We start from the raw sequence: 474,090 nt of genomic DNA, 5'->3' as shown, positions 1-474,090 counted from the left end.
TTTTGCTTTGTCCCATAGAAACAAATAGAAGCCATTCAATCAGAGGGAAGAGAATTAGAAGGTGCATTAAAATGCCTATTGGGATAGAGAAAAACCTGCTGTCTGCTCATGACCATTCCAGCTGCTAAGAACGAAACAACTATATGCACTCTCCTTTCCGTTTCTTGATTGCATTAAAACATGATGTAATATTTAGGAGTAATGAGTGAGAACTAATTTGGAAAATTTACTGTTTGGACTACAACTCTCAAAGTCCCCAGTAGACTACGCTTACTGAGATTTACAATGTGTAATTGAGCAAGAAAAGGTAAATTGTTCTGTCCCGCAAGCTAACTCTCTCAGTTGCCCTTTTCTCGGCAATAACAGAGTTGTAAAGTCACAACAAAAGTTTGGGGCTGTAACTTTCAAGGCACTCTCAAAATTGGGTTTGGATGGAGTTAAGTTTGGCACACACTCCTTTCATACCAGGGCTGCTTCTACTGCACGGGATATTCAGTCTGTTGGGCGCTAGAGGTTCATGGCCTCTCACCACTATGTTAGGCCCTTTTCTCACTAACCTTGTTTCTTACAGAGTCCTATTTGCAGCCTTAGCTACATCTTCTGGGCTGAGTAGGCATGCAAAAATCCATTTCAGATGTCAGCTTGGTTTAAGTGGCATTGCTACTGTCAAATGGCTAGGGCAGAGGGGTCTATGCTGGCAAGGCTTATTGCCCTTACATTTTAGGCAGTGCTGTGGCCTGCCACCTCATGTTTTGTTGGTTCATATGGGTAGCAACAAACTGTGTCTTTTAGTTGGAGAAGCACTAATTATTCAAGCAATCAGGAATATGAGTAAGATTCAGGGCAAATTGCGCTACACAAAGTTAGCATGGTCAGCTATTATTTCATGATGTGTCTCATAAGAGAGTCAACAATGGTGTTCAGCATGCCTTGTTTAATGGCTTGGGGTTTTATATTGCTTATCTTGAAATTACGTACAAACATCCTGAGATATTGTGGCCTGATGGAGTTCAGCTTCCACAAATTGGCTTAGAGCTCACAATCTCTGAAGATGCTTGCCATAGATGCAGGCAAAACATCAGGAGGAAATGCTTCTAAAACATTGCCATACAGCCCAAAATAACCTACAACAACCCAGTGGCTTAAACCTGTTTCTTGGGGATCTGCAACATGTCTTAAAGTTTATCCTTTCTCATTTTGGTGGTGAGTAGGGCCCCCTATTTGTGGCAAGTATTAAGGGGAGCTATGATGCAGTGTTGCACCTGTTGGCATGTTTTATGCGGAATGGGAATTGTGAACTTTCCCTGGGTATCAAGCAATCTGGGAGTTGAGATGAATATCCTGTCCTGGTTTGGGAGTCTTTTCCCTATCAAGAAGCCAAAGTGGCTTTTAAGTTTACACCCTTCAAGTAGCCCTCCAGTATATGAGCTGAACCTTTGAGCAACCATGTTAATCAGAGATTGCTCTTAGGGGCTTTGGTGTTTCGCCCGGGGGAGGCTGGGGGCTCAGATCAGGGGTGAACAGCCGCTTCAGTCACTCCTGTATCAAATTGCTTCCTCTAAAAAATTGATTTGCTATCAGCAAAAACAGCATAAAAGGTAACTAGTTAATAAAGTTGACCTTAATTTATTCCATTTCTGTTGTCTGGTCTGTTATTAATTTGTTTTGTTAGCAACTGTTTTGTCAATGAGGTTGGGCTATCTCTTATTCTTGGCTGATCTGTCTCATGTTTTATTAAAAGAGGAACAGTACTATTTTATTTTATTTGAAAATAAAAATAATCATATATGCAATTATATGTAATATTTATTTCATTTATTTATAGTGTCGGGAGCAAACCAAACAGTTGTATTGCATTTTTAACAAACAAACAAACAAAACACAAAGTTTGCAAGCTTGGTAGTTGATTAAATGTCCTTTGACCTGTAGCTGGCCACTTGGAGTGCCTCTGGTGTTACTATAAGAAGGTCCTCCATTGTTCATGTAGCAGGGCTCAGGTTGCACCACAGCAGATGGTCTGTAGTTTGCTCTTCTCCACACTCGCATGTCATGGATTCCACTTTGTAGCCCCATTTCTTAAGATTGGCTCTGCATCTCATGGTGCCAGAGCGCAGTCTGTTCAATGCCTTCCAAGTCGGCCAGTTTTCTGTGTGCCCAGGAGGGAGTCTCTTATTTGGTATCAGCCATTGATTGAGGTTCTGGGTTTAAGCCTGCCACTCAAGTTTGCCCAAGTTGCTTCTGGTCGCTTCTGGAGTGAGAGAATCAGCCGTCTACGAAGACGTTACCCAGGGGACACCTGGATGTCTTGCAATCCTGCGAGGAGGCTTCTCTCATGTCCATTATATGTAATGATTGATACAGTCAGATAACATAATTTATTGTCTTAGTATATTTCTATTGACATGAAAAGATTCAGAGACAGTGTATCATTATAAGGGAACTTAAGTTAATTACACCCTAAGTATATATGACTAGATGTCTCTCAAGAAGGCATTCAGCCAATGGCTCTTTTTTGTGGATATCAATCATTCATAAAGAAAGTCTAAATAACATCATATACAGCACCCATGCTTTTCTCCTGTTAGAGTTTGTCCATCAAAGTCAGAGGCCATGTTCGTTTATACTATTGTTCATTTGTTCCTCTTGTCAACATGCAGCTTCAAGTCATTCTGCTAACAATGGGGAGACAACAAAGATCTTTTTTGGCTCCTGTCTAAAAATGCCTCTTATTACCAAATTAACAATAGATCCTTTCACCCCTTCCTCCATCACAGGCACATCTTGTGGGAACAAGGGAGAGAGCCTTCTCCACTGTGGCCCCCCGGCTGTGGAACTCACTACCTGGTGAGATTAGGCAAGCCCCCATCCTAGCAGCCTTCAAGAAGGATCTAAAAACTTGGCTCTTCCATTGTGCCTTTGGAGAGTGACCATATACTTCTTTCTTGTTGTTCCTCCCATAATTGTTGTCCTCATATTGCACTTCCCTCCACCTTTCTGATGGCCTTTCTCCACTATTCTTTTCCCTACAAGTTTCTCCCTTACAAATATACTTTTTTTACTTTTATCTCATCCAGAGTTTTATCATTTTATGTTGGACATTTGGCCTGCCCATTGTGTTTGATTTTTCATTTTGTTACTTTGCACTGTTTTATTGTATTTTATGTTTTGCTTATTTTATTGTGATATTATTTTTGTTGTTCTGTATTTATTTTGCTGTAATATATTACCGGGCTTGGCCTCATGTAAGCTGCCCCGAGTCCCCTTTGGGGAGATGGCAGCAGAGTATAAATAAAGTTTTGCTATTATTATTATTACAATACTACTTTCACCATTTGGAACAGAGATTTGGCTCAAAAGTTCACTGTTAACATCAATGCCTACCATATTAAAAAAATAAATGTCCCTGGGGTTTTTTGGGTTTTTTAAAACAGTCATATTGGTATTGTATTGATGATAACATACTTTAGCTCTATTCAGGTTCAAAGTCTGGTTCAATGCCAGTGATTCAGAAAGCATTTTTATACCACATGCTAGCTACGCTCCCCAACCAACCTAGTTTCTTATTTTCCTTATGTGAAAATGACATTTTTTAGAGATAAGGCACACACACGTCTTCTCTTTAAAAATGCCACACATATATTTCTTTCTGCATTTTGATTTATGCAGAAAACATTCAAAGATAGAACAGACTCTATCCCAACATCAATTTGGCTTCTGTTCTTTTTGTGTATGATCAAGTCAACATTGCCCTTTGAATCTAATGTGCTTTCTGAAATTAGCATCTAGCTTTGCAAATACTGTACAAGTAGAACTTAGGTCTGTGTGTTCCAAGAATTGGAATAAAGATTATCTTTTTTTAAAGTGACATGCTTTTGTTGCAGAGTGGTGGGAACAGAAGAGAATGAAAATACTGGCTTTAACTGCATTCAAATAATCCACTGGAGGCTGGAGCCCCAGGTGTCGCAATGGGTTAAACCCTTGTGCCGACAGAACTGAAGACTGTCAGGTCAGAGGTTCGAAACTGGGGAGAGTGCGGATGAGCTCCCTCTGTCAGCTCCAGCTCCCCATGCAGGGGCATGAGAAAGCCTCCCACAAGGATGGTAAAATATCAAAACATCCAGGCCTCCCCTGGATAACATCCTTGCAGACAGCCAATTCTCTCATACCAGAAGCAACTTGCAGTTTCTCAAGTTGCTCCTGACACCAAAAAAAAAAAAAATCCATTGGGGGCACACAAACATAAAAATATTAGTACCATGAGAAATTGCTCCTCTTATTTGGAGGGAGAAAAATCATTATGTTCAATGGTGTTGGGAAAATTTATTTCTGTTTGTTTGACATTAATATCAAACCCGTGCTTTGCTTCGCCAAAACCTTCATTTTTCTGCCATCTAGTGGTCATTGATTTGCTATTTATTTATTTATTTATTTATTTATTTATTTATTTATTATTTAAACTTATATGATACCACTCCCCTGGGGCTCAGAGCGGCTTACAAGAATAGCTAAAATCTAACAAAATTTAAAGCAATTTAAAACAATTTAAAAACAACAGTATCAAACATTAAAAGCCTGTCGAAACAGGTATGTCTTACATGCCCTGCGGAAAGCTGGTAAGTCCCGCAAGGCACAGACTTCAGGTGGCAGAGTATTCCAGACTGATGGCGCCACTGCTGTGAAGGCTCTGCATCTGGTTGCCGTTAGACACAAGGTCTTGACACTGGGGACTTCCAATAGATCTTGGTCCTCAGAACGGAGGGATCTCTGGGGTTGGTAGGGGGTGAGGCGATCCAAGATTCATCTGAATGAATCCTAACAGATTTGTCTGCAGCTTTTTTTGTTCTGGATGGCTGTCACTGAGAACATAGTTGTATTGTTCTAGACCAATGGTTCCCAACCTGTGGTCCATGGACCACCAGTGGTCCACAAGAACCTCACCGTTACTATACCATTGTAATGAGAGCAATTGGTCTCGCGAAACCGTCTTATAATGCCGAGGGTTATTATATATGGTTTTCTGTGGGCCAGCAGATGGTGACTCTGGATGGCATTTGAGAAGGTGATTAGGAAATGTTTGAGAGGGGAGAAGAAAGTGGCAGGAAACCTGTACGACCAAATCATAACAGTAAAAGAAGAAATAATAGAGGAAATTTTCCAAACATGGAGATTGGACATGGAAATTGAGAAGGAAGACATCCAAAGGGAAATATATAATATAGCAAAAGAAAAGTATAATGTATTAAAGGGAAGCAAGAAGGAAAATGTTACAAAAAAGGTACAGAACTCCTGCGCAACTTTCACGCTTTGTGCCAGGAATAAAAGATAGGTGTTGGCACAGTTGTGAACAAAGATGGGTTTTTAATCATATGATATGGGAATGTGATCAAGTGCAAGAATACTGGAAAATGATTGAAGGAGAAATCAATAGCATATTAAATTTACAAATAGTAATGGTTAACAAAGCCATGGTATTCCCTGTAGTAACCTACGGATGTGAGAGCTAGAGGGAAGGATACTAGAAACAAAGTTGAAGTACTTTGGCCACATCATGAGGAGACAGCAAAGCCTAGAGAAGACATTTATGCTGGGGAAAGTAGAAGGTAAAAGGAAGAGGGGCCGACCAAGGGCAAGATGGATGGATGGCATCCTTGAAGTGACCGGACTGACCTTGAAGGAGCTGGGGGTGGTGACAGCCGACAGGGAGCTCTGGTGTGGGCTGGTCCATGAGGTCACGAAGGGTCGGAGACGACTGAACGAATGAACAACAACAAATGGTTAATAGAAATGTATTACATGCATGGATAACAGGAGCAAAGAATATACAAAAGGAAAAATTGGTTGACAAATTAATAGCGTGTGCACAAATTGTTTTAGTGAGGGGTTGAAAGGATAAAACAAAATGGACACTGACTAATTGGTATAACTATATAGTTAATATGTTAAATGTGGAAATAACGAATTGTAAATGGAATAATATAGATAAAATTGAAAAGGTTACAATAACTAAGAGGATGTGGGAAACAGTTAGGAATTATTTAGAAAATGTGCTAAGAAGTGGAGTAGAAAAATTAAGACTGAGACTGATATTTCAAATGTAACTTCTATAGTTTGATGTATAAATTGCATATACAAGGAGGGGAGGGTGAAAGTGCGGGGGGGGGGGGGGAACCCAATAAAACAATAAAAAATAAAAAACTCCTGGATGGCATATATTCTGTATCAGAAACTAGAGCTGATGTGGTCTATCCAATTTCATTTTCTGAATCAGCACCTCAAATAACCAAACCGAATCTAAAGTTGACCAAAAACTGATTCGTAACCCTTCTGATACTAATGTTGGAGAGTGGTTCCTGGTCAAAATGGTCCCTGGTCAAAGTGGTCCCTGGTCAAAAAAGGTTGGGATCCACTGTTCTAGACTTTCTAGAGCAGATCTTTCAAAACATTTCATGTTGGTGTTGCTCTTTTTGGACACACCGCATCATTTCACAACACAGCAATTCGGTTTTCCTAGCAAACCTTTAAAAGGGATATGAACACAAGTATGAATTGTAATAATGAAATGTACAGGGACACAACATATCTCATTAAAACCTTTTATTTATATATTTTTAAAATATATGATTTATTGCTTACTTCACATCAACTTAGAGGTTTTCCATTACATTCTCTTGACACGCCTACACGCTGCAGGCAATTCACTAAGAAGTCATGACACACAGTTGAGAAAGCTCTCTTCTAGAGTCTGCTTTGATGTTTAGGGCGGGGGAAACATACTCTTGTGAGGAGGCTGTGAATTCCTTACCCTTGCCTTCATTTCTAAGCCCTCCCACACAAGGAACTGAATGCATTTTAGATTCGTCATCTTTTATTCAACATTATGAAGTCAGCGGAGTCCCCGTGTTATTATTTTATTCCTGTTGCCAACTAAGCTACACTTGACTAAATTCATGTCCTAGCCTGCTCTTCAAAGAGCACTGCAGGAACAAAGATGTTTTTATTGGCCAGGTGAAATGATATCACAATGTTTGGTGCCATGATGCAAAACGTGTCTTCGTGGTAAAGAGTTTTAAATAATATAATGGTTCGGTGTGCTTCCCTTCTCCTTTTGGATCTTTGATGCTGAATGGCACAGATAATTTGCAATCTCTGCAGCAGTGTCATTACTGAAATCAAGTGTTTGGCAGATGGTATGACTGCAGGTTTTCTTCAGGGGTTTTCCATTAAAGGCCCATAAGCTTCAGGGAACAGGAATGTTCTTAGATATGGTTTGTACTATCAGCCCATTGTATTTTTGCTTGATCAACTTGCCCTGCCCCTGCATGGCATAGTGCCTGCCTTTTTTTCCTAGTCAATGTCTCATTAATGAGGTTTAGTTGACTTGGCCCACCCTCATTTGGTACATTAGTTGGCCTATTTGGAACTATATTTTGTCACCTTAGGGTTGTCTCAATTCAGTAATGACTTCAACACATGCAAAACACAATCAGTCACTGGTTGTCAGTTAATGATGTCAGTTAATATGTATCCATTGTGCTACAATTTTTCTTTGACATAAATGTTCTAGAACAGGTATGGGCAGACTTTTTGCCTTGGGTCCACATTACAGGCCCGGCCAGGAGGGCTGGGCCAGGGGGGAGAGAGGCCAGGCACATGCTGGTTGGGGAGGGCCTGGGAAAGGACAGGGCCAGGAGGGGCTAGGGCAGGACTTGGGTCATCCTCAGTTGTCCTCCCAGCATAAGGATGGGCTACCCATCCTGCCCTTATGCTGGGAGGAAGGCAGGACACGTGACGACTGCCCTTGATCCTTTTTCCCATCTTCCTCCCCTGATCCTCAGGCCATGCTCTTGGCATTATGCCGAGAGGGGGGTGAGACAGGCAGCCACTGAGTGTACTCCATGGGGCTCTCAGCCACCGTGTCCCTTCCTTGAGCCATCTTCCCAGCATAAGGATGGGGTTGCTTGCACCATTCTTATGCTGGGAGGAGGGAAAGGTACACTGTGGCTGAGAGCACTCCAGGTGGCTCTCAGCTGCTACGTGCCTTCCTACCCCATCATAAGGCCACCATGTCCTTATGCCAAGAGGACAAGGGAAATGAGGAGGGCCCGAGGTGCTTACCTTCGTCCCTCCTCATTTCCCCTGCCCCAGACCCTAGTTTGCCCATGACTGTTCTAGAACCTTTCATTTAAATTTATTTATTTACAGTATTTATTTGTTTATTTACAGTATTTATATTCTGCCCTTCTCACCCCGCAGTGGACTCAGGACAGATTACAATGCATATATACATGGGAAACATTAAATGCCATAGACACACAGCATATATAGACAGACACACAGAGGCTATTTAACATTCCAGGTTCATGAGGGTATGCTTGAATTCCTGCCAGCGGGGGAGTTGTCACTTCACCGTCCATTTGTGACACTGATGAAGTACTTCATCATTATTTGTACACTGCTGGAGATTTTTATGGCATCGTAAATTAGTTAAAATAGCTTCCCCACATAAAGTGGTACCTAAATTTCCTACTTGACAGATGCAACCGTCTTTCGGGCTGCAAAGGTAGACAACAAGCTAGACAAATGTTCGGGAGCTTTCTCTGATCTGGGCTGGCGTTGAACTCATGACCTTTCAGTCAGTAGTGATTTTAATGCAGCTGACTCCCAACCAGCTGCGCCACAGCCCAGTCCTTAGGATTATTTAGGATCAAGAAAGTGGATCTGTGCATTACAATTGTCAAGTCCTACATTATGCCTACATAGTGCACATCCATGCCTATGTGTTTAAAGGCAGATGGGCTATACCACCAATCTGCTAAATACTGACATTGTGCAACCAATTGCACATGTCTCATTGTGAAATTGTTGTTTTCATAATCCCAGCGAATGAAGTGGTACATTGAAGGAACTGTCCAAAAGTGATGCATCATCCAAGAATAAAGTTAATATATGTGTAAGGGAACTTATATATGTATTTGGCAATGACCAGCAGTTTCTCAGGTCACTCCTGATATGGAAAAAAACCTGCAGGATAATGCTTCTAGTCCCCTTCCACCAGTGATCTACCAGGTGACAAAGAGTTGCAACAAATGTCCTTTCTGATTCTAACATTGCAGGTTGCTGGCAGGAGCAGCCTGGAAACATCATTCTGTGACTTCCCAATTGCCAGCAGAGCAGCCTCCCACTGTTCAAAGCAGCTGCTAGCTGTTTAGGTAGGTGCATTTGCAATCATGGCATTACTGCACAATCATAAACATGAATACTGAGCAGTTATAAATGTGTAAAACATTCATAACGGCTCAACAGGATACCAGCCAATACCTGAATAGAAAACTCCTTTAGGGAACCAATAGTATGTTAAGTGCTTTTCCAATTGTAGAAAGAAGAATCAGAAAATCTCTTTTCTGGGTGTAACTTTGTGTGGGCCCACTGAAGAGATGCAGTTAGCACATGCTTTCTGCCCTTTCTCTGTCCTACAGACTTTAGAACAAGCCTCCTGTGGTAATTGAGAAGCTTGCAGGAAGCCATAGAACAACACAAAGGAGGCCATCAATCAGCTTGAAAGAACCACTTGGCACTAAATGCTGATTTCTTAAGACTTGCCTTTTGATAGGGGCTGCCCTCTGTTGGGAGGAGAGCAAGGAAAGTAACCTCTGCCAAAAGATACAAAAGCAAGCCAATTGGTCTGAAGTGGAGGAAGGATCTTAGAGAAAGCTTTAGAAAAGCAAAATGCAGTCCACCTGCCGCCTGCTCAAGGACGCATCAGCAACCTTGATCTGGCTGCTAAATCCTACTTATGGAGAGAAATGGGATAGGAACCATTTGTTGAAAGCAGTGCCTGTGATTTTTACAGCTTATGTGCATATGCAATATGCACCTAAAAGTCATTCTGTGAACCAGAGTACACTTATTTATTTATTTATTTATCTTATCAGGAGCGAACCAATGTACTTGAGAAAACACAAAGCTTTAAAACTTGGCATTCTATTAAATGTCCTTTGACCAGTAGCTGGCCACTTTGAGTGTCTCTGGTGTTGCTATAAGGTCCCCCATTGTGCATGTGGCAGGGCTCAGGTTGCATTGCAATAGATGGTCTGTGGTTTGCTTTTCTCCACAGTAGCAGGCCATGGACTCCACTTTGTAGCCCCATTTCTTAAGCTTGGCTCTGTATCTCATTGTGCCAGGGCACAATGAGATACAGTGCTTTCCAAGTTGCCCAGTCGGGTCTCTCATTTGGTATTAGCCATGGATTGATGTGCTGGGTTTTAGCCTGCCACTTTTAGATTCTTGCTTGCTGAAGTGTTCCTGCGAGCATCTCTGTGAGAAACTTCCCTGCAGGATTGCAACACATCCAGGCATCCCAAGGGCAACGTCTTTGTAGATGGCTGATTCTCTCACTCCAGAAGCAACAGGAAGTGACTTGCAGCATGCAACCAGGAGTGCATGAGCAGGACAAATTAGGACTGCTTTTTCTGAACTGTGTCAGAGTTATATGGACTGAATATTTGTATGCTGCATCTTTTTAAAAAAATGAAGTAGGATATCAAGCAGAAATCAAAGCTAAACACCATCTGCTTGACATACTTTTTTCTATACCGTAATGAAATGTTTAAAAATTGATTAGCCAAGTGTAAGAGATTAATAAGATTAATAGACCCAAATGGTATATCACGACAGGGGGAAAAAAATACCTGATAGAGTCCTGGTTTTATGTTTTTGTGCTGGGGTGGTCTTTAAAGTCTAGTTTGGGACTAACATACTACATCAAGGGTCTGGAGAACATGAGGAGCGGCTTAAAGAGCTGGGCATGTTTAGCCTGAAGAAGAGAAGGCAGACATGATAGCCATGTATAAATATGTGAAAGGAAGTCATGGGGAGGAGGGAGCAACCTTGTTTTCTGCAGCCCTGGAGACTAGGATGCGGAACAATGGCTTCAAACTACAAGAAAGGAGATTCCATTTGAACACTAGGAAGAACTTCCTGACTGTGAGAACTGTTCAGCAGTGGAACTCTCTGCCCTGGAGTGTGGTGGAGGCTCCTTCTTTGCATGCTTTTAAACAGAGACTGGATGGCCATCTGTCGGGGCTGCTTTAAATGCAATTTTCCCGCTTCTTGGCAGGGGGTTGGACTGGAGGGGCCACTAGGTCTCTTCCAACTCTATGATCCTATGATGATATTTAAAAAGTCATGCCATTCAGTACAACTGCCAATTAAAACTATATTTCTATTCAGCTCTGCTTTTTTTTTTAAAAAAAAATGTGACTGTAAGTGATGGGATGATAGGCAAATTAAGGACATGCTTTAACCACATTTTACCATTATGGTAGTTGTGTTAGGAAGCCAATATCCACATAATGAGATGTATTAGTTCCCATAGAACAGGTAGATTGGCTGATAGGCTATTATAAATAGGAGGCAATTCACCTGAAAAGCTATTAGCACACCTGTAGGAAATAAAAGTGCCAAAGGTGTAGCAAATCATCTAATCAAGGGGGTGGAGGAGCACAGTAGGCAGAATGTTCTGGTATTTTGTTGTGTTCCCTTTTCCTGGGATCTCCTGTCTTCATCCCTTTATTGAGTCATTTCTGTTCCCTATTTCTTTGTTAAAGAAATGCAGTTAGCTCGTGAGCTCTTCAGGATGTCTGCCTGAACAGAACTGTATGCGTGGAAGCTCACCAAGTAGAGGGATTCGATTATCTTAGAATCTAAGACGTAGATGAATTGTCTGAAAAGTAAGTTTTCCATTTTTGTGATACTATCAACACTTGGAGAAGTTCTTCCTGTTTTATATCCCTAAGCTTGCAGCACGGATAACATAACTATTGCACTCGGATAACATAAACACCAAATATTACTACAGCTCCTAAGTCCTCTCTACCTCTGTATAAAAACTATATCATTCCTTTGGGCTCCTCTAGTTAATGGTAATGTAGCAAATGGAAAGATTGCCTGAATATTGGTGGAAGGATGCTCTCACTACAGGAAACACCCTCTCACTTTTATAGTACAGTTTACTACATAATACTATTTACATGACTTAGAAGAGAAAAATTACATGGCTACTGGCAAATATGTGACAGTTATGGATTACTTCTGATAAGTTCTGAGAGTGCCTTGGACTGTGAGAAGATCCAACCAGTCCATCCTCCAGGAAATAAAGCCTGACTGCTCATTGGAGGGAAGGATACTAGAGACAAAGTTGAAGTATTTTGGCCACATCATGAGGAGACAGCAAAGCCTAGAGAAGACAATTATGCTGGGGAAAGTGGAAGGCAAAAGGAAGAGGGGCCGACCAAGGGCAAGATGGATGGCATCCTTGAAGTGACTGGACTGACCTTGAAGGAGCTGGGGGTGGTGACGGCCGACAGGGAGCTCTGGCGTGGGCTGGTCCATGAGGTCACGAAGAGTCGGAGACGACTGAACGAATGAACAACAATGGATGACTTCATTTAAAATCCCTTCATGGGCTGCATCTCCCCTCGCAGAAAAGTGTGCTGCCATTTTGAGAGGGATTGCAAGGGTTAAAGCAGTGGTTCCTCCTAACTTGTGGTCCGTGGACCACCAGTGGTCCACAAGGACTAAAATATGGTCCGCGGCTTCACCGTTACTACACCATTACAACAAAAGTGACTGGTCTCACAAAACATTCTTCTAGTGCTGAGGCTTATTAAATATGGTTTTCTGTGGGCGAGCAAATGGCAACTACTAGATGGCATATGTTCTGTATCAGAAACTAGAGCTAATGGGGTCTGTCCAATCCAATTTTCTGAATCAGCACCCCAATATGAACCTTGTTTGGTATCCTGTTATTACCAACTAGAGTAGTGAATTGTTCAATGGTCAGTCAAAACATTGGTCAATCCCCTTGATTCAGTGGGTCTATTTTAAGTAGAAGTAGCAATGGAATTCAGGCTCTTATATTTTGATATAGTTTCAATGTTTTTTAAAATGACTTCATGTTAACAACATTTTTGAATTTTTTTTACCATATTGGTGTCTGTTTTAATTATTGCAAGCTACCGTCAGCCTTAGTTCAAGATGCATATAAATATAACCCAAAACCAAATAAATATGTGATATGGGCCCCTTTCTGCACCCAGAACAAATGACACAATCATAATGAAATAGAACAATATGTAGAAATCTTTATGTGAAACTGACATTCCCTGCCTAAAATATTGTAATGATTGATTGAGGCATGATTTTGTCACCTTTGTAATGTAGATACTAAATGTGCTGAAATAAAGCAGTGTTAGAGTGCAAACTTTATTTGCACATAACAAAATAGATCCTCTAGGCCACTGTTTCTCAACCTTCCTAATGCCACAACCCTTTGATACAGTTCATGTTGTGGTTGTGGTGACCCCTAACCATAAAATTATTTTTGTTGTTATTTCATAACTGTAATTTTGCTACTGTTATAAATCGTAATGTAAATATCTGATATGCAGGATGCATATCGGTCGTCACCACCCCCAGCTCCTTCAAGATCAATCCAGTCACTTTATAGTTTATAGCTGGGATTTATAGTTCACCAAAAAATGGAACTGAACCTAACTTGGCACATAGAACTCCCATGACCAACAGAAAATACTGGAAGGGTTTGGTGGGCATTGACCCTGAGTTTTGGAGTTGTAGTTCACCTACATCCAGAGAGCACTGTGGACTCAAACAACGATGGATCTGGACCAAACCTGGCACAAATCCTCAGTATGCCCAAATGTGAACACTGGTGGAGTTTGGGGAAAGTAGAGCTTGACATTTGGGAGTTGTAGCTGCTGGGATTTATAGTTCACCTACAATCAAAGAATATTCTGAACCCCACCAGCGATGGAATTGGGCCAAACTTCCCACACAGAACTGTCATGATCAACAGAAAATACTGTGTTTTCTAATTGTCTTTGGCAACCCCCGACACCCCCTCGTGACCCCCCTAGGGGTTCTGACACCCAGGTTGAGAAATGCTGCCTAGGCAGTTGTTCTTGTGGCACAAATTCTGTACATTGGCATAAGTGAGGTTTCATGAGAATGATGGGTTTCATTTCTGCAAACTGTCAAGTGCGGGTTCCACTGACTGTTTTTCTTAAAGAGAGCTGATTTATTTGCAATGATTTGGAGCCGATTCCTTTTTTAAAAAACAAATGTGCTGCTGCTAACATCTTTCTCCTATGTAAATGCCATTTGTAATTCTAGCTGTCAATCCTGTTTTGTTCCTTATGTTGTTTTAGATTTCACTTTCTGCTTCCTGCCAGAAATGCTGATAAAGTTTACAAGAAACAAGTTCATGATTTGCATTTTCATTAGGATCTGAGGACTTTCTTCAGAAATTCTTACTGAATTTGTTATTAAGAAAGGGGTGCATTACAAGGTGTGTTATGGTTGTCACTCATGAGACGTGACTGACAAAAATTGTACACAGTAATAGTACATGCATGGAACATGATTATTTTAACCTGTGACATGACTTCGCTCAGTCATTCCTTCTTGTAATATAATACAGCCACAGTATCCCCATTTCTGGAAGGGGAAAATATTCCCAAACCAGTACCCCTACATGCTATTTTGAATTCTCAATCCACCACAAGACTATGTTAGTGTTTATTGGCATTAGACCCTAAATCCAGTTGTTAGTCCCTATGTGAGTAGATCCACTGAAGCAATAGACCTATTGTTGACCCACCAAATCTCATATTCTCATGGGTCACCTTATATATGGGTAACTCAGGCCCCTTCTACACTGCCATATAATCCAGATTATCAGAGTAGATAATACACATTATTGTCCTTGAACTGGATTATATGAGTCTATACCACTATATAATCCAGTTCAAAGCAGATAATTTGGATTTCATGTGGCAGTGTAGAATGGGCCTCACTACCTCTTCCTACTAGAACATCCTATTGGAATCATACTATCAAGGCAGCAGCATGATTGTTAGGTGGGCAGATGGTCTCATTAATTCTATAGTGTCAGCAACATCTTCATTGAGTCAAATATAATTTATGGGTTTCTGGCAGGAATTTGACATTTCTAAAGCAGTGCCAAAGCATGGCTTTTAATTGCTATGGGTATTTTTAGATAGTTTTAATTTTAAAGACAAAGTAAATTTTTAAAAATCTTTCTGTGATACTGGTAAGCAGGCTTCAGAAAGATGAGTCCAGCCCCCTCCCACCACTGATTGACCGGACACTGAGCAGAAGAAGCAAGGATTCTTGCAGTGTCCTGTCACAACTCCTCAGTTCATGGGCAGTCACTGGTAGATGGAAGAAGGACATGTCATTTTTCACCACTCCATGCATCAGCACCACAGAGTTCTATCCCTCATTGTGGCAGGGGGCATCTATCATCCCCCTCCCAGTATTTTTAATTGGTCATGATCAGTATGTGAGCCAAGTTTGGTCCAGATCCATCACCAGTAGCTATGACGTAGTTGTCCATATGTGAGTGGACTATAACTTCCATCATCCTGTCATTTCCCCCCAAAATCTGCCAGTATTTTCAATTGGCCATGATGAATATGTGAATCATCTGTGGTCTAGAACCATAATCAGAGGGATTCATACAGCTGTTCAGAAGTAGGTAGACAAAAACTTCCATCATCCTCTATCAATCCCCCCAAGGCCAACCAGTATTTTAAGTTGGACCATGAAGGGTATTTCCCAAGTTTGGTTGAGATCCATCACGCCATAGGACCATTTGTGGTTTAAATATTCATGTGATAAGCATATGTATTTATCAAGCTCAGTCGTTGGAATTGAAGAGTTTGCCTTCCTTAATTCTTCTAATATTTGATAGCTTTAGTATACTCAGGAATTGCAGTTTTGTCTCTTCTGTAGTAAATCTATCCTTTTTTTTTCTAGGTAGCAACCACTACAATCAACAGGATTCTGCTCCTGTGTTACTCAGGAAACAGTTGGTTTATGTTCAAATCCCCTTTCATGAACTGTTTTGACATTATGACATGCAGAAGCATGGTCTCCATTGCAAATCCCTCTCAATCCAGAGATTGGTCATATGGGGAACTTATGCCAAAATGTTATTTTTCAGCTCCACAACTGACAGGGAAACATAAGCCCATAAATTGCAAGTGCTACTACCCACTAAAGGGAAGTTGGTGGACTTTCATGGTTCCAGTGTATCCCTCAAAGTAGGGAAATGTGTAGATATTATGAATACAAAGCAGTTATGAATAACTCTGGGTTAAATATTTGTAACTCCCAAATGAATTCTGGCCAGAATGTTGTTTGGGGTTTTAGGCTGGATTTTTGCAAGCTTGCTAGGTTTTGTACAAAAAAAACCCAACAATTTGCTTACACAAAACTCCATGATGTTTTTAATAACCCCCACAATTTACATTAAAAAACCTAAACTTCTGAGTTTGCAAATACCAAACAAGAACTATATAGAAATATGTTTCCTCTCATATTAAGGAGAAAATTGTGGAAATACTTTATCCTTGCATTAAGGATAAAAGGCAAAAATTTACATTGATCCTTTGCTCTTCTCCGGAAATGTTGCTTCCCATTGAAATGATTTTATCCTGCACACATAATTTAGGGCAAAAGCAATTCAGGGACCGTTTCTCCTCCTACCAGCCCACTTGGGCCCTGAGATCTTCAGGAGAGACCCTTCTCTCGGTCCCACCACCACCGTGGTTGGTGGGAACTAGAAAGCGGGCCTTTTCAGTGGTGACCTGTGTCTCTGGAAATCCATTCCCTGAGAGGTGCAATTGGCCCCTTCCTTGTCCTTTTGATCACAAATTAAGACCTTTTTGTGGGGCCAGGCCTTCACGGATTAATTATAATAGGCAACTGCCAGATAGCTGCTGGTAATATTCACCTTTGAATGTTATATTGAACCTGGCAATGCTGTGACACGGCCTAATGAGCTTTTCAGGTTCTTAGTATAACCTGTTATACGAAAAACTTCATTGGCCCGAGCTTAAAGGATATATTAATGATCTAGGTTGTAATTAATTAATTTGCTGTAAATGGTTTAGGTAATTGGGTTATTTGCTTTAGTTGGCTTATGATGTTTTGTAGAATGTAGATTTTATGTAATTCCTGTTTTTTAACCACTGTATGCCACTTTGGATACCACCCATGGAAGAAAAGCGAGATAAAAATATAATAATAATAATAATAATAATAATAATAATAATAATAAGTAGTAGTAGTAGTAGTAATAGTAGTAGTGGTGGTTTTGGAAAACCATTATTTCAGAAAACAAGCTAGTGTGTCCCTGATGTGCCACAGCCTTGGATGTGCCACAGTTGTCTGCTTTGCTATCCCTGACCCTATAGATACAGGCAGAGCTTAATGAAGTTATTTTAGGTCTACAATTTCCAGTACAGCTATTTGAAGTTTTAGTCCTAATATTGTTGCCAAGCTCTAGGTCAACGTTTCTCAACCTGGGGGTCGAAACCCCTGGGGGGCTCACGAGGGGGGGGGGGTCAAGGGGTCACCAAAGTCCATCAGAAAACACAGTATTTTCTGTTTGTCATGGCAGTTCTGTGTGGGATGTTTGGCCCAATTCTATCATTGGTTCAAAATGGTCTTTGATTGTAGGTGAACTATAAATCCCAGCAACTACAACTCCCAAATGTCAAGGTCTATTTTTCCCAAACTCCACCAGTGTTCACATTTGGGCATTTTGAATATTCATGTCAAGTTTGGTCCAGATCCATCATTTTGTTTGAGTCCATAGTGCTCTCTAAATGTACGTGAACTACAACTCCAAAACTCAAGATTAATGCCCACCAAACCCTTCCAGTATTTTCTTTTGGTCATGGGAGTTCTGTTTGCCAAGTTTGGTTCAGTTCCATCATTGGTGGAATTCAGAATGCTCTTTAAACTATAAATCCAAGCAACTACAATTCCCAAATGACAAAATCAATAGTCCCCTCCCAACCCCATCAGTTTTCAAATTTGGGTGCATTGGGTATTTGTGCCAAATGTGGTCCATCTGATCCCGCATATCAGATTTTTGCACTATGATTGATCACAGTAGCAAAAATTACAGTTATGAAGTAGTAGCAAAAATAGTGTTATAGTTGGGGGTCACCACAACATGAGGAACTGTATTAAGGAGTCACGGCATTAGGAAGATTAGGCAGCCCCCGGTGGCGCAGTGGGTTAAACCCCTGTGCCAGCAGGACTGAAGACTGACAGGTCGCAGGTTCGAATCTGGGGAGAGGCAGATGAGCTCCCTCTATCAGCTCCAGCTCCTCATGCAGGGACATAAGAGAAGCCTCCCCACAAGGATGATAAAAAAAACATCAAATCATCCAGGCGTTCCCTGGGCAACGTCCTTGCAGACGTCAATTCTCTCACAACAGAAGTGACTTGCTCCTGACACGACAAAAAAAAAAAATTAGGAAGGTTGAGAAACAATGCTCTAGGTACAGACTGTAGTGGCAGAAGAAGGGATACATGTCTTCCTGTGAATTTTCTCTGCACAGTTTAACTTAGAATCCAAGCCATATTTTGCTTTTGTTTCAAAAGGAAAAAAAAATGTTATTATTTGCTGACATGGTAGGACAAAGGGCTGCAATGCCCCAGGTTCTTGTATATATTAAGCTGACAATTTGTGGTTTTACATCCATTTCTCAAATAGGTAATGGAACTATTAGTCTGAGTAGCAATTTTGGCAAATATCTGGGATGAGATCTGATAACCATGCCACTCTGAATGAGCACAAATTGACAGCAGTATTGGGTCATCTCATGCTGAGTGCTAGGCAAATTATACTTCTAGTTGAAAATAGAAGCACATTGACTGAACGTGTCATCTAAAATAACAATTACATTTTAAGATAAAAGGGTGGTGTGAGAATTCATCAGTATGCAGAGGATTTAGTCACTGCTGATTCAAAAGATTTGCTTCTGGGAAATTATTATTTGCTGCCCTCCTGTGGTCATATGATAAAAAAGAAGGAAATTGATATTTGCTTTTTTTTCTGTGTCAGGAGCAACTTAAGAAACTGTAAGTCACTTCTGAAGTGAGAAAATTGTTCATCTGCAAGGGTGTTGCCCAGGGGACGGCTGGATGTTTTACCATCTTGTGGGAGGCTTCTCTCATGTCCCTGCATGAGAAGCTGGAACTGACAGACAGGAGCTCATCTCACTCCCCAGATTCAAACCACTGACCTTTCAGTCAGCAGCCCTGCTGGCACAATGGTTTAACCCATTGCACCACCAGGGGCTCCTGATATTTGCTAAAATCTTCAGAAACTTTATACAAAATAATCCTCTGGCTGGGTGGTGAGCAGGGGTTTGTCTGGGCAGGGGTAGGAAGACACCTAATATTTCTTGGAGAAAATGACCTGCATTTATGGATTTTGTCTGCCTGCCTTGAGAGTTAGGCAGGGGTGAGAAAGAGCAAATGCTTGATACGTAGTGATTGGGTAAAATGAGGCCACAACTTTATTAACTACATCTATAAAGGCCTGGCCTAACATGAGACAATGGATCTATGACCTGTTTGTCAAATGAAAACCATGGAATGAAACTGCAAGATCCACTTGACCATCAGCATGATTTCCATGCTATATGAGAGTAGGTTGAAAACCCTTGACACAGTAGTAATTAGTGGCTCTCTTGTCAGTGGATGGTAATCTGTTCCAGAGTTTAGGTTCCATGTTCACAATAGTAGTAGTAAATTCTAGCCTATTTTTTACAGGAAAATATGAAGTGTCCCTTTTATGGAGTCAGCCCATTGGTCTTATCAGTCCATTATCCACTCTGAGAGTTTCACTACTTATTGCCTTTAATGCATAACTGGTTGCTACTTTAATTACTTTTCTTATACAAAATTAAGTATGGCAGATATAATCCAAAAGCTGCCTGGCTTCTGAATTTTAGGGAGTCAGTACAAGAGACAGAACATGACTACAACAGGGCCTTCTCTGTGGTGGCCCCACAGCTATGGAACTCCCTCCCTGGTGAGATTAGGTCTGCCCCCTCTCTCCTGTCTTTCAGGAAGCAGTTAGAATCCTGGAAGTGGAATCAGGCATTCGAAGATGGATGGATGACCCGATACAGTTTAAGTGGTAATTGACAGTAACAACTGTATTGAGTTTGATGATGACTTGGATGATGTTTTTAACTTGATGAACTGTTTTTATATGCATTTTAGAACTTATTCATTGTAGTAATAGTCCATATATCAAACGGACAATATATTGGGATTCTCACATCAGAACAACATATTTTATGTGTGGCCAAGACCCAAAAATAACGTATAAAACAGCTCTGTACTTAAGCAAAACAATACATCTGAGAACCACATATGTAGGGCTGATTGGGATAAATTGTAGGGGTGATAATGAAATATGAAGTATATACTCAGCTTGATCAGTTTATCAGTTTTATCATGTCTTATCATATGTATTTATTGTATTATTATAAGTGTCTTATTTTAACTTGCTACGTGGAGTGTGATCAGGTCTTGTCAGGCCTTGTTGTTCTGTTTTTTATTGTGATATGGCCTAAGGGCTAATCAATAAAAAAATTACTAACTTGATGAACTGTTTTTATATGCATTTTAGAACTTATTCATTGTAGTAATAGTAATAATAATAATAATAACAATAATAATAATAACAATGTTTATTTGTACCCCGCTACCATCTCCCCAAGGGACTCGGTGCGGCTTACATGAGGCCAAGCCCAAAATACATCAACCAAAATATCAATAAACACAATAATAAAATAGAAATAATATAAATCACATGAACAAAAATAATAAACAATCATGACATATAAACATTTTAAAAATGGACGGGCCAAATGTAATAGATTGAAATTGAAAATATGCTGCAGAGTAAAATATAACTGGGATAGGGGTTCAGAGAGAAATGAACGAACGCAGTTGTATGTTGTTTTATGATGGTATTTATCGTATTGTATAGCATTGAATCTTTGCTGTTAGTCGTTCTGAGTTCCGCCATGGAGGTAGAGAAGAACAGGATACAAAAGTTCTAAATAAACATATAAATACGCCATCACAGCTAAATTGCCCATGCAGTGATTTAGCCCATATTTCAACATTAATAATTGGTCAAAATTCTACTGTTTGTCCCAAATAGAGAAAACCCACTGAATCCATTGTTGTCATTCAGTAATAGATTCATTGGGTCTCCTCTGGTTGAGACTGGTCAACAGAATTTATTCCTTTGTATCTCTAATTTAAGGAATTCCTTTATGGCTCAGAGGGAAAGCATGAGAGCCATGAAAAATACAGAACATATACAAAAATGATCTTGAAGAACTGGAAACACGTAATCTTATATTTTTGGTTCTTGAAATGATCCTTTAGTTTTTGCCATGTTTTCTTCATGTTCAGCAATATTCTCTCCCAAGTAGGAGTTTGTGCTGATATACAAAATGACACCTATATTAACAGGGAATATGTTCATTCAAAGACCCACTGTGGATATCTGAAACCATGGATAATAGTAAGCCCTATATTTTGACTATATTTGAGCTGAAACATATCATAGAATCACACTAAAGGACATAGACAGGCCCACAAACACTTTCAGGGGAAATACTTTTTTGGAGCATGGATAAGTGAAACTGAGTATCAAATCCATGGATCAGGGGGTTGTCACATAGTTAAAAGAGGCCCAAAAAAGAATTTCTAGACAATTAGCTTCTTAAAAGGAAGCCTGCATTTTCAGCTGCTCGCATATGCAGCCATGGGAACTTGATTCAAATCTCCCACAACAAAACATGGACACAGACAACAGACGAGTGTGTGTGAGAACATTCCTTGAAAAAGGAATGCATGCAGATCTCAGGTGCTAGTCAAGTAGTGTCTCCATCTGAAGTAAATAAGCTTATGAATAGTTGACTCAGAACCAAACAGATTCTGAAATAGAGGTGACATGTGTATGTAATGTATAAGTACACAGCAATTGCTTTCAAGAAGCCAACACTTACCATCACATAATATATTTCTTAATAGACTGAAAACATAATATAAGTGCCAATTATTAAATTGTTCAATGCAGAATTAATTACGACATGGAGCAACCTTCAGAACATGTTCTCTGGAGCATCGGTTCCCAAACTGTGTTCAATGGAAATCTAAGGGTCCACAAAAGCATCATAGGGGTTCCATAAAAAAATCTTTTAAAACTTTTTTCAAAATTCCATACCAGAGTATGAAGATCTTATGGAAATTCAATATAGTCCTGCTTTAAAAATGAAATTTTAATCTCTATTTCGAAACCTACTACATTGTACAAATCAACTGGGCACTTGGAGTAGGTGAAAGAAGTGGATTCACAAAGCTTAGTGACAGAGTTAGGGTTCCAAAGGAAAATCAGGCATAGTTAGGGTACCATGGGGGGGGGGTCTTCTGAAGGGTTCTGTGACCAAAATGGTTTGGGAACCATTGTTCTAGATGTTTTGGATTTCAACCCCCAAGATCTTTACAATTCTTTTGGTCATGGAATCTTGGGTGATGGGAGTTATAGTTCTAAAATGTGAAAGAAACCTGGTTGAGGTCAACTAATGTAGACATTGTCAAAACTGGATATATATTTTTGTTATTGAAGTACTCATTTAATTACCTCTTGATAAAGTGATTCCAAGAAAAAAGCATACCATCACTGCTACATTTAACACTTGTACATTTTTATTTAATTAAATCAGCCATTGTACACATTGCAGCTATGTATTGTTAGTGTTGTTGTTTTGTTTTGTTTTTTAAAATCTTTTAACTAATACATGCCCTCATAGATATATTCAGTTAGTGTTATCACCATGGGAACAAGATGTCGATTCATCAACTTAAAATCACCTTCTCACAGTATTCAAGTTCTCTGATAACACAGCAAAAAATCAAAACCAAAAAAGGAGAATAGCCATTATGCTGTTACACAGAACATCATCTGCACCGCAAATAACACAACAGAAATGCATTTCTTGTAGAGCCCGTCTTGAAGGTCAACCAGTGATGTTCTTGACAATGAACAATGAGCTATTGTGTATCCTGAAGTGGGTCTCTTTTCATTTTCAGAGTCACGATGATTGTTTGCAGCTTGCTTGCCAACGATTTTTAAATATTTGGCATAGCACTTTGGATAGCTTCTTAAGCAGGAAACCAAATCCTCTTCAATAAAAAGTTTCCTTTCTCTCAGCATGGTTATCTTAATGAGGAGGTGCCATTTGTCACATTTATTTCCAGAATTCTGAGCACTGAGTGAGTCATATTTTTTTATACAAGAAAAGAAAGCCTAGCTAGGTTTTGAAAAATATCAACCCTGGAGGACGTGTCTCATCAATGTTGTATATACTTTGTCTTTATCAAATAACTGATTCAAAATGTATATCATTTTATATGTATATATAATATATATAATTACATATATATGTTAAAATGCTACAGAGCTTCAGACCACTATTAGAATTAGATACAGACCACAGAATATTTCCAGAGCAACAGGTGCCCTTCTTGGAAAACCAAAGTGCAGACATTTACAGCATGATTCTTCAAAGGTGAGTAGTGAATATAAATAAAACATCAACAAAAATCAAATGCCCGATGGATTTGTATCCTTCCCTAAGCAAAATCTCAAATAAAAAGAATCTCAAATGGAAGATAAAAATCTGCTCGCTCAGTGCTGAGAGAGATTAGAAGCGTTTGACATGATCACAGAAGGGTTGTGTTTTCATTTTCCTACGCCACATGCATGTACCAGGTTAATAGACAGTCCTGATAGAATGTGATAACTGTAGAGTAACCTTGAAGAGTTGATAAGGGTTTCTTTTCCCTCCCTGTCAAGTTATATACAGTGCAGTGGCCAGCGGAAAGAACCACCAATAAGACAGTGTGGTTTTGCTAAAGCAGTGATGAAAACAGGAAACTACAGTAATCAGAGCAGTTTAATGTGCCCTGCCTCAAGTCCTGATCTATAAGAGGTGAATACAGTATGCAAATGTGGTACAAATATAGCTGCTAGTAAGCTATATTGAGCTGGGAATTTATTTCTTCTTCAGGAAATCTTTAGATGCCTCCCCAGAGTCAGAAAAGCTGTGATGGTTGCAATCAGCTGTGTTTAAAGGGAAATGGAGGTTTCATCATGACTCCTAAAATCTTCAAGGTCATGTAGATCATTAAGCTGGAAGTCCTATGAACACACGAGATCTGACATGCTTCCTTGTCAGGAGATCCAAGTCCTATCAATGGATTGTGTTAGCAATATTACATGAATTGCTCTTCAACAGTTTCAATAGATCTTGGAGTCTTTGATGCTAAAAGTAGTCACAATAGGCAGTGTTTCTTTCTTTCAGTTTTGTGAGTCCAAGCACTTCAGCTATTTACAGATTAACGTTAATGTCCCTCTTTAAAAATTGCATGTACATTGTCACATGAAGAGGCCTGTGGAAGAAACTGTGTGTTTATGGATCTGATGCAAAAGCAAAGGAAGAACAAAGATGGCAAATATAACAGGTTTCCAGTACAGCACAAAGTCAATGACTTTTAGTGGACAAACCATCCCAAGTGAAGGATGCTATCTTTGGTCACAAATTAGCTTAAAGATATTGTAAAAGAAGAAAAAATGAGAAAAAAAGACCTATGCTATACGCCCAAAATAGAAATGTCAGTGTCCTCCAGTGATTATGGTAAATTATAATGTCTATAGCAAAAGAAGAATTGCGAACACTGTATATTAAATGGATATGTGTGTTGGTCTGTGGGTGAGATTTAGCAGCATCTCATTTGGCCTCTCTCTTCCACTCATCTTTGCAGAAATGTTTTAGCAATTGCTGAAGATCATGCTGAAGGTCATCACGGGGTAGCGCTTCTGGTGTATCCTCCAGCAACTCCACGTGAATACGATTTCCATACTGGTCCTTAACCACAGTCCTCTTTTGTGTACTGGCTTTACTCATTGTTGTCCTATAGGAAATTGGAAAGGTAAAAGTAGAATGAATGTAGTGTTTCCCAAGAAGGATACTGTTTGAAATTCTGGCATGTCTTGTGAGCTAAGAATGGCTGCAGCTGACTCCAGCAAAGAGCCAGAAAACCATTAGGGAAATTTTTGAGTACCTTAGAGATCCATTTTTAAACCCCTTTAATTTTATTATATTTTCCCATTTTATTGCACACAAAAAATTGCTACCTAAATGAGTCCACATAATGGAGGAAGTGTAAGGTGAGAAAACGCACACAATTTGATCTCCTGCCTTTGGCTTATACATGAGGTTGTGTTATTAAAGCAGGCTACATTATCAAGCAGTACTAGGTACTAGTGCAACTGTATTTCAACACATTCCATGGAAAGATGGATAATAGCATCTACACTTAGTTATCTTAAATAGCTTGCTCTAAGTATTTTTATTTGTTTATTTAAGGGCTGTGCAAAAAATTGCAAGGTTGTAAATTGTAAGTGTTTCATTAAATCTGTACATACGATCCAATTTACAACCCTCAGAGCCACCCCCCCCCCGAACACAAATGAATCTAAACACCCATCTCTGAGTTTCTGTAAAGAAAAAAAAATGTTTTTATATGTCCTTCCCTCTCTCCTTGTGCTCTCATGGCAGAGGTGACAGGGATGCTCTCCCTCTCCCCACTCTCCATTGGCCTCTCCCTCACAATGAGCCATTCATCTGGATGGGAAAGGGGCCTCAGTGAGGGCTGCAAGCAGGTCCTGCCCTAACTTCTCTCCCTGAGGGAGAAGAGGGCCTGTGCAGGCTTCCCAGGTGCATGGCATGCCATGAGCGAAAGGCAGCTCTTACGCAGGATCAGAAACTCTTGCACCAGAGGCCTCCTTCCCCTTTAGGCCTGTGGCTCTTCCCAGGCCCAGTGCAGAGTACAACCTGCTCACGTAAAGCTGGGCAGCAGAGGAAGAAGAGCTGCCCCAAGCCCTGTGGGGAGTCCTCTTCCACCAGGTATAGCTTAACTCCTTCAGGTTTTTTTAATAACGGAAAGAAAAAAATTAGATATGACCCAGACCCCTTAGGAATTGCCCAAAACACTTTATAATCAACATAGGGGTCGCACAAATTTTGTAAAGACAAACAAAATGGTTTTTTTGAGTTGTGCACACCTCTAGTATTTATATGACACTTTTTCCCAGAGTGGAACACACAATGTACTGCTAAGTTTCAATGCAACCTGCAATGTATAAATGCAATGTTTCTCTTTATACTCAGGATACAGCTGTTATCTGTGATTTGACTCTTTTTTAATCATACCATTTATCAATGTGATAATGGTTTTCCAAAACATATGGCCTGATGACATAACATATCATATAATGACTTTATTCACTCATGTATAAATTGACCTCATGTATAAATCAAAGACAGTTTGGAGGGGGCAAAATTATGGATTTTATGACCCATGGATAAATTGAGGCTCATATAAAAATATAAAAGTTGGGAACACCACTTTCACTTCAAGAAACCAACCACTTTTGCTGTCAATGATGACACAATCCAAAAAGCCCAGTAGCAGCACTGCAATGGAGATAGATGAGTGGTCTATATTTTAAGTTCTTCTGGGAGTGACTAAGCTCTCACTTTTCACCTTTTTTGTTAAAGTTAAGATACAGTATTGACGTTGACTTGTGGATAAGAGAACTCGGGTCTTTTGGGATAGTTTTATGATTAAATTTTTTAGATATATGCACAAGTACCTATGTAACAGAGACACTAGGAAGTAATTGTTTCACTCTAATGTCCACAGATGCAAGTCAACTTATGAACATGCAGGTTCTCAGCAGGATTTTGGCACTGCATTTTCAAAATTCTGTGAAAAAGTCATGCTTACACGCACACAGTATGAGAATCTGTGAAAGCAATGCAAAGTATATATATATATATATATATATATATATATATATATAATACTACATGAAGAATGATGGTAACTGATAAATATTGCAATGCCATCCTTAATAAAAAATACATCCTTGCCAATAGCACACAATCTGATTTTTCTTAAAAAGTAAAGGTGATAGGAAAGGACAGATACCATACGTACTGTATGTGTTTAAGAAAAAGTTATACAATGCAAAATAATCAGTTAATTCCAATACAAGAAAAAAGTTTTGCAATATTACTATGCTAACTCCAAAATTCACAAATTAACATTAAATGTAGCTACTACGGTTGATATCTTAGACTGGTGTCCCACCTATATAGTTTCCCAGGCTACCACTTATACCCCTGCAAGACAGTAGCACTCAAGCGCATCATCATAGCCATTTAGTGGTCCTGGAGGTGAAAGGTTCACCTGGATAGTATCTGGCTGATATTCCACAACCAGAAAAGAAAGCGACTGGATCTTTAGCAAGTACACTATTATACTCCAGAGATCTGGAAAGTTGTTGACCATTCTCTTCAGCAGCTAAATGTCCTTCATCTGTCTTTACCTAGCTACAAAATGAATTGGGGGGGGGGGGGGAGAAACTCTGATGTTGGGAAATGGCCTTATGTTGGAGGACAGAGGCAGTGTCCAAAAGCGACATTGGCTAACTCCTTCCACTGTGTTTCCAAAAGATTTTATGTCACCAACGAAATTCCAGCCTACCCCTGTTAATCATCCCAAGGCACAACATAAAGACAACAAACATTTTGAAACTACATAGATCTGAGGCTGGTGAGTGCCTGAAGAGGGAATTATATGAATGTCACAAAAATGGCAGGTTAACTTCCAAGATGGAAGGAAGATGGAAGGTGAATGAATGTAGTAAAATAATATGCTTAAATACTTTCAAAAATGGCAAATCAATTGGGGTGTTCTAAGTAGAATGCTTGCTTTCACTAACAGGTTTGCAACAAACATATGCAAATAGATGTCTTATGTATTTGGAACAAAAAAGATCTATATCCAACAATATGCATTCTTGGTCTATGTTTGACCATCTCAAGTGAATATGATCCAATAGTCCTTCTGTACTATTCAGCAACTAGATGGATGCACTTTTGAAAGACAGGTAATGTTTTGTAATTCTTTTGAATCAGCTTTCATAAATATGACAATACATCTGAAAATAAGATAGTGAAAAATGAGATGTCTACTAAATGTTATATAGTAGGTGGTTTCAGTTTTTGAAGCAGTGAGGTATGAAAATGGCATTATGTTCTGCACTGTCCTTGAAGACAGTACAATAACATCTGACCTTTCTTACTGCCTACACATAAGGTCTGTTTACTTGGGGGAAAATGTCAGGCTTATTTAAGGAATTATGTAAGTTTGTTCCTCATTACATATAACAAGATTTAACCCATCACAATGGAAATGTTATTTCTGCCGATATATTATCAAAAGCTTCAGAGTTCCTTCTTTCTTACATGTGGTCATTGAGTGCATTTGCTTAGGCAGCCAAAACAGCGTCACTCATCACACACAAGAGGAACATAGCAGCAGTCCTTGAGCTTTGTAAGAAAAACTAAGGCAGGATTCAACTGTGGAATTGGCTGGGGGGGGGGGGGGGATAATAGAATCCAGTTGGGAAGGAGCAATTCACCCCAAGAGGGATGATGACACCTTAGAGTCAGATGCGGGCTGCTCTGAGAGTTATAAGAGGGAGTGGAGAAGTAAGAAAGTGGCAATACCAGGTTGGATTTAGACTATAATAATCAGGGAGAAATGTTAAGGTACTACTTTCTACTTTCCTCTTCTTATTATTAACACTGTAGCCTTGTTTATTATTTTTAAAAGGTCAGGAATGCAGTCACAGTTACCATACTATTATTATCCAGAATATGGAAAATAGACTTGCTGAGTCAAAAACAAACTAACTGGAAGGGTTTCAAATGCATGTTTTCACCATTCTCATTGCAGCCACGCTAACTGGAAGAAAGGTGCTGGGAATGCCATTCCTCAATCATCAGCTGAACAATTCTCCACTGCTTTGCATGGCTGCTGGTTGTTAAGGCAGGTTGGAGTGGAGATTTGGCCAAAAATATGACTTACTTATACATTTGTAGCTAGGTAGGCAGTGTAGGGTAACAGTGGTTAGCATTTAATTTAGACTCTTTAAAGGGGAGATAATCAGTGTGGTATAGTGGTTTTAGCATTGGACTATGACTCTGGACCTGAATCCCACCTGAGTTATATGACACTGACTGGGTGATCTAGGGAATGTCTTGCTGTTTTTTAGCTTCAGATGAAGACAAAGGAACCCTTCACCTCAATAGGTTCATCTTAGGTCACTATAACTCAAAAAAGACTTGAGGGCACAGCATAACAACATAATCAATATATTTAGCCTTTAGAGGACAAAATGGGAGATATTTCAAATGTCTAAAACTGAGTACAAAAGGACAAGCCAGTCTACCCCTGAACAGTTATGTGCTATGGAAATATAATTACACTGTACATATAAGTACAAACTAGAGAATCATGCTGAATATTGGGATACATTTTCTATCCCTCAGAACAATTCAACAGAGCTACAAGCCACTAAATCATGTATGGTCTTTTTAATTGAATGTTTTCAAGGAACATCTTGAAAGACGTTTTCAATTATGGAACCTCAAAACTGTCATTAGGCTAGAGATACTACTTCTGTTGACACACTCTTAAAACTCTGGCGGGGACAAGGGATAGGGCCTTCTCGGTGGTGGCCCCCCGGCTGTGGAACACCCTCCCTGCAGACATCAGACAGGCGCCCTCCCTTATGTCATTCCGCAAGAGCCTAAAGACATGGTTATTTGAGAAGGTGTTTGACTAAGTGCCACAACAATTGGCAATGACGACTGGAACGGAATATGGATTACGAGTTTGGTTTATGATTCCAAGATGAGACGGCGCGGATGATTTAGTGTAATTTGTATTATTGTGGTTGTTGATATTTGTTGTGTTATTGCCTTATTGTAAACTGTTTTTTATATGTTGTACACCGCCGTGAGTCGCCCTAGGGCTGAGAACGGCGGTCAACAAATGCAGTAAATAAATAAATAAATAAAATAAAACTGTTTTGAACCAATTTTCAGGGTAAGTACAGAATGTCACCAAGTGGATGTTACCCACTCTTTCCTGGGTGACCGTGTGTACTTGTGTCTATACATTCCAAAACAGCAGTGGCATTTGTTGTTGTTATGAACTTTCAGGTCAAACTCTGGTCTTGTCCAGCACTAAACCAATGTAGCACACTGGTTCTTGCAGTATAATATATCTGGAGTACAAGAATGTAATCTTATGCCTATAACACATAAAACTGTCAAGGAATCTGGAGTCAAAGTCCAATGAGGGAAATCTGAAGGGTTTTGATATATCTAACCTGAAGGGAGACATACAAGAGGTATATACATTATAGCCATTTTAAAACATTTGATGGGCTAGTAGAGAGATGGTTCTCTGCAGCTCCAGTGCTTCAGTTTTAAACGAATGGATTCAAAATATGGAAAGGAAAATAATTCAGACTAAACATTAGAAACAACTACTGATGGTTTGAAAGTGGAACAAATTTGCTTGGGAAGTAGTGGACTCTCATTTATTAGAGACCTTAAGCAAAAACTACTTGGTCACATCCCAGGGATGTTATAGGATCAGATTTGGTGTATCATCAAAGAGCTGTATCCACCAGTTCTAGGAGTATATGATTCTTCGATTTTTTTCTAAGACTCTATCATTACAAATGCTGGGTCAGAATAGAATCCCAGTTCTATCAAAGGCAGCTGTCACTTCTGCTACTTCAATATTTTTATCTTTCTACAAGTTGCACAAGCTGTATTAATTCATGCCATTTAGCATGTCAGCAAGCAATGCTTAGAGCCCTTGGAGTCAAAATTAACATTATTTTGCTTTTACTGCTAGTTCTGTTAGTTTGTTAATCTTTTGCCACTAAAAAAACCTCAGTGCCATGCCAACCCAAACCTTTTAATAATTGAACCATCCTCTTTCATGATTTCTTTTTCTACTAGTGGGGAGACTTCCATTTTCATTTTGTTACCTGCATAACTCAAGGCCTGAATTAAAACAAGAAAAAAAACTTAGTACATAGGAACTTAAGCATAGCTTAATTATTTCAAGCTACCAAAATCCTAGAATACTGTATGAACCAATAAAAAAGGATGATGGTGTGGAAAGGAACCTCGGTTCTGATTTGTTGAGAAAATACTGGTTCGTTAAATAGAATTTTAACTTCACTGCATTTGCTTGAATAAGGTACTTCCTATGTGGATGTGTTTCTTTAAATATATACATCTACATGGTGCTGTTTCAGCATGAAACTTCATTGTTAGAAAGAGAAAAAGCAGCTCACCTCTTCAAAGTCATCTTTGGCGGATGGAAGATCACTTGCTAAGCTGCTATCTCCATGGTGTTTCTCCATTCGCTCCCCATGAACTACTGTAGTTTTTACAACCTTGCTGACTTTGCGTCCTTCTACAGGTTCAGACTGAAATTCTGAGGCACTAGATAAAACACTTGGCTCGGAAAAGGTCAGCTGATAAAGAAATATTCCCAAGACAAAAAAAAACATTAATTAATTACCTAATAATCAAAATGATTCTGAAAAACTACTGTTGTTTTTCACCTAAGATAAAACATCCATAAACTTTATTTATTTATTTACTTTACTTGTGTACTGCTTTTCTCACCCCAGAAGGGGGATTCAAAGTGGTTTCCAATATATTTTTGGCAAAACGTAATGCCTCACATAAATATAAAACCTAGCATAGAGCAACCATAACATATCAATTAGATCATAAAAATGTAACAATTTTAGACAATTAAAATAAGAGATGTGCTTAGAATTCTATTCCCCCCCCCACACACACACACACACAAAATTCTGAAAGAAATTGGTGTTTTGGTTGTTTCCCCCACAAAATCACCATGTGCAAAATGCTCTGGATCTTCAGGAATATACAGAATTCTAACATGAAATAGGCCTCATCTCATGAAGGGGAGTGGGGGAATCATCTTCTTTACTGTAAGGTTTCATTCTGGTCCACTGATAAGGAAAACAAAAAATATATTCACCCCATCACATGCGATGTACTTTTGTCAATTTCTGAGCTATCACACGGGCGAGTATAGTCCCCACCCATATCACTTTCTTTTAATTACAAAGGGGGAAATTTGTAGAAATTTGTAGAAGTCAAATTGCAGAAGTCTGAAATTTAGGTCTAAAAAGGAGGGAAATATAGCTACAGCAAACTGGTGATATATCAAAATTGTGAAATTCCTGAAGAAGAAATTATTTTTTAAAAATTACTGTAAACGTTTCATAATTTTTTTAACTTTTTAAAAATTACCATAAAAGAGGATTAATTGCAAGAAATTAATCATCAAGGCACATTTAGTGAACACCCACAGAAGCACCCACACTTTGATGTCACATAAGCAATCTAACATAGGGGAATCTGATAGTTCTCATCCCATGTTAAAAAAAACGCCTTTTACTGTTTTGGAGTGAATTGGGAGCTCTGAAAATTATTGCTCCCCAACTCCAAAATCTTAAGTTTCTACACACATTAAAAATAGCTTAAGAACAAATTTCCATGGGGAACCACCTGAAGTATACTTTCATCATAAAGTGGGATTCATCTTTAAACTGTCTTTTAAAAGTGCAGGGTGTATATGTGTGTGTACGTGTATGATGAAGTTCTTAGACATCACACATATAGAAATGGTTTTAGACATTGCAAATATGGAAGACTGTTGAAAGTTTTATTAATTTATTTCTGATGTTTTAGTATGAATATCACATTTAGTATGAATATACATGATATAAGTATTTAGTATATTTTCATTTGTATTTCCCTCTCTAAATGTTTCAGTGTAGGCTCGTTCCCTATCAACCAAACATGACCAAACGTCCCCCTAGTTAGAGCTGCAAACTTCAAACAGGCTGGAGAGATGTGAGGAAAAAATAGTCCACTGACTGATGTTAGAATACAACAATATTTTGTTTATTTTTCTTCTATTTTTTCCATTATTATACTAGGAAACTCCATTAATGAGAGCTTCCTATAAGGAAATATGTTCCAGATTTTTCCTGTAAATTTCCCTAGCAGATTTACTTCTTCCATTCCTAGAAACAAATAGGTTTGGAGATAGCGGACAGACATTTTTATAAATAGACCCAAAACATAGACACTGGATTATAAACTTTGTGGCTAGTCACTATGCTGATTGGAAGCTACAGTGCATGAAATAACTTACTCATGCTTCTGCACACAGAATATAGCAACTCACTGTTCATATACTACTGACCACACACCTTCCTATCACTCACTGTTATATGTAATTATATCCACCCTGGACCATTTTTCATCCAAAAACCTTAGTTTTTTTCTTTTTTAAAAAAATACATGCATCCTTGTTAATGGAATATAAGGCATTGCAATGATTACATTTGCAAGTATGTATAATGTTGAAAAGAAATCCTCTTGGAATGATACAAGTAAAATTTTACAATTCATTTGTCATCAAATAAGTATGGAGGCCAAAGTGACCTAACCTCTGATTGTTCACCGTCACTCTTCAACACAACACGCTTTATGACTTTGGAAAACCCATCTCCCTCTTCTACTGTAACAGGTTCCTGTGGCTCTCCTTGCATCACTACTTCTTCTTTTTCTGTGCCATCGGGTAAGACAAACCGCCTGATGATTTTTCTAGTGACCTAAAGGGGTGAAGTCAAGAATTGTTAGGATCAATTTCAAACCACAGCAGTCATACTTAATACTTAAAACATGAATGTGATTGGAAACTTCACAATACCCATTTTGCTAGCCAATAATATGAAGCTAACGACAAGTATGGATTTGATATTTGTAATCAGTTCATTGAGGTATACAATAAAGCTATCTGATTGGCTGGCTTCTGTGTGTTAGTGATGTACACACAGAGAGAGAGAGAGAGTATTGTGATCTAGATGACTTGTTATGAACCTTAAGATTTAACCTATTGTAATATGCCCTTCAATAAAGCACTATTGGGGATACAATATATTATGCTGAAAATGGCTGCAGGCTGATAAATTAAACCACTGAAGATTCAAAGTGGTGACTGTCAGCTTCTTTCAGAAAAGAAACCAAGGGAAAATGGCTATTAATATGGTTAATATTTTTAATTTATAGTTATATGTTATTCTCTAGATATTATGCTTTGGTTTTAACATGTATGTATGGCATTAAATTTTGTCATTATGTTAGAAACAGCTTTGAGTCCCCTCGGGGTGAGAAAAGCACTGCTCAACTTGCTGATTGAAAGATTGGTAGTTTGAATCTGGAGAGTGGAGTGAGCTGTTAGGCCCGGCTTCTGCTAACCTAGCAGTTTGAAAATATGCAAGTGTGAGTAGATCAATAGGTAATGCTTCTGTGAGAAGGTAGCGGCACTCCATGCAGTCAAGCTGGCCACATGACCTTGGAGGTGTCTATGGACAATGCCAGCTCTTCGACTTAGAAATGAAGATGAGCATCACAGCCCAGAGTTGGACACAACTAGACTTAATGTCAGGGGAAACTTTTACCTTTAGCTTAGTTCTTTTTCAATGAACAGTTAAGAACAGGCTGGGACAACTGCCTTCATATGATCTGCCAGTTGCATTTATACATCATAGTGAAGTCAAAGTTGTGTACCTCTGTTAACTACTTCGAGACATTTACTCACCAGAAAAGCTTCTGCAGGACTAGGGGAGCCATGGGGTTTAGAACCCATGCTCTTGCATTTTGAGTTATTTCATTTGGGGAGGGGGGCACTTGAAAATGTGGCTCACAAATGACAACCAGGGAGCTTTGGGGGGGGGGGGGGCACAAACTTGGATTCAGAGGCTGTGTGAATTCCAGGTTACACTTTTCAATCTTTTTTTGGAATGAAAGCTGAATTGACACTGCCATCAATAGAGGGGGATTATAGCAATGCAGCTCATCACAATGGCAATGTATTCACATGTAGAACTTTGATCAGCATAGATATAATGAAATCTTGTTGCTGTAGAAACTCGTAATGGCATAACATAAGTATCAGATTAGTATATTTGGGTGTAGCAGGGGGGTAACTAATATGTAGAGAGCATAAATGTCAAAATCTCATAGTAGCTGTTTTCCATGTCTTAATGATAGGAAACACTGAAATATCTGTCAGTAGTACTTGTCTTATTTTATTTCTGTTCTACATAAAATAAGTGTATCTGTGATTTACAACTATCAAAAGTGTTTATATCATCTCTCTTAAGTCAACCTCTTGGTCGTATTAGACAGTACCTTCTTCACTACAATATGTCCATGTTCATCAGTGTATTGCTCTTCTGTCACTGCTTCGGGTGGCATTTCAAGCATATCATCAGCCTGTTGGGTTAAAAAACACATTTTTAATAAAGAACAAAAATGATTGCTTTAAAGAAAAGGCATAAAAGACATTAGTGGAGTTAAGAAAGAGGACAAAGAAGAGAATCAGAAAGCTCTGAAGCAGACATGTTAAAACTCTAGTAAAAGTTCTGCAAATCAATGTTTCAAATCATGCAAAGGATCTTAGAACCAATAGGCAAAGAAAGAAATAATTGATCTAGTAGGCGGTAGTATTGAAGCAGCAAATCAAAATGTCTGTTCTCCCAGTTGGCAGTGGGACATTCTGTCTCAAAAAGCATACCAGATGCCAATCCCATGGAATTCCCCAGCTTCCATTTCCCAAAACAACCAGAAAAGGTTACTAGTGGTATGCATATGACATGCATTATTCAGGGGCATGCTAAATTCATTAATGCAGGACCAGCCAAGGGGATGCTTCAGGAACAGTCCTTAGGGGAAAGATGGGTCCTAGGAAGTTTAATCAGGATATAACTGCCACTGGCACGTGCAGTAGTTCAACACTCCTGTACCTGAATAATCACCCGGCGGCGAACGACCCTGGTTGTTACCATCTCTTCCTCATCTGAGCTGGCCTCCAGCTCACCTAATTCCTCTGCTATTTCCTATTGGAAGCATGGAAGCATTGCTCTTATCATATTGATAGTGATTGTGTGAACGAACATCATTTGGCCTCTTTACTTTGCTAAAAGGCTGAAAGTGTGCTGACAGCTCGGGAAACATCTGGGATTTTACAGGGCTTTGTGTAAGTGGAGTCCCCCCCCCCCCCCCCCACTTTTCTTTCTCCTTATTAGGACTCCTTGAGGAAAACTCAGTGGGTGCTGGATGGGTGACCCTTCCTCCCCTCCCACATCCTCCAATGACTTATTTATATGCAAACACAGGTGTTCTAAAATCTGAAAAAAATCTGAAATATGAAAAACGTTTGCTCCCAAGCATTTCAGAGAAGGGACAGTCAACGTGTATGAGCAAAAGTAAAATAACACAAATGGCTCTTAAGTGCAGATTAAGTGGCTTAATTGTTATTTGGGCAAAACATTTCTCTTCAAATGAAATTTGACCTATTACAACTTTTGAAAAATGGTCATACTCATTTTTATCTACTCTTTTAAAATCAATATATTAAATTTGGTTCAGGGAATTCAAAACTTTTGGTGATGAACAAATCTTCTAAGTGCCTGCTCTTGAACTCTAGAACTCTATTCTTTAGGGAGCTAACACTCACCCTGCTGTCATCTTCTGGCACCTGAAGGCAAAAGGAATCTGGCAAACATTTGGAATTGAAGGTTTATTTAGGTATGCTGTACTGTTTTAGACTGTTTTTTACCTTTTTAATCCTTCAAATATTGTCTGCATAATTAAATCCAAAATCCATATTACTGGACATTTTATTTATTTATCTTATTTAATTTATGTTAAATTTGTCTTTAGGATCTCAACTTCTATTCATGATGTGATAGCTAATAAAGGATATATTGTGCAAAGAGTTATCTTGGTTGTTAGCTGTAGAGCACTTCATTCGGGTTTGGTATTAGATTTACTTTGTTTTCATTCATTTTTAAAAGGTCACATTTCTATTTTTCCCTGCATTTGATTTTTGTTCCTTTTGTGATCTAAACTGCAGATCTTTTTATCCTCATGCTTTTTATTGGGAATGGCATTTTAAAAATTAGATGGGAAAAACCCTGGTACTTATAATCCATGTCTTTTGTATGAAGTATGGAAAATGAGTGTATTAAATATGGTAAAAGATGCCCACTTCATGTTGCATCAAGCTAAGGGCTCGACTTACTTTTTCCAATAACTCCTCTTCATATCTTTCTGATTTTTCTGGCTGTTCATCAGCTGATTCTACTATTACTAGGCTATTTTTCCTGGGATGTATATCTTCTTGATGATAGTGATGGTCTTCTGGTTCTTGCACAATGGGTGAATCAGTTCGCTCACTTGATGTTGGGGTATGGAGGTATGTTCTTTCAAGGTCCTCGGATATTGCAGTGGAGCCCTCTGACTTTTCACTTGCAATACTTGCTGTTTTTCCAGCCATGGATGCTTGTGTCTGACTTATTCCAGAAGTTGTGACACTGTAAATTAAAGAGGAAAGACAATTAACATCATGTATTTTGCTCTTCCTTTACAGCAGAAATGAGAAACACATGGTCTTCTAGAAATGCTGATGAACAATAACTTTCATCATCTTGGCTATGCTGCCTAGCACTTATGGGAGTTATAATCCAAAAAATATTTGAAATCCCATCAGCTGTATGTTTTTACACAATAGATAAAAGTTCAATATGGCTAAATAACATAATACAGCTATTATTACAGACTTAGGAGTTAAGAAATGACAACCTATTCTCATTGCTACTTTCAATTCACATGCTTCCATGTAGTTTTCTTGAACCTTGTTATTGTGTACTTTCAAGTTGTCCCTAATTTATAGTGAACAATGCATACATCTAATACTCAAACCACTACATCAGGCTACTCTTACCTGTGTATACCAACAGCCTAGAGCAGAATCTAGCAGTATTTTTAAAGGAAGTGCCTTTAAAATTGGAGTAGCAAAGTATATAATGGGAACCTTCCTTTGTGAAAACTTCATTTCCCACCCCTTTTTCAAAAAGGCACAACCTCCTTGGATGTTAGCAGTTGGAGGATTTGAACCAGACAGCCACAGAGCAAGAAAAAGGAAAGAAACAAATGCAATGAACATACAATGTGCCCACTTTGTGAGAGAAACCACAATAGTTGTCTAAATACTTAGTACAGTGATACCTTGACTTAAGAGTTTAATTCATTCCGTGATAGAACTCCTAACTCAAATTTTCCTACTGAAATGCTATTAATTGGTTCCGTGCCCACCCCTCCCAATTTACGTCTTTTAAAATAAGAAAATGTACTTTATAAATAATAAATAATGTATAAATGCACGTTCACATGGAACAATAAAAAAGAAAATTAACTTTAAAATGGTAGAAGCACAAAGTTGTGGCACAATGGCAGAAACACAAGTTGTGGCAAGCAAGCACATTTGAGGCAACAAAATATGTGTTGGCCAGTGTAACAGCAAGGCAAAACCTGCACATTCACATGGAACAATAAAAAAAGTAAAAATCAACTTTAAAATGGTAGAAGCGCAAAGTTGTGGCACACTGCTGGAAGCACAAAGTTATGGCAAGGAAGCACAAAACATAAAGTAAAGAGGCAGAAGCATCATGTTCTTCATACTGTATTCATTCCAGCCTCCCTCCCTCTCTTGCTCTCTCACCCTTTCTCTTTTCATGAAGCCAAACATACCAGGAATAAAAAGCACACGCAAAATTCCTCAATTTGGACAAGAGCAAAGTGGACAGCTATCTCGCAAAGCAAGCAAGAGCACAAGGCATGGAGGCTGCTCCCTTGAAGCCTTGTACTCTTGCACTAGTGCTTCCTTTGACGCTATCACTCCCACTTAACTCAAAATGCTGCTCTTATGTCAAGGCAAAACCTGGCTGAGTGACAGTGCTTAACCCAAAATTCTCTTAAGTTGTGATGCCCTTAAGTCGAGGTTCCACTGTATTTAATATTTGCATGGAGCCTTGAAGATTCATATGGCCCAGCTGACACAATGTGATACATCTATAATTGCTTTAGCCAATTATGAACCAAAAGGAAACCAATTTGTTTCAAATAAACTGAATACATAAAATTATTTTGCTGACAAGATGATGATGAACCTTGGTATTTTTATTACATAAATGAAAAGTGATGCAGAGAACAAAAGGGACATTGTAGTTAAGATTCCATCTTTGAAAGATTGTAGGATTCTTACAAGTACTCTTGTGTAACAGCAGACGAATCCTCTGTCAGCATGTCTGGTTTCCCTGAGAATTCTGCTTCCACTCGATCTTTGTGTGTTTGTCGTAGGAGTTCGACAACAGATACCTCTGCTTCAACTCTGGGTGTGCCTTCATGCAAAGGTGAGTAGCTGACAGAAAGATCTTCTTCAGAAACAAGTGGAGGATGATGATCAGATTGCTCACTGTCTTTAGAGAAAGAATGTTCTTCCTCCTTCTTATCCCTTGTGCTATACAGGTCCTCATGGAGTGCTGAAAATCCTAGAAATGAAGTAACACATAGTAATGTATTCAAAGCCTATATCTAGAAGCAGGTTTTATGGCTAGGTCATAAAAACCTCAAAATTTCATCTAGATAAAGTTCTCCATATATCCAAAAGCAAACATCTGTTTAATTGTATTTTTGATCATGCTATGGTATAAATCAAATTGCAAATCCAACTGAATTAGGGCCAATAATTCATTTTAATGGACCCTTATATTTCAATGGATCTACTGTAGTGCAAGAGTCATTGGATATAGATCTTTTATGTTCAGCTTTTAAGCTTGACTCATGACACCTCCAAAACTAGGACACACAACAGCATTTATATATGTTGCCAAAACACACACATAACAGTTGATAGGTCAACATTCAATGGTTTAACATGGGGTGACTCATATCTGAGTTCCTAAACGTCCATAGTAAAAAGCATTGTGCTTGTCGTGAAATGAACTGACATGAAAACTCTGTGATGTGTAATCTTTGAAACAAAGTGAGATATTAAGTTATCTCTATGAGTGTGTAAACTGATCCCTACCTTCGCTGTGATCCAATCCCATTGACTGTTCAATTTCTGCATAAGTACGACCATGATTTCGAACCATTTCCACATTACTCTCCATTAGGTGAACAATATCCATTCTATTAATTTTTGTAAGACAATCAGTGAGACTTGAATCTGTAATACAGAAGAGATAGTATTTATATGAGTTGCATGGGCTTCTCCCAAATTCACAAAAGAAAAAATATTGCGTATCAATCAGTATTTTCAGTAATTAGACCAAAATTATTATACTGAATGAAGAGGTGAATAATATACTTGTGTATATATGTATATTTGGTATGCATGGGATTCTTTGTCCTATTGATATTCCCAAAGTCTTTGAGAACCAATGTTGAACATATAGAGCTAATGTATAATATAACACCTCAGTTGCCGTCAACCTGATTAAAAATGGCTCTATCTATATTCTTCAAGATTCAAACTCCTTCCGGAAACAAACTTTTGAAAAAAACCCAACCTCTAATTTGCCCATGTATGCACAGTGAGACCATGTCTCATACAGTGGCAGCATGGTTCATATGAGAGATTTACATAAATCATCAATGAAAAATGCCTATGGAGAAAGCAGAAATAGATCTTATTCTAGTGAGAAGTGTTCTATCACAGATTAATTGTAAGATATAAAATGTTTCTAAGGAATTACAATGTAAAGAGATTGATAATCTTCTAAAAGGACCCCAGCGTATCGGAAAAAAATACTTCCCAATAAATGAAAGACATGCCATCTCTTTATCATCTGTCTGTCAGGGAGCAAAACTACAGAAATGCTCAAATGACCATATTAATGGTAAAACAGAATCACGGTTCTGATTTCAGAAAGGAATGAGTAGGCAGGAATCAAGACTGTTTCAGACATGTGGCCAATAAATGTCTTTGGCAGCAGCAACCTCATCAGTTCCATTACAACTAATCAAGGCAAAGAACTGCATGCGAGCTTTTCCATGTTTGTATATAGAATCATAGAATCATAGAATCAGAGTTGGAAGAGACCTCATGGGCCATCCAGTCCAACCCCCTGCCAAGAAGCAGGAATATTGCATTCAAATCACCCCTGACAAATGGCCATCCAGCCTCTGCTTAAAACCTTCCAAAGAAGGAGCCTCCACCACACTCCGGGGCAGAGAGTTCCACTGCTGAACGGCTCTCACAGTCAGGAAGTTCTTCCTAATGTTCAGATGGAATCTCCTCTCTTATAGTTTGAAGCCATTGTTCCGCGTCCTAGTCTCCAAGGAAGCAGAAAACAAGCTTGCTCCCTCCTCCCTGTGGCTTCCTCTCACATATTTATACATGGCTATCATATCTCCTCTCAGCCTTCTCTTCTTCAGGCTAAACATGCCCAGTTCCCTAAGCCGCTCCTCATAGGGCTTGTTCTCCAGACCCTTGATCATTTTAGTCGCCCTCCTCTGGACACATTCCAGCTTGTCAATATCTCTCTTGAATTGTGGTGCCCAGAATTGGACACAATATTCCAGATGTGGTCTAACCAAAGCAGAATAGAGGGGTAGCATTACTTCCTTAGATCTAGACACTATGCTCCTATTGATGCAGGCCAAAATCCCATTGGCTTTTTTTGCCGCCACATCACATAGTTGGCTCATGTTTAACTTGTTGTTAAACATGAGTATGTCAACTACTGGTAACTCCATGAATTACTTAAGAGTGTCTTAGGCAAGGAATGCTCAGAGGTGGTTTGTCATTGCCTTTCTCTAAAATATAGCCTAAAACATTTGGTATTCCTTGGTGATCTCCCATCTAAGTACTATTCAGCCCTGATTTTGTTTAGCTTCCAAGATCAGATGGGATCTGGTGCCTTCATGATATTTAGGCCTATGAGAGTCAAACCTACTTCAGCAGAAGACAATCACTGTATTTGTATATGGGAGTCACACTTACCAATGTACAAATACCATGACTGTCTTCTACTGAAGATCTTGCCACTGATCTTGCAAACAACAGCCGGAAGAAAGACTTTCTCTTCCGGCATAGATGATTCCTGAGCAATAATATTGCCAAGCTCCCATACTGACACCAATTTTGTCAAGATTACAACATGGGACACCAGTTGTGTTGTGTGAACTACATTACTAATCACACCATCGTTCAACTTCTTCACAGTGGATTAATAATAATTCTTAGTATCCGTCTGAGCTACTAATTCTTTCTTATTCCAATTCTGATGTCACCATACAAGCTGAGCTCTTTTATTTCTAGTTCTTATTCTACCCTTTGGCTGCATTTAAGCAGAAGATCAAAAATCCCAGAAGTTTCAATAATTAAACTAAGAGATGATACATTAATTTGAAATTATTAATATGTGTGTGTGTGTGTGGTGAGAGTTACTGTTAGATATTACTGCAGCTTCAAGATGCTGGCTATATTAAAGAAAATGTACATTTCCTCAACCAGTCTTTAGTGAAAGACCATGTAAGATTCCATTTCAGGGAAATGAATCTTTATCTGCTAAAAATGAACTTACCTGTGGCATGTTTCCCATCTCTTTCCAGCCAATATTTGAGCAGTGCATGACTCTGGTCCTGCAATGAATTAGGATTCTCAATTCGGATCTGATGAATTTGCTCTTCTGTGAAATCTAGTTCTCTTGCTAGTTCTGTAAGTACAAATGATGTAAATCACTGATTGCGCATTCTTTTAAAATACTTAACACTTACCAGAAAAATAATCTCACTGGCTCTTAAAACTCAACATTGGTCTAGTTAATGTTCAAGAGGCAAAATGTTACAACAAACTGGGGTTGGGGGAGGGGGCAAGGGCAAGATGATAGATTAGTGATGTAAAAAAAATTTAAAAAGAAGAAAAATCCAGATTTATGTAGTTAGGAAAAAATGAAGGATTATTCGAATTTTAAAGATGGAAAGTTACTTTGTTAGTTTAGGAACATAACATGTATTTTGCTTAACTTGGCTTGGCACAAAAATATCATCATTGATATATCAAAGAAAATAATCTGAATATTGTATTTACTTTTTCAAATGGAATTGCAGGGTCCTAAATCATAAGGAAAACCTGAACTATATACTATGGAATGCCTATGCTTTTTGCCAATCTCTGAAGAGTAGGAAAAAATAGAAGAAACCATGAATATTTGTAAATACAGTTAATTTTCCTCCTAATAGCATTGCTGTAAAAAGAACTGTGAAAAGGAAACCAACACCAGAAATTAATGAATGTGAGATATACTGTACATAAAAGTACCAATTCTTTTTAGAAATAATAGGGGTGGAGAGCTAAAAATATAGAAATTTGACTAAAATGTTTTTTATTACTCTAAATGAAAATATTCCACAATGCGATTTTTCATTTGTCTTCTATGAATGCTGGAAGGTTTTTTTTTCTCCAGCCCAGTTTTAACATCTCTTGGGGAAATGACATACCATCTGCATGATCCTAGTCTTGAGACAGATTGAGGAAGGAGAGCTCTAGAAGATTATGTGATGTTTACAAATTATTCTAAAACAATATTAATGGCTTATTTTATCAGGAGGAAGAAATCTACTGAATGATGCTCTGATGGACACATTCATATCTATGAGTATGTTTTTAAAATAACAGTATTGTCCACTCTTCTTTCTATAAGGGTGTCTGAGACTGCAAATGTAGTATCTCAAATCAGGACTTCCTTGATACAACTACAGTTTTAGCTACTTACCCTTGTTGTCTATTTGTTTATTTAGATTAATTGTTCTGCTAGTTATCCAAGCCATTTTAGGTGTTTGGCTTCATTTCCAAACCAGGAGTTGTGTTTTATAGAATCAAAGAATCAAAGAGTTGGAAGAGACCTCATGGGTCATGCAGTCCAACCCCCGCCAAGAAGCAGGAATATTGCACTCAAATCACCCCTGACAGATGGAATACTTACAGATGTCTTCTCTATATAACTCCATTAGATTTAAAACATAATTTGGCCTATTTTCATTCACATTTCATGCATCTCAGTTGAAAATTAGAGGTTGAAGCTCTATTCTGTTTTCCTCCATTCATATAATGAAGGCATTATTGTCTGTATTGTCGAAGGCTTTCATGGCTGGAATCACTAAGTTCTTGTGGGTTTTTTCGGGCTGTAGGGCCATGTTCTAGAGGCATTTCTCCTGACGTTTCGCCTCCATCTATGGCAAGCATCCTCATTATTGTCTGCTTTCAGATCAATACAATAGTTTACCAGGTGTAGAAAAAATACCTTTCCTTTATCTGTGCCAGAATTTTGCACATTTTCCCCGAGTTAAGCAAGAATAGCATGGCTGTTGCAAAAGCATAAATCAAACATTCTAACTGAACTCTCTTCCTCCTTTTTATGATCTCAGTTTAGACTGCACAGGGATTCACCAAGTTACGAACAAGATGGGACACTTTCTGTCCGTGTGATAATTGGATTTTGAAAAATCCAATGGTTTGCTGTGAAAACAAGGATGGGTGATAAAGCATCAGTTGAGACAGCTTTTACCCATGTCAACTCTTTCAGGAATAAATTTCCCTTCCAAGGGGTAGATTTATTTATTTATTTTATTTGCTATATTTATCCCCATCCTTCTCACCCCGAAAGGGACTCAGAACGGCTGACATTTAAGGCACAATTCAATGCCACACAATTATACATCAGACAAAATAAACAAACAGATTTTTCACACTTCCTATTGTCTCACCTCCATTCTTAACTATGAGTCATTTGTAAGTTGGATATTTGCAACTCGGTGACTGCCTGTACTTTACCTGTCCAACTGAATCCAAGATGATCAGCAATATGTGCTAGTCTTTCTTCTGTCCTTTCTCGATCATCCTGTTGATCTAAAACAAGGTTAAACAGAACAGACTTTTAGAAAAGGTGGTCTTCTTCAAGAAAGGAGACTCCATAAAATAAGGCCAGTGTTTAAATAGTTCTGCTTTAATGGGAAGCGAAAGGCTACACTGATAATATGGCTACACTGAAAAAATTGATGTACTCAGTAGTTTATTACTAATGACTACTCAATCAAGTGCAGGAAAAGCTGTTAGAAGTCTTGGAAACACTGTCCTAAATTTTATTTTGGAGCTCCTCTTATGTTCCCATACACTTAAAGTGAAACAAAAACAAAACAGAACAAAGAGATAAATATTTTGCTGGGGCAAGAAATGCATTTTCCATGCCTCTTCCATTAGCGGCAAACAGCCAGCACACACACACATACTTGTGGTCCCAAGTTCCGTTTTCTGGTTTGCTTTCTGTATTTTTGTGACGAACTATTAGAGTACTTCTAAGCTAGTGTATCTCCCTAACTTAACATTTAGTGTGATGTTTAACTCTAAGTTAAAAAGTTTGATAGAGTTTCCCAATTCTTAGAAAGTAGGCATGGAAAAGCAAGAGCATGATTTTTGAGGCAATTTGCACCAAAGCAGCAAGAATGGATAATTCAAGCAGCCAATCTGACACCAGCAAAGTTCGAGTTTTTTTTTCTCCCACATATTTATTTTGGATCTCATAAAAAGGCCAGGAAAGATGTCAATTCAGTTTTAATATCTTGTTCTTTTTGCCCTTTTGCATTATTATAGGAAGTAAATTTTAAAGAAATGATAGGAACATTTGCTCACTAAATTGGACAGAATTAAGTCCATAATCCAATGCTTGAGGATAGAGTTTAATTAATTGATGTCAAGGAAAGAAGGAAATAAACATATTTTTCCCCAACTGCAATGGCATTTGCTTTTGGCACAGATAAATGGATCTCCATATCCAGAATAACAGTACTCTTACCTGTTTTTTCTGTGTCAAAAGTATTTTATGACAAAAAGATTTGACTAGAGTGAAGAAAAATCAAAAACTAAAACTTGCATGGTCAGCTGTACTACAAGTGAAATAATAATGCAGTTAAGTTTGTTAGTGTTAAGCAACATGAACAAATGTTGTGTGCTTTTTAGAACTAAATTCTATTTTGCTATGATTATGCTTCTCATAAGCATTTGCAGTGTGCAATCTTGAGATTGTTTCGGGGACAATAAAATTACTGATATAACACAAAACAAACAGAACTTACACAAAACACATTAACAATCACAGAAAGCTTTAAACAAAAGACAGAGAGAGAGAGAGAGAGACATACTACACACAAGAAGCAAAGGGGAAACAAGAAAAGAAACATCAAGCAAAGAATTGCGATTCATGACATGCGTAGCAAAGGGTATCCCAATGGCTGTCAAATACCTTCAACATGGTCAGGGACATTTTCATCAGGAATACGCTCAATCAGAGTCTCAATAGACTCATCCCAAATGGGCCTGGTGTCAAAGATGTCCTCGGCAACTGACTGCAGGGTCTCAATGGATGGCACATTTTCAATAACCGAAACTTCTAGGGCACTACTACTTTCATCATCTGAAACTAATTCTTGTTCTTTATCTGACTGTGTAAGTCTATCCACTAACTTGGAAGCTTCATCACTAATCTCTTCAAAGAATTCTATGGAGTTTTTGTAAAGATCAAAAAAATGTTCCTTACTTTCTTTTGAGGGACTAACAGCACTGTGGGAAGCGGAGGTGCTTCTGCTCTTAACAGGTAACCGTGAAGAAAGTATCTTTGGTCGTGCAGTCATCAGCTCGTCTGATTCTAGCTCAAGGTTCGTGTCACCCCCCCTCTCTCTGGCCTCTGCTTCTGCCTCAGCATAACTTCTAGCTTTGACTGAACGCTTAGCCTTTGGGTCCATGGAGACACTTGCATCAGATTCAGATTTGCTCCTGATGTCTTGTTTCATAGGTAGTGTGCATGTTATGTCATGGGATTTAGATGACTCTGGCTTCCAAATTGATGTTTCGGTGTACATACACTCTTGCTCAACTCTTTGGAAAACTACTTTGACTGGGATCTTAGACTTTGGTGTGGATGGATCATCTTGTGATTCTTCTAGGTTGTCTGCCAGGCCAACTGAAGGGAGGCTTATGGGTTCTGATTGGTGTAATGAGTGGGTTGTAGAGGGATCTGCCCTAACTGGGATTTTGGATTTGCTTTCAGAAGAAGGCACACTTTCTATGACAGCAGTAGGGATTTCAATTACAGATTTCTGTTCCTCAGGAGAGGAGTCTGGGGAATCATCCTGTTCTGCATATACAGACCTAGTGACTGTTGAAAAATTTAACTGCACATCAATCACAGTCTGCTCGGGTGATAAAGGGCAAGACTTCTGGGAGCTATCTAACGTGTCACTTGTGTCAAGTGTATAAATGGAATCAACATCAGAAGCAACAGTTTCTTTCTTTGGTGATTTTGAAGATGCTGAAATACCCATTTTAATAGGAATTCTAGATTTAATATCCCCCTTTGTGCTATGTAAGCCACTGGCCTCATCCTCAGATACAGATAGCTGTGAATCTTTTGTATGCATCTCTGCTTTACCCAGTTCAGAAGATGCAGACTGAATTGAGGTTTGATCCTGCTGTGCAGATTCTAGGACTTCAGCTTCTTTCATTTCTTCAGATAACGATACCTCTTCCTGAGAATGTTCTCCCATTTGGAAAAAGTGTAGGTTTTCATCTGAATAGTTCCTCTTGGTCATGTCAATGGCACCACTCCTTGTCATTTCAAATAATTTTCCTTCCTGGAAAAGGAAAGGGTTTTGTTCACTGGTAGGTGTTCCTTCTTCTGTAGGAGTCCTAGCTGGTGTTGTATCAGGTGTAGTGCCTTGTGATCTCCTATCTACCATTAAACCAAATATTTTTTGTTCTTCCTCTTTTACACGAGCATCAAATGCGTCATCATCTTCACGTATTTGACTCCACTTATCAGAATCCACATCTGTCCTGGTTATGATTACTTGGTTTATTATTTTCTCAGCTTCATCTCGGATATCTTGTAAAGCTTCATCATCAAGTGTTGCAGGGTCTGATCTTGTAGGTGTTGGAGATGGCATTTTATGAAAGATGTCCACCTGTTTAGATTCTATCTCCATATAGATTTCCTCTGAGGTCTGATCCCCAGAACCTGCTGATTCTGATATATACATGGATTTTGTCAAGGTATTTTCTGTTTCACCATAATGATCACCTCTAGATAATTGGTCTGATGTTGTCCTTAAATCAATTTCTGTTCTAATTTCAGTATTAGTAAAAAAATGTTGTGAAGGAACATTTTCATAAGGGCTTGTTATAGGCAGAGCACTACTTTCAGCATTATTTTCTACATTACTTTCACATTCCTCTTTTTGAATGATTAGAGATGAATATTCTTTGGTGTGCTCTGGACTACAACAATCCCTTTGTACCATCTCAAAATCATTATCAGTTCCTGACACATCACATCCTAGAGGAGACGGAACAGGTGAAACAACAGTAGCCAATTCACAATGTTGTGGTGTACAGCAATGAGAGGTACCAGGCTGACAGGAACCCTCTTTTGTTCCTGCAGGAAATGGGCCTCTGTGTGGCACATCTTCCGTTGCTGTAAAATCTTTTTCTGAGTCATCGTGGTGATGTGATGTCACTGAGTTTTCAAATGACTCAGCTTCTTTTAGAGCACCATCACCATTAGAATGGTAGAAAGACTCCTCAGGTGGCATCACAGGGCCATTTGGACTAACTGTATCACTCTCATCTGTGCTGTAGCACTTGGATTCACTGGCTTGTGCTATGATACTAGCATCCGAGGCAAGTGATGTATCACCAGACATTTTTGTTTCCTCTGTTGGCTTATCTGATTCTGTATTATCCTCTTCAGTACTGAATGCATGCTGCTTAGATTCAATAGGCTGAAAGCTTGTTTCTTCTGGACTAGAACTGGAATCCATATTGCAAAGATGGGGTGATGGAGGCTGCACTCTAATTAGAGGCTCCATTAACAGCCCAGAGTCTGCTTCTTTTTTCAGCTTTGTTAATTCAGGCTCACTTTCAGAAGAGGAAGATGACTTTCTAGTATCAACTGCAGAAGTCACTACAGTAGGTATAGAACTGTCCTCTGTATTACTTGAGGGTGCAATTTCAACTTCAGAAGCAGCTTCCAGATCGGAAGGTGAAGCAACATCATCTTGTTTGGAATCCTTTTTATAGTCTCTCTTCTGTTTTGCTTCCTGTTCCAGCTCATCAAACATTTTAACTTTAGTCACCATCTTAAACATCTCTTCTTCTGGTGTGAACCGTTTTTTTGGCTCACCTTCTGGATCATCTTCTGGTTCTTCATTAACTTCAGGAATCACAGCTGACTTGGGTATATTTGACAACACATGCGAATCTGTCATTTTGGGCGTGATTTCATAACTAATTTCCTCAGAGCTTGGAGTCTCGGGTGAAAGAGGGCTTTTTCCTGAACTTTCCATAAGTGATGTTTGTTCTAAGCTATCATCTTCAGCACTCCCATCAGGGTCACGTAACAGTCTTGATCTCATAGGTGTGAGCTCTGGGAAATTCTCTGCTTTGGCAAGGATAGTCTGAATGGGACCAGGCCCTGGAAGCATGCCAGTCTTTATCCTCTCTTCTACAGGACTGCTTTCAAGGGAATCACGGCAGGGGGATTCTTTGGTAGGACTAGGTTCAAGTGAGTCAGGTGTCTTACGTGAGGAATTGTCTTCAAGCACTGGGCTTGCTTCCAGAGAATCTTTATGGCTTATAGCTATGGACTCATCTGCAATTGGACTAAGACCTTCACTGTCATTGATAGGAAGTGAAAGTTCCAGTCCTTTACTAATGGCATGGTGCTCCAAGGATCCACCCTCATCTTTCTCTAAAGAAGAAGTATGTATTTCAGATAATTCAGTTAAATGTCCTTGATCAACAGTCACAGATAACTCATCCCTGATAACATCTTTACTAACTGAAGTTGAGCTAGAATCAATATACTTCCCTATCTCCTCTTTGGAGGCTGTAACTTGTTCTTCTGATAAATGATGGAAATGGAACTCTGAGATCTCTGTGACAGCCTTTAGTTCTTGGTCAGCAACAGTCTTTTCACTTTCATTTGGAGAAAGTCCCTTTGGTGAATGTGTCTCTGCTGTTCGCTGTACTGCACTGGCTAGTTCTGTTTCTTCCATCTGGTCAGCAATGTCTGATTTCTTTAATGAAAATAAGAGGCTCTCAGGGCTTGTTTCTGGTGTTTCAGCCAAGCCCTCATGCTTGTAACTTTCCTCAGAGCTGTTCTGAGGGGTTCCACCAAGCAGGCTACCAACTGGAGAATCGGCTATACCTTCATGTTTAAGGCTTTCTGAGCTGCCATCCAAAGCACCACTTTGCAAGGAGAGAGTGGGCAAAAACCCATCTTTCACATATTCTGATGGAAATGTAACATTGAATGGACTGGTCAGAACTTGATCTAAGTGAAGCTCACCTTCCTCGGCAATTGAAATGTTCCGGAACTGTTGATATTTGTCATTGTCCTCAAGCTCTTCTTTTATGACTTCGGAAAAATCTGTTGATGTCTTTCTGTCTGGACTGATCTGGAGGTCAGTGTCCCCTTGGTCATCAAAGGTCAGGGCTACATTCTTAGAACTTTCGTCAACTGGGGATTTTTTTCCTGTGGTTTTGCTACTCTGCTGTTTTGCCTGCTGTGTGGCTAAACCTTTTTTCAGATTTATATTCTTTGCTTCCTTTTTCAATTGCAAACCTGTTTCTGCCTGAGGTTCCTGACCCCGTTTGCTTTTGGGGCTGTCTTTTTTGGGGGTCTCTTTATGTGTAAGGGCCTGCTTCTTTTCACTTTCTGCCTGAGCAGTACCTTTCTTAGCTGGCTCTTTGTCAACAGCTTGCTGTTTTTGCTTTATAGACTTGTGCTCAAAAAGTCCAGCCTTATGCTTTGAGGGGTCTTGACCTGACTGGAATGCTTTCATCAGTTCACGAACAGACATAGTCTCTTCGAGTCTTTCTGTTTTGGAAGACGGTGATACGGGGGGCTTCTTAGTTGTGGGGGAAACAGCAGGCTTCTTAGAAGTGGGAGAAACAGCAGGCTTCTTAGTAGTGGGAGAAACAGGGGGCTTCTTAGAAGTGGGAGAAACAGCTGGCTTCTTGGTAGAGGGAGAGGAGAGTTTAGATGGAGAGGGAGAAGCTGGAGTCTTTGTTGAAGAGGGAGAAGCTGGAGCCTTTGTTGAAGAGGGAGAAGCTGGAGCCTTTGAGGTAGGTGGAGAAGCTGCAGCCTTTGAGGCAGGGGGACAAGCTGGAGCCTTTGCTTTGTAAATGATTTTCTTAGCTTGTGCCGGCTTTGTAACAGATTTCTCAGTTGTCCCTTCTTTTCCTGAGGCCCTGACAGGCAATTTTGAACGTCCTTTCTGCTCATCTTCTACTTTCTTCTGAAGGGCTTTTACTTTATCTTTGATAGAACCAATAGGAGTTTCCTCTACAACAGGAGACACAGCAGTTGCCTTGGCAGGTTGTTCAGGGGCTAAGCCTGACTCTTCATCTAATGACTCTTCAGAGCTGAATTTAGTTAGCCCTGAATATTTTTCTTTTCCTTGGGTTTCTTCATCCTTTGCCTTTTGTTTATCTTTTAATTTTTTCCTAACAGGCTTTTTAATTTCCAAGGTAGGTTTGTGTTGCCTTTGTTTCTCTTGGTCTCCCTTACCTGGTTCAGAATCTCTGCTTAAAATAACAGCTTCACATTTTTCTCCTACTATGTCTTCCTGAATTGTCTTTGGATGCGCTTCATTCAAAGACACAAAAGCTTTTAGATCACCACTGAGGTAATCTACCATTCCAGTTGCATCTTTTGTTCCTTTCTGTGTTTTCCCTTTTCCTATTCTCATTTCTGTACAAAGTGGCTCAGTGACTTCTAAAGGAACATTCTGCTTGGCCTCTTCAATTTCTTCATCACTTAAAATAACCCATTCTTCTTCTACCACTTCTCTTCCTGAGCTGGATCTTTGAAGAACTCTTTTTTCTTTCGGGCAGCTTCCACTTCTCAGAATTTCATTTACTTTTTCTAAGTCCTCTTTCACTCTTTCCACAATCTCGAAGGGCTCTCCAGGTTCTTCATCAGCAGCTTTTGCAAAATCTTTCACCTTAATGGAGCCCGGCTTTTCTGATAAGTCTGTTGTCAGGATGGCAGTCATTTTAATTAAATCTTGTTTCATCTCAGAGACTTCAGATAGCAAGTCTGGACTGGCTAGGACAGGAACTTCATTGACAAGGTGACTTTTCAGGATAGATGTTTCTGTAGATTCTGTTTCATCATCATCTTTGATGCAAATGGGGAAAAACATTGAAAATAAATGGAAATCAAAAATAGAGATTCAAAAAACGTAATCAGGACTGTAATGACTGTCTTTGATTGCAGCAGTAGGAGGGTCAACAAAATGGTCTGGGTATGGTGGATCCACAAATCTGAGGGTGAAGAAAAAAAAGCAAAGCAAAGCTAACAGGGAAAAACTGAAAAGGAAAAGTGGGCTGGAAATAACTTGCTTAATCTCTGCGGTACAGCACACCCACACATACAACACCAAAGCTTTTATAAACCAAGGACACCATAAAAACAAAGGTGAGGAGGGGGAAAAGAAAGAGTGGATTTTACACAAAGAAAGACATCTCAAGATTGTTCAGATGTTACAGATCAATGTCCAAATAAAAACAGAACAAAGGGAAGGGAGAGGGAAAGACTGTAGTTGCTTGACAGCTGATCTCCTCAAAGAGAAAGCCAGTGGTAGCAAACTTCAGAACCATAATTAGATTAAGGGATGTAAAGTTTTGTTTAATGAGCAAAATAAATATATAAATGTTTACATTGAATTGCACAGTACTCTATAGTAAATGAAACACATTGATATCTGAGGTAGCTGCAAACCGGCATTTCATCTAAGGGGACTCTTAACATCCAAATGATGGTACAGACACACAGACTTTAATTTCACGAGGCATGGTCCTTTCCTTGGAACAACCTCATTATTCAAACAAATAATGAATAAATCAAGGGAAAGTAATAATAATTAATAATGATTAATAAGAATAATGGAAGGACAAGTGGGAGGTTTAATTTAAACACTGATTGTCTCAACAGGGAATTCAAAGTTCAGGGGAAAGTGTAATGAATGACAACCAAATATCTTCACACAAGGCATGTCCGCTCACAAACACAAACATACACACAATATATATGTAAGCCAAGTTATTTCCATGCAAAGCAAAGCTGTTGCATACATTGCAGGGTAAGTATCCTTATATTAAAACAAAAAACAAAAAAACAAAAACTAGATGATTATAAATGGAAAAACCATAAAATCATGAGTAATATACTATGGTGAAGTATTGGTTCTTTATCAGGTTTCTATTTTTGAAATATTTCAGGTTTTGCAAAGTATTTTACAGTTTCTTATATCTAGAAGGGTCAAGAATGGCATAGGCTCTGTTTACTTACTCTGCTCCATTACCCATTGAAGGAATCATTATTTTTTAGACAAAAATTGAGAAATGAACATGGATTCTAGAAATACTTCACCAGAGTACTTGAGGGTTGAAATTAAGGTATGGATCTTTGTTACTTAACACAGTATCACACACATGCATATTGCATGTGGAGTTTTAGTAAGTACTTTAGGAAGTTTTATTTTTTTAAGGTGATACTGTAATTGATTTGTAAGATGCAATGGTTTTATGTCAACAGACATACATAAAGAAAACTAAAAAAAATAATGTGGGGATTTTATACAAGCCTAATAGCAATAGCAGGGTAATCAAGGGATGTCAAAAGTAAAGGGAACGCTTAGATGAACTGTCTTAGTACTTTAAAGTCAGTTATTAGTAACAAGTTAAATAAGTAAAGCATTTTCTCTAAAAGCATATCATTACATTTCTCTATTTTAGAACTTGAATATTATTTAGAGATTTTAGTCTTTCTCATGCTTAATTTTATCATTAGAAAACCTTAGTATGCATGATTAAAATTTTGTTAAAATCTTACGTTTTTCTGATGTCATCTCAGTCTGAAAGAGAACACACAATAAAACAGTTATAGTATCCCTGACTGAGAATAACTATTGGGACTTATTACCAGAAACATTAGCTATGTTAAGGTGGATTTAGTGTACTGCTGTCATGTACAAATGAAAACCATAGTCTGGATCATTTAAGTTAACAGCTTAATTTATTGTGAAAACTAAAGGAATTGTGATGCAATTATCAATGGTTTTAAATATGTGAACCTGGGTAGTATATTCTTTTTTCATTGCTATTAGAAAATATAGCAAAAAAATTGTAAAGTTTTTACATTTAAGCTGAAAGTTAAAATTCAAAATAGTACCACTAAAACTGACATGGAGAACTGGTCAACAAAGAAAAGAAGAACAGAAAACACCTTTTTATGCTTACAAAAATCTACCACAAGGTGTCTTAGGGTGTCTCAGTCCTCAGAGGTGGTATGTATCCCTCACCCGGCCCTTTGTGTGCATTATGAGAATGAGTCTCATGTTCTTCATCCTCCCATAACTGAGAAGAAACTTTTCTTTTTGAGTATTGCTTAATTTCATTTTAGCATTATGACTGGACTCTAAACTATAGTTAAACAGAAGCATGGTTTACTGAAACAATTCCACCTTAAAATGTCATTTGCAGTTGGCTTGTACCATTATACTAATCAAGATTAACCATAATTTGTTGGGATTCCAACACAAAGTTAAACTGCAGTTAGTGAAAACCTGGGGTAACAGCTACTATTCTAAGAGGTAGCTGTGGGGGAGCACACTACGAAGGCTAGCCTTATCCTTTTTCCATCATTGCTGTCACTATGGCTGTCATTACGGAGCTACCACCAAATCTGAGAAATACTTGGAAAGAAGAATGTCGGCAAGTATCCCAGTAAGATGGAGCCCTGTTCTATCACACTGTTACTTTATGTTGTGCTGCTCCCTTGAAGCAGCCACGCTTCCACCAGTGCAGTTTGTGGTGGCCAGTTTAATGGTGATGAGCACAAAGGGGGGGGGGATCTAGAACAGCCCAGGGCCTGTGAGTTGTACATTTGCTAAACCATAATTTAGTGCTACATCAGAACAAGACCAGCAAGTTTGTCATCTGTCATATTTTGTTAGCATCCAAAAATGTATAATCATATTTATATTAATTTACAACAAAGATTTCTCATAGCCAGTGGCCAAGATTCCCCATTTTAGAAATGCAAAGAAAAGCAATGACATTCAAAGCATGTGCACAGTGTTTTTTTTTTTCTACATCCCACCTCACCACCATAAAAAGCCACTCATGGCACTTTGGAATTTCTCTTTAGCATTGTATGATCAAATGAGTAGCAGAAGATTGCTGCTATGTATGCATTTCTCTATGTATGCATGACTATTTAGCCCAACATCACAGTTATTTCACAGAATAATAAGGTATTAGAAGAATTACCTCTTCTTCCTGTTCTTGATCTGATTCAGATTCCTTTTAAGCCAAGTATGCCATGCAAGAAAAGGGGAAAACAGAGCAAAGAAAGAGAGGATTCAGTTAAAGGACAAGAGTAATTTCTGGTCACATTCAGTTGGTAAGAACTTTTCCCAAAGGAAGGGGGAAAGGGAACGTGACAGTCAGTGTCATTTAGAAAAGTTAGGGACTTACAGTTTTTAAAGGAAGATTTATTTATTTATTTATTGCAAATCTTAGCTTTTTGTTGATTGTTTGTTGATTGTGGTTAGCTATTAAAGAAGCTAGCACATTTATTTAGGTATCAGGCCTGAATGTCTTTGAAAAGTATCCTATTGCTTCACTGACTGATTAACAAGTGAAAACTGTAATGTTCAAAATGGAATGATTACAGATTGGTTTGTGGGAACAAAAGAAGGTTGTGTAAGAAAACCAAGATACTGAAGTCACTTTGTGATATAAATATTCCCCTCCCAAAAGATTGGCTGCAACACCAAAATTGTGGTTGAAGAATCATGGGAGCTTGGTCTTCCAAACTCGGCTGTTGGTATACAGAAACCCTATTATTACTTGGTTGTTAAGTGCCTTGAAGGCAGCTCTGAAGTATGGTGACCCTATCAGAGGGTTTTCTTCACAGGATTTTTTTCCAAGCATTTCCTATTGCCTTCCCCATGATCTCTCAGAATCCTAATTCACCACTAAAATTATGGCACCACACTGGCATGGTATTAGATATTATTCAGGAAATGAATGAATGCCAGACCATGATTAATGAATACAAGACTTTTGATTAATTCTGAGTGCTCAGGAGAGATCAAGAACCATTGGAAAATAAATTATTCTAATGTATACAGTCTATGTAAAAATAAAAAATTCACATAGACCGTGACATCCCAAATATATCTATAGATAATAATGTTGCAAGTAGATTACAAGTTATGGTGCAATAAAGAACAGCCCTCTCATACTTAAAGGTTGTGGCTTTGTATTGTGAAATACCTTTGTATAAACTGGTAATGTGATATTCAGATTGCAGATGGCTTGATGCACTAGGCCCCTTGTTGATTTGGGTTCCTTCATGAATGACAAGCGTCCACAAGCTTCTTGAGTTGAGTCTCGAACCTAGTGCAGAAAAAAGCAAGCACTTTTTTTAAAATCCTAGTTTATTAATAGATCAACAGGAGATGAAAAGATTATCATGCTCTGTATCTTTAAGCATTTTCAATACTAAGTATATATAAACTGCTCAGGTAACCACAGCTCTAAAATAAAGTCATATTTATCCAGAGCTATGATATTCTTACTAGAAACTTCAAGTGAATTAAAAAATCTGGAGTTGATTTATAGATCTAAATTATAGCTGATAGTTCCTGGACCTGTAAATAAACTGCTTCACTGGGTAATGTCAAGACAGTCTGTATGAGATTAGGATTCTAATAAACAGAAGATTTCCTCATTTAGATATTTGTTATTCTGCATTTGAATTCACTTTCTTCTTGCTGCAAGAAGCATGAGGGTATACTGTTTATCATATATGCCATATATATTCAATTCAATATTATATAAAAGACATTTTAGTAAATAGTTATTTGGTGGGTTGTTGTAGGTTTTTCAGGCTGTATGGCCATGTTCTAGAAGCATTCCCTCCTGACATTTCGCCTGCATCTATGGCAGGCATCCTCAGAGGTTGTGGATGCTTGCCGCAGATGCAGGCAAAACATCAGGAGGGAATGCTTCTAGAACATGGCCATACAGCCTGAAAAACCTACAACAACCCAGTGATTTTGGTCATGAAAGCCTTCAACAATACAGTTATTTGGTGCTCAATGTGTTGTTTAAGGAAACGGTTATTTGGTGCTCATTTTGTCATTAAGATGGTTTATGAATAGTAATGTCTCAGCAACACACAATCTTGATATTCAGAGTGAGGCAAAAGTGACTAAAAATAAATACAGGTGAACTAAAAATAATTACATTAAACAAGTGTAGTTTATAATCTGAATTTGTGTTCTAGATCAATGGATCAAATTATATATGTGACTAGTTTACACAAAAGATAGGACTAGGTGCCCATGGCTTGAACTTTATTTCTATGCCATCATAGTTACTTACATTGAAAGTGAAATAATTTGAAAAAGGTTTAAAGGGCCACTATATTGAGCAAGTTAAAAATTTCATATACCTAGGTCTTTGGTTCAGTAACTATCTGCCATGAGCTCAATCAAGTGACAGTGCCATCAGGAGGTTCTTCCACTCTAGAGGCAACCAATATATCTCCCCAGCTCTGCAAGTTTTTCAAGCAAAGGCAATAGCACAACTACTCTATGGCACTCCCATTTGGTTAACCCCTAATAATAGTGCCATGAGAGCTTTCCACACAAAATTCCTCCATAAATTATTCGGCGTCTCAAACATTGTCCCATACACAGTTCTATGCCTAGAATCTGGCCTTGTTATATATACACCTTGTTATATATACTGTCTTGTTATATATACACCAATAAAGGCCTATTGGATTGGAATTGGAATCTGAAAATGGTGCAGAAAAATCTCCTAAGTGGAAAGAAAGTATTCCATTTGTCCATCCAGCAGATAGTTAAGTGGAAAAAAGTATTTAACCATCCAGAATACCCACAGGATGGAAAAAGAGTAATTTGCATATCACTATTAATGACCTTGGCTATATATGCATTTCTTTTAGTCTGTTGGTTCTAGCTGTAAATATGAAAAATAAACAAATGAACATGTGGTTTGCTGTGTAATACCCCCCCCCCCCCCCGCCTGCCCCAATGAGGCTTCAATGTATGGATGTCAGGAGGAGAGTTAGCATTATGGTAAGGACCAGTAGTAAAGTTTAATGTACACCTATATTTTTGGAACTTAAGGACAATTCTAACATCCTCCCAAACATGCCACCAGTCTATATACAAACAGAGAATGTCAATTCTGCTTCATGGCATTCGTGGAACTGTAATCCATGGGCATTTGTCCAATACACTATGAACCTAACTTTTTTTTTTGGATGGTGTCTACAAAACATTATTCTTGCAGCAAGATGATTGATGTTTTCAACGGTCACCCCAGAGTAAACACAAAGTCCCAACACAAACTCCAATATATTACCTTGACAAACAATGGAAGTCTATTTTCTTTGAAGGCATAAAAACTGAATATGTGGTGTTGGCCACTCTTTATTAATGGCACTAGATTTCCAAAACAATCCACAAATATGGGTTTTCCTTCTAGGACCTAAACATAATAATGAACATAAACAACAGAATTAATGGTCACATTCTTATAACTCTTTGCATTGACCAAGCTAGAATCCCTTATTACATTATTGAATTCATAGAATGCACTTAATTTAGCATTACAATACTAATGTATTCAATCAGAGAAAATCAAACACTTAAAAAAACATAGCAGAAATGCTGCATGAAAAACATCATCAGTCTAATGTGTGAATGTAATGTGCATCTAAATATCACAATAGTAGTTGGTGAATCCTCAACAAATATTGATACTTCTAGTGGGAAACTCCATGCCACTCAGCATTATAATACTGCAAGTTGCTTCTGGTCACTCTGACATGCGAGTGTGGAGAAGAGCAAACCACAGACTACCTATTACAATGCAGTCTGAGCCCTGCCATATGTACAATGGTGGACCTTCTTACAGTAACACCAGAGGCACTCCAAGTGGCCAGCTACTGGTCAAAGGGCATTTAGTATAATGCCAAGTTTTTAAACTCTGTGTTCTTTTCATACATTACAACTGTACCTTCTGTTCGCTTCTGATATGATAAATAAATAAATAACATTATAATAAAACTGATACACCTTCAGAAAAAGATTTAGAATACTGGTCCAATCCAGAAAACAGAACAGGCCTAACTTTGGGCAATAGTTTTAATTTGGATTAATAATTTTGAGGATTCCCATTTTCTCAGAAAACTGCAGATATGATTATGCATTTACTATATTGTCTATTTTGATCCTAAGACTTAAAAATAGGTAATTTTGTTATTCATTCTGCTCCTCATTTCTGAATCTAAAAATAAAGTAGAAAGTACGGTTTTAAAAATATATAATTTAATGAAGACTTGATGTTGTATGTCCTTATACCATACCTCTACATCCCGGCTTCGAGCAACTTCAGCGAAGTTTTCTTGTTGTTCTAGAGTTTTATCAACCTTATCATCTGTCATGCAAAAGCATCTTAGTCGGGCTTCTATGGGATCTTGGGATTTGGCAAATACTACAAATTTGGCCATGTAGGGAACACAGATGATCTCTCTATACACTTGAGATGCAAAGGTAACAGATTCCTGTATTTGTCGACAGTCTATCAACCAAAACCTGTAATTACATAAACAGTTAAAGTAGTTATAAACCAAGATGAAATATGGGGAAAAGATTATCAGTACCTGTAAAGAAGTCCAGAATCGCATAACAATATTAATTTCAAGTATTTGGTATACTAGTTGATAGAAATACTTAATGGCAAACATTTCAAAACACAGCTTGGAAAATTTTGTTTTGACTACAACTCCCAGGATCTCTCAGACAATGTCCCAAAAAAAAATTAACACAAGTAATTTTATGTACAGATTCTTCATTGGGCTTGAAACACGCTTTGAAGTAGACCTGAACTAATTTTCTCAGATGTATAAAACACAGTGGTTGAAAGATCACGTTGTTTAATAAGCAAAGATATAAACAAGTATTTTGCATGTATTCAGCACAAACAATCAAATCAGGGAACCTAATTAACCATTGCTTCCCATGTTTGAAGGAGGAAGCTACACTCCAAGCTTTGGCAGCAACTATGGTTTAAATACAGCTGGTGTGGTTTCAGTACTGAATTATTATTATAAACTTTATTTATACCCCACCTTTCTCCTTGCAGGGGATCAAGGCAACTAACAATCCCACACTTAGTCAAGTTTAAAAAGTGCAATACAAAAGTTAAAAACATTTAAATAGTAACAGTGTGGTAAAAACAGATTAAAATACAATAAATACACTTTAAATGGCCTTTAAAACTCACACCCCCACCCCACCCACACCTCCCCAAAGCCTGCCCCTTATCCTTCCCCAAATGCCTGCTGGTAGAAGAAGGTCTTGACCTGCCTGCAAAAGGCCAGCAGGGACAAGGCCATTGGTGTGGGAGCCCAGGGCTTGAATATCTACTTAGCCATGGAAACCCAACTGATCTTGGCCAAATCAGTGGAAACCTTGACCATTATATGCATCTGTGTGAATTTATTTGTATGTATATTATGTTTACATGTAATATATTTACATATTAATACAGTTTTTATATGCTGCTGTATAGATTAAAACATGGTAAGTATTAATGAAGATCTTATTGAGGGTTAATGAATATCATAATAATAATAATAATATTAATAATAATAATAATCATCATCATCATCATCATCATCATCATCTTTATTTATACCGTGCCACCATCTCCCCCAACGGGGACTCGGAGCGGCTTACATGAGGCCAAGCCCGAACAACAAATTACAATACAATAAGATACAAATTGCAATAAAATAAACAACATAACATTAATGTATAAAACATGAAAGCATATAAACAATATACACAAAACATAAAAAAGCAGTAAACTAAACATAATGACAGTGAGCGGGCCGCATGTACATGAAATGATTTAAAAACTCAGGGTGAGATAAAGGGGCAGAACTATTTGCAAGGGAGAACTCATAGAGAGACAGGGAAATAAACAAACATTTATACAAGGGGGGGGGGTGCACTCCTAGGGCAAGAGCATTGAGGTAGCAATAGCATAAGATTATGTGACTACTCTCTGAAAGCGCAACGGCAGAGCCTGGTCTTGAGACTCTTTTTAAAGGTTTCTAAAGTAGGGGCTTTCCTAATCTCTCCGGGCAATGAGCTGCAGAGTGGGGGGGGGGGGGGCACAGAAGAAAAGGCTCTCTCCCTTGTACCCACAAGGCATGCCTGAGAAACTAGCAAGGGTGAAAGGAGGGCCTCCCCCGAAGATCGAAGAGTTCGGGCTGGTTCATGGAGAGAGATACGATCACAAAGGTAGGCAGGTCCCAAACAGTTTAAGGCTTTATAGGTAAGAACCTGTACTTTGAATTGGGACCAGAAGATGAACGGTAGCCAATGGAGCTCCTTGAACAGGGGAATGTACTATGTAAGTATCATTTTAATTAACTAATTATTCTAATCATACATGTAGCAATTTATTTTTATATTATAACTTTAAAAAATAAAAAGGACACAAAAGGTGTGTGACGTTTGAGACTGATATAGGTTAAATTTTGAATTTTCTTTCTGCTCAAGGACATAAACAAGATTCCTATTCTATTTATGAACATTGTGTGCATGCATGTGTTTTCAAATTTACTGTCAATTTGCAGTAACCCCACAAATTTCATTGGGTTTTCTTAGGTAAGGAATATCTAGAGGTGGTTTCTGTCCTTTTTTTCCTTTGAAATTTAGCTTAGAATATCTGTTATAGATTGGCGGTCTCCCAAACAAGTCTCCCAAACAAATACTAATTTGTTTGGTCTGGTACCTTAGGGTATTTGTGGTCCCCTCCCCAATTTTTTTGCATCATTTTCAGGGGCTAGAAGAGCTGTCATGAGAAGGAAAGATCACAAACATCCCCTTATACCAGCACAGCAGCATGTGTCTACATCTGAACTCAGCTCTGTGACTTTAGTGAGATGTTTGTGATTGGATATAATATGAACATGGTAACGAAGTTAAGAGTTAGACATTCGTATATTTTCTCCATTGAACTTAATGGGCTTTAAGTTAGCCAGTGGATCATATGTATAAATGATCCATTGTGTGTTAACATTAAAATATATGCTTATAAATGTGGTACCTGGCAGATACGTTTGTGGTGAAGGAAACACATTCATTGACGAATGTTAACGGTGTTGTTCCTGTAATGTCTTCCCACTGAGCAGGTGTCACTCCACCTAAAGAAAAAGAGAAAGAACAATAACAAAATCTTCAAAGAAATTAGAGTTGAACATATAATGTTGTTGTTGTTTATTCATTCAATCGCTTCCGACTCTTCATGACCTCATGGACCAGAGCTCCCTGTTGACCGTTATCATCCCCAGCTCCTTCAGAATCAAGCCAGTCACTCTGCTGCTATCAAAACATTTCCAATTGTCTCATATTAATTAGTATCATTGTCTGTTGAAATGTAAATATGATTGGTTCAGACATGAATTTTTTAATCCACAAGACAAAAAGTATGCCCACTTTATAAATGTTGAAAAAATGTGCATATTTTATAGTTCTAAACAAACGTATCTTCTTCCATCATTTGTGTGAGAAAATGAACCTAAAATGGCACTCATATTTTAAGGACAAATTTGTCCACCATTAAATCAATCAATATTTTGATACAATACTTTCTCTTATTTTGAACATTGTACTCAAATCTGTCCTTGTATTTCTTCTGCTATTGAGTATGTAGCTATTTTGTAGAATGAATTATTAGGAATAGAGTTTAATTCTATCTGTTAAAAACGCTTACTTGCATTACTTGTGTTCTAAGGTGCAAAATATTAGTTCAATGCAGTTGAGTTTATTGCATATTGTAAACACAGACTTTCCAAAAAGTTCCATGCATTTGCAAACATTATTGTATATTTTTAGCACTCTGGTTGTATTTCTCATGAATTTACCTGTAATGCTGCATAGTAGTCTTAAAGTGGGTGCCTCATTCCCATATCCATTAATCATCATATCACTGGAGGCTTTGGGAACAGGGATAGTCATTGTAATTGGTTTATGAAACTTTCTTCTTCTAGGTTCCAATGTGACAATAGGGCTAAATGTGGCTTTGTTGCCTAAAATCTTCTTTACAAGCTCATGGTGCATAGGCTGGGCCTGTTCAAAGATAGAAACAAAATGACAGAGCTTTACAATGGCTAACTAAGTTAAGTAATTATCTGTTACCCAACTTATTTGCCCAGGTAATGCCTTCCCAGTTAGAATTCCATTTGTTGTTTATGGCAGATTTCCACTAATCTCCCCTGATCAATTTCAATTAAACTCAAGAGTCATAACAAGAGGAACCTCCCAAGGCTTCTATGTTCTTAGGGAAAAACTTATATTAATTCTATGAAAAATCTTTGAACCTCTTTGAGGCACAAAGGCCAGGAAGGATAGTTTGATACTGTAGACAACTAATTCAATAATCATAAAATGCTCTGTGAACTCATAGATTCTTCTAGGAATTCTTTCATGTGTGTACACATTCAGACTATTTATGCCTTCTAATTTTTTGTGAGTTACAGCTGACCTACAGAACTATAGTCAGTCTTATGAAATGGTTAGCTAGAGAAAACAGAGCTAAATTGCTTGCTAAATGTCTTAAAGACAAGGCTATAAATGTTTCAACTCAGATTTTTTTTAGTACAAATATGAACATATGGACACTTTAAATTCAAAACACATTTAATTGGGAGTGGTGGGCTTTGTAAAAAAGAAAAAAATTAAGAGTGAAACTTTGTATGTATGTTTGCAATTATTAAATATATAAGAAACTACAAGCCAGATTTTTCTAAAAAAATTCCCCAAGTTCAAAATTGATTAATTTATCTTTTCCTATTTTTGTTCTGTGTCATGATCAGGATAGGATAGAGATCATTTTAGTAAATCAGCAGTAATATACTGGCTTAAATTATACTGCTAGCTCCATTTAATCAACTATTGAATGGTAAGTTGACACTTGAATCTCACTTATTCAACAGCTCTACTCTAAATGGAGCTAGCAATTTAAATTAAGCCACTATGAATAGAAGAATAGAAGAAAGAAAGTGTGGCCCTTGCCAGGTACTTTCAATTGGGCTGAAATTGTCCCGGAAAGTTAGCATGTGATATAGTAGCATTGTTTCCAGGTCTTATTTGAAATAAAAGGAACACGTATTGTTTTTTCTTGTTGTGTATTTAGTTCACATATATATCTTCATATATATGATATTTATGTAACATCATTTATGGAGACAACTGCAGCCACATTTTGAAAGCATGATGAAAGAACCATACTTCCTAATCACTTGATGGTTTCCCTTCAAAAATGTTTTAATTCAAACATCAAACACAATAATGCCAGAATGTTGGCTGCAAAACTTGGTGAATAAATTCTTAAGCATGGTAGGCTGCTAGCTCCACATTTGACAACCAAAAATTTGGGGAGAGTGAATGCAAAACAAAGTCTTTATGGTTATCCTGGGATAACCATAAAGTCTTGGAATGAGACAAAACTGCAAAACTGTAAAAGAAATGTCAGTTAAAGAATCCAATGTCTTGCTTGTTTCCTCTTACCTGAAGACCAACACGAATTCGCTTTGTTAGTGCTCCCTCTGGAAAGACAGCTTGTACTTGAGGTACTACGGTGCTACTGAGCACACCGCCTTCTGGTCCAATGAGGTTACTATCTTGTTTGATCCGTGACACTACTGCAAAGTACTGTGGAAAGTCTCGAGTGATGATACGGCAAATGCGTTTCTTCTCCAGTTCTTCTGGAGTATCCAGTACTGAATAAAAAGAAAATATAGTTAAACCACAGATACATTATAGTGCGTAGATCTACAGACTTGTTTTTGTATGTCATAAGCAAAATTCCCAGAAAAAGAAAAGGAAAGACAGATTTAAATCTAACAGTAATGAAATGGCAGGGAAAGAAAAGATAAATAGAAAATGTATTTCAAAGAAATGCAGGAAGGATGAGAAAAGAGCCAAATCCACTTTACAAGAGTTCAGGCCTCATGTTTAATTTCAGAGCTATAATTCACAAAATCACAGTCACTTTAAATTCTGCCTAAGGAGATCCCAGTATGGGCTGTGGTTTATATGTTCAAGGATTCTTCCAAATAAAAAAGTCACATTGTTATGAGCTTATATCTAGAAAAAGAGGCAATGTATTGATTGAAGTTTTCAATTAGCACTCTACTATTTCAGAATCATACCTCCTCACTCACTAGATGATCTTGGACCAGTAATTTTTCTCAAAATATCATATTTTATGGTCAGAGGAACAGATTGCTATTTAGCAATTTGTCATAATTGTTTTCTAATATTTCTTTACATTTTAATCCATTAACTTTTGTTAATGGATTAAATTATAACAAATTATAACAATATCCTTATAATTAAAATACTAATTCTCAAAAAAGAAAAAAAAGCAGGCTGAACATCAGCCAGTCCAAAACACCCAAGCTATAAAAACTGAACATAGTTTCAAGCCATTTCTAAGCGTCTATTTTCAGGCTAATACAAAACACATCAACTTATTTTAACGGACTAGAGACTTCTGTAAGTTTTGAAAACTCTGCCTGAGATAGTACTAAGCAACCCAATTTATATACAGTTAGAGTTGCCCTTGATGTCAGAATTACTTCCAGGTAATTAGCTTTGCAATTGTAGTCTTAACTTCTTTAATTCCTTTCCTATTAAATAGTATACCTTCATCCATTCCATTTAGGATTTCATTTAGTTCATCCTCTGTATATTCACAGAAATGCTCCTTCCAGTTGTCTCCATTCTCACTGCGCAGGATAACCAGCTCCCTTTCTTTACCCCGCAGAGCCGCAAAGTGGGGGATCTCGACAATCACAGGCCTGTTACAGTAACAGAGCTTGTTAAAAGATTACGAAAACAAAAAAAAGAAGTTGATATAGAAGGGGTTGTTCTTTTTTTTTTCAGTCTGTTACAAAGTGACCTGGAATTCTGCCAGTTGCTTTGCCATTCCTGGATAGAATCCTGAAAGAAGCACACTATATAGCACTTCGGCACTGTAGGTTGTTGTTATGACCAGTAAGTGTTATCCTCTCACTTTTTACCCACAAACAGTGTCTACTGTCCTTGCCAAAGTAGCAGGGTATTTAAAGGAATAGTAGGATTTGGGGTTGGTTGGTTGTTTTTTCCAGATATGAGTAAAGCCCACACAACTGAAGTTTGCTTTGATGTGTGGATCATGTGGAATCACATGTATCATGCAGACTCTACTGTTATGTATGTATATACATATATGGGCACTTTAAAGAAAAAAATTATGATCTTAATTATGCCAGAAAGAAAAGGCTAGAAGACACAGACCATTTCTAATCTGTACTGAATTGAAACTGGCTCTTTATTTCAACAGATAATATTCTGATTTCTACTGAATGAAGAAACTTTGCATTATTCTAAAAATGATAGATCAAAATTTTCCTCCTTGTGCACATATGGTATATATATTTCACCATAACATGTATTTTCCACTTTTGTAAAAACTATAAATACTGTACGTATCAATAGTCTCACAAGAATAATTGAATTGCATAGGCCATGTTACGTGTATCATGCTAAGTACTATGTTATATCCAGTGTATAACATATTAATATTGCATCTGCGACAAAGGAGGCAAAAAAAAAGTATGCAGTAGATTCCATTAGTTCCAGTCCAGGTTGCTTTGCTACAGACGTCAAGCACATGACAGCTATAACGACTGGTACATTTTACAACTAGGAAGTTCTCATGCTAAATCAAAAGTGGAGGTCAAGGAATTTTAAGAAGAAAAGGTACAAACATATCACCAAAACAAAAACCACATACCACAAGGGCTGGAAAATGGTCCACTAAAGGTCAGGTATACAAAATTTAAAATCACAGAAAGGGATAATGTCATGGGCACAATGAGATAAAAAAAATATTGCAGAAGGAGAAGAATGGGAAGGCCAGCATCCATCAATTTGTTTTAAGTCTCTCCTACCCAAGAAATTTGGTCCCTGGAGGCCCCAGCTGAAGGATTCGGCTGACCAAACTTTCTCCCTCATTAAGTGGGGGAGGAGCCGTAGGCAGGTGAAGTTTACTGAGTACATCCAAAGCAGCAGTGAAAGAAAGAAAATAAATAAGCTTTATGTATTTTTTTGTCAGAACCCCAGTGCCACTGTCTGCTCAGAATGGAAGAAGGCTATACACTGAATTGTTTCTGTCTTGACTTATTCAGGTATCTCCCCACTGGTCACAAGAATTCATAAAAAGTGTCCTCACTCCCATGACTGAGGACCATATTGAGTCTTCAGAAGGTTTACTAACATGTTAACCTTGCTTCTGATAGTCATGGGAGAACTAGCTTCTGATTTTCATGAGAGCAAGATCTAGCCTTCAGGACTGACAAGCAAATGCATTTTGTTGAGATTTGGCTTGGTTGGTTGCTAAGTTCAATGTTTTAATTTCTCTGCCAGGACACCACCCAGGAAAGTGCTAGCAGTACAAGACATAGGTTTCAAAAATTATATGAAAACTTTCAGCATATCTGAGTTTTGAAAGACATTCCCAACAGGCTTGAGAGGAGGAAAATAAATTTTTGATTTTACTCTGAATGTATTAGAAAGAGCAGAAACAGACAGACAAAAGAAAGAGAAGAACTTACAAGTCTAAATGTGAAAGCAAATGCATTCTCATTTGGGAATTTGATTTTTCTTTATTTAAACACTTACTTAATTTTGAAAGAAACTTCATGTAAAGACAATAGGCAACTGTTTAGTTACAGAACTGCATTTGCCCACAATTAGGAATCTTCTCATTCCTCTACTGAAATACAATGGGAACAAAGTAATGGAGAAAATGGCTGTTGTGTTAGCCTGCTATGCTGCACAACATAACCACCTCCCAATTACTTTAACCTATCCTCAAAAATAAAGTTTCAAGAAAGAAAATGGGATGGATGTCCTGGGACCACAGAGCGTTAAAACATCATTGCTTTGCTTTGCAGTGTGTTTAGATTATACCCCTTTCCATCTTCTTCCTTGTATTGGTTTTACAGCTGAAGCCATTCACTATAAGAAGAGGGATTTTCCTTTTATTGCCCTTCATATACAAAGCTACCACTGATAAGTGAAATTGCTGATAAAAGAAAAAGAGATCTGTGAGTTTCTGCAGAAAATTGTTAAAAAATGCAGCAGCTATGATAGTTCTGTGGGGCTCGACAATATAGAGGACAAAATGTGATAACAGAAGTTGTTCTTTTCTTTTGGCCCTAGAAAAACTAGGCTTGTGCTTCCAAGGTGATCTCATTCCTGACAAAATATCCTCTGAGAGAATCCACCTGATGGCAACTTTAGCTTCTGCTTCACAGGTATTACATGTGCATTTGTAACATTACTTTTTTAAAAAAGAATTTACCCTTAAAAGTGGAGAATGAAATGAATTGACTATGACCACAAAATGATTTTTGTTTTAACAGCCACATGAATTAAAAAAATTATTTCATAAAAATACTTAACAATGAATTTTAGGCATTTGTGAGTTTAATTAAAAGTCATACAATTTTCTTAACTTTTGTTGGCATAACAGTGATTTCACCTTGTGCTATATAGCCCAGCGTCATATGATACAACAGAATACCTTTACTCTTCCAGCATTGAAGTAACGAACCATCCAAGCAGGAATTGAAAACAGAAGAAATGATTTATTTCATATCAGTTCTTTAAAAAATTAAATCAACTTAAAAATGTTCTTACCCAAGAAACTGAGCACCAGATGGTCCAACCTCAATGATACGGCTAGCCAACCCTTCTCCTTCCACCATTGGAGGCATTGTGGCTAGTCTATGGCGTTTGACCAACCGGCAGGTAACTCGAGTTGGAGCAGTGCATTTCCGAGGTGGAATAATGATTCTAAGTCCATTGTGCCTGCACCCCCGCATGGCACCACCTCGCGCATCCACCATGAAACTGACCAGGAAACTGAAAAAAAAAAGATCAGATTTGAAAGTCAGCCATAATTGTGTTTTCTCCATATGTCTATTGGCTCCTCTTTACTATCAAATATTAGTAAATCTATGTGTCTGTCATTCCCCTATACCCACATCTTTAAAGTATCTCAAGAAGTGCAACAATAATCAATACTGCTATGATTTTTCTTTTTGGGAGCTATCAATTAAATATTCAGTAGCTGGATACATAACTGTATATGGCACAGGTTATACCGGGTTATCTAATCTATATTAGATGTTTACTGTCAGTGATAAAATAAGTTTCTTATCAATACTCTTATAAATTTGAATGCAAAAGACATTCAGGTACTAAGAAATTCTGGAAAATATTGAAAACATGACAAAGGTTTGTCTATTTTTATTTTAGTCGGGTTTTTAACAAAGAAGACATTTAACAAGAAGTCAAAGGGTACATTTTAGTTAAAAGTTGTTATGTGTAACAACTGTGCATTTGTGAATGAGTTTGAAACATCTCTTTTCTTAATAAAAATAAATAAGCTAATATTGGGGAAAAATTAAACTGTCAGGATATAAACTAAATTGTGAGCATATGGCCATGCAATGAGTTTAAAGTAAATGGCAATGCCTTTTCCCCTTCCATCCATTTTGGTAATATAGTGGAAGCTTTCTTCTCCTCCTTTCTACAATTTTCTTTCCCACCCAAAAACATGTTCCAACCTCAAAAGGAGGCACTAGGAGCTACAAGGAAACAGGTTCCATCTGCAGAATGACAGCATTGGATCCTGCCCAGTATTTCTTTCCTTGGATTCCTGTTTCCTACTCTCTTTTAAATATCATTGATAAAATCATTCTTTTTTAAACCAAATGTTATGTTATCAACTTGGGAAAGGAGAGGTCAGTTCCACATGCAATTATAACCAGCTGTTGAAGCATGCCAAAATGAATGATGATGAAGAGCCACAATCTGCAACACTAGAGCATGCCATGCATCCTTGATTTTCCTTACTTTTCTTTTCTAAAACAGCCAATACTTTTTCCCATTCTGTATTGTTGCTTAGCATCCTTTTAAATAAGAAAAACTTAGCAGGCCAAGTATTTCTGAGCTTGCAATTAAAGTGATAGGAAAAGCCTCCCATTCTGGATTTACTACTTTTCATAATTATTCAGCTATGTAAATTTAAATATAAATGTGTTATTTATTCTTAGAATAAGACTCATGCTGGTTGTGTGTCTTGAGCCAGATTATACAATAAGACTACATCATATTTATAGGAAGATGCCCATGCATTTCTGATTCTTTTCCGCAAATGTTATGTGGCCAACTCTCATCTTCCCAGAAGTGTGTGTCTGTGCCTTTTGATTTACAGGCAACAGTTACAAATTTGGAAATCGCAAAAAATATATGTTATGAGGAATATAGGCAGCATCTAGTGCCAGAAATCATTTTAAGATTTCCTGTTTGGATTGAAATTTTAAATGTATTTGCATTTATTGCTTGCATTTCAATCATTGATAATATTATACTGCCATCATTTGTTTCCACAGAAAAGCTACATTTTACTTATGTTTTATTCTATTCTTGATTTAATTTAGGAAATATCAAATAATTAACTTTAAAGACAATGTTTCAACTTAAAAGCATCACATTTTATATTTATATTTCCATAAAGTCAATCCTGAAATATCACTAATATAATTGATGAAATCTGTTGTTTTTGTTTTTTATTTCTTTTGCTATCTCTTTATGTCAATTTAATGACTACCAGATGAGAATATTGCATTTATGTGATGAAAAATATATAATTTTAACTTGTTTCCTAAGACCCAAAGAGGGCATTTAATATTCTCCAAAAGGAGTACAAGTCTAAAGGTTAATATAGTTAAAATAATTAATAATATAATATAATGTAAGACCTCTGGCTAAGACAGCTTCTTTTAGAAAGTTTCTTCTACTTTAGCTTTCAATATTCAAGTCAACTCCTATGCTTCCTGCCTTTGATTTTAAAATGTTGATTTTTATGTTACAGCCAAACCATACAGATTTTCTGTGCCTGCCACCTCACAAAAGTCTTTTTGATTAGCCATAGTTGTTCCTACTGATGGAACTGAATGAAAAGCTTATTCAAAGCACACTCAGCAAGAAAAAAAATACTGCAGCTATTTTAATAAATGGCAGTTTGAATGTTAGGATAAAGAAATTTAAAAAAACACACAAAACTCCTATAGCTAAAATAACACAGGCTCGAATCCTACTGGGCAGTTACAAATGCATAACTCCAGTAGTTATGTGGGTATGCAGTGATTTTTGTCCCCAATCCCCCTCATTCTCATCTGTGACCAATGGAGGTCTACTCCCATGTCACTTGAGAAGTAGGTGACTGACATTCCCACTCCCATGAGTGACTATTATTGTAACACACAGAAGAAGGATCCCTTTCACAATTTCCCCTTGTACCAGAGATTGCTTAAGTGAGCAAAGTAAAAATATCAGTCAGCTGTTTCCCAAGTGATGGTGTACAGATTCCAGCCAACTTGCAATGGCTGCTTTCTGGTAAGTGAGATTGGGAAACTTCCATGGTCCCTATATCTCCCGTAAACTTGGGAATACACAGGGAGTGTGAATACTCTAGGATTCATGCATAACACAATTCTGGCTGAAAGTAGGAAGTATAACTTCAAACATCTCCTGGGTGCTTGTGCTGCAGTGTTCAGGAAGGGAAGATAACTTATCGTGAGAGGAACAGTAATCCTCATAGTGTACAATATATGAAATATATCGAAGTATCTACTCAATCGATCTGTTACACTTAAACTAGCACCTCTCTTCCAATGACATGGCTTTCTATGTATGGAAGAAATGGCAATAGGAAACCCATATGAACAAAGCTGCACACAGACAAGGAAATGGAAACAATGTGAATGTCTATGGATGAATATACAATTTATACTTTACAGCAGAGGTGAGCAGACTGTGGTTATTGGAACTATATACACAGAAGTGGGCTTAATCCCTCCAAATTGTCCAAATCACTATGTATATAAATGCAGTGAATAAATAAATAAATAAATATATGGAGGTCACATGTTCAGGTAAAAATCCAGAAACAGCATTTTCCCATTTAAAAGAGGATGCAGGACCTCTTATGCTGTGTAACACACATATCACAAAATGTTTGTCAAAACCAGAAGTAGACACCTGTTTTTGACATATATCACACACACACCCCCAACTGCTATTCTGGTACCAGGGATTGAAGACTACCCCCAATAACAACCACAGTTGCCCTCTCGTGTCATAGGACTTTCATTTGGATTTGCATGCAAAAATAATCCTCCATCAGAGCAAAATAAACCAGATCAGCACTCTTTTTTCTAGTTTTAAAAACCATTTGATTTTAAAACACAATTGACTTATATATGATGGTACATTTAAGTTAGTTGGGAAAGCAGACATGCTTCTCATCACACAGCATGGTAAAATAGTTCTCATTGGACCACATCTATCACAGTTTTCCCACAGACGGCCTTTTAAATTATATCATTCTAATACTATATGATGCAAGGAAACAGGGAAATAGCAGCAGCAAGTTAGTCACAGTGTGAATGTTAGATACAAAACAGCTTGATTGGGTTATTTGAGCATTTCTCAAGCATACAGATAAGAAAGGGAGAAAACTAGATATGCCATATTTTAGAGACACAGAAAAAGGAACAGACCAATCAAACATTAGAACCCATTTCTTTGCATGAATGAAGGATAATTCGTAGTAATATTTTAATAGTAAGGACAGATTTCCTTCAGATAAATATGCAAACCATGTTTAATTATGGATGATAATTTTTCCTTGACTTAAATAAGATTTATATATTTTCATTGAAGGGAAGGACTGCAACCCAAACATGGTTGTGACATTTTCAAACTGATTGCAACAAACTCTTTTTGAGATTGTCTTTTTTGCATGCACATGGTTGTGGGTTTGTTCAAGAAAACCTGAAACTATGAGAATGCACTCCCTCGCAACCCATTTTTATAAAGGGAGCATATAACTGCAGATTAAATTTTGCTTCTAGGGAAATGTTACATGTTTCTAAACAAGTCTAAGATCTAATTTAGAATGTTTCCTGTTCCACTAAATCAGTCTCATACTTTTTACCCTAGATACATTTTTGATGAAATTTTGAGGGTCCTGCATAAAATCTTTGATATCTACAGCTCAAAGACTGTTTATTTTTTCCAATCACTATGTATTGCAGAACCCCTACCAACCTCTAACAGAACACTAATGGAGTAACCCTTTCTTATATAGATCCTACTATTAGGTAAAACCTTTTTGCATGACTGGAAGCAACAAAGCATGGATTCAATTCAAGAAAAAATTGGCAATACAGGGTGAGATCCTACATGACTGAGCTCAAGGCAAGAGTTTGTCATGCAGGATTCCACTCTGATTTTTCCATAGTGGTGCCAAGGAGTAACTGTTGTGTTGTGACAATACAAAAGCATACACAATCCAACCACAGCCATATATTTGTTGGTGAAGAGCAGGAGGATTCAGATGAGTATCTGGCTATGCTCCTCTAGCCCAGTGGTTCTCAACCTGTGGGTCCCCAGACGTTTTGGCCTTCAGCTCCCAGAATTCCTAACAGCTGATAAACTGACTGGGATTTCTGGGGGTTGTAGGCCAAAAACCTGGGGACCCACAAGTTGAGAACCACTGCTCTAGTCAGAAGTTGTCTAAGGGTATCATTCACTGAGATCCACTAGGATTCTATGGATGTCTCAGTAAGATGGTGCCATCTGTGTTTGGCTATGTTCCCATAGCCACACTTATCTGATTTCATTTGCTTTCCCACATCAGTAGCATAGCCATGAGTGGGAGCACAACTGAAGTGCCATTGTGAGTTTTGAGGGCATTGCAAAGGCCTGAAGAACATATAATCCACTGCAATAGCCAAGAAAAGACATATGCCAGTATAAGATGGATTTATATCTGCTTATGTTACTAACAGGATGGCAGCCTTTCTGTGAGGATTACAGTGTTTAACTTCCCTTCTACACTGCAAAAGAAAAAAAATGAGATTTCAACAACTTTCCAAGGAAAGGCTTTGGCTTTATACTATGCTGAATGATGGGGTTATCAAATTACTTGAACATCCTGAAATGAACAAATTAAAAAATGAACAAATTAAAAAATGAACAAATTAAAAGGAAGACAAAGGGGAATCATGTGTTAAAAATGAAATTATATATAAGTTCACCTGCTGTTGTCATGGTCAAAACATGGAGAGGAGTGGCTGCAACAGAAGAGATAATTTAGCAATGAAAAATATAGAGTAATGAATGAAACAAAAAGATGAAGAGAAGATGTTTTAAACCTGCAAACTGAAAGATGTAAAGGGAATGTAAAAACAGATTACAGAAAGCATATGAAGGTGCAAAGTTGAATGAAACAGAATGTTCCTCTCTGAATGGGATTTTTTATTTCATCTCCAAACATTCTGGAAATCAACTAAAGGAACCTTCTGGTATTTGTTCACTAGGAAATCTCATGTTTGTGAAGACTCCCATTATGCAAACCATACATATTGCAATAATTGTGTTCTAAATCAGCTACAGTATCACCACTGCCTTCCTCCACTCCACCCTATATTCACCTTGTTATACTACTGATGCAGCTAAGAGCCTTTTAGTAACCTCCATATGGCAGGCCATATGGTAGTTCTGTAATATTTTAATCAGATATTGAGAATTTGCAAATTAGTTCTCCTGTGCAATGTTGAGCCAAAGTAACCAAGAACAACTGCCATCACAAAAGGGCAACTAGATGTTAATGCTGTTTCAACAAACAGGATACTATGAAAAGTAATAGTATTTTTTGAATAGCACACATAGCAAACCCTATGTGTGTCTATCTAGCATTAACTAAACTTTGAGTTTATCTCATATGAGACTGCCAACCATGCTAAAGTTTCTTGAAATTTATTTCTATGAAGAAACATATAAAATTAAATATAATCCATACTAATATAAATGGGAAGGATACAACTATCTCCAATTGTCCATTGTGAATGTCAATCGCCCAATTTGTTTCTTCACTACCTGATTATTATTATTTTATTATTTTTAGTCAACTGCCTCTCTAGGGCCATTTCCATTCTGGAATGAGTGTGTGTGTGTGTGTGTGTATATATATAGGTTTAAATCCAATATAATCTTATGAAATTAACAGAACTTCAATTAGTCACAACTAATTTCAATGGGTTCAATGTTATGTTTTACCAATATTTGATTTAGTCCAAGGTTTATATTTTATTTCACTTATCTTCTTGTATTTCATTTCTTCCAATTCTTATTTTTAATAGATTTCTGTGCCTTTTTACCATGATTCTGTATGTCAACATTACCATCTGGTACACAGAAAGGAATTTCTATTTCAGTGAGTTGACTATTCAAGTAGCTCATTGTATGCTAATCAAATAATAGGTGAGTCAAATTTTAATGAGTAGTTTTCAAACTATTCTTAAATAATTTAGAAATTGTTTGGACAATTAGAAATTTATATTACTTTTATTTTAACGTTAATGATCATGGCTTTCAGCTTCTAGCTGCTAGATCCTGTTTCCACTGCTGTTTGTGAGGATAACACATGGGATATGAACAAGAAATATCATTTACCTTGTTAGCAATGATCCAATGTCCTTTTTTGAAGCCAGGCAGCTAAGAATAATAACTCTAATTATTGATTAGGTTTAAGCACTCATAGTGTATATCCTCAAATGACTTTGCTCCATTCCAAATAAAGTGAGAAAAGTTTATAAAATTGTTCTGGGAAATGATTCTTGGGTCAGTTTTCCCATAGCTGAAAACTCTTCAGATACAGTCACAATTTGCTATGAAGTATAAGAATAATGGGGAGAGTGGGAACCCCTAAGATCAACATCTGAGCACTCTTTCATAAGAAAATAGTATGGAGCAGTCCTTTCTTCTAAATTGACATAGCAAACTATCATAGCTTAACAGACATAATCCAGAAATCACATTTCCATGAACAATATGTTGGAGAGGGAAAGAAATTCAGGGATAAAGCCTTTACACACACAGGCTCTATAGCAGCAGGGCGAGGAACCAAAGACCACAGGATTGAAGTCCTGAGCATTTTTTATTAGGAGACAAATGCCTAAAGAAGGGGAAAAAAATCTCTAGGAGTAGTAAAAGTTTCCAATTCTTTTTTGGTTCCACTATGCCTTCTTATTTATGAGTTATATCCAGTCTCTTTCCTGAAATGTGTTGTTTTCCTCCTTCTCTTCTCCCTTTTGTTCTTCCCCTTATCTGATCACGTGTTACTTTTAGTCCCTCATCCATCACTGGAGAAATTTTCATCTATTTCCATTGAGCCTTTTATTATTATTTGGAACTTACAGCTGATGCTAAAATGCTTTAGCAATATTAAATTAGTTTGATTTAGCCCTAGCATTTCCCTTTCCCTTGTGTTTGATCTTTGTCGATCCTGAAAACAATCGCTGTATTTATCGATGCTTGCTTCGTTCAATCCAAGAAAGTAGTAACATATAAGGCAAGTGCAGATACATATAAGGCAAGTGCAGATAGATCTGGGTTAATTTAAACTAATCTGTGGAATGGAATTAAAAGCCCCCAGAAAATTGGAGAACGTAATTACAAAGCTGGGATCTTCCATTTTAAACAATTCGCCTTTGGACTCCTTTGTTGTCTCTAAATTCTTATGAGCTATTTTTGTAATCCAAAATATTTTAAGATAGCATCCTCATAAGGGGAAATGAGCTACTGGCTTTAATCACACAAGATGTGTGTGCACAAACAACTCCAAACACTGAGGGAGCTGCAGATATAGGCATATACTGACATACAAAGTACTTATATTTAGTAAAATAGATGCCCCTGATGGTGCAATGGGTTAAAACCTTGTGCTGGCAGGACTGCTGTCCAAAAGGTCGGCAGTTCGAATCCAGGGAACGGGGTGAGCTCCCATCTGTCAGCTCTAACTTGTCATGAGGAGACATGAGAGAAGGCTCCCACAGGATGGTAAAACACCCGGTCGTCCCCTGGGCAACATCCTTGCAGGAAGTCAATTCTCTCACACCAGAAGCAACTTGCAGTTCCTCAAGTCGCTCCTGGCATGAAAAAAAAGATAAAACGGTCCAAGAATAAAATTAATTGAACTCCTCTGCATTATTGGTAAAGTATATTTAGCTGTTAAAACATGCTAGTGAAAAAGCCTGGCTTATGTCACATCATCATCATCATCATAGTATTATTAATATGGCTGTGGACTGATAAACAGCAACAGACCAACAGACCATCTTTGTTGTAAATGCTGTTCACTGTAGTCAGTCGGCTCCTTCTAGACCATCAGAGACATTTCCAAACTCAAACATCTGTTCAAATTATTTATTGACTATGCAACACACAAAAAATAGACTACCACACTGCACTTTGAAAGGTACATAAAATGTAAAATATAACGCCTGAAAATAACTTCACATGAAACCAGTTGGTTCTGCAATGACAATAATCTAAATAACTGTATTTTTCAGGGGTTTTTTGAATAGGTATGTTGCCCCCTTTTTTCAGACTGTAAGAGCCGAATTGATACATCAAACTTTTCAATTTAGCAAAGATTTTTCATAAAATATTCCAGATGTCGAATTTTCTTTGAAGATGACAAATTTTCACAATATAGTAAAGTGTTCCATAAGTACAGTGCATACCTACACATGATTATTCGGAAGTAAGCTTACCTGTATTTAATAGAACTTATTTTCAAGTAAACGTTTATAGGATTGCTACCTAACACTATAATCTTTGATCTATGTTTGAATTGACAAATATATGCTTAAAAGATAAGAATAAATAGTTATCTATTGATAAAGATAGATATGTGAGAGAAATATGAGAGATTGACAAATATTACACACGCATATAGTATGTGAGCGTGCTTCTCTATCACTTCAATGCAGAATTGTGATGTCATCCACTTTCATTGAAGTGAATAGGAAATAATCTTTCAGTTTCCAGTGTTTTGTGCATTTATCTGCTGCTGAATCAGAATGACCATTTTGTAAATCTCTGCACTTTGTTCAGTTGTGTTCCATTTATAGATGGTGTTGAGCCAGTGCGGTGGAGCAATTGGGTCCACCACAATGTTTTTGATTTCATATCATACATCTATGCATTGTCATTGATGCTCACGTAGGTAGACCTGTAATGCAAGCAGCTCTTTATGCATAAGTTCTTCATGCTTGTGCAAAAGCGCTGGTTGCATGGAGGCCAAGATGATTACAGCTGCTCATATGAGCCTTCTTATGCAGTTAGTCAAAGGGTATTGCCAGTCCCATAGATGACACTGGAGGTAGGACCAGAAGGACAGTCCATTAACCCATCATACATATACAGCATGGGGTGTACAACTGCAGAGGGAGTAGGTCTCAATTTTATCCCTGAGTCACACCAACACACCAAAGCCCCCACACTGGGGGTCCAAGTGCCAAAGGGGTACATAATTTTATATATATTGTATAGCTTTTCCACATGGAGGGCAACTGAACAGGGGTTCCAAGCTCTGCTGAAGTCTATACCTGATGAAGGTCTCCTCAAAATTTCTAGTAATCATAAATGCTACTCTTATTAAAATATTACAAAGGCAGAATCAGAAAAGCTAAACATCAGTTGTTAGTATATATTTTGCCTTCCAAAGCTATTGACATTGTATTTTGATGCAAAACATTTCAATCAATATTAACATATTAACTGGGTGCGAGCCATGGCATGCTGAGAGCAATTTCAATGGTTCATACTTCTTTCTATACAGAAATTCTAGGTCAGTCTTAAGATCTACACTAACCAGTTAAGCCAGTTTTGAACATGTTTAACTGTTGTGACTACTGACAGAAAATCCCCTCTCAGAACATGCAAGCCCTCAACCTTTCCCTCCAAAACATTTTTCAAAGAGAGGATGTATCATCACAGTTAAAGCTGCTTGGAACTGGTTTAAATTTGAAGTTTTGCTGAATGCTTTAATCTGACCAGTTGGGATACACATCTAAATTAAGCAGTGGTTCACTTTGTGGATATATTTCATATTCTACTATATGGATTACTTACCCAGAATGTATAGGGCTAGCAGAAAGAGCTACGTTGTCCAAGTTATCAGGACTCCAGCTTAAGCGATATGATGTTCTTTCACCTTCTTTGGCCAATGTGGTTACCTGAAAATGCAAAAAAGGTTTGGGGGTTTTTTTGCTGTCCACTTCGCTTTTTCATTCACAGCCAATATCTACCACACCCAAAATGGTTTCTAAGTCTCATATGGTATTAACTCACTGAAGGATACAAAATTATTTACATTCTGGGAAAGAACCAAATGTGTGATCACATTAACTATCAAAATAATATTTATCCTCTTCAAGATCAATAAACATACTACTACTGCCAGACCATATAGACAGCACTGTAAAATATCTGTCACATTGTGATGTACTATTTTGGTGACAGTGCATGGTCATACAAAAACAAATTGTATTCCAACATTATTACCACTGCATAACTGATAAGCATGCAAAATATGTGACTTATGAAATAAAACAATGACCACTAGCTACAGTATATTGGAATCTACTAGATTTTTGACAACTGTCCTGTTTTCAGTCCCCTGAGGGCCAAAAAAACAAGAGATGAGCAAAGTCTTTTGTGAGCTGTCTTACTTAGCTAATGAGTGACAGTAACCTTAGCATTCACAAACTATATTAACTTAGCAATGTTGAACTACAGAGTTTAGTGAATACAATCATATTGTTATGAAATACATTTTCACAGGGTTTAGTTGCAAGATTACTATGCTACACAAGTAGAACGTTACTCCACATTTTTCACTGAGATTACTAATATTAGCACAATTGACTGAAACTAAAGAACGAGGCATACAGCAATGGTATATAGAAGAATTTGTGTCCTTACACTAATTATGCCTTATAAATTACTTCTCTGTTCAAAACAGAAAGGAATGATTTCTTATATTTTTCCTAAAAACTTGACTTAATAATCAAAAAGGAAAATTCAGTGTAAGACAGCCTTACACGTATTCAAATTAGGGATGAAAATAACATTTGTAAATATTTTAAACCCAAAGCAGCTTTCTGGGTGATGTGAAATCCAAATGAGAACAACTTTGGACGGACAAAGTTCTTAGGCATTCGAAATTTGTTCTGTGTGAAAAATGTGTATGGGGCTGAGGGGTGCACAGAAAGAAAAATTCTGCACAGAAAATGCAGGATTTGTTTACAGACTAAATCCCAAACTATGAGGGATCCTTGAGAACTTCAGTTTTCAATGTTCTCACAAGGGAAAATGTTTAGATTATATATTCCTGCCCATATATTTTATGACGACTGACATTCATAATTGAAATCTCTCTTCCATAATAAATTTGCGCAGAAATTAATATTACTGGAGGAGCAAACCATTCAATTAAAACAACATCAGCAAAACCACAATGAAATCAATCTAGTCTCAAGTAAGATGACTACTACAGTAATAGTACAAATAATGATAAATAAAGAGTAGCAGCATATAAGATACCAGATTAATTGACACACCAAAATTATCACAAATGCCTCACCTGGTGGCTGGGGATAACAACTGCATCATCAATCATGGTGCTGTCCCTCAGGTAGGAGACGTGGCTCAGCGTATGGGACTTGTCTGAACTGAAAGATCGCAGGCTGGTTGGTTGGTAACATTATCAGCAGTTGAGATGGTGTTTTGAAGATGAGATTGTGGACAGAGCAGAGCAAGGGATTGAAAAAAGCATGCTATTAGCAAATATGGTGTAACTTCCAGGGGGATAATTTTATTCCTTTGATAAAGCCTTCCATCTTTGTCATGTCAACATTCATAGAGGAGACTGAGCAGTGCTGCTCTCATTTTTTTAATAATTACAATCTATTTGAGCCTCTGTATACAGAAGCTTCAAACCAGTGTCTCTATATAGCTGAATAGCTCCCCTTCCATCTAACTTTAAGAAAAATATATGAATTGCTTCTTTGTCCTGTTGAAGAAATATGATTTGACATTCAAAATTTTGAGGAAATGTTCAATACCAAAAAAAAGTCCCATTTGTGATCAAGGGTAAACTACTTTCCATCCCCTGGAAGGTACACAGAAAAGGGTCAGCAGTATGCTTTTTGGCAAAGCAAGATTTTCCCCTTGTACAGCAAATAAGCAATAAAAACATTGTTATTTCCATATGTACACAAAGCGCTACGTAAAACCATTTGCTGAAGCAACAAAGAGGTGCGAAGCAAAAATAAGCTACTTTCACACATAACTCAGATCTAATTGGACTGAAAATCAAAGGACAACACAAACCAAGGTACATGGGGGTCTCTGTTTCAGTTATATATTTCAAATACTAGTTTTGAAGCTTAAATCACTAAAACTATCACCAGACTATGGGTGTAGTAGGCTTGCAAGCAAATAGATCATATGTTTCTAGTTGCTTAGAAACATAATGTTAAGAGAAATGAAGATTTCAGATGCAATTGTGCATCAAAATTTATCCAAGCAGCATAATCTATCACTGTATCATTTTTAAATGCCTCATGTAGAATCATAAAAAGTACAAATCTTGCCTATTGAAACTGTGTAGAACAAATATTATTTATCACACCTTCTAAATATGACATACATGTCATACAAATATTCTGTGAGTTGCTTTCAACATTTCTTATTTTGTGACTTATAGTTGCAATTCTCTTTGCAGTTACAGCTAGAAAGGTCTTGCCATTTTTGACAGGATTAAATCATGTGTACCTAAATCATGTGCACGCGGGTGATGCAATGTGTTAAACCCTTGTACCAGCAGAATGGCTGACTGACAGGGTTCTGGGGAGGGCAGGGTTGAGCTCCCTCTGTCAGCTCTATCTCCCCATGCGGGGACATAGGAGAAGCCTCCCATAAGCATGATAAAACATCAATCATCCAGACATTCCCTGGGCAATGTCCTTGCAGACAGCCAATTCTCTCACACCAGAAGTGACTTCCAATCTCTCAAGTCATGCCTGACAAACACACACACACAAAATTCAATAAATAGATTTCTATTAATGTTTTAAATCTGAACTTTGTGGTTTTTGTTCAATTTATGGAAGCAAATACATAACAGGGATTTTCTGCCTCCCTTTCCAAGGATGCCATCTCTTGCTTTCCCCCAAAAGTCATTCCTGTGGCTAGAAAACCATTTATGAATAATATAAAATTATGTCGTGGTATAAGTTTATCATATGGAGATGTTAGTGGAACTATAGAGGACCAACAAAGGGCCCAAGCCTTCCTGAGTTTATGATGTTTGTAAACAATCTTTAATATTTTATATATAAACGTATAGCTGTATGTAATATATGGAAAAAAGTTCTGATTGACTCAAAAACTGTAAATGTACAATACAGATTTGTATTATAGATCATGACATTTAAATAATGGGATATATGGCTTGCATTGTAATCCTCCTGCCTTCTCAGTCGTAAACCCGTCATGTTCATTCTCAGGCAAGTAAACATTAGAAAGTCAGTCTTAATTTAATTTCAATATACTACAGAAGTTAGAGACAGTATAATAACTGTCAAGGATACTACAATTTTTAATGGAAGGACTATTTTGTGGTGAATTATTTTTAAGAGTTTTAATGTTTTAAAATCTAAGAAAGAAGTAACAGATATGTGAAGGTTCAGTTTCATCCAAGATCATGATGGGACTGAATCTTCTAGTCCAGATGCGCCTGGTAGACGGGGTGTGGAGAATATGCTATTAAGTAAAATAAAACAGCAATGTCATCCAGCGCAAGCATCTGTCTCCAAAGCTTTATTCTAGACCAAAACCACTTGGATAAGCATTCAGCTCCTTTAAACATCCTTGAAGTATCTGCAGCGATGTGTCAATCAAGGTTGGGAAAGACTATGCCAACAAAAGTCAAGGCCCTGCTTCTCTATGAATGGAATATCTTAATAAGGTACCCCCTTCAAGAAATGAAGCAGAAAAAGCCCAAGCCTACAGTGTGCCTTCAGAGAGAGTCTTCTACAAAAAAAAATCCCCCTAAAAACAAAAACCCACACCTAATCCTTCAGCATGTATTTGATTTAAGGTACTGGTGCAGTTATACAGTTACATCCCTGAAGAGCTAAATTCAGTCTTTAGCCAATGGTAGCAGTACAAAGATTACAGTCCTTTGTAATGAGACAGGGTCAATATTCTATTATGTTTCTCAGGCCAGGGACTAAGGCACTGCTGACACTAGCTACTCTACAACATATATTAAGAAAGTACTGCTGATGCATCTTAGTTTGCCTGACAAAAATCAGGGCTGTTTATTCTCAGCATCTTACTAACCATTAATACTTGTAACCACCTTACTTCATTTCTGATCAATACCTCTTTTCTCCTTGCATGTCTTGCATGAAAAAATCTCAGGCTGCAACAAACTTGCGTTGGCACAGAAACACGACTTGTAGTATAATTACTTACGTTTGTCAGAAAAAGCTATCCATCTTTATTATCGAGAAGAGGAATAGACATTTTCTTATCTATTTAAGAGGTATTGATAAATCCTTCCATTTTTTTCCTTCTGGTGCGATAGCTATATCAAGACTAAACATTGGCTGTTTAAGGACTAGTGTCAGAGAGTTTTTTTCTATCATTCTCTCAATGGAAGTGTTGTTTTGAAGTATGTGGTTAGCATGAGGATGCTTGCATTTGGTGTCAGCCTTATACAGGCCAGAAGTGAGAATGGTAAAGTCCACAGTGAGATAATCACTAATTGCAACAATTGTGGCATTTTACTTGTACCACAAAACTAACCAACTTGAATAAATAAAAACCTATCAAATTCTTAAGTAGGACTGCAAAAAATGGAATCAGATACATAATGACAGATGGCAGGAGAGAAGTACTGAAAAGGAAGTTGTTATCATGCTGCATAATACTTACCTGGGCATAGTGCTAATGAGAGCATACAACAAGGGAAGAGAGAATAATAAATATGGAACAAAATTATGAAATAAAAGCCAGATATCCAAAAACTGAACTCCTTAAATGAATCAGTTCAAGGAACACTGTGTAGCTAATGGGCCAAAAGAGTAATGTTTCCAGAGCATGAAAAGGCAGCACATCTGCTGAACTGCATTAGCTTTTCTTGCTCATGAAAGATGTATTTCTTTAAGAAGACAACACCATTTACAGTGAATAGACATTTGCCCTGACAAACTAAAATGTCCAGATGAAATCTTTTTCTTTCTAAATCTTCTGCTGATTGTTTCCACTTGAATTGAGCTGGAAGGAATTACAACAGATGTTTGTTTTCCAATGTCTTGCAAGGTCATGCCAGAATCCTAGTTTAACTTTCTCCTGCCTAACCATACAAAAAAACCCCCAAAAAACCCAGAGCATTACCATAAGGAAGTATGATATTCAGATGGTTTATCATTGTACCTCTGATTTCATCTGAACAGAGCTAATGAGGCTCTGGTTACCATGCTTGGTTGAAAAGTGGAGGTAGCAAGAGGATTGAAAAGTAATCTGGACAAGATGAAAATGCTAATGTGTGGCCCTGAGAGAAGGTGAATGGAAGAGACCTAAAAATATCAATACCTGATTGCATTTCCCTAGTCTCTTATTTGCGCACCACTGCCTTGTTCCTATATACATATAGCATCATGGCCTAAATCTAACATGACACAGCTGGATCATTTTTTTCCGTCCCTTCTTTCCTGCAGTCTTCTCTGGTTACGAAAACATGCTTCAAAAAGCTTTCCTATCTTCCCAAATGGGGATTTTACAGCGAACCAGCAGATCTTTCTTATATGCCTGCTTCCGCAAACAAACAGAAGTGAAGGTTTTGGTGTATTATTTTTTAAAAACCCATGATATAAATTAGAATATTTCACTTTGATATTTTGGCAACCTAGATGAAGTCTCTAAATTAACAGGCCTGTAATGAGGGAAAGTCAGACAATTGCTTTCTTGGCAGGGAGCTAGAGTAGATGGAGTTGAGCCTTTCAGCTCTAAAATTCTAGTATTGTATGATTCTGTGTTGCTTCTAAGAACCCAAGAAGAGTGCTGCTGAATAAGATGAATATATATATATACAGGCCAGCATTCTGCAGTTATAGTGAGCAACCAGATACTGATAATGTCCAACAACAGCATATATGTGCATTAGCACCTTCCTAATCATGGTACCCTAAAAGTGGTGCTCTCATTCATCTATTACTACTTTTAGCTACTTAGTCCAGATTCTAGTAAAAGGAAAGAGGCAAAAAAGTCCCTTGTATGTTTCCTTTGTATCATTCATAATAGTTTACATTGTTGTGATATAATAGTTTGCATCGCTTGTTCCTTTTTGGTATAAAGGACCCTGTCATCTTTCCTCATTGGAGAGTTACTTGAGCACCGTAATCATGGCAACATCTTAATCACGGCTGCACATTTCTACACATTTTCTTGCTCTATAATATATTTTCTGAGTTGAAGCTACCATAAATATATGCAAGTTTCAAAACTTAGTTGCATCACAGATATATATGTTGTTATTATCATATTGTCACTGTCCATCCTGGTCTTTACCACTTAATGGCCTACCAGAGTTATCAGTATTTGTTTTGCACAGTTGTTAGTCCTATTCTTTGTTTATGTAATACAAGTGTTAGCTCTTATTCTCTAACTCTGTGAGTCCTTAATTGCAGCATAAATTCTGCACACATAGAACTGGTGCGATGTAATGCAATTTATATTTCAGTGCATGTTTTTGTGAATAACGGCATCAGATCATTATGAGCTGTGAACAGTTCCCTGAATTCCCTGTTGTTGCTGAATTGCTAAATATATTTGTCACTGTATGTTTTTTCCACTATTTCATCTATCCACATCTGTCTCTTCAGAAATGGCAGTTTCAAGAGCTGAAGTGTAGATTAATAACTTGCATGAAAGAAAGGCCACCATACTACTGCCTATTTACTGCATATGGTACAAGATCAAATAGAAATATAATTTTTAATATCATAAAAATAATTTCTGAAACATTGAAAGGCAGGTAGTTATTTTCATTTGCAGCTCTGGTTTGATGGTGGCAACTGTAAGAGTGGGGCAACTTCTCTTTCTTATTCTCAACAAGACATGTTTTCTTAAAAGCTTGAGACAGGTTATTGTAGTTCATTAACCCCAGCAAGATTTCTCACCCCTAGTATTAGGACAAGGCAAGTAACCTTTATTTTGATGAGCTTTCCACAATTAATGCTAATGTCTTCTCTTTGTGAAGGAAAGTCAAGAACCACAGAAAGGACAAAATGATTGGCTTATAGACTGAAAATATCCAAGCAACACTTTTCAGAAATTCATGTAATAAGGCAGCAGCTATTGTAATTTAATTTTGCAATTTGTGCAATTTGCACAGAAATTATTCTTGCAAAAACAAAACTTCTTTGGGATAGAGAATATCATGCTGTTTCATAGGCAAGAGTGAAATGTTTGCAATTCCTCATTAGCAGGATGAAGACAAGCAAAGATTTATGTCCCTGAAGATAAATTTAACAACCTGCTTTCTTGAATCAAACCTATGAACAATGGTGACACGGCTCAACACTTGGAGCAAAATAAAGTATAGTGGAGAGGACTTTGATACTGGACACTTCAATGTTCTTCACAGGATATATACTCGTATGGATCTATTCGCCCGTGTCAAATAAAACATAAGGCTACCCTATGTGGACTAGGAAGTAACTAAAATCCATCCACACACTAGGTTCCTATTCCGAAAAAGATACAGATTAAGGGGAAAATATATACATTTAGTACCTGTCAGATCGACCTCCTTCCAGGCTGTACCTCAGGTAATTCATACCATCTAAGAACTGGCTGCTAGGTAACGAATCATCACCTAGTTCTTTCAAGTCTTCTGGTCTAAGATATTCACCCCCATCTCCGGTCATGGTATCATCACCTTAAGTAAAAACAAACACAAATTCACATAGTTAATTACAGTACAGCCTCACTTATCCAACCTTCACTCATCCAATGTTCTGTATTATCCAATGCAGTCTGCCTTCCGCCTGGATCCACAGCTGTTTCAATACATTGCAATATTTTGCTAAATTTATAAATACAGTAATTACTATATAATGTTACCATGTATTGAATTGTTTTTTTCTGTTGTTTTGTTGTAAAACATGATGTTTTGGTGCTTACTTTGTAAAATCATAGCATAATTTGACGTTTAATAAGCTTTTCTTTAATCTCTTCTTATTATCCAATATTTTCACTTATCCAACGTTCTGCCAGCCCATTTATGTTGGATAAGCAAGATTTTACTGTACTAACCTAACCACTGTTCTTGAAGCAATTTCTTAGATACTTCATTCCAAGAGCTCAAGCAAAATAGGAACTAATGTCATTCTTGAAGTACAACATACAAACTGTTAATAAACATGAAAAACACTGCAATGTTAAGAAGAATAAAACCAATCCTTTCACTTTTGTCATTGTTGATATCAATCACTGGACTAGTTTCATTGTTGTTCTTTTCCACAAAGAATTGGTTAGACACAGCTAGTTTCTGGAAGAAACTCAAAGATTGTATATGCACATATTTTTAAAAATGATTTTTGAGTTTTTAATGACACTATGCGAAATATTTGAATTTCATTAATGTGCAACAAAAGGCAGAATGAGAGCAGTGTGATTACATTAAGAAATGCTCATAGAAGCATTCCATGAAGACATAGAAGCTAAAAAAAAATACTGGAGTACAAAAAAGAATGTCACCATATTTCAGGTTGGCATGATTGGTTGGGTTTTTTTTTTTAGTGAAATGGTCTTCAACCATGCTGAAATAGCCCTTCAAATAGATATAGTCAAGCATGGAAGCTGATATTTAGCTAATTTAATAGTAAGGAGCGTTGTTAGTAAAAAGAGTATTTCAGATTACTTTAAAAAGAAATGAAACAACTGTTCAACTGTTAACAATGACACAAATGAAAACCTCTTTATAGGGCAAAGATGACCCAGTTCTTAAGGTATTTTATCCAACACTCCCTGCCTTGCCATCAAATGAAAATCATTCACAGAAAGAAAGATTCCCCTCTCTTCTATCGAAAATCCACCATCCTGGGCCAATTGGGGTTTTATTCAGTGGATGTATGAAGTGGGAAATCCATTCTAAAAAGATAAGATTTGTTCACATAATGTTGGATGTTGCCCAAATTCCTACAAATACAATATGTTCAGGAGTTGTACTTTTAAAAAGTATTCATTTGCATTATGGTTCTGTCTCCAAATGCTCTCTCGCTGACAACCAAAGCTAAAGAATAGAGAGATTTATAGATTCATTCTTCACATGAACTTTGCCTAGAGAGAGTTTGTAACCATAGCTACAATTCACTTCAGCAGTTTAGACTATGATATGGCTTCTTTCACCAGTCATGCTGTCTAGTTTAAGACCAAAATAATTGGCAGTTAAGTGTTTGCAGATGAATGCCATGTTATGTCAGCCATTCACACATACCGCCCTGAAAGGCCCTTAGGGGAGAGTGGGAAACTGAGTTGCTAAAATGGAAAGACTGAATATCTGTTCTTGCTCTACAGTAAGAATGGAAGCTTCACACAGAAGCAGGTTCCTAACCATTGTCTAAAAAGGAAAAAAAATATACTCCACCTGAAATAACTGCATTACAGATAGATAGTGTCTGTAGTATCTTTCAAAAGCTGTTTTAATGGGAAAGCTAGACTTCATAAATGCTTAGGGAACTCTGTATTTAACACTGAATCCATTAAATTAAAAAAACATTTTGTTGGTTCTACACCACAATAATATGAAGTTTTCCTTCATTGAGGTAAAAAAAGTAATAGAGGTAGAAATGTGGAATGTTCATGTAGAAAGCCAATTGAAGTTTTGTATGTTTTAAAAACATCAGGTTATAATTACTTTAAGCTGAAAACATTTGTGCAAGTTCCTTTAAAATATGAATCGGGTGTATTTTCAAATAAATTATCTGTTAAAATTCCACTTTGTGGAATCACTAAGAACAACTGATAACTTCTAGGAATAGTGCTGAACCTAACTGCATCAATCTATGGCCTTATGTGAACCATGGAAAGCTTACCCTCCTCATCAGAAACATCTAAGACTTCACTCATAGTTTCTGGTACATTGAGTTTGTGTTTCTCAGTTACAGTCTGCAAAAAAAGGGGAAGAAAAGAAATCAATCAATAGAATAATTTGGTTGAAGAATCAATAAGATACACTTAAATTTCAACTACCTTCTTTACACAAATCTAATGCTCACCTTTTTGTTTTAATTACTTTGCCAACATTACGGTATGCATTAAATCCACATCATACAGTAATCTTAGTGCTGAACCAAAGCAAAAGGGAACGCTGCTTCAGGTACACCTGAAGCTCCTATTTGAGGAATGCCATCTCTAATTTAATAGCCATGGCTGAATGCTATTAAATCCTGGGATTTGTAATTTGTTGAGGCATCAGCATGCTTTGGCAGAGAAGGCTCAAGACCTTGTGAAACTGCAGTTCCCATTGTTCCATAGCATTGAACCAAGTTAATTAAAGTGGATTCATTCTACAGCATAAATGCATCCCAAAGTTTTCTTTTCAATTGCTGGAAGCTTTGCTATTGTAAATTACAAAGAGTGCATGTTTTGCTGCTGCGCATTACATTTGGTAGCAAATACTGTTTTTGGTTTCAGGGTTTTGAAAATTGAGGAGCACATCAGATTCGACGGTACATTAGATTTGAGTAAATATGTGTATGTTCTCCAGTTCTCATATTTATTATTTTCTGCATAGAATACATTGTTTTTAATAATCGGTTTAATAAAAATGGATACATGCTGTGAAAAGTTTATTTTAACAACTGTTTGTAGTTTTTAAATATATCTAGCACATTTGTTGACTGGTGAAAAATTCAAAACAACTCCAATTTTTGGTTGCATGCTAGGTTTTAAAATAAATTAGGTAATGTCTCCAAAAAAAAGCTTTAAGTTTTAGGGAGCATCTGGAAATGATTAAAGTTGTAAAACACTTTCAACAATGCAAAAAATGTAAACTGAAAAAATATGTTGAATGAGAAGAACATCTGATAAGTCTATATCTACAATATTAACTGCATTGGATTTACATACTTTACAAATATTTTGTCAACAGTTTGTTAAAATGATTAAGTAATTAGAATAATTCCATATTCTTATGTAAGCATATACATTTACACATGTTACTTACATGGATAAACAGACTTAATAGATTATAGAAAAGAAAATAAGATAAGGAAGCATGAAAGGACATAGAATTTGGGTGTCTTCTGTATAATTTTGAATAATGAGTTATGGGCATGTTTCTATATAAAACTAATGGTGTGGACTTGTCATTTAAAACTGAAAGAAACATTAAGAGAAAGTAAAATAGAGTAAGAAAGTTGTGAGCAAATGAACAAATATTTTAAAACAAAAACAACTGAGTGTCAGTTTAGGTCAATTTTAGCCAGAATCTCTTTGAAGTCAAACAAAAGCAAGAATGGACTAGAATATGAATAAGTACAAAGCAGATTGAAATGGGCTGGCGTGGATCCAGGTAATTTGTACTTTACTGGCAAGGGTTTCCACCTTACAATGATTTAATAAATAACAACAATAAGATCATTTTCCCCTTGTAAATAACATTGCCTAAGGGAGCTGAGTAAAGACTATTGTATGTGCATAAGTGGATGAATACAGTTACAGCAACATATGAAGAATTGCTGTTGAAACTTAGCTGAAAACGACAAGTTAACAACATTGATTAAAGCAAAGTCATTAAGCATCCTTTTGAAGGATGCTTATTCATTCATTTTTGTAGAGAAAGGAGAAAAACATATTGACTGCAGGTTTTGAGAATTATTAGATTGGTTGATTAGTTTGAGTAGTACAAATGTACAAACCATCTATATTTGAAGAAGCAAACTTTTGTTTAAATTTCTTAGGGGATAATTCACTTCAGCCTTTGGAGCAGTGGTTCTCAATCTGGGGTTCTCAGATGTTTTGGCCTTCAACTCCCAGAAATCCTAACAGCTGGTAAACTGGCTGGGATTTCTGGGAGTTGTAGGCCAAAAACATCTGGGGACCACAAGTTGAGAACCACTGCTTTAGAGGAGTGGATGACAACCCCAACAATAATTCAAGACAAGAGTTACTACTTCTAACATGTTTCAAGGGTGAGCCAAATATTTTTCTTTAGAAGATTTTGTGTGTATCAGGAGCAACTTCAGACACTGCAAGTCGCTTCTGGTATGAGAGAATTGATCATCTGCAAGGATATTGCCCAGGGGATGCCCGGATGTTTTGATGTTTTACCATCCTTGTGGGAAGCTTCTCTCATGTCCCCGCATGGGGAGCCGGAGCTGACATAAGGAGCTTATCTACACTCTCCCGGATTCAAACCTCCAACCTGTTGGTCTTCAGGCCTGCTAGCACAAGTATTTAACCTACTGTGCCACCGAGGACTCCATCTTTAGGAGATGGCCCTGAAGCTCAAAATAGAACTCTTCCTAATTTATGGTTTGTTACTTTTCTATAAATACCAATGTTCACATTCCCGCCAGATCTGTGAATCATGCTGGCATCCAATATAAAAATGACATATTTTAGTTTGAAATATCACTTGTCTTTGGATGAGAGACTTCAATTTGCTCTGTTGGGGTATTTCCACCAAGATTTCTACCCTTCAATCACTCCGCTTCAAATTGAATTTTTCAGGGCATCAAATTTCAACGTTTTCCATTTCTACCTTTTCTGGATCTTCCCACTGCATCTCTATTTTACATCTTTTTTCTTATTATAAATAATATGCCAAGGAGGAAAAGACGAAATAGGTAATGCTACAAGTCCTCAATCAAGAAGTAGTCTTCCAGTAGAGGCAAAAGGAATGAAAACTATATTATTAAATGCAATTTTTTTTTAAAAAACTAGCAATTCTGATTTGGAATTTTGCATTGTGTGTGCTTTGAACTTACATGGTTTTTCTTTCGTATCACAGAAAGTGTTTGTTAATAAAAAGGCCAGACAGCATCAGCATTCAAAGCTCACAGAGACAGATTAAATGCATTCAACAAGCTAAATGTTTCCAATCCCTTTCTTGTAAAAACACAGATGAACAATGAAAATAAAACCAATATAAAAACAGATACATCCTCTGAAAGAAGTTACAAAAGAAACTTCATAAAATAATATAGGTAGCATTTGGGATAAGACTTATCTCTACTGTATTTGTTTACAGTAGAGATAAGGAACCTGTTGCCTTCAAATGTTGATAAATTACTACTCCCAGGATGCATCACTATTGACCAAGCTGGCTATGGTTGCTGGGAATTGCAGTGCAGCAATAGCTGGATGACTATAGGTTCCTCACTCCTGCTTTATGATCTGCAACTTCAGTTGCAGAATCATAAATGATAGAAAATATGTGATAGCCAATATCTTGGAAGACAGAATGCAGATTTAACATGAAATGTAGTTGGAAATGTTTGGGGAGTACAATGAAAACAAAACAAAAATCCTTACACAATGTATTTGAAAATGTTATATGGTATGTGTAAACATAGTTTTCCATTAGTGGAAGTGTCCATAGTACTATCTACAAAAACTAAATTATATTTTCCGGAATTAAATGAGACCTATAAAATAATCCAAATCATCTTTAAGAGAGAGGTAGAGAAAAGGGAAAAAAATAGAAATAACTCAGATTAAAACAAAATGGGATATAAGGCTACTAGTACTCACAGTTGTAGTGGTAACTACTTCCTCTGTTACAACCTTTAATGTATCGACCACGGAGATGTATCCCAGACGCTTTGCAATTGCTAAGGCAGTATTGCCATTCTGAAAGAAGAAAAGAAGGAGAGGAGGAGAATGAGAGGGAGGATTGTGATATAAACCAATGAGATCACACCCTGCACTGAATGAGCCAGCATTTCCATCCAAAAACAAGGCATTCGCTTAGGAAAATCATTGTGTTTCACTATTAAATCTTTGCAACTTTCCCCAAACTGTAGTCCCAATTGCCATGGAAACAAAACACTCAGGACATCTGCCTGTTACGCACAAGAAGGAAAAAACCTCACTGCTTTTAATAGTTTAGTGTACCACCTTCTATATAAAAGCTGGCTACCCTGATAGTGCTCCTGCTGAATTTTGAAAATGCACTTTTAATGTATTTAATTGTTGGTAATTTATGCCAGGAATGTGCAAGATCTAGAGGCCACATATAACTTTCACCTGAAATTAAATGCAATTTTATTTCATTAAACAAGTCACACTTACTCTGTAGAAACAATAGAGACAATGTTGGCATGTCCTTGCTTAGTTTCTAAGCTGTTTTAGATCTTTGTTCTTGGCTTGTAATGTTTTTCAAAAGGCTTCCCCTGGCCTAAAAAGGCCAGGATTGGAGGGGAGGGGGATGTGAGCGAGAGAGACAAATTGCCCCACAATTCCTAATAGTATAGAGGCATTTTGCTAAATAACCCTCCAAGGAAGTTTACAAAAAAGAGGTACATGGTAAGGGCCCTTTGGGGACTCAAAAGACACCCTTTGAGCCCTACCTAAGACTTGGGGGGAAATTCTGCTCAAAACTAACTTAAAAATATTACTCAGTATACATATCAAAAATAAAGCCCAACTGCTCACTGGAGGGAAGGATATTAGAGGCAAAGATGAAGTACTTTGGCCACATCATGAGAAGACAGGAAAGCTTATAGAAGACAATGATGCTGGGGAAAATGGAAAGATAAAGAAAGAGGGGCCGACCAAGGGCAAGATGGATAGATGGTATCCTTGAAGTGACTGGATTGACTCTGAAAGAGCTGGGGGTGGTGACGGCCAACAGGGAGCTCTGGTATGGGCTGGTCCATGAGGTCATGAAGAGTCAGAAACGACTGAACGAATGAACAACAACAATACATATCAAAAATAACATCCTTTGTATTCATGTTAGATTTGAAAGATGCCACCATTACCAAAAGATGCAACGGGTTACAGGCAAAAATGTAATCAGTTACTCCTATATTCTGTCTTTTTATTTTTATTTTCTTTATTTATTTTTGTAAGTAAGGAAAGTTTAGGGGTTATACCAAATAGTACTCCCTTTCAATTTTCAATTTTCCAGTACTATTTTCTATACAGACATCAAAGACCTCTTAAGAGCCACAAGTATTGAAAAGTTCAGCTTTGGATTCTGTTAGCTGCCTTTTCCCCCCATCTCGTATCCTGGATCAGCACCACAAGTTTTCTTGACATTCTTTGAATGGTTAAAATCTATTGGATTTCACTTAGGGATATGGTGAGGAATGTGTATCCTGTGTACCAGGTATCATCCCAAAAGTTTTTTTGCGACACTAATAAAAGTATCCAGAATGGGGTGGGTGGGTTTTTCAGGCAATTTCAAGCACAAAACCCACTTTTTAATACAGTCCTTTCAGTTATTCCCTCTGTGTTGATGGAATTGTGCCTATGTACTGCATTACGAACTGGCAATGCCAAATTTGGCATCTATTTCCCCCCCCCCCCGCCCCCCATGTAACAGGATAATGCCATAGATCTAACCAGATTTGCCTCTGCTTGTCATTGGAGACAAAGTACAGGGTTAGTCAAAATGCATAGGCCAATAAGCCATTCAATTGAATGGCTTATTGGCCTATGCATTTTGACTAACCCTGTATTTTGGAACAACTACTTGAGTAATTGCAATCAACCAAGGTTCACACAGCAAAGAGGATGAAGTAAGATCTAGCCTCCAATGGATTGCCTGAGGGCAAACGAAATCAATGTGAGTAGTGTCACACTCCTTCTAAGCAGGTTAGAACTTTTGCTACTCTTTCAAAGCACTCAGCAGAAAAAGAAAAAGAAATAACAGTGAAAGTAGGATGTTTTACAATGCCATAGAAAATGTCTCTGAAGTCAGGCCTCTTTTTCATTATATCTCTGGCTACACAGACAGAGACTGAGTCAATACCACAGCAAATTAAACACATCAATTTTGTGTAATGAACAAAATACTCCAAGTCTCAAAAATGGATTGTATCACATGGGAGATTTATTCAGATGAAGTCCTGAATGCTCACTCTTTTCCAACCCTCTTGGTTTTCACCTTTTTTAGGACAGTAGTCCAACCACTGTGTGCTCAATTTTCTTTATCTCCACAGGCTGCCATCTCAAATAGTTATATTCTATCCTCCTTTCCCCTCTCTCCTCAAGCTTGGCTTCACCCTGAGTACTGAGGTCTACAGAAGCATCTGAATTAGGACTATAGTTTTGACATAATTCTTATTCTACTAACCATCACTTTGGTCATATAATATGGCATTAAACTTTCATGGATTATATGCTTCAGCCAGACTTTGCTGTCAGTACTGCTGTATGGATATCCACGCTCTGAAAAACCGATACCTTAGATGTCAATTACTGAAAAAAAACAAGTTGGCCACTAAGCTTGTATCATAAATTAGGCATTATTCTTTCCTTATGATCTTCCAGGAATGACAAAGCGGGAAATGTGATCTACTCACATTTCCCTGATAGTAAATCTAGTTGTTTCCAACTCTGGGGGGTGGTAAACTCCTTTTCTAAGCCAAAGAGCCAGCATTGTCCATAGACACCTCCAAGGTCATGTGGCCAAAATGATTACATGGAGCACTGTTACCTTCCCACAGAAGAGGTACCTATTGATCTACTCACATTTGCATGTTTTCGAACTGCTAGGTTTGTAGAAGGTGGGCCTAACAGCAGGAGCTCACCCCGCTTCCCAGGTTTGAACTGCCAACCTTTTGGTCAGCAAGTTCATCAGCTCAGCAGTTTAACTCGCTGTGTCACCAGCAGGCACCATGTTAAGGAAAACACACCACAAATCGAAAGAGTTGTGCCTCTTAATATGGATGTTCACAATTGTTGCACCCACATTTCTGATACTAGCAGCTGAATTAAAATAAGGCAGTCCCAGAGTTACAATCATTCAACTTACAAAGTATTCATAGTGACAAACAAGGATGAGAAAAGAGGAAGCAAGAGAAAACTACTCCCAAGAAGGGAAATTCACTCCTGAAAGAGTTGTCATGGGGAAAAGTGGTATTTATTCACTGAATCTCTATAATCAATCCTTGTTTTCACAAGCCATTTCCCCCCAAAATCCAATTATATACATATGGCTAGAGTTAAACTTAAAATTGTAACTTTGTGACTAACTGTAGTTTTCTAAGAAAAACAGAGTCAAAATGTATTGCAGCTAAAAAGGAATGTTATTGTTAGGTGGACTTAATAGCACTCTTGATACTTTCTAAACTTACCGCAGTGGTTGCATTTGGTTTGGCCCCATGCTGGAGGAGAACATTGATAATGTGTGTGTGACCTTGCTGAGCAGCTTGATGCAGAGGTGTGTATCCATTCTGCAATTAGTGGTAGTTACCACATTTTGAAAAGAAACAAAAACATTTTAAACATATATTTACATTTTTTTTCTCCTAGCTTTAATACAATCATTAGTATTACTAGAAAGAGAGAGAGAGAGAGAGAGAGAGAGAGAGAAGGAGCCCACTCATTATTTTATTGGTAGCATTTGTCATTTTTTAATAAATTTTATTTTTATAAATTAAATTGACTTTGGATGCCTCTTCTTCAAATTATAATATATCAATAGCAATTAAGTATTGCTTACTACAGAAAAAATAATGATGATGTTAATTTCTAATTACATTCTTTCTCAAAGATTTATGCTCTTTTTATCACAAGAAGTAATCCACTTTACATAATAGTTAAATTGTTATATTTAGATTCTATGTACTATAATGGTCAAGTTGCTATTGGAATATGGAATTCTAAAATAGATCTACATCTAAAACAAAGGTTTTTTTTTCTTTCAGTTTCACAATACACAATATCATAACACTATCCATGGTGGGTGAAGCTTCTGAAATCAAAATGCTCAACACCTATCTTTCATCATTATTAGATCCCCAACATACGATATTTCAGAAATTTCATACTACAGCATACATTTTCCTCTGCTTTCATTTTCCAAGAAATAAAAACATTTCATGGAATGCATGTCTTGAAATGCACATATGTTTTCATATGTGTAATTTTTCATATGTGCATCGCTAATGTGCCTGAACTTTGCTTTATAATCACTGTTTTAAAGTTCAAGCAATTAATTATTGTGAGTCACAGAAGTATTTTTTCTTTAGGATACCTTCTTCTTGTTTACAGATACAAACAATATTTGTATAAAAACAACAACATATGTTCGCAAAGAAACAGGAAAAGGAAAAAAATTATTTACCTTTGTCTTAGCATTAACATTAGCTCCTTGCTTTAGGAGAAAGTTGACCATCTTAATGTTCCCATAGTGACAGGCCACAATTAATGGAGTGTAACCTAGCTACAAGGAAAGAGACAAAAACAAGACATGTAAGTACAAGAGTGAAAGAAGTATTGCAGAGGAAATTTCTTTTATTGTTTTGGATATTATAATACCTTAGTCTGAGCATCTTTGTTTGCCCCATGCTTTATCAACATATCTGCTACATTCACTTTATCTTCTTGAGCTGCTAAGTGTAAAGATGTCAGTCCACTCTGCAAATTAAATATAATACATATAATACATCTGTGTATTACAGATGAAATTATAAATATTCTAATCATGTATTAGATATGAGATGGATTATACATCAAAGTAGGTCACAGCATTTGCAACATCTGAACTGTCTGAAACATTTACAGAGTTAGTAGAATCAGCCAGCCAGAAAGCTACAAAGGCATGGATAATAGTGTCACTACTTGAGAGAAAAGGCACAGATATTAATATCACTGTGTGTGAGAAAAGTCCTTTTCAGTCAGTGGTGCTGGCAGTAAGCCACAACCTTGACATCAAGGTGAATATATGGGATATCTCATAAAAACTAGATGAATGAACTCACCTGAGAGCGGAATGACCAGAGGGGACTGGCCATTGTATCATTTATAAAAGCCTCACATTGCAATCCTATACATAACTAACCAGAAATAAGTCATGCCCATTTTAATAGGTCCTGATCCCAGGAAATTGGGCATGTAATTGCAATCCCTAATAATTTTCAAACCAGAGATTCCAATGTTGGCTCCCTTTACTGTATCAAATTTTAGATACAGGAAAGTGCTATAGATATTGATAAGAAATGCAGATAGATAGATGGATTGCACAAACATATTAAAAACAATGAATGTCATGCCCAAAGCCCTTCTGAAGTTGTTGGACAGGAGAGTAGAATTAATGGGCCACAAATCAACCCTATCAGAACGTCTATTCCAGAAATAAGTTGTGCCTTTCAAGAACAGGGCTACTCTAATGGAACAAATTCCACAAACCTTTAACTAATGTCTCAACTTTAATAGCAACAGAGCCTTTAATACGGTTGAACTTGATCAATTATTAGTAGACAGAGATAACGACTAGAAACACTCTTATTAGTATCAGACCAAAACTCAAACTAGCAGGTGTGTTAGAAAACTGATGTTATCAACTTATTTTTCCTCATAATGCTTAACATAGATTATGTTTTGTTTAACTGGTTTTGCCCTCCCTTGTTTATATACAATGTTGGAATAATTCATTATCATTAGGAACAGAATATTACCTTTGTGGCCACATGAATATTTGCACCTTTTTCCAGAAGCAAGTTCACCATGTCAGCATGACCCTCCTGAGAGGCCAGGTGAAGAGGAGTCACTCCTTGTTTAGTCAAAATATTGGTCTCTGCTCCATAATTCAGCAGGGTTGTGGCTATCTGCATCTGGTTCTTCTTAGCAGCAATATGTAGGGGTGTATATCCATTCTAAAAAATGGTTGTCATTTATTAATACATATGTATTTATTGACAATGTCAGGCATTTCCATACCTTATAAATATCAAAGCATTATCCTCTAAAGAATGGCCATTATTTTTCTCATCTTTACCAAATGAAATTATTTCCTCTAACAGAAGTAATTCATCATGGAAGAAATCAGCCATTGACTGTTGTGTCTCATCATTATCAGGAATCAATTTTCAGCATATTTTTGTGACAGAAGTTGGTATGTAGATTTGTTAAAGTCTGTTTATGACTGGAGATTTCCCACCTTGTTAGATTTTAATGGAAAATTAAATCTAAATAATTACTTATTTTATTTGCTAATGATTGCAGAAGTATGTCCCAGAGGCCAAAACAAGAAGTAGGTCTACTCCTCGAAGATTGGTAAGGGCAGAGTGCGACCATCAAGCCAAAGTAAGTATAACCATGGTGAAGGAAAGATTATAATCCAGCAAGGAAAATTTAAGAAGCTTCAGAGTTATTGCACTCCTAGGAATTTCAAGAACAGGCAAGTTAACTATTTACTTTTCATTAAAGTAAAGGATGTTCTGACTTTACTCTTGGCTAGCTGTTGCTTTCATAATAGTAACAAATTGAACTGTAGGAGTTGTTTTACTTGGTACTCACTTAGTAAATTTTCATTATGCCTTAATGGCTACTGTTTAATGATTGGTTATATTATTTATTTATTTGCTTTACCTCTATACCGCCTTTCTCAGCCAAAATGGCGACTCAAGGCAGTTTACATAGTAAAGGTCAATACAACAACAACAAGAAGGCAGTTAAAACACATTATACAAAACATCAGGTCAAAACAATCATAATCATAGATATACGCCTCAGCAAACAAATCAGAATCAGAATCCGTAATCATAATCCTTTATACCAATTCCTGTGATCAATTGTACCATATTACTGTATTTCTGTATTACTGTATTTCTGTATTACTGTAATATATATTGCTATTTATTGTCTAGGAAGATTTTCAGAACTTCTCCAAATAGTATAGTGTATAAAGCACAAAGCAGAAATGTAAAGTGCTTATTTGGTTCCTAATTGTTAAGTTTAAAAGCTGGTAACAGACCTAGTGTTGTTAATTTGGTGTTTTCGCACTACTATAGATTACAGTAATCCTATGCACAACCCCAATGTTTAATCAAAGTGTAAACTTGAAGGAAAAGATTCCATAATGGATTTGATCATGGTTTTCTTCATTGATCTCATGTTGGAATTGTGATTCCAGAGGGGGAATGTTGGGATATGATGATGGACAGAGAAAGATTTGTTGGATTCTTTGCCCTCTCATCCCATGAACATGGCCCAACCATAAGGAGAAATGTACATAGATATAGCTCAGAACTTATAATGGGAGTTTTCTCAATAGAGAATAGAATTAAGCCCTATGGAGTAGCTGAAAATCACTTCAGCTAATTCTTATGATGAGTCAGAAAGAGACTGTCAGAGTTTTGGACACATCAACTTGAATGTTCTCCTTTTGTTTAGCAACCTAGTAGAAATGTAAGCTACTTATAAAATGTTCCACCCATAAAATCTTTCGAAGCAGGGTACACCAAAATTAAAAATCATAAAAAGAATGAAATAAAAACATAAATAAAAACAACAAAATCAAAATGAACAGTAAAACTCTGTTAAAAGTTAAAATCAAATGTATGCAGTCTGATCCCAAAGAACTCCCCAAAATGTAATGCAAATTTAAATATGTGAATGTATACGCATGAAGGCCTATAATGACAGGACCTGGCAACCCAACAACAAATACAGAAATCTACTAATCCATAGTGTTGGAACTCCAAGGGAAGCCCTTTTGAATAGAACAGGAAATCTCACCTTGGCAGTAGCGTGGGGAGAAGAACCTTTCTCCAGCAATAGTAGTGCCACCTTCTGGTTGTCATAATGAGCAGCAACATGGAGGGGGGTGAGCCCATTCTGGAAGGGGGTGGGTTTATGTTAAGGCATTAGGTGATGGTTAGCGCTGTTTAAAGCTATTATTAACATTAAAAACAAATAAATTAAGAAGCAAATAACCAGTAAAAACTTAACATAAAGTTTAACCCAAAGTGAATTATCTTCATGTTAGAAGCGTTACATTGAACAAAAAATAGCATTAAACCAAAAACTAAATTTCCAGATGACAACTATAAATAATTGCCTAAGTATTATTTATTTTGGAACCCAAAATAATTTATTTAAGTATTATTTATTTCAGAAACCAAAATAAATAGTTTGAAATCTTTCATAAAGTGAAAACAATTCCATTGCTTTTGTCTAATAACTATTCGAACAAAATACACTATAATTCTTCCTACCCAACTTATCAATGAACACCCAAAAACAGAACTACATGAAAATGCATTTAACTCAATGTGAGATTATAGTACTGTCCTGTACTGTACTGTCCTCATGTTTTGTACTATTTGTTTCATACTGTTCTGAAATCATTCCTGTACTGTACATATTTGCTGCAGTTGCCACAGAAAAGTGGAGCAGGATGAACTACAGCAGGGTTCAATCCAGTTTCTTTTGGGAGATTTGGATTTCACCTCCCATCAGCCACAACCAGAATGGCTAATGGTCTGGAAATTATAGTCTAAAACATCTGGAGAGCACAGGGGTGGAGAAAAATGGGCTAGACGTTACAAAGGGGATTTGGAACAAACAACATGGACCCTCCATTTCAGCAGGGGCCTGTGCCTTCTATGATTGTCCCTTGTATTAAGGTGGAAACAATCATAATTATTTATTCTCATTGTGTGAATGGAGGTATAATCACGAGGGAGCAGCCATTAACAGTCAGGAAAGCTTTCACAAAATAATCCTTTCAACTGCAGAGTATTTGTGATCTACATTCACTCTCATTTCCTCCTTAATAAGAGGATGAATTGTATAAGCACTGTGTGTCATAGCTGCTATGAGAAACTACTGCCAGTAATAACTGGGATAGGTAACTGTCCATACTAAATGCTAAACAAAAGACTGAACACGGTCTTTACTGCTTTTAATATCATTTTTATATAGTCATGTACATTGTGATATGTCCCTGCAATATAATCTGGACTCCAGTTTCATCATTAGCAACAATCACAAATGTTGTGTTCAGTAGAGATTTTAGGCAGATATGCTACATTTCATTCCTACCTTTCCAGATGAATCAGGAGATGCACGACGCTGCAACAGGAGTTTTGCCACATCTAGGCTTCCATACTTAGCTGCCACATGCAGTGGTGTGAATCCCTTCTATAATACATCAAATGGGAAATGGGAGTATTAATATAATAGTTTGTTTTAAAAGAGAAAGAGGAAATCTTAGGCTCTACAGATCTTTTAGCATACAGCTCTGAGTAATCTCACTCAAAACAGCAACATCCCCAAGAATATCTCCACAACTCTAAAAACATTGACTGACTGGGCACCAAATGAAGACTGTATTGGCTGGACTTATGATCTCATAACTGGTGGAGATTCACATTTATGGTCATTAACAACTGAATGTGACACAAAATCTCATGTTTCCAGCCTTGTATCTTCCTAGATGAAGGGTTTATGAGGTTCTGCAAGTCAGGGCACAGGGAAATAATGTCCAAAGCATATTTCTGCTTGTAGGGCATATTAAGACATGCAACTGAAGCATAATTCTGTGAGATCTCTCCAGCTATCTGTTCCCAACAACATTTTCAAGAGGACTGAATAGCAGAACCTGAGAAACTCTTGGGTTGAGGTAATGTCAGTCTGAAAACATAGGGGGTTTGAGTGAGAGATATCATCATTATATATAACTAGCTGTGCCCTGCCACGCGTTGCTGTGGCCTACAGTAAGAGTTTTGAAGTCTCTGGCTGGCCTCACTTCCTCATTTCTTCTCTCTTCCTTTCTTCTCTTGCTCTCTTTCCCTCTTTCTCTCTCACACACTCCTTCCTTTCCCCTCTTTCTCTCTCTCTCTCTCTCGCATCCCTCCTTCCTCCCCCTTCTTTATGCTTGTGTGTTAACTTGAGTATTTTCTGTTGGTCATGGGGGTTCAGTGTGGCAGGTTTGCCCCAATTCTATCGTTGGTGGGGCTCAAGATGCTCTTTGAGTGTAGGTGAACTGTGAATCCCAGTGACTACAACTCCCAAATGTCAAGGTCTATTTTCCCCAAACTTCATCTGTGTTCATATTTGGGCGTATTGAATGCTTATGCTAAGTTTGGTCTGGATCCATCATTGTTTGAGTCCACGGTGCTGTCTGGATGTAGGTGAACTACAACTCCCAAACTCAAGGTCAATGCCCTCTAAGCCTTTCCAGTATTTTCTGTTGGTCATGGGAGTTCTGTGTGCCAAGTTTGGTTCAATTCCATCATTGGTGGAGTCCAGAATGCTCTTTGATTGTAGGTGAACTATAAATCCCAGGAACTACATCTCGCAAATGACAAAATCATAATTGTTTGAGTGATGGTCACTGCTTCTGTTGTGTGACGTTGTGTTGTGTTGTGTTGTGGAGCCTCCCCCTCCTCTCCCCCCCCCCCCCGCCTTTCCCTTCCCTTCCCTTCCCAGCACTCGCCTCTTTTGCTGCTCTTCTGTCGTCCCTCCCTCTGGCCGGAGTCGTCCAAAGAGGCAAGAAGGAAGCGGGCGGCAGCGGCGCGGCTTAGGTAAGAGAGGCTTTGTGCAGGGCCTAGCCTTGCACGAAGCCTCTCTCGCCTAGATCGCGCTCCCGCTGGGCGGCAGCGGTGCGGCTTAGGCAAGAGAGGCTTCGCACAGGGCGTAGCCTTGCACAAAGCCTCTCTCGCCTAGATTGCGCTCCCGCCGGGCGGCGCGGCTTAGACAAGAGAGGCTTCGTGCAGGGCCTAGCCTTGCACAAAGCCTCTCTCACTTAGATCGCGCTCCCGCCGGGCGGCAGTGGCATGGCTTAGGCAAGAGAGGCTTCGTGCAGGGCCTAGCCTTGCACAAAGCCTCTCTCGCTTAGATCGCGCTCCCGCCAGGCGGCAGCGGCGGGGCTTAGGCGAGAGAGGCTTCATGCAAGGCTAGGCCCTGCACGAAACCTCCCTTGCCTAGATCGCGATCCCGCCGGCTGGCAGGAACGCGGGTTAGGCGAGAGAGGCTTTGTACAAGGCTAGGCCATTTTGAGGGGGCGGGACAGGACAGGAAAGGGCGGGGCTTGGAGGGGAGGAAGAAGGAGGGGGAGGAGGTGAGATTGGGGAAGAAGAAGGAGGAGGTAAGATCGGGGCGTGGTGTGGCGTGTGTGTTTGTGTACTGCGGGGAAGTGAGGTGAGGTGTTGTGGCGTGTGTGTGTGTGTGTGCCGCAGGGGTGTGAGGTGACGTGTTGTGGCGTGTGTGTGTGTGTGTGTTCCGCGGGGGAGTGTGGTGGCGTGTTTGTGCTGGGCGGGGCGAGGGAGGGAGGGAGGTGCGGAGGGTGTGTTGTGCGTGTGTGTGTGTGTGTGCCGCGGGGAAGTGCGGTGACGTGTTCGAGCTGGGCTGGGCGAGGGAGGGAGGAAGGTGCGGAGGGTGCGTTGGCCGTTCGGCCATGTGTGCGCGCACGCTGGGGACTTTGCTCCAGTGCGCATGCTCAGTTGTTTTGGCGATTTATCTGTGTGTTGTTGTGTTGTTTTCAATTCTGAGTGGATTAGTTTGTACCGAGTGGGTTGTTCTAGGGGCATGTCTATTTTGGTGCAGTTTCGTTGGGGGGTTGTGGAGTTTTGCTGTCCCGTTGAACCAACCTAACAGATTTATATATATAGATTGCAAAAATGAAGCCCTACCGCCATAATTATGTTAAGGAAATATTTCACAAAGAAGATTCCCATTAGTCCCATAGGTGAGGATCACTGAGATTTGCACCTGGACTATATTTTGTCTCTTCCCATCATATAGTATAGAATTCCATTTTTGAAAAAAGCTATGTACCAAAAAGGTCCATGTGCTTTTCTATGAATGCATTCATATTTTTAGAGAGTCGCCATATCAAACTAGCCACAGAACCTCTCAACTACTTTTTAAACATCCCGAAGTCTAAAAAAGAAGTCTTCTGATCTGATGAGAGAACTTTCAAGATAATACAGTATGAATACTTTAGCAGCAGTTTCTTTGTAAAACAACTTTCAAATCCAAATATTGAGTCTATTTTTAACTGAGGGGACCCATTCAACCTCAGTTTCAGTGAATACCAGAAGTAATGTCTATATATAATGGCATTCCTCTTTGATTCATGTTCCTTGTTAAAGGGCCATGAAGGCATCAATGTAAATAGTTTGTCAGAACTAAATCAAGCATCTTCAAACAATTAATCATCTGAATACTAGTCAGTGGAAAACCATAGATACGTGAATCACAAACCTCCAGGAACATTAATGGCATTAATCATCTCTCTGCGATCAAGCATTCCTATCCCTGAATCAATGTGCTAATTTGGGGAACCAAACCACAATTTACAATGTTATAAGCTAATACTAACCACAAGAACAATATTTGTAGTTATGCTAGATCTCACTCTATTTATATACATATAGTCCATTATAAGCACCCTACATGCTAAACTGCGATAGAATATTTCCTTTAGTCTTAACATAGCTTTGTAGGGTGCACTATTATTTAGATGTAGGACAAATTAACCCATGGAAACAAGAAAAAAGGGAATCAGAAGAAAGCTAGGGGAGGGAAGTCCTCCCTCATACCCGGCCGTGATGCTCACATGCACCTAGCAAATTACTCTGGTTTCTATCTAGAGTGTCCATCAAAGCTGGTCCTTCCCCTGCAACACCCAGAGCTATGAGGTTATAGGTGTAAAAAAAACACAACTTCAGAAATGGAATTGAGGAATAAGAAGCAAAGGGCTACAGGTCACTAAGTTCCAATCTCCAGAGAAGTGTGGGATGATCAGGTCAATACTAGAATTGATAAAGATTTTCCCTTTTACAGAGAGAAAACTGGTAAAATGGAACAGTGTCTTGCCAGAGTAGGGATCTGAAGGTAGATCCATTTGGCATATGCCCAATACTGGTTTTAAGTTTTTCACTATTGGAATATTAGTATCAACACTTCCAATATTACCTTGGTTGCCAAAGAATGTGCTGCACCTGCCTCCAGGAGCACTGATGCTACATCAACTTGACCTTCTCGGGCAGAGATGTGTAATGGTGTATAACCATTAGTGGTTGCAGCATCTGGATGTGCCATGTGCTGCAACAACAACTGGACAATTTCTGTTTTTCCCAAGCGAGAGGCAATGTGCAGTGGAGTCTGTTCCTCCTACAATTCAAATCAGAAGTCAAGTGAGGCTAGTGTTGTTGTTGTTTTTCAAAGTGAAAGCCTAATTTACCCTCATTTTCAAAAATATTATACCACATGGGTTTTAACAGAAAATAAATATATATCTGTCCCACCCTGTGCTATAAATACATGTACAGAAAGATTCATTCCAAGAAAAAGAAAAACCATTCTTAGTACATCCTCAAACTATTTTGCTCTTGGAGTATTGTGTGGTTTCTGAGCTGTATGGCTGTGTTCCAGAAGCATTTTCTTGTGAAGGAGAAAATGCTGTTACAACACCGCCATACAGCCCGGAAACCACACAACACTCCAGTGATTCCAGGTATGAAAGCCTTCAACAATACATATTTTAGTCTTATAAAAGAGTGCAGAGATTGACCATGAAAACACCTACCCTTGCTCGGGCATCAACCAGAGCACCATTCCTTAAGAGGCAGCGCACCACTTCCACCTGTCCTGCACGAGCTGCCATGTGTAATGCTGTCTCACCACGCTATAGAAAAAAAGAAACATTTTAAGTTTGTTATTTGTTTTGGGGAAGTGAAGTATCTTATTGGACTAAGCCACACCCTGGAGTCAGAATTCAAAGACATAGGCCAGAAAGTCTTATAGCACCTTGAAGACAAACTTGAGAAAATGAAGTTGGTAGCATAAGCCTTGTAGACTAAGTCTACATCTTCAGATGCATGGAGTGAAGCGCTTAAGAACAGACCTTCATGTGTGAATAGCTATAGAAATGCAAAGCCTGTGGAGATGGTGATAAAGTGACAAGTCCAGTTTTAACTCTGGTCCTTAGTCAGGAGGAAAGATGTTACCTATTGCCAGGATGAATAGATAAATACATGAATGGTAGAAGGAGGGACTGGGGTGAAGTATCATGCTTACCAGGAACCATAAAGGAAACGTGACAAACTGTCCAAGAAAGCTCCCATGAGGCTGGCTTGTTAACTAGTGGTATAAAATGTGGAGTGCATACTACTTATATTATAACATTAGTTAACACTCCAGTCTCATTCAATTATGTCAATTAAAATTAAATTAAGTCTGCCAATATGACACAGAGCTCATATTTTTAAAGATTAAAAGAAACTGCTTAATATTTTATTTTGCATATTAAGGTTAAACATGGTTTGCTTAAAACAGCTGAACCACTGAGAAACACAAGAGTACACAAAAAGAAAAAGACTGTACATGTATTCCATTCTAAGGCATTTGTATACTGTGGATCTTTATAGCAAATGTTCATGAAATGATGATTCCAATTATGACCTTGGTTAAAACATGTAATGGTTTAGCAAGATTAAGATTACTCAAATTCAAGACATACTCACAATGTTAGTGACATCTGCAGAGGCTCCATTCTGCAGCAGAAGGAGAACTATGTTCAAGTGACCCATAAATGCAGCCACATGTATTGGAGTGAGGCCCGACTGTGAAATAAAGCAACAGAAATTTTACTCCTCTGCAGAGAGCCTTTCCAGTCTTCCTCAGATATGTATATAAAAGAAAAGTGTGGAACTAAGAGAAGGAAGAAATAGTGGGGGAGAGATGCTTCTTTAGGAAAGTTCTCTACCTCTGTTATAGCTTGGATAGAAGCCCCGTATTTCACCAGCAGTTCCATGACTTTAATGCGATTTTTCTTGCAAGCAATGTGCAGTGGAGTAAAACCATTCTGTGCAAAAGACAATCATGTTAGTTAAAACATGCACCTTCAGTTCTCACACAGTGTTAGATTATAAGCTTTTGTTTGGTAATGTCAGGTTTGATGGACTGAAAAGGCATGTCCCAAAACAGAATGTAAGAATCTAAAAGCCTATATGCACAGAAAAGATGTATCCCATCCACAAAACACCCTTACACTTTTTCCATGACAACTGTACTTGCGCTAATGGATAATAATTGAGCTATAGGAGCCACATTATTGTGGCCTGTGAATCAGTGACAGTTCATGAGCTATTAGCTGCCCATCTGCATACAGTTTCCAGGAAATTACTACCAGTAGCACAAAAGTGATACAAGTCCCTGATATGTTGGGAAAAAAACAACCCTGTCATACCTTCCATCCATCAACACATACCTTAAGAAGCACTAGGGTAAGCAATGCAACTATGTAAACAAAGGTCAAACACGTATGTTTTCCTTCTATCTAAAATCCCAGTAAAATGTAGGACTGAGCCACATTCAAATTAAACATCATACAGTGAGCCCTATCCACTGGGGTTTGTCTCCAGGATGCTCATGGATACCAAAATCTGTAAACGCTCAAGTCCCAAGACATACAATCACATAGTAATTTATATTGCTCTTTGGTTTTTTAAAATAACATTTTTAAGCTGTAGATGATTGTATCCATGGATACAGAGGGGTGACTCTATTACAGAAAGCATTTTCTGGTTGCACGTTGCTGCTGTGGCTTGATGCAAAACATAGACCTTCCCTAGTTAGTGTCAAATTTGATTTGATTTTTAAAACAATTATCATGGAACACTGTCATATCACAGAAGGTTTGGAGTTAAAATGAGAAATCAGAAATTGTGTGGTAGTTTAAAAAATTGAAATCGCTAGTTTCCCTTGCAAACCACTCTTTTCTAATATCACATAATGCAGTCAATACATGTAACATCCTTCTCAAACAAATATCTGGAGCTGTGATAGAATCATAGGGGTGGAAGAGAACACAAGGGACATCCAATCCAACCCCCTGCCATGCAGGGACACACAATCAAAGCTCCCCCGACAGATAGCCATCCAGCCGCTGCTTAAAAATATCCAGAGAAGGAGACTTGACAGCAATGGGGGAGGTGTTTTCCATGATAATATCCAGGAACTTTAGTGTTGGTCATGTGGCCTTCCTGCCACATGCAAGACTCAACATTCAGCATCCTAAACTCACTATGAAGTGTGATGCCAAAACGCAAATATTCTATCACACAGCAGTCAATGCACATGATCAATTTGGCATAAAGTAAAGACAATATAAGAATACTTTTTAAAAGACCCTCAAATAGTATTGCAAACAGACCCTCCAACTACAGTCAGTCCCCCATAGTTGTGGTTTGAATCTATGCAGATTTGATTATTCATGAATGTGATTAATATGGTCTTTATAGGACACTGGGTTCTCCAGTGCAACTCCATGGGCAGTGAAATTTGACCAAGAATCGAACTGGAAGACCTAGAGCAAGCCTGCACAAGTTCTGGCCCTCCAGGTGTTTTTGGACCAATCCCAGAAGCCCTAGCCAATGGTCAGGAATTCTGGGAGCTTCAAACACCTGGAGGACCACAAGGTGTGGAGATCAGACCTAGAGATTCCTAGATAGATGTTCTCTCAGGTAAAAAAGAAATAGTGGGTTTTTTTTTTAGTAATGGTTTTTCCTGAGTCCTAATGCCTGTGAAGGAGATTAGAAGTGTCAACTGTATTAAATATGCCTTTACCAGCATTACAGAAACATTTTCCTTAGTTGCTGCAGGAGGCCTATGTACTTCAAAGGACTTAACGGTACTGTAGGTTATCAAGATTTTAACTATGACACAATAATGAGATGTTATGATGTTTAATTGATTGTTATAATGCTATTGTTTTAATTGTTTTTAACTGTTTTATGAAGTTTTAAGCATTGAATTTTGCTACTGTGAACCACTATGAGTAACCCGAGGGCTGAGAAGAGCAGCATACAAATATAGTAAATAAATGAATAAATAAATAAATAAATAAGATGAACGAAATATTAAGTGGGAATTACAGTGGGTTTTTTTTTTACCAAAAACATTGTTTTTAAATTCAAATGTGAAGAAACTCAATTGTATGATAAATTACACTTCTGAACTTAAAGTAAAACAACAATCATTTAAAAACTAACAGGCAGCACAATTGGAAGGAAGTAATATAGAAATTTTCAGTTAAGTGGTTTCTCATCATGGTTCTCCAAATATTTATACTAAGAATTTTTGAACATTTTGTCCATACTGGCTGGTATTTTTTTTTCCATGAGTAGATGGTCAACAACACCTTTAAAAATATTCACATAATATTAAAAAGCAGAAAATCTCCCTTTTAATGCAGTTTCTAAAGAAAGCTCTTATTGAGCATTTTAGTCAATCCCGAAGTATTTAGCCTTTATTTTAACATATGAATAAAGTAACTAAAATAAATATTACAAATAGTGCTGTGAGAATGGGAAGTAACAATAAAACTTTTTTTCTATTATAGAGCATAAAAGCACTATTCATTCCACCAAAAGGCATTTTAAATGCATTTCCTGAGTCATCAGCCAATTGACGCTAACTACACCTACACCATAAAAACCTGAATTTGAAACAGAGGCAAGTTTAAATGTCATTCAAGCATACATAGTCTTTCACTGCATAGATTATGGAATATTTTCATGATGCTGCAACTGTGAAGTCTATTTGGCAATTGTTAAGTGTGGCTAATGCACTGTGTAAGACTTTAGCCACAGATTAGGCAGGCCCCCACCCTGTCCTCCTTCTGGAGGGAGTTGAAGACTTGGATGTTTAGACAAGCCTTTGAAAATGTCTAGCCCAATGGTCTGCAATTATGATACAGCAGAGCACTTTCATCCCATGCCCTTGTTCCTTAGCTACAACTTGCACTATCCCTTTCCCTTCTTCTTGTTTACAGTTGACCATGTTTTTATGACAGTTGACACTAAAGGTTATTGGGTGCTGTTTTGAGTTCAAGTTGTTGTTTTATATACTACTGGTTTATCTTGGATTGGATTGTGTGTTTATAGCGCCCAGGTATTATGACCATATGTGTTCAATCAACTGGATGCTCTCTTAATCTCACTACCTGCATACCATGTATGTTTACAGTGCAATAAGTGTCTTTGGACCATAATAAAATGTTGCTATTGTTGTTGTGTTTATTTTATTTTATGTGTTGTTTTAGGCACTTTGTACCATATCTAAGCCACCCTGAGTCCCTTTGGGGGGGATGGAGGTGGGGTACTAAAATAAAGTTGTTGTTGTTGTTGTTGTTGTTGTTGTTGTTGCTGTTGTTGTTAACAACCAGAATTCAAGGAGCTGTTAGAACTCACATAAGGGTAATTTATTTATTTATTTAAAACCATTTATACTCTTTATACTATACTACTATTTATAAAATGGAATTGACCAGAAATTGCAGCCTGTACCATTGGGGAGCTCTGCTGTTATCTGGATATAGTAAAAAGGAGGGTTAAAGATCCTTTGACTCACAGAAATGGTTTCTTGCTTTTATTACTATTGATTTTTCAATAAAAAAGAAGCTACACATATGGCAGCTCAAATTGTGTGAACTTAAGTACTAGTATTGGACAATGGCAGGTATCATAATGTCTAGTAGCAAATATTTCTAGAGATATATTCAATCACTCTTCACACATCTCATGCCCTTTGGATTTTTTATGGTCTGTCTGTCATCAGCCCCAGTCACTACAGCCGATAGAGAGAAATCTGGGGAGCTTAGTCCAAAACATCAAGAGGCTATTAGGATGAGGAAAACTGAATTCGATTGTAATTTTTAATGTGTAGTGTGCTGGACTAAGATTGCTTCCTATTTAGATTTTAATGTATATCACTTTTTTGCACTAAGTGAAGCAGAAAGCCCTAAACATGTGGAAATGTTATACATATATCCAGCACATCCATGGCCTCAAGGTATATTTAGAGGAATACAAACTGTAGCTCTCTGGAAATGCTTCATCACTATCCATGCAGTACATAGATGGACCAGGACTGTATTTCTGTTTGCTATTACCACTAAGGTCCATATGCTAGTCCACACTCTGGTTCTGCCTTAATGTCCATGTGCTTAGCCAACTGTGTGGGAAGTGGTGCATAGTGCAAATGACTGGGCCAGGAAGCTTTGCTCACTCTCCACAAATTCGCATGAATGGGTGGATGAGAAAACCCCAACCCTCTTTTTGTTCCACTAGAGATACAGGAAAGGTTTACCAAAGCACGAGCATTTGGATTTGCTCTCTTGTCCAGCAGAAGTTTGGTGACACGATAATGGCCACAGTGTGCAGCCACATGGAGGGCAGTCAGGTAATCCAGTGTGACATCATCCACAGGAGCTTTGTGCTGCAGTAGGTGTTTGACACACTCCACATGGTCACCTTGAGCAGCCATATGAAGAGGAGAAAGTCCATTCTGGAGAAAGGAACAAGAAAAAAAAGGTATAATTCTGTGTGAAATTTAGTCACAAGAAAGTCCACTTCTATATAGGTCTATGGGCCTGGGCTACTTTGGGAGGGGGCAAGTGCCTTCACCTTGCACTTATTTTTATATACTACCAATCTATGGATTTTAGAGATTTTTATTCATAAGGTTTTGGATCAAAAGGTCAAAGACTAAGAGCTGTTGCACTTTTACTGCTATTTAAACTGGAACTATAAGGCTTATATATTAATATAAGGCTTATATATTAATATAAGGCTTATATATTAATATATATTATAGTATTCATATATTACTGGTGTGCTGTGCTAGTAATATAATATATTGTATACACATATAATATTGATAATGATATTATAATATAATACAATATAATACTAATAATACAACATAATAATTATATATATCATACTACATATAATATTACTAATAATATTACAGTATAGTGGTATAGTACAATATAGTAATATATAATACTAATACTGTGCTGTGCTAATAATATAATATATTGTATACACATAAATTGATAATAATATTATAATGCAATGCAATATAATACTAATAATACAATTTAATAATTATATATTTCATATTGCATGTAATATTACTAATAATATTACAGTATAGTGGTGTAGTACAATATGGGAATGTATGTTACTAATATTGTGCTATGCTAATAATTTAATATATTGTATTTACATATAACTTGTAAACCACTCTGAGTCCCCTTCGGGGTGGGAAGGGTGGCATATAAATGTCGTAAATGAATAAATAAACAAATAAATAAATAAATATACACATATTCACTACAGAAACGGAATTATGAAATCAATTATGAGTCCTATTGGAATAACAACACAGGATTAGTTCCATAACTATCCCATCTTCAGGCTCCATAAGCTTCTAGTTAGCAAATCTAGATGCCATTTTCTGGGCAACAAAGTGATGCTTGTGGAACCTTCCTTAGAATTCAATGCATGTTTGAAGGGTTCTTTTGGTACTTTGGTGTAGGTGTGTCTTAGCATGAAATTAATTAGTGATGCATAGGGCTCTGCAGTTTCAGTTTGGCACTCAGTTTGGCACTTCTACTCAAATCATTTGGAGCCAGGCCAAATTGACTTGAGTCCCACAGCAAAGAGGACAAAAAACCAAAGGTTGCAAAATGGGTGTAGAATTTGCTCTTTTTGCTGGAACTAAATGAAGCTGGCATGTGTAGTGCACCTTTAAGAATAGATTTGTATGCCAAATGGCAGATACATAAATGGGTGGTTCTTTTGTAATATATTGATTTTCAAAATAGAATTGCAAATACCTCTCTTTTTCTTGACAGAATTGGAGGATATCTGCAGATAGGATTGCCTTTTCTGAGGGAATAAAAGCTGCTCACGTTCAATGAAAGGGAGAAGGGAATTGTAAAATAGCAGCTTTCCATTTGAAGAGAATCCAAAAAATGTGCTTGCCTTTCCCTTCAACTGTGTGGGATTTTGGGTAATTTGTATGAAAATGTCATACATTATAGGGATAACCTTTAGAAGCACACATTTAAGGGCTGTAATTATAAATTTAAGAATAGTAGACCCTTTCTTCAGAGGAAAGCAAAGACTACCCTCCTCTGAATGCATCTTGCCAAGCAAACATTAGGATAGGGTCAGAGTCTACTTGAAGGCACACAGCAGTAGCAGCAGCATCAGCAGCTAAATTATGGTGGCATTATGAAAGAAGGATCAATCATAAAAATCATAATCCTCCCAAGACAAATTGATTGTACAGCCACTAAAAATATGTCCTAAAATTATAAGGTGGGTCTAATAGTTATTCAAGATAACCTCACCTAACCTGAGTATTTTCCACAGAAATATCAGTTTGTAAGAAAACATCCAGCAAAATTTCAAGTGGGATGCAGCTTTATTTCTCTTAGTTTTCAAAAGCACTGAATCCAAATGAGTCTATACATTTCTGAACTTTGGACAAATCCGATGTACATTCTTAAAACGAACGATTTCATCTACTGTGAACTACATACCTTGGTCCTGGCAAGAAGCGGGGCACCTCGTTCCAGGAGGAGCTCTACAGCCTGATCATGTCCACTTCGTGCAGCACAGTGGAGCGGAGTCAGTCCATCCTTTAAAAAAAGAAAAGAAGTGAAATGTTAGGTAGATATAACACATGTCTATGGTAAAGGTAAAGGTTTCCCCTTGACATTAAGTCTAGTCCTGTCCAACTCTGGGGGGTGGTGCTCATCTCTATTTCTAAGCCAAAGAGCCAGCACCGTCTGTAGATACCTCCTAGGTCATGTGTTTGACATGACTGCATGGAGCGCCATTACCTTCCTGTCGAAATGGTACCTATTGTTCGACTCATAATTGTATATTTTCGAACTACTAGTTTGAGGAAGCTGGGGCTAACAATGGATTCAAACTGCCAACCTTTAGGTCAGCAAGTTCTGTAGCTTAGTCGTTATACCACTGAGCCACCGCAACTCTGCTCTACAGAATCATAGAATCAAAGAGTTGGAAGAGACCTCATGGGCCATCCAGTCCAACCCCCTGCCAAGAAGCAGGAATATTGCATTCAAAGCACCCCTGACAGATGGCCATCCAGCCTCTGTTTAAAAGCTTCCAAAGAAGGAGCCTCCACCACACTATGGGGCGGAGAGTTCCACTGCTGAACGGCTCTCACAGTCAGGAAGTTCTTCCTCATGTTCAGATGGAATCTCCTCTCTTGTAGTTTGAAGCCATTGTTTCGCGTCCTAGTCTCCAGGGAAGCAGAAAACAGGCTTGCTCCCTCCTCCCTGTGGCTCACATATTTATACATGGCTATCATATCTCCTCTCAGCCTTCTCTTCTTCAGGCTAAACATGCCCAGCTCCTTAAGCCGCTCCTCATAGGGCTTGTTCTCCAGACCTTTTATCATTTTAGTCGCCCTCCTCTGGACACATTCCAGCTTGTCAATATCTCTCTTGAATTGTGGTGCCCAGAATTGGACACAATATTCCAGGTGTGGTCTAACCAAAGCAGAATATAGGGGTAGCATTACTTCCCTGGACCTAGACACTATGCTCCTATTGATGCAGGCCAAAATCCCATTGGCTTTTTTTGCCGCCACATCACATTGTTGGCTCATGTTTAACTTGTTGTCCATGAGGACTCCAAGATCTTTTTCACACATACTGCTCTCGAGCCAGGAATCCCCCATTCTATATCTTTGCATTTTGTTTTTCCTGCCAAAGTAGAGTATCTTGCATTTGTCATTGTTGAACTTCATTTTGTTAGTTTTGGCCCATCTCTCTAATCTGTCAAGATCGTTTTGAATTCTGCTCCTGTCCTCTGGAGTATTGGCTATCCCTCCCAATTTGGTGCCATCTGCAAACTTGATAATCATGCCTTCTAGCCCTTCATCTAAGAACAAAATTTCTTGATCTAACTCCATTTACTGATACTCGAAATTTGTGGCAGTTCTGCCCTTTAATGGATTGACAGTGGCAAATATCTACTAGTCACATAATTCTTTAAAATCATATGAACTCTCTCTGAGAACCATCACCATTTAGAAAAATACTGGTATAAAAAGAATTCTTGAAATCCAAAGAGCCAGCATGGCAAACTATTTTATACCTATAGTCCTCCTTTATCCTACCACTCATGAAACTGTTGTTAGTTCTTATAGCTTGGCTATAGTTATATATGTGCCAGGCTTAGCTTTATTTTCAATGAAAAGAAGAAAGGTTTTCTCCTAATGGTAACATTCACATCACGATGGTAAATAATGGTTTATACCAGTGCCCATAAACATGTGACGCTTCTTGTGCTGTTGAACTCCAAAACCCAGATTTGTCATCCAGCAGCATCTAGATCACATGGTGATCCCACCTCTCATTTATGTTAACCACGGCTGGTTGATTTAGCCATGAACTTGCTCTGTAAACAACCAAACTAACAGTCTCTTTGTCAGATCTTCTTTTATGACAGGTTTTTTTGGGGAAAGAGACAGATCTTGCCCATTCTTCTGGAACCAGAAATAATAAACCACTGATTAAACAAGCCATATTTTATAACTGAACAACAAAAAGCAGCTTATAGCCAGCTAACAAGCCATGGTTTGTTCATAGGAACCCAAAATTCAACAAACCACAATTTTGCTAACTATTGTGAATGAAATAGCCCATGACCAGGACTACAGAATGCCACTTGATATTGTTGGACTACTAGCCTATCTAGCAATGTTGAACTGTCAACCCTATTTGGCAGCACTAGTTCTCCAGAAATTTTGGCAGGATTGGTAGTCCTCCACCCAAGAACTAGCTAGGTCAAACTCTATTTAGCTTCCAAATTAGACATGATCAGGTTAATTCAGGATGGTATGATATTCAAGGTAGTATATCAGTCTTATCTCCCCATGTGATCTGTCTATATCATCCTGCTGAAATAATATGCAGAAAATCCATGCAATATTTTAGACTGCTGTTGAAAGAGTGATCTACAGCTTGCCAAGGAATGGTGATTGGAAGGGGTTGGATTAAACTAGAGAGTGGAAGAGAAGTACTGAAATAGATAACATGAAATCAACAGAGACAGAAGCCGTAATTTGTGATGACTGAACAACAAGCCAGCTCAAACAACTGCTTGGCAAACTTGCTATGACAGCAGTGTTTCTCTCTTGCAAAACTCCCTTCATTGTAAAAGAACATTCTGTCCCAAAGCACTTGTAAGGCTTCTCAACCACTGAACATGATGGTTAGAAAACGCAAATTAAAGATTTAGAGAAGAGAGTGCATTCTAGGTGATTCTAAACCTAAGAGAACAACAAATGTAGAGAGCACAGGAGCAATAGATTTCAAAACCTTGAAAGCAAAATAAAATAATACAAATGAAAGGGAAGAACATAAGCACATTTATCAAAACAATCCTGAATTGTCATCTTTCCAGTAATCTACAATTTCACACATTAAACATACAGGGCACCATACAGACATTTTTGAAAACTGTGTACTATAGGATTCAATTTAGCTGCTCTTAAAACCTGAAATCAATGAAATAAAACAATGTCAAGAAACTCAAAGCCTGTTGGTTTCAGCAGGAATTTATCATGGCCAATTTGTATTGGGTTGTGCTCTGGGCATTTAGGAATAACAATATGATTACTCCAAAACATAAAAAATCTCTAAGTCTCTCACGTTCATGGAATTTTAGAGGATCTTCCTTTGAGTCCCATAAGAAATTCCTAACAGCGTGGAGTCACCAGATTATCCTAGTTCTAGAGTCTGGATTAAAAAAAACACACTACTAAAAACAGAACAATGGGGCTATTGCACATGTGCAGCACCATTGGTCAAGAAGAAACCTAGAGGAGCAGCACTGAAATAAAGATTTGTAAAAATCCCAGTTTTCAATGGGGATCTCACATTCATTTCCTACCACTCAAGAGCATTGCCCCTTTGTTTGGGGTTAACATTCAAGCTTCTGGCTTTTCTATAAAGCCCACCTTAAGTACAAAAAAAAAACAATTAAATAAAGGAAAAGGGCAAACCTGGATTCACTTCTCCTGCTGCCCTGCTTGTAGTTGCAACAATAAAAGTGGAAGCTAGCTCAAGTCAGAGGAAAGCTGTGTTGGCTATACTATTTTTACTAATATTTAAGGGCTCCCTGGTGGTTGAGGAACCTGCTGACTGAAAGGTTGGCAGTTCAAATCTGAGGAGCAGGGTGAGCTCCTGTCATTAGCCCCAGCTTTTACCAGCCTAGCAGCTTGAAAACATGCAAATGTGAGTAGCTCACTAGGTACTGCTTTGGCGGGAAGGTAATGGAGGTCCATGCAGTCATGCTGGCCACATGACCTAGGAAGGTCTATAGACAACACTGACTCTTTGGCTTAGAAATGGAGATGAGCAGCACTCCCCAGAGTCAGACTTGACTAGACTTAATGTCAAGGAAAAACCTTTACTATACACATAATTATTCAAACAAGTTTTTAAACAAACCCCATCCCATTCCCAAATAACAAGGTCAGTGTTTTTCATAATAAATATTTTTCTCACTGTGATTATGTACATAATTTCTCCTTTTCCACTAGCTCCTTTTGTTAGATCGCCTACTGTATTGGACCCACACTTGTAAACTTGTGAACCAAATGATTAATACAATGGATACAATGGATCAAAACAACAGTCTTAAAACACTCAGGATGAATCATAATTTTTCTTAGTATTATATTAAAACTACTGATAGATCAATTAAGAATACCCAAAACAACTTATTATTTCAGTCAACGAACCAGTAAGAACTTATCTCCTTACTATTGTGTCTCTCACTGTTCCACGTCTCATCACACGATCAGTCCAACTTGATTAATTGCAATGGTTTCATCATTACAATAAATTTCTATTTTAAAGAAAAACTCTGTCCACCAAACATTTTTGTCTATATATTTAACAAATGGATAAGATCTCAAAACCTTGCAGTCTGTGACAAATGACCATTCCAATGACTGACCAATATAACTATAACTGCTATGGTGTCTGAATTTTACCGCAGGGCCCTTCCAGACAGGCCCTATATCCCAGGATCTGTTCCCAGGTTTTCTGTTTATCCCAGATTGTCTGGTAGTGGGGATCCATATAATCCAGGTTAAAGCAGAAAACCTGGGATCAGATCCTGAGATATAGGGCCTGTCTGGAAGGGCCCTCAGTCTCTTTACTCAAGAAAGATCTTTCCTCTTCGGATGCTGCTCACAAGAGACAAATTCAATTCTCATTTTCAAAGCTTTTTAAATACTGAGATCTACAACATATAGGTGTCTTCTCGTATCTTAAATAGTATTATGGCATAATGGGGGCATTATCCCTCTCAAATGAAGTTTGTTCACTCCCTAATTCTCTAGTATTGAGGTAACTTCAGTTCAGCATTTAAAAATACAGTTTAGATGTACACAGAAATAGGAACACAACAAATATAAAAGTTCTACGTATGGATGATCTTTAATGTCTCACTTTCAGCAATGCTAGAAATATGGGGACTGCAGGGAATTGGGAGAGGGAGGTCAGAATTCTCCATCAGATTAAAAGGGCTACCACTCATAAAAATATAAATTGTATAATCTGTTGTTGAAGGCCTTCATGGCCCAAATCACTGAGGTGCTTTGCATCCTTCATATATTCTACTTGTCCATATTGCCCTCTGAAGAAGAATTTATTCCAAAATATGCCCACTTTATAAATGCTTCCCCTTGCATTTGAAGATCCCCCCAAATTCATCTTCCAGATGCCTAACTGCAAAAAAAACATAGGTAGGCAAGATCTTCTGGCAGATGGCCTTATGAGCCTGTACTCCAAAGCATGATCTTTGATTACTGGTATCCCAGACAGCCTTTCTAATGATGTAACATTATTTTTGTCCATTTTGGCAATTCATCCACATTATACATTATATCTGCTGTTAACATAACTCTGACTTCATCCCTTTATCTTAAATGTATTAATTGGAACTTCTGCAAAGTACCAGCATTTCATTACTGCCTGGTTCATTGCCTATCAAGATAAAGATGTAGGGATTGATTGAATCATTCGTGCCATGAATATAATTCCTTCTTGCTCTTTATTTGCGGTACAAACTGCCAAGTTGAATTTAATTCATTTTTCTTGTTAAAAGACATAGGTTTGTTGCTGAAATTTGCTGTAAAGTTTATTTGTGATTTATAATCATTTTATGATTTAAATGAGAGACTTCCAAAATCAGGAACTGCCCTACTTAGATCTTGCAAACTCAGGAATGTGACCTCCTCAACTGAACCAGTCCACCTGTGATACTACTCTTTTGCTACTGCTTTCCCATTTACCAAATGTTATCATCTTTTCCAATGATTCATGTCATTTCATGAAATATCCAAAGTAGACCTACCTGTTTAGTCATCTTAGTCACCTGTTTAGTCATAGTTTATCATATTATACATCTGGAATATCTTTTGCTGTCTAGGCGTTTTGTCTTATAATTCTGACAAAGCATGGATAGTCATAGATTGTGAGAACTGAGTTGCTGTGAGTTTTATGGACTATATGGCCATGTTCCAGAAGCATTCGCTCCTGACGTTTGACCTAAATCTATGGCAGGCATCCTCATAGAAATAATGCTTCTGGAACATGGTCACACAGCCTGGAAAACTAAAATTGTATAGTTTCCAGTTTACTCTTCAAAGTAGATTGAAAAAACGTCAATGGTCAATTTAAATGCCCCTCCTTTTACTTCAGAAGCAGGAATCATATAGCCAGGAGTACTTTGGACTTTCAGGGCAACGATTGCCCAACAATACCTTGAATTTCTGCCATTCTTGTCAGGTGGAAAAATTAATTTGAGCCAGATTAAGCTATTTCAAACATTTTCAGAAACATCCTCACAAATAGTCAAACATTCCCTTCAAATAATTGCTTGATACGATGAAGCGTTATTTCGACGCTCCAAAAATGGTCCTCACAATCAGGTGCTAAAACTCTTGGAGAAAGAAAAGAAAACAGTCCTCTAGGCTCAAGAGCATGCCCATCCATTTATACAGGGTAATGTGTATTACATGATTGATTTCAGTGAACAAGGCACCTGAGATCTAGATCCAGTGTTGCAGCACCAACATAGTTCCAAACTTCCCAGCTTCAACACAGTGAAGCACAACATAGTGTGCTGTGGGCCTTCCAGAGAGGCCCTATATCCCAGGATCTAATCCCAGGTTTTCTGCTTTAAACTGGATTATATGAGTCCACACTGCCAGATAATCTTGGATAAACAGATTATCTGGTAGATCCTGGGATATAGGGCCTGCCTGAAAGGACTCTATATCACCTTAACAAGAACCAGATTTTAGCAACAGTATTAATAGTTATAGGTAAATAGCCCCTTAATAGGCATGTCTTGACAGCTGTGATTTCATGGTGCTTTAGAGATTGAGTATAATGTGTTAAACTGAAATAGTCTCTGTTATTGTATTTGTGCATACTGGAATCACTTCAAATAGTCATTTTGGTCCCTTTCTGTAAGTGCAACTGAGGTGAGTCCTGCTTCTAGTTGTAGCCCCAACTACAGATCCAGGTCTTTCCAAGATTCCAGTCAGTTTGACAGCCTTGTGCTATTTTCTTTCCTCAGTCAGGAACCAGAGCAACCTGGGTACTGGAACGCATTCCATAGGACTGGTAAGCTTTCTAGACAGCAGACAAACCTGTTAATTTAATTTGCAATTGTCAGATATTTGATTTTCAATGTTTTGGACATGGTAGCTGGAGACTTCAAAGAAGGTAAAAACTTAAAGTTGCTCTGGTTTCTGCTCACTAAACATACCAGTGAAAGCCACTTTCAAGAGCTATGGGTTTGTTTCTCAAGTTATTAAGTAGCATTAAGAGTGGTAATGATTAAGGGCAGTCACAAAAGATATACATACATATACACACACAAATGCATACTACAAAAGACTTCTTTATGAATATACTTTGTTAGAGTTTTGCATAGTCTGTCAAAATAATTCAACTTTTGCGTGTGAATAGTTTGTTATGTTCTCCTGAATTTTATTAATCGCTTGCTGTTTTCTCCTTTTTCCTGTTTTTCTTAACAGGGGAAAGCTTGTCCCTAATAGTTTGCCCAAGGTTCACTTTCCCCTCATGGTTGAAGTATATGTTTGGGTTTTTTGACTTGTTAAAATCATTAAAATATTTTAAATGTATTTAAGTCACCTTTTATTTGTGTCTTCTGTAGCTGAAGCTAGAGTCAGTCAAGACAACAATGGTATTTAATCTTAATATGGACTCTTGAAAAACAGCAGATTCCAAGAAAACTGGGGATTGTCACAATTTCCTAATTCATCTTTTTATTAGCCTATTTACTTGCGGTCATAGCAAGACAAAGCAATGACAAAAGAATAAGACATAATGGGAATACAAGCCTGACACAAGAATATCACACAATCACATGACATTGACGAACAAAATCCAAATGCTGTAATCTCCCATACTGGAAAGTGTGCAAAACTGTCACCATTGTCTTCTAAGGAATGGAAATATGAGAGGATATATCTCAACTTGAACTAATGAAGATGCCAGAGCTTTGAGACATTCTGCAGTTTTTATGTCAGTGTCTGAGTGCCGGCAGCTTTGAGCCACACTACCAGCTGACAAGGATGATAAGCTAAACAATGAAAGCCTTTTAAAATTAGATTTCATGTGAGAAGGTAGAAGCGGTCTTGTAGCAATCGTACTGTCCAGGACTGCACTTTGATCCAGTTGGTTTAGCAATGTACCAAGTTCAGATGATATGAAATAATGTATAAGGGAAGTAAGATGTGACTTGTATAATCTCTGTGGCTTTCATGGCTGGATGGAGGAGATGCCTGGACTAAGCTTTTAAAATACTTATGTCTGTAACCATATCCTGGAATTCAAATGACATGAATCAAAAAAAGGCACTTGCTCCCCCGTCCCAAACCTTTTATGCATAAATGAGTCTCAATTTCTCCTTCTCTCTCCCTTCCTCCTCATTTCCCTTTTTTCTAGTACATAGATGTCTGCTTTCTTAACTACTACACTATTTATTTATTTGGGGTTCTTGTACCCCGCCCTTCTCACCCCGGAGGGGACCCAGGGCGGCTTACAGCTATTGCAAATTTCTACTATTTCTACTATTGCAAATTTCTTTTGCAACATACAGTCCAATTCTGGATTCATTCAGAATGAGGAACATATGAAGTTTCTTTATACTGAAGGATTCCACTGAACTGTTCAGAACAGTACAATATGTTCCAATAGGCAATAGTTTATTAGGAACACAGGGCAACAGTACTGTAAAATGTAATTTCAAACAATGATAAACCTGGAAAACATTTATATTTTATGTTATACAAAGAGCAAACGAATAATCTCCATTGGATTGAAGACTGGAAATTTGGTTTGTAGTATCTCTAGTAATAATTAGGTTCTTCAACTAAGGTATTTGTAGGAACCCAAGGTACTTTTGAGGTTTGGCTGAGTAATTCAGCAATGGCATCCTCCTCCATTATTTGAGGACAAAGATTTCTACCCACTGCAGCATATAAAGTGAGATTATGCTTTAGAACTATCTGAAGCACATTGGGGTTCCCAGTGGATTAGTCAGTGAGGAAAAACATTTCTAAATATCTGCACAAATTGGCAGCAAACAATCTTTTGAGATGCAATCTTTTGAGATGCACAATGGTAATGGAGAAGTTAGTTTAAGACTGTTTTTCTTATTTTTAATCTGTTTCTTTGGATTATGGACTCTTCTGCTGACACTGTTCTTTTGTCTTCCATGTTTTGAAATGGACTGCATTCAAAATTAATAGCAACTAAGACTTTCAAAGCAGCTCCCCACACAAGCATTATTACTTCCATAGCTATAACTAATTTCCCTTATCAAGATATTTCCCCTCAGTTTATAGCTTCCTTCTCTGATCCAGGGGGTATTCTGAATTCTTTGCCTAAGCATCAAACTTACACTTCAATGATAAGGGTGGAGAGGGGATGAGGAGATGAAAAGTAAAACCATGCCTACATAAAATGTACTCACCTTGCAACTGTTGTGAGGAGTCCACATGAAGTATAACTGCTTTCGCAGGAGAAGTGCTACCTCCAGCTTTTAATCTAGCACAAAATGAACCACAACTTCCCCCAAAGCTTCCAGAAAGCTCCAGAGTGATCCCAGTGTTTTTGAGATGTGTGCTGTTGGATTAGGCTGGATCCAGCACAATCCAGTTTTCACATGTCAAACTGACTCCTCACTGTGTCACCCACTAGAAGCAGCTCCCTGGCAGAACCTTGCTTGCAACATCTGTGCTTCTGTTACATCATTATATACCTTGTTTTGACCTTATCAAGGGAGACATCACCAGCAAAATTCTGACAGGAAGCTACCTCTGTCCAGTGAAAGAACAGCATTGGCCCTAATGGACTCTTGGCCTAGCCAATCATCTAGACACCAAAATAATTCCACGAGATGTTCCTGTTTAGCATCCTGGTACCTCCAGAGCACAGAACTCTTCAGTGCTTAGGGCATTATTTTGGGGATGGAGCTTCCATTTAATTTCTACCAATCATCTTTTCATCTTGCTTTACAAAATAATATGCTGAGAGGGAAAACCCCACTTTAGAACCCTACCCAGCATTCAGAGGATGTTGACAATGGTAGAGAGATACAAATTCTGGAAGAAATACTGATTGTAACTACTTGTAATTCGTAATATTCACTGTGCTTGTTATGATTCTCTTCCTTCTAGGCTATTAAGCCTTGCTGTACTTTCCTTTTCTGAGATAGCCTTCCATTTTTTAGTTGCTTTTGGCACAGGACCTTCATCTAGACCAGGGGTCAGGAACCTTCGGCCCTCCAGGTGTGGTGGACTTCAACTCCCACAATTCCTTGAGGCTCGGCATTCGCCCCAAAGGCTTACCTTGGCCTCAAGGAATTGTGGGAGTTGAAGTCCACCACACCTGGAGGGCCGAAGGTTCCCCATGCCTGATCTAGACGTACAGGATCTTTGGTATGTCTCACACATGCTCATAGATAGCCCTTGATCCCCGACTCCGTATCCCATACTATAGTAAGCTTCCAAACCCAAAAATGTGCACACCCATGCTAGTAGAAAGCTCCTCTGATTGCACAAGATATGAACCTCAATTTTGACAAATTCCTCTTAGCAAATGTATCCCCTTTATTTACCCAAAGGTGGTGTGTAGGGGCCTGCTTAAGTAATAAGAATCAATTAAAATAAAGTATTCTGCTTTGTACAAGGGGGGAAAAATCTACTAGCATGAAGCCATCCTTGGATGCAAGCTTTTACATGTATGCCACATGACAACATTTTCAGTTGTTAGCCCTTCCAAACTATGTAAGATATAAATAAGTAAAATAAGGGGGGAAATGAGAATCTGTCTTTGATCCAAAATTTTAATTTTGCAAACATAAACAGACTCCACTCATAAAAGGAAAATTGTGATCATAGAAGCCCTCTGTTCATTAGTAAAATGCCTTCTGTGTGTGCAACTTCTTTCTTTCACAGAAGAAAAACCTTTATTTCAACCCTCTTAAGATAATACACTGTGTTCTTGTTGGAGTTCTCTCAAGGAATACACCTTAATGTTGAGAAATTACAACCATATCCAACAAAGAAACATGAAGAAAAGTTTCAGAAGGACATACATGAGGAGATAGCAGCACTCACCCTGGTTTTGGCATCGATCTGCCCGCCACGATCCAACAAGAGCTTCACCATGTTTGTGTTTCCCCTTTTGGAAGCCACATGCAGTGGAGTGATTCCATTCTACACCATGAAAAGAACAAACAAAAAGCGTGATGGGCTTGAAGAGGTTCAATGGGGATGGCTTGCGTTTTGACATGACACGGTATAGAAGATAAGCAAAGATGTACCGCAGCATACAGAAAACATTAAGCACTGTCCTAATTCACTACAATTATTTGTAAAAACTGCTAAGTGAAATGTGAACATGTTCACTCTTTATAGATAAAACAACTATTGTACTGAACATCTTGTACAAGTTTAGTACTCATAAGAATTAGAAATCAATGGCAATTTTATATTTAAGTTTTTACACATGCTGACTATTTTAAAAAAACTAATGGTTTCTAGTTGCTAATATCTCAAATTATTTACTTTAAATACAATAATAAAAATTTAAAATATTTATTTTGATGCATGTATATAAAGAGAATTAAAGTAATATGTATATAATTTTAAAAGAAGGGTTATGTGTGTTATTGTGTGCGGGGGAGGAGGGCCTCCACTGACTTTTTATTAAGGCAACAGTAAAAACAGCTATCGGAACATCAAACATCACATTTGCTCAGCATACAAGACAAATAAAATCTCCACAATAATCAATATTCACAAGAGATCAATTTAGTAAAATACATAAACAACATTGATAAGACATTAGCTCAAACACAGCAAAGCTGATTATTTATATCAGCTTCTACAATATCCTTATTTGGAAGATTCTGCACATATTTTGGATGGAGATTACTCTATCAATAGAAAACAGGGAGCACTTTTTTTAAGCTGACTATTTAAAATCAGCAAGAATTAAGCAAACATTGAAAACCAATACTTTCCACAGGTTCAGATATTTAAGAGAAAGCATTCTGATGTCCCAGTCCAATATGTGTGGTGAAGTATATCAATGACGCTATGGATTTTGAAGAGGCACTAACAGAGGGTGAAGGGAAAATGTGCCAAAAGGAAGGCGTGACCACCTTCCAACTGGAAATCTATATCCACATTATGGAAGATCCAGAATAGGTCTCCACAGTCACTTATAGGCCTACTGCCAAGACTCAACTCTTGGAAGACAATCATACTTGACCATGAGTGATCACCTATTAGCACGGGTGATGAATACTAGGCTGATCACCTATAGCCTTTTAAGAATACAGATCAACAAACATCCAGTCTTATGAGATGGGAATGGAGGAAACTAACAATCCAATCTAGAAGTTGACTACTGAACAAGCCCTACCAAATGCAATGTGACCTAGTTTCGAATAACATTACATATTAGAATTGAGTAATCTTTATTCTCCACAGATGGTGATGATTAATTGTTAGGTAAAGGTAAAGGTAGTCCCCTGACATTAAGTCCAGTCATGTCTGACTCTGGGGTGTGGTGCTCATCTCCATTTCTAAGCCGAAGAGCCAGCGTTGTCCGTAGACACCTCCAAGGTCATGTGGCCGGCTTGACTACATGGAGCGCCGTTACCTTCCCGCCGGAGCGGTACCTATTGATCTACTCACATTTGCATGTTTTCGAACTGCTAGGTTGGCAGAAGCTAGGGCTGACAGCGGAAGCTCATGCCGCTCCCCGGAATCGAACCTGCGACCTTTCGATCAACAAGCTCAGCAGCTCAGTGCTTTAACCCACTGCGCCACCGGGGGCTACAATTAATTGTTACTCCCATAATAGTACACCTGTGACCAAGCTGACAAATGCCACCAAGAAACGAAATTCCATGTTTTCTGCCCAGTTCTGGTATATGGGATGCACCCCAAATTTATCTTCCTAATCTTTATCATAGCAGCTATTTTTAAGTGGACTGTGCAAACAATCCCAGCAAAGCACTAAGACGAAGAGGGATGTCATAAAACACTTTTTGTACAACTTCAAGTAATATTAATTTGTTTCTAGGGTTTGCCTCGCTTTCCTATTTCAAAACATATTTCAGAAAACACAAAACAATAATGTATAGCACATCATCAACAGCCAATCATAGTTTTAAATCCCATTAAAGCTGCTGAAATAAATAAGTAGCAAAGGAGCCAGAGGTAGAGGAGATCCCATAAACAGGGTGCCAAAGTAAGAAAGCAAGGTGATAGCATGCCACTATTTACCCAATGAAGAAGTTAAACAGATCTGTACCTTCAATTTACAACAGTGCTCAAATATGTTTGTGTGAGAAGACATTATTCAGACATTTTAGGAACATGTATTCTACTTTCACTTGAATATTTCCAAATTAGTTGAAGTGTAGCACCAGTCTACTGATCAATAGCAAAATATACATATAACTATATGGGTACAAATAATTTTTAAGCAGATCCACTGAAACACTTGTGAGATGCATTTAACAAAAAATTCAAAGCTTTCCATGAATTTTTCACTTTGGAAGTTAGATCAGATTTGGCCCATTGCTTGTTGAAATAAACAAGTAATGTTTTTATGACATATGCTTCCCCACAGCTTTTTCAGAATGCCAACAGTGCTAGTAATAATTCAGTAAGTATGTGTGTCTACTTTATTTATGCCCATATACAGATAAAATGAATGCATTATAAACAGTGATCCTCTAACTGGAAAGAATGGTCTACTTGATGATAAACTTATACAGAATATATGCAAGGATCATTTGCTTCAATTGAATATTCAACCACACCTTAAAAGAAAGCCGTCTTGGTATGCCTTTTCTATTTTCTTTAACAAAAATAGACATTTAACAAAAGTTACTCATCCTCTTAGACTTTCATGTAAAAAAAGAAAACCATCCATACCCTTGCTGTGAAATCCACAACAGCTCCCCGGTTGAGCAGAAGTGTTGCTACATTGACATTTCCATAGTGTGCTGCTATGTGCAAAGGCGTGAAGCCACTCTGAAAAGCAAAAGGAAACAACCAGTCATAATCAGAAAACATTTGGGGGTATTTTGGCATAAGAAAGTATTTCTATTTTCGAAACTAGAATACATTAGTACCAAGCATTATTGGTACTAATGCTGCTTCCAAGGAGCTCAGAAGTTCAACTTCTGAGTTAGCACAGTATCTCAGCCTAATGAGCACAGAGCCAAGACATCTCCCTTCACAATTATGAGAGCTAGGAAAGGTTACTTTTCCCCACAAAAGCTATAAAAAGTGTACATTTTTGCCTGCAAAGGAAGATATTGGCCTTCAATTTATTTCTTATGAACCTTCACAAAACTCTTTTAATAATGTGTGTGCATGTGTGGATTAACACATTCATTAAAAAAAACCCAATGAAACAAATCTATACAGAGGTGTATATATATAGATGGACCAGTGCAATATTAGCTAACATTTGTACAACACTGCAGTTGTATTTGACTACACCCTTCCCTCCTTTCATTATTTTATGTGCAGCACTTTGGAATGCTTTGTTAGCCGCCCTGAGTCCCTTCAGGGAGATGGTGGCAGGGTACAAATAATTTTTTAAAATTATTATTATTATCCCATTATGATGACTTTCTGTCCTTTAGGTTGGAGACATTCAGTTCTGTTCTTCCTACTAGCCTAATAGTTATTATTTATAAATTCCCAACAAAGATTCTAACCTATTGAATTATGTAGCCTTCTATGAAAACTTCTCCCGGTTTCTTTTATTTGATTACAAAGTTTAGAAATGGCTCCCAGTCTTTGATAAAGTTTTTTTGTGTTTTTTTCTTTGTTCATCATTGCTAATGTATCTATTTCTTCTATTTTAAAAACTTTAACTATTCATTCTTCTATTGTCAGGAGGTCTGCCTTCTTCCAATGTTGTGCATATAATGTCCATGTTATGGTTATTATGCAGTGCAATACTTTGTAGTTTAGTGATTTTGTTTAATTGACATTCCCAATAAAAATAATTCAGGCTCTAATTGTAGCCTGGATTTTAAAATTTCTTGCAGTGTTTTTTGTAGTTTACCCCAGGGTTCCCTTGATTTTTACAGGAGCAACACATGTGGAAGAAAGTTCCTTCTTGTTCTTTACATTTCCAATACTTGATGCTTCCTTTATACATTTTGACCAGTTTCTTCACAAAACTTTTTAATGTTTTCTAAAAATTGCATATTGATCCATCCATCTCCCATGGGATAGCCAAATATTATTCATACTGAGCATTGTCAAAGTATATCAGAATAAGTAGTAGAATATAAATCTTGGTCCCAATTTTACTTGTCCCAGCTATAGCAGACCCACTGAATCAATGGTATTTATAAAAGTGTTGACATTATTCAGAAATATATTCAGTGTCTCTGTTGTGGCTGGATCCATAAAATTGCATTTTAAAGATAGAAAGTTTTCATATTTTGTACACAAATGCAAATGCAGTATAGAGAATTAAAGAACAGCTCCCATTTTATGTATATCAGATCCTCAATATGTATTTTTTTTTCCCACTTAGCTCCCCTACTGGCTGTATTTTATAGCTCCAGAGTCCCATGGAATTTCTTGGTTGATAATCTGAAGCCCTGAGAATGAGTTATTTGCATAGTTCACAAATGCTACCTTTGTTCAAAGTCCAAATTTGTTTAATGATTTAAATGAACAAACTCTTGTCCATCTTTTAAAAACAGTTTTAAAAACACTGTCTCTCCCAGTTGCAGATACTATGCAAAACAAATAATTGTTTTGTCTGAGAAACAAGAGCAGCCATATCCTGCTGAAATAAACATTGATATATATATGTTAGTTTTATGAAAATTCAGCTTAGCTCTACTGGTAATACAATCTGCATTTGAACTTTAGCTCTGTGGACACAGACTTCAATTGTTTGGGCCAATACACGTTGTTTTGTTTCTTTAAGTCAAATGTATCATTAGTCATGTGATATAACCATTCTCATTTGTGAGGTGAGTATTTCACATTTTAATGGAAAAAGAATTGATTCAGATATTGAAAACTGTCTTATGACCTCACCCTAAAGGCCACCAGAATCACTATGCATCATGGCAATTTCAGCATTTTACATCCGATGGGGGGGGGGGGGGGCATGGAAAACCCATCTGCATCACCTATGGGGGGAAGCAATGACTGTCCAGCCCCCCCCCCCCAATTCTTCCATGTCACCGCCATGGTGGCATGCTCTTTTTTGCCACCCCCTTAAGCACAGAACCAGAAGTAGTTGTGCTGTAATGGGAGCCAACAGGCTCTGTACTTAAAGGAGCAGCAAAGTGGAGGATGCCACTGATTCTTCCCCTATCTGATGAGGGCATTAGTGAGAAATGGTGAACAGTATATAGGGTGAAGGGGTGTTTTTGCAGTGACCTCATAGATGTTAAATTCCATAGCTTGGGGATGGGGGAGTTTTCCTCTGAGATCCACAAATGTGTCATTCCAGAATAACTATGCCTAGCAACCAATTTTAGCGATAGTGCTAGATTTATAGCATGATGTTATGTGCAATTGTACCGTATTTAAAAATACCTTCAAAGGCATACTCTCATTTCTAATGCAGAGTTTCTAAAAACAACAACCTAAACTGTCTCAAAGCTGTCAGGGGGCTTGCAAAGAATAAAAGCAAAAGAGAAAACAGAAAATGTCTGCCACTGATATAAGTCAGATATAAAGTAAGACACATTTTGGAGAGAATTCCGACATCATAGGAATGTATAGCATTTATCCATAGGAGTGAGAGGAGATTTTAAAAACTAGGTTTTTGGTACCTCAGTTGTCCTATTCACCATCATCTGTTGCAGCATGTTTTGGAGAAAAAAGGAAAAATATTACAGATTATCAGAAAAAACAGAACCAAGTTGTCCACTGAAATGCATTATTCTGTTATTAAGGAAGAAAGGAGTGACAATTATGAGTTAGTTTAAAATTTAAATGTTTGCCATCCACATTTTCATGGGCCACAAACCAGTATATTATCCAAGAATTACACTGTCTCAACAACTGATTTGTCTATGTAAATTGCCAAATTTACAAAGACTGAATTTGAAATACTAGTCATGGTAGGGAGAGTACCTTGCAAATTGATATAATGTCAACTGCCCATAAAGAAAACAGCAGAGCTGAGACCATTCTATTTTCAAAAGCTATTCTCTTCTTCTTCCAAATCCATGATAAAAATAATGCATTATTGTAGATACTGGTTTCAGCAATCCGTACCAAAGGAAAAGCAGAATTGTTTGCATTAATCTTTTTATAGCAATGGAATGGTTATAAATTTCATAGGGCTACCTAATACACATCTTAATCTTGGATGTAAATGCAAGGTGTTTTATGCATGCACTTAAAAATAACACAACATGTGATAAAATATATATTAATCACACAGGGAACTGCAAAAGGCTGTAGTTCCTTCCTAGAAGAGAGGCGTAACTTGCCTTGCTCAATGTATGAAGCAGCCCATCAAAATCATTCACTTTTGGTGAAGTTCCAACACTGTAGAACAGCAACAAAAACAACACTATTTTTACCTTAGACTGAACATCAGCATTGTGATCATTCTGGAGCAGAAGTGCTGCTGACTTGGTATCATCTTTCCTGGCAGCAATGTGCAATGCCGGCAAACGCACTTTCCCTTTTGTGTCATTCTCCAGAAGGATAGCCACTGCCTGGTTATGACCTTGCTGCAGTGCAACCGCTAATGGAGTGAAGCCATCCTGTTGCAGAGGAAAGAAAATATAGCACATCAGTCTAACAGTGGTACCATCACAGCATGATTTAGGAGAAAATTCTAGGGTTTTGCTTAGAAGAATGAGCAAAATGCCCCAACTCCAGAATATCAAAGCTGGTTTAACAGAATAGATGATCATTAGAATTCATCTTTAAAATCCCCAAACCCAACCTTTCATAATGTTATTGAAAATGACATTGCACTCATGATCAACTAGTTCCATATGGTGCAAAAATTGTGCAATTTAACAATTTTCAGTGAACCGTCAGTTTGCAAAAAGATATAGTACCAGTCAGTTGACTGATTGCACAAGCATTTCTGCAACCTCTGCACAATGCATACATGACTGATATTCACTTATTTCAGTGCAATAAGTGAATACGGAATTGTGCAAATACAACTGGAATGGATCCTGGCTATGACCTTGAATTCTGTTTTTCAATAATTGGTTTTAATGTCGAGATGTTTTTAACTTTTTTATTTTTAAAGTTTGTTTATTTTATTCCTCCACCATGTTATTTTGTATTTGTTTATTGTATATTCTGTTATTTTATGTATCTTATTTTGATGTTATTATTTGCTTATTTGCATTTTACTTTGCTGTACTGTAATTTTGGGCTTGGCCTCATGTTAGCCACTCTGAGTCCCCTTTGGGGAGATGATGGCAGGGTATAAATAAAGATTATTATTATTATTATTATTATTATTATTATTATTATTATATCTGTTTACGCAGCATCGAATTGTTACCTATTTGTGAGCTGCTTTGAGCCCCCTTTGAGATGAGAAGGCTAGAATATAAATATAGTAAGTAAATAAATAAATGGCTGTGCAACCAATTGCATACCTTGGGATCACTATGACAATTGTGCTAATCCAGGAGGAAAAATGAATGGGATTTTGTTATCACACTGCCTTCCTCTACTGACAGTACCCAGTTAGCCCAGAATCTAAAATGACCCAACTCTATAATAATTAAATGCTTCAGAATACAATTATTTATTAGACTCAGAGTGGAAAAAGACAACTTTGGAAACAGATACCCAATCATTGAGAGAAACGTCAAAATAATTTTACCTTAAGAAATGTGACCCCATTTTAAAAATCAGAATTATATTACACTGTGAAATTGAATGATTTTAATATTTATTTATAATAAAGGTGTATTAAACCTTTTAAAGAATGCAGAACCCAGAGAAGGTGCAGCAAACGTTTAATTAAACTTCAGATCATTGTTTTTTTATATATAATCACAACCCTGAAATTTTTTAAAGTGTGTACAAGTCATGTTGCCCAGATTTCTTAATAACTCTGCAATACAGAGCTTAAACTAAGAGCTCAGAAAGTGTAACCTGATAAAAGAGAAAGCAAAAAAAAAAGAGGAATGTTTGGCAGTGTAGACAGGAGATATACAAGTTAATTGCAAATATATCTGTAAGACCAAACTATAAAAGCATCACACTAATGTGTGGGTAGTAAAGAAGGACAGATCTAGTCTTCCCCACTGCTTCTGATCTGCCATACTTTTTCTGGAGATCCTGAGCACACGTATGTATGGATAAAACTATTGGGTTTTTCCCCCAATTAATCCACTTTCCCATCTTAAAACCATTCTATCTTCTGTGCATCAATGTGCCATTTTACAATAATTATGTACAACTTCCCGTACAAAGTCATTTTTGTTCACAATTTTACACAGTGAATACATTTTTGGAAACCATTTTCCTTGGTGTAATGTTTGCGCATTTTCTACTAAAAGAAGCTTTTTTTTTTTTTTTGTATCTGCCTTTGTCTTCAGATATTTTTATGCATTCTTTGTTCAGAGACAAAATTATGTGACATTATCTAGGGATAATTGTGTTCCAATTTGTATGTTGACTTGAGAAATATGAAATTTATATGTTCCTGTTGAGGTGTGAACTGAATGAAAATTTCCCCTCCCATAACCTGGAAACCTGGATATCTCTGTCCAAACATTTAAAATGTCAAAATCAGGATATAGACCAATAATCAGGAATAAATGTGATAGTTTGAATATTGGACTAAAACTCTGGGAGAGCAGAATTCACAGCTTTGTTCTGCCACGAAAACCCACAGGGTGACCTCTTGCAAGTTAGCCCAAGAACAAAGCAACAGCAATCCTTCTATGAATAATTTCACCATAAATCAAAGTCAACTTGAAGGCATCTAACAACAACAATGGAAGGATGCTTGTTAAGAGAATAAAGGGCAAAATCCCACTGGAGCTAATAATGGATTGCTGACAGTATTGTTATCTAGTACTGGGAATTTAGTGTCAGATGCTTGAGATTTCTACATTTTGCATAAACCAGTGCTTCAGGGCATAGGAGGAGGTTTTGCTCCAAATGAACTCGGTAATGGAAAGGTTTTAGATCCACCTGAAAATGGCATCTCCTTTCATGCTCTGCTAGCCTTGGACTAACACAATTGCTATTCTTTCTTAGGATAATAAGACCACAATAGTCAAATTCATATTAATCTAAGGTGGAACAAATTAATTTGTCTGGAAAGGGGGTGGAGTTGCAGTTTCATATTAATGTATTTGTGGTAATATTGTAAATAAAACTGCAGCATTTCCCTCTCTCATTCACACTCACACATACCACTCTGAGCTTCAAGACATCCAGTGATTCTTTTACAAATACTGTTTTTGTCCAGTTGCTTAGCAACCACCCAGAATCTCATACCCTTGCAAATCTGCAATGGTAACATGATCTCAATCCATTCCAGCAACAGAAAAGATTATTTTAGGAACCTTCATCCAGTGAAATAATATCCACTGAATGAAAGGATGGCTAAACAGCTGTTAACAAAGACTAGCTTGGCTTGAGTGCAACTCCAATAAATGTCATACTGTGTAGAATGCCCTGTGGTGGGTTTATGCCATACCAGAGAAGGTGTCAAATGAAGGGACTGAAAAGGGACCACTTTCCATGGCCTCATTGCTAAAAGTGGAAATGCGCTATGGGAATACACAAAGCTGTTGGAGTAGAAACATTTGTCCATTTCTATTTCTGTGGCAGATGTTACTAGTACAGTAGGAGCAAATAAACAGAGTGAAGGAATCAAAGAAACTAAAAACGTTTGGGTTATTTCTCTCAAAAGTACTGTACCTCAGTAGCAGTGCTCTGATTGGCTCCATTTTCCAGAAGGTATTTCACTACTTCAATGTGGTTTTCTTGAGCTGCCATGTATAATGGAGTAAAGCCATTCTGGGAGAGACACAAAAGAAAGAATTGCAGTGAGAAACAACAAGTAAACAATATACATAAAAATAGCATCTTTTCCCAAAACTTTTGTATGTGTTGTTTATAAGTAGAATCTAAAAAATAGAACTGTTGCACTTGAAAATTCAGGATGCTGTATGAAAAAGGAATCTTACTGTTCTAATGAATAGGATATATTATTAAAAATATGTCTTAAATGTCATATCAGTAACAGAAATTGACAATAATGTTATCTTGGTAAAGATACATTGATATTAACGTTTACCCTCTTAAGACCAATTACAGTGTAAAATATCTTTATAATTGTGCTGCATTCCTGGTACTGTTGACCAGCAACTTTGAAGAGCCCTAGTCAATATAACTAACTCTGAGGAATGCGAGAAGTTCAACAAGATCTGGAAGGTTGCAAAATTCTCATTTTAGTCTTAAATAATGACATCTGATACTGTTTGGTAATGACTTAGAAAGTTCACACAATTTCCCCTTGATAATCTTTTTGTAGCATTTCAGCTGACTTGTCATTCACTAGAAGAATTCATTATTCTTCCACGTACTTTTTATGAAAGTGACACTGTAAAACTGGCAATAATTTTTTATTAGGACTGGTGAGTAAAAGAAAAAAAATCTATTAATGTATCATTTTTATTTAACTGAAGGCATTGTAAAACCATGACCTCAAGAGTAACTGCAAATACAGTAGAATTCTGAAACTATTTATCAAGCTAATAACTCAACTGCAAAAGTTATATTATTATTTGATGGATTTTAAAAGGACATAAAATCTTTGGTTCTGCAGAATATGAGAAGACAGCAAAAAATTTTAGTAGATATCCTGATCAACAGAATATCATAATATGCTAAAAAGGTCCCAGTAGAAGATTCAAATCCTCAGCTTACTTGGACATAATCACTGAAGGGTTCAATAAAACCCTCAGTATATCAGACTACAATATTTAACGATGCAATATAATACAATGGTGTTGCCATAATTTAATTTATCAATGTTGCTACAATTTTATCCAAGAACACAACAGCAGGGAAACAGTTTGATAGAAACAAAAACAAATTATTTTAACCTTTTTGGCTTGATTCAATTTCTGTGAATAACTAAGCGACAGGTAACTATCTAGATTATTTTACTGGTTACATCTCATTGACTTTAGAATACACATTAATTGTATTATATGCACAGAAATACACATTATGCTTTTGAACGCTTAATTATATAAATGCTCATAACATGAATTCAAAGTGGCCTAATGATCTTTGTAAGAATAGACCTTGAGCAGAAAGCCATTTACATGTTGAAGCATACTTATTTATTTTTGCTTTGTTATCATTATAGGTCTAACATTCATGTTTTGCCACTTGCATTGCATAGAAATGCTTACATGATGGTAATCACAAATGCGTGAAGATTTCTGGCCACATCTCTGTTGTTTTTAGCAATCAAAGAGACTTATTACCCACTCGGTGATCATCAATCAAACATGTGGTTTAAATGCAGCTTCAAACTTTTGCATGTACAGAAAGGCCCACATTTGTTTACCTAGGTATATACAGACTTATTTTGTCTTCAGAAAAATGTTACTCCAAAGGCAATCCACAAAGCAGATGCATTAGCTTACCAACTGGGTGTTCCACACTTTCTAATGTCAGCATTATGCACATCTTTAGTCAAAAACATAATATTCCTCTGACATAAGCTGCAAGTTTATCCCCCTGTGATGCTGGATGACATCTCTATGGCTTGAGGAACGCATCCACTTCATTACAAAAAGCGAGTGCCATGCATTTACTGTTCATGTATGCTTACATGTTATTTCTGATTTATGACAACCCTAAGACAAACCTATCATGAAGTTTTCTTGGCAAACTTTGATAAGAGGGAGTTTGGCTTTGTCTCCTTTGAGACCAGAAGAGTGTGACTTCTCCAAAGTCATCCAGAGGGCTTCCATGCTAAGTGGGGATTCGAAACCCGGTGTCTCAATGTCATAGGCCAATGTTCAAACCCTGCACTATGCTGGCTCTCATAAAATGGTGTGTGAAACCACACATCTAAGGATTTTCAAACTCCAATGACTATCATCACAACAGCAGCATTTTAGCCCAAAATATCTATATACTCAATACTAAGAAGCATAGCTACTGTGGTATAGAGGCAGCCTATTCTATTTAGCCATTTTGATTACATAGCTTTATCCCACTCTCTATTTGTTATCAGAATGTAGTCTACAAAATTCATCAACCTATACTATCTTTCTATCTCTTCACATCTCAAACAAATTCATTTTCTCTGTCTTTAAAAATATAGAAATTACAAGGAGTCAAATCATTTGTGCAAAATTGTGAACTATTTAAATTTAGCTTTAAGAAGGAGAGGTGGTAATAATACTTAGAATAAATTAACTTAGACCTAAGTTATAAATCAACAAAAATTATTTCTATTAAGACTTCTGATCTTAACATTCAATGACATAATGAAAGGACAAAGATGATCAGGATTCTGCAAACTTTTATTCTGCAGCATGCCCAAAAGCATTATTATCAGCTGTACTATAAATAAATGCCTCATAAGAGGATTTTATCTCACCAGACAAGATTCTCTCTTGCTCTCTCTATAAGGGTGAGTTGAGGACGTAATGCCCACTTAATAAAAGCAGTTCACATTCCTCATTATGAGTCTTTGAATATACATTAGGCCTTTGCCCACTTATTTATTTTTGGCTGCTTGTTTTGAGTTCATATTTTATTGTAGGGTAAAAGAACAGCAGCAAAAAATTAAACTATCAGACACACTGATTTGGTTTTATAGGGAACCCTATTTGTAAAAGAAATTCAATTTTGTAGATTTAATGGTAATCCCATGTAAGCAGTCTGTAACTGAATAAGATCATAAGAAAAGAGTGTATGTTGATGCTCCTGGCATCAAGAGACACTTTCTGAAAAAGAGAGCTTGTTCTACACATGTTATCATATCTCAAGGATCCAGTAATGATTTGGACACCAAGCAACCTACAGGGGAGGCACTGTGATCAAATGCCACCACCAAACCAACCATTCCTGATGCCCCTGAGAGAAGACAAAATGACTTAGCCATGCCTAACACCCCTGATCCAATCGTATATGACACTTAGAAGATTGAGAGAGGCCATCTCTAAGAGCATCATGGAGCTCTAGGGACTAGCTTGTTCATGCCAAGAATTCATTTAGCAAGAGGTCCTGAAAAGGACACAGAGCTTCAATGTTTGAAGATCTCATGTGGGATGTATGGAACTTGGAAGGTACAGTCCTGAGCATCAAGTTAACTCTGGTCACTGCTGAAATAAGATTGTCACTTGAAGCTATCCTTGCTGCTGAATAACTAGCTCTCTGAACCAGCTTTAACATAACATCTAAAGGAACACCACACAATTCAGAACATTGATTTTTTTTAACAGACATGACAGTGGACCACAGCACACTTATAAATTTAAGAGATCTAGGACGCTTGTCAGCCAGTTGAAGGATGGATGGGCATGCAACCCATCACATGACATTCCTCAACTCCCAGTGGAGGCCCTGCCTCCCAACTGGCATGGAAGTGTCCTAGGACACTTCCTTGTCAACACGGGTTGGGCAATGCTTCCCGCATGTAATGGAGAAATCACTGCCGGGCAGGGCATCAGAACTGCTGGTGAAACTGTCAGGAAATTGAGATAAAGTGATCATAAATCAGCTGGCTTTATCTCCTCTTCTTGACCTTCAAAGACTCTGTCCTTAAAGGCACGAAGTATTGTAAATCACTTCAAACAGACTTCAAAAATTAGCTTTCGAAAATAGTGGTTCTTTTTGCTTTACTTACAAAGTATATACAGCACAGCCTTAAAAGCATGTCCGATCTCAGTCACATCATGACAAAAGAACAACAAAGTTTCGTCTTCTCTTCCATCTGATATCAGAAGCAACATTGCTTACATTTCTTCAATGTCACACCCCTCTATTGCATTAAATCATGAAGTACTATAACTTCTCTTCACATGCAGTTTAAACTAAATTCTGTTTTCACTCAAACATCAAAAACACGGTCAGAAATAGCAGGGTGTGTGTGACCAGGTCCTAAGACTCTCTCCTGGTTATGATACAGCAGGAAGTGAAACATGATAGATACAGCAGATCCAAGTGTGGGAGAAGAACAGCAATGGGAACAGAAGGGAAAGTGCAGGTTTCCTCTCAGTCTAATAAACCATGATTTAGCTCCATCAAACCAGCACCACCGTATCGATACTGGATATCATCATCAAGTTGTATAAAATGTCTGCAGCTAGATTTATCTGAATTTTTAAAGGAGACATGACTGATAATCTGTTATCAAACTTTACAAATCTTAGTCAATTTCGTTCTCTATATGAGTTTTAGTGGACAAATCAGTTAATTCAATTGATATAAATTAACTTATGGAGGCAAAATTCTTATAAAAGATCCTGGAAATCATAGCTGAGAGCTTTGATTTGTTGCAAACATCCTGAAATGTTGGTACATGTAACTGTAACATGATTTTAATGGGGAAAATACATTAATGCACTAGGATGCCTGTCATTTAATTCTTGAGGCTGGTGATCTTTACTCTCTGACTCAATTCTGTTTGAATCAGAATTCAGGAACCAAACACCCATTACATTGAGTGTAAGACAGTGCCTGGAACATTTAGTACTATCGAAAAGCTGGCTGAAAAACTGGAATATATCATCATATGCACCCTGTAAAGATTATATTTTATGGGTTGTTGTAGGTTTTTTCAGGCTATATGGCCATGTTCTAGAGACATTTCGCCTGCATCTATGGCAAGCATCCTCAGAGGTAGTGAGGTCTGTTGGAACTAGCAAAATTGGGTTTATGTACCTGTGGAATGACTAGGGTGGGACAAAGAACTCTTGTCTCCTGGAGCTAAGTGTGAATGTTTCAACTAACCACCTTGATTAGTATCTGATGGCCTGACAGTTTTTTGGTGTGGCTTGTTAGTGCCTGAAGGAATCTTTTGTTCAGAGGTGATTAGCTGCCACCTCTAATGCTAATCAAGGTGGTCAGTTGAAACATTCACACTTAGCTACCTCCCTAGTCATTCCACAGATATATAAACCCAATTTTGCTAGTTCCAACCGACCCCACTACCTCTGAGGATGTTTGCCATAGATGCAGGCAAAACGTCAGGAGATTTTTAAGTATGGCTCAGAAACAAGGGTTAGAATCACCTCATTGTCAGCTCACTGGCATTCAATTTCTCTTTCTTACTTTGGGTTTCCCCACAGATATTACCATTTTTATTTCTATCAAAATTAGTAAAAATGAATCAGAAAATGCCTTTGTGGGAAGTGAAAATAACAGAAGTGTTGAGCTCATGCTGCTTAGTTCTGTTTCATTGTTCTCCTCTCTTTTGTTCCCTGATTCTTTTGCATAATAATATGCACCTTGATATTTCAGTTCAAAAAGCTGTTCATCTTATTACCTAAACCTATTGCTTGTTGCATACCCAAAAGTGGAGCCATAAATTTAAATAAATCTGCAGTAACTGGTAATAGCTATAGAATAAAATGCAATAATGTGCATCAGACAAGAAATGTTAAAGTTATTATGTATTAAGGAACAGCTAACATGAACCCAGGCTAATTGAGATTTATTGCAATCCAGAGAGCCATAACAAGTTTGCCTACTACCCTAGTAGGCTACAAAGAAAAAGGGCTGTGTTATTTATACCACACAAGTGACCCAAAAAGCAAAATAAGCAAGACCACTTGCAAAAAGTACACAAATTTAGCTAGCCTTTTAGGGCATTTGCTATGATGGCAGATATATTAATGAGGTACCATTAAAATGACATGGAGCAAGTTGCATTCTCTCAGCCTGAGAGGAAGGCAAACGCAAATCCCTCATGAATGAAGCTTGTCAAGGAAACCCTGTCCCAGGTTTTCCTTGGGGTTGCCATATGTTGGAAATAACATAAAGGCACAGTAGAACACAAAGCACATACACATTTGCAGAAAGATAGTGCTTTTGCCAACACCATTCTATCACCACCGGCATCCATTTGAGAGAAAAAAAATCCATAAATGCAGGGAATAATGAAATTGGCACAGGCTGAAGACTTTGGACTCCCATAACTCTAAGATACAAACACTCTGGCTAGGGAGCACTAAAATGGGCCCTCCCTAACAATTGGTGCAATGCTAGGGAGGGTTCATTCATGACTATTCCAACTGCTCAGATGTTTTGAAAGGAAAATATCCCCTCTGTGGTATTATGGAAGGAAGTCAATGGGAAACAAGAATCAAAGGTCAGCTTTTGGACTGTATCATCATCTTGTGTCAGCATCAGAGTGGTATGTGTGTGTAGAATGTATCTAAGGGTACTTATGTGTGATTAGTAAGAAGGAGATGTTTGGAGTGTGAACTAAGGAGAGCCATAAGGAAGGCATGGCAGAAACCTCCACACACAGATAATCCAATGGGTTTACATGATTCTCTACAACTGTAAAAAAGTGCATTCACACCAAAAAAGGTGACCTGGATGCACCATAATTGTTTTTAAATCTCTGAATAAATTTTAGTTGTGCTCCAGTGATATTTGAATGCAGTGAGGGTTATGTTTTCATCTGTACTTCTTTTATTTCCTGACCTGGATGAGAATTCCAGTGTACATCCTCAATGAAGTCAATCTATAGACAATTTCATTTAAGCTTCTCTGTGTCACAGTTCACCCAAAATCAGTATGAAGCATTCTTTAAAAACCCAGCATATTGCATTTCCTTGGGGGAAGGGGGAAAGCCTGCTCAAACCAAGTAATCATAATTGCTGTCATTATTTTTAAACATGTGCTGCAATTGACAAGTGGCTGAAATTTAGGAAGATTGCTCAGATCACATATAATCGCACATAATACCTCCACTGTAGATGCAATTCTGTGCAGATTCTACTGCACAAGGTGACTCTAGGTCAATCGAGCGTTGTATCCTAGTACACAAAGGTTAATCTTTATTGCTTTGAAACTGCATGCCTTACTCAACCATTATGCACATAGGGCTCCCTCTGTGTGTGTATGTTTGTAAAGACTGACATTCACCTGTGGCCTGAGGGTCTTTAATGCTACAAACTCCCATCGGATTAAACTTAAGGTGGGGGGGACTCTATCATGCTAGAGATGCCTTCTTATGATTTGTAAATTTCTTTCTACTGTTTCTTTTTCTGAAGCCTCTTCTGTTTGCTGGTGTGAGTCAGCAGCTACCAAAATAGTTCAAAGAGTACTGACTGAGATACTGCGGCACTTCCATCCATGTAAAAGAGAGAGAGGGAGGGAGGGAGCACTTTTCCAGATGCTGCTTTGTAGTCATGCCTTATGAATAACTACTGTTCATAAATTTGACACTCTGATCCTGACAATTTGGGGCTACTCCTTCCTGTTATGAAATAAAAGACATAGCATGTAGACTATTCAGAAATTTCCCTGAGCAACCCCTATAGATATTACCACTATCCTGGCAAAGTTGGCACTCCTTTTCAATTGGGATTGTCCATAAGGACATTCTGACAAATTGTGTATCAAGGTCATATAATTCATTGCACATCTTTGTATCCACACTTGCCCTCAAGTTTCAAAATCGGTTTCCAATGCTATAAAGAAATGCTGCTCTTTAACCAAATAACAATGAGAAATAAATCGGTGCAGCATGCACATCTGCAGTTTGACAATCACTGATGAAGAGGGTCAGACAAACTTTTCTTACAAAAGATCAACTGTACACTGTAATGATTTATTAATATACAGGAGTCAAGCTATGTATATTTGTAAATAAACAAGAGTTGAGTACTGCATTGTCAGAGTTACATCTGGTGTTAATACGGGTTAGGGCCTTCTCAGTGGTTGCTCCCAGGCTTTGGAACTCTCTTCCTAGTCTTTTGTAGGACAGCAAAGATCTCTTTGTTTAAGCAGGCCTTTGTGGGCTGACAGTTCTTGTAATAGGCACTTTCATGTGATGCATTGGCAGTTCTTTGAAATCCTGAAGCCATTGAAATCCACAAACATGTGGAAAACTTCAACAGAAAGGAGGAAACCATGAAAATGTACAAAATCTGGCTACCAGTATTTAAAAAAATTACAACAGCAAAAGAACAGAGAGGAAACCATCAGGGACAGCTAATCATCTCTGAACAAAAAAACCCCCAGCCACTAACAAGCCGCACCAAAAAACTGCCAGGCCATCAAATGCTAATCAAGGTGGTCAGTTGAAACATTCACACCTAGCTTCAACAGGCAAGAGTTCTTTGTCCCGCCCTGGACATTCCAAGATATATAAACCCAATTTTCCTAGTTCCAACAGACCTCACTACTTCTGGCGATGCTTGCCATAGATGCAGGTGAAACGTCAGGTGAAAATGCCTCTAGAACATGGCCATATAGCCCGAAAAAACCTACAACAACCCAACTATCAGAAATATCTCTAAATCAGTGGTTCTCAACCTGTGAGTCCCCAGGTGTTTTGGCTTCAACTCCCAGAAATCCCAACCAGTTTACCAGCTGTTAGGATTTCTGGGAGTTGAAGGCCAAAACATCTGGGGACCCACAGGTTGAAAACCACTGCTCTAAATATTACTGACACTAATAAAGATAACTGAAGAACTAACTAATTCAATTATTCCATTTGATGAGGAAAGATCAGAGGTCAGAACATAATGCCAAAGTATGCTAGAGACAAGAGTAAAAGGGAAAACCTTCTAGAAATAAATAAATAAAAAGAAAATAAGAAAATAAGAAAACCATTGTGATGAAGTGGTTTGAATATTGATTATGACTCTAGAGACCAGGGTTCAAATCATCACTCACATAAATAAATCCATTAGCTGACCTTGGATGAATCACATTCTCTCAGACTTTGAGGAAGACAAAGGCATGTTTGGACAAGAAAACTCCATGAAACGTTCACCTTAGGGTGGCCATAAATTGGAAACAACTTGAAGACATGTGACAACAACAATTAAAGTTAGTTAACTTCAATGCCAGAAATTCTCAGCTCAAATGTTTACCATCTAGCTGGTCTGTCACTAAAGAAACTGCTGTCCTGAACTCATATGGCAAAAGGGACACCTTTCCTCAACATACTCCAACTATCAGTATCTTTTTAATATTTTCTATTGTGATAAATAAATAGAGCACCTCATTCTGTCTGCATCTATATCTGTTTGTATGTTTGGCTAATTAACCTTGCCAACACAAGCCAAATAATACTTGGTACAACATTAAACTTCAAAAAGAGTAAATCTCTACATACCTGAGATTGTGCATTAATATTGGCTCCTTCCTTAACGAGAACTTTGACCACTTCACCCTGTCCTGCCAAGGATGCAATGTGCAGCGCAGTATTGCCTTTCTGTTTTGTAAAGATAAAAACACAGATGCATTTATAATAATTGTTCATACGTTGGTTGCTCAAAGCAATGTAATAATAAACATTACTCATATTGTAATCAGGCCCTGGTGGGTTAACCTGCTGAGCTGTTGAATTTGCTGCCTGAAAGGTTCGAATCTGGGGAACTGTTAGGCCCAGCTTCTGCCAACCTAGCAGATTGAAAACATGCAAATGCAATAATGGCACTCCAGGCAGGCATGCTGCCCACATGATCTTGGAGGTGTCTATGGACAATGCCGGCTTAGAAATGGAGATCAGCACCACCACCCAGAGTCAGACACAACTAGACTTAATGTCAGGGGAAGTCTTTACCTTTACCTAGTCAGCCATCTACATTTGCAAATTTGACTTTTGCAGATAAAATTATTTGATGACTTGATTAAAATTTTCTCTTTAGGGAGCTCTAGGTCCTCTATTGCCAATTTCTGCCTGCATTAGACCATAGGGACACACTCTCCAGAGATTTCTAGAGAGATTGTTAGATGCTGACAAAAACTCACAACCTTGCATGCAAAAAGGCCAGAAACAGTACCACGATGGAGAGAGTACATAGGTTGACATTTCTTTTAGGTCCTTCCAATATAGACTAAGCTTTTTCTTCTACTCATAGAAAGGGATATTTTTTTAAAAAGGAATTAAGGTACAGACCCATAGATAAGTTGACCAGTTTTTAGGAACAATTTTGACAAAAACAATCTAGACTAAGATGCATGTATATATGATATGTTTTACTTTTAAAAGGTTTTCATGATGTTTAGGAGAAGGTAATGCATTTTCAGGTGCATTTGAAATGTTTTGGGTTTGTACAATTTTGGTTTTTCAAAAAATAGTTTCCCCATATACCTAAATCAGGTCAGAGGAGCCAGAACATGGTAAATGGGAACAATTGATCTTTAAAAATAAATAAATAAAAACAGGTTGTACATTGTATGTATGAGTGGTGTACACTGGAGGCTGAGGAGGTACATGTGGACCATCCACTATTTCTAGTTTAGTTCTATTCTCTATAAAAAGAATGATTATATTACCTTGGTGGCAGAATCCACCGCAGATCCTCTTTCCAGTAATTCCTGTACCAAACCCACATGGCCTTCTTTTGCAGCAAGATGGAGGGCGTTGAGTCCATTCTGTAAGTGGGGACATTACATTCATTATTCACCATCACGACCATTATTCATTAGCCATTGGTCATATGCAGAAATCATTCTGTCGGATTTCATTAATCAAAATAGATAGGACTCAGATAAATAAGCCTGACGCAGTGCAAGACAGCTTTTTAATGTTCACATAGTCTCACAATCTACATTTCTGCATCCTTAGTGGACAGTGGCGCACAAATGCTTCTCCTATAACAAATTTGTTAGGATATAATCTATCAATATGTGTACCAAGACCAAATAGATAACACATCCTTCCTTTACAGTTACTCTTTTTTTTCTTTTTTCTTTTTGGAAATAGGACATTATAACAACAAATACCAGCAAACAGCTATGAAAATAATTTCTTTGATTTTTGCATACCGTAATTTGTGTGAACACCAAACTGCAATTCTTCACTTGTAACAACTTAATCAAAGCAAATGGAAACTGTTAAACATTGTTTCAGGTTAGGAACTGCTGGTTTAATGGTTAACTTAGGATAGGCTTCTGCAACCTAGTTACCTCCATGTTTGGCTTACAACTTTCATTTGGACATACTGGGGAGTCTATAGGAAGTTCTAGGTCAAAACATCTGGAAAGACCTTGGCTGGGGAAATCTGGATCTTAGGCAAATGGACCAACTCGTATCACCTTTTCCTGATAGTACAGTGGTTCTCAACCTGTGGGCCCCCAGATATTTTGGCCTTCAACTCCCAGAAATCCTAACAACCAGTCTGAAATTTCTGGAAGTTGTAGGCCAAAACACCAGGGGACCCATAGGTTGAGAATCACTGTGATAGTAGATCTCTGCTTTAGTTCTTCAACATCATGCTGATGGTGTTTTCCCCTTTTATTCCCCCTATAACATCATTAAATGAGTATTTCCAAATACAAACATGCTACCACTGTGAAGTATGATTCTGAATTAAGTTCTTGGCAAGTGCCATGATTCAGTCATCCTGTTTCTTCCTCTTCTCCTTTTATAAAAAAAGCTATCTAGATACTTTTGATGTAGCATTCAGATTTTATTTTCCCCAGTATTCAAGTTGCATGAATGTAATGGTTCATTAGCCATCTAAAAAGTGTTCACTTATGAGGTTGGTATTTTGTATAAAAAAAACAACTGGGTCAGGTTGCCTGTACGAGTGCTGGTCAATTTGAAGACACAAAGTATGCTCAAAGATTAATAGTTTTTATCAAATCATCCGGGCGTCCCCTGGGCAACGTCCTTGCAGACAGCCAATTCTCTCACACCAGAAGCGACTTGCAATTTCTCAAGTCGCTCCTGACACGACAAAAAAAAACAAACAGTATTGTGAAAGCACTGTAATATGAAAAAAACAAGGGCAAACTAGAAGCATAAATCGATTAAAGCTATATAAATGGCTTTAACTGTTCAATTTTGAGCTATGTTTAGATGTATAATAATATATGCTAATGCTTCCCAGTTGAGTATGCTTGCAGAACACCATAATAAGGCAATATATCATGTGTTTAGCAGCTTTCTCTTTTAAAAAAAAGGCAATATAAGGAATATTACAAATAGTAATAATTACCAGAATATCTTGTGAAGTATTTTATTTATATTTTATTGAATTTTAATATAACTGTCCGGTTTTATAGTTGATAAAATATGCATACTATTTTGTACAAGTGCATAGTATGGACATATGTATTAAATATATCACTGAATAATACATGCTATGTAAAGTCCATATTTGCTTAGTTATTCTTTCACATATTTGGCTGTTTTTCCTCTCTGAGTTTATTCCTATCTTAGCAAACATTTTGTTGGATGAATCTAATTTTAGAGCATTCTTCCTGGGGAAAATAACCATCTTCACAACTATAATTTTAAATAATTAGTAGATATAGGTAAGATGTACACAGTATCAATTACTGAGATCATATAACCTCATATAATGTCTTGATATTATATAAACATAAGCTTCCTCGGATACATGCAAAATAACCACACTATTCATAATTTAATTATAGGATCACCCAGGCAACAACAGAGTTTGGTTGAGAAGCAAATTATGATCTGATCATTTATTTCTCTTAACATCCATGAATAGTTGATTACTCCATTGCCTAGATTCAGTATCAACACTGGGTCAAATTTGAAAGCTGAATGGCCCAACTCCTATCTTAATTCTGTAAATAAAGTGAGTAGATGCCTGCCTGTACTTTGCATTAATCCACTCATGTTTAGTCATCTTTACACTATGCATTTGTTGCAGGTGTTGTGATCTTATCAATTTCATCAGCAGAATGGAAGTGTCATGTACTTTGAAATTTATATTTTTGTTTTAAACTGAATGCTTAAACTTCAGTACTTTGGTGTATTTTAGATTCATGTATTTTTCACATCCACACAGATCCTGTGGGTATCTATTTAAAGTAAGTTCACCTGAGAAGATTACAAGTCTGTTTGAATAGTACTACACCCGTAATCGGGAACAATAAAAAAATTCATCTCCAAAATGTATTATATTATGGGCTGCTTCCAACAGTGCAAGCCAACTGCCCGGTACAGTTCAAAAACACAACATGTTCCATGACGCATTAATTTTTACAAGAAGGCATCAGCTTGTGCACTGACATTTCAAAAATGTTGTTCACTAACCTAAAAATATGTGATTTATGATTTTCACAAATCCAAGTGGCATTCCAATTCATATTAAATGAAGCAATGGTACATCAGCTAAATATGCAGCAAAATCAGAGAGACAAAAGCCTGTTATGAAAACACAAGGCACACTCTAAACAGACATTTGGAGGACTGTGAAGGTCCTGCATCTTCCAATACCAAGATAGAGATAAAGAGATTAAGTTCTATTAACTCATCTATACATATCAACTTTAGAGCTGGAGTCACTCATTATTTGGGCAGTGAGCACTTTAGTGCATGTTTCTTTTAAACCTTCTGGATAACCCCAAAGGTTTTGGGCCATATGGAAGACACCGCCAATGTAATTCTTTCATAAATTAGCATGAGCCTTCAGGAAACTGGGTCAATGTTGCCATGCAAGGGAACTACAGAGAGTTGGCTTAGGACCTCATCAGAAAGGCCAGGCAAAGCATTCCTCTTCACTGCCAAACAGAGGCACAGATGCTTCCAACAGCACATGTAGGAAGTGTCACCCTCCCAGTGAAGACCTGTGCTGGTTCCACTGGAGCCAGCACAACACGGGCAGGCCCCCATGATGTCAGGAAAGCCTCCAACTATGCTTTTACCCTCGTTGGGGGTGAGGCTACTGCTGAAAGTCAGGCAACATCATGTGATGTCTGGTGTGGGGCTCTGGACAGGGTGGATGTGTCGCAGGATGTAAAATTTACCCCATCTGAATAGGTCCTTAGATTAAATATTAAGCTATGCACTCTTATTATATGTGAAAGACTGAGATCCATGTCCTTGTCTTTCCTTTTCCTCCTCTGATGTGATTGCTAATAAACTTTTGTTTTCTTTTATAGTTAACTAGCTTTGCCCTGCCACGCACTGCTGTGGCCTATAGTAAGACTTTTCGAAGTAGAGGTAGATATCTGGACTATTATGAAAGACAAGTACCTACCTATTCCCCCCCCCCTTTTTTTTTCTTCCTCTTTCTCTCCCTTCTTCCTTCTCTACCTCTTTCTTTCATTCCTTCTTTCGCTCTTTGATTTCACCCTTCTCTCTTTTCTTCCTTCCCTCCCCCTTTCTCTACTTCTTCGTCTCCTTTCTTCCCTCCCTGTTTCCTTCCTTCTTTCACTTTTTATTTCCTTTTTTCCTTCCTTCCTTCTTTACCTCTTTCCTGCCTTTCCTTTCCTTTTTCTTTCCTTTCTACTTTCTCCTCTTCCTACCTTTGGTACCTCTTTCTTTCCTTCCTTCTCTCCTTCCTTTCCCCCTTCATTTTTTCCCTCCGTCCTTTTCTCTTTCCTTCCCCCTTTCCCTCCTTCATTTTTGCCCTTTTTTTCCTCCCTCCTTTCTTCTCTCCTTCCTTCCTGTTTGTTCTCCCCCAATACCATGGTAGAGTCCCTTCTACCTCTATTCTATGAGTCTATCTAATATAGTAATATATACAACCGTGTGTGTGTGTGTGTGGATTATATAACAGTATATATATATATATATACACACACACACACACATATATGTATGTATGTGTGTATATGTGTATGTGTGTGTGTGTGTGTGTGTATGTATGTGTGTGTGTGTGTGTGTGTGTATATATATATATATATATATATATATATATATATATATCACCAACCAGTGATCCAACATCCATCCATATATGTGTCTGTGTGTGCGTGTGACTACACTGCCATATAATCCAGTCCTAAGTAAATAATCTGGATTTTACATCGTAGTGTGGAAGGGGTGACTTTGGGTGCATCTACACTGTAGATTTAATAGAGGAGGATGAAGCTGGTGAGAGGAGGAGAAAAAGGAAAGAAAGAAAGGGAGGAAGGGAAGGAAGGGAAGGAGAGAAAGGAAGAGAGGGAGGAGTGAGGGAGAAAAGGAAAAGAAGGGAGGAAAGAGGGAAGGGTGGGAAGGAGGGAAAGAAGTAAAGGAAGGAGAAGGAAGGGAAGTAGAGTGATGGTTTTTTCAGTGATGGTCACTCCTTGGATTGTGAGTTTTGTTGCCAAATTTGGGGTCACTTGGCCCCGTAGTTTTTTTTTGTTTTTAGGGTACTCATTACGGACAGAGTATTTTTTATATATATAGATTATAGTTTATCATCACATCACATGTGATTAATCTTACTTTCTATATCTATTAAATACAGTTAAAACCTTCATATTGTTGGCCAAATGGGTCCAGTGTAAGATCTTTCTCTGAAGTCCTAAGCATCTCAGAATAGGCTATGGTGTAAATAACACACAAAAAAAATTGGACTCAGAAAATTGATGAATGTGGGTCTTATCCTGAGTAAACCCCAAGATCAAAGCCTAAGGATCTGGAAATGAGGTCTTATCTACTATCTTGTATTATAAGGAACACATTGTTGCACTTGAATATTTTACCCGAAAAAATGACCAAACTGTTGTCTATGGTATTATTACTTGCCTGAAGATATTTTATGCAGTTTAATTAGACTACGAAATATCCCAGAAATCATCTCTTGACACATAGAAGACAATTATTCTTTCATAACTATTTATTCCAGAGGAAGGAACTGCCAAACTACCTCTACTTATTCCTTGTTCAAGAACGTCTAATGAAACCCTTATGTTGACAAGGGACTTGAAGGCACATACACAAGTATATGATGTCCCAGGGTGTAGTAAACCACAATAGTTTTCCAGTGCTTTGCCAATCATTCTTACTAGTATAAACAGGTTTCCAATTATATAATATGCTTTTGCTTCTTTATTTTTTATTGCTAAATGTTAGATAAATCCCCATATAACTATGTCTGGCTGAAATAAAATTTTGTTACGAAATGCCAACTTTAAGAAAGTGTACTAAGGGTTTTAGTATTCCTTCTAAAAATAAGTATTGGGTCGTCTAAGGAACTGTTACTGCATTGTTTGGCAGCCTAAATTCTATGGCTATTTCTGGAACCTGGACTGCCAAGCATGTAATTTAATTTAGCTGTGAACAAGGTTCAGGCTTTTTTCTTTTTTGCATAATTCCAATCTTTGCAAATAAATAACCCAGGAACTGCTCATTTGGGATGAAAATGTGTAATTAAGTATTACTGTGATAGTCAATAAACTTCATTAGTTAGGAATCTTTCAAAGAGATATGAACAAACATGTTTATTTTTCATCATCAACATTAGAGTTCTGATAACACAGTTTTCTTTATTTTTTATGAACACACAGTGTTTATACTGTGGTGTAAATTTATTTTGTGGGAGAAATCTTGGTTAGTACATGATTCAGTGAAACTGGAGGAAAATGAGACATTTCAGCTTTTCACTACCATGGTTGAAACTGAGAAAAGGGAATCCTTTTTCCAACCAAATATTTTGGAATACAATTTCTAAAATCCCTCACCATCAGTTATGGATTTATAAGACAAGAGTCTTAGGTCACAATGTATTAAAGGCCTAAGAATCCCTATTCCTGATATAACTGAACTAAACTTTACATTACTTTGCTTCAAGTAATTCATGCCATAGGTATAAATTGGTAGGGATTGAAAGAATATTCAAAAATAATTCAGAAATGGTTGAAAACAGAGGGTTTTTTTGTTTTGTTGAGAAATCCTATCACTGGAGACACAAGAGGACTCGATGGTTCTAAGCACTTGGTGCTGGTCTTGACTGGTGCAGCAGCTACAGCCTTTCCTGGGAAGAGATAACCTTCTTACAGTAATCCATACACTGGTAAACTCCCAACTAGACTACTGCAATTGGGTGCACTTGAAAAAAAACTGGAAAACTGCAGATAGCGCAAAATGCATTGGCTGATTGGAATATCTTATAGACAGCATGTAATGCCAGTCTTTGTGCCGTCACGCCTGGGGCTATAAATCTTAGTGAAGGAAACGTGGCATCTTTTCCCCAGGGGATTGCTTCTTGCCCTCCTTTAGAGAACTGGAACTCTCAAGGATCAAGACACTATAGATAACTCAAAATAAGCTTTATTGTTCACAATGAGTTATCTTTCTTAGAGATAAACTTGATGTTCCAAAAGAGGGTAAGGAAATATACATTACAATCTCTGAAGTCTTGGGTCCAAGGAGTTTTACAACTGAGAAGCTTTTCCAAGTTCCCTCTTTCTCAATGGCTGTGAATGCCTGAACATTCACAACCCCAGTCCAATAGCCTATATTTGAAGGCACAAAGTCTTCCTCTTGATGCCAAAGGTCTGGTTTGAAGGTACTTAAGGTTCCTCAACATTTTCCAGGGTGATCTGAACATGAAGCATGAATCTTAAGAGTACAAACTTAAGAATTGGTAATGAGAGATGACTTGACTGAGGGCTTTAGAGCCAAGCCTTTCTCACATCCATCTGCTGAGATGTTTGATGGTAGAATGAAAAGAAAGCACTGCCCTCTTCCCCAGGAAGGGGTGGAGTCAAACAATTGAGCAGGGGGAGCAATTCAACCGGTGCAAAATAACATTGATTGACAGCTATAGGTAACCAAACAATTTAGTTATACATTCACATACAAGTGGGAACAGAAGCGCCGTCACAGTCTTGAAAGAAATGAACTTAGAATCATAGAGTCATAGAATCTTAGAATCATAGAGTTGGAAGACACCTCATGGGCCATCCAGTCCAACCCCCTGCCAAGAAGCAGGAAAACTGCATTCAAAGCACTTGCTGTCAATGTATCTCCTGTCTGAATTCAAGGTGTTTGTTTGTTGTGACATGTAAAGCTCCACATGGCTTTGGACACTAATACTTGTGGCTGCCCAAGCATCAAGATCTGCAGGAATTTCTTCCCTGTCACAGAATATGAGAGAGGGCCTTCTCAGTTATCTAATATCTAATTACTGCAATACACTGTAGGATAAGAAAAGATAAATGATCACTGAATATTGCTAATGTTGCCAACTTTTCCACACAACACCTAAACATAAGAAAGATTCATTTATAATATGTTCATCGAATCGCCAACACATTTCAGCCACTGGTATAACTTTTTCAGTGGAACTTGTACACTAATGCCAAAAGGGGGGTTTCCACAGATTTGGCTAACCAGTTGTAAACAGAACCTCTTGTACCAGCTGATGTTGCCTTTTCTCTATTCATCTGCTGACAAGGGACTCTTGTTATGCTTGAAACTTCTAATTGGATACTGGTAGTGAACCCAAACTACACAAATACAACAGTTTGACATAATTTTAAATGCTGTGGTTCCACCTTCTAGAAACCCAGGATTCGTAAAACACTTAGAATTCATTGCTAGAAGGCTCTAGTTCATTCCCTGAACCAGAGTTTTCAGAATTCTAATTCTCAGGAGTCCATAAGCTGGCGCCATGACAGTTAAAGTGGGATAAAACTGCTATAACTATGTTGTGTAGATGCAAACCATATATTTACCTTTAATATACCTTTCTCAGTGTATGGGAGTTTGGAATATGTATGGGAACTTGGAATTTTTAGAAATATCTGGAAAGCTAAGCTAAGAAACTGCTTCAAAGAGAAATCTGCTTGGGTTGGGTGCCTTTGGGTGGATCATATAGCACATAATTACTAATCATGAAGACCCTTAGATGTATATCTGACTTACGAGAAATCACATGCCTTTAGAGAAATGAAAGTTAAGTTAACTAGAAACTTACAACTACACGTGACTATGCTCCACCCAATCAGCTAGTAAAGAAAATCCACCTGACTTATGAGGATTCATGTGTGTTGTAAGATAAAGAGCCCTACTTTGAGAAAAGCTATAAAAGCCCACCCATTGTATGTTCTGGGTGAGTAGCTTCACTTTACCTGCAGAAGCAGGAACTGTCCACTTATATTTTCCTGGCTAGAAAATAAATCTGGTTGTTTTCACCTATTCCAATTGAGTTTATTATTATTTTCCTGCACCTTCCCTGATCTTGCATCTTCAGTGATCCACTACAGATGGACCTTACATTAGGAAGCGAAAATCTCCATTCCACAAAATCCCCCACCTCTTGATTTCTAAATGCAACACTACTATTCAAAGTACATGAGTAAGCAGACTATTATGTCTGGGACAATAAAAATGCTAATAAATCAGGAATGTTAGCCTCTACTTAGCATTTATTTGTAGCATCAAGAATCACGTCACATGTCAGCAAAGTGATAATGGGCAAGATTTCTGGGTGGCTCCACCATCTGGTATATTATCCCTAAGGCCAACACCAGAACTCCACTTTTCAGCATTTACACAAGGCTAAAAAGGGTAAACCTGAATCTTAGCTGAAAGCACAAGGCAAATATCACAAGTATTCTCCCTGTCAAAACATGTCTCCCCAAATAGCATCAGGGACGAAACAGTAACCATATTGGTGAAGGGGGCATGGGAAAGGAAGGAGAATGAAACTAACAACAGTGTAACACAGATGCACAAGATAAGCAATGAAAAGAGAATGAAATGTAGAATACCTTATCCAAGCCAGAATACAACGTGATCCATATCATAGAATCAAAGCATGAAACAGTCAGTGTAAACAGTACATAGTCATTTTATTGGTAAAGAAGATGACATAATTAGGCTATAAATCAGGAACAAGGGTAATGTCTAAAACACTAGGGTTTAGATCAAAAGAAGTAATGCTGTTTGAATCTTCAAATGTGAAATGGCCCCAATACAAAATGCATACATGTAGATATTATTCATCCATTTGAAAGTAAAGCCAATTAATTTTGGTAGAGTTTATCTTCCAAGTAGATGTCCAAAGCATATCTTTTTAATCAATTAAGAAATAAAAGTATGCAATATACCATATATACTCGAATATAAGCCGAGTTTTTCAGCCCTTTTTTCAGGCTGAAAAACCTCCCCTCGGCTTATATTTGGGTGAGGGTCCTGGCGGGAGTGTGTGGGGCTGAAAGAAGAGCCCTTTCCCCATGCCTTCCCATCAGGATCCTCACCTCTCCTCCTCCCTTGTCCCCGTGCGCCCTTCCCTCCACTGAGCCCGGAGGAGAACAAGGCCATGGACAAGCCCCACGACCACAGCTCCCTCCTCCGTCGAGAAAACATTGCGTGGAACGAGGGAAGAGGAGGGAAAGGCAAGCCTTCCTTGGTCTCAGAGGAGGAGGAAGCCCAAGCAGCAGGCTTTTCCGTGGCCTTGTTCTCTTTCTCCCTCATCCCATGTGCGGTCGCGTTGGAGGGGGGCAGCAGTAGGAGGAGGCAGAAAAGCCATGCATGGGGCGAGGGGAAAGGGAAAGGCACGTGCCTCTCCCCTTCCTCTCTCACCCCCCACGTGCCTTCCTCAGTGGCGGAGGCAGGAAAGGCCCACAAGGGAGAAGAGAAAGGTGTGCACCTTTCCCTCCTCCCATGCCCTGCACACCTTTACCACCGCTGCCGAGGAAGGCACGTGCGGAGCGAGAAAGGAAGGGGAGAGGTGTGTGCCTTTCCCTTCCCCTCGCCCCATGCGTGGCTTTTCTGTCTCATCCCGCCACTGCCCCCACTACCGTGGCCGCGCAAGGGACAAGGGAAAAGGAGAGCAAGGCCACACAAAACACTGCCGCTGGGGCTCCCTCCTCCTCTGCTGCCACCGCTGAGGGAAGCTCACACACTGCAAGGGGGGAGGGGGAGAGGGAAAGACAGAAAGGACTAAATGGCCTTGGGGTCTCTTACAATCTTCTTCATTAGTGTTGTTGTCATTATTACTACTACTCTTATTGAAACAGGGTGGCCATCTGTCAAGGGTGCTTTGATTGTGCTTCTGCTGCATGAAGGTAGAAGGGGGATGGACTAGATGGCCCTTGGGGTCTCTTTCCAAATCTATTAGTATTAGTTTTGTTGTTGTTGTTGTTGTTGTTATTGAGGCTGGGTGGCCATCTGTCAAGGGTGCTTTGATTGTGCTTCAGCTGCATGAAGACAGAAGGGGATTGGACTAAATGGTCTTTAGAGGTCCCTTCCAACACTATTATTATTATTAAGGATGGATTGCCATCTCTTGGGAGTGCTGTATAACAACAACAACAACAACAACAACAACAACAACAACAACAACAACTTTATTTTTATACCCCGCCACTATCTCCCTGAAGGGACTCGAGGCAGCATAAAAGGGGACAATCCCAAAAATACAGATTCAAACACACACAATAAAAATAAAAATAAAATGAACAACAAACATCAGAAAAAAATCACAATCACAATACACATTTTTATTGTGCTTTCCCTGCATGAAGTAGAATGAAGGGGGTTGAACTAGATGGCTTTTAGAGGTCCCTTCCAACTCTAGGATTCTATGAAAGGAGTCTTAGTCTATCACAAGCAGAGCATGATCCAACAAGTGTGATGCTGTAGCTGAAAAGGCCAATGCCATTCTAGGCTGCATCAATAGGAGAAACCTCACAGAAGGCGAAAGGGAACTAATATGATACTTTACCTTGGGTGTTTTTTTTTAATTTTCTTTTAATGATAATTATTTAATGCAACTGTTTATTTTAACTTATTGTACAATGTTTAGTATTGCCTTTTTTGTTTAGAATTTGTATGGTTTTCTGTTTATATAGGCATTGAATGTTTGCCTGTTACTATGTTGGAAGCTGCCCTGAGTCCCCATGTGGAGATAGGGTGGGATACAAATGAAGTTTTATTATTATTATAAAATTATTGTTGATACCATATTGTTTTTGTTGACTCTTCTTTTCCACTTACAGAGCTAGCTTACCATTTTTCTTTGAAATATGGTAAATATTCAAAAACATTTCACCTACTGATGCCTCGATTAATGTAATTTATTGATATCTAATTTTAGCTTTGAAATTGACCAGTTGTGGCTGCATTTCTCACCCTTGGCTTATACTCGAGTCAATAAGATTTCCCAGTTGTTTGTGGTAAAATTAGGTGCCTCGGCTTACATTTGGGTCGGCTTATACTCAAGTATATACGGTAATTATTCAAAGATTCACAGCTAAAACTACACTAACTCACCTTGCTACAATAAAAATTGAAATTATTTACTCATAACTGTAGACTACAGAATTCCATATTAGATGAATTGATACTGTACAGATGTCATTAAAGGATCTATTCAGTTTTAATGATCAGTGGAAACAGCGAAAGGTCATCTGGGCACAATCCAACCTATTTAGAAGAGAGGCTGGCTAGCAACCAAATGCTGTTTTATCTGATTAAATGGATCAAGGCAGCCGAAAACCACTAAGGAAAATATCCATGTTGATTTTTCCCCATTATCCAAAGGTTTGTTTTGGAGGTCTGGATACAACAAAAAGAACTCTTTTCAGAAACAGAACACAGGATTCAGTGTTTTGTGTTTCTTTCAATGACAAGCCCACTCCGGGAAAAATAATGCTGTGAACCTACAGCGAAGGGTGGAAAAAATGATGAAAAGAAAAGAGCAATGTCATTTAACTGTAGGCTTCTTTGTATATCAGTTAACTTGAAGATAGTAGTCACTTAACTGTACTTTGCATTTGTTAATGCAGCCAAGAACCTGGCCCATAGTTGAAAGAGAATTTAAAGGAGAATCAAGCAACAAGCATTGGCTGTCTGTGCCTGTCCATTTGCAAGGTGTAATTACATGTGTAAATAATATCACTATCCGTCCTTCGGGTAAGAAGATTTGGGAGGGGTGTTTAATTCACTTATAAGGACACAGTAACCCATGACTGACCTAAGAAAGGTATATTACTAAAATAGCTAGGGATTCCCCTTATCATATTTATAGGATGTAACAAAACCCAATAAGACTGTTGATCCAGATAATAGCTGCCAATTTTCATATCCCAGATTATGTAACTATACAGTGCTGTTTTGTTGGATGACCTCTGTCACACAACAAGGAATTCAGGGAGAACTGGGATTGCTTTATGAGGCACAGAGAAAAATCTAATTAATAATATCAGAATTCAGCTTTCAATTTACACATTTATAAGTAGGCTGTATGGAGGCCAAACCTTTTTCTATGGTTTTGATTTTTTCCCCAAATATATATTCAATCCCAATGAAATGCAGAATTTGATAACCAGGGATTTGTGGTTATCACAAATGACGTGTAAGATGAAGACGATGCAACTGATTAATTAGGAGAATAAGGAAGAGGGAGTCTGTCTAATACTCATTTTAACAGATAATGTTTTTACATAGAGATCTACACACAACACTGCGTTAATTGTAACGATATCCTTTTTTTTGGGGAAGTTAATTATTGGCATATAGAGGGGGGTGATCTATCATAACCATGATACAATGGCAGTGGTAACTACAGATTCCCAATATCAAGTCTCCTTGCTTCCTACAATGTTTTTCTGAACCGGAACTTGACATCCCTTCAATTACAATATGCTTTCAAACAGAGCACTGCCTCTGTCAAGTAGGGCATATGGTGACTGTATTCCTATATCACATGGGCTGCCAAGTTATTTTGCACCCAAGGCAGAACAAAACAAGCAAAGGTTTTTTCCCTTAGAAAATTGTCATGACCAAACAAAGGTTTGGTTGCCAGGCTTTGTCATAGTGAGAAAAAGACATTGGTTTCTCACAGTCACAGTGAAAAAATGACATCATAATCAGGTTTTTATCATCACATACATACATGAAAGGAGTTCACTTCATCACATGGGTTGTGCTGGCACGGTAGTGCCAGGAGATTTGATTTTCTTTTTCTTGCACTGCTAGTTTGTATGACTTTATTTAGCCACACATTTTGCAATCAGGTAGCTTCCCTAGGTTGTAGTCATAGGGCCAGCAACCTGGCAATCATCGTTAGAGTCTTTAGACCTGCCCCTTTTACCAAGGTTTTGAAGGCAAAGGAGGACTTTTGTTCAGTCTCACTGTTTGAAGCCTAACAGCAGGACGTGTGGGATTCTCTTTCCCACCTGCACAAAGGCTTCACTTCTCACAGCTCTGCTGGGGGGAGTAAAAGAATAGTTCCACAGCTTTTGCTGGGGGAATACATCCAGCCTTTGCTGGGGCATAAGGACAGTTCCTACAGCCTTCGTGGAGTAGATCTAAAAGACACCCATCAGCTTGGCAGATCTACAGCAAATCTTGTCCAGTAAGGGACCACTCGGGCTATCCATAAAGTAGCTTGGAGCCGGGAGTAGGGGCCTCACGCCAACAAGGTAAAGAAAGATTGCCCAAGGAGGGGTCAGAAGATTTCCCTAAGGAAGAAAGGTTTACCAGCAGTTGCCTGCCCTTGATGGCAGATTGAGGAAGCTACCCGTTTTCCAAGGTTATATAGCATTTAATTCATTTGTTTGAAGATTTAAGCCCAAATAAAGAACTTAGTTGAACTTATTTTGAGCCTCAATAGAACTTTGTGTTGGGAAATCTAAGGGGACCTTCAGCTGAGGCATCCCAGTATCCCGTTGGGCATACAGAAGGCATGTCCTGTAAACAGACATTATTTCAGGCTCAGCATGCGACAGCACATGGGTCCTTGCAAGTATCGTAGGACGCATGTAGAACACTTCATCTATGGAGCTCCATGCCACCCATCACATGATGGACACTCACTTCCAGCAAGGTTCCGTAGATCAACTGTGGTGCAAGTGTCCTACAACATGTGATGGGGAAGTGTCACTGCAAGCAAAGCGGGGTGTGGGGCAACAGGATTGCGCCACTGCCCTGTGGATTCACCACAGAGGTTGGCAAATCCCCCCACTCCCTCTCAATGTGATGAGTTCCCAAGATGTTGTCATTCTCCAACTGTGGAAAGTCTTGTTGTTGACACTAATAGTGATCTCATTTCAGTGTGAAGTTAAAATATCCCTGTTCTATCAGGCCTTTAAAACTCAGTGATCATAGTTACATTCAGCTGTAGATTTCTATTTTCTGTTTTATCCTACTGATGTTTTTATAAATTGATCTTTTCTTTTAAAAAAATCTATGTTTAAATTCTGAGATCTCTAAATAGAAGGAAGAAGTATAAATACCCTTATAAATAAATAAAATAAAACTGTGCCTAGTACTGATGGGATGCCAAGTTATTTTGGCAGTCAAGGCTGAAGATCTCAATTTCCCTAAGAGTGAAAATGCAACAATAATACATTCAATAAACAACAACTTGCTGTGCTTTTATGATGCGCAAAACCAGTTGCCTGAGGCACCAGTTACTTCTTTTTGTCTAATGCTGGATCTGTCTTCTACTGGAACTACTTTAGCCAATGCACAATTTAGTTATAGCACTGTCTCAAACAGGCCCATGTTCAACTACTTTACATCCAGAACTAAGTGATTCGATTCTAGTAAAAGGTTTCTGGTCTTAAGACATGCCACAATTTGGAAAAAAAAGTAAAATATTAGACTGCTTCTTTAGTAGATTGAAAGCATATAGACAAAAGCTGATATATACAGACCAGGAGTTAAGATAGGAGTAATAGTGGAAGAGACAACAGAATTCACCTACATATAATGTGTTGGCCATGTCCTATGTTCTAAATGTATATTCTATTCTGAGTTTGTAAGATCTGAGCAGACCTGAGCAGGGCTACTGATGGAAAGATGACTTAGACCAGCGGTTCTCAACCTATGGGTCCCCAGGTGTTTTGGACTACAACTCCCAGAAATCCAAGCCAGTTTACCAGCTGTTAAGATTTCAGGGGACCCATAGGTTGAGAACCACTGACTTAGACAGACAAATGGACAAACATATGTCAAATCTGAAGAACTGGTTAGAAGTTTGAAGAACTGATTAACCATGTCATCACACTGGCGCAGTGGTTCCCAACCTTTGGTCCGCCAGGTGTTTTGGACTTCAGCTCCCACAATTCCTAACAGCTGGTGAGATGGCTGGGATTTCTGGGAGTGGAAGTCCAAAACACCTGGAGGACCAAAAGTTGGGAACCACAGCACTAGAGCATGGCTCTACTTTAAATCTAGTTTCTGCCAATTGCAGAATTCTGGGCTAGTGGTTTTGGGAAGAGTGTTTAAACTGCTCGGCCAGATAGGCCCTGGACCTAACTAAACTGCAAACCCCAAAATTCTGCAGGAGGAAGAAACTTCAATTTCTAAATGAGTTCATATATTTTATGGAAAGATAGATGCTACTATCTGCCACTGCTTTTAAATGATTACAATTTCATCATGTGTAGTTGTCTTCTTGCCCTTTTATGTAGTAGCATTATGGCAGAATGGTGCCAGCTGCTAATAGGGCCTCCATGTACTTCAACTCCCAGTTCATTATTGAACACGTTGAGTAAAGTGCAGCCTTTTAAGCTGCCTGCAATTCTAGGTCTAATTTTGTGCTTCCAAAGGTCTAAAACAACAACCCAGGTTCTGAAACATTTGTGAATGGAGTTTGCTTTTTTCATTATTTTTTTTTTTTTGCCTCAAACTTGTACTGGGAGATGTGAGACCAGTTCTGTCACATTTTTTTGGCAAGGCCATTTGAGGTTCAGAAGAAGCCTTTGAAGCAAAAAAAGAAAAAGAAAAAGAAAAAAGAGGTGCAGTAGAGATGACTTCTCATTCTGTTGTTAAAAGAGGTTCTCTAGGACCTAAAATAGTTTGTAGAAGGCAAAAAGTGGCAAAATTATCTGACACATGCTGTGAAGTGTTGGGGGTAAACAGAAGGAGGGGAGGGAGGGAGAGCGGAAGGGGAAGGGGAAGGGGAGGGAAAGGGTGCAGCAAGTGGTTGTGACCTTCTACAGTCTCCTGGGGTTTTCACACCCAATTTGCCTGCCCCTGTTACAGAATATGCTTGAACTACTGCCTTCCTTTTTTCTTCCATAATGAAATAGAACGCGATTGTCCTGCTTCTTGGGATGGCCCACGAGGTCTCTTCCAACACTATGATTCTATGATTTAATATGGATCAATTCTCTAGTGGGGTGAGGCTTCAGAATAGATTTTTTGTACTATATATTTTCTAAGTAAAATACCAACCATAAATGCTTCCATAGGCAAAACCAAATTTTGAATCCAAATGTCCTATCCATTTATCCTAAATTCAGTGTTGTTCTGGCTGCTGCAACTGATTTATTTTCTATTCACTTTCCATACCACCTAAAAACCTAACTTGGGGGGAATTTTCCAGTCTTACAAAGCTTGGGTTTGGGGGAGGGTGTGTGTAGAGGACCAAAATGATATGAGAAGATTTCCTGTTTGTTATCCTGGATTCCCTGTTCCATAATCAGTTGAATTCTAGACATTATTTTTATATCAATTAAATATCATTTCTGTGAATGCTGCTAATAAAATATCTGCTAAACAAATACATTCTGCTAACAGAATATTACATTTCTATGTCTGCAGTATTATGTTTTTGAAGTACTTATGGCGTAAGCCTAAGGCTACAATCCTATGCAAAGCCCTAAATTTGGCTATTGGCCAGTTGGGAGAGGACTCTGACAGAGTCTGACTGATAAAGGATTTTATCAAAAACTTCAGGAAAAGGAGACAGTCCTCAATGGGACTAGGAATCTCTCTCCTACATATGGAACACTTTTAATAGATGGGAGAAAGATGGGAAATCACATGAGTGGATCTTGTTTTAGAGTTTCATTGAAGGGAGAACAGACATATAACAATTTCCATATAATCTGATTCCACATTACTGATTTTGCTACCTGCTATAGTAGTATCTATATGCTTTCATTATCACTAGTTCGACACAGATAATTCAAAATACATTTCCAGTGTGTTCTCATCCAAACATAGCTAAGCCCTTGATATAGAACTCAATGTTACCTGAACAAGTGTTTAACATTAGTTCTTTAGTCAATTTCCCACAGTTCAGATGAAAACCTTTCAGAGCAACTTGCTTAACAATGGTTCTTAAGTCTATCAAAATATGTTAACATTATTTTAAAGCAAATATTCTGAAGTATATAGTACATGTATAAAACTCGGTTAATAAGAATTTCATTCTCAATACATTGACATAAATCCAAATTCCTTATAATGAAATTGTCAACAATATAACACAAACTCTTTAGTTCATTTGCTAGTAGTCTTTGCCATTACTTCAGAGGACCATTAGCTACTTTTTGCTCTAATGTGAGTTAAGCTCCCCTCTAAAAATATCCTCCAAGTGCTTACTTAATGCCTGATGTTACACTGAAATAGCAAGGGAAACCTCAGACTTCCGCACTTGGGATCACTGAACACCAGGTGCATTGTGTGGGAAGATACACTTTATTTGTAGGAAGCAAAATGTTTCAGACCACACTGCCTTACACCACACTCAAGAACTGATCAATAAAGTAAGTCCTTGGAATGTACACTGAAGATGAAAAAGATGTATATCCAAAAGGGAAATTAAATTTTGGAACAGTGTCTCTTATTTGCATATGGAAATATTACCAGATCTGTAAAGTTTTTTGTAGAGATTAGAAGTGGTGAGGGAAAGTATTTTTGTTGCACTAACAGTAGTCAAAAATGCAAATTACTTCTTTGTCACTCTATTTGTATGGACATTTATAAAACATTATCTAGTCCAAGAATAAACTCATGCATATAATGACATGTTTATATTATACAGTACAACGTTTCCCAATGAAAGCATGCAAACTCTTCCCATGACTCCAAACAGCACTGAAAGCAATTATTCCTTAACTAAACTTTTTATAAACTCTACACTCATAGTACCTTTGCTGTCTCATCAAGTCAGGTCCCCAATGTCACTCAAAAGCAATTACAATAGTCTAAAGTTTGCTTAAGAGTTATTCATACCAGAGAGTATAATTCACTCATTTAACAACTATGATATCTAAATTTGAAAATTTGTAACAGTGTAGAACTAGAAAGCGTATGTTACCCAGGCTGATGGGACTTGCAGGTCAATTGGTTCTCTATTTTGGGGGGATTAGGGGTGATATTTTCTTACCCAAAAGAGCATCTCTCCATGAATCTTTAGGTCGTTGAGCATGACTCTATGGTCACCATTGGGTGTAAGTTGCGTCATGCTGGAGGGCCTAAAGATTTCTCAAGAGTATATATGAAACAAATTTTTGAATAACAAAATCCATAAAAGTTTAATCCCCAAACTTGGGATCAACTGTACCTGCAAGGCCACATGTTTACCACCCTTCCCTAGTCCTAGACAGCTCAACTGAAGGACCATAGGGCTGGGTAATTTAGCAGTCCCTAGTTCCTTTCTATGTGTGGCTGGAGGATTTGTGAAACAACCACAACACAGTGGCAAAGTCAGTCCTCTATTTCATCTTTAGAAATAATCTTCAACAGAGAAGGGCAGTGGGTTAAGGGGAAGATATTTCTAAATTTAACTTTTTTTCTTCACTGCAGGGGAGAATAGAGCAAAGAATTTACAAAAGTATTGTCGAAGGCTTTCATGGCTGGAATCACTGGGTTGTTGTAGGTTTTTCAGGCTATATGGCCATGTTCTAGAAGCATTCTCTCCTGATGTTTCACTGCATCTATGGCAAGCGTCCTCAGAGACTGTGACCTCACAACCTCTGTGGATGCTTGCCATAGATGCAGACAAAACATCAGGAGAGAATGCTTCTAGAACATGGCCATATAGCCCCAAAAACCTACAACAATCCAATTTACAAAAGAATACTTTCCTTTTTTTTCCCTTTCCCATTTGTCCTTCTCCACCTGACCCACCTTCTACTGAGATGTATAAAACATGAGCCATTGTGTGGCCACTTACCTGATTACATGTATTGATATCGATTCCTCCCTTTAGAAATTCCACTACTTTGTCCACATTGCCAGCCCTGGCAGCTCTGAGGAAGCTTGCATTGCTGTCAGACTGTTAAAAATATAAATAAAAAATAAATGAGTATTAATTTCTTCATTAAAAATAAGCAAATCAAATATGAACAAGGAAGAGCATGCACATATATGCTACTGAAGTTTCAAATAATTTCCTATTGGCGTAGGTATTCCTCATTAAAAAGTAAGATATTATTTCTAGATTATTATTTTCATATAACAGAACCATATGTAAAACCCACACATATTTCATTGAATGAGGAGGACTGTTCACATATTCACCTATCCAATATCCACAAAGCAAGATCATGATGCTTATGCTTATTTCGTAGCAGAACAGGATACAAAATGAGTTTACTAATTGGTTACATGCACAATGTACTAAGTTTCTTCTTGGTCAGCACATTCTATGTTCAACTAAATCAAGTAAGACATTTTGCAGTATTTTTTTACAGACAAGATGGATGAATCTCTCTGAAGTGTTCTGTATTTTTAAAAAATCTTTTTTTAGGAAAAAAAAACCTCAGAAAGTTTACAGAGTTGAGGATGTGAAAATATGGAAGGATATTTTGGTTTGCACTTTGGTTCAGAGAATAGGCTTAGCAACTGTGTCCAATATTGTTACATCTCACTATCCTATCTCCAGAGCTTTGTACCTTTGCCAAATGAAGTGAACAAGCTACTCATACAGATTCAACCCTGCCTAATACATGGGGGTCTGGAGGAAAAAATACCCGTCCAGAATGGCAATGCTACCACAAAACAGTCAACCATATCTACATATTTAATGCTTGTATCTGGGCAAATTCTTGTCAGATATAATAGTGCTCTGTGGCTTTGAAATGCAAAAAAAAAAAAGTCATATGTAACATTCTAATTTAAGTGAGAAAGGATGCACAACTCCAAAATATAAAATTTAATAAAAGACTAAAAAAATCTAAAACGTAAACAGGATTGAAAAGACACAAAATTATTATTACTACATTTAATCACAACTTTTATACATTTTTTTCAAAACTTCTGATTATGATCATGTAGACATGCAGTTGCAAAAAGGTTGTTTTTAATGAGTAAATTTAATTAATGTGTTATGTTTTTATGGTGGTTTTATGGTAGTTGTTAGTGTGTGCCTTCTGATTTATGAGAATCCTAATGCAAACCCATCACAGGTTTTATGATCAAGACTTGTTTAGATAAGGGTTGCCACCATTCCTCTGACATGGATAGAGTCTGACTTGTCTAAGGTCAATCAAGAGGTTTCCATGGCTGAGCAGATTCGAATCCTAGTTTCCAGAGTCAGTCCAGTGCTCAAATTACTGTCACCATGCTGACTCTCAGCTGTACCTCAGGAATTGTCAAATGTGGCCCTCAGCTCCTCCAGATTCTACTTTTTCTGGCTATGAAAATGAATTAAACTCTCAGAAGCCTCCAAAAGAGGCAATTCACATTTTAAATATGTATAATGTCTTAAATATTGCTATTTCCAGATACAGTATATATTTTTTCAATTGTGGAAGTATTATGTCCCATAAGAGTGTCACGGGGCTGGAAATTGCCCCCAGACCCACCCACAACAGTCTCCCATTCTGAGAAAAAAATATGCTTTCTGGGATCTTTGGTTGCCTCCACATTATACATCCAAGCTGCTTAAGACAGAAATCACACACATCCATTTCCAGAAAAGTTTTATCCTCATTGTGAGCTTTTGGGGCGGGTCTGACTGACAGATTATGACTTGTCCAATGTCACCCAGTGATCTTCATGACTGGGAATTTTAAACCCGAACCTTCCTTGTCTTGAACGAATCCTCTAGCCAGTTAACATAATTAGCTTTCTCTCTATATTTATTTGTTTATGGTTTTCCATATCTGCTTTGAAGCATGGTGACTAGGCAGCTGTGATCTAGCTGTCTGAGTATGGGAAGACAAGAGCCATCCTACGGTTCTGACAAACAGTAAAGTTCTGTTCAGGAAGCTAAAGGTCAATTCAAAAAGGAGAAGAAACCTCTCATAGTTTGTTAAAAGGGATTGTGTTCCTTTGATACAAAAGGACAAAGAAGCAGGGGCCTAAGGAGGCATGGGAATGCAACACAAGCAGTTGAGGAGAATGGAAGAGCTGAATCATGGGAGTCAAAAGTGACAGTAAGAAGAAGAAGAAGAAGACCAAAGCATACAGTAAGCTGTGGTATTTTTACCTAAGGGAGTGATAGGTAGGGAAAACAGAAGCATAATTGGAGCCAACAGCTGAAGGTAAGATTAACCAATGAGAAAGGACACCAGGTTGTAGTGAGGATAAGATGAAGAAGACGAGGGGAGCCAAATACACAGACCAGAACTTACTGGAGAAAAAGCAGGATACATATACAGTAAATGTAGCTAATATATACATGATAAATGAATAGATGATTATGCTATTACATAGCCCTCAGCTGTCACAGAGCAGCCTGGGAATTCATGCCTAATAATTTGCCCTTCCATTTTCACCTTCTCTTAAAAAGTCCTGGATTTAGATTCTCCCTTCCTATGCTTTCCTCTCCCAAAGAGCTGTCTCCAAGGACTTCAAAGCTAGCTTCACAGTAAACAATTACGTTCATTTCACGCAGTTGCTTCCCTGTTCACCCCCATCCATGAGGAGAATAGCAGTAGTCATTATGATGAGCCTGTGTGACTCCAATTGCTTTTTTCAGTTAAGTGGAATTGATAAACCCAACTACCTACTGAGAGGGACTTTATCCCCTTTGAATTACAATACCCCCAGAAGAGACAGTCTCACACAGAGGCACACTGATTTCCCCCTTTATGGATTTTGGATTCCCCCTCCATCTCTAATTTCCGTAAAAGAAAATCAATATTGGAGAGAAGCAATCTTTTTAATCATGATGTGTGTGTGTGTGTGTGTTTATACATACACACAGAGAGAGATACATACACACACAGAAAAGTATGCATGTGCACTTACAGAGTACTCTTTTTATTGATGTGGGCTTTAAATATTTTTATGCTTTTCTAAACACAGTACATAATTTTCAAGATTTCTCTGCTTAAAATAGTAGTCCTGTGTGTTTTACTTGGGATCCTTTATTGTTTGATTATATTCTGATGTTGCTCAGATACAAATGCCCCATATTTCAGCTATGATATAATGGGAGGAAAGGGGCAGAGCAGTGGTTCTCAATTTTTCTAATGCCACGGCCCCTTAATACAGTTCCTCAGGTTCTGGTGATTCCCAACCATAAAATTATTCTTGTTGCTACTTCATAACTGTAATTTTGCTACTGTTGTGAATCATAATATAAATATCTGATAGGCAGGATGTATTTTCATTCACTGGACCAAATTTGGCACAAATACCCAACATGCCCAAATTTTAATACTGATAGGGTTGGGGGGGTTGATTTTGTCATTTGGGAGTTGTAGTTGCTGGGATTTATAGTTCACCTACAAACAAAGAGTATTTTGAACCCCACCAGCGACAGAATTGAGCCAAACTTTCCACACAGAACACCTATGACCAGCACAAAATACTGAAAAGGATTTTGGATGAATTGACAGTGACTTAAGGGAGATGTAGTTACATCTGGAAAGGTTCCTAAGACCATCAGAAATATGTGTTTTCTGATGGTCATTGGCGACCCCTCTGAAACCCCCTTACGACCCTATCAGGGGTCCAGACCCCCAGGTTGAGAAACACTAGAAACACTAGAAAGACACATAGAAGCAAAGACATAGAAACAGCAGAACCCAAGAAAGAAACAACAAATTTAAAGCATGGCTGGTTGTCATTATTGGTTAGATCTTTGTCATTATGTAAGCATGAGAGAGTCAGAGGAAGGGGGTATAGCTTCTCCTTCTCCATGTTCTCCTTCTGCATGAGGAAGAGCATACTAGCCCCATTGCCATTGTCACTGACTCCTAGGTAGTGATTATGATGGCCGTGTAAATTACTTATTTTTCTGGAAGTTATATGTGCATTTGAACTCCAGAGGGAACTTGCAGGGTGCTCCCTTTATGGTGTAGCAGGCCGACACTTTGCTTTTTGGCTCAGATGGCGGGAAAGTTTGGTCTGTTCTTTAATATGAAGATTGGTTCACAAGCTACCATGAACTGATGACTTAATCAGTATACAACATACATGACACACCTAACATTATTTGCCAGAATATAATAGACTGAGAAAAAATATTAGCATCCAAACCGAGGGATATTTGAAGCTAGGCTTCAAAGTTAAGGAAGGTTTTGGTATATTTTTGGAATCTCTGCTTGACAGAAAGAAAATTAGTCTGATACTTAGCAGGAATCCAGTAAGATACATAGCCACCCTTAAAACACAAATAACCTCCCCAACTTCAAAACTGCTTATCATACACTACCACATTAAAACAATATAGGATTATTGTCGAAGGCTTTCATGACCAGAATCACTGGGTTGTTGTAGGTTTTTTCGGGCTGTATGGCCATGTTCTAGAGGCATTAATATAGTATTAACCATACCAAGGACACTTTACCCCAGAGCTTTTATCACTGCAACAATATTTTACTCATACACAAATGGTAAATATTCCATGCTCTTTAATTATTAGAAAACAGACCACCCAACCAACATACTGCAGACAGGAAAGCAAAGCAAACACAGATGTTTGTGCTGTCAGGTCTTTTTCCTAGCCTTCCACTGTGAAGCACTGTACTTATGATGCCGCAGCAGAGTCTGACACACACTTGAAACAGATACGCTTTCCAGCCAAAGGAGACTTTGTGCATTGCAGCAGATTCTTTATCACAACTGCAGATACTCAAAAGACAAAAGTATGCTGCAAAGTAATTTACGAAACCTTTCTGTTACCATAGACTGTGTTCTTTATGATGCAGCTATGAAGATATTGAACATGTAAAATAATTTTAAATTGTTTTAGTTCTGGCTTGAATAATTTCTTAATATCTCTTCCCACTGTGCCTTAGCTTCAGTCAGCATTTGGAACAATAGTCCAACACCACATCACCCCACCTTCTTTTCTCTTGGTGGTGTAGAAGCAAGACTCCTCAAACAGGAGCAGGCACAGCCTCACTGCCATGTCCCTCATTCCCCATCTTTCTCCTTCCATGGCATGGGCTGAGGGGCAGAGTAGGCAGCCTGTGGTGTCCATGGCTGGCTATAGAGATTTCTGGGAAAAATAGGGTGATGCACTTGCTGCTAGCAGGAAGAATACAGCTGCCCACCTTTGGTAAATGGATACTCTTCTGCCCCAGTGCTATTCTCCTGACTCATTATTTTTGTATTCCTTTCAAACATCTAGAAAGTGGTCAAGTAAGAACATCTTTCAGTCATGTAAGTTTGGCTGCCTACTGCACCTCCTCTGCTCAGATATCAACTAGCACACCAAGGCATTAAATCAAGAAATAGCTTTCTAAGATCTACAGAGATACTCGCCACAACACCTCAGCAAGCAAGAGTCCAAAAGTGGTAGGCTAAAACCTGAATCCTCATTCCATGGCTGATGGCCAGATGAGAGACTCCCCAATGGGCATATAGAAGACTGGGCAACTTGGAAGGCACTGAACAGATTGCTCTCTGGCACCACAAGGTGCAGAGTCGATCTCCAGAAACGGGGCCACAAAGTGGAACCCATGGCACACAAATGTGGACAAGAGCAAACTACAGACCACATACTACAATGAAACCTGAGCCCTACCACATGCACAGTGGAGGGCCTTTTCACAACACCATAGGCACTCCAAGTGGCCAGCTTCTGGTCAAAAGACATTTAGCATAATGCCAAGTTTTTAACTTTGTTTGTGTTTTTAAGTACATTACAACTGTACCCTCAATTAGCTTCTGACATGATAAATAAATAAATAAATAGTCATGAAAGGTGTGATGATATAATTTTTTATTATGATGATGTCTATTATTATGTTTATTTATAACCCACTTTTCTCTCCACAAGGAGACTCAAAGCAGCTTTGTTTCATGCTCTAAAACATATGCATACAAAAACAAATGAAAAATTCAAATTGACCTTTCCTCAAATAATTTACCAAATTATCTACACGTGACAGAACTACATGTGAGAAATGTTTGTCCTTCAGTAGCATTGTTTGTCCTTTCAGTAGTATTCCTCTCCCATGAAATATTTGAGTACTCTGCTTATGTCTTGACTTTCTCCTAAAGAGTTCAATGTGGCATACATACTTATTTGTCCCCTCATTCAATGGCCTTTCGATTTAGCAAAGACTAGGAGCTTGTGAGTAACTCAAAACCACAAAGTGAGAATTTAAATTCAGCTTTTTGAAATTTTAGCCCATCATTCTAACCATTTCAACCACTAGTTCTCAAAAGATTCTTGGTTTTGTTTTTGCTGCAGCTTGAAAAGTTGCATGTAGTTATATCATAAAAACAATAACAGGAAAGTCAACATTAAAATAATTGCTGTAGTGTCTTGAGACAAACTTAATCAAATTACAGGACAGGTAGTATAACAAGGTCATTTTTGAGCTGCAAACAATTTCTGGATATATACGTTAAGTGTTTTCTCTCCAGAAAGGTAATAAGATCAAGAAAACTGCTGGGGCGGGTGTTAAAACAATCTGTACAAACTGATTCCAACAGAGGAACATGTGATAGCTTAAAAAGCGGTAGCTAAAAACCGGGGAATTATAACTGAAAATCAGAGTAAGGACTATGAATTTTATAAGCATTTTTAGACTATTTCTTGAGTAAATGCACTATACAGCTTTTTTTTTCAACCACTATACAGCTATCAGTCCAAGACTGGAGAGCTTCCCAGGGCACCTCTAGAAAAAAAATTAAAAGGAAATTTGAATGTAATCCAGTTCATGCACTTGAGCTACTGGTATCATTTTACCAGCAATTCAGCAGTGTCTGTGTCCCTACATAACAAAAGTAGATCCCTTGTTATTAAGAGGCAGCAATTATCCTAATTATCACACAATATTTAAACCATACACACACATACATAAGACTTAAAACTGTGTTAATAAAAATCAGTGAAGTCAAAGGCACTGTTCAATAACTGTCTAGAACAGTGGTTCTCAACCTGGGGGTCCCCAGATGTTTTGACCCTCAACTCCCAGAAATCCTAAGAGGTGGTAAACTGGCTGGGATTTCTGGGAGTTGTAGGCCAAAACACCTGGGGACCCACAGGTTGAGAACCACTGGTGTAGAACAAATGTGGAACCTCATACTGTGATTATGGTATATGAAATACACATCATTATTTAAAGAGTTCTTAAAAAGGGTTACAGAACAGAAGAAATGTTTATTAGGCCAACTCAAAGACCTTACATCATATTCTGCAGTAGTCTCTGACCTTTTAGTTGGCATAGTAAATTATTTGCTCAGATACAGATTTTGCTAATTCCTATTTTTTGACCTACAAAACTAACTTTGTTTTTATCGGAAAATGTAATACGTCTGCAATAAGAGCATGGCACTACATTTTTTCCATCAATAAGAAGAAACTGCACATTAATTATGCAAGAAAACCTAGTCATGAGGAAAGGTCCTTCATTTCTAAGCCATCACAGCACTATTTGCAATGTTGATTAAGATGACTATACCTGCCCAATGCTTTTTGTTTTTATTTGTCCTGGTAATTCACTCAGTATTGGTATCCTGCCACTTCATTGAGTTTATGGAGTTCGGAATATCAATCCATTCTAGATTTTGTCTGGGAATAATAAAATAGAATATTCCTTCTTTTTGTTGCTCTTGGGATTAAAATATGAACCAATGGATACAAAATACAAAAAAAGAGATTTTACTAAACATTAGGATTAAATTATTGACTGTAACAGCTGTTCACCAGTGAATAAGACTGCCTCAGAGAGTAGCCATGTCTCCTTTGGAAATCTATAAACAGAAGTTGAATAGACATTTCTCTGGAGTACTTTAGTTGTGGGTTCTTGCATGGCAGGGGAATAGACTAAATGGTCATTGTGGAAGCTTTCAACTGTTTAGATTGAAAGATTCTGTGCTTCTATGGGCACTTCCAGACAGTGCCAAAATCTGTGCCACAGTGAGTTTTTAAAATCTGCTTTGGCATGGATTCCTGTGCCCACTCCCTGATTTTAATTGGGATGGCATGCAGCCACCCCAAAGCCCCACAATTTACCCCTAAAATTAAATAAAATGTACCTTGTTGCCATAACTTTGCTCCTCACACCCTCGTGATGTAGTCCACAATGCTACATCAATGCAAAACCATGGAGTTCAACATAACTACAGTTCTGGGATAAAAGCTATCTCTCAGTCTGTTTGTTCTTGCCTATGTCACCCTGTATTGTCTGTCAGATGGCAATAATTTTTTTAAAAAGAATATGTTGGGTGAGATGGATCTCCTAGAATGCTCTAAGGTCCTGGGATATGGGCTTGTCTTGATGGGCCCTATGGTTCCATAATTCCCATGACAATGGCTATTTATTATTTTTCTATCTTCAAACCATATGTTCTAGTAATCTGGAGGGAGGGTTATCCTGCATATTCTAATTCTGAGTCTTAACAGTTTTTTTTCTTCATTCAACTAATATGAGGCCAACAGTTAAAAGCAAAAACTGTCCTTAAGCCACCTTAATGTGTTTATCCCCCACTGTACATATGATGCCAGGGTCAGCCAATACTTAAGGACCCCTGGAATGTCTTAACACGCCCCCTGGATTTGGCAGCGGGAGCCAGCCTTACTTCTAAGACACACTAATTTTCAGTTTGTATGTAGAGAGCTCAGATTATATTACCCAAGTCATGTGGTCATTTACTGCCAGAAGAAAATGTATTACATCCAAAATATTACATTACAACATGTACTTTCTCGTTACCACTCTCTTCTATTTAGAACAAATGTGAAGAGCATGCAGCCACTAAAGTATCGACAAAGGACTTTTCATGTGCCACTTTGAGAAGTATTTTACTTTAACATTTACAGTCTTCTGATAAGTATTCTGCAAACAATTAATTCAGCCTCACCAAAGCTTTTCCAACCCCCCCCCCGCCCCATGGAATACCATTCTTGAAAAATACCTAGAAAATGTGAAATGGCAGATTGATTTGATGAGGAAATCAATATGCTAATAGCAGTCTTATTAATTGACATACAATTTTGTTTCCTACTAAACTGAGATTATCCATTAATATTTTATAACAATTATTCCTCATCTTTTTTGCTAACTACTATAGAGTCGACTTTGATTTATGGTGGCCACCAAGACCTTAATATTAACAGTAGGGCTGGGCGGTTTCGTTTCGTAATTTCGTAATTCGTTAAAAATTCGTTATTTTTTTATAAGGAAGCGATAACAAACCATTCAGGAGCAACTAAAAAACGAAACGAATTTTTAAATTCGTTTCGTAATTGTTTCGAATTCATTTTGTATTCGTTTCGTTATCGTTTTGAAATCGTTTCGTTATTATTTCCGCATGTCTGGGGCAAGTTTTATAGTTGTTGTTTGTTTAATCAGTAAAAAATATATAAATATCACACCAACAGTCAACAACAGAGGGAGAGGGAAGCTTCAGAAGTTCCCCCTGTCCCATTTGGAGGTTTTTTAGCGTATTGCGCGGTCGCGTCCGCCATTAACGAATCGATTCGTAATTGTTTCGTAATTGTTTCGTATTGTTTTGTAATTTATGAAATTTCGTAAATATCAAACTTTTTAAAAGAAAAATTTCGGAATTCTTTTAAAAATCGAAACACAAAAACCCCCAAAAAACGAATCGATTTTAGAAACAAATTTTTCCGTGGTTGCCCAGCCCTAATTAACAGCACTCCTCAGGTCTTGCAGACTCAAGGCAATGGCTTCCTTCATTAAATCTTTCTAGCTGGGATCTGCCTTTCCTCTTTTCCTACTGTCTTCTGCCTTACCTAGCATTATTGTATTTATCTAATAAGTGAGTGGTTCTCAACCTGGGGTCTATGATGTCATCACAGGGGGTCAGTGAAGGATTGAAGAAATATTATGATTTTTTGCAGATAAATTTGGATGAATGAACAAGTGAATGAATGAATGAAAGCAAGATAGAAAGGGAGATGGAACAAAAATTTAATTTTCCATGCTTCTTTTGGAAATTGTGACTTTTAAAGCCTATTTCTTCAATTAAAAACAATCAGAGGTGTAAATTAGAAAATGTACCAGGAGAAGTAGTATTAGTGTTGTTTTTGTTGTTGTAGTTTTTGCTATTATTGCTTTTTATTGTTATTACTATTCTAGTACTATTACTACTACTATTATTAAATCATTAAATGTTGATACTATTATTTGAAATTCCATAATTATCATAATCAAAATGTTATATTAGAATAGGAGTATGTGCATTAACAGATTTAACTTCTCTCTAAATTTGAAGGCTCTTAATAAGAAAATGGAAACAATTATTTAATGCAGTCTAGTGTCCTAAATCTTAAGTCTCAGGGTTCTGTGGCCACAAAAGGTATTTAAAGGGGGGATCCTTAGTGAAGAAAAGGTTGAGAACCACTGTAATAAGCTACTGTTGCTAAATCCACATTTTCTAATATTTCCATGACTGATAAGAAATATCATGCATGGATTTAAAGATGGTTAAAATATCTTCAAAGTGATCTTGACTACCTATGGCCCAGTAAACCAGTTTATGGATAGGTTAAGTAAAAGATAAAACAAAACAAGTACAGGTCTACAGGCTTAGTGATCTTTTCTTTTTGAATTTTGAATATGGTAGATAAAAAAGCTAAACAGACACAAGGTATGAGGCCAAACTGTGTAGATTGCTGGAAACATTTCCTTGCAATAAAACCATTTTTAAAAAAATCAATCGCCATTTACAACCAATGCTCCTAACATTTACATCCAATCTGAGAATTGTATGCAGCAGCTACAGACCTGCAGCTTCAATTCATATTTAGACATTTTTTCTTGAAGACCTACATCATTCTTCCATGTATTTATGGCCAACAGATGATGTGACAGCCAGAACTGGACTAAGGACTTTATCACACAGGCAAAATTACCCATTGTATGATACTTTCAACACAGTTCAGGAATGGAATCCCCCAGGTCCCATCAAATGACATAAGAATTATTTCTGCCAGGGCCCCATCTCCAAACTGTGGACAGACAGAGCATCAAGTCAAGTGCAGGGGGAAGCCAGGAAGTGACCCTTTCCCCCATATGATGGGAAAGGAGGAACTTCGGGCAATGCAGGCGGCAGGGCAACATATTTCCCTCACTCTTGTCCGCGTTGATCAACTTCATGTGATGAGGTCCTTAGAGCAAAACTAAAAGATATCAAGATGCAGATGAGATGTACCAAAGCAAGCAATAAAAAAGTCAAATGAATCTGTTAACACAGCAAAAGAGTGGGGCTTATATTCAAACTGATCAGCTACCTATCTTACCAAGGAACCTGGGGTGTAATTACATTGTAGAATTGATGCAGGCCACAAAAATCAACAAGTCTGGAACATGTGTGAAATAAAAGCATTTTTAACTTTTCCCTTTCCTTTTTAAAAATAATCTTCTTTGCAGAAAATAGCAAGGATGACTTCTGAATACTCAGCAGGTGAAAGCAATGTCCAAGATAGGAAAAGACACCATGTAGAAACTCTTTTGCAATTAAAGTGAAGCACATTTGCATAATTCCATATGAATGGAAATCCAATATGAGTAGGATTTGGATTTAGGATCTCCCCTCCACACAACCCCTGGTGCTTTAAGGGATTGTAATGTGTTAGGATTGCTGCAAGAAAGTAGCCTGCATGTTGTATATCATGCCAGAAATGTGTTCTGAGTAAGAGCATATTTTTTTGTAACATGAATCATAAGCATTTCACTGTGTGATTTTGGCTCAGATTCTACTTCGATCAGCCCTCTTACTATGAATGCAAGCACAGACGTACTGCCATTAGACCCTTTCAGCTTTGACTGTGTTCAGAATTACCCTTAATAATAGTTCTGCTTTTACTTCTGGAGTCAACATAAATATGATTCTTGTTGAGATAATGGAAGTGCAACTGTTGTTCTTGTGATATGCATTCACATTATTTCTGATTTGTGGTGATCTTAAGGCACCAACATGGAGTTTACTTGGTTAAATTGATTCAGAGATTGTTTGTTTTTGGCTTCTTCTGAGGCTAAGTGTGTGACTTGCCTAAGGTCACCCAAGTGTTTCCCAGTCAAGTGGGGATTTCAGCCCTGGTCTCCAACATTCAAACCACAACATGCTGGCTCTTGCGTATAATTGGCTAAATTCAAACATTAATGTAGAAACCAATACTATCAATACAAAAATGTTCCTTTTGATTTGCTGTATTTTTCTCTTCCTGTAGAGGCTGCACTCAAAGGCAAACAGTTACTTTAAAAAATGTGCCACTGATTCAGTAAACAAACTATGAACAGCTCCCAGTAAACATGCATATAACTGGACTGGGTAATACATATATTCTCATTGATTAATGTCACACTATAATGAATATTTCCATTTTAGACCTACCATAGTAACTGTAAACAATCTTTGTCCTGGACAAGTAACCATCTTGTTTACAATGTGAAAGACTTCACTGACCTTTGTAAGATTTTCCTCCTCCTTTTAATTTTTACAATAAAAAACCTAAGCTAGGTAAAATAACTTAAAAAAAACTAGCACAATCTATCAAAAGTAATTTATTAACTTTGGATTCTCTGTGTTACTTTTTTCATAATGTTTAGTCACAGAAGTATAGAAAAATAACTATTTTTTCATTTCAGCCACCCTTCTGTTTTCTCTGTCAGTTAACAATATTTAAGTAAGAACAAAAGCATCCGAGAGATAATTCGCTCAATAAGTAACAAATCCCACAACACTGTCCATCTTAGCCTACCTAACAGTGACAGTAATACCTATCCGGTTGCTCAGCGGTCACAGTTTTACTAAGAGGTCTTCTCTACCTTTGTTGTTTATTATCTTAAGGCCCAAGTTTGCTCACATGCACTACTGTCACGACTTACCAGTGCCTCAAGATCTTTACTTTCTCCATTGTTGCAGCCATAGTAGTCTGGAATTTTATCCACGTCTTGTATATTCCCTTGCACCCTCACACCTTTGTCTGTGCGACAAGCCTGGCAAACAGGTGCATTTCCCATACCAATCCACCCTCCAACTCCTGCAAGTTGGTTTGATTTTCCAGGGTACAGAAGGCTCCAAATGGACAGATGATTTGGGCCAAGTTGGAAGGATAACTCACAACTCCTGTGCTTGGCTCCCCAGAGTTCCCCAGAGTTTTCTTTCTCTTGGCTGGTTAGTGTCAGAAGGAAACCTCAGCAACTGCAAACAGCATTCAGTGACCATTTCCAATTCGGGCACTGCCTGTCTATTTTTACACCTACTAGGCCAGTTATGCATGTAAATTGAATGGGGGGGGGGGGAGCTACATACAGGCAGCCTGACTAACACAGAGTTAAAGCTCTACTGCGGGAAATGCCTCCACATACAAGAGTTATTGAATTACCCAGCTGCATGCCTTTGAATGTTTTGATTTTCTCCTTCTCTTTTTACTGCTCACATTATCCCTTAATGTATGCCCAAAGCACTGTATTTCAGAACAGTGATAATTTCTAAAAGAGGGATGGTGGGAGAGGACTTTGGTATAAAATGATTAATATAAATGCCACCTAACTGGCATTCATTATACAAATGCTACCCAACTATTTGGAGAAGTACAGAAAAATCCTCACATGGTATTTCACATGCAACAGTGGCATATTTGTTTTGGTCAAATTTACATTTGGGTGGAGCAATCATGTTCTCATAGAATTAGCTTTACATATTTCTAACCTCCTTTGAAAAATAACATTTATGCATCCTTTTAGCCACTTCATAACAAATGGCTTCTGTCTCTCGCTCCGCCACCACCCCAAATTATGCATTTGTTTTTAGTCTTCTCAAAAAGAACAGTTACCTCCCTCAGAGGCTGGTGGGATCTTGTTAATAAATGAACTCAATTATATTTATTACTAATGAATTTGGTAGAAATTGTATGAAGTTCATATGGAAAAGCAAGAGAAATACAACAGCAATGTAACACTGGGATTAATCTATGGTTTTCTTTATTTTGACACAATGATTTGTGTGCTTACTATTTTTGTTCTATTTTTTCTCAATTATCTAATTACTTCCTTTTTGAAGATGCAAATAATATTCTGTACCCAGCTGTTAGCTGTCCAACATCTTTATTGCTTTATTGATTTGTACCCAGTTACCCTTCGCATCCATTAGGATTTATAATCAGATAGCTGTATTTTTCACCCTTTACGATTCCTGACCTATATAGAATTTTCCCCCATGTTAATTATGTCAAGTTAATTTAAAAGGGCTGTATGCATCATCAAACATTCAAAGTTTGAACATGGGGGAGGGAGGTGCCTCACAGATTTGGCACAAGCTTATGTGGCCGGTGCACCAGATGTGATTGATTAGATTTATAAAGTGAATTTCCTTATTGCTATTGGAAGGAACTGTCAGCTGCATGTTATATACACATGTTGATTTCTGATATCTTACAGAAGTCTCTCCAAAATGGAAGTTTAAAAGATTATACCAACAAGTCTCACAATTTTGCAGATTCATCATCATAAGACCCTTAATTTTCCTTTTGTATTCAAGGGAGGCAGACTTGAAGAGAAGTAATCCCTTTCTTTTTCCTTGAATGATAAAGAGTCAAACCATGTTTAATACTAGTATGAGAATCAATAAGTTATAGTGTTTAGAGTGTTAAGATTTCCTGGAAATGGGGAGATCCAGATTTTAGCCCATGGGCCTAATCACACTCAAGCATTTATCCACTTTAATCCACTTTAAATGTTGTAACTGCATCCTGAAGGATTCTGGGGTTTGTAGTTTAGGGAGGCCCAGGGCTTCTCTGGATGAGCAGTTTACAGTCCCCTCCCTAAACTTGTTTTGCCAGTACAAGCTGGGTAGATGCAGGGAATGCCGTGGATGTAGCGTATCTGGACTTCAGTAAGGCTTTTGACAAGGTCCCTCATGTCCTTCTGGCAAACTAACTAGTCAAATGTAGGCTAGGCAAAACTACGGTTAGGGGAATCTGTAATTGGTTAAGTAAATGAAGCCAGAGGGTGCTCACCAATGCTTCCTCTTCATCCTGGAAAGAAGTGGTGAGTGGAGTGGCATAAGCAGGGTTCTCTCCTGGGGCCAGTCCTGTTCAACATCTTTATTAATGACTTAGATGAAAGCTTAGAAGGCATGATCATCAAGTTTGAGACAACACCAAATTGGGAGGGATAGCCAATACTCCAGAAGTCAGGAGCAGAATTCAAAATGATCTTAACAGATTAGAGAGATGGGCCAAAGCTAACAAAATGAAGTTCAACAGAGACAAATGCAAGAAAAAATGCATTTAGGCAGAAAAAATGAAATGCAAAGATGCAGAATGGGGACGCATGGCTTGAGAGCAGTACATGTGAAAAGGATCTTGGAGTCCTTGTGGACAACAAGTTAAACATGAAGCAAGAATGTGATGCTGCAAGCTGGAATGTGTCTAGAGGAGGGTGACTAAAATGATCAAGAGTCTGTAGAACAAGCCCTATGAGGAGTGGTTTAAAGAGCCTTAAAGAGAAGGCTGAGAAGAGGCATGATAGCCATGTATAAATATGTGAGAGGAAGTCATAGGGAGGAGGAAGAAAGCTTGTTTTCTGATGCCCTGAAGACTAGGACCCGGAACAATGGCTTCGAACTACAAGAAAAGAGATTCCATCTGAACATTAGGAAGAACTTCCTGACTATGAGAGCTGTTCAGCAGTGGAACTCTCTGTCCTGGAGTGCAGTGGAGGCTCCTTCTTTGGAGGCTTTTAAGCAGAGGCTGGATGAGTATCAGTTTGGGGTGCTTTGAATGCAATTTTCCTGCTTCTTGGCAGGGGGTTGGACTGGATGACCCATGAGGTCTCTTCCAACTCTACAATTCTAAGATTCTATGAACTACAGATCCCAGAATTCTGCAGATGGCCGTCACAGCATTTAAAGTGGATTACAGTGGATAAATGCTCAAGTGTGATGAGACCCATGTTGTGGACTAAATCTTGGGTTTTAGTTCATGAAATCCACTGATTGACTTGGATCAGCCTCTCTCTTTCTGCCTAACCTACGCTACAGGGTTAATTATGAAGATAACAGTGGGGAGGGGGCATTTGATATATACAGCTACAAAACAGACAACTACTACAGTAGAGTATGGATATTGAAATCACTTTAACTGCTTTGTGTTTCAATCACAGAAATAAAAGCAGGATACTAATATAATAATATAATACAACCTTTTTGATACTAACTATACCAGTGGGAGGATATTGCAGAATATTTATTAAAATACAGGTGTGTCAACTTTCAAGGACTAGAATAAGATCACAAAGATTCCAAAACAAATCAGACAAATGCACTTGCAGTACAATTGAGGCAATGGGATTGTTTCCCTGCCTCTGTCCCAGCTCTAACACTTCTATTGTTTGTGAATAACAGAGAAAGAAACAAAACTAAAGAGCTTTACTGGCAAAACAACAAAGTTTCGCTAATAGTTTCACTTTTTTTTAATTCCCTGAAATATCGGCATTTGCTGGCAAACCAGGTAAATAATAGATCTTTTACCTGACTTAGTCAAGGTACAACCTTCAAAATAAGTGTGACTTTTAGGTATTTAGGTTTCAAAGTTCTTAAGGAGGTATTGTCAAAGGTTTAAGGTGGGCTGAGAATTTCTCAGGCTCTCAGCTTTGCTAATAATGTTGTTATTTTGGTTATTTCTCAGATCTCTCCTGTCAGATAGCAGCTAAGAAAACAGAAGCTGATTGTTACTAATTCACTTTTTATATTTGTCTTATATATTATTAAAATGTTTATTTTCTATTTGAATCTATAGTCCTTCAAAGAAGCCAAAAAGGCAACTGATGAAATATTGCAGTACAATCACTTTAATTGCTTTATTGCTTTATTGTGCCTGAGGGGCTTGATCTCAGATTATTCTAACAAATCCCCCATTTGACTGTTTAGATAGACTCTTGTCTATTTCAGTTTTGCATCAGCCTTGCAATTATCTTTCACTGGGTTTACCAGTTGTTCCCTAGCAGCGAGCGGGCTTTGAGGTGCTTTACCATATGATTTTTTATATGATTTCAATTTCAAATGCCAAAAGATCTATATGATTAGAAGAGAAATCAAAGTGACTTCATTTTTGACATTTCTTTGACTTTTGTTCATTCTAAATTTGATGCAATTTTATCCATATTGATTTTGTATAATACAGAGAAAAGATGAAAGGGTCAAAATGTTGGGAAGAATGCGCTTCAGGTGTGGAACATCACTTGGGATTTGACAGATCAAGAGCAGCTATAATTTTATTAGAGCAGTATGTAGTCATCCAAGCCATGGAATTCACAGACATCATAACAGGATTTGTCCTTCTTAAAGGAAGACATTTTTGTTTTCTTCCAATTCATGGTATTTCATCAGCTGATGTTAACATATCCCTTTAAAACTGTGAGCAAAGGCATGCTGTTAAGGAAGCATCAACCAAAATAATAGAACTGTTTGAATATAGAAAAGTGCCTTAGTTCTTATTTTTGCAGTAGACTCTGACCTAAACTTGCATTTAACTTGTACAGCTGAACATATCCAAGAACACAACATAACAATACTGAATTAACACTTAATAAATGGGGAAGTAAAATAGTAGCAAGAATAGTTGTAACAAAAACACAATGTAATTTATCACAAGGGTCCAGCATATATAGCACTTGTTACTAATTTAATACCATTTGCAGTGTTGGTGAGAGAGCTGACCCATACACTGGTCCAAACCTTGTGTTCACAACAACTGTATCCCTGGGAGTCTTCACAAAGCACAACAGCTTTTGGAGAGTTTTTTTTTTTACTTTAAACCAGCTTTCCCACTTTTTTTTTCAAAACCAGGGAATACTCCAAAGTTGGCTGGAAATTCCTGCTTCAGAGCAGTCTGAACAGTGGGATCAGATCCAATTCGGCCCAATCTGCTGTCCAGGTGGACACTGCCAGCATCATCCTGTTTCCCTGTAATGATCAGTACAGGGAAAGGCAACAGATCATGCACATGTTGCACTGCCACTGCTCCTAACTGACTACAGAGCTCCACCTTCACAGGTACCTCTGTTGAGGCCACAGTGGGTCACCAAACTAGCCACCAAGAGGTGGACCTCCTCCTCTCTTCCTCTTCCTTGCTGGTTGCACCTACAGCCTCTTCAGAGGCAGCTACAATGGCAAGGAGGTTGGATGGAGATCCATGGCTGGCTAGGAGTGGTGACAATGTGGAGGAGATGACAGCCCAGCAGGGATGATGCAGTCCTTGGGTGTCTGGACAATGGTTGTGGATTCAGCATGCAAATGCTGAATCTGGAGCTGCTCCAAGGGCAAATTTATATGAGTAGATACGCCCAGAGATAGCTGACATAGTGCTGTTTACTCGCATTAGTCTGGGATTGAAGCAAGGTGTCAACTCCAGCACATATTCTCTTTCAACCCATGTTAGTTTCATTTGAAATTAAAAATGCAAAAGAAAAACAGTGACACATAGCTTCTCATGCCACAGTATGTGTCACATCAAAGCTAAAACATTTTCTGTTATTTATAAGAAAGTACTTTAAGATGAAGAGGTATAGCTGATAAAATAACAACTTTTACAAACTGAAATGTGATATCACCTGTTCTTCAATTATTCCTTTCAAATCAAAGTTTCTGTTACTTACTTATTTTTAAAAAAGTGTCTTAAGGTGAATATGTGCAGCCGATAAAGTAGCAACTTTTTTAAAAAAGATGTGTAATGTGATATGTTGTTGGATGACTTTACAAATGATTTGATTATAATGTTGAACTTTATTGTTAGTCAAATCAGAATATAGTCCATTTTTTAAATGAAAGAACTGCTGTCCTTCTCTGGTGTCAGATGTTCATTTAACATGGAGGATAACAAAAAAGTTACAAAATGTAACACAATATATGTTGCTGGATTATAAATGTCATTTCCTAATTGGTTCTATCATACAAACATGAAAAACGCTTATTAAACTGCAAACACTTTGTTTCTGCAGGACATCCTGTCATACATTTTGCTACCATTTTTCAATTAATATCTCATAGAGACTCAACTAATTCAAGAGTTTGTGGCAGCCACAAAAATTAAATTTCTGCTGTATAGCAACTACCCTCAAAATTAGTGCTGCACAATTAAACAGAAAATAACACTTTCAAACCAGGAGCGTATTTTTTTCAAATTTTGTTAATTGTGTTATACAAAGCACCCTTTCACACTCTCCACAATCATAGCACTAAACTTCAACTTTAACTCCCATGGAATCAATGGATTTGTATTTTTATGAAGCACTCAAGATCTCTGACACAAAATTTCTAAATACTCCTTCCTAAGTCACAAATTCCAGGATTCCATAGAATGGAACACTAGCACCTAAGTAGAAACAAAGCACTATAGCCAGCCTCCCACAATCACTAGGTTTAGGTACACAGGGCCCCTATGAAATTGAAAAACCTAGAGGTTTCTAGGGAGAAGATCTCTCTAGTAATATCCAATGTAATTATCCGGTCAGTTTCCAGCAAACATTGGTAGATCTAGAAATTCCTAACAAGGGGTTCTCTTGGGTAAAAACAGTTCTCCAGCATGACTGGAGGAAGTTGATCACAGAGTCACACTGTAGAACCTAGCAAAACTTAAAGAGAACATTTGTTAACAAATCTGAGAATAATCACATCCACAAGAATCAAAACTACAAATCTGGAGGGATGACTACACAATTGTAAAGTATGGGATAGCTAAGTAGATTAATTTGTGTGACGGATTTCAGTGGATGCTCTCTTCCTGGTACCTATCCACCTGTTGGCGACAATTACACCAACGTTCTCTCTTTTTCTTCAAAGGAACCAACAATTATGATGTGTAGCATTTTATTTATTTACAACTTACAGTGAAATACTTGGAGTCTGATCTCTGATGTTGACATTAGATCTGGCACTTCATATGGGAAATATCAGATGGCTTGAATATATTTAATATGTGCTATGTGGTCACATATTTTAGCTATTGACCCACTTCCTTTTAAGCAATATTTTTAAAGGAGATAATGGCAGAATGAAATTATAATCTACAGTGTAATGCTTCTGGCCTCACCCATTAAAGTTTAATGATTAAAAACCGAACCAATTACAAATGCTTATTCTTGGCCTTCTTTTTAAAAAACAATCACCAGAAGGCCCTTGCTATACTCTGAATTGTTCAGTACATTAATCATAATAATCCTCTCTAGCTACAACCAGAGGCAGAGATGGCTTTTAATCCAAGATGTACCATATGTCAAGATATTCAGTGTACAAATACAAAAACAGATCAACCATTCTATTAATGGACTGGAAACATATAGGGAGAAGAGGACTTTGTAGCATAGTCTAAAGGCACAACAAAAATCAATCCTATGTAAGAAGATTTTATATTGAAATAAAATTGAATATATAGTCCTACACCTAACAGCAGATTTGTGCTTCAAGATAAGTAACATAATTTCCCAACCAGCAAAAAAAAAAAAAATCTCTATGGGATTTCCAAGCCCTTCTGAAAAGATTTTTGGAAGCACTCCAGGATTGCTACTTCCAATCTGTTGGACTCTTCTGTTGTACCAGGAAAAGTAAAGTGTTAGATATTATCTTTAACAAATTGGGGGATGGGGAAGAGACACCAATTAGCAACTTAGAATGGAATTTTCCAATATTATATTCATAAAATCAAGTCCTAGTGTCACACAAAGCACCCACTACATCAGGAGTGAGAATCACGTGGTCACCCAGATGTTATTATGCAGACATATTTAATAATGTGTGCATCAAACAAAGTTTGTGTAGATTAAACTATCAGAAAGCAAAATTGTCACTATCTCAGCCATTCTACATGAACAGTTTAGGATTTTGAAGTATTTTGGATGCTTAATCAAAATATAGGTGTAGACTATATCTATGTAAAAACATCCAAAGTCATCCTTGTCTATGAATTCCTGTCCCTATCAGCAATTAACTCCTACATAATACCCCATTCAGGCAGGTCTATTGTTCTCAGAAGAGTTTTATTTTTATTTCAGGGTTGTAATAAACTAGAGGAGGTGGAGACAGATATTCCAAATCCTGCAACAAGAAATACATTGTAAGTAAACTACCTTTAAAATACAGACATTTGTATAACAGAATTTAAATGGAATCTTTGTTTTGTAGACTGATGTAGCATTAGTGTAAATTTGGTGAAACCGAGTTTTTCATAGTACAGCAATACCATAAACACAACGTGATTTCGTCCAGGGACTCTTCAACAGGAGAAAGAGGTCCAAGAAATGAAAGCAACATTGTGCACATATTTATTTCCTTATTAATATATTCATATTCAAAAGAGAAGATCTGTGATAAATAGTATCATCATGGATTCGTTGTTCATTAAAAGCAAATTTATTTTTAGTTTGTGCCTTTTAAATTGGTTTATTTAGATTTTTAAAGGAACTATCATTTGGTCTGCAAATCTAAAATTTAAGATTTTACTTTGAATTATCTGTTGTGGAAGCTATTTGCAAAATTGCCCTTCTAGTCCAAACAGCTCTTTCGTGATTAGCTTCTAGATTATTTTGAAAGATTAGACCATCAGATTTGTTGATGGAGAGCTTAAAACAACAATAGTGACTGCAGACACTTCTTGTGACTCATTCTATTCATCTTATGTCTTCCTCTTCAATATTCCTTTAGCATTCAAAATGGCAGGTTTGACCTCAAATAATGCTTATTATGGTATTTAAAAAAGATTCCTTAGAAGATGCAAAATTAACCACCCATTTATCATCCCATAACGGCCTGCCTGTGTGATGCCAGCTTTGGAAATGTCAAGCAGTGAAACATCATTATAAAGCTTAGCATGAAACAAAGCAGAGGCAGTAAATAATTAAGGAAAAGCTTGCATTATTAAACCAGAATCATCATAAGATGTTCTTCAGCGACAGCATAGCGTAGAACAACATGAAACAATAAAGTCCTGCAGTGCTCTAAAAAACTCCTCCCCACAGAAGGCATATGCCCAGTCTAGTGCCTCATCTAAGGCACTGAAGGCCCTTCCCATATAGCTTTAACAATTAACAAATTGTTAAGGCAGTTTCCTCTCTTCTAGGATGGATTCCTAGAAGTATTTAGAATTATCTGCTAGGGACACCTAGTGCCAACCCTATATAGGCAGCCCCAAGTTACGAACTATTGGAAATTACAACCTTCATCATGCCTTCTCAAGCAATCTGTTAATCTATGATCTTGTTGCTTACTGTTTCCTGTATGTATGTTCTGATGTGCAGCTTCCTTTACTCTATGGTTTGTGGGTGGAATTTGGTGGGCGGGGGGAATAGTGTGTTTTAAAATGCATTTTAATTGTATTTATTGTATTTTTACTCTATTTTTAACCTATCACACATAGTATTGTTTAATTGCTTTTCAATTTTTAATTGCTTTTGATCAAAGTGTGTATGATGATGATGATGATGATGATGACAATGATGTTATGTTGTCCCCCACCTCGAGCCATCAGGAGAGATAGGTAAATTATTATGATTATTATCCTATCTAGATGAACAAGGACCAGACCTAGATTCTGAATTATTTCACGCTACAAAATTATAGTTCAGTTCCGTTCAGAACTGAACCGAACTAAAAATTATAGGACTATATCACAAGTTAAACATCATGGCAACATCATCTGAAAATCTGGAGTTTTCTCTTTGTAAAGTCATTAAGAGTTCTGGCTGAGAATTATAAATTACTCTATCTAAATTGCAAATCCCAAGATTCCATATGATAATGCCATGGCACTTAAAGCTGAACATAGTGCTATATTTGTATACCTTGAAAGGGCTTTCTACCTAGTTCTGATACACAGAGTAAGAGTTCTAATACCCACAAGAAGAGCATAATCTTACAAGTCCATGATGCTCCTTCTAAAAACTCTCAAAAGGCAAACTTGACAGGCATAACATCACCTTTTGGTTGATGGGCCCAAGTGTTATGGTTCCAACATAAGCATAAGGTTACATTTCAATGTTTTATGCCAGAAATAATACCTAAGAACTGCAAGGTTCTCAGTAGAGCAACAGTATGGTTTTATTTTGGTTTTGGGAAGAAGTGACGAATAAGGGTTTTCCATGATGTGCAGCCTGTTCCACAACTCTCTAGGAACAGGCTGCACATCATTTGAGGTCACTATATCACAATGAAAACTAACTGCATTGGCTTTCTCAGGGCCCTTCCACACAGCCAGATAACACAGAATGCCAAGGCAGCAAATGCCACAATATCTGCTTTGAACTGGATTATCTGAGTCCACACTGCCATATATTCCAGTTCAAAGCAGAAAATGTGGGAGTTTATTCAGCTGTGTGGAAGGGACCTGAGTGTTAAACAGGCCATTTATATAAGTTATTCTGACATAAATGTAACACTATTTCTTAATAATAACTGAATTTATATTTTAAAATGCTTAAACTGCAGTTACATTCATGTAGAATTAATAATCAGTCTTCCAATGAATAAGCACTATTATCTGAATCCTTATTATTTAGCTCTATAATAGTCTAATAAATAAGAAAAAAGATGAGAAAAGAAACTTGGATGCCTGACATGAATAAGACATCTTCACAGGGCATTATCTATTAGAAAAGCTAAGAGTATTTGCTTAAATTTGGGCGGGGGGGGGGGGGGGGAGAAAGAGAAAGAGTGATAGAGCTTAAAATCATTTTTAAAACTATGAGTCATTATTTTTCTATAGAAAAAGATGCATCTAATTTGGAAAGTTCTAGTATTTTTGACAGTACTTTAAAACATATTTATGCATATTGACAACTTATACCATATAAATTACTTCAGTTGATTTATGTGAAAATATTTACCAGCTGTGAAAAACCTGGGTCCTCAAATAGATCTGAACTACAATTATTCCCAAACCACTGACCACAGTCCCACCATGACTTGCAAACAATATACATGGGAAAGATATAGCCAACTACGATGCTAACATGAGTCAGCAATGCAATGAGGTAGCTAAATGCAATGGTAGATTGGATCAGCAATAATGTCCAGATTGTGCAAAGTAATTATTTGGTTCTATTGTGCTTTGTTCAGATTTCACCTGAGAACCTGAGTATTGAATACTCAATCAATTTAAGTGCTCTATAAAACATTGAGGAATTGACTATATTTACCATGCAGACGAGAGAACTTAAGAGGCAGCAAACACCCATCAAATATTTGAAGGGCTGTAACAATAGATGAGAACATTTGTTTTTTGTAATGGGCTGAAATGAGAAGCAAAACAAGTTACACTAAATAAAAGGAAGAATTTCCTGATGAGCTATCTGACAGTAAAACTGACTGCCTCTGAAGGTGCTTCTGACACTTTCATGTGAAGTCTGGATGGCCACATGCCAAGGATGTTCTAGCTACATCAGCAAAGAGTTGGACTTGAAGTCCTTTCCAACTCTATTAATATCTAATAAGCCACAGGTTCGCCACCCTTGGCATACATTTAATAATAGTAAAAAGACAAGGTGCAATTTTGATACAATGCCAAGGAAAATGAAGGTTAAGACATGTAAAGAGAGAAAGTCAAGGCCATCTTTAGGGAGGTCTTCCATGATGGCTATTTCCATAGACAAAAGACCTCTCTGTTCTAGCTCCATACAAACACATTTGTCTCACTATCAGCAGAAATGATTTAGAAGATTTTGTTGTGGGCTGGGGAAATGCCTTGTTCCATTAGATGAACTACTTACCCTGGGTTTAATCACAAGATGAATGAAATACTTGTCCTGACAAACAAACAAGAATCCCAGAATGTCAGGACAATAGTGGGTTTGTTACATACACAAAGCCTACTTTTAAGGCAGAGATGGGCAGAAGGTAGATCCGGATCTAATAGCAGATCTCTGCAGATTGGCAAGGATTTGTGACTCCCAGTGTTTATCAACAGCAGCAATAAAATGACTCCCTCCTCCTTGAAAAAAAAAAAGCTTTTAAAAAGCGCTGTTGAGATTACAAATGCTTGAAATAATGTGGAGTAAAATACGCATGGAAGGATGGTAAACTGTTTAGTCCTCATATGTAAAACCAATTATTTAATTCTTTATAATTATATTTTTTTCATTAGGACCAGAATTCCAGTAAAAATCAAATTAGATTCCCTACAAAAGTATCCAGTTCTCTTTTAAAAGGGGTGGGAGTTAAATGTTGGAATTTTTTTCATACTTCAAAGCTACCTTTCATTTTTAAAGATGTTTAAAGAAACAAAGAGATATCTGTGTTGGTCTGTTTCACCAGGAACAGGAAGTTGGGGGGGGGGGGGGACAATGAATTTGAACAAATGTGTTAAAATCTACCAGTGCTCATGCTAAAATCAATCAGTCTTAATGAAGCCACTAGATTCTGGGGACTCTAATAGTTTCTGGAGATGCCCTACTCTTGATACCACCTCCTTCGCAGGCGCAGTTGGCAGGGATGAGAGATAGGGCCTTTTTAAGTGGTTGCCCCTCAGCTACAGAACTCCCTCCCAAGTGAAATTAGATCAGCCCCCTCCTTCCTGACCTTTAGGAAAAGGCTAAAAATGTGGATGTTCAGCCAAGCATTCAATTAGTAATCTATCAGTGCAATAAAAAATGATGAAATAGTGAAACGTCAAATTGGAAAGGTGACAGACTACGATACTGGATTGCATGATTTTAAATAATTGTTTTTAATTGTTTTACTATGTTTTAATGCTTATATTTTTATTATGTGTGTTTTTGGCATCTAATTGTTGCCCATATATGTAAGCCACCTTGAGTCCCCTATGGGGTTGAGAAGGATGGGGTATAAATACAGTAAATAAATGAATAAATAAATAGATTCCTCCCTTTATTGCTTTCCATAAAATGACATAAAATGTCTACTGCAAAAAATACAGTAAATAAATGAATAAATAGATTCCTCCCTCTATTGCTTTCCATAAAATGACATAAAATGTCCACTGCAAAAAAAGTTTCAAATTAAAAATGAATTTCCATAACTTAGAAGATGTTCCAGTTTTGGATTACAAAGTCCAAAATACCTTAGCCAATATGATTAGTAGTTTTCATCTATCCAAAAAGAACTTTTACAGTTCTCCAGGTTCTGCCAAATATACCTGACTCTTTTTGGTGTTCAGACAGATTGGAGTTCCTCTGTACACAAAAACCCAACCTACCAAAATCTACCAAAATCAGTATGCCAATGAAAAGGTCTAACACGTCTAATTTTCTGTGAAGAATCCATTTGTTCATAGAATAATCTGAGACCATTGCATTTTCTAACCATACTTTCCTAGGTTTTCCACATTATCTTTGCTAGTCAATGTTATGTTACAGTTCCTAATCTGTGATTATTTACAATACTAACCGGGGTCAATGCAGTCTGAAGTTCAACGAACTCTGGAAGGTCACAGATTTTTTTACCTCTGGCTTACTATGTACATATATGAAGTTATAAATATTCCGCTTAGTCTTGTTTCATTTTTACCATATATATTTAGAAATGTGGTTAAAATTGTTTTAAAAAGACATGCATTATGCTGAGCACCACAAAACAAAAGGCACCCTTGGAGGAGAAAGAGTCTTGTCTTTCTAGTTATGAATTATTTGGTGGTACCAGTTGGTATCAACAGGGTTGGGGCAACCAAGGAAAATTCAATTTGGATGGTTCCAGTTGCTTCATGTTAGAATTGTAACAGGGCCCAAATACCCTGATGACAGAAGATCTGTTCTGTTCTTGGAAAGCTAAGCAGGGTCATGCCAAGATTAGTACTTGGATGAAAGATCATCAAATAATATCAATACATCAAAAGGAGGAAATGATAAAAAATCACAACTGAGCATTCCTTGCATACCCTATGCAATTCATGGGATTGCTGTGAATTGACAGGTGACTTTCTAGGCACAGGCACATTCAGAAATGTGCATGCAAATTATGAAATTTCATTAATGTTTGCTTTCATGAGAAAGGCAAGGATAACAAATTTAAACCACACCCACCCCATTTGAAAGGGAAGTTTTGTGTTCAGCTGAGGTGGCTATTTATGTAACAGTGAGTGTGCAGCCGCAGTAAAAGGCAGACACAGTAAAGCTGCTGGCTGAATATTAAAGGGAACAAAGCAAACAAAAGCATAGTAGTTTCCTTGTATAGTCTGAGCAATGACCTATTATTCCATCTGATACTGGAACATCCTGATCTCTCCCATCCTCTATGGCCAACATATTACTAACATGTGGACTGATCTAAGTCTGCCTAGTTTCAATCAAGGCCATGCAGCAGTCTGGGTAAAAGAGATGCCAGAAGGGACAGATTTTAATTATATCCAACTTTAATTAAAGAGCCCTGGCATCACGGTTTAGACCAGATTTAAAACAACTACCCAAAAAAAAACAGCTCTTCAAAATGAAGCTGATACAATCTACTTTTCTCTTTGCCAGGTATACATACATATAGATTTGACTACTGTTTACAGATTTTGTTTATGTCACAGCAGCATATGTTTGCATATTTTAAAAGAGTATATCAAATGTATAGTCAAAGATTTGGTTTTATGCTATAGTGTCCCACTTAGGGGATTAGGCAGTAATCACAATCTGCCTACAGCAACTATGCATCCCAGTACTGCCTATATTAGAAATGGCATTTGTGTTCTAATAAAGAGAATTATAATGCAACTTAATGAATGCAGCAAACAAAGCCTTTGAGTAGTCAGACAGATCACATCAGGCATCCCATAGGAATCCAGCAGCTCAACAAAGGGGCAATTTAAAAAGAGAGAAATATTGTAATGAATTCTACCTGAATAATTTATTCTACAATAGCAAGGAGTAGAATTCAGACACATTCAGGAAATATACTGAGGCACTGAAGGGTGGGGTGGAAGAGAAGGAATAATCATTCTGGTGATGTTCTAAATGTATCTGTAAACTAAAATGGAGCCTGACTAGGCCCTATAGTCATTTCACAATTGTAATGAGACATAGGGCATAGGAAAGAATATGTATGTAGCATGCTTGAAATAAAAGAAAAGCTCAAAATGGCTATTGGGGGACAACCCAGCAGGTAAACATGAGATAGTCAAGAGATAAACTAGAATACAGCAAAATAAGGAAGCATTTTGCATTTCCAAAATACATATAATTAATCAGTGACTGCTTCACCTATGAAGTATACTTTACTTTGCATTGCAAACAAACAGTAAATATGAAACTGGGTTGCCTCCTGATGTTTCACCTACATCTATAGCAAGCATCCTCAGAGGTTGTGAGGTCTCACAACCTCTGAGGATGCCTGCCATAGATGCAAGCCTCACAACCTCTGAGGATGACTGCCACAGATGCAGGTGAAACGTCAGGAGAGAATGCTTCTGGAACTTGGCCATACAGCCTGGAAAACACACAACAACCCAGTGATTCCTGCTATGAAAGTGTCCGACAATACATTAAATATGAAAATTACACGTATGTCAATTCAGTTATTTGTTGGAAAAGCTCTGTTTACTGTGGATCCTCAACTTGTTTACAAAGAAGGAAAGCTGTTGCATTACTTATATACATTTTAACCTCTATGGCATTTGCCTATGAACTCTATACTTAAGACCAAAATGTCTGTGTAAAGAGGCTCTAAATAGGAGACTAATTGTGAGTTGTTAAGAATATAATCTCAACATAGAGATGTGGAGATTATATCCCAAAACATGCAACACTACTTCTATGGCCTCTCCCTATATAAAATAGGAACACATCTGTCTTTTGAAATTACAGCATATCTAAAAAAACAAGTAACTTTTAGCATTTGGGGGGAAGGGTTGACTTTAAAAAGCAAACCAATAACCACTATTTTCTAATCATTTCACAGACACAGAAGCAAACAATATCATGAAAGCTTCTGATATGAATGAAGAATGTTTAAAAGCATGAAAACCAAACAGAAGACTTCTATTTTCGACCTAGGTTAATCAAAAGACAAAATGACAACATCCCAAGCATCATTCTGCAACAAATGGAACAAGGAATATAGACATGTTGAGACAGTGAGATGAATTAGGAGTGGAGCATATAGGATCAAAGAGCAAAACCTGTAGCCCTGAAGACTACACTAGTATCTTCACTGCAAGCAGTAGAACAAAAATATGTTTAGGGATTTTATAATTGATATAAAGCTACATGCTAATGATTTGACAGCAAAGAATAGAAACAGGGAGAATGGGAATTTATATCTCAGACTCTCCTCTTGATTAAGCACACCACAAAATCACAACACTCTTTGCAGCTCCTATAAATTTGGCTCTGGGTGATTAAAAGAGCCTAGTTGTTTGAAGATAAAGCAAAAGCACTATGAGTGCCACTGGCCATCTTCATCTGTTTGAACCCATGTGGCTAGGGATTAGTATATTTGTTCTCATTATAGTAAGGCATGTCTTTCATGTAGGGACATTCAAATGCAAATTGTAAGGTGGAAAGAGGAAAGGGAGTCAGTGATGCCTATCTTGCAGAGTGGACACCTGTGTCTAAGTCCTGTACAGGGAGGAAGGGAGAGAAGAAAGGTGGGGTGTTTTGTTCATACCTTGCGTTTCCGATTTTCCCTAGAGATTCTCCTCTGCCTTTTCTTCTCCCTCTCCCTCTCTTTCTCCTTCTCCTTTTCATCAACTTCAGCTTCACGGACTTTTTTAATAGAAGCAGCTGCATGAGCCATTTTGGCAAAGAGGACACCTGCTTAGAGGATTCACTTTCTAGTACTCCCAGGTATCCAGAAGAATTTGTTGATCTCAGAAGGGCACTGATGAAATGATGCTCGAAGCCAGAAATTCACAGTGCAATCCTTTTCCCCTCCCTCTTCCTCCTCCAGCACGTTGCAATAGGTCACAGGTCCACTCCAGCCTCTGCAGCATCCACAATTCAGCAGAACACAGGCATGTCTAGATTTAAGAATCTCTCTTGCTCTCCACAGAGACACACAAATGTAGGGAGGGACATGTACACCGCAGCACAAACAGCTACCGGAGCAGAAGCCTCACTGACAGCAGGCTGTGACAGCTAAAGGAAAATCCCGCCTAGGAGCCAATTTCACCACACTGAAAAAGGTCGGTTGAGATTCCTCCAGAAGGGCTGTGTCTTCAGGATCGAGAGCCAGTAGGGAACCACCTCTGTACAGCTGCTGAAAGTAGGTGGGTGGGTGGGTCGCTGGGGGTGGGCAGCTCCTTGCAGCTGCCAGCATCACCTCATTACAGGGTGAGAAGAAAATGGTGCAGTCTGACTTAATGACTTGCTGCTGCAACTGCCTTTGCTAAAGCACATGACATGCTACATTCCCTTCACATCCCACCATTCTAGTCCCTTCTCTTGCTTTTTTATGCTATGATTCTTTCCCTACTTTAACCCAAAGCTCTCCAAAAGATAAAGAATAAAGAGGAATAAATGTCTTCACAGCAGACTAGCTGCAGTCTGTTCAGTCTGCAGGTAGCGACTTCCCTGGTGAATGCATGGTTGAGTGAGCTGGAAGGAGAGGGGATGAGAAAGGGGAAAGGGCTGGGTGTTTTCAGGTTTTCATTGTGCAATTTGGTTTGTTTTTTGTAAAGCCCACGTGAGGCTGCATTAGGAGAACTGCATTAAGCAAAGGACGGACAACGCCACTCTAAGAGGGGACTTCAGTGAGGAAAACATGCAGCATAATCTGAGCTCAGCCTGTCCCAGCCAGCTGAATTCTATGGGGGAGGGGGTAGCAAAAGGAGGTGTATCTCAGTCTGCATTATGCATTACTAAAGGCTGCTGTCAGCCATTTGGCATGATGATTTGTGACGTTCTTACATTAGGGATAAAAAGACATTATTATTGGAGTAGAATGAATACACAGAGAAAATGTTTTTAATTTTTAAAAATATCAACTATATCCTCTTCAAATGGTATTTATTATTATCTTTCAAATCAGGGACAGATGGGGTCTGTCATGCCCCACCCTCCAACTGTGGCTTCTACAGCAAAAAGCCATCTTTGCAAAACAGCAGCCCCGCCTTCCCAGACAGAATTTTCTACTGCAAATACATTTGTTACAGCTAAGCCATCTTCAAATCAGCCAGGCTGCCCCTTCTTAGACACATGTAAACAGCTGGACATGGTGCAGAAACACAGCAGAATTGGCAAACAAATTGACTAAAAGACCATACACATGGAAGTATATGAGCCTCTTCCAACTGATATAGGTCATGGCTGAGGAATATGACTAGATTGCAACTTTTATCCTCTCTTATTACTAGCTATGCTGGCTAGGTTTAATAGGCACTGCAGTCCCATAAAAGCTGATGAACCATAGTCCCCATGTATTACAGAATATTGATAGAGGTGTTCCATCCAGCTTCCCCTGAGTGTCTGGGATTCTGTGGGTGTACAGTCCACACCACTACATATGTGGTTCCCTCTATGAGTTATTGTTGAGGGTGATATTGGAATCCACTCAAGCAACTTGTGCTGTGAACCTCAGTATCACAGAATAATAGGTTAGAGGAGAGCATCAGGGCCGCCCCAGTCCAACTCACTGCCATGCACTCAAAACACTCCCCAGTTTCTGTTTTAAAACCTCCAGAGAAGAAGACTCCACCACACTCTAAGGCAAGGTATTCCACTTTCAAACAGCTCTTACTGCAGTAAGTTTTTCCCCCTAATGTTTAGATGGAATCTTTTTTCTTGTAATTTGAATCCATTGCTCCATGCCCTAGTCTTTGGGCAGCACAAAACTAGCTCGCTCCGTCTTCAATATGACATCATTTCAAATATTTAAACACAGCTATCATGCCGCTTCTTAACCTCCTAGCTAAACATACCCAGCTCCCAAAGTTGCTGATCATAGGACATGGTGTCCATTTTCAAGGCCTGCTTCTTAGGAGATGTTCAGACTGTCTGTCTTTCTATCCGATTATCTAATTTATATCTTGTTTCCTTGCATATGTGGGACCTAAATATGACCCTGTCTTAAGATAATTTTTGGCCCAACAAATTCAATTGGGACACATTTTGGCCTCTTTTTAAACCCTGCTAGATGACCTAACATTGATCTGGAAAGTAGAAAAAATAATGTTTTTCTAGAACATGGCCATATAGCCCAAAAAAACCCTACAACACCCCAGTGATTCCGGCCATGAAAGCCTTCGACAAAAATAATGTAGTTCCACTGACATGGACACTTACCATTTGATTGGTTTTAGACTCAATTACACCTTTACAGATGTTTGGGGGGGGGGGGGCTAACCCAAGAGACTAATAAGATGGTCTGCCCAAGGAGACTAATAGCTTTTTATGGCTCTTTGAGATTTTCACGGCATAAAAGCTGATAATTCTACTTTTATGTCAAGAAACAGTCTGGATGACTGACATGATATATCCCAAGATTCATTTCCATGGATATTCATCTCTGCATTGATGAAATGCAGAGATGACTACCAGAGCAAAGTGGAGGAAACGATGGGATGAACATAAATGGACATGTTAGATCTTACTATGCATACTGAGGACGATAAATAAACTTTTGTACCTGACCTAAATTAGCATTAGTGAAAAATGGTGTCTGGTACTACACTGTGATACATCTGCAAATGATTTCAGATTAATTCAGTTTCAGATATTCTACCTTAGATGCTGAGGTTTGAGAAGGACCTTTGGCACCAACTTGTCTAGTTAAATTAGATATGTTTCCATTTATGTACCCTGAGAATGTCAACAACATTCTTGGACAGTTCAAGTCAACTACATGTATACTCAGTCCTTGCCCATCCTGGCTGATAACTGCTGTCAGTTGGTTGAGAAAATGGTGGGAATAATTAGCTGTTATGGGAAGCAGTTGATCCCTGCATAATTGGAAACAAATTTGGAAGGGGGGTTTAAGAGTACTTTTGTTCTACCATAGTTTAGATTTCTTATCACTCTCTATTCCTCCATTATTAGAGAAGATGCTTGAATGTTTAAGTCGCTTCACAGTTCAAAGTCTTTTGGAATCTATGTTCATTTTTAAATAATTGATAATACACCCAACAATAACTGCATTAATTATAACACATCTGGGTTACTTTGATACAGTCTATGTCAGTGGTTCTCAATCTGTGAGTTCCCAGGTGTTTTGGCCTACAACTCCCAGAAATCCCAGCCAGTTTACCAGCTTTTAGGATTTCTGGGAGTTGAAGGCCAAACACCTGGGGACCCACAGGTTAAGAACCACGGGTCTATGTAAAATGCCTTTGGAGAGAATTCAGAAAGTAAAACTGGTTCAGATTGCAGCAGTCTGGTGTCAACAGGAGTGCTTTTGTTGCTACTGCTGCATTTATTCCATTTTTGAGTGCAATTTTCAGCTCTGATTCTGACCTTTAAAACCTAAAACCTAAATGGTTTAGGAACAAGATATTAGAAAAGCTGGTGTCTCCTGTACAAGCCTGTCCACCTTTCTATATTTGAAAGTCTTGTATATTTGCACAGATGATATATATCCAATTGATAGGGATCAAAGATATGGCCCTTTTTGCAGCAAAATTACTAGGGAGTAACCTTTTCCCAGTTCAGAGCTGAGGGAAAGGAACGATTGCTTTAACTTACCCAATGTCTTAGACACAGTATCATTTCAAACAAGAATCTATAGGCTCGTAGTGAGTATATAACAGTATTTTTACATTGCCAAGGGTATCCAAAATGGCAGACCACTACACTCTGTCTAGTAGCGGATCTTAAATATAGAAAGATAAGGCACTTCCTCCGCTAGAGTAAATCTAATGATTTATGTTCATGGGTTCTCACGTTGATCTTGTTATTTCCATTTTATCCAATTCCATTTAACCCCAAGTGACTATTAACCTTTAACTGAATAATCATTGCTATCTCATATCCACGATTGTTTTACATGTTGTCCATGGAAGAATATGCCACAATAAATATGTTAGTTCTTAATATGCTTCTCAAAATTTCACATGTAAACATATAGCTGCTCCTTTAGTGTGTGACATTACACAGCAAATCTATTATTAGTTAGCAGAGGGACTCTCTACCTCAGTAGAAAATTTTATCCCTCAGATTCTTTCTGACTTTTATTAGTACAAAAAATTGCCCTTATACCCTTACATTATATTCATTTTGCTCTAATGACTACTGGTATTGCTTTTCAGGGGAAAAATGAAGTGGAAGGAAAGTTGTAGCCTTCTAGATTACTCTTTGTTCCATCAGTCCTGAACAGAAATCAGAATCATAGAGTTGGCCATCTAGTCAAACCCCCTGCCAGGAAAGGAAAAATCAAAGCACCCTCGACAGATGGCCATCCAGCCTCTGTTTAAAAGCTTCCAAAGAAGAAGCTTCAAACACACTCTGAGGCAGAGAGTTCCACTTTTGAACAACTCTTACAGTCAGGAAGTTCTTCCTAATGTTCAAGTGGAATCTCCTTTCTTGTAATTTGAACCCATTGATCCAAGTTATAGTTTCCAGAGCAGAAGAAAAACAAGGTTGCTCCCTTTTTCTTATGACAGCCATCCTGTATCTGTGCATTTCATTTTTTTCTGTCTAAGTGTAGTAATTTACAATACTCCCAGTTGACATTCTTTTTGTTAGTTTTGGTCCAGCTCTCTAATCTGTTGAAGTCATTTTGAATTCTGTTCCTGTTTTCTGGAGTTTTAGCTATCCTTCCTAATTTGGTGTCCTCTGCAAACTTGATAACCATGATAAACTTGATAAATATTTCTTTGTTTCTTTTAAATGCTAAAGTGATTTGAAGTATAAAAAGAATACAATAAAATCAATTAAAAATATAATAAAGCAATTATATAAATGTCTTTCAACAGCAGTTGTTTCTTTTCCCAACAAACAATCACTTTCCTTGATTGTCAGTTGTAGTCAAGAATGTGTCACTGCGCTACTTTTATCTTCATTCTAAAAGTCAACAACATAGAACCTTCCAATCTTAGTCAGTTTTTATTAAATGTGATTTCTATCTCTTTAAAACTGGGCAAATACCATATCGTCTCTCAAGCACCTAGTTCATCTCACAACATTGTGTGTCTTCTTTAAAACAAAGAGGACTAAGACATATGTACAGAAGATGCTGTCAAGCAATGTGAACCCAGAGTCAGAACATCCCCGGAGGAATTCTGTTATACTTGATATTTTGCATCCACAATCAATTGTAACTAACCTCTGTCAGAAAACACATATTTTCCTCCACTGTTCTGTTCTTTTGAGCTCATTGCGCATCTGCTTCCCCTCCCACTCACCTCCTACATACCATTTGTAGCAGAACTTCAGCTCTACAGTACACACATGTCAATGGGGGGAAATAGAAGACAACTCACACTGCTACAATAGGGCCATCTCAATTTTAACTGAACATAAAATGTAGAACATCCAGTCTTTTGATTTATAACTGCAGAAGAACTTTATATCCTTCAGATCAATACAGTGCTACATAATGGTACTAAAGCAAATACCAAGAAGCACAACATGAAATTGTGCACAGTGTTCACATAGACAGGATAAATATATAGCAGATTGGAGGAGGTCAAATGTGGTCCCTATCTTCAAGAAGGGAAAAAAGGATGACTCAAACAATTACCGTCTGGCCAGCCTCACGTCAATACTAGGCAAGATTCTGGAAAAGATCATTAAGGAAGTGGTCTGCAAACACTTAGAAAAAAATGTGGTCATTGCTAATAGACAACAGGGATTTCTCATAAAATCATTGAGTTGCAAGAGTCCTTACAGGCCATCCAGTCCAATCCCCTGGCAAGAAGCAGGAAAATCCCATTCAAAAACAAGTCATGCCAGAGTAATCTTTTTTCGATAGATACAAGTTGGGTAGATGCAGGGAACACCGTGGATGTAGGATATCTGGATTTCAGGAAGGCCTTTGACAAGGTTCCCCACGACCTAATGGGAAACCAAATGTCAAAAAAAGTCAAATGTGGGCTAGGCAAAACTATGGTTAGGCGGATCTGTAATTGGTTAAGTGAACAAACCCAGAGGGTGCTCACCAATGCTTCCTGGAAAGAAGTGACAAGTGGAGTACCAAAGAGTTACGTCCTGGGCCCGGTTCTGCTCAACGTCTTAATATCTTAGATGAAGGGCTAGAAGGCATGATTGTCAAGTTTGCAGATGACACCAAATTGGGAGGGAGACCCAATATTCCAGAAGACAGGAGCAGAATTCAAAATGATTAACGGATTAGAGAGATGGGCCAATACTAACAAAATGAAGTTCAACAGAGATAAATGCAAGATACTCCACTTAGGCAGAAAAAATGGCATGCAAAGATACAGTATGAGGGATACCTGGCTCAATAGCAGTATGTGTGAAAAAGATCTTGGGACTCCTAATGGACAACATGTGGAACATGAGCCAACAATGTCACATGGCAGCTAAAAAAGCCAATGGGATTTTGGCCTGCATAAATAGGAGTATAGTGTCTAGATCCAGGGAAGTCATGCTATCCCTCTATTCTGCCTTGGTCAGACCACACCTGGAATACTGGGTCCAATTTTGGGCACCGAAATTGAAGGGAGATGTTGACAAGCTGGAATGTGTCCAGAGGAGGATGACTAAAATGATCAAGGGTCTAAAGAAACGGCACTATGAGGAGTGGCTTAAAGAGCTGGGCATATTGATCCTGCAGAAGAGAAAGCTGAGACATGATAGCCATGTATAAATATGTGAGGGGAGGTCATAAGGAGGAAGGGAGAGCAAGCATGTTTTCTGCTGCCCTGGAAACTAGGATGCAAAACAATGGCTTCAAACTACAAGGAGATTCTACCAGAACATTAGGAAGAACTTCCTAATTAACCGCTGTTCAGAAATTGAACTCTCTGTCCCAAAGGGTGGTGGAGGCTCCTTCTTTGGAGGCTTTTAAACAGAGACTGGATGGCCATCTGTCCAGGGTGCTTTGAATGTGATTTTCCTGCTTCTTGGCAGGGGGTTGGACTGGATGATCCATGAGGTCTCTTCCAACTCTATGATTCTATGATTCTGTGTGTGTGTGTGTGTGTGTGCGCGCGCGCGCGCGCGTGTGCTTTAACTAGCATAGGGTAGGGTAAACATCCCTGTGGTATTATGCAGTCTGTTCAGAAGATTATTGGATTTTGAAAAAAATGGCTTGTTGTGGAAATAAAAATGGATGAGAAAGCTTCATTCTTTCCCTATAATAAATCTTCCAAGAGAGAATTTCCCTTCTTGGAGGTAGATTTCGCTCAAACCATGAGCCATTTGTAAGTCAAATTTTTGTAACTTGGGGACTTGTCTGTATTCAGAAATGTTTAATGGGTTTTAAAACAAACATAAAAATATAAGAACCATCATCTCATTATTAAAACAAAGGACAAAAACAATATGTGACTAAAATCAGCATTAACAACAGAGTTCTAGAGGTTATAATGAAGCAGCTACAGAATGGGAGGCTTGTTAGAAAAGAACCCTGAAGCAACAGAATCCCACATGTGCATGTGTATGTGTGTGTGAGTGTGTGTGTGTGTGCGTGCATACACACACACACACATTTCAAGCACAGAACTTAAAGTGAAAATGACTTTCTAAGGAAAGAGATAGTATTTCAAATAGTTTGGTTTCATTTTCTGTAGGTCTTGAATAAGACTCAAAAACAAACTAGCAGCTAACCCCAACAGGATCATACCCCAACACTTGATATCAGCAAGATAACTACTATTTCTGAGTAATTTTCAAGGGCAGTTACACATAGAATATGTTACAGTTACCCTATTGATATGTAATTAATCCTTGAACTACCATAACCAGGTACTAATAAGAATAATAAGAATGCGGACTAGGTTCCTGAAAACTATGCATGATTCAACTAAGCTAAGAATAAACTTTGTCAGAAGAGATCTCTAGCTAAGCTAACACTCTTCCAGTTCAAGATTGCAAAGAATGGAATGAAAGTTCTCATACCACAAACTTACATTGAGAACTATCATTAAAGTTAAACTCTCAAAATAGATTTTGGAGGATATTCCAATTCATTTTAACTGGGCTGGTGAAGTTATAGCATCATATGTGGTCTAGGTAAAAGAAGTATATGCATTGGGAATGTCAAATGAACACAGGACAGCAAAGGACAGTCCTCCAAATAATGTTGGACTGCAAATTCGCAGCAGCATAGCAAATGGTAAGGAATATCTGATTCCAATCTAGCATATATTTGTATGCAAGTCATCACCACAAGGCAGTTTTTGCACCTTGTTGTTTCATCACAATCCCCAGACAATCCTTCTTCTTCTGGAAGATCCCAGGATAGACAATTCACCTTTGAATAGCTTGCAGCTTCACCTTGCTCTATTCAACATCAAACAATCAGAAGTGGAACTCAGACTATCTCTGGTTTTTTGTTGTCATTCTATATAGTGTCTGGAGTATATCAGAGGCAGAAATCTGACCTCTCATCCATCCAACTGATTCAGGGTAGTAGTCATACAGTCTTCTTTCCTGACACAATTGTTTTGCTTGTACACTGGCCTGGAGATCCTAAGATACAGGGTGGGTTCTAAGTATTCTAATCTGAATCAGCAAATTTAACATTATCCCTCCATCATTGCAGATGTCTCTCTTTGGTTAGGAGTAACAACTTTAACAGTGATGTAAGCTGTCATCATGTTCACAGATATAGAAATGGCCGAACAATGTACAAGAGAACTTTAAGCCAAATGATTTTGCAATGTACCAGACAACTATGGACCAGTCTCCAATCTCCTATTTCTGGGCAGGGTACTGGAGCGTGTGGTGGCTTTGCAACTCAAGGGTTCCTGGATGAAGTGGCTTATGTAGATGCATTTCAGTCTGGTTTCAGCCCTTGTTACGGGACAGAGACAGCTTTGGTCACCTTGGTGGATGACTTCCGCAGAGAACTAGACAGAACTCCTGGACCTTTCAGCAGCTTTTGATACCATTGACCATGGTATCCTTCTGAGTCACCTTTAAGGGATGGGGCTTGGAGGAACTATTCTTCAGTGGCTGTGTTCCTCCCTGGAGGGATGTTCTCAGAAGGTGGTACAGGGGACTCCTGTTCAACTTCTTGGCCACTGGCCTGTGGGATCCCTCAGGGCTCTGTGTTGTCCCCCCATGCTATTAAACATATACATGAACATGCTAGGAGAAGTCATTTGGAGTTTTGGAGTGCAGTGCCATCTATATGCAGATAACATCCAATTCCATGACTCCAAAGAAGCTGTTCCTGGCAGCTGTAATACACTGGATGAGAGCAAACAAATTGAAGACTAATCCAGACAAGACAGAGGTGGTCCTGGTCAGTCAAAGGACAGATCTGGGAATAGGGAGTTAGCCAGTGTTGAATGGGATCGCATTCCCCCTGGTTACGGTGGTACATGCCTTGGTTACATCCCAGTTGGATTACTGTAATGCACTCTACATGGGGCTGCCTTTGAAAAGTGCTCAGTAACTTTAGTTGGCCCAAAGAGCAGCAACCAGACTTCTAACTGTGGCTTGCTACAGGGAGTGTACAAATCCTCTGGTGCAACAGCTCCACTGGCTGCCAACATGTTTCCGGACACAATTCAAGGTGCTCGTTTTGACCTACAGATCCCTATATGGTTCTAGTCCAGGTTATCTGGAAGATCATATCTCTTTCTATGAACCTGGTAGATATCTATGATCTACTGGTGAGGGCCATCTCTCTGTCCCACCATCCACTTAAGCATGTTTGGTGGGAACACCAGAAAGGGCTTTTTTTGGCTGTTCCCAGACTGTGGAACTCCCTATCCCTGCTGGCCTTCTGTAGGCTAGTCAAGACCTTCCTCTACCAGCAGGCATTTGGGGAAGAAAAAGGGGCATGTTGTTGGGGGAATTTAGGTGGGATTCCAGGGGGCTTGTGAGTTTTAAAGGCTATTTTAAATGTATTTATAAATAAATAATAATAACAGAGTTAATAACTACAGCAATGCAAGACATGTAGTAACAGGAGCTGAAGGGGACTTTTATGGCATTTTTTTTTAAAAAAAACCTTTTAAAGGGGAGGAAAGAACCAACAGCTAGAAAGATTCAGATTTTTTAAGAAAAAAACCAAGTACCCAAAATAGAAAGCTTCTGAAAACTATGTAATTGTATTTAGTGATCTTGTTGAACAAGGCTGGGAAGTTACTTTTTTAACAATTCCCAGATTTACCTAGTCAGCATGGCTACCACAAGTGTTAGAAAATTATGTGACATGTAGTCCAAAAATACATTTCCAACACTGTCAATGATAAATTGTCACTGATATTTTCCCATCTGTCTTCATATCACAGGGAAAGATGTAAATGCTGTAAAAAGATTGTTTTTCGAGCATCTGTATATTGGTTTGTTTTTGTGAAAAACACAAACACTTCTTCTATACATTGTGTAGAAGCTAGTACCAAGGACAGCGGTAACACGGAGCTCTGGCAGGCTCCAGTTGAGTGGACATTTAAAAGTGTTATCTGCGTCCTTCAGCATAACTGAAGGGCAGCAACAGAGCAGTCAACTGGCAACAGGAAAAAAAAACCCTCAAAAATCTACCCTGGAAAGAAAAAAAACCAACCCTAATCCTATAGTCCTAAATTATAACATTATTTTCCATGCAGTAAAGCAAAATCCTAACAGTGGAAATTATTCTGGCAATATGAGTGAGAAAAAAATCTCTTTGAAATTAAAGATTAATTCAATTCCCCACCACTACAAGCCTCTGACCCCCGAATCTGAATACCAAGTCTTTTAAAGCCTCACTGCCTAAAAGCTTGCTTCAGATTAATGAAGAAATGAAGCCTTGTCCATGCAAAGAAGATAAACGGTGATATGCAGCCCTCTTCTGGGGAAGCAGGATATAACCAGTAATAAATAAATAATGACACACAATAAATAGGGCTATTATAATTTGCTCACCAGTCCTGTACTTTAGATTTAATGGAAGTTTTTCATTATTATAAGATATCAGAGAAATAAAAGACTGAAACCCTCAGTGACGTGAAGTGGTTTGAAGATTTAATTCTTTTTTATTAATTAAAGCAAAAAAAAATATAAAATTTGAGAGACTAGAAATGCAATTCCTACCACATGCTTTGAAAATGAAGCTAGACAAGTGGTTCTCAACCTGTGGGTCCCCAGGTGTTTTGGCCTACAACTCCCAGAAATCCCAGCCAGTTTACCAGCTGTTAGGATTTCTGAGAGTTGAAGGCCAAAAACATCTGGGGACCCCAGGTTGAAAACCAATGAGCTAAACTCTCTCTCTCTCTCTCTCTCTCGAAATACTACTACAGGATAACTTTTTTTCCAAATATGACTGCACTCATAGACCCAATATCATCATCATCATCGCAGCTACCAACACCACCACCACCACCATCCCTTCTATGCATGCCCTGCAAAGAAGCTTAAATGATAAATCTACTACCTTTTTTCAGGCATAATTCTGAATCTGTTTTGAAAGAGTGAACTGTACTTTGTACTGTACTGCCCGAGAGATGCCTTTAACCCTAAATACTATAAAGGGAATAAAAACAATGTGGCCAAATCGCCTAAGAATTGACAATATAGCCATATATTATGTGGAGAAGGGATAGAAAGCTAATTTGGTTTACATTTCCAGGTTCATTTTTTAAAAAACATATTGCATATAAATCCAAAAATTAGGAACATGTTAGATGTGATTTAAATTTTGATGGCATCACTAGTAATGAGTTTGTGTATGGCTCATTGGCATAGAAATAACATTGCAAGTTTTATTGTTACTTCTTCTAATGACCTTGCTGCATTGTAAAGTCAATTGTAGTTAATTAACAGTTAATTAAAGGTGATGTTACATAGAACAGGATACAAATATGTCTAGGATCCCTAACATTAAACCATGACTGCAGACCCTAAATCATTCTAAAGTATTTCTGCTGACATGAATGAGGCAAATAGACTGCCGCCCAATTAATTCTGAAATCAGCTAAGAGTTTAAAGATTCACTTCTTCTTTCAAATGTTTGCTTTGCTTTTTGCACAGCTCAGGTAAATCACTGGAAACAACAAGTGATAATTAAGAACATTTAAAAATGAACACACTGTATAGAAATGCTTTCACACAACAACAATAACTGTCCACTTTAAAGTTCTGAGAAGATCTGTATTGCTCCATCTGTCCTTTCAAAACGTAGGGCAAAGGACATGATTTGCATCCTTCTAGATTGTATTGTCCTCTGTCCCACTCCAATAGCTGGATAAATATGCTTTATACCTGAGGCCTTAATATGCTTTATACCTAAGACCTCTATACCTCATTTGAAGAAGTGGGTTTATATCCACAAAAGCTCGTACTAAAATAAAAACCAGTTAGTACTGCCACATCCCCCCCCCTTTCCCGGTTCATCAATTTTCACAATGTAAAGCAGTTAGGCAATAACCTACAAATTATGTAAACTTTAAATATTAATGTATTCTGATTTGAATAATGGTTCCCCTTTGGACAAGATTGCATTTGCATTGTAAAGCACAGAAACAGACCTCCCTTCCAGATGTTCAATCTTTCTGATCATTCTGGAGGAGGAGGATAGAAATGACATGCCAACCCAGTTGAAGAAAACTAATGTAGAGTATTTCAAGTTTAAACTTAGAATTGTTTTAGGAAAATGAAATGTAGATTAGAATGAAAATGCTTTATTATGTATAGAAATGCCCCAAATGTTTTAGATGACCTTGGACAAGTCACTCTTTAAATCTCAGGGGAAGGCAATACAAGTCCCGCATCCCTTCCCAAGCAAATCTTGCTAAGAAAATCCCATGATATGCGGTGGTTGCCATAAGCACACAAAAGCAATAGGTTCCCCTTAGGATCATCATTAGTTGTAAACTACTTGACAGAGCTGAGATTTGAACCCTGTTCTGTAATCTTGTTGTGTTGGACTACATTTCTGAAAAACAAAATTTGAATACCCACTTGGCCATGGAAACCCACTCGGTGATCTTGGGCAAGTCAAATTCTCTCAGCCTCAGAGGAAACCAAAAACCCCTCCGAATAAATCTTGCCAAGGAAACATCACAACAGGTTCACCATGTATCAGAAATGACTTGAAAGCATGCAGTGACAACAGGCTCCTCTTAGTATAATTCAGCAACAATGTGACAAGGCACAGATTTGAATGCTGTTGTCTAGAGTCATAGTGGTGGACCATGGCTTTGGAAAATAGGGTTTGAATTTCTGCTTGGACAAGAAAATCCACTGGGTGACCTTGAGCAAGTCACACTCTCTTGGAGGAAGACAAAATTCCCTCTGAATAAATCTTGCCAGGAAAAACCTGTGACAGGTTCACCTTAAGATCATCCTAAGTTAGGAACAACTTGAAGGCACACAATAACAAATATCATAGTTCACAACAACAGAGTTCTATTGTAAAAACATTGTGAAACCCAAGTATGAAAGGTCCATTTTTTAATGTCCATCAGAAAGCTGATTCTAAAAATTACTTCTGTTAAATTACAGACCTAAGCAATTTCTTTTGAAAGATCAAGATTGCAAAATTGTATTAACTCAAAATTTTTAATAGAACTGCTGACGGGCAATTAAAGCAAACACAGTTTAATAGAGATTGAACCTATTACAGTACTTTGCTCATTGTACACTTTAAGAAATGGAGTGCCTATGTGAATAACATCCTGATAAGCAGTATTTTAATATCTTTCAAAGTATTGATAAAACTGCTTTATTTAGGGAGTTAAATTTAGATGATCTTGAAGAACTTTGGTCAGCAAACAATCTTCTTCCTGGCTTCTTCTTGTCCAAAAGCTCTTTTATGATCAATTGCAAAGTACAGCAACCAACAGATAGCTGCTGTTCTAACAAAACAGTTTCTATCAACCAATGAAAGCAATTTAGAGAAATACATCATTTACTTAGTGTACTGTATAACCAATGGATTTATGCTCCTATGAGCAGGAAAACAACATAAATGGTGCCAGAATTCCAAGCACGCTGTTGCCACAGATTCAGTGTCAGTTCAGATTTTAGGGGCAACCCCTGAGGACTTTCAGCAACACCGGCTCATGATAGTGGCGCTGTACCTAACACTGGCTGCATTTTGCTGGTCAGAAAAGCTACTCAGAAGGTAAGTGGCATAATAAAAGAACAAAATTAGATGTACTCTGACCATGCAATCAACATAAATCAGCATGTCTTGTATATAAGTTACTTGGGAACATGTGGGGAAGGTGGTGTTGAACATGTATCCTGCTGCGTGTTCCTCACAGGCAACTGCCAAGCTACTATGTAAACAGAATGATGGACTAAATAGGTCTTTGGTCTGATGATAGATGTCTGCTTGTTATACTGACTTGATCAACTAAATGGATCTTTCTTGCCTTGCAATTTTTATAGAATCATTTTTTAATCAAATATGAGCTACACGGAGTTGGAAATGACTGAGCACATATGCATTTTCCACTGAATTGGGATTTTTAAAAAGGAAGATGTAAATCTTGCTTACATTATCTCAAGGATCCTCCATGCTAGGACTACAAAGAAAATTCACATTTTCTCATACAGCACCCATGTAAACTATTTCTCCCACTGCCGTAGATCCAAGAAAACTTGACAAAAACTTGGCAGGAAAACAAAATGTCAGTGTGTTTGCTAAGACAATGGTAATCTTGCAGCAAGTTGTACATTGTTAATTTCCATTTAATGACAGATGACCATGTTTACTGCCTTTTCCTCTGATCTAGATTGCAGAGTACTGAAATTATAGAGAAACAAAGTATATTCAGAGATAATTGTGTTGGCAATAATGCAAAATAAATTAAAATACACAAAAAGTAATCCATATAAAACCATTAAAACTATAATAATCAATGTCTTCCAGTTCAACTCCTTATCCATTTACATCACCATCCAAAATACTCAAAACATATGATGCAACCTTTCAAAGCTCCACTAGCTTCTTCATTAGGCAAAAGATGTCAAAAGATAAGAAGAAAAAGAACATGATGGTGTTGTTGTCACAGGTTTACATTTTGTATTAGATGTTGTTTTTGTTATCATTCAGACACACATTTGAAACTAATTTTCAAATAAATGTTCCTCTTATCTATCCCATACAGTAAATCCTATTAAATTGATAGAACTTATTTCTGAATAAATATACATAGGATTCGCTGCCAACTATATATATATCACTATTATAATAAAACAATGACGCTCAATAGAGCTTGGGAAAGTTACTTTTTGAACTAAAATTTCCATTACCTCCCAGTCAGCATGACTCAACTGCATCTTTCAATCCTCTTCACCATTTCTGACTAAGCTGACTAGGACTCCTGAAAATTACTTCTCAGAGCAAGAAGCCCATCCAATTCCAAGCCCTTCAATCATGGATTCACTGCCAATATAGGTCTCCAACAATGTGTTTATGGACTTAAAGTATTTATTTCAAAGTGCATCTCTTTGCACTTATTTGTGCTGAATCTCATTCGACTTTCTGTTGCCCAGTCATCAATAATCACTCAACTAAGAAGTCTGCATTTAATGGTGCTTCAAATATTTGTGACTAAAGGACTCTTGATGGAATGCCATTGAGTGACTCTGCCATATTTTATTGTCTTGACCAATTGGTTGCAGAGGTTGGAGAACGGATGCTTCTGGGTGACAAAATCCTCTAGAATCCTCTAACTTGGGAGTTTCTGGGAGATATGGCTTAAACGATGTAAATGGGTAAGAAGCTGAACTGGAAGACATTGATTATTATAGTTTTAATTGTTTTATATGGATTTTATTATGTGATGTTAAATGTTTTAATTGGTATGTATGTTGCGGCATCTAATTGTTGCCAATCTGTACGCCGCCCTGAGTCGCCTTTCAGCTGAAAAGAGCGAGGGGAAAGTGCTATAAATACATAAATAAATAAAGCAAACAAAAGTAATTATTGCAAGTTCTAATTAGCTGTGGAATATTGTTATTTGCCCTTTTCATAGCATTACGAGCACATTCCAAGAAAAATGCAGCATTGTGTAAGAACATTTTGTTTTCTCCACATTCTGTTTAAAATTCTCATAATGTCTCAGATCTAGAGCTTCAGTAATTGATCGAATGATCTGAACTATTTCTGAACAAACTCTGTGGTTTCATTATTTCTATCTCACACTGCTGTCATTGTTGTTTCCAGTTACTGCTACATCCTGTTCTGTTTATGTGTAGATGGTATTACCACGATATACCTTTAAAGGTATATATATTTTTGCTGTTGTGCCTTCAGTTCACTTCTAACTTATTGCAACTCTATCCTAGGCTTTTCTTGGCAAATTTTGTTTACAAAAGATTTTTTTAAACACAGCTATTCTTCCAATTCACACTAGAGGTCAGACTTACTATATGATAATGGAAACTAATCTGTGATAAAGAAATAGAGGATTTCTCAGTTCTTGTGGGTTTTTTCGGGTTATATGGCCATGTTCTAGAGGCATTTCTCCTGACGTTTCGCCTGCATCTATGGCAGGCATCCTCAGAGGTGAGGTCTGAGGTCTAGAACATGGCCATATAGCCCGAAAAAACCCACAAGAACTGAGTGATTCCATCCATGAAAGCCTTCGACAATACAATAGAGGATTTATCGGATGATATTTGCATAGAACTAGCATTTTTATCATGTTTTTATTTTAAAAATGCATATCTCATATACATACATAGAAATATTGATATGGTATAGCTTTGATCCAAATTTTAATGAAGGTTTAAAATCTAAATGCTAACAGATGTTTACAGAGAAAGGTAAAGCCAGAACGGGGAAGGGATTCTGAAGAAGACCCTAGCTAGTAGAAGTTGGTCTTTTTGTCATTCTTTAACTAGTAAAATCCAAATCCTGTTACTTTATGGTTGAAACTTCATATATACACTCAGAAAAAGATAATCTATAAACTTAACTCTTACATTTTTATGCACACTGTACCATTAATTTTGACCATCACAGAATTTCTTGGGATTCTTTAGCCTGAAACATTCAAGCTTCCATCTTGAGTTCACTATATTGAAATCTTTGTTCCATGTATTTTAATATATGTATTTTTTAGAAAATACATTTTTAAATTAGTATTATATAAAATGTTTATGATGATTATAAGGGGACCGCATCTCCTCCTATCAGACAGCACAAGCTCTGAGATCATCAGGAGAGATCCTTCTCTCAGTCCAACCACCGTCACAAGTACGATTTGTGGAAACGAGAGAGGGAGATAGGGCCTTCTTGGTTGTGGCCCCATGGCTGTGGAACTCCCTCCCCAAAGTGGTACATTCAGCCCCTTCATTATTAGCCTTTCACTCCCAGGTTAAAATGTTTGTATGGAAGCAGGTCTTCTCCAACAACCCTTAACAAGCAGGGTATTCCAGTCTTCCAATCTTATGATCTTCTAGCTTCTACTTCCAGTTCCTCTCCATTAAGAGTTTGTCTTCAGATTGCTCACCACAGCAGAGTATAGGGAGCACACAACACCCCCACCACCACCACCACCACCACCGTTATGCCAGCTCCACTGGCTGCCAGTCTGCTATTGAGCACAATTCAAAGTTCTGACTTTAACCTATAAAGCCCAAATCGGTTCTGGCCCACATTACCTTTCTGAACATATCTCCCTCTATGAACCACCTCTGAGACTAAGATCGTCTAGGGAGGCCCTGCTCTTGGTCCCACCTCCTTCACAGGTACTGCTGGTGGGGACAAGAGACAGAGCCTTTTCAGTGGTAGCCCCTTGACTCTGGAACTTCCTTCCCAGTGAAATCAGATCAGCTCCCTCCAACTGACCTTTAGAAAGAAACTAAAAACCTGGTGAGGGATCAAGCTTTCGGAGAGTAGTTAGTGCAATAGGTGGCTATGGGCAATTGCTCTATATATATATATAATAGGAAAGCAATAAAAGTCTTTATCTAACAAACTCTCTTGTAGTCATTTTCTTCTGATTACTTATAAATTCCATGAAAGGTTTCCATTCTTCCTGAATGTTTTGGATGTGTACTTAAACTTACTTTGTTCTTTCTGCTTTTATTTTGAATCTCCATATCAAATTATTCTACCATTAGATGAATCTTCTAGAAATCAGGGCACTGTACAATTACTAAAATAGCCACATTGTAGTGTCAGAGTTGTGTAGTATGCCAACTCCAGTCAACTAGTAGAGGTATCATTTTTATATTATCAGCTAGAAGTGAGAAGGAACCTCAGTTGACTGATTTTCAGGCTTGATTGTACCTCTGAGCTCCAATGAATAATTAGACAAAATCAAATGTTATGGCATCAGTATAATCAAGCATGAATCTCCCCAACAATCTTGATATACAACTACATAATCTTATATTGATCATTCATTTCCATTACTGAACAAGGCTACTATAAAAGAATTTCTCTTCAAGCACCAGTAGATGTCACTGTGCCTATTCTCATAACTTCAGACCACACCTAAATTTTTAAATGGTCTTGTACAAAAACAATATCGTTACCACTGACCAAAAAACACACCCAATTTTTCAGACCCTTAATTCAATTAGTAGTCTATAATATGTGAATGAGATGAAAGAAAGGACATAATTATTATCTTTCCTTTAATTTGCCCTGTTTAGACAAAGAAGGACCGCACCTTTGTCTCTCATAAAGTGAAACAAGTAAGGATTATTTTTAAAAATACAGCTCTCTCTGAAGAAATGCTATTCAATGACATATACCTAATGAACCCCTGCTTTCACCATTCAGTTCAAAAGAGCATAGGGCTGTAAAACAAAACAAAACAAAATAGAGTCAGGATCTGATCAAAAGTCGATCTTACTACTGTCTATTAAAAACAACTGGTATACAAATATGCTGCCTCTGAGAATGTAGAACTGAGTTTCTCAATAAAGGTTTCCTTGATGAGAAACTCTGATTTATAAAAAAGCATTCTGTTTGAGATTGTGTTTAAAGAATATTTTGAGTAAATATAATGATTGTAATTTTTATGCAGGAGTTCCATGTGACCTGAAAAAACATTTTGAGGATTTCTCCAGAGAAAAAAGGTTGAGATGGTCTGCTATAGATAGTACAGAGTCATCATATGTGCTAGTCACTGATAACTTTGTCCTCCAAGAATTGTCTCATTTCCTTTTAATTGCAGACAAGTCAGCGGTCACAAACATATCCTGTGGTGGCAAGTTCTATAATAGAATTATACATTGTATGAAATATTTTATTTTCCCTCTTCTAAATCTCCTGTGTTGCGTGACGATCCAAAATATTATGAAGCAAGGGCATAAATTCCCTGTATTCATCTCCCTGGTTGGTGGTTTTTGTGTTGCACAAGGGGATAGGCATGGAGAATTTACTCCAAGTTTACATTTTAAACGAACCATCCATGGTGCTGAAACCTATCTGATAAACAGAACCTTAAACAGTTCTCAAACCAAGAATAAAATAAATTCACCACCTGCCAGGGGACAACAAACTGCCACTACACCCAATTTTTACATAGCTATCATTGCTCTCCCTTATTTGCCTTTTTCTTCCTGAAGAAAAGAGTCTCAAACATTGACTACTCTTCTCATAGGGAAACTACTGCAATCTTATTATTATTATTTTGGTTGTCTTCTTTTGCACTCAAAAGTAAACTCATCAATTTTCACAACTAGGAAAGAATACTGTGGTTTTCTAGGTAGGCAGTTAGATGTGTGTGTGCACGTGTGTGCATGGTGTTTTCCTAGAGAAAGTTTAAATTGTTGCAAGCACAAAACCTTTACACTGTGGCCTCTATTATTCTCAAACATAAACAAAAAGTGCTCCACATTGGCTTTACAGGCCACATGAGACTCTATCACAGACATCAGAAGAGCTGCAAGACCGAGAACAAGCCACAAGAGTAAAGACAAAGATCCACGCAGAGTAAAAGTGTTCTTACTAAACATCAAGGGAACCACTGACTGCATAGGGAAGTTGATGATGAAACACAACCTACAAACATACAACAGACCCACTAAGAAAATCCAGGAAATGCTACAATCAGGAAAGGACAAGAGGGATCCTCTCACTTCTGCAGGAGCCTACCATATACCATGCAGCTGTGGACAAGTCTACATAGGGACCATCAAACGCAGCGCCCAAACATGACTCAAGGAACATGGAATGCACTGCAGACTACTTCAACTGGCGAAGTCAGCCATAGCAGATCACTTGATAAACCAACCTGCACACAGTACATTATTTGAGAACACAGAAATGCTGGACCACTCTAATAACTACCATGTCAGACTACACAGAGAAGCCATTGAAATCCACAAGAATGTGGACAATATCAACAGAAAGGAAGTAAACATGAAAATAAAAAAAACTGGCTACAAGTATTAAAAACTCTAAAATCATGACAGTAAATAAAGAGCAACACTCAAAAACAGGAGAACTCCAGACAAGAAGCAACCAGGGACACCTCCCAAACAAAGGATTCCGCCAGGCAGTAAGAAGCCAGACCTTGAAACTCCTAGACCATTAAATGCTCTCACCCTGGACATTCCACAGATATATAAACCCAATTTTCCTAGTTTTCAACAGACCTCACAGCCTCTGAGGATCCCTGCCACAGATACAGGCAAAACATCAGGAGAGAATGCTTCTGGAACATGGCCATACATCCTGGAAAACACACAACAACCCAGTGCTCCACATTCACTTTCTGCCTTTTACATCATTAAGTGAAAGCTAAAGCATGCATTACTGTTGGCAAGGTATAGCTGCCAAGGATGGTTTATCTGAAGTAAGTTCTTCTTGTTCCTGTTAGAAAGTGTAGGGATCAGAGTTACAAGCCTTTCAAAGCTGACTCTGGAACAGTTAGTTTCAGTTCACAGATGCAGCATGGAAATAAACTATCTTGTTGGAATAATTCTGTCTATTGGTAAGAGTCCACCTTCAATAAAAATGGAAGGTTAGTGGGAACTCAAGGTGTAAGCCAATTACAATGTTTCTTTCTTTCATTATGCACTCTGTATAAATATGTGACTAAAATGATGTTCATTTTTACATTTGCTAACTGGCAAACACCTGGTTAAGTTTGTTTCGAATATAACTGTATAAAAGCTTCCCAATCTGATGATGTCCTGGGTTGTTTTGGATTACAAACTTATTATTTTCAATGTGACCATTGAACAAAGTATGATTGCAGTTTTAGTCCAAAATATCTGGAGGGCAACCACATAGGCTCTGTGTTGTCGAGGTCTTACATGGCTGAAATCCCTGGGTTACTGTAAGTTTTTTTTTGTCTGTATGGCCATGTTCCAGTAGCATTATTTCCTCACAAGAGATCCACCTAGAAGAAATGTGTTCTTACCATACATTAAGGGAACCACTGATTGCATAGGGAATCGGATGAAGATACACAAGCTATAAATACCTACAGACCCACCAAGAAAATCCTCTAACCATTGCAGGACTCTACCGTATGCCATGCAGCTGTGGACAAGTCTACATAAGGACCACGAAATGCAGCACCCAAACACGAATCAAATAACGTGAGAGGCACTGCAGACTAATACAACCATGACTTTAAGTCAGCTATAGCGAGATCACTTGATTAACCAGTTTGGACACGGCGTATTATTGGAGAACATAGAAATGCTGGACCACTCTGGCAACCAACATGTCAGACTACACAGAGAAGCCATTGAAATCCACAAACATGTGGACAGTTTCAACTGAAAGGAGGAAACCATGAGAATGAACAAAATCTGGTTACCAGTATGAAAAAACAACAGAATCAAGACAGTAAATAAAGAGTGCCACTCAGTAACAGGGGAATTCCAGACAGCAAACAATCAAGTACCAGCTAACACCTCCCAAACAAAGGATGCCTCAAGGCAACAACACTGATTGACTTTGTAGCTGCAAGGCTACTCAGTGCTAATCAAGCTTGCCAATTGCAACATTTATACTTGCTTCAAAGAGACATGGGTTTATTCTCTCACCCTGGACAGTCCACAGATACACACACACACACCTCATCCAACAGACCTCTGAACAAAACTCTGAGGGCGCCTGCCACAGATAAAGGCAAAACATGAGGAAAGAATGCTACTGGAAAATGGAAATACAGCCTGAAAAACTCACAGCAACGCACTGTTTAGGATCTATTTTTTATTGTGCTTACCTTCACTTTATGTACTATTTTGCCCATCAAGATAACTAAAACGAATAATAATTGTCTGTTCCAGCCCCACCTCCACCAGCTTATCCTGTCAATTGGTCAGAGGCAAGTGATTTTCAATTAATTAATTGACTTTTGATAAAGTATTAAATTCACTCTTTTTATTCTGTGCTTCTTTTCAAGTTCTGCTACCAAGTAGCCATCACTATAGATCTACAATGTCACCAAGGGCCCTTCCACACAGCCCTATATCCCAGAATATCAGAAAATCCCACAATAACTGGGTTATCTGAATCCACACTCAGATAATGTGGGATTTTCTGCCATGATATTCTGGGATATAGTGCTGTGTGGAAGGGTCCCAAGAGAACTATCACACAACATACACAGATCTACAAATAGTATTTTCCACAGTGACTCAAGTCCTTGGTCCATGTGGTTCAATGCCAGCATCCTCTAACTGGGTTGTGTTCCAGATGTGTTGGGCTATAGGCCCCAGCAACACAATTAGCATAGCTATTGTTCAGGAAAATGGTAGTCTAACACTTTGGACAGCACTATATTGAGAAAGGCCAGAACAGCTCTCCACAGCTGTATTTTTATTATTAGCTTTGCCAAATGTATTTTGAAATTCCACAGACTTACCCTGGAAGCCTCTGTTTCAAAAGCCTATCCCTACCTCTGAGCTGCAGTACCTTCTCTTTTCTGCTTCAGTTTGCCTTAGTCTCATTGCTTATTCATTTTTTATGCCGACAAATGAAAAGGAAAAGCATCAGCAACAAAATGGATATACAGGGCAGGGCACACACTGTGTAAGTAAACACTCCCCTCTGTAGAGGCCTGTCTCCTCTGGGCACAGTAACTTAACAAAAAATGGAAGTTTCAGCCAGAAGGTAGGATGTAACCATAATGAGGTCAAATCACAGTAGGGAATGCAGGCCTAAAGAAATCTTTAATGTAGTGAAGGAACTGCAAGTAAACCTATTGTTCACAGAGAACTTGAAATCTAAGCAGTGAGTCTGAAAATAATTATACTGACTATTTTGCCAGTTAAACCTAATAGTGGAAAATTGAAGCAGACACAAAAGGCATTTCTTTGTGTTACTAACAGAATGAACTTCTACAATAAGGCATCAGATTGTCTCTTGTTAAAAGCAAGTTATGCTATTAAAAACTAAAAATGGAACAAAGAGGATGATAAATGGCAGGTCCAAATAACATGTATGCTTTGTTTTTAAGCACAACAGAATTATGGTTGACCTACAGTATAAATCGCTTTGTTCTCTCTATAAGCTTGTAATCATTTTTATCACAAAGAATATAAATCTACTCTGTTTAACTTATCTTGCCTTCAACATAATTTTGCAATATAATTGGAATAGGGTTCCCCAAAGTTTGTAACTAGCACTAATACCTAAATATCCTCTCTGTTGGAGCACGCAAGAAATCAGAGCAGTGTTTCTCAACCTGGGGGTCAGGACTCCTGTGGGGTCACGAGGGGTTGACAGGTGGGTCGCCAAAGACCATCAGAAAACACAGGATTTTCTGTTGGTCATGGGGGTTCTGTGTGGAAAGTTTGACCCAGTTCTATCATTGGTGGGGTTCAGAATGCTCTTTGATTGTAGGTGAACTATAAATCCCAGCAACTACAACTCCCAAATGTCAAGGTCTATTTTCCTCAAACTCCACCAATGTTCACATTTGGGCAGATCCATCACTGTGTGAGTCCACAGTATTCTCTGGATGTAGGTGAACTACAACTCCAAAACTCAAGGTCATTGCCCACCAAACCCTACCAGTATTTTGTGTTGGCAGTGGGAGTTCTGTGTGCCAAGTTTGGTTCAATTCCATCATTAGTGGAGTTCAGAATGCTCTTTCATTGTAGGAGAACTATAAATCCCAGCAACTACAACTCCCAAATGACAAAATAACCCCTCCATCCCCACCTGTATTCAAATTTGGATGTATCAAGGATTTGTGCCAAATTGGGTCCAGTGAATGAAAATACATCCTGCATATCAGATATTTATATTACAATACATAACAGTAGCAAAATTACAATAATGAAGTAGCAATGAAAATAATTTTATGGTTGGGTGTCACCACAACATGAGGAACTGTATTAAGGGGCCACGGCATGAGGAAGGTTGAGAAACACTGAGTTAGAGTGTCAACTGTAAAAAAAAAAGTACATGAAGCTGATTGGTTGAGCTTTGTGTGTGGAGCTGGCTGAGCCTGGGATTTTTAGTTACTGTTACATTTTTCAGGCTCGAGCTATGAAGTTGCTTGGAGAGAAGCAGAGTGAAGCAGAAAAAGACAGAGTTTGGAGTGTGCTCTTGCTTCATGGGCTGCTGGAGGAGTTTATCCACATGGACAAAGAAAGACCATTTTAAATCTCTCATAAAAGACATTATGTGAGTTGATACAACTAACTGATCACATTATACATATGTTGTTCTGAACTACAAAGAGTAAACTACTTGTTATTCACTGTTCATCTGCATGGTATATTTTCTTTCTCTGGCAAAGCAGTACGTGGGATGATCAAACATGAACTACACGTGGTTTATTTTTACATTACGCCACACTCTCCTCCTCCATTCATCCAGCTATATCTTTCGCTTCACTGGGAGATTCAAAGGAAAATTATCCTCTGAATTACTGATACATGCACACTTATTGTATGTGTAGCCAACCCATATTTATTCTTGGTCTACTACTACTGTACTTAGTGTCTGCAATATGCTCCCTATATAACCTCTGCTTCTATGGATTTAAATTCCAAATGATATGATTATATCTCAAGAGACAATTCACCAGGGCACCACACTTCAAAACACACGGTTTTCAGCCAGAGCCTCATGGGAGAGGCAGGAAGGCTGTCACAGGTGTTCAATCACACAAATAGTAATAATACAAAGCACACAGACAAAGGCAGGCCACTAAGTATACACCTATCACTTATCTGTATTGACTTAACCAGTTCGGTTGTGAGTCAGATCAATGACTGTGCTGAGATTTTAGATCCGCTTGTCATCTCTGCTATTATAAATATGTTCACTAGCACATCTTACTATTAATTATCTTTACAGCAGGTTATAGTTTCCATAGTAACTGGGTGTTTGATCTTCTCATCACAATGCGATTCTCCTGAATTCTCATGTTAAAACACATTATACAAGCAAAACAGGTACTATTTGTGTGGAAGTACATCGTTGCTTTTGTTGTTATTGCAACAATACAAGGTGTTGCAATATCATCAAAGCACGATATGAATTTTTTTTAGATGAGAGTGAAATCTATGGTACTTTTGTGTCATTTTTGTTTCCAAAGACTCTCACATCAGGTTTAAGGTAAGGCAATGTAGTGTTCACAGGCGGTACCCTCCTAAACTCATGAAATAATTTCATGGTGGAATCAAGCTTTATTATGGGGAAAGCTAAATTAAATTGTTTCCCATGATGCTACAGCAGCTCAAGTTATTAGCCACTTTTAATATCAAGACATCATGGTTCACTGAATTACAAAGAAAATCCATATATCTAAAATGAGTATACAAATAGAAAACTTAAAAGTTCAAATTGAACCATTGCTTGACTTGGTGGACAAATTAATATTGCGGCCCTGATATGGTAGACAGTTTTTGTGTTGCTTCAGTTCCAAATATCATAAAGTAAACCGTATACTGACTTCTAAAAAGGCTTGGTTCTAGATTCCAGTCCAAAAGCTTAAGGAGGGGTGTTCGTATTATCTTAGATAGCTTGTCACAATTTTTTTTCAATATCTTTCACATCCGTGCTAGGTCTGAATGTTGATGCTCCCATGGCCTAGTAGTTGAATCAATTTTAAAGTTATTGCTTTCAAAAGGAGCCTCAGTGAGAAAAACATAAAAGGAGTAATATCCTTTTCATGTTTCATATATTGCTGTTTTAATTTTTGTGTTTGCGAGTTTATGTATTTTCTATTAGTATTGTATTATGTTGAATGGCATTGAATTGCTGCCGAGTGTTAGCCGCTCTTAGTTCCTCAGTGAGGGAGAGAAGGTGGAATATAAAACAAAGTAAATAAATAAATAAAAATAGCCTTATTTGTAAACAATGCTGAGTTACTTGATTTGGGACAGAAGAATACAGTAGAGGAGTTGCTACACTGAAAAGGTGATCTTAAACAGTCCCCTATTGGGCAGCTAGTTAGCATCCAGCTGCATTAAATCACTACTGACTGAGAGGTCAACTTACTCTGAGTTGGAGTAAGTTCCTGACCATTAATAGACTAACTTGCTGTTGACCTATGCAGCCTGAAAGACAGTTGCATCTGTCAAGTAGGAAATTTAGGTACCGGTTTGTGGGGAAGCTAATTTAACTAATTTACGACACCATAAAACCTTCCAGCAGCTTGCATAAGAATAAGGAAGTACTCCATCATGGACTCGGTGTCACAAGTGGATGGTGAAGCGACAGCTCCCCCTGTGGCTAGAATCAAGTATATCTTCATGAAACCAGAAACCTGGAATGTTAAATTGCCTCTGTGTCTGTCTATATATGTTGTATGTCTATGGCATTGAATGTTTGCCATGTATATGTGCATTGTAATCCACCCTGCGTCCCCTGCGGGGTGAGAAGGGTGGAATATAAATACTGTAAATAAATAAAAAAAATAAAACATTGGTGAGCTTGCATATGCGACTGAAAATACATTTTTGGTGTTCTTCCAAACAGCCAAGCTCTCAAGTGGGTCAGGGATGGTAAAACAGAGGAGATGAAAGTAGTATATGAGTATTTCTTTCATAGCTTCCAAAGGTTCCCGGCTGGCTACTGTTGAAAATAGAATCCTGTCCTAGATAGATACTGGTCTGATTAAGCAAGACCTTTTTTATTCTCTTAGATATTGAACCTGCTTTGGCAGAAGTATCTAAACTCTTCCTGAAAAGGCCAAACTGGTATTGAGATAGGATGTTCTTGTTACCAACCTTGAAAAAAAGATAGGTTATTCAGTGTTGTCTACTTCAGTACCCAGGCTGTTTCCTCTTGTTGAAGGTTTTTGGAATTTTAACCATAGTCATACAAGAACCCTGACGTGTAGTTTTGCTTTTCCCATTCATCCTGTCCCACTTACAGACATTGCTTAAGGCTGTGATTGTGAAACTAAGGATTAAGTAATCTGGCAGTACATTATTCCTAATTTCTTGCAATGGCTTGGAAATTTTCACATTTTCTCCATAATTCTGCAACTAGTAAAACTACTTACATAGCTATCTACACTAAATTACCCATACCATTGTTAAGTAAGCTATCTTATGTTCTGAAAAACATAAGAGAAAAGTGAACGTAGGGTGCATAAAATGGTTGCAGAATATATAAAATATTTATTTTAATTAAAAATTAAATTTATGACTCTTAAGGCTAAATGAATTTTCCCATTGCTATTGGGAAGATCTGCAATACATAATTTATAGACTATTTGACCTGTTTATAAAGTGACTGCATAGAGTGGGGGGAGTAAGGAGACAATGTGAAGTCATTTCAATATTCCATTCTACATAAAGGAGAACAAGGTATCCCAAATGGATGTATACAACACACTGAGTTAATGTCTCCACCTCTTTTTGGCTCCCTCACTCTAGAAAAATAAGGTGTCTCTTTGCATTGGTATTACTGGAGAAAATGTCCATCTAATTTATGACAATGCAAATATAAGAACTTAATATAGTCCATCGATCTTTAATCACTTAATTACAATATCTCAATCTGATGGACTGTCTTAACTTCTGCCTGGGGCATATGATGCACTTTGGTGTTTGGTTAGCGGGAACATTTCACACGGGACCAATTATAGCACTATGATTCCTCTTTAACTCCATGGCAATATTCTATAGAATCCATAGGTTTGTAGTCTGATGAAGCACTAAACTTCTCAGGATGGAGAGGTCCCATAAATTTCATTCCTTAAGCAATGAATATTCAGAGGTGATTTTGCCAGTTCCTTCCTCTGAAATATAGAAACTGGGATTCATTGGTCTACCATCCAGGAATTAACCAGAGCTGGCCATGCTTAAATTCCAGTTCCACTAAGCCAAAAGCAAATCCCCTCTGAACACAAATTATGACAAGAAAACTCCATGATAAGTTTGCCTTGGAATCATCCCTCGGTAATGCAATGGGTAATTGTGCCCTTGTGCTGGCAGGACTGCTGACCGAAAGGACAGCTGTTCAAATCCAGGGAGCAGAGTGAGTGCCTGTCTATCAGCTCCAGCTTCTCATGTGGTGATATAAAATAAGTCTCTCAAAGGATGGTAAAGCATCTGAGAGTCTGGGCAACATCTTTGTGGATGGCGAAGGTTTGCCTTGGGATCATCCTCCAGTGGCGCGATGGGTATTCTGCCCTTGTGCTGGCAGGACTGCTGACTGAAAAGTCAGCGGTTTGAATCCAGGGAACAGGGCGAGCATCCATCAGCTCCAGCTTCTCATGTGGAGATATGAGAGAAGCTTCCCAAAGGATGATAAAGCATCTGGGAGTCTCCTGGGCATCATCCTTGCAGATGGCCAAGGTTTGCCTTGTGATCATCCTCCGGTGGCACAATGGGTTATTGTGCCCTTGTGCCAGCAGGACTGCTGACCAAAAAGTCTGGGGAGCAGGGTGAGTGCCTGTTTGTCAGTTCCAGCTTCTCATGTGGGGACCTGAGAGAAGCCTTCCACAGGATGGTAAAACATCCAGGCATACTCTGGGCAACGTCCTTGCAGATGGCCAATTCTCTCACACCAGAAGTGACTTGAGGTTTCTCAAGTTACTCTTGACACAGGAAAAAAAAACCATATATGAGAGAAAACTTGGAGGCTCCTATCAACAATATCTATGACTGCACTTTTAAAATTAAAATCAGCAGAATGGCACTTGTTTACACTTCGGTGAATTTAGGAAATGTGGGTTTTAAAAAAAATTATATCATTACTCTGCTTTATTCTCGTTTAACTGCTTCCTCAAAATGACAAAAAACTAGTTGCGTCTTGCATAATGATTCAAATAACTTTGAACAGAAAAACAGATGTTGGGAACTGGGGTTAAACACTCCATCTTGCAATGTTCCAACTCTCAGAATCATACCCTCTTGAGGCAGGCTTTCATTTTAGAAATTCATTCTTCAGTAACATGCATTTGCATGTCACATTTGGTGTAGTCCACCTGTCAATCTGACTATTTTGCAGTTCCATCAAATATTTATCTTGCATATGCTACCAGGCTCTTTGTTCCTCTACTTTTAAAAAAACCCATTATATCAATATTCCTCTGTTGTCTCATATGTCACTTCCCAGAAATTGCCCTATTTTAACTCAAAAGTAAAATCTGTTTTCAAATTGACTCTGTAGATGTGCACACTATTTAATCAATTACAGCTGAGACCTTTATAGATCAGTGATATCAAATGACATCAGCACAGAAAACCCAATATCATCCCATCACTGCTAGCAATTCAGATAAAGAGATTATGAATTATTATTTTTCTTTTCTTAAGAGCTTTTGTAAGAGCCCTAAGGAGCCCCTCGTGGCACAGTGGGTTAAAACATTGAGCTGCTGAACTTGATGACTGAAAGGTCACTGGTTCGAATTCAGAGAGCAGGGTGAGTTTCTGCTGTTAGCCCCAGCTTCTGCCAACCTAGCAGTTCGAAAACATGCAAATGTGAGTAGATCAATAGGTATGGCTCTGGCGGGAAAATAACAGCATTTCTAAGCTGATGTAGTCATGCCGACCACATGACCCTTGAGGTGTCTACAGACAATGCCAGCTCGTCAGCTTAGAAATGAAGATGAGCACCAATCCCCAGAGTCGGACATGACTAGACTAAATGTCAGAGGAAAATCTTTATCTAAGAACTGTCTGAAAGGCTAGCTTTCGGTAAACCAATACAGGCAGCCCTCAAGTTACGAACAAAATAGGTTCACCTACAATCAAAGAGCATGAACTCCACCAATTATGGAACTGAACCAAATATGGCACACAGAACTCCCACGACGAACAGAAAATATATATCAATGATTAGTTGGGGGGGGGGGGGCACCAAAATACTGTTTGCTTACTGTTGAAAATGACCTAGGGCTGCCTCTGCAAATAGTACTGATGATTCTCCAAACCACAACTCTCATCAGTTCACAGCAATGAGCCATACCCAGTGTAGATACACTCTATATCATCTTTATTACTGATACTACAGAATGTGTGGTTTAGATGTTTCCCTTTCCATAGCATAGCAGAATGTAAATATACTCTGGTACGTCACTCCTGACATTTCCATGGAGATTGGAAGCAAAGGGTGTTAGCAGACATCCTCTGTTGCTATTTCTTCACTATTCTTAAAAAAAACCAAAACACCCCCACTTTTCTAAATGTCTATGCAACTTAATGTTCAAATCCTTAACAGCACAAGATGGAAAAGGCAAGATTCCTTAAACCACAGGCAGCACATGTCCTAATTAAGAAATGCACAACTCAGCATAATATGAAATTGAATCCCAGCACAGTGATCTATGCCAACCTTCACAAGTATTCAGAAGCACAAGAAGACACCAATTCACCTGCAATACTGCAGTAGTTCAGAAGGAAAGATCTGGCCACAAATTCCAGCACCATCCAAGTTTAATGATCTGAGGGTAACAATATGCAGTGCTAGACATCTGCTACTAACCATCTTTTTGCAGTGAACTCTTATTCAGTAATAAACACCTTTACGCGTACACACAATCTAGAGGAAACATATTTTAATAAGTGGGTTTTATTGTCAGTATCTTTGCAAATTGCATATTATGAATGTCTCACAGCATAATTCAAACTTTTTAGTATAGAGATTTGCAAGCCGGAATTAGTACTCCTAAGAACCATGGCCCAATAATATTTATATAAATGCTAAATGCAAAAATAAAAGCCCTTATCCAAATGAATACTTGGGGTTCAATGTCATTTTGGACATATAAAGGTAAAGGGAAAGTTTTCCCCTGACATTAAGTCTAGTCATGTCCAACTCTGGGGAGTGGTGCTCACCTCCATTTCTAAGCTGAAGAGCCAGCATTGTCCATAGATACCTCCAAGGTCATGTGGCCAGGATGACTGCATGGAATGCCGTTACCTTTCCAACGATGCAGTACCTATTTATCTACTCATATTTGCATGTTTTTGAACTGCTAGATTGGCAGAAGCTCACTCTGCTCTCTGGATTTGAACCACCAACCTTTCGGTCAGCAAGTTTAGCAGTTTAGCAATTTAACCCACTGCACCACCGGGGACTCTTTTTGGATATATAGCAACCCATTATTTTTGGCTGGATTTGTTCACAGCAGTTTTTCTCTTGCCTTCCTCTAAGGTTGAGAGAGTGTGACTTTCCCAAGGTCACCCAGTGCATTTCCATGGCCAAGCAGCTATTCAAACCCTCCCAGAGTCCCAGATTCAAGTCACTACACTATCCTGGCTGTACTTGAAAATAAGTCAAATCACTGGGTTGAATCATTGTCATGAAATAAAACATGTTTAAGCCTATGCATGTGCTAAAATGAGGCAAGGAAGTGTATGTAATGGTTCTTCTATTTCAGTCATTAAGACTACTGTAAAATATAGGCACATCTTACAACTTTACAGCACCTTGCTACTTTTTATTGGATATATCAACTGTATGATAGACAGTATACAGAACCAAAAATCTCATGCAAATCTATGGAATGATGTACTCTTCATAATTCAAAACTGTCTTCTTTTTATATCACAAATGCCTCTAATGCCTGTGCTTGCTGAAATACTCATTTTGCTTAAGTTCACTGAAGACAATTTTGGCTGAGGGTTTAATCTTGATCAACTATAAGTCCTATGGAACTATAAGTCCTATGGAACTTGGTAGTCAATATTTGTGCAAATTCCACTGATAGAAGGGATCTACGCTACTTCTGACTTGTAATTGGAGTTCAGCCTTTACCTGTTTTAAGTTTTTATCTTGGATATCTGAAATCATTTAGGACTTATTGCTGTAAACAACACTGAACGGCTTGAACTTGTGTTTACTTTTCCCACAGTAGCATCCTACAATGCAGTGGTTCTCAGCCTGTGGGTCCCCAGGTGTTTTGGCCTACAATTCCCAGAAATCCCAGGCAGTTTACCAGCTGTTAGGATTTATGGGGGTCTGGGGACCCACAGGTTGAGAACCACTGCTATAATGGCTCAACTACCAATGGCTTCAATATATCATCAGAACCATTCCTTCCAAAGTAACTTTCCTGTTCTTTTCTAGACTCCTCTGTATCAGTAGCCCATGGTTCAGATCTGTCAGCAAACTGATTCAACCACTATATTTTGTGACCAAACTTGTTTTGTGAATGGAAACTTTCAAACAACATATAGGCACTATTCTTATTCTGTATTATACAAAAGCAATATATTTTAGTTCCTCTGTCAGGTTTGTGATCCCAAAGAACTAAATGAATGTCTCTCCTTAGTGGCAAATCAGAAGGAAGGAGAGGCTTCCATGATCATATTTCCTTCCAAAGTGTGTCAATTTTGTTAAAGTTTACAAGTCACGAGAAGGTTCTGATAATAAAAACTAATCCAGAGTCTTCTCTGTCCTCCGGTGGCAGTTTTACAGGCCACAAACCTCCTAAAATGAGTGATGACAGAAACTCACCTTATTAATGAAAAGACTGCAGGTGATACATCAGCATGTAGGTTGCTTTTCCTTCTTGATTATTTTTTAACCTAATTTGTTTGTGATCTGCCTCTTGAAATGCATACATTTGTATGAGAACATAACTTTAGGTAAAGGTTAACGTTTTCCCCTGACATTAAGTCAAGTCATGTCCGACTCTGGGGTTGGTACTCATCTCCACTTCAAAGCCGAAGAGCCGGCGTTGTTTGTAGACACCTCCAAGATCATGTGGCTGACATGACTGAATGGAGCATGCAAATGTGAGTAGATCAATAGGTACCGCTCCAGCGGGAAGGTAACAGAACTTTAAGATGCTCATTTCTATGCAGTCGCCTATCCTTTTAAAAGCACCAGAGAGCAGTATAGGCATAGCTAATACAAGCAATCAGTGTTTCACTTGTAATTCAAAAGCTATTTTAAGTATTCAGTTGCATTTTGCAGCCCAATGAGATGAAACAATTGTAACAGTAAGAAGGAGGGACATTACTGACAGAATAGTCATTCGGATATGTATTTGCTAAGAAGCTCTCTGCACCAGTCTTTTATTTGTGGATTCAGAAGCACTGTGTAACAATAATGCTCATGCTGTTCTGTCTTTCAGGAATGTTGACATTATTGGTATAATCAGTTGCATGATTTAATTCATGCTTCATGTGGAAACCTCAATGCAATGTTGTCAAAAGTCACAACAAATGTCTCACTACAAACTGCAAGACTTATTAGTGCTAATGCTATACTGCCATTTGTTCTCTATTGAAAGAAACCGCATGAAAATAATGCAAGGGCTAATCAAAAAGAAAGGAAGTGCAACCTTCCATCCCATGATAGGTAGTCACACAATTATTGTGTCTAGAAAAAAATGAGCATACCTTTATCCTAAACATGACTTATGCAAGAATCTTTCAACCTATGTAGCTGGTATAATGTCAACACCTTCTCTCCCAAGAGGGATGGATGGGCAAGCTCTGTCACAGAGAAAACAAAAGGTAGATGGTATGCAACACGATTGTCAGCCAGTTGAGACAATGCTCATTAATCCTGGAGGGCTGGCTGTCAAAGCCCAGACTGTCGCTGCCTGCTGTTTTGTGAACTCTCAGGAAGGACTGCGTTTGCAGCAGGGAAATATGATTAATAGTGGTGCTGGAAGCTCATAATGGAAACTTAAGGACGTGATCCGACAGTGCTCTGCCCAGTGAGAATGTAAGATCAGGAAGAGATGTGGACACAGAAACTGGTCACCTCCAAAACATACACAAAATTAAGATACATATCAATGTTAGTATTTGCAATAAAAGAAAAGCATCCTGTAACACCATAAAGACTACCAACATCATCGTGGCAATAGCTTTCATGGATAGGCGTCTACTGCATCAAATGCATAAAGGCTTATCTTCTGTTGCCAGGAGATGGGGGATAGAGAGATAAACATTAAGTAGTGGAGTCAAACATCAACTAAATGCAAAAAGCACATTCTGTTTTAAACACTACATTGCACAATGTCCTTTCACAGCAACAGTAATTGGGGATAATGGAATTGTCCTGGGTATTTCCTGTTAATTAATAACTTCAGTGAAATATGAAACCTTGAAATTTATATTTTGATCGTCTTTTTGGGGGGTGGGGGTGATATTCCCTCATCATCTTACCAGTCGACATCCCTTATTTTCTCTATTGTCGTCATCATCATTATAATTATTAACTTGGCATCCCTATTTAAACTCAGATTCATATATTAGTGAAAGGGAATCTATGCAGCATTGTGAATCTGTGGGGCAGCAAGGGAAACTGCTGCCCAATGCCTCACATCACCTGTATCACTGCTTTCCCCATAACATGGGGGAAAGCATCACCACCCGGCTTCCCCATCCCACCCCCATCCCAACCCACTCTCCCACACTGGCTCCATTCTAAGTAATGAGAACACAGGAACCCTTCAATGTTCTCTGGTTTCCAATATAGGACACTTCCAGGATGGAGCCAGAATGAAGCCCCACCAGGAGTAGTTCCTCTGTCAGGTTTGTGATTGTGTAAAGGGTTCTGGAGGTTTCAATCCCGCCTCCAGCCTGGCAGCATCCTAGGACAGAGCAAGAAGTTAATGTGATGAGATCCTAAATCAGCAATCGATGAGGAAAAGGTAGATGCATCTCTTAATAATGGTCTTCCTGCACTTAGGCATATACTTTGTTGGCTATTTGAAAGGGAGTCTGCTATGATAAATGATCCTGGTTTGAAAGTTACAAGTAGTTGTTAATGGGTTGCTGAATGTCCCTGAATCACCACATCTAAATTCATATAATATAATCAGGACATTATATCCTTGTATTTTATCCTTGACTGCTTTTGTGGTGAGGCATTGAATGTTTGCCTCTATATGTTTTTTTAGTGTGTTGCAATCCGTCCTGAATCTCCTTGGGGAGATAGGGCAGAACATAAATAAAGTTTTAATTATATTTATTTATTATATTTGTTTAAGGAAGGAAAGATCTAAGCACCCTGATTTGGATACAGATTTTATACTTTTTACAAGAAAGCTACTTATGGTATGGCACTGAATATCTACCTTTGTTTTTATTATTATATATGGCACTGAATATTTTCCTTTGTACTTGGAGGCCACCCTGAGTTCCTCTGGGAAGAGAGGGCTGATTATTATTATTATTATTATTATTCTCAAGCTCCTTGTATCCTATTTTTAATTATTTATTTATCTGACATCTTTGTAATTAAATTTGAAGGGCAGTTCACAAATACTGTTTTACACTATAGAGATTTAATGTTATATGGGATGGTAGTGAACATTGCTTCTAATTATACATTTTTACTGCATTTGTTTTTCTGGAGCTCTTGAAACTAATATTCACATTTGATTTTTGGCATGCAAAAAGAGGGCATTTACTTCATTAGTAAGTAAAATGCCAGTGGTACTTTACGTAATAGTAAGAGCAGCTGAAAGTGAAGCAACCTATTCTCCTAAAGAAATCAATGAGCAGAATCAAGCCTTCCCAGAAGAACTCAACTTAATGGTACTAAATTATTCAGCACATTCACCTTCAGAACATGTGCAAGATTCAATAATTCTTTCCTTAACACTTTGATACTTAATTGTGCCACAGGATTTATTCAAATGAGGCAGACAACTCTTAATAGCTTCGTTACTGCTAAGACAGAAGCAGGCATAATTTTCATTGCTTTTCTAAGTCAATGGGTTCTGAACAGGAACATAGCTTAAGTACTTTCTGTGCTGCTTAGCATCTACAAAAGAGACATAATATTCACCTTTCTTCTTGCCCTTGATCATGTGGATAAGTCTCAAAAGTGTATTTAGGACCCAAAGATCAAGCCTTTCATTTACAATAGCATAGATTGGACTGCAAGAGGGACCTCTTCACACAGATGAAATTCAGTGGCAGTGATGGGTTTTTTTTGCACTTCAGCCACAGAGCCTGCTGGTTCCCATCACACACACTAAGAGTACTTCCAGGAAAGTGCTTTTAAGGAAAGATAAGTTGGGCCAGCTTAAAGAGGCCTTCACCAGGTGATGAAGGGAAGTCAGGATGGTGCAGGCCGCCTCTGGCAATGTGAAACCCAGGCTGAGGAAAGAAGGGACAATGATGGGAGAAATAGCCAGCTCTCCCTTAAAATCTGAACCCAGCTGGCTTGAGACTTGAATCTGAGGAAAGGAGTGAGAGTGAAGGGAGAAATAGCCGGTCTCCTTTTTTAAAGCCTGAACCCAGCCAGCTTGCTGAGGATTAGGCTTCCCTCTCTGTGATGAGGGGGATGAGGGGGAAGCCTGGATGGTGCAGGGTGACAGGTCCCCATGCCCCCTGGGCAGGCAACACCAGGATCACCTCGACTTGCAATGATAATCAGTGATTCCATCGATGGATGTGAAGAGATCTGACGTCTTGTATGAGCAGGTCTATGTTTATTTCAAATAATTCAAAACTCTAGGCGAAACAGCATACATTATCTACTTTGGGATTGTATTATAATAACAATACCCTTTATGGTATTTATTTGTTAACATGTGATCTACATATGTTAACATAGGCACTACATATTATGCAATTCCCGATTCCTCACCCAGCCACCCCACAAAAAAATCCTCACATGTAAACTGGGTGACAAAGGATGGGAAAAGAGGTAAGAAAGCTTCCTGCATAAGCTAAACTTCACTTCTATTTCTGTGGATTCAAGCCAACATCCTTCTCCTAATATCCATTATTTATCAAGTGATTGAAGTCACCATGCCCTGCAGAAATACTGAAAAGACACACAAATCCCCAAAGTTTTAAATTTTAAAAACAGTAAAAAATAGAAAAAAGTAGGAAAGTTGAATACAATTCTAAAAAGTCTAGATGTGTTTATGTATTTTATAAGATCCGTATTACGTTATCTACTTTGGGATTGCATTATAATAACAATACCCTTTATGGTATTTATTTGTTAACATATGATCTTAGTGGCTTTACGAAAGGGTTAAAGCAAAGGGCAGCACCCAGGGGTCACATTTCCATAGCAACTCTATGGCAGGGTTTGATGCTGCTTGTCTTTGTAATTAGCATTGGTTGGAGACAGATAACCTTTGAATGTCTTTTTGAACTCAACACAGAACTCCTGCTGAAACGCAAATGATATATATTGTAGGGACACAGGAACATTAAGATATGATCTGAATTCCTTCATTGGTAAGAAAATTAAAGCTCTATTGTCTGCTTATACACAAAATATTGTGTTCTAGTCTTGTGTCAAAAACAGGGTTAATATAACACATTTGATATATTACACAGTTAACAAAATTGGTTGCTGAATTCCATTCTGGTCAACAAGAAGTTCAGGTGCTACCTGAGACATAAGCTTGCTGAATTTCTACACTGCCATATAGTCCAGATAATCAAATCAGATAATCCACATTATCATCTTTGGATTATATGAGTCTACACGGCCATATCTAGTTCAAAGCAGATAACTGGACTTTATATGGCAGTGTAGAAGGGGCCTGGGGAGTTTTAGGGTCTACAGCAGGCATGGGCAAATTTAGCCCTCCAGGTGTTTTGGACTTCAACTTCCACAATTCCTAACAGCCAGTAGGGATAAAATAGGGATATTGCATAATACTGTGAGTTCCAGGCCCACTTATATATATAGACAGAAATGTCTGTATATATGGATGATATTATGTATTTCATTAATACATGCAAAAACGGCTCAGTACACATAAATGACTGAATATATATTGTCTTTTTAAGACCTTGCTATCTCATCAGATTCCTATATATGACTATCTTTGGATTTACTTGCTGCTTCCATCTATTTCATCAAATGACAGGAGGGATTCCCATTAACCTGTTTTTAAAAAGGTTTCTATTAGATTTGGAAAGTGTATCTCCATGACTAGGAAGTATCTGTAATATAAAAAGGTAAAGGTAGTCCCCTGACATTAAGTCCAGTCATGTCTGACTCTGGAGTGTGGTGCTCATCTCCATTTCTAAGCCGAAGAGCCAGCGTTGTCCGTAGACACCTCCAAGGTCATGTGGCCGGCATGACTGCATGGAGCCCCGTTACCTTCCCGCCGGAGCGGTACCTATTGATCTACTCACATTTGCATGTTTTCGAACTGCTAGGTTGGCAGAAGCTAGGGCTGACAGCGGAAGCTCACGCCGCTCCCCGGAATCGAACCTGTGACCTTTCGATCAACGAGCTCAGCAGCTCACTGCTTTAACCCACTGCACCACCGGGGGCTCCCAGATATATTATATCTGTAATATAGGTTGTTGTTTTTTGGGGGGTTTTTTGTCGTGTCAGGAGCGACCTGAGAAACTGCAAGTCGCTTCTGGTGTGAGAGAATTGGCCATCTGCAATTCGATGTTTTATCATCCTTGTGGGAGGCTTCATGTCCCCACATGAGGAGCTGGAGCTGATAGAGGGAGCTCATCCACCTCTCCCCGGATTAGAACCTGTGACCTGTCGGACTTCAGTCCTGCCGGCACAGGGGTTTAACCCACTGCGCCACCGGGGGCTCCTGTAATATAGTTGAATAAATGTCATTCACTGTGTAATTCTACATGGAAATGTACAGTGCCGATATATCTGGGCAATTTGTTGTATGGTTTTATATACTGTTGAAACCTTAGCAAGACGTGGTCCCATCAGGCACTGGGACTGCCATTGCGAATGATTGAATGTGCACAGTTCCTTCCAAGGAAGGAAGGAACATGTCCAACATTGAATGCAGCCAACAAATTGACAATAATGCTATCTATTGACCTTTTCTTCATGGGAAACTCTCCATCCAATCATTCCTGCACTACATTCAAATTTCCTATTGCAGTTCCAAGTGCAATCACCCTATACTGAAGGAGTGGACATTGTATTTTCCAGAAAGTGTCCTGATGCTCTTGTATTCATCATGCTGAATAGAAACTCTGTATTCTCTAAGTGGAGCATTATGTCTGCAATGAAGCATTGACATTTAGAGTAGGAACAGAATGTGTTTCTTATCTTTGCTTGTATTCTCACTCAGATTGGGGAGGCGGCAGTCACCACAGTACCATCAACTGGAGTAAACTGTTTATAACTCAGTAGAAATGCCAGCTCAGAAAGCATCTTTCTTCTATGTTTTAAAGTTAATTACTATGAATCACAATTGTACTGAAGGTTGTTGCTATTATTCCAATATTTCTTCACCAAATTGTTCCTAAATCTCATTTTAGTATCTTCTAGTGTGTGAAATGTTGCTATAATGGGGACACTTCTTTATTGCTTTTATCAATCCATTTTAAAATATGGTAACTTGTCATTACTTAAGTAGCTATAATCAGTCATATCACACATAAAGATACACACATGTCCAAGTTTAAGAAGATCTTAGAATTCATCACTGTGCAGAGGTCGACACAGGTTTATGGTCAAAACAAGGTGGACTTAACATAGCATGTTGTTAAAAGTTGAGGTGGCTCTCAGGTATTCCTCTTATGCCCCTTTGATCATTCTCCTTTGGTGGCAGTCAGTATTGTATGCTATACTCCCCCTTGGGGCTCCTCCAAATTTGCTAAAACAAGGATCCAAAACCTTGTCTATGCACTTTACTATTGTTCTGCACTTAAATTCATGATGCTTTATTCTCATACTGACCTCTATCTTCACTGTTGTCATGTAATCTATGCACTTTATCCAACATCCCTATCCTCACAACTGTCTTTGCACCAGTCCGCCCACCCATACCCAGAAACTGACTGTTATCATAGAGCTCATTGGTTGTTGGTTGATGTTGTGCTCTTATGTTTTGTTATAATGTTATTGTTTTATTCTGTTTTATGTTACCATTATATATTTTAATGTACTATTTTAATTATGCTGGTCCCCATGTAAGCCATCCTGAGTCCCTTTGGAGAGATAGAGGCGAGGTATAAAAATAAAGTTGTTGTTGTTGTTGTTGTTGTCGTTGTTAAATATATCAGGAGATCATAGTTTAATTCCTGTAATAGCCACTTCTATTTCTAAGATCCATATGGTAATAGATTGTCAAAGGCTTTCATGGCTGGAATCTCTGGATTGTTGTATGCTTTTCGGGCTATGTCGACAGTGGCTAGGAGGTCATCAAATGAGTTTCCATGGCTGAATGGGGATTTGAACCCTAGTCTCCAATGTCATAGTCTGATATTCAAACCACTACAACACAACCTCACAACCTCTGAGGATGCCTGCCATAGATGCAGGCGAAACATTAGGAGATAATGCTTCTGGAACATGGCCATACAGCACGAAAAACTTACAACAGCCCATATATATGGTATATTGGTAATATTAGGAAATTTTGGGCTTTCACTCTTCCTTTCCTAAGTCTTTTTATTCCTACTAGAAGGGATGAGTTCTTCTAAAAATTGAATACTTTCTGGCCTATCAGACTGCTCCCTTTTGTCCTCTTCTATGAGATTTTTACCTGAACCTGGTGTGATACACATGAACACAAACCCTCCTGCCCCATACAAACAGGCAGAGAAAAGAGGGAAATGAGGGAAACTTTCCCTATCTCATCATTGTTTTACAAGACTACCATTAGGTAGAATAAGCACTGGAAAGACTGTTCCTCCTGGGGCAGGCAAATTGAGGTCAGAGGCAGTGGAGAATGCCATCTTGTCACTAATGCTGAAGTAACATTCAGCTAAGTCTATGCAGTTTCTATATTGGGATGGTGCCTTTGTCTCAGGGAGAAAAATGTCTTAGACTAGTCTTTATTATTTTACTTTCAATCTGATTGTAACAGTAGTCTGTGTTTTTTTCCAATCCACAGTGAAACATTCTATTATGTTGGTCCTGCCTTCTGTATGTCATTACATTCTCCTTTGTGCTAAATCAGACACTGATCCATTGATTCAGGCCACCAATTTTAATTGTCAACAGCCACGCATAGGTAAGTTGAATGTCAACCTCTTACAATGCTACTCAGTGATATGAGGACCTCATTTCACTATTCTTTACTGAAGAGAGGTCATCAGAGCTACATTAAATTAACAAGACTGGTTCACCTTTATGCTAAAGCACATTACAGGAAGGACTTTGCAATCATTTTTGTATGCTGAAGCCAGCCCAAAACAGTGGTTATTTACATTTTCAACTGAATCTTCTGGATCAAGTTCTAATTCAATTCATGGACTATAAGAACATAATCACAACTTGGATTCATATTGAACAATTCTAATTTTAAATGCACAGAAAAAAACAATACATGTTATATTGATCGTGGAACTGCATAGAAAAAATACATTATGTATTGATCATAAAGTAGAAATGAGTTCACAGACTCCAATATATATTTGATGGGGCTACTTTATGCATGATTCGGTCTGTCTGCAACTTAGAGAGTTAACAGTATGAACACAGAAGACGGCAGAGGAAAGAAAGAACTTACAGAGTGGTGCTTTCCTTCATGCATATTTTCATGAGACTGTAAGCACATGGTCTTCCCTCCTAAATTAGGGCAACATTCTTAGTCTGGATAGAAGCGAGCTGGGATTGGGATGTGTTCTTAACAATATGAAGCAGAATTAAAGACTTTGTCCTAGCCCATGAAGGGATTAGGTAAGGGATGGAAGTGGTCTGAGTGACTATTAACTTTATCTTCTAATGTCTGGGAATGTTTTATGGGGAAATTTCTAATTACAGAACTCTGGGGGAGTTCTGTAATTAGTAACTGTGACCATTGAAATTCCTCTTTCCTAATGGCACACACTTCTTTGTATTTTTCAGCTGGTTTTCAGACACCTAAATCCCTAATGCATGCAATCAATCTACTTACATACTGCAACCTTCCATCCAGCAGACAATTTTATATTGTGAACTGTTTACATACTGTGGCTTCATAAATAATGGGGGAAGAAACAGGAAATATATTATTCTACCATCTCAAATTTTTGGAACTCCTCATTCATAGGTACACTTAGACTATCTTTCTGGAAATTTGCTCACTTGTTCTTTAGGGCTACCTCTATGCTTTTTTTCTTTTCTTTTTGGTCTCGCAATGGTCACAAGAACAGAGAGATATTGAGCACACTCAAAAGAATAGGTGTCAACAGTGGTCAGGAGGGCCTTTGCACAATTAAAACTTGTGCACTAGCTGCAACCGTACCTCAAAAAATCTGTCTTTGCCACAGTGGTCCATGCCTTAGTTGCATCCAGAATTGACTACTGCAATGCACTCTATGTGAGGCTGCCTTTGAAAATGGTTCAGAAACTGTAGTTAGTACAAATGTTGGCTGCGAGATTACTAATTGGAGCTAGCTATAGGGAACGTACTATGCCCCTACTCAAGTAGCTCCACTGGCTTCCAACAACTTTCCGGGCTCAATTCAAAGCCCTAAACACTTCGGGTCCAGCCTTTCTTCGAGACCACATCTCTTTCAATGAATCGGCATGGGCTTTGAGATTGGCAGGGGAGGCCCTTCTCTTGGTTCCACCACCATCTCAAGCATGGTTGGTGGGGACGAGAGAGAGGGCCTTCTCTGTAGTGGCTCCCTGGCTCTGGAATACCCTCCCGAAGAAGATTAGATTAGCCCACACCCTTGAATCTTTCTGATCTAGACCAAAAACATGGATTTTTAAGCAAGCTTTTGGCCTCAAGTAGGCTGAAATGAGCCCATATGAGGTTGACACTCTGGCACTTTAGTTTGAATTGATGGCAGCTAGTTTTAACTAGTGGTGGCTTTGCATTTTAAATAGTGTTATTTAGTTTTATTTTATGTTTTAATAATGGGTTTTTAAATAATTTTTATGTGATACTGTTTTATACTCATGTATTGTTTATCTGCTGCACCAAAGTGTCTTGTAAGCTGCCCGAGTCCCTTTTGGGAAATGGTGGCAGGATACAAATAAAGGTTGTTGTTGTTGTTATTCTTGTTATCCCCTCCTAATTTGGATGCCTTGCAAATAGAAAGACTGCCCAGCTGATAAAACTTATACATGTATTTGGCTGCAACGGAGGAGGCATTACCTTCTTCCGAGAAGCTAGTTGCAAGCAATATAAAATTTATTCCTATTTTGGCCAAGAAATTATCTTTAGGGCCAAATATCCTTTTGAGAAACAAACTGTTTTCTTTATTGTATTTGCTGTTGTTCCTCATTTTGCACTGCATTGTCTTCAGAACTGACGATCTTATATATAAATAAAAGAAAGATAAAACATTTCTTTCCAGTTTCATAATAAACCATTGTTCCTTTCAATGATAAACTCCATGACTTTAAAAGATTATCCATGCTCCTGCCTTTATTTTGATGGTTAACCATTATAAATTATGTATTTTATTAATGCCGTTCCCATTTTTGCTAGAGGACATTCAAGCAGTCTTTCAGTAAACCTACTCATTTACAATAAACAGTAATTTCCAATTAAGATGCAAAATAAGCAGGAAGAATCATATTAAACCATTAAGAGCAGAAAATAGGTTTTTAAGAAAACACTGCCAATATGAAATTAACCTGAATCAAATCACAGCCAAAATTTAAATTTTACTTTTACCCATTTCAAAAGCCTGAAAAGACGAGAGGTTGGTAGGCAGTCCTCAGTAAACAATTCCAGAAGAGTGACATCAATATTGAACAGCCCCTACATGCATTATCTCGCAATGTGACTAAAGACCAAGGAATCTACAGAAATGTAATTGTTTAGGATTTTAGGGAATAAAATAAAACTGCTACTAAAACAGCCATTTTCTAAGTAAATAGGACTCAAGCCTTTAAGAAAAAGGTCAAACCAAGCACCTTGAATTGTGTCCAGAAAAAACTTGGAATGAGGCCATCTCTCAAAATTTGTTATCTCTGATACCTAGTCAATACTGCAGCCGTACTGCAAACCAGAAATAGATTCTGAGCAGACTTCGAGGACAGCAATACACAGAATGCATTGCAGCTATGGAGTCAAGAAATTATGCTTATTTTTCTTCATCCAAAAAAAAAGTAGTTTATTTGTTCTACACTCCCTCCACATTTGTAAATAAGAATTCTCTCCATCTCTCAGTTATCATCCTGAAATATCTCTTTTCAACCCTTCTTAATTTAAAATATAGCTATCATATTAATCATGCAGGATTACATCAGTTTTCCATGAGTTCATTCCCATATACAATAGCATCTAGTTCTTAGATAACAATCTTTAATTATTACAGCAATTTCTCAGCAATGGCCGCCCAGTTTGCAATAAACCAACAAATAGTAAATGTATTGTCAAAAGCTTTCATGGCCAGAATCACTGGGTTGTTGCAAGGTTTTCGGGCTTTATGGCCATGTTCTAGAAGCACTCTCTTGATGTTTTGCCTGCATCTATGACATGCATCCTCCAGAGGCTGTGAGGTCTGTTGGAAATTAGGAAAATGGGGTTTAAATATCTGTGGAATGTCCAGGGTGGGAGAAAGAACTCTTGTCTGTTGGAGGTAGGTGTGAATGTTTCAATTGGCCACCTTGATTGGCATTTAATGGCCTAGCAGTTTCAAGGCGTCGCTTCTTACTGCCTGGGGGAATCATTTGTTAAGATGTGATTAGCTGTCCCTGATTGTTTCCTATATGGAGTGCCCCCTTTTTAGTTGTGTTACTTATTTACTGTTATGATTTTAGAGGGTTTTTTGATAGGAAATGTCTTAACCATTTTTTTTAGTCTGGTACTTATCTCAAATTACAAGCACAGCAGATTCCTTTTGGGGGCTATAATCCCTGGAATTTTCCATGCACCACAATCTATGTACATACTTAATGGTAGATTTATAGAGTTATATCCACATCCTGAAAAAAAAAAGAAATTTTCCAAATTTGCCTCCTCTAAGTATAAATCTGTACAGAAGAGATACAGGGCATCTCAGTAGGAATTCTTACGCCTGCATCAAAGGGAATATTTTAAAAGCATAACTGCAACAAAAAAATCCAGTTGTGGCAAGATAACTTTCAAAGAACCCAACCTGCTCTGAGACCACATGTTGAGATACATAAGTTTCAATGGCCCATTTCTCGGCTTTCATGAAGTAGGGTGCATCATTTTATGGGGTCAGATGAAGAAAGGTAGCTTATAAATATTTGCAGCAGCCACATTGTCATGCCTTTATCATCTGACCCTTTTGCTCCCAAGATATGAATACACCTTGAAAACGCATGCCACTCATATTTACACAAAGGACCTTATCCCACACTAAATTTTCCCTGTTTTCTTATTGTCTTCTCACGCTAGCGTAATGGAGTCCCTGGAGGTCTTCCCACAACACACAGCCACTTCCACTTCTGGCAGCTGTGTGTGCAAGTCCATCATGCCAGCATGAGAAGATGAAGAGAAAAGTTTGTTTTCAAGAGTCAAGTATTCCCCCAACTCCTGATTGAAGATAATGGTTAGAAACGGAGGAAAGTGGGGAAACATTGTAGGATAGCAGGCCATCCCCGAAAACTGATATTCCTACCCTCCTGTCATGGGATAAGGTTGTATATGTTAACCTGACTGGCAGACCAATGACTAAATCTATCAGCTGACAGAGTGTATTTATTATTACAATACATAGAGATAGCCATGTTGACCATGCAGCAAAATACAAAATCTGCAAACCAGCAACTCTTTCATTGGCTCAACTCCAAATCATAATATCAAACAAGCTTTCAAAGCTTTACTTCAGCTGTTAAAAAGCACAAGGAAAAGAAAGCTTGCAAGATGTATTTTGTCTCAGATATTATTCTCTTGTCAGCTGAGATACTATAGAGGGATCTCAACGAAAGCAGAAGCGCCCTGCCTTGGTAACATCTAAGACAAAATCTAAGACTGTGGCTGTAAACATCACAACCTTTCTTCTCCTGTATGATTTTCTGTCTGATGAAGAAGCCAGTGAAGCTTCAAAAGCTTGTATGACATACTTTATGCTTTGGAGTTAGCAAAATAAATCATTATATATAGCAACTTCTGCTTTCAAGGTAGCTTGATAAAAGATGTACAGAAGGAAAGAAAAGTGCTAGATTTGTTTTTCCCCTCTCCTCAAACAAATAAAGGATAATAATAATAGAAACACCCTGGTTTCAGCACAACTCATTCAGTAACAATAATTTGCTAAGGAGCTACATCAGATAATAGATCCTTATATGTTAATTTGCCTTACTTGCCTCCTGTTTCTAATTTCTATTGCTAGTATCATACAAACAGTTTCCACCTTTTGTGTCCAGATTTGTTCTGATTTCTCACCACACACCCATAATATGATTATATACCTGAAATCTAATATTATTAATCCATAAAAACACAGAAACACATGTCAAGACAATTCCCTGTTTTGCTACAACAGACTAATGTGGCTACCCTTTGAGATATATTCCTGGAGACCCTACTACATAAAATTAGCTACAAAATGGCATTGCTGACTCTTAGATTCTTAAAACTTGATGGGTGTGAACAAATTCAGTCCTATGAAGCCAAAATTATTAAAGGATTGTCCCCTTTTCCAGAAATAGATATGCAATCCAAATTCAGACTTGATTTTACAAAATAAACAATAAATAAATAGGTCATATAAAAACAGCATTCTCAAATCACATCAGGAATTAACTGGAATTGCAGTAATATGATATCTAAGAGAAGTTTTGAATCATCATCTGACAACCTCTAGTGAAGATCAAATGCGGTCTGCTAGTTCTAATAATAGGTACTGCATTGACATGACAAGATAGAGTAAGTAGTGAATGTGGAGATAGCCATTCCTTTATTTTGCATCTATACTTTCATTGTTGCTGGAAGATAAGCAGGTTCAACTCTGGCTAATACTTGGATGGGAAATAGTTAAGAAACACCAGGTGCTGTAGACTATATTTCAGAGGCAGGTGCACCAAGCCTACCCTTGTCAGGACCGCCTTCCATTTGAAAATCAATGTCCTCACTGTGAAAGCACATGTGGAACCAGAAAAGTCTCTACAGTCACCTACAGACCCACCGCCAAGACTCTACACTTGGAAGGCAATCATACTTGGCCAGGAGTGAAAGCCTATGATATAATGATTTCAGAGGAGATAGTAAGTATTCCTTGCCTAAGAAAACCCTATGAAGGGCATGGGATAATCAGAAGTTGAGAGGTGATTTGAAGCACATGATGTTGTTGTTGTTGTTGCTGCTGCTGCTGCGTGCCTTCAAGTCATTTCCAACTCTCAGTAGCCATTAGGCTAGGGTAGCACGGGGGGTTTCTTGGCAAGATTTGTTCAGATGAGATTTGCCTTTGTTTTCCTCTGAAGCAGTGTGATTTGTCCAAGGTCACACAGTAGATTTCCATGGCTGAGTGGAAATTTGAGTGGGGTTCTCCAGACTTGTACTCCATACTCAAACCACTATACCACACTGGCTCTCTTAAGCACAAACATCATAGAGATGGAATGTTGGAGCTCTAACTGCATAAAGATTTTAAACATATTAAGAAACACTTTAAAAGTAGTTTAGAAGACACTAATACTCCTCTCTTCACTTCCAACTGCAGATTTGAGCAAACGGCTTCCCAATAAATTAATGTATTTGTAGGAAACAGCATAACACTTTGTAGCATTTCAGTACCTCTTGTCATTTCTTTCATATCAATAGGGCAAATGTCAAATTTCAATAGATTCAACACATTTATCCTTCTAGGTATTCTACAGTACAATGTTGTGGGGTTGTTTTTTTTTTTTTTTTTTGAACCAATAGTCAATATGTAGCTTCATTGTAAAATGGGGTGGTGCAGAAATAATAAATAACCATGATTCAGGGCAGAGGTAGGAAACCTGGCATCCTTGGGATGTTGCATCTACCATCTACCAAAAGTCTAAAGCAGAATAACCAGTGATCAAGGATTATGGACACTATACATGGGAAGTGGAAAATGGCAAATTGCAAGACGCAAGCAGTCCCATCCAACCCTTTCCATTTTTTTCAAAAATAATCATGCCCAAATGACTCATCTAAGTGCAGTAGCTTTCCAACTCTCCTGACCCCAAGGCAGTGCATGTGGAGGGGTACTGGGCCAAACATTGGCCCTTTACCCTCATTGACAGTTGCCTACCTATTTAGACAAAAATATCTGGAGGGCACCAATTTCACTAGCCCAAGTTTAGGGAACACACACAGGACCAGTTACTGAATCTCCCCTACTCTGATTGGGCATTGTAGCTAACAAACACAATGAACAGTGTACTCATTATGTGAAGGATTTGTGGCTGTAGGCACCTGGAGCCAGGGGTGTCCTTAGTCAAGGCTGGTACAACAAGGTGGCAATGACTATCTGACTAGTGAGAGCAAGGAAATTTGCAAACTAGAGGGGGCGTGGCACATTTAATGTATTTTTGATTGCACATTGACATCCATTTAAAACAAAAAATATATACTAAACCAGTTTTAAAAGCCCATTTCTGAGCAGAACTATATGTATATTTCACAAGATTGTTGCCTAAAATGGAGTGCTTACTCCTAATTCCTTTACCCCTGTAACAGGCAAATTAATATGTTGACGTTAGACACTTCAGAATGGGAATGCATGCCTAACCATTACAGGGGAAAGCAACAAGTATGATACATGGTAACTACTTTTAAATCACAGATCTTATAGGAAGCATCACATCTAGCATGTTCTTAACCTACTCAAGGAGTGAACTCCTGTCCAAATGTGGTTATTGAAAAATAGGTACCATTCAAATTTGTGTGATCTATCAGAGCATGGGGAAGTTATTTGGTAGGGTTACAATTCTCAGAATCCTGCAGCCAGCATAAGCCACTAGCTATATTGTCTGGAAGTTTTGGAAATCCATAACCCAAAAAGTTCTTTTTCAAAACTCTGGGATAATGATAATATCAGAATTAGAGAAGACTTTGTAGCTATCTAGTTCAACCCTTTAATGCAGGAAATCCAACCTAGAGCCAACAGATGGCTGCCCAGCTTCTGCTTGAAGACTTCCAGCAAGGAAGAGCCAACCTAGGTTATTACTTCCACTGTTGATTATGTGCGAGTGTACATATTTTCATATCACAAAGCCAAGCATTTTTATTGTTGACTCTACAAAGATAATAACTCACAGGTTTTTTTCCCCTTCAAAATCTCTATTATGAAAATGGTTTTATTTCTTTGCTCAGCATCCTTTCTGTCATATAAACATGGGGACCAAGGGCAGGATAAGTCTTAGAAACCTGATATGAAAATGATATCTTTGGATACAACTTTAATTAACCTTCTAGGCATTAATTTTGCTGAGCAAAGGACAGAATCCATTAGCACTCAGACAAGGTGATTTTCAACTGAGGAACTCGTATGTTTATGCCAACAACATAGTTGTAAGGCTCAAATAGGAATAAAATGGAGGGGGTGCTTCTTCAGTAGAGATTTTAACTCCCCTTGATCATTCTCATCTCACTTAATTAAATAAGTTGCTTAAATAGGAATGTAAGGTTCTGTATTTACAGGTCCTTTTTGTAAATGGGCAGTAAAATGGGAGGCTAAGGCAATCTTTATGGATTTGGCAAACTGGATTTGTATTTTTTCTTAAAACCAATTGGGGCATATCCTTTAAATGTATAAAAATTGTTTCTAGTTTGAAAGTTACATGCACACATGCACACACATAAATGGGAAATTGATTTCCACATATCAAAGTCTTCTAATAGACCTGTTTAATGTCTATTCAATGTAGCACATATTATCAAGTTTCTAAAAATAGGCAGGTTTATCTTTTGGGAAGCTATGTTACAACATTCTGCGCATGTTTACACCAATGACTGCAAGAGACATTAATGAATATGCTGCATTTTCCCCTTAGGTCACTTAGCCTCTTACAAAGCATAGCCTCTAGTTCACACAAATTTTCCTATGGATTTTCCAGTGGAACTATTTTTGCAGTATGGTTATTTTTAAAATAATAGGTGGAAAAGCAGCACATAGCCTGGTGATGCTTCCTTTGAAGTCACTTTGCAATTTAGGAGGGGCTTGCTTGTGCATAATTCCTAAAGCATTTCTTAAAGAGCTAATTAGCAGAACAATTAATATGGAGCAGATCTGATTGTAGGAAAATACTTCAATTGTAAAAATAAATGTTAGGATGTCATGTACATATATATAACTTGGATATAATGGGACTTAATTTTGAGTAAATACATCTTAAATTCCAGTCTGGAAAACCTTTAATAACTGTATCCCTTTCTTTAGGAAGACTACCTAAAAGCTGGGTGTGGCCATGTATTTTAGGCTGCCCTCAACCATATTAGCAAGGTAGCACAAGCCTATGGCTTCTATACATAACTAAAAAAGGAAACATTTTTGATAATTCTATTTTTTAATGATTGTAAAATAAATATTAATTAGGGGCAAGCAAACTTCAGTTTACAAATCTACACAATGCAAAATGCTGGCAAAAAACCTATCCTGATATACATACAGACACACAGACCACACAGTTTTTTCTTGCAAAAAAAAAAAGCTATACAATGGAACTGATACAGCAAGGCATAGTAAAGTCAATAGTAATTCAACAAAACAGCAGCTGTGTGCTTTCTAAAAGTGCCCTTCAGTCCACTGTCCATTGGGATTAACATTAGCATTGTCCAGTCTTCAAAGACATAGAAACGTAAGTCCTCAGGCATTTCGATCATCAAATTAGCTATTTTATCAGCAGTAACAACAAATCTTCAGAACAGCCTTCACATACAACTCGACATCTACACAAATACCCCAACAACTGAAACACTAGAAACCCTTTCAGCTTTGCAAATATCAAACAACATTCCCAAGAAAGGCAAGATGGTCATGATTTGCTCCGTTTCTCGCAGCACAAAACAGCCAAAAGATACAAGAGCATACATTTCTGAAGGGGCTCCATACATCCACCTTCCTTCATAAGACTCCTGACCACTCCTACCGCCTCGCTATTCTATGCACACATTTTGCCATCTCTTTCTACATTACCTTCTTGGGTCTTTTCTTCCTCTGGTTACTTCCATTATACTTCTCTCCACCATCACTCTTCTGAGCTGCCTCCTCATTCATCATTTTGAATAGTTTTCAAAGCAAAGAGTGCTGCCATTAAACCCTCTCAAACGTACGGACCATTAGCAAATGTGTCACTTGCCGGAGAGGAGGAGGGATGTGTATGCGGAGAGGGGGAAGGGAGGAGGGAGGGAAGGAGACGTGTACGCACCGAGAGGGTGAGCATGATGGTGTTGCCATGGCAGCAGCTACCACAACTGTTTATCTCACTGCATTGTTAAATCTGATTTAACTAATTATCACAGGATCTTGCCTCTTTCACAGTACAAAATCCCTTGAATGGACCGTGCAGAATGGAGAAGGGAATTTGCAAAACCAGTACAATGACCTACTTAGCACCCTCAAAATTATCTATTTATACATACACAGACATGAGGGGCTCATCGACACCTTCATCCATATCTGTCACAACAGTAATGAGGTCACTGTACCAACGGTGCCGGCTCTCTGCAAGGTATATTATGCATAAGCATTTGCCCTATCTTTCTTTCATTTTCCTGCACCATTGTTGCATCTTTTACCATAAAATGTGGTTTTTGATACAATAAAAATATACAAATGTTTTACAAATGTATTATGAGAAATTTGTACGGGTCACATTTTGGTGCAGATATAGTCACAACTTCACAAACTGATGCACAAATTGGAACATATGTTATCCTTCAAACTCTGGTGCAACAAAAATGCACGTAAAACTGTGTGTGCTTGTGTTACAACAGATGCATAAGGTACAAAAATGTGTTGGCCTAAATTCAATTAGTAGTTTTTGCTAGAGCACATCCACCAAATTGATGTAACGTACCACTTGACAGACTACAGCCTCTTCTACACAGCTGTACAAAATCCAGATCATGTGCTTTGAATTGGATTATATGGCAGTGTAGAAGGGCCCTAGGTGTACTATCCTTTGGACTAGCTACTGGATTTAGGCAATAATATATTTTACCCCATATATAAATTTTATGGGAAGACATCTATATAAATAAAATGTAATGTTCATTTGTGGGATTAATTTAACTCAGAAACCACTGAACAAACTGACACCAAATTTGGACACAATACACCTATCAGGCCGACGAGTGATCATCACTCATAAAAACACTGAAAAAGACAGCGGAACGAACTTAAAAAGCCAATATATATATATATATTACAACATATGCGCAAAACCACATATATATATACATAGACACAAATATATAGACATATACACACACATAAAACACATATACACAGACTGGGCCACAGCAATGCGTGGCAGGGGATAGCTAGTCTCTCTCTCTCTCTATCTATCTATCTATCTATATATATATATATATATACATACACACACACACACACACACATACACACAAACACATACGGTAATGTCTTCCCATAAAATTTATATATGGAGTAAAATTGTAAATAATCTAGTTACGTACTGAGAAATACATGAAAATACACTCACATTTTCATGTTGGTGCTTTTTAAATTATAAAATGAGGCATAGTAAAATTAGAAAATGTAATTATTAAGAAAAACTCAATTAGAGAATTCTGTCCTGCTATAACAAATAGATTGGTATTCCTATACTCGTTAGTATTTCACATAAGTGAAGAAATTATGTCAGTAGCACATAGACTAAAGAATGTATCATGGTTTGGTACACCACAATGGAGATCTCAGCCACAATTATGGAAAATGGGAGAAATGAAAGCTTGTTCCAACTTCTAGTAACACTGTGATCCATATTTCCACACCACTAGTCCAATGGAAACCAGGTGGTGTAGGCTATATTTTAGAGGAAGGAACTGAAATAAGCACTTCTGAGTATCACTTCCCTAAGAAAATTCTATGGAATCCATGAGGTCATCATAGGTTTCCAGGTGACTTGAAGGAACATTACACACACAGTAGCAAAGAGGAAACATCAGTTTGGGAAGACGTTGAGGGATGAGAAAAATGAAAACCTTTCTCAACCCCTCAGCAATCATTCTGATTTTGAGGTTGCTCTTTTCCTACTACTACAAGATGAGAGAAAAACCATCTCAGTGGATATGACGGAGGCTAGCGCAGGAAGAAGTATTTTCAAAATGCCAATAATCTGAGGTTACTTCTTTCTGACCAGTAGCAGCACTGTGTATGTGTGTATCTTCATGCAACATATGCACTGAAATTCCAGCCCCGGAGCCAGCGCCAAATGTGACCATTGAGGCTGAAAAGAGAACACACGCACTAGGTCTATTATTACATCACTACATAATATGAATATCTGGGCTATTTTGTGTGTACAACAGCTTTAAGTCATTTAGAAAACAAACAGGCTTTCTCCTTCTTCCAAGGGAAAGAAGCATCTATGAAAAACGGAATATCACAATGTATTTTCTTTATTTTATTTTAACTAGTGAAAATAAAATGGGGAATGTTTCACAAAAGTATAAAACAAAACAAGGTAAACATCACACCTGGAATACTGTGTCCAGTTCTGGGTAACACAATTGAAGGAAGATGTTGACAAGCTGGAATGTGTCCAGAGGAGGGCGACTAAAATGATAAAGGGCCTGGAGAACAAGCCCTATGAGGAGCAGCTTAAAGAGCTAGGCATGTTTAGCCTGCAGAAGGGAAGGCTGAGAGGATACATGATGGCAGTGAAAAGGAGATTTTCTGGTTGTTCAGTGAAGCTCTGTATTAGTAAGGAGCAGCAGCACAGAGATAAAAAGTAGACCACACCAGCAAAGCAGATGAGCTTTCAAGCTGCTTAGATAATGTGTTGTTGAAGACTTTAATGGCCGGAATCACTAGGTTGCTGTGAGTTTTCTGGGATATATGGCCATGTCTAGGTAATGGTCCCAGATTCAACATGAACATGCTGGATCTGAACTGCTCCAGAGCACAATTATACCAAGCTAAACTGCCCAGTGTAGATAAGCTCCTGGTCAACACTGAAACCTGGGCTTCCAGGCTCAGGACTGAATTCAGGAATACTATCAAACTGTGAACCTGTGTTTTCAAGGGCATTTAAACCCACCTAATACAAACTGAATCCCAGTTCCCAAATTTGTCTCTTGACTAATGAGAAGCAACTCTGTATTTTTTATCAAAGTTTCAATTTGTTTGTCCTCATCGAGTTCATTCCAAATGGCAATATGCTATGTTTATGCATTGAATTGATTGTCCACAGAAGAAGCCCTTGGAAAATGTAGTGCGTGAACATCTGTCCACAAAATATAAACAAATTCTGCATCCAATGATCCCACCAGTGGTTTGAACATATTCCCAAAAAAAGAAGAAAATTTTAAAAGCAAACTTTGATTTTGCCATTTTAGTACCATTGTATATCATAAGACTTGAGCAACCACAGATTTTGGTAATCAAACCCAGGCAGATACCAAGGGCCCATTGCAATAGCATAGACGAAAACCAACAACCATGCTCTCATGTGAAGAGAATGTATCTAACATTATATTAAGTTTGCAATAATCTTGTAATCAAAATTATGTCTTCCAAAACATGTTTGGTGAAAAAATGAGCACTTCTATGTAACAGCTTTCATGATTGATTGTGGGGATGGGGTTCTGAGAATGGGCAAATTGAACAAAAGCATCATTTCTTTTCTGTGATGGTTTGCATAGATTTTGTAGTGTTTGACATTTTTTGGGTCTTTTTAAAAAATTGGAGGGGGGTGCATCTGCAAAATAGGCTCCCATTCTTGTTTTGAACAATAACAGCACTAAAGGTAACAAGTTGAAAAGAAATAGACTATTACAAAGAGTGAATTGCTGTAAGCAGTATCCGGAAAACTGCCTTTACCAAAGTAGCATTTGGTCTATGAAAGTATTTCTCTGTACTGAGCAAGTAGCGGTTGTCTGCTCAATCGTGCAGAACAAAATTAACATTTCTACTGCCACTAAGATACATGTTTTGCTTGCTTCACTGGATGTCATTGGATGACATAGTTTGTAATTTCTTTTTTAAAGAAATCTTTTAAAATACATTTAGGTATTCAGAAAGAAGGGGCTGCCATGGTGCAGCGGGTTAGACCGCTAAGCTGCAGACCGGAAGATCGGCAGTTCGGATCTGCAGGACAAGATGAGCTGCCATTGTTAGCCTTAGCTTCTGCAAATCTAGCAGTTCGAAAACATGAAAATGTGAGTAGATCAGTAAGTACCACTTCGTTCCATTCAGTCATGTCAGCCACATGGCCTAGGAGGTAACTACAGACAATGCTGGCTCTTCAGCCTAAACAGGGAGATGAGCAGCACTCCCCAGAGTCGGACTTAACTAGACTTAATATCAAGGGGAAGCCTTTACTATTCAGAAGGAAGCACTCATAATATGTTGATCTTAACATAATTCTTGTGGCGTAATGCAAAATAAACCACATGTAGTTGATCAGCCCACACATTGCCTTGCCAGAGAAATAAAATATGCAACACAGGTAAAAAATAAATAACTAAATAAATAATAATAATAAATAATAATAATAAATTAATTAATTAATAAATTACTGTTCATAATTCAGAACAACATGTTTATAATCATGTGATTAGTTGCATTAACTCACATAATCACATAATCTCCTTTTTAGAGAGATTTAAAATGGTCTTTCTTTGCCCATGTGGAGAAACTCCTTCAGCGGCTCATGAAGTAAATTAGTCTGTCTCTCTCTTCTCTCTGTACCTGCATAATTCAAGCCTGAATAAAAATGCAACAGTATCCAAAAGTTCCAGGCTCATCCACCATCCCATGCATTGCCCAACCAATCAGTTTCATGCATCTTATTTTACAGTTCTCACACACACAAACACACACTGATTCCTTACATGCTCCAACAATTATGAACAAAGCAGGCATGGGCAAACTTTGGCCCTCCAGATGTTTTGGACTTCAGCTCCAAGAAATCCCAGTCAGCTTACCGACTGCTAGGAATTGTAGGAGTTGAAGTCCAAAACATCTGGAGAGCTGAAGTTTTTCCATGCTGTAACAAGCATAGTCTCCCTTCACTTTTATGTGTTCCCGACCACACCACTCTTTCAAGAAGGCTATGACAAAAACTTTGTTAATGAACTATTGTTAATTATTGTAAACAATTTTTATGTTATGTTATGTTAAACCATAGTTTATAAAGCTGGTTTCTTCCCATCCATTTAAAATGGAAAATCAGATATTTAAGTATTATACTACAAAAGTAGAACTACAATGGCTAACTGCAACATTATGCAATCCCAATCAGGTAGCCTAAAATAAATGCGCAGGATGATGAATGCCTCAATTATCTCTCATTTGTCTTCAACTGCCAGTTTCCTTGAAATCATTAAAAGTAGCAGATGGGGCTCCAAGGCCCCAAGTGGCAAAGATGTGGTGGTCCCAGTGTATTGTTTGCTATGGCAAAAGAATTTTAAAAGAATATTAATGCAATTAATTCTACTGATTTCAATGTATGGACGACTGCTCATGTCACTGAATGTAAAGCAGTTTTTGGCAAATTGCTATACAAGCTGTCACACTTTGTGCACCAAAGGCCCTCAGAAACCACACGGTGCAGAGATCAAGCTGTTCACTTGTTAATGGAACAATTCACTATTCCTTTTGCTCATCAGATTCCCATCAGTTTTCACTAACATCTCATTTTATAGAACAACAGAGTGGGAGATCAATAGAAGTGAAACAGAATAGGTACTACTGTCTTACTTAATGTTCATCATTTGATTTTCAAACTGTTACCATTTTCTAACCTTTTTGTTTTCGAGTGTAAGTACTGATTGAGGGAAGACGAATTTCTACTTCTCCTGCAAGTACTGAATCCCAAATAATGTGAGGTTGCCTATAAACTATATACCTTAATCTTATTATCCAAACTTATATTTCATTAAAAGTACTGCAGAAGAACTAGAGCAGATGTCAAAAACAGCTGCCATAACAGCAGGCTGTCCTTTCACTCAAAAGCAGAAGCAACCATAAACTGTTTTACTGATTTTGCCTCAAGGACACACACACAAGTCTCTGCTTTCGTTAATGATCTGCAGCTAGAAATCAATGCAGGATTAAGTTCTTATAGAGCAATTCTGTGCATGTTTACTTGGACAGAAGCCTCAATGTGTTATGTGACACCTAGGTACAACGAAGTGCAGCATGGTTCTTCAAGACAGGATAAAGTGCCCTTCTCCTGCTTGGATAATATACCATCAATGGAAGGATTCCAACTTCACAAGCCAAATACTGAAGTCTAGGTCAGTGTTTCTCAACTTGGGGGTCAGGATCCCTGAGGGCGGTCATGAGGGTTTTTTAGAGGGGTCGCCAAAAACCATTGGAAAACACATTTTTCTGATGGTCTTAGGAACCCCTTTGGCAGAGAAGGCTGAAGACCTCTTTGCCAGTCCTTCTCTTCTTTTTTGGTGTTGGTGAACTACAACTCCCAGAATTCAAAAATAGCTCCCTAACCCCACCAGTATTCAATGTTGGTCACGTAGGTAGTGTGCCAAGTTTGGTGCAGATCCATTGTGGGCTGGGTTCAGAGTGCTCTTTGGTTGTAGGTTAACTATAAATTACAACTCCCAAATTTCAAGGTTTAGTTTCCCCAAACCACACCAGTGTTCATATTTGGGCATATTTAGTATTCATGCTAAGTTTGGTTCAGATCCATCATTGTTTGAGTCCACAGTGCTCTCTGGATGTAGGTGAACTACAACTCTAAAACATAAGATTAATGCCCACCAAACCCTTCCAGTATTTTCTCTTGGTCATGGGTATGCCAAGATTGGTTCAATTCCATCATTGGTGGAGTTCTGAATGCTCTTTGATTGTAAAAGGTAAAGGTTTTCCCCTGGCATTAAGTCCAGTCATGTCCGACTCTGGGGTGTGGTGCTCATCTCCATTTCTAAGCCGAAGAGCCTGCGTTGTCCATAGACACCTCCAAGGTCATGTGGCCGGCATGAATGCATGGAGCACCGTTACCTTCCCACCAGAGCAGTACCTATTGATCTACTCACATTTGCATGTTTTTGAACTGTTAGGTTGGCAGAAGCTGGGGCTAACAGCAGAAGCAAACGCCGCTCCCCGGATTCGAACCTGTGACCTTTCAAATCAGCCAGTTCAACAGCTCAGCAGTTTAACTCACTGTGCCACTGGGGCTTTGATTGTAGGTGAACTATAAATCCCAGCAACTACAACTCCTAAATGACAAAATAAATCCCCCTCTAACCCGGCCAGGATTCAAATTTGGGCATGTCGACTATTTGTGCTAAATTTTGTCCAGTGAATCAAAATACATCCTGCATATCAGATATTTACATTATGATTCATAACAATAGCAAAATTACAGTTATGAAGTAGCAAGGAAAATAATTTTATGGTGGGGGTCACCACAACATGAGGAACTGTATTAAGGAGTTGCGGTATTAAGAAGATTGAGAACCACTGGTCTAGGTACATCTAGGAAACAAAAAACGTTCCCCTGTGTTTAATATGACTTGTTCTCAATACAACTGGAATATATTTATTGGCCAAGGATTCAATCTAGGCCAGTGGTTCTCAACCTGTTGGTCCCCAGGTGTTTTGGCCTACAATTCCTAGAAATCCCAGCTAATTTACCAGCTGTTTAGATTTCAGGGAATTGAAGGCCAAAACATCTGGGGACCCACAGGTTGAGAATCACTGATCTAGGCCAAGTTTCAAGTCAAGTTTATTCAGTGCTTAGACCATAGGTCTTTCACATAAAAGGCAAACAAATAAATACATGAAAACCAGATTAAATACGATATAAAATACACCATTAAAATCTTATATACATCATTAAAATGCTACATATATCAATGACAAGATGCTTAATCTAGGCAAAGTACCAAGAGTTAAAGACATCATCACAGATTGGAACATGCTAAGTAAATGGAATCAGACTACAAAATATGCCTCCACCTATAACTCCATATATTTACAATCATTATGATTATTATTTTATTTATCTCTCACTTTCCCCCTTTGAAACAATACAGTTGGATTAGGTCGGAATTATTCAGTATTAATTAGCATTTTAAACTATCCTTCCCAGGCCTGCCTTCAGGTCAAATACGTTCCCTTAGGAATCTGTATAAATTACCCGCTGATTTTGTCTCTTTGTAATTAAATAAGTTCATAACATATGGAATATACCACAGGTGTATTTCTGATTACCAATTGGGATTTTATGAAAATCTCTCTTATACTTCATTTTAATCTATTTTTTATTTATTAACCTATACAGTGACCTTTCTGAAAATATAAAGCATCTGATCTTTGCTCTACTGAACCCGGGCTACAATGGTTTTCTTTGAGCTCAAGCTATAATAGATGCTATCATGAAAGGAAGAGACTCATGAATAAATGTAAATTTCTCCTCCTCGAAATTCACATATCTACAATTTCCTCACCACATTTTGCAAAGAATAATCATCATATTAACTATTCTGTAGCTAATGAATAGTCTGGAATTAAGATCACCTGGGATTTCCATGACCTTCTCTTAATAAGAGGGTTCTCTTGGTTACTGAAGTCAAACCCTGAGGTGGCATCTGTCCAACACTGATAAGAAGTCAACAACTGAACAGGCACACTTTATCCTTAAATCAAACAATCAGGCCAAGTGAAGGGAAAAATTAGCACAGCAAGTATCTAATTGTATGTGAAGGAAAATGGCAATCTGAATTATTTTTCTCCCAAAAGGAAGAAGGCCAAAGTGAGTCTTTACAGCACAGAAAATCAGTTCTTCTACAGTACATGCTATTATACTAGAACCCCCAGAGCAATGTACACTATTTTACAAATGATTTAGCATTACAGAAAGAATCAGTATTTTGAGATAATACAAAAATGTACAATCTAATCCACGCAAAACCATGAAAATGCATACAATTGGGCAATTGTGAGGTTTTCCAGACAGCTGTTGTTTTAAACATCTTTTTTCCGTGAAACTGAAATATCATTGTATCTTCACTGCAATTTATGTTGCTTCTTTTGGAAAAGGGTGTCCTTTTGGAAAACCAGAATCTCCAAAGCCTTTTGGAAATTAATTGACATTCACCACCATTTGGAAAATCATAACCCTTTTGTAAAATATGATCTTCCCGAGAAAAGCAAAAAACTTGTTAGAGTGAATCTTCTCTTTAATGGTATATATCCACTAGTATTCATGTAAGGCAAATTAGGTTTCTCAGTTGTTAGACTGACATACCTGGTTATCTCTCTGAACTGTTAGGAACAAAGATTATGCCAATACACAAAATATATAGCAGATCTTCAGAGGTATTATTTTAGTTGCCCAGAAACATCTGTTTGTTGTTGTTTATTCGTTCAGTTGCTTCCGACTCTTCATGACCTCATGGACCAGCCCACACCAGAGCTCTGTATCGGCCGTTGTCACCCCCAGCTCCTTCAAGATCAAGTCAGTCACTTCAAGGACACCATCCATCCATCTTGTCCTCTTCCTTTTTCCTTCCATTTTCCTCAGAACCATTATCTTCTCCAAGCCTTCCTGTCTTCTCATTATAAACATCTACTCTCCCATAATATATATTTGGTTTTAAATCATGCTCTCAAGAGACAAAAATAAGTAGTCTTCATTAAAAATAACACAGTTGGTTTACTTACAAAAGTCATGTATTCAGCATTCAGGTACAGTGCTTATACGTTGAAAGTTTAAACAGTAAGTTCTCTAAGGCAGTCTGTTGCAGTCTTTTCTATGTCTTATGTCTAATGCATACTCTCTTAATGCAAACAAAACACAACCTAAACACAACTAAATACAATACACTACAACACTCTGACTTCCAAAATGGAATCTCGGTCTGAATAGTCCCAGATCTGTAGTCCCTCCCACAACGTCAAATAACATAGAGTTAAGGGAAACTGCATACAAATACACACGTATACAAATATATAGTAAGCAATCTGAACTATATACATAACAAATAACTAGTATAGGAGGCTTATAAAAGGTTGCTATTTCCAACAGCTTCAACCTGTCTACAAACTAAATTAGTAACTTTTGATTATCCTTATTATTCTGTGATACACACTTGCCTTATAGCTACCAAATGCTTTAGGAATGGCATTTGTATTGCGCCTAACCATAGAAAAACATGGAGTGACAACATAAAAGTGATTACATTTCTCCTTTTTATTTGATTAATACTGGATTTTAAGGTTGTTTTTTTTTTTTAAAAAAAAAGACATACAAAGTGTTTTAGTTGAAAGTATGCTATGTTTCATCTGTATAAATGAGTGAATGAATGTTGTTGGGAATAGAAAGAGTCTAGATTATAAACTAATTCAGGTAACTAAGAGCTAAATTGTACCTGTAGACTTATGGCAACATGACATCCTTTACACCTTGATCATACTTTTTAAACTAAATCTTATTCCTAACCAAAGTGAACAAACTGAATCAAAGTAAGTACTGACTTTAAAAGCTCTCCTTCGTTGAACCGATTAACTTGGAACTAATGACCTAATTTAGACGAAAGTTACCAAGTTTCTGCATTTGTTGGGTCCATTAAAGATACACCAATTTGAAATCTATTGTGGCACCTCTACAGAAGTCTGGTTATTAATGTAATATAAACAAATACTTTTTAAGAAATGTCAGTAACACAAATAAAATTGTTTGCCAAACTTTTCAGCATAATTTCCTCTAATTGTAAACTCTTGCCAACAAGACTGGAATTGGAACTGAGTCATTTAAAGCACCGGAAGAAACAATCAGCAGGCTGAGATACATCTGAGAAAGCAAGAAGTACAAAATACATTTTAAAAATAAAATAAAAAGAGGTGCAGCTTTCCCTCCAGGTTGGAAAAATGTGATGAAAACTAAACATGGTTTCAAATCTAAAACACATCACTCAGTGTTTTCATACAGGAAAAATTTAAATGTATTATATTATTGGGTTGTTTCATGTTTTCCAGACTGTATGGCCATGTTCCAGAAGCATTCTCTCCTGATGTTTTGCCTGCATCTATGGCAGGCATCCTCAGAGGTTGTGAGTTCTAAGGATGCCTGTCATAAATGCAGTCAGGAGAGATTGCTTCAGGAGCATGGCCATACAGCCCAGAAAACACGCAACAACCCAGTGATTCTGACCATGAAAGCCTTTGACAATATATTACATTATTGCAAAATCATAGAATTTATTTGTGTTAAAATCAACTGAGAAAATGGGGGGGGGGGGAGCATATTGCACAAATGAATAAATTTGATAGCAGGTTCAGTGTATAGCTTTGCACTGTTGTTGTGTTCCCTTAAATCATTTCATAGAATACAATAACTTTACTGTCAATGTACATTGCAGCACATATCACAAACAACACAACCATTCCTCCACACTCCCACCCCACTGCACAGCTCCCAATGCCACACCAGTAAGAAGCCATGAAGTTCAATATAGTTACAACTCTAGGATAAAAGCTGTCTCTTGGTCTCTTTGTCCTTGTTTTTGTCACCCTGTACTGTCTGGCAGATGGTAATAATTCCCCCCTACCCCCCACCCCCCAAAAAAAAGAATATGTTGAGTGAGCTGGATCCCCAAGAATGCTCTGAGCTTTCTTAAGGCTGCAGGACCTATAAGGTTCTTCCAAAGAGGGGAAAGGGCAACCAATGATTATCTGCGCAGAAGTGGTGACCATTTGGAGTTCCTTCCTATCTGCAACTGTGCAGTTACCAAACCACATACAGATGCAGTAGGTTAGGGCACTCTCTATAACACATCAGTAGAAAGTCACCAGCCGTTTTTTATTCAGTTGTTGGTTCCGGGGAGTATAATCTCTGCTGGGCCCTCTTAATCAATGCCGCTGTATGGGTGCCCCATGTCAGATCCTCCTTAACAGTGACACCCAGGAATTAAAACTGGCCACCTGCTCCACTTGGTCCCTATTTATGACCAAGGGCTGGATTTCTGGTCTGTTCTTTCTGTAGTCCACTATGAGCTCCTTAGTCTTATTAATGTTAAGAACCAGATTATTGTCCCTGCACCACAAGAGCAACCGATCCACCTCATCCCAATAGGCAGACTCATCCCCTTTAGAGATAGGCCCCACCATGGATGCATCAGCTGCAAATTTAGTAATGATACTGCTCCAATTGATGGGGGTGCAGTCATATGTGTACAAAGCATAAATGAGAGGACTCAACACACAGCCCTGTGGTGTCCAAGTGTTGAGAGTGAGAAGTAATCATACCTCATTGAGAGTGAGGTATGATTACCTAATTTAACCACCTAGGAATATCCAGACAAGAAGTCCATAATCTAGGAACAGGGTGAATATGACAATTCAAGATCCATAAGTTTAGACACCAGTCTATGTGAGAGGAACTAACGGGGAACTAAAGTCTGCAAAAAATCATCCTCACAAAGTTCTTCCATTGTTCCAAATGGGTGAGATTAGTGTGGAACATGATAGTTATGGCGTTCTCTGTTGATCTGTTGACTTTATATGCAAACTGAAGGCAAGCCAATGGTATACCTACGGACCAGTTTTTGAAGGCACTTCATGATATTGGAAATGAGTGCCACTGGTCTGTAGTCCTGAAAATTACCAGCAGGTAAGTTCTTTGCTACTGGAACAATGATGGAGGCCTTCAAACAAGATGGAGTAAAATACTGAGATAAAGATTAATTAGAATCACATAAAAACACCAGCCAGTTGGTCAGCACAGTCTTTAAGTACCTGGACAGAAATGCCATCTGGTCCAGCAACATTCCTAGGATTGACAGCTCTCAAAACATACCTTACCTCATGTTCCTCCATAGTGATGTCGAGCTACAACTGCACAGTAGCTGAATTCCAGCTATCTCTGGTGGGCTTACTTCAAAGCAGGTGAAAAGATTATTCAACTCCTCTAGCAATAATGCATCCAATGATGCAATGACGAATTGTTTGATTTACAGTTGTATTTGTTTAATCCCCTGCCACACCTGCCTTGTGTTGTTACTGTGGAAATAATCTGCCATGCAAAAGTCACTGGGCTTTCTTTGTCATCCAGGTTGAAGTAAATTTCTGGAGAAATTTCTGACTTGTGGAAACCCCAGTCATCATTTAACCCTTGTCTTCAAAATTGTATTCCAACAATCAAACCAATCATTAAGTTGGCTTTCACATGGTTTACAGTGCTAAAATAAAGCATGTAAAACAAGCTTGGTACAATCATTGACCCCATATGGTAAAAAGGTTTTGGAGAACCATTGACCATATGGAGTCAATGATTGTCCCAAACATCCAGACCAACACATTTCTTTTACTAATTCAACTTTTAATATTTGCTGGAGTGAAGACCACAGATCTCCATGAAAGTGAAATACCACAAATAAAGAAACTGCTATTTTTCCCCTTAATGTGTATCTAGGAATTTCTAGGTCTTTAGCATGACTCTATAGTCATCTTCCACTGGAAGATGGACATAGAATCACAAAAGAAGACCTAGAGGTTCCTAGAGAGGTGTTTCATAGAGGAGCACTGGAGAACCTAGAGATTCCTCGAGATAATGTTTTTTATCAAATCAACAAGTAAATAAATCCTCAAAAGTCCAAACTGCAAATGTGAGAGCTGACTTGCAGAAATATTAAACCTATCCCCAACTGTTGAGAAACGAAACTGAATGGGCACTTAGGCACTCTATAATTGCCATCCTGATCACATGCCATGTAATGATTACTATAACCTACTGGAGATAGTTCCTGGCAAGGAGGAATGTTTCCTGTGAGTGCACTTGATAGGGTGTCCATTGCAAACAAAGACAAACACAGAGAGAATGAGAGAGAGAATGAGAGAGAGAGACTGACTCTTTTTGCACTTCAAGGCTGGGATGATAAGAAATCATCAGAGGCAAAGTCTCAAAGACATAACATTTTACAAAAAGCAAGAAAGGTCTGTCAGGTGTAATGGTCTGAGGCCCCTAGATCTACATAAACTCTGCAAACTCAGCATTTTATAATAACGTTCTGACAGACCTCAACAAAATCATTAGGCATGTTCCCCACAGAGCTGTCTTTCTGCTATGAATTCTAATGAAGATCTAAGGTTAAAGGAAATCTTACTTCATACAGAAGGGAGGGAGTAAAGCTATAAAGTCAATACAAGAAGTCTGTGATGGAATTATTTTCATTTGGGAAAATGCTGGCTATATTAATAGGGATGTTGCTAGGTGATTTAAAGCTGCAGTCATTTTTATACAGTATTTCCCCTGATTTTTGTAAATGTCATATAGAAAAGCAATAGAATATAGTGTCATATAGCAAAAACAACAGTGTCTTGTGATATCTTAAAGGCTTTCCATTTATTACATTGGTTTCCAAAGGTCAAGAAGCCCACTTAGTCACATTATTAGAATGTCATCTTTTGGTTGCTATTTCAATGGATTGTAGTACTGCCTCCAGTTGGAAGATAGTGGAAAGAAGATTTGGCATTTTCTCTTCTTTGACAGAATGTGAGCTATTCCATAGTCCTTTAGACAATGTCTAAAACTTCTCCAGAAGCTGTCAAACCCTGGAAGGGACTGCTGTTCAGACAACAGGAAGACATATGGTGTGTCCCATATGTGAACACAACCCTATTACCTTCCTTTTCTAAACCAAGATGAAATGAACATGCCTACCCATTCATTCTCTTCCACAGGTAACCTCCAGCATGCCTGTCCCCTTCCACAACTTGGCAGCTACAGTGGAGATGTTTTACATGGGACATAAAGGATAGCCTCTTGTACTCCATCTCCCTCCAAATATTTTCAGGTAAATATGGAATTGTGTGGGCAAACCTCATTCCATGGGTGACCACTCCTATTTACTTCCTGTTCCATGTCATTAAAAGTTGATTCTTCATTGTCACTGGGGCCTGGCAGCAGGGATGGGGACACAAAGGGCTAAAGCATATCCCCTTGTGCCCCCATCCAAAAAATACATATATGTGGGAAGTAGAAACTGAATGGTGCAGGAGCTGCTCTTTGATCTGTTTGCATAATGTAGGATCTTAGCCATGGTGCTCTAAATGTGATAAACCTTGTCATACACCTAATACAAATAGTTTGGTAAGGCTTAAGGATATTTTGGCAGAGAAGGCCAAAAACCTTGTAAAACTTCAACTCACATGATTCCATAGCTTTGAGCCAGGGCAATTAACAATGATATCAAACTACATTAATCCTACAGTGTAGATGCACCCAATGCTATATGCTGCAAGCTAGGCATATCTGATTCAAAAGTTAATACAATCATTAAGAATAATGTCAAACTTTTCAATAAAATTGAAAATGCTATGCTAATGCATACTAAAATTATTGTGAAGTGGGATAAGCTAAATGCTGATTTGTTAAAAACTTTTACATTGGATTTAAGACTGAACCGACCACAGTATTCCTCTTCACACAGGCATTACCCAGACCAAAGCCCTAATTCTATTTAATATAATCAAGTTTGAAAGAGGAGAGGCATCTGTGGAAGAAATATTTTAGGCTAGAAAAATCTGGTTTAATTGGTTTAAGACAAGGTATAATTTGCGTAACAGTGCAGGGAGAAGCAGCTATCAAAGATACTACAGATGCAGAGATGTATCCTATAGAACTTGAAATACATATAGAGATGGTGACTATATAAGCAGTTTTCATTGTAGATGAAACAGTCCTATATTAAAAGAAAATGAATTTCAAAGGCAGACCCACATTGTTGAGAGGTGCTAATGCAGGTGATCACTGTGAGCCAAAGCCTAGTTTTCTTACCATTCAAGGGATCCCCAAGACCTTTTGAAGTCTAGCCTTCCAATTTATTATAAGACTAATTTAAAATCCTGGATGACGGCTGATTTATATACAATTTGATTCTCAGATTATTTCAAGCCTACAGTTGATTGTTACTGCGGAAAATAAAATATTTCCTTTTAGATTCTATGGTTTGTTGACCAAACTCCAAACCACCCTAGAGTTCCTTCAAAGAAATTCAAGTCGCCTTCATGCAACAATTTCTAGTTTTTGACAGTGCTCTGGTCCCTAACCTGTCAAGCAAGGAATGCCTGTTATTTTAAGATTCCTTTTACAAATAGGAAACTGGGAATGAAAGAGACCTGAAGGTTCTCTCTGTGTGATGGTTCATAGAGTCTGGAGAGTTGACGGCTATTTCAAATCCATGATCAAGACTATCCTTCCAGCTGCAAAGGTTTTTTAAGTAACGGGGATACTATTCTGGAAAGATATGTATGGAATAAGTCATCTTCTGTTCACCTCCAGTTCTATCCTTATGTCACCCTTGTCACAACAGGGTGTGATTGCACATCTAGGAGCACATCCATCAGAAAATAACACAATGTAGATAGATCCCATCTATATTTGGTTGCACCTCTGAATCCTCATCCAGTTTCCTGATCTGTGTGTGTGTGTGTGTGTGTGTGTGTGTGTGTGGCTGACGGTCTACTCTGAACTGGAGCCATGATTCCCTGCTGTATCTTAACATTGCAAGCATTCATTGGCAAATGTCTAATTTATCAGGGGGTCAGAAACTACCTTGTTAATGTAAACTATATTCCAAGCTTAACACATTGATATTTCACATTTATAAACCAAGAACTTCATATTTCAATAGCTTATTTGTTTAAATATTTATTCCTCTAAATGTCTGGTTTCCTGGTGTACATCATAAGCCATTCTCTTCTTCTACAGGAAATACTTTCCCTTGATTTATTCAATGTAGTGAGACATTAATGAAATAGTTCCTATCATATTTATTGTTACATTTATGTTTTACTATAAAATAATATACATATAAGTGCTGAAGTAAGGTTATTGGAAACCAGGGTTCAAATCCCCAGTTGACCATAGAAACCAGTTGGGTGACCTTGGTCACACTCTCTATGTCTCAGTGGAAGGCAATGGCAAAAGTCCTCCAAAGTTATCTTGCCAGGAAAACCTCATCATAGGTTCATCTTAAGGCCACCAAATATGAGAAAATACTTAAAAGCACAGAAACAATCTCACAATAACAAGATAATGTGGAAAATATTTTTCCTGTGATTACCGGATTGTATGGCTATTTTGTGTGTTATTTGTTCCACTTTCTATGGCCAACTTGTTTTCTGTTTGCTATTTCTCCTGGTCCTGACCTTCTGGTTGTCATTGATTGATTGATCTCAGCAGCAATGAGTGAAACAGCTAGGACCTAATTGCTAAATGAGAATATGAACTTCTATTAAATACAATAAACCCATTATACAATAAAATACATAAACAGGGGCTTTAAAATGGAGTCCTGTTACAAAACATATAAGATGCCTTACCAAACACAATGAGAATATATTTGCAACAATTGGACAGTGGGTGTAACATTTTTTTCACACTTTTGAAACAGTAACATCTAAATAGCATATGTTTATTTTTTATTTATAATAATGATTTGTTGTAATAACCTGATGGCACATTCCCAAAAGTGTTACATTTTTTTCTTTGATATTAAATATTTTTATTTAGGAGACTGATTTTGCCAACCTCACAAATTACTGTATTCAAATGTTTTTTTAATAAAAATCTTCATGTGTCATTTATCATATTGAATTATTTATAATAGATATACCCTGCTTCTTGAGGCATAAAGATTTGGCTGAATGGTATTCAAAGTTTAAGAAATGACTTAACTGGCAGCATTTATACAGTAAATGTACTAAAAACTGAAAGATACAAGATCAAAAAGACCCTGGCCAATACTAAACAAGTCTTTTTCCCCTCTGCATCAAGGAATAAAAAGGAACATTAGATGCTTTGTAATGATATAAGCAAAGCTATCACAATTTTATTATTAGAGACTGACCTTTAACTATTTTTATTTATGCCCATAATCCTATTCCTGGGCCTAAACAACACTAAACTCAATGGGCTTTCCTCTGTGCTCCTGCTCAAATTTCAGACCCACATTTCTTAGCAAAGTTCTTACAGAGTAAACTGTTGAAGTAACAGTACAGTAAATGGGCCCTTCCAGGCAAGGTAGAAATCCAGGAGGAAGTGGATTATTTCCTTGAGGGATGGCTAGATGCCATTGTGGGTCAAGTGGCATCCATTCCCCCCCCCCCCCCATTTCCCCCAAAATAAATTCCTGGAGGAGCCTTCTGGCAGCACAGATCCCTCTGCAGAGTGTACTCCTGATGCAAAACAATGATGCATCAGGAGGTGGGGGAAAGGAAATGGGCGGCTGGAGGGGAGGGGGTGGGCACCCTCCCACTCCTCTGCATTGCAGGAGCCCAAAGAACCAGGATGTTTGTGGTGACTGACCCCTGAGACTGTGGAAAGTAGGGAATTCCAGTTTTCTCTGGATTGATTTGCTTTCATTTGGGAGACTCAGGTAAAAGAACGACAGGTCCCGCATTTTGGGGCTGTTTGGAAGGGCCCTATTTTGAGTACTCAGCACACCTTTACAAGTGTTGTTAATCACACCTTTGAATCCAAAGCATTGTAAGTTTTACCCTTTAGCATTATCCTTCTGTAAACCTCTGTAAATAAAAATAACAAGGCAATTTTAGAAATAACTCAATAAATTCTCATAGTAATGACAATTAAAGCCTAGCTTATATTCATTCATCTTCATATCAAAATACCAACAAATATCATTGAATGTTGATAAGGTGAATTTTAATTTCTGTGGCATTTTGACAACCATTACAACTAGACTGGAATTTAAATCCAGATGTCGAGACATTAAGATGTGTGTGTGTGCATGCAGGCATGCGCACGCGCACACACACACAAACACACACACAGATCTCCACGAGCTCTTGAAGACAATGGAACAATACGAGAAGAGGGGTTTTAAAAGTTATCAAGGCTAAGGGTCATGGGGGTGAACAAAACCCCTTGGGCTGCAGGTGGCATGTTGTGCAGAAAGAAAGAATGTAAGTGCAAGGCTATACAATCATCTTTTTTATATACCTTCTGCTTTCTAGCTATAAACCAACTTTAAAGGAATGCTTCTGAGCGGTCAATTGGCACTTATAGGTATCAGATAGAGACCTAACACATGCTATACAATAATGAATAAACTGCCTAATATATAGCTTTGAATAATAAGCATTTCATAATGAGCAAATAAGGTCCAAAATGCATAGATAATGTTGTCTGGATTTGAAAAAGCATGAACATTGAAAGGGAAAGAAAGAAACTCCTGGAATGTGGGAAGGAGATTTAGAACAAGGAAAGGTTTAATGAATACCAGGATGGAGGGAAAGAGATACCAGCAAGCAAGGAAAAGGAGATGAGGGAAAGCCAAAATCTGGACTGGGGTAACATATACAGATTGAGTAAATACCAAGGTAGAGAGACCAGTGTAAAAGAAGAAATTATATGAAAAGAAGATACAACATTAGGGTTAGGTGGGATTAAAGGGTTTTTCCTCCATGCAAAGCTGATGGTTTTTGTTACTGAAAATAAATGAAGAATAGAATGGATTAAAGATATCTCAGAATAACACTACACACATGTTAACCCTCCTTCATATATCTTGGCAATTTTTCAATAACAATTCAGAACAAATAGTATAATTGCAGCAGAAGTAATAATCACAACAGAAGCAATTATACTATTTCCTTTGAATTCTTATTGCAAAATAGCCAGAATCTCTATATCCATATCAAAAATTTTGCAAGAGGTTCTGAAAGAAGGTACATGTAGTACATAAAAAAACCAATCAATTCGTAATTGTTAATGTCCTGTCCACCAAATTACTGTTAAACAGCTGCACACTGTATCATGGTCCAAAGCAGTCAGCCAAAATAAGGGTGAGACACAAGTGTAGTCCAAAATCCTTTCCAAGATATTCAAAGCCAAGTAATCTCACCAACACCAAGGCTGAAAGCTAAAACATATTCCACATACCAAAGTCAAGGTTCACCAGGCTGTAACAATTTTACTGACATTGCTTCCAGCACCTAACTGATCTGGCCTCCAGCTACTTGTGTCACTTTCCCAAGTGATTCCACCTGTTGGCCCTCCTCTGAGCCAACTGACTGGATCTCCTCAGTTGAATAAGTTCTTAATTGCAGCCTTGCTGGAATACTTAGTTCCTAGTTTGCTTTCTGAAACTCCTGATTCTGCCCCGATTCTGTATCCCTGTCTCCTTGGAGCTGCTGCTCCTGCTCTGTAGAGGTAGATTCCTCAGTGTCAGACTGCTCGTGCTGATGATCTATGTTTGCCCCTAACTTAGATGCTGGGCAAAGAAACCATTCCCCTTCCCCCTCAACACAAGTCATGACAGTAATGTTCAATGACACATAACTTCAGTATGTAGATGAAATAGCTTCCCTCTTCTGTAGTACAAAAATATTTAGGTCCTTTAGTAGACAGGATAACTGAAGAAGAAAAGAGGAGTCAGGTGTCCCCATGTTTAACTTCCTGCTCAGAAATTGTTTTCTTTCATTGTTAACATGGGGAGATAAGATAATTACAGTTACTCAATATGGTCAGTAGTCAAGTGTCTTTTCTATCACTTCATCCAAGAAATAGGATTTCAAGGCCCACTGCTAGCTCAGATTAGACTTTGTAGCTCATCACTGTCCATTTAAATGTTGCAACTGCACGAGCTGGTATCCATATGGTTTACATACTTAGCCTCTAATATTTTAGCCTATCAAAAGTATAGAAGAAAATAAGCAGTATTTCTTTTTATAACATTAAAATGGTTAGAAATATTTTAGCAATACCTATCAGAAGAACTGATTCAACAGTTGAAAGCTAAGTGCACAATCCAAATATAGAATGAATAACACAGCATGGATTTCTTTCATAGTATGGATAGAAATTATGGAGTGGCCATATGTTCCACCAAAGCTTTACTAAGTTTTTTTAAGTGATTGCTGCACATATGACTCCTTCCAACTATACATTGCTTTTCCTCACCAGGTAAGATTCAACAATAATTCCTGACTCACCCTTATTCTAGCAGACTTTTATCCTGATGAATATTCTGTGAGATATTCTGTTATTTCTGTTATTTCACAAGCCCTTACAAACTTCAATTAGAGTCCTCCTGACAAACACTACTTTAAAGATCAGTCAACAAAAAATAGTAAACTGAAAATACATTATTGTCTCCTTCCCAATTCAGTAAATGGAGGGAAATTTCACAGGTTTTGATAAAACAGCCTTCAAATTCCTATTAAGAGTGATAGAATCATAAAATAGAAAGGGGTCTCATGGGCCATCTAACCCACTCCCCTGCTCAATAATATACTTTATTTATAATAATAAACTTTATATTCCACTCTATCTCCCCGAGAGGACTCAGCAGATTACAGAATACATATATGGCAAACATTCAATGCCATTATACAATTAACAAAGACAGATGATACACAAATGGGGACAAGGCTTCCCTCTTTTTCATTTCTGGCATCTGGAGGCTGTGCTCGACTCAGCTATAGAGAGGTGCTTTTGTTACACTTTTTCCAATCCGAGGAACCTGTTGTCCATGGACGCCTTTTCCTGATCGAATTTCTGGCATATCTTTCGGTGTGCCTTTTACCTTCACATCACAGTGGTACCTATTTATCTACTCACATTGCTGTTTTCAAACTGCTAGATAAGAAGAAGCTAGGGCTGATATTGGGAGCTCACCCCACCCATGGCTTGAACTGCACACCTTACGGTCAGAAAGATTTTCTATAGCTGGTGGTTTAACCCACTGTGCTAACCGTGGCCCCGTTAACTGTCTCCCAAATGTAAGATCCACAGCTAAAACATTTTATCTATGTTCTGCCTCATAGCAATACAACACACTCAGCCAAAACCATGTTTTGGGTTAAGATGACATAATAGATAAAGATCCCAAAATTGCACCTTTTTTGTCTTAAGTTATACTGGGGACTATTGGTACATAGAAAAATCAAGAACTCAAATTTTTGTTAGGACTATTAATACTCGCCCATCAGCCACAGGGAGCGAAGAACTAAAGATGTGAGTCATACTTTTGCCCCATGTTATGTCTACCTGAATATTTACATGTCCTTTTTTGTTTATTTAGAGAGTCCTTTCCTTCAAAATGGCCAAGATAGAACTTCCTTGATACTCAACATTAATGGAATAATTGCTATGAGAGATAAGGCATCATATTGATTGAGACAGTTTTAACAGTGGTTTTTAATGCTGAGATTAATTATTTTAATGTATGTGTATAATCTATTTATCTCCCGATATTGAATATTTGCAGTTTGTATGTTCTGCTCCACCCTGAGTCCCCTTTGGGGTGAGAAGGGCAGAATGTAAATGTTTTAAATAAATAAATAAATAGTCTACTGAACTACTGATCTGGTCCCATTTGACAGAAATCCTGTATGACACCATGCATGTGCTACCTGGGACAAAAAAATTGCACATGTCCTGCTGATTTCAGATGGTTCTGATGACTCCATGACAGTGGAAAGGCAAGCAAGTGAAAAGGGAAAGCTAGCTGCAACAATCTCCAGATGGTTATGGGCTCTTTGTCTGGTTGCAGATCCTACCAGAAGATGGCATTCCTACATTAGATGCTGTGGCTTATTGAAAGTAATAGCTCTTAATTCTTTCACAAAATGACATGTACAATGGGAAGTATATAACTCCAACAATTCTAAATAATTGTTTTCTGGAAATGGATGTCTTCTTTTTTTCTGAAACTTCCGACAAAATGGGGACCTCTTACTAAAACCTGAGATGATCCCTGGCTGCTGGAGAAACTGAGAAAAACTAAAAGCCTACTAGTGATTCAGTATAGACAATAAGAGCAAAGGGAAAGAATGATATGTTCTCAGACACTCCCGGACATTCTGAATGCTCTCTTCACTAACAAAAGCTTCTTTTATTTAGAAGTGGGGAAAAGGCCTTTTATTCTCTAGACTTTGATGGAATCACAGCAGGGCAAGGGCACTGTGAAAACAAGTATTTGCTACCCTGGTCAAATGGCTGTGAACTTAGAGTTCTTAGAAGTGTTCCATCTGTATTCACTCATTACTACATGGTGTTGTGGAGACTTCTAATAAGAGTTCATTTGAGAAAAAGAAAGAAATGCAAAGGTCTTTCGGTTAAAAGTTAATTGTGTTTCCTCCTCATATGGGTTGCTACTAGGAGGGTGTAAAGCTTTCTGGAATCAAAGTATGCACTAAAAAGTCCTATAAACACAGAGGAAAATGCACCTTTTATTAGTACACAGTGAATTTTTCATGTAAATTTGCCTTTACTAGAAATGGGGTTGATTCTAAACATATACTGCAATGACCCATTTAACTTAGATACTGTTCCAATTACAATTTCTTTCATTTGAGCTATTTTTCACTCTATATCTTCAAAAGCCCCGAGTTCCTAAGGAACAACAGAAGCTCTCACGTTTTGTGGAACCATACCTTGCTTAGTCAACACTACAGAAACCCTGTTGAAAAATTTCCCATTGACTGGATCACAGTTTCTCTCATGTTGTATTTTCTGAAGAGAATGCTAAGGACATAAAGTTGACAGGTTCCATCCTGACCAATTTAAAGACAAACAAAAAACAAACAAACTGAGGTTGCACAGACATAATTTGCCTGAACACTTTGGCATGCCCAAGGCAAGTGGCAAGACTTCAGTTAAGTATCTCTTCACATTCTTACCAAGGCTTAAAGCAGAAGACATACTATATGTTATGTTACAAATTAGAGGGCTACCTGTTGAAGATAAAATATAACACAGCAATTAAACATTCCAGGCTTATTGTGATATAAGCTTTTATGGGCCAGAATGTACTTCATTAGTTGCATGAAATAATTCTCTAAGTGAGTAAGTAAATATATGTAAACACACTTCAGAAAATGGTAAAAAGGGTAAAGAAATGCAAATAGATAACTAGCAAATAGAGGGAGAAAATGTGGAGGCAGTGACAGACTTTGTATTTCTAGGCACAAAGATTACTGCAGACACAGACTGCAGCCAGTAAATCAGAAGATATTTACTTCTTGGGAAGAAAGTAATGACCAATCTCGATAAAACAGTGAAGAGTAGAGACATCACACTGGCAACAAAGATCTGCACCATTAAAGCAACTGCACTCCCTGTAGTAACCTATGGATGCAAGAGCTGGACTATAAGGAAGGCTGAGTGAAGGAAGATAGACACTTTTGAACTGTGGTGTTGGAGGAAAATTCTGAGAGTGCCTTGGTACCTGCAAGAAGATCAAACCAGTCCATACTCCAGAAAATAATGCCCAACTGCTCACTGGAGAGAAGGGTATTAGAGATAAAGATTAAGTACTTTGGCCACATAATGAGAAGATAGGAAAGCTTGGAGAAGATAACGATGCTGAGGAAAATTGAAGGAAAAAACAAGAGAGGCCTACCAAGGGAAATTGGGGTGGATGTTATCCTTGAAGTGACTGGCTTGACCTTGAAGGAGCTGGGGGTGGCGACGGCTGATAGGGAACTCTGGTGTGGGCTGGTTCATGAGGTCACGAAAAGTTGGAAGCTACTGAACGAATAAATGACAACAAAAGAAATGCAAAAATATTTGTGCCTCATCATTTTGCAAACCAGGTATTCATACAGAAGCTAATCAAATGACTAAAATTCATTCTGTGGGAATATGAGCCATTTCTGGCTAACAGCCACTGATGTTAAATAAGCATACCATAATCAATAGCATAAACATATCTTACTCATCTTTCTAATGTAATTTACACTATTAGCTGTCAGTAATGTCCTTTTGCCCAACATGCCAATACCTATACAAAAGGATTAATTGACATACTCAGGATATAAAAACAGTAATGTCCAGAAATCCATGGAATTTCAGTCTTTATTTTGAGATAGATATGAATCAACCAAAAAGAGGATAAAACCTCCATACTGGAACTCTTTGACAAATCTGACAACAAAGAATGTGGTCTTAATTGATCCTAAGTATTTCTAGCTTGATATCAAAGGTAATTATGCAACTTCAGCTGTTTACTCCTATTGATCTTCCTGTGTTTTCTCATTTATGAGCTTGCACTGTAGCCTCTTGTGAAACCACTTGAGTGGCTAAAGTGAATCCATCCTGAGTCTTCCAATTAAAATGTTTCTTGAAATTATTAGCCACTCCACAAGCAAGCAATTATAGTATATATGAAGGTTTATTTTAATGCATCCTCAACTTGTAGTGCTTTTAAGCTTGTACACTAAAGAACTGCAGGCGTACCTTTTTATCAAAAGGGAAACCTTCTGGGGAGTCTATCTTGTAGCTCCGTACCTCCTTGTATTGCTGAACATGTCTCCTCTCTTTAAAGGTTCTGCCTGAGGTTTAAAAGTTCTGGTCTTTCCTTTTTCCTAAAATGATTCATTAACAAAATACAAAAGCAACATAGAACAAAGCCATCACAGTGACAATGTGTATTTCACATCATTGACAGATTGTTTCAACATGCCATTCACATCAGCTGCATAGATGGCGCAAACATAGAAGAAAACTTTGAAAACATGGAAATATGTTGAAGATTGACATATAAATGATTGACAAATTAGACCCAAGAAGGGGAAGTCAAGTACAAAAAGGCAATAAAGGTTAAGGTAATAGTAAAGTGTGCAAGAAGGCCTTTGTGGGGCAGTGGGAGAAAGAGTGTTCAGATACATCTTCAGAACAGGGAAAGACAGCAGCTTGCTAAGAGGGAAGAAAACATAAGTGACTAGCATGATAGGAAGGTTGAAATAGTAACAAGTGACAAAGAGCCATATCATAGATGGTTAGCAGGCATATGAGACAAACACCAATAGTCATAAGATAACCATGTACTGAGGAATGATTCTATGCTGACTAGAACTATGTGTGAAGAAGGCCTTTCCTTACGTAGGCCAAAACATGTTGGGCTTTCTAAAGCAATAAACAGTCACCCATCTATTACAAGCATAGGCAAACTTCAGCCCTCCAGATGTTTTGGACTTCAACTCCCACAATTCCTAACAGCCTACATCCTAACAGCCAATGTGTGCAAAATCAATGGAAGATTTAGGACCTCTTAACAAGGGGCAAACATAGCCCTGTTTTGCTGCTTTTATTCATGGCTTGGATGGGGCCTGGTGGGATTTCTGGGTGCCATCAGACAACACTCAGTTGGCCCCACCCTCATTCCTCCCAAAGTGGAGGGGAAGAACTGAAAGGTGATTCCTCAGCCACTATGGGGAGAAAGTGTGTTTTGGGTAGCTCTGATGGAGCTACCTACATTTTCCTTCCCTTTCCACCATATGATGTGGAAGAGGGTGGTGGAGCAACACAGGTTGCCTTGCATTGCCACACTTTCTCCCACCTGATGAGGCAAAGAGGGAGAGCATGCACAGCAAGTGTCTTCCCTTTTGCCGGCAACTGCCTTGTGGCAACGTCCTTAGTGGCATTGGCACTCCTCACCATTACTCTCCACAAGGAAAACAGGACAGATTAATAGCCATTTTTATTATTTACTGCCATCAAGTCGGTTTCATCAAGTGTCATTATGAATGAAGTCACTCTATCATCAACAGTTCTACTTGGGTCCCACAGACTCAGACATAGCTCCATTGATTACGCCCATCCATTCAGTAGTAATTAGTCTCACATATTGTTTCATCCCCATACTCATTAACATAGGATTAAATGTATATGTGAAGAGAGTAAAGGAAAGTAACTATGAAAAATTTACTGCCTAATTTATGGAGCTGATATATTTTCCTTCGTAGAAACATATACAGTATTATTGCATTCAGGAATTACAGACCTGGTTGCCAACAAAGAAGATTGGCAACTTCTTTCTGTTCACCCACCTCATTCCAAACTGGAACTGGCAACAATTCCAGGCCTATCCAAATCCAAGGATTGACACACTGCTATAAAATTGCTATAAAATACATTTTATTGGTGGTGCAATGGGTACTCTACAATAAAGGAAAGTACCAACTCTTTAGCTGGTGATTTCCAGCACCCCCCCCCCCACCCCCATAGCAGAACATAGAGATGTAAAGGAAGACATGTCATTTCCCACCCCACCGCCCAGCTCTTTTGAAACACAGAAAAGTTGAAAAGTAAACTATGCTGCATTTTCCCCAATTTTCTCTCGTAGAAAAGAGGAATAAAACCTCCATCTCTAGTCATAGAATCTCTAGTCATTTCCTGTCTATTTTCCCTGGTGTTGGCACAATCAGTATGAATTTTTAAAGCAGCTGAAATAAAGACAAGGACTAATGCACTTCACCCAGCTGCATCAGGCATTCTGATCTTGGCAATTTTGTTGCTATAGCAATAAAGAGCTGATCCAATGTTCTGAGGTGCCCAACCAATACTTCCAAATGTTGAAGTTTATTCCAAATAGATCAAACTTTTAACTCTCGTTCTCAAAATACATTTTCATAATGCCATGCCCTTGAACAAAAGGAGAGAGGTGATAAAAGTCATTGACCTGGTATTTATTTCAAGTATATATTACATGATGACAGACCAGGCATGGGCAAACTTTAGCCCTTCAGGTGTTTTGGATTTCAACTCCACAATTCCGAACAGCCGGTAAACTGGTTGGGATTTCTGGGCATTGAAGTTCAAAACACCTGGAGAGCCAAAGTTTGCCCAGGCCTGTGATAGACTATAGAAGGTGGATTATGATAATGATGATGCCACCGTGTGTCTGTCCAGCAACATCCAATGTATTTTCCTGCTAGGGTCTATTTGAGACATTCTCTGCCAAATGCAACTGTTACAGATGGAAATTGAAAGGAAGCAATGCTTTAAATCTGTGGTTCCCAGCCTATGGGCTGCAACCCAGCAGTGGGCCGCAAGAACGAAAATCCAGTCTGCGAACCTCCTTCCTCTTTATTTTATTTTATTTCCGCTCCTTTCCACAGAGCTGACCAGCCCTGCCCCTTTTCATACTAATGTTGGAGAGTGGTCCCTGGTCAAAGTGGTCTCCGGTCATCTAATCCCTGTTCAAGTAGGTCCTGGTCAAAGTGGACCCTAGTCAAAATGGGCCCTGGTCAAGTGGGCTCTGGTCAAAGTGGGCCCTGATAAAAAAAAGAGTTGGGAGCCACTGCTTTAAATCCAAATGCATTTTGTGAAAGATGTCAATGGTGTTCGATAATGATATCATGACTATGGTAACAAGATGGGTAAATGCAATACTATAAATGCCAAGAAGACCATAGTTTTGTTCCCCCTCTACATTTTTTAAACCTTGGGTTCTTTTCACCTTATTTATTAACAAATCGGCAAAATAATGAGCTGAACAAAGTCCTTTTTTGTATGGCCTGATGCAATTGGTACAGCCATCATTCAATATGGAGAAGATCCTGCGGTACCTCTCTGCAACATACTTGTTAATGTTGATACTGTTTGCGGAAAAATAAAAATGATAGCTTTAACTCAGCACAACACATATAATTGGATACAAAGGTACTGAAAGTCAGATTTAATATTGAGAAATCAAGGTTCTCTGCTTGTTGGACAAATCTAACAAGTACCTTTTGTGTTTCAAAAAAAATCTGTATGAGTACAAGTTGAGAACAGAACCAGTTTGTACCCACTGGTCTAAGAATTCTCTCCTCAAGAAAATGCTATAATCTTGTTCCTCTGAAAAACAGTCTCTCCATTTTGGGAAAAATAGTTGATAAGAGCCTGCTTAGTGCTCCTAAACAGGTGTGCCAACCAGCAGACTTACATGGGGATATAGAAGAGTGAATCATTTGTACATACTGCTGAAAGACTTTTCACCACTGAAGTGCTTATATGAATCACCTTAGTTTTGTCTATGCAACACAAGGTTAACAGTTTTTCTCTATACATCTCTCCAACAATAATAACTACAAGGGGGAAGTGGACATCTTGTAAATATGAATCATTCCTAGGACCAAGTAGAGATTTTTTAGAACTGAGACAAATCTACAAGAAGGTATTGGATTGCTTGAATTGAATCTTTTGATTTAAATGTTAGCTGTCCTCTTTAAAACTTAACAGAGCTTGAAACCACGTTATTTAAAGTACTGGTTAGGCTGTGAATATGGCTAGGCCATATGGTTAACCAAGACCCTACTCATGTCCCCATTAGCAAAATCCCTGAAATGGTCAAGCATGCCAGATCTTTTTAGTAGCATCACTATAAAATTATCTCATGTAGGAATTCCATATGGCAACCCATTCATTAATTTGAAGAATGTATTGCTTTGAACCTGCTTTTGTAAGATCTGCAGTAGATTAATGCCACACAATTATAGTACTATTATTCTACTTTAATCATTCTATGGAATTCTGGGATTAGCTATTTAGGGATGTGCTGGGTAAATATTCTTTCCTAAATTGCCAGTACCAGGATTCCACAGGATGGAACTATGACAGTTAGTGGAATAATAATGATACAATTGTGTAATGTGAATGGTCCTTGGTTGCTTGAAGCTGACTAATCAATACTGTATATGTTTTGTTATTTAACGGCTTGCACTAAATGTCACGAACATATAAAAATTCACAAAACATCCTTGCATGTGTTCAGATACATTTCTCCCTCTAGATGAGTGGTCCTTGTCCTGTGAGCCACGGACCACCGGTGGGCTGCGAAGATGAAAATCTGGTCCGCTAGCCCCCTTCCTCTTTATTTATTATATTTCCCCTCCTTTCATGCTGCCTGCCACCCCTTCCCTGTTGCTGACCATGGCATATATTCTGTACCAGAGCTGATGTGATCTATCCAATGCAATTTCCTGAACCAGCACCCCAAACTGAATCGAAAGTTGACCAAAAACTGATTTGTAATCCTTTTGGTACTAATGTTGGAGAGTGGTCCCTGGTCAAAAAAGGTTGGGAATCACTGCTCTAGATATAGGATTTATTTATCATGTCATCAGCAACCATACCATTGTATTACATTTCTAACAGAACAAAACAAACAAACAGATAAAAAACACAAATTTTGCAAACTTGGTAGTTGATTAAATGTCCTTTGACCAGTATCTGGCCACTTGGAGTGCCTCTGGTGTTGCCGCAAGGAGGTCCTCCATTGTGCATGTGGCAGGGCTCAGGTTGCATTGCAGCAGGTGGTCAGTGGTTTGCTCTTCTCCACACTCGCATGTCGTGGATTCATCTTTGTAGCCCCATTTCTTAAGATTGGCTCTGCATCTCGTGGTGCCAGAGCGCAGTCTGTTTAGCGCCTTCCAAATTGCCCAGTCTTCTGTGTGCCCAGGAGGGAGTCTCTCATCTGGTATCACCCACGGATTGAGGAGCTGGGTTTGAGCCTGCCACTTTTGGACTCTCGCTTGCTGAGGTGTTCCAGCGAGTGTCTCTGTAGATCTTAGAAAACTATTTATTGATTTAAGTCGTTGACACTTAAATATAAATATATAGGACACTCTATATAAACACACAATACTTTTAATTTAATCTACCTTGAGGGGATGGCTATTTATGTATCTTTTAAACAGTTGGGAAAGTTTCATCTTTTCTCCAGTATGAATAGTAACTATGTTGAATCAATCCATTTTATTTAGAACAGTGGTTACAAAACATTTTATTAGACATTTAAAAAGTGTAGAGTTTTAATACCAGAGCTGTGCCAAATGCAGTGACTTACCAAGTTGTGCATATTTATTGAGCAAGTACCCTCCTCTGAATATATACAATTTGATTAAGGTTAAAACTCTTTCTTGTATACTAGAAAACTATGGTAGCATTCTTTGAATTAAGATTTTTCTCTGTGAGTGAACTCTACTACTAAATCGATTTTACCACACTGTCTCTCAAGAAGAGCAACCATGGGTAGCATGAAACCACAATTTTGATGAATTATAACTGTGCCCTTCTTCTTTCCAGTTGTTCTTCGCTAAAAATAATTTTAACCTGAAAGTAAATAGCTTCTTTGTTCTTTCTTTTAAAGTGTTGTCACAATGTCAAGCAAGTGGTAAAAATGACAATAAAGCAGATGGCAAAGTACCAGAAATAGAACTGTACACAAACTGATTAATAGATATAAATTCCAAATGGCTAAGCATGAATCATGAAAGAACTGACAAGGACCTCAATAGAATGACATGTAGACTATTTTTGGCAAAAAAAAAAGGGAGAAAAACATATAGAAAGGTACATAATAGGTGCTATCTTATAGCTCACTATTTAAATGACTAAATAATAGAACCACATCATACTCCCGGGATTTTATTAAGTACCAGTAATAATAAATAATGATGTATGAGGAAGATGATGAATAATGGAGAATCAAGGCTCTTCTTTCAAAAAATACAAAAGAAAGAAACAGAGTCGGAAAGAGAATAAAAGAAGAATTTGCCACAGTGAGACAAAATAACGCTGAATATGAAAAGCGAAGGGAAACAAGTATTAACGGGCTGAATAGTGGAAGCAAATATTTATATGAGTGTTTTATACATTATTTTAATTTCATATAATATGAATATGGTAAATTATGCTAAATTCAATTTTAATCTCAATGAGGATATCCACAAAAATCAATAGGACGTATTTAAACAGTGACACCATTCACTTCTGGTTAGGACTAAAGCCAAACGAAGTTTGTTCCCAACAAGAGCTGATCCATTAAAATCAATGGGATATGTCATTCAGTTTTTTGTTGAAAAAATATTTTAATTATTTGTTATGTAATATACAACCATATTATCATAGTTAATAAAAATTATAGGACTGTGTACATCAGCTACTTAGATAAGTATATTTAAATAACTTCTCTTGCCCTGATTCCCCCAATAAAAAAATGTTGAAAATATAATTTCAACCATGCTCTGAATGCCAGTATGATGTACCTTCTTCTTTTCATGCAGCTGATGGACAGCAAAGTAGGCTGAGTGTTTTACCATTGTGGCACTAGTGTCCAAACTAAGGGTGCATCTTGATAGTCCAGAAACAGTGATGCCGATCTGGAGTGAGGTACTCCACAGCAGCATAACTGTAGGCCAGTGGTTCCCAAAGTGTGCTCCATGGAGCCCTCTCCCTTCCCCTCCAAGCTTTCCTGCTCCTCCCCCTCCCCCCCCCCAAAAAAAGCCTTTTTCTCCTCATCTTCCTCATCCCCAAAAGCCAATGTTCCTTGACTCCCTCTCCCCTAAAACCCTTTTTCCACAATCTCCCTTGATGCCCATATCCTTTTCCCCTTGCTTTGCTTGCTTCCAAAACCCTATTTCTCTCCCCCATTCAGGGGGTGCTTTGATTGTGCTTTTCCTGCAGGGCAGAAGAAATTTGAACTGGATGGCCCCTGGGGTTTCTATTATTATTCTTATTACAAAAGCTGGATGTCCATCTGTTGGGGGTGCTTGGTGTGTGCTTTTCCTGCATGACAGAAGGGGGTTGGACTGGATACCCCCTGGGGTCTTCCACTGAAATACTGTTAAGTTTATGTTGGTTAAAATTGTTCTACATTTTAAACACTGTATTGTTCTTTCTTTCTTTCCCTTTTTTTTTTGCACTACAAATAAGATATGTACAGTGTACACAGGAATTTGTTTACTTTTTTTCAGTTAATTCACACAAACACTCTCCCATCCATCTGTCACTGTCCCGGCCAATGTGTCAAATTTCAAAACATAAAGTGTCAGAAAGTTTGCCCATGTCTGATATACAGTATATTCATCATATATAATATCATTTATAACATAATATGTAAACATTTTGGGGGGCCCACTAGAAAGTTTTGCTTCAGAAAGGGCTCAGTGATTGAAAAAGTTTGAGAACCCTTGCTTTAGGCAAACTGCATGTCCCTTAATCAGTTTAGGGCTGGATATAGGCCCCAAGCAACTCCAGCAACTTGATGGCAACTGCATGCCTGAGCAATGCCAGAACCGGTTTGGCACCGTTCATCCAAGACCTTGCCTCCCCTTCATCTGATGTTTGTTCATTACTCCTGGCACTGACTAGTATCCAGCACCATTTTTATGCCCTGTGATATCCAGAAACATCAGATGGAGCCGACAAGGTAGATACCATCCCCAATGCCTTGCATGCCCAAATCCAGAGAAAGCAGATTGTATAACCAGCTGCAATTACATCCAATTAGGAACCAATACAGTTGATTACCTGCGACCAAAATCGTAGCTTACTCTGGAGTTGGGGAAAGCTCCAGAGTATCCTGCTAATTTTGTTAATGGAATTCAAGGTCATGCTAAGCCAATTCAAGATATGGATCATGCACTGCCATGAGCTGATTTGGCCCAACTTCAAGGTAAAGTGGACCCTAAATAGTGAGTGTGAATACTCAACAGTTACCATTAAATATACTTCTCTAAAATGCTCACTGTCCTTTATATAGGTAAGATCATTTTATCTTGGTAACCTTTTTGCCCTTAGGGTGATCTAGAATGTTAAACCTGAAAGGCTAACTTGATATATCTGTGTACCTAGATTAATATGCCCAAGTAAACTTTAAACAAATGTTTCTCATATTAGTATTACCCTATGCAATCATTTTTGGGGGAAATGGGAAAGATTTTCAAAATAAATTATCAGATGATAGATAGATCTGAAATACTTCCAACTTGTCATTTTGTTTTAAATTAAGCATAGTTCATCCTTGGATCACCACAGGCTTTAAGAAATGCGAGGAGAGCATCTCAAGAAACTGTAATCTGTTCAATTTTAGCATGACTATTAGCACCCCCTAGTGGTGCAGTGGGTTAAACCATTGAGCTGCTGAACTTGCTGACCAAAAGGTTGGTGGTTCGGTCCGGAGAGTGGGGTAAGCTCCCACTGTCAGCCCCAGCTTCTGCCAACCTAGCAGTTTGAAAACATGCAAATCAATAGGTACCGCTTCTGTAAGAAGGTAACTGTTCTCCATGCAGTCATGCTGGCCACATGACTTTGGAGGTGTCTATGGGCAAAGCCAGCTCTTTGGCCTAGACATGGAGATGAGCACCACCCCCCAAAGTTGGACACAACTAGACTTAATGACAGGGGAAACCTTTACCTTTGCCTTTTATTGGCTTTTATATTTCACAAAATGAATGTTTTATTAATATTCTGTATTCAGAATTTAAATCTATGCGAGAAAAGATACACATGAGAGGCATGCAATTTCATTGGTTGCTTTTTTCCCCGAGTTCCTCATTTAGAATTAATTATTATGCCTCAAGCTTGTAACTTCTATCTTTCTTTTTCACATTGCATGGAGAGTTTTTTATAGAAACCTACAGGGATATGTCCTACATTGTGGCTAAAATAAGAGTAAGCTAAATTTCATTGGCTGATCTGAAAGCCACACCACAGTCATAGTAAAAAAAAAGGGGGGGGGGAGGGATAATTCAATATTTACTAATACCATTCTATATAAAACTTCCTCAAACACAAAGAAGATTTCCACATACAAATTATGATTACAGATGAAATCAGGATCACAAAATCTGATAGGAACTCCTCATTATTCCCAGAATTCTGACATTCTTAACCTTGACACTTTTGCTGTTATTCAAGTAGAAATCTTTTTTTTTATATGGAGAGGGTAAAGAAATGAGATTATTAGGGACAACAGGGAAGAAAGAAAATAAAGCAATGGCAATGTGGGTGTAAAATGCTATTTCAAAACTGCAGCAGGAGGTAGCAAGATAAATTGCCATTTTCAAATTCATCCTGGTAAGGCTTTCAGGGCAGTCAACTAACTGAAATGTAATGGTCAATTTTCCCTTCCAGCAAATACATTTGCATTAGGCTTTTTACCTATTTAAGTATATTAACCCTTTCTTAGTAACTTCCTTATTACTAAATCCAGAATATAAAATATTAAACCATGCAGTGCCAAATTATTGCTCACCCTCCATTTCAAGACAGATACGTTGCATTAGATTCTGAAAATGGCTAAATAAAAATAAACTTATACAATTATAAGTTATACAAATGTCATTAAATAGCAAACTGGATCATCAGTGTTGATTATTCCTTATCTAAAAATCTAAAATGTTCCAAAACTGTCCACATATATGGTTGAGAGAGTGGCACTTTTGCAAAGTTTGTTTCAGGCACAAAATTGAAAAAAATATTGTGCATAAAATTACCTTCAGGAAATGTGCTTAAATATATAAAAACCTAAATTAATGTTGTGTTGGTTCCCATCTCCAAGAAATCTCATTATATAAGCAAATATTCCAAAATAGGGGCGCCCAGTGGCATAGCGAGTTAGACCACTGAGCTGCTGAACTTGCTGACTGAAAGGTTGGTGGTTCAAATCCAGGGACCGGGTTGAGCTTCCACTGTTAGCCCCAGCTTTTGCCAACCTAGCAGTTTGAAACATGCAAGTGTGGGTAGACCAAATGCTGCCGCTTCTGTGGGAAGGTAACAACGCTCTATGCAGGCATACCAGCCACATGACCTTGGAGGTGTCTAGGGACAACGCCGGCTCTTCGGCTTAGAAATGGAGGTGAGCACCATCCTCCAGAGTCAGACACAACTAGACTTAATGTCAGGGGAAACCTTTACTATTCCAAAATATGGAGAAGGGTATACAAAACACTTCTAGTCACAAGCATTCTGGGTAAGGGAATCTCAATCTGTACTTCCAATTTCTGCGTATCAGTGAAAAGCTGAGCAGTGAAGAAAGCTGAAAGAAAGAAAATCAACTCAGTGCAATGTACTGCTGGATGAGAGTCCTATGGATCCCAAAAGCACAAAAATCAATGGGTCAAATTGAGTCTGTAATATCATGAGAAGCCAAGATGACTAAACTGAAGTCATTGAACTTTAACTATATCATGAGACATGACTTTTGAAAAAGATGGTACTGAAAAAGATGTTGAATAAAGTGGAAATCAGTAAGAGAAGGGGAAGATCAAACTATAGTTGAATTGATTCAATCAAGAAAGTCACCATCCCTAATTTGCAACAAGAAAGCAGGGCAATTGATGACAGGACTCTTAGAGATCTCACATTTATAAGGATACACTACCTTAAAAATACAATGGTTAAGAAGCCCTAACTCATTGGCAGGAACATGGGTATGGTTAGCAGGTCAGATAGTATACATTCTTATTTGCATTCACCTTCAAAGGTGTGGCGTAATGTAAAATAAACCATGTGTAGTTCATGTTTGTTTAGCCTCCATACTGCCTTGCCAGATAAAGAAAACATGCCACGCGGGTGAACAATGAAGAACAAGTACTTTGCTTTCATAAATCAGAACAACATATTTACAATCATGTGATTAGTTACATAGACTCACATAATGTCCTTTTATGAGAGATTTAAAATGGCCTTTTTGTCCATGTGGATAAACTCCGTCAGCAGCTCATGAAGCAAGAGCACGCTCCAAACTCTGTCTCTCTCTGCTTTTCTCCAAGCACCTGAAAAGCTCAAGCCTGAAAAATGTAACAGTAACCAAAAATCCCAGACATAGCTTGCTCCCCGGGCATAGCCCAACTAATCAGCTTCATGCATCTTATTTTACAGTTCACACACACACACTGATTTCTTGCATGCTCCAACAAAAGGTGTATCAACACTCAACCTACCAATCCCTACTCCACCCCACTCAAAAAAAGGTTTCACACATCGAATACTTATATTAATATATAATCCACATGTACATTACTGAGAGACATGGAATAATCCATAGCAAAAACATACAACCTTACCCACCCATCCCAAAAATTGTGACAAAACCAAAGCTGGCATACTATTTTCGGAAAATGTAAATTTTGCCCACTCTCCCCCCCCCCCCCCCCAAATGATAGGACCATCAGACATCATAGTTGACTTGAAGGCACATGACAATAGCAAATCATCAACATCATTGTTGTCGTCATATACGGTAAACAATACTGATTCACACTTTACAGCAGATTATATGTTTGTCATATTCATACTGAAATTTCTTGCAGATAGTATTTAAGATAAGATGCTACAAAACCAAGAATCTCATAGATAAGTGATTAAATGCATCAATGTGCCGTTTGGAACATGTGCCACTGTGGCTTAATGTAGCAACATGACTTCAGAGGAGCCATTAGCACTGTATTGAGACCTCACCTGAACATATAAACATGTGTTTGGAGTATGTGCCTAAAAGCATACTTTATATTAGACCTAAAGCATTTTCAGTCTGTGATGAATATTAAATTAGGCATATAAAATTCTGCTGCATCAGGTTACCAGTTTTCTGGCGTAGACATCACACAGATGTGAACTATCAAGAAGCACATTTTTATCTAACCCTCCCTTGCTATTAAGCATCTGAGCATGCAGCTCTTACAAAGCACTAGACTAGAGAAAGATATGAAAGGATTTGATTATAATATGTTACTGGAAAACACATCTTCATCATTTAACTTTCCCTACTGATATGGGAAGACATGTTTTTGGCAAATGTCCTAATCAACATAGTTAATGCTTATTTCCTATACAGAAATACCCTTTGACAAATATTACATGAAAATGTCAAGATGCGATATACAGAAATGTGAATAAAACAAATGATGTTCATTTGGAGTGAAGGAAAAGGATGTCCACATTCCTTTTCTATGAATCAAGAACTATGCAAATTTCAGATCCAGGTTTCCCTCTTCACACACAATATTTATAGCTGTGAATTTGTTCCCCTTGGGAACAAATTGAACAAATTGGCACACTATCGTTCTCTGTGTAAGACCTACAACTAGATATAGGGGTAGGCTTTTGTACTGCACATCTGAATCCCGCAATTATATCCGCTTGAACAATTTGTACCAGTACTTAGCAGAACTGGCTGCTCAGAAAGCTTTTCTGAGTTAATGTATGCAGCTTAATGTCCCCAGAGAGTCTGTCAGGGCACAAAGGATGGCCCTGAAGTGTTACTAGAAGGTCATTAGGACTGATGGATATTGTAGACGCTGGACAGCAAAGAGGCAATCAGCAAGGACATTGCTTATTGTCCAGATCTGATATGGCCTGTAGGAAAAGGCCACAGCTGGTCCAAATTAGATTGTGGTTGTGGTCAAATGTGCTGTCACCGTCCAGATGGTAAAATATTGTTTTGGTTATCCAATGTGAAAATCATGCAACAAAACAGAATATACTGTTTTAAGTATCAAACTATATCGACTTAGGTAGGTTCCAGTGAACTCGGTGGGACTCCCTTACAAATAAGGTTAAGATAGTATCTATGGAGTTCTACTGTTGTGTAGCTCATGCTCATTTATCTAAATCATTTTATAATGTTGCTTTTTTCAAATTACTTATCATTGTGTGTGCATTTGAGTCCTTCATAAATATGCCAAAAGCTCTGCTCAAATTTTGATGAGCTGCATTCTCCACACTGCTCTACCTCCCACTTCCAAAGGAAGCTGATTGGTATGATTTAATTTGGCTCCTCATCTTCCATTTCTCCCCAAAACTTCAGCTTATAGAGTAATTTGCAGCGTAAAACACAAAGACAGATACCTTAACCATTAATTAAATTGGCTTTAAATTATTTGCTGTATCACTTCTTGTATGAGAGCCCCCGGTGGCGCAATGAGTTAAAGCCCTGTGCCGGCAGGACTGAAGACCGACAGGTCACAGGTTCGAATCCGGGGAGAGGCGGATGAGCTCCCTCTATCAGCTCCAGCTCCTCATGCGGGGACATGAGAGAAGCCTCCCACAAGGATGATAAAACATCAAATCATCCGGGCGTCCCCTGGGCAACGTCCTTGCAGACAGACAATTCTCTCACAACAGGAGCGACTTGCAGTTTCTCAGGTCGCTCCTGACACGACAAAAAAAACAACTTCTTGTACGATTCTTTAGCACACAGTATTTTGGGAACCAGTTAGAAATGTATTGACTATAACACCTCTTAAGAACTTTTACACTGTAATGCCAAATCTAAACTTAATCTTTGTAAACTATTATAACAGTTACAAACTAAGGACATACTGAATCCATTTGACTTACATCCATTTTATTTTGGACACAGTTAAGATCTCAGTAGAAATAACCATCTTATAAACTAAAACAACTTTTTATGGTTTGGTTTATCTGTTATAGAACAAAACACCTACATTTTAATTAAACTCTACTATAGTCTCCTACTAGTAGCACTTGGAGTCAGTGCTCAAACATTATTGAAACTATAACACACATATTTGCTTTAGATTTATAGTAATAGCTTTTGATAGACCTATCATTGCATTTGAATATGCTAATTTCTAATTTCTTTCTTTAGAAATCCATCAGCCTGTGGAATTCCTCTAAGCACTGAGCCAAAAAGGTTCTTGTACTTCTGGCATTAACAAGTGAGGTCTTGGTATTTACTTCCATTAACATGATTAGAGCCGAAATAGTAAGATTCTTAGTATCATGCTGGTTTTGAATTCCTTTCTAACTTCAAATTAATAAACCTCTTATCAGACTCTTGTCCCTGGGTGGCTTTGGATAGGAGCTCAAACTCAGGAATGAATTCTCAAAAGCTGCATTTACAAGCTAGAGAACATAATTAAAAAGTAGTATAATTACTGGCACATTGTCATTTGTACCTAAGAATCATTCTCTCATCGCTGTTTCCCATCAAGCAAAGTATATACAATATTACAACTACAATTTAGCTTTCTCAAATATATTATTGCCCATGAGCTGACATCAAGAGGATCAATTATAGTTAACTAAACATCATTTCCCACTGAGAATTAACATTATAAATTTTAGTATGGACTTACTATTTTAAATATTTGTTGATTTTTTCCCAATTGCAATATGTCCTAATTTATACAAAGTCTCCCAATAAAGTTCCACTCTCTGAATTGTGAAGTTACTCTCTTATTTTCCTTTATTGGAATGTAATTTTAAAATTGGAATTGTTGGTATTTCTACTTCTTTGTAGAGTCAGAAAAAAACTTCAGGCGTAGCTTCCTTTTCACATAAAATCAAGAAGCAAAGTTTTATATGATAAATCCAGAAATTTCTGTATAACAGAAATTATACAGAAATTGTCTTTGGCACATAACCCTAAAAGTGACTTCCTTATGTTCCCCTGTTCTCCAGTCATTTTTCTGAAAAAGGTTCTGAACAGAGGTGGTGAAAAGTAACACTCCGGCAAAGTTTGAGAATGAAAGGTTCAGCATTTGATGTGGAAGTCAGATCCTTAGAAGGGATAGGAAGTGTCATTCATCCTTTTGAAAATTTAATTTTTCTGAGATATTGCATAATGGACAGGTTCCCTTAAATCAGAGGTCTGAACCCAAGAAACTTACAATATTTTGAGATACTTTGTTGTACAGTACATAACATATTGTCATTTGCTTTGACTTTTATCCAGAAGATGCCTAAGACTTTAGAACATATCTAGAGGTGAGTCTACACAGGCAACAAAACCAGGACTCACCTTGAATCCACTGCTGGCTGTACCCATGTTTGCCAACTTCCAGTGAGTATTGGGGGATTCTCACTCTAGAGTATCCCACAGCTTCAAAGCAGTCTGCATATATTAGGATTGTGACCAACTAGGACCAATCAATTGTCCAATCTAGAGACCGGCATTATCATGAAAGGGGTGGATCATATCCATGTCATTACTGCTGCTGCTCCCAACCAGCTATGCTATAGAGCTCCATCTGAAATCCTGGCCATTGACTCCCTCCTATATTGATGTCAGAATGGGGAAACCACAATAGCCAGCAGCTCATCAGAGTTCCCATGGCTGGCTAGAAGCGGTAGGAGCAACACAGAAGGTAAGGCAACTGTCCAGTGTGGTCACCGTGTTCTCAGCCCAGCAGAATTATTTGGATACTAACATGGCTTTGCAGTGGGTTTGCAGTGTAGGGCATAAATATTCTGGACTGGACTCAGATTTAGAAGTCAGTGTAAACTCACTCCTGGACATCTTAGCTGATGTCCAGGGGTGATATAAAGAAATAAAATAGAGGTTCCAACCTTTGGTTCTCCTGGTATTTATGATTTTGGCTCACAGAATTCGTGATAGTTAGCCAAACTGACCTGGGCTTCTAAGCCAAAGGTTGTGGACTACTGTCTTAGAGAATCAGATGTTACCTGATGAATATAATACAGGACTAATATATTACTACATATGTTAATGCATAAATTACAGTGGATCACAATTTTCTTCCTGGGATAAATCACTGCAGCTCTCAAAGTACTGGATATTTCTTCTGTGATTCAGGTGGTCTATGAAATAAAGTGAAGATTCATGCATTGGTTACCATGGTGAATGCACACTTCTGAGATTATTCACCAATCGTGTTCCAATACCTCCCTTCTCCCACACCAAAAGGTACTGCAGTACAAGGTTTGAGATGGCTGCACTTATCTGTTTTATACAGAACCGAATCAGATAAGAGAAGCAGTCTCTGACTCTATTGTCAAAATTGACAGTGTCGTTGACATCTGCAGTAAACATCACATTTCAATACCACAAATTTTCAATGACAGCAAACCCAGCAAACATTTTCTCTTTTATTGAGCAGGATTTTGCACTGATTATGAGGCAGCATTGTCCCACTTTCTGGATGAAAAGCAGAGAGTTTCCATATACCTGTCACACCAGCATGAACATTTAATAATAATAATAATAATAATAATAATAATAATAATATCCTGCCATCATCTCCCAAAAAGGACTCGGGGCGGCTTACAGAACAGCACATAATAGTGCCATAAAAACACGTAAAATTCATCAGCATTTGTAACAATAACAACATGAATGAACATAAAAACATTTACAAAAATAGGGGGGGGGGGGCAACTCAATTTAAATAAAATACTCAATAAAAATGCATTAATAGCTACTAATTAAAATGAGCAGTACAACCACGTTGAAACTCCCAGCCACAAAACAATGCAATAGTAACATTAAAGTGCCAGAGTCTGTATCAATTTGTTTGATCATCTAATTTAGCTGGTGTCTTAGCCATTTTCAAAGGCCTTCTTTAAAAGCCATATTTTCAACTCCCTCTGGAAAATGTATTGTCGAAGGCTTTCATGATCAGAATCACTGGAAACATTGAAGTGTGAGGTCCTGCCTAATTTCCCTGGGGAGAGCATTCCAAAGCCGGGGGGCCACCACTGAGAAGACCCTCTCCCTTATCCCTACCAACCTCCCACGGCTGATCTTAGAGCCCACACAGGTTCATCTTAAACATGAATGGCTAACTTCATCAATATATATTGGGGGCGAGAAAAAGTACTCAAAATTTCTAATTTACAATTACTAATTGATATTCTTTGTTATTTTGTCCAAATCCAAGAACCAGTAGGTTAGTTCCCCTAATTATCAAAATCTTACTTTAGCACTTTAGAGTATGCAATCAACTCTTGCAAACTGAAAGTTACAAGTTGTATTAGGAGAATCTATTCCAGAGAGACATACAAGATGGATATCAATATTGATGATATTGAAAGCCACTGAGAGGTCCAGAAGAATAAACAGGGGCATACTTTGCCTGTCCAGTTGGCTGCAAGTTTGGGAATGTAACTCCTCCGGACAGGATGAATCTCTTTTCCTCAATCTACATTTCAATTCACCAAGATTACACTTGTCTGAATTACATTTCAATTTGTTACTCTGGTGCCCAAGTACTTAATTTTGACTAATCAAAGATGAATGTTAATATAATAATCCGGTGCAGCTCTTGGAAATCTTGTTGTGCTGCATTTTCATAAAAAACATGCAAACTGTAAGAAATGAATGCTGTATTCTAAATAACCTTCTAGGAACAGTGACCTATACACAGGAATAGTCAAGACAATACATGCTGTGATAAGAGTTAAACTATCTGGCCAGATGATCTAAAGACTAGACCCATTAACTAAGGAAAATTACAGGCTGCTAAAGGAGAGCTGTGGCTCCATTTCAGAAAGCAAAAGAGAGAGAGAGAGAGAGAGAGAGAGAGAGAGAGAGAGAAATCAGCAAAAACCATTCCTGGACTGGTCAGCATAAAGCACAACTGCACTACATGGGGGAAATATTATGCATAGCTTTGTAGGCTCATTCAAGCTTTCATTGAAGTAAATAATGTAGCTTTATTGTAATTCATTTGCTTTCCCTAGAAATCAGCACTTTGGGGCAACTATTTTGCATCTCATACATCTTTTTGAAATGTATTTGCGCAAAATAAATAAGACATAAGACTCGAGCAAAATGCCAAGAAGAAAGTATCTCCTACTGCTTTCTTAATATAATATTTATGAAAGCTGGGAATTAGGGAGGTGTCAATTAGTTCAAATGTGGAGGTCACTGAGAGTAAAGCTAATTCAATTTCTTCATTTATGCTTCTAAGACAGAATTTGGATTATGCATGAAACATATTCGACCCACAGCCCAGATTCAAATGTCTGGAAACTGTATTTCTAAATGCATTTAGAATACATTCTGATTTTTTTTCATCTTACTAATAACTTATAAAAGGATTAAATCATACCAACAAAAACAAATTGCAATACTGAACTTGCATTAGGTTTGGAACTAATTGAAATCCTATGAGGGTGGAATGTAATTAAGAGAAGACAAAAACAGTATTATATTAGTCCTTTGTGGGTGATTATAAATAAAGCCTTATTTAAACTACTGTGTCTACATTAATCGAGCAAATGAGCTACAACACGATACTTTTGAACAAATGCTAAAATGAAAACTGAAAAGGAAGAAAATATAAGATCTAAGCATAAAAGAGATATCTGGAACTTCCACTTTTAGGGGCCGCACACTTCTATTGTTGGATGACAAACATATTTAAATCTGTTAAGGTAATTTCTTTCACTGAACCTGGTTAGATCACTTTTAAAGAAACATTGGATGACACGGATAACCATCCTTTGTCCTTTTCTTTGAATTATATACAAATGACCCAGTTTAACAGAAAGCTAAAGGGATCTCCTGAGACTCTCTGAGAGTCATGACAATATTCTGAGGAGGAAAGGTGTGTCATTATCCCCAGGCTGTGCTCACTAGACTGTAATTAGAGAGACTCTTCTCTCTTTTCGCAGATGGGACTCCTGGATTTAATCCAGTCTATACATTTTATATGCTTTCAAGATGGCTATGATAGCCTGTTTGAAACACACTTGGATTTTTTTCAATAACCACTGCTTATTGTCCCTATTTTTCATTGCTCTTTGATTTATCCTTTCCCACATTTTTCCTGCTGGTGCTTCAATGCCATGTAAAAATATAAAAACGTACTGCTTACCTAACAACATGTTATGTATTAATTGAATAATTATAATATTTCACAGTTCTACATTTATTAATATCATATTTTCATTAGGAATGTTAAGTATACAAATTAGCAATTCTCATAGATCTGTCAAAATGAAAATCAGCCCTCAATATCCATGGATTCTTTATCCACAGATTCAGTTATTCATGGCTTGAAATGTTTCAAAAACAAAGCAAGAAAAAGGCAAACCTTGATTTTGCTATTTTTGTAAGGAATACCATTTAACGATGTCATTATATATAATGAAACACGAGCATTTATGGGATCCATAGTGAATCCTGGAACCAAACCCCAGTGGATACAAAGGACCCACCATATTAAAAGGCACTGTTTTATTTCAAAAGTTTGTTGTGGCAAAAATAGGAACAGATTTGAAAAATTCAACTATGTTAGTACATAATTGATTATCAGCTATGAAATAATGAGAATAGGGTTGAACAAAGGCCATTTAATTTGACCTAGATCCTATTTAATTCAAGTTATGCCTGAGGACGCAAAAGATGGGGTAAACAACATGATATGGGACTGGCAGAGGTCAATCCATGACCAATTCCTCAGCTTCTCTTGAGCAAAACACCTGAAAACACCTGAACCCAAGTGCAATGATATGGATTGCTTATTCCAGCCAGTTGTTTACTGAAAGGCAACTCTAGGGAAGTTCCCTGCTCCAAGTGACAGGAATTTATAAAAGGAAGGCAACCTCAAGTTTAGCTTCAAATCAAGGCTCTTTCACAGCCCTCCAAGTCATAGACCTAAAGAGGCTGTTCCACAGCACCACCCTTCACCAAAAAGGTGTCAAGGTGTATGTGAAACACATATGTTCTCTCCCCCTGCAATTACCTGCCAAAGACAATTTATTTATAGCAGTGGACCATGGACCACCAGTGGTCCCAAAGAACTAAAATATCGTTCACAACCACATCATTACTGTACAGTTGCAACAAGAGCAATTGGTCTCGCAAAACCCTCTTATAGTGCTGAGGCAACGGGAGGGAAGAGGCTGAATACCCATGAAAGGTGTGACAATAGGCCTCCTGGCTGCTGCTGCTTCTCCTCCTCCTCCCTCCCCTTGAGTGGAGCCTTGGTGTCTTCGGTTTTAGGCCTCTTCCTGGGGTTGTTTTGGATACTGATTCAGAAAATTCCATTGGCTAGATTACATCAGTTCTAGATTATTAAATATGGCTTTCTGTGGGCAAGCAGATGGCAATTACCAGGTAGCATATGTTCTGTATCAAGAGCTGATGTGGTCTATCCAATGAAATTTTCTGAATCAGCTCCCCAAATAACCAAACCAAATCTAAAGTTGACCAAAAACCAATTTGTAACCCTTTTGGTAGTAATGTTGAAGAGTGGTGCCTGATCAAAGTGGTCCCTGGTCAAGGTGGTCCCTGGTCAAAAAAAAAAGGTTGGGAACCACTGATTTATAGATACCATTTTTATCAACAACTTATGCAACTAGTTTTTTTATCAATGTTATTTGGGGAGCAGGGGGATGAGTAGACCTTAAGATCAGTAAGGGAAAGGTATCAAACTTGGGGGATCCCACCCAAAATGACACTAGAAAGTAAATAGGAAATGTTATTACATTACTACGATACCTCAACTCCCAGTATTTATCTCACTTTTCAAAAACATATTCATCACACACATTATTTCAATTCAATTAACTGACAACATGGAACTATGTTACTTGCTATTCATTAGTTCAAGCTCACAACAAAATTAAAAGGAATACACATATTATTTCAGCACAGTAATTGTAGTCTTTCCGGGAGTACTTCCTTAATCTCAGTAGTTCAATCTGCTGGTACAAGCAAACAAGGAACACAGGATGTTTCTTTTATCTTTATGTCGGCTACGGTGGGTTTGTGAACCTTATCAAAGACTCAGAACCTGAGCCAGGCCGCTCCAGTAGACCTGATACAGAGGCATAATCAGGATCAAGCAATGCTGCGACCAAGAGTCATTATTCCTAATTTTATGAAGCATTTGTGCACTCCTATCCACAGACTGTTATGAAATTGCATCATGTTTGTCAAGGGTGAAATTATTCATGCCTCATTAGTTTGTTCTGAGATGGGCCTGTTTCTGCAATTTATGTGCTAAATTTTTACTTGAACATGGTCAAAGAGCAGGCATTTGAAAGTGTTAATTTAAATTCAAATATCAAGGCCAGAGTGATTTATGTATGTAATCTGAAGGAGTATATTCTCCTAGTGATGAACACTTGCTTCCTGATTGCCCACTGGTTCTCTTTGTTTGCACAGTATCCAATATGCAAACAATGCTCTCTGGCAGTTAAAATTAGCAACAAAATATACTTGCAACTGCATTTTCCTTTTCCCATCTCCTATATCAAACTGGTTGTGTGAGGTTGAAAAGAAAAATAACCTTCTTATTAAAAATGCCATTATTCTGGGAAATATAAAATATTTCACATAATTAAGGTGCTTTGAGCAAAATGATAAGACCTTCAATAATAATAAAAATAAATACTAAATATAAACCAGATGATACAATGACTAATAAATTAGGGCAGGATAAAGATTTTTCTAACTAATCTATAATATCTGTAAATCAGGATGAGTTGGACCAGTTTTACACAGCGTAGTGCCAATTTAGCTAGCCCTTCCTATCTTTGCCATTTTGAATACTGAGTCAATACTGTTACATAAATGGTTCTCCTTTTGTTACGCTTCACAATTTGCACTGTAAAAGTCACTTGAAATTAAATGCCCAATGACAGCTCCAGTTTTGGAAGGAACTTACGTAAGGGTTGGCTTACCAAATTATCATTGATTCAATGGGCTCACTCTATTTACAATCAGAAAACAAATTTCAGTCTATATGTATTTTTGCTAATTTAGTACTGCAGAGAAATGAGGTCACCAAAATGTAGATATCACTCTTGTTGAACCTGAAAACAATGTCAGCAAAATGAATGTTCCAAAAAGATTCATATTAGTACATATAATGTTCTATGGAACTGCATAAAAACAAGACTTATTCCAATAGGCATTCTCAAGTCTTTTTATAGGAATACAATGAGACTCCATGTTGTGTGAAGATTTTTCCGCTTCTGAATGAATGTCACAACTGCACTGGATTCCCTGAGACAGTCTGACTACTGGCAGAATAGTGAGCTAATACAATAAAAAGTCAATACCCTTCCTAGTAAAGAATGTCCTTGGCTTAAGATGCCATGCAAGAAACAAATAGAGGATTGTTAAAACTAAAGCTTGCAGAATGATAAATTAAACTTTTCCTTTTGAAGACACAAGGAAGCCTTAGGAAAAAAGGGGGGGGGGGACTAATCTCAGGGGACTTCTGTCAGTTTCACATTCAAGGGCATATATTATACCCAAAGAGGGGATCTGTGCACAAAATGAAAAACAGAAGTGCTTCTCATCACTAGATTCAAAATAGTGCCATCAACTGTTAAATCTTTTGGGTAAAGGTTGGCGGATGCCCCACAGTTGAGGGTAGGAAAGCTTGTGTCTTATAGGACTATCAGGTGTACTTCATTGTAAAGGACGTCCCTTGTCTGCGGGTTGCAAACTTGTTCCTTTTATATAGACTGAACAAAAAAATGTACTTTTGAAAAAAAACCCTCTGACTATTTGGATGTTGTCCCTTCAGACAAATACATGCATCATGCAATATATGAATGTGGACAATATGTTGATAAAATGTGGCTGTTAACTGAAATCAATATTTTTATTTGACATTCAAGTACACCACATACTTGATTTTTAATCTTGTACTTTATGAATTTGCTAGTTCCTTATTGCTAGTTTGAAAAACTAGCAGAACTTTATGAATGCATTCAGGGAGTGGGAGAAGAGGGGGTGCAGTGGCCATGAAAGAGGTAAGTCCTTAAAGAAATAAAGATGGGGGAGAAAATATGTTGAACACCTATGGCACTAATTTGGTGAAACTTAGGCCTCTGGAACTGCATTTGCTTATCATAAAACCAGAGTGGTTGGGAAGAATAGTGTCCTTGGGCGAGTCCTGAGGGTTTTAGCCCTCACTAGAAGACATGTGACTTGGGGATCTGGATCCTTGGGTTTGCCTTCCAGGAGATGGCCAGCCAATGAGCAACACAGTATCTGTCATGCAACAGAAGATGGAGAGGGGGTCTGGGAGATATCTACTGCCCTAGCTGCTCCTGCACTAGGTTACCCCCTCCCCCATTTTGTACATGGGGGTATATATATATATATATAGGTGACCATTAAATAAAGTGACCCATATTTCAATGCAACTTTCATGCATGGTCTCACTGTTTCAGTTAGCATATCTTCCAGATCATCATCCCATCAATGCTGCAAGTGCTAGACGGTGGTTTGTGTGGTGAAATATCAATGCAGAACTAATGCACATACCACACAGTCACTTGTCAAGGAATCATATTCAGTCAAACCACAAATATATCTGGAATTTAAATTCCTAAAACGAATATTAGAATTAAACCATCAGGGTAAATACTATAGTAATATATCTCTATGGGTCACTCTAAACTATGGTCAGGAAGAATTCAAAAAGGAGAAATTAGTAATAGTATGGGTACAATGGGGAAAAACACTCTGCATTAGAGGAGAAGGAAGCACTGTGAAGAGCATATTGCTGGTTTTCATCTTCAGGACTCCTTATAATACTTTGGATTTCTGCACCAATGATTCTCCTAACCAGACTAATTTGTATCCAGTTCGATGAGTAGACTTTTCAAGCTGCAATACTTTCTTTTAAAATGTGTGCACATTATCATAACTTCTCTATATTTATCCTTTATCTCCATTCCAGTAAAATCATCCTAAGTCTACAGAGACACTCGTTAGAACACCCCAGCAAACGAGAGTCCAAAAGTGGCAGGCTCAAACCCAGAACCTCAATCAATGGCTGATACCAAATGAAAGACTCCCTCCTGGGCACACAGAAAACTCGGTGACTGGGAAGGCGCTGAACAGACTGTGCTCTGGTACCACGAGATGCAGAGCCAACCTTAAGAAATGGGGCTACAAAGTGGAATCCACGACATGCGAGTATGGAGAAGAGCAAACCACTGACCACCTGCTGCAATGCAACCTGAGCCCTGCCACATGCACAATGGAGGACCTTTCTTGCAGCAACACCAGAGGCACTCCAAGTAGCCAGATACTGGTCAAAGGACATTTAATCAACTACCAAGCTTGCATACCTTGTGTTTTGTCTGTTTGTTTGTTTGTTTTGTTAAAAATGTAATACAACTGTCTGGTTGCTCCTGACACAATAAATAAATAAATAAATAAATAAATAAATAAATCCTAATCCAAAAACACACAATGGAGTATTCTGTTATTAAAGGCATAAATCAAAAGGCCGTATCTTGACAGAAAGAAGTTGCCATCTACTAAGAGTACAGGAGCTTACTTTTCTTTCTCTTATCAGGAAACTGTTTGTGTTCTAATTCCTCCATCTGCAGGTCATCTGTGCTCAATTGCATCTGTGAAAGAGGTCCCGTCTTAAAAATATGAGAACTGCTGTGTGGGATGGCTGCTTCACCTTTTGGTTCACACAATAATCAATTCGTTGCTGTTCTGTGCCTGAATTGGGTGTAGTTCCAGACTTCCTAGGAGCAATTCCAGTACCAAACACTAATGCGAGTTACTGCTATAGTATAAAATGTATTGACAGTGAATTATGCAAGAGTTGGTACACAGTGGAAAAGCATTCAGATCCTTTTGTTGATGGATCAAATTCCCTCTTATCATCATATATGGGGAACCTGAAAATCTAGGCTCAGATTTCGGTCCAGAATGTCCAAGCTGCAAGCCTGAGATTTCATTGGGAATGTAACTTCATTCAGCACAAGAATAGTCCCCATTCCCTGATCTGCCATTCAACTGTGCAGTAACTCCTCTGTGTTACCTGAATTAAATCTGAGGTTGCTTGTCCCTATCCGGTCCATTACTGACAGCAGACATTGGTTCAGCATTACGACCACTTATTCGGAATCAGATGAGAAAGACTGGTAGAACTGGATGTTATTAACATATTGGTGTCACTATGCCCCAAAACCTTGGATGACCTCTTCCAGTGGTTTCACATAGGCATCCCCATAGGCTAATGGCCAGGACATTGAACAGAACAGCACCCTTTTTGAATTCACTGCTCATACCCCCAAGAAAACCAGTACATAACTCTGCACCCGTCCCATCCTAGATAACTTTTGCCATCCTGATCACACTCTAATATTGGTTGAGTAAATTGCTACACTTTTCACCACTGTAGGTGTGTGTGTGTGTGGTTCAAATATTTCAACTGGGATTTAATTGGGATGAATATGGTGTTTATGTTTTATGAAAATAAAAAAAATGCATACTTAATTTTAGTACTAAATGATCTGACAAGGAGTATATGATCTGAGGAGGAACCCATCAACAGTAGAGAGGCTAATCCCAAAATACCAGGATAAAAGTCCACCTCTGCTCACACCACACATCATCACTGCAACTTCAAACCTATCACAAAAAGTAATATTCTTTGTGTTTTTTTACACTGTGTGAAATACTGTTGTAATAAAAGTGACAAACTGAAACATTACATTTATATAAGAATTGCAACTTGGGAATTCTGCAGTTCAGGAAGAAAAATTCCAGTAAGTCAGAATGCCGGAGAATGGCTTCAACATCAAAGACTAGGGAAAAAGGAGGTTGAGAGATGTACCCAAGGGCCTGTTTATGTAAGAAAACAGATATTATCTTAATAAGAGTAGAAAACTGTCTGTATTAATCAAGCAATGAATCTTCTCACTGCCAGTATATAAGGATTCACCCAGAGCTCGACATTACTGTTGTACTAGAAAGTAGTATAGAAGTATGAGCATTATACAAACCATTCTTTGGAATTAGTCCTTTTTCAAAATTGCTTAAGTGTTACAGTTATGACACTGTGTCCACTTGTTTGTGATCACTTTACCAGCCTGCAATTTTCCATTCATTGTACTTTATTAAAATAGTTATCAATAGAATTGAGTCCGTTTTTTAAAGTTTCAGTGTTTTCCATGCTTTGGAAGAGCAAAATCCTGACCTTCTCCGCTGGCAACAGGAGAAGGAGGAGGTGTGGTGATGGAAGGGGGAATGATGAAGAAAAAACATTAACAGAAGCCATACTGAGAGGGTCATAGACAGTTCTTCCAGATTGTCTCCTGGAAGATGCTTTGACCTTTAGCACTCAGATTGCAAGTTCCTCCTGTCACATTCAGTTAGTGATCTTTAACAATTTGCCAGGAGGGACAGCAACAAAGAGGAGTGAGTTGCAGAAGGCGGAATACATACCAGCAGAAAATACCAAGTGTCAAAATCCAGTACAGGCTCAAAAAGATAGTAAACTCAATATGACTCATTTTGACGAAATTTTGTTTTATCGAGTTCATTATGTTTATATAGCTATACAGGTGTTTACAAATATACGGTAGATATTCCAAAATTAGGAAAGATCTGAAATCCAAAATACTTCTGCTTCCCAGTATTTTGAATGGTTTAATTCTTATTTGGCTAGTTTGGACTAACTTGGCTAGTTGGACTAACTTGGCTAGTACAAACTTAGTATATGGAATTGTGAAATGACTTATGGAATTATGAAATGACTAATGGAATTGCCTTGGATTTTACTCTGGATGACATGATTTTAGTAATTTTTTAATATTGCTGTTGATTTTTGGTTTTAATGTATATGTTTTTTTTGTATGTACATATGTGTATGGAATCAAATTGCTGCCTTTTTGTAAGGCTGCTCTGAGTCTCCCTTTTGGGGTGAGAATGGTCAGATATAAATGTAGTAAATAAATAAATAAAATAGAGGTTGCCCCCTAGTTATTATCAGAAATAGTTTAAGAATGAAAAATGCTAGTGTTTAAGGGTGAGAAACTGTAGACTCAATGGCCACTGAATCTGTGTTGAACAATAACTACACATTGGTCAAAACTGTATAAAACAGGTCAAAGCTTTATTGGTTACTTCTGCAAATAAGCTTGGTATCAGAATGGAACCAGACATTAACCAACCTCCTTGAAAGTCAATGAACCACCATTAATCTAGCCTAGAATGACAAATATGGACACATACCAGTGTGTGTCCCATTGCCACCTAGGAGTGGGGCAAAGCCACATACACCAAGATGAACACTGTGATGGCACGCCCGAGCCTATGGGGAAACTATAATGTCTGGTTTTACTTGGGGGCTAGCTGTATACCTTCTGTTAAAATTAAGACCCTTAGCAGACAGAGACACTTTGGACAAGGTGAAAAGATAACCAAATGAGTTTACTGAAACAAGATGAATAAAGGGTTAACTCCACCCAGGACTATCATAAGGTAACTTAAAACACATACTATACATAGAGATTTTGCTGGTTGCAGTCATCTTTCTGGAATCTTTGAAAGTCTCTTGTCTCTGATGCAAAGTGATGGTTATAAACTGTATCAATCTTTTTCCTTGTGAAGCTTAGGATGGCCAAAAGCTTCTGTTGTCCTTTGGACTGATGGTATAAAAATATTGCTAAATGCAGGTGCTAAGAATGCCTGTTTTTGGATCACTTGGCCTAGGATTACCAGACAATCCCCCAAGCCTCTAGTGACTGTAGAAAAGGAAGGAGTCCAGCCAGAAAGCTCTATACAGGGAAATGGAATGGACCAACTAAGGCTGGCCTTTGGAGGGGGGGGGGTGTTATGCTCCATCCAAAAACTAATACAAAGGAAAGTGTCTGCGCTATTGGGAAAATCTATGAATAAGGGGAACTGAAGCAAAGGAGAGGAAAAGGCAGTGCCAAGACTACTCCCAATAAGGAGAATACCTTTGCCAATCTTGAAGGACATACATTTCTTCTCCAAATTGATTGGGGTTCCACTCTAAACTACTCCAGAAGTTGTGACAAAATGTAAGAAAACAGTAGCCTTAAGATCTTGAATATAACGAAGGAAGAAAGGAAATGAAGCTACCTTGAAATGGAGAGAAAGAACGTGGGGGCTTGGTTTGTATATCTCAACCTCCAAAGAAAGGGAAGTCTATTACTTGCTATCTCTGGTCCTGCCCACCTGCCAGGCAATATGTTATCATATTGCCTGCAATCCACAATCACTAAAGCCTATTGACTCAATCTATTAATAGTACTTTTCAATAAGTCATGGAATGTGATTTTCACATAAAAATGACTTTAGAAAATAAGACTAGGATCCTAAAATCTACTCTGTATCATGTACAAGAGTCCTATGGTTTCAATGTAATTCTTTATGCCATGAATGGTATTTCTCTTTTCTAATCACAGCAGAAGACTTGGATCTCATTTGACTAAATCTGGACACCTGGTTCACCTATTGCACTCTGAAATATTTAGTTAGACAAAAATGCTCTTTCAGTGCATTCTGTTTAGATAGTCACATTTTTGTAATAGGCATATTCTGTTATGTTGGGATGCATCACTCGTACTTTGGCCTTCACTGATGTACAAAATAAGATTTCTCAAGTAAATGCAGTTTATTTGGATTCTAGATTTATTATGCAGATTATTTAGTGCATTTTTGGGCTAGATTGCTTACTAAAACAATTTCATATTTAGTATATATAGATATATGCATTCTAAGAAAAAAATACAATACAACAGAAAAGACTGGTAGAAAAAGATTAGGTCTAAACTAAAGCCAAACTTTATATAGATTCTTTAGTCTTCCACAAGATGGCACCCTTTGCTTTTGAATATATAACAATAACATTACAATGTTTTTTAAGTCTAACGTTGGTGTCCCTTTGAAGTACAACCTACAATCTTTAATAACATTGATAATTGAAAAGGAATAAAAAACACAGAACTCATTCTTCCATCTATAGAATATACTGTTATATTACAAACTGAAAAACTATGAAATGTATTAAAGAAAATTATAGAACATATTAAGGAGTAAATCAACAGAAAATGCCATACAGCGAGGTTGCGATCTTATTCACTTACCTAGAAGAAAGCCCCATTGAATTCAAAGGGACATGTAAAGAACTGTAGTATAAAGGATACTAGTTTTTAAATTGCACTTGCATTTTCCTAAAAATGTCTGGGGTTAAACCAAACTAACAATGTTTTCCATGCTTTTAGTACTCTTTGCCACTTTTGGGGAAGAGAAGACAGGTCTTTTGAATTTCTTAATCATCTAAGACAATGATATCTTCCTGTTTCTAATCCAGTTTGCATCAAAATAATATGATTACTTTGTTTATGCATAGATTAAAGGAATCTCACTGGAGCATTGAAGCACACCAAAACACCTGTGAGTTACTCTGGACCATGCTCTGACTTATAAGAAGCACTGTTTGAATATCAAGCAAAAAGTGGGTGTGAGAAATAATATCATAGAAAACCTGACTGGCACAACCTGGGGATCACAACCAGACACAGTGAAGACATCTACCCTTGCGCTTTACTACTCTGCTGCTGAATACGTATGCCCAGTGTGGAATACATCTCACCACATTAAAACGGTGGATGTAGCTCTTAATGAAACATGCTTCATTATCACATGATGTCTACGCCCTACACCACTGGAGAAATTATACTGTTTAGCTGGTATTATACCACCTGACATCCATCAGGAAGTAGCAGCTTGTAATGAAAGGACCAAGGCCATTTGGACTTTCCTTTGGACTTCATGACTCATTGTCTGTTTACTTTGAAAGGTTTCTTCATTGAGCACATATCCCTGAAGCCTATATCTATTGGGATCTATCAGTCTTAGAACTGTTATGTTTGAGAGTGGTTGCTCCTTTTCACTTTGTTTTATACCACTGTGTTGAGCTATATAATGGAAATTTTGATAACATTATATACTGTATGCTCCTTGGATATTATACTTTCTCCTTACATAGATTGCTTTGTGTTTGTTCTGACTGACATCTCCAGCCCATCCTCTGCTCAGATATCAGCCAACGAGCCAATGCCTTAAATCAAGAAATAGCTTCCTAAGATATACAGAGATACTTGCAGGAAAACCTCAGCAAGTGAGAGTCCAAAAGTGGCAGGTTAAAACCCAGAACCTCAATCAGTGGCTGATACCGGATGAGAAACTCCTCCTGTGCACACAGAAGACTGGTGACTTGGAAAGCACTGAACAGACTGCGCTCTGGCACCATAAGATGCAGAGCCAACCTCAAGAAATTGGACTACAAAGTGGAGTCCATGACATCCGAGTGTGGAGAAGTGCAAACCACAGACAACTTACTGCACTGCATTCTGAGCCCCGCCATATGCACAATGGAGGACCTTCTCACAGTGACACCAAAGGCACTCAAAGTGGCCAACTTCTGGTCAAAGAAAATTTAGTATAATGCCAAGTTTTTAAGTTTGTGGTTTTCCTATACATTAGAACTGTATTCTCAATTCGCTTCTAACATGATAGATAAATAAATGCATACTTTCTACAAGATATACTGACATCCATTTCATGATCCAGAAACTATCTGATGGAATTGAAAATAAAGTTTAACTAATCATATTAGTGATCTTTCTTCAGTAAGACTTAGACTATAAGACAAATGTACGACTGTAAACTTATTACAGTAGCTGTGCTTATGACAATGCCTTTGCAAAATGTTTTTCTTCATCAGGCATGACTCATTTACTTATCAAATCAAATTGCTAACTCACTGAGAATGCTCAATGCTCTATGCCTAATATTCCAACTCTTACTAGAGACACAATTTTCTTTTTCATGGCTGTCATTCGAGTCGAACAATACCTGCTTCAAAGGCTAGCAAAAGAAAGCAGGACAAACATATAAGCCAATATGAAAACCAATTAGCAGATCATTTTTTGAAAAACACAATCTGATTCATGTCCACTGCCAGTAATCTCCTTATGGTTATTTAGCAAAAATACAACAGTCGTGACGAGATTTAATAACATGAAAAGTCTGCTCGTTAAAGAATGTATATTTCAATATAATACTTGAAGGTCAGCACAATGTAAGCATGTTATGCCTAAAACTGTATTATGCTAACATGAGATGGTCTTTCATCAACCACTCACTGACCACCTTTATTAATTTAAAGCAATTTTTGCTTACGAAGGCCAACAGACCCATGGATAAAAAGAAGGATCTATTCCTTGTTTCAGTGATTTTCTGAATTGATGACACCAGAAGCCTGTTTATTTAATATTACTACTCAGAAGGGACCAATTAGTCTTCTTTAATCTATAGCTCAGTTCACTGGAGCAATTTTGTTTTTTTTATTATGTTTCCTTGAATTTTACACAACTTACAAGTTGTATCTTTATATTGTGTATATAAGTAATAAACCTATCATACAATAGCACAACAATATAATACTTTGTTTGTCTTCCTTATTTTACATGGGCAATTATAATATGCTGCATCCTCCTCTCTTATGTTTTACCTGCTACTTACTAATTAGGACAGTAATCACAACCAGCTTATATACTCAGATGATTAGATCCTTATACTGCTAGGATTAAAAAGATTATGTGTCTAGTAAGGGACAGGCAGTCCAGGAGATATGACAAAGTAGAACAAAAGTACCGGTAGTTGAATCAATTCACCTGTCAACATTCTCCCTCTAAATGTAGGTCTTTATATCCCCCAATTGCGAGAGCTGAAGTCCAGAACACCTGGAGGGCCGGAGCGTGCCCATTACTGGTCTAGCAGAATGTCTAAAGCTCTCTGGCAGAGAATTCTAAGGTCACAAAAATATAAATTCCGGGACTTCATAGGATGAAGTCACAACACGTAAAGTGATATTGATGTGTTATAATTGTGTTGTATGGATAGATCTCAGGATTATGTCACACTAGACCACTTTGTTACAGTTCTCACTTGTTCATGTTGAGTATCTCTTATCCACAATGGCTCTTATCCAGAAATATTTCGGATTTAAGATTTTTTGGATTTTAGAACACCTGTATTTATATATATGAACATAATCTTGTGGCCAAGTCTAAACATGAAATTCATTCATGTTTTGTATACACCTTAATACATGTAATCTGAAGGTAATGTTATGTGGTACTTTTAAATTTAATAATAGCATGCATGAAGTAAAGTTATTTGTACTGAAACATGAGAAAGCAAAGGGGACATTACCTCTTGCCAATTTTGAATTTCAGAATTCTGGATAAGAGATGCCCAATCTGTACAAGCTGTATGTGAAGGACCTTCAGATTTACCTGCTGAGAATTGCTTTTAATGGCCATTTCAGACAAAAAGTCTGACCTTCTCAAAGAACAAAATGGTGCAATCAAACCACTCCCCACTTCTGTTAGATTCCAGAAGAAAGGATCTAGTCAGGCCCGTAGCCAGGATTTTGATACGGAGGGGCTGAGTTTGATTCGGGGGGGGGGGGGCTGAGTCTGAATGAAAGAGGGTCTAGCCTAGCAAACCTTTTGTATTGTTACCCCAATACCCCCATGCATATGAGATATATTGAGCATGGTGATCAGATCATGATATGAATAAACATAACAGTTTAAATAATGTACCAGTAAGGCCTTCTCGCGGACCACCATGAGAATTTGGGGGGGGGGGGTGAAGCCCCCAAAGCCCCCCCCCCCCCCCCCGGCTACATGCCTAGATCTAGTTATTTACATTGGCAGCTATTCCGTGTGGTTGAAGCAGTGGCATGCTTTCATCCACTTGCTTTCACAAGGAAATATTTTTCTAGTCACCATCTACTCAATGTACCCAACTGGTGGTGTGTCATTTTCCTTTCTCACTGATTCTGCCAACAGCTGCTTTCCCCTGAAAAATGGGCCAACTCTCTCAATAGCCACTGGCTAGAACAGCTCACAAGCAGGAATGTAATAGTGTGAAGGTGGCAGGAAAGTAGCCTATTTGAAAAGTTTCAGTGTTTTCCATTAATGTAAGTGCGTCAGGAAAACCTCAAGCTCTGGCGAATCAGTCAGTTCTCTGATCATGTGCCCTGAATAACAGATGTCTTTAAGTCTCAACCTTCACTTTAATTGAAAGTATGTTATTAATTCTCAGAATCATAGACAAAAAGTGCCCAGGGGAAAAACACGGAAGTGGAGCAAACAGTTACAACATTACTTTTAATTAAAATATAGGATTTTGTAACCTTACGGGGTTTTTTAATATTTGGTGCTAACATATTTTTAAAAATCAAGACTATATTGATTGATTTCCAAAGCTATTCACTCCACAAACACAAGTGGCATGTACATTTTCTTTCTGAATACCAGACACTGGGGTGTTTTTGGTTTGTTTGTTTGTTTGTTTCATTTCTGCCTACTTTCCTGTTCCTTAGGTCTTTTTTAATGAAAGCAAAATATCCAAAAGATTGCAAAATGGCTAATTAGGAGTTACTCAATACTTTATGTGTCTGGATTACAAATTAGCATCTTCCCAAACACTACGCAGTTCCTATGCATTCATTTCTAAAAAAAAAAAATGGGTCTTGGGGACATACTAGCACACAAGATGTTATACTGTGTCTTGTAAATTTCATAAAAGGCAACTACAGACTGGAGTCCATCTGGGCGCAGGACAGCAGAACCAATTTAACCGTTGCCATCCATACAGACAATGGTGGCAGAAGATTGCTAGGCTTGGCCTCTGATGTTGTAGTTGCTGTGTGTCTCTCAATCACTTCCAAATTCCAGCAACCCAAAGGAGAAACTATCAATGTCTTGACAACATTTGCTCAGACTTGGTTTGCCATGGCCTTGCTCTGAGGTTGAGAAAAAGTGGCTTGGTTAAACCCCCCATTGCATTTCCAAGGCTGAGTAGAGTCCTGTGCTAGCTCTACCCTGTTGAATGAATCCAAACTGACATCATTTTAACTGCCATAGTTCAAAGTAATGGAGTCCTGAGAGCAGCAGTTTGGTGAGGCACTAGCACTCTTTGGCCGAGAAGGTTCAAGACCTTGTCAACTACAACTCTCACAATTCAAAGTGCTGACTTTGGCTTATAAAGCCCTAAACAGCCCAGTTTACCTGTCTGAATGCATCTTCCTTTACAAACCACCATGAAGACTAAGATCTTCTGGGGAGGCCCTGCTCTCGGTCCCACCACCATCACAGGTGCATTTGGCAGGAACGAGAGAGAGGGCCTTCTCAGTGATTGCCCCCGGCTATGGAACTCCCTTACTGGCAAGATCAAATAAGCCCCCTCCCTCCTGTCCTTCAGAAAGATGGTAAAAACCTAGATGTGGGACCAAGCCTTTGGGACAGTGCAATAGGGCAATAATAGGAAACCCACTCCACTAACCGGAGCCAGTGTGATGTTTTGAGATGGTTTTAAACAACTGATTTTAAAGTGGATATAACTGATTTTAGTGTTTGTTTATATTTATAGTTATTTAGTAACCGGTGGCTCAGTGGGTTAAAGCGCTGAGCTGCTGAGCTTGTTGACCGAAAGGTCACAGGTTCGATTCCGGGGAGCGGTGTGAGCTTCCGCTGTCAGTCCTAGCTTCTGCCAACCTAACAGTTAGAAAACATGCAAATGTGAGTAGATCAATAGGTACCGCTCCGGCGGGAAGGTAATGGCGCTCCATGCAGTCATGCCTGGCCACATGACCTTGGAGGTATCTATGGACAATGCTGGCTCTTCGGCTTAGAAATGGAGATGAGCACCACACCCCAGAGTCAGACATGACTGGACTTAATGTCAGGGGACTACCTTTTTTACCTTTACCTTATAGTTATTTTATGTCATTTCATGGAATGCTTGCCGTATATATGTTGTGCTGTGCCCTGAATCCCCTTTGGAGTGAGAAGGGCGGATTATAAATGAGTTTATAAACTCACATTTTTCATTATGTTATATTAGCCTGTTCCACATTATTTTATACCAGACTTAAATTAAGAGTTGCAACAGTGAGAGTAACTGGTTACATTAAGAGGTGAAGTGGTAAAAGCATATATTGGTATTTTAAGGATAATCAATGAAAATGATATAAATATTGGTCAGATTCCACAATACACATAAACACACTGTAACCTGCCAAGTATTTAGATCATGGTAGCTATCTAACTTTCAAGGTTAAAATGATCTCAGATGGTACATATAAGCTTTGTCGTGAAGATATATAGAGAAAAATTATATGAATATCATATGAGATCATTTAACCTTGCAATACCTTCTATACCTTTGCCAAGTATGCAATGAATTTTATAAATATCTGAGCAGTGGAAATTAACTTTCTGATCAGCATTAGAGACATATTCAGCCCAATATAAAATATGGATATGGATGACAGTTAAAGGACAAAGCTTTTACTTGAAATAGACTATATAAATAAGACACACACTAAATGAGAATCGAGGGGGGTGAATTTAAGATGTCTCTGAATTTAAATGAATTTAGAGAACCTGAAAAATTAAATAAACTGGTCCTGGACACACAGAAGAGTTTACACATAAAGCTATTTTCCCCAGTCATCCCTCTGGGCTGTAAAACTTGACTTATTTTGAGTGATATGTTGATTTATTAGGGGGGTAAATGTAAATTGATGCATTTTATTTCTTGCCTGTCAGAATGGGGTTGGACTGGATGACCCCTGTGGTCTCTTCCAACTCCATGATTTGAATTAAATGCTATTTAATTAGAAATTACATAATTGAAGCTCTGGCACATTAGAATTAAATCCAAATGTTACATATTTTACACTAATTCATGCTAGATCAAGAAAAGATATCATTCTGAAGTTTTGGAACTTCTTGCCACATCATCAAAAAAACTACTGATTTATTTCCAGACAAAACAGTTGTGTGTGTGCCTTCAAATCACCTGGCAACTGTCAATTTACAAAAACTGCCCAGACAATCCTAGAAAACCACAGCTTTTATGTGGAGTTTCAAAGGAGGAAAAGTTGACTTAACAACACTAGCAAAAGACTTTGAAACAGTCAAAAACCAACTTACTAATGCCATGAAAGATCTCTCCAGTTATGACAAAGATAACCACCTGAAGCCTAATCCTGCCAAGACACAAGTGTGTGCGTTCCACCTACTGTGAAGCCAACAGGAAATTGAGTTACCTGGGAAGGTCAAGAGCTTGAACACTGTTCCCATCCTAAATATCTCCGTGTCACTTTAGGGCAGCTAAACCAGGAAAATCCCAAATGGATGCTGCCCCCCCACCCACCCACCCATGAGGGTCTTCCTCCAGAGGCAAACCAAGAAAGGGCAACTTGGAAGTCCTTGAACAGACTACGAAGTGAAGTGGGCAGATCAAAAAACAACCTGGCAAAATGGCACTACCTAGAAGAATCCTCCACTTTGTGTGATTGTGGAGCAGAACAAACAATCTGTATGCCTGTCCAAAATGTCCTGCCTCGTGCACAGAGGAAGAATTGTTTAAAACTACAGACAATGCAGTCACTGTCGCCCATTTTTGGTCTAAAATTATTTAGCCATTTGTGCTCCCTCTATTTTATCAGTTTTATACTTATTTATGCAATACTTTTGACACTAAATAAATGAAAACTTTGCAACTTATGGCAACCTAACACAAACGTGGGGTAATATTAGATCTCTAAAATGCCTTCATTAAAAAAAAACCCAGCATGAGACGGCCCCGTGAAGCTGAATACATGTAAGGTTTTTTAATGTAATCTAGAAAAAGCAAGTGTAAATATACCTTTTGTTATAACCGCTTTAAAATATCATACCAAGGAAAATCTTCTCTTGCAAATAAACAAATCAGACATCCCCTTTGCCACCAGCATGTAAATAACTGCCTCCTACTGAGAAAGACTCAGCTGCTACCTGTCTGTTTAAAAGTATCAGCCTTGAGTCAGGTGAATGAAACAGCTGTTGACATAACTGGCTAAATTGTTAATGCCATTGAAGTTAACAGAGAATAACAATCACTCATCATCTACCATGTAATATATTGCTGTATTGTCCCTTTATTAACATCATCATCCTGCATTTTTTAAATCAAAATCAACCCACCAAAGGATGTTAACCAGAGAACTGGCTTTAAAATATCCCCCAGGCACAATCATGATAACCTTGGCCTGCCATATCATAAGTCAAGCACTGTCATCTGAACACAGTTGAGACCTAGCTCTTGTAGCCAAGGATTGCAACCTTGGCTATTTTCTCTCTATCCAAAAGTTCACCCAATGCTTATCTGGTTGCAAAGGAATACAGACACCCCACGGGAAAAGGAGTATCACAGGAACTACATTCTGGGTTAGTTTTCACAACAGAAAAAAGCTATAATAGTAAAAAGGTCTATATCCATGTCTGACTACAAGTGTGGGATTTCTCCTCATTTTAGAGTTCTTGCCCTATAAAAAGCCCTAAGAATTACATAATTTCCTGTTCTGGGAGTTTTCTATTTTTTAATGTTTTATAAAGTGACCTTGCACTTACTGTCCAACAAAAGGCCACACATTCTACAACATCTAGTCTCTAAAGCACGGGTCCTCAAACTAAGGCCTGATGGCCAGATACGGCCCTCCAAGGTCATTTACCCAGCACTTGCTCAGAGTCAACCTAACTCTGAAACGATTTGAAAGTACACAACAACAACAACAACAACAACAATCCTATCTCATCAGCCAAAAGCAGCTCCACACTTCCCACTGAAATACTAATAAGTTTATATTTGTTAAAATTGTTCTTCATTTTAATTATTGTATTATTTTTACATTTCAAAAATGAGTAGCCATACTGTAGTGGTAACTGTGTGTCTCTGGCTATCATGATTTATCTTTGGGTCTCTGTGCTATTTCCACATTATACTAAATTACTGTATTTATTTGATTCCAAGATGTCATGAATTGTAAATTCAGAACCACCAGCAGAAAAAATCACCTTTAATTCTAAGACGCACCCCATTTTCAGAGAAGTTTACAAGGGGATAAAAAGGATACATTAGAATTGAAGAAATGGAGTAATAATGTTTGTTTCCACCAAAGCTTTTTCATAATGATACAAAATACTCAAAAGTCATCATGCACAATATACAGATTAGCTCAGAGTTGACTCTCACTGCTGAAGCAGTGTCCATTCTGTTTCTTTTGGGTGCAAAAATATGGACAATATGAAATGAATGACATTTTAAAACCACTATTTTGGTTCCAAAACTTGTAGTTCTAGGGTAGGAATCCGTGGGGAGGGGGGCAGGGACCATTTTTTCACCCAGGCCCATAGTGGACCACATCATCCCCTTCTTTCAAACTAGAAAAAGACACAGTTTGTCTTTGAAACACATTTTTTGAAAGAATTAAACTCTTAGAGCACGATTCACCATGTTTTACTTCCCCAATCCAGAAATGGGGGGCTCCAGTGACCATGAACATGAGTGGAAGACACACTGTGTTTGTTGCCCATCTCTCCCTAACTAGCTTCATGAATGTTAAATAACTTTCCTTTCTGCACTTTTAGTCTGTAAGAGCAAACTTTTTCACCTGATCTGCACAGCTGCCGTCTGCTTATAAAAAAGAACTACAAATTATCCTTGCAAAGCAATGGGAGAGAAAGGTTGAGAAGCTGCATTTCGAACAGGAAGCTTTTTAGATTTCATTGGAAAAATAATATGTCAAATGTAATAAACTAAATTGCCTGAAACAGATTGCTGTAATCTCATTTTTTTGTCATTAAAGCATGAGCCATGAATTTTAATTTTGGATCAACTGCATATATGCACATAGCTGAAAAATACTGTTCATGGAAATACGAGTTGCTTTGCAAAGCAAAAGGAGACATGGGGGCATAATTTGCATAAATATAATAACTTCCTTGCTTCTTAAACAAAATAAACCAGCATTCCAGATTTGGATTATATGATAAGGCTAACTAAACCATTTCTGGAAAGAGGAGTCAAACAAGAGCAAACAGCTTGTGTGCACCAGCACAGAACTTATTAACAATATGTTTTGCTTATTGCTACTAATAACTATGGTCAATGGTTCATTTAACTTTTTAAAAAAAAAAAATGGAGAAAGCCTTTTTCCATCTGTCATTCTTATTTACAGAAACAAGGTAAAGGTTTCCCCTTGACATTAAGTCTAGTTGAGTCTGACTCTGGGGGGTTGGTGTTCATCTCCATTTCTAAGCTTTGTCCATAGACACCTTCAAGGTATTGTGGTCGGAATGACTGCATGGAGCATCATTACACAGGGTCAATTTTTGCCAATTTAACTTTTCCCGTGTAATTCCCTGTGCATTGGTTTCCTAAACCTCTAGAACAAGCTATTTGGGTTCAGAAAAGGTGTAAAAAGAAGCTGTTGAAAACTGTTGCTCTTCAATTCACTTTGCATCCCGGAGTGGATCTCCACTCAAAGGACCTCAGAATCCAAAGAAGTATTTTTACATAATGCAACTGGAAATGTAATATTTTATTAAGTTATAAATCATGATACTGTTTTTAAAAGCAATGTATACTTTAATGGACAGGGAACAAATTGTGAATTACATGATTAGGTTTCACTGTTTCTTCCACTTTCTGAAGTATAAGTTATATACAAACAACCATGGTAAGAAAAACCCTGATTGTACACATGTAATTTTTTTAAAAAAAAAATTGGCAATAACAGCTGCACTGAAAACAAAACACAGATGGCCTTCTCAACTACAAGCACGGATCTCATTAGATTATTCTCTTCTGTTGCAAATTTCTATCCCACATCACAGCACTTACACTCTCAAATAATCATCTACCTGACACAAAACCATTTGTCTAGAGAACTGCCAATGCACCTTTCAGCTCTTCCAAGGTTATGCAATGATGTAATCTTTTCTGGAGCCAGACATGATGGTAAATCTGTCTTTTTTATTAACAGTGTTGAAGTCAGTTCTTGTGGTTTTTTTCGGTCTATATGGCCATGTACTAGAGGCATTTCTCCTGACGTTTCGCCTGCATCTATGACAAGCATCCTCAGAGGTGAGGTCTGCTGGAACTGGGAAAAGGGGATTTATATATCTGTGGAATGACCAGGGTGAGACAAAGGGCTTTTGTAAGTTGGGCTAGGTGTGAATCTTTCAACTGACCAGACACCACATCGAAGCTGATCAGTTTGTCATTTGTATTTAGCTTGAGATTGCTGATTTTTTCAATGAAGTGGGCTGAGTCCTTGATGTAGTGTGTTGTGAGCCCAATGTGGCTTTGTAACTGTGCAGCAAGAAATTTGGCTAAGTCATATGTGGGGGATCCAATGGCACTCACGATGGGTCTGAGTGGGGTGGAGTCCTTATGGATTTTTGGGAGTCCACTGTTGAAGTCAACAGTGAAGTCTGAGTTACCAAAATAGATAAAAGAGAAAATATGTATAGCATAGGACTCCAGACAAAACTATGGAAGACCCCGGAAAGAGATGTAAAACCTTAATTTCATCTGTTTTGGTATGCTTCTACCTTGGCCAACTAACAATCTTCCTAGAAACTTGGACAATATCTAAATTCTAGCCAACTCTCCATTACAACAAATTTCATTCCCAGATAGGTTCTGTTTATACACATCACTCACATTTTCCTATATTTCCAAGAAAATACCATGATTAAAAGAGGGGAATTCAGGACTAGATTCAAGTTGTCAATGGTCATTTACACACAGACACACAAAATACAGTAACTGTATATTTACTATATAGAGAGGGTGTGTGTAATCAAATCTTATCAAGCCTTTTTGTTTGATTTGGTATTGTGATATGCCATAAGGGCCAATTAATAAAATTTACTGTACTATTTACTATAACAGTAAAATAATTTGAGATTTTTTATACAGAAAATTATGTGTCATCTTTTTGTTTGGTATAGTATTTCAATATTTAGAGTGTGAAATTTTTGCAACAGTTGTGGCCCTATACAGAGCACAGTTGAATCAGTATGTCTCTTTGTTTCAGCCAAATACAATTCCGGGGTACCTTTTGTAACATTGTGGTCATTTGAAATGTCAGTCCTTCATATCCACATGCAGCTACTTACCTAGAAGAGAAAAGAAAAAAAGCATGTCAGACCTTTATCAGAGACTTAAATAAGTTTCAGTCTTAATGCGTGTTTATTATTTGACCATCAAGAATTGTTTTTCTGTAATTTTTTCCTGAATGATTTTTATTTTCTAGTTATTTTTATTTTTGCCTCCTGTTTTAGCAATTCTAAAGCCCCACTGAAGACAACAATACTTTTTTCAACATAAAAAATGCATAGGATTATCCCACAGACACCTATAAATAGGTCACAATAAAACATCTGGGATCTGAGCAAACATATCAGAAGAATTGCAACTGTCAGCAATTTATTCCAGAAAAGATGAAAAAAAAAACAATACTATTAGGAACCTTTACTAAAAAAAATCATAGGATTCCTTTGGGAAACCACACTGAGATGCTGACCTTTAAATTACTGCTTCTCAAAAAGTGGAGTGGATTCATCCTACGAAAGAATGGGTGATTTTGGGTAACCAAATAGAAAGTGCTGGTGTGGAATACATTCTTAGTGGGCAAATAGAGCCTTGCTTCACCATAAACCAGGCCTAAACGGATTAAGGATCTGGACTGCTCCTATCTGTCCAAATGGAATGGCAAATGGCTGGTGCAGTGATTTTCTGGGAAGTCAACTTATCTGCTTGTGGGTCCTTCCAGGTTTGTTCCTATATTATACGTCCCTCCATGTCACCTGTCAACCTATGGTGGCCCCATGAATTTTATAGAGTTTTCTTAGACAAAACATATTCAGAGCTGGTTTTCTCAGTTCGTCCTCTAAAATACAAGCTACAGTGTTCATTGGCAGTCTCCCATCCAAATATTAACCAGGGCTGACCCTTCATAGCTTCCAAGATCAGAAGTGAACTGGTGCCTTTGGGATATTTAGTTTCATGCTCAGCATTAAATAAATGGACCATCATATTTTATTTAAAGTAAGGAAGGTAAATCTTTTTTTTCCCCTCCAATCCCTGGCACATGTATTTCATGTCATAGCTTTAAAACACTCAGGATTCTTTCCCCTGCAACTGTGCAAATTTTCTGTGAAAGTTGTGTGGCTTGACCAGAAAAAATGTGCAGTTCTATTGTGGTTCTAATCCTAAAACCCATCACAGGACACTCATGCTATATACAAGTAACTGAAACCTGTAACTGGAAAGCTTATAGATTGAAATTCCTTAATATACTAAATGTAGACAGAAGAAGCTTGCTAATGAAAAACCTCTGGAATGGGAGTAAGAGCTATTGTACCATGCCATATGTGCTGAATATACATAAAGGTTTCCCCTTGACATTAAGTCCAGTCGTGTCCGACTGGGAGGTGGCACCAAAGAGCTGGCATTGTCCATAGATGGCTGCAAGGTCATATGGCCCACCAAAGTGGCCCCTATTGATCTACTCACATTTGTATGTTTTTGAACTGCTAGGTTGGCACTTTCCATATTTGAACCACCAACCTTTTGGTCAGCAAGTTTAGCAGCTCAGTGGTTTAACTTACTGCGCCACTGCGGGCTCCCAATGAAGATAACATGTCCCAAATTAAACCCATGGTATCTTTAGTTTTAAAAAAAGACAGAGGCAGTGGGCTGGGGAAAACCCTTCTCTAACTGAAATGTTCAATCAGCAATGGACGGCAATGTGTCACAAAAGTGAGCATGCAGTGAATAGCAATTGTTTTAACTGTGCAGCTTTATTAAATGCTCTGAAAGTACATTAGCATGCCATTCACCATTTTCAGGTGTTTTGAATTTTATCTAGGAGACATCCCTTAATTCAAAACAGTACAATGACACTACTGTCTAGCATCAGGGAAATTTCAATACTGTTATTACTCTGGCAGCTACTATTTCCAAGATATTTGCTGCATTAGGAATTTAGGAAAGGGGATAGCATGAAAAACACTGTATTCTAAAATTACCACAATTTTGTTTCTCCTTGGGACTTCAATCCAAGAGTTCATACAAAAGTTAAAGCCACATTTTCCCATGTTAGTATTCTGAAAAAAGTAATCACTATTGCCAGCTCAGCATTTGAAGTTTCTTGATAAATGCCAAGCTGCATGCATATCACTTCCAGTGTTTCCTATCCACAAGGGGAATGCAATGGCAAAAGAAAAAAGGCAAACAGTCGATCGCAAAAAAAAAAAGCTTATACAGAAAAAAGACCTTTTCTTCTCTCTTCTGAGTTGCACAGCAGCTGAATGTTATTACTAGGGTGAACTTAAGCCAACCTTTTGAAAACCAGAATACTGAGTAGCAACCCATAAGATAATAACAAAGAACCTTGTGACACACTAAAGACTAACAAGTTTTATTTAGTGAAAGCTTTCATGAATTCTAGCTCGTTTCAACAGATGAAATGAGGCAACCACCCCTGAATCACCTTCTAAGATCTTCTGCCAGGAAGAGTCAAATCACAATACAGTCTTAGCATCCCTAATGAAGCAAGCTGATCTGAAAAGATACCATTAAAAGGTGACAAATATCAAAACGGTGACGGTCCCGGGCATTCATTTAGCCAAAGCAGTCTTTGAGAGAGTTCTAGACAACGTGTTTCACACAGGAATTGATGGAAACAAGTCATCTTGCTCTGAAAGTAGAATTAAGACACAGCCAACACTAGGACAAATCAATCTGATGTAAAGAGGGAATTTCCCTCATCAGTAGTTTTACTACTTCTTTCAAAGTAGGAAGGAGTTCAAAGTTCAAAGGAGCCCTCGGTGACACAGTGGGTTAAAGCGCAAGTGCTGAGATGATGAATTTGCTTACCGAAAGGTTGCAGGTTTGAATCTGGGGAGCTGCGTGTCTACATGGAGACCCTCTTGTAAATAGCACTTCTGGATTTGATGACCTCCCTGATATGCATAGTTCAGTCCCTAGTTATATATAGTGTGAAGCTTTGAAGCATAGTCAAAGCAACTGAACAGAAGTGATAGCTATAATCATTGGAATTCTATCCAGTGGAAGAAAACATGGCACACCTTTGACCAAAGACTGTCTGTAAGCCCTAATGTGGCTATTTTTACTCTGAAAAATGTGGACTTCATTCCCCTTGTTTAGTCCTAAATATATTCTTGAGAGTCCAAAATTTCTTTTGTCAGACCTGCCTGCATTCTCAGGACCATTTTGCTGAGTTATCATGTGGTGGGAGGTCTGGGGAGAGAAGAAGAATCTTTGCTAAGTCAATTTGCAATGTACTTTGCAGGTAAGAAAATGGACATTCACACTGACCTAGATGCAGGGTCATTTGCTTATTGTTCCACTTTTTGTTTCAGCTGCTCAGATACATTCTAGCTGTGGCACAAGGTGGTGGGGAAAATTATGTTATCAATTGATGCTTTAACCCAGTGTTTCTTAACCTTCCGAATGCCGCGACCCCTTAATATAGTTGCCCACGTGGTGGTGACCCCCAACCATAACATTATTTTCATTGCTACTTCGTAACTGTAATTTTGCTACTATTATGAATCGTAATGTAAATATCTGATATTCAGGATGTATTTTCATTCACTGGACCAAATTTGGCACAAATACCCGGAACACCCACATTTGAATACTGGTGGGGTTTGGGGAAGGGCGTTTGATTTTGTCATTTGGGAGTTGTAGTTGCTGGTAATTATAGTTCACCTACAATCAATATTTAGTATTTTTGGTGTGCTCCAACCAATATTCATGGGCTCCTCTCTACAGATGTGTATGTACATATGGGCCTACAAGACCACATGGAAAAATGAAGGAACGATATACAGCAAAAAGAAATAGTGTGAAAATGATGCTCAAATGAATAGTTGGTACACAAAAGACATCCACATTTTTAAAACAGAGAGGTGGAGAGAGAGAGATGTTCCAAATAAACAACTATAATCAGTAGAACAAGATCTTTTTGTCCCTGAGAAAGGCAATGCATGTCACATAAATCTTTTCATTTGAGTATTCTTCCTCCCACCCCACTTTGTATCCTCACTGAATCAAAGCTGCTTCTATAGCAACATTTCACTCACTCATTGTAATGCTCAACCTAGTTCCTTGCCTGAACTCCTTCTGTATCACATGAACACTTTAGTCTCTTGTTATTAAAACTGAGAAAAATATCATGAAACCATCTGTTATAATCACCCTACGTCCTTTGGTCTTTAATATAGAATTAAAAATCTTTAGATGGCATATTAATTGATAAGTTGAGATGCCATATAAATAATATTAATAATAAAACAGAAGCAACAACTTTGTCTTGCTATCATGTTAAAATAAGATAAATTCACACTGTCACCAAATAAAGAACAGTTCAGTATTAAATATACAGCCCAGTATCTTTAAAAACAAAACAAAAACCACAATGCAATCAAAACAATACTCATGTTGCACAGACCAATATATGTATGCTCAAACATAAATTCTGGTATCTACATAAGTGTATATAGCAACTGCAAGGAACACCTTTTTGATTTTCCCTTTCCAGCAGTTCTAGTCAGAAAACGCATGGGATGTTAGTGAATTGTATCTGGAAGTCACTTGTGCAAGTCACTTCTGGTGTGAGAGAATAGGCCATCTGCAAGGACTTTGCCCAGGGTACGCCCAGATGATTGATGTTTTACCATCCTGTGGGAGGCTTCTCTCATGTCCCCGCATGAAAAGCTAGAACTCAACAGACAGAAGCTTATCTTGCTCCCCGAATTCGAACCACTAACCTGTTGGTCAACCAGTACTGCTGGCATAAGGCCCCGGTGGCACAATGGGTTATAACCAGTGTGTTGGCTGGACTGAAGGCTACCAGGTCGGATATTTGAATCTGGGGAGAGTGGGGGTGAGCTCCCTCTGTCAGCTCCAGCTCCCCATGCAGGGACATGAGAGAAGCCTCCCACAAGATGGCAAAACATCAAAACATCTGGGCATCCCCTGGGCAACGTCCTTGCAGACAGTGACTTCTCTCACATCAGAAGCGACTTGTAGCTTCTCAAGTCACCCCTGACAAAAAAACCCACCATCTGATATAAAGAATTAAAAACCATATATATGTGAGATAGAGTGAGTAAATGTGTGTGTTGCATGAAAGAGAGACAAAATATGTTTGTGTACATACATGTGTGTGATAGAGACAGCAAGAGATAAGTTCCCTTGTATAAAAATGTACTGAGTTTCAAAACCATATTACTGTAATACAATTTATCTGTTATATATTTTTGTTTAAGACAGCATCTAAAAAGGGATTAGACTAAGGGCCTTTCCAGACAGGCCCAAAACTAAGGATCTGTCTCACTTTTACCTGAGATGTCCAAATGGTAAAAGTGAATTAATCCGGAGAAAACTGAGATTTCCCAGTTTTCTCCAGATTAATAAAACATCTGGAAAGATCTGATCTTTCCAAGTGAGGGCAATGTGGGGTTTGAATCCCAGGAATGCTTCTGCAGTCCTGAGGGTTAATCCCCACAGACATCCAGCCCCCATTTCCCCCCCAAAAAACTTACCCAAGGGGCCTACCAGCAGTGCAGGCCCTTCTGCAGAACACTCCTGGCTCATCAAAATACCCCCCCCCCCCCACACACACACACACACACAAACACACACCTCCTGATGCACCATTCTTGCTGCCGGCAGATTCCTCAGGTAAGTTTTTTTGGGAGATATGGGAAACTGCATGGAGGATGGTATCTAGCCACCCACCCACCCCCCCCCCCCCAAAAAAAAAAGGAAAGTCCAGGGTTTGAGTTGGGGGCTTCATCCCAGGCTTCTGCCCTGTCTGGTCTAAGAAAGACATTTTACTTTATTATATTATTAGTGAGCTTCAAGACCACATTATAAAAAGTGTTTGAGTTCAAAGCTGTCCCTTGGCCCAGGTTTCACTTTGACATAAGTGCAGCATTTTGAGTTAAGAGCTAGCACCAGAGAAGACAATAACACCAGAGGGAGCACTAGCATAGCACAGGGCTTTAGGGCTTCAAGGGAGCAGCCTCCATGCCTCATGCCCGGAGCTCTTGTCCACGTTGAGAGACAAGAGCTGTCTGCTTTGCTCTTGTCCGCTTTGTGGAACTTTGGGTTTGTTGATTTTGTGTGGGTTTTATTCTTTGCATGTTTAGCTTCATGAAGAGAGGGAGGCTGAAATGTGTACAGAATGAAGAAAATTATGCTTCTGCCTTTTCACTTTGTGCTTCCTTGCCACAACTTTGTGCTTCTACTATTGGGCGACAACTTTGTGATCCTACCATTTTAAAGTTGATCTTTCTTTTTATATTTTTCCATGTGAAAGCCCAGGTTTTGCCTTGCTGTTACACTGGCCAATGCACATTTCCTTGTCTTAACTGTGCTTCCTTGCCACAACATTGTGCTTCTATCATTTCAAATTTGAATTTCTTTTTTATTGCTCCATATGAATGTGAATTATATATTATTTGTTATTTATAAAGTACATTTTATTATTTAAAAACATGTAACAAAAAGATGGGGGGTTCGGGTGGGAGCAAAACAGATTAATAGCATTTCAGTGCATTTCAATGGGAATATTCACTTTGAGATAAGAGTGTTTTGAGTAAAGAGCTCAATCACAGAAAAAATTAAACTCTAAAGTCAAGGTATCATTTACTGTAAAAAAAAAGTCTAAAAGGGAATGAGATTAACATATTGATGGAAAATATTGCACTTATTCTTATTTTCATTACATATGTTGCAATTTAGCTGTCCTGGCTTTTCTTCAGTACATTACTATTCTAAAACTTCTCCTTGTCTGTGTCAAATAACTTCAGGGAAATTGCCTGGAACTGAATCAGCAGAGTCACATCAGCAGTAGAACAACTACTGCCTTTGTGTATTCTTCCTGGAACAGAGTAAAAGTTTGACTCACAAACACAATACGCTTCTAGACAGTGTAAATTATACAGTCTGCCAACTATTAAAACATTGGTGATTATAAATACTTCATGCTGACACATGGTTTCAAAGCTTTAAAGGCTTTCGCATTGTCTTATGCATACAACCACTCCCCCAAAATGTAAAATTTTACTGTACTTGTCAACAACAAGAAGTTGTACTAGTCCATTGAAGATGTAATGCCCCTACACACTCCCTTCCTGTCTTCTGCATGAATCTACCTTTGTTTGTGCTCAGTAGATGCATTATTACAGGATTTTCTTTCCAATAAGAAGCATGCCAAAGTTGCTCATTAATGGATCTACTGCTTGACGGGACTTCTTTAAAGCAATGTTTCCCAAGTTCTGGTCTTCCAGGTGTTTTTGGACTTCACCTCTCAGAATCCCTGTTCATTGTCTAAGACAGCTGAAGTTTCTGGGAGCTTGATGACTAGAATTTGGGAATCACTTATTTCGGTTTGATGACAGTAGTCCTTGCAAACCCTACTTAGAGATGTCAAAATTTGAAACAAAATTTGGCCTTTTGTGTAATGCTTATGTTCCACCACTGAGTCACAGTAGTTCCCAATTCTATTGGTAAATAGTGGTTAATGCTAATAATAAGGTGGCCCTTAAATATAAACAAAGTGCAAAAAGTAGGATTAAGAGTTATAGTTACACAAAAATGCTTTACTATCATAGAAGATATATTCATGTGGGCCGGGGAATGTGGAGTAGTGAAACGTATGTGAGAACAGGCAGAATCTTTCTCTTAACCGCAGAAAATAGAAGTAGGATGTTTTTAGTAAACAAAGCTCTTGATTTTGAAGGCACTTAATTTGTTGGGACTGACTCTTATCTTTACTACTGTATATGGTAATTTAGGATCCCCCAGTGGCACAGCAGGTTAAACCGTTGAGCTGAATTTGCTGATCAAAAGGTCAGCTGTTCAAATCCAGCGACGCGGAACAATGGCTTCAAACTACAAGAAAGGAGATTCCATCTGAACATGAGGAAGAACTTCCTAACTGTGAGAGCTGTTCAGCAGTGGAACTCTCTGCCCTGGAGTGTGGTGGAGGCTCCTTCTTTGGAAGCTTTTAAACAGAGACTGGATGGTCATCTGTCAGGGGTGATTTGAATGCAATATTCCTGCTTCTTGGCAGGGGGTTGGACTGGATGGCCCATGAGGTGTCTTCTAATTCTATGATTCTATGAGTGGCATGAGCTCCCACTGTTAGCCCCAGTTTCTGCCAACCTAGCAGTTTGAAAACATGCAAATGTGAGTAGATCTATAGGTTCCACTCTGGTGGGATGGTAATGGAGCTCCATGCAGTCATGCCTGCCACATAACCTTCGAGGTGTCTAAGCTCTTCGGCTTAGAAATGGAGATGAGCACCACCCCCCAGAGTCGGACTTAACGTCAAGGAGGGGAAACCTTTACCTTTGCCTTACGGTAATTTTTGTAATGTGTTAGTGAAGATTAAGGTGGCAATGCTATAGATGTTTATCAGGAAGCAATTTCTACTGAACTGAACAGAAGATTCTTGCAAACACATGTATAGAGTGTACTGTTCTAAACTACTCTGGCATGTAGGACTGCACCAGTAAAAAAGTTACAAACTGTTACAAACTCAAGTCGGAATTATCTAATGTTACTTTGCTAACCTATTTAAATATGTATAATTTCCCATAATCTCATCAGTGGTTACACAGAAAGGAATGGAAATGTCAGACTGCATCTATAGTATCTAATACTTTTTTCCCATGAAAAATTAAACCTGAGCTTTAATAGAGTAATAATCCATTTACTGCTCAAAAGACAGGAGCAAAGACCATTTCCACCATTCTGATGAGGAAAAAATACTTCCAGCCTTTGAATTACATGAACTCTCAGGTTTTATTTGACAATACATATAATCCTCCCAGTTTTCACTAAATTTATGAAATCCTTCCAACTTGTCTTACTATTTTTTTATCATTAATATATAATTTACTGCGCATTCAGCAAAGACTTAATACTATCATAGTCCCAGTGCAGCTGAGCTGATGAACTTACTGACCAAAAGGTCAGCAGTTCAAATCCGGGAACCGGGGATAAGCTCCTGCTGTTAGCCCCAGCTTCTGCCAACCAAGCAGTTCGAAAAAATGCAAATGTGAGTAGATCAATAGGTACCACTATGGCAGGAAGTTAACACCACTCCATGCATCCAGTCATGCTGGCCACATGACCTTGGAGGTGTCTATGGACAATGCTGGCTCTTTGGTTTAGAAATAGAGATGAGCACCATCCCCCAGAGTCGGACACGACTAGACTTAATGTCAAGAGGAAACCTTTACCTTTTCCTTTAATATCTTGTGAATAACTTGTGAAATATATTAACTCCCACTTTCCTGCTGTCTTTTCCAACAGTGATGTCTGACCAGTTAATGGTTGGATAAAGACAAAATAAATATTGTAGCAATTATGACATCTGAAATGTTTGTCCGTTAGGATCATTTACTGCTACAGTGGTAGATAGACTTCTTGAAAAGTTCAGTTCTGCCCACAAATGCTCAGATCTCTCATATCTCAATTGATTTTGAGAAAGTGTGGAATAATACAATTTTTGCCTAGGCATCACATAATAAGCTGTTTGTATATCACATCACACTCACATTATGCATCCATTAAGGCAGAAATGGGGAAAATGCAGGTAATAGATTGGAAAAACAAAGTGCATGCATTTTCTACAAAAGTACAGGGCAGAGCAAAAATGGCTTCTAGAGAAGTCTTCTCGCAATACAATCAACACCTGGATAGACTATCTGCTTTCGTCCTAAATAACCTGTTCACTCTCGTTTTTGCTCTGTTTACCAATTTGTAACCGAAAATATGTATTACAGAGATGACACAACTTAATATTACTTTCAGTTCATTCTTCTGCCCAGACTGACTCATAGTCCTTCACTGTAGTATGGTCAAGTAGAACACTACAGCTGTTAAGAGTCTTCTGAAATGCAATTACCCAAAGCTGTTCCAGAAAATTCAATTTGAAGGCTCAGGCCACCTGCGATACAGGGGTTATTTTCTCCTTGTACATATGATATGTTACATAAGCTGATCAAGGCTACAAGGTGATCACTTTTCAGAACAATGTGATTTCTTTAAATGAGTTTCATTATGTAAGTAACTTGAGGTGGAGGAGTTTTAGAAAGCTTTGTTTTTCAGGCATTTCCTTTCATTTAGAACAATTTCTGAGGCTTTTAGACAAGAGTGGGCAACTCTGCACAAAAGCAGTATCATGTTTGGAATGACCCTGATATTCAATAAAAAAGCAGGTGGACTTTTCATCCCTTTCCTCACACAATGGATAATGGCAGGCTATTTGCAACTTTGAACAAATTTCCTTTAGCTATAAAAGCTGTATGATAACCAATGAAACTTACTTCTGTCACCATAACTCCATATACTAGACAGCACAGCTGTAACATGTGGGGCCACTTGATCATTCCACAAACCTTAATAACATGATAAGGACTGGCATCAACAAGGGTGAATCTCTTGGATTATCATCCGCATGCGTCATTCTCAAAGGTGTAAAAATACATATAAAGTATATAAAGCAATTACAATATAATGCAGAAAGCTCTTTGCATTGTAGAATGCAAAGAGCCTAGAGAAAGTTTAGTTCCAAGTTTAGTATCAAGAGCCTAGAAAAAGTTTAGTTCCAGGTTGAACACCAAAACAAGTGTAAACCAGATTCAATAATATAAACCGCGATGGCACAACAGGTTAAACCATTGAACTGTTGAATCTGCTGACCTAAAGGTTGGCAGTTCGAAGTCACAGGTCGGGATGAGCTCCTGCTGTTAACCCTAGCTTCTGCCAACCAATAACAACAACAACAACAACAACAACAACAACAACTTTATTTTTATACCCCGCCACCATCATCTCTGGGAGACTCGGGGCGGCTTACAGAGGCACAAGCCCAAAAATTACAGATAAACCCAATGAATCAATGGGAATTTGATAACTGAACACTTATGCAAATGCCATTGGTTTTGACAAGCCTATTCTATTAAAGATGAACAATTGGATTTGGGCAGCAATCAGCAAATGTTTGATGGCCTACAGTGCAATCCTGTGTATAACTAATACTGACAAGTTCAGTGATTTGCAATGAGAAAGTGGAGTGAAGACACAGAGGGTTAAAGTACTGCACTTCTTTTTAATTAACAGAAAGAAGACTATCAAATTTTATAACTCCCAGGCTTTTTGGTTCTTTTTAAAGATGGCTTAGCTTCAGCCCTCACAGGCAAGGGGAAGAATGGAATAGATTTTCATGAACAATTGAGATCCACTAACTTTGAAATAAAATTCCCTCTGCCTCTGATGTTACCACAAGGACACTGGAAGTGTTTGTATTCCTTTTAATTGCAATTTAATATTTTGTCTGAAACCTAGGACATGGTTAAATTAATCAAGAAGGTAAAATAAACCAATATTTCAAATTAGTTGATTTCAGACAAGCAATAACTGTAATTTTCCAGCTTTGGAAAAAATATGCAAACTTCCAATAATATGCAGTAAAAGTGAACTAAAAAATTCCACCTCATAAATGTATAGGAGAAAGAAAGATGAAGGGAATTTGATCTCATTCCTTTATGACAAATAGTAGTTTATCAAGATATCCAACTAAAATGATTCAGTGTAGTCAGCCCAGAATGTAGGCATTTTATTCACCACAAGGAAGCAAATGCCTGCTGCGCTCTCAAATGTAGAAAGCCATGAGATTCTTTCATCTAACTTGTACAATGACAGCACAACAGGGAACGGAATAAAACAAGTTAAAGCACAAATATTTGCATTGAAACCAACAGGATGTTTTTCTGAAATGAAAAAAATCACAAAACTCTTCACTATTATTTCAGACACCTTCAGATTCCTATTTGTTGTAAACTAAACTAAATTCTTACCAGCCTCCAGCTTCGTATCAATTTTTTTACAAGAACATTGCCAACAGCATGTATCAATTTCAGATGAGTTACCTGCAACCACATATTCAAAGAGTAATTAATTTTAGACTATCACTTGATCTGTGTATTTGTTCCTGAACTGTTTCAAGCATATGGTGTTGTTTCTTCATGGGGCATGGCAAGAAGCAATGAACATTTCTGAGGAAATTGTGCTTTGTATAATGAAGATTAAAGGAGACAGTAGATCTTTAAGACAAGTCAGGGGTATGGATTTTTTTTTACTGGTAATAGGTTGCAATTGTGTGTGTGTGTGTGTGTGTGTGTGTGGGTATATATATATATATAGACAGAGGAGGGGGAAGCAATTAACCTACAGAATGTGAAATTCAAGAGTAAAACCTTCCAGCTTCCACCTTCTCCAAGTGCTAAAGATGACACTGGGCTGCATATCAGGCAGCAGTTTACCAGTATTCTTAGTGAAGGTGGGTATTATCTTCTTAACCAGTGGGTACCAAACTGTGGTCCATGGACCACCAGTGATCCTCAAGAACGAAAATATGGTCCACAGCCTCAATATTACTACACCGTTGCCTTGAAACCACACAGCAATGAAAGTGATTAATCTCACAAAACCCTCTTATAGTGCTGAGGCAACAGGTATGTCAGGAGGGGAGAGGCTGACCACCCACAAAAGATTACTACTACCGCATCAGCTCTAGAATAGTAAATATGGTTTTCTGTGGGCAAGCAGATGTCAACTACTGGATGGCATATGTTCTGTATTAGAAACTAGAGCTGATGTGGTCTATCCAAATCTAAAGTTGACCAAAAACCGATTCGTAACCCTTTTGATACTAATGTTGGAGAGTGGCCCCTGGTCAAGTGGTCCTAGTTTAAGTGGTCCCTGGTCAAAGTAGTCCCTTGTATATATATAAAAAGGTTGGGAACTACTGTTCTAAAACCACAGCTGGAGAGAAAACATGGAAGAAACAAGGGCTATGGAGGTATAAAAACAATGTAATAAAATAAGCTTCTTTGTCAGAGGTTTTGTTAAGTAGCATATCCCTTTATTTAATTTCGATTTTGAACTATCACCTGATTTTTATGTTCTGAGGTGATACTCTCTGTTTTCCTAATCACATTTGTCTCAATACTTTACCAACTTGACTTTTCTTCTCTCTTCCAAACAAAACATTTTGATCTATTTTGTAATGTTAAGCTTTTGAATGTGAAAGGAAATAAAACCACATATATGCCAATATCTCTTTCAAATCCCTTCTGCTACATGGGTAGCTATCTACCCTTGTGTAATACTGAAAATAAAAATGGGTCCCCTTGGAACTAAAAAGGCCACTAGTATCCACTAATTACAGTGATGCAAATGTATCTTAAAACATAGAAGCTCGATGTATCCATACAAATACAAATGTTGGTAAAACATAAGATTGTTGCATTCACATTTAACAGAAATAATTTGTTCTTAAAATCTTTTCCAAAGGCTTAAATGAACATAAAGAACAGAAGAAGGTGGTGCAAGGGTTTCAATGACAGTTCTCCACCCTAACCTCTTTTATTAGTAGCAGTATTCTAATTTGAATTCTATTGCTTGTTCCCATTAGAGGGGACTCATAAATGAGTTGACAGTCAGGTAAATCCCTTTATTTGATGGGTCTACACAAGTAAGGATGAACAATAGGACTGAGTCATCTTAAGTAGAATTCCATTTAGAAAATTGTCCACTTGAGTAGAATTCCGGTGACAACTGTTGTCATGTTAGTGTCACTTATCCACACATAGGCAAGCCATCACCCCATTACAGATCCACTTATTCCTGCATGGCTTGGTGACCAAAGTACTTCTTAAAGTATTGCATGATCATATTTGACAATAATGACAGATGTAATCAGCTCTAAAAAAAGATTTCAATCGAGATGAGATAAGCTTTGGTGGAGTGGGGAGAATGAGCTTGCTGGATTAACATCATTGTGCTACAAATCTTCGCCTCTGCTTTAAGGTCTCCTCCACACTACAGAGTTATAGCACTTTGGAGGCATCTCACCTGGATCCAGCCTGGGATTTGCCGTTTTATAGGTATTTAGAATGCTCTGTCAGAGAGTTCTGGTGCTTCATCAGACTGCACATCTCAGGTTTTGACAGGATGCAGCCATGGCAGATGAATGGATATCAAAGTGCTTTATCATGCATCATGTGAAAGAAATGTTGGATAGGATATGAAAAGGATAATTTCCAAGTCTATTAAAAGAAACATTAATAGATGTTTCTTCTGGTTTGTTTTTAGATTCAGTTCAATTCAGCTCCCGGTGGTGCAATGTGTCGGCAAGACTGGTTGATAGACGGATTGGCAGTTCGACTCAGGGGAGCAGGGTAAGCTCCCGTCTGTCGAGCTCTAGCTTCTCATGCAGGGACATGAGGGAAGCCTCCCACAGGATGGTAAAACATCCATCATTCAGACATCCCCTGGGCAACATCCTTGCAGACAGCCAATTCTCTCACACCAGAAACAACTTGCAATTTCTCAAGTCACTTCTGACACAAAAAAAGCCCGAAGGAAAGAACGCGAAGCACCAAACTGATCACTAAGCAAAGTAAGATGACATTTGAGTATTAGGAACATCTGATCCATGTTTTTGTTCCAAATGTTGAATTCAGCAATGAACTTTTATAACAGCTTGATAGCACGTTTGGATGACAATTCCAATGCCCCCCCCCCCCACCCAATACAAGAAAACAAACCTAAAGAAAATAATTTTTGGCTTTTAAATTTCATAATTTTAAATGACCAAAGGACGCCTTCCCTACTTGTATGATCAGTCCCGCTATTACTTGCCTTTAAGCAACATCTCTTATATTTACAGTATATCAAAGAGTTCTCCCCTGGAAGCAGATTCAAAATGCATCTGCAACTATTTCTCATAAATGTTTAACACATCTTAAAACAATGGGGATTTTGGAGCACAGCTGCTTACCTCAGTGGTTTCACAATTAAAGTTTTAAATGCTTCTGGTAAGGAAAGTGCAAATACTCAGTCTCCTCCTACACATCAACTTATCACTATAATGATTCCTGACACTTTTCAGACAGTTCATTTATATTTCTCTGCTGTTTCTGACATGATGTATAATAAGGATGACGATATCAAAAATATGGGTGTGGGAGGCCATGACTGCTTAAAGGCAAGTTTTTCATTATAGTGTGGAGGAAGGTACTTCTTCGCAGAAGTACCTTAAAAAAGACTGCAGCCAATCAAGACAATGCAGGTTTTTACACAAAGATGGTATAATTACAGAGTGTGGAATTTGGAATACCCAAATTTGGCCATTATGAAATACACATACAGGCAAGAAGAGGAGACATAGATAGAAAGCAAAAGGCAATTAGTTTCTCAAAATCAAGTGGCCTTTTGTTGAAAATAGTACTACGCTAATAATGTAGCATGTTGTATGTACATATGACTTGTAAGCCACTCTGAGTCCCCTTCAGGGTGAGAAGAGCGGCATATAAATGTCGTAAATAAATAAATAAAGATATGGCTGAAATATGCCAATTCTAAACTAATATTTTCACTTTCCAGTGCTGAAACTGTCTTTGAGTAATGGACACCACTGTATTAATATATAGTAAACATCCTTGATGTACACAAGACGTACAAAATTAAATTAGTGCTGCAAGTAAAATTTTTAAAAGGAACAGAAAACAAAGATATCCCATATTTTCAAATCTTAACATAAATAGTACATAGTAGGCTGTGTATCAGTGACATCACATGGCATCACATTAATGCACCTTATGTGTCCCACAAGTTTCCATGGGCGATATAGTGACCTAAGAAGGAATATTAAACACAAAAGAGGATCATTTATTGTACACCAGACATTAGGCCAATCCCTCTGCAAACTAACTTATTCCATCACCCAGGTCAAACCGAAACAATGTCCTTAGTATTCATACAAATGAAGGAGAGTATTATCCCCTGGACTACACTATACCATAAGAATTCCAATGATCAGTAGCTGTGTATGACTAGAAACAGCAGAAATAGTAAACTTTTAAGTGCTTTACTGGCAGTATCTGAATTAAAACTCAAAAGATTGAATATGACCTTCTTACTTTGTTAGGAATTATTGACTGTATTTTAAAAGGCAAACATCAATATAGTTGTTTTACAATGCAACTCTTTGATGTTTGCATTCAAGGGGCTATATAAATTTTCAGTTAATTTATTTGTAATACTTTGTGCTCTAACCTGTTCACAAAACAAACAAAAAGGCAATAGTTGCCATTATAAGACATCTGCTTTCTGTCTTTATATTAGGAAATGAGAGCTGAAGACAAAGAGTACATTGACACTGGGGAATTAACAAAATTTGATACCACTCTATTGTCATGGCTCAATGCTAAGGAATAATGGAAGATATAGTTTGATGTGGCACCAATGCTGTTTAGCAGAGAGGGCTAAAAACCTCATGAAACTATAACTCCCATCATTCCATAGTTGATCATAGCAGTTAAAATGATATCAGAATACATTGATGCTACAGTGTAAATGAACCCAAAAATTGCCAAACTTCCAAAGTCATGAGCTTGCTAGACTTTATATGTCTTCACACATGCACACACATAGCACAGCATGTCAAAGAAATGATAAAAAGGAAAGTATTCACAGCTGTGAATAATTGGCTTCTTAGAATTCAATTTAAAATTAATTTATACAGTTATCTCTTATCCAAAATGATTGGATAAGAAGTGTTTCGATTTCTGGGTTTTATTTGGTTTTGAATTTTGGAATACCTGAATTCACATACACACACACACACACACACACACACATAATGCAATATCTTGGAGATGGGATGCAAGTCTAAATATAAAATTCTCATCTATAAGTCACATTTTTTTAACAAAATATAAACCACAAAACTCTCAGGTTGCTCTTGACTTACACATGAGGTCAACTTATGCAAGAGTGATATGGTAATAACAATACTCACAGATCTCCAACTGTCATACCTGCGCCTAACGTTTGATTTGGTTTTATACCTAAGGTGAAGTCCACAACTGATTACCCTTTAAGTCAGTGGTTCCCAACATTTGGTCCTCCAGTTGTTTTGGACTTCAACTCTCAGAAATCCCAGCCAGCTTGCCAGCTATTAGGAATTGTGGAAGCTGAAGTCCAAAACACCTGGAGGACTACAGGCTTTAAGTCAAGAAAGGACACGTGAGGATAGCAAAATAAGGCTTTCAAGGTTCTCTTAAAGAAGGAGTGGACAAAGTATGGCTCTGGGGAGAGGACTTTAAAAAAAGACGTGGACAGGAAATGACTCCCACTCATTTCCTGCTGTTAAGATCTCTCCTGAGCTTAAAATGGCTCAGGAAGACACCAATACATGGTGAAAGAATCCTTATGAAGCTTGGAGAGTGCCTGCGGACAAAAAATGTGCTTCATTTTATGGGAAGTGTAGTACAGATGCAGGTCTTCAAGGTTTCAATCCAGCTTCCCAGCCTCTGACAATTGTTTTAGATAACATTTCTATTATGTAAATAGGAGAAACATTATTTATTGGAAAGTATTTCTGTACATTAACCTAAAGTGACATAAACCATATTGTAAACAACACTTGTATTTATCCACGTGTCTATCCAAATATTTTGGGTCTCTTGCAAATGTTCCAGAAGTAACCGACTATGCCAATTTCGGAACATAGCTTAAAAGAAAATGGGGAAAACTCAGCTGAAAGTGTTTTCATATAAGAATATGTTTTAGGCATTTTTGAAAATGAAATATCTAATTCATTGCTTGACATATTGGCTCTTACATTTTAACAATTCACCTCACAACATCCAAAAGTTAGACTCCAGAGAGTGGAAACTGTATCACCAAGCTCCCATGTCTGAAGATAACTCCAAAGGGGAAATCAATAACTTTAATGTGATTGAAACATTTAGATGGATAGGCTCCATGCCCAGTGTGCTGTAATAAGCCTGAAAAGCTTTTGGCTCAAACTGTGGGCACATTAGCATTAACATGAGTCTGCTGCTTTATTTATGCTACGTGAGATACCCACTTGTTCTTTCTGCTGATAAGATGACCAGCCTGTTCTAGAACAGACTTCAAAAGCAAGGATGGAGAATATGCTGCTCTTTTTGTAAGGCGTGGTACCTTGTTAATGCTTAATTTTAATATTGGGAGTGACAGCTACTCCAGAAGACAGGAGCAGAATTCAAATTGATCTTAACAAATTAGAGAGATGTGCAAAACTAACAAAATAAAGTTCAACAGGGAAAAATGCAAGACACTCCACTTAGGCAGAAAAAATGAAATGCAAAGAGCCAGAATGGGGAACTGCCTGGCTCGACAGCAGTATGTATGAAAAAGATCTTGGTGTCTTCATGGACAACAAGTTAAACATGAGCCAACAATGTCATGCGGCTGCTAAAAAGCCACTGGGATTTCGGCCTACATAAACAGTATAGATCCACGGAAGTCATGCTACCCCGCTATTATGCCTTGGTCAGACCACATCTGGAATACTGTGTCCAATTCTGGGCACCACAATTGAAGGGAAATGTTGACAAGCTGGAATATGTCCAGAGAAGGGTGACTAAAATGATTAAGGCTCTGAAGAACATGTCCTATCAGGAGCGGGTTAAAGAGCTGGGCATGTTTAGTCTGCAGAAGAGAAAACTGAGAGGAAACATGATAGCCATGTATAAAATATGAAAGTCATAGGGAGGCGGGGAGCTAGCTTGTTTTCTGCTACCCTGGAAACTAAGACATGGAACAATGGCTTCAAATTACAGGAAAGAAGATTCCACCTGAACATTAGGAAGAACTTCCTAACTATGAGAGCTGTTCAGCAGTGGAACTCTCTGCCTCAGACTGTGGTGGAAGCTCCTTCTTTTGAGGCTTTTAAACAGAGGCTGGCTGGCCATCTGTCAGGGGTGATTTGAATACAATTCTCATGCTTCTTGGCAGGGGGTTGGGCTCGATGGTCTACAAGGTCTCTTCCAACTCTATGATTCTAATAATAATATTAATAATAATAATAATAATAATAATTTTATTTCATGCCTGCCTCTCCTCACAGCATGAAATGGGCTATAGGAATACTACAACATAAACAAACACATAATCATTTTAAAACACTCCGTAAAATACACATATTTAAACATACTTCCATAAAATACGCATCAAAAACAAGTGATGTTTAAAAATTACAATTAGTTTTCCTTTATATGTGTGTATCTGAGTGTGTCTTCCAAGTGGCCTGATGATTTATGACACACCATGAAGGGTTTTCCTTTGGCAATAAATACTTAGAGGGGGTTCTGCCAGTTCCTCTGAAACAGCCCACACCATCTGATATTCATTAGCACTCTCCCATCAGTATACTAACCAGGGCTGACTCTGCTTAACTTCCAAGGTCAGACAGCACCTGTTGCCTTAAGGGTATTTAGGCCATACATATATATACATACAATCCATCCTCCACGTTTGTGGATTTGACTTTTGCAGATTGGATGACCATGGCTTTGACTAAAATGTTATCGCTAAGACAGATTTCTGGAAAAAATAGATATCCCTAGAGATATCTATCAGATTTTATTATGGTATTTGCAGTTTTTCACTTTTGTAAGGATCTGGTTCCTGTCAGGGGTTCAAATCAGCATGAAATTCCCTGTTGTATAGTGGTAGGGACTCTTCACTCCTATTAGTAATCTAAATATTTTATTGCAATGAAGTGGTTTCCTCAAAAAGAAAAACATCACACACACACAAAGCCGTTGGTTCCAACCGGAAGGCTTTTCTTTCTTAAGTTGCAGTAATAGTACAAATGGTATAAATACTAACACACTATTTACAGTTTGTACAAACTCTCTTTTCTGCCTTCATCCACCAACCCCCAACCCGCATCAATATCTCATTGGGTTACGACCAACATATATGCAACAGTCTCAGGTTGTGTGTGTGTGTGTGTGTGTGTGTTTTGTCATGTCAGGAGCAACAGCTCCTGTTGTGAGAGAATTGGCCATCTGCGCAGACGTTGCCCAGGGGACACCTGGATGATTTTTGATGTTTTATCATCCTTGTGGGAGGCTTCTCTCATGTCCCCGCATGAGGAGCTGGAGCTAATAGAGGGAGCTCATCCGCCTCTCCCCGGATTCGAACCTGCGACCTGTCGGTCTTCAGTCCTGTCGGCACAGTGCTTTAACCCACTGCGCCACCGGGGGCTCCTTAACAGTCTCAGTACTCTGCTGCCACACCCAGATTACAGTGAGACCTGTGGTTAATCCTGAAACTTTTATTCTATTAGCACTAAAATAAATGCTGAGTAATTTACACATTTTGACAGTTCCCCAGTGAATGTGGAGGGCATTCATGACCTGATGAAAATCCAGTTTTATTTTGTTTTAGAACTTTTACTCAGTTGCATCCTAGAACTAATAGAGACCCTGCGCTAGATGGTAGAGTGCAAGGTATAGTGAAGAGACTCTATCTTGACTGAGAAGTCTGGTGCCAGTTGCTCTAAAAAGCTTCACTCACTGCTCTTTGTCTGCAACAAATTCCAACAGCCAGAAAGCAGACAGTCTGTTCAGAGCAGAGTATTGGCTGGCACTGAGGACATATACTTTCCTGATCTGGCAATACTGCAGCATATGACCAGCTGGCAGACACCTCCCTTAAACTAGATAGGCCTCAAATGCCTCCTCTGAAAAGCCCAATAATCTTCTCGGGGCACTCACAATGCTTTGCTCTAACAAAAGACCCATCACACCTGGAGCTTTGCTCACTCTGTACAAAGCAGTGATGGTCAAAGTCTGCAACTAAAAAAGTTTCTCACTTCTTTCACAAACACTTGGAGCAAGACTTTGAAGACTTGGATGTTTAAATTAGCCTTTGAGAATGTTTAGCCCCAATTATGACACAGCACTGCACTTTCATCCCATGCTCTTCTACCTTAGCTATAATTTGCACTATCCCATTCCCTTGTCTGTTTAGAGTCTAACCATGTTTTACAGTGGTTGTCACCATAGGTTATTTGGTGTTGTTTTGAGTTTTAAATCATTGTTTTATATGTTATTGGTTTTACTTTTGTATTGTACTTTATGCGTTGTTTAGGGCACTTTGTGTCATATGTAAGCCACCCTGGGTCCCTTCGAGGAGATGGAAGCAAGGTACAAAAATATTATTAATAATAATAATAATAATAATAATAATAACATGAGAATACTTCTACCAATTGTCCATGCGACTTCATTTCTAAAGTGTGCAGAAACTTGAGTTTTTTTGAGTTGGGGAGCAATTGACTCCAGAGTTCCCAATTCGCATAGAAATGGCTAGAGGTGCTTATTTTAAGGTAGGATGGGAACTGTTGGATTTCTCTATTTTATATCATTTTAATGGCATGAAAGTGTGGACGTTCTTATGGGCAAACTTTAAAAGTGCCTTGATTCTCCTTTTGTCATTATTAATCATCTTGCATGCAACTTTAACAGTATTTTTTTTAAAAAAAAAAACACTTTAGAAAATGAGCAATTTCAATATATCTCTAATTTGCTGTAGCTATATGTTCCCTTTTTCTAGACCTGGGCTTTTGCAATGGTAAAGTTTCCTATATGTGTGTGTGTGGGGGGGGGGGGGGGGGGAAGGGTGGAGACTACCCTACCTTGTGTGATAGTTAAGTAATCAGAGGATTTGTCTAGGAACAGATGGAGTCCATCTCATGTGATTACAGTGAATAAATTGTAATTTTTTCTTAAAAACAGAAAGTTACAAAATGCTATGGAAAGGGTTTCCCCTCTCTTTCTGCTCCAAATGAGATGATGTCCAGAGAGTGGGCAAAAACTAGCTAGACCCACAGAGGTTGTGATCCAATGCCCGCTCAACGTTACCTCAAGCTTTTTGCTCATGCCTTTCAGCTAATCATCTGAGCTAGTTTTTAATTGATGCTTCTTATGAAAATTTTAGTGTTTTAGTGTTGAGGATTTTATTGTTTCTAATCCTTTAAATTAGATGTAAATCTAGCTGTTTAATTAGATGAAAATCATGATTATTGTGCAATTACAATAAGCAACTTACACACACATATACTTGCATTCTTGCATTGGGGAAGTCATTAAACTGACGGGTAGCATAAAATTGTTTCAGCAAATTACATAGTAGTCTGAATTAGCTTTTCTTTCACACACAAAAACAAGTAACACTAAGGTGTACATGTGTTTTGCATCTTTCAGCATGGTACATATGGGTTTGGCCTAGAATAACTATAATTATACTATATTTCACAAACTCTAGCATTGCTTTCAGGCAGGGGCAGCTCAACCCATTACACAAAGTAAGCATTTGCAGTATAGTTGATTTTGCCCAGGGGTGCTCTTGAAGCGCTCTTGGGGGAAAATAGACCTTGACATATGCGAGTTGTAGTTACTGGGATGTATAGTTCACCTACAATCAAACAGCATTCTGAATTGAACCAAACATGGCACACAGAACTCCCACAACAAACAGAAAATATATATCAGTGATTGGTTGGGGGAGGGGGGGCAAAATACTTTTTGCTTACCATTGAAAATTACCTAGGGCCGCCTCTGCTTACAGTAATTTATCATATCACTGACATTTAATGTACACATTTAAAAGATAGTATTGCACATAGCTTATAAGGGCAGTCCCCAAATTACGAACAGGACAGGGCATGTAGGTTTCTTCTTTAGCTGAATTTGTATGCAAGTCAGAACATGTACTTTTAAAAGTGTAACTCTAGTTACGTGTGTGAGCACATGTGTGTGAGCTATGAATAGCATAGGAAAGGGTTAACACCCCTGTGGTATTTGTTTTGCTGTCTCTGACCCTGTTCAGAAGATTTCTCCTCACTTTCTGTCATTGTGATCATTGGATTTTAAAAAAATTGGCTTTTGTGGAAATAAGGCTTGGCGATAAAGCTTCAGCAGAGACACCTTTTCCCCATGATAACTCTTCCAGGAGTGAATTTCCCTTCTGAGGAGTAGATTTCTCTCACTTCCTGTTCTCTCACCTCTGTTCTTAACTTTGAGTCATTTCTAAATTGAATGTTTGTAACTTGGGAACTGCCTGTATACTTGTTCACACGGCTGTTAAGTGGATCTGTAATTGGTTAAGCAATCAAACCCAAAGGGTGCTGCTCACCAATGGCTCCACTTCATTCTGGAAAGACGTGACTAGTGGAGTGGCACAAGGTTAGGTCCTGGATCAAGTACTGTTCAACATCTTTATTAATGACTTAGATCAGTGGTTCTAAACCTGTGGATCCCCAGATGTTTTGGCCTTCAACTCTCAGAATTCCTAACAGCTGATAAACTAGCTGGGATTTCTGGGGGTTGTAGGCCAAAACACTTGGGGACACACAGGTTGAGCACCACTGACTTAGATGAAGGACAGGATCAGAATTCAAAATGACCGTAACAGATTAGAGAGGTGGGCCAAAACTGACAAATGAATTTCAACAAGGACAAATGTAAGATGCACCTAGCGGAATACTGAATAGTTGATGCCAGGCTCAACAACAGTCCATATGAAAAAGATCTTGGAGTCTTCATGGACGACAAGTTGAACATGAGCCAACAGTGTGATGCAGCAGCTAAAAAAGCAAATGGGATTTTTGGCTTCATCAAAATGGATATAGTATCTAGATCAGTGTTTCTCGACCTGTGGGTCCCCAAATTTTTTGGCCTTTAACTCCCAGAAATCCTAACATCTGGCAAATTGGCTGAGATTTCTGGAATTTGTAGACCAAAACACCTGGGGACCCACAGGTTGAGAACCACTTATCTAGATCAAGGGAAGGCATGGTGCCCCTCTATTCTGCTCTATTCACCTGGAATACTAAAAAAAAAACCTGGAATACTGTGTCCAATTTTGGGTGCCACAGTTTAAAAGAGATATTGACAAGATGGAAGGTGTCCAGAGGAAAACAACTAAAATGATCACAGCTACAGAGACCATGCTCTGTGAGAAGGGTCTTAAAGAGCTGGGTATGTTTAGCCTTCAGAAGAGAAGGTTGAGAGGAGACATGATAGCCGTGTATAAATATGTGAAAGGATGTCATAAGGAAGCGGGAGCAAGCTTGTTTTCTGCTGCCCTAGAAACTAGGACTTGGAGCAATGGGTTAAAATTACAGGAAATGAGATTCCACCTAAACATTAGGAAGAACTTCCTGACTGTAAGAACTGTTCAGAAGAGGAACTCTCTGCCTCTGAGTGTGATGGAAGATCATTCCTTGGAAGCTTTTAAACAGAGGCTGGATGATCATCTGTCAGGGGTACTTTGATTGTGCTTTTCCTGCAAGGCAGGAGATTGGACTAGATAGCTCATGTGGTCTCTTCCAACTTTATTATTCTATGATTCTTCAGAAAGTTTAATAATTAAAGTCAGACTTATTCCAGACACGATGATTGGGAGACATGATGATTGAGAGCTAATAGATTGGAACACAATTAGGTGTCATAAGTAGAGGTGTATTAAAAATGGAGTGGAAAAAAGCTTGGTCCAGGAATCCAGGCCAGCTGAAGTCTATAGTGCCTCTACAGTTCCCCTCAGGCTTGAGCAGTGAGAGCCATTATAACTGCAGACAGAAGAAAGCTCTGTTTTTTTCTTGAAGGTGGGAACAGCAGCTAAGCAATGGGAGACAATGAGCAAATACCAGGGATCCCAAAGTAAGGCAGCAAAACAATTCTGCCTGTATTCTCAACAGTTGATAACATTGGATGGTTTCTGTGTTCCAACAAGTTTTACACAGATTCAAGGGATTCACTCCAATTAATATTAACAATTTGATTTAAACCACAGAATAACCACTTTTTCCCAAGATGGTGCCCTCCAGGTTTGTTGGGCTATATATCCCATAATCCCCAGAAGAAAGTTCAAGGGTACAGTTCAGCACATGTAGAGAACATGAGGTTGAAAAAATAGTTGTCATGACAATGAGACCTACAGAGGAAGCCATTCCCAGCGTCAAGTAGTCACCCATATGACAGATAAATTAAAACATGTTTTCACACAATTATTTAATTTAGTTATGACACTTTACAATGTGCCAGAAGGCATTCAAATAAGATTAAAGTCACATAGCACTGTTGAAAACCATCAGTGCATAATAGGGTGGGGCAAGTGCTTCTACTGAGAAAAATAGCAGGTTGCTCTTTACATTTTCTTTAAAAGTGAGAAACTTCAAAGGTTCTGTTTCCTTGAGAAGACAAAGTACTGGGAAAGTTATAGTTCCTTTTGCAACAAATTACAATCCAAATGTGATTCTTAAAGGGCAAGTCATGCTAGTCTAATTTAATATAACAAAACAGAATGGGAAAAAAGAATCTTTCGCAACAAGTAGTTAAGTTCAGTAAAAGATATTAAAGGCATCTACGGTATTGAACTATTAACCATGAAAACCTATGATTAAATCAACCAGTTAATTATAAAGGTAATAAGCCATGAAGGTGTTTCATCTAAAGCAAATCCAACTGCTAACCCTATGTCTGCCTACATCAGCATTTTTCAACCAGGAGCTTGGGACCCCTGGGGGGGGGGGGGATCATGAAGGGGTGTTAAGAGGGGTCACCAAAGACCATCAGAAAACACAATATTTTCCAATGGTCATGGGGGTTCTGTGTGGGAAATTTGACCCAATTCTATCATTGCTGGGGTTCAGAAAGCCTTTTGATTGTAGGTGAACTATAAATCCCAGCAACTACAACTCCCAAATGTCAAAGTCTATTTTTGCCAACCTCCACCAGTGTTCACATTTGGACATATTAAGTATTCATGCCAAGTTTGGTCCAGATCCATCATTGTTTGTCCACAGTGCTCTCTGGATTTAGGTGAACTACAACTCCAGAACTTAAGGTCAATGACCACCAAATCCTTCCAGTATTTTCTGTTGGTCATGGGAGTTCTGTGTGCCAGGTTTGGTTCAATCCCATCGTTGGTGGAGTTCAATATGCTCTATGATTGTAGGTGAGCTATAAATCCCAGAAACTACAACTTCCAAATGACAAAATCAGTTTCCCCACCCCGCCTCAACCCAACCAATATTCAAATTTGGGCATATCAGTTATTTGTGCCATATTTGGTCCATTAAATGGAAATACATCCATCATATCAGATATTTACATTACAATTCATAACAGTAGCAAAGTTATGAAGTGGCAATGAAAATAATTTTATGGTTGGGGGTCACCACAACATGAGGAACTGTATTAAGGGGTTGCGGCATTCGGAAGGTTGAGAACCACTGTTATACATCTTCCTTCAGCCTGTATATTTGTGAAACAAATAGGCTTATGTTAAAAGTCTTATTGATTCAGTGGGTTTATTCTTTTACAGAGAAGCAACAGGATTTATTGGTTGAACAAAAGGGGGATGGCATATAAGCAGATTTATCTCCAAAGCAACAGCACTCTCTTTTGTACATTGGCTATGAAATGTCAGTCTTTTCTTTCTGATTCATCTCTGTCTCCAGCATAACACCGGTTTTAACAATAATCGGAACCGCACCTCCATTTCTTGTGACTATGTGCCTTCCAAGTCATTTTCAACTTAAGGCAACTCTAAACCAAACCGTTATGGGTTTCTCTTGGCAAGATTTATTCAAAGGGGTTTACCTTTGTTTTTGTTTTTTCTGAGGCAGAGAGTGTGATTTTCCCAAAGTCATCCAATGGGTTTCCATGTCTGAATAGAGATTCAAATCCTGGTCTCCAGAGTCATAGTCAAACATTCAAACCACTGCATCATGCTGCCTCTGACTACCTATTGGTCTAAATTTATTTCTAAGCTAATACATCTATGGGCTATAAAAGCATAAAAACTATTACATCAGTGACCATCTAAAAAGGAGGGAAAGAAGTAATAAACTTGCAATTTAATATTGTTATAATTAAAGGGGAAGCATAATACATTTAAGGCAGCTTTTTATATTTCCATCTCTAATGGGTAACTGCTAATATCAACAAAATTTGTGCCGGGAGAGGAATTACCAAATCCACTTGAGAAGTCAACCTCCATTAAGCTCTGTGAGGCTTATATCCAAGTAGGAGGATGTATATCCAAGTAGACCAAATGTATTGATAGTCATCCAGATTAATTTTCCTCCATGTTCAGCTGGGCATAAATATCCTGGCTCACATTGCTTTTTCTCAGTTATTAATTCCTCAAACCCTTCTGTTCCCTCATTCCTGCCTGCTTGTACTGCAGCATACACTGGGAGTAAAATCCCAAATACAGATCTTTTTCCCCCAAAACAGTGGCAAAATTAGTGCTCAAGAAAACCAAGAGAAAGTTAACATATCTAATTACAATCAGCTATTTGCTATAACCAGAAGGATCTATGGCACATCAGATAAACCTCCCAAAGTCTGCAAATGCACAAAGAAAAAAAAGACATAGATGTGATATGCCATTATTCAGAATGCGATACATCTACCGAGTCTCCAAATTGCCAAGAATTTTTAAATAAAATATAGTTACTCACTGCCAGCCCTAGTCAGTTCTCCCTCCACAAGCCGTAGAAATGCCCCCAGGCTCTCTTGCAAACTGATGTCAGAGAGATAGCAGACTTTCCTATTACAGCCCTCTTACTGTAATCCATGTGCTTGCTTCTGACCAGTCCCTGCTGGCCACATAGCTCCGCATGATCTCCCTTGAATATAGCAGTTTCTCCACAACACACCAGCAGCTTCTGGCAATAGGTGAATCTGGCTCTGATCAAATGCATTTACACTTGGCAGCTGAGAAGTAGCAGCTTGTCTGGCTGAGAAAGCAAGTAGGCTGTTCCGCTTCCCTCCAGCTTATACTTTGGGAGAACAAATAATATTGTGTGTGTTGGTCCTGAATATATACTTTAAGGCAAAGGAATCTGTGGGTGCCATCATCATGTCTATGGCTCCTTTTAATGGTAAATAACTCTTTAGCATCCATGTCTAATTTATCCTAAACACAACCCAGTAACAACTAGCCAATGACTACCTAAGAGAAGCAAGCAGCAAATTGTACATTGAAGCATGAAAACATTATCACAGACTTGGGAGAAAGCGTAGGAACTGGATGTCTGCAGTTAATAGCACATAAAGGGGTGGCTTGGCTTACTCTATCTGAGTGCCTGAAAATTATACAAGCCCACTTACAGACAGTCAAAGGTTGATAAATAAAGTAACTGAAGGGAATAAAATCCTGATTATGTTGCTGATATTGATGGCAGTCACACATTTTGCTTAAGCCAAAACCTTAAGCAGAAGCCCTTAGATGCACCTAGGATGTAGCTGAGGCTTTAGAACCTAAGCTGAGGGAGATCTAGAATAGAATAGATGCCCTGGGATACATAAGAAGGCATTTTTCACCACAGTGAATCTATGCAACATACAATCTTGTGTCATAAAGGACTGCTATAGTCTTCTGTAGCTAAAAGACAAAAATGGTACCTGAGTATTTTGTGGAAAAGCAATATTCATCCAATAAATCATATAGGAATTTCGCCTTGTTATTTGAGTTTGAACATGTGCTGATTCTGTTATCTGTTAAGCGCTGACTAGTCAGAATTGTAACACAGTGTAGCAGATTTTATTCTGTTGTGTTGGCACTCTTCCATTTGGCAGTTGTGTAGAGCTGGTTCACAGTAAGAAGAAGGTAAGCCAAGAGGCAATAGATGGAAAAGTGGCTTGACACTATACATCTCCATTTGATTTTTTTAGTGTGACTTTTATCACCCAGAAAATATGCCAATGCCCCAAAAAATCACAACTGGACCAGTCTGATTTTTCAAAAGCTAGGTTTTGACTGAAAATAACCCAGGTGCATCAGTGCAGCTTGTCTCCAGTTGTCTCTCCCTGCAATAGACAGTGGTGACAGTCTTGTGGAGGAAGTGGCCTCACTTAGGCTGGATTTACTCTGCCATATAATGCATTATATGGACAGTATCAACTCATATAATGCAGTTCAATGCAGTTTCAAACTGCATTCTATGGCAGTATAGATGGGGCCTTGGATAAAAGGGCCTTCTTTAAAATATACATTTTATTGATACATCCATTCAATTAACAAACTTTTGTCATACAAGTCTTATCTTAATATACATTATATCCCTTAATATCCAGAAGGGTATACTCCAAATGTGTATACTCCAGCTCTCCTTTTCCATCTTACAATACCAATGCTGCAAATTAGTAGTTGTAATAATAGTAATAATCATAATAGTAGCAACTACAACAACTTTCAGCTGGTTAGAAAACAAAAAAGGAGTTGGAGCAGGACTAGGTTACCATGAAAAGAATGTAAAAAAGAGCTTCTTTGGGCCCATCTACATGGGCCCAAAGAGTCTGTGAAGAGATGAATGAACTCGGTGGCATCCACATGATGCATGGGGACCATTAGCCTTAATGTGGCCTTATTCCACATTTTAAAAAAGATGTGGGGTGCTCCAAAGCTTCACTTTGTAACAGTTTGAACAGTTAGACCTATTTGAAAGTGTATGTACCTGTTCACACAGCCAGCCCCAGAGCTGGCGGTACCTCACTTCAGAATCACCATTTCTTTTTCACATGTTTTGCTAACTGAGGTATTCCTACATAAAAGATAAATCGTGAATTCATTTGTTATCAACATAGCTGCGCTTTCCAACCTCCACTTTCAAAGTGTGTGTGGCTTGTTTATAACTGGGAAACAAACCCAATTATAAATAAGGCACATGTGCTTTGAAATTGTTAGCATTCAATCATCATTTTTGTGTTCTAATTTTGCAACTGGTCAAATATTTCTATTTTTAAATGTACGTGTAGCAATTTTCTTACAAATTATCATTCTTTTCCTTCTTATACCCAGAAGACAGCATTTGTTATAGTTATACTATCAGTAATGCCACCAACTTCGCTGGCTTGGCCACACTGTCTGAATGCCCAATCACCATCTCCCTAAGCAGTTACTATACTCTCAACTCAAAAATGGAAAACAGAATGTTGGTGGAAAGGAAAAGAGATTTAAAGATGGGTTTAAAGCCAACCTTAAAAACTGTGGCATAGGTACTGAGAGAGAACTCAGAAGCCCTGCGCCTTGAGAGTTCTAACTGGAGGTCAGCTGTTACCAACAGTACTGTCGAATTCGAGGAGGCACAAATGGAGGGCGAAAGGGAGAAACATCAAGAGGAAAGCACATCAAGCCAACCCTTGTTGGGTCCACCTTCCGTCTGGAAACTGAGAAATAACATGTGGATGAAGAATAGGTCTCTATAGTTCCCTATGGACCCACCACTAAGAGCCTATACACTTGTAAGGCAATCACACTCAGCCATGAGTGATAGGCTCTGATGATGATGATGGGGAGGATGATCAATAATAATAAAGTATCAATAAAAGGATATTTTAAGAGGCATAAGAGGGAAATCAAACTTCCCCAATCGCAGGCCTGTCAAGATTAAAACTACAATCGTTTCCAGCCATTATTAATCTCTGTGACTAGTACCATACCATGTCATCGGATCAGTCTGCTTTGAATATTTAGAATTAAAATGAAGGTTGTAGTGAAGCGTTCTTCAAGAAAATTGAGCATTTTCCAATTTTCTCCAGCTACATGTGTGCTCTACAAGCGTGCTGTATACAAGTGTGGGATACAATACCTATCATTTACTAATAGAATCAATATTAGAACTCATTCTAAGTACCATTTCAATGTATGTGGTGTTATGCCAAGTCCTAATAAACCCAAGGTGCATCTACACCAGTGGTTCTCAACCTGTGGGTACTCAAATGCTTTGGCCTTCAACTCCCAGAAATCCTAACAGCTGGTAAACTGGCTGGGATTTCTGGGAGTTGTAAGCCAAAACACCTGGGGACCCACAGGTTGAGAACCACTGATGTACAGTGTAGAATTAATGTTGGTACAATTTTCACTGCTATGATTCAATTCCGAACGCATCCACCCCTACGTCCCACCTCGTAATCTAAGATCATCGGGGGAGGCCCTTTTCTCGCTCCCGTCAACAGTACAGATGCGTCTGGCGGGGACGAGTGGCAGGGCTTTCTTGGCTGTGGCCCCTTGCCTATAGAACACACTCCCAAATGAGGTAAGATCTGCTCACTCCCTCCTGGCTTTTAGAAAAAAAATTAAAATAATGGTTTTGGGACCAGGCCTTCGGGCAGTAGAAGTAAATATATGCAGCATTTCAGAAAGACAATGACTGGAACGGCGATTTGATGGACGAGACTGTTTTATTGTTTTAATGATTGTTTTATTGCTTGTGGATGTACTGTTTTTAACTTGATTTATGTCTAATTGTATTGTATAATTGTAATTGTCCCCCTCAGGGTGAAAAAAGCGGTATACAAATACTGTAAATAAAAAATAAATTCTAATGTAGCCTTACAAGGACTTTAACATTCTCTATCAAAGAGTACTGGTGCCTCACCAAACTACAAATTCCAGAATTCAAACATATTGAGCCACGGTAGTTAAAGTGGTGTCAAACTGCCATAATTCTATTGTATAGATACACCCTTAGTAAATCTTACTCTATATATAATATGACATTGTTATTTATTATTTATTTATTTATTTATTTAGACGTTTTCTCACCTCTACGAGGGACTCAGGCCGGTTTACAGTATATATGCAAATTACAATAATATACAAAAACAAAGTACATCAACATTACAGATTAAAATCGTACAGTAAATAAGATTGTTAGGCTACAATCTTATTTATGTTTATCATTGAACTCAACAAAACAAAATTTACCACTGAATTGACATAAGTAATATTAGGCTCCAAGTGTGTGTGTATATATAATATGGATTCGTATATATCACAAAGGATTTTTAACCAAAACAAGTGTTTCAGTAGGAGGTTTATGGTTTCTTAACTGTAAATAAAGACTATCATGATGACGAAGATTATGCTATTCAGTTTATTATTCAGTCTTGCACACCATAAATAGTTAATTACTAGTATACACAGTAATCCAGTCAGACTCTGCATATTGTTTTATTGCACCAAACAAATGTTCAAGAAATTGCAATGCTAACAGTAAAAAAATTGTTCCATTTTTTCTCATAAGTGGAATTTTGGCTCACTCTTTAATGTCTTCTAGACTCAGACAACACAGGAGACAGGAATATAAATTTTATGCCAAGACTTTTATGGCAGGATTCCCACAGCTTCTATCTTTATTAAAATCTCTCGGGATGGTAAAGGATGAACAATCCTATCTGCACACAGATTTCAGTGAAACGTCCATTTCTTTGAATACTACCTATTCCTGAGATTAATATTTTTAATAAAACGTTACCTTGTGAAATTTTAGATTAAAACTCCACAATCTTATAACAACTTCACTTGACAGTGGAATGTGCTGCCCTGGAGTCTAGCGGAGTCACCTCTGGAATTTTTTAAACAGAGGCTGGATGGTTATCTGTCGGGAGTGATTTGTGTGTTCCTGCATAGCAGTGTATTGGATTGGATGGCCCTTGTTTTCTCTTCCAAATTCTATGATTCAAAGCTTTTTATTTATTTGGTAACAATGAAAAAATAGCAGACTCAATCATTTTTTTACTAAATGAGAAAGGAAATGTATATAGATTTGCCACTTGTGTGTGTTTCCCATACTCACAGTTTTTAAAGGGCTCAGCACCATCTTGTAATATGAGCTTTTTGTGCTTGTACCAATAATACAAATACAAACATCTCAAAAAGAGCCCCACCCAATCTCTTGCAATTGGAGCCCTTAATGTGATTGTCCTTGCTGAGAGATATGGAAGCCAATTCATTTCCTGTTAGCCTGACTCATACTAATGCATTTTCAAAGTGCAGCCTTCCCACTAGTTCTTAATGACTTGTTGCAATGGAGATGGGAGATCAACACACAGCAATGGCATCTTCTGGCATAGTTCCGGTGAGAAAGAGTGTTTGCTGAATGCAGCTCAAAGAAAGCTCCTTTTCTTTGGAAAAAGAAACTCAAGCAGCCTCATAATAAATCTTGGGAGCTGCTTTCTCCCTAGCACAAATAAGGTTGGATTGTGATTGTTCAGAGAACTGTACTAAAATAAGGAAGGAGAACACACAGTACCAAACTGGTACAGCAAACTCACTTGTGTGGATGAATTCAAACTAAACCTTTATGCAAGTGAGTAGAGGGCTGCCAATTTATACACAAATGCTGTAGAGGAACTAAAAATCTTGCAAATGCAGTCTTTCTGTTCATGCCATATTACTATAAAGTCAGTACTGCTGCACAATTATTTTTAATGTCTGTAACTGCAGAAAAGGTCTCTGTAAATATGATTGTGTAAATAGGATAGCATAGGTAACCACAATCACTGTAAAAGGGGAAAGGGAGGCATCAACAAAAATGATGTTGTTAAATAATAAATGTTAATTTATATGCATACATATGAAATTTCTATAGTATAGACTGAATTAAAGTACATTTCATCCTTGTAGGAGACTAGAATACATGTGAACAGGTAACTAGTATGTCTGCTCAATTTTCTATCTATTGAAGGGCTGGCTACTTCTCTAGGGAAAGTGAAGGTTTCCCCTTGACATTAAATCTAGTTGAGTCTGACTCTTGGGGGGGGGGGGGTAATACACTTCTCCACTTCTAAATCCTTCAATCTGTAGACACCTCCAAGGTCATCTGGCCGGCATGATTGCATGGAACGCCGTTACCTTTCTACCAAAGCAGTACCTGTTGATCTACTCACATTTGCATGTTTTCGAACTGCTAGACTGGCAAAAGCTGGGGCTTACAGCAGTAGCTACCCCGCTTCCTGGATTTGAACTGCCAACCTTTTGGTCAGCAAGTTCAACAGTTTAACCTACTGTGCCACCAGGTTTTCTAGTGACTTAAAATTCTTTTTTAAAAAAACCAATTTGGATTGAACAGTCTTCTCTGAAATACTTTCAAACAGGAAAGATCTTGTGCAAAGGACGATGCATGGGCATACTAATTTAGCAGAGAAAGACTTATTTAGAGTAACAAGGAGGGCACTATTCTCTAGTCAAGATGTTCCAAAGCTGGGAGCAGTTAACAGTAAGGCCTATGTTCCTACCAGATGTATCTATGGGAGTGAAGGGACATACAACACTGCAGTGGATCCACAGGTGTTTTGGCCCTCAACTTCCAGAAATCCTAACAGCTGGTAAACTGGCTGGGATTTCTGGGAGTTGTGGGCAAAAACACCTGGGGACCGACAGGTTGAGAACCACTGCAATAGAGCCTGCTGAGACAATAGCAAGGCAACGGGACTCTACTGTGAAGACTGGTGAGTCTGGCGGAAAAGGGATCTGCTTAGCTTTCTAGAGTAGCCTTATGCAGAATCACTATTGTTTGGAAATCTCATTTAGCTCATGCTCCCTGGTAGAAATCACCACTAGGTTGTGACTTAGCAATTCCTGTTGGTTTGAAGAGCAGAGACGCAAAAAGTCTCAGAACTCTACAGACCTTATTTAAATGCATCATGCTTGCTAAGACTCTTGGAACAAGATACTTCAGTGATTCCAAATCCTATAGCTAGCTGTCTTGCTGCCATCGACTTACTGAATTTTTATTGTAACACATTCCACTTGCTGCTGATGGACCTACAACAATGCTTTTAGGATGGCACCCCTTCGATAATTATATATGGAAGTCCCTCTGTTTTGGATGTATTTCAGGACAATGGCACATCTTACCTGAGAGTGGAAAGTCACTGGAGCATTCTGGCTGAGAATTCAAAATAGGTTTCCACTGCAAATCCCAAAGGTGCATGGGATGTAGCACTATTGTGTAATGTGAATGGGCCCCAGGAGACCAGGGTTCAAATCCCTGCATAGCCATGTTACCCCACCTGATAACCATAGGCAAACAACATTCTCTCTGCCTTAGAGGAAAGCAATGACAAACCCTCTCTGAACAGATCTTGCAAAGAAAAGACTATCATTATCACATCTTCTTTCGTGGAATACATCTCACTACATTCAAACAGGGGATGTGGCTCTTAATGGGACATGCCACATTATCACAGGATGTCTATGCCCCACACCACTGGAGAAATTGCACTGTTTAGCTAGTATCACACCATCTGACATCCACCGGGAAATATCGGCCAGCAATGAAAGGACCTAGGCATTGACATCTTTAGCCCAACCTCTGTTCGGATATCAGCCTGCATGCCAACATTTAAATCAAGAAACAGCATCCTAAGATCTACAGAGATACTCACAGGAATACCTCAGCAAATGAGAGTCCAAAAGTGGCAGGCTAAAACCTCAATCAGTGACTGAAACCAGATGAGAAACTCCCTCCTGGGCACACAGAAGAGTGGATTAACTGGAAGGTGCTGAATAGGCTGTGTTCTGGCATCACAAGATGCAAAGCTAACCTTAAGAAATAGGGCTACAAAGTCGAGTCCACAACATGCGACTCCGAAGAAGAGCAAACCACAGACCAGCTACTACAATGCAACCTGAGCCCTGCCACATGCACAATGGAGGATCTTCTCACAGCGACACCAGAGGCACTCCAAGTGGCCAGCTTCTGGTCAAAGGACATTTAGCACAATGCCACTTTTTTAACGTTTTGTTTTTTAAATGTATTTTAACTGTACTCTCAACTTGCTTCTGACACGATAAAGAAATCATCACAACAACTGCAGCTCTATATCATTGAAATGTCAGCTGGTGGCTCATGGAATACATATGGTCCATATTGCTGTTTTTCTGGTATTCTTTATGTACCTCATTTTACTAATTTGGTATCACTCAGCAAAGGAATTAAAACTAAAATGTAGCATCACATTCCAAATGCCACCTCTGCAGTAAAGCTGTTGTAGCCTGCTCAGTACCTCTCACTGCAGTTTCAAGACATCCTGAAAGCCACACGAAACTACTTCAGTGAAAGATGGTTCCTCAAGTGCTGGGCACTTCCCCCGTATAATTGGCTATATCTAAAAATGGCATGTTGGAAAAGGGCTGCTAGAACATTTTATGAACAATTCCCATTTGCATTCTGAGATTGCAATCAATTAATTATCCACAGTTTAGCCTGATTTTTCTGAGCTCCCACCTGAGATGTTTAGCATGATTTATCTGATTTGGCAATCTTGTTTCTCTGATTCCCCAGATTCCAGGTCTTTTAATCCTGTCATACCTTTAATACTGATCTCTGGTTCTGTTCTCCATTCTTTGTTTTTGTTATTTATTTAAAGCTTCTTTTAATGCAACACTACTTTCCTTTTTTTCTTCTTCAAAATTTTCATTCAGCAATCCATACAAGATGGATAAAAAAATACAAAAAAGGTAACGAATACAAAAGAGTCAACAAACTAAGTGAATCCTGGTGTTGTCATTTACAACAACAGTCTTCACCAGTATGAAGACATGGACTATAGCAGTGTTTCTCAACCTTTCTAAACTTGGAACACAGAAGCGTTTGGTGGGCATTGACCTTGAGTTTTAGACTTGTAGTTCACCTACATCCAGAGAGCACTGTGGACTCAAACAATCATGGAATGAATACTCAATATGCCCAAATGTGGAGTTTGGGGGAAACAGACCTTGACATTTGGGAGTTGTAGTTGCTGGGATTTATAGTTCACCTACAATCAATGGGCATTCTGAACCCCACCAATGATATAATTGAGCCAAACTTCCCACACAGAACCCCCATGACCAACAGAAAATACTGTGTTTCTGATGGTCTTTGACAACCCCTCTGAAACCCCCTCATGACCCCTCCTAGGGGGCCCGACCCCCAGGTTGAGAAACGCTGGACTACCGCAAGATCTATTGGACTGTCATTCCCATAATGCCCCAGATATATTAATACTGATATTATTGAAGTTGCGTTTCAACACACCCCAGCTTTAGGGACCCTAACAAGATTGGTAGGTACAGAAATTGTCTCCTCACCTCCACTCCCCAACAAAAAGAATTTTTTCTCATTAATATTGACATCTTTTTAAGTAAACTTAAGATTATAGCAAACAGAGCCAAAACATATGTCTACAACTTCATCTGTTTTTAAAGAGACTGGCAAGAGTTGTTTTACATGATCAACAATTACAATTGCTTCTTAATTCAAACCCACACTATTGAAGTTTAGAAGGAAGAACCCCCCCCCCCCCCAAAAAAAAATTCAGTCAAAAAATAGAAAGTGTCAAAAAGTGTCAAAAAATAGAAAGTGTGGAGTCACGGTATCACAGCAGGTTAAACCATTAGCTGCAGGAAATCTGACTGGAAGTTTGACAGTTTAAAGCTGTGAGTCAGGGTCAGTTCCTGACTGTCAGCCCAAGCCAACCTAGCAGTTTGAAAGCATGCAATGCGAGTAGATCAATAGGTACTGCCTTGAGGAGAAAGTAAAAGGGTGCCCTGTGCAGACATGCAGACATGCTGGCAACACAATCGGAGATGTCTAAGGACAATAGGCTCCTCAGCATGGAAAAATAGAACAAGAGCACCTCACCATGTTTGGAGTTGAACATTGCCTCCAGGTACCCGAGATGGAAAAAAAAGGGGAAGGCCTTTACCTTTGTCTGTGTTGTATGTCATTGTTGACTGTGTGTAAAAGGCACTGAATATTTGCCTCATATGTGTATACTGTAATCCGCTCTGATGATAATTATTATTATTCTGACACAAAAACACGGTATGACACAGTAAATGAGATATCCATGCTAGATTTCATATCACAAAATCACAAGTCGAACACTTCCCAAGCGTTTAGGACTGTGATGTATTTTCGAATGTGAGCAGATCCAACTAAGGTGGCCTTTTGCAGTTGACAGATCGTGATTTTGTCAATGTTTATTGTTTCCAAATGACAGCTGAGATCTTTTGGCATGGCACCCAGTGGCTGATTACCAATGGGACCACCTGTACTAGTTTATGCAGTTCGATTCTGAGGTCCTGATAACGGCTGACTTTTTCCTGTTGATTTTTGGTCAATTTGACTGTCATCTGGTATGGCGACATCAATAATCCAAACATTTTTCTTTTCCACAATCATGAGGTGTGGTTTATTATTATTATTATTATTATTATTATTATTATTGTAGTAGTAGTAGTAGTAGTAGCAGCAGCAGCAGCAGCTTCGGGTTCTTGTTAACGGTGAACACAGCAGCAGTAGTTGTTACTCCTGATTTTAAGAAATCATCTCAATATGCCTAGGTTTTATCAAAATATATACATATTGATTAAATATTATCCTCATAAACAAAAAATCATAACATTTTATGAATAATACAAGGTTTAGAATTGTCTTTAAATTAACAGAAGTGGCTATATGCCTTTGGCATTTTATTTGAGCTTCTGAAATTGTTATTCTTCATCCCCTTCCCTATTCTTCATCTCCCCTAACCCTACATCATTTCTTTCTCTGCTCCTGTATACACATTTCTTGTTGTCCTACAATCATTTCTATCTCCACTGAAATTAAACATAAATGACAGCTTCTTTTTTGCCATTGTAATGAACTTGAAAAAAAAATCTTATCATGCATTCAATAGAACCAGACACCCTCTGGTGGCTCTCCTGGAAAGTACAAATTGAAATGATGCTACCTGCAAGTTTCTGATTAATTCCTTGCCAAGAGACGAGTAAACAGAGCCAAAAGCCACTTCATGTCATCCAAATTATCTGCTGGTTTGGATGTAATGCCAGCTGGCCTGCAGAAACAATTAACATCTATAGACAAACCCAAAGGCAAATTAATGCTGGAAGTTCTGCCCTTTGTATTTGCCCCAATAACATCATAGTTCACTCAGAATAGGTTTCTATATCTGTGTATGTGACCCTGATCAGCCAAATGCTGTCCTTGCATGTTGGACAACAACTCCCATCAGGAACAACCATGACAGCCTGGGTTGAAGGATCTGTAGTCACATAGAGTTGGAAGAGACCCCAAGAACCATCCAGTCCAACCCCCCTGCCACACAGGAACACAATCAAAACAACCCCAGCAGATGATCATCCAGCCTCATTTTTTAAAAAGGAGACTCTACCACACATATTCCACTGATGAACAGCTTCCACCAGGAAGTTCTCCTTAACTTTAGGTGGGGCCTTTTTTCCTGCAATCCGAATCCATTGCTCTGTGTCCTAGGAATCAGATTGTTGCCACATCGTACTAAGGAAAATATCAGGAGTATCTTAAATTATTGTAGGTATTTGCTCCATTTTCATTCTGTTCTTAAGATGTTCAAGGCATTTTTTCAGGCCACTATCCTCATTTCATCCTTACAAGAATCCCGTAAGATAGGGAAAAGATAGCCAATAGCCCAAGATCACCCCATGGTTCTCAACCTGTGGGACACCAGATGTTTTGGCCTATAACTCCCAGAAATCTCAGCCAGTGTATCAGCTGTTAGGATTTCTGGGAGCTGAAGGCCAAAACATCTGAGGACCCAGAGGTTGAAAACCACTGCCCCATAAGCTTCATTGCTGATCAGTTTAAAACTCTGCTCTTCACAGCCTAAGTTCAGCACTCTTGTCTGTGATGTCACACTACAACTTTGAAAAAAGGGCAGTGTCTCAAAGAGGAAAATGTGTGAATCTTACCCTCTTATTCCATGTAATATAATTCCTGAACCATTTCTCTTTTCCATTCCTCCTTCGTTTTTCCCCTTCCTCTTACTTTCTTTTATCCGATGTTATTTCCCGAACACATATGTTTTTCAAGATATCTGGTGCATACTATTAGCTTGGAATAAGAGGAGTGAGGAAGAGTAAATACCCACAAAATGTGCAAATTCTAGTGGCTGATGTACAAACAACAAAAGCCAATATTAAGCCTATATGCAAATATTTCATTTGAGGAAGTTTAAAATGCAAGTTGAATGCAAAAGACAAAGGAATGACTAGTATTGTAGATGGACTAGAATGCATGAAAAAAAATCATGAGTACAAGTAAGGCCAATAGTCTGAAGATACACAACATCTGTTGTTAAATGGGCCTGTCTTAGCACTTCTTCATGGGAGGAGACCTCCATGTGTAAACTGTTCTGAAAAAAAATGAGAATAAAAATGGGAAGTATGTGTAATAAATAAACAAGAGGAATCTAAACCTTATGCCTTCACAGTGTTGCTTCTAGCAACCTCTTTCTACCCTTACATGAATTGTTTGTGAACCTCTCTAGGGCTAGATTTACAGACTGATACAATTTTAACTGCTGTGGTTCAATGCTATGCAGTCATGGAAATTGTAGTTTAGTGATGCACTAACACTCTTTGACAATAAAAGGCTAAGGGCCTTGTAAAACTATAACTTCTATGACTGCACAGCATTCCACCATGTCAGTTAAAGTGGTGTCAAGGTGTATTGATTCTACAGTGCAGATGAATCCTCATTCCACCAATTCTTTTTTGGTACTCTTTTGGTCTAAGCATACCATAAAAAAGCATTTGAGAGGTCCACAAAGAGATGTCTTTATTGCCTTCTCTAGGCCTTGTCTAGGTCTTTGGGTGCTATTCTATAGTTTGCCAAGTTCAATCAAAATCTAGTTTGCCATTATCCATTGTTTCAGGTGTCCGTGGTGTGTGAGTGTGTGTGTGGTGGAGTGTATCCGCAGCTGACATGAGAGGTCATACAGGTTCGCAGCTTGGGTGTGATCTTGGATTTATCGCCGAGCTTGGAACCCCAGGTTTCAGCTGTGACCAGGGGAGCATTTGCACAGTTAAAACTTGTGCGCCAGCTGCACCCGTACTTTGGGAAGTCTGACTTGGCTATGGTGGTCCATGCTCTGGGTACATCCCGTATAGATTACTGCAATGCGCTCTACATGGGGTTGCCTTTGAAGACTGTTAAGAAGCTTCAAATGGTCCAACAGGTGGCAGCCAGGTTACTAATGGGAGCAGCGCTCAGGGAGCACACTACTCTGTTGCATCAGCTCCACTGGCTGCCAATTTGTTACCAAGCACAATTCAAAGTTCTGGCTTAGGCTGTAAAGCCCTAAACGGTTCCAGCCCAGCTTACCTGTCCGAACGTATCTCCTCCTATAAACCATCTAGGAGCTTAAAATCATCTGGGGAGGCCCTGCTCTCAATCCCATGTTCCTCACAAGCACGATTGGCGAGGACAAGGGACAGGGCCTTCTCAGTGGTGGCCCCTCGGCTAGGGAACTCCCTCCCCAGGGATATTAGATCATCCCTCTCCCTACTGACTTTCTGAAAAAAGGTAAAAACTTGTCTCTTTGAGCAAGCTTTTGAGAATGCAGTAGAATAGATAACACAGAACTTTGAATGATGAACATGGAACGACTAGACGAAGTTACTGGAAAACATTTTTAACAAGATGACACTGATGACTAGATGTTTTAATGGTTTTTATATATGTTTTATATTTTTATGTTGATGATTTTTAATTGCACTTTATGAATGTATAGCATCGAATTTGTGCCAATCCGTAACCTGCCTTGAGTCGCCATATGGATGAGAAAGGTGGACTATAAATATTGTAAATAAATAAATAATACTGTAGTCTATAGCAATGAGCATAACATTTTTTTCTGGTCTTCAAGATATGAAAAAGTATACTATAATGTATTATTTGTTTTTTTCACAATCCACAGGCTTGGACCCTAGGAAGAAATAACAAATAGTCATAAATGGAAAACAATGAATGTCTAATATAATCTTCCCATTTCTCAGAACCATAATGAATCTGCAGGCAGATTAATCTTTACTGAGGGGATTACAATCCAAAATATAGACATATAGCAGAAGGCAACTTTCTGATAAATAGAAATTGGCATAATTGGATGGAATCTTCAGGGTCAGCTGCTAGTTCTGAGAGAACTGAGGCTTTCACATTTCTGAAGAACAGAAAGGATGAAAGATTTTAGAATAACAGGTACATAAGAGTTTTGCAAGAACCATTTAGAAGAAGCTAAACAGGACAAACATGCACCCCAGCTTTTTTGGCAGTCAGATGAAATATAAGAAGCCCTAGTTTAAGGAATCTGCAAAATTTCAGGACGGCAACAGAACTTTGGTGGACTAGGGAAGTTTAATGATGTCAGAGTGATTTGTTTCCTGATTTCCATTCCCATGATTTTGAAATTAGGAATTTTTTTTCTGAAAATGGCATATATAATAGAAGTGAGCTTAGGCAAAAAAAAAAATCAGACTGATAGATGCTTTGTGTGTGCAAGCATGCCTTCAAGTTGCCTATTTTTCTGATGAAAACCTCACAATTTTCATGAGGGTTTCATAAGACAGGAATACTCAGAGGTGGTTTTGACCATTCCTTCCTCTGAAATATAGCACACAGCACCTGGTATTCACTGGTGGTCTATATCCAAGTAATAATGAGTAATATTCCTACTTAGCTTCTGAGATGAGTCACGATTGAGTGCCTTTAGGTTATTTATATTTAGTGAATGAATTATAAGTTTTCTTTTGTTTCTGCCTCAGTTGGCACAAGTCACAGAACATGCAATACATCAGATGTAAATTATGAATGTGGAGCATAAATTGGCAAAGAAAGAAAGATTTGAACCCCCACCCTTATCTAAGCAAGCTTAGATCCAACGTTATATTTCCCCAAGTCCCAGAGAATCCATCCAAACATATTCTAAATTCCTGGGAGAGATAACAGGCAATAAGCACTGCATGCTGGATAAATTGAATGATACAATCAACAATTCAGTTGTTAGACTAAATGACCTGTTGACTCTGATCTGTTAGGAAACAGAGAATATGCCAGTGCATAAAAATAGCAGCTCTTCAGAAGTGTTTTTTCAGTACCCAAAAATATATCTACTCTCCCATTAAACAACTTCTTTTATACAGTATTATGCACTCAAGAGACAAAATAGACTTTGGTAAAAATCACATATTTGGTTTACTCATAACCTTCGTGTGTTCAGCATACACAGGTACACAACTCATATTACAGATATGTTTGTAATTGGTTCTCTCTTACAATGAACAACAGCAAGTGTTTGCAAATCTGCGATCTGAGAAGTCCCAAAGTCTAAAGAAGCCTGTGCTTGTCTTAGAGCAGATTGTGTGGTCTGCAGCCCCTTTCACAACTTCTCAGGAAAAACATAAAGCAAGGAAAGAAAGCTGCATGCCATAACATACATATAAGTCAGCAAAAGGATTTTAGATTAAAAATTACTAGAGAAGACTTGAAGAGCGTTGTAATTTCCAACAGATTGGAACCTAGACTTGTCAGTCTCAAAACTCTTTAAACCCTATTCTGAATACATCAATAGAGCTTCTGTGTGCTTTCAAATCTCAATAATTAATTCATTTTCAAGAGTGTTCAGATTCAAATTCAGTATGCATCAATGAAGTCATACTTCATTTCAGACAGACTTAAATCTGTTTGGACCAGTTTGGTTTCATTCTGAATTCAGAGTTAATTGGAATCCAAAGCACATCCCTACTAATCACACAAATCATAGTGTAAAGCCTATTAAGTATGATTGAAATTAATTTTGAGGAAACTTGCTTGTGACTAGACTGCAACCCAAACGAAAATATATAATAAATATACTATAATATGTTAGGACCTAACACAAGACACCAACTGCAGCCAAGGAATACAAAAGAAAGCTACCATATTGCAAAACCTACACAGAAAGTGGAGTACTTAGATAAATGGAATTCATCCAACATAACTAAATAGTTGAAATCATGCTTCTGCAATACTATTCGCTACTTGTGACCTACTGAAAATTAACTCCAAAGGAGGAAAAATAACAAGAAACTCACAAAAATTATTTTGAATAGCTTTGAGTAGTTCATGTTGGAAATCAGTAGGATAATACCTCTTGGTAGAGTCAAATTGTTGGCATTTGTGAAATTTGTATCAGGATGCATTTGTCTCTCTGCAGAGGATGCACTATAGCAAATGTTAGGTAAATGAGATTAAAAAGCACTTAGGAGAAGACGTAGCAGTTCCACAGACTGCTAGCAGAGCACCTTTCCCCCCAGTCTGAGTCATCTTTTCAGACGTGAAAACAGGAAGGCATCCTGCATGGATAAATAAGTACAACATTAAACCTATGTCTAAAGCATTGCTCATGAACCAGAAAACATACTTATATTAAGGTTTAAGAAAGCAAAGGATACATTAATGTGTCAGGACTAATAATGTGTGCCTATAAATGCTGTACATTATGTAAGCTACTATCAACATTTCAAAAACAATTAAAAGAATTAGTAAGTAAAAACTATCTAATTATTCGTGTGCTAAAACTAGCAAAAAATCAGTCTACTCCTTTCGTTATGACGTTGCCAGCAAAGGTCAAATATAATATGACAAACCGACCCATCAACTCCAAGCATTGCCTCAACAATTTCAAATGTTACATTTTGTCTGAATAGTAACATTCATAAAAGCCTTTAACTGTTTCATCCCATTCGCTTGACAGGCTGCCTTGACCCAGACCAGTTTGCCTGGACATAAGAGGTCAGCTGCCAACCCAACTGCTCATATGTTTTCCAGAGGAGATCATCAGGTTGTCAAGCATTTAGGGAGTGGATTTTTTTTTAGCTGTGCCAACACAATTGAAAAACACATCGCTATTTGGGGTGGGTTTTTTTTCCTAAAATAGTTTTTATGGGACATTAAAACTCAAGATTGTTTTAGTTACTGTTGCCCACATATTATTGACTGCAGTTTTACATTTTCTGCATGGTTTTTTATTTTTTACTAGTTTTTATCTAAGGATGACTCAAAAAGTATGTTGCTTTTTTATTATGGCACAGTACTATGTCACATTATTGAGAATACTTTTTCTTTAAGAATTGCATGAAAATATCTCACATGATTAATAATGAAGTAAATAAATATATATATATTTAAAAATTAAGTGCTCAGTATACTTTAATTTGAAACATGTACCATCATTAGGGGCTCTAGCATTTAATGGACCTATTGAGTCATATTAATTTTAAAACATATTGGTATACAGTGTAGCCATGTTTTCACAAAACAAATCTCCTTAAAGGAGAAAAATGGGATACAGATTACATAGAATAATTAAATAAATGCAATGAGACTCTGCAATCTTTTAGTTAATATAACTACTACTACTACGACTACTATTACTTTATTCTTCTATCCCTCCTCCATCTCCCCAAAGGGACTTGGGGCAGCTTACACACGGCACAAGGTGCCTCAAAAAAATAGAACATAAAATAAAATAATATAAAATACAATTGAATGAAACAAATAGGCATAAAAACAACAACGTAAGACTCAAATTAAAACAGCGCTCATCAACCAAGGGTGGTAATCTACTGTAAATGTGGCCAGGCTGTAAACAATAAGACAAGGGAATCAGATAAATGCAAAACGATGACCATGGAACAAGGGCATGGCACAAAGTGCAAGGCTGCATAACTATTGAATAGGACAACAAGGGAGTGGGCATTTTCAAATGCTTATTTGAACAGACAAGTCTTCAGGTCCCTTCAGAAGGAGGAGAGTGTGGGGACCTCCCTAATCTCCCTATGGAGGGCGTTCCAAAGCCGGGGAGCCCTCTCCCTCGTCCCCACCAACTGTGCTTGTGATCGTGGTGGGACTGAGAGGAGGGCCTCCCTGACAGATCTTAGAGCCCATGCTGGCTCATGGCTGGATACAAGATCCAAACTATTTTATAGATAATAACCTGCACTTTGAATTGGGACCGGAAACTTATCGGCAACCAATGGAGCTGCTTTAGTAAGGACAGTTAACTCCACTTAGTAGCCTGGCTGCCAATCTTCGTACCAATTGCAGTTTCCGAGCCATTTTCAAAGGCAACCCCATGTAGAGTGCATTGCAATAGATCAAACTAAATTCACTTTGCAGCAAAAGAAAAAGAAACAAACTGGGGATTATTGAAAAACAGAAGGTCTGTGGGGGAAAACCAAGATATTAAAATTAAAACAAACCAGACTAGACGCATCTTTCTGACTATATGTCTGAGTCTTAACCTTTAGTTTTAAACACTGCAAGATATTAAAGGCCAAACACCAGGGCAAAATGTCAATTACTTTGTCAACAAATTCATGATTCACTTTTGTCATATAGTCTGCCCTCCACATCCATGTATTCTGCATTCATGGATTCCGCCATGAAAAGAGTAAAACAAAAAACAAAAAAAACCCCAAACTTTTGCCATTTTATATAAGAGACCACATTTTACTACTCCACTGAGCTTAATAAGATTTGAGCAGCCACATACTTTGATATTCACAATGGTCCAGGAACCAAACCCTAGCAGATACCTAGGACCCAAAGTACCCTCCTAAATGTATTGTTGGCTACTTGATGCTAGTAACTAAAAGATTTGATTCAGAGACTAAGGCTACAATTTTATATGCAGTTTGCTGGGAGGAAATCACAATAAACTCACTTGAATAGATGCATCTGTAATTTTAATGATGTATGATTTAACTTGGTCTTAAATTTTCCTGTTAAATCATGTCATAACATGATCATGTCATGTCATACTTATGGATTGTAAGAAATGTATTTTTATTTGTTGTTAACTGCTTTATATCATAATATGGGAGATACAAATAACAGTAATAAACATGTATAGAAGGTCACTACAGATCATCAGATCACAGTAGTATATAAATGCACACTGAATCTTCAGTTGATAAACAAGATTGCAGGAAAATGAGGGGACTGGATTTGGGTTATCAGGAGTTCATACTTTTTAGGAATACAAGATAAGCTTGCATGTCATTGCTCACGTGATTTAAAGTGAATTAAAAGTATGTCAGATATCAAAGGATTAGAGAGCTGAAGTGGACTGTGCAGATCATCTAGTTCAATCCTTTGGTGAACTTACGTTGGCAACTCAGGATGCAGATGGTTGCCCAGCCTGTATTTAAATACCCAAAGTAGTACTTTACACTGTTGAACACTTCTATGTCAAAAAGCTTTTCATAAAGGTCAGCTGAAATCCATTTACCTGCAATTTTAGCCCACTGGTTTTAGTTCTGCCTTCTAGAGAAGGAATGGGCAACATTTACATGTCTGAAGATCAAAGCCACCACATTCCCACATAATTGCCGTGGCATACAGGAAACACCTCTTTGAAACAATGCCCCCCTCCCTTTTTTTACAGATGATTGTGGTGGGTATGTTTGATGAAATTTCTCAACCAATTGCGTCAACAAGTCATGAAAATCCATTTACAATCAGCATTTCTTGCTTTTTCATATTCCGTGCCATGAAAGCCTTCAACAATACATAGCCTATCATTTGCATGGCAAATTTATCCACACCACTGGAGAAATTATACTGTTTAGCCAATATTGCACCACCTGACATCCGCCAGGAAATAGATGCCAATAATGAAAGGATCAGTGATATCTTCGGCCCATCCAGTTTGAATATCAGCCAGCACGCCAATGCCTTAAATAAAAAAATAGCCTTCTATGATCTACAGAGATACTCACAGGAACACCCCAGCAAGTGAGAGTCCAAAGTGGCAGCCTGAAACCCAGAACCTCAATCCATGGCTAGTACCAAATGAGAGACTCCCTCCTGGGCACACAGAAGACTGGATGACTTGGATGGCACTGAACAGACTGTGATCTGGCACCACGAGATGCAGAGCCAACCTTAAAAAAATGGGGCTCCAACATGTGAGTCCACAACATGTGAGTCCAGAGAAAAGCAAGCCACAGACCACCTATTACAATGCAGTCTGAGCCCTGCTACATGCACAGGGGAGGACCTTCTTATAGCAACACCAGAGGCACTCCAAGTGGCCAGCTACTGGTCAAAGGACATTTTGTATAAAGTAATGCCAAGTTTTTTAACTTTGTGTTTTTAAATACATTACAGCTGTACCCTCATCTTGCTTCTGACACAATAAATAAAATTTGCATGGCAGTCTAAATACTATCATTATTTTTATTTCCTCAAGAAAAAAATACCACATTCCTCCGAAAACTTATTATAGTGCCCCTTGTAGCTACAGTCCACTTTGATCATGTCCTTAAAATGTGGTTCTTGTGCTCCAGTTTTACAAAAGTAATCTGACTGATTCAGAATGCCTCAGAACGATTACTTCCTGTGACCTGATCTCTATGTTTCCATTCATGAAGCCAAAAAGTATGACTGCATTTGCTTTTTTAGCTGTTTAATTCTGAGACAAATTTTCTGGTCCTATTCAAAAGCAAGTCCTACCACTTTGTCATGTTTACATGTGGTACGTTTTGTCACTGCTATTGTTTTAATGTTCTCCTGATAATAGCTTACTAATTCCCCAAAATGCCACCAGACTTTTTGTTTTGGTTTTACATAACCAATAAATGTTTTGTTGCTTTCTAAATCTTTGACTACTTCACTAATAAAAACACACTATCTCCTTCCCATGAATGAAAAACAACAGATCTTTGTTTTGTTTTCCTTCATGTTATAAATTAATATAACTCTTTTAAAATGAATGGAACTTAAAAAAATGTTGTTGATGATGTTGTGCTGGTGATGTATTCATTCCTGATTAGGTTTTCACCCACTCAAGCGTGTCCATCTCAAGGATATCCCATCCCTTTCCTTTCTGTTCTCTTATCTCCAATTTATAATTTTAACAGGGTTGACCCACAGTTTAGGTGAGACAGAGGAGAAATGAAATCTTATCTCAGAACATGAGTTGTTAGGGTTTCTCTGTGCCATCAGACACTCTCATCTGTAAATTAAGTGCACAAATCTACTCTAAATAGTAAACAGTGAAACCTGAATAACTGTCCTCATGCCACCTGTGTTTTCCTTTGTATTGTAACTGTAGTATACTATGTGCTGCTAATTACTATCAACATTCCTGATTTATTTGTCAATACAAGGATGGTGGGTTTTTGGGTTTTTTTTGCATATATGTGTGTGATTGTATGTATGAGTAAATGTAAGATCTTAACCAACAGAGATGAAGTGGTAAATGGGACACTGGTGTGGCATAATGAAAATCAAGCATAGTTCACGTTTTACCAGTCCATGCAGTGTCTTGCCAGAAAAAAGAAAATATGACATGAAGTAGGTTCTTGTGGGTTTTTTCGGGCTATAGGGCCATGTTCTAGAGGCATTTCTCCTGACGTTTCGCCTGCATCTATGGCAAGCATCCTCACTACCTCTAAGGATGCTTGCCATAGATGCAGGCGAAACGTCAGGAGAAATTCCTCTAGAACATGGCCCTATAGCCCGAAAAAACCCACAAGAACCTAGTGATTCCAGCCATGAAAGCCTTCGACAATACATATGACATGAAGATTATTAGTAAAGAACAAAGGAGTTAACTCTTTGTGATGCAGAGCAACATGTATACAGTCATGTGAACAGTTGCACTGACTCACACAATGTCCTTTAAGAGAGATTCAAATGGTATTTGGGTGTCTATTATTTATTTGTTTGTTTGTTTGTTTGTTATTTACTGTATTTGTATACCACCTTTCTCAGCCCGCAGGCGACTCAAGGCAGTTTACAAGGCAACAATTCAATGCTCACAATACCATAAATATAATTTTAAAAATAAATATATAATATAAAACCGCAACAGAATCAATACAAGCATAATCTATGTGGAAGATCTCCTTCCAGCAATGAAGCAAGAACCGTGTCTCTCTGTAAGCTCTTGCACAGCCAAAGCCTAAAAATATAACTGTTACCAAAACTCCCAGGCTCAGCTAGCTCCCCAGCGTGGCCCAACCAATCAGCTTCGTGCTTTACATTTTCAATTAACACACTCACCAACTGATTTTATACATATCCTAACAACTAGGATACTTATAGATGTGAATTGACATATTATCTTGAGATTTATTATACAGAGGAAAGGAAATCAAATGTGGTCAGACATTTGATCTGAACTTCAAGATAACTGATTTTAGTAAACTTTTTTTTGGGGGGGGGGGTATTTTCAAGCTGTGATTGGTTGAATCCTTGTATGTGCATTCTTTTCGTTGTGGCCTCCACGTGTCATTGTACTACTTAGTACAAACCAAGTAAACTATAATCTATAGTTTCTTAGAGATGCAAAGGAATAAATAAATTCTTTTCCTGTTTATTTCTTAGCCTAGGTCAAGCGAATTTCAATTTCAAAACATGCAGAGGCAAAGTTTGACTGCAAGTCAGCCCAGATCTGCAAAGCATTTCCTGTTGATTATTTATATGCATACCATGGAAATTTCCAATTAAGCTTATTAGCATAGGCACCAAGCTGTTTTATTTGTACATCAGCTCCCAAAAATGAGAGCATTTCCTCTCCTGATTCTTGCTGTAGTGTACTTTCCCCAAATACATACAAAGGTAAGAATGAATGCCTTCTCATATGGAGCAATACTGGAACTAAGCTGGAATTTCTGAACAAGACACAAAGAAGGGGTCAGTCAAATTCCACCAAGGCCTAGCCTTTGCATAGCAGAAAACCTACATGCTGAATATTAAGGAGGTGGCAAACAACAACAACAAAAAGATTCAAGGCAAGTCACAAAGAGGAAGCAATGAGATGATGTCTATAAACCACCACAACAAATATCAATCAAAAGGCTGGAAAAGATGATAAGGTCACTTATTTTTACCATTTTATCTGAGACTTTTATCTATCACTAAGACAGACTATGACAAATAAAAGACATGTAAAACATTAATCAAATATACAGAAATAAAAGTATTAAGAAACAAACTAAAATGGCTTAACCATCTTCAGTTTAAAGAATAAAGATAGAACAATTAAACCCCCACCCCTGCTTTTAAGTCCAGGAAAACTAATCTTAGGCACCATCTACACTGCCATATAATCCAGTTTGAACTGCATTATAATGGTCACTGTAGAATCATATAATGCAGACTGAATTGCACTGAACTAGATTATACGACTCTACACTGCCATATAATCCAGTTAAATGCATTGGATGTAAAACTAATACATGTGACATATTCCACATAATAACTCTTGCATGGATTAATATTCTCCAGGTTGTGGGCTAAGAACACAGGATGTGTGGCAAACAGCATAATCCAAAGTAAATCTGATGGGAAGGAACTAGAAGCTCAGTAAAATCTATTAAGCTGTATTGTCGAAGGCTTTCATGGCCAGAATCACTGGGTTGTTGTGAGTTTTCCAGGCTGTATGGACATGTTCCAGAAGCATTCTCTCCTGATGGATGGCTGCAGCCCGCAAACCTGCTTTGCTAATGGGTGATGGAGTAGAAAAAATGCAAAGCAGTGCAGTCCCTGTGCAGCGTTCGGGAGTTGGTAAAACCATCCCTTCAATGCAGCTCATTGAGTGCAGGGAAGCTCATTCCACCAGTAAAGTGTTATGGAGTGCCACAAGTCTGTGAAATTCATGCAACTTGGACACCACGTGAAGTGCCACAGGACACAGCACAACCAGTACTTTAAATAACATGGTTTCATGTTATTTGTGGCTTTAAAGAAGACAGCTAGCACTTAATGATTCAATTCCTGGGAGTTGATCCCATAGCATTGAAAACCAGCACTGAATTGCTGTGAATTTTCCGGGCTGTCTGGCCATATTCCAGAAGCATTCTCTCCTGACATTTCACCTGCATCTATGGCAGGCATCCCCAGAGGTTGTGAGGTCTGTTGGAAACTAGGAAAATGGGGCTTGTATATCTGTAGAATGTCCAGGATGGGGGAAAGAACTCTTGTCTGTATGAGGGAATATTTCAACTGGTCACCTCAATTAGCATTTAATGGCCTAGCAGTTTCAAGGTCTGGCTTCTTACTGCCTGGGGAATCCTTTGTTGGAAGATGATTCGCTGGCTTGTCTGGAATTCCTCTTTTTTAGTGTTGTTCTTTATTTACTGTAATGATTTTAGAGAGGGTTTTTTTTAATACTAGTAGCCTATCAGGATGCCTTTCCTGTTTAAAATTTTAGCTAAGCCATATGTCAGAAAGAGTGTTGGGGGGGGGGGGGGATAAAATGGGCAGCCAGAGTTTCAAGTCATTAAATTATGCAACATTCAATTTGAGTTGGTATGAATGCTTAATAAGAAGAAATGAGAATCAAGAGACCATAGAGGACTTCGGTAACTGTTCTATCTACCAAGTGTGGTCAAGGAAGCACAACATGAAATTATGTCTTCCAGGTATACAAAGGGAACAAGCAAGACTATTGTACATTCTATCTGGAAGCAGCAGCATCTGAACCTCCCCTGCGTTCAAAGGGTTAAACACAGCAATCACTCATCTCAAATGTTTTGCAGGCTTTCTTTGATGAATGGATCTTTTGTTGCCTAAACAATGATTCCTTTAGTATTGGGAAGTCTCAAGTTGTTGCTCCATTGTACTCTTCATACTCTAAAGGAGCAATTAAGGCATGTAGATAAGGCAGAATACTTTACTATTACACAGACTTCTTAAAGAGAGAGAGGAAACTATACAAGTGGGCACAGTGAAAAAAATACTTTATAAAGTTCACAGACTTCACAATGTTGTTGAGGTCAGATTTTTTTTCCTTCCGTAGTGAGAATCTCAGCTGTGATGTATGACTCAACCACTGCTTTGGTTTGATTACCAAAGAAATGTGGAACAGTTATACATAATTGGTCCCGGCAGCTGGGAGGAAAACAAACACAACTATTATTTCACAGTGTTATCAGACAACTTAACTGAAAATCCATCTTCAAAAATTAATTCCACAACCAGATTTTCCAAACAGCTTAGACTTTAAAGTCATGAACATAACACAGTGGCTGATAGTCAGTCACTGTATTGGAACCACATACTGCCTAACAATGGTAGTTGTTGTGATTTTTTAAGAAAACAATGAACTGATAATTCCTTTTTACCAGCAGTGCTGTCAAATGATATATACAAAAAAAAATCCATGTAATCACGTTTTAAGATGAATAGCTGCAATCCTCTAAAATCTTTCTTGGAAGTTAGTTTCACTGAACCCAATGGGATTTATGTCCGATTAAAGATGCTTAAGCTTTGGCTGCAAGAAGGACAGGAAAAATAATGTGTCTGGAAACTGGGGTGGGTGGGAAGAGTAATTTCAGCTTACTGTGAAGGGAAAATTAGTCCAGAGAAGGTTTCTTGTGTTCTATTATTTATTCTGTGCAGTACTGTGCAAATACCACTCAAGGTAAACGAGTTAAAATTCTTCTTTTTTACTACAGTATGTATAGACTCATTGTCAACTTCCAAGAAGTAGGCAGAAAATAACAAGCCAGACACCTGCACATTGACATAATTTATTTCCATTACTCGGTGTCTCTCTCATAGTTTCTACTCCCACTCTCAGAAAAGTACACACTTATAATACTATTATTGCACATTAATTGCCACAGTTCTATCCTATGAGACTTCTTGTGGCACTTGGAATTTTTTAAAAAAATCACTCTGAGCTATGATCTTTTGTTGTTGTTCATTCGTTCAGTCATCTCCGACTCTTCGTGACCTCATGGACCAGCCCACGCCAGAGCTCCCTGTCGGCCGTCACCACCCAAGCTCCTTCAAGGTCAGTCCAGTCACTTCAAGAATGCCATCCATCCATCTTGCCCTTGGTCAGCCCCTCTTCCTTTTGCCTTCCACTTTCCCCAGCATAATCGTCTTCTCTAGGCTTTCTTGTCTCCTCATGATGTGGCCAAAGTACTTCAACTTTATCTCTAGTATCCTTCCCTCCAATGAGCAGTCGGGCTTTATTTCCTGGAGGATGGACTGGTTGGATCTTTTAATATTGGTATGATCTTTTAATATTCCACAAATGGCCTATTTTTACTATCTATTCCAGTGGTTCTCAACCTGTGAGTCCCCAGGTGTTTTGGCCTACAACTCCCAAAAATCCCAGCCAGTTTATCAGCTGGGAGTTGAAGGTCAAAACATCTGCGGACCCACAGGTTGAGAACCACTGATCTATTTCCATCTACAAAAACAAGGAATGTGAGTTGTTATTCATTAGAAACATCAGTCACACAACATGATCGTGCACTACATTCAGTTTGGTAAAGAAAGTGGGATGAAAACAGGTCGGCTGTAAGGAATTTTAAGGCTGAATCATCCACACCTGGATTTACTACTCAATCCAATAGCTCTCAGATCTTGCTAAACTAGCTTTTCCCCAAAATTTTACCAAACTATATTACACACATGCACTCATAATAATCATAATAGCAACCACATAGCTTTAGTAAACATATATGTCCGTTTAAACAAGCAGAAAAGAAAAATGAATATTTTCTATGCCTGGGAAGGTATTTTTCTCTGAAGATCTGGAAAGATTTATTTTTTGAAAGCCACTCATATTACTAGTCACATTATTTCTATTTCATTCTTAGGCCCCTTCCACACAGCTGAATAAAATCCCACATTATCTGCTTTGAACTGGAATATATGGCAGTGTGGTCTCAGATAACCCAGTTCAAACCAGATATTGTGGGATTTTCTGCCTTGATATTCTAGGTCATATGGCCATGTAGCAGGATCCTTAATGTGCCTAGTAGGTGGTAGACAATACACTCTGAGACCCTTATTTGAGTTGCTAGAGTTTCATTTTCACCTCCAAATTCAGAAAAGAACAAAGCAACTAGTTAAATTTAGCACTCTGGGGACTTTGTTTCTGATTACAACCAATTGTACCAGAGACCCAGCCAGTTGTATTAGAGACTGCTCAAATCCAAACCAAGCACAATACAGAGTTCCATCTTACTTTCCCCCATGATCTTTAAGCCATGGTAAGCTGCCTTCGTAAACAAGAGAGGGCAAGTAAGGGGAGACTGCTTAAGATACTGATAACCTGGATGTTTCCTTTTCCTCTCATAGATATAAAGGCAACCAGGGTTGATTTTTAAAATGGGGATATGGCATACTGGAAAACTGTTAAACAAGGCTTCCTCCCACATCTCTTCCATTTCCTATTACAGTAATTTATTTCGTTTAACTCAAGGTAAAGAAAACACTGTGTCATATCTAGTTTGGTCCTAGTTTGACTATCCTCCTAATCCAAAAGCAGTGCTACTTAGCAGGTTGCATGACTATTTTTATCTCTCTGTGTTTGTTGGTTTACCAGAGTCTCTTTTAAATTACGTAGTCAGCTCAAGTTCTTGCATCACACTGATCCCTGTTAACTTTCAATTGCCATGTGCATGATATCTCTTATACTACTTATGAAGTAGTCCGCCTATAGGGACTTGTTTTGGATAACACCTAAAACAAAAAGTCTTGTTTTAAACTTTTCATTCAAAATATACTTCAAAACTAACTCCAAATCCATTGCCTTTAATAACTTGTCAGAAGTCTTGCTATTTGGGGTATTTATTTCTATTCTGCCCTATCTCACCCCAATGGGGTGAAGTTATTGATTGATGGCATTCATACTTTCTATAAAATATCCTGAAACAAAAGTAAAATCATGCATTATAATTAAAATAAAATAAAAATACCAATAAACCCAACAGATAAACATTATAAAATATTACTAAAATATCAAAAAGGTTGTAGCTGCAATATGACTCAATAGAAAATGTTACCTTACAAAAACTTGCTGAAACACAGCAGCCACCCCTCCCTCTCTCTCTTCCATCAAAATCCAAAGAAGCTAACCCAAGTTTAAACCCATCTCTAATGTACTAGACATGAGCAAACAAATTGAAATTGAACCTCAACAAGTCAGAATGTTTCTCATCAGTAGAAAGAAAAAAATATTTATTAGCCAGTTAGCTACATTTACTTGCCTTTCCCCCTGTGAGCTCAAAACAGAGTATATAGCTCTTCTTTGCTACAATTATATTGTTACAGCAACCCTGTTTTCAGATTGAGGGTGACTGACTCCAGAAATGTCATCCAGTGAATTTCACAGCTCAGTGTCTCTCCCATTCCCAGAATTATACTCTAATCCAGTGTTTCTCAAACTCTGCTCCTCCAGATGTTTTAGATTTCACCTCCCACAATTCCTAACAGCTGGTAAACTGGCTGGGATTTCTGGGAGCTAAATTACAAAACACCTGGAGGACCATGATTTGAGAAACACTGCTAACCATTACAGGCATTGCAACTCCTTTGAAATCTTTGGGTATATTCCTGAAGTTAGCCTTTACACAGATATTTGGATTTCAGCAGTCCATTTGTTAATCTCAAATAGATCCACTGAATAACAACAACAACAACAGCCAACCTCTGTACATGGCATTCATTGACCTTGCAAAGGCATTTGACACAGTGAATCGCAGTGCTCTCTGGACCATCCTCCAAAAAATCGGGTGCCCTGACAAATTTGGGAACATCCTGTGTCTCCTCCATGATGACATGATGGCAACAGTCTTGGACAGCAGTGGCTCCCAAAGTGACCCATTTAAGGTGGAATCAGGTGTCAAACAAGGATGTGTTATTGCCCCAACCTTATTTCCCATCTTCAGCCCTATGATACTTCATCTTGTTGATGGGAAACTTCCCATCGAAGTGGAAATTGTCTATTGGACAGATGGCAAGCTTTTTAACCTCAGCAGACTGAAAGCCAAAACCAAGGTCATAACAACATATGTTATAGAACTCCAATATGCTGATGACAATGTAGTCTGTGCACATTCACAAAAAGACCTACAAGCCACTTTAAACAACTTTACAGAAGCATATGAGAAGCTCGGCCTCTCACTAAACATCAAGAAAACCAAAATGCTCTTCCAGCAGTCACCAGCTAATCCCTCTGCAATGCTAGAAATACAGCTTAATGGTGTAGTATTAGAAAATGCTGACCATTTCCACTACCTTGGGAGCCACCTCTCCACAAAAGTCAATATTGACACTGAAATACGATACTGCCTGAACTCTGAAAGTGCAATATTTTTTCAAATGAAGAAGAGGACCGGGACATCCGTAGAGATACTAAGGTGCTTGTTTACAAAGCTATTGTCCTCCCACCCCTGCTATATGCCTGCAAAACATGGACTGTCTACAGACGTCACACTCAGCTCCTGGAACGATTCCATCAGTGTTGCCTCTGAAAAATCCTGCAAATCTCTTGGGAAGACAGGTGGACAAATGTCATAATGCTGGAAGAAGCAAAGACCATCAGCATTGAAGCGATGCTCCTATGCCATCAACTCCGCTGGACTGGCCACATTGTCTGAATGCCTGATCACCATCTCCTAAAGCAGTTACTATACTCCCATCTCAAGAACAGGAAACGTAATGTTGGTGGACAGGAAAAGAGATTTAAAGATGGGCTTAAAGCCGACCTTAAAAACCATGGTGTAGACACTGAGAACTGGGAAGCCCTGGCCCTTGAGCACTTCACCTCAAAACCGATGTCCTCACTGCAGGAGAACAGGAATAGAGCTCCACAGCCACCTATGGACCCACCGCAAAGACACTACATTTGGAGGACCATCATCCTCAAACTCCAAGGGATCACCTAAATAAGTAGGTAAGTAAATAATAATAATAATAATAATAATAATAATAATGCCTAAAGACCTTGGCCTGCACTTGAACACAATCGGCGCTGACAAGATTACCATCTGCCAGCTGCAAAAGGCCACCTTACTGGGATCTGCACGCATTATTCGCCGATACATCACACAGTCCTAGACACTTGGGAAGTGTCCAACATGTGATCCAATACAGCAGCCAGCAGAGTGTCTGTTGTGGACTCATCTTGTTGTGTTTCAAATAATAATAATAATAATAATAATAATAATAATAATAATTCTTTATTTTCTCCCTCACATGACCCAAAGTAGCTTACAACATATTAAAATCATGTAAACAATGATCTAAATACATCGATAATAAGTATAAAACATCATAAAATAACAGTTTAAAAAAACAATAATATTCCTCAAGTCTCGGTAAACCATAGGTTTTGATTTACCCAGTTCCAATGGAATCAATGGGTCTATTTTAGTTGAGACTGACAACTGAAAGATTTCTGCAGTTCTGCCCACTCCTTGAAATGTCTGCTTTTGCCACAGCAATTCAAGTTTCATTATGTGCACTACATGGGGCTGCCTTTTAAAAACTGACTGAATAGTTCAGCTGTTCCAGATAGTTGACCACAGCCAGTCACAAGGAGCATGGGACTTCCTTGTTTGTTCTATATGAATCTGAACAAATTTCAGATTATCAAGAGGCCCTTCTTTCAGTCGAACCATCTTCTGCTGTAATCAAGACCTTCTCAGGGGCTGCTCCCAAATACTGGGACTGAGGAATGGACAACTGACTTCACTTGATGTGGAAAGGACTTTTAACTGGAAACAGTGCTGTAGTCCCTTTTGTTGGTGTGCTTCAATTTGGGTTTTTAATCATTAAGTTTAAATTTGTGCTTTTAATCATTTACACTGATTGTTGTTGTTTTAATTTTATTTCATTTTTATTTAATTTTATTATAAGCTGCCAGAAGTTTTATTTGGAAGAAAGTTTCTTATTTCACAGGATCATAGAGTTGGAAAAGACCACAAGGGCTACCCAGTTCCATCCCCTACTATGCAGGAACAAACAATCAAAATACTCCCAACAGATGACCATACAACCTTCAGAGAAGAAATCTCCACCATGCCCTGAGGCAGCATATTCCACAATCAAACAGCTCTTATCACCAGGAAGTTCTTCCTAATGTTTATGTGGAATCTCTTTTCCTGCAGCTTGAATTAATTGCTACGTATCCCAATCAACAGAGGAGCAGAAAACAAGCTTGCTTCTCCTCTTTCAAGTATTTAAACATGGTTATCATGTCCCCTCTCAGTCTTCTCTTCTCCACATTAAACATACTCAGCTCCCTAAGCTGCTCTTCATAGGGTTTGGCTTCCAGATCTTTGATCATCTTGGCTGCCCTTCTCTGGACACATTCTAGTTTCTCAAGATCCTTCTTGAACTGTGGGGCCCAGAAGTGAACACAGCATTCCAAGTGAGGTTTGACCACACCAAAAAGAGTGGGACTTAGAAGATGGCTTGAAAAACACAGCCTTTCAGTGTTGGATGCAACAACATGTCTGCAGCAACAATCTCAATAAAACTTGATCCCCATCTAGCCCATCCTACTGTTGCTGTGTGTGCCTACCTATAGCAGGCAATGGGAACAGAAGCTACCTACAGAAGCTTTTAGAAAGCATGCTTGAATAGCAAAACATAGAGAAAAGGGAAAAGCACCCTGTGTATATTTTGAAATAAGATTTTAAGTAGTCTCTAGATCAGTGGTTCTCAACCTGGGATCCCCAGATGTTTTTGGCCTTCAACTCCCAGAAATCCTAACAGCTGGTAAACTGGCGGGGATTTCTGGGAGTTGTAGGCCAAAAACATCTGGGAACCCCAGGTTGAGAACCACTGCTCTGGATAGTTTTAAACACTGAAATATAAATTTAAATATTATAAATATTTTATTCTACTCTGTTCTAGAAAGTGCCACCCAGCCAGACTATAAAATTGGCTTTGGTGTTATGACATTTCTCTTCCACAAACAAAATCATAGCTATTGTTGAATTATGGTGGGATGGATTTGATATTCAAAGAATCCATCCTTAGTAGGATGTCAGAAAAATCAGAGTAACACACATAAAACTAAAAACAGATCTTTTCTTTAAAAAAAAAGCACTGCCAGCATCAAGTTATCACAAGATTGACTAGAACTATACAGATCTAAAAATGTTTATATATGGCTCCTGGCCAGTCAAAAGACTGGGCAGGGAACCAATGAGACTCTAGGAATTATTAGGGAACTGAAAAAATATGAGAAATTCCTGGGATTTCACAGTCCATTCATGCCTCTGGTACTCGACCTTAAAGACATGTTTTCTTACCCCGATCAAATTGCATATTAACATTCTAACATGAATTAATACATCTTAATGTTTCTATTTTTGACATACCCACATTTGAACTGGAGGCATTATAATCTTGACATATGTACCAGAGATTCTTATATCATAATTTCAAAATCTATTTTGTCATCTTCCTCCACAACTAATATTAGCACTCATGGATCATATTCACACATTAGCTTTCTACAGTTACAGGATATTCTCTGCAACTCTGGCACAACTGTAAAGTCACACATTCCAAGTTGTACTTTTTACTAGAACACAATGAGCCTGTGCAATCTAGCTCCATTTTGACATGAGAGAAAAAAAACTCTCATTCAAGGTTTAAGGTCAGTTCATACAATCATCAGTTACATGGAAAAGTTTTTACTACTTTGCATCATGCCTGCTGCATAAGTAAATGGTTTATCCACAAAAGAGGGAAAACTCCCTGCACCTAGAAATATAGCAGTAAGTCATTCTTTTGAAGTACTGGGGCATTTATTTTGCATAGTTATTCAGAATGCAAACCTCCTGGTCAGTCACGAGGCCAATCAGCGTATAGGGTGGCAACCTGTGCTCAATGGGGTTACACTCCCCCTGAGGATACAGGTCCGCCATCTGGGGGTCCTCCTAGATTCAGTACTGATGCTTGATGCTCAGGTGTCGGCAGTGGCTGGGAGGGTCTTCACACAATTAAAGCTTGTGTGCCAGCTGTGACCATACTTCAAGAAACCTGATTTGGTCATGGTGGTCCATGCCATGGATACATCCAGATTGGATTACTGCAAATCACTCTATGTGGTGCTGCTTTTGAAGATGGCCTAGAAATTGCAACTACTACAAAGGTCGGTAGCCAGGCTTTTTTTGTTTGTTTGTTTGTTTTAGGAGCGATTTGAGAAACTGCAGGTCGCTTCTGTTGTGAGAGAATTGGCCGTCTGCAAGGACATTGCCCAGGGGATGTCCGAATGTTTTGATGTTCTCTCATGTCCCCGAATGGGGAGCTGGAGCTGACAGAGGGAGTTCATCCACGCTCTCCCTGGATTTGAAACTGTGACCTGTCGGTCTTCAGTCCTGCCAGCACAAGGGGTTAACCCATTGCGCCACCAGGGGCTCTAACTGGAGCTAATTATAGGGCGCTGACGATGCCCCTATAAAGCAGTTCCACTGACTGCCAATGTGTTTCCGGTCCCAATTCAAAGTGCAGCTTATCATCTATAAAGCCCCAAATGGTTTGAGGCCTGCCTATATTCATGACCTCATCTCCCCCAATGAACTGGCATGGGCTCTAAGATTTTCTGGAGAGGCCTTCCTGTCTCTCCCACCACCTTCACAAGCACGGTTGTTGGGGACGAGGGAGAGGGCCTCCTTTGGAACACCTTCCCAAGATAGATTAGGTAAGCCCCCACACCTGGATGTTCAGGTAGCATTTGAGAATGCCTAGTCCCTAGTTACAAATGCCCAGTCCTTAGGTTGCCTGATAATATTTTGTTCTCTGCATCCAATACCCCGGCCCTATGGTACGCTGCTTGCTTGCACTATCCCATGCCCAGTCCTTTTTATAGCCTGGTCATGCCCATTGTATTACTGGTTATTAGTTTTGTTGAGCATTGTTTTGATTGAACTTCAATGCTGTTTTATAGTTTTATGTTTTATTTGTGTTTTTATCTGGATTGTTATATTTTACTATGCTTTTATTTTAATTGTGTTTTTGCTTTAATGGATTGTTTTGTATTTATGTCTTATGGACATTTTGTCCCATATGTAAGCCACCCCAAGTCTCTTCGGGGAGATTGTTGCAAAGTATAAGACTAAAATTATTACTATTATTTACCATTTAGTTCTTCTGACTGTGTATACTGGATTTTAACCTAGAGATGGAAATAGAAGACAACCAAAACTAATCAAAAGCATTTTTAATTGTTCCTTACAGTTCTGGGATCAGCACATTCACAAGGAGTTTTCTTCATTTTTCATACTTGGAAATAAAATTCAGAATTAACTGTTTGGAGTTGAGTTTTTTTTCTCTACTTGCAGTTTCCAGAAAAAGATAAAAACAAGAAGAGCCAGGGGGGAAATACTGCCTATAGATTAGAGCCTGCTCTTTCAGTATACCATCAGTACGTCTCTCTCTTTTTTATTTTTTTAGAAAACATCACCTTAACTTCTGAATTTTTATTTTATTATTATTTATTTAAAGCTTCTATATTCCGCCCTTCTCACCCTAAAGGGAAAGGGCAGAGCACAACACATATAAGGCAAACATTCAATGCCAGAACACAAATAAACTATAAACTAACATAAACACTAAAATCAATTATCCCACATTAAAATCAACTGTTAAAACCGTCTCAAATCATCCATATCGACTCCGGTCAGTAGGGTAAAGTTTTCTATTGCTGCCTTATTGCAGTGTCCCAAAGGCTTGGATTGGTCTGATCTTGTCCAGATTATTACAAGTTTTATACAATGCATGATAGTACACACATCCACACACAGTACTATTATGTATTTTACAGTAAATACATATACTGTAGAATATTTTACAGACATTAACTTCAGTAGTTCTTTGAGAATATACAAGATGTTATTCTGCAGTTTCTTCCATTTCCAGAATGTTCTCCTAAAGCACCTTCAAAGTATGTATATACTCCAAAATGTACATTTTTAGCAAACTGAAGCTGATGGCAGTTCTGTAGAATCATGCTAGATAAAGCTCAGGTCAAAGGAGAATGACAAGCAATTCTAACAAACATTTAAATATATATGCAAATTGATGCACCACTTCCTGCAAGGTCCATCCATCTCTCTCTTCTCCCCCTTCTCTGCAAATCCAAAGAATAATGGAAAAGAGAATAAATCATGGCACGTGTCACATTCTTAAAGCAATCTCTATCTCTCTGCATCACTGAAACCCATCTTCCCAAATGGAGAGTGCACGACAACTCATGTGTCAAACTGTTTAATATAAACATAGATGTTTTAACCAGTATTAGAATGAAATCCAGATCTGGCAGATATAAGTTGTTGCATGATTGATTTCAAAAGCACACAGGTATCACTTCTAATATTCATAATCTTTTACAGAAGCAGATGAACATCCATGTGCACATTTCCTAAAGTCATATGGTTACTGTCAGAATCCTAATAGAAATTTGCAGGTCTGGCCTTTCTGCAACTGAAACATTCATTTTAGTCACTCGCTGTAATGGATGAGACTGGAAATCAAATTCATTAGATTTCAGATCACATAGCTAGACATTGCTTTTTCCCATGACACAGTCTATGAATATGAGAAAGCCTGAAAGAAATCAAGACAACAAAAAGGTAGATGCAGGCCAGGAGTACGATATGAGACAGTAAGATGCCAAGACAAAGTAAACTGAGTTCAAATCAAATAGTTCACCATATAAAATGTATCCACAACTAATAACAACATACTAGACAGTTCGGTTTTGTTTTGAAGGGCTACATGACAATGTGATTATCAGTCTGTCTTTGTGATTATTATAAATATTTTGACACTGTCACTGAAATTTCCTTTTGGGCTCTATTCTAACTTAACAGCTCACACCACTTACAAATGACATTTCCCTCTTTCCCATTTCCAACATTGTTTACTGAACGCCAAGTCCAGGCTCAGCTGGTAACCAAGGAAAGCACCTTACTTTCCTATCCTAGTCACACACCGTATCTTAGTGCCAGAAACATGTAAAATGCTAGGAAAGGCAATAAAATGTCACATTAACTCCTCTACATTACCCAACCATCAATACTGCATTACTGATTCAATGACATGTTTTAAATTTTCATCCATAAACATAGGAAATACAGCTCTTCGATATCCAAACTGCAGCACTGCTCTGTTTTAGACCGCAACTGCAAACTAAATCCCTCAGTAATACATTGACTATGATGTGTATTGATGCCTGTCAAGTGATGCTTATCTCTATCAAATGGCAGACTTCCTTTGAGTCATTCTAGATGCTGTCTGTTTGAACATGTCTTCTCCAGCACTGGTTTATTATCTTCAAGTGATGTGCATTTTCTACCTTGATTTACATTTTACCCCATGTCATCTTGCCATCCATGTATCCATTTTGGGTGCTGTCAAGTGTGGAGTTAAGATAGCTGTTTGATAAAAGAAGTGTAATTGCTTATGATGTTAGAACAAAGTATGTGTTCTTATGAGGTGTAGCAAGCTGAATTCACGGCCAAGCTGCTCAGTACTGAATCTGGTGTGTGGCAGGAAGTTCATACTGCAAAACATGCACATATGTACATATATCTTGTATAGCATTTTGTCTGGTCTGTAGGTTAGGCAGAATTTGTGTTGAGAGGGATGCAGCACTAGCATATGTTGCACTTTGCCATGCTACTGGTATGTGTTTGTGAATTCAACCATCAGTGCACTTACACAGAAATCTGTTAGGTGTTGAAGGAGGAAAGGTGGTTTGGCAGCTTCAATTTTATCTGTTTCTTCTGTGTTTTAGACAGTGGAATAGCATGCAATACACAGTGTGCTGTGCTACGAGGATTCATGCATGCATAAAGTCTTTATGTTCAGCAAGGAAAACCTCTTCCTATTGCTATCTGCCTCGAACGTGTTGTTTATATTAATGCTGTGTTCTTATTAAAGACTGTGTTCTTGTTTGACATGAAGTGTATGGTTAAGCACAAATTTCTCCAAGGCTAGAAACTATGGTGACCATGATCTATTCCTTACATCAAACAAAGAGTGAGGAACATCATAAAGTCATGGTGAAGTGAGGGGTCTCTCAGTGGAGACAGACCCTATCTACACTGATCATTTAAAGCACTTTTAAACTGATATTGAAGTGGTTTCACTGTGCAAATGGTTACATAGATAATCCTGGAACCAATTTGGAGCCTGGATAGCGATGAAATAATTTACAGTACACTGATCCACATAGGCTTTCTTTGGCATAGTTTTGTGGAAGTTTGTTGTCTGGCCTCCACAGCTCGAGCTGCATTAAATGGTCTAATTACACCTTAAACGCACCCTCGCCTAGTTGTTGAACATCTACCCTTCATTAATCTGCTGCTTACCATCTTCACTCCAGTAATTTTAGTCAAATTTTAAGAGATGGACCATCTCAATGATTAAGGTTGTCTGGGAAGGCCCTGCTCTCAGTCCCACCTCCTTTGCAGGCGCGACTGGTGGGAACAAGAGACAGGGCCTTCTCAATGGTGGTCCCTTGGCCATGGAACTTCTTCCCCCTCCTAGCCTTCAGAAGAAAAGTAAAAACTTGGCTGTGGGATCAGGCCTTTGGAGAATAGTGCAGCACAATTAACAGATCTGGAATATATGGAATGACTATGGAATGGCTTGAACTATGACTACGGATGGTGTGATTTTAGTTCGGAATGTAACATTTTAAAATGTTTATTATGTTTTAAATATTAATCTAATTCCATTTTAATTTTTTGGAATTGTATGTGTTTTAAGGCATTGAATAATTACCTCTATGTATGCCACCTTGAGTCCCCTTCGGGGTAGAGAAAGGCAGGGTATAGAGAAAATAAAAAAGTAAATAAATTTCAAAGATTTCTTATGTTGTAATGGTGTGGATTGTGCCATGCCTTATTTATTTAAGTTGCTCTTTATAATTTTTATTGAGCTTGTTTGTGATTTGTTATATGTTATCCTCGGCATTGAATGTTTGCCACTGGGTTTTACTTCGTTGTAAGCCACCCTGAGTTCCTTCGGGGAGATAGGGTGGGCTATAAAGAAAGCATTACTACTACTACTATATGTGTAGATGGAGACCACAACAAGAATGACTGCAGTCCACAAGCCTGCCTTGCTAAGGGATGATGGAGCAGGAAAAAAAGCAAAGCAGTGCAGTCCCTGTTCAGTGTTTGGGAGCTGATAAAGCCATCCCCTCAATGCAGCTCATAGAGTCCAGGGAAACACATGCCAAAGGCAAGGTGTTACGGAGTGCCACAAGCCTTTATGCAGCTTGACACCACACAAAGTGCCACAGGGCTCAATGCTATGGGATTCTGGGAGTTGATCCCATAGCATTGAAAACTAGCACTCGGTTGCTGTGAGTGTTCAGAGCTGTATTGCCATGTTCCAGAAGCATTCTCTCCTGACGTTTTGCCTGCATATATGGAAGGCATTCTCAGTCGTTATGAGGTCTGTTGGAAACTAAGAAAGTGGAGTTTATACATCTGTGAAATGTCCCAGGTGGGAGAAAAAGCTCTTGTCTGTTTGGGCCTGGTAGGAATGTTGCAACTGGCCACCTTGATTAGCATTTAATGGCCTTGCAGTTTCAAGGTCTGGCTGCTTTCTACCTGGGGGAATCCTTTCTTGGGAGGTGATTAGCTGGCCATGATTGTTTCCTGTCTGAAATTCCCCTGTTTGTGAGTTTTTTTCTTTATTTAATGCTTTAATTTTAGAGTTTGAGATTATTATTATTATTATTATTATTATTATTAAATGTGTAGATGGGGACCAGAACAAGGATGACTGCAGTTCACAAGCCTGCCTTGCTAAGGGATGATGGAGCAGAAAAAAAGCAAAGCAGTGCAGTCTCTGTGCAGCATTTGGGAGTTAATAAAACCATCCCCTCAATGCAGCTTATGGAGTCTAGGGAAGTTATGCCATGGGCAAGGTGTTATACATAGAAAACCAGCACTTGGTTGCTGTGAGTTTTTTGGGCTGTCTGGCCATGTTCCAGAAGCATTCTCTCCCAACGTTTTGCCTGCATCTGTGGCAGGCATCCTCAGAGGTTGTGAGGTCTGTTGGAAACTAGGGAAGTAAGGTAAGGTATCTGTGAAACATGACTATACAGCCCGGAAAACTCACAGCAACCCAGTGATTCTGGCCATGAAAGCCTTTGACAATAGAGTCTCGCTTATCCAACATAAACGGGCGGGCTGAACATTGGATATGCAAAAATGTTGGATAACAGGTGGGGGGGGGGGTTAAGGAAAAGCCTATTAAATGTCAAATTATATTATGATTTTTCCAAATTAAGCACCAAAACATCATGTTTTACAACAAATCGACAGAAAAAGCAGTTCAATACACGGTAACATTATGTAGTAATTACTGTGTTACTACCGGAGTCCCTAGTGGCACAGTGGGTTAAACCGCTGAGCTGCTGAGATTGCTGATCAAAAGGTTGCAGGTTTGAATCTGGGGAGTGGCGTGAACTCCCACTGTCAGCCCCAGCTTCTGCCAACCTAGCAGTTCGAAAACATGCAAATGTGAGTAGATCAATAGGCACTGCTCTGGCAGGACAGTAAAGTTGCTCCATGCCGGCCACGTGACCTTAGAGGTGTGTACAGACAACGCCGGCTCTTCGGCTTAGAAATGGAGATAAGCACCAACCCCCAGAGTCAGACACAACTGGACTTAATGTCAGGGAAAAACCTTTACCTTTACTGTATTTACGAATTTAGCACCAAAACATTAGAATGCATTGAAACAGCTGCAGATCCAGGTGGGAGGCAGAACATACAGAACGTTGGATGAGTGAAGATAGGATAAGTGAGACTATACTGTACATAAAACCAGCACTGTGTTGTTGGAGGTTTTTTCGGGCTGTATGGCCATGTTCTAGAAGCATTCTCTCCTGATATTTCACCTGCATCTATGGCAGACATCCTCAGACGTCGTGAGGTCTGTTGGAAACTAGGAAAATGGGGTTTATATATCTGTGGAATGTTCGAGGTGGGAGAAAGAACTCTTGCCTATTTGAATGTTGCAATTGGCCACCTTGATTAGCACTGAATAGCCTTGCAGCTTCGAAGTCCAGCTGCTTACTGCCTGGGGGGGGAATCCTTTGTTGGGAGGTGTTACCTGGCCCTGATTGTTTCCTGCCTGAAAAATCCCCTGTTTTTTTAAGTGTTGTTTTTTATTTAATGCCCTGATTTTAGAGTTTTTTGTAATACTTGCAGCCAGGCTTTGTCCATTTTCATGGTTTCCTCCTTTTTCCCACTGTGAACATTCCACAGATATATAAACCTCACTTGCCTCATTTCCATCAGACTTCACAGCCTCTGAGGATGCCTGCCATAGATGCAGGCGACACGTCAGGATAAAATGCTTCCAGAACATGGCCATACAGCCCGAAAAACACTACATTAACCCAGTGATTCTGGCCATGGAGGCCTTTGACAATATATAAAACCAGCACTGTTTGGCAGAGGTGGCTGGTCAAACATAGCATTCAGCTATGGCAGTCAAAGGGGTGCCATAGTGGAGATGCACCCTAAGCCTTCCTTGCTGCTGTTTCCCAAACCAGGCTGCCTGCAATGCTGGACTCCTTTACAGGTGTGAACCAAGATCTTCTCCTTGGGGATGAATGGAGAGAGCTTGTATGTGTGTATATATGTGTGTGGATGGGGGAGAATGAGTGCTGGTGCCCTTATCTTCACCACCACCACCCCAAATACCACCCCCAAGCCCTTGAGGCCGCTCAGAGGGCGTTCCCTCCCCATCTCCTTCCCAAGCTGGCTCCTGGGGGTCCAAAGGCGTGTACCCACCTGCCGTAGACGCGCCTGGCTGGCCTGGGGCGAGGTCCCTCCTCCTCCACCACCACCACCTCCTCCTCCTCCTCCGGGAGGCCCCGGCGAAGAGGGGGAGGCCATCTTCCACGCCGCTGGGGCTCCTCCACAGTCCCAAGGCGTTGGAGACCCGGACAGATCTCTCTCTCGCTCTTCTTCCTTGTGTGCCCTTCTTTCTTTTCCCTGCCCGCCTGCCTGCTTGCCCCCGACTCCGGCCTCAAACGCTCCCGGCGCCAAGGCAAGCAAGGCTGGGCTCTGGTCCCGCTTCCCTCCCTGTCACCTTCCTCCTGCAGCCTTCTCTTTCTCTCTTCTGCGTGTCCTCAGAGCGCTGGGCTGGGTGGAAAGCGGGAAGGAGAGAAAGGCGGAGGAGGAGGAGAAGGAGGAGAAAGAAAGGCACAAGGAATGACCTTCCCCGCCGCCGCCGCCACCAGCACCGGCTCCTGCCTTCCTTCGCCGCCGGGATTCGCCTCTCCCTTCTTGGTGCAGCTCTTTGGGCGCATGGGTCCAGGCGCGTTCACGCCTGCTGTGTTTTGTTTTGTGTCTTGGGGAGGGAGGGAGGGAAGGAGGGTGGGAGAGGAGCAGGTTTGCCGGTGAGAGAAGGAGAGAGACGGGAGGGAGACGCGTGGGTCCGCCTGCAAAGCGAGCGCACCTCTCCGCGAGTGGGAGGCCGTGGGTGGGGGAAAGAGGAGGAAAAGGAGGAGGAAAATGGGGACCCGATGAGGTCATGCGTGTGGACAGCGCCGGGACACTTGCAGGGGCGCCTTGGGTCTCGGTCCACAGAGAAAGAATAATAATAATTGGGAAGCGTCCGACGTGTGATCCAATGCAACAGCCAGCATAGGGAGGCTTGTTTGTGTGTACTCATCTTATGTTTCAAATGATCTATCTATCTTCTATCTATCTTCTTCTATAGAAATAAAAATGTAATGTTCGTTTGTGGGATTAACAGAACTCCAAAACCACCTGACGAATTGACGCTAAATTTGTACACAATGCACCTAACAACCCAATGAGTGACTATCACTCAAAAAAAAAAAATGATTTTGTCATTTGGGAGTTGTAGTTGCTGGGATTTATAGTTCTCCTACAATCAAAGAGCATTCTGAACTCCACCAACGATGGAACTGAACCAAACTTGGCAATCAGGACTCCCATGACCAACAGAAAATACTGGAAGGGTTTAGTGGGCAGTGTCCTTTGGTTTTGGAGTTGTGATTCACCTACATCCAGAGATGACTGTGGACTCAAACAATGATAGATCCGGACCAAACTCTACACGAATGCTCAATATGCCCAAATGTGAACACTGGTGGAGTTTGGGGAAAATAGAATCTTGACATTTGGGAGTTGTAGTTGCTGGGATTTATAGTTCACATACAATCAAAAAGCATTCCGAACCCCACCAACGTTAGAATTGGGCCAAACCTCCCACACAGAACCCCCATGAGGGCCACGGCAACACGTGGCAGGGGACGGCTAGTCTATATAAATAAAAATGTAATGTTCATTTGTGGGATTAACAGAACTCAAAAGCCACCTGATGAATTGACACCAAATTTGGACAAAATGCACCTAACAACCCAATGAGTGACCATCACTCAAAAAAATAATGATTTTGTCATTTGGGAGTTGTAGTTGCTTGGATTTATAGTTAACTTACAACCAAAGAGCATTCTGAACTCCACCAAGGATGGAATTGAACCAAATGTTGCACACAGGACTCCCATGACCAACAGAAAACACCAGAAGGGTTTGGTGGGCATTGACCTTGAGTTTGGGAGTTGTAGTTCACCTACATCCAGAGAGCACTGTGGACTCAAACAATGATGGATCTGGACCAAACTTGTCATGAATACTCCATATGCTCAAATATGCACAATGATGGAGTTTGGGGGAAATAGACCTTGACATTTGGGAGTTGTAGTTACTGGGATTTATAGTTCACTTATAATCAAAGAGCGTTCTTCATTTCCAAGAAATCTCACAACCTCTGAGGATGCCTGCCATAGATGTGGGTGAAACGTCAGGAGAGAATGTTTCTGGAATATAGCCATACAGCCCGGAAAACTCACAACATCACATCCATTATTATTGGCTGGCAAAAGGGGAAAGTCAAGCAGAAATGGGGAGGGAGAATAAGGATCTGGAATTCCCCTGTTTTCTGAGTCTTGATGATGAAATATGGCATCCAGACTCATAGTTCAACGCTCAGAACATTAGCCCACACTGATTCATGGGGTTGACATAAGTTAAAGTCAATTTAATAGCAAATATCAAAATCCTGTATGTATAAAATTGGAGTCTAAAAACAAAGTCTGTGCCCCCACCGATAGAAAACCAAATTTGCTGGCTGGGACAGTTCTATTGAAAGAGTGAGGCTGCTGCTTCAGGTGATAGATTCTAACTTCCCTGCCTGTTTCCTCCTCTGTTGAAGGACTGAATTGTGTATTCTACACCAGCCTGTCCTAGACTTTGAAGCTTCCTTGCTGCACCTGGCATGGCAAAGGATACTATCTCGTTACCAGTGTTGAAATAAGATTCAGCTGCCAGTTGGCATCTATACATGGAATGCAAATGTGGCTTCCACCTTGACCTTTGCAGCAAGCAACAAAATACCTTGGACCAGCATTGACTGGAACCCATTTTGGAAAGGGTGACATGGTAGTCCTACCTCACAGCACCCTATAGCACCACACGCTGTCCTATGATTCCTAAATGGTATACAATCAACAATGTAAAACAGACTGTGTTGTTTATGACTGACTTTTTAAAACCTTATTTTGTATTTCTAATAAAATATATTTCATAGCCATCACAGGGAACTGGGGTGTTCAAGATCCCAAAGAGAGCGTGCTAGCTTCCAAATGGCATGACCACACACTTTCAGACTCAGCCATTTGGATAAGCTAAGGCCCCTTCCACATAGCTGACTAAAATCCCACATTCTCTCCTTTGAACGGCAGTGTGGACTTAGATAACCCACTTCAAGGTAGATATTGTGGGATTTTCTGACATGATATTCTGGGTTATATGGCTATGTGGAAGTGCCCTCAGTGACCAAGGCATATTAGTAGATAATACCCACAATATTTTACAGAAGGTTCATGATTCCAGTAAGTGATTCCATGGGGAAATCCATCAAAAGCAAGCCATTCTTAGTCTGTCCCTCCCTTTGTTATTTTTATTCATTACTAGATTTGTTCCAGACTTTGGGACCTTCCACACAGCCATATGACCCAGAATATCAAACAAATAATCCACGATATCTGCTTTGAACTGGTTTATCTGAGTCCACACTGCCATATAATCCAGTTCAATGTGGATTTTATACAGCTGTGTGAAAGGGGCCTTGGTGATCTTTAGAATAGACATCCTGGGGTAGTTGTAATTAATTCAAAAAGCATAGTTATGTTAGTCTGGAATATCAGTATATCCATACCTGTAAATTTTTGCATTTCTATAGCTATTCACACCGTCTGCCTAGAAAGGTTTGTTCCTATGCGCATCAATCCACGTATGTGAGGAAGCAGACTTTTAGTGTATCTACACTGTGGTGTTGAGGAAAATTCTGAGAGTGCTTTGGACTGCAAGAAGATCCAACCAGTCCATACTTAGGGAAAAAAGCCCGGCTGCTAATTGGAGGGAAGGATATTAGAGACAAAGATGAAGTACTTTGGCCACATCATGAGAAGACAGGAAAGCTTAGAGAAGATAATAATGCTTGGGAAAATGGAAGCAAAAAGGAAGAGGGGCCAACCAAAGGCAAGATGGATGGATGGTATCCTTGAAGTGACTGGCTTGACTCTGAAGGAGCTGGGGGTGATGACAGCTGACAGGGAGCTCTGGCGTGGGATGGTCCATGAGGTCACAAAGAGTCGGAAGCAACTGAATGAATAAACAACAACACATTGTAGAATGAATGCAGTTTGACACCATTTTAAGTCCTCTGGCTCCATATCATGGAATCCTGGGAATGTTAGTTTTGTGAGATAGCATTGCTCTTTGGCAGAGAAGGTGAAAGGCATTGTCAAACTACAACTCCAGTGAATGAAAATAAATCCTGCATATCAGATATTTACATTATAATTCATAACAGTAGCAAAATTACAGTTATGAAGTAGCAATGAAAATAATTTTATGATTGGGGGCCATCACAACATGAGGAACTATATTAAGGGGTTGCGGCATTAGGAAGGATGAGAAACAATGGCCTAAGCTCTAAAAAAAAGATATTGAAATGAGACTGGAAAAAGTAATCATTTTTCTAGTGTTTACATTTATAAAACCTGTCACGTCTTAGAAACTTGTACAGAAGTAACCCCTTGGGACTGTTTTATAGATTGTACAACATTGCCTTCACATATTTACATTGGTGAGAGCAATATGAAATATAACACTGATATTTATAATTTATTTCTTTGGACAAAGAGGATGCCTGTGTTTATTATAATTGAATATATCTAGCATAAATCCAGACCTAAATCTGGATGTTATGAATAACTAGAGTAGGCCCACTGAATCAAGAGGAACTTGGTAAGCCCATTCATATAGATGTCAATGGATCTATTCTATCTGAGAGATACAGTTGGATTTTAGCCAAAGCATTTTTCCCTTACAAAAGATTTGAAAGCCGACTGCACATCTGGATAATGCATATCATCCTTCCTCAGGTTATTTCTGCTCTTAGTTTTAATTCATGACAAGAAGTATACCTTAATTTAAAAGCAAGGCTATTACATTGCTCTGTTGTGAAAGGAGGCACAAATTAACATTGGAAAATATAAAAGACCAGTTCCACAGAAGAATATAGTTTTGAAGAGGTATGGCTAGAAATGTGAAAAGCCTAAGGAAAAACACAGACAATTTACCCAACATTCCTCCAAACTGGGAGGAGGGGGTCCTTTTAAAATGATACAGAACAGATAGGAAGAGAAAAAAATGAGGGAGATATTAAAACAGATCTATTACATGGAGAAATATATAATACAACTGGCACTAATTCTAAATATCTGTGGTAGGAATAAAGTACCATCGATTTCAATATTGTCTATCCCAGTAGATCTGCTTAGGACTGCAACCTGCTACTTCAAGCAAGTGTAAAAAAGAGAAGCAGTCAACAGGAATGTGTTGGCATTTGGCAGCCTTTGCTTGGCTCAGCAGAGAGGGTTCCCAGAACCACTTGGATCAACGTATTTTAAAATATCGCATTATCCTGTTTCCAAAAATCAATAGTCATTACAGTATGTTGGGGCATATAAAAGTCTTCCATTCCACAGACAACTCACTTGATGCATTTGAAGAGGACCTTCAAATTGGTTCCATGTCCTAAATAATGTGTATTCTCTCTCCTCCCCACCCCTAATTTTCACAATATTAACATAACGTTTATACTAGGGCAGGCCCGTAGCCAAAGGGGTGGGGGGGCTTGAGGGACTTCACCCCATCCCCCCCCCAAAAAAAAATTATCAGGGTGTTCCGCAAGAAGGCCTTACAGGTACATTATTTAAACTGTTATGTTTATTCATATCATGATCTGATCGCTATGCTCAATATATCCCATATGCATGGGGGTATTGGGATAATGATACAAAAGGTTTGCTAGGGTAGATCCTGACACCCCCCCCCCCCCCGGAATCAAACTCAGCCCCCCCCCCCCAATCAAAATCCTGGCTACGGACCTGTACTAGGGCTTGGTATGAACAACAGGGATTACCTTGCTGTAGCCTGAGTTATGTCCAAAATTCACTTAATCATTGATGAATTGCTTGTGCATGTTATGCACGTTATGCTCAATAAACAGGAAATTGTCAGATGTTAGATATGAACCCATTAACAAGGATTTATCTATTAGTGGGACTTTAGTGGATCTACTCTAATTATTCCCAAGTATTCATTCAATCTTCTTAAAAATGTTTAGTTTCCTGGTTGTAATCAGGTTATTTATTTATTTACCCTATTTTTACCCCACCTTTCTCTACCCCAAGGGGGAAACAAGGCGGCTTACATATGGTAGTTATTCAATGCCATAACACATACAAGGGGCTGCTGATAAGTCTTTGGCTTTACCCAGAAAGAAACATAATAGGGAGATGAAACTTTACATTTATTTCACATACTCTCCACTGATATCAACGTACTTCCTACATCAGTATTCCAAGTTCTGTAAGCCTTGCAAAAAGAAGGATTTCGGTTGTGCCTCAAACCAGTCATCCATAGCACCCATGGCATCAGAAATGGTGTGAAATTCAGGTGTTTCTTCAGGTTTGGAAACAGATGATAGTTGGAGGGAGCTAGATCCAGTGAATAAGGTGGGTGGTCAACCAGCTGGAAGCCTGTAATTATGATATTTATTGTTTGCGTTTTCGGTTTGCGTTTTCGGTTTTACTCTGTTGTAATTTCTTGATTGGGCTTGACCTCATGTAAGCTGCTCCGAGTCCCCATCGGGGAGATGGTGGCGGGGTATAAATAAAGATGATGATATTAGCTCCACCAGTTTTGCAATGGTTGCTTGTGCAGTGTGAGCGGAGGAATTGTCTTGCAGGAACAAGATTCCTTTGGACAGTTTGCCGTGCCTTTTGGCCTTCAGAATTGCCTTCAATTGGTCCAAAAGTTCAGTGTAATACCTTGCATTGATGGTGGAACCATTTTGAAGGTAGTCCACTAGCAGAACATCCTCCTTATCCCAGAACACAGATGCTATCAGTGGCTGATCTTTGCACCCTGAACTTCTTTGGATGAGGAGAACCACCGTGCCTCCACTCCTTTGATTGCTCCTTGGTTTCAGGGTCATAGAAATTAATCCAGGTCTCATCCGTAGTGACCAGTCAATCCAGGACATTCTTATCTGTCCAGAAACGATGACAAATAGACCAGGAAGTTTTCATTCATATGTTTTTCTGATCTGTTGTCAAACATTTGGGGACCCACTTTGCAGAGAGCTTCTTCATGTTCAAATGTTCATGAATAATGACACAAACACATTCATGAGAAATCCCCATGATGTCTGCTATTCCTTTAGCTGAAATTCACCAATTCTTCAGTATGAGGTTGTGCACAGTATCAATGATCTCTGGAACAACAACCACTCTTGGTCACCCAGGACATTCCTCATCATTGGTGTTGAAGTGGCCCGTTTTAAATTTGGCAACCCAGTTCTTAACTGTAGAATATGAAGGGCATTGATCCCGCAATGTCTGTGACATATCACCATGAATATCCTTTGCAGACGTTCTTTGCAGAAACAAGAATGTTATCACTCCTCTGCTCTCCTTTGCTGTGAATGTCACCTCAGACTCTGCCATTTTGTTTTCCCGCGTGCCTAGATCACTATTGCCATAAGCTACAAACACAAAATTTTGAAAACATATATTAGACACATAAGGCTTTCATGTGATGTAACATTCATTATCATAGAAACAGAACAAGAACACAAAGCCAAAAACTTAAAATCAACTGAATTAAAATTAATGCATATTAAACATTAAACATTACATTCAGTATTAAATCACACATCCAAAATCATAGTCTAAGGCAATTCCGTAGTCATTACACGTATTCCAATTATATTACTGCACTGCGTCATATCCAAAAGCCTGATCCCAGAGCCAGGTTTTTACTCTCCTTTTGAAGGCTAGGAGGGAGGGGGCTGATCTAATGTCACTAGGGAGGGAATTCCACAGCTGAGGGACCACCACTGAGAAGGCCCTATCTCTCGTCCCCACCAGTTGTGCCTGGGAGGAGGATGGAGTCGTGAGCAGGGCCTCCCCAGACTATCTTAATCTCCAAGATGGAAGATATGTTCAGACAGGTAAAGATCTCATTTTTTTCATAAGAATTCCTAGTTGTTTACTGAAGTCTTCTCCAGGTAGAGACTGGCTTGGAGAAAGTAGCTTTCCCTAGATTTATATAATCAGACCTATGTGGATGGAAGACATGTTGGTATGTATTAATGTAGTCTCAAAGGGATGATGGAATGCAGCATTGTCAGAATTTAAGATATGTCTTCCAGATGCCATATCCCTTTTTCAGAATAATAATTTAAAAAATCAGAAACTAGACTCCTCTTGGCTTTTCATAGACAATTAACCACATTGGGTGCATCCACGTTGTTGATTTAATGCAATTTGACATCACTTTAACTTTCATGGTTAAATGTTATGGAATCTAGTAACTGTAGTTTGAACTAGAACCAGCATTACATTGGACCATGAAAGCTGAACTGATGACAAGCTTAATTATTTTGACAGTGTAGATGCAACCACACTTCTACATCCTCTGAATTGGTTGTAATGACTGGTGGCTTCCGTAGTAGTGGAATCTGTTCTGAATCTTAGGATATATCTACACCATAGAATTCATACAGTTTGACACTACTCTAACTGCTGTGACTCAATGCTGTGGAATCCTGGGATTTGTAGTTTGGTGAGTCACCAGCATTCTTTGACAGAGAAGGTTAAAGACCTTCTAAAATCAAAACTTCCATTATTCCTTAGCATTGAGCCATGAGAGCTTAAATTGTGTAAAATTACATTGATTACACAGTGTAGATGAGCCACAAGTCTGATCAGCAGAATCATAGAATCATAGAGTTGGAAGAGACCTCATGGGCCATCCAGTCCAACCCTCTGCCAAGAAGCAGGAAAATTGCATTCAAAGCACCCCCGACAGATGGCCATCCAGTCTCTGTTTAAAAGCTTCCAAAGAAGGAGCCTCCACCACACTCTGGGCAGAGAGTTCCACTGCTGAACTGCTCTCAGTCAGGAATTTCTTCCTAATATTCAGATGGAATCTCCTTTCTTGTAGTTTGAAGCAGAGCCATTCAAATTTTTAATTGAATGCTTATAATTGTTTTAATTGTGTTAGTTGTAACTGTGTTTTAATGTATTGTTTTTTGGCATCTGATCACTGCCTGCTGTAAGCTGTCCTGAGTCCCTCTTTGGAAGTGAGAAGGATGGGATAGAAATGCCCGAAATAAATAAATAAATACAATAGGACTCATTTTATTCTGTTGGTGCATTACAATCCAAAGGTTGGTTTATTGTCTTGCTGTCTTATAGCCTTGTTGCTTTTGCAAGTGAACTGTTTTTATTCTATTTTTATTGCATTTTCATTTCACAGCACACCAGGAATTAATGAAGGGAAGGTAGACAGTTTTTTAAAAATGCATAAACAAATACCATTAACAGGCAGTTAAAAAGTATATAGCTGCTTTACCAGAACTCTATCTAAAATAGTTAAGTTAATAGTTTAGGATTTCCTTTGGTCTATGCATATTATGCTATCTGAAAACATATTTGACTGCTATACTTTGGATTAGTCCGGGCTCTATTATTATATTTAGGTGTACATTCCTTCAGACATTATCCTCTCCTCTAATGCATCCCTCCACTGTGTTTGTGCATGGAAGTTCAAACTCTTTTTAATTCAAACCGGCCCATTTACTTGCTTGTTTCAGCAGAGCAATGATTTCACAGTCCAATTGTTCTTTTTTGATAAGTGGCCTGTAACATTCGCATAGCATGTTTGTTTGGAATCATTTCAATTATCGGTCCATAAAAACTCCTTCACCATTTTCAGATTCTTCCAAATCATTTCTTGCATGAAATATGCTTATATAATCACAATTAACATTTTGTCTGACTTTAATCATTTTCTCTCCATATGTTTTATCCCATGTCCCATAACAGAAGCCTGTACTAAGTATCAAATTCAAAGATATTTTGTCTATAATAAATAGGATTTTATTCATTTATCGTATCAGAAGCAAACCGAGGGAACAGTTGTAATGTATATAAAAAACACAAAGTTTAAAAAACTTGGCATTATACTAAATGTCCTTTGACCAGTAGCTGGCCACTTGGAGTGCCTCTGGTGTTCCTATAAGAAGGACCTCCATTCTGCATGTGGCAGGACTCAGACTGTATCATAATAGGTGGTCTGTGGTTTGCTCTTCTCCACACTTGCATGTCATGGACTCAATTTTCTGGCCCCATTTCTTAAGGTTGGCTCTGCATCTTGTGGTGACAGAGTGCAGTCTGTTCAGCGCCTTCCAAGTTGCCCAGTCTTCTGTGTGCCCAAGGGGGAGTCTCTCATTCGGTATCAGCCATGGGTTGAGGTTCTGGGTTTTAGCCTGCCACTTTTGGACACTCGCTCGCTAAGGTGTTCCTGCGAGTATCTCTGTAGATCTTAGGAAGCTCTTTATTGATTTAAGACATTGACTTGCTGGCTGACATCCAAACAGAGAAGAGGCTGGAGATGTCACTCCCTTGGTCCTTTTGTTGCTGGCTGCTACTTCCCATGGATATCCGGTGGTGCAATACCAGCTAAACAGTATAATTTCTCCAGTGGTATAGAGCATGGACATCCTGTGATAATGCAGCATGTCTCATTAAGAGCCACAGCCACCGTTTTAGCGTGGTGAGATGTGTTCCACACAGACATGCATACTCAGTAGCAGAGTAGCAAAGTGTAAGGGCAAATGTCTTCACTGTATCTGGTTGTGATCTCCAGGAGGACAATCCCCACAGGATTGCAACACATCTTGGCATCCCCTGGGCAAGATCTTTGTAGACGGCTGATTCTCATATCAGTAGCGACCAGAATAAATAGGATTATATATAGTAAATAATGTCCAAATATTATTATGCTTTACTGTTAAATATGCCTAATTACAATTGAACTCAGTGGGATGGTTATATATTGATTGCTCTTTCTCAGACATATTTCTTTACAGCAGTTCTACCCAGCCTATATCATCTATTTAACCAAAACTATTGCTCAAGAAATTGCCCCTCAAAGGGGGGGGGGGGGAGCATTTGGAAAATGAATGTTCTGTATATAGATATGAAACATGTTCCTAAGAAATTATGAGTAAGGGGACTCATTAATATCTTACACATTCATCCCAAAGTACAGTACTAATACTCTCCAACTTTTATTTAAAACTCTCATTGGTATTTTAATTTTGTCAGTGTTCTTGGGATTTTCATCCTTCACAAGCTTTGGGCTACTCTGAACATGAGAGATTATTGGCATCTTAAAACCTGGAGTTCAATATATTATTATTTAGAAATCCATACCTTTTTACTTCTAGGCATGCCCTTGGAAAAAGCTGAAAGAGTGGCTTGTTAGAAATGCTACGAAATGGCTGTTCTAAAGTACTTCTGGTTTAGATCCTGAGATACACCTTCTCTACTTTACTTCACTTAATAAGTAATGAGTAACAGAGTTCTGAGAATTCTGAGCCCAGTGGTTTGGATGATGATGAAGGCTCTTTACTTATTCATCTCTTTTGGCTAGTTTTTTATTATATTATTGATGCTCTGCAATTTTATTGCATTTTGTGTGTGTTTATTTTTAGTTCTTGTTATTCATCTATGGACAGAAGCATTGTCAAAACCATCATGCTCAGAGGAATAACCTAACAAATGAACGCACTGACAATGCGACCCACCACATGCATCCTAGACCCCTGTCCTTCCTGGCTGATCAAGGAAGCCAGAGGGGGTTTGGCAGGGTGGGTGAAGGTGATGGTTAACACCTCCTTACAAAAAGGAGAGTTTCCAGCGAGCTTAAAGCAAGCTATTATAAAACCGCTGTTGAAGAAACCATCACTGGATCCCACTCAATTTGACAACTATCGGCCAGTTTCCAATCTCCCCTACTTGGGCAAAGTCATGGAACGTGTGGTGGCAACACAACTCCAGGGGTTTCTGGTAGACACTGATTATCTTGATCCGGCACAGTCTGGCTTTAGGCCGGGACATGGAACTGAGACAGCCTTGGTCGCCTTGGTAGATGATCTGCGCAGGGAACTAGACAGGGGGAGTGTGTCCCTGTTGGTTCTGCTGGACCTCTCAGCGGCCTTCGATACCGTCGATCACGGTATCCTTCTGGGCCGCCTCATGGACATGGGGCTCGGAGGCACTGCTTTGCGGTGGCTCCGATCCTTCCTTGAGGGACGGACCCAGAAGGTGTTATTGGGTGACACCTGTTCGGCCCCACAACCGTTGTTGTGTGGAGTCCCACAGGGTTCAATCTTGTCCCCGATGTTATTTAACATCTACATGAAGCCGTTGGGAGAGATCATTCGGAGTTTCGGACTAAGATGCTATCTCTATGCAGATGACGTCCAAATCTGTCACTCCTTCTCACCTGTCACCAAGGAGGCTGTCCAGACCTTGAACCGGTGTTTAGCCGCTGTATCGGACTGGATGAGAGCTAACAAATTGAAATTGAATCCAGACAAGACAGAGGTCCTACTGGTCAGTCGGAAGGCCGAACAGGGTATAGGGTTACAGCCTGTGTTAGACGGGGTTACACTCCCCCTGAAGACGCAGGTTCGCAGCTTGGGAGTGATCCTGGACTCACCGCTGAGCTTGGAACCCCAGGTCTCAGCGGTGGCCGGGAGAGCTTTCGCACAATTAAAACTTGTGCGCCAGCTGCGCCCGTACCTTGGGAAGTCGGATCTGGCCACGGTGGTCCACGCTCTTGTCACATCCCGGCTGGATTACTGCAACGCACTCTACGTGGGGTTGCCTTTAAAGACTGCTCGGAAACTGCAACTAGTCCAGCGAGAAGCAGCCAGGTTGCTCACCGGAGCGACGTACAGGGAGCACACCACCCCCCTGTTGCGTCAGCTCCACTGGCTGCCAATCCAATTCCGAGCAGAATTTAAAGTGCTGGTCTTGACCTATAAAACCCTATACGGCTCCGGCCGAGTGTATTTGTCCGAACGGATCTCCCTCTACGTCCCACCTCGAAGTTTAAGATCTTCTGGGGAGGCCCTGCTCTCGACCCCGCCAGTCTCTCAAGCGAGGCTGGCGGGGACGAGAAGCAGGGCCTTCTCAGTGGCGGCCCCCCGCCTGTGGAACTCACTCCCCGGGGAAATTAGATCGGCGACCTCCCTCCTAGCATTTAGGAAAAGACTAAAGACCTGGATGTGGGACCAAGCTTTTGGTCACCCTGACAATTAACTCAAGGACCTGGAAATGGACAAAGACAAATGGAGCAGAACTGACTTACGGACTCTGATACATGGACCCTGACATGAGATTGTTTTTAGGTTTTTAGGATTTTATTATGTATTGATGTTTTAATTTAAGTGTTGAATTGTTATTTTTTGTATTACTTGTTGTGTGTTCGGGCATCTAATTGTGCCCTCCCCTGTAAGCCGCCCTGAGTCCCCCCCTGGGGTGAGAAGGGCGGGGTATAAGTGAAGGAAATAAATAAAATAAATAAATAAATCTTGTTTCTGTTTCACAAAAGGCACATGTACAAGTGAAGACAAGTTGACTGTGACCACAGATTCACACTATCCTTTAGTGAAATAAAAGTTGTTGCTGTTATATTTTTTTCTTTATATCCCACCTTTCACTCATAATTGGGGCTTGAGATTGCTTGTGTAATTAGTTGTGTTGAACAGGGTTTTTTCTCAACCTCGAATGTAACTTACAAGCAATGCAGCGGGTGATTGAAACTGAATATACTATGGTTATATGTCAGCAAAAGTTAAATTCTCTTTTGTGTTTGATCTTAAAACAATAGTTACTTATAGGTATACACTGAATTTATTAAATACAAGGGGAAGGATATGCTATTCTCTTTATATTTTTACAAGTATTTCCACACAATAATCTATGAATAAACCAATGTACGTGCATGAATATATTTAAACCAAGCATGCTAAATCAGATCACATCATTTAGAGCATAAAATAATTCAAGCAAGTTTTCTATTTTCTTTCCAGATAACACATATCACAGTTTTTAATGAGTGATAGAATAAATTTAGCAATCTTAAAATGATTGTTATTACCAGTTACTCTTGTGGGGAATGGCCGTTGTCTTTAAGGTTTCATTACATGGAGTGTATAGTTCATGACTAATTGAGTCCATTGGTTACAGTTTTGTTTTCTTTATATCCAGATAAAGCAGTGGTTCTGAGCCTGTGGTCCGTGGACCACCAGTGATCCACAAGAACTAAAATATGGTCTGCAGCTTCACTGTTACTACACCATTGCAATGAGATATAATAACCAAGCCAAATCTAAAATTGACCAGAAACCCTTTTGGTACTAATGTTCGAGAGTGATCCTTGGTCAAAGTGGTCCCTGGTCAAAAAAAGGTTGGGAACCACTGACATAAAGAAAGGTGTGTGAGAAAAAGACATGTAGCCCTATCTACAAACACACACTTTAATACAGTGGTTCTCAACCTGTGGGTCCCCAGATGTTTTGGCCTTCAACTTCCAAAAATCCTAACAGCTGGTAAACTGGCTGGGATTTCTGGGAGTTGTAGGCAAAAACACCTGGGGACCCACAGGTTGAGAACCACTGCTTTAATAAATGATCTGTCAACAGAGAACAACACATAATACATGTAGTAATGTCCATTCAAACTTACACCATAATATTAATTCCTTCCTTTCCTCCCTCCTGTTCTGTTCTCCATCCCCTTCTCTTTCTCTCTCTTTCACACACACAATATCTATAAATGTGTGTGCGCACATAGAAGGAGCTACAGAAAATGTGAATGTACATGATGAAATCATTCTTTTCCTCTCCAGAGCAAAATTGGTTCTGGTATTACTGCTCTACAAAATGAGTCAGCCTTTTGTCTCCAGGAATCAGCTCTTTTCTATTAAGATGAAGCACCTCAAGCAGCCATTCATCAGAAGTCTATTCCTACAATGCAGCTCAGGTGACATCACTCTTCATACGCAAACAGCAAGCCTGAAATACATCCGCTTGCTTCTCTAGGATGCTTAATTTTTTCATCACAGAAGGCACACAGAGCGAAGTAGTATGAGGCATGTCAATAGTAGGGAGGTGGCATACTGTGAGATACACATAATGACAGGCAAGTGTCCACACATATAAGAAGCTGTGCTGATTTGTACATATAGCAAGTAGAGAAACAGACACCCCCAGCTCAAGTGTTTCTAGGATTTCCTTTTTCCTATTAACAGAGGGAGAAACTATCACAAAAACAATATAATCTCAAGGTAACTTTAGGGTGAATCATTTTTACTGTGGCACATGTTTTCATGAAATATATCCCTGTTTATCCATAATCTAGTTTCTGAGGATATTTACAATATGCTATTGATTCTTAAGTAGCCATTTTTGCCACACTGATATACTTCATTTAATGAAGTAGTTGTGTTCCTAGACTTTCCTTCTTTAATAGAATATTAGGAAAAACAGGGAACACACTTCAATGTGATTCCGCAAACTATTAACAACATGCACATGTGAAATGAAAAACCCGAGGCTGGTAAGCCTTCTATAACATAACTAAACAAAACAGCTTGGACCTTCTGGAGACTGCTTGAAAACTTCTTCAGAAATACATACAACAAAGTTATTTTCCATTTCTCAAGCCTACAAATTTATTATTTACATTTGAGGGTGCCAAACTTACAGATCTAATTTTTCTTTTAACATACTTGAGAAAGCTGGCAAGGCAAGTAGCTTTCCCCTTATCTTTCATGCATCCAAATCGGTGCATTCTCGGGACAGCTGTTATTTACCTTCCCTGTGGTAAATAGTCTACAATAAACTTGCTAAATTAGAGTTACATTTTCTCTCAGCTCAAGCTTTCTTGCATTGCCTACTGCAGAAACAAACAAATGCCTTTGCATCTCAAACCTTTTTCACAACCTTCCTAAAACTGATGTTACTAAAAAAAAAATCCAGCTAGTTAAATGAGGAGGAAAAGGAACAGAACTAAGTGAGCATAAAAAACTTTTTTTGTCATTGGTTTGTTAACTGAGGTATGCCTGAATAATAATGTACTCCTGCAATCCAAACAATTACTTAAAATACACAAAACAATGTAAGTTAATTCTGTAAACCCAAATTGGATCTCCTTCCCCCACCTCCTTGGTATAGCAGCATGGCTGGCAGCATTTTCAAAATTGAAGATATTCTGATTCAGCTCAGGGGAAGATCTCAGGGGCTCACACGTCTTTACACTAATGCACAGAGCATGGGAAATAAACATGACGAACTCCAACTTTTAGCACAACACCACAAATATGATATCATAGGCATCACTGAAACCTGGTGGGATGACTCCTATCGCTGGAATGAGGACATCGAGGGCTATAACCTCTTTCACAGAAACCGAACAAAGGGGAGAGGAGGCGGAGTAGCCTTATATGTCAAAAACTCTTATGCTGCAGAAGAAATGCATGACAGCAATCCGGGAAACCAGCTTGAAAGCATCTGGATAAGAATCAAGGGAACTGGGACTCAAAAAGATCTTGTTGTAGGAGTCTACTACAGACCTCCAAGCCAGGAGGAAGAACTTGATGAAGTCTTCTGCCAACAGTTGACCAAACAGGCACAGAGAAGAGATGTAGTAGTCATGGGCGATTTCAACTATCCCGATATTTGCTGGAAAACAAACTCGGCCAAGAGTACAAAGTCCAACAAATTCCTCGCTTGCCTTGCAGACAATTTCATGGTCCAAAAGTTAGAAGAGGCAACAAGGGGATTGGCTACTCTTGATCTCATCCTAACAAATGTGGAGGACCTGATCGATGTGGTTGAAGTGGTAGGATCCTTAGGGGCAAGTGACCATGTGCTCCTGCAATTTGAGGTACAAAGAAAGGCCGAAACTAACAAGTCAAACCCGCATTTTGGACTTTAGGAGAGCTGATTTCCAAAAAATGAAGGAAACACTGAGCAGCATTCCGTGGACACAGATACTAAAAGACAAGGGATGGGAGTTTCTCAAGAGTGAAATACTCAAGGCGCAGTTGCAAACCGTGCCAACAAAAAGAAAAAATAGGGCAAGTGCAAAGAAGCCGGAATGGATGTCCAAAGAACTTCTAACTGTGCTGAGACACAAAAGAGACATGCACAAGAACTGGAAAAAGGGAGAAATCACCAAAGAAGAATTCAAACAAATAGCCAACAGCTGTAGGGAAAAGGTCCGCAAGGCTAAAGCACAAAACGAGCTCAGGCTTTCCAGGGACATTAAAAACAATAAAAAGGGATTCTTTTCTTATGTCAGTAGAAAAAGGAAAAACAAGGAGGCGATAGGGCCTCTTCGAGGAGAAGATGGGGCAATGCTGACAGGGGATAGGGAAAAGGCAGAACTACTAAATACCTTCTTTGCCTCGGTCTTCTCACAAAAAGAAAGTCATCTTCAACCTCAGCAAGACGGAGTGGATGAGGGATTTGAGGACATCCAACTCCAAATTGGGAAACAAGTCGTACAGGAATACCTGGCCACTCTAAATGAGTTCAAGTCCCCAGGGCCAGATCAACTACACCCAAGAGTATTGAAGGAACTAGCGGAAGTCATTTCGGAACCATTGGCAACCATCTTTGAGAGTTCTTGGAGAACAGGAGAAGTTCCAGCAGATTGGAGGAGGGCCAATGTGGTCCCAATCTTCAAGAAGGGAAAAAAGGATGACCCAAACAACTACCGTCCGGTCAGCCTCACGTCAATACCAGGCAAGATTCTGGAAAAGATTGTTAAGGAAGTGGTCTGCAAACACTTAGAAACAAATGCGGTCATTGCTAATAGTCAACATGGATTTATCAAAAACAAGTCATGCCAGACTAATCTGATCTCTTTTTTCGATAGAGTTACAAGCTGGGTAGATGCGGGAAATGCCGTGGATGTAGCGTACCTGGATTTCAGTAAGGCCTTCGACAAGGTCCCCCATGACCTTCTGGCAAGGAAACTAGTCCAATGTGGGCTAGGCAAAACTACGGTGAGGTGGATCTGTAATTGGTTAAATGGACGAACCCAGAGGGTGCTCACCAATGCTTCCTCTTCATCCTGGAAAGAAGTGACGAGCGGAGTGGCGCAGGGTTCCGTCCTGGGCCCGGTCCTGTTCAACATCTTTATTAATGACTTAGATGAAAGGTTAGAAGGCAGGATCATCAAGTTTGCAGATGACACCAAATTGGGAGGGATAGCCAATACTCCAGAGGACAGGAGCAGGATTCAAAACGATCTTGACAGATTAGAGAGATGGGCCAAAACTAACAAAATGAAGTTCAACAGTGACAAATGCAAGATACTCCACTTTGGCAGGAAAAACGAAATGCAAAGATACAGAATGGGGGATGCCTGGCTCGAGAGCAGTACGTGTGAAAAAGATCTTAGAGTCCTCGTGGACAACAAGTTAAACATGAGCCAACAATGTGATGTGGCAGCAAAAAAAGCCAATGGGATTTTGGCCTGCATCAATAGGAGCATAGTATCTAGATCTAGGGAAGTAATGCTACCCCTCTATTCTGTTTTGGTTAGACCACATCTGGAATATTGTGTCCAGTTCTGGGCACCACAATTCAAGAGAGATATTGACAAGCTGGAATGTGTCCAGAGGAGAGCGACTAAAATGATAAAAGGTCTGGAGAACAAGCCCTATGAGGAGCAGCTTAACGAGCTGGGCATGTTTAGCCTGAAGAAGAGAAGGCTGAGAGGGGATATGATAGCCATGTATAAATATGTGAGAGGAAGCCACAGGGAGGAGGGAGCAAGCTTGTTTTCTGCTTCCCTGGAGACTAGGACGCGGAACAATGGCTTCAAATTACAAGAGAGGAGATTCCATCTGAACATGAGGAAGAACTTCCTGACTGTGAGAGCCGTTCAGCAGTGGAACTCTCTGCCCCGGAGTGTGGTGGAGGCTCCTTCTTTGGAGGCTTTTAAGCAGAGGCTGGATGGCCAGCTGTCAGGGGTGATTTGAATGCAATATTCCTGTTTCTTGGCAGGGGGTTGGACTGGATGGCCCATGAGGTCTCTTCCAACTCTTTGATTCTATGATTCTATGTTCTGTCCCTGATTTTATTGTATTGGTAGCTATGGTGGGAAAGGACAGACGGAAAAGCAGGCAAAATGTGATAAGTTGCAATGGGGAATGGTGCCACAGACACTTGTCCCTTGAACAGTGGGACATGCTGCACTAATGTTGCCTGTTTTCCTTCCCTCCAAAATACTTCACCATATGCATCCTCAAGAGTCTTACAGGATTTGGGCATCATTATTAAGACACACACCTTTCTGCTCATCTCTAATATCCCACCTAAAAGAGTGAGGTTTGTTGTTGCTGCTGTGTGCCTTGAAGTCACTTTTGACTTATAGCAATCCTATCAAGTGTTTTCTTGGCAAGATTTGCTGTTTTCTTTCTCTGAGGCTGATAGAGTGTGTCCTGCTCAAGGCCACCCAGAGGTATTGTTGAAGGCTTTCATGGCCAGAACCACAGAAATGTTGTGTGGTTTCCAGACTGTATAGCCATGTTCGAGCAACATTTTCTCCAGACGTTTCCCTTGCACCTATGACTGGCATCTTCAGAGAATCCTCTGAAGTCGCCAGCCACAGATGCAGGTGAAATGTGAGGAGGAAATGTTGCTAGAACATGGCCATACAGCCCGGAAATCACACAACACTCCTGTCACCCAGAGGGTTTCCATGGCCATGTTGACATTTGAACCCAGGTCTCTTGAGCCTTAATCCAGCTCTCAACCACTACCCCATACAGTATGCATCCATAATGGTTGAGGAAAGGCAGTTTTTGTGTCATAATCATACTAAGTCAATGAGTTTGCAATATCGCTTAGTATTATAGTAAACCTAGGTAAAAGGTAAAGGTAAAGGTTTTCCCCTGACATTAAGTCCAGTCATGTCTGACTCTGGAGGTTGGTGCTCATGTCCATTTCTAAGCAGAAGAGCTGGCACTGTCCATAAACGCCTCCAAGATCATGTGGCCAGCATGACTTCATGGACAACCGTTACTTTCCTGCCAGAGCGGTACCTATTGACCTACTCACATTTGTATGTTTTTGAACTGCTAGGTTGGCAGAAGCTGGGGTGACAGTGGGAGCTCACAGCACTCCCTGGATTCGAACCTGCAACCTTTCAGTCAACAAGTTAAGCAGCTTAGCAGTTTAACCCACTGTGCCACTGAGGCCTCCATAGTAAACCTAAATTTCCTTTGCTAAACTGCCTAAGCCATGATTACACCATGTAGTGCCCTGTGGGTGTTGATGACTATATCTTCCATTAATACCAGTTAAGTCCATGGTCAATATTAAGCAAGCTGTAGTTCCAAGCATCAGCTCTCTTACTACTTTCTGTTTCCCTGGAGCTTCTGGAATGTAAGAGACAAGGAAGGAAGAAAAAGAAGAGCGGGGACAGGACATAACTCTTACATTAAGCTCACACTTCTTTACTGCCGTTTTGAAAGGTTTCACCTACAAAATAGAGTATCAGCTAAGCTTTACAAAAATGTATTTTCCTCTCTCTACAGATATCCCTGCTTCATTCACTGGGAAGAGTGGCCCTATAATATATCATTATAATATATTCTAGTCATTGGATGAGTCAGCAGCAATAGAGGAATCTTTGTCACTCCAGCAACTGATCATGCTGCTTAGACAATGTCTGCTTCTCTAAGCAATTCATGCAGATCTACCAAGAAAAAATCCCTCACAGACTGGAAGTCCTTAACAATCTGGAAAATAACTGCTGAATGAAATCTTCAGGGCTCTATATGCTGTTTAAAAATAGATACAAGACAACGCATCAGGCAGCAAAATTAGTAACATCTAACCGTCACACACAAGGGTTCATTCATGTATTTGGGAGATATGAATCATATCCTTTTCTCTAATCTTTAAAATCAATATAATTTGCAATTCCATCAGCAAGAGTAAATTTGACTCAAGAAGGGAAACAATTTTTTATTCCAGGGAGTTATTTTAAAGATATACTGTATCAGCACAGAACAGCTGAAAAGATTACCTTCATTGTGACTGCAGGAATATCTCAAACATGAATACAGTATGTCAAGTAATTCATGTGGCAATGGGTTATGTCACAATGTTTTTATATTGCAAGATTGTAAGCTTAGCCATAACATTTCACATTTATGGTTACCTTTGAGGAAGTCTTCTAGAGTAACAATTCCAGTTATGTATTAATGACTGCGTGGTAATTCTAGAATTTAGTAGACCCATTGAATGACTGAAAACATAATGTCAACATTGACCAAAGTTCCACATATCAAATGAATCTACGGTACTTTCGTTGTTGGTTAACATATGATTCTAGACTTTTATTTTTAGTGCTACACCCCCCTCAGCCAACCTCTACAGTCTTGAAAGGTTTGAAGACTGATTAGAACACTTATTAAAATGTTTCCGTACCCCTCTGCAGCTGAAATCAAGGCAATGATCTGGCTTCTTGTGTGCCAGCTAGGAAAATGAAATTTCCAGCATCCCTTAGATATCCAGGCACCTTGGCAATATGGACAATATGTCACCATCTATCCCAAGTTATTTCATTTCTCATATAGTGCATAAGGAAGCATCAAGGAACTGGGAAATCCAGAGACATCCAACAAGCAAGCTATGTAGCTATGTAGCTATGTAGATGAAGCTACATTTACTATTACACTCATTAATTGGGAATTCAATAACTATATAAAAGAAAAAAGGCAGTATGTTTCTAATGCTTATAGCCCTTCCCACACCATTATAACCTGCCCACACCATTAATTTCAAAATATACAGATAAGTCCGTACTTCCTAAAATGTATATTTTTAATTTAAAAAGAAACCTTTACTACTACTCTTATATCATTTTACCTAAATGGGTAGGAGCCCCTAGAGGTGCAATAGGTTAAACCCTTGTGCGGTAGGTCACTGGTTTGAATCCAGGGAGCGGGGTGAGCTCCCATCTGTCAGCTCCAGCTTCTCATGCAGGAGCATGAGAGAAGCCTCCCCCAGGGCAGTAAATCATCCAGGCATCCCCTGGGCAACGTCTTTGCAGACGGCCAATTCTCTCACACCAGAAGCAACTTGCAGGTTCTCAAGTCGCTCCTGACATGGAAAAAAAACCCAACCTAAATGGGTCTTCTCTATTTGGCATCATCAATTGGATTAGACCGTTATTAAATTTACAATGTTTCAGACCTTTTTTAAAAAAGGAATTTGTTTCCATCGAACACATTTTAAGAAAAATCTGTTATTTTATACAGAAGTGTTTGCAGATGTATAGTTAAACCAAATTCTTTGCCCTGCAGACCCACTAAATCAAACAACCTTTATGGAAGTTGCATTGATTCGATATGCCTGCTTTAACTGGAGAAAATTACGGTAATTTGATTGTTGATTTTTTTTTGTTACACTTGTGATTACTGATCTGCAATTTGATAGTATTCTTGTATTATAACTGGAATTTTAAAAGTTTACATTTAAAAACAAGTTCTAATTAAGGGTATGTCATGATATTGACACACATTCATAGGGTCTTTGTGGATTTCTTCAGAGATTGTCACTGCATTCTTCTGAGGTTCAGCGAGGGCAACTTGGCCAAGTTCACCCAAATAGATTCCATGACTGAATTTGAACCTGGTTCCCCAGGATCCTAGTATAACACTCAAATAACTATATCGCACTGACTCTTTAGATGTGATTTATGAAAAAGATGTAAAAGGGTATTTTGCCTTTTGGCAGTTTCAGGATGCAATACTATGTGATACTTATACTAGGTCAACAACATATTTTACCTATTCATTAAATGTATGTTTTACCATACATCATCCCTCACAATTTGCTTAACCATTTCACTGTTTAATATTCATCCTCCTCAACTCCTACTACTCACAACACAATCACTCTCAATTGTCTTCACTGTCTGCCCCAAACCTTAGTCTGCATTTGTCTCATTCACACTCCATTGGAAACATGAACCCTTTCATTTTCTGTCAATCTCCATCCATATGCAAACATACCCACAGTATCTATAGGCAAATACAGTCATTACACAACTGGCAATTCTTTCACACACAGCACTGGAACAAATTAGCATATAAATATACTTCATAGTGGTACAAACTTAAGTAATCATATTGGTGTGATTTATCTTAACAGCCTGTTCCACATTCATTGGAAGGTGACAAAGACATCCCAATGCAGATAAGCAGTTCCATATACAGTAGTGATGAAATCTTAGTCCAATACAGGGTTTATGGTACAAAGCTCAGCCTAGTCTAAATGAACCCTTCTGAGTAAGGAATTATCAGCAGGGCCTGAAGGAAAGCACAGCAAAAATAATAAGTAATGGAATTGCAAAGACAGTGGTTATTATATAAACAGAACTTGGACGGTAATGGAGATAGTCTGTGCTGATGAACAGATCACTACGGTGTACTAAATATATTTTGTCCAATCTGAGTTGCTAGACCCAAGAAAAGTTTGTTGTTGGATGTCTTCAAGTAATTTCTCAAAACCCATAAAAGGGATTTAGTTGGCAGAATTTGTTCAGGGAAGATATGCTTGTGCTTTTCTCTGAGGCTGAGGAGGCATGACTTCAAAGTTTCCTAGTGGGTTACCATGGCCAAGTGGGAATTTAAATCTTGGTCTAGTCAATCACTCAAACCACTATTTCATGCTAACTCCCAAGTGGAGTAGACCCAATGGAATTTATACAGATGTTAATTTACTGCTCAGAAATTAATTCAATAGGTCTACTCTAGTTGGCACTACAGACAGTCCCTAACTAACAAACACCCAGCTTACATACAACTCATAGGGGTGAAGCAACAGGAAGTGAGAGAAATCTACCCCTTGGAAGGGAAATTCACTCCTAAAAGAATTATCATGGGAAAAAGCTTTATTACCACTTATCACAGGGACACGAAGTGAGGTGAAACCTTTTGAACAGGGGCGCAGACAGCAAAACAAATACCACAGGGGTGTTAACTATTCCCTATGCTATCCAAAGCATGTGTGTGTGCATGTGGCTGGAGTTACACTTAAAAATGTACCCGTTCCAACATAGATACTAATTCAAGTTAAAAACAAACCTACAGAATCTATCATTTGTAACTTGGGGACTGCCTGGACTCCCATTCCTGTTTCCTATTGCAATCTATCTTGCAAACTGATGATGGTTATTCAAGGACAGCTACTTTGCAATGTCCTACGGGACTGAAATGCTGCATCAACCATTTTGGAATACCACCGTTTTTGCTGTCAGATGTTTCCTTTCATTCTTTTGCAAAGAGTATGCCCTTTTGCCCTATGCAAAATATAATAGGGCATTCCTGGCAAGCTATATCACCTCGGAGGATGAGCACAATTATGAACCCCTGAAATCGTAGAGATATTACTGTAACAAAGGTCCTGTAACAATGCTTCATAAGCAGTAACAAATGTTAGCATCCGAGTTGGGTCTCTGCATCTATTTCTTCATTAGGAGCTTTTGAAATGGATCCTTAGTCTTAAATGTTGCTTCAAACATCCTTATTTTGACTACAGGTGAATAATCTTTTACGTGTATAGCTGTCTGCAAGCAAGAACACATCTACCACCCACAGCTTGTGACAAAAAAAGCATCATTGCTCAGGGTGAGCTGTGAATCACAAATAAGTTTGATGATTCATTTTATTAACCTGATTTACCTGAACTGAGGCAGTCTTTGAATATTGAACACTTGAATCTCTGTTGAGCCATGGAACCCCGATGGGTGACCTTGGGTAAGTCACACTCTCTCAGCCTCAAGAGAAGCCGGAGCAGCTCCCTTTTGACCATATTCTGCCAAGAAAACCCTGTGATATATTCACCCCAGGGACTCCATGAATCAGAAATTACTTGAAGGAACACTATAAAACATAAAACATTCTCTTAACACTGACCATACCAATAATATTACTCGTTCTGCTTGCAAATTCGTGTTTATTTTTACATGACTTATGATTTCACAGGCAAAGCTTTACAGGGATGACATGGTGCCAGAAGAGCAAAAATAAGCTTCACAAGAAATTGTTGTCACAGTAGAAGTAGAACTGCACTAATAAACTATGAGTGAGCTCTATGCTTGTGCTCAACTTGCAATGGAAAAAGAGAATGGGGTATCGAATTCTGGCATCGAGGGACCTCCTTGGACACCATGTAAGGAGGTCTGGATATATGTGGAGAACTGGTAAAAACAAAAATTATCACCCTTTCCATTTTTCCAGTAGGAATTCTCAGCTGGATTCCAGTTCCTTTGTAAAATAAAGGAATATTTCCAATAGCAAAAAGGGAAGCCTGGATCTAACCCTTCTACTATACAGCAAGTAACAATGGCCCCGTAAATAAACAATCTCATAATCTCAGGCTCAGTTTTCCTTCAGCATTATTCATAAGACAGATTTGCAAAGCTTGCTAATAAAAAGAAAATAATAAATGTAAGTTTGGAGAAAAGAGCAGACTCATTTTTAGAAACCTTTTAGTATGGATTTTTGGATTTTTGCTTACAAACTTTAAAAAAGTAAACAGATACCAATCTCCAAAGATCTCTACTGTTTATTTGGTTTGTCCTTAAACTCTGGCTATAAAAATGCAATGTACAAGTATCAGTGGCAAATGCATCAGGAGCCAGTTTTATTTATTATTCTCAAACAGGCCCAAATAATCAGTTCAGTCTAGTGGATGAAACATGGGTTTCAGAACCATTTTATTTGTGTCCCATAGTATTATAAGGCAAATAAGATTTAATCATAAAATAAAGACTTTTTTTCTTTTAAACAGCTGGTGAATGTCATTTTCCACCTCTTCTTTTTACGGATAGGTGAGAGTGCACATATCATGTCCTTAGTTGCTTTTTAAAAGAAAATTATTTTATTCAAGTGAGATACTTATTCATCTTCAAAGAAGTGGATATGTTTGCTCATCTCTTGAGTCTTTGCCAGTCTCATTTTTTCAGCTTTTGCAATTAACTGTAAAAAGAGAGAAAAATATCCTAATTATTTTATAAACTTGAGCTTTTCAAACTTCTTTAATTTAGCATTTAAAAAGCTAAAAAGAATAACAATGAGAGAATCGTGGCCATAGTTCCCTTTCAGAATTGTAAGACACAATTAACCTAAAGTTTTTTTTTCTTTTCTAATCCCTTAACTATTCAGTCTTCATCCTGGAAGCACATGCTTTTGAAAAATGGTAAAATATTTTATGTTTAATATTTTTAATAGTCTTAATCTCAGAGTTTTAAGGATCTTGCTTCTGAAAGCATGGATTTTAAAATTATGGAATAAAGTCAATTAAAAATAAGGGAAACTGTAAGGAAAATATCCTCCTCTTTAAAATAAAAAAGACTGGCAGTCATATAGAGAAAAAAGTATCAAACAAAAAGCTATAAACCTATCTATACCTAACTGGTTGTAATTGCCACTGAATACAGTAGACCTTAATTCCAAGTACAGTAATTTACCCAATGAATACATTTTGTCTTAAATGTATTACTTTATTTAGATCCCACCTTTTCGCATACAGGACCTTTAGGATTAAAATAAACATAGCTAAAAAATAATAATATTAAAGAGTAATTTAAACAAATTGAATTGTTTATTACCAGAGTTAAATTAGAAGCTTTTTAAAAGCATTGAATGGATAACAAGAAAAAAACTCCCTAAAAGCCTACTGACCTTTCTGCAGCAATCCATTAATGGTGAAAGCCTATTTTTAAATTATTTGTTTACAATGATTTAATTTACATCCCACATCTCTTCCCAGTATAGAACCCAAGGTAGCTCACATATTAGATTAAAACACAGCTAAAAACCCAAAGTGCCAATTATTTTTGAAGTCCATAATTTTTTTCTTATTAAAATAGTACTTATTTTAAACAGTTTGAGATAATTTAAAAGTCAAAAAATGGGATAAAACAGAGCAGTTCCCAAAGCAGAGGCCAAGCAGACATCTTTCAGAAATGCTTTAGTTGTGTATTCCTGCATGGCAAGCGGGTTCAACTAGATGGCCTTTGGGGCCCCCTAAAATCTATGATTCTGTGGTCCTCTTGAAATTCAATCCCTGAAAACAAGTTATGCAAATCATTACTGCTCACTATTTCTGAATCAAGGCAACCATACTTCATTTTCCAACTGTTGTATCAGCAATGGCACCGGATGTAGGAATGATTTATTTTTATAAATCCATACTGGCAAGTATACTTTCCTTTCTTATTTTCAAATGTATAAGACAAAGGCTTGATATTTCAGAGTCTCTCTCGTATTGGGTAAAAAAAAAACCCCATCTTCCCACCTTATTCAGGAAGGAGATCATTTGCATGACTTCAAACCAATAATTAACACTATAGTGATTCATGACTATGGAAAAGTTACTTAGGGAATTAACACCACAAGAGGATTCCAACCGCTGAAGAAGTTTCACTGCATATATTCAAAAAGGTAAAGGGATGAGAGAGAATAGGTTGCAAAATTCATCAGACCTCCAAGGTTGTCATTAATAGCCTAGAAAATCTATTGAAATGTACTTCTCTATTAATATTTCTAGTAAAAATGTAAAAACTATAGTCTGAACAGTTTTTTCTCATCTAGATCAGTCTTTCAATATTACAGTCACATTATAATGTTCCTATCTAAGGACAAAGATGGGATATAAATTAAATTAATAAACAAACACCAACTTGTTTCTTTTAGCAATGCATTCATAATCCCTCTAACTCCGTATTAAGCATGCATGTGGGTCAAACCTTTTTATTGTGCCAGAAGTGAGTTGAGAAACTGCAAGTCGCTTCTGGTGTCAAACTAATGATTGCTTATACTGAAACACAAGCTTTTCCTTGCACAGAAAAATGAATATATATCTCATAACTCTATGCTGCTATCTTATACTGAATCAAATCAATGGCTATCTATTCCAAGTAGCAGTTATAGTTCAATACCAAACTGATTTACACTTCATAATATTTTATAAAGTGCTACTGATGATTCTTGAACAATAAGAGTTAACATATGCAAGGTATGTGCTCCACTCCAAAACATCAACTTTCCAAAACATGAAGCTGTTTTAAACTGAGTCACACACAATTAGCTCACTGAGCCCAGTTCAGACTATTTCCACTGGAAACAACTCTCAGAGTTGTGGTCTAAGTATCTCCTTCTAATAGGACATTGATTGGAACCTGTCAATATTAATACTCCATCACTGCATTAGACTCTCACAGTCATATCTAAGAAACCCTAGAGTGCTTATCTTACTTTTTCAGTGCCCCGCTTCTTTTCCCGTGGCTGATTAAGTTTAGCTTGTCGGTCCACCAATATTTTCTGCCAGTATCGTTGTTCATGATCACCTTAATGCAAAAATATTGGAACAGTTTTATATAAACACAAAGGTTAAACTGTAGGAATGATCAAAGCAAATTGGTCGAGATGTACTACTGCAAATGCCTCCTTAACAGATATATTTTGGAGCTGTTCCATAGTTGGCTCATTTTGGGTGGAAATACTTAGCAGATAAAACTTGGTACAAACAAAGGGCTTGCAGAAGTGGGCTTCCATGCCTTTTTGACTGATCAAAGATTGATACTTCAACACTGGAATGATAACTTTCTTTCTTTTGTGTCTCAATGGACAGAAGACTTAACAAAATCCATTTACTAAGTCAATGAAAATTATTATTATTAATTATTTGAACTGACCTGAAATAATCTCAAGTTTCCAGTTACTTTTAGTCTGCAGCTCTTTGTATCTTTTGATTAGAGTTTGCGCATCCTCAGGTGTTTTAAGCCGCACGTGACATTCTGTATCTCCTTCCAGTAAGTCAACATAAGCAACGTTAGCTAGTGTTGCTAACAAGTCCTGTTTCAAGCAAAAAAGACTCCACTGTAAGTATTCAGTTTACTGTACCTACTAAACAGAATTTAGCTGTGTAGAAAACAATTATTTCAGTTTTATAATATATTTAGTATTCATTATTCTCTATTATTATCATACACATTTTTGTCATATTGAGATATATGACATCTTCACTGTAGTGCTTGCTTTGATCAATGCTCGTGAGACATGGGGAAAGGGAGTTCTTTTAATCCGACTGATTTTCTCATCACACATTGATTTTTCAAAACAATGGCCAACAAATAGGTATGTCAAATGAGTATCACACAATCTGGATTTTTGGGAAAAAAGATGACCATTGCAATCGAATAACTTCCACCCGCCTCCAAAACCCCTTCCCTAATAATTTTCCAAAACTCTTCAGATATATAGTTCTGTAACACACTGAACAATTATATTTCTCTCTCTCTCTCACACACACATATATATTCATTTTTTTTCAACCATATGGAGCTACAGATTGGAACATTATTGGTTGTTCCAACTGGTTGAATCAGTAGGATTTAAAGAAGTGATTAGTCATAATTTGGTAAGTGATTCAAAAAATCTGCTCCATTTGAGACTAATAAAAGGATTAAATACATTAACATTATTGTTTTGCTTCTTTTAATTTATGGGTGAGCACTTCAAGCTTTCTCCCAGTCCATACTTCTGTTTCGTAGACATTTTAGTCTTTGGGAAGTCTAATACACATTGTTTCCCAATACAAACTGATTTGTATCTTGTGTTTGCTCTAAAATGCTTAGACAAACGTTTTAGGCATTCTGTGAGGCATGCTAGACAGGAACATTTAGTCAAGGTGACTGAATGAACTTCATTGCGGAAAAGGAATATGAGTATGGTTTTACCATTTTCAACAACTCTCGAGCCACTGAATAATACTAATCAAACTGCAATTGCTTAAGGTGATATAATATTTATAGACACAAAGTAGATAGGATAATGATGTGCAAACAACTGCTGGGCCTAAACAATGTATTTAATCCAGATTATAGGCTTTAAACTGGATACTTCTTGGTTTTAGATTCTGACATTGAAAAGCATGCTACAACTCACCACCAGAAATTAATGCAATGAAAATTATAGTTATATCTTCTCTATTTCCCTTGTTCTGATCATATTACCCATTCCATATTTGGATGTCAAGGTTTCCTTCTACACAGGCAGAAATATTAAACCCAAAGACCCTTGAGAACATGGTTGGATTAGGGCATCGAGTATATGTTCTGAGTAAACTTTCAGTCATTGTTTCCAGTCTTTCAACCCCAATACATAGGCACCAAACAAAAAATAACAGTCAGAGAATATCTTGAATTTAGAAAGATTTAGACTATGTATGTTTCAGTGCAAGAAAACAAGTAATATTACAGTTCACAAAAATATAGTAGGCAAGACATCAGAAATGCATTCCAAGTTTGGAACCTGAGATACAATTTTAGTGTAAATAAGCACTATTCTTTTCTATCCAATGTAATGAGCCAATTAAGGCACACCAATAGAAACCACATTTGCCTCTAGATTAGGGTAGTGTCCCTTTAAGTTGTTTCTAACTTCAAGGGCAGCAAGACAAACCTATTTTTTTCTTGGAAAGATTTGTTCAGAGGAGATTTGCAATTGCCTTTCTCTGTAGCTGAGATGATATGACTTGCCTAAAGTTACCCAGTGGGTTTCTAAGGCCTAGCAAAGCCTACTATCTCGGAGACCTAGTGAATAACTCAAATCAGGCCATTGCTGCTTATTTAAAAGTTAGTATTTAACATATTTTATTTAAGTATTTATTAATTATTACAATGAATTAAAACCAATAAACAGTTTCTTCCCTAATTGTACAAGATTTAAGTCGTTTTTATTTCTCTACTGCAATCAATGACGGTGAAATTCTGCAACCTAGAAGTCTGTGGGGAAATTACACTGATACAAAATATATGACAAGATCTTTCCAAACCCATTGGAAAGTCTTTTTTTGCATTGGAATAGATTTCCTCATATTGGTTCTTCAATGAAATCACCCATTCACAGATAGTACTTGAAATATGTGCACACCTTGTTAACAATCAAGAAGTTAAAAGATTTCAAAGAAAAAGATAACAACTAAACTGAGGTTACAGAGGTATTACCTTGATGTGTTTCCTGCCAGGCAAAGGCTCAGCACTAATTATCTTCACAATTACTCCACTTTCAAACTGAGGCCCCATTGAATGAACCTTCTCAGCAGGGGCTGAACCTTCATTTAGAGCTGTTCATTTCAAATGGAAAAAAAATGTTACATGTAACAATTTAGCACTGAATAAATTAAAAGCTTCACTAGTAAAACTTTTATTAATAGTTTTTATATTATGTAAGAAATTGTTAAAATGCATACATTTTTGTTAACCACTTGCCATATATATATATATATATATATATATATATACACACACACACACACACACACACACACACACACACACAACTATATCACAACTACTAGCAACAATATGAACTTCAATTTGACACAAAGTAACAAACATGTTTGACTTATAAAACATTACCATTATGTTTAAATTTCACTCAGCAATATAAACACAATCAGACAACTTTTGTAACAAAAAATATCAATAATATTAATACTCTTTCCCTCCATCAGTCTTTTAGAACCTGGTTGGCCTCTAGAGGTGTTTGGGACAATTACTCCTACAAGCCCAGACCAGGCATGACTATATAATATATAAATCAACTGTTTTAGTTAATGGTGTCAAACCATTTGATAAAATAACATTTGTAAGAGACATTTGTCTGAATGCCAAGTGAATTTAGATGAATTTGATTGTTCTAAATTAGCAGACAGGAAGTAGCAATCTACGAGATCATGCTCAATAAAAAAATATTTTCACTACCAAGAGTAAAACTTGAAATCCTTTCATTTACAAACCCAACAATTACTCAGGTTTTGTTGCTGTAAAATTGGAAGATTTCACAGACCACTCAGAATTTCAAAAGCAAAAGTCAATCTGCCATTTCCCACCCCAGTAGTAGATTACTGAAAGTAATATTGAATACTTCGTGGTTTTATTCAACAAAATTGATTGGGATTATTATGAGGACTCTGGCTTTAATTATAATAAAATGAGAAACATTTGTTACCATGGTTATAAGACAGAATATTTGTTATCAAGGTTATAAGATCCGACAGTTTCCCATGTAACCATAATTTAATACTCTCTGGTTACTAGATACAAGGGTTTAGTATAGGCATGGGCAAACTACAGCCCTCCAGGTGTTTTGGACTACAACTCCCACAATTCCTGACAGCCTTCAACTCCCAGAAATCCTAAAAGCTGGGATACTGGCTGCGATTTCTGGGAGTTGTAGGCCAAAACATCTGGGGACCCATAGGTCAAGAACCACTGGCCTAGAGGGAAAAATCCAATATTATATTGTGATCACCTCTGGATTTATCTTGTGTAAACTAAAAATTATGCTTTAAAATAAGCTGTATTTTGCTATACAAGCCAATGAAACAAAACCAAAACTGTTTGGGGAAGATTGCATTAGATCTTTTAAAACACGATACTGGATAATGACAAATCTGCAAGTCAAAAAGTGGAACTAAATGGTTTTTTCCTCTAGGCCAGTGGTTCTCAACCTGGAGTCCCCAGATGTTTTTGGCCTACAACTCCCAGAAATCCCAGCCAGTTTACCAGCTGTTAAGATTTCTGGGAGTTGAAGGCCAAAAACATCTGGAGACCCCAGGTTGAGAATCACTGCTCTAGGCAATAATGTAAGGGGGGGGGGGCAGCATGATACAAAGGCAGTACTGAAGATTTAGCATTACATATAACCCTCATGTATTTACATCCAATATCAATGTTCAACTTAAGAACAAGCCTTCAGAACCTATCTTGTTTGTAACTTGGTGAATGCCTATATATATAGATATAAATGCTCTTTCTCTAAAACTATTAATATAATGTCACAGAAGCTCTCTTTCTCACTCATGCATAAATATATGTTTGCATGCCTTAACAGTTTGTGACATTATATTACAATAAGTCAATTTTGCCTCATGGCAGATAAAACCTATTTACAACTTTTGAAATTACTTCGTTGTCTCCATTTTCTTGCCTGGGAAACATCAGAAAATTCTCAATTTCCAAATTTTATTCAAAACGTTTAATTCTAGAACCTTCCACTTTAAAAAATCAAATTATGACAACATGAAGAAAGTAAAAATATTGTTTACATTTGCCATTTCTGGTTGGCACATTGGCATCTGCTTCCATTTGTTCAACAGCTACATCTTTTGTCTGGGCCATTGCTTTTTTCAGGGATGACATGCTGGCTTTTTGTAGAGCCAAATACTCTTGCTTCAGCTGCATCCATTCATTTCTACAGAGTTAAGAAATGAACAGTGTCACTAAAAATTACATCAAAATTGCTAACATTAAAACAAAATCTGCAAATTGATAAAGTTTTTAAAAATGTATTACTGGATTGTCCAAGGACCATGTTAACAGCTTTAGAATACGGGATAGCAACTGCAATACCACTTTCAGTGTAATGATAGTTTAAATTATCTACTTGTTCAGGTATACAAACAGGGGCCTTCAACGAATTTTATTTGCTATAGAACAGACCTTTCATTAAGTGGATGCTACATATTCATTCATTACTGCATTTGTTTTAGGTTTTTTTTGTTATAAAATGCTTGTAATAACATTAGAAAGCACCACTGTTATTATAAGCTTTGAGGAAAGATAGTCTATGATCCAGTGGCAGTTTTGAGTGTATTTTTCCAGCTACTGCCAGCTAGGAGCCCTGCAAAGATTTCTTACACATCACTATTTACTCCAAATTGGAACACAGATACTGATTATAAATTAATGTTAAGAAATCTAATTACAACACGTATCAAGATAAATTACTAAAACTCATCTGCTTATTTTCTTTTACATTCAATTTTTAATATTTGTTTTGAGATGTGGTAATTTTTCTGGTACATTTTGTGGTCCTGCAATTAGACTTTTGCCCATACAAACAGAATTGAGATAGTGAAACAGAGAACTGTTAATCTAATCTGTGATATCAAATAATCAAATATAGGACATTTTTAAATGTATTTTAAATTTTCTCTCTAAAAAGCCAAATTGCTTGGGGTAATAGCTTTAACTCTTGGGGTTGCCTACTGTGTGCGCTAGAAAAGATTTAATCTCATCCAGGAACAGACAATCTTGGAGGAAAGACATTAAATAACAAAAGATCCGGCTAACGACTGAGATAAAAAGGTGCTTTTACCCCTTGGGAAAGTACCATATAAATAGATGCTGGAGGCAGTGCTTGTTTAGAAGAAGCCAGAATGAATGGAAAGCAAGGTGAGCAAGAGGTGAAATCTTTCTCTTAAGTAATCATATATTTTGGTTTCCCCCCCCTTATTTGATTTGATTTGGACAGCACAGGTAGATAGGAGAACCTGCTGAATGGACTGCTTCTACTTTAACATGGAGGTGCTTTCTGTGCATATAAAAAAGTAAGTGCTTCCATGTTTTAGTAGAGGTGAATCCTGAACTCACTCTTAATTCATTCCTGTGATTGTGTCCCTGAAACAGCCATCGTATGCTTATTTAACTGTAAAATCAGTTAGATTGATGTTCTACCGATGTATGCATTAATTCTGAAATAGGACAATTAAACACATCCTTCCTAGAGTAACCTAGAACATGTTTTTGCACAATGACTGCAGTTATTGTAAGTTAGTATTTCTCTTGCCACTACCAATTTTATAAGTACTTTTAAAAAACATTTCAGTGATGAGAGATATTGTTTTCTTGAACAGAGCACACCTATTATTGGATTATCTTCAACCTAGGAATACTGACTTGTACTAAAATCTCATTTATACTAATCTAATGTTCATTATGTTATTAATTTTTGTTATTTGATTATGCTGCATTTTGTGTTTTATATCTATTGATGTGTTATTATTTATCCATTTTTTGTATTTTATTGTATTACGCTTATTGTACCGAGACTCTTGGGGAAAGGAGGCAGGATATTATTATTATTATTATTATTATTAATAATAATAATAATAATAATGAGACTTTACTAATTAGATGTGCTTAGAGTTTAAATCATAACAATAAATGTATTTACTGCATTTCATCTTTCATTTTTTTCCAGGAGCTCAAGGTGAAAATGATCCCCCCATCTCCCCTTTTTTCCTTAAAAAATGACTGGGAAAATGTTACATTTTGTTGTTCAGTTAATGTGTTAAAAACTGTTAAATAGCTTGTACTAGTTGAGACTTGTACGATTTGGATTTTCTTTGTAAAATGACCTTTGTATTAGCAGGAAAGTAATTCTGCAACACAAATATATTGAGCTGTCATGTTTTAAAATGTAACTTTCTCACCCACATGGTAAAGGATTATCCACTACTTTAATATGAAAGTACTTGTTTTTTGTTCCTTTTAAAAAGTGCTTTCATATTTTAGTGATGGCACATCCTATTTTAATCAACTATGCAAGATGGAAAATTTAGTGGAGGTGGAACAGCATACATGCAACGACAACCAGTCTGAAGATGTATTTGCTATGTTGAAAGAAAACAACTCATTAATGTGCTCATTTGTAAGTGGGAAATTTTCAGAATTAAGATGAAGCACAAGGATTTTCTGGCCAGTAATGTGGCCTTTTCATTAATTTTCACTCGTGAAAGTATGCTAATCTTTTCATATATAAGAAGACTTAGATCTTCTACAGATTGATATTTTGCTGTAATCCTTTACTGTTGCTAATGTGCAACTCTGTCATGTATAATCTGGAATTGCACTTTAGCAATGGTGATGGACTACAAGCTTTACAGAAAATACGTATGTGGACCCTTGAAATATGGTTATAAAATGTATTAATGCATAAATCAAATACTGATTTAATTACTGCTCCTACAGAGGTTCTGTAATAAAACATTTTTTGTGAGGAAACGTATCTCTGTTTTTTATCACCCTCTCAGCAAATGTGCACTGAAGTAACAATACAGTTGTAGATGTAAGAATCTCAACTCCTACTTACAACTAGTCTAAAAATAAACAATGGCCTAAATCCAATAGTTAGGCATACTTAAGCCCACTGATTTAAATTAGGGTCTTAACCAAGTCAAAGGCACTTACATTGGCATCATACTAGTTCCAAGAGGGAAACATTCAGTTTAGTAAACAAAAATTAAGATCAATTGACTTAGATAGGCCTGTATTTTGCCTGTAAATGTAAAACTCTGATCTTGCTTGCAATTTGGAAAATATACTTGATAGATTTATTCACTAAACCACAAGAAACTATAAATAATGACAATAATAACAGTAATAATATTAATAATATGGCTCAAGATGGGATACATAAATAAAACAAGCGATAAAACACAATTAAATGACATACAACAAGATACAGAGTTAAAATAAAAGTTACAAGCCATTGATAAAATGAAGTATGATACAACACTGAAGAATTTTTGCACATCTTTCATTATTTTGCAGATTTTTTAAAAAATAACTAATGGGCATCTACTTTCACCACTTAATCATAATCCGTAACACTACCTTCCAAGGGCAAGGGTTGAGGAATGATTTTGTGCTGCCAAAGAGAAAATGAAATTAGGACCTTTTGCTCAACACAATCTTTGAATCAAGATAGTCATACTTGAGTATTAAATGACTTGGCCACAAAATTACAATAACTAAAAAAAACATTAGGAAGAACTTTCTGACATTAAGAGTTATTAAAACAGTGGAACTCAGAGTGTGGTGGAGGCTTCTTTGGGAACTTTTTAAAAGAGGCTGGGTGACTATCTGCCAGGGGTGCTTTAATGGTGCTTTTCCTGCATGGTAGGGGGTTGGACTGGATAGCCTGCATGGTCTCTTCTAACTCTGTTATGCTAAGATTCTATTCAATTAAGTTTCCTTAAGGCTACAACTGCCAGCACCAACAAGCCTATAAAATGTCACAAGCACTTTGGGCTTTCTGAAGTAAAATGTGCCACCACATGAAATGTTCATAACACTAGCATTGCTCCCCTTGCTCCTGAGCTCTACATCTACAAATTTCAGAAATAAAGCAAGATCAGCCTAGTTTGTTCTGGGCCAGAATACTGTTGGAAACCAGCAATCTCCAGGTAGAATCCTGCTACCAAAACAAAAACAAAACAAACACACAGAAATCACTTTCTGATCCTGGAACCTCATCTTATATGAGTAAATACTGGCATGCACAATGCAATTTTCAGTATATAGAAAAGACAACAGACAAGCTTTACAAGTTTGCAATCCTGGCTAGGAAGCCTGAGCAATCAATGGCCAACTCAGAACAAAACAGTTTCCCCATATTGTTCCTGTTTGAAAAACAAAAAATGATACAATTTCTGGTTGTCCAAGCTCAGAACTTTTTAAGTACCACCCATTAAAAAGCTGCCAACTTTGGTTACAAGTTAACTTTTAAAAATGAAAGCTGAAATATTTTGTTTCTTTAATGATATCTAGATAAGACATATTACAATGATTAACTGAATTAAAAAACAAAGGTGTGGGAAGTGTTTGCTTTTAAAATTCACCTATACACATATACTGCAACATTTCACTGTATATACAAAAACACTTTGTATGTTTTAACTTACTTTGAGAGAACTCTCAGTGGAATGACCTCTTCTCCCATCTTGTGTCTCTCTTTATGTTTTTTCTTATGCTTTCTTTTAGATTTTGAAAGAGACGTATCTTTCTTATCCCCACCATCTCTCTCTTCTTCAGTAGACATTTCTAAGTGAAAAAGCAAGAGAAACTTTAAAAATGACAATGACTGCCTCCATAATTCATGACATTTGTATAACATAGTTGTGTACTTTCAAGTTCTTTAAAACTTACGGCAATCATGGTTTTCTCTGCAAGATTTGTTCAGAAGAGTTTTATCTTTGGTTCCTCTAAGGCTGAGAGTGTGTGACTTGCCCAAGGTCACCCATTTCGTCTCCAGGTCCAATCGGGGATTCAAACTTGTGTCTCCAGTTTGCATCCAACATTCAAACCATTACACCATATTCATTCTCCAATACAGCACACATAGCTCTCTAATTTCCTCTCCATTGGTTCTCACAAACATCATATAAATTAAACAGGCAAAGAAAGAGTAACTAATTGGTAAGCTTGGTAACTGGATGAAATTTTGAATCTGTGTCTCTTCGCTACTACGTATCCTTTCTGCTAAAGTCACCAGATTCCATTTGATCTTGGATGTCAAGTAAGGTCAGCTCTGGTTAGTACTTGGATGGGAAACTGCCAATGAATTCTGTAGGCAACTGAGAGAACTATGCCTGAGTATTCTTTGCCTAAGAAAACACTATGGAGTTCATAAGGTCGCCATAGGCATATTGAAGGCACATATATGCAGACACACATGACAGATAGTCTATTGGAAGAAACACTTGATAATAGAAAACTGTTAACTGCAGTCAGAAATATGAACATTCAATTGTATTGTTGCCTTCCTTCTCCCATATGTATATGTGCAGATTTGCTAATGACTTCATTTAATATCCTGGTTATTATCACAGTCTGGGAAGGCCTTCTCAACAATAGGAAAAATGTATAATATTGGATAAAGCATTGCACAGTACAACATTACTCCCAATAGTACTTTTTATTACTCTGAAATGTAGTTTATGGCGCACACACAAAAAGAAAACACCTCTCGGATTTCCAACAATTGACAGTTTGTTTTAAATACAGTTTAGCACAGATTCACATAGTTCTCAATTTCTGAGAGGAGTAGCAATTGTCTGCTTTGTCTATGGAATTCGAAAGAATATGAGAGTATCGGGATTTTAGAGGGAAGAATAAGATTCCTGATTCAATCTTTAAATCTATTTGTTTTGCATACATTATGCCAACAATGACAGAAACATTCTTTTCAAATATTTACCTAAAAGCACTCATTCATAGCCAATAGCAAAAGCATATCACAAAAAGCACTGTGTTATTAGCATAAGACGGCCCAACCTTGTGCAACCCTTATTTGAATATTATCTGACCATTGAGAGCTCGTTTGAAACTGATCCAAATATAATGTTTACATATCTGTTCAATTCAGTTGCATGAAAGAAAATGTGACGGTTACCTTTGGAATCATCTGGACCATCAGTTGATTCTTGTTTTGTAGAGTGAACAGTGTCTTTCTGAGAAGTTTTCTTTACTTTCACAACTGATACTTCTGCATCTCCAGAACGGCTTCGCTTCCTTTTCCCTGGTCTATTTTCTCCTAAACTTGAGCTTTCAGTTCTATCCAGTTTCTTTTTCTCCTTCTTTGAACACTGTTTCTGGACTTCTGATAATGCTATTTCAGAGTTCTCTGATACTGTCCTGCGCCTCCTGGATTTGCTTGTGGGCTCTGGAGTGACATCCATACTTATGTCTTTTGTTGCTGCAGTTGATTGATGACTATTTTCCTTCTTTGCTTTGGATTTCTTCTTCTTTTTCTTCTTCTTTTCTTCTATGTGAACAAAATAATTGACATAATAATCTCAATTTATTGCATATTATTTGACTTTGCTTCCTTACAGAATGCCAACTTTTCGTAAATCAGATGAAGTAGGCTCTGTCCCATGAAAGCTTATGTCACGACAAATGTACTGTGAAAAACATGTTTACTAGTAATTTTAGGGAGTTTCTTGCTGTAATTTTAATTACCATATATTTTCATGGCTATAAATTGGCTGTAACCCAGCCAATTTATCTAATTTAGGAAGCTGAATAAGTTCAGATCTGATTAGTACTTGAGCAAGAAACTACTTTATAGCAACTTTCTCAAGGTAGAATTAGGAAGAAAATCATATCAGGTTGTTTGGGGATCTGCTGCAAGTCAGCTATTGCATCCCACATCTAGATTAAAGAAAATAACGATCAAAGATGGAAAATAAATATAGGTTGAGTATCACTTATCTGAAGTGCTTGGGACAAGAAGTGTTTTCGATTCTTTCAGATTTTGAACTACCAGCATATAAATATAATATACTCTGGAGATGTGACCAATGTGATCATTTCATGCATTTCAATCCTCTATTAAAGAAAGTGCTTTTGATGTGCAAATTATTACATAGGAAATCATGGAATCAGTTTTGAGGCCCTAATGGTGATTACATAAACCACAGAGCACCAATGCACATTGAAGGCTTTCTTTCATATTTTTATATGTGTTTGTTGTTTAGCTCTGAACTGCATACATGCAATGTCTGAAGATGTATTTGCTAAGTTGAAATAAAACAACTCATTAATGTGCTCATTTGTAAGTGAGAAATTTTCAGAATGAAGATGAAGCACAAGGATTTGCATTAAATGGTCCATGTAGATGGGGCCCAAATTGAAAACACAACATTTATTTGGTCTTATGTAATACACAATTACACATAGCCTGCAGGTAATTTTATACACAGTATCTTTACATAAATTACAAGTGCTTGACCTGTAGCACACACCACAAAATTAGGGAGGGAAGCTCTTCTATCCCAATGAATTTGCTGAAAACATTTTATTTGAAATGTTTATATAATGCCACATTCCTCGGTAATTTAAAATAATAAAAAATCCAAACCTAATTACTTTATAAAAACAAATACAGCAGCCAAAATCATATGAAAAAGCTACAACATTAGAATATGACTCTAACTGTTATTTCCAATTGAAATCTTCAGGCATTATATCAGAAGTCCCGTTGTAAAATCAGAAGTCGGTTTGGTTTTTCTTCATATGATTTAGTTGTATGTTCATAAATAGCTGAAGGTAGCATATTTTTTTAAGGGAAAGTTTTAAAATGTAATTTCAAAGTGACCAACTTTTAAGAAGAAACTAAACACAACTGGTTGGCTAAATGATCAACTGTCCTCCTCATCCATAAACGTATCCACAGAGAATATCAGATAGGTACTCACCTACTACATTGGCGTCATTTGTAGACAAAGTTGGAACAGGTTTATTTTTAACTGTTTTGGGGAACATACCAGGTTTTCTTGGTGCATCTTCTGGTGGGTTATTCAAAAACTTCAATGAATAAAAGAAGACAAGACGTTTAAGATAATGGCTATTAGTTATGAACAAATTCACTGCTTTCAGGGCCAACTTGAAAGCATCTCCACATGATTTAATATCTAGAATTTGTTGCAAAGGCATAATAACTAAGAGATGGCAGAATAGAAGGTCATAATCTTAACCAAATGTTACATTTAAATACTTTGGTATTACGAAAAAAATGAAAAGAATAATAATGTTCTAAAAAGATGAATACATAACATAGAAATGATATATTATATAAAATGTGTATATGTAATAAATATCTATTATCTACTCACAGATCTTGATATTATCTACTTAATAAAAATGATTTTAAAAACTACTTTGGTATTATGCAACTATATGACACACAGAAAAATGATAAATTAAGATGGCAGTCTATAATGTGTTTCTTCCCGTGAAGGTGCTGCACAAAAAATGGATAGAAGATGGTTTGCCTGAGGCAAGTGTGAATATTGTAATTGGCCGGCTTGATTGGCACTGAATAGCCTTGCAGTTTCAAAGCCTTGCTGCTTCCTGCCTGGGGGAATCCTTTGTTGGGAGGTGTTAGCTGGCCCTGGTTGTTTCATGTCTGGAATTTCCCTGTCTTCTGAGTGTTGTTCTTTATTTACTGTCCTGATTTTAGAGCATTTTAGAGCCAGATTTTTTTCATTTTTATGGTTTCTTCCTTTCTGTTGGAATTGTCCACATGCTTGTGGATTTCAATGGCGTCTCTGTGTAGACATGGAAGTTGTTAGAGTGGTTCAGCATTTCTGTGTTCTCAAATGATATGCTGTGTCCAGGTTGGTTCACCAAGTGCTTTGCTATGGCTGACTTCTCTGGTTGAATTAGTCTGCAGTGTCTTTCATGTTCCTTGATTCGTGTTTGGGCAAATCAAGAAAATAAAGAACTAAATAATAAGTAAACAAATAAGTAAATAAGAAAATAAAGAAATAAAGAACAACACTCAGAAGACAGGAGAATTGGTTAGTCCCACTGAATCTGGAGAAACCTACTACTAGTAAATGCTTGTAAGACTAGATATCAATGTGGGAGCTTTAAGTTTATAGTCAAGACAGCTTTCACTTTATAGTCAAAGATTAGGATATAAATGCCAATGGTAGAAAACTAAGAGCTCTACTACACCAGTAAACCCATTTTCTGACTAGTAAAACAGCTATTAGACATTTTAGTACCTAATTTCAAGAACAGTTTCTGTCCACTATAAAGGGCTGGAGACTTATTGTTTGTTAAAAATGTAGATGTTCCCCTATGTAAAATATTTCATACTCATTCAGTCCACCGCATATACAGAAGCTTGACATATTCAGTGAAGTTTCATAATTGCCGTCATAAAAGGATTCATACTGAACGATTTTAAAAGGTATAGAAATTCAAATTATGTATGTATGAAACACACACAAAAGTCCGATATGATCCTTAACTTACCTCAATTGCCTTTTCTGCTTGTTCCTTTGTTTCAAATTCAACAAATGCAAATCCTTTTGGGTCTGCTGTAGTCTTATAACGAGGAATGCTAATATAAACTACATTGCCGCATTTCCCAAATACCCGTTCAATCCAACTGTGATTGACATTCTTAGGAAGTAATTCCTAAAACAAATAAAAAACCCACAAAGCGGATAAAGATTACTATTATTATGTACATGCACACATACTATGTATACTCACTCAAAATCTTTGATCCTGAATGCCTTAAAATTGTATACAATTTTAATAGGTATTTATTACTATTAGTTTGGCCCAAAATGGATTTTGAAAATTGCCTAATATCTATTTATGAGCATCCATTTCAGCATGTTTTCAGGCATTGTCCTACAATAAAGACATCTTTGGTCCACCTTGGTTTGTGACCTGCATGGCAACTGGAGGGTGTGCCTCTGGTGGGCTTTTATTATCATCAGTCATTGTATCCTTTTCAGCAATGTGACAAAGTTAGGCCTTGGAAGCTCTATTTTACAGTGGTTCCATTCCTTGTGGAGACAACCCTATACAATGCTACTGAGACACTCTTGTTTGATTCCAAATCCCGTAGCTTTTGACAGGCATGGGCAAACTTCCGCCCTCCAGATGTTTTGAACTTCAACTTCCACAACTCTTAACAGCCGATAAAATGGCCGGGGATTACTGGGAGTTGAAGTCCAAAACACCTTGAGGGCCAAAGTTTGCCCATGTCTGATATACATGAAAATGCTGGATGAGGAAATCTCAGTTTGGGGTTCAAAACCATCTGTACCAGCAGTTCCTGGGTTACAAACAAGACAGGTTTTATAGGGTTGTTCCTATGTTGAATTTGTACGCAAGTCAGAACAGGTACATTTTAAGTGTAACTCCAGCCATTTTTTAGTTTTGAAGGTTTAACACCCCTGTAATGTTTGTTTTGCTGTCTGTGCCATTTCACCTCACTTTCTGTCCCTGTGACAACTGGATTTAAAAAAGTTTAGGTTGTTATGGAGACAAGGAATGATGGTAAAGCTTCAGTGGAGACACCTTTCCCTCTTCCAGGAGTGAATTTCTCTTCCTATAGGTATATTTCCTGACACTTCCTGTTTGTAATTAGGTGTTATATGTAAGTCAGATGTTTGTTACTTGGGAACTGGTTTTATATAGATGACACACACAACTCTATTACTCCTTTCTTTTTAATATGTTCTAACTTTGGGGGAGTTTCATTGCTTTTACTTATTTTAGCTCATGAGTGTGTAGCTATGCTTGTTTTAACTAATGCAAAGCTCATTCAGTCCCAGGGCCCTTTTATACTGCCATATAATTCAGATTATCAAAGCAGATGATCCACATTATCTGCTTTGAACTGGATTATCTGAGTCTACACTGTTTGATAATCCAGTTCAAAGCAGAATATGGATTTTAAACAGCTGTGTAGAGGGGGGGCCCAGACTCAAGTGAGATATAAACATACACAATAGTGACATTGTAGCATAATATCTGAATAAAACCTAGGAATCTGAACCAAACAGTAAACCCCTGAAGCACATACACAGTGCTTAACCATCAAAATGACAAAATAATCTCAGCCTTCAAAACTGCAATTGCACCAAAAACCTTGAAAAAAAGTTTAACAATAGTTCATTACCGCTTTCTGAAATTAGAGTAATAATAATCACTTTAAAATAATCATTTTAAAGATGAATAAGAGGGGATTAAGATGAAAGCCTTACCACATACACTGTACGACTATCCACATCTTTTGGTTCTTCACCCAGTGGCTGTCGTCTTCTTATCCTTATTCCTTCTAAATCCAACTATAATGAATAAGTGAATTAGGAATGTCTTTCCCAAAACTGTTCTTTTCATCCAACATTTCAGAACAAAACAACCAAAGCAAACAACCCCTCCCCCAAAAAACCCCAGCTTTATACTTACCTCTACCACAGATGAACTTTTCACTGCTCGTGCAATCAATTTTCTGTCCGTTGTTAATTTTTTCATTTTATTAAAAGAAACCAGAAGTGATATATCAACATCTAAAAACAAGAATGTTGAAATTAAGGAATATAAAGCTATCAAGAGATTTTTTTAGAGTTCTGTGTCAGAAGGGATTGTTTCGCCTCCTTTAAAAAAATGAAAGTGAATAGCTGAACAAGAATAAAGACTGGCTTTTATAACTCCCTTTCAGGCACTAAGATATCTCCAAAGCCCCTTCTACACTGCCATATGCAATCCAGATTATCTGCTTTGAACTGGATTATCTGGCAATGTAGACTCATATAATCCAGTTCAAAGCAGATACTGTGGGTAATTTGATTTGATAGTCTGGATTATACGGCAGTGTAGAAGGGGCTCATGAGAAACATGAAAGTCAGAGCTAAATAATTTAATACAACTCCTCTGCCCTGTCATATTTCTAAATTCTACACTAAGACTTACATGAAAAATTCTAGATCCTAAAATTGGAAACATGAATGAACAAGGATATTTTTCCAGGGATACAGAAAGGATTTAATTACTATAAAGCACAAACTCACATCCATCTCTAGATTTTTCTATTTGTTCTCGGAGAAATCTGTCCTTATGAAGATTTACATCACCAAACCAGAAGTCCACTTGCTTTGCTATATCCGAAAGCACTTGTTTAACTCTAGAGCGTTTCTTTTTTTCTCGTTCCTTTCTTTGTTCAGTGGTTTCTTTCTCCACACCTTTGTTTCTTACACCTTCAGTCTCCATTTCCATCATGCTATCACCTGAAAATGAACAAAGCACGGTTCTTATTTTTAGCATTAGACTTATTGATTCTTTGAATCTTTACAACATAAAAGTTGTTAAATGCTATCTTTTAGGACCCTAACATTTGTTCCTTTATAATGTATGTCTGAAGCAGATTAAAATATTTACCTTTTACTGAAGAGAAAGATACTTTTCATGATCATTAGGTAATTCTTATCTTTAATTCTTAAAATAATTTGATATCAGTACTTTTGCAATGGCAAACAATTCAAATAATAATAATAATTTATTTGTATCCTACTTTTTCCCTAAACAGGACCCAAAGTGGCTCACAACATTTTAAAACAATAACAACCTGTAAAATCAACTTTGCAAAAAGGCATAAATAAACTTTTTTTTAAAAAAAAGCATCGATCAAATACAGTTATTGTGGGAAACTTGTCAATACAGATGGCTAACTTTCACTGAAAGTTAGCCTTCCTGCCATTTCAAATTAAATATCTTTATTAAAAGCTTGCATGAACAGGAAGGTCTTTAGCTGCTTTTCAAAGATGTCAGGGAAAGGGCTGTTTTAACCTCCTTGAGGAGGGAGTTCCAAAGGGTTGGAGCGATCACCAAGAAGGTCCTTTCTCTTGTCACCACCAACTGCATTTGCAATTATGGCGGCTGGAAATACGTTGGCAGTCACTGCAGGTGCTTTAGTGAGGGGGGGGGGGGAATATTACGCTCCCTGGGTCCAGCACCTGTCAATAACCTAGCTGCAGATCTCTGAACTAATTGAAGTTTCCAGTCACTCTTCAGGGGCAGCCCCACGTGGAGCCTGTTACAATAGTCTAAATGGGATGTAACCAAGGCATGGAGCACCATGGCCAAGTCCGGTTCTCAAGGTATGGTAATGATACAATATATAGTGACACATGCTTCCCTTTAAGGACACTTTAGCAGTACTGGGATTGATAATTATTTGATTGTTAGCATTTATCAGCCATTAGAACAACTAATACAAGGCTATTACGATAATCTTACAAGACCTCAATGTTGTACAAATGGAGAGCTAAATGCCATTTTCACGAGATAGATGTCCCATTTATTTTAATGGATTTATTCTAACTAGGACTGATAACACTATGTAACATGATTTTTGTTCCTGGATTATAATTGTAATTTCTTAATTGGTTCTATCTTTAAACCATGGAAAATGTTTATTAAAATGGAAAATCTTTGTTTTTGCGGGACATTCTGCAACATATTTTGCTATAGTTTTTCAATGAATATCCCGTCGAGTCTCCATCTATTTAATATAGTTTGTGGAAGCCACAAAAACAGTTTCTGGAGAACAACTACTTTCAAAGTAAGTACCACACAAGTAACAGAAATTATACTTTCAAACCAGGCACAGAAAGGTTTTCAAATGTTGTTACAAAGTGTAATCTACCCTTAAACATATGGGTCTTCTGTAAATATCAAACTGCTTTCATCTTTTTAAAGTAAAAAATGACTGTGTATCTTCGATCCAAAGAAAAGCATTAATATGTTGTTAACACATATTAATTGCTAAACATATGTTTTTAAATTATTCATAATATATATAAAAATTTTAAAAGGTTTTAAAGAATTCCAATTGAAATTTCTATCTCAGTTCCAGCTAACCATGAAACTGATTTTAACTGTTGTAAAAAGCAGTCCAATGGGAATTAAATGCATGCTTTATTAACACTTTCTAAATAGAGGAGACAATTCTGGTTTGCATTCAGAAGCAATGTAATAATTTTTGCAATAAATACTTTTTTTGAAATGAGATACAGCTGTTTCAGTATAATACAACATGAAGCCTCACGGAGTATAACTATGTCACACCAATATGGGAAATGAATGAAAATTATTTGAAATCAGGTCTCTTCTTGCTATAAGATGAATGTTCTAAATGTTTAAGATCAAAGTGTTTCCAATTATAGTTTCCAGGTATAAAGGAGATCATGTACTCTTCAACAGGACAAAAGTACAATATCAGTGCAACTCTCCCAGGGGCCTTCCACATTGCCACATAACCCAAAATATAAAGGCAGATAATCCACAAGATCTGCTTTGAACTGGAGCCCCTTCCAAACAGCTGAATAAAACCTCCCATTTTCTGCTTTGAGCTGGAACATATGGCAACATCCCAACCCAAAGAAGATATTAAGGGATTTTATTCAGCTATGGGGAAGGGACCCCACTACAATCCTTAAATACCAAGACATCCATAGTGTAGCTGACCACACAATTAATTTTATGGAATTTACTAACAAAAGATATAATCTACCATACTCAGGCCTAATTCACACAGACACACTAAGCTGTAGGAATCACAATCACCCCAATGGAGAAAAGTAACACTTATATGATAAGGGATCATGACATTATTTCACAGCTGTATTTCATGATAACAGAAAACAAAGTAACAAAGTCTGTCAGCACATTTATTAAACATGATTAGAGAAAGAATTGGGCAAATTCATCAAAGATTAATCTATTAATATCTATTAGCTACACAGCTCTGTGGGTGCATCTAAAAGGCAGAATTTACTATCATGGTTCAGTATTACGGATTTGGGGGAGTTGTATTTTAACAGGAGTGCCAAAGAGTGCTGGTGTTTCGCCAAACTAGAAATCCCAGGATTCCAAAGCATTGAGTCATTGCACTTAGGTCTCTTCCACACTGCTGAATAAAACCTCACATTATCTGCTTTGAACGGGGATATATGGCAGTGTGGACTCAGGGCTCTTTCACACAGCCATATCGCCCAGAATATCAAGGCAAAAAATTCCACAATATCTGCTTTGAATTGTGTTATCTGAGTCCACACTGCCATATATTCCAATTCAAAATAGAAATTGTGGGATCTTATTCAGCTATGTGGAAGGGGCCTCAGATCACCCAGTTCCAAGCAGATTTTGTAGGATTCTTCTGCCTTGATATTCTGGGTTATATGGCGATGTGAAAGAGCACTTCCACACAGCCCTATATCCCAGAATATCAAGGCAGGAAATCCCACATTATCTGAGTGTGGACTCAGATAGCCCAGTTGTGGGATTTTCTGCCTTGATATTCTGGGATATAGGGTTGTGTGGAAGGGCCGGTAAAAGTATGATAGCTGGGACCCAATGGTATGCTACTTGTGCAAGTAGAAGAACGGAAGACGAGCCCATCATGGGTCAGAAGGGGGGGGGGAACAATAAAGAGGGAACCACTGTGGTTAAGGCAAGTAAAAGAATGTTTGGTCAGTGAGCAGCAAATGGAAGAAGATCACACAACTTATGGCAATGAATTGACCCGGACTGGTTTTTGGATTTTGATTTTAATGGATGTGTCTTAATTAATTGTTGTTTTAATATTTAATATTTTGATTGTACTGTGGTTGTTTTTATGATGCTTTTGTTAGGTTGCCCTGAGTCCCCTTTCAGAAGGGCGGGGTATAAATATAGGAAATAAATAAATAAATGTTAGAGTTTTTAATTGTTAAATGCTAAACCACGGCTTATGAAGATGGTAAATGGGATAGAAATATTTCCTCTTCCCCTTTCTGGCGAACAATGGGCTATCTCGTGCACGTACTCCCCTCATTAATTCAGATCCACGTTGCGCAACCCAACATAACCAGCGTTGGGTCCCAGCTATCATACTTTTACCGATGTGCCCTTAGTGAGAGTGGTGTTAAACTTCATTAATTCTACATTGCAGATGCACACTCAATTCAAGAAACATCAAAGCAAGCGGTGGGAAAAAAGGCAACGGCGAGGGTGCAAATCTTGAGGTAATTTTTGGATGTAAAGTCCTGTAAAAATTGTCTTTATGTCCGGCAATTCTGCAGAAATGTGACCATTCTCTGTGGTTGCCCCCTAACTTTGGAACACCCTCCCCAAAGACATTAGACTAGCACCTATGTTGGCAGTCTTTAGGAAGAACTTGAAGACCTAGCTATTTCGATGTGCCTTTCAAGAATAGGATAACCCCTAGCACTATGTCCCAGTAGCACTTTACTAGAGTTTAAGACTCTCTGCACATTGCACTTGCTCAGAATTCCAACATACCACCTCTCATACCCAGCACTTTTTAATCTGTACCCTTCATTGGCCCGGCCCTGGTTTTATTGTGTAATAGTGTAATGTTTTGTTATTGCTTATGTTTTTAATTTGCTTTGTATCGTATTGTTATTGTCTAGTGTTGTTGTGTTGAGGCCTTGGCCTTTGTAAGCTGCATCAAATCCTTCGGAAGATGCTAGCGGGGTACAAATAATGTTTAATAATAATAATAATAAAAGGTAAAGGTTGTCCCCTGGCATAAAGTCCAGTCATATCTGACTTTGGGGTGTGGTGCTCATCTCCATTTCTAAGCCAAAGAGCCGGTATTGTCCGTAGACACCTCCAAGGTCATGTGGCTGGCATGACTGCATGGAGCGCTGTTACCTTCCCGCCGGAGTGCTACCTATTGATCTACTCACATTTGCATGTTTTCAAACTGCTAGGTTGGCAGAAAAATATGACTATAGCTACTTTATTTCTTAGGGCCCTTCCACACAGAATATCAAGGCAGGAAATCCCACATTATCTACTTGGAACGGGGTTATCTGAGTCCACACTGCCATATATTCTAATTGAAAGTAGAAAATGTGGGATTTTATTTAACTTTGTGGAAGGGGCCTTAGGAACCTAAGAATCCTAAAGTAATCAAAAGGAGGCGAGGCTCCAGGCGCATGCGCACAGGAATACAAACGATGAACCCCCCCCCCACTTCCTCAGCCAATCAAATCACCCTTTGAAACACCCCTCTCTTAACCCTTAACCGGTGCAGCACGTGCGCATGCGCAAACCACCACCTTCTGAGAGAAACGAGCCAAAAGTGACAGGAATGCTCACGCCATTCCCTTTCTTCCACACATGTACGCAGACACACATACACCACTAACCCGGTGAATCTCACGAGGGAAGTGTCTCCTAGCCGAAACCACCGCCCCGCCCTCCTCGCTCGTTGCCAGGTTGAATTCTCGCGCGACAGGCAGGAGACCCCGCTCTTCCCCGACCCTATTGGTCGCCGCGCGGGAGGGGAAAAAAAAACACGGGGCTCGCTTCTGCGCAGGCGCGGCCAAGAGAACCTGTCCGGCGCGCGCTTCCTAGAGGAGGCGCGGGGATGTGCATAGAGATAGGAAAAAAATAGAGACATATACTGGAAGTGACGCCAAGACGTCTATCTATACCACGCCGTTTTGGAACTCTGTGCATCCCTTCGTCGCGCAGACGTGACGTCACCTCCAGCAGGTTGAGCGGGAAACTTGAGAAGGTAGGAACGCGACAATGGTTTAGCTCTCTGTCACCAGCCCTGAGGGAAGGTTTTGTTTTCCAAAGCTGCAGTTCCTTTCCCTGTTTAGCTGACGGCGACTGTTTAATGACTCCCAAACTCTAGCCCTCGGGGTATTTTGGACTACAACTCCCACAAGCCTCAGGTGCCTGAGGCAATGACCAGGGATTCTGGGAGCTGAAGTCCAAAATGACTGGAAGGCCAGAGTTTGAGAAACATGCAGAATATTTAAACTGAGTCAGGATTACTAGGTTCTTGTAGGTTTTTAAGGACTATAGGGCCATGTTCTAGAGGCATTTCTCCTGAAACATTCACACCTAACTGCAGCAGGGAAGAGCTCCTTGCCCCACCCCAGCCATTCCACAGATATATAAACCCATTGTCCTAATTCCAACAGACCTCACTACCTCTGAGGATGCTTGCCATAGATGCAGGCGAAACGTCAGGAGAAATGCCTCAAGACATGGCCCTATAGCCCGAAAAAACCTACAAGAGACCTAGTGATTCCAGCCATGAAAGCCTTCGACAATACATTGAGTCAGGATTATTTATTTATTTATCGGGACAGAATTGAGAATACAGTTCTAATGTATGACTCTTAGGGCTCATTTCCATTAGAAGTAATGCGGTTTGGCATCACCTTCAGGGTTATGACTGAGTGCTGTGGGGTCCTGGGAGTTGTAGTTTGGTAAGGCACACTTTGTAAAACTACACCTGTGCTGTCGCACGCTGGGCCTGTGCATAAGACTGTAGACAGGACATAAATTCTGTGTGCCCAACGGGACGCCGGGGCTGCCTCAGATTAAAGGCCTTTGGATTTCCTTAAACAGAGTCTTTAGATTGCTCAAAGGTTTAACAAAGTTCTTTATTATTGAAAACAAACAGGTACTTTAAGGCTTCCTTAATAGTCTATTGCAGGGGTTCTCAAACTTCCTCATGCTGCGACCCCTTAATACAGGGGTCCTCAAACTAAGGCCCGGGGGCCGGATGCGGCCCTCCAAGGTAATTTATCTGGCCCTCGCGCACGGTCAACCTAAGTATGAAACTACTTGAAAGCACACAATAACAACAACAATCCTATCTCATCAGCCAAAAGCAGGCCCACAGTTTCCATTTAAATACTATTTAGTTTATATTTGTTAAAATTGTTCTTAATTTTAATTATTGTATTGTTTTTAAATGTTTTTAAGATATGTGTAGTGTGCATAGGAATTCATTCGTATTTTTTTCGAATTATAATCTGGCACGCCAACAGTTTGAGGGACTGTGACCTGGCCCTCTGTTTAAAAAGTTTGTGGACCCCTGCCTTAATACCCCCAACCATAAAATTATTTTCCTTCCTACTTCATAACTGTCATTTTGCTACTGTTATCAATCGTAATGTAACTATCTGATACGCAGGATGGATTTTCATTCACTAGACCAAATTTGGCACAAATACCCGATACCTGATACAAATTTGAATACTGGTGGGGTGGGGGGGGTGATTTTGTCATTTGGGAGTTGTGGTTGCTGGGATTTGTAGTTCACTTGCAATCAAAGAGCATTCTGAACTCTACCAACAATGGAATTGAACCAAACTTGGCACACAGAACTCCCATGGCAAACAGAAAATATTGGAAGGGTTTGGTGGGCATTGACCTTTTTGTTTTGGAGTTGTAGTTTGCCTACATCCAGAGAGCACTGTGGACTCAAAAGATGATGGATCTGGACCAAACTTGGCACGAATACTTAATATGCCCAAAAGTGAACACTGGTGGAGTTTGGGGAAAGTAGTCCTTGTCATTTTGGGAGTTGTAGTTGCTGGGATTTGTAGTTCACCTACTATCAAAGAGCATTCTGAACCCCACCAACGACAGAATTGGGCCAAACTTCCCACATAGAACCCCCATGACCAACAGAAAATACTGTGTTTTCTGGTGGTCTTTAGTGACCCCTCTGACATTCCCTTGTGACCCCCAGGTTGAGAACCACTGATCTATTGGCTCTCTCAATCTTGTCCACTGGGAACAGGCACAATCTTCACAACTGAATTTCAACTAATGGGGAAATCCTTAACTTCTAATCTGGGCAGTCTGTCTTTGCCTCTGTTGGAGCCCCTACACCCAGTACCAACTGCTTCTGGCTTCTGCGAGTGACCCTTACCAGGCAGAGCTTTGTAGACTTCCAAGGGAAAAAGGAAGGAGTTCAGGTGTCAGTGATGGCTGGCTGAAGTGCTGTGAGACCGGTTTCCCTCAGCAAAGGAGCTGTAAGGCTGTATATCTCCCAGCCAAGCCACGGGACCTTTCTCCCCGGCCAAGCTGTAGAAGACGAAGCTTTCTACAGGAGCTCTTGGTATTATGTCCTGCATGGAAAGCTTCTCTGTATGGACTGAACCCAAAAAGGCTTCTATTCCCTCCAAAAACCCAAAAAGGGGCGGGACCAGGGAACCTAACTATAATTGACAGGTGGCTTGTCCTATGATTGCAGCCAAAAGAAGATAGCTGCAGAGTCCCTGAAACTTAGGACTATAACAAACATTCAGTGCAAAGCAAACAAAATTGGAGCTCCTGGTACAGCTGTACCTGCACAACACCTCTCGCAATTCCATAGCATGGAGCCGTAGTAGTTAAAACTGTTGTCAAATTGCATTAGTTGTGCTGTGTAACTGCACCCTTAATCAAAAATCTGTAAAATTTAAGGTCATCAAAATGTCTTTTTTTTTTTAAGAAAAAAAAGGGTATTCTGGTATTAAACGAGTTAGGGGTTTTACGTCCAAAAGAATAATTTCAACCTGGGGGTCACAATCAGACACAATGAAGACATCTACCCTTGCATTTTGCTACTTTGCTGCTGAATACTCATGCCCTGTGTGGAATACTTCTCACCATGTTATAACCGTGGATGTGGCTCTCAAGGAGACACTATTGTAGGATATCTACTCCCAACACCACTGGAGAAATTATACTGTTTAGCTGGTATTGCACCACCGGATATCCACGGGAAGTAGCAGCCAGCAATGAAAGGACCAAGGCAGTGACATCTCTGCCCCTTCTCTGTTTGGATATCAGCCAGCAAGCCAATGCCTTAAATCAATAAAAAGGTTCCTAAGAACTACAGATATACTCACAGGGACACCCCAGCAAGCAAGTGTCCAAAAGTGGCAGGCTAAAACCCGGAACTTCAATCAGTGGCTGAAGCCGGATGAGAAACAGACTGCACTCTTGAACCACAAGATGTAGAGCTAGCTTTAAGAAATGGGGCTACAAAGTGGAGTCCACGACATGCGAGTGCAGAGAAGAGCAAGCCAAAGATCACTTACTATAAGGCAGTCTGAGCCCTGCCACATGCACAATGGAGGACCTTCTTACAGCGGCACCAGAGGCACTCGAAGTGGCCAGTTTCTGGTCAAAGGAAATTTAGCATAATGCCGGGTTTTTAACTTTGTTCTTTTTTATACATTATAATTGTATCTCAGTTTGCTTCTGACACGATAAATAAATACATCTCAGATTTGCTCCATCACATACAATATTTTTGTTGTTATAAAAGACAAAAAAACAAATGAAATCTCTAAAGGAAATGGCACTGGAACATCAGTATCTACACAGAATGAAAACAGTCAATTGAACTGAGAAAAAAGGGTGTAATATGAATGAACTATGTGATATGACCTATATATTGTGGGTTTTTAATGCATTATTAAAATGCTTAGGCCTGTGATTTGGAAGCTGAGTAAATTAGCCCTTTGATGCCTCTTTTGCCCTGTTTTATCTCCTCCTCCTCTTGTCTGGGAACACAGTGATATTGGGGGACCTCAAAGGAGCCCCCGGTGGCAGAGTTGCTGAGCTGCTGAACTTACTAACTGAAAGGTTTATTTATTTTACTTATTTCCTATATTTATGCCCCCCCCCCCCCCCTGAAAGGGGATTCAGGGCAGCCTAAAAAAAGCATCATACAATGCTAGCATCATAAAAACAACCACAGTACAATCAAAATTTTAAAAATTAAAACAATTAATTAAGACACCCATTAAAATTGAAATCCAAAAACCAGTCTGGGTCAATTCATTGCCATAAGTTGTGTGATCTTCTTCCACTTGCTCACTGATCAAATGCTTGGTCCCATAACCAGGACTTGATTTTCCTTCTAAAAGACAAGAGGGGAGTGTCCAATCTGATATCTCCAGGGAGGGCGTTCCATAGGTGGGGGGCCACTGCTGAGAAGGCCCTGTCTCTCATCCCCATCAACCATGTTTGTGATAGTGGGATCGAGAGCAGGGCCTCGATCTTAAACCGTGATGGTTCATGGCAGGAGATACGTTTAGATAGGTAGTCTGGGCCAGAACCGTTTAGGGCTTTAAAGGTTAAAATCAGCACTTTGAATTGTGCTCGGAAGCTGATACGTAGCAATTGGAGTTCGTGTAACAAAGGAATCGTATGTTCCCTGTACATTGCTCTGGTGAGCAACCTGGCTGCTGATCGTTGAAGCTTCCAGGCAGTCTTCAAAGGTACCCCAGTAGTCTATACAGGATGTAACAAGAGCATCTGGTTGCAGATTAGAATCCGGGGAGTGGCGTGAGCCCCTGCTGTTACATTTCTTGCTAAATTAACTAATCAACTAAAATGCAGATTAATCTTTCCAGTTTTAATGGTCTTCAGTCAAACTTGTCTCAAAATGTGAGTGAGACACCTTGTGGTAGCATTATGAAATTAAAATTATCAAAACAATTAAGGTTTTATGGATGGTACTGATGGTAATGTGCTCTTACAATTAATTATTCAGACACAGTTTTATGTTATCCATTAAATACCATAAGAAATCCAGTGGCACTTTATAGAAGAAAATTGTAGCATAAGCTTTCACTGATTCAGTCCAGTGCATTAGATAAACACGTTCACACATATATATGTTTACATAAACACACAGAGGGACATCAGCTTGCTGATGAAATTCTGTAAAAGAGATTTATATACAGGATACATGTGTCTCTGAATTCCAGGTGTTCAACTCATTTGACTTAAAACATGCTATTTTCCCCTTTAGGTGCCTTGAAATCTGAAAGAAGTGATGGCTTGCCAAGAGTTTACTGTGAGTTTCTGATATTTTAATTTTTCTTGAATACTTAATATTTTATATTTATCTGTACTTTTAAAATTAATCATTGATTAAAAATATAATGAAAATATTTTCAATTAAACATATATGCTGTATTTTCACTTACCTAAATAGGTTTTATATACACATCAGAAGACTAAAAAATCCAAAGTGTGGCACGATGGAACTTTGAAGGCAACTGTTGGGGGAAATAAGGTAAAGGGTTATTACACAGATATCATTGATGGCTGTCAGTGTTACATTATGTGATGAAATACTTACCTGTTTTGTATTTTGTTCTTGCTCTCACACAGGCAATCTTATGTGATGAAAGAGGACAGGTTTTGGATAGTATTTTTGTGAAGTTCAAGGTATATGCTTTCCATTCCTTATTTAAAGTATGCAGTTGTTATTTTGGTATTAAATTGATCTAAAATTTACTCTGCCAATTTATCTGCCTCAAAAATTGGGGAATACCCAAACTAACAGATAACAAGTGTATTTGTATGCATGTAACTGTTTAAAAAACATTTTCACTACTCGGTTTATTCATCCAAGCACAAATGTATGTAATATTTTTTTAAATAATGCCTGAAGTCAGCATGCTGTGTTTTACAACCAATTTGCCGAGCGTGAGTGCAAAAATATGACAGAACATACCTCATTGTAAAAAGTATTTTTGCCAAAATTTTGTGAATTTTCATCAAAAGGTATATCCAGATATTAACTGATGGGATCATGCTCATGCTGTGATTTCTGACAACTTATTGTCATCAGAGCATATAACATTCATATCAGTTCCTGAAAACCTTAGCTTTTATAAACGAGGGGTTCTTTCACATTCCTTAAACACAGAATTAAGTGGTTGACTATTAAATGATCGTAAATGTTTTGAGGTTAAAAATAGAGTTTGAGTTCTTGTGGTCTTTGAAACATTGTCAAATATGTGGTGGATAAGGCAACCAATAAGAAACAAGGAGCAAAGCTGAATAGATTTTTCATACAAAACTAGCTTCACTTGGGAGAATATGTGCAGAGTCATAATTGGGATTAGATATAGCAAGAGTAATAAAACACATTTTTTCTTGTTATATTCATGTAAACTTGATACTATATAATGTTTTCTTGTGTTCCCTCTAGGTAAAACCTGGAGATGACTTAGAAAGTGATAGGTACATGATTACAGTTGAATCTGAAAAGGTTTCTGAAACTGGTTATAGTGATCAGCCAAAGAACACAGAAGGGCCAAAGCTAACAAATAACTTGAAGTCCTTTGGCTCCTCATCTGTACATCTTCCAGTTGGCTTAAAGCGAAAATATATGGTATGTTGCTTTGTCTTTTTACATGTATTGATATATGCACACACGCCAAAGGGCTTAGTAAGTCAGAAACAGCTAGCTAGGTTGAGTTTGTTATATTATACATGCATTTTATTTCCATCCATCACCACCCCTTATCCGTTGATTTGAATACCACGGTTTTACTTACTCATGCTTCAAAAATATTTCCTCCCCTAGTATTTGTGGGACTTTCTAGGTGTGATAATACAGTATGCTTCCAGCTCAAGTATAGTCAAATGATAGCTTTTGCTATTATCCACAGTTTCAGGTATTTTAAGAATTTCTTTGAATTCCAGGTCTTGGAAAGTATCTCCCATGGATAGAGGGGTTGCAATTTCCTTTAAATGCTGGCAACATTATCAGAGTTGGTAATATTATTTATAAGTATTATATATAAGTAAGTATCAATATATGATGAGTTCCATCTTAGGATAATCAAAATCACCTACCAAACACTTAGTATGGAAAGTGCTATGTGGAGAGCCATTAGTTACAAATAAAATACTGGCAGATTAATTGACAAAGGATGCTACATTACTGGAGTTAAGGTTACAACCTATTAATAATAACAACCAAATTCATTTGACATCAGGTTTGAAGAAATGACTGCCTAGTTCTGATGTGCACAAAAACTGAATAAAAATATAATTACAACTTGTGCCAAAATGAAGCACTATTCAGTTTCCAAGGAAAGAGTGTTGTACAAAGCTCCAAGAAGGCCTTTCTTATGTTAGCAACTAAAGTGTTCCTCCTTAGAATGGAACTCAATCAACAGTTCCTTGTACAAAGATTAAAGTTTGGACAGGTATATGTTTGTGTGTATGCACAGGTACATCCTCTGTCGAGTATCAAGGGATCAATCCATGTAAGTTTTTCACATAGGGTAAGCAATAGTATATGAATAGTACCTGCTTCTTAATTCTAAGTTTGCAGTTTCTGAATGTGTCACAGACTGAAAATGTTCTTTTTCTAGAGTTTCAAGGGGCCACGCCAGTTGGAAAAGAAAGCAGCAGTAGAAGAACCTGTTGCAGCAGTATCACTGGCAACCAATGAATTCCATTCATCCTTTCCACCTGAATTCTATTCTTCTTCTCCATTATTTTCTGTTCCTTGCAAGAAAAAGAAAGAATGTCACCTCATTCCATCAAATGAGGATGATTTCATGAAGAATGATGGAGACATAGCATGTATCACTTTTCCCCACTTTGTTGAGGAATGTAAAGTAGTACCTAATAAAAACTGCAATACTGATTGTGTAAATGCTGGGCATTTACACAACCAGATGAATGATGGAGTAGCCAAGACAGACAATTGTTCAAACAGTAGTGAAGTGGCTTTGCAGAAAATCAGAAGTAAAGCACAAATTTTAAGACTTCTGAATAGGGAGCAAAAACCTTCCAAAGACCCAGGGATGGAAACTACTGTCTCACCAAAAAATCTACCATCAACATTAATGAAAGCAGAATTTCACCCTGAAGGACTGTTTCTATGTGAGCCACTCAAAAACAAGATGTTGCCTTTCTTGGGGTGCACAAGCAATGCTAACAAAGAAACCACTGGACACAGCCATGCAGTGTGCTCCTTAGAAAACAGTGTACAAACAAAAAGTCGATGGGACGCTTATTTGCCCTCCCATTTAACAAAACAAATAGATGAAACAAAAACAGATGATCCTGGATGTAACAAAGTTTTTGGTGATCTGCCACCTATTTTAAGGGACTCCAAAGAGAGTGACAATGGGGGTGGGTACAGTGAAGGCCATGAAATTTCACAAGTGCCTCTTTCAGAAATCAGTATTTCTCCTGTTACTGAAAGTTCTGTCGAAAACCATCTGCAAAACCTTTTACCACATGAGTGCATCATGACTAATGAAAGTGACACTGAAGCTGTGTCATCTTTGGATAGCATTCATTATGCAAAATGTGTAGGTGCACCAAAAACACTGGAAGAAAAACATCCCAATTCAAATAAAGACATAATGAATGATAATTTGGAAGTGTTTTGCAATGACTCACGAAACGAATCTTCTCCCGTAATAGGTTTGTCAGATGGCTCTGTTTGTGGAGATGTTCTCGACCCAGCTCAGCAGTTTGCAGAGGTTAACTTCAATCTGTTGGACTCATTAGATTTTAGTGACACAGAAGTTGAAGAAATTCCTGGAAATGCCATGGTTTTACAAGGCACAACATGTCTTAAAGAAGAGCCTAAAATTAAAAGTGAAGTCGGTATTCAAATGAGCCATGAAAAAAAGGAAACTAGTGGTAGTCAGAATAGTCAGTCAACGTTTTCACAGGCTAACGAGATCACTTGTATATCAGGATCTCAATCATTGCAACTTTGTGATGAAATCTCTGAAATGCCCAACAGAATTGGGGAAAACAGTGCAAATCTTCATGTTACAATTGTTGACAAAAAAAGCGATGCAAGTTCAACAATTACTCAAAACTTAGATCATGGAAATCTTGATTTATTAGTGGAAAATGTCCCTTGTAAAGTAGCTGCTAATGAATATTCTGATCAAACAACTGAACTTCAGAAAACAAATACACCTCTTCATGTTCCTGCAACTTCAAATATTAGCTTTATGAACAAAAGCAATGAACAATGGAGGGAGCTTAGAGAACATAATGTTGAACCATTAGTTTGCTGTGATAACATGAAACCTGTTAATTCTTTGCTGACTATCAGTGAAAAATGTAACAGTTCTCATAGTTTCCCCCAGTATGCTTCATCAAAACATTTTGCTCCTGAAATAAATGAACCATCTATGGATCATTTAAGCATCCCTCCGTTGGGAAGTGGTTTCCAGCTAATAAGTTCACTTACCAAACACAGTACAGCTTTAGAGACGATGGAGGAAATGAGTGAGGAAAATACAGACATCCTGTTGCAGAAGGATGAACTAAGAGAGATGCACAAGCTAACTGCATCTGAAGGTAATTAGTTTCTATTTTTTAAAAAAGTGTTAATGTGTGACATGTTGAAATAGTGCTGTTCATTGATTTACCTAATTCCCTCTGACGTAAGGGTAAAGGGTAAAGGTTTCCCCTTGACAATAAGTCTAGTCGAGTCCGACTCTGGGGGGTGGTGCTCATCTCCATTTCTAAGCCAAAGAGCCTGTGTTGTCCATAGACGCCTCGTAGGCCGTGTGGCTGGCATGACTTCATGGAGCGCCATTACCTTCCTGCCAAAACAGTACCTATTGATCTACTCACATTTTCCTATTTTCAAACTGTTAGGTTGGCAAAAGCTGGGGCTAACAACAGGAGCTCACCCCATCCTGCGGATTCGAACCACTGACCTCCAGGTCAGCAAGTTCTGCAGCTTAGCAGTTTAACTTGCTGCGCCCCTCCCTCTCACATATGGACCATAAATATTATGTTTCAGTTTATTATAGTTGCTTTAAAATACCTTTAGAAGTTAACATTCTAATGTGTAATTTTCTGCTCCTTATACATAAGATGTGTAAAGTATCTTTTAAATATTTTGTTTATATGCTTGTCTTGTGGATCAGGCTAACTATGCTTTTTCCCTTTTTTCCTAGCTAAGCAAAACTTCGTTGAAGTGTCTTCTGTAGAAGTGCAGATACCACCTCCTGTACATTCTGGTGTTCCTAAATTGGTAATCCTCCTGCATTTTAAATATAGGATTTAAATCTAATTAAATTGCAGCAAAAATTATTATACCTGTATTTCCCTCCTCCTAACATGTATGTGTGTGTGTGTATGCATATGTGACTTCAACTTGCTATCAATTTATGGCGACACTTGAATTTCATAGGATGCTCTTTGGCAAGGAATACTCAGATGGTTTTGCCAGTTCCTTAACTATGAAATGTAGCCTAGAGCACTTGTTATTCATTGGGGATTTCCCATCCAAGGAGTAAACAAGCTTGACTCTGCTTAGCTTCCAAGATCAGGTGGGATCTCATGCCTTTAGAGCAGTGGTTCTCAACCTTCCTAGTGCCGCGACCCCTTAGTAAAGGTCCTCTTGTTGTGGTGACCCCCAACCATAACGTTATTTTCGTTGCTATTTCTTTAATTTTGCTACTGTTATGAATCGTAATATAAATATCTGATATGCAGGATGTATTTTCATTCACTGGACCAAATTTGGCACAAATACCCGATACTCTCAGATTTGAATACTGGTGGGGTTGGAGGGGATTGATTTTGTCATTTAGGAATTTTGGAGTTGCTGGGATTTATAGTTCACCTAAAATCAAAGAGCCTTTTGAACTCCACCAGTGATGGAATTGAATCAAACTTGGCACACAGAATTCCCATGGCCAAGAGAAATACTGGGAGAGTCTGGTGGACATTGACCTTGAGTTTTTGGAGTTGTAGTTCACCTACATCACTGTGGACTCAAACAGTGATGGATCTCGATCAAACTTGGCACAGATAATCAATATGCCCAAATGTGAACACTGGTAGAGTTTGGAGAAAATAGACCTTGCTATTTGGGAGTTGTAGTTGTTGGGATTCATAGTTCACCCACAATGAAATAGCATTCTGAACCCCATCAAAGATAGAATTGGACCAAACTTCCCACACAGAACACCCATAACAAAGAGAAAATATTATGTTTTCTGATGGTCTTTGGTGACCCCTCTGACACCCCCTCACGACCCCCTCAGGGGTCCCGACCCCCAGGTTGAGAAACACTGCTTTAGAGTATTTAGCTCTTCTCAAAAATATTCCAGAGAGTTATGTGTCCTCTATAGTAATTAGCAAAGGCTGGAAGAGAAAAATACAATGCTGTATTTTACAACAGTCAATTGTCAGTATGCAAGGATTTTGTATCCACATACTCCACCTTCCATGGCTTGCAGATATTTTGAAAAATAAAAAGCAAACATTGATTTTTGCAATTTTATTTAAGGTGCACTATTTTATTTTGCCTGTGTTTATAATGGGACAGGAGCATCCACAGATATTAGTATCCATGGGGATCAGGGTCCTGGTACCAAACTCTGATGTGTACGAAGGGTCCACTCACTGTATGTATCAATGTTTTTGAAAAAAAAATTGGAAAACCACTGATCTCATGACCTTTTGGAAAATGGAAATCTACAGAACCTTTTTCGAAATGTTATATTTTTATGATATTACAAGCTTTTGAAAAATGATGCCATAAACCTCTAGGTAGAAGCATGATCTGTTAAGGGTCATAACTAAAAATGGCATTTACCAGCATTTATATATTCAGCAGTTTCAGAACTGTACCTTTAGTTGCCTAAAAACATCTACTCCTCCTTAAAATATATTTGCTTTTAAATCATGCTCTCAAGACAAAAATAAGCAGACTTCTTTAAAAGTAACATAGTTGATTTACTCACAAGCTTCATATATTCAGCATACATATACTTCGCTTGTTAATCCAGTTACAAGTGGATTTGAAGTAGTTTCTCTGTGTAGGTAACGCAGGGCATCTTCCTTAGAGTCAACAGTCCATAGTCCAAAGCATCTCTCTGTTCTGAGAATCTAATAGAGTCCCTGTCTAGTCTCTAAGTCCAATGAAATTTCTAAGCATGCATCTTACTGAAATTTAAAGGCATACACTTGTGCCTACTAAAATCTAAAACATGTTCTAAAATGGAGTCTGAGTCCTGAACAAGCCCAGACCTGATCACATGATCCGCAGCCCCTCCCACAACAAAGAGGTTAAAGAAAATTGAAAACCAATGCACACATACACAATACAGTAAGCAATCTGAATTATATGCATAACAAATAACTAATAGAGGCTTGAGAAGGTTGCTATTTTGAACAAAAAATGTGTCAAGTACATAGTGGTTGTGTTTCTCTTACCCCATTTTTAATTATTTATTTGTAGATTTCCTTTTCAGATAGTTATGTAGAGAAACCCACACCATCAAACGAAAATCTGCTATCTGACAACAGTCCTTTTGTAGTAGAAGATGGTTCATCAAAGGTATTTTCTTTTCATTATTTATTTAATAAAAGGAACAAGTAGGAAACTTCATTCCCCCCCCCCCCCCCCCATTCGAAGAAGGGCTTAAGTTTATCAAACAGCTTTCAAAACTGGATTTTCAACAGGTAGATACAGTATGGTATCTTAGCCTACCATTTGCCTTCACCAGTTCGCAAGCTCTTTGTGAACTCCAATATTAATAGTAGCTCAGACGATCTTGAGCTCCTGTTTAACTTTAACTGGAATTTGCTCTGGAGAGTAACAGCACTATAGGAATGTGTATTCTAAAGATTCTTAGATTATTTACTCCAGTTAAAATGAACCAGTTCTGCATTCTTAGCTGCATAGTTTTTCCAATATTCCTTTAAAAACATAACAAAGTAAATTGACATTGTTTTCTTATAGCATCTTCCCTTTTCTTTTTATTTTACGTTATCTGTTTAAATAAATGTATGTAGCAAGTTGAATTTCATGGGTACCAGCTGAAAGGATCGGCCACTAGTGAGCTAATGATAAGACAGCCCAGCTCACCTCTTATGTTCGATCCAGATGGTGATATGACAGATTTTGAAATTACTGCAAAGGATCCTTATTTTTTCTCAGCTCAAGAACCAGAAAGCCCTGTGCTGTCTGGCTTTATTAAGGTAAACTGGAGAGATTATTATTTTTAGACAGCTTTAAAAATCTATGAATAAACTTTAAAAATATGACTCTCAGAAAAATTATAAAGTATCTTTTCAAAGCACTTCATGAAAAAAAATACTTCCTGTCCCTAAATTCATTTTGGGTCTTCAGAGAAATCTCTGAATTTGTTATCAAGTTTGCTAAAATACAGTAGGGGAAATTTGATTATCTGTTTTTCTTGCCATGGATTTTCTTCTTGCTCGTGTAGTGGTACCACATCTTCGGATCTCTTCTCAAAAGATCACACCATGTACACACACATGTACATTATATTGCTTATAGTGCACCTAAAATGAGCTTTTTGGGGGGTGCTTGAGACATAAAATTCACCAATTCTCTCTCTGGGGTAAGGTTACAGTAGAGACCCAAGGTGAGCCAGGAGACACCAGAGTAGTCTGGATCACAAGTGTCTACAGTAGAGCGAGGCAAATGCCTCTTCCCCAAAATTTACTGATGGAAGCAGTTTCATTAGTAAAAGCATCCCATTGGAACTTGGCCAATAACAGTAAAATAGATAACATTTTGTTACCCTTTCATGAGTCCTCTGAAATAGCCACTGAGCCAGTTAAATTGATGTATACATTTTGGAATAAAAACTACATTGGCTTAATTTAATAGATTCTTGAACAGAGTGTTACTTGCAGCAAAGAGTGCTGTTGGTGTCTATAACTTGAAGGGGCAGATTTCCCTTTGGATCCAACTCATTTGAAATTTTAAGAAAACAAAGTCTTTATCTCCCTTGAATTAAAACATTCAGGATAAAATTTTGTTCTTAAATTATGTGGTAAAATAATTATGTATACATTCAAACTTTACATTCAAACTATTTAACTTTGGTAGTGTAATACAGAGCTCTAAATCTGAAGAACAAGGTGCTTTTCATTGTTGAAAGAGCTAGGCCCTTTAGGAATTTGAAGCCACGTTGATATGCCTTTGGTGATGCTTAGAATTTATCCAAGTACCTTTGTATGTCTGAAATAAAATAAGGATATTGATTTAACTTTTCCTGTCCTAGATTCTAGGTTCAAAGAACCTTTTGGAAGATGAGTTCCATGTTGCAGATGAAAATGTTAACAAGGAATTCAGCTTTGCTGAAGAAGAAGATACTAATAATGAGTTTTGTAAGTGATTGTCAGTATGAACCTGTTGTAGCCTGGTCAGATTCTGAGTGTTCAGATGAGGAGGATGCTGGGAGAGATTAAGAGGAGAATGGAAGCAGCCCCAGCCCCAAGAGAGTTGTTTTGGAATCTTCTCCTGGGTAGTGCAAAGTGAATGGAGAAGGTGATATCCATTCCCATGGGACCCAGCCAGAAGTGCAGGCTGAGGGAAATGTGGTAGACAAATGTTTGTCTAGGTCAAAGTGATTGAAGCTGCGAAAACAGGGCATGCAATTAAGACAGACTCGCTTTCCCCAGCGAATTAAAGATAAGGAGCGGGAAAGCAGGTGTGTGAGAAATGATGTGTTGGGAGGCAATTGAGGCTTTAAAAAATGGTTCATGCTGAGACAATTCCTTGTGAGAGTAATGCTGCATTCAGGTGAAGATCTCTCAGTTTTTGGGGGGCCTATGTTCTTGTAATTCTCATACTCAAGTTTCTAAGCTGTTTTTGCTTTAGTTCATGTGTGGCATAGCTTGCCTGCCTTGGATTCATGTTATCTTGTATATGGAAATCTTTGTAAACTGCTTTTGGGGACTTTCTGTGAATTGATATTTGGACTCTGATTTCATGGAATTAACCTTTTGAACTTTTTATACTCATCTTTAATAAACTTCTAGTTATTGGACAGTGTGTGGTTTATGGTGAAAAGAGGCTTCACAGTCCTAGTGCAATAGAACCAACAGAGACCAAAGCTTAATAAGAAGTGCAATTTTGTTTGTATGTTCTTATTAACAGTGACATTCAATGAGTCTTCTCAACCTGGAAACCAGATGATGACAAATTCTTCCTCAAATCTAAATTTGGGTTTCACAACATGTGCTTCAGGGGATCTTAATATGGTATGATTGAACAGCTTACTTCATTTCACCATCAATAGGGAAATAACATGACCCCACAAACCACTTTTGTGCAGGTTTTTTCTACCCAGAGTGCAGTTTTCCTTTTTAAAGAGTTTGTCAGGAGGCCGTGTACAAGTCCTGAGAGAGTCAGAGTCAACTCAGTAACTTATTCTTGGAACATCACTACACTGCTCCCCACTTCCTTTATTTTCTTGACAGTAATAGAAGGTTGGGTAATCATTGAAGTAGCTACTGACTTTAAGATTATTCCCTGTCCTTACTGATAGACAATAATCAATCTCTTCGTATTTTCCTCCCTCCCTGCCTTATATATACATAACGTGAGAGAGAGAGAGAGAGAGACCATCTAAGTAATTTTCCCTCTCTCATATAAATATGGAAATGTGATTTTTAGTCCATAGCATGTTTTGTGTAATTGGGATTAGAAGGTAAGAACATGGAAATGTGTTTATGGGGATTAGTAGTAGAGCAGTTCAGATTCTTCCCACTCATTGTGAATGAAAATGATAACATTTCTTTTTCATTATGTGTATGAGTAGGGTGTACATTTTTCTGGGAAGCCTCTCCCTACTTTTTAATCTTATAACAACCCTTGAAATATTTTTAGGTCTCAAGGAACCCCTGCATAAAAATTTACTATGCCTGTAGTTTTTTAAACAAAGGGATTTTTTCCCAGCTATGATTTTTCATGGAAATTTTAGAACCAGTGTATGCATCCTATAATCACAGCATCACATTAGAAATAGAATATTAAGAACTGGGTAGTTTAAAAATAATTCTGTGTATTGCTACAAGTTATTATGTATGCTTAACTGTATATTCTGCAAATAGCCATTTTATTTTTGTTGTCATTAACTTGTTCAATGTATTTATTTAAGTGTTTTATACTGCTTTTTAGGCAAAGCCTCCGCATGGCAGTTAGAAAAAAATATAGAATATATTTCTTTGATCTCCAAGCTTTATAAATTTTATTATGCAGATATTCTCAACCCAATGGAATCCTTTGCAGTCATCTGACTGTCACTCTTCTTCAAGTTCACATAGAAAAAAGACAGCAAGAGACTTGCAAGAGCAGGCATTCCAGGTGCCCAGAATTGTTCCAGATTTGCCTGCAGACAATACAAGAAGTCTTTTCAGTTAAGAATGTTTCCTTTTTGCTGTACACAATTAAAATGCAAGGATCTATACAATTTAATATGCAAGACATATTAGTATATGGATTAGTATATAGACTCAGAGATGTAGACTCCAATCTTTTGTTTCATTAATGGGAGGAGTTCTATATGTGAAAGTACTCCCTGTGAATTATAATAGTGCAGTGCAATAACAGATTTGGAATATGTGCAATGACTATGGCACAACTTTTGGAACTGTAAGTGGTTTAAGGCATGGTATTGCCTCTGTTGTAAGCTGTCTTGAGTCTCCTTCGAGGTAAATAAATAAATTTTCTCTTGTACAGAATAATTGACAAATTGGGGAATCTTAGTAAGACTTGTTATATTAACAAACAGCGGTTTACAGCAAAGAGTGCTGACATATCCCATTTTCCTTTATTATTCAGGGCTTTATAGGGTTTAGGATACTCTTGGGTCAAAGCTGACTATCAAGACATAGAAGTCCTTGATACTAGTATCACTAAGATATGCATGACATTCCATGTCAACATCCTTACTCATGCTAAGTTTATCTTCTGAGAATGAAATGCAAGCTTACATATTGAATAACAATTGCATCAAATGTGTTGGGACCAGACTTTGGAACCCAATTGAAATAAAGAGGATGTAAGTTAGTCACGAACTGACTCTAAATAGTCTAAAGCTCTGTGTGTTGTGACACGTTAGTGTCGGCTGCAATGTGTAGGTTGTTCACACGAACATAATGAGAAATGACAATCTTGGAAATGAATGTTATTATCTTACAAATTATATATGTTTTAAAATATAAATTAAAGATTTTCATGATATATGTTGTGTCCCCATACAAGTTGATACTACAATGTATACAAGTTCCCAAATCTCTTATAAGGAGTTGGCTTGATCTCTGGTTTGCTAGTAAAACTGAATTACTGTGTTACAAAATGATGCATGTCTAAAAAGTGTCTACTCAGCATGAAATACTTGGAAAGCTCTGGTCTAAAGGCTACCGCAAAATAGTTGAGTTTCAAGGAAACTCCAATGTCCAAGGAGGGAGGGGGCATCAAAATACTGATTTGTGTCATTCCCAAGACCTTGTTTGAAAATGTCTGACTTAGCAGCTTTCTTAAACTCTCTTCTTTATAGGAATAGAAGAATCTGCTAGTCCAGGAAGTAATGACATGTTGATAAACTTACCCAGTTTTAGAATGCGAACTCCCTTTGTGACTATACCTATAGATGATGATTTTTCAGACTCAGAGGTTCATTCTAGTGTAAAGATATGTGAGCAAGACCAACAATCCTTCAATTTGTCAGAAGTCAACATGTATGACAAGCTAGAAGTATCAGACCCTGAAGACAGGATGTGTGAAATGTCTGTAGCCAATAACAGTCTAGAAGAAAGACAAAGAGTGCCTACAGAATGTGCATTTCCTACTGTGGCTGAACAAAAGAAAGAAAGCAAGTGGCAGAAATACCAAAACACAACTTCTAGTAATTTAAGAACTCAAAACACGAATGAAGTGGTCATGACTGATGACATCCGAGATGAGTGTGTCTTAGGAATGCCACTGAATGACACAGAAGCAAGTTGGAGTGATGCCTTCAATAACAGCACTCCAGACTCTGGGCACCCACAGACAATGAAAAGCATGCTTTGTAAACAGCCAAGAAATTTTAGTAGTCAAGATTCTGTTTCAGAAGGAAATAAACTTTCTCTGCACTTAAATCAGAAGTTTTCCACCAAGGAAGCAGCAAAGGTATTAAGTCAACTGAACTGCAGTAGCATAAACAGACACATCAAGGTACATAACTGTTCTTAAAAGCCATAGAAGTAGAAAATGCCAAAGCAGCTTTCTAAATGAGTGGTAAACATGTAGTACTCTTTATTGTTGTTGTTATTATATTTATACCTCGCTTTATCTCTCCCAAAAGAGACTCAAAGCGGCTTAACACGAAAGTAGTTACATATTTCGCATTAGTACTTATTTAGAAAACTTGGGTATTTTTATTCTTGCATATTCTGAAAAGTTGCCAAGATATTTTTATCCGTAGGCATTTTAGAAAATTAAATGGCGTTTGTGTCTATCTGAAACATTGAGTTGCTTCTTCTTATTATTAAATAGATATATGTGAGCCCTTTTTTGCTCCCTTTGTTGCAAGTTGCAGTTAAATAAGGGAATCTTCAATGAAATGTAGCTTTCCATTTTGATTGAATTAGAGAACTATGGGTATCTATGGTTATGAATGATCTAATAAGATGTTGTGGTCATGAATGCCAAACAACAACTTTACTGCCTTGGTCAACAAACAGATATTAACCCATGACTGCAGGTGATATTCAGTAATTCCATATTACAAAGGAGGGAAAGATGGTATACTGAATGCATGATATTTTATTTTCTAGAATGCCCATGGACTTATCTTTCCCAGTGCAGAAACAGTGAGATGTGCAGATGTCCTTAAAAGGCAGATGCATATCCCAGTTGAATTTCAGTCCCTTGCACATTACAAGCAAGTCTTTACTACTGCTTTGATGGGTATGGCTGATGCTTTTTATTCTGTTATTGAGTCTGGCTTAGAATATGAGTATTGTTTATACCCTTTTTTCAATTAAAGCAACGCAGAGTCAACCATAAAGATGCAGTGTATTCTTTTTCCTGGCAAATTTTGTTCAGAGGGAGTTTGCCAGTGCCTTGTTGTGAGGCAACTTGTACAAGGTCACTTGAGACCTCATCACATGGAGGGTGGCCTCCGTTTCTATATGCTTCAAAGACGAAATCCCACGGGTCCTATCAAACAACATAAGAGCCATTCTGTAGGTTGCTGGTGGGATTCCATCTATATAGCATGTAGAAATTGGTGGTTTCTAGAAATGGGCAGGAATCACTTAGAAACAAATATTTTTCCTTGAGGTGGGAAGTGGTGGAGTTGCCCATTTACTTCGGTTTTTTTTACATGTTCATGCCTCCTGATGCTCCTGCTGTCATTCTCCTTTAGACACAGGGAAGGACTGGTAATAATTATTTCCTCTTTATTTTTTAAAAATCTGCGACATGAGCAATCCACGAATGAGGTTTGGAAGGAGTTAACTGTCTCCTCCCATTCTGACATCAGTGGAGTGCCAGTGTCAGAGATTTTGTACAATTGCAGAATTTTGAAAGTTTGCAATTGTACAGTTACAGCAACATTTTCAAAGATGGATAGATGTATGATGTGGGATGAAGCACATGGTTAAGTAGAAACGGACAGAGGCATATCATTTGTGATGGGGGCACGTACATTCACCTCCCACCCCCAGTGTAATGAGGTCCATAGTGAGCTTCAGTTTCGAAACAGGGATTCAAATTTGATCTCCAAGTTCATAATCCAGTGCTCAAACTGCCTCTTTATGATGAAGATGTAAAGTCATTTTCCCCCTGTACTTTGAAGTGTTGAAATGCATTCATTGTTGTTTCTTTTTTTTATTCCATAAAGAACACTTAAATATATTGCTGTTTGAGCTGTCACAAAAGTTACATAAAGCTCTTGAGAAAGTGGATATATCATTCTATACCTCAGTAAAAGAAAGGGAAGGAGAAGAACTTTTTGCACCACTCTGCAAACACAAAATTGTGGCTAAATTAGTTACAGTTAAAAAGGAAGGACGGAATAAGGTATGTTTCTGGAGATTTAACTAAAACTGTAAAATTTACACAATTGTCTTTTTACATGGCTTAACAAGTAGAGTTGACATGATTGCAGATGAGTGTACACAGATTTGTTTATTTTTTTAAAAAAAATCAATTCATTGCCCATTTAATTGGAGCTAATTTCAATATAATGTTTTCAAAAATAAATAGCTGTAGGACGTGACACAGTGGAATGTAAGATTGGGTGACCCATTACTGGAATTTTCATGTATGCTACTATCTACTTGGGTCATATCTTAGTAAAATTTTGCCACATAATTTAGCAGAATTCACATAAAAATCTCAAGTTTTGTGCAGAGGAGATATTTATGGAGAATGAAATCCATTATATTTCAAAATATAATAGTATACCCGCACAAAATGATGTGTTTTTGTCACAATTTATGTGTATTGTAATGGTAAGAAAAAGAAAGTGCTAAGCCCTTTCCTCAACTAAGTTTGCAATTTTAATCAGATTTGGGGAAAAATGTAAAAATATGAGAGATCAGTCAGCTGATCTGATTAACTTTTCTAGTTTCACTTTAGAATGGAATCCTAAATCTGTTCAATTAAATACTAGTCCCTTAAGTCTGCTGTTCTTTGCAAGTTGTTTTTACGTCACTAAGAATACCTCTCATGCCCTTGAAGAGATCCTACTCTGTGAGGTATTTTCCATCAGCTGTTGCAGCTAGCTAGTTGAAAAAATGCCTTACCAACTGATAGGTTTGTCAAATGTTTATGTTTGCATATATGTGTATATATGTGCACATGTGTGTTCTGCTTTTTAATGTATGTTTCTTATATTTTGCATTTTGTTCCAGGGGCGCCTTTTCTATTCCTGTGATGCGCCTAAAGCTGATAGGTGTGACTTTTTTAAGTGGTTTGATGATGTACAACCTGCCCAGATGGAGACTAGGCCTAGTGTTATACTTCATGATGTGAAGAGTATTGGAACCTATTTGAGATGTCAAAAAATTCCCCTGTATGAAGAGTGCCAGCTTTTGATAAGGTATGCTAGAATATTAAGGTGATGTCCATATATATAGTCATCTCTTTGGAGAATGTATTTGCAATTGACAGAGTATTGGCCACACAAAATTCAATCGGTTATTTTCCTGCTTCATTTCTTGATCCTAGACCAAATTTTCCTGCAATCTTCCATCTTCTCTGTAGCCTACTTTTGCGTTCCCATCGTTTGTGATTAAGAACAAATTCTGATTTGATGTGTGGTCAATTTCTTCTTGGATTTTAGTATAGAATTTTTAAAGTTTCTCATTCTTCTGCTTCTGTATTTGGATCATAAACTTGGATAATGGTCATATTGATAAGTTTTACCTGAAGTTTTATGGATATTATTCAGTCAGACTTAATGTGCATTCATATTGTTTACTTGTTCCCCAAATAAGTTCTAGTCTCATGATAAATTACCTCAATTATTTGTTTACATGTGTAGATTGTGTGCAGAAATCATAAAATCTTATTCTTTGTATGGATATTATTTCCTCAGGAAAACTTTTGAAATGCAAAGAAAGAAATTCAATAAACTAAAAAAAATAAATATTGAAAAGGCTAGCTTTGATGATGATTCCAAAGCTAAATTATATCTGAAACTGAACCAAAAGGAGCCTTCCTCAATGTATAGCAAAGGTTGGTGATCTTTATAATATTTTTAAAATTGGAAAAATATATAAAAGTTTTAATTAGACACAAGAAATTACAATGGAAACAATAGTTTTATATTTAGTAAATCTTGATAAATTCTAAGCATTCCCCCACTAATTGTTTGCTTTTAGTTTCTCTCTTTTGTGTTTTTACTTTTTTTAATATGACACATTTAAGCATATCATGTTAAGATTTGTCTTTGAAAATAATGAGTCCGCCTATGCATTTGCAAGATAATTGATTAACATGGAGAGGAAAACTGCCATTCCTAACATGGAATGGTTTGATTGTAGGTTATAGATTTCTCTGCAAAAGAACTGCTTTGTTATGTATGCCACTTTCAGCTAGTGAACTGAGGTTTTGTAGCAAAATGGTATTTAACACAAACAATCGTTTTCACAATGTCTCATTCCCAAATAAGTATTCAATATTCACGTACCTCATGAGGTTAAATTTATATATTCGTGGTTTTGTTTTTATTTTTAATTTTTTTTCTTCAGGTACATATATTCCATCCATTTTATAGCATAGTTTTTCTTAACTTCATCTTTCAGTCAAAGACCAAGATAACAGTAGCTGTATGATAAGGACATTCATTCCGGGCTTTATCTCAATCTATTGGGGAATGGGAGAAGAACCAAGTTTTGTAAATTATAATAACTGTGAAATATTGGTTTCTGGGAGATCTTTTAAAGCTGTGATACAAGTTTGGCAAAGAACATCTTCAGTTGCAGCTTGTTCTCTGGAGTGTGCCTCAGAAGATTTGTAATGAGATCTTCAATTCTCTCTTTACAAAAGGAAGAAATGTGAACTTTACCTTTGAAATTCTCTTCTGTTTCCTAGTCTGCCTCAAGGCTTGTCTGGTAGAAATCTGTATCCTAATTTTTCATGCAATACTGTCAGCCATTTTAGAAAGCAAACAATAAAGAATGTCACATACAAGACCTTGTTAAACATGAATATTAAAGCAGATGAGGAAATATCACAGTAGAAAGGGGGGAAACCCCCCCCCCCTCCAATCTGCATGCATTCATTTGAATATTTTGAGGGAACCTCAACACAGAATAGCTTGCATAGTGGCTTTCTAGATTATTAAATAAACTCATGTAGATTAGAGAAGAGTTATTCTTATATTCACTTATATTCTTGTCTTCACTGTCACCTTATCTTCTATATATAACCATAGAATCATAGAATCAAAGAGTTGGAAGAGACCTCATGGGCCATCCCGTCCAACCCCCTGCCAAGAAGCAGGAATATTGCATTCAAATCACCCCTGACAGATGGCCATCCAGCCTCTGTTTAAAAGCTTCCAAAGAAGGAGCCTCCACCACACTCCGGGGCAAAGAGTTCCACTGCTGAACGGCTCTCACAGTCAGGAAGTTCTTCCTCATGTTCAGATGGAATCTCCTTTCTTGTAGTTTGAAGCCATTGTTCCGCGTCCTAGTCTCCAGGGAAGCAGAAAACAAGCTCGCTCCCTCCTCCCTGTGGCATCCTCTCACATATTTATACATGGCTATCATATCCCCTCTCAGCCTTCTCTTCTTCAGGCTAAACATGCCCAGCTCCTTAAGCCGCTCCTCATAGGGCTTGTTCTCCAAACCCTTGACCATTCTACAAGAAGCCTAAGAAATGCTTAAATCCTCACCTAATCAGTGGGATGTATATTGGACATCCAACAGTCTCATTGTTCTAGCAATGTCATAGTGTAATGGCGTTGTGAATTCTTAGTAGAGATATTAAAGAACCTATAAGGGTACTTACGCACTTTCAGTTTCATGGAAGGCAAAGGGAAACCTCTAAATAAATCTCACCAAAACAAAACAAAAACCTTATGATAGGGATGAAGTAAGTTGAAATCAGTCTGAAGGCACATAACAATAATAGGTTCATTCATTCCATGTTATTAATTTATCTTTGCTTTTTTCTTTCATTTGTTCAATAAAATTTTTGATACCATACAATAAACAGCATCAAATTTTATGGAAAATAGCTCAACCAGTAGTTTTGAACATAGACAATTACAAGTGTGCCATTTACATAAAGAAAGCAAAGCACACAACACCATGTTATATCAAGCTAAAAGAGGGAAACTAAAATATGTGATAAGGGGATTTGTTTTCATCAAAGGAGATGTTTCAGATTTACTTTTGTCACTACAGAAATAATTTAGTGCAACTTTTACAAACCTGTTTATTATTTTGGCAGATGATATTTGGGTTGTTTCCAAGACACTAAATTTTGAACCTTTCGACACTTTCGTTGCATGCAGTGTTTTCTACGGACCATCATCTAACAATGAATTGGAGCTAGTGCCACTGAAAGGCTATAGCCCCTCAAACTGGCGCTCAAATAGTAAGTCTATTTCTCAGTGAGCTTTCTTAACAGTTCCACCTGTTGGCTTAGCTCAAGTCAAAATAACTGATATACCTTAGGAACAGTAAGAAAATAAGAAAGCAGGCATAGAAGTGGGGAAAATATGGAGTTCTTGACAGAAACAGAACTATCTGCTTTTTTCATGGGATCACAGCCGTTGGTAGAAGAGATAATGACAGATTCAGGGGGTAAATGGTTCAAGTAGATCTTTCCTCCATGTGTGGAATGTAAAAAAGGATAATTCAAATTTAAGTACTGCAGTGTAAAATGAACTCTTGTCTATGACTTGAGATCACTGATGAAAGCAGGGATTCAGAGAAATGTGTGTGTGAAGTCTCGGCCTAGTATTTATTTCCTTGTTTGCTTTGTTGCCTGATGGACTGTTCCATTTTGATAAGTTTAGGGGAGAAGCTTAGGTTCCCCCTAGAGGCCGAGCTCGGTTGGTGCAGCCCATTCTGACTCAGAGCCAGAATGGGCTGGTGAAAGATTCTTTTTTCCCATTCTTATCGGACAATAGCTTATAGTTGGTTGCCAGAAAGTGTCTGGCCTGGCCTGCAGTCCGAACAGGCCATCCTTAGCACATACATGCCTTAGAGTTTATAGTTTATAGAATACTTACCTCATAGATTAGAATATACATGCCCCAGAGTTCACAGATATAAATGCCATAATTAATAGTTGTACATGACCCATAGATTATAGATTTGTATATGCTATAGAGACTAGTTAATAGATATACTTGCCATAGTTAATAGTTATATTTACCTCATAGAAATTATAGTTGTTACCTCAGAGTTTATATTTTACTATTCTAACTTCATATCATAATCAAACTGCACCTCTGTATACCTTGTTTGATTCATCTTGATTGTTTAGTAAACTCAATTGTTTGAATTTAGTCTTGTTTGTAGAGTTTTATTTTGGGGGAATTACAGTACTTATAGGGCATACCGATGGTCACTGGGAAAATAGCCAGACACATTTAGTTTTCTCATTAGATCTCATGGTGTGCCATCATAGTGTGTGTTGAATTACCTTGGAGGTGTCTACGGACAACACCAGCTCTTTGGTTTAGAAATGGAGATGAGCACCACCACACCGCTCCTCCAGATTCAGACATGACTAGACTTAATGTCAAGGGGAAACATTTATCTTTACCTTTAGCTTACAAGTGTTCTGTAAACTGATGTTTCAGATCCTGTGCATCCAAGAAACCCATAAATGTTAGGTGTGACAAAAGTTTCATTTTTCCAAACTACTTTGGAAACAAGTCTAACATTTGTAAAAGAGCAAAGCAAAACTGTGCAGTCCAGTCCTATGCAGGCAGTCCCCAAGTTATGAACAAGATAGGTTCTCTAGGGTTGTTCTTAAGTTGATTTGTTTGTAAGTAGGAACAGGTACATTTTTAAGTGTAACTCCAGTCTATCTATCTATCTATCTATCTATCTATATGTAAGCTTCGGATAGCAAAGGGAAGGGTAAACACCTCTGTGGTGTTTGTTTTGTTGTCTGTCTGTTAAGAAGATTTCACCTCACATTCTGTCCCTGCGATCATTAGATTTTGAAAAAAAAAACTGCTTGTGGAAACAAGGATTGGCTATACAGTTTCAGTAGAGACACCTTTTTCCCCATGATAAAAAGTAAATTTCTCTTCCTAAGGGTAGATTTCTCTCACTTCCAGTTGTCTCATCTCTATTTCATTGCACTAGCCCTTCCCCAGCCCTCTCATAGCTGACTAGGTCCACATTGTAATTCTTGGCCATTGGTAATTGAATTCCTGTTTCATGGAGAAAAACTGAAATTGGTTTTTCAATGTCTGTGATTGCTTTTTATAGGATTTATGTTCATGTTTTATAATGGTTATTTTTGTATAGTTTTTGTGTCATTTGGCAATTGAATGTTTTGCCTATGTTGAAACCGCCCTGAGACAGAGCGGTATATAAATAAAGTTTCATATTATTATTATTATTATTATTATTATTTTAACTATGAGTCATTTGTAAGTCGCATGTTTGTAACTTGGGTACTGCCTGTACATGTTTTGTTGAAAGTAAATTCAACTAGATCCTATTGCCAATGGTTTAATGGAATTATTCACTGAGTACGCAATGAGTTCTGTGGTTACTCTTGGAACATTCTGTATCTTTCTGATTCTGTATCTCCAAAAAAAGCATTAGTACTGGAAAAGGGTGTGGAGCAGTCCCTTATGTAAAAAAAATAATGTTCAGAACTTTTTATAAAAGGAGGATGTTACTGGTGTTGGTAAAATTAGCATGAGTTGTGTTTCATGTAGTATGGCCCTAATTTATGATGTAGAGTTTTCTGTACCTAACTCCATTTATTAATTCTTGTGATTTTTCCCTTAGTGATAGTTCATGCATTGCTAGCCTGTAATGCTAGAACTGAACTCACAACTATGAGGAATATAGACGAATATCTCAGTTCATCCACTTTACCAATACTGCAGCATTTACTTGCAAAGTATGTATTTTTGCTAGTTATATCCCCATGCGGTTTTTAAAATCCTAAATACTGTACTATAGTTTGAAAAAAGTAGAATAAATTTATCTTTGCTGCATATAATAAATACTGCAGATTAATATTTTTGTGGAGAAGTTTTCTGTAAGGCCATACAATCAAAAGTGAAATCTTGCTTAAGAATTGTGATTTGTAATCACTGTGTTCCTATGAATTGTGATTTGTAATCACTGTATTCCTATGACAATTCTCTGAAAATTAGGTGCATAGAAAAATAAAGAGGAGTATATTTTTCTTAAGTTAATTATTTTTAATAATAATAATAATAATTATTATTATTATTTAAAAATAATAATAATTATTAAAATAATTATTATTTTTAAAAACAATGGAAATATATACTCATAAGATTATGGAATATTTCTGTGTGTCAACAAAACTGTTTCACAGTAGATTGCATTAATACTATGTCTTGATATTAATTTTGAACAAAAATATTATTTCCAACACATACCAAAAGTCTTGATTTGAGAAGTGATTGAAAAATGGAAGCTTGTTTAGATTAAAATTAAAACCACTTGAAATGTTACTGTGGAATGAAGGAGAAGTTTATGCAGCATTAAGAATGGAAGCAGATTTGTACATATGTGAAGGAAATTAATTTCCATTGACTCTCTTGATTAGAGTCCTAATAAATACAGATGTACCTCCACATTTGTGGTTTTGACTTTTATAGATTTCCTTATTCATGGATTTGATTTAAGTTTACGGTTATTATTTTCTATTATTTTACATTGTTTTGAGGTGTTTGTATTCACTTATTGGCATTGAATGTTCACCTTTTTTTTACTGTAAACTGTCCTGAGTCCCCTCAAGGAGAGAGGATGGCCTATAAAGTTGTTGTTGTTATTATGATCAGCTTCCAGAGGAAGACCTAGAAATTTCTAGAGGAGCATTTTATGATCTAATCGAGAGTTATATGTGATTGTTTTATGTTAGGTTTCATATGTATGTGAGGCATAAATGTTGCCATAAATATGTTGGAAACCACTTTGAGTCCCTCATTGGGGTGAGGAAAGTGGTACACAAGTGAAGTAAATAAATAAATAATAATTTTTCTCAGGGATTTGTACCCCTAAAACCAGCAAATGTGGGGGGGTTGACTGTATAGATGTTATTAAACATAGCACTGTGACTCAAAATGCACTTATTCTTGTCTTTCGTGCTTTTCAGACCTCGTAAGAATATCTCTCTCAGTAACAGAGCTGTGAAACAAAAATTCAAACCACCAACTTTAAACACAAATACAACAACCTCTGGAGTCTTGAGTCCAGAAATGATGCTAAATTTGGCAAACAAGATGATTCAGACATTTCAGTTGAATCATGATCAGGCACTGGCATTGACTCAGATAGGTGCCATGATGACATCCCAAGAAACTGATAAAGAAATAGGAAAGCAGGATGCTCTCCCTATAACTGTGATACATGGTAAGTTCTTTTATAGGAATGTAAATCCTTTTGTTTTTATAGCTCTTATGTCCTTAATCCTTATTTGAGTAGCTCTCTTCAGTGACTTTTCATTCTTCCTTTTATAGGTGTTCATCTTTCTTCTCGTATTCCAAATCTTTTTTTCTGATTCTCCTTTTCTGTTTTGTCTATAAGTACCGTACTTTTCTTGAGTACACTGAATATTACTCACCATGTGGAAGGAAGAGGCTCATCCTTCTTGCTTTAAGTGTGTTCTGTGTCATTACTACATCAGTGTTTTCTCAGAAGGGCTGAAGGAACAAACCCTTATATTGAGATGTTTCCTCACACTATTTGATCAAGGCAGGAGACAATATTCAATCCTTTCAAATCTCTCTTTGAGTTTTTCTTCTTCTGCTTGCCAGATGATCAAGTATTTCTCTCTCTTCAATTTCTAGAACATTTTCACCAGTGTACTGGTTCCATTGATAGTTTTTTGGGGGCAACAGTTGTTCCCCTATTTAGATGATACAGTATTTGACTGAAATTGGGTTCAGAGAAAAACCAAAACACAACCTCAGTCTGACATTACATTACAATAGTTATGGTTTCCAGAAATAGTGTGCGCTAAATTCAGTGAATAATGGAAGAGATATGGACGTGTGATATATTTTATCTTTTACAGAGCAGAATGGATAGGAGACTGGTGTCTAATCCATTAAAGGGACAGGTTGCAGCATTGTCAATTGTGCTGTTAGTTAATGAAAAGCCCTCGCCAGCTTATCCTCATTTCAAGGTTGTCTTGAGGCAGGCAGTTTTACAAGCTCAACCAATCTTCCACAAGTTCCTTACATGGAACTTGAGTTTGGTACTGAATACTTTTACAGGATCCCCTTTTGAGCCACTGAAGCATCACTACAAGTAATGACTTTCAAAATGGCATTTCTAGTAACAATTGCACCAGCAAGGTGGGTGTCAGAAATGGCATCACTTTCAGTAAACCCAAGCCTATCTGGGTTTGAAAGAAATGTTATTTTTAACCATCCATTTGTTCTTCCCAAAACTGGCTCATACTTACGTATGACTCAGATATCAGAACTGCTGACATCTTGTCTGAATCCAACACCCTCTTTAAAAGGCGCCATTGATTCAATGTCAGGACAGCTGTAAAGATTTATATTGAAAGAACAAAGGCAATTAGGCATTCAGAGGTATCATTCATTTCATTTCATCTGAGAGCTTTAGATTTCAAGGCCACTGAAAAATGATTTTGAGTTTGTTGAAAAGTTGCATTTGTTTATGTGTTAACTATTCATACATGCCAAGGCCACAAGAAGCATGGGCTCATACAGAAAGATTGATGACAAGTACAACATATTCAGGATAACCTCTTCATTGGAAGAAACTTATAAGACAGCAGGATATAAAGAGTTGTTGATATTTATCAGGCATCATAATGTGTGCAAGGGCTGGCAGGATTTGGGCAAACCTTTTTACAACCAGCAGTTCAAAAATCAAGCAGCCAGAATTATTCCAGGATAACTGAAGGAGCATACCCCCCCCCCCCCTTTTATGGCAGACCTTTCAAACCAAAACTTTACCTGTCAATTTTCTATCTACTTTAATTTTTCCTCTCACTGATTTCAAAGCTGGCAACATGCAACACTAAGTAACACACAGACTTTGAAGGTAGGACAGGTTAAGAGGAACAGCATCTAGGTTTCTCAGCAGTTAAACTGATGTACCTAGGTATTTCTTCAAACTGTTACGGCCAAAGATACGCTAAAGCACAAACCAGTTGCCTAAAAGCATCTACTCTCCTTTAAAATATATTTGCCTTTAAATCATGCTCTCAAAAGAGAAAAATAAACAGACTTCTTTAAAAGTAACATAGTTGGTTTACTCACAAACTTCATGTATTCAGCATACAAGTACTTTGCTTATCAATCCAGTTACAAATAGGATTTTAAGTAGTTTCTCTGTGTAGGTAACCCAGGGTATCTTTCTAAGAATTAATAGTCCATAGTCCAAAGCATTTCTCTTTTCTGAGAGTCTAACAGAGTCTCTGTCTAGTCTGAAAATCAAATGGCTTCTGTACAGCATACTGTTCCTACTGGATACTTCTCTACTGAAGTCTAAACTGTACTCTGTTCTAAAATGGGGTCTGAGCCCTGAACAAGCCCAGTTCTGATCACATGGTCTGCAGCCTCTCACACAACAAAGAGTTAAGGTCAGATTGCATACCAATACACAATATACAATACAGTAAGCAATTTAAATCATATACATAACAAATAACTAGTGAAGGCTTGAGAAGGTTGCTATTTCCAACAACTTCAAACAGAATAGTTGTTTCAGTGTACAATATATCATACAATATATTAATCTGCTTGTGCAATTTACACTGTTTATTTGTTGATTTCTATCTACAGGTGTATTTGGGTCTGGCAAAAGTTATTTGGTGGCCATAGTTATCTTGTTCCTCATAGAGATCTTTGAAACCAGAGAAGCAACTAACAGCAAGAGGTCAGTGCCATGGAAGGTATTAATCTCGTCTTCTACAAATGTTGCTGTAGACAGAGTATTGCTATGGTAAGTAATTTTCCTTGTTTTTATGAATCTAAATCTATGATGTACTTTTAGTTTATTTTCATAAGTAATTTTGAGGCTCCAAATGAAAGTAAAGTAAAAATTAAAAGTAAACTTGAGGATCTAAATGATTAGCAATCAAGTATTTCTGAGTGGTCTAAAAACATTGGGAAGCTATAAGATATAGTTAAGAAGATATGACCTGGATTAATGGAACACAAGAAGCAAAAAGCGCTTTTATCAAAATCCTCACTTCAATAGTTACCTTGGAAGTTAGGAGGATTCAAGCTCCCTTTTGTCCCCAAAGCAGTTATTGGAACTCCTCCTGTGTGTCAACATTAGTAAAGAGTCTCAACAGCTTGCTATTTTAAATGTTTATATCCATTTTATAATGTGGAATATAGACAATCATCTCTAAATGCTACGTACGAGCAGAATAAACTAAGATTCCTTTGAATAAATCATGATTGTCTTGTTTCTTTCTTTTCCAGCCTACTAGATCTTGGATTTGATGAATTTATTAGAGTGGGAAGTGTTAGAAAAATTGCTAAACCAATTCTTCCCTACAGGTAACTCTCCTAAATTTTAAGTTAGCCCAGAAGTTTACTGACATTAAACAGGCAAATTATGTTACATCTGGTCATTTGAAAATGAAATGCAACATACACTGATGCCTAAATTCCACCGCTGAAGCAATTGGATAGGATATACATAAGTGTTGACTTACTATCAAACTTGATTCAATTTTTTAATGATATTGATGATGATGATGATGATGATGTAATAGTAGCAAGATTTATCACCCTTTTTTCTTTGAAAGAATTAAAAAGAGTTGAAAGTGACATACGTATATGACCCTCTTCCTCTTCCACTTTCCTTTGTCTTCACAACTACACTGTGTGAAGTAGATTAGGCTAAAGGGATATGTCTGGCTGAGGTTCACCCAGCGCATGTCATCGCTCAGTGTGGATTTGGAGATAGACCTCTTAAGGCTCTAATTCAGTGGTTATCAACCTTTTTTGACCAGAGATCGCTTTGACCACTCTTCAACATTAGTACCAAAAGGGTTACAAATCTGTTTTTGGTCAACTTTAGATTCAGTTTGGTTATTATCAGCTCTAGTTTCTGATACAGAACATATGCCATCCAGTAGTCACCATCCGCGTGCCCACAGAAAATCATATTTAATAAACCTTGGCACTATAAGAGGGTTTCGTGAAACCGGTCGCTCTTGTTGCAACGGTGTAGTAACGGTGAGGCCGCAGACCATATTTTTGTTCTTGCGGACCACTGGTGGTTGAAGTTTAAGTTTCTAGTTGATGTTTAAGTTTCTAAACAGTACACTGTACCTACTGGTTGTGACTATCAATTGGATGTAGGTCTTGGGACCTGAAATAATTGTCCACTGAAATCTTAAAAATCAAGTCAAATCCATTAGTTGTAATTTTCAAAAGTGTTAATTTCTATGAAAAATTAACAGACACAACAGCAGTGTTCATAACTTTTTAAATTTAGGTATGTGGCCACATAGGCATGGCTAATCACCTGTATGTGTGCTATCTTCTTCAAATGGGTGATATTTTCAAGCATGCTTCTGAGTACACCCTTAATCCTTAAGCCATCTTGAGTGGATGTAAGCCATTTTGAGTGTCTCTTTTGAAAGAGTAGTTATAAATGAGCCAAATAAATAAATATTTGGAATGCTGTCCTCAGGAAGCCTCATAGACGTCTACTTTTATGTCCTTGTGATGAGCAAAGACCGCTTTATGTTCCAAGGTCTAAAAACGGCTGTGTTTTGTAGATTTTTTTATTTCTTTGTCTTGATTTTTGAAATTATAATTATAATTTTAATTTGTATATGCCTCTTTGAAAATGATTACTCGTAGTTATCAATGTATACATTAAAATGAAATACATAATGTTTGGATATCCCCTCAAATAAAAATGCCCTTCATATACAAAAGTATATTCTAGCCTGCTTGGGAAGCATATTATAGTGATTTGAGTGTTGGATTAGGACTCTGTATTGACTACTGTTCAAATCCCTGCACAGGCATAGAAATCCACTTTTAGGTCACTTTTAGGCAAATCATACAAACTCAGCCTTAGAGTAAGGCAATAGCAAAATTCTATGATAGGATCACCATAAGTCAACAATACTTGAAGACACACAAAAATAACAAATCCTAGCTTGCTCCTTGATGTATATGTCGTGGGGTGTTTTTTAAAAAAAACAAACATGTCTTGCCTTTTGTGTATTTTGCAAGGGACAGTTCCTCACATAAAGATTTTATAGGAGAATTTTTCCTCTTGGATAACCTCTTACATTTTAGCACTCTGGAGGCCATTAAAAATGAAAGAAGACACTTCTTTTAACAGAAACATCATATTCACGGGTAGTCGTGTTGACCATGCAGCAAAGTGCAATAAAATACAAAATTCACAAAAGAGTAATAGCTTATGCAAATTTTCAAGGCTTCACTGGCTTCTTCATCAAGCAAAGATGTTAAATCATATAGAAGAAGAATTAGGGCCAATTTTGTGTTAGATATTATTTCTAGTATCCGTTAATATGGCCCTGGTATATTAATGCAAGGAAAGGCCCTTCTTGATCATTTTGAGGAGGAGGGGGAGAAAGCAATAAAATGTACATACGTTTTTTTCTGGGTTTTGCATCTTTTTTACATGTTGTTTATATAGTCTTCTCTTTGTTCTCATTATGCCTGAAGCTTGCATGCTGGCTCAGGACCTGAAAATGAACACCTCAAGGAATTGTTTGCTCTGATGAGGGAGGATTTAACTCCAGCAGAAAAAGTCTATGTAAGGAAAACCATTGAACTCCACAAGCTGGGGACCAACAAAGCTCTGCTGCAACAGGTAGAGAGAAAATGAACTATTTGACATGTATTGAAGGATTATTATGCAATAAAATGTGTGCAAATGTTATCTAAAAATTCTCACAAAACTACTTGCTAAAAAAAAATAATTGGCAAAGGCTAACCCTTGGCAGAGTGATGAACTGGGTGGTCCTTGTAGTTTCTCGCAGTTCTTTGATTTAGTCAATGATGTATTTATTATAGTCAAATATACATCTTACACATATATAGAAAGAAGTGTGTGCACACTATTTTTTTTAATTCCCTTTCAAAACAATTCCTCAGATGATAGTGTTTTAATTATAGTCCATAAGATGGAGGCTTTTGTTGGGATGATGGGCAATGGAGTTTGTGGAAGGGAAAGAAGATGGAGGGGGCTAAAAACCTGGATGCTGCTTTGATAGGAAAGTGGGGAGAGAGCAACAGAGGAAAGACTTAAAAAACCTGAAGGGAGCGAAGGACCGCCACTGTTGGAATAAGAGCGGTAAAGAGAGAGGTGGGAAGGAGAAAGAGCTGAGTGAAAAGGTAGAGCTGATTAAGCAGTAGCTACAAACACGTGAATAATCAAATCTGTGAAAGTCAAACCCGTGAATGTAAAGCATTAACTGTATAAATAGCTTGTAAATGACTATAGATTATGGTAATCTATATGTAGAATTTTTAAGTTATTTTCTGTAACATAGGTGAAGGTAGTGGGAGTGACTTGTGCTGCCTGCCCATTCCCTTGCATGAAAAACCTTACATTTCCCATAGTGATTCTGGATGAGTGCAGTCAGATGACCGAACCTGCATCTCTTCTTCCTGTTGCAAGGTATGGCGACTGTGTTATGAGCAATGTGCTGTTAATTTGCTGATCTGTGATTATATTCATAGTTGCCTGATGTCATTGCTTTAGCCACTTTGAGTCGATAAGAAGATGAATTAGAAGCACCTCCTCCTATGTCTTTATATCCTGCTTTATCTTCCCAGAAGGGGACTCAAAGCAGCTTAACACAAAAGCATTTGCATAACCATTTAAAATATACAAATATATGAACATTAAAACAGAATCAAATATAAACAGTATTTGAAAATTCCTAGTTAAATACCATTAAAACAAATTCAAAGTTAAAAAACCACAGCACCCTCTGAACTGATCTTAAACACCTTATCTTTAAAAGCCTGTCTGAATAAAAAGGTTTTAGCCTGCTGCCAGAAGGACATCAGGGAGAGGGCCATTCTGAGTTCCCTGGACAAGGGGTTCCAGAGTTGAGAAACAGCCACTGAGAAGGCCCTCTCTCTCGTTCTTTCCAACTGAGTTTGAGATGGAGGTGAGACCAAGAGAAGGGCCTCTCCTGAAGAACTCAGGGTCCGGGCAGGTTCATACAAGGAGATGCAGTCAGCCAAATAACTTGGACTTGAACTGTCTAGGGCTGTAAAGATCATAACCAGGACTTTGAATTGTGCCCGGAAACACTGGCAGCCAGTGGAGATGCTGCAACAGGGTGATTGTCTACTTCCTGTAGCCAGCCCCAGTCAGCAACCTGGCTACAGGTCTTTGGATCAGCTAAAATTTCCAAGCACTCTTCACAGGCAGCCCCATGTAGAGCACATTATATAGTAATCCAGATGGGATGTAATTAAGGCATGTATCTAAGGTTTGCAAGCCTGCTTCTGCCTGTTATAGCTATTATTGTATTGACAACATCATTGGGGCAGAATCATATACATATACTAGTAAAATGTATTCATGTTCTATCTTTTGAAATATTTAGGAAGATGCCCACTTCAAAAAAAAAAATGATGTTCCACAGCTGCAGACAGTCTTCTTGTTGGTGTTCTTTAGATAGGGAACGGCTCTGGAAGATAGAATGATGTGACAGTTGCTCTAGGTGCCATTGACTGACAGAAATGTGGATTTAAAAAAAATAAATACATAATATACAGTGCTTTCAAATGGTGTTTGTAGGTTTCAATGTGAAAAGCTGATCCTGGTTGGGGATCCTAAGCAACTACCACCCACCATTCAAGGATCGGAAAGTGCACATGATCAGGGTATGGAACAGACTCTCTTTGACCGGATGTGTTTGATGGTATGTAATATTATGCCTCCTGAAAAGGTGTATTGTTTCTGTAATTTTAAACTCATCATATGGCAGAACTGTTTTAATAATATTATGGGCAAAAATATTCAAGGATGATTTTTCTGTTACTTTATGTTACTACTATATATTCAGAGATGAATATTGTGTCCAAATAAATCATGTTGACAGTCAGTAATGTTAAAAAAAATCTCAAATGAAATACAGTATATACATTTATGAGTTTATGCATGTTTATAGTTTTAATATACACTGACTAATCGCAATAAGGCTTTCAGGGTTTGTTTTGTTTTGTCTCCCTCTTCCCGTTTCATAGGGTTATGAGCCAGTATTACTTAGGACACAGTATCGTTGTCATCCTGCTATCTCTAAAATAGCCAATGACTTGTTTTATGAAGGGAATCTATTGAATGGCATTTCTGAAAAAGATCGAAGTCCTCTCATAGATTGGTTACCCACACTGTGTTTTTATAATGTTAATGGCTTTGAACAGGTATGTATTGCATTCATTTTTGAACTGTTAACCCAATTATGTTTATATTTGGTATCCTTTATCTGGAATTCTGAAATACTCCAAAAATCTAAATTTTCCAGATGAGTGGCTTAGAGAATAACACCTTTGCTTTCTAGTGGTTAAATATACATATACCGGGGGGGGGGGGGGGGGGGTGTTGCACAAAATAACTTTTAAAATTGTTTATTCAGTTATCTTCAAACTATATAGATAAGGTTTATATGATGCTTCTATGAATTTTGTGTTTGATCTTGGATCCCATAACATTATGTATATGCATATAGTCCAAAATCTGGGGGAAAATCCCAACACTTCTGGTTCTGAGTATCCCTTATCCAAGTACTTTGGATAAGCGATATTCTGTCCTGCCCTGCAGCTCTCTAGAGATGAAATTATCCCATAGGCAGGCTGGAAAGCCTTTGATTTCTCAAAGCATACAGTACAGTTGCAAAGCAAAGTTCCATCTGAAAGTTATTTTTCCCCTCACCTCATATCCTTCACCCTAACCCCATCTTCACCATGCCCCCCCCCCCCCCCATTTCCATGGAGACGCTCCATTCTGATCAGCTTTCCCTTGCTTCAGGTATGCTACCGTCCAAGGCATGACCTACTTTCATGGTTCCCCACAACACCAGTAAAGGAGGTCATTGCGTACTCAAACAATGCTTGGCAAAGCGAGGTTGGATTCTTTGGGACAAGATAGACTTAAACAAACATTACTTTAGATTATTTACTTCATTAATCCGATTCTATCCTGAAGTAGTTTCATTTTGAAGGCTCATGGTGCAGTTCTATCAAGTGGCCATATTGTTTGGGGTTGAACAGCAGTGAGCTATATTACAGAAGTGGTTCTTATGCTGCACAGAAATAATTTAACTGCTTCACTGAAATGGTTCCACTCCTTTCCCCTTCCAGCATTCGTCATGATTCAGATCCATGTGACTTAAGCATTACAATGGCCGACATATCATATATGTTAAGTTTCTTTCCTTGCATCTAATTGCAGGATAAGTACTTCTCATTGGCTATTTTACACTGCATTATTTGAAGTATGCTTCTTGTTCTCTAGGTGGAAACAGACAACAGCTTCCATAATATGGCAGAAGCTTTTTTCATTGTGAAGTTAATCCAGTCTATGATTGCTAGTGGAGCAGGGGGATCTATGATTGGTGTAATAACCCTCTATAAATCACAAATGAGCAAGGTTTGTTTTAAACACCAAAGCATGTTCTAATAAAAAAACTTATCAAGATATTATTAAAGATATTTTTTCTCCTTACTGTGTTGCCTCTGTATTTCAAAGAAATTAATCTTGCTTTGACCTAATTTTTAGTCCATGAACATGGTGCCTAACAAGGCCTCTTGCTTGTCTTGACTATTATTTTTGTTTATCCTGATTGGTGCTGGAAATCATTGCATTCATCTGTAGATACTCTATCTCTACTTTTTCCTGGCCTCAATCCTGAAGTATTCTATAAAGAGGTAATCCCTAATGTTGTGACTAAGCATTATGCCTATGACAACTATTTTGTCATAATGCTCCAAACATACTTCATTTGGAATTTAAGCAGGGTTTCTTGTTTGCCTGGCTCGTACTTTTGGACAGCAACAGGAAATACCAGGGGGTTCCACTTTATGGCTAAGAAAGAATTGTGTCTAAAACCCTGGAGGCCGACGTCAGTCAGAATAGTTGATCCTGAGCCAGTTGGATCAGTGATCTGACCCAGTAAAAGTCAGCTTCCTACATCCCTCTGGGATCACAATCCTTTCTCAAATTTCAAAATATATCCATGTGACTGAAAAAGTTGGACTTTCAGCTCTCATAAATTGAAACTGATAAACCTTGTTTAACCCAGGGCTAACCAGAAATTAATTTTACATTAGTCACTTACTAGTTCAAGATAGACAGAAAAGCTTTACTTAATCGGGATAATGACCTGTTTCAGTTTTGAAATTGTTATTTGTCTGTAGTAGAAGTAGCTGTGATAATTATGAATGGCTGATAGTCAATAGTGTTTGTCTATTTATTGATGCTGTAAATTGCTTTTGATGATTGTCTGTCTGTATCTGTTTTGAGCAAGTTCAGAATGGTAGCTGCTGTAAAATTTTATACAAGATCCCTCTATTCCACTTAATGTTATCATTTGCAAACTGTAAGACCAGCGTTTTGATTTATTTTGTCTTCAGATTTGTAATCTGCTTGGTGCTGTTCAGTCAGATGCTTCCCTAGTAAAAGCCGTCCAGGTGTCTACTGTTGATGCTTTTCAAGGAGCAGAAAAGGAAATCATTGTATTATCTTGCGTAAGGACAAGACAAGTTGGCTTCATAGATTCAGAAAAGAGAGTGAACGTGGCACTGACAAGAGGAAAAAGACATTTACTGATAGTAGGGAATCTGAACTGTTTAAGAAAGAACAAAGTTTGGGGACGTGTCATTCAGCACTGCACAGGTAAAATCAAGCAATTTAAAAAGTGGACACTTATTGCTACAACATTCACAGAAAAATACCTGCAATATAAATTGTCTTCCCAAATTATTTATATCACATTATTTATAAATTCACACATTCTTTTGTATAAAATATGGAGCTATGTCTAAGTACTATACCTGTTCTTTTGATTCTAATGAACAAAAGAAAACTAAAGGCAGTCTCCAAGTTCTGCACAATATAACTTAGGTTTGTTCTTAAGTTGAATTTCTATGTAAGTCAGACAAGTACATTTTCTAAGTGTAATCCAGATATATAAAGGTAAAGGTTTTCCCTGACATTAAATCTTGTAGTGTCTGACTCTGGGAGTTGGTGCTCATCTCCACTTCTAAGCCAAAGAGCCTGCGTTGTCCATAGACACCTTCAAGGTCATGTAGCCGTCATGACTGCATGGAGTGCCGTTACCTTCACACCAAGGCGGTACCTATTGATTTACTCACATTTGCATGTTTTTGAACTTCTAGGTTGGTAGAAACTGAGCCTAACAGTGGGAGCCCATCCCGCTCCCTGGATTCAAACCACCAACATTTTGGTCAGCAAGTCCAGCAGCTCAGTGCTTTAACATGCTGCACCACCAGCCCCCCCCCCCCCCAATATATATATATAGCTTTGGGGAGTATAGGGAACGGTTAACACCCATGTAGTGTTCGTTTTGCTCTCTGCGCCTCTGTTCAGAAGATTTCACCCCACTTTCTGTCCCTATGATTGTTGGATTTTGAAAAATTTGGCTTATAGAAACAAGGATTGGTGATAAAGCTTTAGTGGAGACACCTTTTCCCCATCATTACTCTTTCAGGAGTGAATTTCCCTTCCTGGAAATAGATTTCTGTGACTTCCTGTTGTCTCAGACCTGTTCTTATCTGTGAGTCGTTTGTAAGTTGGATGTTTGTAACTCAGGGACTGCCTTTAATTTCAAATCTACTTCAAGTTAAAAAGGTCCAAACCTTTGCCAGAATTACTGTAAATGATAAATCATGTATCTATGGACCTCTTCACACGGGGCTAAAATGCCTTGTTTTGCAGCTAGGATGGGGCTGACACATGGCAGACCCTGACCACTTTCCTCCTAAAGTGGAGGCGAAGCACAGAAAGGCACTCTGTCCTCCACCATGGGGAGGAAAGTGTTGTTCAGGTAGCTCCAGTGGAGCAACCCACACTTTCCTCCCCTGTGTGATTGCAGAAAGAGTGGCAGGGCAACGCGCATTGCTGCCCTTTCTGTCATCCAATGGGAGTAGGGGAAGAGTGGCAGTGCACCCTTTCCTGTCCCCACCATGTAATGAGGAGAGGAATGAGGACTTGTGGCAAATGCCAGCAAAACGGCATGGTCCAAAAGGGCCGTGTGACAAGGTTATAAGTATAGATCGTAAATAAATTACCACAGTGCAATGACTGCTAAACTACTAAATGAATAGAAGTGAATGAGATTTAATGCAATGAATAGAACCTATTAGTCATAACTAAAGTCCCATTGGCCTAGATCCAGTATTCAAACTTGAATAGACCTACTGAAACTGTTGGATTTACATGCATGTTAATTCATTCAGAAAGTGGTTCAGCAGATATATTACAATTTCAGTGGTTGTTCAGTGCTGTTGCAATGTTTTGAGTGGATCTAGAATTACGTATTTATAAAATTAATATTAAAAAGTTAAAAGGGGCATTTTAATAAATAAATATATCGTTATCTTTCTTCTAGTGAGAAAAAATGGATTGCAGCATGTTACCCAATTCGAGCAGCAACTGAATGATATTATAAAGTCTTACATGGAAAGGAAAAAAGCAGAAGAAATGAATAAACAACTAGAAAAATCAAAGCGTAAATCATGTTCACAAAGTGTAAATTGACAGAAATGCACTTTGTCCATGTAAATTGTGTAAAATATCTTGAGATATATTTAAACATGCTTGTAGTGTTTTTAATTTCCACTGGTACTTACATTATATGTATTTAAATGTTTATAAAATGTTTTCTTAAACAGGCTTGATAAGTTATTTATAATCAAAAATACATCATTACAAATTGAGTCTTCTTTTTCGACAGGTCTTTTTCTAACACATGATTTTAAAAATTGTACTATTGCCTTGAGTGCTCTTTAATACAATAAAGTTGGGATTTTAATTGCTTTTGATTAAACAGTTTTCAATGTGATTTGAATATATTTTAAATATATTATGGCTCGCATCAGATTAGTCTTATGTTTGCAACATTCTTATAGATTAAATCTTTCTGACAGAATCAAAAATTGCCAGTGATACTGGCAAAAATGTCCTGCTGGTTAAGAATAATGAAAAGTTTGGATATTGAACATACACTGCTGACCATTAGAAAATATTTTACAATATCATACCTAATTTCTGCAAGAAATTATATTATTGGATGGGTAGAGGGACATTAATACTTAAGATCACCTGGCTTCTTTTGCTATTACATTATTATTTTACTATTATATTGAATTTTACTTTTGGCACTTAAGGTTTAGCTATCTGAGGTGAAACAATTATGTCAGAATTTCTACCTGTGTCTTGTATGGGTTTTGATTTTTATTTACTTTGCTGTCTTGGAAAAATATTCATACTTGTTTAGATTTAAGAACATTCTATCCTAAGGTCTCGGTATAACATACAATAAGAAAAGCTCAATTCCTTGGTCCTGTTCTCTGTAGATTTCTGATCATATTGAAATGATAACAGACTGTGATGCGTCAGTTTAGTAGTCTTTAGCACCTACTGGACTAAGCAAGTAATTGTGGAATTTTTTGTGCACTGGAGCCCAAGTGATTCATTGCCATACCATAAGTGACTGAAATTTTGTTATAAATTAAAGCACATTTTAGAGGAAAGTAGACCCTTGTGTCCAAGATCTACTAATGTATTTCAGTGACAATAGAATTGTGATCCCCAACCTACCAAGCAGGCTTTTATGCCACCAAAAACATACTTCACTAAACATTTAGAACAAGATTTAAGTGAAAGAAGGCTACAGGGCTATCGAAGGAATGACTGATTACAGAGAAAGCAGCATTCTTGGATATTGTCCAGTGAAGTTAAAAGTACAAAAGGCTGTTTAAATTGGCAATGCTGTTTTTTATTTATGTCTGTAAGGGAAATGAAAAAAAAATGTTTTTAACAAATCTATAGAATTAGCATGGGTTAAAAAAGGTAAAGGTTTCCCCTGACATTAAGTCTAGTTATGTCTGACTCTGGGGGGTGGTGCTCAATTTCTAAGCTGAAGAGCTGTCATTGTCTGTAGACACTTCCAAGGTCATGTGGCCAGCATGACTGCATGGAGCAGCATTACCTTCCTGCAAAGACGGTACCTATTGATCTACTCACATTTGCATGTTTTTGAACTGCTAGGTTGGCTAATAGCAGGAGCTCACCCTGCTCCCTGGATTCGAACTGTCAGCCAATCTTTCAGTCAGCAAGTTCAGCAGCTCAGTGATTTAACCCGTTGTGCTACCAGGGGGCCAACAGTAGCATGGGTTACTACTGTTGAAATGATACACAAATGTGCCTGCAATACAACATGACTTTTAAAAAGTCTTATATAGTACCATAGTAAGTCATCACCCAGAGGTTTATATGCAGTTTTTACCATAGTGCTTCTTGAACTTTCCGCTTATTGTGCTAAAACAACAGCACAGAAAACTAGCATCTGAACAAGGTCATTTATGGCCAGCTGAACTATGCAATTCAATTGAACTTATTTTCATGAAAGTTACGTCTAAACCAGTGGTAGAACCTGTGGGTTTCAGTTAGGTGTCTCTCCTAGACTGCAGCTCCCATCATCTGATCATGATGTCCGAGTCCTACAGTAATCAGAGATCAACATCTGGAGTTCTTCCCAGCTTTAAACTTTGGAAAAACATGTTTTCGCTTAGATTTAGTTCCTCATTTTTCTATAGACTTACATCTTTTAAAAGTTAAAATAATTACTAAATATTAGTAGTTGTAACTACAGTTCAGTGTGTTTCATTAGCTTCTTAGTAATCCTTTAGGATGTCTCTGCCATTTCTATTCTCAGGATAAACAGCAGCAGATAATTTTAACCATTTTTTCTTATGCAACAAATTATTTTTCTTATTTCAAATTATTTTTTTATAAAAATGTTATCTTCTTATCCATGAAGGAATTTCAATTTTAAACATTTTAAAGAGTATTAATGCAGGAATTTTTCTTGTTAAAGTTTTTTAGAGCTCTAGGTTTTGGTTAAAAAAATAAAATAAAATCTTATTTAGAGGAAAGATTGTCCAATAGGTGGTGCCAATGCACTCTCTGCGGTCCTTGTCCCAGTGTGACCTAGGAAAGACACCTAACTATTCTTAAGTGGCAAAAAAAAGAAAATTTGCATAATCTCACATGAATTTAAGATAATTATTCAGATGTAATGCAGGTCCGTTGCCAACAGACTTTGGAGCACTGATCAAGAAAACAAGACCGCCAGACAGTTAAATTTTTAGGTTATCTATTTCGTGAGTGAAGCCAAGCTTCACTATGACATTTTGGTAATTTTTTAAAAGGGTTTATTTTAGTCCAAGCTGTTGCTAAAGCCATTAATAAGCAAAGTGTGGAAGGCAAAGAAATAGTCAAGGGCTGAATAGCATCTTTTAAATTACTGGTGACACCACTGTTACAGCTCCCTAAAATCTCAATCAACAATCCATTAGAACTCAACAGGAGTAAAACTAAATCCTCGTTTAAGTG

At 38.1% G+C, this 474,090-nt stretch overlaps 3 protein-coding genes across 24 annotated transcripts; 1 reads left to right on the top strand and 2 right to left on the bottom strand.

Annotated features, from left to right (window-relative positions):
- Positions 1-22,619: 22,619 nt before the first annotated feature.
- On the bottom strand, positions 22,620-381,404 carry ANK2 (ankyrin 2). 18 transcript variants are annotated; one of them, XM_067468652.1, is made up of 52 exons: positions 340,014-340,201; positions 312,639-312,699; positions 165,242-165,343; positions 145,956-146,054; positions 144,790-144,888; positions 135,378-135,476; positions 132,044-132,229; positions 131,285-131,308; positions 128,397-128,495; positions 125,559-125,657; positions 114,388-114,486; positions 112,140-112,337; positions 107,755-107,853; positions 107,513-107,611; positions 106,576-106,674; positions 105,963-106,160; positions 102,084-102,182; positions 100,776-100,874; positions 98,714-98,911; positions 97,575-97,673; positions 97,381-97,479; positions 96,389-96,487; positions 92,835-92,933; positions 89,171-89,243; positions 86,868-87,012; positions 80,644-80,746; positions 79,131-79,234; positions 75,666-75,707; positions 74,249-74,284; positions 68,775-68,999; positions 67,022-67,120; positions 65,733-65,887; positions 64,593-64,804; positions 62,948-63,152; positions 62,131-62,227; positions 59,375-59,603; positions 58,369-58,494; positions 56,245-56,367; positions 55,234-55,266; positions 53,795-53,816; positions 46,142-52,078; positions 44,677-44,751; positions 42,428-42,559; positions 39,925-40,065; positions 39,100-39,385; positions 37,078-37,369; positions 35,798-35,890; positions 35,184-35,267; positions 33,437-33,601; positions 31,232-31,414; positions 30,844-30,935; positions 22,620-24,909 (listed from the first exon to the last, which is right to left on the bottom strand). In XM_067468652.1, exons 2-52 carry the CDS (start codon positions 312,657-312,659, stop codon positions 24,726-24,728), a joined length of 12,105 nt encoding a protein of 4,034 aa, XP_067324753.1. In that variant the 5' UTR covers positions 312,660-312,699; positions 340,014-340,201; the 3' UTR covers positions 22,620-24,725. The 18 variants fall into 18 exon arrangements, with proteins under 18 accessions (XP_067324753.1, XP_067324751.1, XP_067324752.1 ...); XM_067468650.1 differs by lacking the exons at positions 312,639-312,699; positions 340,014-340,201 and adding an exon at positions 380,729-381,404; XM_067468651.1 differs by lacking the exons at positions 312,639-312,699; positions 340,014-340,201 and adding an exon at positions 246,612-246,812.
- A 24,028-nt stretch (positions 381,405-405,432) lies between these two features.
- On the bottom strand, positions 405,433-430,733 carry LARP7 (La ribonucleoprotein 7, transcriptional regulator). Of its 3 annotated transcripts, none has more exons than XM_060779075.2 (13): positions 430,605-430,733; positions 425,460-425,675; positions 424,858-424,958; positions 424,653-424,736; positions 422,902-423,066; positions 421,335-421,443; positions 419,528-419,899; positions 418,038-418,176; positions 413,616-413,761; positions 411,511-411,629; positions 409,198-409,357; positions 408,758-408,849; positions 405,433-406,477 (listed from the first exon to the last, which is right to left on the bottom strand). In XM_060779075.2, exons 2-13 carry the CDS (start codon positions 425,665-425,667, stop codon positions 406,397-406,399), a joined length of 1,776 nt encoding a protein of 591 aa, XP_060635058.2. In that variant the 5' UTR covers positions 425,668-425,675; positions 430,605-430,733; the 3' UTR covers positions 405,433-406,396. The 3 variants fall into 3 exon arrangements, with proteins under 3 accessions (XP_060635058.2, XP_067324749.1, XP_060635059.2); XM_067468648.1 differs by lacking the exon at positions 430,605-430,733 and adding an exon at positions 430,515-430,537; XM_060779076.2 differs by lacking the exon at positions 430,605-430,733 and adding an exon at positions 430,251-430,319.
- Positions 430,734-430,893: 160 nt separating this feature from the next.
- Positions 430,894-471,362, top strand: ZGRF1 (zinc finger GRF-type containing 1). Of its 3 annotated transcripts, none has more exons than XM_067468644.1 (28): positions 430,894-430,975; positions 436,019-436,063; positions 436,205-436,285; positions 436,384-436,440; positions 437,210-437,392; positions 438,384-440,346; positions 440,955-441,031; positions 443,249-443,347; positions 445,047-445,152; positions 445,925-446,028; positions 447,029-447,185; positions 448,329-448,942; positions 449,590-449,722; positions 450,660-450,838; positions 451,675-451,862; positions 452,361-452,500; positions 454,724-454,870; positions 457,258-457,372; positions 458,603-458,859; positions 461,271-461,430; positions 461,919-461,996; positions 464,157-464,304; positions 464,987-465,114; positions 466,252-466,375; positions 466,701-466,877; positions 467,968-468,102; positions 469,086-469,347; positions 471,083-471,362. In XM_067468644.1, exons 2-28 carry the CDS (start codon positions 436,043-436,045, stop codon positions 471,229-471,231), a joined length of 5,982 nt encoding a protein of 1,993 aa, XP_067324745.1. In that variant the 5' UTR covers positions 430,894-430,975; positions 436,019-436,042; the 3' UTR covers positions 471,232-471,362. The 3 variants fall into 3 exon arrangements, with proteins under 3 accessions (XP_067324745.1, XP_060635056.2, XP_060635057.2); XM_060779073.2 differs by having other exon boundaries at positions 430,895-430,975; positions 448,329-448,987; XM_060779074.2 differs by lacking the exon at positions 443,249-443,347 and having other exon boundaries at positions 430,895-430,975; positions 448,329-448,987.
- The last annotated feature ends 2,728 nt before the right edge of the window (positions 471,363-474,090 follow it).

This window comes from Anolis sagrei, chromosome 5, assembly GCF_037176765.1.
Source record: "Anolis sagrei isolate rAnoSag1 chromosome 5, rAnoSag1.mat, whole genome shotgun sequence".
Lineage (NCBI taxonomy): Eukaryota > Metazoa > Chordata > Lepidosauria > Squamata > Dactyloidae > Anolis > Anolis sagrei.
This window is presented reverse-complemented; position numbering and strand designations above follow the sequence as displayed.

Excerpts from the sequence above, each read along its gene's own strand:
- ANK2 (XM_067468649.1), bottom strand. The coding sequence starts at position 195,108 with ATGGCTCATGCAGCTGCTTCTATTAAAAAAGTCCGTGAAGCTGAAGTT. Across the intron at positions 96,488-97,380 it reads ATGTTAATGCTAAGACAAAG|AATGGATACACACCTCTGCA; the intron begins GTAAATAATTTT and ends CACTAATTGCAG. Across the intron at positions 64,805-65,732 it reads CCTAAATGGAATGGATGAAG|TACTGGATACTCCAGAAGAA; the intron begins GTATACTATTTA and ends CTTTTTATTCAG.
- LARP7 (XM_060779075.2), bottom strand. The coding sequence starts at position 425,667 with ATGATGGAAATGGAGACTGAAGGTGTAAGAAACAAAGGTGTGGAGAAA. Across the intron at positions 421,444-422,901 it reads AAGCAGAAAAGGCAATTGAG|TTTTTGAATAACCCACCAGA; the intron begins GTAAGTTAAGGA and ends TATTCATTGAAG. Across the intron at positions 418,177-419,527 it reads TGGTCCAGATGATTCCAAAG|AAATGTCTACTGAAGAAGAG; the intron begins GTAACCGTCACA and ends TTTTTCACTTAG.
- ZGRF1 (XM_060779073.2), top strand. The coding sequence starts at position 436,043 with ATGGCTTGCCAAGAGTTTACT. Across the intron at positions 464,305-464,986 it reads ACAAAGCTCTGCTGCAACAG|GTGAAGGTAGTGGGAGTGAC; the intron begins GTAGAGAGAAAA and ends TCTGTAACATAG. Across the intron at positions 469,348-471,082 it reads TGTCATTCAGCACTGCACAG|TGAGAAAAAATGGATTGCAG; the intron begins GTAAAATCAAGC and ends TCTTTCTTCTAG.